Source organism: Petromyzon marinus, chromosome 25 (genome assembly GCF_048934315.1).
Source record: "Petromyzon marinus isolate PM22_M1 ecotype Great Lakes invasive population chromosome 25, UKy_Petmar_22M1.pri1.0, whole genome shotgun sequence".
NCBI classification, from domain to species: domain Eukaryota; kingdom Metazoa; phylum Chordata; class Hyperoartia; order Petromyzontiformes; family Petromyzontidae; genus Petromyzon; species Petromyzon marinus.
In genome coordinates this window covers 3,581,585-4,158,300 of record NC_133691.1, presented here as the reverse complement: position 1 = coordinate 4,158,300, position 576,716 = coordinate 3,581,585, and the positions used below count along the sequence as shown (strand labels likewise).

The 576,716-nt window shown below is 46.3% G+C and overlaps 8 protein-coding genes and 4 long non-coding RNA genes across 30 annotated transcripts in view; 6 read left to right on the top strand and 6 right to left on the bottom strand.

Moving 5' to 3' along the window:
- Positions 1–6,899, bottom strand: part of LOC116945953 (uncharacterized) — a 46,879-nt gene extending 39,980 nt beyond the window's left edge. For 3 of the 4 annotated variants that reach the window (XM_032960666.2, XM_032960665.2, XM_076069641.1), the window contains exon 1: positions 6,421–6,898. Coding sequence is in view for 1 of the 4 variants with exons in the window: in XM_076069641.1 (XP_075925756.1) it covers positions 6,421–6,427 (7 nt within the window). In the remaining 3 variants the exon portion in view is untranslated. Of the gene's footprint in view, positions 1–6,420 lie in introns of all 4 variants that reach the window. The other variant, XM_032960667.2, reaches the window with a different exon arrangement.
- Positions 6,900–11,226: 4,327 nt separating this feature from the next.
- On the bottom strand, positions 11,227–51,733 carry ANKRD11 (ankyrin repeat domain containing 11). 7 transcript variants are annotated; one of them, XM_032960669.2, is made up of 13 exons: positions 51,636–51,733; positions 42,367–42,553; positions 40,780–40,921; positions 38,794–38,877; positions 35,451–35,648; positions 34,999–35,202; positions 34,025–34,167; positions 31,556–31,703; positions 22,212–30,136; positions 21,869–21,967; positions 20,863–21,006; positions 18,015–18,107; positions 11,227–15,418 (listed from the first exon to the last, which is right to left on the bottom strand). In XM_032960669.2, exons 2-13 carry the CDS (start codon positions 42,493–42,495, stop codon positions 15,230–15,232), a joined length of 9,498 nt encoding a protein of 3,165 aa, XP_032816560.2. In that variant the 5' UTR covers positions 42,496–42,553; positions 51,636–51,733; the 3' UTR covers positions 11,227–15,229. The 7 variants fall into 7 exon arrangements, with proteins under 7 accessions (XP_032816560.2, XP_032816565.2, XP_032816559.2 ...); XM_032960674.2 differs by having other exon boundaries at positions 51,668–51,690; XM_032960668.2 differs by lacking the exon at positions 51,636–51,733 and adding an exon at positions 51,496–51,629.
- Positions 51,734–52,618: 885 nt separating this feature from the next.
- On the top strand, positions 52,619–83,557 carry SPG7 (SPG7 matrix AAA peptidase subunit, paraplegin). 4 transcript variants are annotated; one of them, XM_032960676.2, is made up of 17 exons: positions 52,620–53,222; positions 60,088–60,190; positions 66,255–66,344; positions 66,704–66,942; positions 67,818–67,957; positions 68,749–68,851; positions 70,634–70,759; positions 72,812–72,974; positions 73,481–73,654; positions 74,753–74,877; positions 76,168–76,270; positions 76,990–77,100; positions 78,545–78,660; positions 78,903–79,059; positions 80,285–80,448; positions 82,170–82,247; positions 82,989–83,557. In XM_032960676.2, exons 1-17 carry the CDS (start codon positions 53,076–53,078, stop codon positions 83,217–83,219), a joined length of 2,370 nt encoding a protein of 789 aa, XP_032816567.2. In that variant the 5' UTR covers positions 52,620–53,075; the 3' UTR covers positions 83,220–83,557. The 4 variants fall into 4 exon arrangements, with proteins under 4 accessions (XP_075925755.1, XP_032816567.2, XP_075925753.1 ...); XM_076069638.1 differs by lacking the exon at positions 60,088–60,190 and having other exon boundaries at positions 53,088–53,222; XM_076069639.1 differs by lacking the exons at positions 52,620–53,222; positions 60,088–60,190 and adding an exon at positions 60,292–61,246.
- A 5,277-nt stretch (positions 83,558–88,834) lies between these two features.
- IMPACT (impact RWD domain protein) lies at positions 88,835–128,279 on the top strand. 2 transcript variants are annotated; one of them, XM_032960677.2, is made up of 11 exons: positions 88,835–89,289; positions 98,032–98,163; positions 99,946–99,998; positions 101,431–101,493; positions 104,951–105,036; positions 107,016–107,141; positions 109,389–109,483; positions 110,805–110,878; positions 113,743–113,833; positions 118,013–118,147; positions 126,478–128,278. In XM_032960677.2, exons 1-11 carry the CDS (start codon positions 89,257–89,259, stop codon positions 126,538–126,540), a joined length of 951 nt encoding a protein of 316 aa, XP_032816568.2. In that variant the 5' UTR covers positions 88,835–89,256; the 3' UTR covers positions 126,541–128,278. The 2 variants fall into 2 exon arrangements, with proteins under 2 accessions (XP_032816568.2, XP_075925752.1); XM_076069637.1 differs by lacking the exon at positions 88,835–89,289 and adding an exon at positions 89,379–89,517 and having other exon boundaries at positions 126,478–128,279.
- Positions 128,280–133,627: 5,348 nt separating this feature from the next.
- Positions 133,628–146,912, top strand: HRH3 (histamine receptor H3). 2 transcript variants are annotated; one of them, XR_012945297.1, is made up of 4 exons: positions 133,628–135,995; positions 138,242–138,408; positions 140,083–141,322; positions 143,105–146,912. XR_012945297.1 is itself a non-coding variant. In XM_032960680.2 (3 exons), exons 1-3 carry the CDS (start codon positions 135,668–135,670, stop codon positions 141,244–141,246), a joined length of 1,659 nt encoding a protein of 552 aa, XP_032816571.2. In that variant the 5' UTR covers positions 133,628–135,667; the 3' UTR covers positions 141,247–146,912. The 2 variants fall into 2 exon arrangements, 1 of the variants encoding a protein (XP_032816571.2); XM_032960680.2 differs by having other exon boundaries at positions 140,083–146,912.
- Positions 146,913–149,834: 2,922 nt separating this feature from the next.
- Positions 149,835–164,330, bottom strand: LOC116945959 (uncharacterized). Of its 2 annotated transcripts, none has more exons than XM_032960681.2 (7): positions 163,908–164,330; positions 161,440–161,550; positions 160,542–160,641; positions 158,424–158,599; positions 155,376–155,486; positions 154,561–154,731; positions 149,835–152,644 (listed from the first exon to the last, which is right to left on the bottom strand). In XM_032960681.2, the coding sequence occupies exons 1-7, from the start codon at positions 164,232–164,234 to the stop codon at positions 152,546–152,548; spliced, it is 1,095 nt and encodes a 364-aa protein (XP_032816572.2). In that variant the 5' UTR covers positions 164,235–164,330; the 3' UTR covers positions 149,835–152,545. The 2 variants fall into 2 exon arrangements, with proteins under 2 accessions (XP_032816572.2, XP_032816573.2); XM_032960682.2 differs by having other exon boundaries at positions 154,567–154,731.
- Positions 164,331–190,432: 26,102 nt separating this feature from the next.
- Positions 190,433–268,268, top strand: LOC116945960 (plasminogen-like). Its single transcript, XM_076069636.1, has 13 exons — positions 190,433–190,567; positions 191,880–192,026; positions 198,260–198,388; positions 211,111–211,280; positions 213,675–213,840; positions 217,740–218,009; positions 221,252–221,352; positions 226,072–226,172; positions 235,381–235,579; positions 249,921–250,002; positions 255,821–255,969; positions 258,928–259,035; positions 265,252–268,268. The coding sequence occupies exons 1-13, from the start codon at positions 190,525–190,527 to the stop codon at positions 265,336–265,338; spliced, it is 1,752 nt and encodes a 583-aa protein (XP_075925751.1). The 5' UTR covers positions 190,433–190,524; the 3' UTR covers positions 265,339–268,268.
- Positions 194,696–211,184, bottom strand: LOC142929130 (uncharacterized). The gene is made up of 3 exons (XR_012945295.1): positions 209,969–211,184; positions 195,692–195,807; positions 194,696–195,183 (listed from the first exon to the last, which is right to left on the bottom strand). It is a non-coding gene; the product is annotated as an uncharacterized LOC142929130 (long non-coding RNA).
- Positions 268,269–272,807: 4,539 nt separating the features above from the next.
- Positions 272,808–403,270, bottom strand: LOC116945961 (cadherin-7-like). Of its 3 annotated transcripts, XM_032960689.2 has the most exons (13): positions 402,684–403,269; positions 388,062–388,191; positions 323,630–324,246; positions 319,148–319,442; positions 313,498–313,617; positions 311,373–311,540; positions 302,620–302,807; positions 298,087–298,403; positions 292,422–292,686; positions 291,490–291,598; positions 289,262–289,513; positions 283,520–283,748; positions 272,808–279,788 (listed from the first exon to the last, which is right to left on the bottom strand). In XM_032960689.2, the coding sequence occupies exons 3-13, from the start codon at positions 324,035–324,037 to the stop codon at positions 279,422–279,424; spliced, it is 2,718 nt and encodes a 905-aa protein (XP_032816580.2). In that variant the 5' UTR covers positions 324,038–324,246; positions 388,062–388,191; positions 402,684–403,269; the 3' UTR covers positions 272,808–279,421. The 3 variants fall into 3 exon arrangements, with proteins under 3 accessions (XP_032816580.2, XP_032816581.2, XP_032816582.2); XM_032960690.2 differs by lacking the exon at positions 388,062–388,191 and having other exon boundaries at positions 402,684–403,270; XM_032960691.2 differs by lacking the exons at positions 388,062–388,191; positions 402,684–403,269 and adding an exon at positions 325,934–326,573.
- On the top strand, positions 302,700–352,048 carry LOC142929131 (uncharacterized). Its single transcript, XR_012945296.1, has 3 exons — positions 302,700–302,799; positions 310,387–310,441; positions 350,041–352,048. It is a non-coding gene; the product is annotated as an uncharacterized LOC142929131 (long non-coding RNA).
- Positions 403,271–403,400: 130 nt separating the features above from the next.
- On the top strand, positions 403,401–541,488 carry LOC142929129 (uncharacterized). 2 transcript variants are annotated; one of them, XR_012945293.1, is made up of 4 exons: positions 403,401–403,525; positions 409,651–409,815; positions 478,567–478,842; positions 541,194–541,488. It is a non-coding gene; the product is annotated as an uncharacterized LOC142929129 (long non-coding RNA). The 2 variants fall into 2 exon arrangements; XR_012945294.1 differs by having other exon boundaries at positions 403,401–404,967.
- Positions 513,946–525,745, bottom strand: LOC116945962 (uncharacterized). Its single transcript, XR_012945292.1, has 3 exons — positions 524,940–525,745; positions 521,625–521,702; positions 513,946–514,371 (listed from the first exon to the last, which is right to left on the bottom strand). It is a non-coding gene; the product is annotated as an uncharacterized LOC116945962 (long non-coding RNA).
- Positions 541,489–576,716: the final 35,228 nt, after the last annotated feature.

Sequence of the window (576,716 nt, the reverse complement as noted above, 5' to 3'; positions counted from 1 at the left end):
GGGCAGCTGCCCGGATTCAAACGCAAGACATCAGCGGTGCCAGCCCTGACCTCCGAGCCACCGGGTGCGTCACCTCACGCGGTTGATATTTAACGGTATTGTGGCAAGAGCCCAAGGACTATTTATAGTCTACACAGCCTGCATGTCACAAACTCTCAAACAGGCGACGCATTTCTAGCGCACTCGAGAATACGAAGCACCTGTTGCAGTTAAAAGGCACCAACAGAAATGGGGGGGGGGAGGGGGGGTCTCCACTTCGCCGTTATGAAAATAAAACGACATTTTGTGTCCATCAGCCGAATGTGTCGTCTGGAAACCACGTTGCTTCTCATTGACTTTTCTGATGTGTTTATGGGTTGCACACCACGTGTTGTTGAAACGATATCCAACGTTTTCGCCCTGGCGTGTGGGGACCTGCAATTGAGAGGCTCACTTTCTCCCACGCCGAGAGAGCATTTCCGTACTGCTGGTGTCGCCAGTTAAGCACATCCCGACGCATCACTATTCTACAGCACGGCCGTCGAAAGTCGACGCAGTTTCATTCGTTTTTGTCTCAGGCAGGCAACCCCTGGAATGGTTTTGACTTTAACATTGTCATCAGCAGATAGTGGCCTGTATTTTCAATTAAGGAGCATGTACGGGCAGATGGACTGGGAACGCTGACCTTATCAGCTGCCACGACAGATATCGTACTCAGTCAATAAACAAAGTACCGTATAGAAGGGTCATTGCCCGAAACGTTGCCGGTTATATATTTTTTACTTATTTTAAGGCCGTGTTACTGATGAAACGGTTGAGTTTATTTTCACCAAAAAGCAATAATTTGCTTAATGATGAGCCTTTACATATGTTCAGCCTGTTGTTCATTCCACTGATGGTTGAGGGTCTCGCCATATCTTTAGCGGGGATGTTTCACTATTCACCCTGGTTGCTGTGGGTTTGCGAATCAGGGGGAGCTCTGATCCCACCTGCCAGTGAAGTCAGCCTGTTTCGGGAATCAAACTCAGATGGGACAAGTTACGTCATAGTCCAGTGTGCAAACTACTGTGCCACCGCTCCACTCGAGTTTTTCAGTGTTATGTGTACAATATTGTACTCTATGTAAGCACACACACTCTTTAGACTTGACCACTCTAATTGCTAAAGTGCTGATTTAGGGTCAATGCAGTGAACGTTAAATACCAACGGCGCAATGAATTTAACTTAAGTTGGTGCAATACGATTTAATCAGCATATTTTAAAATAGAATGCTGCATACTAATTTAATCAAACATGCAATACCATAATAGTAACATACAATACGATATATAATGGAAATGTTTAACACGTAGGCTTTCGCGACCAATATGATCCACGAGAGGTTTTTGGGTTAGACCGCTGAAATATAAATGTGTCGTTAAATCTGCCACCACCAGACACGTAAACACCACATGTCAATTCTTTACTAGTACAGAACACCGCTGCGTTGGAGAGTAAGTACACAACATTTACAATTAGAGTACTCTCCAACACACCGGTTAGTGCTGTACTAGTAACGAATTGCCATGTTTTGTTTACGTGACAAACCTTACTAGCTGGCTGCGTCGGGTGGTGGCGGGTTTAACGACACATTTGTATTTACGCGATCTAACACAAACACCTCTATCATGGACAATAGCAATGCCCGTTCTTTACCTAATACTGTACAAGTATTATCCAGGATATATAAAGTACTGTAACATGGTAAATGCATACAATTAATTAGATCAAAATAAAAATTGCAGCAAGAGATATGTTTTTGTTACTTCATGACACCACTCGTATTGATGTGACATGAAAATATTGCACTGGCTTTATGATCATTACCACTCATCAGTGGTAAAACAGTACACGTGTGTGTGTGGTTGTGCATGGATGATCCATCCTTGGTTCAATCAGGCTGGATTGTGTGAGGAGCTCACAAATCCTTGAAAGATCAGTGAGCTCCTCCGGCAGGCAAGGCTGCGTTGGCTGGGTTATGTAGCCCGCATGCCCAGCCACCGGATGCCCAAGCAGCTTCTGTTTGGCCACACAGAAGGGGCTAAACGGGCACGACATGGGCTGGAGAAGAGATAGACTGATGCGGTAGGGGAGGATGTGGAGCTGAGTGGACTTGCCGACGACTGGTACCAGCGGTGTCAAGATCGGCCTCCGTGGAGGAGGCTTGTGAAGAACGCCACTGGGCAGCTGGAGGCAGTCGCCCTCCAGCAACAACGGAGGGCAGAGGAGCGACACTCACAACAACGAGCAGAGCGCCGGGCAGCTAAAATACAGCAAGTTGGCACAGTAGGGGGTACAGCTGGTGCATCTCTGTCAGCCAACCCATGGCACTTGGGTCTGTCCCGAGACCTGTCAGCGGGAATTCGACACTTCACGTGGCCTCAAAGTCCACCTGGCCTGGCACAGGCACCGTGGTGACGTCACCGTCACTTTGTGGCGAATGGCGGGTGTTGGCATGGTACCTGCGTAGGCAAGAGATGTAACTACTGCGCTGTTGCCTTTGAGAAAAGCCTCTGGCAAATCTCCTGTATTTAGAACATTACGGAACATTATCACGCCTGGACTTGCCATCTCACGTGAACGTGTAGCCTGGAGTAAGAGTACGAATGCTCGTAATTATTTCCCCCAGGTCAGCCTCACTTGAGTCCCAAGAATGAACTCGGGCTCGTGTGACACGATTGCTCGGCAAATTCCATGCGTGCGTGTTTGGCTTCGTGTGGCATTAATCCTGCATACCCGGAGAAAACCCAGCGACCACGCCGTGTACAAGGGGAATGCGACACGCAGCACCGCCATCTCCTGGTCACATCTGTCAGCCCCGCAGCCGACAACATCTGGCAAGCCCTGGTTGGTGGTAACCCACACAAGCGGAGTAAACTGGCCAGGCTCAAATCCTCGCTGAGCTTTCGAGATTCTAAGAGGTTGGGGGCGCTTGCTTTTACGGTGGTATAATTTTGTTGTCTTTATGATAGCTATTGCGCGATTACATAAACCCGAGGTCCCAACAGTTACACTGAGCTTATTGTTTTATATTTTTATTATTTTATTTTTTCCCTTCTACGTGACTTTACCGAAAGAACCAAGAATAAGTTACACAATCGTGCACCTCTGCGCGCTCCAATAAGGTTCTTTCCAACAGCCCAGAAGCCCCGACCAACACAATTACCGACACAATATATCTCTCGATATATGTAGCATTATAGTTTACGGTAAATGGCGCAGCACCGTACCAACAAGCGGGTTGCGAACCAGGTCTCAAAAGTGAGTGTCATAAGGGGCCGTCCATAAATGACGTCACGCGATTTTGGACGATTTTTGACGCCCCCCCTCGTCACACGGCGTCACAAAAAGTCAGACCCCCCCTCAAATATGACGTCACAAAGCTCTGCCCCCCCCCCCCAAAAAAAATAAAACATGCTTCAACTCGCTTTAAACTATTGTCATTGTAGTGCGTATTTAATATTGTAGGAGGAAACATCTATTTAAAAAGTATATTTCATCAAGTAGAACGTGTTGTCTATTTTTATTTAAAAGTTGCGCATTTTTATGTGATGTCACATTTCTCAAACCCCCGCCTCGTCACACATCGTCACCAATGTCTGACCCCCCCCCCCACCCCAGGTGCGTGACGTCATTTATGGACGGCCCCTAACCTTTCTACGGGGTTACTCCAGGTTCCTGACAAAAACCCAAGCCACCCAAACACTGCGTGACATCGAGATGGCGCGCACAAATCCCCAAAGCATGACCCTCGCTGCTTAAAATGTCTCGAGGCATCTTAAGGAGGCAGGCGTTCCATTGTAAATGTCATCACAGTTCTGTCGTCAAAAAAATGTAATGGTGCAACCCTTAAATGACTTGCTCACTCCACTGCTGGCCGGCAGGCTGCCGCTAGAGAGAGGCCTGTATCCGGGGGTATTTTTTGGCTTACTCTAAAACCATTTACTAAACATTGTTTTTATTTCACCAGGAAAGGGCCACTGAGTTATACCCCGCATAGCTCTTTTTTTCAGAAGCGACCTGGCCACAAAGGATAGCTCAACGAAGTTGGCTTATCGTGTGGAAATGTATAAATTCGGAGGGGGAAAAAACCCGGAGGACCCTGAGAAAAATCCACGCGACCACGGGGAGAGAGAGACGCCGACTCCAAATATACAGCAGTCAGTGTCAGGGTCGAGATCGAAGCCCACAACCTCCTGTATACCAGGCGAGGTGGTTAACGTCTCCGAGCCACCGTGGCGGTATCTCTCGGTTGCCAGACGCCTGGAAGCGAGACTTGAGTACGGCACGTGCCGATATTGAGCGTGCTGCAACCAAGGCGATCTTTCGGAAACTTGTTCGTTACGGTGCAGTCTGTTGAACTTCTTTCGCACCGTACGCAGCCAACCGTGCTCATCGGAGGTGCTGCGGCGGCGGATGGGAGGGGGGGGGGTTGAACAACAAAGAACTCCCCGTGCCACTGGAGATGAACTCGAACCTGGACGGTCCCTGGGGTCACAAGTGCAGCCCGCTGCTGCTAAATGCACCTCCGTGACGGCATCCACCTTGACCTTAGCGCTGCGGTCGCCTTAAAAAACGACGCGCGAGACATCGTCTGCACGATTTGTGTCAGCGTGCACATATCGACACCAGCGACCAATCTGGAGCACGCGCCGTGTTGGAACGACAACGAGGAGGAAAACGAGGAGGACTCCTTGGCGCGCGTCTGCGGTGCCGGGGTTATCTTGGCCACGCTGCAGCACGCACGGCGCTGGAGGTTGGGGCCAGGGGATTGTTTTCCCAATTCCACGTTGAACCTCCTTCACAGTTCATGGTTCCATTTATTTGGTATAGCCCTGTGAGCCATTCGGCTCTTGAATCGGGTGCAACCGCAACAAACAAAAAAACATGAACAAGAAAACATCTTAAAGTCACTATGTGATTGTGCAAACAGAAAATCCAGGAAAAAAGCATCAAAATATTCCTGAAATAGCACCGTACACCAACGCTGTGTGCAAAAATCCCAGTGGGATGCAAGTCAAACAACAACAAACAACCACAAGACAACTAAGATTAAGGCCATCAGTCCAACTCCGTACTACAATAAACAAAAACATGGCCAAACCAAAACACGTTTTCGAAATCACCAAAATAATGCCATAAATGCAATGTAACAGTGATCATAGGGACTGACCGAATTTTTAACAATAAACTACATAAATAACATGTAACACCAAACCCTAGAGCCACAGCTGGCTGCATGAGTCACTCCACAACAACAGGAGCATCAGTCGGAGTATCACATTTTTCAATGCACCTTTAAGATCAGCACCCTAAATCAAAATACAGATAATACTTTGCAGCGGTCATCCGGGGAGAAACATTTTATTTTAGGTCACTGAATAGCAGTGGCAGCTAGGGGTGTACAACTCCTCTAGAGCAGTTTTGAGCGAAGATCTCATAGGTAGTGATTCAAGTTGCAGTTTATTGGCAATAGCATTCCAGACCCTGGGGGCATCAATAGCAAAGGCCCTTCCTCCGGCCACCCACCACCGCAGCGTTTAAAATAGAGCCCACGTTCTTTGCACCCCCTAAGGAGACACTGCGTGTCTCTGTCGTCACCCCGTGTATATGTCCGTGTCGATCTGTAGCCTCTATGCATCTCTGTCAGCGCGTATCCATCTCTGTATGTGTACGTGTAAATGTCTATGTTATGTGTGTGTATCGATGTGTCTTTTTGTGTATGTGTGTTCATATCTGTACGTGTTTGTATTTTTGTCGACCAGGTCCCAAACGATTACTGTACCCGGTGCGGTGTGTAAACATCGCCGCTAGGGAGACAAAGGCGGCCGGGCGTGGTGTTGGCCACCCACCCCCTCGTGTGCCGTGCCGGCCTTAATAGGTGCTCGCTAACAGCACTTGCCCCAACAGTCTGTTCAAGGCTACACGGGGGATCCTTGTCTGTGTGTATTACATGTGTGTGCCTGTGTGTGTGTATGTATGCGGGGTTTTGTATGTCTGTCCGCACCGCCAGCCGGTATAAATTTTGACTTAAAACTTTCGTGACTGCAGGAATTCTCTTTCGGTAAAGTCACGTCGATAGAAATTTAATAAAAGTAAATAAAATAAAATCGACGACGTTTCGATCACAACGCAAGCGACCGTCGCTTGCGCTGTGATCGAAACGTCGTCGCCTCTATCGGTATACGTATCTCGATGCGTGTGCGTGGGGTCTGTAGGAACGCGTATCTCGTTGCGAGCGAGTACATGATAGCGCATCGACGTATTTGTACGTAACGACGCGCGCGTGTGTGTGTGTTAGTTAAGTAACCCTTCACGCGTGTGGCGATGTGTCCGTCTCGACGCGTTAACACCGTGTTTTGTAAAGTATATCCGTGCGGATGCGACGCGAGTTGAACGTACCCCACATACACACACAGCGCCGTCACCACCACCACGACCATCGACAGCTGCCACGAGTGAAGACGATGTCCCGTGAAGACGATGTCCCGTGAAGACGATGTCCCGCGTGTGCCGCTGCAGCTGAGGAGCAAACGGGGACAGAACTCTGCCGTATGCCTTCTCGCCGGGTGAGTGAGGATAGGGAGGAGGTGGTGGTGGTAGTGGGGGTGGCAGAGCACAGAAGTAACGTGGTGGTGATGGGGAGGGGAGTTAAGCGAGGAGGAAGGAGGGAGTGGTGGTGGTGATGATGATGAGGGTGATGGGCTTGGCTAAGTAGGGGGGGGGGGGCTGAGTCACGCACAAGCTGGGATTGGTGGTCGCTACATCTAACCGGCGTGATCGAACTTTGGAACACGGCGCAGGGCCCAGCTCCACTCACTCGCGGGGGAGAGTAAGGGGCTCGCAGCGCCAAGCCAAGGCAACACACACACACAACTCAACACACACACAACACACACACAACACACACACAACTCAACACACACACAACACAACTCAACACACACACAACTCAACACACACAACACACACACAACTCAACACACAACACACACAACTCAACACACACAACTCAACACACACACACAACACAACACACACACAACTCAACACACACACACAACTCAACACACAACTCAACACACACAACACACAACTCAACACACACAACACACAACTCAACACACACAACACACAACTCAACACACACAACACACAACTCAACACACACAACACACAACTCAACACACACACACAACTCAACACACACACACAAGTCAACACACACACAACACACACAACTCAATACACACAACACACACAACACACACACAACACACACAACACACACACAACTCAACACACACACACACACAACTCACACACAACTCAACACACACAACTCAACACACAACTCAACACACAACTCAACACACACACAACACACACACAACTCAACACACACACACACACAACTCAACACACACACAACTCAACACACACACACAACTCAACACACACACACAACTAACACAACACACAACTCACACAACACACACACAACTCAACACACAGACACAACACACACAACTCAACACACACAAGTCAACACACACACAACTCAATATACACACAACACACACACACAACACACACAACTCAACACACACACAAAACACACACAACTCAACACACACACAACTCAACACACACACACAACTCAACACACACAACTCACACACAACTCAACACACAACTCAACACGGGGGGGGGGGGGATAAGGAAATGAGCCCAACGCCCAAATGCTGTATCGGGGCTCTGCGGTTTCCACGTCCGCTTGCTGTGTGGGGTTGGTGGTGGTGGTGGCTCCGCCCGAGTCTATAGGGAGACTGAATTCAATCTCGCGTGTTCCTGCTTGTGTTTATACAGGCTGCTACTGTATGTGTGGTTATGTACACAGTGCCCTGGCTTCAACGGTAGCGCACACACACACACGTACAGAATCACCCTTCTGTACGTGCGCATGTACTGCTTTTTGTCTTCAGTTTGTTGTCCTTCCCCAACACCTCCGATTAGCACGGCTGGCTACGTACGGTGCGAAAGAAGTTCAACATACAGCGCATACATACTCTTGCATGAGAGTGCACTACACAGCACGTCAAGGCCCGAGTAATAAAATCCCACAATTGTACAGGTTGTCCTAACACGGTAGTGTTGCAGTCTCAAATGTGCAACCGAAAACTTAAAACGCCGCAGGTTATAAACATTTGTTGCTGCACGTTGAGTAAGACAATTATGTTATTGACTTTTATTGTGATACCTAGCGGAAATAACGCGTGTCTCGATACAGAAGATGCGTTGCATACCATAGTTTGCCAATACATAAACACGCGTGGGGTGTATGCTTTTGCGTGCAAACACATTGCCATTCTGTGTTATTAAATAACCTGTACAGCGTGTTACAAGCTGCACAAAATAACGCTTGTCTAATCTTCAAACTTAAAGCAGTAAATATCGGAATGGAGCTTTGTTTGAGTTGTGTAACGTCCAAATCTAGGAGACGGAACGATGAAATAAACTCGTGTGGAGGCGCTTATGCGGATTATCACGAAGGATGGCAGCGGATTGAGCGGTGGTCTTCATCTCAGCAGTGGATTGACCACGGCTGCTTATGGTCGATAACAACACAACAGATCATCATCTCTGCGCTACCATGCGCACCGCAAGCATGCGGGAGCGAGTTAGGGATGGGCATGACCCATGCGAGTGTTGTGACTTACATAAGGTGGCCGAGCTGCCCCTAACTGGATTTCACAAAATCGTCCTGCGCCACCGGTACAGTAACAACCGCATAATCTTTAATCCACGTGTTCCAAATGCAAGGCCGGCGGAGGGGGTAGCAATGTGGTGGTGGTGCTGGTGGTGGCAGACCGATTGGGACGACGTCCATGCGATGATGGAGACCTCACGGAGTTGCATTGGCAATGTCATCCAAACGGGGTGATTGATACAACGCACTCTCGTTTTGTGTGTTTCTTGGCTGCGACGCGAATTAAGTTGCATACACTCCCCTTCACCTTATTACACGCCAATTCAGACCTTATTGGTCACCCCGTGCTCTTATAAATCTCAAACGTTAATGCGACAAAGTCCCATCACAAGGGAGAAACACAAACAAATCGATACGTTGTTGCCCGTATTGAAACGGTTGTACGCCGTATGGACATGGAAACTCCATTTCCCTGTACAAGAATACGGGGTAAACCGTATGGGGTTGACAGCTATGCGTCGGGAGTTTGGTTTTCATAGCTAGAGATAAAAAAACGACCACCCACCCACGATTATCATGGCACTCCCACGACTGACTGCATGGGGAGGTCCTGAATCGGTAATGGATTGACAAAGTGCTGAAAATTAGACTGCATACGGCTCACTTCATGTCAGTTTAAGCCAATTCATCGATACGCTTATATCTATCATGGCTGAGGTCTCCAACTATCATTCACTCAATTCCTCTCTGCTATTAAGAAGGGCCATTACCCAAAACGTCACATTCCACTTTATGGAACTGTCACGCATATTACGAAAATAAATACAATTTAATACCCGCTTTTGATTAGTCTATAACATCTTTACTGATTTATCGTAGAGTTCTCACTCATTATCTGCTCATGCGCCCTTCCATCGCTTCAACAATCTTTTTGGTTACTCTCCGGGACACAACATAAATCGATGCTGTCATTGTTTTCTTTATTAATTGCAATTCACTATATCCTTGTCTGTGTACATATTAGTAAAATTTATCCTATATCTGTTTAACGTGTCTGTAATCTAGTTGCAATTGTACTATTATCAGTCTAAAAATAACCTGCTCGAGCCGACTTACATTACGGATGGTCTATTATGTAATGTTGACTTATGTTTTGTGCAGTATTTTCATTTTCTCACCTGACAGTTGTTTTTGAGGATTTTTATTTGATTAATTGCCGTACTTTATTTTCTTTTGTCATTTTTGTGACCCAGCTGACTCTTATAAATTGTAAAAAAAAAATGAACTCGAACTTATAGATGTCACTCATTGCTTGCACCAGGATCTTTCGAAAGGATGTTAAAGTATTTGAAATTGATACATCATTGCACACCCATCTTTTTTACGCAGCATGTACATACTAAAGTGTTGCAATTTTTTTGTTCACGTCAAAGGTTTATAAGTCGAAAAAAGTCCCGAGATTAAGATGTCTCGATAGACTTCAGGTAATAATTAATTGTAGGTAATCATTGCTGCAATCGTTAACGGAAACACGCTTACAAGAGCAACCAACCACTGCGTGCAATTTAGTATGGCGACTGGCAGTGAGTGACGGCTGTTTTTGCCAATGAAAACATTTGTTCCAACAAAATTCTGGCGCACAATCAAACCATTCGTTTGCAAAGCACATACAAGGGTTCGATCCGTGATCGGAAGTTTCTGTTGCAGTTTACCACTAGGGGGAGCAGCGATGAGTTCTGTCCACTTGTGGAACAACGCCGCGTCCATCGGTCGTGGGGGGGTGTTGTGATTTGAAGATGGACCTTTTCCTAATCGTGGGTGCGGGTTATGAACTGGTTCACAACCAGTTTAGATATCACTCGCCTCGGATGTTATCCAGGGCTGGCTTGAGATCAGTGTGTTCATAAGCAGTGGACAAACTACAAACCATTACCGATGCCCACGCCATAACTCTCATCGACAAAAATACCAAGTTTGATAAAAAGCAAAACACCTTAAGATATTAAATATTTGATGTTCAATTGTACCGTTATAATTGTTTTTCAAACGGTGTTTTTTGAAATGTATCCACTGGAATGTAATTTTCTTGCATAAACACTTCTTACCTGGATATGCAGGTAATCTGCTTGTCAAGGTATCGATGCCACAGGGAAGAGCGGGAGGCAGACTATACAGGGACACATCTGCTGGGGTTACATGGGACGACTTCCCACCGATGGTGCAGGATTGCGATGCGTGAAAAGCCTTCGGTTTCCCGCTGTGTCGACACATGACAGATTTAGGACTGGCATGACAAGCAGGCCGAGCTTATGGATTAGAAACGTACCTGTTGTACTGCCACCTGCAGGAACTTCACGTGTTTATGCAGTATGTTAAGCTTCTTTCGCACCGTACAGAGCCAACCGCGCTAATCAAGAGGCGCGAACGGCCCCCAATGTCTCAGTGTCACTCACCAATCCCGTCTGCGAGTGTCTGAATTGCAAACAAGCTCCAACCAGTTAAAGTGTTAAAAGGCAGCATTTATTTTAGAAGGGATGTGTGTGGTTCATGGGTTTTTGAAGCAAGAATTATACTTATAAGTGTATGTATTTGTCCAAGAAGTGGTTCGAACTATCTTTATACAAACAAATGTTTACAAAACTAGAACACAAGATGAGGAACCATTGTCAACAATGTGAGCCATCTGTGTAAACAATGTTCTCGAGAAAGCAGGTCGTTCTCGTAGTCAACAGCAATGTTGAGTCATATCAATGCAATTACTCATTTGATTTCCTCTTCGAACATGTGCTTAAGGTTGTAGAGTAAATTCGTTTTGCAGGTAGTATGCAAGGAGCGCAAGTCTTGCTTCAAGCCTCAATCACACGACCCTTACATCAAATAACTAGGCCTGTCATCTCGGGTTTGGCTCCTGTCTTCCCGTATATATAAAAAAATCATCCTTCACCTAAAAGTGCTCCTGATATCAATGGGTCAAAAATGAAGGTAATTTACACATCAAAAGAATGCACTCAACGTGTCGCGATATATGTAAAATCTTTATGAGGCAAGTGCACAATGAGACTTTTTTTTCAAGGATTACCTGTCTTGATGGCAAAATATAAACGCGGATACAGCACAATAGAGCACTTGTGATAAAATAACAAATGCCATACAGATGAAAATTTGCCAAACGGAAAAAAATGAACATGAAGCGACAAGACAATGAAACAGTGTACGTCTTAAGTGAATTTAAAATATCGGCAAAAAGAAAATATGAATTACAGTGAGGTAGGAGTTGATGATCAAAAGCACTTGCATTCATAATTTCCAAGCAATAAGTATTTGCCCTTTACAAACCGAGAATTAAAACAGACGTGATATTGTTTAATCGGAGCTTTATGAGCAATTACAAATTTTCAACTCTCGGCTTGGCACCTAAGAATTTCTTGGATCTTCAAATTTGTGACGATTTACATATGGAATCATACTTTGTGGAAATTTCTTAGCAAGTGCTGTGAAGACATTCGGCCAATGCATGTCTCTCCATATTGATGTCGGAAGGTAGCCTCCCACCAAGATAAGAGAATTAAAGATGAACAGAGCAGTCCTCGTTTCGTATAAAGCGCAAGTTGAAAGCTTGCGCTTTAGACGTTCCAGGTCTGTAACCTTCTAGGTCTAACTTTAGCGGATTAATAAATCACATCGTTATCAACAACAGCCATGAAAGGTGGAAGCAACAAGCTCGTGGTTAACAGGTAATGAGAAACACGATTTCAAACTGAACACTATGCAATTTAGGTGTGAAGCCATACCAAATCATTCATATAATCTGACATGTTTGATGAAACAGCCGAATGATGTGTAATAAAATAGTTTATAAGCCAATTTAATATAAACTATATATTAGTTGCTGACATTTTGAAAATTGGACATACACACTTCAGATATTTTAGGGTGCATTTATTTACCAACATATACTCTGACACTGATATCCGCATCTGTACATGCAAAATATAGAAATTATTGTCTTGCAAGAACTGATTACATCCTAATTACATCCTCACTGTTAAACATTACCTGTGAGTTCAGTATGTACACCAAATACTACACTTTGAACAGAATACGTACAGTGTTACAGGGGCGAGTGGTGATAATACAAAAATGTGAGTTTCCAACACAAGAGGCAACTGTAAAACCTGTGTTATATATACAACTATGTACACGTATTCATAAGGTATACTGTATACATACTAAAATAAAAATTTACACTTTTCAGAGTTGAAATTGTACAAACAGAAGAAACAAACTGAATACTATGCAATTCTTTAAACTTGCCCCTCACCCCCCTCCCCCCCCCACATGACACCCTTTTCCGGTTCCCAATATTCCACCCACGATCGCCTTTACCCTGACCAAAAAAAAATCAAAAATAAAGAAAAATAATAATTAGATCGTATATACACACACATACGGCCCATACAGGGACATGCGTTTTGTACACAGGGTAATTTTTGAAACCGTTGCTGCCTCCACACACTTAATTTTAAGTGTCACAATTAAGCTCAAAGGTACATATGAATGGGCAACACACTACCCAATGTTACGTCTGGTTTTTTTTTGTACATTTTTTTTTTATCCCTTTTGTTTTTCCCCGCCGTCAGAAATAAAACACACAAACACGAACAAAATGTAAGTTTCACTCACACCAGCTGGGACATGTACAGTATTAAAGGGCGATTCATGTAAACAAAGTTTTTTTTTCTTTTAAACATAGCAAGGGCATTTTCAAAGGGATCTCCCCCATCCCTGGACAACAGAGGACACAATTCAGCAGGCTGTAAGCAAGCGATAGGATAGGAATTTTTGATTAATTCTATATTCTGAGAAAAGGGCACAGCCCCCCAGAAACCCAGCTCCTCCTCAATGCTCATTTTTTTATTTTCTTGCTTATTTATAATATATAATATATCTATATACTGTATTTATATAATAAAGGAGCATGATACTTTTCTAATCGAGAACACAACCATCCGCAGAAATGGCACGAACGCTTTGGTCCCCAAATGTGGCGCGCGCGTGTGTGTGCGTCAGCACTACAAAACTGTACATAACGGTGGGGGGGCGGGGCAACAACCTCTTGCCAACATCCTTTTTTCTCCGCCTGCCGTTGTAATTTACACCAACTGTATTCATCTCAACGCAACACAGATCGCGAGTCACTATTTACATTCGCGATAGTGAATTGGTATGTATTAAAAAAAAACCCTTAAAAGCGGCGTATATATATTTTTTTTCCTTTACATTAGGTTACAAGATTTACAGTTGTAGAAGTCCAATATATGTTCATATATATAAATGTGGAAATGGTTCTGTAAAATCAATCCATGCTGGAAGATTTGTTAATACCTCTATCCCTTACACCATTGGCAGTGACGGAGAAGTTGATTTAATCTCACTTCTCACACTTTGGATGGGCAACATGTCATGCGTATGCCCCCCTTAGGGGAAGATGTTAAAAAGCTGTGTACAGTTCACCCTCAAACGTTAAAAACAAAACAAAAAACCTGGACAATTTTTTCAGACTAAAAAAAACAGGATTCACATGGGGAAAATTCTCTCAGATATCCCCCATCCTGAACTCTGGGACAGGGATGTATTGTTCGGGATGAAGCTGTTATGTCTTAAAGCTAGAAGGAAAACCAACAGGATCTATCACACAAAACTAAAACACACATAATAAACCCAAAAGTGAAAACCCTCATCTCCAGATTCCAGAGAAAATGTGATAAACACTGTGGTCACACAGACACACAAGACGGCACACACGTGCACACACACGTGCACACACACACACACACGTTTATTGAAAACGTATAATTTAGGTGATGCACACAATTTTTCACCTCTCGTAACACCATGAATCTTGTCCTGAAGCCAAAATCTCAATCTCCACCATTGCCCCACGGGGCTCATTTAAATGGATCAAGTCACTCTCTCCTTTGACCTTTCCCTTCTCAGATTCTGACCCCATCCATGGGCTGTCCCCACCCCCCCCCCCCGATGTGATGTTAAGTGCATTTGGACGCCTGACAATTGTTGAACTCTTTTGTTTTTCAACTGCCACTGCAAAACACATTACGTGCTCAAAATTCAAGTGGGGAAAATGACCAATTTGTACTTCCCAGTCATCAAAGCAACACTTTTCTGCACAACCTTTCATTCCCAACCCACGTCGTACACCACAACGAAATGAAAGCCCTCGGGGGCAGCGGGCGATAGCCATTTCATTCCTCATTTGTAAACCCACAATTGCCCTAGCTTAGCAATTACCAACAACCTTTGCACTGCCTGCAGCAGTCCGCAACAGAAGCCATATAATCAACGCAGTGGCACGTGAAACCGTGCGGTGTCGCTGTCTTTCCTGGGTTATTTACTGTTCCCCATTGCCGTTCCGTTTGCGTTAAATCTCACGACAAGCGCTCGCTTGGCCGATGTGGGGGGTGGGGGCGGCGGCGGCATCTCTCAGGCGGGGAGGAGGTCGAAGTCGTCATCCACGTCCACCATGGGCACGTAGAAGGGTGGCACCTCGAAGCCGCCGTGTGCCTTGATGGCCGCCGTGGGCTCCAACTCCTCCTGCTTCTGCTGCCACTCCATGCGCTGTACGGCATTCAGCGCCGCCGCCTCATGCTGCTGTCGCATCAGCAGGCTCGTCTGCTCGAGGGATGGAAGGGGCGCAGAGGGCGGGGGGGGGGAAGGAGGAGAGAGCACGCACACAAAAAAATAACACAAACACCCAACATTTATTAGGCTTTTAAAAAGTGTCGGCAAGTAATGTTAGCAAGTTAAGTACTGAAAGAACATTCACTCCACAATGCAAATAGCTCAACTCGTGACGAGCTAGGATGTGTATCATGTGTCACACGATTTTAAGCTTGGCTAATAAGAAAAATGGCTTTGAAATCAAGGTCAAGTATTTCATGGAAATACTCTAGCAATATCACCGCATGGCAGATGCAATTTAATTTCTGAGTGTTGCAACGAGAGTGCCTTTATACACCTGAAAGAAAATTATTTTCCAGTTTCCATCTTTTGTTCGACAGCACAGGGTACACAGTTGTTTCTTAGTTTATTTTCTTTAAGGCTGGTCAAGATATTTATGATCATGTCAGAAACACACACACATTTATCTCTCCACAACACTGAACGTATGTTGAACTTCTTTCGTATATTACGTAGTCAACCGTGCTAATTGGAGGTGCCAGGGATTCGCCTACCCCATGGACCTTTAAGACAAGTTGATCTAAAAGAGAAGCAGACTATGTTCAGATTCCAATTGCATGCATGGCCTGGAGTGAATCTGGATTGCTAAGATAGCAATGCAAGTTTCCTGAATTTATGTCAAAATAAGAGCAATGTGTCAGATGAAAAAATGTCATTTTAGAAGTCAGAAACACACTTTTAAGGGAAGTCTCTGTCTACCTCTTTCATATCAGACTAACATTTATGACTGGGCAGGTATAACAATCTGCAAGTTATTAATAATTGGTTGTTTGAGGAGCTATTCAGCAGGCAATTGTGGCAGGGCACTCATTAGCAGGGTGCATGGGCCACGTCTGTCATCGCCAAGGTCATTTGATACACTCGGGATAACATACACAGATGCACAATGACAGCAATTAAAAAATACTATGTTATAAGGAGCATAAAAGCTGTTTAATCATCCACTAACCCACTTATTGCCAAAATGAAACATTAACACAAATATATGCCCATCAACTAAACCTGTATGTAAGTACTGAGTCATGAGGCAAAAGTTAATATTTATGCAAGATAGAACTATGTACATTTGAAGCCCGATTTCCTACATTAATTTTGGGCAGGATTTGCGCAATTCAAGACCACTTCAAAGAGAGCCCAGTGAGAAGTGCTGGAGAACATCTTTCTGCATTGCTTTGTTGCTGACTTGTACCAAGTTTTAAAATATACAAAAAACAACTTATATTAACATCACTTTACAGCTAAACATCAAAGTCTCTTAACATTGTTCTGAGCTACAACTACCGGATGAGGAAAACGTTCTAACAAATAAATATGAACTGTTGCTTTGCCTTAAAGCTGGACAAGCTCACATTGCACACACCTGTAACCAGTATGCAGGATCAAAGGGCATACAATGGCATTTTAGTCAGCACTCGCTTCTCCATGAAGTAAACTTGGAAGCCAAGGTCGATAAAAATTGTTAATCGTGAACCAGTGCTTTAGTAATACAAGGTTGTGCCCACAAAATACATTACATGGCTGTGGACAATGATTGCATTACAGTTCCTGCTTGAGGAAAGCTGTTCACAAACCGAGGACAGTATGAAGTAAACCAGGAGGACACGTTGATAGACAGGTATCCCTCGATTTAAGAATGTTTGGTTTACGCAATTTCTCGTTAACGCAATTGACAAATTATGGATATTTTTTGATAATGGAATAGAATTTCCGTGTTCACGAAATGTGACAAGGCATGCACCATGAGACCAAACAAGAAGCATCCCGGGAGGCTGCATCATCCATCCGTGACAGCATCACGATATCTCCCTACAGTACGACGGTAAAGCCTTCACAATCACCCTTCCAGTCATTCCATCATGTAGATCTTTTGCCAGGTTTCATGAAATGGTAAAAAAAATTTGTTTTAAATTAATTATTATTGAATCGTTTTAATATTCATGTCCTTTTTTTATTTTTATTGCAAAAAGTGATATTGGTGTATACTTTTTATGTTAAGAGTAGAGTTGGAATGACTATCCGGAACACATCCCTCATTTTTCATATTAAATTAATGGGAAGAGACGAAATTTCGTTTTACGCGACTTTTATGAAGAACGCAACCTTTTCATAAATCGAGGTATACCTGTATAAGCAACCTTCAAGCTGTATCTCTTCCTAACAATGCCACCTATCAGCTGACATGCATATAGCAGCCTGAATACAATGCCAAAATATAAGAATGCTGCAGAGATTAACCTTGTTATTCCCTTAAGGACATAACAAACAGCAATGAATGGCATAACCGCCCAACCTAAGTGCTGATGTGAACAGGAAATATTAAATAAATGGGAAGGATTTCCTGAGAGTTTGAAAACAATTGTTAATACCAGAGGTTCCTGGGTGCCAGATGGCACAAGGAAAAGTCAGACGTCAGGAATATCCATGTGGAAGATGTTGGTGGAATGGAGGCACCTGAGGTTCCCTGGTCAAATTTGTACAACTGTCACGTGTCTGCAAAAAACTAAACTTAAACTTGTGTGCAGCTTACTTTCATCTTGTCGTACTTGTCATCCACGTCTTGTAGCCAGGAGATGAATTGCCTGGCATTGAAACGGTCCCTCACTGACGTTTTCTCATCAGTCTACACAGATATGGAACAAAGTGAAAGCATGCAATCAATATGAGAGCCCAAACCGCAGTGGTATAATAAAAAGGAACTGGAACAGAAGGCTCAAAAATCTAAACGGCAATGTGAATCAGCTTCCACGATTGCAAGTACATGGCACAGGAGCCACACACGTTTTAGTTTGTTACCTTGCTTACAGCAAGTCTGTAAACATTTGTATTCTTCATAATAAAGGTTTTTGGTCGCGAAAGCCTACGTGTTAAACTGATTTGTATTCTTTACTGCAATGTCCTGAAGATCCTGCTCAGGGAATTTGAGCCTGTGACAAGTCCTCCTCCTGAGTAAGCGCAGGTTGCCCCCTGCCGGGCGAGTTCCCAATGACCGACCCCGCTTCTCCTGGGAAGAATCTTGGGAGTCTTAGTCTGCTGAGGAGTCTCACAGGCAGTGCCTTTATCGGAACGGTTTATTCATGCGGCGCAGCTCATTTTGCACGGCCCATTACGCGACCTCATGCAACGTGCGTCGATCAAACGGCATCCAGAACCCTTCTTCTGCTCCAGGGCCGTCGAAGTTCTCTTCTTAGGCGGACGTCATTGCAGAGAGACACACTCGACAGCGGGGACCCAGAGGCGACGCTGTTGAAGGGTGTCCCGTTTGCGTGGGGCCTGTCCAGGGGGAAGGGGTGAAAGCTGCGCTTTGCGCGAAACGATCACAGCTGATGACGCAAATGGTTGCGGTGGTGCTCGCCGCGATCGGCGCGCCGTACCCGCGCGCACGTGCCTTCCACATGCGAGCGGCATGCGCGGGCAATGTCTCCGCGCTTCACTGTGGCGCGCCGTGAGCCGGACAGCTGCGCCAGCCTCGATCTCCTTGCCGTGCGTTGGAGAGCGGCGCGTGCTGCGAGTGCCGCATTGGCGAGCCCACTCACAGTGGGCAACCGAGTGCGGTTGCGGTCGCTGCAACATGGAGATTTCCGGGCTTGGACATCAGGGGACCACGGCCAGTTGGAGAGAATCTCATCCTCGCGTCGTGCACGGAGGCAATCGAGCGGCAGGGTGGCGCGACCAGCGGCCCCGGTACAGTGGGGGGTTATGCGTTAATCGTCGGCATCGTCAGCGACGACAGTCCCATAGATCGGCCTGCCATTAACAGACAGGAATGAAAGGTGCCTCGCCGCCGTACCAGGCTATCTTGACATCCTCCACCTTCTCAAGGCACTCCGGTAGGTCCTTGCTTAAGAGGATTTGACCGTCCAAGGGGGACGGCACACAGCGTTGGTGTACGGTGCTTTTTTCAGGAATATTTTGCTGTTTTTTTCATGGATTTTCTGTTTGCACAGTCACATAGTCACTTTAAGATGTTTTTCTTGTTCGTGTTTTTGTTTTTTTGTTTGTTGGGGTTGCACCCGATTCAAGAGCCAAATGGCTCACAGGGCTATACCAAAATAAATAAACTGAACCGAGTACTGCCCTAGAACTCGTCATAAAGATTTATATAACCCTTTGGCCAGATGGTCTTTTTGCCGACGACTGCCGCTGACGGAACCTGCGCAGCAGTGGAAAGAACATCTCTGGCAGCATTCATTGCAACATTTTCCTGGTGGAATTATCGATTCTCACGGTCGGCCGGTCTAAAAAATGTCACTGCATCAGGCATATATTTCTGCATGTATGCCATGTATGAAGCAACGGTAATTCTCATGGTCACCACCTGGTGCCCTCGTTTGCACTCCTTGCTAGGCGATCCGGCGGTTGAATCCAAGAGAGTGAGAGAGCTCTCGTCTGGCAAAAGTGGGTGGACGGGCAAAACCCGAAAGACCATAGCAGCATCTAGATATTGGATTGCAGCGAAAACCTTGGCGTCTTTTTCGCGCAGGGCGTAGCTGGCGGTGAGATTACGCATGGGGCGCGCGGTGCTCTGCAGGTTTTGCGCACTCCTGTTTGATCTGCTGCAAGTATTTCATAAGTGGCATAGAGGAATGCCCGATTGTTCAGTCCCTTGCAAAAGAGGAAAGTAATTCTTTGCAAAAAGGTTAAGAATAAGAAGACCTCGTGTGGACGGCGACATTTACGTAGGGGGAGAAAGCAAGCTATCAAGACGAGAGCAAAATCCGGCACTGTAATAGAGGGCTCAAAAGTAAAAAAAACATCAATGTGAAACAGCTTCCATAAGCAGGCAAAACGCATTGGGACTAACTCACTTTGTAGTTTGTTAGCCTTGCTAACAGCAGCACATCTGCAAACATGCATTGTTCAATGTCAATGCATGACTACTACTCTTGATACCTCCCCCTGGTACATGTTACCAAAACAAACTTCAGATATTTTGAGACACATCTCATTTATTTAAAGTGCGGGAGTAAGAATGCTACCAATACGTGTTGTGAAATGTAATCCCCATGCCTTGGGTATATTTATTTCATTATATCATTCTTATTCAACGTGGTCAAATTACGTATATTTTAGTTCTAATTAAAAAGGCAGCTGTTCACACCACGTTCAAATGTCTATCTCATACATGTTTCACACGTTTAGTGCAAACAGCTCACACAAACACTGCCAAACGTTTTCCAGTCAAACATTAACCGTCGCTAGGCAGCTAACAGGTGGACCACCCAACCGTAAGTAAACCGACAGCAGAAATCTGCTTGCATCTCTCAAGCAACACATGAGGCTGCCGTATGAGACAATATTCAACTGCATTCGCTGATCATGGTGCCGATGACCGAGCTGCTATGTGTGTTGTGGGTAGACGGGGGGGCAGTGGTCACCTGTTGCACATGGGGCATATTGTACACCTCCGAGTCAAGCAGCATGGTGCATGCGCTGAACGGCACAGTCTGGTTGGCGATAGTCCGTGCAGCCCGGCAATGTACCCTCAAGATCTCTTGTTCGCAAGACAAAATCAGTTTCTCCTGTGGGAGATCAGCATTAGAGGGAATACAAAGGCATGGTTAATTGTCAATAAAACAAGTGGTAGGTTTGGTGAATTGTACAACTCATGCAGGTCACCCCTCTGCTAATTGTAACTGCTTTGAGGATAGCAGTTACAATTAGCAGAAAACTGTGGAACAAAAAGTATGTAGGCATGCCTACCGAATAGGTATGTAGCGATGCATCGATTCATCAATGAAGTTGAAAATGGTAAAAACATAGATAGGTATCACTAACTTTAGATTAGTGTATATTGTATGCGATTGGTCAATATACATTACACGCAGCCACTAAAATCTCCTTATGGGCCACACTGGAAAAAAATGATCAGTTTATAAATCTAGACCCCAAATTGTAACAATTCATCAAATCACAGGGGGCTCGATCATTACACATGCTTATTGGGAACTTAGCATTGGTTACACTATGAACTTGTTCCCAACTTAGAAATGTGACATTTACAATATTAGTACGCGGCTATAAACAGAATATCAGCACTAACCTATGCTCGTTGGAGTGGGAATTTGACATCGTAGTTGGGCACTTAACATTCCATCTCCATTACAATGCATCAACAAACATCCTTCATCTGAATGCCCCCAATGTAAGTCAAATAATTGCAGCCATTTGCGCAAGGGTCTCCCCCCCCTCCCTTCGTCCCTCATGGAGGGAGAGACGATGATTAAAACAAATAAACACCGGGAATAATGGGCGTGGAATGTTTCACGACGTGAAACGGGGGACTGTGGACGTGAGTGTCACCATGCACACAAGCTGCTAGGCTCGGATGGCTCAAATGTTAAAATCACCACAGGACGACATGAAATGAAGCTATTATCTTACCCGCTCGATGCTGTGCTGCAACCGCAGTTTAACGCGCCGACTCTCTTGTTGCCTGAACAGCTCTTTCATTGGCTCGCACAGTGAAGGTGGAGGAGTTATCTGAGGAGAGATATAAATAAAGACATGAGCCACTGTAAAGCCAAACATCTCGTGACAACACAGGCATCTTTTAAATATCCCAAACTGGCGATATTTAGCGCGGTTTGCTCCGTACGTATGGTGCGAAAGAAGTTCAACATACATACCCGTTAAATACATATATTTTTTTTTTCCTTGGAAACAATAATTGAGAACGATCTTGCTTTGTCGAACGCAGATTTATTGCGTGGTTGAGAACACTTACGGTGGGGATGTGCAGCTTGCTGGAGGGTTTGCCGTCCAGCATGTAGGATCCAGTGAAGGTGACGTATTCGCTGTAGCACTGCGGCGCCTGTGGCGTGACGGAGCACATCACGCGGCGCCGCCTCTCCTCGATGCGCTTGCGCATCTGCACAAACTCAAAGTACGGGTTGGAGCGCGCCGTCTGGTACGGCTTTATCTCCTCCAGCTTCAGCGAGTCCACGAGCGCTGCCAGCGACTGGTGCGCCGCCTCCTTGCTCTGTCGCAGCGCGGTGGACGCATGCAGCGCCGCCGAGGTGGAGGCCGAGCCCCCGCTCGCCTGCTGCGAGAGCGCCCCGCCACGCGCGAGCGCAGGCTGCGCCGGCATCTTGCGCTTGTACGGGTGGTGCGTCGCGCCCGCCGCCGTTCTCTCGTCCTCACCGGACTTGGTGCGCGTGGCCACCGTCTTCCCGGTGCCCTCCGCAGGCGCGCTGCCTGCATGTTTTCCCGCTGCCATGCTTGCACGACTGCGCGTCATCACCCTCGATGGTGGCGCCACCACCGACGATGGCGCGGGGGTGGGAGCAGGGGTTGTTGCTGGGGCCGCCGGAGCCACGTTAGGGGCTACCAACTCGTCGGCCGTCCGGTCCGGTTTCACTGGTGTGAGCACCTGCTCCTGTTTTGGTTTCTCTACAGGAGGTGGCGGCGACTGCGTGGCTGCGTCTAATGCAGTCCTCTCTGTCTGGTCGGCTACGTCTCCTTCAACAACCTGTGGCACCACCACTTTCACTTCAACGCTGTCCGGTACCGCTTCCTCACTGGCATCGTGTGGTGGCTTCACATCTTCGGCAATGGGAGCATCCATCGCCACCGCTGCCTCTCTCTCGGGCTGTGCCGGTGACAGCGCTGAATCAGATGCACTCTCCGAGCCCTGAGCCAACGACCCAGCCGGGTAAGCGGCCCCTGTCGGCACAGTCAACACCGCCGATGGCTTCTCTTCCTGATCCCCATCACTTGTACCATCCTGGGAGTCCGAGACCTGGTCGCGTAAGTCCATGGCCTCCTCTGGCTCCGGTATCAGGCTGCTCCCGCAGATCACCTTGTTGAGCTCCGCTATGGCCTCCAGGCATGCGGCGGTGGACGGAAGTTCATCGTCCTGCGAGTCGGGGTCCGGCGCGGCACTGAGGGGGTCCAAGAAGGGAGCGGGCACGTCGGCAATGGGTGGTGGCTCTGATGGTCTCGGCACAGCGGCGGCTGAGAGGCTGTCAAACACTTCTTGCTCCTGCACATGCAGCGCCAGGCTGGCTGCCTCCTTGCAGTCCGAGGCTGGGGCCACGGCGTGGATGATGGCTGGGGCCACGGCGTGGATGATGGCGGGGGGCACAGCGTGGATGATGGCGGGCGCCACGGCGGGAGGCACGGCCGGCGTCACGGCGTGCTCCGCTTCGTTTTCCGGCTCCACCTCCGCCTCGCTCCGCCGCTCCGGCACAGACGGGAAGTCCAGCGCATCCAGCAGCTGGTCGGCGTTGGAGGGGTGCCCGAGTGCCGCCGACGCAGGGTCTCCCTGCATGTTGCTGAGGATGCGGTCCAGGTCGCTCCCGGTTGGTTCGGGCTCGCAGTCCAGTACGGAGCGCGAGTACCGGAACGGGGACGAGGATGACGACGAGGACGAAGAAGAAGATGAAAATGACACCGAAAGAATGTTCTCCGATGCTTCAGGCGCATCGGGGGGTGGCCTTGGAGGGGGATCCGGCAGGTGGCAGCATTGCGGCGATTTCAGCTTTGCCTCGATGTCATCGTGCAACGTGTAGCTGAACAGGCTGTTGCTCACTGGCATTGCCACTGTGCTGTCCGCTATCCGGCCAGGCGAGGCCGACGTAAGGATCTGACTGTGGAAGGGCGGCATGACACTGACCGGGGCGCTGACAGGAGTGGTAAGCTTTAGCTGGGTACCATCAGTTGGCGATTCCCACTGTTTGCAGGGGCTGAAAAGGTCCGGCAGTGGCTGCATGGGCATTGGCGTATTCATCTGGGGCGCCACAGTGTCCGCCAGAAAGTTGCCAACTGTCTTCAGCTCGGTGTGTGGCAGCTGGCTCTGCTGAGCGTTGGTGCACACCTGAACGACAGACATCTGTGGGAGGCCTAGGTTTATCGTGGTGCTCGGGAGCTCTGGCAGGTTCTCCATTGGGCCTCCCCCATTGAAGCTGTGCCTCGGCGACAGGAAGTTGACCGTGTTGAGCATGCTCCTCGTCTCCGACAGAATGTCTGTCGTCTCCGAGAGGAAGTTGCGCTTCTCTGACAGGAAGCTCGTCGTCTCCGACAGGAAGCTCCGTGTGTCATTCGTCGATGGCAAATTGTAGCGTGGAAGCGCGTACCGCCCACTGGCGTCTGGCAGAAAGTCAGCCCTTGGTGAATGGATCTCCTTGAGGCCCCTGTTCGAAGGTGAAACATATGGCGGTGATTGAAATCCAGCGATGGGTGGCTGGGGTTCCTGTTTGTCCGGCATTACCCGGCCAGCCTCCTCACTGGTCATTGCCTGGTCAAACACAGGGTGCTGAATGCTCGGTGGCTCCGGCATGAACGGCACGGAATCCTGCTTTGGTGAGACAAGTTCATAGCAGGGCGATGTCGGTACAAATGGCTTGGGCTCTTGCAAGAGCTTGCTGTCCAACATAATATCTGTATCAGTAGTGTCCTTATGGGGTGACGTCGCTGTGTATTGTGGCGACTGGAAGGAGGCAGCTTCCGAAAGGGCAGTGGGACAGGTGCTGGGCGGCCTCAGCGTGTGCTGCATTGAGATGGCCGCACTCTCATCCACCAGTTCTAAGTCTGACGGGGCAGGAGGGTATCTCGGTGACAACAGAACCTCGGCCGCCTTCTGATGCATCATGGGAATGGCCTCTGGAGTGAATGCGCTCACGTCCGGAGCCGAGGCCACTGGTACGTAATGCGACAATTGAGGCGTCTCCAAGTCAGTCCGCAAGTCGTCTGTCTCGTGTTCAAGCAGGCAGCCCGTCTCTGTCGGAGGTGGCACCGGGATGTACGGCGGTAATGGGAGAGTGCTCTCCAAGGGCAGTAGCTGCCTGCTGTCTGGCAGAGCCTCGATTTTGTCAGTGTGCGGAGACTGGTAACCAAAACAGGAAGATGGTGAGCTCTTGCTCTCCGGCAGATCCTCAAGCACCTCCGGTTCTTCATTTTCGGGCTCCACGGCTGGCGATACAGTCTGGTACTGAGGAGAGCACGCAGAGATGACAGTGTAGCTTGGAGACAGACTTAAGCACTCGTCAGCAGGTACGGTGAGCCTCTCCTCACAACTGTCATTGTTGCCACCACTGCTGATGTTGATGACACTCGGCAGAGATCGCTCCGTGGCATGAAACTGCTCGAGGGGCTTGTGCTCAGTCATTTCAGGCTGAGGGATGGTCCAGCAGCTCTCTTCAGGTACAGGCTGCTGGAAGGTCAGCGGATCGATGTCCCTTTTCTCACTCATGCATGGCGATAAGGTGGCTTCTTGCTCGGGCATCGCTGGAGGGACACTCTCTTGCGGTGGAGATTTTGCACATGGGGCTCGGGGAAAATCAATGGAGTCAAATGATGTTTCCGCCACAATCGAGTAAGGAGAGCTTGCGGCCGCTACCGCCACCACCGCCGTCTCATCAAAGTTTGGGATGGGCACCATGGTGACCGACGTACTTGGCGAAAACATGGGTCTCGCGAGTTCAGGTTTTGGAGATGCGAATATTGAGTTTTCCGCGCCGCCAGGAAGAGCACAATCCTTAATGTCTCTTCGCAACGGTGAGCTTAGCTTGCTCTCGGGTGGAACGAGCGTGGCGTTGCTCAGGTCCTGTAACCTCTTTTCTTTCACCTGGATGTCGGGCGTGGCTGGTTTCTGCAGTTTGGGAAACTCCTTGCTCCGCACGTCAGCGACGCCAGGAGGCTTTTCCCGCTCCTTCGATCGAACGTCACTTCCCGAGCGATGCCTCATCCTCTCCCGCTCCCTAAGTCTCTTCTTTTCCTTGTGCCTCTTGTGTCTCTCCTCCATCTCAATGTCCTTCTGACTCAGCATCAGCTCAAAGCTCGTCATCATTAAGTCACTGGCACCAAGAACTTTCTCCTTTGGTTTGGCATCCCGTGCTGCCACCGTAACCTCCTTGGTTTTCGTGAGTTTACTGTCTGGCTCCCCAACTTCCACACGAGGTTTTGGCTTTGCAGACACCAGTTTCCTGTCCTTGTCTGCAGTCTCCTTATCCTTAATGTCTGCAGGTTTTTCGGACTCCCGTGGCTTTGGAACGTCTTTGGAACACCACTGCTTGCTACCCGGATCTTTGCTGTTGCGCTCTCCAATGTCATTTTCCCTTAGTGAGCACCGCCTGTCATCTTTGGGATGCTTTGTTATTTGTGGAAAAGAGCTGCTTCTGTCTTTCACCTTCTCCTTTTCTTTAATACGCTTATCTTTGTGTGGGTCTTTCTCTTTCTTTTCACCCTTCTTGAGATCTTTCACATCGAAATTCGGCTCCTCAGATTTCTGTGGCAAGATCAACGTTTCTTTCTTCTTTTCCATCAGGTCTTTGTCAACAGCATACTTTTCTTTTTCCACCTCTTCTCTGACAGGCCGCTTGTCGAGGCTTTCCTTCGTCTTATCGACATCATCAAAGTTCTGACAAAATACGATGCTCTCCAGCTCGGGTTCGCTCAGGTTCCAATCCATGTACGACAGATTCTCAGCTGCAATCAGTTCTTTGCTGGCCTCTGCTGCCTCATCGTAATCCATGTCATGGGACTCGTCCACAGTTTTTTGGTGGTTGCGGTTGAACAGCTTTTCAAACATCTCTTCCACCTCAGAGTTGTGGTCGTCCGACTTGGGCTCTGTTTTTGTAGTGGCAGCGGTGGTGGCAGGAGTACCATCCCCCCGCTCCAAGTGCTTTTTCTCTGGCTTTTCTCGCTCTTTCTCTTTGGTCCGATCCTTATTCTGAGACTTCTTTTCAGCCATCTCCAATGACTTTTCTCGCTCACGCTTGTACTTTTCCTTGTCCGAATGACTCGACTTGCTCTTTTTTTCTGCGAGCGAGGCTACGGCTGCTAGCGTCTCCTTTTTAGCAGTCTTCGCCTCTTCGGACATTGCCTTGAGAAGCATTGATCCATCCTTGCCCTTTTTCTCCTGCTGCTGAAGCTCGACGATATCCTTCTTGTCGGCGATGACGCTCAAACTCGCTCTCCTCTCTTCTGGATTCACAGAGTGCGCGGGTCTCTCCTTCAGCTTCTGGCTTGTGGAAAAGCTGCCCCTCCGCTCCTCGCCTGTTGGCGGCTTGTGCTTGTGTTGGCTGTCCCTCCTCTCGTCTGTCCGGTGCTTGTGCGTGGCATCTTGCTCCGACGTTTCTTTCACTTTTTTCTTCTCCTTCCTCTCAGCCTCACTCCTGTCACGCTTTTCAAGGGTGACAATTTTGTCTTTCTTTTCCGTCGGGATACTCGGCCTACGCTCCTCGGTGACCGGGGCTCCTGCCCCCGATGGCACCTTTTGCGGCTGCTCTGTTTTGTTCTTTCTGTCCAGTGAGTGCTCATCTTTCTTGGGTTTCTTCTCTCCTGGCAGGCTGCTTCGCCTTTCATCAGAGCTGTGTTTGTGGTGGCTTCCGCCCTTTTTCTCCTCGCTGTTAAGTCTCTGAAAGGCTCCCGTTGCAGTCTGCAAACCTGCTTCCTTGTCCTTGCTTGGTTGTCTGGTCGAATGAGTCTGAGACAGTGAATTGTCATTAAGCTTACGGTCGGATTTGATCCTCCTCTCATCGATACCCGACTTGTGCTGACTCTCCTTCTTTTCATCTGAACTTTTTCGATGTAACACTGCCTGCTCAGAATGCTCCTTAGACTTCTTTTCTGTCAGTGTTGTCTCTTTTTTCTCCTTTCGCTCAAGCATCTGGCTTCCCCTCCGCTCATCAGGACCGTGCCTTTGCAAGCTCTCTTTCTTGTCTTCTCCGCTGTGTTGCTGAAAAAGCACATGCTCTGGCACTTCTTCCCTTGATTTCCGATCATCTGGCTGGTTTTTCTTCTCTTTTTTCTCCGAATGACTCCCTCGCCTCTCCTCTCCACTCGGTCTCTGCGCTTGGAAAAGCTCCTCCTTTGGCTTCTTGTCTGTGTTCAAACTTGCTCGCCGATCATCCCCGCCATGTTTCAGAGCCACTGTGTGATGAGACGTATCGTCTTTCTTCTCAAATGACTTGCTGCCTCTCCTCTCCTCCGTGCCATGCCAGTGGTGCGCTGATAGTCTTTCTTCGGCAGCGAGGTCTTTAGATTTCTTCTCAGATATCTGCTCGTCCTTCTGTTCTTTTTTCTCCAAGTTCTGGATGTTCTTTTTCTCTTTTCTCTCAACTGGGAAGCAGTTTTTGTTGTCCGTTAGTGGACTTGATTGGGTTTTCGTGTTATGAGGGTCAGGCGATTGGCTCCACAGCCTTTCGTCCGTGCTTGTACGATGCAGGTGTGAACCGATTCTCCTCTCTTCCTCTCCGTCGCTCTGGTGTTTTTTCTTCTTTTTCTTCTTCTTTTTCAGCTTGTCTCTCTCCCGGTCGTCTTTCGACTGCTTCAGCTTGTCTTCCTTTCTCCTCACCTCCAAGTTGTCAACCTCCTGAGCGCTATCCCAAGGTGGCTTTTCTGGCGGGGGGCTCTGCAACCTCAGCGGTGTCTGGAACCGCCCACCGCCACCTGTCTCGGCCGACCGCCCAGGCGTGGCCGGCCGCGACGTGTTTCCCTTGAACTCAGACCGCTCACTCTCGGGCCCGGTGTCCCCTTTCTCCCGGTCCTTCTTCTTGTGCTTCACCTTGTGCTTCTTCACCACCTTCCCTTCCACATCCACAGCCCGGGCGAGACCACCTGCTCCATCCTCCCCGGTGAAGCGACCCGACCCAGTTGGCGTGGCATCCGAGTCACGCCCCTGTGGGGACAGCACTGCGTCGCCGACGTGCCACGTGGGCCTCTCCGTCGATTTCTCCCGCCGCCGGTGTTTGTTTTTCTTCTTTCTCTTCAGCGACTTGCCGCTGCTGCTGCACGTCTCGGACGTGCGGTCATCCGAGTCAGAGTTCAGCTCAGTACGTACAGAGCCGGACTGGAAGCTCACATCCGAGTTCGCTGGAGACATGCCCGATTTCAGGCCGTCCGCCCGTGAAGCCTTTGAATGCTTATCTGATGACTTTCCTGTAAGCAAAACTGATGATGTAGATGATGTCAAGCTCCCTGTTTTCACCCCACTGTATGTCCGCACTACCTCCCGCAATTTTGGCTGCTCAAAAATCTCGCTGTCCGATGAGTCTGTTAGTAACAAGGAGTTCACCAACTTGGCCTTTTCTCCTTTCACAATTTTGTTGTTCTCCTTGTTGGGATGCTGTGCTTTTAGTTTCTGTTTCTCCTTCGGTTTCTCCTTGACCTGGTTTTTTGCCGGAGATTCTTTGACGCCACCACCACCACCACTAGTCACATCTGACCTCTGCGTTGACTTTCCAAAGTCCGTTTTGTATTTTATGGAAGCCACCCCAAAGTCTATCACAGGCAAATCCTCCTCCTCCGAGCTCTCAGTGTCCGACTCAATCCTCCGAGTTGCCTTCTTACGCGTTTTCAGCACTGGTTTTTTTGTTGAGCCCGACTTTCCGTGCTTGGCAGGAGGGCTGACGACATAGTCCGGGTCATCGTCTCGATCTTTTTTGAGGCCCTTTTTGAGGAGGTGCTTGTCGTCGGCCGGCTTGAAAGTGATGAGGTCATCATCGTCCTCGTCAAACTCGTACTCGTCTTTGACGGGCCGCGCTGGCGTCGACACGGTGGAGGCCGACGTGGCCGTGCCGCCGCCGATGGTTTTCCCCGGAGTGGCGGGCGCCTTACGGTGGTGCTTGCTGGGCTTTCCGTCCACCTCCGAGTCCGACAGGTCCTCGTCTGGGCCTGATGGTGCCACGGACACTGGCTCCTCCTCCGAGTCTGTAAAGAGCAAACAACATTCAGCGAGTGCCTCCATGTTAGCCACTGCAAGCTAAAGGGTAAACAATTTACACATCTTATTCATATTCTTAGCTCTTTCGGTAAAGTCACGTTGAAGGGAAACGATAAAATAATAAAATATATATATAAAAAATTCTCACGACGTTTTGACCATAACACAAACGGTCGTCATCAGGTGTGAAAAAACCAACGGCAAGAAACATTTGAAAGAAGTGGCGGTCCGCATTAATTAATTTATTTCTTGGCAGCGCATTTATTTATTTATAAAAAACGTCAGCGCCACGCGCAGCGATTTGGCAGTTTATTTAGAAGGACGAGTCCATCTATGTTCTGAATCTTTTACAAATTAGAAATAAGTTTACTTAATCGCTCTCCCAATGTGTTTTTGGGTTGGCAATCCGGACTACCATATGCACATTAAAAAGGTACCTATTTACTTGGCATGACATCTGATGTTTCACTCCGCATGTGGGAAGCTTCCTCAGGAATTTAATAAGCTCCCAGCATGTAGAACGCATTGAGCGAAGCATCAGACATTACGTAGGACACAATATATAACCATAAAACACTTTGGGGAGTATTATGACAACAAAGATCTCCCGTACAGCCTGAACACACTTGGAATCGAGTGCTTTTAGGGAGCACCTATGAAGGTCTGCACGACACACAAGGGGGAGGAGGGTGGCCAACGCCACGCCCGGCAATGTTTACACACCGCATGCGGTACTCATTTGAGGCCGAGTCGACCTAAGAGAGGCCCAAGAACGATTCAGATATTCATCACTGGTGTTGTCCATGGACGGGAATCGAACTTGGGTCGCCGGGTTCAGAGTGCAGCGTGATAACCACGACACTACCACTCCCCATCATTATGGCAAAATCACAAAAACCTACAAAGTAAGTTTAATAATACACTTTAACATTTGGTGAGAGTGAAATATACAATCATAAGGTACCCATTCAATTTTAGTAGTAAAAGGTAAGGGAGAAAAACAACCTTTATTGAAGGCTGCCTCTGATCACATCTTATTGCTAATAAACCACAAGTTTAATTATATATACCACCAATAAATATTTTATACGTGGCAAAGGCATATGCAGTTGATAAACATGATTGGTATTCTTTATTTAAAGAAGACGAGATTACTTGTTTGCAAATTAAGCTTTGCAAACTACGCCTGCGCAGTAAAAGTTATGAAGTATAAATTTATCACATACGGTGTTTACCACGTGAAATATTGGTGTTTACCTGTAGGAACCAAACCACCCACACACCCCGGCACCTCCAGCCAGACAAGAGACAGAGGCCGTATGGCACAGCGGGCACAGCTATTCTACGCGCAGCAAATTTCGCGCTTCTGCCTTTAAGCCGCGGATGTCGTCTGCAGAGGTGCAAACCTGCAGAGCTGTCTTCGGTGGCGGACCACGACAGCTCCTTGCGCAGCAGCTTCTCCACCGTGGTCGAGCACGCGACATCCACGGGACACTCCCCCTTGGCGTTCTTCTGGTAGGGGTCAGCGTTGTACCGCATCAGCAACCGTACCACCTGCGGCAGACGTGACATGGACGGGATTGCTCACTTCCGCCAATGCCAGCTATACCCAAACGGTATAAAGCAGGGGTCCCCAACCCCCGGGCCACGGACCGGTACCGGTTCGTGGCCTGTTAGGAACCGGGCCGCACAGCAGGAGGAGGTGAGAGCGGTGAGTCCACACGTGGCCCGCCTCCATTATTTTGTTTACCACTTCCATCCGCTCCTCTTTCCCACACTGCACACTTGTCTCAGTCACAGTGTTCGTAAGTACACAAGCTAACCCCTCTAGCCAAAATGAGTAAAAAACAAACGTCGCTGGAGAGCTTCTTTGAAACCGGTCCCTGGTGCCAAAAAGGTTGGGGACCACTGGTGTAAAGGATATCTCACAACAACAACCGCCATTCGCCACCAAGTGCCGGTGACGTCACCACGACGCATGTGCCAGGCTATGTGCACGCTGGGGCCACGTGAAATATCGAACGCCCGCTGGCAGGTCACGGGGCAGACCCAGGTGCCACAAGTCGACTGACTGAGATGATATATATACACACACACATTTGAAAAGGCACCACATAATTTATTTATTGCAGATGGCTCCTGCCTATTATTTGGTCGAAATTAAGAGGGCAAAAAATGGTAACGAGACTCGAATAATTCCAAATTGGTTAAGGGTTTGTCTTAAAATATTCTTCTGAAGATAATTTGTCCAGAAGACCCATTGCTTGCTGGACTTAAATGCAATACACGCACTTACTTTCATAATTGTTTTCTTCGTAATATTTTAACATGATAAATAACGATAAAGTCCTTAATTATCATTTTACCAGGTAGAAAGACTATTGAGGAAACAAGTCTCTTTTGTAAAGGAGATCTGGGAAAAAAAACACGAGAGAAATAAGGAAACGGGGAAAACAAAAACATGTGAAAAAGTGCACAATGTTGCTAATTTCACCAAATCACTGCATATTGCTGGAATGTGGTTGAATGGGCACAAAACAGCAGGAAACAAACATCTGTCGTCATGCCTTCTCGTGTGTTAATCACACAAACACACTGCCCATGGCAATAAGTGGAAGTGACCGTAATCCATTTAGGGTTTAACGCCATTTATTCTTGTAACTACTTTTGGGGCTTGGCCGCGATGAGAAGCTCCTCTCTGGTCCTTACTCGAACCCTTCCTCGCTCAGGGCTATGTTTTTTTTTTGCGAAAACACAAAGATGTGGAAGCTTTAAGCGGTGGGCTCGAAAATGGTCAGTGTTTTCCGATTTGAGAGAAAAGCTTGTTTTAAGCCAATACACCACAGAAGTAACACATTTTTACACAACTGAACTGCAGTTTTACGCAAGTATATAGCATGGTGGAGAATTACACAAATGTTATTTTCAGTGCCACGATCACCAATATTCTCTAGTCACATCAATTAATTAGTCATTCCACTGAAATGATTGGTAATAATGGCACTGGCATGAAAGGGGAACTAACTGCGAGGAACGGAGACTGCGTAACCCAGCAGTCGTGAATTAACTCTGTAATGTTCACGTAAGAAAGCGATGTTTAGTAGAGTTAGTTTCCCCTTCTGTATGTCAAATCATTGCATATTGAGTCACATTTTAGAAACGGATCCTGTGGCTCTTTGTCAGGACCTAACTAGCTAAATTCAATTTTGTGTGGTTTGCATACCAAGTAACGTGCACCCACTGCCGCGGTCAATCAACAAGGGTGTCCGTCTCGTTTATGTACAAACCACCTTGTGTGTATGTGTATTGGGCAGCAATTCTTAAAATCTTCATTCTGTGGAAATTTCATGAAGGGGTAATAAAAAAATAAACTCCTGGTCTCATGTTTACCATCACTTTTATATTGTTTCTTTTTTATACAGTTTTGCTTTCTACATGAGCATAATTTCAACATTAGCATGTTATTGCTGTAAAATAACTATCATTGTAAATTATCGATTATTACAGACAAATCAATTTCTGAGCATAACAATCGATTTTAATTGAAGCATCACACCATGGTTACATTGCCTACTAAGGGTGTAATGATGCACTAATATACATTCTATGCATTCATTTGTGTATGTAACAATCTATCATTTCCAATATTACATACCATCTATATTACCCTTGCTTCCACTTCAGAACAGACCAAATCAGACCAAAAATGATCGACTCCAGAACAAAATTGTGATGATAAAAATGTAAGAGGGACATGTCACTACGGGGTCTAATTTCCATGTCTGAATGCTGCCCACTGAAGCACTGAGAAGAGAGCAAAAGTCACGGCCACTGTAACTATTGGACATTTTATTTTGCCGTGCGTCAGATCTTACGCCCAGGTATCCGTTGCTGGCGGCATCGTGGAGTGGGGTGTCATCGTCCAGACCGCGGGTGTTCACGTCCGCCCCAGCAAGGAGCAGCTGCTTGGCTACAGCATAGTAGCCATGGTTACACGCCTCGTGCAGAGGTGTCCAGCCTGCAGGGTGGTGAGGGAGGGTGAAATATATACTTTTTTATGACCCACACAAACGTCTGGTTTCCTTTTCATTATCCTCATTGCTTTAGACGTTTACTACCTATTATCATCATTATTATTGTCTGCTGTCATTATCCTGTGACGAAAGAACCTATTTCAGGTTGCAGCAGTCGCTAAGCCATCAGTGGGGCCGTTTCAAATGCTCCTCCAGGTGGCGTGACCCATCGCCCCCAGCCACACAGAGTGCTGTCCGTGAGAGCACTAGGTTAAGCGTGGGCGTCCCCTTCGAGGATCCCGCACACGGTCAGGTTATGGTCCAGATCTCTTCGACACTCGACCACAGCGCAAGGTAAACTGGAACGTCCCGTTGAAGACGAGCTACGTGCCCAAATAGGGCTCAGACGGCGGTGTCGGATGTCGTTCTCTCGGTTTTTGTCGGACTGGCGCAGGATATGACACGGTGACATTTGTGACAAAGTCAGACCACTGGATCCCAAGGATGATAACGCATATGGAAATCTTCGAGGCACTTGGTGTTGGACACCAGTCTCCAGGTCTCCGACAAATAGAGCAAGCTGCTCAGGAGAGCCATGCAAAGCCCTAGACAGCCACGGGTGACACATGCGCAATTAAAATGAGAATTCTCTAAATATACTACCTTGACACAAAGGACCCATTCTGACAAAATAAATTCGTAAACATTGGTTAACCGCCCATTAACTTTCATGTTCCTTTTGCTCAGTTGCTAACAATGCGCCGTTATCATTAAGGTTCCGCTTGCAATCTGAAAAAAACGGTTGTGAATATGAGTCCGTAAACAAGCATCGTCACCTGCGAAGTCCTTGACGTTCACGTCAGCACCGCGCGAGATGAGCTCACGGAGTTGCCGCACCTCTCCCCGGATGGCGGCCATATGCAGCGATGTCTCTCCGCGCTCGTTGCGCTTGTTCACCTTGTCCTTGGGCCGCGCTGCACCCGTCGACCCTTTGCGCTGCCCTGTCGCCGCACCCGGGGCGCCGTCCTTCGCCACGCCGTCTATTACCGGCAAAGACACACGAAAAGATACCAAGTGCTTCGACTTCGCCCCCCACCAATTCCTCAACTCAGTTGTGAACGAAAGATCACAACAGTGCTCTAATAATACATAAAGCTCTATCATTATGTGCAGCTGAACGTGAGGCCTTACCACAAATACACATTCGATGCCATCCTATTGCAGGGTCCTTTTTGTACAACCAGAGGTAGTCACTTTGCAGACCACGTGCATTCCAGCCATCACTAACCTGGACTGTTGGTACTCTCGGCAGTCATCTGTAGGAGCAATGCCATCTGCTGGCGCTCCGATAATGGATAGCCGAGGCGCAGGCCGGGCGACTGGCTCAGGAAGGCGCCCAGTTTTCGGCCACCACCGCCGCCCGCTTCCTTGCGGGCACTGCCCGAGTCTTTCCTCATCCGCTTGCGCTCAGGAGGCGCTGGCTTCTCTGCGATGCAAACACAGGCACGTGCAAGCGTGAGTGTGCGAGCGCATGTGTTGTGCGAGAAGAGCTAGAGTGTGTGTGCGAAAGAGAAGGCCTGTGTGCACTGTGCTTATGAAATGCTCAGAATTATATCTGTTAAAAATACCCTTTGCACAATTATAACGGTTTTATAGCATGCAACATTCTGTGCCCTTCATACCAAGAAATAATGCTATAGGGTGTTCTTTACATTAGTTTATTGTATATTTTCATGCTTACATGTATTATTTATATATATTAAAACCATGCTTAAGTTCCAACACTAACATTAGAAAACAATGAAAATACATTACTATGAACACCTACCATTCAGTCTTAAATTGCCTGTAGCCATAACACCCAGAGCAATTTCGTTTATGTCTTGTCATTCACCGACGCAAATTGGTCGCGTGAATGTCTCCATAAGGTATCCTAGGGTCGCTTTCCAACACTATCCTTGTGTGCAAGCTAGGATTATATGCAATGCAGCTTGTGCAAATATGATATTAAATACAACAATATCACGGATCACATTTTAGACATCCGACTCCTCCCTGAGCACTCTATTTAACCAAATGGGATAGTAAAGCCGGTGGTCCTTCACCAGTTCCACACTACCAAGGATATGCCTTGTCTCAACCACGAGCGCCTTCTAAATATTTTATTTTAAAAAATTACACGTGACAAAGTGTGAAATATAAAACCCAGAGACCTGCATTATCTCAATGTCAATTGCAAACTTGAGCTCTGGGGCACGATGTGAATGGTCGGTGGGGGTCCGACGACCATTCATGAATGCAATTGGTTTGCTGATGGGGCATCCCAGCAAGACAGTGCAAACCCTACATCCAAACTGGGCCACAGCTACCCACCCCCACACACACTCGCTTCTCTGCTGCATCCACTCTCTACTCCCAGCATGCCCTACCTCACACCCACTCTTCCCAACCCCACTCTTCGGCCCCATTCCATCCTCTCCAACTCTCCCACCCCCCACTCCATTTCCTGATGAACGGGTCACGCGCTCGCATGCGCCGACAGAAGCCCCAGAGCCCAAAATAGCTGCAGCGGCTGTGCTGTGTGCGCGCGCTCGCCCACTCGCTCGAGTGCCGCTTTTGATTCCTCTGGGACACGTTGCCGACTAGGCCGTGCCTAGCAGTGTACATTCAATATTTACTCCACCGAGCAGCAATGCAGATGGACAAACACACTGCTGTTGTGCCGATTGAGACAATTAAACTCTTTACCGCAATTTGGTACATATACAGCTCTTTTTTACGATCAGAAACAGTAAACATTGCAAAAGAACACTCTTGTATGTCTTCAGCTGGGGTCATGGAACTAGAATAATAATAGGTGGAAAGAGGGAGAAAAAAACCCTTCACATGTGTACACGATTTCCAAACCACTAGTATCACTCAAAATTCAAGGCTGTGCCAAAGGCCCAACCACAAAAATCAACGGATGTCAAGCAAAAACATAAACCTACACCATGTCTTACCAAGTCAATTTGCAGACAGGAAAAACCCAACGACCTTTAAACATAACCAACTCTTTCAGTGACTGCCAATACATATAGGCCATACAGTATGGAAATGAAATGTCCAATAATGAAGCTTTTTCAAGATAATATAATAACATTCCTGAGATTTTTTTGCACAGCATTACCTAGAGACGGATATTAAAATCTCGTAATTGGTAATGAGACAAAGCACACAGGCATATTATCACCAAGATCTATACCTTACTGCTTATACAGAGAATGCATTATTCATAGTACAATACGCTGACATACACCCAGAAAAAATGTCAATGTGCATCGTGAATCTCAGGCACATGAGCAGCACACAAGAGCACATGGAAGCACTTAATATGCCACTTACAGCTGGGCGAATTTTTCCTAGGCTGGACTAAAACCTCTGGCAATCAGTGAGCACCATCTCATTAATAGACGTCTGCAGACAAAATCAGCTCACTACTTCCTGTCGTGATCAGGCGATCCTTACATCTGTATTCAGCAGAGACGGCGTAGAGAAGGCCAACCTACAAACCCATCTCTTATCAGCTCTTAATAAAATAATAATAAAAGAACAGGAGTTGGGTCTGCAAATAAACAACTGTGTACTTTAAAGCGTCGCATGAAAGCGGCAGCCCGCAAATGCTGAATTTTGAACATTGAAAGAGGAGTTCAAGCAACACGAAGACTAAACTCCACCACATTCAGCAGAACCAAAATGCTCACCAATAATACGTATTTTGGTGAAACAATTTTTAAACCCTTTAAAACAAAACAAAAATCACTGATTGTAGATATTTTGGATAATATTGATGACAAAATCCTTGCATCACTGGAGTAATAAGTTACAATTTCATGGCTTGGGAACAAAATAAAAGGAGTAAATAAAACTGCAATTCAGAGTACAACAACAATAGCAGTGAGTGGTTCACAACAATCAGGCAAATATACAGGGTCCTCGAAATACGGGGATAATATAGTGCCCGGGCATAACCGATAAACAAAACAGTATTGTTTCCATGAAGACCACATTTGACCCATTTACAGCTTGTAACGTTATTTGTATTGAAAATTTCACAAAATAAAGAAGGCTACATAGTAGCAGCAATGTAAAGATACACCACTGAAACCACCAATAATCATAATCTGTATTTAGATTGGAGAAATCCGATGAGCTATGACGCTCTTTTTTACAGATGTCCAGTCACCGGTTCTAAAACTCAACCCAATGCTACAGTAGTTGCAGTGCCGTTCAGGAGTAATCTGACACTGCCCAACACATGACTTTTCTACACAGCAAGGGAGATGCATTGCTTTGTAAACAGTTAAAACATTTTGCTTCGGGAGTGCAGGCTTTCAAATGTTTTTTCGATTTTTTAAGGGTTCCCCATCTCTCCCCCCCCCCCCCTTTAATACCTCAAATGCTCAAATGCAGGACCTAACATGTCTGCTCAAATTATTTCGAGGACACTGCATTCGCAAAATCACATAAGTCCCAATATTGCGATAATTAAAGCAGCGTGGGCTAATGAAGGCACTGGAAAGGTGAGGAAATGTGACCGTGAATATGGATTAGGGATTGGGGGGGCCAGTCAGTGTCCGCGACCAAAGTACCTGTGTGCGTTTTGTAAGACGGCGAAGAGATGTTAGAAGTCGAACGGTCGAGCCACGAATCGTTCGAACGTTCACAGTCAGAGTCTGGTCATCACACGGAAGGTTTCGAAATGGGGGGGAGGGGAGGATGGAGAGATGTGTGGAAGGAGGTGGTGAGAGTGCATAGGGAAGGGTGGGGGATGGCGGCGGGGGGGGGGATGAGGCCGAGGTGAGGGAGAAGTGTGGGATAGGGAGGGGGTGTGGGGCAAGGGGTGGGAATGAAAGCAACACAAAAAACCCAAAAACAAAAAAACCGGTGAATGTCTAGGAGTCCATACAACTGTGCGCCCCAAAGCAACTGTACCAAAAAATGTCTGGAAATCATGTTTGCGAAAAACACAACTCGTGGTGGACTGAAATGCTCACGCGACCTGCGTTTAAAAATAATCTTCGTGCACATTTGACTTGGCAATGGTTACATGATGCAACGCGTGGCTTAAAACGGCAACATTCTAATAAACATCAAAACAGCCATTCGCCGAGCAAGAAATCAAGCTCGCCTCGTGTTTCGGCGAATGCCTTTCGACAAATCGATGTAAACAACACACCAGGAATTGACCACAACCTCGCATCGTGGGTCAACCAGGTTGATCAAAGGTTATCTTGTGCAGGAAAGGAAAGCCACCAAATCCAATTTACATTACTAGTATGGCGGTCATCTGTTATTGTCAGAGGTCAGGTAGAAAATTTATAAACAACTATTTTCCATCTGTTAAGACTAATGGTGCTTCCTTGCTGCTCTTCACCCTAATGCATCCTGTGGAAAGCTCAACTGTTACACTTTTTCTTGTATCCTGCCCAACACTTAGGTCTAATGTTTACTTTGAACTTCTAAGCACTTGCGGTTGTTCGCATTTTACAACCATGTTTTTTCTAACTAAAAGGAAAACCAGAAAGTGAATAGGAAATAAAGAAATAAGAGCACTAAAATTACTGGGAAGAATAAGATTACAGGGCCTGATGGAGCAGGCCTGCAACAAGCACTTTTTAAAACAATTTTCCACATTGCTGTTGCATATTACGGTATACCAACGTACAGTATATCTCTAATTTGTTCATGGATATAAAGGCCTGGAATGGGTCATAAAACAGACAACATCCCATAGTGTGGTCACACGACTGGCATTCTACAAAACCACAAAAGCTACCAAACTGGGTTAAGAAATATCAGCTTCGCGATATACAACCACAACTTATTCCAACTTCCTTTCAGATCTATATCAAAGAACGGTCGGCCTGCATTTTCTTTTTCATCTTCTTTCTTCCATTTTAGACAGTGTTACAGTGCAGCAGGCTTTTTTTCCCTCCATATCCTTCCGGCTGTAAGTACAACATTGCCCGGTAGAGTTGTGTAAAAAATATAAACGGAGGCCATTACCTTGCCAACATAGCCATTCAAGTTAAGCTTAAGAAAGCACCATCACATATAAAAGGAACAACTTACACGTTCTAAACTTATGTCCATAGGCCAGAATCAACAGATGACGCACAACAATGACTACTTATCTACATGTCAGAAGCTCTACATTGAAACTGAAATGACCATAAAAATAACCTCTTTGAAAAAGTTAAATTGCAGTATGTAATGTATGCCGGTTCACCATGGTGCAATTCCCGTTCTGCATACCAATGTGTACTTTGCTTTGTAGACAACAGCACGCCAATGGATAAGCAAATGTTGTTGTGGCTTGAAAAGGGGCACTTGCAGAGATTAATAGAAAACCTGCAAGCATGCCAACATCCCTGCACAACACAATTTTTGATGCAGCTCTTACACCCGGGGGCAAGCTCAAAGGATTTCAAGCGCATTCGTACGATGAAATCGGTTCAACCGTGAATTGCCACTGGCGGTAGAGAACAGTCATGTGCAACTTCGCAGGCATTCCCGCAGGCCCAAAAGCTGAAACAAGCTCTCGTTAAGCCGAGGCTTTTGAGTGCAACGGTTACCAGAATCAGAGTTGTTGTGCTGGTGACTGTTAGGGCTGCTGGCGAAAGGAAGCTTGCGTTTGGATGTTTTATCTTTCCCATCCTTTTCCAGTTCACCACGGTCCAACTTGGGTATCCGGTTTTCGCCAGCTTTCTCCTTATCCTTAATAATTAAATGAACGTTTAACAGAGTTACAATGAAAAACAACCTTATACAAGAATTACAAAGGTCATCGCACAGTAGAGCTGTACTTATAAAAAAAAACTCACACTACATATGACTATGAATGAATTGTTAACTTTGAGGGTTAAGGACATTTCTATGATAAGTGAAGTTATCAGTAACTTTACAATGTCATTAACCACTCAAGACTTGGTGCATTATGCAAATAATCATCAAATAATCATCATTTTAGAGGTGCATTGTAGTCCGCTGATCTTAGGTCGCCATCGAAATAAATTTGAGCAAAAATTACCATCTGACTGTGGACTGGTTTCATCCTCTTTAGGACTCATCAGTACAGCATGTTGATCAATGCTCACTTCTGTAAAGTTTGCCTCGAGAAAAACATGTTGCGTTCTTCATGTCCACACCGTAAGGAGATTGTGCATTTTTTTTATGTTGTGATGGGGTTTTTATAATTGTTTACAGATTTTATTAATGTTATTTATCACACCACTCTCAAAGTAAGTTACAAAATTATAACATCACTAAATTATGCCAAAAGCGAATATCAAATTGTAGAACTGGCGTTGGGATCCAAATCTGTTAAAATATATATTTTAAAATACATTAAAAGCACACACTGTCGAGTTGATATATTGCTCGTGTGGGCAATACATCTTAACATAAAAGATAGCGCTGTCAAGTAGTGTGCATGGCGATGCAATGATAGTGTAATGATATGCAACTTCAGGGTTAGGCCTCCATCCCTTTAGCAAAGGCACACAACAAAAGCTTTGTGAAATATATTCAATTACTCATGACCTCAATATGCATTCATTTCATAGGGTTGTTTCCGAAGCTTCAGTTACACACACCAATAACAAATTCGACTCATCAGAGTTTAGTAGCTTGTCAGATATATTTATTTAAAAAATAAGAACTTTAAAAAACGAGACAACCCTCAATGGTTTGAAAGGCAATAGCGACGAGCGAGCACTCGGGTCAAGGCTCACCAGAGTGAGTCTCAAAACCAGGAATTCATTTTGGCTGCACTGTCAGGGCCGGTTCATCTGGGCTGGGCAGTAGGGAAAAGTCCGGCAGAACTGGTTCTGGTGAGAATGCATGGGGCTTCTCAGTCTGCCACCCGTGGGGGAGGGGGCAGGGGTTAGGACTCGAGTGGGTACAGAGGCCAATTCAAATTGTTGGAAATCCGAGCTTCTTAGCCTGAAACTCAACCGCAATCACTGGCGTGGAAGTTCAGTGCATGAGCCATCCCTCACCTCCTCTTTTAGTATGCGGCACAATTTGCCAATAAAGCTGGTTAGTGGCTCACTTTGTTCCTAAAAAGCTCTCTTTAAAAAAAGATGCTGGTTTGGCCGCATACTCATGAGCCATATCAAATGGATTAGTGACGCTTTGCAAGGTAATCTGCCGAGTCTCACCTTCTTGTTCTGTTTTTCCATAATATTGCTGTTGGTGCTGGGTGCCTTTCCCAGAGGTTTTTCCACCATGTTGCTGTGGCTTGCTGCGCTCTCAGACTGTGTAGTCCTTGAGAGGCCAAACTTGGGCATCTTCCAGCGATCGCTTCAGCTGCCGGACTCACACGTCCGCAACATCATTGTCCACCGTCTGTCAGAATGGCGAATGATGAAGAAGAAAAAAAATATGGGTGCTTAGTGCCAAATTCACTGGCAATCGCAGAATCACATAACCCCTTACCACCAGTGCTCTCAATGCATTCCCAGGGCAAATATGATGAGCATTTTTACTGTACATCTGGTCAAATGTTTAAATCTTTTGTCAGCTGTCGTTTCAAGTTGTGGAAGCCTTCGATAACCGAAATGAACCACCTCAAAATGCCCCCCCCCCCCTCTGCTCTCTCACTGCAATAATTTACCGTCCAATTGTAATGCCACATTTCTCGAAGACCCCATAAAAATGTAGACACGCATCCATTATAATAATCCGGGTAAACTACGCTGGCTCTGTAACGACAGCGTATTTGGCCAAGGATGAGTGCAGCTGCAGGATGCAAAGCATAGAACATTTGAATGGCTTCATAAAAAAAGCTGAACAAAATAGTTAAAATACAAAAATATTGTGAACCTTTAATTCTGTAACAACAGAGCGCGCCGGCATTTTAGTTGAAAATCCGTTACCTCCCTCACAGGGATACTGAGCATCCACAACATTTATTTTTTTCCCCCTCTCGAACTTACTTTCTAGAGACACTACCGACCCGAGGTCTCTAGACAAACGGTGTTTTTCATTTGTTGATCCCGGGCTAATTAAAAGGTAGAGAAAACAGCAGCGGGATTTGTAATGTCTCCAGACTCGTTCCTGTCAATGAACGTAAGGGGAGGGGGGTAAACGTGTGTTTTGAATGAACGGCGATGACGCACAATCCCGTGGAGGCCAGGCCACAATTCGCAAGGCCACGCTTGAAAACGGCACTGTACAACGTCTCGCGGTGGCTCAAATTGATAAATCGAACGCATGATAAAATGTGCGCAGATATTTGGTGCGAATGCCAACAACATGAACGGTGAGGCCCTACTAAAATAACAGTAATAGCGTATTTTTCCTTGTTCTTCAATTTTGATTACGTTCCTAGAAATATGGAGAGAGAGGGAAAGGAACGGTAGAAGATGCGGGTTTTCACATTACTGCTCACAAGCATTGACTGTAAATTCAGGCACAGGCTCTCTTGATCTCCACTGTGCACACAGTCTCCCTGGAAACTGCCCTGGCTATACAGAACACGACGATGCCTGCCTGCCTCTTTGTCAATCGTGTTTTGGGCAAGGTAATTTCATGTTTTAGTGTTCCACGACATTCTATAATGTATAGATCTTAAATTAAAACCCAACTATGCCACTATGTCGTGACCTTAAAATACACACACCCTGCACTGTACGTGCCATTATTAAAACATAAAAGCACACACTCCTACACACACACACTATATATACAAACAAGCACACACAAAAATACTGTACCGACATGTACGTTAAGGGTGATTGGATCTGTAAATGTGATATTAAAAGCACACTCAATGTTATTTGTTTCAAAATATCATGGTAACTCCCGTAGTCAAATGCTTGTATTCGATTACATTAGCATTGTAAACAAAATGGGTCAGTCCGGTTTGCATTTTAGCACCTCGACCTCAAATCTTTTTACCTATCTCCTGTATACATACGAGGATAAAGCAGTGCATTTCAAGGGTTTAAATACAGTATGTCGAAAAAGGCCTAAACTATGACTTAAGCTATAAGCTCCTTCAAGCGTGATTTCCATACGAACTTTCTGTAGAAATGTAATTTACTGCACAAATTCAGACCTTATTTCCATACAGACAAAACCTTCAAGAACACAGAAGAGGCCTCCATTAATCCTTCCAGGCCTTGACACTCCCCGAGACCTTCTGTGTACCTAAATACACCGACCTTGAATGAACAAGGCTCCAAACACACAACATACACTAAAACTGTCATTTACCATTCCCACATATTTTAAGCTCCAATGGCTGTGGCTTACATCTAACGCCACAAGCAGACTCTGCATTCTGCCAGCCAAAACAATGTTAACATCAACCACAATTGGTCACATCCAACGACAATGTGAGACTTGACGGTAACAAATTTCCTCAAGTTTTTGTTTGTCAATGTGAATATCCCACCACCCCAAGGACCATTGCAAAACGAATCCAGGTCTGTAAATGCAACCTCTCGGCTGAGTAGAGATTATTTTTCAATGAATATTTGATTCTTCAGCTCATTATACGTGCATCAAATTGCGTGCGAGGATAGATGTGTTATTTATTCGTATATATTCTATGTAATGTGCTCATGTCACCACCTCTGCAAGCCACTGCGGTCACTATGCCTTTCACGAAAATGCAAATAAAAATAATCGATTCTTGAATTGAATCACAAACGAAACATAGCAATTCATTAATTTACGGGGGTGGGGGGTATAGCATCATTCCACCCATGATATTTTCCCGTCCTAGTTTATTGACAAGAACCTCACAAGATCGATACAATTACGTTGCTTTAACATGTACAGAGGTATGGCATATTTTTGTGAACATATAAGATGATGCAATGTTGTGTACAGAAGTGAAGAGAGAGGCGGTAAATAGCTATGTTTCTGAATTGCATACTTGGATATAAGACACTCGATAAAAGTGGATTTAAAGTGGTGCAACTTATTGATTAGTCTTGATTTTAATAATAAACATTCAAAATCTACTACAGAGACCACAAGATGTTAGCATTAGAGAATAAGCATGTATTTAGTAAGATGTGTTAAAAAAATACAACTCGGGTAAAAAGTAGGTTAACGATGTAATATAATTATTTCTGGAATATTTTCAACTATTTCGCAATTTGTATCTGGGGAAACGATCAATACTGTACAACTATTTTAGCCTTTGACCCCACACTATTCCCAACAAAGCATTCAAAACGGTACACAGCGTTCCATTCTGCTGAGGATTATAATATCCAGCACTTTATTTGGAATTAAAATTAGCTTATTCCTCGATAACTATTCCAATGACTGATCAGCTTTATGTGAAAACGCAACAAAGGCTGCCTTGGAGAAATAATGTTGTCTACTTTGCTCAAAATAATCTTTTCTACGAATGTGCGTGCCACCAATGTGAAATTTACCACATTTAAACTCCAAACACACCACTACAGCTCCAAGGAAAGCGTCATAATCTTCAGTTTTATGTAATATATCGAGAAGAGAAGTTTGGCCGTTTTTATTTTCTTTGCAAAATCTTAACAAACCTGGTTGTAACGCAATGTCATTAGTGCAGTAAAAGTTACAAATCATGCATTCGACCACCTACATTGGGAGCTCTATTGCAGTTAATTTATGAACCCCCCCCCCCCCCCCACTTTCAACAAAGGACAATATTTTACAAAAATCTGATATCTTAATAGTAGGAAATAGCACATACATACTACAGTTAACTGGTGCGCAAAATATCTCATCTTAAAAGCACATCACATGATCTTAGAGATTTCCTGAGTTTGTTTACGTAATGAAAACTGCGGCAGGAAATTGCAATTTAGCTTACTTGGTTAAGCCAAATAGAAATATTTATTCAGGCTTTCGAATATTTCCCTTAAGAACAAATGGCACAATGTAGAGATGTGTTTTTAAAAAGTGTTTTTGTCTTTTAAAACAACCCTTTTGTTTTAATTCCAAGCTAGACTTTCTTCAGTGTGGAAGACTGAACATCACCGCCAGCCTTTAGGAAGGCAACTGAGAGAACATGTAACGCTTCACGTTGTTGTTTATCTAGGACGCTGCATATTTTATAAGGACTGTGATATGGTTGGTTTATAACTGTTCCATAACCCACATCTTCTTATCTGTGTGACCATTACTCTGACTAAACTTCGAAGCCGAAACATTAATTGCTTTCATTAGCAAACAGAAATGACATTCATTTCAGTGTTATTATGCCAGTTACTTCCAGGGAAGAGGGTTTTTGATGGCTTTGCTAAATATTTTCAAACCTAATTTTCTCTTTTAAAGTGATGTTTTAATGTTGAGCAGTCTGTGATAAAAGCAATGGATGCTGTCATCCTTAAGGGCACCGCAGACAGGATTGCCCACACTGAAGGCAATTTTATTGTAACTGGTATTGGCAAGATTAAACAAACCAAATTACAGTTTTCAGCTTCATAATGATATATGCCTAAATGATCAATTACATTATTTACCATCAGGTAGATGCAGTAATTCACTTTTAGACAAAAAACAAAATGATAAATTGTGTAAAACAAGGGACAAAATGCATGGTGATGTGTGTACAATTTTCAATGGGAAGTCCTGAAGACAACAAACACGAGTACACTGAGTAAACACGATAAATGGCAATGTGCAGTACCTGTAAAAGTCAGCTCTACGTACAGTAAAGTCTGCCACGTTTATATGCTACTGTACAGTGATACATACACCAATCACCTATCTACTGTCCAGATTGGTTAGATTTCCTTGTGGCACCCACACTCTTTCCAAAATAAACTTTATATGATGGGCAGAGAGGATCTGCTGCACACTCACATTGATGGTGATAAAGACGTTTTAAAATACAGCAAATGCATAAAAAAAATTGCCCATTACCTTTTATTTTATTTCAAAATACTATGCTGTCGCCGTAATGGCCAAAATATATAAACAATTAGACTGCACTCTTCCAGAAAGAAAAAAAGTAGCTTCTCTCCTTGATAGCACGCTGCTAAATTCAACCGAAGCACTGAGAGAAACAATTAAATCACGATGACTCGAGGTATAAGACAGATTAAAGCTCTCCGGAATGCAGGCTTGTACAAGCAGACAGAACTTCCAGTCAACAAGACTGGCTTTATAACGGTAGCTCATCTCTCATCTTCCATCCAGAGGCTCCTCTCGGCCGAATACAGGGGCCCACCACCAGGAAAACATCTGCCCTGACGTGTGCCCCGAATCGTAAGCTCAGATTATAGAAGCCATGCAAGCTGCCATGTGGGTAAATCCTGTTGGAGAAAAAACCCTGTCAACCCTAGATGTTGTCTCATTTGGAGTAAAGTTCTGCAAGCAGTCCTACATATTATAAAAAGGTCCAGACAGCATAATAGGGCTTTACACTTTACCATTGCTTGCAAACCTGCATTTTCGATACAAGTTATTGTCGATAGGGATTCCTTAACCGGGTAATAAAAGAACAGTCGGGTTGATTCTAGTACTATATGCTTTGAGCACATGGCGAATTGAGCAATGGAATCTTAAAAGTCTTGCCACAAAACCGGTAGTAACACTATAGCGAGTTGCCGAAATCATGGCCGAGGTTCAACCTTTCCAAAAACCTACATTGAAGAAAACCTTCCTTTTTGAACATTTCAAAGCATATTTTTAAATGTAGAAAAATGCATGTTTAATCCAATTTTTAAAAAAACAGACGATGCATCAGGAGTGTCAGTACAACAGTAGAAAGCAAGCCCAACACTGCACAGAACTGTACTGAAATGAAACAATGGAGAACACTGTATGCACAAATGTGCAATCACTGAAATGTTCTCGTGGAATGTTAAACGCGTAAATGCAAGTTTTCCACTAAGCGAAGGCGGGCAAAATAAATACAGGGCACGTATGTGAAACGGAATTCTTCATCAACATGAATGTTAACATGAGGGCCAAATACCAGCAAGTCGCTATTGAAGTAGCCAGTAATAGCATTGTTATCGTGCCATGGCAGTGCTTTGCCTAATCGTACAAAGGAGGGCTCAACACGGGTATAGCGACGTGTGCCCTCCGTTCCTCACGGACGTGTTGGGCCTACTCAGCAACAAACGCAGTACGAATCCTGACTGCTGATAATGGATGCACGCAGCCTGGATTACAGCCACACTACCGGGCCTCATTCGACCTCTGTTGTACCCCCCCCCCTTCATTCCACGACCACAGCCGTTTCCCCAAGACTACGAAATAACAGTGCGGCAGCACGTAATGTGGGTTACAAAGAGTAGAGATCTATCTAGATGTGTTCAGAGTGCTGCAAGTTTCCTGCCAAGGCTATGCTTGTGCGTCATTCTATTTAAAAACAAAGGTGCTATGAACAGCTGCAGCACCGCACACAAAAACCGATGCGGCTGGTGTGTTAATGCTGCTGCCATCTCACTGTACCAAACTTGAATGTCAATGTTGCATAACGGACCTGTATCTTACAAAAAAATCACACCGCTGCACACAACGTTCACAATATTTACAAAAGCAATGCACAGTTAAGGTGGGAGACATTCTTACACGCTAAAGATCTCTACGGCTCAACGTTATGAATTTTGCAAAGCTTAACAAGCATACAAGGACATGGTTGTATGGGACAGAAAACGGTGCAAGGCATTGAGACATAAATGTTGCTTTCTACATACTATGAAGTTCCTTGGCAGACATTTTAAAAAAAGCTGTTAATGTGTAACACCAATGCCATTAAACTGGGACAAACAGTTACTGTACACAAACGAGATACTGTACTGCCTTTTGACACCTAAGTTGATGGAACAAATATAAAGCAAGGCATGTATGGAAAACTGGGTGTAGCGATTCATTTTTTCTTCACGTGCGAACCAGTAATTGGTTGAAGTGCTGAAGGTTTTATAGCCCGTGTACAAGTTACTGCCTGCAACAGAAAATCCACTGGCATGCAAAAATCGCACGTATTAAAGTTCAGCTGAAGACAGAAAAACCCTCAAGTTAATTCTTTCACAAAGCATGGCAAACTGAAAGTCTCAAAACGGAATACATTAGGACCAATGCCTGGAAAACACAATCGTAGACCAACTCTCAACTTGAATTATGTGCATTAACAAAAACCTTCCCATCTAACTCAATATTGTTATTTTAAAAAAAAATGAGGCACGGTACTTGTATTTTCAGCGAAACAAGTACTTCCGTGGTCTTTAGGTTTTGTGATTCTGCAATCGTTCGAGGTGTAAATATATCACGGTTCCACTGGCCGGCACTGAAAGTCAAGGGGCAGGATTCATGTTTTAAAGATAACCTACGGATGAAAGTCATCCTAGCAAAAAAGAGCGGTGCTTTAGCACCAAATAAATTGTTCAGACAGGGCCCTATATGCTTTTGTACCTCTCCGATGCATTAGCAAACTGAATTTTTAAGAATGCAAATGAAAGTGGCTGTGAGAAAGTGCCACTGTGATGTTATCGAAACCAGTGAATGCATGCTCGTTAAAACACAACCATAGCAAATTTAAAAACACGATTCTGAAGGAAAGCTGTTCAGTATTCTTTCAGTTTGTTTACAATTCTGCACACACAACAGAGGTAATATAAGATTCCAACATTACATGTGTGCGCTTCAGAGCTACCGTTAAACGATGACAACACGTACTATATGGGGCCTTCCACACTCCATGCCATCCTGCCAAACATGCCAAAACGTGAAAGCGTTCCACTTTAAATCCCATCACACGAGGATGACCATCTAAGAAGCACTGCAGCACCCACAAAGGCCCCGATAAATCTATTCAATCCGGTCAACATGAAACGAGAAAATTACCACACAACGGTGATCTCAAGGATCTCCACTTTAATAACACGGCGGTGCAGATAATAAATCCAGGCACCAGACCCAACAAACGAGCCGGCTGGAAAAATCATCATTCGTTGACCTTTGCGCGTTAACCTATCTGGAATGGCTCAAAAACGTCTCAATCCTCATACCATGTATACGTACAAGCCATTTGTAAATCCACTGCTGGATGAGGGCCTTCCCAAATCGTGCGGTTCGTATGGAGGGGGGGATTACCATACTTCACCAAACTGGCCATCACAATGAGCCACGGCAAAAAAGGAGCCCTCTCGCATAGCAAGCATTGCACGACTCAGAGCCAACCTCAAAAGGAACCAACACTACCCCCCCCCCTTTTATGTCCACACCGCGCCGGTGGTCGACAGCTGCCTGCTGCTAATGCAGCCGCCTTGCTGCGGCTTCTGATGTTCACATAAACGCCACCTTCAATCCATAAAAAATAAATAAAACGTCGCTTAAAAATAGCAGTCACCACCATCGGATACTTCTCCGCGGCCAAACACAAGAAAAGTGCGCATTGCCTACCCGATGCTTCGACCCCGTTACCGTCTTAACGCCAAACCCCCGCGCGTCTAAACGTCTCTCTCTCATGCCCCACGACCGGCCTCACGATATCGCTTTCTCCAGTTTTTTTTCCCCCCCTCGGTGTTTTTCTCCCTCGACTTTAAGAGCCGCGCTACGTGGACGGAGGAGAGTGCCGGAGACCGAGAGACACCACACGCACACAAGGGCTCTCGAATCCCGGGCCTAGCGAACCCCCCACTTCCTTCACAACAGCCAAGGCCTCATCGCCAGCCGCGCTCACAACAGTCGTCAACAAGCGCCGTCCTGGCGCTGTCAAAATGCAACCCCGAGTCGTCTGCGAGTACAAACAACATATTAACGTCGCTTCTGGTGCGACAAAAGCGAGATTTGTGTCTCTTTTAGTCGCTCGCGTCGCCTCTCTCCCTTCTGTGTGTGCGGGCAGGGCCTAGTCGTGCGCACAGCCTCGGACTTGCCATCTTTTCCTGGCCGCGACGCTCCGCCGCTCGGCGCCTCCCGCCGTCTCTCCTCTTCTTGTTTAATTATGTAACATCTTATGTTTATTCCGTCTTTATTTTTTTACATTATTCTCTCGTATTATCGCGCTGTCTCTCGTTGCTTTAGTTGACGCGGTCTCTACACCCCCCCCTCACACAACAACCACCACCAACCCCCCCCGCGCGCGCTCCCCCACTTCTGTTACTCCTCCTCCCCCCACCAACCACCTCCACCACCTCTTCACCATCACCAACCTCCAGCCCCCCTTCCTCCTCCTTTCGCAGAAAACATAATAAAAATGTAGAACGCCGATGACAGCGCGGCGCGGCGCAGGGCGGCGGCGGCGGCAACAACAGCGGCGGCAAAGCAGCAGCGGCGGCGGCGGTGGTAAAGCAAACAGCAGCAAGGCAAAACAGTAGCAGCCAAACACGCCGTACCCTTCTCGCTCCCGAGGCGCGGCCGCGACGCGAGTTCCCGCGACGGGAATGGGGATAAAAACACACGCGCGTACACGCACGCACGCACATACACATAGAGACGCGCGCACGTACACACACGCACGCACATACACACACACCGTAATCAAACGCCATCCGACTCCACTCTCACCGCCGCGACGACCAACGACTACGGCACGAGCCTCGCGATTGGTCCGCCGGACGTCACGGCGGGGCCACGATGTAACGACCGCTCCGATTGGAGCGAGGCCTCGCAGTGGGTGTGACCAATCACACCCCCCCACCCTCATTCTCCCCTCCCCCCATCGAGTAGGTAAATAATTTATTAAATGCGGGGGGGGGGGTCGTGGTGAGTGTGGGGAGGTGGGGGGCGCGGACGGGAATGGGGGGGATGGTGGGGGAAGAGGGGAGGGGCTGACGCGTACGGGGTGGGGGGGGTATTTTACACAACAGATAAGGTGGGGGGGGGGCGTAGATGCCGTCTATTGGTTGACGATCCCGTCACGTGACGGACGAGGAGGCGGGGGTACGCGCTGCCTACCAATGAGGGTCCCGCGCGCCAGGGGGGAAGTAATGAGGGAGGGAGGGCGCGAGCTTGGCGGAGGGGCGGGGTCATTGTGTAGGTATGGGTTGGAGGGGAGGCGGGTGGGTGATGTGGGGGGGGGTCGGGTGGGTGGTGTGGGGGGGGGTAGGGTGCGGGTGGTGTGGGGGGTAGGGTGCGGGTGGATGGTGTGGGGGGGTAGGGTTCGGGTGGGTGGTGTGGGGGGTAGGGTGTGGGGGGTAGGGTGCGGGTGGGTGGTGTGGGGGGCAGGGTGCGGGTCGGTGATGTGGGGGGGTAGGGTGCGGGTGGATGGTGTGGGGGGGTAGGGTGCGGGTGGGTGGTGGGGGGGCAGGGTGCGGGTGGGTGATGTGGGGGGGGTGATATTGTATCGTCTCGAGTCACGCGAGGATGACGTAATGGTCGGGGCGGACGCGCAACCGCGCGCAAAGCGAGCGGGCTTGAGGGGGCGGGCGGTGTTTGTGTGGAGGGGTTGAGGAGGTTTATGGGGAGGGGCTGTGGGCTCTGGATGGAGGTGGGGGAGGAGGGAGGCGGAGAGGGGTGTGGGAGAGGTTTAACGGAGCGCGAGGCGACAGAGAAAGGCATCGCTCGCGCGCGGCGGTGGCGGCTGCGACACGGAGCGCGCGGGTGAGCCCCTAAAGCAAGTGACGGCGGGTTTTTACATCAAGCTTAACGTCTACCTCAAGGAAATGCCGTTTAAGACGACGCAGTTTGAAATGCAACCGTATTCTACGTATGTTTAATCGGACAGTAATTTTTGTTTCGTTCTAGGATCGCGTCATTAAAATCTTTTTTTTCCCCGTACGCTCGCTTTTCGCCGACGTAAATTTATTTCTGAAAAAAAAAATCATCATTGTCGCGAGCGGAGTTTGCCATTCATGCGATCTGCGTTGTCGTGACTAAATCCGGAATATAAAAAAAATAGCCGTGGCGGGGTATTTGTTAGAAATCTGAGGCGGCGGTTTTACGGCTGCGACGACGACGAAGCCGCCCGTGAAACATGGCCGCCGCGCGCCTCTTGTGCGCGCGCCTCCGCCTCGTGACGCACGCGCACTGCCGGAAGTTACGTCACTACGTTCGCCCCGCCCAAGCCCCGCATGGCGCGCGTGACACGTGCTCGCCCGGGGCGAATAATGGGCCAGTGCAGGTAAACAAACAACAACCACAACAACAACCACCACAACAACAACCACCGTTTATGTATGTTGAACTTCCTTCGCCACCGTACGGAGCCAACCGTGCTAATCGGAGGTGCTGTATGTATGTTGAACTTCTTTCGCACCGTACGGAGCCAACCGTGCTAATCGGAGGTGATGTATGCATGTTGAACTTCTTTCGCACCGTACGTAGCCAACCGTGCTAATCGGAGGTGCTGTATGCATGTTGAACTTCTTTCGCACCGTACGTAGCCAACCGTGCTAATCGGAGGTGCTGTATGTATGTTGAACTTCTTTCGCACCGTACGGAGCCAACCGTGCTAATCGGAGGTGCTGTATGCATGTTGAACTTCTTTCGCACCGTACGTAGCCAACCGTGCTAATCGGAGGTGCTGTATGCATGTTGAACTTCTTTCGCACCGTACGTAGCCAACCGTGCTAATCGGAGGTGCTGTATGTATGTTGAACTTCTTTCGCACCGTACGGAGCCAACCGTGCTAATCGGAGGTGCTGTATGTATGTTGAACTTTTTTCGCCACCGTACGTAGCCAAACGTGCTTAATCTGAGGCGCTTTGTGTTCATGATGCATGGTGTGATGGGATTACGCACTGCGCGTTGCGACGTCCACGTCTTGTGGTGTAATAGACGATGCTCTGCCTGAAGATATGTGGGAATTGAGCGAGGCACTGCGGAATTGCACAGTGGTTGAAAAGCGTTTTGCGAGATTGCCAAAATGCCTCGCCGTGCAGTAATTTGTCAGGATGGGTATATTTTTCCCCGTGATTGGCTGCGATGCACCCTCCGCCCCAATGCACTCAAGTTAATATTGCCTTTGTGATGCCACTACATTTCAGAATCAGAATTCATTTAAAATGGAGGAATCCGATGAGCTATGAAGCGCTTTTTCACAGCTGCCCAGTAAGGCGTTGAAGAACATTGCAACAACAAACGGTACAAAAAACATGAAAAATAAGTATAGGTTTTACCATTCCTGGCAATAAAACAGGTGTTAAGATGTTCAAACACCAAATATAAACCTTTTACGAGTGATCAAGTTTGTATAAACCACGTTATTGTGAACATGCAAACATAACATCCTCTAATAACAAATTCATTGTCTTTGAAACTGTTTGGCCTACACCAGAGACAGCCTTGTTTATGGCCTATTCTCACTAGACAGACCAGAGAACTCCAAAAGGCGAACATTCAAAAACACTTTCATAGTTAAAAGTATAAGAAAGGTAAACAAATCACCCAAACACACCAATAAAACAAAACCATCCCCATCCCATCAGGTAAAACCCACTGAGGTAGTCACTTATTTTTCAGAAGCGACCTGGTCAAAAATGATAGCTCAACAAGTGGCCCATCATTTGGACATTCATAGCACCAAAGCAATCTAAATCTTAATGCATGTTTAGAAATTGACATCGTGCAGCATCTAAAAATTCCAACATTCATTCGATGGTGCTTCATAACGGAGAATTACGGGACAATTCTAGATTTGTCCTAGATTTGAAGCTTTCGTGACTGCAAGGATTCATACTCTTTGGTTTTTTTCGGTAAAGTCACATAGGTAAAATAACATGAAAGAAAACAATTAAATCACGACGTTTCGTAGGCAACACAAGCTTCCGTCTTCAGGTGGAACAGTCACAGCAAGATCGCTGCATCTAGATTTGTCCCCTACGGAAATCTTATGGATGGACTTGCCCCTCTTCGCCCGTCATAGGAATGTTAAATTTCCACCTTGCTCAAGGCTGTGAACTGGAGATGAGCATTGTTGCCTCGTTGCTCATTCGAGCAGGACATTTCTTTGAAGTAGGGCAGTGCTATTGACGAGTGTTTTGTTATTTTTTTGCTTGTGCGTGATGGCCCAATGCAGTGTCCTATTTTATGGTTTTCCTCGTAAGTGGCGGTGTTTACCAATTTGGGGCTTGCCCTGTTACTCGGTATGCATTTTGAGAGAGATGGAGGCAAGTGGTCGAGATGTAGTGAGAAAAGAGAAGAGCTATACATTGCAGATGATACCCGTGAAATTAAGAGCTGTATTCACACATTTAGTGCATTAAAAGAGACATGATAGAGGTAAGATATTACGCTATTCTGATTACCGTAGTTTTTTAATGATAATTAGAATCTGACTAAAAAAAGCTGATCTTTGGTGCATTTATTTTTTCATGAATCTGGGGCCTTGGAAGCTGATTGAGACACTAACCTTTTGTTTTATGCCTAGCGCCACCATTGCTCCCCATTTATTAGCCCTGGCCATTCCACTGCTAGATGTGTAACTGCTGACCAGCCCCTATTGGACATCTGCGAAAAATTGCTTCATAGCTCATCGGATTCCTCCAGGATAAATAAAGATTCTGATTCCGGATGAAGGCCACCCCAGGTTATAGGAATCTCATACGATCCTGCAATGCAACGAATCCACTCATCTCCCACACACGAGCTGATTTCACTCTCCACCTCCTGTGTGAATGTACTCGCGGACATTGCTTAATTGCTTATCTGTTGTGACTGCATATTGACGTTTTGTGCAGTGTTGCTATACTGTGCATAATGAGTCTCGTCGTGCTCATGAAGGGATTTTTTTTTCCAACACCAGGCAACTCATGGTCGAAACGTCGTGAGAATTTTTTATTGTTTTATATATATTTTATTATTTTATTGTTTCCCTTCAACGTGACTTTACCGAAAGAGCTAAGAATATGAATGAGTGCAGTCACGAAAACTTTAAATCAAAACTCACCAGTTGTTAGCCAACCGCTCTGCTGATGAGGCTGAAACACTGCAGATGAGTACAGTACACTAAAGGAATTGGCCAAACATCCCCAATGTAGGTTTTAAATTTAAAAAAATACCTTTGGAAACTCGGGCTTTCCCTGAAAAAAATATAAAGGGCATTGTAATTGTTGATTTACAGCTTTCGTGACTGCAGGGATTCATATTATTGGTTCTTTGTTGTTTCCCTTCTACGTGACTTTACCGAAAGAAACAAGAATATTGTTAAAGTCAAAACCAGTCGAGAATTTCTCCGTGTAAATATGCTGCTGGAAAAAAAACTGGCTATTTTCCTGAAGGCTTGATGGTATTACTTGTTAGGCCATTCAACTCTAATGTCATATAATGCACATGCTTATGAAACTGATGCTTCGTTATAGAGTAGGATAAATAACATTTGGATCAATTTTCATTTTTACATTCATCTTGGTCACATACCTATTTTTAGAAACTTCTCCCTAACAGCCCAACTGTGCCGGTTCACTGTGATTTATTCAACAATTCTACGACATAAAGGTCATCTAGTATGCTTGAGGAGAACTGTGATTACTAGAATGTCATATGTATGTGATTTCCTCATTTCTCGTTGACCGCATCCAAAAAAGCCATTAGATGTTAAAGAAAATGTGCACTTTTATTTTGTCATGGGGTACCCTTTTTAAACATTGTTTCGATATTGAATAGCCGTTGGAGGGACATTTAGTATGGCTGGCTACATGCTGTACAATATAAGTTCAACATAACTATATAATTTAAGAACACGCGAGAGTCCGTATACTTAGGCTTGTTTTTTAAGTTGGTCCCGGATAAATATAATGATATGAAGGCAGACAAGAGCAACCTGCAAATGTGACTAATGAAGAATGTTTTTAATCCTGCTATGACATATGAATCAAAACATCCACATTAACAAGTAATATGGAACATAATGCTGAAGTGTCCAAAGACAGTATAGAGTTGCATGCATGTAATGACATCAAAGCAGAGTAGCACATGGATAAAATAAGATAACATACACAGGTTAAGTCCATCATATTGACTGGAAGAAAGGCCCTGGGCAGGACATTTCAGTAGAAGGGATGCTGGCTACTGGCTAAGACTAATGAGATAATGTGGCAGCCGCCAAAGTGACTTCCACTTTAGAAATGGAACAAAAAATCTGCTCTTGTGCGGGGGTCGTATGGATTGTTCCATTGTGAGCCTGAGACAGCTTAGGAAGGCTCTCATCCAACACTGGATAGATCATGGTTGATGGTGCTACATTTGTATTTGATGCTTTTATTTTTATTGAGAGTCCTGAGTTTGCACCTGACCCGGATTTGAAACGATGGGTGTATAAGATGCTGTTTATAAACACTTTTCAATGAAGAGGCCGACTTGACAAATTCCTTTTTGAGTTTTTTTTGCATGAGAATATAACCGAAAAAAATTCCATGTTAGGTGATAATATTTGACGTATTGCTTCATTAACACATTTCAAAATCCTCGCTTGGGCGTGTGCCACCCAAGCAAAGCAAAGTCACCATGAATTGACAAATTCAAATCTTATCATTGTGAGTTATTTTGCCGTATATTGTTCAGAGACAACTAGTTACAATATAGACTTATTCTAAAGGGTTTATTTAAAATTCATAAGTGAACCTATGCTAAATTTCGATTTAAAGCTTTCGTGACTGCAACGATTCATATTCTTGGTTCTTTCGGTAAAGTCACATAGAAGGGAAAAAATAAAATATAACAAAATAATATATAATTATTTCCCTTCTACGTGACTTTACCGAAAGAACCAAGAATATGAATCTATGCTGTATTGAGAATGGAGATAGTTCTAGGGCAGGGTGCAAAGTTAAGTATCAACGACGGTAAAACGATATGATCGAAGTTCTAATAGCTTTTTCGAAGGGGGTGGAGCAATATCTACGAAGCAGCCTCTTGCTCCGAGATTTACGACGTGGGCTCTGGAGAGCCGTTTAGCCCGACACATTGGAGGAGGGGAAGGTCTTCAGTATGTGCATTATTAATTACTAGCATTTTTGCACGACCATACAGTGTGTGTTGTAAATGTGTGGGCTATTTTCGATATGCGGTAGGGTAACAGTATTGATGTATTTGTCATGTAATTACAGAATATGGCATATCAACATTTCAGGGAATAGATCTTTTTAAAAGCCTAGTTCTTAGCAGGCGACAAGCCCACAGAGACAAAACACTGCTATTTCAAGAGATGCGGGGTTAACAGGAGTTTTTTTAATTTTAGTTTTGCTTTTTTAATATTGAGGTTTGGGTCATGCTAACTGCACAATTACCCACTTGTTAATCATGTCACAGGGTATTTGCTGTGAACCAGACACCATCCTGAGGGTCATGACTTAAAGCTTTCGTGACTGCAGGAAGTAATGTTCTTTGGGTCTTTTGGTAAAGTCACGTAGATAGGTCCAAAAAAAATGACAAAAAAAACTACGACGTTTCGATCACAACACAAGCGGTCGTTTTCAGGAAAAGGGGGGTTAGCTTCCAAAGGCAAACTATTTTTAAGGATTTGAAATGGGCATAGCCCAAATGTCAGCAGCCAATGTTAATGCAAGTGGTAGGCAGCCAACCCGACGGTGGTTGGTTTTCCACTAATCAAAGGGCTGCCAGGTGATATATTAGCATGTTAATGACAGATTAGCATGTTAATGGAAGATCTCAGCCGCAACCAAGGGGTCGGCGCATGAAGAGGCTGTGTGAGTGAATCCTGTGAAAGCGCAAGTTTGAAATGGGCGTAAAGCACAACTAACATCGGAAGGTGCTAGGATGGGAACATCATAGCCAGTTATGACTTAAACTGGTTGATAACGTCCTTCCAATGATTGCTCAGTTTGTACCCATCTCTTTGGAAATTGTGTCTGTGTCTGTATATATGGATGGCTTCATGAACGAATCTTTGTTGCTAGCCAGTGGGCTTGCAAAGTACCTTCGTCTTAGAGAAATAATTTCGTGTGAGCCCACGTATTAAAACAATGATCAGCCACGGCTGAGGTATCGGTCCTACCGTGTTTCAGATCTGCCTTATGTTCACGAACACGGTCCGAGACATGTCGCTTAGTTTCCCCAATGTAACCACTGCCGCAGACACAGCTTCGTTTGTAGACGCCGGGGTATTGCATGTCAGGGATTGCATCCTTCGCAGATGGGATCGGATCACGAATTTTATTTACCATGTTAAATCGAACCTGGATATTGTGACTGCTCATGATTTTGGAATTTTTTTTCGTGACCCCTGTTATTTTCGTTGAACCAATCTACAGGACTTTACCGAAAGACCCAAAGAATATCCTGAGGGTCACTTTGGCTTGATCAGTCGACAAGACGCAGATTGCCGTTTCAACGATGTAGGGCTGTGACTGTTGACCTTGTTAAATTGGACCATTGACCTTTGGAGCAACATTTGTAGGTGGTGGTAACAGTGTGTGTCTTGGAACTTACATGACAAGTGATTGTACCCATTATGTTTGTATCTTCAGTTTTCGTATAGATAAGGGACCATTGTGTGCTGGTGACGTGGTGCAATTAACCTCGCATAAAAAGTAATGGCAAAACTGCTCTGACGTTAAACTAGCCTGCAGTAAAAGGGGTGTTGGAAGTACGTTTCTGGTTTCTTTTTATTCATGAGTTTGGCCCTTTCCTCCAAATGGACGTGTGTTGTATTATTGCCTCTGAAAAGCACTCCATGAAATTGCATGTTTTTGTCACACGGCTTGCTTCTTATAGACAAAGCGTGCCTAGGAACAGTGCTGTATGTGTCTGATATTGTTCAACCGCCTTTTAAAGTTGTTTTGCAGATATTCAGTTTTTATATTTTAAAAGTAACAATTCGCAATAATACAGTGTATGAATAGGCCTGAAATATCATTCATTGGATGCCAATGTGCTTGTGTACCCCCAACCACTAGCCTTTAAAATGTGTCTGACAGTGGTACATTTTGAATGAGCCATGCAGTGACTCATGCTGTGTGTGTGTGTGCGCGCGCTCGCCGCCTTTGCAGCAAAGAGTACAGTACTAATCACCATGGTCTGTTGTGCAGGCACTCCTCAGCTTACATTTAAAAGGTCAATACGCAGGATTGCAACGACTGAGTCTGACACAGCTTTCCGCCAGAGACACCACTCTGCTGTGGCGGAGTTTAGGTAAGGGTTTAGATAGTGTGTCGCAGTGCAGTACTGCACCGTTTATTCTACACACTGGTTGTCAAGCTGCCCCCACACGTTCCCACCACATCCCCAGATGTATTTTTCCCGTGTGTTTTCAATTATTAATGCATTCATTGCGTCTACAAAAAAGCACTCTCTCATCGGCCCTGACCCTGGCCTAATATTTGTGTACTTAAATATACTGTACTTGGGGGAAGGGAGCAGTGGTGCAATGGTTCATGCACTCGCTATACTGTGAACTCGGCGACCGAGTTTGATTCCAGACCATAACCAATATCAGTGGTGAGGTGATGTCTGAACCAGCCGTGGGCCTGCCCTTCACCAACTCGAACTGTCCGTCATAGTAAAGTCTGATAAAATAACGCCTACAATTGCCATGGAGTGATAATAATGCCTTCCATCCAGCAGTTTGACAAAGGGCTAAATAAAAATGTCTACTTAATAATAAGTTGACTTGGGTAAAAAAAAATAGGCTTTGATTTGTTTTCACGTGCAGTATGTTCACACCTGCTCGCTTTTTAAATTTCACACAGCATCGTCCAAAAGGAACAATATCTAATGTTTCGGAAATGTAATGTTTTGGACAATTAAGAACATTTTTTTTATTCCCCCTACATTAGAACCGAACATTAGCATGCGTTTTTGATGAGTAGTTGTAGTAAATGTGTCGAAGTGAAGTTATAGTCATTTAAAACTATGGTAATATGCCATGCTGATTCGGTGTGAACAGTCAACGGCACTGCAAAGGAATGAGGTATAATCTTGAATACAGATGATAAATCTGGTTACTTGTGATTCCACAGATGATGTAGAGTTGCATTAAAATGAACTTGTATAGCAGTAGTCCATTATTAAATGAAATATTCTGATGTTTTGTCGAATTTTTGTTGCTGTTGTATTGCAGTTAAACTTTCAAAATAACAGGAAAAAGTGGCTGATGCATGCAGTCGTTTATAAATACTGTACCATGCTGGTTATGTCTTTACATAAGAGGGCCTCTTGCTGGCTGAAGCACCCCGATATTCCTTCTAAGTACGTTCAAACACCACAACGCACCCTCTACACTCATTCCCCGCTTTAGTTTTCACTTAGATCGCACTACACACCTTCCTTCAGTGTCATAAATTGCCGATGGGCAGAACAAGCAAGAGTGAACCTGGACGCTTGTCAACACAGTAGGGGTCAAAGTCCCTCTGTTTTTTTCACTGGTATGTTGAACTACCTGTTCTGGAAGAATCCTCATTTGTCCACCACATTGCATATTTTTGTAAGAAATAAAAACAGCAGTAAAATGCATTTAGGATGCTGAGAATACTGTATTGTGTAATTTTTGTTAAAATGTTTACCTTGTACTTTCAGTGAGGATTAGAGGAATTCGCTATCGTTTTGACGTGAACCACATCAAAATGTGCGTGCCTTTTGTATCGGATTTGGGAAACCATCATGCAGTCGGGTGCCAGTGCAGAGCCATTCCAATATTATTTTTTCCATTATTTGGCTTGATCACAACAGCTAGGAGAACGCATCAAACGCATAAAATGCGATATTTTAGAAGGAAATGTTAAAATAAAGGTTATGCGCAGCTGTTTGAGTTATAACAAGTATTACATTTTCAATACGTCTTCAGCTATGTGTATGTTAAAGTGCTGTATATACAAATATCGTTTATCTGGGTTAAACGGTGGGGGGGGGATATCCAAATTTCCGGGGTCCCAACCGGGGATTATTTAGTTTTCTTGGGGGGGGGGGGAATTTTCCGAACTAACTTTGTTTATCCGCTGTATTGACTACAGACAATTAGAACAGCCCCCCCCCCCTCCCAGAATCACGTGACCAAGAACGTCACCAAATGGGGCGCGGCCAATAGGCAAGGGCATTGGGGGGGACCCTTATCTGGGGGCGTTTTGACTTGCTTACACTGACAGGGTCGCAGTCATCAGCTCCTTTCCCCTCGGGGCACCAGTCCAGTCCTACCGGGTCTCCTAACATCGTGGTCAGCGAAGCTCCCTCTCCCAGAGCCATTCCACGGATGCTTAAATGCAGAAATGTACAAATCGCTCTGCGACACGGCACGCCAATGCAGTGTTCCACACAGCGCTGGATGGCGTGCTATGTGTATGCACACAGCACGCCAATGCAGCGTTGCACACCGCTGAGTTGCGTGATGTGTATGCACACAGCACTGCAGCCCTTGCATGGCTGCTGTGTAGTGGAATGCTTTGCACAATGCTGCATGCAAGTATCTGAGGGATAGGTATGGGAATCTAGGTTGCTTGCTTGTCATCCTTTTGGGAGAGACCCCGAAGGACTGGTACCTCAGCAGTGCAGTGCAAAAAGCGCTGTATCGGCATGTGTGTCCATACTCGAGGAGAATGAACCATCATGCGAACTCTTGTCATCCTCGCAGTGGCTTTTTGGCTCACTATCGAACAAAGACGGTCACAGAATTGCGTGCTTTTTTAGATGCGTTTGTGCGGCCGTCTGGAACGCTCTTCTGACATTTGGAAGCCACTGGCGCTATACACTTTTAAATCTAGATTGGAAATTAATTTATTTAGAATTACTTTTTTTGTGGTTTGTCTTTCCCCTGCACCTCCGATTATCATGGTTGACTACATACAGTACGAAAGAAGTTCAACATACATCCATACTCAATTTGACGGCAGGATTATTTTGCCAAATTGACCCTGGATATTTGAATTATTTTTTTCCAAATGACTCCGTTTAACCGTGGTCTAAACCGCGTTATTGTGTATTGTAATTGAGCTATTTCTGAAAATATAACTAAGATTAAGGAATGTTTTTTTTAATATAATTTGGATGCTATCGGATAATAGTGTCAATGGAGATTCTAAATGCATCCACAACACGAGGTATTTAAACAAGTGATTTTGTACGTCAGATTACAACTGGTTACTAAAGCCTTCTTGACAAGTAGCATGTCTTTTAAGAGACTTGTCAGTACAGTGTGCCCATTTTTGAATCGACGTTTTGTAGTTTACAATCACCTGTCAGTATTTTCTCAAATAAAATGTAATTGTTTGGCCACTCGTACATATATGCATGAAACCTACCTTACCAAAATACCATAAATTTCGTTAACATACGAGCCCATTTTCACTGCCCAACGCATTGCGAAATGAATGCTTACTCTTACTGCACTTAACGATGATGGCGTCTGCCAGATGGTCAGTTCTGAATGCCTGACATCCAAACAGGTGTGTGTGGGCAAGGTTGCCATGCATTTTTAATGGCGTGATGGCATGCGCGTGTTGAGACGGATCCGATGGCCACTGTATGCAGGCGCAGTGTAAGTTTAGCATTGTCGGAACAGTGCAAGGTCGCCCGAAGAAAGCACAGTGATGTAACCATAGCCAAGGATTGCGCAATCAGCTGTTGTTGCAGCAATTGCACAATGCCCTATACTAACCAACTGGGTGTGGAAGGAAAGACTTTAACCCGCTTAACTGTAATATTTTTTTTGTTCCCTCCCACACCAAAATATCTTGACTACCGTGTCATTTTTGTTGTCATCTATTTAGATTATTAGGTAAAGTATTGCGTGGAAAGTTGAGCAGTGTAGTACACTTTTTTTTGCCTATACATTTTGAACTGCATTTTACGCAGCTTTTCATTCTATTGACTATTCTTCCATGCTGTACTTGAACATACTGTATTTGTATTGTACATCAATTATGATGTGTATCCACTTTTTGTACAATGACATCTAATTTGCTTTTATTATGATGTTTGTGCAGGTTAACTTTGTCAAAGTATACTTGTGTAAAAAAGGAACTTTGTTGGCTTAGTTTTATCACCACTGGGCATCATGTTGGAACTGGTTTTGGCTAGAGAACCCATATCACATGGGTTTTCCATGTCAGGCCTCCACTGGCTGAACTGGCCGTAATTGACTTGAATCCGGCTGGAGAGTTCAATACAGCAAGCACATTACCTTATTTTCACAAGGGCCGTCCTAGGGACCAGTTGCGAAATCTTGTGCGCAACACAGACGCGGCACGTGCCATGATGACACATCCTTGGCATTACTGCCTGGTTTCCATCGTGGATAAATGCAATAAAAAAAGTCAAACCTAACCGATTCCTTGCTTGCATTTTTAACAAATCTATTTATTTAACATAATATTGTGACTAGTGTGACGAGCAAAAATAAAGCTTTTAAAAATGTCATTGTTTGTTTTTTCTTGACCCAGTCTAACACATAAACTGGGTTAAGCTGTTTTAAACGAAAATGCAGTCTATTTGTTTAGTTTAACACGCACATCGCCAGACAATTGAACTAAGTTGATTTGCACATGTCTCCTATCTACATTGAACCCGTGATCATGAATGTTTCCAGGGTTGGAGTATGGTTTATTTAACCTTAAAGGGAGGTTGGGCATCTGCTATTGGGAACTGATTCTGATTGGTTCGGTGAGGCCTGGTCGTCGTGGGAACAAGAGATCGCAAGACCAGTGCCTCCAGGGAGCCCCGGGTGTTTCCCACTGCTTGTGGGAAAAGTGGTTTCCCAGGGCTGTCCGCAGGCCCGTTCCAATTGGTTATTGAAATGAGGCATTTCTGTTTTTCTCCACCCCTACTGAATGACCTCATTATTAGTTGCACTTTGGCCATTGCACTCTTCAAAAGTCTGAAGATTTAGCCATATTTATTGTCGTTGGGGCCATATTTTTATGAAACGTTAATCCTCTGTTTTAGGTTGAAATTTACAGTAACCTCCAATGTATATTATCTAATGTTTAGCAGTATTTTGTATAAGTACAGAATGACGTTTTATAATTCCTTAGAAGGATTTTTTTCATCCTAAATAGGTTTGGTGCTTAAGTGTATGGTTTAGTTTTTGTATGTCATCCGTGTTTATTTTGGAATCGTGAATTATAGTCGACACTTTTTTAAATTATTTAATTTGTTAACACCATGGTAAGTGTTCAATTATAATAATGGGAACAATTTGTCAAAGTATTAACGCTGTTTTCTCCAGGGATAAATTTGTCAAAGCACTGCAGTGAAATTGATTGGTTCTACTGGCCCCGTAGGTCATGTTAGTTTAAAATTTGCATGCCCAGTGCTTTTAAACACACTAGCCCAACATTTTTGGCTGGCTCTTGCACAATGGAGATAAACTTTTTAAAAATCACATTTCTAGAGCATGCTTTATAGGAATCCTCTGGGTTTTTTTTTATAAGATCTAGCATTCGTGGTGCATTGCTCAAATTTGTTTTACCTCCTGTTATGCTTGGTGTTACAATATTATATAAAAGTGTTATATAGTTTTTTACATCTATAAACCATGGTCTGCTCTTTCTCCGAGCCTTTGAAGTGAATAGCCATTGTATGTTTAAAAACTTTCCATACTGCAATTGGTATATGACTATTATGGAAACTTAATTATGTGAAGCCCAAATTTAGGTTATAAGGCATACAGCCACATAGGGGAACAGCTGCCAGCTTGGGGGTAGGGGTAGGCAGCTGTTTACCCAATCCGAAGATAAATTGGATAAGAAATATATCTTAAAAACCAGGCTATAGTGTACCTTATAGACTGCCAATATGCTCACCAGCTTAAAAACCAGGCAACAGTCTACATTATAGACTACCAGTACATTCCCCAAACTTAATAACCAGGCAACAGTCTACATTATAGATTGCCAGTACACTCGATTAAGAACCGGGCTATCGTCTACATTAGTGTTTTTTATTGTTTTTATTTCATTTTTATTCACTTTATTATTTTTCTATCTACGTGACTCTACCGAAAGAACCAAAGAATATGAATTCTTGCAGTAACGAAAGTTTAAAGTCAAAATGTAAGAAATATTTTGTGACTGCATATTTCAATGTTTGATTACTTTTTAGGGGATTCGGAGGATGTACTACGGTACATCTAAAAATGATAGAGCCAAAGGGAACAGTCAAGTACAGTTAATGGCATCAAAATGACTAATCACCCACGAGTTTGAAAGCATATTTACACTTTCTGTGTTATATAAAGCTCTTTTTGTCCTTTTGTCTGGGGCTGCAGTCAGCAGCTTGCGCTACTTCAGTACACCACCGCGTCCACGGGGCCAGAAGAACGATGAGCAGAAGCAAACATCGGGGGAGGATGAGGAAGGTATGGACGTCTCCTGTTGTCACACTGTCTCGCCGCGCAGCTTACATCATTGCAATTTGGAAAGAGCACTTTGTTTGATTAAAACTTTCTAATCAACAAAGTACGTTCCGCTGCCGCAGGACAATTTTGCGAATGGGTACTCCACGTATACTGTACAGTTAACATTTATGTGCTAGAGTTCACAACATGCAGTTGTGATCACATATGTTGAGTGCGTTGCTCGGATTTAATTAGAAATATTTGTCCTTTGAAATTCAAGAAGAATGCAATCTGCTCCATGGCACCCCCTACATTTTGCATGCATGTGTGCAGTTGATTGATCGTGGCTTATAAGCATGATGATTTGTGTGTGGACACAGAAAAGAGGCAGCAGGAGGAGGAGCGTCACAACAACATGGCTCGACTGCGCACGCTTGTGGTCACGGGCATTGTGCTGCTCTTGGTCAACCTGCTGACCGACACCCAATCCAGCGTGTCGTGGAACGATTTTGCCAACGAGATGCTCGCCAAGGGGGAGGTGGCGAGCGTGCAGGTCACGCCCGAGAGTGAGGTGGTGTACGTCACCATTCACCCTGGCGCCGTCATCTCCGGTCAGCAGGTCTGCTTTTGCGTCGCTTCTCCGTGCACCCCTGAACGTATTCTTCCTACATTAGTGGGCGAGGTGTTAACCACCTCGCCTGGTAGGCAGGAGGGTGGTGGGTTCGAGCTCAACCACCTGAAGCCTGTATGTTTTGAGTTTGCATGTTCTCCCCATGGTCACGTTGATTTTATTCCAGGTCTTCCCGTTATTCCGTCCACATTTAGAATCAACGTGCATTTTGAGTATTTGGCTGCTATACATTTCCACATGATGAGCCACTTCGTTGACCTATCATTTGTGGCCAGGTCACTTCTGAAAAAGGGTTATGTAGCTCAGTAGATTGCTGTTGTCGTAAACTGTCCTCCATCCTGCACAGTTTTCTAACCGATAGCAACGTCCACCAATATTTTTTGACACTTGATTATGAACTTGCCTACCCAATACAACCAAGGAAAGTCCAGAATCATTTGCATGAACCTGTATTCAAAGGCTAAACATACGTTTTATAATGCTGCTTTCTTAAAATCCAGCTATGTCACCTGCACAGTAACAGATATTCATCTTATTCTATGTAAAATTAAGTGTGATCTTGAGTACAGTATTTGTCAGTCTCTCTGCATTTGGTTGAATTGTCACTTCTCACAATAAATATGGATTTGAATGCAGTATTATTGCCTATGGTGCAATAGAAAATCAGTACGCCCTTGACCAATGTTCTACCACGTCTGTTGTATGCGTTAAATCTCCCAGTGCAAAACAGCTTGGAGTTTTGGTATAAACTGCACTTTTGGTAGGTTGGAGCGGTTAATTGTCATCGCTACACAGTTCTAAACTTTGAATGTCAGTTGATACGATCATCATTTGCATGCCTCTCTGACCCCATTTTCCAACAGAGGGTGGCGAGGGTGTATTCGATGCGGGTCCCAAACATTGACAAGTTTGAGGAAAAGCTGAGGACTATTGAGAATGAGCTGGGCATTGACCCGAAGGATCGAATCCCCGTCATTTACCGTCGCACGTCCATGCTCCAGCGGTGAGTGTACAAAACGGGAGGGATTGTAAAAAAAAAAAGTATAAAACCTTGTGCCTGTTTCAACAAATGGAGAATATAGATTGATGGTTCTCCCACTTGACCTACCTATGGAGCTTTAGATACATTTAGGAACTGTGAAATCATGTTCGGTGAGCACACTGCACTATATACCTGGTAACGTGAGTTATCTCTGGCCACGGATAATTTCAGTTATGAGTTATATCTGAACCGGTCTTTGGCCTCCACCCCTTCGCCCACCCGCACTGACCAGCATGGTGAAGTATGGTTTAACAACCCCTTGAACAGCACAGTATGAGACGCCTTCATTCAGTAGTAAATCAACAAACTGCTATCATTTATAGTTGTTCAAACTCGCATTGCTACAGCTTTAGTGCACGATATTGCATAAAATAGCTTAAGTTTGTGATCTTTGAATTTGTAATAGTTTGCAATTTAACACATTTGGTGTTCTTAGTTTTTTTGGTAAAGTCACGTTGAAGAGAAACAACAAAATAATAAAATATATTATAATAAAATATATATTATATATATTATTTTGTTGTTTCTCTTCAACGTGACTTTACCGAAAAAACTAAGAATATGAATTACTGCAGTCACGAAAGCTTTAAATCAAAATTTACATTTGGTGTTCGTTTGTGAAACATTAAATAGGTAGGACTGGCGAAAAACATAAGGTACTTCTCTGATTATGAATATTTATACTTAAGTGAGTAAACTCAAAGAAATACTATTATTATGGATGAATATTTATATTTGTACTTTTTTCATAGGATCGTGCAGATGCTGGCAATCTCAGTGGCCGGGATCTTCCTGTTCTGGATGCTGTTTCGCCAGGGTATGAATGCTGCAAAGGAAGGAACATTTGGCGCTTTTGTAAGTTGTTTGTCAAATTTTTTACAACTCACCTTCCTGCCCCCAGCTTCTCTCTGTTTATTTTATTTTCCAGTCGTCGCTGGGGGAAAAAAAAACACATTTTTGGGGATATCCTGAGTTCTCACTTGATCCATCCACAGCTGTAAGCACATCGAACCTGTTTGTGCTTTATGTACGTATGTAGAAATTCGTTCGCACCGTGCTAATCGGAGATGCGGAGGGAAGGGTAAGTTCTAAAAGAAATGAGTTTTCAATCGAGATATAAAGGTGCATAGCTCCACTTGCTTCCTAAGATCAGATGGAAGAGCAGTCCAGACGGCTGCAGAACTGCATCTGAAAGCGTGTGATGCAGTGACCATCTTTGTTCGATGGTTAGCCAGAAGTTGCTACGAGGATGTCCGGAGTTTGAGTGATGGTTTATGCTCCGTGTACAAATGTTTCAGAAGTCTCTAGAATGTTTAGTCACTTATCAAAGCAAAGCACTGTTTTATCTGCAGTTGTATTTAATCATCAGCTCATCTACGATTTAAAAAACTTGACCATTATCAAAATCGGTTCAGCAATATGCAGTTTTCAATATGCAATGACAGCAAATTAAACATTTTTGTACATATTCTTGGTTCTTTCAGTAAAGTCACATAGAAGGGAAACAATAAAATAATAAAAATATAAAACAATTGTTTTTTAATTGTTTCCCTTCTACGTCACTTTACCGAAAGAACCAAGAATATGAATCCCTGCAGTCACGAAAGCTTTAAATCGAAATTTTTGTACATGTTACAGTCGTTTTGTCATCTTGCCGCTGCTGGACGTGGATTGTAGGAATTGTTTTGTCAGTGGTACTGTACTTCACAATGTTCCTCATTGTTGGTTGGTGAATGTGGGGGAGCATTGCCAATGGCTTAGACTGCACTGCCCTCTGCTGACCACAACAGTCCTGGAGCTGACAGCAAATATTAAGCATGGCAGTCGCTCATCCAACACGATCAGTGCTGAGCAATAATTATCTTTCGAGATCTGACGAGCTCCCTGCATGTAAAGTGATTTAGTCATAAACACTACGTTTTTACATGCTCATAATACAACCACAAAGAGGTTATCTTGGCATCTGATACATTTTTACACGATTAAAACTTACTGCAGGTATACTATTTTAGCACGGGTAACACAGTTTTATATTGAAATTCCGTGTGGGTAACAAAATAAGGTTCAGACAGAGGCTGCTACAATTCCTTGCCGGTATAAACACCGCTGCTTCGATGGAGAATGGCAATGGCCTCAATCTCTCTTGAGAGCTGCGGTTGGCTTCCTGCCACACTTGTGCTTGGAAACACCACAACTTATTAGATGCACATTCACCAACCAAAAATAATCGGATTACTTGTTGACTACGAATTTATGTTCCCACGAGTGGGACAATGACGGCACATGCTTGGCCATGGTGTAGGGTTGTTTTCTGAGCCTCCTGTATCGGAAACCACATATGTTGACTCTGTGGCCTTGACTATGGCAGGGTTGTAACCCGTCACTTCCTCTTGTTGCATAATGCTTACTCCAAGCAGTTAAATGGCATCAAAGAATTCTAATAGGTTTGCAATTTGGCCACAACTCTTTATTTATATAATGTCCATTGTCTGCTGTATTGCACTATGAATTATATTGATGTTTGCGTTTATATTAAATGGACTTATATCATTTAAAGTGTTGACAATAGAATGCTTGACAGACATAAATAGGACCGCTTAGAGGTGTACTAAATGTGCATGTGTCCACATCTTCCAGAGTCAGCTGCGTATGGCACGATTCACCGTGGTGGACGGGAAGTCCGGGAAGGGCGTGAACTTCAAGGATGTTGCCGGTATGCACGAGGCGAAGGTGGAGGTCATGGAGTTTGTGGATTATCTGAAGGTACAGCAGCTGGTCGTACACCCACCCAATTGAAAGATTAATTATGAACCTTGCATCATATTTTGCCAAGTATTTAGGTTTCATTTTTCGATTTAAAGCTTTCGTTGACTGCAGAGATGCATCTTCTTGGTTCTTTCGGTAAAGTCACGTAGAATGGAAATAAAATAATGAAATAAAATTCTCACGACGTTTCGGCCACAGCACAAGTGGCCTTCTTCAGGTGAAGAAACAGGTCTATCAACAAGACAGAACTTGAATGACGCTGTCAAGCAAGGACTGCGTCTTTTGAAACTGTGTGGGCAGAGTTGAATTGGCATGTTACAAGCCCCACCTCCGGAGCGGGGGAGGGAGGAGGCTGGGAACAAAAAGCAAAAAAGGGGGCAATAACGATGCTAAGGGGCAATTACGATGCTATATATTGCCTTATGAGTTATGTTAAACATTACAATGTTATACTATTATTATACTACATGTTCTAAACCATATCATTAACCGTGGTGTGAGTATTAAGAGGCAATGCCAGAGAAAGGGCTGCGGTCTGAAGGTCACCGTAAAATACAATCAATTAAGAACCGAAATGGTTTGAAACATCTTTCCAATGGTTACTAAGCCAGAATCCATCTTCTCGGTTGAAATTGTCTCTGTGCTTGTATTTGTGGATGGCCTCATGAACGAATCTCTCATGGTAGCCGGATGGCTTGCAAAGAACCTCCGTCTTGGAGAAGTCAATGTCATGTGAGCCCACTGATTTATAACAGTGATCTGCCACGGCTGAGGAGTTCGTCCTACCGTGTTTCAGGTCTGCTTTATGTTCACGGATGCGGTCCGAGATATGTCGTTTGGTTTCTCCAATGTAGCTGCTACCACAGAGGCACTTTAGTTTGTAAACGCCCGGGTACTGTATGTCTGGAACCACATCTTTTACAGATGGAACTAGATCACGGATTTTATGTACTGTGTTGAATCGGACCTGGATCTTGTGTTTATTCAGGATTTTGGAGATCTTTTTTGTGACCCCCGCAATGTAGGGTAACGTGATGGTTTTGAATGGTTCCTCAAGAGGATCCTTCTTTATGACTGGAGTGATGGCTTTGCGGATTGTGTAGTCGGAGTAACCATTAGCCTTCAGAGCTTGGTGTACGTGTTTGAGTTCACTGGTAATGTGATCCTGGTTGGAAATGCATTGGGCTCTATGGTATAGAGTCTTGAGGGAGTTCTGCTGGGATGGATGGTGGTGGGAATTTGGTTTTAAGTAAGCATCAGTTTGGCTAGCTTTCCTGGTAACAGAGTGGCTCATTGAACCATCAGGTCTCCTTTTAATTAAGACATCCAAAAAGGGTAGCTTGCGTTCTTTTTCGACCTCCATGGTAAATTTGATGGCTGGGTGTATGGAATTGATGTGGTCGAGGAATTGGTCTCGAGCAGGTCGGCCATGGGGCCAGATGACAAATGTGTCATCCACGTACCTCTTCCATAAGGTCGGGCGTAGAGTGGCAGTCTGTATGGCGTCGGTTTCAAATTTTTCCATGAACACGTTGGCTACAACTGGAGATAGGGGGGAACCCATTGGGGTGCCCTCAGACTGTAGAAAGTTCCATTCCAGGTGAAGTATGTATTGGTTAAGCAATGTTTCAGCAGAGGGGGTACCTCCGTATGTAGTCCTTGATGAACCAAGTCTTCAATGATTGCGATGGTATCAGGTACCGGAACTTTGGTAAATAAGGAAACCATATCAAAGCTGACAAGCAGGTCGTCTGGGGACAGGGAAATACCCTTGATTGTGGATACCAGGTGAGTGGAGTTTAGTACCGCAGAGGTGTTTTTTTCCATTGAAAGGTCGTAGTATATCAGACAGAAAACGAGCCAGTTTGTAGGTGGGGGAGTTGATCGTGGAGACAATGGGAAGAAGGGATATATCTTCTTTGTGTATCTTTGGAAGGCCATATAATCTTGGTGGTCTGGCCGCAGAAGGTTTCACCTGATATTGCAATTAAGTCCTAGCTGATCTCTGGACCTGCGACCCCCACCTCCCCCACCTCACCCTTCTCCCAGGCCCCGGAGCGTTACTTGCAGCTGGGGGCTAAGGTGCCCAAGGGGGCACTCCTCCTAGGTCCCCCAGGCTGCGGGAAGACTCTGCTGGGGAAGGCTGTGGCCACGGAGGCCCAAGTGCCCTTTCTGGCCATGGCCGGCTCCGAGTTTGTCGAGGTCATTGGAGGTAAGGGAGAGGAGGGAGGTTTTGGGGAGACATATGTGTGTTCCCAATTGTAATTGCCAGTACAAAGTTGAAATCGTTGGGTTAAGTGAGCGCAAATGGACTGACTCGTAAAGGAAGATCCAGCCCAAAACTATTTCCCAGTAGATATTTTTTAGTGTTGTCTTCTTGACTGTGCCATATACATCTCTTGGACTGGGCAACACAAATTTGTAAATAAGAAAAACATTTTTAATGTTTGGGTCACTGATATCAGGCACTTATGTTTTAATACAATGTCATTTCAATGATGTCATGAACTTTGGAGCATCTGACAGTGCTTAGTTTTATTAATAAAGCTTCAAACTGAATGTCAGACTCGGACCCTAGATTTATATCTACAAGAGCAATTTGGTTTTTGGTTGTGTCTCTAAACAATGTAGCAGACAGCCCTGTTATGACGAATCTCTGTCGCTTTGCGTGACGCAAGTAAACCTATGCGACGGACGTGTGTGTGTGTGTGTGGGTAGGGCTTGGGGCGGCTCGTGTGCGCTCCCTGTTCAAGGAGGCACGTGCCCGGGCGCCCTGCATTGTCTACATCGACGAGATCGATGCTGTGGGCAAGAAGCGCTCCAGAAACACGGGCGGCTTTGCCAACACGGAGGAGGAGCAAACGCTCAACCAGCTGCTCGTCGAGATGGATGGTGCGTGGTGGTCGAGCGTTGCGCATATTATGCTTTGTACTTCGTGTGCCATTTAAGTGTCATACATATACAGCCCTTTGTCAATCCACTGCTGGATAAGGGCCTCCCCATAATGTCAGGCATGCGAGTTGTTGAGACCGTACTTCACCATGCTGGTCAGTGTAGGTCGGTGAAGGTGGCGAGCGTAGACGTGGGAGCATAAAGTGCCCACGAATGCCTACAAAGAGGCTGCAAGACTACAAAGCTTTGTTTTTATGTGTCGTGGTCACTCACCCAATTACTGATCAGAATGAATCCTGAGTATCTTCCAAGAACGGAGACATTGGTTCATTCAGGTTGATTTGGTCACCGGCATGAAGTTTATCAGTAGTCGACTTTTTCTTCTTGTTGGTGGTTTCTTGCTCTCTCTTGCGTACAGGCATATACCATTGTTGTTACGCCACGACTGTGCCTGTCAAAGTGGCCATGTAAAAATAACAAGCGTCATGTAAGCAGGGTAAAACAACGTCGCTCGCAGTTGTTAGCTCCGCTGCGTGATGATCTCGGCCACACGAATATCATTGCCGGTCCCGGTTTAAGGTTAGTGACGAGTGATATCTGAATTGGTCCTGGACTCCACCCTTCACTCTACCCACAGTTGACCAATGTGGTGATATACGGTCAAACAACCATGACAGACCATGGTGTAGGGGGTTCATCATCCAGCAGTGGGTTGACTCAGGGCTGTATTAAGTGAAGGATTTGGTTAATGGAAGTTAATGTGGTTTGTAACTTTCCTTGTGTATCGCTAGTTCAATGTTCATGTCCCATTTTATTGAGGGACTTGCGGTGTTATCTTGGTGTGGTCTGGGACTGTTTTGTTGTTTTTGCTGCCTTGCCCAAGCCTGATAAATTGTACTTACATAAGTAATGAATGTATAAATTATTTATATTTAGTTACTTGCTTACCATTTTCTCTTTTTTTCAGTGCTGTAGTTGTATTGTTTACTGTCGTAACTTGCCAACCCGCGCCCATACAGGACGTGTGTGAAAAAGCGCTTCATAGCTCATCGGATTCCTCCAGTCTAAATCAAGGTTCTGATAAATCCTGCACCTCAGGAATGGGTCCCAAGGACCACGTTATCGTGCTGGCCTCTACAAATCGTGCCGACATCCTGGATGGTGCGCTCATGCGTCCCGGCCGCTTCGACAGGCACATCTACATCGACCTGCCCACACTGCAGGTGCTGCCTTGGCTATGCGGCCATTCGTGTAACGTATTGCACAGAAACGAGCTCGTTACTTAATTCGGGTCAAAGCATTACTCGTACTGCTCCATCCTCCTCGGACTGCTCAACTTTGGAATTCACTCCCATCTTTCCTTTTCCCCCCCCAAACTCTTCGAACTCCCAACTGAAATGTAGTAACTGTAATTTACAACAGCTGTAGTATTGCTGTTTGTTGCTGGCTGCTTGGCGTTTTCACCCTTTTGAGCCTATGCTCGGTAACCGATTTAGAATAACAGTTTTTTCTTATAATAATGGAAGCATGCTCACTTCCTTGTAAACCTGTAAATAAGAATGCGAGGACGTCTTGGTGAATTGAGTGTTATGTGTTTCAATTGGAAGATCTTGAGAGTAAAATTTCCGTCCCATTGCTGGCTGTATTCTTTTGATGGCCAAAGTGCCGTATTTGTCACACCCATTTCCAGTTGTTCATGCATGCAGTGGCAATCTTGATGAAGCAGGACGGCTGTTGGACATAATCTGTAGTCGCTGTGCGTGTGTCCCCGTAACCTCTGCATTGTGGCGGTGGCCTTCATGAATGATGCTAGACATCTGTTGACCATAATCTGCAGGCATTCCATTTTCCGATGGGTTTACAATGTAATTGAATGTGCCGTTATGGTGGATGTGCCAGGCGTTATCCGTTGTCAAAAAGCGACATCCGGAAGTGTTATTTCTGTTTAACCCTTTATGTTTACACCCATCTGCCAAAATTCCACAGAAGCAATTATTTCTCAACCATGAATTGGGTCGCATGTATATTTAACATTTCCTTTTAATTCATTTATTGTCCCAAGCTACACTTACAATGAATACACTTGTTTAATTTATCCTAACTAGTAATAAATTGGTATGTTTTGTTTACGTGACAAACCTCACAATTTGGCTGTATCGAGTGGTGGCGGTTTTAACGACACATTTATTCTTACGTGATCTAACCCAAAAAAAACCTCTCATGGATAGAACTTTATATTTGCTACACAGCCTTAAACCACATCTGTTACAAAATTCCACATTTGACAAGTGTACATTTGAATAATTGCTATTTATTTTGTTTGCGACGCCCAACAAGCTAATAAATAAATGAGTGGCCACTGCTAAATACGTTGGCTATGATGAAGAACTCTTTTTTTTTTTTCCCCCGCACTATTGTACATCACAATTTCCCTGTAATGTTCTGATCCATCGGTGGTTACGGTTACAAATGAGCTGAAATCACAATGTACGTTGCGTTTGTTTGCATCGCAGGAGAGAAGGGAGATATTTGAGCAACACCTGAAGAGCCTGAAACTGGCACAGCTGGAGACTCACTACTCACAACGGCTGGCAGAGCTCACACCAGGTTTCAGTGGTGAGACGGAGTTTTCATCGCACACATTCCAGTTTTGTGGCTTTTTGTGCCCATATAACTTTGCAAGGACGCGCATTCACATACTGCAGTGTGAAATATATCAGAAGCAGTGGTATTTTTCTGCGACCTTAAACAATACATTTCATAGTAACCCCCAAACTATTTTGGTTTTCTTTAAAATATTTAAAAAAAACATTCCTTTGGTTAAGAAGAAACGTTCAAACGTGCTTTAATAAGCACGCGTTGAATCGGACTGCCACTCGGCAAAATTAGCTTTGTACTTTAGATGTACAAACCTGAGAGTGCAATTTGGCCTCTTATAAAATGTATGTTGAACTCATTTTGCATCGTACGTGGCCAACCGTTGCTAATCGGAGGTACGGGAGAAGGACAACAAACTAAACGCAAAAATCAGTTCTTAAACGAATTTCAACTTGGACCCAAGTCAATAAATGTAGATAAAGCAGCATATGTGAATTTCACTCCAAATGGAAAACATACAGCATTTTTTTTTCCCCATCCATATTGAGCATTTTTGTCACGTAAGTCAACCGCCATGTGCGGTGTGTAACGCCGCATCTCTGCTCATTCCGCTAATTGGGGGGGTATGAGTTATGATTGGTCCCTACTGTTGTTTTCTTTGTGCGCCATGCCTGCGTGGCGTAAAAGCAGTCGGCCTGTTGGTAAATGAGCCCTTGGTGCGACGGTTTCCCCTGCAGGAGCTGACATCGCCAACGTCTGCAATGAGGCGGCGCTGCACGCGGCGCGGGAGAACAGCAAATCCGTGGGGGTGGACGACTTTGAGTACGCCGTGGAGAGGGTGATCGCTGGTGAGTGTTCGCACGCTGGTAGGAGCACAAGTGTCCATGGCACGTGCACGTGTTACGTTTGGGTTATTTTATTTTAACGTCTTCTATTGCCTTTGGTCAGAGTGACCAACGTAGCAGTAAGAAAAAGGTTGCGCTTATAAGAAGACTTCATGCATGCAGTGATGAGAAGAAGAATTGGCACAATTTGGAAACATGTAGGTTGGATAGCAACAAGCAAATTTGGATAAATGGAAGGAACCGAAAAGAGAGGAAGACCTAACAGAGAATGGCTTGACGACGATATAAGAGATTGGTGCCAGAAGGATGTGCACTGCTTGAGCATATTGGCACAAGACACAGGAAAGTGGAAACAAATGACGAAACATTGCAGTGGACACCTCAGGGCTTATCTGCCCATGGACCGTGATGATGATGGTGATTGCCTGTGGTCATTATTGCATGTTGTCCTGAAGCCCTGAGCCTTTGAGTCTACAAACTAATTTCACAAAAGACAACAAGCTGACTCGGTGCATTACTTTGCTTGCATACTGCTGTTGGAATTCGCTGACTCGTACTGAACTCGTTTGGTTTTTAGCCACTACATGATAAAGTCAGTGTTTTACGACACGTAAATTTTGCTGCGGTTGAGGATATCTAAATTAGTTTGGTTCTTGGCTTTTGACAGCTCTCATTTGTCAAGTGGGTGTGTACGATTTCACCTTCAAAATCTCTCAAAACGCTTCACACAAATGACTATAAAGGATATTTATATATATTTTTAAAATGCAAATAAGTGTCACTTTAAAGATGATTAACAGTACAGTATAGTTTGCATATCTTCATTGTAAAAGATAATGTCCCAACACACTCACCTGATTCAGAATTGGTTTATTTTGGGTAATGTGTAATAAATGTGTCATAAACCCTCATCCACCCGACAGCCGATTTAAAAAAAAAAAAATGTGTCACCTGAATCAAACGTGCCAAAAGGTATTACTGCTTCAGAACACCGGTGGTGTTGGAGAGTAATCTCACAACATTTGAATGGGCAATGACGATTCGAGCTCATGTTACGAACCTGATGCTGGATGTAATCTCCAGCAAAACGTCATTCTCATCTAAATTATTGTAAGATTACTCCCGAGACAACAATACCCCCGGCGGTCCTGCTGAAGCGATAATAATTTTGGCACTTTTGAGTCACGTGGCACTTTCATTAATTGGCTGTCAGGTGGAGGAGGGTTTACTACAAAAAAGTACACGACCTAATCCAAAAGAAACCAATTATGAATCATAAAATTGGTCCATGAAAGCCTGCATGTAAAAATTTACTGTCACATGCTAAAAGAAAATCTATATTTTGAACAGTATTGATATCTGAAGCAGAAAATTCACCAAAAGGCAGTTGTTACCAAACTGCATAGCTTGCCTATCTTACAGCAGCACCTCTCCTTCACCTGTACAGGGACGGCAAAAAAGAGTAAGATTCTGTCGAAGGAGGAGCGGCGGATTGTGGCTTTTCACGAGTCTGGTCATGCCGTGACGGGGTGGCTCCTTCAACACACAGACGCCGTCTTGAAGGTAGGATAAGCCGATGCGGCCTGCACACATCTCTGCATCCATGGGAACACCCTGTGCAGCACATTAATCATTTTATGTTTACATAGCATAGAAATGGTACAACAAACTAAAGTTCTGGGAAGGCCATGGGCATGCTTCCCATGGTGCTTCTTTTTCCCCATCGGTGTCTATAAAGTTTCAGCGTTGTCCTCCTCGGCCTTGCTTTTAAGCACTTCTAAGAACATTGCCGATGTCTTTGGTAGGTATCGATTGCACCGCGCACCAATGCGGCGCTGGGGTTTGCGCAAATCCTGCCCCGAGACCAGTACCTGCACTCTACAGAAGAGCTCTTTGAACGTATGTGCATGGCACTGGGTGGACGTGTCGCCGAGGCCATCACTTTCAACAAGGTCACAAACGGTACCTGCACAATTTCTGTAACTCCTAAAGCGGGGGTGGGAAACATTCATGGGGACCGCAGGCCGTATCCTTACTTTCATATAGGCCACAGGCTACCTCCTTCGGAACAGGCCGCAGGTGATGGTGTCACTGCTAGAGGAGAGCTTTTTTTTAACTAGCAATGCTGTTGCTAATTTCAGTGCACTCATTCAATTATGGCAAAACAAGTGTGTGTTAATGTAAGGCCCTCAGAAGGTATTTGAAGGTCTCTAAACTTGTTATATTTACAGGTGTAATTGATTTATAATAAGATTCATTGGAACATTTGTTGTTGATTACTTAAATTAATTGGATTGTAAAAATATTTAACTGCGAGGCATGTGACAATTCACCACGTTTCCGCTCCTTGGCAATAAAGGTTGTCCCGATTTTGGATCGTGATCCCATGACCCATCATATGACAGCAAATGAGTGATCTACATTTTTTATTGATTCGAGAATAAGATGAACCTTTAACAAAAATATGTTTATCCCTATTCACAGTATCACTTTTAGTTACCATAATTGTACCACTCGTAACCCTTGTATAAATATAAGATTGTTACACACCTCCCAATTGCTGAACTACCAATTGTGCGGTCGTTATTGTAAATGACTGCAGGATAATATCCTGTCTGAGTTGATGTACCTAATGAAACAAATTGTACCTGGCGCAGTCTGTGTCGGCCAGTTCTCGGTTAGCGATGTGCTCAACTTCAAATTGAATGAGGGTCGTTTGGTTTGAAGTGCAGATTTCTGGTCTTGCCGCAATTAACGATAACACCTATATAGTTTAACACGTAGGCTTTCGCGACCAATATTATTCATAATAAAGGTTTTTGGGTTAGATCGCGTTATTTATAAATGTGTCGTAACCCTCCACCACCCGACATGGCCAATTAGCAAAAAAAGTGTCACGTTGACAAAAGACAAATAATTCACTACTTTAGCCCACCGGTGTGTTGAAGAGTGAATCCACAACATTTACAGTTTGAGTACGACGTTTCGCTGTTAATTACATCCAGCATCATCGGGCAATTCGCCAGAATGGTGGAGGGTTACGACACATAAATAACGCGATCTAACCCAAAAACCTTAATTATGCATAACACCTATAGTTCAGACTTATGAGCACAGTTCAATACACATACGCGCACCCCCAAATTGTGACTCGTGATGCGTGCTTGCCTTATGTGTCACGTGGCAGGTGCGGAAGATGACCTCCGCAAGGTGACTCGGTTGGCTTACAACATGATCCGCTCATTCGGCATGAACGAAGTGGTCGGTCACGTGTCCTTTCCGTCGGCCGACGAGGAAGGAGTCCCTGGGCGTCGTCCATACAGCCGAGCCCTGCAAGAGGTCATGGACCACGTGAGTTTGTATTATAGTAGTAATACAGTAGCACTGGTGTAGCTCAGTGAATCTCAGGATTCTTTTGCAGTAGAGGTCTCACTTGGAATGATTGCATTGCTTGGTGAACATGTTTTATTGGAGGGAGGGAAACTCGAAGTGCCAGGAGAAAACACAGAAGGAGACGGCATTCAAACGCTGCAGAAATGTCAAGAGGCCTACTTGGCTGTACTGGCCACTCATTCTCATGTAGGTGGCTGTTGCATGTATGTCACGGCTCCATCTGCTCGTGATCCATCTTCCCAATTTGTTCAGTTGATGTTCAGCACCACCAATCATGTGACCATGCTCCACTGGGGAATTTACTGTTTTTTCTATGCCAGTTATAGTTCTGTTTGTTTATATATGTTAATTATTTTTGGTGTCTTGTGGTCTGGGAACATGTAAAATAAAAATTAGACTTGACAAACTGCTGAGATTTAAAAGCGGCTTCTGAGTACCCATGGAAAAATAGTATGCACAACTTTGGTCCAATTTGGGTTTGCCAGTTTAAATGCAACGAAGTTTCACCAAATATGGAGCCAACTGTGCCCACATAAGAACATGCCCAGCGCTCCCTCTCTTACATCAAGATGCGTGTGTGAGTTTGGGAATGTGCACATGTATAGTGGATGCCTGTGCAATTTTAGTAATGCACATTTAAGATATGCTGGAATTTGCTTCAGACATCTAATTTTGCTAGTATTTCTATTCTATATTCTGGGCACGAGTCGTGTAATGTTTGATCAATTGTGTGTGTAGAGATGTGCATGTGTACGTGTTGCTAAAGTTGAGGGTAAGAATCTACCCATTTTTTCGCCATATAGCATTGTGATATATAACGACTTATTGTTGGTAGCTTAGCTGATTGGAGAATATAGAGTTTATTGATAACATTAAGGTAATTTATATTTTAGTTTTTTTTATTGGTTCACTATATAGTATTCATTATATATTGTATTGTATACCCAGTTACTGTGAATAGCTCAGATGTGTAGGCCTTGACTTCAACATAGCCATTTCTGTGACCAGTCACTAGCTAATCACTCAGTTATTTCAATGCTAAATTCGCCTAGTTATTTCAATGCTAAATTCTCCTGTTTGATTTGTACTAGGTGCCTCGGTGAATGTATGCTCTGACTTTAACATAGCTATTTCTGTGACCAGTTACAAGCTAATCACTCAGCTATTTCAATGCTAAATTCTATGCTAATTCCTTTGTCAAGGGGTGCCTCTGCGGATGTGTATGCTTTAACTTAGCTATTTCAATGCTAAATTCTATGCTAATTCCTTTGTCAATGGGTGCCTCTGCGGATGTGCGTGCTTTAACTTTAACATAGCTATTTCTGTGACCAGTCACAAGCTAATCACTCAGCCATTTCAATGCTAAATTATATGCTAATTCCTCTTCACTCCAGCGCTGTCCTACCAGACAGTCTCGTCCCTTCACCTGATGAAGGCCGCTTGTGTTGTGGCCGAAACGTCGTGAGAATATTATTGTGTTATTTTATTTTATCAATTAATTATTTTAGTCTCATTCTACGTGACTTTACCGAAAGAACTAAAGAAGATCTAAACTATCTTTCACGATGTTCATCGGAATAGTTTTCTGTCAAATTCTTGAATTTGCAGAGCAGCTGAAAATTGTAAATGTTCTAAAATTGTATTGTTTGTTGGCATTTGTTCCGGCTTATCGCTTGCAGGAAGCACGGAAGACGGTGGCACAGGCATACAGACGAACAGAAAAACTGCTTCTTGAAAACCGTGACAAACTAATTTTGGTAACCCATGCGCGTGCAGACTCATTTAGCACACTAACGTAAAAATGTATAGGTCACGAGCAGTGCGGCTCCATGATGCTCTTGTGCTCATGTCAGTGCATGTGTGTGTGTGCACGCACATCCACTTACAAATGCAGTTTTGTGTTTTTGTTTTATTCATATCTGGTAACAAAGCTACATTAGGGATGGGGTGATTATTTTTCGAAATGACAATCTTTAAACTGCATTGCATGAGAGTGAGGTGAAGCCTCCTTAATGCTTCATCCTCCTTTAGCAGGTTGCTTGACCCCATTGGCTATATCCAATTAATGAAATCTACATTGCATAACATAGTGACCTGTAACTTCACAAGGAATTGCCCAAACTACCACCCAATTACTGTTGCACCAATGGTGGTATAATAGAATTGTATTTTCTGTCGGGTCATTATTTTGTACAGTGCTCCCACCTCTTCCAATACATCTGGCCAGCGTGGAAGAATAGGCCACATACCCTCTAGAGATGTTCTTTCGAGCTTCCTCTCGTCGAGGCCCTTGGGTCAGCAGTGGCGTAAGCAAGAAATATCAGGGCTGAAAACTGTACCTTTTGCCGAGCTTTATCATCAATACCGTAGGGCCCCTACTTCCAGTCGGAATGAGTCCTTGCTCAAACAGAAAAAATACTGAGGTGTTGTAACTGACAAATGACATTATTAATGTAAGATTTGTGTGTTTTTTTTTTTGCGTACACTGCTGTCATCAGTTGGCGGAGGCACTCCTGGAGCACGAGGTGGTGAGCTATGACGATATAGTGAAACTGCTGGGCCCACCTACGCACGGTCCCAAGCGCCTCATCCCGCCCCAAAGCTGGGTCGAGGCGGAGAGGGACCGGCAGGACACCGGGGAGGACTCTCCGGATGATGCCGCTCGCAAGAAGCGGCGGCCGCGACCCCGTCCGGAGGGAGAGGAGGAGCCCGACATGCAGCCGCTTTGAGAACCGCTCCGTCTGTGTGCAGCGGTCACTGTGTCATGCACTAGCACAGACCAATCCAGTTCTCTTGGGCCTTTGTGAATGTACAGTGCCATGGCCTTTAGTTAAGTGGCCCTACACGTACGTCACACAGACTCGCATACAAATGTGCAGCTGCTACAGTTATAATTTGCATGGCGGAAAAAGTTCATTTTACAGATTGCAAAATAAAAAAATAACTTGGTTATGTGTCAATGTAAATATAAAATGAGCGCTTATTGAATTTGTATTTTTGAAAGCCTGTTATTCAGACCTTTGTCATATTTAAAAACTGCTGTATTTAAATAAACGATTAAGACCTATTTGTGTTTTTGTATAAAATCTATTTTACATGCTTCAACATTTCGTGAAATATTCATTGTATCACTTGTTATCGCTACATATACAGTACATATTAAAAGATATATAGATATGACATTTGTCTCAAAGGCAATTAGAAAACTAGCATGTTTACATTGAAATTAAAATTAAATGATAGTCAAATTCCAAAGTAATTGTTTAAATGTTTGAAAAAAAAATCCTGTTCAGATGGGAAACCTCTTCCACCAGAGCACTTGGCAGATGCGTGTAAAATTGACATTACAAATCCTGGGATAAATTACTGCTCCAGAAGTAGGCATTTCACATTATTAATGAGGTGTCACATGATCCATTTGCCTGTTAATTGCATGCAAAATGTAGTCTCTGGAGAGAGACTTGGAATCTAGTGGCCGGGCTGGTCTTTATGGTGCATTGGTTTGGCGCTCCCAACTAAAAAAAACACATTCGTCAATACTTAGGAAAAATATATAACGTGACATTTTGGTTAATGGCCTTTAATAGCACATCTTAAACCACCAGCTGCCACTTGGAATCCTGAAAATGTAGAACATGTTACAAATATATGCCTTTTACATTTTGTGAATGTCAAGGCAATGGAATAACTAATATGATTTGATTGTGCTGCATGTTGACATGAGTAACCTGAACGAGGGGAAAAGAAAATTTCCCAATTATAACCGTCCCATTTCATAAAAAAATATCTACATGCAATCAGTGTTGTAATTACGATGATGCAAGCATAGGATTGAGACTTTTTTTTGGAACTGATGATAAAAATCTACAGCAGTTGGCATTGAGAAACGTTTGTATGAAGCGCATTGTTACCTGCCATGACAACATGGAATAACTGCTCGAGGTACATTGAGAATGAATTGAGATCAAAACGCACGCGAACTTAAAAAGTGAGCTTTTATAAACTTCAATGCGATAAATGCACGATTGGTATTGAGAAAGTAACCGAGAACTTTTGAGCCAGATCTCAGAATTCAAGTGAGGTTTAGGCATGGAACGTGGATTGGATGGGTGACCAATGCAAACGAACAGATGGATGGGCAGGAGGGGAAAGTGCAGTAACATCTCAAGTTAAGCTGCACTCACCCCATCTTCAACCTGCATCGATCAAACATCCCTCACGACCGTGACCATGCAAGGTGACGAGAGGCCCTCATCCAGCAGTGGAATGGCAATCCGTGCTGTGTCAAATAGACGTGGAGAGGGCTTCAGCTTTAAAGATCAATGCTCTTCCTACAACTACAGTTCACGCTGTCAGGCGGTGCCCCACGGGTATGTGCGGAGCTGTGTGGAGCTGTGGATATGCGTGGAGCTGTGTGGAGCTGTGTGTGGATATGCGTGGAGCTGTGTGTGGATATGCGTGGAACTGTGTGGAGCTGTGGATGTGCGTGGGGATGTGTGTGGAGTTGTGGATGTGCGTGGAGCTGTGTGGAGCTGTGGATGTGTTGGGGCTGTGTGGGGCTGTGTGGGGCTGTGTGGAGCTGCGTGGGGCTGTGGATGTGCGTGGAGTTATGTGGATATGCGTGGAGCTGTATAGAGTTGTGGATATGCGTGGAGCTGTGTGGAGCTGTGTGTGGATATGCGTGGAACTGTGTGGAGCTGTGGATGTGCGTGGAGCTGTGTGGAGCTGTGGATGTGCGTGGGGATGTGTGTGGAGTTGTGGATGTGCGTGGAGCTGTGCGGAGCTGTGGATGTGTTGGGGCTGTGGGGCTGTGTGGAGCTGTGGATATGCGTGGAGCTGTGTGGATATGCGTGGAGCTGTGTGGAGCTGTGGATGTGCGTGGAGCTGTGTGGAGCTGTGGATGTGCGTGGAGCTGTGTGGATGTGCGTGGAGCTCTAGGCTGCAGTGGTGCATGGTGCATCAGTGCTGTATAATGTTCCAGGGTGGAAGACATCTATAAATAGAGTACATAGCACACGGAGGGGAAGGATTCTCCCCGTCTCGAGTGTACCGTACATAAATTGTCACGGTTCCAAGAAATGTCGTTTGTACACTACACATATCACCAACCCATTTTAAGGAAAAGACTGTAACACTGAATGGAGACATTGACGAAATAATCATGTTGATGGTAATGTCGATGTATGTACAATGTGTAGAAGGGAAAGCTGGTGTTCTCATAGTTCGGTCATGGCAGAGATTCATCTTTAAAGGTACAGATAACTCCTTATCCGTGGCCCTATTGCCCGTGACTCCTGTAATCCGCGGGGGCTGTAGGGTCCACGAAAACTCCGATTACCCGCGGCCCGAATTCCTCTTGTCATCATAGCTGTCAACCCATACACAGTTTGCCCCGTATTCTCGTACAGGGAAAATTGAGTTTTCAGGTTTTCATAGGCCGTACAGCCGTTTCAATACGGGCAACAACATGTTATTGTCTATTTGTTTGTGTTTCTCCCTTGTGATGGGACTTTGTAGGATGAACGTTGATATCTATAAGGGGCACGGGGTGACCAATGAGGTCTGAATTGGTCTAATAAGGTAGGGCACTGATAAGCGGTTGACAGGTTTGTAGTGGTGAGTGTGCTATTGGTGAGTGTAGTGGTGAGTGTACTAGTGGTGAGTGTAGTTGTGGTTATTGTCTATTTGTATGTCTTTCCCTTGTGATGGGACTTTGATGGATGAACGTTGAGATTGTTCAGGGCACGGAAGTGACCAGTGAGGTCTGAATTTGTCTGTAACAAGTTTGGCACTGATAAAGGGTTCGTAGGTATGTATTACGCGCAACGATGTTGCACCCACGATACACACAGATAGCGAAGCTGTTGCCCAATAAATCGCAATTTCTCCGCGGGCAATCAGAATCTTTACTTCGAGCGAAAAAAATCCGTTGAGCTCCCTTAAGGTCACATCCAAAGACGTCCAGTTCAGGGGCGGGGTGGGGAGTGGGAGTCAGCAAGTTACACCAACAGGCAAACAATATGGTAAAACAAATAAACCCTTTAACGATGTAAGATCAAGACAGAGAGAGAGAGAATGTAAGTAAGAGGAGGAGTCGCGCAGCAAATTAAATCTCTTATCCGCGATTTGTTTTGCTTGTTTCCCGCGCGGATAAGGCGAACAACATCTCGGATAGCCCCGCGGATAAGAAGAATAACATTGTGGATAACCTTGCAAATAAGAGGAATAACCCCGTGGATAAGAGGAATAACATCGCGGATAACCTCGCGGATAAGAGGAATAATATTGCGGATAACCCCGCAAATAAGAGGAATAACCCCGCGGATAAGAGGAGTAACATTGTGGATAACCTCGCAGATAAGAGGAATAACATTGCGGATAACCCCTCAGATAAGAGGAATAATCCCGCGGATAAGTGGAATAACATCGCGGATAACCTCGCGGATAAGAGGAATAATATTGCGGATAACCCCGCAAATAAGAGGAATAACTCCGCGGATAAGAGGAATAACATTGTGGATAACCTCGCGGATAAGAGGAATAACATTGCGGATAACCCCCGCGGATAATAAGAATAACATCGTGGATAGCCTCGCGGATAAGAGGAATAACCCCGCGGATAAGAGGAATAACATAGCGGATAACCCGCGCGGATTATAGGATCCGCAGTATTGCTCCCCCCCCCCCCCCCCCTAGGATAATAGTTCTTCTGTGCGTGGTAAATGTCGCATAAGCTGTTTGTACGTGCAAGCAAAGGCTGCTGAGTGAGCCATGGGTGGGAGCTGTAAGCAAAGAGTTGTCAAGTTATCGTCTGTACTGGCGAGCTGACGGGAGAGGAGCAGGACCGGATTACGGTTCTTGGAGCTCCTAGGCACTTGTTTCGTAGGTCGTCAGTGTTAAACGTCTACAGTTGGTGCTGCTGCTTACCCCGTGTTACTACTGCCGCTGTCACACGCTAAAGGGGCCGTCCATAAATGACGTCACGCACCTGGGGGGGGGGGTCAGACATTTGTGACGATGTGTGACGAGGGGGGGGTGTTTGAGAAATGTGACGTCACATCAAAATGCGCAACTTTAAATAAATATAGACAACACGTTCTCCTTAATTAAATAGAAATGTTAATAAATGTTTTCTCCTACAACAGTAGAGTGCAGCGCCACATTAAATACGCACTACAATGACAATAGTTTAAAGCGATTTGAAGCATGTTTTATTTTTTTGGAGGGGGTGGGGGAGAGCTTTATGACGTCATATTTGAGGGGGGGGGGTCTGACTTTTTGTGACGCCGTGTGACGAGGGGGAGTGGTAAAAAATCGTCCAAAATCGCTGTGACGTCATTTATGGACGGCCCCAAAGCTGGTTTAAAAATAAATCTGTCTCCGATCCACCAGAGGACATCAACGCCCCGTCTTCCCTTGCACTGTTCTCGATCCAGAATGAGATGGTGCGAAAAACACCATTTGAAGACGTTATTGCTAAATTTCGATTTAAAGCTTTCGTGACTGCAAGGATTCATCTTCTTTGGTTATTTCGGTAAAGTCACGTAGAATGAGAATCAAATAATAAATTGATAAAATAAAATAACGCAATAAAATTATCACGACGTGGCCGAAACATCGTGAGAATTATATTGTGTTATTTTATTTTATCAATTTATTATTTTATTCTCATTCTACGTGAATTTACCGAAAGAATCAAAGAAGACGTTATTGCTAATTTTGCAATGAAGAAAAAAAATCTCGAAATGTTAATCCGTTGTTAATTTCTCTCACCTTATGAACAAAAAAATTTGACATGACTCTGCCTCTTTGTGTTGTTTACACTTTGCCGATCCTTGCTATAGAAATATATTTATTCATGACGATATCTTGGTAACATTAAAAAAAAATCATACAAACAAAAAAAATGATTTTTTAAATTGTTTCTTTAGGTTCTTTAGTTTCGTAGGCCCAATGCACGGTGCCCCCACTATGACCAACTGGATAATACCGCCCTGGAGAGGAGGTGGAGTGACTTGCTGCCTGAATCGCGATTCGTAGGGTGAACGAATGTGGGGTTCGTTGGGGTTTGAGTTAATTTAGAGTGGGTTGATGGCAGACGCATTATGGGGGGGGGGGGGGGGGCAGGTGTCACATCATGATGAATAGTGTCATTAAAACTCGGCGCTTTTTTTACGTGCTTTAATGATTGTGTTCAACACAAAGAGTTTTACATAAGCGGTGTACATAATGACCGGAAAAAACACATCTTTGTGAAAAACAATAGGCATCCTGACCTTAAGTCACAACACTCGCAAGAACTCGACACGTTTGTCAATAACTGTTCCCTGAATAGGAGGGATGGCTCTATCGCGTCTATTTCGCTATTGAAGTTTGTATATACGTGCTGCCAAAACCAACCAACACATATATTCACCCGTAAATGCGCAATGCAAAAACCTCCCCCAGCAAACCCAAAACCCCTAATTTTGAATCAACACCCCCCTCTTACAATTTGGTCTTCACGGAAAAGTTCGCCTCCGCCAAAGCACAGCGATACGAACTCGGACCGCGGTGGTAAATGGTGGCGCTGTTTGTTAACACCGAGCCACAGCGTCGAGACGACGGCGAGGGGGTAGGAGCCTGCCCACACACTTTTTGAGTTGAACTCGTGTCGGGTTTTCAGGGCCCGTTCCATTCCCTCCCCACGCCTGGGGGGCCCCTCCGCAGCCTTCCCCGTGTCACACGAGGCCACATTTAGCCCCACCGCCACCCCACCCTGCCGCGATGGCAAGCGCCGAGGACAACACCGCGAGGCAGGTGAGTTAAAGAAGACGAATCGGAGCGGTGTCACGGAATAAACGACGAGGCGCTCGGGGCCACCTCAGTTGCGAGTGCTCGGTTATTTTTTTTTTGACTCTGAAACAAACGCCGTAGTAGCCGCCGCAGCCGCCGCCGCCGCCGCTGCTGCTGCTGCAGTAACCCGTGGACTCGTGTTTGTCAGCGGTGTGCCCGTTGCGCCGTATTTCAGCCACGCCGACGCTGTTGGTGAGTTGCGCTGACCCAGGGGGACACGTTTCGTGGCGATGCTGCGAGCCGGTCCGCTCCGCGAGGTTGGTGGGGTTATAGGCCACGGACAGGTCGGTCGGTCCTGAGCATCGTTCCACTTCCCGTGCCACGCATGCATGGTCAACATCCCCCTTTATGTCCGCCAGGGGGCAGGAGATACACGCTTCTTGAAAATACAACACGGTGTGAAATTGTGTGGTTTTTAAACATTTACAATTTGTTACCGGGTCAGGCTCAACACTGAGGTCCGGAGCTCTCTTTTTTTTTAAATCCCAGAAGCGACCTCCCTGACTTTCACAAACGGTAGTGGCCGTCCATAAATGACGTCACGCACCTTGGGCGGGTTTGGGGGGGTCAGACATTTGTGACGATGTGTGACGAGGGGGGGGGGGAAGAAATATGACGTCACATCAAAATGCGCAACTTTTAATAAATATAGAATTGTTATAACATTACTAACTGTTATAACAACACTCCTACAACATCAGAGTGCAGCGCCACGTTAAATGCGCACTATAATGACAATAGTTTAAAGCGATTTGAAGCATGTTTTATTTTCAAAATGGAAATATGGTTTCGGGGGGGGGGGCAGAGCTTTGTGACGTCATATCTGAGGGGGGGGGTCTGACTTTTTGTGACGCCGTGTGACGAGGGTGGGCCAAAAATCCTCCAAAATCGCGTGACGTCATTTATGGACGGCCCCGAAAACGCATTTTTCTTAATGTGGAAGGGGAAGAAAATAGGAGGACCCGCAGATAAATCCACGCGAGCACGGGGAGAGAAACACCGCAAACTCCACGTGTACAGGTGTCAGTGGGCGGGATCGAACCCACTTACTCCTGTATACCAGCCGAGGTAGTTAACATCCCCTTGCCACCGCTGCGCCAAAACGCGGTTATGCGGATTTACAAGACGCACTTGCCCCATTGTGATTTAAGTCGAACGTTGAGAGTGCACCTTTTCATTCAGTAGGTTTCGTGAGCAGATATTTTTTTTTTTTATGGACATCGAACACTTAAGCCGTTTGGGCGTGCGTTTTTAATTTCCGGAGTGACTTTATAATCCAGATAATGCAACTCATTGTTTGGTGATGGCACTGCACGGGCAATGTTGACGATGCACTTATTAATAAATAAAAACCCTCAACACGTAAAATAATACAGCCTTAAAAGAACAATAATATATTGGTGACGTTTCAGGCAATGACCCTCCTTCACAGCACATAAATAGGCTAGGGGGCCGTCCATAAATGACGTCACGCACCTAGGGGGGGGGGTCAGACATTTGTGACGATGTGTGACGGGGGGGAGGGGTGAGAAATGTGACGTCACATCAAAATGCGCAACTTTAAATAAATATAGACAACACGTTCTACTTAATTAAATATACTTTTTAATAAATGTTTTCTCCTACATCAGAGTGCAGCGCCACATTAAATACGCACTACAATGACAATAGTTTAAAGCGATTTGAAGTATCTTTTATTTTTTTGGAGGAGAGGTGGGGCAGAGCTTTGTGACGTCATATTTGATGGGGGGGGGGGGGGTCTGACTTTTTGTGTCGCCGTGTGACGAGGGGGGGGGGGGGGTCAAAAATTGTCCAAAATTCGCGTGACGTCATTTATGGACGGCCCCAGAGAGACAATAGTTCATACGGGGTGGGGACGGCACTTAAACTATGGAGCTTGACGAGAATTAGGATGGAAAATGTTTTCTGATCAGTTTTTTAATTGGCATTCTAAGAATATTATTTGATTCTTTCGGTAAAGTCACGTAGATATATTTTTTTATTATAAAAATAAAAAAGTGAGCGTACTGGCAGTCAATAATGTAGACCGTAGCCTGGTTTTTAAGCTGGTGAGCGTATTAGCAATCTATAATGTAGACTTATTCTGGAATACGGTAACTGAATTAAATTAATTTTGATTCAAATCATAATCAGCCATGATCTATCTCCTGCTTGGTGATGGCCTCCCCACAAACCGCTGTCATCACTTACGGTCCTAACGATGTAACGATCCACAGCACCCTTTTACACCTGCAAACAAGCTGAATTCACATAATGCGAGATTTTTCTCCGATTTGTTAGTGGAACGCAGTGCGGTACAATTATCGTGCTCATTACTACTGCAGATGCATTTTTTTATGGCCGCAGAACGTAGCTCATGGGTGACTGCTTCTGCCAAATAAAATCACAGCTCCGAGTGCCAGCCTTGAGGGCCACAATTTGCTGCTGAGGGGCGGCAGAGTTGAAACTGGGTCAGGACTCCTGCTCATGATATCTGGGTAGCTCTTGGCGTGAACACGTGCATTGAAGTTAATGTCAGTTTTTGGTTGCAATCCGTCAATCTGTAAGAATTCCCATGGGCTCGCAGAAATAATATCATTAATTTGGAACAGGGAAACCTCGTTGAGACCTCCATTGTTCAGCAAATATCCAATGTTGGCGATGTAAAGTTAGTGTAGCCATTTGGAAAAATGGTAACATGTAACCCATATATAAGAATATGTTTTCCCCCTTTTTCTGGCAACAAAACTGAAACCTTTTTTACGAGGAATCATGTCTGCATTAACAACAATACTTGTGGTCAGAATGCAAACAAAAAACACACTGATAATATATGCATTGCCCTTTAAACGGATTGGTCCACACCAGATACGGCTTTCTATTGAACCTAGTCTCAAACGGCGCTAGACCAGAGGACGCCAAAAGGCGTACAGCTGGCAAAGGAGGTCTCATGATATAACCCATTGTTAATCCAGTGCTGAATCGATGCTTCCCCATGCCCTATTGGTTTTGGGGGTTGTTTGACCATACGTCACCGTGCTGCTTAGTATGGTCTTGTGAAAGGGGGATCTTCCAGGATACAGTTCAGATATCACTCACCACTGATGTTAGCCATCGATAGGAATCAAACTCGGATGGCTGGATTCATAGTGCAGTGCGCTAGCTATTTTGCTACCACTTCAGTATTAGAAATTGAATAAACTCGTTTATTTTGAAAGTCTTTCTGAATAATTGTCATTCCATTCGTCAGGCATCAGCATATAGAGCCGTTTAATTTGAACTGTGGTTCCCTCAGGTATGGCAGTTAATGTAATGCAATTTAATTTGTCCCATTAAAATAGAGCGTTAGATGTCCCTGTTTATCAGTTGCGGTATGGAATACTCAGAAGCATTTGTCAATTATTTACTGTGCATCAGGCGAGCTGTAGGGTCAGGTCAGCAAATGAGATGCACTTTTGTGGGACAAAATAATTACAGTTTCGTTTTTATAGAGATGCTCGTTGGGTGGACAAGTTGATCATTCTCGAGCTCATTCTCATTAATAAAATTGGCAGCCTTGTATATTTGCACTTTCGGCTGTAGAATGATTTAAAGAAAGTTGTGAAAATTACTATAGAAATATAATGATTGTAACAATGGTGATTATGAATCGTATTACTATGCAGGAGGTTGAGTCGGAGCCATTCTTCAAGGTGGAACATGTATACCATCTACCAATTTATTGAGGCTACAAGGTGTGTGGCGTGTTCACACCAAGTGTCACAAATTACCCCCTTCTCCAGATTTCCCTCGAATGTCGAAGGCGTTAGTTCCGTCCATCCCTCCGCCTTCATCTTGGGGTCACGCGAACCTTGTAAAGACGATCCGATGTAAATGAAGTGCTAATATAAAGTTGACGACATCATCACGTGTTACATTGTTATTATCGCTCATTAAGTACTTTTGAGGAAACAAAAAACGCATGTTAGATGGCATTGCAGAATCAACGCGTATGCACGACTTTGGCGTTGTCGTTGTTATTATTTATACAAGATGTGAATATAGCGGCCACTAGTGGTTGCCCCACCTGGCAATGTAATGAATTGTCACGATTCGGGATCATGACATTTAATTCAAGATTGTATTATTTTATTAAAATCGAGATGAATGCCTCCACGTGTCACGTGAAGAAGCCATTACGTGTGTGAATTGAAAAAGCATTGATTTTTACGCACGCTATTTGATTCATGTATCGTGAGCTTGGGAATGTATATTCATCAATTATTCTATGCATCGCTACACTCCTTGGTGTGGACCAAGTTTCTGTCTCCCCTAACCACTGAATGTGATGCTTGTGCAAGTGTTCTGTTTTACTAAGTCTTCTCCTGTAGCATTTCCCCAAATAGTCTTCATAGCCCAGACCGAATCCTTTTTTGGTAACTCCTAAAGTGGCAATACTTTAATACTTACAATCTTTTTATGTGGCCAATAACAGTCAATTACATAATAACCATTTGAACTTCGTGGGTTATAAAATATATTCCATATAAATACATTGGTACTGCTAAAGTTTTGCCAACATAGCTGGTACCATTTTTGTCTTGGCCCTTGGATGAAAGCTAAAGTCCTGGAGCTTACTACCAGTTCGCTCTCTGTAAAGCTGAAAATCACTCAATCTTACTCCAGTCTATGCCTGAACATTTATTCATGAATTATTTAGAATTAGGCACGGGAAGTTTGGTCAGGTCTGTAATAAATTTCCTGGCCAGTGATTTACACATTGTGACAATCAATCTCAATAATTCATGACTCGAGGTTGAAAAGGTCTTGATGTGGCCAGGTGGCTCACACCTAACCCACCCATATCAGGCTACCAAGTAAGTTATTCGAGACAAAATGTCAGACGGGATGTAACTTTGCCAATTTCCAATAACCGGGGAAGGGCACTTTTCAGAGCGCACAAGCGAAGCGTTAGACCAAGCGAACTGCCGCGAGGCATACAGATAGCGGTGCACGCACGGAGTAAAGCGCAGGAGCCAGTGTTGTAGTCCTCTTGATGGGAACTAAAAATCTGATTGTTTTCATCGCAGTGGCAGTTTTGGGGGATTGTGGAGTAGAAACGGTGGTGGGAAAAGGGAAGGTAATGAAAATAATTAGCCGTGTATCCTGTATTGAACACAGATTCTCATAATAAGGAGAGATTGTGGCTTTTTTTTCTTGCCTAACTCCTAATTGTCCTAAATGTAATTTCCGTGATAGGCCTATATATCGAGCCTGGTGCGGTACAGTAGTGTGTCTTCATTCTTGAGAATAAAACAATATCAGCAGAAGTGAAAGGGACTGCCTGCTGGCAATACATTTTTCATTTATCACTATTCATGTATTGATTTTGTGAATCCGCAATGCGGTTTTGTATACTTGGAAACAACAAATACTTCAAGAGGGATATACAAAAAAGCAATTTCTTGTTCAAATTCATGTTTAGGTGGTGTTCCATCTCCTTTTTGCAGCCCTGAGCCAGTGGTGGAAATTCAACATTCCTATGGCAGGGGTGAGTCTATCCATTGGACGACCACTGTTGACTTTCCCAGAAAGTGATAACTATTTTATTCACCCCAAAAAGGATGATGGGCTGAGTCAATCTCCGACCAGGATTTGAACTCCCAACATTCTGGCTGTGAGTCGCTCACCCTACCGCTGAGCTGCCTGGCCAAATAAACGGGAAGACATCACACAAATACGACATTTGGCATCATGCTCATAATTAACATGCATTTATTGTACGAAAAACAAGGACAAAGACCCCCCAGTATAGCCTTAACAGATTATTGGGGCAAGTGCGATTAGCAAGCAACGCCTATGAAGGCTGGAGCTACACACGAGGGGTGATTGGCCAACACCATTCCCGTCCACCTTTGTATCCCTCGCTGTATGCTTTTACACATCGCACCAGGAATTTCATTGAGGCTGAGTCGACCTCAGTTATTCAGTTTTCAGTTTATTTATTTTGGTATAGCCCTGTGAGCAATTCGGCTCTTGAATCGGGTGCAACCACAACAAACAAAAAAACAAAAACACGAACAAGAAAACATCTTAAAGTGACTATGTGACTGTGCAAACAGAAAATCCATGAAACAAACAGCAAAATATTCCTGAAAAAAGCACCGTACACCAACGCTGTGTGCAAAAAATCCCAGTGGGATGCAAGTCAAACAACAACAACCACAAGAAAACTTAGATTAAGACCATTAGTCTAACTCCGTACTACAACAAAACACACATGTTCAAACCAAAAAAACGTTTTCGAAATCACCAAACAATAAAGCCATAATTTGCAACGTAACAGTGATCATAGGGACCGTGACCGAATTTTTACAATAAACTACATAAATAAAATGTGACACCAAATCCTAGAGCCATAGATAGCTGCATGAGTTTCTCCACAACAACAGAAGCATCAGGCGGAGTATCTAATTTTTCAATGCACCTTTAAGATCAGCACGCTAAATCAAGGAACGCCTAGGTGGGGGGGGGGGGGGCCCATGACCGGTTCAGATAATCGTCACTGGTGTTGGCCGTGAGCGGAAATCCAACAAGGGTCGGCGGGTTCGTAGCGCAGCACTCTAACCGATACACCATCGCTCGCTACGAAGAAAGAAAAATACACAAAGGGAGATTCGCTTTTGTTACGTTTATTATGGTGGCATTGCTTTTTTTTTTGCCATTGAATGTTGTTGTTGGGACGAGGAGCAGTTTAAATTTGGCCTCTCTGGTGTAACGCTGCGTGAGACATGGTCCAAATAAATAAAAAAGCAACACAATTTCGAAACCAAACAAAAATGTATGCTTTCTCGAACACATTCCCAGTGACCCTCGGCATCGCGAGATGAAGGAACGCCGTGGCTCGTTGCGTTTATGCAATGAGGGGGGAAAGAGGCAGAAGCGCACACTTCATTTTTGTAACTTTTTTTATTTTCCCCATGACCTTGTGGTTACATTTTTTTTATTGTATAGTTTGCGCGAGACAAATGTTCTATGAAAGCAAATGCATTGGGAAGCCCTTGACAATAATTGTGGGCGGGGGCTTGCAGGTTGCATGGTTTGACATTCGAACCTCTTGATGCACCAAAGGTAGTGGTGGTGCCGCGGTTCGCACACTGCACCATGAACCCTGCCACGTGAGTTTGAATCCTGACCATGGTCAACATGAGTGATGAGTTATATCTAAACTGCTCTTGGCCTCCTCCACTTTACCAACCGCGCGCTGACTAGAGTGGCGAAGTATGGTCAAACAACCGCCGTTCCCCATCCCCCTCTTCACCCCCCCCCCACCGTGATTGATACAGCATTATAGGAAGCTTTCATCCCGCACTGGATTGACAGAGGGCTAGACATGATCGTTATTTTAATAAAACAAATTATCAAATGGTACCGCCTTGAATGGGAAACACCATTAAGCACACGGTGGTTGGCACTTGTAAAAGCCTCGAGTTTCCTTGGCATTCTCACAGCTCCCCGTGTGGACACTTGGGGGAGGTAGTGAGTAGTGGGGAAACGAGATACTTACTGGAACACTTTCCCAAATCCCCCTTTTCGCAAATAATGTATATACATTGTTCCAACACAGAATAAAATGTGCCCAAAGTATGAATTTAATTTTAAACATTAAATTAGGTTATATTCTTAGTTTTTTCGGTAAAGTCACGTTGAAGAGAAACAACAAAATAACAAAATATATAAAACAATAAAAAATTCTCACGACGTTTCGACCATAACTCAAACGGTCATGAGTTATGGTCGAAACGTCGTGAGAATTTTTTATTGTTTTATATATATTTTGTTATTTTGTTGTTTCTCTTCAACGTGACTTTACCGAAAAAACTAAGAATATGAATTACTGCAGTCACGAAAGCTTTAAATCAAAAATTAAATTAGGTTTTTTTGCTTGTTGAAGTCTTGATTTTTGAAACTCAACTTAATAGTTAAAAGCAACATAGGCAGCCGCCCAAAATGTTCTGTGCCTGCTGCGACTTACGAATCAGAAACGTGGAATAGTGACAACTAAAATATAGTGAAAGCTGAAACGTGCGCAAAGCAGCGTTGAGGGGTGCATGGTTGTAGTGACACTGAGAGGCAGAAGGGACAGTGGCTGGTGGACCAGAAAATAAATGAAAATTAGACACATCATACGGGTGTTTAACACGTAGGCTTTCGTGACCAATATCATCCACAGTACAGGTTTTCTTTGGGTTAGATCGCGTAAATATATAAATGTGTCGTTAAACCCGCCACCACCCGACACAGCCAATTAGTGAGGTTTGTCACGTAAACAGAACATGCCTATCGTTACTAGTACAGCACTAACCGGTGTGTACTGGCTTCTACAAAAAACTAAACTTTCTATTTGACCATTTAAGGCCCACTGAGCTATATAGCTATTTTTCAGAAGCTACGTGGCCACAATTGATAGCTCAACGAAGTTGCTTATCACGTGGAAATGTATCGCAGCCAAATGCTCGAAAAGCGAGAGAGACACACAAACTCCAAATATACAACCGGCATCAGGAGTCGGGACCAGACCCACGACTTCCCGCATACGGGGCAAGGCAGTTAACATCTCCGCCACCGCGGTGCCCTTCTCCTGGGCAAGCCAGGAGGATGTTGGCACCTCGACAAGCGCTGTAGTCCTGTCCGCGCCTTCTCCTCCTCACCCCCCCCCCCCCCAAGGCGGATGAGGTGGAAGCCATGTCGTCTATCTACGGGGATGAGTGGTGTACTCTGGACGAGGCGGCGCGCTCGTTCTGCATCAGCGTCGGGAACGGGCAGGACCCGTCGCGGCGCCTCTCTGTCTCGCTGCAGGTGAGCGCCGAGAGGGCGTGCCGACCGGCTTCTTCGCGGCATCACGGGTTAGGATTCGCACGCGTGGGAAGCTTAAACCGCAACCTCCGATAAGTATGGTTGGCTACGTATGGTGCGAAAGAAGTTCAACGTACGTAGGTACATACGTACGTACAACTCTTTCCCATTACCAAGACATCTGCAAGTCGTGTGGTATTTCGGAATGGGAAAGCGGCTTGGCGCTAATTTTGTTTCAGAGAGACGCAGCGCTGTTGTTTTTGAAGGAATTGTACTCACCGCAGAGAACTGTAGGGGCACGACCGCACTCTATGATAGCTGGTGGCAAACAGTGCTACACTCCCTCCTGCATGGCCTTGTGGGAGCCTCGGTACCGATGAAGTTATTTTATTTTTTCTAACCGGTTTCGTTTTGATGACGTACGCGTATTAAGCACTGGTGTGACTGCAATGTGATCGTCTGTCAGTGCGGGGGAAAGTGTGCTCCCTACTGTGTACGTCATCAAAACGAAACCAGTATGCGTACGTCATCGGAATGGTAAGGGGTTGAATGCTGCCATCGTGTCGTGATGGTTAGCACACTGGGCCTGCGATGCAGAGGTCGCTGTGTCCAAATAAAATTCCCGTCGCAGCAGTTGTCAGAGAATGACTGCAGGGGAGGATGTTTCACAGGAAGCCTCCGGAAATATCCTGATATCCTTCCTCGTCTCGTGTTATTGCTTGCACAGTTGGGAGCGCACTTTTCCTCCGCACTGACAGACGATCACACTGCAGTCACGCCAGTGTTAACAATCACACCTATAATTTAAACTAATTAAGCAATGCGCTCTTATTTATTTTGATGGGAGGATTTTTCGTGCATCCGTTGGTGACTGGACTGAGACCATCATCTCACCGCTCTTCAGAACCCTGTTTAACCACAGCTGAGTCTATGTTAATCTATGAGTCTCTGCGTAAATGTATGGCTCTGTATGCAAGTAATTCGTGACCGGCCACAGTTGAGAAGTCGGTTTAATCATGGGCAGCCGCAAATTAATCTAGACAGCCGTCCATTATATGTCGATCAATTTAGTCCGTGTTAATAATGAAGCATGTCCCAAAGCACCAATTCATCAATTCAAATCAGCTCTTAGTCTAATGATAAATGGTTAAAAATCTGGAGTGTGAGAATATGTTAATCGTAATTTGCTTTGCTAATTTATGCTAATGATGCAGACGCGTTGATGGAGTAAACATTGCTGTGCCAACATGACGGACATTCTTTTTTGTAAAAACATGAAAGAGCTGGTAAAGTCTAAAAATGACTCAATACTGGAAATGAATTCCGACCCCTAACCATGAAAATTCATCAAAGCGTTTGGAAAGCAGGCGAATTGTCGAATGCTTCCTGGAGTAGCGATAATATCTGATTTTCATCGCGGTAATTCAATAATTTAGACAGTGGTAACTTGCAGTGTGCTTCTTATGGCCAGTGCCTGTATGTTTGTAGTTTGCATGTTCTCCCCGTGGTTGCATGGATTTTTCTTCGGGTCCTGCGGTTTTCCCATCCGCATTTATAATGGACTTGCGTTTAGAGTATTTGACTGCTATAAATTTACACGCAATAAGCCACTTCGTTGAGTTATCATTTGTGGCCAAATCGCTTCTGAAAAACAGCTATATAGCTCCGTGGGATTACCCGGTAAAATGTTTTTGTAGTTTCTTAGCGATTTATATAATGACATGCAGAGGGCAGTGCTGTGAAGATATTTAACAATCGACACGTTACCCTCTTTTTTGGTCACAGATTACGCTTCCTGCAGATTACCCAGGGCAGGCACCTCCAAGCTACCAGCTCAAGTGAGTGGCACACTTCTCTCGTCGCACTGGTCAAATACACACAGCCTCACCTACGGCGCAAGGTAGCCGTCGTCATTGTCGGCCATGGAGTGTCCGCTGCTGATTGAAGGCCTCTCCAAGCTTTCGCCATTGCTCCATCGTCCCGCGGTGTGACGATTTACCTGGAACCTCCACGCCAGGTGATTTTAATCGCTCCATCTCTGTGGTGTGCATCCTCTCGGAGGTGTTTCCCTCCTTTGGCTGCCACTCCGACATTAACCTTGGCCATCGGTCCATCCCACGACGTGTCCTATCCAAACCCACTTGTGTTTCTTAGCTGTCAATAATAGGATGTCCCTTGTGTTTGTGTGTACGTTGAACTTCTTTCGCACCGTACGTAGCCAACGGCGCTAATCGGAGGTGCGGAAGAAGGACAATAAACTAAACACAAAAAGCAGTTTTCAAGATTTTTTTTTAAATCTGGATTTAAAAGTGCATAGCTCCGGTGGCTTCCTAATATCGAAAGGAAGAGCGTTCCAGACGGCCACAGAAGCGCATCCGAAAGTGTGCAATGCACACTTTCTCTCTAAACCACCTGTTTCTCTTTCTGAATCTCAGTTTAATTAAGCTAATTATTATGAATCTCAGTTTAATTAAGCTTATTAAGCTAATTCCGAAAGTAATAATGTGATGTCAATTTGGGAGACCATTTAATAATTCGATTCTAGTTCTGCATTTTTTATGGTCTTCTTCAAACGACCAGACATTATGGCACACTTCGGCAATTCCCTAACTCATTTAACTTTACTTGCGAGTGCTAAAAGATCAAAACCAATGAAATGTTGTTCTGTTGGAGTGATGCTTAAAGAAGTGGTCGGGGCGGAGATGGCTTTTCACCTAGAAGTGGGGGTTTTTCCACGTTCTGTAGCATGCTCACGTGGGTCAAAAGTCCCAGATAAGCATGTCAAAGCTGGTATTCTCTTAATATTGGCACAGCGATGCGTTTGTGTGCGCAGGATTGCATGTGTGCACATGCACATGTATTTGCTGTGTGTAGTGTATATATATTCCAGGTTGGGGCTTAATGGTGGTGCAGTGGTTAGCATACTGCGCTCATTCAACCCAGCGACTCGGGTTCGAATTCCCGGCCATGGCTTAACATCGGCGGCGGGTGATCTTTTAAATGGTCACGGGCCTTACCCCCAACTTCACAATCCTGTACTGACCAGCTTTGGTGAAGTATGGGAGAACAGTCCCCCAAACCTGCGACTGATACGACATGGGGGGGGGGGGGGTGGTGGTGGTGAGGTTTTCGCAGAGAGTGGCATGGACAACCGGTTATAAATAATGAAAGAATCGCATGCTGGCGTTTGTGTACAGTGGTCCCATAGCTTGTGACACGCTGACAAAGCAGTCTTTTTGTTGTTGTCATTGCAATGTGTGCTCTGTCCAGCGGGCCCTGGCTCACCAGGGAAGATAAGAGGACCGTCTCTGCCCGCCTGGAGGAAATATACAGGTTTGTCAACGGCTATCAGATAGCCGTCGGGCACTCGAAAGTGAATTGTAGAAATTGGCATTTGGCAAGCGTCCTTATCGCGGGAAGAAATTCTCGAGTTGCAAATGCCGTTTCCATTCCGTTTTAGTGTCGGGGGTAAAATTGTTACTTGCATTCGTTTCATTTTATTTCATTCATAAATCGCAGCAATAGACGTGGTGTTTTTTTTTTTAGTAAAGTTACAGTAATCTAAGAACGAGAGAACTTTATTTTACCCGTTGAGAGCCAGCGAGACGGTGAGTCACGAGCAGCACATTTCGAAACAAGAATTTAAATCGCTGAGGAATTGCCAGTGCCCAAAAATGTTAACCTAACATTTAATTTCATGGTGTATGGCTGTGTTATTTATGACAGAGGATGAGTATTTTCAATTATTAGCTCACTGTGACAAAAAGTCACCCCGAATGTGCCCCATTTCGTGTCATCTCAAGAGTTTGGCTTGGTTGAGCCTGACTGCCAGGTGGCCACGGAATGGAACTACAACAATGGGATCTTGTATCTGTCTGTGCGAGGCTGTGAGCTTTACACACCCCTTTGTATGTGCACTTTATTTGGTGATGCTGCTTTTGGCGATCCTGCACACGTACAAATAACGAAGAATTACTCAAAGCTTTCGTCATTTTTTAAAAAGGATTTTTGTTGTTGTTGTTATATAATAGGCAACCTTGTGGACAATCGTCTGTCTTCATAGTCATGTGCTGTTGTCCTTCATAGTCATGTGCTATGAAGAAGGTCCATTGCCAAACACATCCCTATTATTTATTGTATTCGCATGAAGGCAATGTTACTGACACATTTACCAAGTTTCTTGTATGTATAGGTTTTCTCCCTGGACTTTGAGATCTCGCTACAAGCCAAATGCTCACAAATGGAAGTGGCCAAACGTCCCATTGCACGACCCTCCTGAAATATATTCCTGATACTCAGCCTACGCCTTTCTTTCATGAATAAATGGAACATAATTGTGATATATATTTTAATTATACGGAGTGTCCGTTCACAACAAAATGAGTGAATTATTTTAAACATATTGCCAGTGAATAATCTTTTGGGAAGAGATCAAAATCTTTTTGTTAAACATACACCAGATGTGACCATATGAGCAGAGCATGGTTACATAGATGGACAGGATGGCTGTAATTAACACTTCAACTAGGAATTACAAGGCTGTACAAATAGTCTAATGGGCTTATAATTAACTAAAATTACCATTAAATTAGCCGTGAGACTGAAATGTGAATGGTGTCTCACAGCAACATAGCTGCTTTTTTTTAATGTCACGAACATTTTTAATCAGAGTGGGCATGCTTAAGTAGGGAAGGAACGGAAGCGCTTGAAGTGTTAGGCATACAAATCACCCAAAAATTGCTCCTAATAATGCTAAACATAATAAATATCATATTCTTGGTTCTTTCGGTAAAGTCATGTTGAAGAGAAGCAATAAAATAATAAAATATATCGTATTGTTTTATATATACTTTATTATTTTATTGTTTCCCTTCAACGTGACTTTACCGAAAGAACCAAGAATATGAATCACTGCAGTCACGAAAGCTTTAAATCAAAATAATAAATATCATAATCCATGACCTATCTACTGCTGGATGAGTTACCTCCGTATGCCGGTGTCATCTCTCGTGGTCCTACGATGCCGTAATGCGTCTCGCTCCTCTACGTGAGCTGACCTCTTCGCTCTGCCTCCATGGTGGTCGTCCTTCTGAGCATGTCAATGTTGGCACGGTTGGCCACGTACGGCGCGGAAGCAGTGCAACGTGCATACACGTACGCAGCAACAGTAGCAGCACAAGTAATAACAATAAGTAGGAATTTGTGACGCGCACGTATTTCTGGGATCGGACGACGCGTTCGACCGAGAGCTCCTTTGGCTTCCGTTCTGTCAGCAGCGTGCTCCACCGTTCACCTTCATCTGTTTGTCGCCAAGCAACCTGCCCAAAGTCCACCGACTCTTCTTGACGATCGGCGCGAGGACATCTCCAAGATGTGTTTGCCCTCTGAACTGTGCGTGCCCCTGTCGTTCGGTGTAATTCCCGACGTGCAGCTCTCCACGCTTGATTGCGTAAATTATTTGCTCATTATTTCATTTTTTTTTTATTGCCATAGCCCACTTGTCTCACAGCGGGTTATTTACAATTAAAACTTTCCTCTTCGGGAACATTGGCAAATGTTGCTTTTCATGACCAAATTATTTTTTTTCCCCAAAACATCAGAAGTGTTACGCAAAAGTTTAACGGAATGCAAAAAAATATGTTTGCATATTGGGCACGGGTCTATTTTGGGTTTAAAAAAAGTTTAACGTGTCTTGCTAAGATACTTGGAAAAAAAGTGCATCGTTTGTTTTTCATCGTCTATTACACTGATAAGAAATACACGCTGACCGAGTTACTGAGCCAATTCACACGTAGCCATTGCCCAACATGCTACAGACACTTTCAGGAGCAACCTGGGCACACCTCAGTTGATGTGCTGCCAACTGCCGCCCTCTCGCTGATCTACTTCAGACGCAGAGTCGCTGCGCTCCAGCCTGGTCCAGGAGCTCGTACACAAAACACTGCTTGGTTCAGGATTAAATAATGCGATGCACATTATAACTGGAGCACTGAAACTGACACCAACCCCCCTGTTAAGGCTTCACGGGGGATCTTTGTCTTTGTGGGTGCTCATGGTGGGAGCAGTGGCTCACCGCACTCTGAACCCGGTCACGTGAGTTTCATTCTTAGACATGAACCTGTCCCGGGCCTCCTCTGACTTGGCTTAGCCTTAAATAATTTAACTGGCGTAGTGTGTAAACATCTGCATTGGGGAGACAAAGGTGGGCCAGGCATATGGAGCTGACCACACAACCCCTGTGAGTTGTGTGTCAGGCTGAACAGGTGGCCACGAACTACACTCGCCCCAAAGATGTTTGCCACTGTCTGTCTTTGCATGTTCTGGATACGACTGGCAGATGGATGACTGGCAGATGGATGACTGGCAGAGATGCACCACCTATAGCTCCTACTGTGCCACCTTGCTGTGTTCCAGCCGCCTGGTGCTCTGCTCGTTGCTACGAGTGTCGTTCCTCCGCCCTCCGTTGCACCTTCTAGTCCATCTCACATTTAATTAACTTACAACACCTGGGTCTGTCCCTTGACCTTGTGCCAGCGAGCCTTCGGCACTTTTCGCGTGGTCTCCAAGTGCACCGAGCCCGGCACAATCCCTGCGGTGACGTCACCATTTTATAGTGGCGAAGGACGTCTGTTGTTGTTGTTGTTGCTGTTGCGTTTGTGTATGTGAGCGTGGGCCTGTGCCCTTGCTCCTCCAGCCTTCCAGTCTAAACATTGAATGTTTTTGTTTTCTCCATTTGTCTTTCTGTGCGTGCACGTGCGGTGTTTGCACACCCACCGGCACCTGTGTGCAGCCAGAATCTGGGCGAGAGCGTGCTCTTCCTGTGGGTGGAGTGCATTCGAGAGTTTGTGGCTGATGCTTCTGAGCGCTCCCAGCCCGGTGAATGAACACACGCATTGCATGCACCTTGTGCGGACACACAGACGCACGTGTAGACAGAATGCTCCGCCTAGGACGTCGGTGAATACGACACTTTTTACATACTCCTTGGTTCTTTCGGTAAAGTCACGTAGGTATAAAAATAAAATAAAATAAAAAATAATATATCACGACGTTTCGATCGCAACACAAGCGGTCGTCCTTAGGCGATTATTGGAACCCCTTTAGGAATGGGGGCGGGTGAAAAAAAACCCCGCCGCCGCTGTTGGCATCACGACTCCAGCGCCAATCCGGCCCGTCGCCCGAGGATTGGTTGGAGCCGGTTTTTGGTAAATATCGGGGCTACGTTTGCCCAGAGTTCGGTGGTGGAAAGTTGCCGGAAGCAAACCTGGGCAGAATTCACGCGATTTGTGGCAAATTTCTTTGGGAGATCTGCCAGTGGAGTTCACTACCCATGACTCTCGAGCGGCGGGGGCATGCCTTGTGCTGTTGGGTAGAAAACGGGGGACTGAAATAGCGCGAAACATTTCATAGCGGGAACTCTGTCTCGAGGCTGCACACGTGTTGTTGATATTTCACCTCCGATAATTATTAAGGTTGGCTACGTGTGCCGTGAAAGAAGTTCAACATGCGAAATGTTCCAGACGGAGGTGTGTCGCGGCATTCTGAATTGCACACTGAATTTGGCACACTTTTTTGCAAATTCGCAACCTGGCTGAGACATGGAAGAGATAAAAAAAAATGACTACACATTTTACATTCTTTGCATTTCATAGCGGTTGCATATCACAGATGCATGGCATTGTCATTTCAAAAGCCATTGCTTACAAATTTAAATTAAGCGTTTTGCACTTTGGTGGTGTGCATTGTTACTCATAAACGTTGACACGACATTGGTACGTGTTCACCCAGGAACGTTTCAGTTCTAGTTTATAAATGCTCTCGAATGTTATTTTGAGGTGTGAATACAAAATAGCGTTTTCCTGGTCTGCTTCGCACATTGTTGACAGCGCATACTGTCTAGTGCAAAGAGCTATATTTCCACCCCTTGATTTAAAAGTTTGCAAAAGATATCTTGTAATAATTATAGCATCATTTTACAGCCCTTTGTCAGTCCACTGTTGGATGAAATCCTCGCCATAACGTTTTTGGTTTTCATGGGGGTAAGTTTGACCGTACTTCACCATGCTGGGTCAGGTTGGGTCGTGGGGGCAAGATCGCGTACAACGTCACTCGCCACTGATGATAGCCATGGCGGGGAATCAAATACGGGGTCGCCGGGTTCATGACGAAATGCGCCAACGCTCCATCAGTGTCACAACCGGCGACCATACTGAGCAAATTTACAGGAAAATTTTAATTGAAAACCCTATCACCCATTCGCATTTATTGTTTATGACGGAGCAAAAGGCCAAAATTTGCTTCAGATGGGATGGAACCAGCGCAACTCTGCTCCAGAATGCTATCACAACCGCTGTGGCAAGAGGACTAATTTGTAGAAGTGCTCTTAATTGTGAGCACTTTAACTTCACAATCAGAAGATTTATTTGTACCGGAGGAATCCGATGAGCTACGAATTTCTCCGTGATTTACGCTTGGACTTCAAACTCGGGATATCCATGCAAAGTGCCTGAACGGACGGAACACTCAGCCGACTCGCTGGTGACGCCACGGTGCGCCGCTCGCTCGGCTAACGGGACAAAGCGGGGGGCCCAATTCGTGCGATGGCTCCATGACAGATTTTTTTTCCTTTGAAAATGCTTACATAAATTATATTACTTATTGATTAAATACTTTAAAAAGGGCAGAGTCTGACATTTTATGAAATGAAATTGCTCTGTGGCCAAAATGGTAAAAAAACGCTCTGCGGCTAACTTGATTAAAGAGAGACTCTTAAGGTAAAAAGCAGAGAAGTAAATTATTGGAATAGAGGAGTTTCAGTAAAAAATAAATGCTTTTATTTTTTTTGTTTTGATCAGTGTGGAACAGGTATCGAGCCAATCAGACGGAAGAAGACTCCGATTTGGTGGAAGAAATGCTACCCACAATTCTGAACGAGGAAAACCTGAGGTCACGTGACCTCGAGGCATCGGATGAATTCACAGGTGATTAACCAGGCAATCTAAGGGACGCTGATACCCCAACCCTGGTAGTGATGCAAGTGACGCAAATTGAATTACGTCATGGCTGAACGGGGGGGGGGGGGGGGAGTGGTTCCGTTTGTCTGCGCCAGTTGTCTGGAACTCGTCCGGTCGGGAGCTGCCACCTTCGAGTGATGGTGATGCAGGAGCTCTGAGCAGCGTTCATAAAGATCTCAAAATCCGAGCTTTTGGAAAGCTGGGTCTAAAACAGCTTATTAACCTTTTGATTTAAAGCTTTCGTGACTGCAGTGATTCATATTCTTGGTTCTTTCGGTAAAGTCACGTTGAAGGGAAACAAAATTTTTATTTTATTTTTTATTTTATTGTTTCCCTTCAACGTGACTTTACCGAAAGAACCAAGAATATAGCTTATTAACCCTTTCCCGTTCCGAGACGTCTGCATGTTGCAGGGTGGGGTGTGTCCCGTTCACCACCGAATCTCTGAACGCGCAGGTGGCTCAGCATTAGACATTGTACTCGCCGCAGAGAACTGCAGCGACACAACTACATTTTATGATAGCTGATGCCAAACTGTGCCACACGTCCTCCCGCATGGCCTTGTGAAAGCCTCGAGACATCTTCCAACGTACCGATACGTGCGTGGCACACACGCACCTACACGGAATAGTCATGAGAATATAAAATGGTTAAATCACTTGGAATATCCCGAGGTGGTGGATAAAAGGCTTTGCCTGGTATCTCAAATTGCAACAGTGCTGTTTGTTGCTGGTCGCTCGGCATTTTGGGCCTATGAACCTCTTGTATTAATCAACTGTAAAGTGTAGTAAACAAAAATTAACTTTCACCCAGCCGGTCGGAACGTTTGGGAATACTTGTAAATTAAACAACAGTGCTCTTAAATATAATGAAGGCTTATTATTTTTCTTTTCAGTATTATGCCATGATGGATTATGATTAGCACAGTATTTATTCTGATTGCTAACATTACTGATGCTGCCCTGGCCTAATGGATTAGAACAGGGGACCTGTAATCCAGAGGTTGCCGGTTCGATCTGGCAGCATAAATCACAGTTGATAGGCACGTGATACGTGGTGGTGTACAAAGTGGATACTGCCACTTCTTCCAAGGCACCTGGCCAGTGTGGAAGAGGAGGCCAAAACACCCCCTTGAGGTGCTCACCACAGCTCCCTTCAGTTTGGAGGCTCCTCCATCAGCAGCGGCTTGAGCATGCAATTGCAGGGCTGCACCTTAACCCTTTACTTTACTAGCAGGCTGTGCTAGTAAAGTCTTACCACTCTAGTTGTGCATTTGTGTAAACAGGCGAGATGGAAAGAAGTGGTGGAAAATTATCTTCAAAGATTGCACAGCCAAAACATAGGACCCTCAAACAGCGAGATGTGGCTCTGAGTGTGGCCCTCCGCAGCCGGGTTCCAACTACAGTAAAACGGGGGAATGCGCAGTGCAGTCATTCAGATCAATCGTAATAGGCGCAATGCGACGCTTTTCTGCCGCCATGCAATAACCCTCAGGTAAGGCAAAAGTCATTGTGGCTCCACGTGCCCTGACACTGAAGGATGCCCTGCAAACATCTGGTTCTGACCCACACGTGGGGAGGATAATTCTGGCTATGGATCCCTTTGTCTGGTACCCATTATGAACGTCTTGGGGGATAATTGCCGATGTTATTTTCAACCTAAAATAATATTTGTCAAGATTTTTTTATTTTACTCTTAAAAAAAAAAACTTTCGGTGAAGTTTTCCCCATCGTGAAATTAATGGTCGTGCATGTTTATATACTTATTGACATGCTTGCATTATAAGTAGTTTTTCTGTCAGCCCCATAGCAAGGCGCTAACTCTGGCTATAGCAAGGGGCTGACACTGGGGATTTCATCCGGATTAAGTCTCGCGGCCAAAACGGTGCACACTCCGGATTGGAACTCGGCCTGCTGGTTTTCACTTTCATTCCAAGCGGTTAAAAATGTGACCGAATTTCCTCACGTAATCGCCGTTTAGCCTGCCGCAGCTCCGACATTTCGCCGTCACCGCATTGATGGAAGAAGGGTCACTGCATGACAACACGAAGGATCCAGTGCGACGAATGGCGCAAGAGGTGGCGACGCCACTGCGTAGGTATCTCGCGGCTGGTGCGACTCTCCGACGCGTTTTTTTGTTTTTTGGGGGGGTACACCGGGGGGCCGAACGCGACGCGCGTGCGGCACTCTGCCCTCGTTCTCACCGGTCACGCAGGAGACGAAGTGCCGCCCATTTTCCACGGCGAGACCATCACCGACCGGCGGAGCACCTTCCAGGCCCACGTGGCTCCAGTCGTCACCACCAAGCAGGTGACCTTTAACCCCCCCCCCCGCCAGCTCTCCCATAATGCACACAGCCGTTTTTGTTTCCCCGACCCTTTGATTTAGCCCAGAAAATCTGCAATTGAGCATCAAGATTTCTTAGTGATGATGATGATGACAGTTATACATAGCAGTGCCCATTACCGCGTTCTCCGAGTCCAAGACGCACTGTCTCGCGCTGCCTTTTTAAGTAAAAGTTGGGTGTGGTTCTTGTAACCCGATAGGTGTTTGAATGCGCATGATCATATTTGTAATACTTTATTGACAATGTGCACGTATGTATGTACGTTGAACTTATTTCACACCGTACATTGCCAACCGTGCTAATCGGGGGTATGTGAAAAGATCGGCGTATGTCTTACTTTCCGTTGTATATCTTATAATCCATAGAATATAGTATTTATCCAGGCAAATACGACTTGAGTTTGAAGGCCCTTTCTGGAGAATCCTGCTTTGGGATGTTTGGCCAAATCCATGAAATGATTTGACTTGTGGGAGGAAGTCGGCTTTCCCAGAGAAAAACCACGATTACAAGGGGCCTCACGCTAAACAATCTCTTGGCAACATTGCAGCCAAATCCTATGATCCCTGATACTCTCGAACAATGTACCATCCGAGCATGGACCATTCCCGCACCTCCGATGAGCATGGTTGGCTACGTAAGTTTGCGAAAGAAGTTCAACATCCACACATGTGCAACCCTGGTTAGCCTTTGATACTTCACAAGATCATGATAAATTTGGATGATGTTTGGCGCGTTTACTTTTTAGCGCATTTTTTCACGTTGGAGAAATATCATATTTCTGGGGAATACAATTATACAGTGAGAGAATATTAAAATTCTGCTGTAGAGATAGCTTGTAAGTAACATATTTGCTATGCTGCTTACATGGGAGTATCATTACCCAGCAGGTTGGTGTCTCACATAGTCTCCATCTCTTTGTGTTGCATCAAACCCTGCCTCCAAGTCACTGCATTACAATTATCTTTAAATTTTTGTAAAGACAGTAACATGAATCGTAAAAAAGTTGCCTTTTTAATGACCATATTCACTGGATTATAAGGAGTTTTTTTTTTAAAGTAAGACGCAACCCCCAACCTCTGACCGAAAATACAGGACACAAAAGAGTGACTGCGGGAAGTAACGTAAATTTTTTTTAAATCACGGTCACATAATTTACGTTGAAATGTTTTTCTCCTTTTGTCGGCGCACTCATCTTCCCGAGTTTCAGCTTGTTTGCTCAGTCTAATCGTGTCTTAACAACTCGCCGATGCAATTTTCATTACGCACGTGCCCTTGACTGTGCAGGTCAAGCTGGTGTTACGGAAGCTGCTTGAGAATAAGAAGCTTGCCAGCGCTACGCACACCATCATGGCATACAGGTGCGACACTCCAACGCATTCGCAATAAACCACGCGCACATCCTCAGCGCTCATTCCCTACCTCTTTATTGTGCCCAGATCTCTTATCTTCTGTCTAATTCAGTGTTCTTCTTTGGGGGGGGGGGGGGGGGGGGGGTGGCGGTGGGGGCACTTTCGCCAATAAGGCATCATCATTGTGTGAGGGTCGGTTCAAGTTCTCTGGGTTTATTTTCACTTATACGAAGTGGCCAGGCGGTGCAGCGGGAGAAGCGCGCGAATCGCAATCGCAAGGCTGCGAGTCCAATTCCTTGGTCGGTAGCTTGGCTCAGCCATTCATCTTCTCTTCACGATTGATGGACTGAGTAAGGTAGCACTTCGTATTGCAGATATGCAGGGTGCTTGAAAAAATAATGTTAACGCTTATACGGGACAATCGTTTTTTAATGGAAAAAGAACGGATAATAATACACTGTAACGTGATAACAAATGTCATGTTAATAGCTTCGAAAAGTCAAAGAGTCTCCACTTGTTCGCCATCGTTGTCAACGCGTGCCTGGAATCTTCTCCACGTGGTCTCCAGAGCCCCGAGGCTTTGGAGACCAATGTCGTGATAATCATTGTGTAAACGACTAAATGAACATCATAGCAAATTATTGATGGACTTAATGAATAAATAAACGCCTGCAAAGTGGGGCTCAGTATAAAAATGAGCAAAGTGAAAGTCGCATACAACCTTTTGCTAAACAACCGAAGATCTCTGGCAGAGGGGCACAACTAGGCAACACACCACAATACCGTCAAGAGAGACAGGGATGAAAATTATTACATAAAAGAGGCGTTTCTGTAAATATAATATCTGCCGAAAATACGATTTTAAAATATTAAGATTGAGAATGCATAGCTGTGTAAGAAATATATATCTTGGAAAACTTACCTTAATTAAAAACAATATACGAAATGTGCCTAAATAATAAAAAAAGGAAAATCCATCGGTATCAAAGAGAATCTGTCAAAAAGGCATTGGAAAGTTTTGTCCGTTGAGTAGTCTGGGCTAATGAAAAGGACATGCGTGACTTTTAGCTACACTTTACTCTGATGGGGCATTATTACGCGGTCATTTCCAGAGCGACGATGCGCATGGAGAGCAATACACCGCCGTGTAAATGTGAGTCGTCGCATGTGCGTGTGTGTGTCGGTGTGCGAACCAGTTCTGGTAATACTTTTAAAAGTTAGGTGATGGTAAAGGTGCATCCCTGCAATTGGCTGGCTCACACCACTGCTGGCAGAAGGGCCACCATTAGAGGGAGCTCTGGAGATCTCTGTTACAGGGTATTTTGGTCTACTCTTCCACATTGACCAGATGTCTTGGGAGATGTGGGAGGCACCCACACTTCACCCCACGAGCACACGCAGCCTACCGATTGGCTAACTGTGGTGTAACCATCTCAAATTCCATGTCGGGAGGTCAAACTTACCACCTCTAGATTGCCAGCAGACCTTTAAAAATATCTAAACATTGCCATCTTTTGCCGTTGTTATGTTCATGTTGCTGTCAATCTAATTGTCTCTCTTCCGATGAAGCAATGGGTATATAGAAAAATATAACGTTGAATCATTTTTAATGTCTCATAATTTCAAAATCATCTTGATTTTGTCGTGGCCTTGCTTTTTTAATTCACTTATTGCTACTCAACAGAACATATACTTACTGTCATTTCCACTAATGAGGTTGGCTGTTTCCCCATTGATTTGGCATGAATGTGCGTATTATTGTTTATACCGTCATAAAAAAATACAAAAGATGACTATTTCCATACAAACATGTCCATCCCATTTCAAATTTCCACAATAAACTTTAAATTACCACATATTTTTGCCCCTCACAATGTTTTAAATTACAAACAATGCATTTTCTTGAAATTGCTCCTCAAGATGCAATGAAGGTTTAGAGCAAGTGCCTCCAGGCTGATTCCCCGGACACACTGTGTTCGGATTTATTGTGAACAAAAAAAACAGCCCAAGGTTTGGAGGCAGGGCCTCTTTGTTTGTTGGGTGCATTGTGCGCCGCTCGTCTTCATGAAACTCCACGGGTGAAAAAAAAACATTGACGGTTTTTTTTTGCACCCGGTGAATGGAAGGAATTCAGTTTCACGTTCAGCTGACCTCTGTAACCAAAGGAAATCGTGCAATCATAATGGTTGGGTCACCGGGCTGTAGACCGTTGTCAGGAAATTCGAGAAGAAGATGCGCGCATAAAACATGCACAGGCAGTGCCTCGGCTCTCTGCCAGGAGGGGTTTGCATTTGGGATGTTTGGCCAATGAATTTTTTTTAAATGAGTCTTTTTCTCCTTTGGGAGGGCGCTGGAGTAAGCCGAAGAAATCAAAGGAGGGATTTTTTTTTTAAATAGAAAAAAAAGATTCACGATGCTGGGTTCATCAGCAATTGGCGTCATACCACATCGACCGGCCACCTCGCCTCCCAGCCAAGAGGAAGGAGGAGAGGAAGAAGAGTATCGACCCCCCCCCCCCCACAGCCAGGTCCTCGGCCAGGTGGCTCAGCAGGAGGGCGAGCGGCCCGCATAGTGGAACGTCATGGGTTCAAATCCTGGTGAGGGCGCTGCCTCAGCTCATTATCCCCCGAGCTAGGGTCGATAAAATTTGTACCACTTTGTGGGGAAGTCAACAGTGATTGTCCTATGGGTGGACTTGCCCCGGCCACAGGAATGCAGAATTTCCACCACTGGCTCCGGTCTGTAAATGGGAGATTAGGCACCGCCTCAATGCTCGTGTGAGGCGGAACTCGCTTTGACTTTTGCTTTAAGTCCGTGTCTGCGTAGCGCAGTTCCAGACACGTGTGTCTATGTGCGTGCGTTTCGCCTCCAAGGATCGACTGCCCCGTGAAGCACGCATTCCTGCAGGACTGCGACGACGATGGCGAAACGGCAGCCGGAGGGCGGTTGCTACACCTGCTGCAGGTGAGACGACTCGTCGCGGTGTCTTTTGATTATGGCTCTGAGCCGTTTATCTGCACCAACGAACAACTCTAAGGCACACTGAGCCCTATACCTCTCTTTCAGAAGCGACCTGGCCACAAATGATAGCTCAACGAAGTGACTTGTCATCGTGTGGAAATTTAGAGCAGCCAAATACTTTCAACGCGCGACGTTGATTCTAAATGTGGAGGGAAAAACTGGAGGGACTGGAGAAAAATCCACGCGTCCAAAGGGAGAGAAAGAGACACGCAAACTCCACATATATACGGGCATCAGGGTCAGCGTCGAACCCACGACCTCCTGTATACCAGGCGAGGTAATTAACACCTTGCCACCCCCCAAATACGCCCGACTTCATCAGGTCTCAGAAGCTATGCAGGTGTTGAGCCTGGATAGTGCTTGGTTGGGTGATCATCGTGCATGCCAGGTTGTGACAGGCGACTGCGGGTTTGTGCTGTGGGCAGCAGAGGGCGGTGCAGCGAGATGTATTGCTGCGCTGTGCCTCGATGCTTCTACGTCTGTCATCCACCACCTTCACCAGCCCGCGAACTATGGTCAAATAACATCGGCGAGCTGCTCGGCATAGGGAGGCCCTCGTGCAGCACGTAAACATGCCTCGGTACAAGGCTGCTACTCCCCAACAATCTGAGCCTGAGACATTTAGCTTTTGGTGGATATAGCTGGGCATTTCTTTCCGTGGAGAGTCACAGTTCAGTCCCTCTCACTTCACTCCACCTGCCTCTCCTTTCAGCACCCATCAGCTCCCACTATACGTAATGTTATTATGATATTTGTATTATTATTAAACGTATTCACACCATCATTATACCAGTGATGTAGTGGTGTGTGCGCTGCACTATGAACCTGGCAATGCTGTTTGATTCCTGGTTACAGCTCACATCAGGAGCCAAGTCGTAGATGAAATGGACTTGGGCACTCCCCTTCGTCAACCCGCACTGACCACCATGGTGAATTATCGCACAAATCCCCTTGACTGGTATGGCACGGGGATTCGTGGACTAGAAATTTATTTTACTATCACTGCCAGAATGAACATGTCTGGCTCAGACTCAAACCCAGCTTCACAGCAGTTCTGGATTTGTTTTTGACACTGGCATAACATCTGGTGCCTGTACCTTCAAATGCTAGAAGAGATGAGGTGATATTGGATGTAGGCCTCACCCCAAACTACTGTCGCCACTGCTCATGGTCCTACGGTGAAGCGGTCCACCACATAATAGCACCCGCACGTGAGCTGATGTCATCGCTTCATCTCCTTGGCGGGCGGGCTCCCTGGAGCACGATCCCATCCCAAGGTAGCCACTCGGTTGTCAGCCTCAACCCCACCGGCCAACATCCCTTTGACACAAGCACGCGTGGTGAATGCATCCCTTTTATACTTGATACTCTGGTAATTATAGGGACGAGATTGACTCTGTGTAGTCTTACTTGTATACCACACACACGCTGAAACACTGCTCACGAATGTATAGCCTCGGGGAGAGAACGTGCAATGCATGGTGATTTAAAAGTATGCATGCCTTTCTCGGAAATGTTAACAATGGTGGGGAAAAAAAAAGTCCGTGCAAAATATTTTCATATTTCTTCGAGTTGACAACACTGTGAAAGTAATTCACGGCAATTAGCGGTGATTATCCACAACCGATTACGCCCGTGACTCCTTGCGCGCACCACGCTTTGCCACAATGAATTCTCATTACAGCATCGCAGGTGATTATTACCAAGCCACGGTTGTGTTTTGCACTCGGCACTAAAATATTCATTAAGGCGGTGGCCCGTGATGCACGAACTGCCGAATAACTCTCATTGTGATGCCCACACAAGGGAGGAGGAAGGGCGATCGTGAGCAGCGTTCATCCGATATGACGATCGCGGTCGCAGATCTAAGTTTCGTCTCCGCTGCAGTCAAGCGGAGTATTTTTTATGGAACTGAGGGTAAACACCCGTCGTGCTGTTTGAAGATAAAAGAAAACCTCGCGATCTAACCCGCTTTTGAACATTGGCCGAATCTGTTCGGAGCTCGGTCAGCTTGGGGCTCTCTTGAAGGGCTCGCTGACTTGTGGAGGAAAGTGCTCACCCCCTCGTGTGCCCTCCATCCCTCCCTATTTCTTACCGCTTCTGTCTTAATTCTAGATTTGAAGTTTTCGTGACTGCAAGGATTCATACTCTTTGTTTTTTTCGGTAAAGTCACGTAGGTAAAATATTAAAATTAATAAAATAACGACGTTTCGGGCGCAACACAAGCGTCCTTCTTCAGGTGGGGATAACTTAGCGAAAGCACACCGCTGAAGCAGTGTGCCCGAAACGTCGTGATTTAATTTATTTAAATTTTTTACCTACGTGACTTTACCGAAAAAACCAAAGAGTACGCTTCTGCCTTGTCTCTCTCTGTTTCTCTTTCCTGCCTTAGATCACAACTGGGTTCTCCTCTAGACTCATACGTCTACACTAGGCACGGCAACCCCCGTTGTATCCTGGTTATATTTTTCAACGTTTGCTATTGTCGAAAACTCGCATTAAATAAACATGAAGAAACTGGGGTTTCCGTGACAATTGCGTAACTCTCCGGAGACTAAACATCAGTAACCGTGTTCCGTTCGTTCAGTATAGTCTCTCTCACAACTTAGATTTTGATTGGCACTTGAGGTAACTTCATCACGTAATTTGGATATCAATGTAACAATTGCAATTGAAGAGTTTTTTTTTTTCATTTACTCTTTTAAAATTGGTTACATATTCATTTGTAAATATACAACAGTGTCAACAACAACAACAAAATCTAATCCGGTTAGCACTTGCCACGGAAATGAATTCACTTTCACATCTTTGTGTTGAGTTCGTGGTGTCAGAACGTGGGCACTGCTGCACAACGCTAAAGGCATTCTCATTTGGATTAGCGGCTTCTGCTGCAGTGCAATAACGGCCATCTTTTGTCACCGCGTGAATGCGACCGCTATTCGCGGAACTCTCACGGACGCGGAGGGACATTTAAACGCTGCGGCGTGAAGGGCGTGCAGTTTTGTGAGGGTCTTCACGAGTGCCAGCTCTCCCTTCCACCACCCATCCTCTACCCTCTGACCCACTCGTCCCACTCGTCCCACTCGTGTCAACGAGTCTCAACACATCCCCTTGCTGGTTCACTCATTATGTCACGCTTCTTTCCCTCTCACCGCTCGCCTCGGTGCTCGGTGCGTGCTCTCGCGTACGTATGTTGAGATTCACGTGGGCGATGTCGTCAAGGTCACCGTGTCCTGTCGCACCACCCTCCGTGTTGGGCAGGGAGAGATTGTGGTGGTGGTGGTGGTGGGTGGGGGGGGGTATAGAGGTTGGGTGTTGTCTGAATAGAAACACATTGAATGAGAGAACCGGTAATAAATAAATAAATACGCTCACGTCAGTCAATTTTTATTAGTTTCTGCTTCGGGGGTGAACATTTTTTTTTTATTTTGGTCGCACGCACGCACATATTTAGATGGCAACAAAAGGTAAAAGTGGAGCCCTACAAGTCCTGCAATGTATTGCTCACCCCACTGCTGGCAGAAGGGGGCCTCAATGAGAAGGCACTCTAGAGAGCCTCCCTCCAGTCTATTTTGGCCGACTCCTCCACGCTGGTCACACATTTGGGAAGACGTTGAAGAGTACCCACACTTTACCCTGCCGCATGCAGCCTGCCGATCGACTAACTGCGGTGTATCCGTTTATGCTGTTGGGTGGACAGAGATTGGGGGCGTTGGGGGGGGTGCATTTGAGAAACTTGTCCGTTGTAACAGCTGCCGTGCCGCAGAGAGATTGAGCCCTGAGGTTGATTCCTGGCCATGGCTCACATCGGTGCTCTTCTTCCTTAACCAGATCGCCCTGACCAGTGCGGCTAAGTTTGCTCGAGTAGCCCCTACGGCCCCGGCGGTGTGGACTGACAATTCACTGAACGTGCACATTTGATTATTCATTTAATTCTGTGTGTTTATGACTCGGGCCCTGGGTCAATTGTCGGTGTAAATGTAATTCGTAACTAATTGCTATCACAATGTAAATTGCGATGTAAATTTCGGCTGACAACGGTTTGCTGTAATTGTGCTTGAGCCCGGGTCTGCGTGCAAGGTGCGGGACATTGTGTTTGTGCCGTCGCAAATTATCTGGCAGATTCTGGACGTGCGGGACGCGGTGGTGGTGGTGTCGCGATGGTATGGGGGAGTCATGCTGGGACCCGACCGCTTCAAACACATCAACAACTGTGCACGTGGTGTGCTGGTGGACAACGGATTTGTGCAAACAGCGGTGAGCAATATTCAAATATGCAAACGGCGACATAAAGCCCCAACACAACAGCGGGCCGGGCAAGGACTAAAGATTCAAGCAACGCAAAAGCCGTGTTCAAACGGAACACGGCCTCTGCGCATTGTGCTCACGTTAATTTTTTTTATGGTGATCCAGGGTCACGAGGACCACAGTGCACCTCTTCAGGGAGTGCTGTCATGGTATTTGCGTATGTACAGAGGCTCTGTGCTCTTTAGACGTGCCTGTGGATGGCGTCTGACACTGGCACTGATCAATTAGCCACGCAAGGACCAAGATCCCGTTTTGAGCCTTACATGCAGAACGTCCATAGCCAATGGGATCCACGCTGGCTCAGATCTCTAAATCGGGCTGCACCCGCGCAAGCCTGCAGCTCTACATTCCGTAAAGAAAAAAAAATCAATATTTGAAGAGCCGCAATGCACGTGAATACGAAATGTGATCCTTTTTTTTCATATTTTTATCGAGGCAATGTGCGGGCCCCGATGCATCACGTTGTGACGCACGTACACACCGTCAACATAAGCCAAACCGGTGATGAAAAGCAGGCGATAGAAGTATGGGGAACGGGCTCGCTGCCCCAAACCATACAGGGTCCCATCAAAAGGGGAAAGGGTAACTTTTTTTTTTAAAGGGGGAAAGGGATGACAAGGGCGGAGACGGATATAACAAAAGCACACCTGCGCGTAAAGAAAATGTAAATATAAGAGGCGGCATCAATGAGCATTTTTCCTTGCTCCCGTTGTCCTCGGTACCTGTCTCCCGACCCTGCCGAGACGGTGGCCCTTAATAAATGACGCTTCAGTGGCCGCTTGCCGCTCCGCAGCCGCACCACGGCACGCAGGCGACTGTGGTCCTCATCGCTTCCTCCTCCGTTGCGAACGACAGATCTTACCATACTCGTTGTTTTTTTCGGTAAAGTCACGTAGGTAAAATAAAATAAATTAAACTAAAAGAAAACAATTAAATCACGACGTTTCGGAGGCAACACAAGCTTCCGTCTTCAGGTGGAACAGCCACAGCAAGATCGCTGCATCAAGTGGGGAGGCTCTGAGAGCCTCGAGCTTAAATACAGATTAAGGGGGGGGGGGGGAGGAGCCAGGTAGTGCACATTGATGTTGTGCGGAGCTAAGTTAATCTGTCTTTTGTTATGTTGAGGGTGCGGGGGATGCAGTGGGTCACTGCACGGGGGCAATGGAAAAATGGAAACAAAAATGGAAAAGTTCGGAAAGATATATGCTGTGTGCTTATAAGGTAGCTAAAATTTTGACTTCGTTTATGACATCTTTCCAGTGGTTGCTTAATTTAAAACCATCCTCTCGGTTGAAGTTGTGTCTATGTTTGTATATCTGGATGGCTTCATGGACAAATCTTTGGTAATAACCGGAGGTTTGCATAGTACTTTGGTATCGGAGAAAACAATGTCATGAGAACCCGCTGTGTTGAGACAGTGATCAGCTACGGCCGACAAATTTGTTCTGCCGTGTTTAAAATCTAGTTTGTGCTCGCGAATTCGGTCAGAAATATGTCATTTTGTCTCCCCGATGTAGCAGTCACCGCAGATACAACTCAATTTGTAAACACTGGGGTACTGTAAGTCAGGGATGACATCCTTTACGGATGGGATCAGATCACGGATTTTGTGTACTGTATTGAATCGAACCTGGATCTTGTGTTTGTTTAGAATTTTGGAAATCTTTTTGGTAACGCCTGCTATGTATGGCAGTGTGATGAACAGCTTGGCGGATGATACGGTCAGAGTAACCGTTCATCTTGAGGGCTAGATGTACATGTTTTAATTCACTGGTCAGGTGGTGTTGGTCAGAAATGCAATGAGCTCTATGGTATAATGTTTTGATGAGAGAATTCTTTTGAGCCAGGTGGTGGTGGGAATCAGGCTTCAAGTAGGAATATGTGTGGGTGGGCTTCCTGTAAACAAAGACCCATCAGTCCTCCTCTCAAACAGAACATCCAAGAATGGCAGCTTGCCATCTTTCTCCACTTCCATGGTGAATTTGATGGATGGGTGTCTGGAATTGATGTGGTCTAGGAAATGGTTCAAAGCTGGGAGGCCATGTGGCCAAATGACGAAAGTGTCATCCACATATCTCTTCCACAGGGAAGGACTAAGGGTGGATGTCTGGATGGCGTCTGATTCAAATTTCTCCATGAAAACATTGCCTATCACTGGTTGATAGCCGCGACAACGCAGCGTCGTCCGCCGCTTGAGTTGCTGACCTCGTCGCCCGCGAGCGAGCGAGAAACGCCTTGCGTGGCGGCCCCCGCGCCAACATCTCCCTCGCCGTGCGCCGCTTTGCTTCGACGTGCGAGCGGAGTGGCACGCGCACGCCGCACGGGTAGACGTCGCCGTGTCGTTGGGGATGTTGTTGTGTGGTGCAGGACGACTCGTAGACTGAACTCTTCCTAAGGGCTTGCGCCGGTTTATTAACACGGGGGTATTAAACACACCAGAGGTAGGTGTCCCTACACTCGGTCCTTCACGCGGACCTCAGGCGCTGTCTATTCTTAGCCTGGGCTATCTCTTGGGCTCTCTCACTCGAGTCGCGACGGGGGCTCATCCAGCACCGCCCGACCGAGGAGAGCAGCACCCCACGTAATCTTAGCCGGCTCTTGCAGACTTCTGTGAGCCCTACCCCTGGCTATGTCTTCGACTCTCCTACTCGTAGAACCCGGACGGGGCATCAGCCAACACCGTCCGATCACGAGCAGGAGAGAGACCTCCTTCAGACGCTCAACATCCCGGGCTCCCACAACGACCCCGCTTTCGTCACGGGGGTCGCCCTTAATTATATCCCGTGAAATGACGTCATCAGCGCTCATGACGTCACGTCGCCATACTACTCCTCTACACATGTATGAATGTGCTTCAAGGTGGTGATGCTTTCGCAAGTGGGATCGCGCCGACGGTACTTGCGCGGTGCGCATCATCGCGCGGCGGTTTTGCGAGTGCTTCAGAGGTACGCGTTGCGACGACATCGTGAAAGCGGGCGAGCCGGAACATTTTCAGCAGAAACATTTATGAACAGTGTCGCTACTTATTTATCCAGGACAGCCACTTAGGATGAAAAATATATTTATGAGAACATTGCATGCATTTTATAGCATGTAAGTGGAAACTAGTTGGTATCTTGAGACGATTCATAAACAAGAGACAACTCTAACTCGAATGTATGGGTGGACTGTTGAAACCCGCTTTCTATACCGATGAATCATTGCCAGTGGGTGTCTTATGCACGATGGCAACATCTCTGCATCAATGCCGGAATTTAAGATTATAGTCCCACCTGGCACAATATTGTATGATCATTTACGCTAATTTATCAGTCTTGCACTGGATGAAGGCGTCTCCCTCTGTGCTGGTCATGGGGGTTGTTTGACCATATTTCACCACGTTGGTCAGTGCAGCTCGAGTGAAAGCCACCGGGTTCATCGTGCAGCGTGCTAACCACTGCACCATCGCTCCACCCCTGGCATACAAACGTCAAAATTTGTAATGCAGAATAGTTTTTCAGCACATCGGTAAATACGTTTGGGAAACCGCATGCATGCTCCCGTGTAGATTTTCGTGGTTTTGGTGCGCAGTTCTCCTGTGTTCCGCGTGGCGACTGGCACGATGCCCCATGTTTTGCACCGCTTGCGAAACTGTCGAAGCTGCCAGCGCGTCGAGGAAAAACGTTGGACCTCGCGCCGAACAACGCGCGGTCCAACCCAAGAAGACAAGTCGGCAGAGCTGCGCCCCCAAACTCACGGTTTGAAAAAATGTTTACGCGATTTCTTTTTTACATTCACAAAAGCGGGAATGCCTTCGTGGTGAATGTAATTAATATTGTGCTTTGGCAACGTGCTCGGCTTCTTCTGTCGTCGAACAAAAGAAAACGAGCTGCTTTGAGAAAGTTTGTCATTTGCAGCGGACTCAGGATAAGCACAATGTGCTCACTCCACACGGGATTGGTTTTATGCGCGAGAGTGACTGCGGAGATAGGACTGCGCTCTTTAAGGCGGCGGTACGGAAGTAATGCCACGTGTTCCCGTGTTCCCGTGTTTATTCCCTGCAGCGTGGGACAAAAAAATCGTACGCCCATTATATAACTGTACCAGAAACAACACGCGATTGTTAATTACAATACGGGAGTGTCTCCCGACGTGCCGGAGCGCGACAGATGGCAAGCTATGGCACCCTGAAAATGAACAGGCAGTTGCAGCATTGACTTCTCTTCAATGCCCACCCCGCCCCAACCCTCCACCCCCCACCTCCCACCCAGTTATTGTCTGAATAACCCCGTTGACATCCTTTCATATTCCTGGCAAGGTGGCTCGGTGGTAGAGCACGTGGTTCGCAATGGGGGGATTGCGAGATATCTTGGTTGGGGGTTAACAGCCCAACGTCCGACCCGAGGTCAAAACAATGGGTCGCCGCGGTGGCGAGATGTTAACCACCTTATCTGGTATACAGGAGGTCGTGGGTTCGATCCCGACCCTGACGCCTGTTGTATATTTGGGATTTGCGTGTGTCTCTCTCCCCGTGTTTGCGTGGAATTTCTAACTGGGTCCTCCGGTTCCCCCCCCCCCCCCCACACACATTTAGAGATATGCTTTTAGAATATTTGGCTGCTATAAATGTCCACGTGATAAGCCATATCGTTGGGCTATCATTTGTGACTAGGTGGCTTCTGAAAAATAGCTATATAGATTAGTGGGCCCTACCTGATAAATTAAAAATTAGTTTGAATAGTTTTAAAGAGTCCACATCTTTGGGTGTAATCAACAGCAGTTGCCCAATGGATAGACTTGCCCCCATGTTAGGAATGTGGAATTTACACCACTGAGTCAGCGCTGTCGGATTTCAATTTGAGCTGATAATTCATTCACCCATAATCTACTTGGTGGTCCTGGGACCCCTTGAGATTTCTGGGGCCCAAATCATCTTCACTAAGCTGCTTCCGCTCCTCCCTTAAAACAACCCCCATCTCTTCTCCGCTGTTCATCCTGCTACTGCTACTCCCTGTACCGAGCCCCAGCTACGACCAGACCTCGCCCAACCCCTATCACTATCCCTATCACTACCCCAACCCCTATCACTATCCCTATCATCCCAATCATTACCCCAACCCCTATCACTACCCCAACCCCTATCACTACCCCTATCACTACCCCAACCCCTATCACTACACCAACCCCTATCACTATCCCTATCATCCCAATCATTACCCCAACCCCTATCACTATCCCTATCACTACCCCTATCACTACCCCAACCCCTATCACTACCCCGATCACTACCCCTATCACTACCCCAACCCCTATCACTATCCCTATCATCCCAATCATTACCCCAACCCCTATCACTACCCCTATCACTACCCCTATCACTATCCCTATCACTATCCCTATCATCCCAATCATTACCCCAACCCCTTTCACTACCCCAACCCCTATCACTACCCCTATCACCACCCCAACCCCTATCACTATCACTACCCCAACCCCTATCACTATCCCTATCATCCCAATCATTACCCCAACCCCTATCACTACCCCAACCCCTATCACTACCCCTATCACTATCCCTATCACTACCCCTATCACTACCCCAACCCCTATCACCACCCCTATCACTACCCCAACCCCTATCACCACCCCAACCCCTATCACTACTCCAACCCCTATCACTACCCCAACCCCTATCACTACCCCTATCATCCCAATCATTACCCCAACCCCTATCACTATCCCTATCATCCCAATCATTACCCCAACCCCTATCACTACCCCGATCACTACCCCTATCACTACCCCAACCCCTATCACCACCCCTATCACTATCCCTATCATCCCAATCATTACCCCTATCACTATCCCTATCATCCCAATCATTACCCCAACCCCTATAACTACCCCGATCACTACCCCTATCACTACCCCAACCCCTATCACCACCCCAACCCCTATCACTACCCCAACCCCTATCACCACCCCAACCCCTATCACTACCCCAACCCCTATCACCACCCCTATCACTACCCCAACCCCTATCACTATCCCTATCATCCCAATCATTACCCCAACCCCTATCACTACCCCTATCACTACCCCAACCCCTATCACCACCCCAACCCCTATCACTACCCCAACCCCTATCACCACCCCAACCCCTATCACTACCCCAACCCCTATCACTACACCAACCCCTATCACTACCCCAACCCCTATCACTACCCCTATTACTAACCCTATCACTACCCCTCCTTAACCACTCCCACCTGTTCTCCTGTCACCATAACTACATCACCACTTTTAATAACCCCTCCTCCCCCCCCCTCTTCATTTCAACGACTGTCATCTTACGTACACTTTTATAACGGGTGTAAAAACTCCTCAGGAGTAATTTGCTACGTACATCTAAGTAAGCTATAAGGTACGCGTTTTCTCACTTTGCCCGTGCCTACCGCCACCGCGGTGCACCGGAGTTTACCGGCGGCGTTGGTAAACGTGCGATCAGGCGCGGTATGTTTCCGACACGCAGGCGTACGCTTGGCAATCGCGGATTTGCAAATGCCACACAAATCTCGTATCCGTTATTTCACCTTGGGTCGATTTCTCCCGTTTCTAACTGACATCTCAAATTGGCCCAGCAATAGGAACATCCTGCCTAGGCATGAGGAGGGGGTGGGGGGGAATATGACAATATTATTTTTATTTTAGATTCTTAAACTAAATTAATAAAAACGAACAATATGCACAATACATTGGTAGGACATTGTGTTTGTGGGGTGATTGAGTATTTTTTAAAAATATTTTTAAGTCTCCTTGACATTCCAGCACCTTCAAGGATCCAATACACGATACAAGCCTTGTAAATACTATACTTTGAATGATGTTGATTTTAGGCCATTATTCCATAATAATTACTTGCACTATTAAAGCACACCCGGAGTTCGCATGGTGCTGTACATAACTTAAAACAGAAAATGTATGCACGGATATATGTTGAACTTCTTTCACACCGTACATAAATAACCATGCTAATTAGAGGTGCTACATAAATATATATAAAATACACACAGTAAATATATATAATAAAAGTGCACAGACTATAAAGTACCCTGAGAACGATTTATAAGGGCACTTGATAAATAGAAAGTATAAGATCACCCCACCAAATAATAAAAACCCATAGCTAACCAAATGTCAAGGAAGTGAAAAGGTATCTACAAATTCATAAACTATACGAACACAATAGACGGGAAGCTCTTTTCCCTGTCTGAGTTGAGATTGAGCTCTGTGTGACACCGCACCCTGGAGGTTAGACCTTTCGCAGATGTGCCTGACAATTGGGGTGGCATTGTTTACAAAATTAATATTAGGGGGGTGAAATGATTCTCCTCCTGCGCGTCCCCTGCGGTGACTTGACAAATCGTCACACTTTACCATCACGAGTCACAAATGTATTATATGTATACACTTTATTACCTTTTGGGGGGAATAGTATGCGCAGTCGACGGTGACCAGTTTGACGTTCGTCAGCTCGCTATGTTTGAGAACCGAGTTTAACCACGGGCGGCTGACCTCGGATTTGAAATGAGGATTTCTGCAGTGGTGGCTCATTGCTCTCGCATTACATTAGATCCCAAAGCCACCACATCCACCGGCAATGAAACTCATCACGTATGCATCTTCTCCTGTGAATGGGGATATCACGAATGCAATCAAACGACGCCTAGCCCTCGGTTAACCTCCTGCTGGGTGAAACTCTCTCCATGCCCCTGTCGGCCGTCGGGGTTGTTTGACCAAACTTCACAACGCCGTTGAGTGCTCCCCAGTGAGGCATGGCAAATCAACGAGGACAGGTGCCAGATGTTAGACCTCACCTGGAACCTGAACCTCGGAGCAGCGCGTTAACCACCGTGGCGCCACTCCACCCTGTGCACACAAAATAAAATAAAATAAACATCTTAGACGTGCGTTTAAATCGTGAGCACGAGAATTCATATCAGTCAATAAATGATGCATCGTCCCACCCCAATATACATCCACGCCGTTGTTGTTGCAAGCTCAACTTGTTCCGCTGGTCTGTGATAAGGGCCATGCATTTTAAAAATATAGCAACCACGTAATGTTGTGAAATGTGAACGTGAAATTCGTACAATGTGGGAAAACACAACTCTCGATATCTTTGTCGGCATGACAGAGTTTTCGTAAACCACCTACTCATGGGGAACATTATGAAACATTTGCCCCGTCTAGTTATTGTAATTCGTTTTTTTATTAATTTGTTTTCTCTCCGCTTGTAGGGCGATGTTGCCAAGGATACCGCAAAGCCCAAGAAGCATAAAGCAAGGAAAAGCAAACAGTAGTTGTAAGGACTCTACAACCTAAAAATAATTACAATAAAAAACATTCACGTAAAAAAATGTATTGCGATTCGATTTCTTTTAGTGCGGCAGACTTATTGCTTGGTGAGTAAAGTCTGAATAATTCACAACAACTGTTTTGGTTATTTCATTTTTATTATGGTAACTCTTAACTGTTAAATTCTACCTCTTTTACAAGTGAGATGTTTTGACGTGCAGCAAGAGGCTGCAATATAATTCAACGTAACTTAGAAAAATACTGTACTATGCCACATTTTCATTTCATGTCAGGGGTTGATTTAAATTGTGAAAGAAAGACATCATCAACAATTACGGTCTATTTTTCTTCTTCAGATATTCATGGTATTAGGAAACCACTGGAACTTTTAAATGCAAATTGAAAATACATTTCCCGAGATGCATTGCTCCGTCAGTGTTTCATTCACCTCTGGCTATGTCATCATCTTCACGTTAATCAGTTGCCATCATGATACAAATTTGTTGTGTTTTCTTTGAAAGTGTCCTTCAAAATTGTTGTATATTTTTGCTCTGCGAAGCTGTTGCACTGGCTACTTTTTTTTTGCAATGTAGTTCATATCATTAGCTTTTTTGCAATGACTCTAATCATGACCGACTCTCAAAATGTTCTCAGCAATAACATCGTCTCCCAATAATATTGTGCCTTTATTTCTCAGATCCAGAAAACTTTAAATTTCGTTGTGAGAATGTGTTTTTCTCTATTATAATCTGGTAGTATGTGGTCAAAAATTTTCTAAATACAGCTCGCCTGCATGGTTGGTCTCTAGACTCAGTCTCCTTTTGATCTTCGAGATCAACTTAGATACTCGTTGATTGGCTCATCGATCTGTAATTATTCAAACCAGTTTTGGGTACCCCTTTCAACTTATGCTCCTTTGCTCTTATACTTTTAATTATTGATTGAAAAAAAATCGATCTAGATGTATTGCTTATTGTGCAGAGCGGTGGTTTAATCCAGACGTCCTGTTCACACCCAGTGATGATTAGCATCCCATGCTCTTTCACCTTGTATGTATGTATGGGTATATCAACTGTGATGTACCCATTTACGTATATGTATGTATGTTGAACTTATTTCGCAGCGTACCTAGCCAACCGTGCTAATCAAAGAATGACAAACTAAACGCAAACAGCAGTTCTGAAGAAATTCGTTTTCAATCTAAATGATTTGAATGCACAGAGCTCCACTGTATTCCTAGTATCGGAAGGAGAGGAGCGTTTGAGACGGCTGCAGAATCGCATCTGAAAGTGCGCAATGCGGCGACCGTCTTTGTTCCAATAAACGCCGCTGCGAGGATAAGAAAGGCATTCATGGTTTTGCACAAAGGCTTGAATGGAATGTATTCCATTCAAGCCTTTGTGCACGATACAATTCACGATCAGCTGCCTTGTCGTATATACAGTCCCGGTGAAACGCCACGGTACTCCGATTGTAAATGTTGCGCGGTTTGCTCTCCGTCACACGGCCGGTGTGCTGAACTCGTGGAACTAAATTGGCCACGTTTTGTTTACGTGACAACCCCTTACTCATTTGGCTGTGTCGGGTGATGGCGGGTTTAACGACACAATTACGCGATTTAACCCAACAATGAAAAAAAAACACTTGATTGTGGATATTTTATTGTGCTTCGTTAAGTCCCTGACACGCCGGGGTGCTGCTCACGGAGTTTCAGTCCCTCCCCCCCCTCACCCCTCCCACCCCTCCCACCCCTCCAACCCTCCACCTCCCCACCCCCACCCCTCCCCCCACCCCTCCACCCCACCCCTCTCCCTCCCCCCACCCCTCCACCCCCACCCCTCCACCCCCACCCTCCACCCCACCCCTCCACCTCCCCACCTCCCCACCCCTCCACCCCCACCCCTCCCCCCCTCCACCTCCCCACCTCTCCACCCCCACCCCTCCACCCCCACCCCTCCCCCCCTCCACCTCCCCACCTCTCCACCCCCCACCCGTCCTACCCCTCCCACCCCTCCACCCCTCCTACCCCTCCCACCTCTCCCCCCTCCCACCCCTCCCCCCACTCCTCCACCCCCCCACCTCCCCACCCCTCCTACCCCTCCCACCCCTCCCCCCACTTCTCCACCCCCCCCCCACCTCCCCACCCCTCCATCTCCCACCCCTCCACCCCCCACTCCTCCACCCCCTCACCCCTCCACCTCCCCACCCCGCCACCCCCCACCCCTCCCACCTCTCCCCCCTAAGACCCCTCCCCCCACTCCTCCACCCCCCCACCTTCCCTCTACCTCCCCACCCCTCCACCTCCCACCCCTCCACCCCCCACTCCTCCACCCCCCACTCCTCCAACCCCCCACCTCCCCACCCCTCCACCCCTCCTACCCCTCCCCCCCACCCCTCCCCCCCACCCCTCCCCCCACCGCTCTACCTCCCTTACCCCTCCTACCCCTCCCACCCGTCCCACCCGTCCCCCCCACCCCTCCACCCCCCACCCGTCCTACAGTGGGGGTCTCCACCTGATGTCAAGTGAACGTGTCTTCAATAAAGTGCCACCTCAAGAGAAGTGTGTCAAGTCGTCACTACACAAATTCAACATTGTCGTAGGACAACGCTAATTAAGAGGCAAGAAGAAGAAGACTTGCATCAAAGAATCTAGCCTGGGAAGTAGGGGATTTGAGACTAATTCGTAGGAGCAGAGCAGGTTGAAATCCCAAGGAGAAGCAAAATTAATTATGAAAACGTATTAATTGGATGTCACCCCCTTGAAATAACGAATTGAACCATCAACGTTGCAATGGACAGTGAGCTGAAATTGCGGTGCAACGTTTTATATATAATAATAATAAAGACTAGCTGTACTACCCGGCTTCGCCCGGGACTTGGATTCACCACGCCCGCCGCCTTTGTCTCCCCAGTGGCGATGTTCACACACCACAGCAGTTACTCGTTTGATGCTGAGTCGACCTAGGGGAGGCCCAGGACCGGTAAAAAGAATCGTCACCGGTGGTGACCGTGAGCGGGAATCGAACTCGGGTCGCCGGGTTCGTAGTACGGCGCGCTAACCACTACACCACAATGCGTTACGCTTCCACATGCGAGGGTCACGTGACAGATTTGACGTCACAGCTCACTTGCCGTGCAAAAAATATAAATGCATTATTGAGCTCCCCCCCAAAGAACAAAAGTGTGTTTTTATAATTTTTGCATGGTGTACAGTCTGGAAAGTACCCACATGGCAAATTTCAAGTTTGTTGCATGTCGGAAAGTACGCTAAACATTTCGAACAGACACACATTCACAACTTTGCCTTTTATATATATGGAGATGATCTGCAACCATAAAAAAACTGTGTTAAATGACAAACAGGAAAATAATGGCTGGAAATGCCAAACAAATAAATGTGGAGAACTCTGTACAACCATGAGGAACAGAATGCGAAAATTAATTAAAGAACATGACAGAAATGATTGAATATGTCCATAACAGGCTTTGGTAGCATGAAAGCAGCGAAGAGGAATTTGATGATTGTCAAATCACAAATAGTGGCCCTTAATAGAGTAGAATGGGACCATAACACAAAATAGAGACAAGGTTATAACAGACATGGCACAAATGCCGTATTAACACAGAACACGAATACACAACACGAAACATTCCGTATTAACACAGAACACGAATACACAACACGAAACATGCCTTACACAAAACAGGGAACACGTGCCTTACTCGCACAAAACGCACGAATTGCACAACGTGAAACAAATGCCTAACACCGCGTTGACTAGAGGCAACGACACGCAATCTGTGCATCATGGCTTTGGTAACCTATCGAGGTTGGGGGTTTTTCAGTTTATTTATTTTGGTATAGCCCTGTGAGCCATTCGGCTCTTGAATCGGTTGGGGGCTGGGGAGGTGGGGTGATGCCGGGGGCCACTGGGCCTTGATTCAGGTGTGGGGTGGACGTCGTACCAAGGAGGTTAAAAGCCAAGCCACATGCCCACAAATGCCCTCTACCAACGCGTAAGCTGGGCGATGTAGTGAATTGGGATTGTCTGCTTTCCATGCAGGTTTGGTGTCTGTCTAGAGACACAAACTATGTTTGATGTTACCAGGTAAATCACACTGAGATTTATAGCTTATTTTGTCAGAAGCGATGGCTAAACGAAGTGGCTTATCACGTGGACATTTATAGCAGTTACATTCTCTAAACGCAAGTTTCTACATCTGGTAGGAAAAACCGGAGGGCCCGGAGAAAAATCCACACGACCACGAGGAGAACTCAAAAACTCCAAATATACAACAGACGTCAGGGTCGGGATCGAACCCACGACATCCTGTATACCCGGCGAGGTAGTTAACATCTCGCCACCGTGACGCCCCATGGTTGCACAGAAGGATCTTTTACCCTTTTATCTGGCACCAAAACTGACACCTTTATACAAAGGACCATACTCTTTGGTTCTATTCGGTAAAGTCACGTAGGTAAAAATAAAATAACAAAAAATCACGACGTTTCGGCCACAACACAAGCGGCCTTCATCAGGTGAAGGGACTGGACTGTCCAGAGGACAGCGTTGGAGTGAAGATAGCAAGCCCAGGTGGCGTCATTTAAGCTGTGTGGGAGGAAACAAGGGATCATGTTTGCAATAACCACAACACAAGCAGTCAAAATGCAAACAAACAGAGACAACTCTGATAATGATATGCACTGTCCTTGAAATTGATTGGTCCACACCCGAGACGGCTTTTCTTAGAGCCTAGTCTCCACTGGTGTTGGACCAGATGACGCCAAAAGGCGTACAACTCAAAAACAGCGCACTATCAGAGTATTGAGAGCTCGGGGTAAGCATTTACATTATAATTTCTCCTTTGCCAGTAGCAAGATATAGCAATAGGTTTTTACCCTTTTATCTGGCACCAAAACTGACATCTTTATACAAGGGATCATAAAATTTGATTTAAAGCTTTCGTGACTGCAGGGATTCATATTCTTGGTTCTTTCGGTAAAGTCACGTAGAAGGTAAACAATAAAATAATAAAAATATATTATTATTCTCGGTTCTTTCGGTAAAGTCACGTAGAAGGGAAACAATAAAATAATACAAATATATTATACAAATATATTATTTTATTGTTTCCCTTCTACGTGACTTTCTCGAAAGAACCAAGAATACAAGAGATCATGTTTGCAATGACCACAACACAAGCAGTCAAAATGCAAACAAAAAGAGACAACTCTGATAATGCTGAGAGAGAGACATATAGTAAGCTGTGCATCCGCATCATCAACATTTATAATAGCTCACAGCACCTCTGTCAATCCACTGCTGGACGAATAGGCGCTGCTTGACCATTCTTCACTGCACTGGCTCAGTGCGGCTTGGTGAAGTTGGTCGGTGACGAGGACCGGTTCCGATATCACTGCTGGGAAGTCAAACTCAGGTCAGTCGGGTTCATATCACAATGTGCTCATTATTGCCGCCACCGCTCTGCCATAATATTAATCACATCTTTAAATTAGACATTCGTATTTGCAGGCCCCCAGGCGCGTATACACAACATGATTATAAAATATACTTATCTGACAAGACAATAATCTAAGAAATATTGTACACAAAAAATCGTCATTTGTCTTCACTTTTACCCAGATAGGAATTATGTCAATAGACGAAGTGTCCATTTTAAACTTTCATATAGAAATGCAACCCTTCATGTTAGAGAATGGCCTTTTGGAAGCAGATTTGGCAGAGTTACCTTAATATCCCTTCAATTAATTTCTGGTCTGCACTGAGGATAGCACTTTCCCACCCACTCTGCCTATGAAAGTCGTGGTTGTCACATAATAGTCAAACCAATATCTAATTTTCAGAGCTGATCTTTGGCCAAATTAAGCAGAGAACTAAATTGAATAAAAGATACATGAAAACAAATGGCATGTAGGCATTGGTGACTTGGCTGAGACAATACACCCACTACACTTGAAGACCCAGTTTTAATCACAATTAACTGGATTTGATACCCAGAAACTCATTGGTGCCAGCTCAGTACGCCGACCTCTGAGCATCTTGGACACCTCTTAATAATTAGAGCTTAACAGAAGAACTCTGTTGATTTTATTACTGTGCATTAATACAATGAAAATGTTCCAACATGTTGGCAGAAAGATGATGCATTCATGAGCGGTAAAATCCCAGTCCTTGCATCAGTCCCGAACTCATGCCCAACATCCCTGTGCACCCTCAGTGGGATGAAAGCGCTGCTGTCTGAAATTGTCACACGATTTCCCTGCACTGGCATTCCGACAGATCGTTTCGCTTAGATAAAATAGGCATCATTCTGAAGAATGACTGCAATTAGTGGTTAAATTCAGATGCGCGTTATCATCATCATTATCATCGTGCCGAAAATGTGTTGCCATTTCAATATAAACTCAACACCGTCCGCCTAAACTTTCTTGCATATGTAAAGTGGATAAACAATACGTCTTGGAAAGGTGACAGAACGACTAGAAAGAAAAAGAACCAAGAATAATAATATATTTTTATTATTTTATTGTTTCCCTTCTACGTGACTTTACCGAAAGAACGTTCTGTGCATAGGAGCATTCAGTTGGCACCGCACGGATTCCTGGGTTTAAATCTGGCCTCAATGTCTGAAACCCCACCCCCAATGACATTACATTTTGGGTTGGCATTCAGTTTGCCAAAATTCTATCTCTGAGAACAATAAAATATCGGTTTCGCCTCTGCGGAAGGGAATGTGGATATGTGCTGCCACACGACGTGCGTGGAATAGGAGGCAGTTCTCTAACAGCCACTTCCGGTAGATTATACGTCTGATGGTTTGGAGATTGACAAGCACAGTGGGGATAATATTGGGAAACATGAATATTTTGAAAATGTTTGAATCTCAGTTTAACACCGAGGCTTTCGCGACCAATATCATCCATAAGAGGTTTTTTTGGGGGGTTAGATCGCGTAAATATATAAATGTGTCGTTAAAACCCGCCACCACCCGACACAGCCAACTAGTAAGGGTTGTACTCAGATTGTAAATGTTGTGGCTTGGCTCTCCAACACACCGGTGTGCTGTACTAGTGACGTTTTGGCATGTTCTGTTTACGTGACAACCCTTACTAGTTGGCTGTGTCGGGTGGTGGTGGGTTTTAACGACACATTTATATATGTATGCGATCTAACCCCAAAAAACCCCTCTATTTTGAATGTTTAAATGTGTTTTTTGAGATTGTAGTAAAATCCAATATTTCTCCTCTTTCCTCGCTGCTTGTGCAAACCTGGTGTTAGAATTTCCTCTTTCCAGGGCTTTATTTTTCACTCGATAATCTCCAGTAGGCTGGCTATGGATAATCAGTGTAAGGGTCTACCCTCGTTCGCCTATCCACAATAACGCTATAATAACGTACCCTGGGAGCTATGCATGTAATTCATTGCCTGTGCAGCATTTTGCTGTTATTGCAGAGCCACTGCATGCATCTCGGCGAGGTATAGAAATGTAACATTGGACAAGTGTGCGCATTATCTTCATACAATGTGCGCTGAACGAGCGCAAGCCTAACCACGCGAGCCCCGATGGGCCATGAGTGGTTCCCAAGAACAGACTGTGACTCGCTCTTATGCACAACCACACACACACAGACGCACGCAGTATATAAGCGGGACATTGACAGAGGACAATTTAGAGAAGGCAAGCGCATTACTCGAAGGCTCTGCTGAGCGATTGTGTTCGGTCAAACCTGCGGCCCGCCGCTGTTCGATATTCGCAACAACAATTTTTTTTTAATTTTATGTTTTAAAATCTTCTATTCATTTTATTTGCAATGCAATTGTTTGAATATTGATTTTACTTTCAATAGAACCGATGGAAATTTTGCGAGTGCGTTTATTTGTTACTTATTACAATGCATCGTATTATTTGACATATATGATGCATTGTAAGTCGTGAACGTGAAGACGCAGCTCCGCAAATTTGCAGTAGACGCCACTGCTGAGGGAAGGACTCCCAAAGAGAGGGAACTCCTCCACAGGGAGGGTATTTATCCTTCTCTTGCATGCTGCCCAGACGTCTCGGACAGAGTAGCAACGAGCAGAATTGTAGTGTACGTTTCACATTATCCTGCCAACAATTGTGGGCTTTTATAGGTGTGCTTTGTGGGGGGCTTAGGTGTCGTCAAAACTCAAGCGGGCACTCATTTGAAAGTTTGTTATTGTCGTGAAACGAGGTGGCTTAACAGCAGTTTCTGCAGCTTTATAACAGCTCATCGCAGCGTTTACTCTGCAGCTTTATAACTCTGGTAATATAAAAGCTGTGTAAAAAAAAAACAACAACCACCACACACACGTTGCGTTTGTTCTTTAACAAAAGTACGCGCTTATAAAATGGTCAGCGAAATGCGACTGAAGTTCAGTTTGGCACTTTAATAGCCGCGCAGTGCTGGATTAATGATTTCCGAGTCGCATCGCATTTGTCAAGGTGTTGTTCTTATTGCAGACGACAGATATCAACATCAAGCTCTCTGCTGTTCAGTCAATTTCAGCTCTGGTCTGCAATACATTGTCGATAGACATCTCTCTAGCATGCAACTCTACAGCCAAAGTTGTAGCTACACCTTTATGTGTTCCTGTACCGCTCTGTATCTGGCCTTTTGGTTCCAGTACAGCCCTCTTGTTTTAGTACAGCTCTTTAGCTAGCCTCTCTGGTTCCGGCACAACTCTATAGCAAACCATCTGGTTCTAGTACAGCTCTATGGTTAACCCTCTGGTTCTGGTACAGCTCTATAACTAACCCTTTAGCTCATGTACAGCTATATAGCTAACCATCTGGTTCCAGTATAGCTCTATAGCAAACCATCTGGTTCTAGTACATCTCTGTAGATCCAGTTCAGCTCTATAGCGAAGCATGTGGTTCCAGTATAGCTCTCTAGTCAAGCCTCTGTGTTCTAGTACATCTATTTAGCTCTAGTACAGCTCTACGGCTAACCTTCTGGTTCGAGTACAGCTCTCGAGATAAGCCTCTGGTTCCAGCTCAACACCGACGGCGAAGGCTCTCCGCGCGGCATCGCACGTGACAGCAGAGGCTCACTGATCGCTCGCTGCAGGTCACCGCCGCCTGCCGACGATGCGAAACGGCACGTCGGACGCGGGGCTCCCGTCGTGGCCGTGGCCGCCCGACAGCGGCGGCCTCCCCAACGAGAGCGGAGGAGCCCCCGGGTCTGCCGCCTCGCAGGTCCACGTCGCCGGAGGTCGCGGCATGGCCATGCTGTGGCCGCCCGGTTCGTCCTGGACCCCGGGGCAGAAGGCCCTGCTCACGGCGCTCATGGTGGTGCTGATGCTCGCCACGGTGGTGGGCAACGCGCTCGTCATCCTCGCCTTCGCCGTGGACCGGGGACTGCGCACCCACGCCAACTTTTTCTTCCTCAACCTGGCCATCGCCGACTTGCTTGTGGGTTCGTAAAACAAAACAAACAACAAAAAAACAATCTCCTCTGGCAATTCCATTTTTTTGTTCGCCAGGGAATTGACGCGAGCAGGAGGCTGCCCCGGGGTTGAGTTCTGGGGGGGGGGGGGGGGGGGTAAAGTCTCCAGCTGCCGACCCTCTCCCGCTGTTCCGCTGTGGTAGAGGGTTGGTGGTGCAGGGATGTTCGTGGTGATATTCCGAATCGTCCGTTTTGAAAGATATCGTTGTGTCCGGATGATCGTTGCTCACGCATGCGCATGATTTTTTTTTCATTATGAAAATTTCTGACGATGAAATAACAAATTCATTGGTTAGAATGGTAAATTCGTAGCAGTTATTAATTACACAGATGCTGTGTCACGTGCTTTTGTTGTTGAGTAATTGGCGTAATTACTTTCATATAGGCGTGTCTCGCTTAACGAGCGAGATACGTTCTGCGAAATTGTTCTGTAAACGAAAACTCGTTAAACAATCGTGCTTATTGCCGTTGACTCACTCCCCATGTTCAAGGCTGAGCTACATTTCAGCCCCCCAAAATGTTCCACCCTTGAACAGCTTTTTTAACGTTAAAAATACTAATTAAAATTTAGAAATTAAGTAATAAAACATCAAATGTTACACTTACCACGCATGATGAACCACAGTGCTTTTGTTGTTTGAAGGGAAGATGATGTTAGTGGGTGGAGGGAGCAGCAGCAGGGGCCATGGAGGATCGCTGGTTCAGATATTCATACAGTGTCTTCTGAAATTATGCACTCCCAGAAAGCCAATGGACGAATGAGATCGTGTAAGAAATACTTTTAATTTGTTTAAGCGAAGAGACTGAATCAACGTGAATGGGGACATCATTTCAATTTTGTAATTCGTGTTTCCCACAACTGACGCTTGATTATTATTCAGACTTCTTAATGCCATGTTGTTGTCTGCTGTCATGACAGCGATAGTGTCGTGACAGAGAGAGAGAGAGTAAAAATCCCCGTGTGGGTGGAGAGTTGTCAGTGTCCCAGTGTGCGCAACTGAGCTACCAACCTGAGCGGGATTGGTTGTGTGCAATTCTTAAACAAAAACACCCACGAAAAGTTATCAGGGGAGTTCGGTCCAAATTTGACCAGTTACTCGCAAATGACTGAATTGAGTAAAACCCAACGGTAGTTTTTCGATCTACTCGCAGACAAATGCTGATTTGCAGGCCGGTGCTGCATGTACACATGCACCCTCTTCAAAGCAGGGGCGTATGCCTCTGAGGGAGGGTGGAACGTATGAGATGGGAATGAGATGTTAAGGCAATTTAAGTTACTAAATCATGTACGCACCCCATTAATGTGAATTGTTATCGAGTCAAATCAAAAGTAAATTTCGTAAATGACGCCACACTTGGAGCGCAAGGCTCTCAGCAAGGTGGTATGTTTAACAGCGGAGGGTGATGCTACATGCTTTGTGATCATACCTCGACCGTGCCTGGTCAGTGCAGCATTGTGCAGGAGGCGCCAAGACACCCACTGTGGATATCAATCCCAAGGAATTCTCGGCACGGCTGGGAATCGACCTCAGGTGGCCTTGTAGGTCGCGCAGCGAGCGGGTTTTTATGGCACAGCGCACAAACCACTGCGCCACCACTCCACCCCCTTAGATGCTCTATGAATACAATTTGTACATTGTTGAGCAAGTGATTACGGGAGCCGCTAGGTTGCTGGCTGCTAAGCCTGGGGAAGACCCAGTACACGTGGAACGTTGGGACAGGGTTCCCAACTGCACGCCGACGTTGTCCCAACGTTGTGTGTTCAATTGGGACTACTTAACCCAATTAGGTATTCTAGATTTGAAGCTTTCGTGACTGCAAGGATTCATACTCTTTGTTTTTTTTCGGTAAAGTCACGTAGGTAAAATAGAATAAATGAAAACAACTAAATTAAATCGCGGCGTTTCGGAGGCAACACAAGCTTCCGTCTTCAGGTGGAGCAGATACAGATATTTTGCTGTGACTGTTCCACTTGAAGACGGAAGCTTGTGTTGCCTCCGAAACGTCGTGATTTAATTTAGTTGTTTTCATTTATCCAATTAGATATATTTCAAGTCGTTATAACTTAAACATTTGGATTGTCATAGAGGGTGCATCCTCGATCGGGGCGGTGCGTACTTTTGGTTCATACATCCCCAGTATAAACCAGGGCGGCCGCTGGGTTCGAACTGCCATGTCACCCCCCCCCTTCGCCCCCCCTTCGCCCCTTCCTCCAGGAAGCTTCTGTATCCCCCTGTACGTGCCCTACGTTCTCACGGGCGAGTGGCGCCTTGGCCGAGGTCTCTGCAAGCTGTGGCTCGTCATGGACTACCTCCTGTGCACCGCGTCCGTGTTCAACATCGTCCTGATCAGCTTCGACAGATTTCTCTCCGTCACCAGGGCGGTGAGTTACGTTGCACACCATGGCGGCGTTTGGTGGTGGTGGTAGTAGTGGTGGTGGTGGTAGTAGTGGTGGTAGTGGTAGTGGTGGTAGTGGTAGTGGTGGTAGTGGTGGTGGTAGTGGTGGTAGTAGTGGTGGTGGTAATGGTGGTGGTAGTGGTGGTGGTAGCGGTGGTAGTGGTGGTGGTAGTGGTAGTGGTGGTGGTAGTGGTGGTGGTGCTAGTAGTGGTGGTGGTAGTGGTGGTGGTGGTGGTGGTAGTGGCGGTGGTGGTAGCAGTGGTGGCGGTAGTGGTGGTGGTAGTGGTGGCGGTAGTGGTGGTGGCTGTAGTGGTGGTAGAGGTGGTAGTGGTGGTAGTGGTGGTAGTGGTGGTGGTAGTAGTGGTGGTAGTGGTGGTAGTGGTGGTGGTGGTAGTGGTGGTGGCGGTAGTGGTGGTGCCGGCCCGGCTCTGGGGATCTTGAGCAGAAACTCGTGGAGTGGTGGTGCAGCGGTTAGCGCGCTGCGCTACGGAATCCGGCGTCCCGAGTTCGTTGACCGCTCACGGCCAACACAAGTGGCGATTATTTGAACCAGTCGTGGGTCTCCCCTAGGTCGACTCAGCCTCAAATGAGTACCTGGTGCGGTGTGTAAACATTGCCACTAGGGAGACAAAGGCGGTCGGGCGTGGTGCTTGCCACCCACCCCCTCGTGTGCCGTGCCGCCCTTCATAGGTGCTCACTAACATTTACTTGCCCCAACAGTCTGTTAAGGCTACACGGGGGATCCTTGGCGTTGGCCAGCCTTGTGGGGACTTTGAGCAGAAATTCGGGTTTTCTCATCCCCCACTGTCCGTATTTAAACTCGCGACGTGACAATAGAAATATGGACCATGGACGAAGATGCAGAGAAATTCGTGAAATTGTGACGTAAGATAGAGGTGTAATGAGAAGAGGGATCAAGAAGAGACGTGGTGAAATGTGGATCCATTGCTCTGCCAGCCCCTTTTCATCTTGCTGCTCAAGCCCACAACTGGTATTTAAAGAAGTATCCCACCGAAGTGCTTTATAGCGGGCCCAAGTCTGCTTGGTTTCACGTACCCGACGAGATTAGTGGACAAGTGATAGGATAACTGGGCCTGGGCCCCAACGTCACCTACCAGCGTGGTGAAGTATGGTTAAATCACCCCCGTTACCGGCACGGCGTGGAAGAGGCCTTCCTCCAGCAGTGACTCGACAAAGAGCTGTAAATTGATTGAGGGCGCCACGGTGGCGAGATGTTAACTACCTCGCCTGGTATACAGGAGGACGTGAGTCCGATCTCGACCCCGACGTCTGCACGTTTGGAGTTTGCGTTTGGATTTTCCCTTTCACACTTAGAATCACCCACGCGTCTGGAGTATGTGGCTGCGATACATTTCCACATGGTAAGCCACTTCGATGAGCTGTCATTTGTGGCCAGGTCGCTTCTGTTCAAAGAGCCGAAATAGCTCAGTGCGCCTTGCCTGCTGGAATAAACAAAAAAAATCGTGTCTAATTTAATAGTCTAGTTTGATTTAGGAAGACGGTGGTAACCACGTTTGCGCTCCAAAGTTGCACGACCGCACGTCACGCAAATCGCAACAATGCAATGAACGCGCGGCGTGCAGTGATTTGTAACGGCCGCGTGTATTTTGTTTTGTGTATCCCCGTGGCGGTGCCACAGGTGAGTTACAGGGCCCAGCAGTGCATGACCCGGCGCGCCGTGCTCAAGATGCTGGCGGTGTGGCTGGCCGCCTTCCTGCTGTACGGCCCGGCCATCATCGCGTGGGAGCACGTGGCCGGCCGCAGCGTCGTGCCGCAGGGCGAGTGCTACGCGGAGTTCTACTACAACTGGTACTTCCTCATCGTCGCCTCCACCTTCGAGTTCTTCACGCCGCTCCTGAGCGTCGCCTACTTCAACCTCATGATCTACTCGAACATCAGGAGGAGGAGGAGGAACACGCCGAGACCCGACCGGTGCGACGAGGCAGCACCCTCCGTCGCCGCCGCCGCCGCCGCCGCCACCTCGGCCCGGTGTCCCGGCGGCGATCGGCCGGACGAGGGCTTCCCCTGCGGCGCCGGAGTCCACACCAGCGCGGTGTTTTTCGTCCAAGAGAGTCCCGCGGACCAGAGAGTCCAGAGGTCGGTGGCGGGTTCTCCCCCGCGCAAGCGGCACGCGAGGCGCGGGGGCAGCGCGGGTCCACGCCGCGCCACGTGGACGCCCCAGGTGCCCTCGCTCGCGGGAGATCGGCCGTCGAAGGGCGACGCTCCTCGTAAGGAGTGTAGGGTGGACGTGTCCATGAGTTTGGCACAAACGAGGAGAACAATTTGCGCACGCCGAGGAGAGGCGTCCTCGTCAGCAGCAGCTTCGGTAGCGTCATCAGCAGCAGGGAGAGTGGCACGCCTGGGCACACCTCGTGCCAATGTGGTCGGCCTGTGCGTCAATCAGGAAGCTCTGTCGGGGCTTCAAAGGCTCGAGGAGAAGGGCCGGTGCGCGGACCAGAGAAGGTACGGCGCGACCCGCCCGCGGCTCCCGCATTCCGCCGATCCCAGCCTACGCCTGTCGCGCGATAAGCGCGTGGCCAAGTCCCTGGCCATCATCGTGTGCGTGTTCGCCATGTGCTGGACGCCTTACACGCTGCTCATGATCATCCGCGCCGCGTGCCGCAGCCAGTGCGTGGACGACCGCCTCTACGAGTTCTCCTTCTGGCTCCTGTGGCTCAACTCGGCCGTGAACCCTGTCCTGTACCCGCTGTGCCACGTGCGCTTCAAGCGCGCCTTCCTGCGCATTCTGTGCCAGCGCAAGTTCAAGGTGGAGCCGCAGGTGGTGGCTCGCCTGCGGTGCTGAGTGGGATGAACCGGCTGGCTTTGTTGTCTGCAGGACCGAACGGGTCACGCTCGTTCCCATTTACGAATCCTCGCAGGTACGTTTTTTCCTTACCGTGCGTTTTCCAACAGGACCTGTGTGCTTTAAGTGTAAGCTAAATTCTTGCACACGCTGCACGTGCCCGATGATTGATAAACACGTCCCCAAGTGACGAACAACGAGATTAGTATCACGTGCGTCTCACGTGATGGGGGGGTGGCGCGTTGGTGAGCGCGCTGCGCTACGAACCCCGGCGACAACAGTTGGAATCCCCCTCACGGCCAACATCAGTGACGATTCGGGCCTCTTCTAGGTTGACTCAGCCTCAAATAAGTACCTGTTGCAGTGTGTAAACATCGCTACTGGAGATACAAAGATGGTCGGGCGTGGTACTGGCCACCCACCCCCTCGTGTACCGTGCCGGCCTTAATAGGTGCTCGCTAACAGCACTTGTCCCAAAAGTCTGCGAAGGCTTTAAGACAATATTTTTTCTTGTCTCTCGTGATATATACAGGTGAGGACTATATTGTATGTACGAATTATTCGCTACACACTGAACACACCTGATGATTGCTAAACATGTCCCGTGAAACGTAGAAAGCGTTGATGAATTCTGAATCCGCCGTCTGACGTTACGTGGAACACGCACTGCACAACGCTAATGTTAAGTCAGTGCCTCTGCACGTCATAGGGGATAACACCCATAAACAATACCACGATTATGCTTACGGTGGCTTTCAGACCGCATCCATTATTTTCGTCTCCCCCATCCTCTTTTCCGAACATAGATGGACTCGTCCATCTGAATAACTGCCAAATTGCTCTCCGTGGTGCTAACGTAAAAAAAACCTCCACTTTTTTCAAATTTTCTTGCTGTGGTTTTCACACCTGATGATGATTGTTTGTGTTGCAGTCGAAACGTCGTGAGAATTGTATTGTTTTATATTTTTATTATTTTATTGTTTCCCTTCTACGTGACTTTACCGAAAGAACCAAGAATATGAATCCCAGGGCTCCATATTCAATTTGAATCACACCTTTGCATGTTTATTCTAACCAGGTTATTCCTTTGATACAAAGTGATGCACTGCTGGCTGTCAGAGTTCTTAATGTAGCTATATATGTATGTTTAACTTATTTTGCACCCTACGTAAAGCAACCGTGATAATCGGAGGTGCTGCGTGTATGTTGAACTTCTTTCACACCGCACGTAGCTAATCGGAGGTGCGGGGGTGGAAGAACAACAGACTAAACACAAAAAGCAGTTCTAAATAATTGAGTTTTCAATTTAGATGACTTAAACGTGGATAGCTCCTCCAGTGGCTTCCTAATATCGGAAGGAAGAGCATTCCAGACGGCCGCAGAAGCTCATCTGAAAGAGCACGATGCAGTGACCGTCTTTTGTTCTATGGCTAGCAGCCAAAATCCGCTTTGAACGCCGCATAGAATGCGTTAAACAATCAGCGGACACGTGCAGAATGTAACACATAACTGCAGTTATTCTTTTTTTCCCAGCTGAGATATATTGGTGGAACTCGACAGACGTGGCGCTGCAATATGATTAAATCGTTAGACCCCAACAAAATCCCCGATCAGAGATTTACCTACATTTGGTACTGCGGATCATTAGTCGAGATTAAGTCTATCGATTCACGCTCAGTCGATGCATAATGAGCACACGTCAACAATTACCGGCGTTAATAATAATTTGCGCGTTTTAATCGCTGTGTCGATTCATTGCCAATCGATCCATCGATCGAGTAATTACGTGACAACCCCCCCCCCTGCACCCCCTCCATTTGATTGGCTAATATCAGCGAGATCGGTGATTCCGTCGCAGGCCGCTTTCACAGTGACCACGGCGCCCCGCGGCGCGTCACGTGGACGGGATCCGAAGCGAACCCCATGCTGACCAGGAACGGGGACTTTTCTCATACCCAGTTCACTCCATCAATCTCACTCCCTCCTCCTTCCCCAACCCATGCCACTTCATACTTCCCACGTTTTGACACCTGTTATCAGAAGGCACCGACTACCATTTGTCTAAAGGGAGATACAACGCGAGACGCGTGTTGCTGCTTGTTCGTCCTGTAGGCACTTCGCTAGCCGGCACGAGGAATGCAAAACTGTTTCATGTTCGATTCGCGTGCGCTTTGTTCTGCACGTTGAGCAATGAGATCGGCGCACGTGGAGGCGCTCTGAGATGGATTTCTATCATTGAAAGACCGCGAGAGATGGTCACGCTGCTCGCCAGAGAGAACGGAGCAGTGGAAAGAGCCTGAGAGCCAGCGCAGCCCTGAAGTAAGGGCGGGTGTCCACGTGAAGCTGGCAACTGCACGATAAAGGAGAGAGCACGGAGCAGGGGAAAGAGCCTGACCAGTCGCCCGTGAGGAGGAGAACCGAGACAAGAGTGAGGAACTGCAGCCAGCGGACGAGCTGCGGGCGCTATCTGACGACAGATCATCGCGCACCGACGGCGAGCGTCGTGCCGACTCTTCCATCCAGCTGTGGACAGAAACTGTGGCCGCCCGTGTGAACGAGGGAGTGCCAAGCTGGCCGTATGATACACACACACCCTCACCTCTCCGCAGGGAACACATTTTGATACAAGGGATGCCCAACCCCGGCGTCTGCTTTACGCAGAGAATTGAACAAGTGGCAAAGAAGAAGACGCACAACACGCGTATCGGGACAAATAAGATTGTTCCAAAAAATTATCTTTGTGTTTCAAGAAGGGTTGCCATTCCAAGGTGGTGCGTTAAATATCAACTGATCGTGAAAAACATTGCTGCCCGTCGAGTTACATGAATACGATTGTAGAAGTATTTTAGTCATTCGTTTTTGTTAATTGCATCATCTTGCCAATGAATTAATTGATAACTACTCTCGCCTTCGGGTCATGTTTCTTTATTGCCCTTCGTATGAATATCGTTGCATGAATTTTTAAGGACTTTTTCCTATCACCGCATGTGCTCGCGCTACTCTAAGGAATGAATCAGTCGTTCTGTTACCCAGTTTAACAACGTGATCACTCAGGGTTAAATGTATGGATCAATGAGGGGAACATCTCCTGGAGTACTATGTTGACAATTCCAAGCATACGAGTTCGCATATTAGAGTGTTAAGGTTTTGTTTAGAAATGACAATTGCTTAACACAAGAAGTGTCTGCGTGGTGCCTTCCTAAGTTCATGCGTAATAATCTTAATTATAAGAACTGTATCCTGCGGTGAGATTTGAATTTGGAGACCTGACATAAACACACAAATACATAATCAGTAAATGTTAAAGCGAGAATAATTGTACTATACCGATTGATAATACGAACCTAGACAACGAAGCCGAGCTCAATCTAGCACACTTACAGCACACCTGCATAACTTCATACAATTCATTGTATGATCCCTATTGATAATACTACCCTCATCAGCGAGGCAGGGCCTAATTATCATAACGGCTTGCATTAGCATGATCGCACACATTCGCATAAATTAATACGATTGTACATCTAATTTGAATAATTTATGCACATAATTACATCGATTAACATAATTTCGGACAATTGTGCTATTTCCAAAATTTCATTTAACTTTTTATTATTTAAATTTTCAAGACCCGGCATATACAACACAGCTATGACTGCAAAGTTTGGTCGTACATATTATGTATATCGTCACAGTTCCTATGATCACTGTTACATTGTTTTTATAGCTTTATTTTGGTGATTTAGAAAACGTTTTGGTTTAACCATATTTGTTTGTTGTAGAACAGAGTTAGACTGATAACTTTAATCTAAATTGTCTTATGGTTGTTATTGTTTGACTTGCATCCCACTGGGATTTTTGCACACAGCATTGACATACGGTGTTTTTTTCTGGAAGACTTTGCCGTTTTTTCCTGGATTTTTCTGTTGCGCGTAGTCACTTTAAGATGTTTCTTGTTCATGTTTTTGTTTGTTGCGGTTACACCCGATACAAGAGCCGAATGGCTCACAGGGCTATAGCTAATACATGAACTGAACTGAACATATGCGTAATCGAATCCTGTCCTGCGAGAATCAATACGTATTTTAATATGTTGCAGTCATGTGTAGCCATTGGAGGCGCTACATTTCACACAATTTAAAAATAAAAAGGGACGAATTGACCAATGGAATCCCAAATTGTAAACTTCACAAAGAAGTGGGAATAGTGGCATGCCTCGTTTTAAAAAATAAAACCAATAACAACGTGCAGCCTGTGTCAATCCACCACAGGATAAAGGCCTCTCCGCGTCGATCTTGGGGGTTGTTTGACCATATTTCACCATTCTGCGGATGGTTTCTTGTGAAGCAGATGGTGGACTAGGACCGCTTTAGATATCGATCACCACCGAATGTTCTGACCGTGGCTGGGAATCATTAACAGCAAGGTCACTGGGTACACGGCGGAGCAGTGCGTTAACGGGGGGCGCCACCGTTCCAGGCCAGCGTTGTGTATACAAGATAAGAGACGCTTTACATCCCTCTGGAAGCACACGGATGCCCATCATCATCTCCTTGGCAATGAACTATGATGCACCCGCTGGGCTCACAGTAACAGACTCGGGCTCAAATGCACTGCGCGTTAGATGACGATTATCCCATCTGAGTGACATGCAAGAGCGGTTGAATATGAGTCAACAAACAATAAAAACAGCACAATTATCAAAAGAACATCTTTTAACGCTGCCTGTACATTAGGTCAGGTCATGTGCTTGCAGACAGGACACACACATGTACTGTATATATGTATATAGTTTTAAATGGGCGAAGAGAACGATGACATCTCGGACAGCAGACGTGCAGGCGAATACTTGGATGAAATACAAAACGAGCACTCCCCTTAATTGAAGACACAGTGGAGCGTTCCACAATAGAACAGAGCGCATCAAGGGGCCGTGTTTGCAATGATGTACACGCACATCGAAAACACTCATCGCCTTCATCCGAGCAACAAAGCCACGCTGAATCAACCGGATCGCTTCAAATCTCGGTAACTTAGCAAGACTTGATCCTGGTTTGCGCTTGTATAATGACAGCAGAGCGTATATGCGGTGTGAGTGGACTAGTGGACACGGGAGGTAATTACAGGGGAGTCAGCCTACAGTACGAGTGCACTATTGGCCACGGGAGGTAATGATAGGGGAGTCAGCCTAGAGTGTGAATGCACACTCTACGGGAGGTAATGACAGGGGGTATCAGTTGTGAGTGCGAAGGGACTGGTGGCTACGGGAATGATCGAGAAGGGGGCGTGGTCAGGCGACGGAAGAGGACGGTGGAGTCTGCCGGTGGAGCGAGCGTCCAGAGTCAGCGAGAAGGTTCGAGAAGGGGGGCGTGGCCTCGTGTCGGTGTATAAAAGGGAGTTGCGCGAGAGACTCGGGGCTGTCGCAGTGGGGGGTCTCCGCCTGATGTCAAGCGAACGTGTCTTCAATAAAGTGCCATCTCAAGAGAAGTGTGTCAAGTCGTCACTACACTTGTATGGGAGACTGCCTGGAAATACCAAGAAGGTTGTAGGCTTAGGCCAGTGGTTCTTAATCTTTACCGCAGCCTGCAACCCCTTTGGTTCTCGATTGTTAGTTTTGTTATATAATGTTAATAAACACATCGGTTTGATGAAACAAAGTAGTTGTATTGACGTGCCCGTGCTTGATTTGTGTTGTCAATGACTTACCTTCTAAAACAAAAATCTGGCCACGTCTCGCACCCCCAGGAGGTACACGCACCCCAGGCTACGAGGTGCTAAGGAGTATGTATGTATATTGAACTTGTTTCGCACCGTGCCTCGCCAACCATGATGATTGGAGGCGCGAAAGGAGATGGCAGTGCAACAATGGATTATTGATTATATCCGTGCGTAGCTTTGAGCGTAGTGCCATCATGTGCATTGGTTTTCAGCGGTTAATCCAATTCCCCTGCACTTCCCAAACACTCATTAGCAGCACGTGGCCCTTTTGTCGACAAGATTTGAGCCTCTGTGAGGCTTCTCTGTATAAACGAAGGGCATCGTTATTCACTCTGACTTAAAACGCAAACAATAAATATGTATGTAACAGAAATATATTTGCAAGGCTCTCATAATTAATTACTCCTTTACCCAGGGGAGGCAAACTGAGTCCAAGGACTTTTCACCGTGGGGTCCGTGCCCCTGCACGGTTTCATATCGAGAATGTGTTTTTTTAACAACCAATTAACGCGGGGTTTTTTTTTAATGCGTGTGGGTAAAAAAAAACCTGATCACCAAGTGAAGAAAACAATTCTACGCGTGCAAAGGGGGCGATGCTTTATCCTCTACGGATGGGGCAGACGGAGATTGGGTCCACCTTCTCCTTGACGAGTGGGCCTAAACGGGGCAATCTTGACGCACGGCTGGAGGGGAGAGTCGCAATATTTTGTGTGATCTACCTAAGCGTTGTTTGTGGATTCCGCAACATGTGAGATGTATAAGCTGCTGAAGATAGCTGCGCCTGGTAGTGGATCACCACATCGTGGTGTGTTGTTTTTGTCTTTTTGACTCTCATAATAAACATGCCATTTACATTATGAGACCTCCTATGCCAGTAACAAGATATAGTAATAGGTTTAACCCCTTTTAACTGGCACAAAAACTGACACCTTGAACAAAGGTGTCAGTTTTGAACACCTTGAACAAAGGTGTCAGTTTTTGTGCCAGTTAAAAGGGTAAAACCTATTACTATATCTTGTTACTGGCAAAGGAGGTCTCATAATGTACATGCTCACCCCGAGCCCTCAATACTCTGATAGTGCGCTGTTTTTGAGTTGTACGCCTTTTGGCGTCTTTTGGTCCAACACCAGTGGAGACTAGGCTCTAAGAAAAGCTGTCTCGGGTGTGGACCAATCAAATTCAAGGACAGTGCATATTATTATCAGAGTTGTCTCTTTTGTTTGCATTTTGACTGCTTGTGTTGTGGTTATTGCAAACACGATGCCTTGAACAAAGGTGTCAGTTTTTGTGCCAATTAAAAGGGTAAAACCTATTACTAAACATGCCATTGTTATATATTCTGTACCGTGATGCTTTGTTTATTAAATTCAAGCACTTTCCGCTGGCTGGAGAGGCAATTAAAGAGTCGTAAAATGTGTGCAGGCCATAAACAAATCACGATTATATGCATGCACACACACACACAACATCTCAGCATTCCGTGCAAGCCGTGAAGACGTCAGCATCCCTGCGAACATTCTGCACCCAGCTGTTGGGGACGACTGCCAGCAGCTGCGTAGGGCCGATCGTCGTGATGCTGTGGATTATTGACGCAGCAGCTAAAGGCTGCCTCAACCTCGTTAGAACTCACGGCAGCGTTGCCTGCTGTTGCCATCGCTGCCATTTGTCGCAGTATTCTCCTCTCGCGTTGCTTGTGGATTCCACAGTCGTCAGCCAACTTGGGTGGTGTGAAAGCTGCTGAAGATAGCTGCGCCTGATAGATGGCCTTCACATCGTGGTTATTGTTGTTGTTGTTGTTTTAACATGCGGTATTTATCACTCTCATAATAGACATGCCATTGTTATATATTCCGTACCGTGCTGTAGACGGGAAGCAACGACTACAACTTCACATTCAGGTGGTCGAGCCAGACGGAGTGCTATCGCTGCGATGTCTCCTTCCTCGTATCTGTGGACCTGGCACTGCGCCGTTATACGCTGTACGCTCCGTTCTGGTTGACCGCAGTTCCACGCTACCGGAGCGATTAAAATGTGCCATTTGTGCATCAGCTATCCGCATCTGCCGTGGCGTGTGCAGTGCAGCGCGATTCAGGGTGGACCATGAGCCTCGTGGAAGATCAAACCCCAGGCAGGTTCCGCGTTGGGCTCTTTCGCATTCACGTAACAACAATGGCAAAGGCGCAGGCCTGCAAGTGCTTTGCTCACGGCCACCGCCTGCAGAAGGACCTCCACGAGAGGTAGCTCTTAGAGAGCCCCTCCACAATGGCGATAGACCTGCTCTCCAAAGCCGGGTCAGACGTCGCGGATAGAAGGGGGAGTACCCACACTTTACCCCACCGCGCACGATCTCCCGATGTACCAGCTTGTGGCCTAACCCGCGTCTCACGTCTGGCCAGGATGGGGAGGCGGTGGGGGGGGGGGGGATTTAAGAAACGTGTCATTGCTTTCACTGCCCCTGTCTTCGGGAAATCGAACCGAACCGGTTTGCGTGTGAATTGCGAAACCCCCCCGGCGTGCTGACCAACCGCACGGCGACGATGGCAATTCCACACTCTTGGCTCTGTTGAGTCCGCGCGGAAGGCGAGCGACAATGGGTACGAGGCCCTTGCGTGCAGCAAAAAAAAAAAGGACTCTGCGGGGATATCGACGGAATCGTGGTACGCACAGTGTGCGGAGATTCTTGCTGATGTGCGGTTGGTTAAGGCAACTCGTTGTGCACGTGTATTGCTCACGTGTTTTTAATCTTCAATCCACCTTCACTTTTCTTCATTTGCTGTTTTCTCGCTGCTTCTAAAAGTTTGACCATTGCGAACGCAAGAAGCACGGTTGTATAAGTACCAATTATGACACTCAGAGATACGCCGGTGACGTGAGTTTCACATGCTCTGTCAGAACGACGCAGCTTTAATGAGAGGGTCTTAATTGGAATGAAGAGCCACACTCCAGCCCATCGCTACCATCGCAATCAACGTCAAGGTCTAGAACACATTGTTACCATTAGAAATTGTTACACAACAGACACGTTGAATGTTGAATATAGAAATAAAGAATTTATAATTAACTTTCATGTCTGCTGACCGGTCAATATGAGACAAGGATAAGAGCAGCGACTCTAAGTGTAACCATCGCCGTGGTTTTTTGCTGCGATTACAAAAATCTCTGATTATCATCATGCTCGGCTTAACTAAAACACCATGTTCGTGTGTCGTACGAATGTGTAAAATGTCTTTCTTACAACACTCTGCACGCAGTGGTGGAGAACAAATACCGTCTGAATGTGAGCACTTATTTTCGTGTTTGAGTACATTTGTATGTTTCATTGTGACCGCCACCATCGCGCCTGCACGTTGCAATCTAGGACAACATTAATAAGAGTTTTATAACTTTGCAACGTGTCTCCGGAGGTGGATGTGCTAAAAAAAATTGTATTTACCGAGACTTGAATCTCATGCCCAATCGTAGCCCTGTGCACAAACACACACTGCTTTCATGTAATCGCAAGTGCGCATGCAGTTTCGCCTTATGACAGAGTTCCGTGGTGCACACACACTCGAGACACCGCTCTCAAATTGCGTTGCACTGCCCTGCGACTCGAGACGCCTGGTCACGAGCAACACCGACGGGCATCGTGGCATTTTAAGCCGTTGGGAGTAGATTTAACTAGATCAACTCAGCCTGAAATGAGCATCTGTCGCAGTGGAGTCGCCGGAGGCAACTACAGCAGCACTCGGGAAGTAAAGGCGGCTGGGAAGGGTCGAGGCGACGCTTGCTCCTTCTAATGCGGTCGTGAACTCGAGGCTAACATCACCAGCGCTAGGCTGATCTCTCTATGCAGCCGACCGTAGGGGGATATTTGTGCGTGTGTGAATGTACAGAGACGTGTCAGCACTCAGTGGTGCCCTGTGCAGGTGGGTCTGGAGGGGGCCTAGTTGGAGCAATGGACACGCAGACAGACACAGAGAGAGAGAGAAAGGTAAGATCCAGACGCGCAGAGACACAAGGAACACCCGTGTGCAGCGAGCACCTATCAAGGCCGTCGTCACGCAACAACACAAGGGGGTGGTGTCTGACAGAACCACACTCGGCCACCTGTAAGAATGTTGAACTTCTTTCACACCGTACGTAGCCAACCGCGCTAATCAGAGGTGCGGTGGAAGGACAACAAACTAGACACAAAAACAGTTCTAAATAAAGAGCTTTCACTCTAGATGATTTAAAAGTGCATAGTTCCAGGGGCTTCCTAGTGTCGGAACGGAAGCGTGTTCCCAACGGCCGCAGAAGCGCATCTGAAAGCGCCGCGCCATGCCGTGAACACCGTCTTTGTTCGATGGCTGAGCCAAAAGCAAGCCGCTGTATTTTGGGGGAGCTGCTGACGTTCACACACCGTACTCGGGACTCGTGTAAATACGATGCGACCTGGGGCGGAGGTGGTGGGGTGTATGAGGAGTGGTGGCGGGCGCACGACCGGTACGTCACACCGATGTTCACCGTGACTGGGGATCGAATCTCGGGCCGCCGGATTCGTAGCGCAGTGCGCTAACCACTACACTGCCGCTGCCCACACACACACACGACCGGGGAAGAAACGTACACACTCAGCGAAAGACGGACGCACGAAGATAGATACGGAGAGCGAAATGCGACGTGAAGACACAGAGATGGCAGACACGCCGATGACGTAGGGTTCAATGTGGCAATATGTACGTCGAGATAGGGGCACACAAATACAGACGCGACGTAGAAATACAGACACGGGGCCACGTGGAGAGGGACATGCAGAGGAACATGTACAAAGACAGAGAGACACAGCCAGATATACGAAGAGGTTAATCAAGAAGGATACTCTTTTGGGGGGCCCCCAAAGAATTGGGAGCCATTTACACACAAGTTTGTAGAGATAGCACTGTGGATACGGTGTCAACGTTCTAATTATTCGAAGGAAACTTATGTGCTGCGCTGTAGTCTGTGTGAAGGAAAGTCGTCCTATTGAACGGAGGGAAAATCTAACCGTTGCTCGCATGGTGTTTCCATTAGCACATGGTTCTGACGTCTGCACATCACACTTGTTTTTATCCAGGTGGTGTCTCGCATATCGCAGAGTATCCACAAGACACCAATAATATTACAAAAAAGGCGTTATTATTGACCTTTGAGGATAGTGATGATGCTGGAGTCCAGTTTGGTTATACAGGATCCAGCCCACTTCATCCATGACTGCTTGAGACCAGGATCGAGCACCGCAGCTTATTGCAGTGCGTCCACGAGTGGGAGGTAATGCGCTAATAAATAAAGTAACAGGGCAGACACCACTCTCTCCAGATGGAACCCCCCCCACCCCCGTCTCACCACTTTGCTCCCTACCCCACCGATCACGTGGAACATTCCACTTCATCCTGCGACGGTGGTGAGTTTCCACGCAACGAGTTTTTGTTTTTGCGAATTCTTGTGCGCTGCACAAGCAGCCTCAGTTTTCCACCCCCCCCCCCCCCCGTGTGTGTGCGGAAGGAGAGCCGTGTATGACTGTTGTAGCAGAATTATCGTACACACGTGGAGTTTGGCGTCTCGGACCCGCCCGTCTGCTTTATTGGCACGCTATGGAGCGGCAGCAAAATAGGCGTCGCTTGGTCTTCATGATCTTTCTGGGGCACCTGCCGCTGCCTCCAGACACGCGCGACAATCCCTGCGCGACAGCACAACACGGGGACGACAGTGAAATGGGAACTTTCTAATAGCGCTTAACGCCAAGCTGCGGTGCCATTGTGGTCATGCAACCCCCAAACTATGGACCACCGAGTCGTCCGCCGTAGTATGAGCTCCCTCGATGGAGGGAATAGGAAAACTACAACGAACTCTTCCCCCAAGCGCCCCTGTGGCCATCACACCTTGGCGTTGGCATTTAGCTCGTGAACATTTTTGCTGCCACCACGTGCAACAATAGAATGTAATTCCCCAAAACCCACGCCCTTTCTCTCATTTGACCATTTCATATCGGTATGAGCGATTATTAAAAATATTGTCACTACTATTCATCATCATCGTTCAGCCATAATCCACTGCTGCATGAAGGCCCCCTCCAAGCAACAACCTACTCTCACGAACATGAGACGCAATAATCCACATAGCACCTTTTAGATGCGGCATGTCGACCGTGGAGATGGAGCAATGACATTACTTGTCGTGCATGTGCGAGGTGGAGGGTTGCCGCGGTGGCGAGATGTTAACTCCCTCGCCGAGTATGCAGGAGGTCATGGGTTCGATTCCGACCCTAACTCTATATTTGGAGTTTGTGTCGCTCTCTTTCTCTGTAGTCGTGTGGATTTTTCTCCGGGTCCTACGGTTTTTTTCCCCTCCACGTTAAGAATCAACATCATCGCGCTTTTAGAGTATTTGGCTGCGACACATTTCCACATGGTGATAAGCCACTTCGTTGGACTGTCATTTGCGGCCAGGTCGCTTCTAACAAAGACCTCTATAGCTCAGTGGGCCTCACCTGGTAAAATAAGAATTAGTTTGATTTAGGATTAATGCACCTCAAGATCGTGAGAGGCGGCGGCGGCGGCTTGGGCAGTCCTTCATCCAGCAGTGGGTCGATCTTGGCCAATAATGACGGACAGTTTTGATAATTATTTACTCAGGAATACATTACTGTCTCAAGACCCTTGTCAGGAGAGTTCTGTATTGGGATGTTTTCACATTACTATTCAGCACAGCCCCAAGCCTACATCACCTGGCACGTACCCATGGTTGTCACCTGTCAGGTAAAAAAGCCTGCTTAGCTTCCAAGATCCGTCACGTCCCCCCCCCCCCCCCCCCCACTCATTAACGACTTCATTTACACTTTCATAACATACGTGCTTTTCGAACATCGACTGTGGTGATGCAGAAAAGCCCCCGAAAACCACTGCTATGAGATAGGTTACTTGCTGTGATTGTTAACAAAGAGGTGATCTGATTCGAACTCACTATGCGTTGTCGGGGAAGCATTGAGGTAGGCACATGGAAGCATAATTTAATGTGTATGAACACACACATTGCTTGGAACATCAGCCTTTTCAGCCGATATTATCCAATAGGAAGCCTGACTCTGCTGATGAGACTCAGAAGATTGAAACCGATCCGGACTTTGATTGCTGCTGTGGTATAGTTTTGGTCTGTAAAGCCAAGTCTGATTGACTAAAACATATTTTAACTTATGAGTTGGGGGGCAGACAATATAATTCGGCTTATACGTGTGTGTGTTGTTTTGTTAAATTAACAGCCAGAATTTATGGAAAAACTAAAATTTACCAAGAAATTCATCGGTACCAAACGATCGAGATTCCAATCCTGCTGTGAAGTCACGTGCCTCGGTTCGGTCCTTCTCGGAAGGAGGAAGCTACCGTGAAGCAGCTGAAATCGCATTCCCAACCATTCAATTAACCCCCTTCCCTTCAAGTGCCAACTTTAAACTGGGCGAGCACACGCACGCGCGCGCGAGGCCTCGGTATCCCAGGCATTCGTCTCAGAGCCACGAGCCGCCACCGGCGGGCAAGTAACAAGAGGGCAGCGCGTGGAGTCGCAGAGGAGGGCGAGGGGACACGTCGCCGGTGAGCGTACACCCACGGTAGCGCTGCATGACATGTCGCAATCGCTCTCCACGTCCTCCAACGTCCACCCGCTGGCGCCGGCGAGCTGCGTCTCAGAATCGCACCGCTTGCCGGAACGTTTGCTGCTGTTGCTGTTGCTGCACTTGGCCAGAGTCACCGTCGTGGTGCATTCGGCGTTCATCTGCGAGCGGCGCATCGAGCACACAGGGGAACGCGAACGGAAGCCGTCGTAGCCCTAGCAGACTGTTGGGGGCAAGCGCTGTTTGAGCGAGCGCCTACGAAGGACCGACACGGCACATTAGGGGTCGTGGGTGACCACCACCGCGCACGGCCGCCTTTGTCTCCCGAGTGACGATGTTTACACATTGCACCAGGTACTCATTTTAAGGTTGAGTCGATCTAGGGATGACTCAGGACCAGTTAAAATACTCGCCACTGTTATTATTCGCCAGTGAGACTCGAACACGGGTTGCCAGGTTCGTAAGCGCAGCGTAGCGCTAACCGCTACACTACCGCTCCCCACACACACAGACACAAAGCAACAAAGATCACCCACGTGGCCTCTATATACTCTTTTGGCAAGCGGCTGTTTTAGCGAGCGCCTATCAAGGCCAAAGTGGTGCTGGGGCTAGCACCGAATCCGCTTATGTTCACAAAAAGGTCACGTGTACTAATTTAAGGCCTAGTCAATCAAGGTGATGCCTAAGACAAGTCGAGGCACCACTGGTCACTAACTTATCTGTGTCCATTAAATCAGACTAGAGCAGGTGGCAACCCTAGCTGTATGCAGGTGTGACGCCATAGATGTCTCTGGGCTATACTCACTTTCCCGGAGTGGCAGAAGCCGTCCGTCTGATCCTGCGGATCAACGACTTTGGTGCGCGTCGTGAGCATGGAGCTCACTTCCAACGCGATCTTCTCGCTGCCTTCCTGCCTCTGGAGATGATAAGCACACGCAGAGTTTGCCTCTTATATCTGGCTCAGAGGAGGGATCAGCAACGTGGTGTCCCTGGAGCCATGCGCGGCTCTTTAGGACCGCTTCGTGAGGTTGTTTATTATGGGCCATCACTGTCTCATGTTCGTGGCTTTTGAAATGTAGATTTGTTTGTGTTACTGATTTCGAAAAAAATGGCTCTTATTGTTATTTTGGTTGCCGACCCCTGGCTTTGGAACAAAGAGATGATTGTTGGATGAATGAGGTGTGGGGGGGGGTCAGATCTTTGAACCGGCACAGTTGAGACCTGGCTTTGAATCCGGGTTTCAGCCACCTGACATTTTAACCACGAAGCTCAGCTGTCGCGAGTTGGTGGGTATTGAATCCAGCAACTGTGGTGGCAGCAGCGAGGGCTGGTGGATTGCACAAATGTTTTGAAACTCCCTTCCCTCGGGTGTCGAGTGGTTGTCATACACCCTGGCTCGCCAGGAGAAGGCAGGACCTGCAAGTGGACTAATTGCCGTCTATTTCCATCTGTATGGGGATAGACTGCTGCCTCCTTGCGCACCTGTCGATTTTCTCTGGGTGCTCCGGTTTTCTCCCAAATGTAGTAAAAACACTCATCATTAATTGGCTGAAAACATCTTCAAATAAAAACCCAATGCAATCATGTATGTATGTATGTTGAACTTATTTCGCACCGTACGTTTCCGACCCCGCGAATTGCAGGTGCGAGGGAAGGACAACAAACCAAACACAAACAGCAATTATTAAAGCCACGTAGGTAAAAAATAAATAAAATAAAGTAAATGAAAACAAATGAATTAAATCACGTTTCGGGCGCAACACAAGCGTCCTTCTTCAGGCGGGGACAACGTAGCGAAAGCACAAACGCTGAAGTGTGTCTCAGAGACGGCTGTGACGAGGGATTATATAGTCGCGGGGCATGGAGAGGGGGGGGTGCATGGTGATTGTGGGGACGGGGTGTGGGCTGGGAGGTGAAGTTGGGAAGCCGAGGGTGCGCTGGGAGGCAACGACTTGGGCCGAAACTGTGATGTAGATGGCGGAAGTAGATAAGCAAACTAGGATTAGGCCTCATTTTATTATTCTGCCGGGTGGGTAAATTCGCAATGCGCAGGCTAACAACGTATGGAGTTCAAACTGAAATGTGCAAGCTAAAAAACAACTTGTGGTACACTACCATGGCGATGGTAGTGTAATAAACTGGGGGTAACAGACTGGGAATATGGGAATGTTTATTTGCCTGCGCATTGCAGGAAGAGCGTTCCAGACGGCCGCGGAAGCGCATCTGAAAGCACCGCGCCATGCCGTGACCACCGTCTTTGTTCGATGGCTGAGCCAAAAGCAAGCCGCTGTTTTTGGAGGAGCTGCTGACGTTCACACACTGTACTCGGGACTCGTGTAAATACGATGCGACCTGGGGCGGGGGTGGTGGGGTGTATGAGGAGTGGTGGCGGGCGCACGACCGGTACGTCACACCGATGTTCACCGTGACTGGGGATCGAATCTCGGGCCGCCGGATTCGTAGCGCAGTGCGTTAACCACTACACTACCGCTGCCCACACACGGCCAGAGAATAAATAGACACACTCAGCGAGAGACGGACGCACGCAGATAGATACGGAGAGCGAAAGATACGTCACACTGACATAACAATAGGTTTTACCCTTTCTGGCAAGAAAACAGATGTGTTACGATTTTAAAAGACCAAACAGAATCCTTTTTCAAGGAATTATGTCTGCATTAACCACAACACAGTACTTGCAGTGAACATTCAAAAAAAAATCATGCTCTGATAGGACATATGGCATTGCGTTTGAAACTGATTGTTCCCACCAGAGACAGCTTTCTTTTGAGCCTCGTCTCAAAGTGTTTAGACCAGAGGAACGCCACACATTTTATTGCCGGAAAGGGTAAAAAACAATTGTTATATATGGTACTGGCAATAAAGGTCCCATGACGGCACTCTGATCACGTGGACCGTCACCGTCTTTGTTCGATGGCTGGGGATGGGAGAGAGCTGTGCCACTAACGTGTGTAAGAGGTGATTTCATTTGGACGTCACAAGTAGTTCTGTAAAACAGGGTGGTGCGCGCCTCTGCGAGAGCTCTGAATGGACACTTCGTCTCAAGACACGAGCTGGGGTTTGTCATTGAATTCGGGGGAAAACATATTTAAAAATAAATTACAACATTTTTTTAATAGACCCAGACAGGTCTCGTCGGCAGCATTGTGTTCTGCAAAGCACGTGGCAGTGATTAAACCTGACTTTAAAAAAATGACGCGTGCAGCTGAGCTCAAATGTTACTGTGGCAACCCCCAGAGGGTGACATGAACCAAAGTGACGTGACGATGTAAGAGTTTACGCATTGTAACGCGATCGCAAACGATCCTCGGGATCGTTGTTGTCAGCCTCTGTCTGCCTGTCAGTGAGTCCGCTTGATCAGAGACTCCTCTCTTCCAAATCGTCTTACGTCCTGCGATTGTTTTACCCTTTATTTCTGCCTTTTTGCTATTTTCCCCTCTCTTCTTCCTTACCCCCTCCTTGATCCCTCCCAACTTTACTCCTTCCCATCCTCTCTGCCTCTCCCGCACCTCCCATTAGCACGGTTGGCTACGTACGGTGCGAAAGAAGTTCAGTTCATCGTACATACCGAAGTAACCATGCCTGCCCCTTTCTGCTCACCCTCCCCTTATTGAGAGGACAGCTTTACAATAACACCGACCCCCTCTAAACATGGCACCTACGTCGATACCATTGCCTCCTGAAGGTGGGAAACCACTCCCCCCCCCCCATTAAAACACGCTCAGCCCGCTGTTTCCAATGATGCCGAGGACATCACCAAGTCCCGTGATCTGCCATCTAGCTGGCAGGTCACGGGACCGCCACCAACACCACCACCACCACGACCACTCACAATCCACTGCACATATTGGATGTGCCACAGGTTGGTGTTGAGCGAGTCGAGGATGAGAGCCACGGAGGAGGTCATGTTGTACAGCGCCAACTGGATCGCGGCTTCCGTGACGGCGGCGGGAACGGCCGGGGGCTCTTCCTGCGACACGACAGTCTGCCCGCTGACCCAGTAGAACTCTGCAGGCAAAGACATTTGGTGAACGTGCGGAAGTCGCGGGGCTGGGGCTGGGGGCAATCCGCCAGCGCCGTGAGAGCGTGTGTCCCCGCAACGTTCGGAATCGCTGTGCGATCAAATTTGCCTGCGCTGATTCGGTGGGCCGGAGAGGGGGGGCAGGGAGCAGGCTACAAAGACGGGGGGGGGGGGAATAAGCAGGGGACTCCCCCCCCACCCCTCCCCCCTCCCTTCCCTCCCTTCCCCCCCTCCCTTCCCCTCCCTTCCCCCTACCCCCTCCCCCCTCCCCTTCCCCCTCCCCCCTCCCCCCCAGGATGGTACTTGCACCAGGGCCGATAGCAACAACGCCACTCGCCACCGCTCAGACTGGATTCTCTGGATTCTATAGATTCTCTGGATTCTATAGATTCTCTGGATTCTATAGATTCTCTGGATTCTATAGATTCTCTGAATTCTATAGATTATCTGGATTCTATAGATTCTCTGGATTATATAGATTATCTGGATTCTATAGATTCTCTGGATTATATAGATTCTCTGGATTCTATAGATGCTCTGGATTCTATAGATTATCTGGATTCTATAGATTCGCTGGATTATATAGATTCTCTGGATTCTATAGATGCTCTGGATTATATAGATGCTCTGGATTCTATAGATTATCTGGATTCTATAGATTCTCTGGATTCTATAGATTATCTGGATTCTATAGATTCTCTGGATTCTATAGATTATCTGGATTCTATAGATGCTCTGGATTCCCTAGATTCTCTGGATTCTCACGGTAGCCTTTATGGGGCTCAAGACAATTTCATCCGAGGGGGGGGGGGTGGGGGGGGGTGGCTCGCGTTAATTGGCCGCGAATGATTTCGTTTTGTCAGAGGGATACCCGTTTCAACCAGCCTCTCCTCCCGAACAATGAGTGTTCAATATTGAGGTTTGATTTTTGTCCATTGGCAAAACATTTATTAGGTTGTATTTTCCTTCCGTCAGTGTGTCCCAAAATAAACGTTACGTTTAAAAAAATATATATACATAACAACGCTCCATTTGCTTCCCACATCCTACGGAGGTAAGCGGGAGGGTCGAGGGCGGAATGGCAGGTTATAAGATCGCAGAATCACCACTCCGACAGCACAATTCGGAGAGCATTGTGGAACTACGTGTACAAAAGTACCAAAGTAAATGTCTTGATCTAAGCTCGACTGCATCGAACTGTTAAGTGCCTCTTAAAGGTTTATTGTTCCCGGCGGAGTGCCAATCACCTTTAATGATGTTTCGCAGCCGCTAGTGCTGTCATCACGAACGAACGAATGAACGCGTGGGGCTACGATGATTTTGGGAGCGCTGCGAATTGAGTCGCGACCACACCCGTCCGGCACAGAAGGCTGTGACAGCGCATGATATGAGCCCATTATGTGTTACTGTTTACCCTTCATGATTATTGATCAAGGGCGGGGGGGGGGTGTCACCGGACATTCAAACGTGCCCGATGCTGATCAAATGCGTGTTTAACCGCACGGAAGCACAACTTTATACGTATTTAATAATAATCCACATTAATTAATTATTACTATTATCATTTTTTTATTGCCCAGAAAAGTCTCACAAAGTCTCCAGAAGCTCTTCGGTAAGGTCTTGCCAAGTTTTAAGCAGCAGGCGCGATGTTGCTACGAATGTTCTCCCAATTGAGTAACTTGCAGGTAATATTTATCACTGGGATGTATGTCTAATTCCAGTTAAAGTTGTATGTTTGTCTTTTTTTTTGCTATGGGAATAAACTAGAGAAGCCAGGCGACACCCACGCAGTGGTGAGAACCATAACAACAAATTCCCACACACAAAGGCACCTCAGCCGGGAATCAAACTCAGGCGCGTCTCGCTGTTGGCCGCAATTGGTTACCACTCATGGCACCCTGTCCCACTTTAGCAGCGCAACGCCCTTACCTGTCTCATTCCCCGTGGCGTTGACGTTGCATATGACGTAATTGGCTTTGAGTCCTTTTCCCGACAATCCCGAGACGCTTGCCATGCAGCAGCCACGGATCTGTAACGTCAGGGCCCCAACGCAGGCAATCGACGGGAGAGTAATCGCTGCACTTCACAGAGCGGAGATAATGTGCAACGTAGTGCCGGGGAGTGGCAGATTCGAAGGCAATGGAATGCCTACAGAACGTATATTATGCGGTCTGGATTTGTATCGTGTCGAAATGGGACTGCTTTTCAACACACTCTACAGATACGGTCCGCATTTATTTATTTAATATACAGAAGCAGTCCGTCAGAGAGGGGGGGGACAAGGACGGATTTGAGCCTTGAGTTGAAGAGCTACAGGGAGTGAGGGATGCGTGGCTGAGGACTTGGCGAAATAAAAAAAAGCATTGGTTGCGGTGACCTTGGAGAGTGCCTGGAATGCTGTATAGTGAGATGAGAGGTAGGAGAGTGTTTGTGGAGGGGAGTAGAGTGAGATGAGAGGGGAGAGGTAGAAGAGTGAGTGGAGGGGAGTAGAGTGAGATGAGAGGGAGAGGTAGGAGAGTGCGTGGAGGGGAGTAGAGTGAGATGAGAGGGGGAGGCAGGAGGAGAGTGTGGAGGGGAGCGGAGTGAGATGAGAGGGGAGAGGCAGGCAGAGGTGAGGCTAATCCGCATTTGAAGAAGGCGGAGTGCGGTCCTGAAGAATTGAAAGAGCATTCCATTGTTAAAATGCATCCGTACACTTATCGTCTCCAAGGAAGCACGCTCCTACCAGTCGAGCCATTGAACAACATGCGTCGTGTGTCTTAGCTAACAGGGGGAGTAACACGCGCACGCCGAGACACACGAGAGCACGCCGCCAGCGCACACTCACCGCGTTCTCTCGATCCGCGCAGAGGGCGTAATTGAAGCGCTCTCGGCTGTTGGGGCACTTCGTCTCGGCCACGTGGAACGTCACGAGGAATTGCTTCTCCCCGTCCGCCTCCTTTGAAATGAATCGCGCGCGCGCACGCGCACGTTACCCGGCACCCGCAAGACCCGTGCAAACCAGCATGGGAATTTCAATTCACTTTGAATGACGCCTCTCCTCATTTGCACGTGCATGACGCGTGTGGTTATTGCTAGACGGAAGCCGAGCAAAAAATGTGGGGGGGGGGGTGAAACTGACATCCAGTTGCTTTGTGTTCCTTCTGATGCCTAAACTCTCAGCTTCTGTTGCGCTGGTTGCCATCACAACGGCTGTGAGCAGAATGAACGCAAGAATGGCGATGTCGTCTTGACATGCAAAAAGCATGTAGCGGGCTCCTCGTAATATTTTGCAGGTTAAGACGCATTTTTTGCATTTACTGCACAGGGTGGCCCAGAAGTTAGTTTTGCCGAGATCAACATATGTTATTATTTTCTCGATAAACTAAAGCAAGTGGGCTGGATTGGTGGCTGGATGGGACGGGTTTCTCGATGGTAAAGAATAATGATGGAGTGGCAGCCAGGGAATGAAACGTGGCCGATAGGACGTGCACCGGGGAGATGGAGCAATGACATCAGCTTGTGCGTAGATGTTACGTGGCTTATTACATCTCAGGATTGTGAGATCTATCATTCCACTGCTGAATGAGGCTTCCCCAAGCCTCTGCCACCACTAACGATCGTCAGAGGCAAACATTCACCCAGCACCTCCTGGGTGTAGGATGTCTACCGTGGAGATGGAGCGGTCAAATTAATTGCTGTGCAGGTGCGCGGTGGATTATCCCCATCTCAGGATTGTGAGCGATGGGGACAGCTTTGGGATGCCTCTATCCAGCAGTGGATTGACCATGTCTGATGATAACGGTGATGATGAAACTGTCGAGACATCCTGTGCACATGCATTTCCCATGACTGAGTGATTGCCACGCCGTGTTCATTTGTTGATGGGGAGGCACTGTGATTATTTGACCCTGGGCAGCAATAAGGCCTTCAAGCCTCTCCTCCACTGCACATTGGAGGTGAACACAGGGAGCGAGCTCACCAGACACGCCGATGACAAAATTCACCCGGAACGAACCCCACGATCTCGTTAGGTCTCGGAAATTGAACAGAGTTGAGCTGGGATATCGTCATGATGAGCGACCAACACGCTGTGGGGGCTATGTTATGCGCAGTGCTAAAACATCTAGAAGTTTTGTGCACTTTACTCTCTCGTCGATGGTAATAATCATCGATTATATTTGGCTTTCGTGCAGTCCTTACAGAGCAAGGCTTTCGCAAAGGCGCTACGTTTCAACAGACGAGTGCACTCCGACAGCGCGAGGGCGATGTTGCCGTGTGATTTTACCCACTCGAGTAATTTCGCGAGTTGTTTTCACCAATCCACACTGACCAGCGTGGCGAAGCATGGCACGAATAACTGGCACACCTCCGCAATCTGCGCGGTGCGGGGAGGCCCTCACCCAGCAGGTCACCGAAGCCGCGACGGCCCGGGAGTAACCACGATTGTATGGAGAGCGTCGCCTCTGCCGCTCCGACAAGACCTACGGGAACCCCCCTACGCCGTCGGCTGAAATCCGGGAAGAAGAAAATAAAAACACTTTCCGAACGCGCGCCTCCGCATTCCGCAGCCGAGAATAAAAACCTTCGGCACTCGCTGCACGCAGTCGCGGGCGGCCGTCGACGGTGGGCCCAGCGACAAAAGCTTCGAGTCATAGTTTCATAGTTTGTACCAGAAAGGCTCCACGTGCTTAGGCCAAACAAAACAAAAAAGAATGGACCTGAAACAAAGCCCATTGAGAACCCGACGGTGGAAGTGCCGCGGGGGATTCTCTCGCCCCCCGGCACGCACCGCGGCACCTTCGCTGTACCGCACGCCCGAACACAACGTGGCAGACGCGCGCGCGCGCGGGCATCTTCCGCGAACGGACGGTCAAAGATTCGCCCAACTGCGACCGCGGTGACGTTCAAGCCGTCGTCACCGGAGGACGACGGCGGACGGACGGTCCAACGCGCCGTCCGTGCAGACGCATCGTGGGGGTGCCGCTGTCGCCGCCGTGCGGCGTCCACTGCCCCCCCCCCCCCCTAGGAATTGGTCGACAGCAAAACTTCGCCATTCGACTAGAAATACATTTTAAAACTGCCTTAAGAAAGAAGAGGAAGATTGGCACAAAGGGGCTTTGTATGCACATGGGAATTCAATTTACATTGTAGTCTAAGTGCATTCCATTTTTCTCTATACAATCTATGGGTATTCCGTCTTCCGTTAAAATTCTATGGGCATTCGTTTTCTGTCATTCCTCTTGGCCTATCCCATCACACATCCCACTGCATGGCACATCATCCATATATTGGACAGAGAAACCGTCCACTCACCACCGCGTACATCTCCGTGAGTCCCCGCTGCTCGTACCACCGAGGGTGTGGGTCGTGGGTGTTGTAGGCGTTGATGGCCAGAAGAACGCTCTGCTTGGCGGTCATTAATTCCCGTGGATCCAGATTATTTATCGCCAACTCTTTACTGTTATCTGGCAGGTGCGATGGCCTCCAGAAGACGACGCAGGTGTCCGGCGGTTGGGCCACGGGAAGGGCCCACGCTGTGACACTCAGCGTCAAGACGAGAGGCAGACATAGCATCGTCACCATCATCATCATCGTCGTCGTCGTGGTCTGCAGTGTGTGTGTGTCTACCCGTTCGCACATGCACGCACGGTCCGCTCCCAGCAGTGTTGAACCGAGAATGCACACCGCTTGTGGTTCGGCGCAAAGTTTGTGCGCAGGTTTTCAAAAGTAACAAATAAAACGTAGAACAATAAAGGGTATTTTTTTTAGGACGGGGGGCGGGGCCGTTGGTAGGTTCACGGGGTCGTGAATCCACGTGACTCGACTTCACTTGTGTCCGGCACTTGTTGATTTTCTTGTCTGGGTTATCTATTGACCTACCTTGGAGTAAAGTTGATAATCACAGTGTGTCAACATTCAACTGATATGCTCGCTCGGGCGTTTCCCGTAAATGGCACCGATGTTGTTTTCCTGGTAAAAGCCACACAGTTCGGTCCAAAGGTTAGGATGATGTCGCGAAAGGAGATGTAGGCTTACCAAATGCAGAGAAGAGCCATCTCTGAATAATCACTGTTGGATATTCAGCCAAAGAGACTTTGTGGGTTTTTTTTAATCAAACGTTGCATTTTTGGTTGGCAACAGCATCTACAGCAGTGATTCTATATACAGGTTCTCGTCAGACTTTTTACACAATTTTCCAAAGCTTACCGCGATTGTCCTATCAGCACCATACCATGCTACCAAAAGTAGTTTTGCAAACCAATGCAATACCCAGTGGTAGAGAACGGTCTGTGGAAACAGATGCCGCGTAACTATTTCCGACATCGCCTTGAATGATTGCGTACGCCCATTAAGGGGGCAGCACTATTTCGCTCACGCTGCTTCCGAGTAATGTTTGTCACACGACAGTTATACCGATATTTTTTTAATGCTCAGAGCTGTAAATTAGTCATATAAAGTGCAAAGCCAAAGGTTATGTAATGGAGTTGTTTTACAGCCTTTGGTGACCAGGCTGAGACCACCAACCTACTGCAATTGAGATTTGGTTTAACAAGGGACATCTGTCCGGATTTCAGCAGCGGATCTCAGAAGTAACAGGTCAGTGATCTGAGCCACTCGACCATATCTAATCAGGTGTTCAAGAAAAAAAAAACATTGTGAAAATCATTATCATAATATAACAAAAAAAGAAATTCAGTGTCAAAATCTCCACTGAGTCTGTAAACTCTCATAAGACCCTTGCTTAGAATATTTGTCCAATTCTGAAAACTAAAATATATTTTTTGGCATGAAGAAGGAACTTGTTTGTCCCTGGGAGAAAACAAATCCACACACGTAAAGTGGATAACACTGCAATAAAATCTGCATAGGTCAGCAACCAGACTTATTCCACTGCCTCCTAGAGGCACATCGCTGCCCCTGCACGCATCACGATTTTATCTCTCTCCCCTCTTTCTCTCCGTGCACCCACAACTGCCGCGCCTCCACGCGCTCGCACGCGTGACACAGAGTCGTCAATTCACTCAGCATCGTTACGCTGTAGGGAGTACGCGCGCTCGTAATTAGTGATGCAGCCGTTCGCAATGGTGGTTGGTGCTTGCACACAGGTACGGCGGTGGTAATGGTTAGCACGCTGAGCTCGCACTCCGGACGTGTCGCTGGTTCGATCTCCCGGCGTGGCGGTGGAAACGACGGTGCAGGTCGCCTCTGTGTGCGGCACAATGTGGGGGTAACTCCAACTTTGTCCACGATGTCTAGGCCAGCGGGTAACAACCTGCTCAAATACTATATTACATCATCTGAAAATGATGATGATGACGGCGATGCCTTGGTGAAAATATTCCCATAACTAAGGGAAAAGCCACATGCGAGTCATTTATTTGTTGAATATGCAGATAAATAGATTCATTTTTTTTGGACCAAATGTTAAATCGCTTGGTTGGCAACATCAGCGTTGCAGTGATTCCATACACTATAGTTTCTTGTCAGACTAATAAAACATTGGTATTTTTCTCCAATTGTATGCCGATTATGCTACCGACATCCTTTCACGAGACGTAGCATTCAATCGTAAACCATCGTCGGACAGTGCAACTCCCCAGTGTCAGAGAACAGCCACAGAATAATGTTTGAGGTGACTTCGGGTGACCTCTTTGTGCACACGGGGCACGCAGCTCCTCCACGCGAAGCCTGACCACAGAACAATGTTTCTCACACAACAGTCACATGTTTTTTGGTTGTTTTATGATTCGCAGAGCGAGAATTTAGTCGAATCAAGTGAAAACCCCAAATTTCCTCGAATAATTATCTTTGAGTCGTTGGTGACGAGACTGGGACCATCAAAATCAGGACACTTGGAAGAATCTGTTTTATTTTGTCGGAGGAGACCCCTTTGTTTTGCCAGAAGTGGTGTGAGAACAATAAATTGCAGGGTTTGCATTGAGCTTGACGGACGTGCTTATTGAAACGCGCTGTGCTCTTCGCAAGAGTTAGTTGATTCTCTGCTAGTGCAATATTGTACATAAATCACAGTGCAAGGCGTATTGACTGAGGATTGCCAGCTCTGTTTTAGTTTGAGCAAAATCAAGAGGAATGAGCGGTGCGTCAGCTAAACCATCACGGCTCGTGTGAAGATCACAGCGCGAAGCAGACATTAATTGCTGTCAAATAAATCAATAATATATTAGAACCTAGAATTACGTCTCAAAATGCTCATGCAAATGGCACTCGCTGCTGCTGAATAATCAGCATCATCATCAGTCATGGTGAATTCACGACTTGGATGAAGGCCTCCCCTCGTCGTATTCGTCATCGGGGCTGTTTGCTGGTCAGTGTGGATTGGCGAAGAGGGAGGAGCCCAGGACCGGTTCAGATGTTACTCGGAAACTGATGTTATGTCCCGTAGGCAATAGAACTCATCTGGCCAGGTTCATAGCGCAGCATGGAACAGCGAGTCTCTCTCTCTCTCGATAGACCGTCGATGCGTATCCGTAACAAACTGGCCACGTGGCTCAGTGGTCGAGCAAGTGACTTGCAATCTGGAAGGATGTCCTGTTCAAATCCTGGCTGGGAATTGACTTAGCCGTTCTTCCTTCCGGGATTGATCAAATACGTGCCACTTGGTATGGACGTCAACATGGATAGCCTTGCTCCTGCTTTTGGATGTGGAAAAGTCAATCCACCAGCTCGGGGCTTTAAACAGCTGATGGCCACCGGCTCAATGCTCATCTTAACAGGAAATTACTTTTGATTTTTATTTGTAACACATAAGAGAGATAATCCTCATTAACATTCAGGTGAGAGCCCACTGATATTGTCTCTCTCTCTCAAGATAGACCTGCTAATGTTTAACAAAGAACATTGATGCAAATATTATTTGGGTCTTTCGGTAAAGTCACGTAGATCGGTTCAAAGAAAATAACAAAATAACAATTTGTTATTTTCTTTGTACCCATCTACGTGACTTTACCGAAAGACCCAAAGATTATGAATCCCTGCAGCCACCAAAGCTTTAAGTCAAGATTTAACAGTGATGCAAGCTATGATCGTACATCATTTTGGATAATTCCGTGAACGTGCTTGGTCTGTGGGGGGAAACCGAAGCATCTGGAGAAATCCCACGCATGGACAATGGGATTCGAGTCTTCAACGCTCCGGTATCGATTAATCCAATAACACTGACTGTGCTGCCATCTCCTGGTCATATCGCAGGCAAGCGGTTTGTGAGTTTCACACGCACACCAGCGCGGAACACCAACTCGAACCTCCACAATTGCCGGATTACATCAACCCCTGGTGTGTGTGCGCCTCAAATAAAAACAATGCTGTATATATAACGGATCAGTGGAGTGGGGGGGGGGGGGGGAGCGGTGATGCAGTGGTTGGTGCACTACACTCGAAATCCGACCGCCCATCTGAGTTCGATTCCCAATCACGGCTTTCATCGGGGGGGGGGGGGCGAGTAATATCAGAACCGGTACGGGGCTTCCTCTAGTTCGACTCAGCCTTGAATTAACACAAAGCGCGATCATCGTGCATGATGTTTGTGTAACATGGTATACCCTTGTTTTTGCATTGAACAGGGCCCCATAGTGTTGTAATCTAGAAGCTTTTGTGAGCACGCCTGACTGCTGAAGAGTGCTTTTTTCGTGCTTTAAAAAATAAATATGCCACTTCTTGATCATATCGGTTTGGGAAACCACGTCTGATGAGCTAATAAGCGGTTAAATGAACGAGTGGATTGAGCGGCGCTTTGCGTACATATAACCTTACCCATAATGCTCCACAGTAAGGCTTTCAACTAGCAGTGGATAGACGTTGGCTGATTATAATAATGATGACACCGATTATATTTTTTTCTTCACTACGCGTTTTCAAATGATCTCACTGGTGACCGTGCAACCTAAGACGGATCGTGATCCGCAAAACGGTGAAGGGAAATTATCTTCAAAACTTGATTTGACGCTTTCTTGACTGCAGGAATGACTCTTTGTTTTTTTTTCAGACCGACCGTCTGTGTTGCTTTATATGGTTTCCAAATTTTGCTAAACCCTGTTTGATTTAGTGTGCTCCTCCGTCTATGTATCTGCGGTTATGTGTTTCCTCTCTCTCTCTCTTAAATTTAGCGCTTCTGTACCTGATGATGATTGCTTGTGTTGCAATCGAAACGTCGTAGGCTATTATGTCATTTTATTATTTCTTATTTCTACGTGACTTCACCGAAAAAAACGGTGAAGGGAAATTCTCTTCGCCGTGATGCTCACACGACATTGAGTAAGTCTCGAGGATGTCGCCTCGAGGTGGGACACGCCAGGAATGGATTCCACCAGCGCCGCACTGCGGCTGCAAGAAAGTTGTTCGGGCGAGCGTTTGAAGAAGGCGCGCAAAAAAAACAAACACAACAACAAAGAACAACAATTCGCTTCTGCGCGCTTGGAAGGAATTGGCACTGAGCGGACAGGAGGAGGTCAACGTACGGGTTGGAGCAGTGGCTTCTCAAACGGGGGGGGGGGGGGGGGGGTCACGTGAGGTGATTTTTAAATGTGTGAAATTAAATCGTACACGAGAGTCATTTGGTGAATAATCACATTGTATGAATCTTATAATATACAATAGCTACAGTAAAATATAAATCCATGTGGTTACATAAAAGACCTTTGGGGCCGTCCATAAATGACGTCACGCGATTTTGGACGATTTTTTGACCCCCCCCCCCCCCCTTCGTCACACGGCGTCATAAAAAGTCAGACCCCCCCTCAAATATGACGTCACAAAGCTCTGCCGCCCCCCCCCCCACAAAAAAAACATGCTTCAAATCGCTTTAAACTATTGTCATTGTAGTGCGTATTTAATGTGGCGCTGCACTCTGATGTTGTAGGAGAAAACTTTTTTTTTTAAAGTCTATAATTAAGTAGAACGTGTTGTCTGTATTTATTCAAAGTTGCGCATTTTGATGTAACGTCACATTTCTCAACCCCCCCCCCCTATCGTCACACATCGTCACAAATGTCTGACCCCCTCCCCCCCTAGGTGCGTGACGTCATTTATGGACGGCCCCTTTCCAAACTCGTCCGTTGATGGTTTTATTCGCTTGCAGTTACTTATCTCGTTCCGATACCTCACAAGATGGACAATTGCTTAAAATAGCAACCTTCATTACTTAGAACATGTATCTCTCAGAAGCGTGTTGGGTCAGGCAAGGGTGGCACTTGGTAAATTCATCAAGGGGGCACCGCTGCGGTTGAGAACCTCTGGATTAGACAACACACGCGGGGTTTATAGCACGATTCAAGCTGTTACAGAACGTTCAGTGGCCTAGGGCAGGATGCGTCCTGGCTAGAGGATATGGCGGCCAATGGTCATGAACGATAATTGAGTGGCAGTCGCGATTATTGAACGCGCCCGAGAGCATCCAACCCGGGGAGATGGAGTTATCAAATCAGTGATGGCTAATTGGATCGTTGCGCCCGCGAAAGCGCTCTTAATATAAGTATAAAAATATAACACTATGTAACACATTTTGTTCTTGGGTAGTAAGTGTTATTTCGTAATTGCTTGTGCCTAAAAAGTATAGAAAATGGATATTATTCTCCACAAACTTTGCATTTGTGACCAGGACAGTATATTTTGAAAAAATACCTATTTTCAATAAGAAAACGGGCGAATTTGTGTCTTTTCGTTCACATAAAGTAAGAAAAAAAGTACGAATCAAAATTTACATGTATATATACTAAAGGAATACAAAAATGACTACAAAAGATTTAGAAGTGAGTCGTTTTTCGAGATGTACGATTATACTGTAAATCACTTTCACGAATCAGCCCCCAAATGTAGTCTCCCACATCATGTTCTCGTTATACTGTCCTTGGTAGCGGTGTTCAAAGTCTAGTAAATCTTGGTTAAAGCGCTCGCCTTGCTCCTCCGAGTATGCTCCTATGTTCTCCTTGAATTTATCAAGATGAGCACAAAGGACATGGACTTTGAAGGACATCCTACAGCCCATTGTGCCGAGTTCTTCACCAGTCTCACCCAGCTCCACATATTCTTGGTTCTTTCGGTAAAGTCACGTAGAAGGGAAACAATAAAGTAATACAAATAAAACAATAAAATTCTCACAACGTTCGATTGCAACACAAGCAATCATCATCATCAGGTGTGGTTTTTCACCTGATGATGATGATGATTGCTTGTGTTGCAATCGAAACGTCGTGAGAATTTTATTGTTTTATTTGTATTCATTTATTATTTCCCTTCTACGTGACTTTACAGAAAGAACCAAGAATACGAATCCCTGCAGTCACGAAAGCTTTAAATCGAAACAGCTCCACATAGTTTTCGACCTTGTGATTGCCCAGGACACCACGAACCACTGCGACAAAGCTGTTCCAAACCGCTTTCTCCTTATTAGTGAGCTTCTTGAGGAATTCATTGCACTCCAGGATCTTCTTTATGTGTGGTCCAACGAAGACACTGGCTTTGACCTTTGCCTCAGACAGCTTAGGGAAGAAGTCTTGAAGGTACTTGAAGGCTGCCGACTCCTTATCTACAGCTCTGACACATTGTTTCGTAAGGCCCAATTAGATGTGCAGTGGTGGCATCAGCATCTTCCGGGGGTCCACCAGTGGCTCCCACTTGACGTTTTTCCTCTCCACAGAGAACTCGGTCCGCTGTGGCCAGTCCCGCCTGTGGTAGTGCGCCTTGGTGTCCCTGCTGTCCCAAAGGCAAAGATGGCAGGGAAACTTGGTAAAACGCCTTGGAGACCCATCAGGAATGCCACCATTGTGAAGTCTCCGATGACCTCCCAGCCGTACTCATCATACTTCAAGGCGTCCAGCAAGGTCTTGATGCTGTTGTAATCCTCTTTGAGGTGCACCGAGTGAGCCAGGGGAAGAGACGGGTACTTGTTACCATTATGGAGCAGCACGGCTTTGAGGCTCCTGGATGAGCTGTCAATGAAGAGGCGCCACTTATTCTGGTTACAAGCAATTCCGATTGCCTCGAACAGACTGGTCACATTGTGGCAGAAGCAGAGCCCATCTTGACGGGTGAAGAATCTGCAAAAAGGTTGGTGACGCTTCCTCTGATCTGCGACTTGCACACTTTCATCCAACAAGTTCCACTGCTTGAGCCTAGACGTCAAAAGCTCGGCATTGGACTTGGTGAGACCAAGATCTCTGATCAAGTCGTTGAGGTCTTTTTGTTTGGGGTAGTATGGGTTTCTCTCATCAGCTCCACCTCTGAAATTGTCATCTGGATCTACAACGTCTTCCTCTCGCTCTCTGACTTTCTGCTCTCTTCTAAAGACGGCTGCTCTCTCTCCGGAGGAGTGGGTACGGGGAGCTCATGGCGGTGTGGCACCGGTGACGATGGATGAAGGAAGGTCCGGATACATGATGGCAGGTGCATTGTTGCCAGTCCGACGTTTGGAAGGGTCCATCATGCAGAAGTAGCAGTTGCTTGAGTGATCAATGGGTTCCCACCAAATTATTGCGATAGCGAACTTCATGGCTCTCTTTTCCCCTCTGTACCATCTTACAAAAATACAATAAATTCACCCATGACTAATGTGTAAGAGATTCTCGCAACATTTTTCATGAACGACATATTTTTTCAATAACATTGAAAATTATGAAACATCTTAAAATTAAAAACTTTTAGAATTTAACATTACTATACTCTTTGGTTCTTTCGGTAAAGTCAAGTAGGTAGAACATAATAATAGATCACGACGTTTCGATCGCAACACAAGCAACCGTCATCAGGTGTGAAACAAACACAGCAGGATGACTGCTGACGTAGGAGAAAGAGCTGCTGCAACAAGAGTTTATATAGGATTGTTGGTGGGCCCAACCCAAGGGTAAGTGGACGGAGTTAGAGAAGGAATTTGTACATACATCTTGATTTGAAGCTGTAAATGTGAGATATTAGCATGTCAATGTGAAACGGCCCAGTCACTAGAGGCGTGCAAATGTTAACATTTTAAAACACATTTTAAACCATAAAATTCCGAGCAACAACCTTCCAGAGTTTTTTGCATTGCTCGCAGGTGAAATGAGGTGCCCAGGGTTTGTCTTGATCCCCGACAGGCATGCCGAAATATTCCTTGTAGGCCTCACACATCTTAGCAGATGCTTCCACAGAGTACTTTTTCGCTCTTGTCTTGATAAATTGGCCGCAGACAAAGCAAAATGCGTCTGCCGGATGCTTGCAGCCTCTTGATACCATCTCAGCAAGATGCAGATATGTATCCACTTAGGGAGCTTGAACTAAACTGAACTGGTGGCCTTAAGGCCCCTGTATTTATACTACTATTTATATTACTGGAAAGTTCTAGAATGTCCTAGAAGTTACTCCAAGTTTACTCAGCACTAAATCTATCTGGAATGTTCTGGAAAATAGGTACATTTCAAAATACCACTGTCTTGGTCACAAAAGCAAAGTTTGTGGGGAATAATAGCCATTTTCTGTACTTTTGAGGCATAAGCGATTTGGAAATAACACTTCCTACCCAGGGACAAAAAATAAATAAAAAGTTGTTACACAGTGTATAATCAGAATCAGAATATGTATTTATACTGGAGGAATCCGATGAGATATAAAGCTTTCTTTCACACATGTCCAGCAGGGGCGGGTAAGAAGTTTACAACAAAAATACAAAAAAACACGATCGTAGTGCAAAGTACGAAGAGGTAAACAATTCACCCAAACACATACAAATAAAACTAAACTATGCCCATCCTATCAGGCAAAACCCCACTGAGGTATTAACTTATTTTTCAGAAGCGATCTGGCCACAAATGATAGCCCAACAAAGTGGCCAAACATTTGGACATTTATAGCACCAAAATGATCTCAGTGCATAAGTTAGCAGAAGCAAAGTTTGTGGGAAATAATAGCCATTTTCTGTACTTTTGAGGCATAAGCAATTAGAAAATAATACTTACTACCCAGGAACAAAAATTGTGTTGCATAGTGTTATTATCAGAGCATGATTTTAGTCTGCATGTTTACCACAAGCACCGTGTGTGGTTAATGCAGGGCAGGAATCCTTGAAAAAGGTTTCTATTTTGTGTTTGAACATCTTAACACCTCCTGTTTTATTTCCATAAAAAAGTAAAACCTATTCTTATTTTTAATATCTTGACACCGGTAAAAAAAGGTCCCATGTTACTTCACACTTGTTTGTTCTTTTGTCTACTCTACCATGCAGTTCCCGACACAACGTCATCCTGCCACGAGCATTCCGATCAATGTGTAGTGACATAAATGGGGTCACTATGGCGTTTAGCGCCAGCTAACGTCACAAGGGTGGAGCTATGCCTCTTGGGCCTCTCTCGGGCACCAGAGTGGGCATGCCAGGGGAGCGGGCCCTAGGGGACAGTGAGAGAGAGTTCGAGTGAGGACATGACAGTCTGGCTGACCCCTAGAGGGCACGTGACCGGACGAGGTGGCAAGGGGGGCCCAAAAGTGGGAGAGAGGGATACGTGATTTAGGGGCCAGAGTCTTCGGGAAGGATCTGGAAGGGGCGTGGCCAAGGGCAGAGCCTGGCCACTGCGCGGCCGATAAACGCCGAGTCCCTTAGCCCCGATCGGGGCTGTTCTCTGGAATCAACCCTCGGTGCCACGTCTCTCCAGTATTCGGTCTCACTGACTGGCCCAATTATGTAGTTACCCTGTTGGGGTCTAGTTAATGTGTGTACGTTATGTAGTTACCCCTGTTGGGGCTGTGAAATAAACGTGTTGCCTTCAAGTCAAGTGTGTGCCTCCGTGAAGAACCCCACAAAATGCAACGTTTACAATCCGTAAAGCTTAGGAATGCATGCCAGTTATAACACTAGTAGAAAATCTGAATTAAACCGCTACAAAATAGGACATCCTTTACCCCCAGTGGCCTCAATGATAATACGAAGAAAGGCCTTTTATGAAGCACCTATTAAATGGGCAATATATGAATTCATTCAGAACTATAGTGTTCGTTATTGATTTTTTTTGGGTCAAGACACGGCACGTTGTCTGGAACGAACGCTACTTGTCCTTCACCAACCACGAGAGGCCGCTACATTCACCGCAATATCATTTGTTTCGTTACCCACCTGCCAAAAATGCAATTGCCAGGCGGGCGAATCGTTAAAACCCAGAGTAAATATAGCGGCGTGAACATGATTACGCTATTTGAAACACAAATCTCATGTAATCGAGACAAATGTGTTATGGGTCATGCTTTGCTTTCAAATTTACAAACAAATTGTGTGGGGTTGAGATTTTTTTCTTTTCTGATACGCTAATATGATTACAAAATCCCGTTCAATCGATCGTCTAAAACGATAAAAGCGACAGACCCACAGGTGAAGTCTTATCGTGCCTGTTGTGTCAAACAGTCTGTCCGTTTTGTTAATTCTATTTAAAAAAAAAAATCTGTTTTTGTTCTAAAGTCGCCTCCGTTTCAGAAATACGCACTCCGAATATAGCAGCAGCCGCAGCAGCTCAATGTTCCCAGACCCACGCACGCGTGCGCAGCCGGGTCTGGCTACGCCATGCTTCTCTGTCACTTGTGTACACACTGATCGGCACATTCCGTGCGGAGCAAGTACCCCGCGTTAGCGAGCGCCTGTTTGCGGGTTTTCTTTCTTTACGGGCGGAATATCCCATTAGTAATAGGAGGCAGATCTCGGAGGCGTCACACCGCATTTCCGGCGTGCCCCTCTTGGGCGGCCAGGGCCGCAGCGCTGCGGTCTGACGATGGCAGGGGGAGAGGGGGAGAGAGAGGGAGAGAGAGGGAGAGAGAGCACTCGCGACGGTCTGACGCCGCCACAACCAGCTCACGGCTCACTCATTAACCCCCCTCAATCCCATTGAAGAAAGAAAGAAGCAAAAAAACTCAACAATAACGCCGTGTGGCTTTAATTGGGAAAATATACAATAGGCGACGTTTCGGGCAATGGTCCTTCTTCATAGCAGAGGCGATGTTTCAGCCAACGGACCTTTTTCATGGCAGAAGGGCAATCTCCCAAAACGTAATTTATTACATAGTATTTATTTTAAAGTAGTGTTTTTGACATATCTTGCGTTTATTGTTTTGCTATTTATACTCGTGCACCAATTGCCGATGCAGCAGCAGCAGCATCACCAAATCATTCGTTCCCAATTTTGAGAGGGCGATTCATGATTTAGAGTGAACCAGCGGCCACGCACGCCTGGTCGCGTTTTCCTCTCCGCTGCTGATGTTGCCCACATTGCACCGGGTGGTCTTTTTATTTTAAGGTTGAGTCTGCCTAGGGAAGGTCTAGGCCAGGTTCAGTTCGAGAATTCCAGTGGCCACGATCGTAGCGCAGCAGCGTGCTAATAACTGTGAAAGCGTTCCCCAGTAAATCAAATAGTGGAACACGAGTGCAGCTAACACCAACATTTGCCCAAGGGTCATTACTTTTATTTATACGTGTACACGCAGTACCTGCCTTTAAGGGTGATGTATTGCGCGTGTTCTCAGCTTTGCTTTGCGAACGGGTGATTTTTTAAGGACTATGAAAACACACAGCTGCATATCAAGTACATAATGCATACATTGTACTGAAGCAGTAGCTGGGTGTTGGCATCTCCCCGCTTTTTTTACTTTTAACTTTAGCATTCACTGAACCAAAAAGGAGCGTAAAAATTGTTTTCTAAGAAGGAAAAAAAAAATCACATTTTTATTCAGCACACTCAGAGAACCTCCAGACGCACACACATTTTCGCGGGACTAGATTTAACACGAATATTTTCTGAAGCTTATTGCCCCCAGATATCTGGGGAGCCAAAATTGGCAAATTCGGGTTTTCAAATCATGAAATCCTGCAGGTAAAACACCTGGAGGTAAAACCTGCAGGTGTAAACCGAACTGTGGTTCACAGTTGAAAAACGTTCAAAAGGGCTGCCCCAGAAATTTGGGGGAGTCGGGGGAGGGCCAACTCGAAATTCAGGTGTTAAACATACGGTGTTACTGGTGTTAACAGTACAATGAAATATATTCTTACAATGTCAGCTTCATAACCCCTGTAGAACATTCGACAATGTCTTTAAAGCATTACTATGCACGTTGAAAGCGTCAAAGCGCACCTCCGATTATCACCATTGGTTACGTACGGTACGCAAGAAGTTCAACATGCATACTTTGGTACTCGAATCGAACCCACACTTTGCAATTAGTGGCCGGCCTTGCTGTGTTCGTTGCCCTCAGAGATATGACGCTAGTGCTTCTTGTCGCGGAGGCTGAGAATCTCATCGGAGGCTCGCACACTGCAGCTTTGCTAACATTTAGTTTGGGTTAATGTCGTTATGTATGACATTTAGAAGCCCGCCACTACTGCCACGCCGAGACATCTCGCACGGCAAATAAATACGCTACCGCGCCGAGCAATGCACTTGCTAAATTAAAACAAATCGCTTCCACAGAGAGCCATTAGTAATGGCATGTCCAAGGGCAGATGCGGCTTCGCGTGCAGTCGGAGTACCCTGTCGACTTCGCCCATGTAATCAGAACAAATGCTGTGCTATGCAAGAGGCCAAATGACCACGTCGGTAGAACGAGTTCAATAATTAAACAGCCATGCAGGAGGCAGTCGTTATCGAGTTTTGTCTCGCAATGTAATGCGAGCGTTTATGCAAGCGACGCACACAGGCACGGGCCACGCATGGCAGCTAACAATGTTCTGCAGTGATGCCGTAGTCTCCGTATTATAAGACAGACTTTTCCCCCCCCTGAATAGTTGAATGGGGAAAGTCTCATTTTCCTGTAGCTGTCCGTGTATGTGTGTGTTTTTTTTTGCACGACGTTATTGACGGCGTGACCCGGTGTGGGGTGCGTCTTACTTTGTTATAACTTCGGAGAATGCGGTGATACTTTACAAAGACGTAGGGCCGATTCAGGATTTTTTTTTTTCACGCCAAACACATCAATTAAATTCTAGGGTATTTTTATTGTATTAGTACTGTTGAACCTTGATTTGAAGCTTTCGTGACTGCAGGAATTACTATGTGGTTCTTTCGGTAAAGTCACGTAGAAAGAAAAACAATTAAATAATAGAATACGACGTTTCGATTGCAACACACGCATCCATCATCAGGTAAGAATGACTGAGAAAACAGGCATAGTAAACTTAGACACACACATAGCCTCTTTCTGTGTGTCTCTGTGTGTGTCTCTCTCTGCTTGTGTGCCTCCGTGTCTGTGTTTTGTCTCTCTCTCTCAAATGTAGCAATCTTTGGTAAGAACGTCATCAACCAGGTAGGGTGTTGACTGATGTGTTAGCCGACTCCCTGTGTTGTATTGCATTATATTTATAAGTTTACTATGTTTGTTTTCTCAGTAATTCTTACCTGATGATGGTTGCTTGTGTTGCAATCGAAACGTCGTATTCTATAATTTAAAACTTATATAATTACAATTCCAATACGCCCTGACAATGTGGCTCGATCCATGAGGACATTCAATCTCCGAGTGGCTGTGTGTCGCATGTGAGTGAGTTTTTGCAACTAGCATTTGGGTGGTGTGTAAGAGGTTATGAATGGTTGCCAAACTGTATGGTGCCTTGGCGTGTTTAAAAAAATACATATGAGGTATAAATGTGATTTATTATTAAAAAGCTGTTATAAATATTTAAAAAATTATATTTATTTTACTCATTCTGTAGCGTGCGTCAGGTGCAATTCCAGTCAAACTATTCAGTGAATGGGGCATCAACCCTGGTAATGACATTCGCATTATTTATCCCCTCCCCCTCCCCATATAATTGGTCGATAGTTGGCAAATTATCACGTGATCAAAGATGGCAGTGCCCTTGCACAACTGCAAATAAGTTTTCTCTCCGCACACGTGGCGACTAACACGCGTCGATCAATGATGGCGAACTGTAGCGAAATCTTTACTAATCTTCGCACAACGTTTACAAACGTGCGCGATGTTGACAATCTTGGCACAAGATTGTATACCGGTGTCAATATCTATAACGTCTCTTTACTTCATTCAATTTAATGTCACTCTCTCATTGTTGACCAGCGTGGGGGAGAAAAAAACATAAAACCCACTATCGTCAGATATCTCCCCCACGACTGCCACGATTTTCCGGTGACCTTCATCAAGCAGTGGATTGACCAAGGACTGCAAAAGAGTATTAATAGTATAGTTTTATTTTACAACACTCGCAATAAAGAAACAGACTGGAGGCAACATCACAAGCGTGCCAATTCAGCATGGACAAAAAAAAAACACTCGCGCAAGTTAAACATTTCACAAAAATAAGTATGAAATGCCACACATTTCGTTTGTTTTTTTTGAAGTTCACACAACAGAACGATCCGTGTCTAGGCCCAGCGCTACCATTGCCGATGGGGGTTGGTTTTTTTTGGTCACACGGCACCAGGCGTGGAAGAAGAAGAAGAGTTCACAGGCATTGGTTAAAGCGAGTCTGACTCTGCTGATGAAACAATGAAAGCGGAAACAGGTCCAGAGTTTGCTGCTATTGAGTTTGTTTTGAAACAATGCACTCCCAGAAGGCCGGATGCGTCAAACATCGTTGGATATGAAAAAAACAACAACTAGGTTTTACCCTCTCTGGCAATAGAACATGTAAAACAGGTGTTAAAGCTGTTCAAACACCAAATAGATACCCTTTGAACATCTTAACCCCTGTATTACTGCCAGAAAGGGTCAAACCTGCTATTATTTTTCACTCATTGATCCAGGCAAAAAGGTCCCATTGATATAATTGGATATATGTTGATATATGTTTAGGTACATTTCTATGAAGAAGGCGTATGGTCTGCTTGTGTGTGTTGTTTTTTTACAAGCTTCATGAGGTCTACTTTGTGCGAGCTTTGATACAGGTTTTTTTGGGTGAGCGTGTGTAAATTGACCACGCGATCTAACCCAAAAAACCTGTACTATGGCTTTGATAGTGTCTGCACTCCAATCCTGCAGCGAGTTCCTGTGGACCTTATTCTAAATGCGCGACTGCGATGTCATTGTTGATATCCGTCAATGGCTTACGCAGATAAGGGGTTTCTTGTTTTGGAACATAGGACGCGCCGATGGGCTGTTAGCGCATGGCTCACCAAAATATCCTCCCTCGTGTGCGGCCACTTAGCACGATTTGCTGTTGAGTTGTTGACTTTTTTTCTTCCAGTGGTAAGTGCACCACCTCTCATTATTTACTGGAAGCTCCCTCCACCCCCCACCCAGCCCCTTCTTTATCGACGCATGAGCTGAACTTCTCAAGGAAGCCACTCATTTATTTTTGTTAGTCCGCGTAAGCGATGAAGGGCGAAGTATGTGTCACGTATCTCGTAGGGTCACCGGTGGCGTGTCGAGTGGCTGATGAGTCAGATAGTGGGGACGCACGCTCGGCACACGGCCTTGGCAGATGTAGACACCAAAGACAAAGACCCCCCCCCCTCGTATAGCCTTAACAAACTGTAGGGGCAAGTGCTGTTAGCAAACACCTATGAAGGCCGACACGAGGGGGTGGGTGGCCAGCACCACGCCCGGACTCTTTTGTCTCCCGAGTGGCGATGTTTACACATCACACCAGACACTCATTTGAGGCTAAGTAGACCTAACGGGGAGGCCCAGGACCAGGTTCAGATAATCGTCACTGGTGTTGGCCGTGAGCGGGAATCGAACCCGGGTCGCCTCTGGTGCGTACGCCTTTGTTTTAGAGACGACTTTTTTGCACGGCTGGTCTCGAGCACCTGGACAGCGCCGCGCGCCACGTGACTCTCTCCTGCCCGTTGGTGTCGAAGCTGCTGCGTCTCAAACGTTACTTGGCGCATGGATTATTGTCCACCCACGGGGGCCGCTTGCCGTCCCGACTTTCAGTTCGCAAGTGGAAGAGAACCCCTCACCCCCCCCCCCTATAGATAAGCGTTCATGGGGCATAGCCGTGCCACGTGCACTGCCCAGCGGGGGTATATGTGAGCGCACAATGACGAGGCCCTCTCTGCGTTGGTCCCAGCAGAGCGGCGAAGGACTTCCTCGTGGGAGATTTGGTCCTGCTGAAGCGACGAGTGGGACAACCGCGATCCGTTGGTATTGCGCCTTCAGCCGATGCACTTTTAAATCTCGATTGAAAACTCACGACTCTCTTTGCCTGCGTTTACTTTGTTTGTCCTTCCCCCGCACCTCCGATTAGCACGTTCGGCTACGTACGTTGCGAAAGAAGCTCAACGTGCATACGTGCATACGTACACACAGCCTGCCTTGGTGTTAAGTGATCAACACACACAACGGGCTTGCAGTCCAGCCTTCGTCGGCGTCCTCTCCCGGAACGACAGCTGAAATCAACGGGGGGGGGGGATGTTCCTTCCTTATTCCCCGCCACTGTCCATCAAGCAGTCTAAAGGGGGTTAACCATAACCACTGCCATCACTCTGAAGACCAGTAGGCCAACATACTCTCGAGAGGGGCGTTACCGAGAGCTCCCTCGAACGGAGACACTTCAGCCAGCAGTGGCGCGCGTGCGAGCAATTGTCCAGGGCTGCACACTTGCCTTCGTAGGGTGCAGCATATAGTGCTGGGGGCATCTGTGAAAAAGAGCTTAATAGTTTTTCGGATTCCTCCAGTCTGATTCGTGCGTCCTTCAACCTGCGTTGATTCAGCGCCGCATCGCACGTAAGCGTGGCAAATGAATGTCCACGCGGAGGTGGGAATTGCTATGCGGGTGGCCCAATAGCCATGCCGTTAAACGCAAGCTCACGAGGCAGTGTGCACAATGTGCTCATGCACCATAGGCTCGGGTTTGCTGCCATGCGTTTAAATGTTAAATGCAAGCGTCTGCGGGGGTGGTACACGCACACCGGAGAGAGTTTTGCGTATACGCATGCTTATATATAGGGCATCCACAAAGGTGACATATATTGAAATGATAAAAATATATATTGAATACAACATGGCGTCTGATATATTTTGTTTGAAACCCTTCAACACACTCAGGCGGAGCATGTCATTGGGTTATGTAAAAAAAAAATTGTCCACAGTTTGGTGACCCAATAAAAAAAAATCGGATTTGTGTTCGAATGACAGCTCTCTAGCCTACAAATAAAACTGCCCATGTGTGTCGGGGCAGTAGCACGGCCCAGCGGTAGCGAGTTCAGCCGCTCGTTGCAGAGGTTCACGGATCGACTGCAGCGGCTGCCCTGATTAATACTGCACACGTATTCATCGCACGATGACATGCGCGATCGAAGATTCGGCGACTTCCTTCGCAAGGGAAGGGTTTAATTGTGTGCCTGCGTCGTTGTCCACCGCATGCGCCACATTTTTCAAAAGTTACCCACGAATGACTCGATTGGAAAATATGCAGCAAATCATACCCCCACCCCCCACCCCTGACTGCGAACCATTCGGCAAGACGCTCATGTAAGAGAGTAACGAGGTTCTGTGAGGCTTACTGGGGTAGACACGCGTAATAATGATGACATCAGCTTCAGCAGGGGACCTCCTTTGCCAGTGCCAGTACCAAAATATGACAATAGGTTTTTTTCCATTTTTTCTGGCAAAAAAACAGGTGTTAAGATGTTAAAACACCAAACTGAAACCTTTTACAAGGCATCATGTCTGCATTAACCACAATACTTGTGATCAGAATGCAAACAAAAAACATACTCTGATAATATATGCTTTGTCCTTGAAACTGATTGGTCCACACCAGAGACAGCTTTCTTTTGAGCCTCGTCTCAAACGGTGTTAGACCAGAGGACGTCTTTGCATATATTATCAGAGTATGTTTTAGTTTGCATTCCGTCCACAAGCATTGTGGTTAATGCAGGCATGATTCCTTGTAAAAGGTTTCAGTTTGGTGCTTGAACAACTTAACGCAGCTGTTTTGTTGCCAGACAAAAGGGGAAAAACAGATTCTGGCATATCAGCTGCATGTACATGGTACGGTACCATAATAGCCCGTAGAGAATCAGAATGTTTTTAGAATCAGAATCTGTATTTATACTGGAGGAATCCGATGAGCTGCACGGCTCTTTTTTTATAGATGCCCGGTAGGGGCGGGTCACAACGTTACCACAACAACAACTAAAGTTGAAACAATATGCGAGTTGTAAGGGAGTCACCCCGCCCTCGATATTCAATGCGGTGTCACATTCGTGACAAAAAAGAAGAAAAAAAAAACCCCATCATCGTGACAAATTTTTTTTTAGATTTTTGTAAACATTCGATTTTTAAAATCTAATATTTTTTTAAATCTAACATATATTTTTTTAATCTAAAATATTTTTTTCATCATTAAATTATTAGAAATTAATCACAAATATTAACAAATTATTAGATTTAAAAAAATAAATATTTTTTAATATTATATTTTAAAAATCTATTTTTTTGGCACGATTGTCGGCCTCCAGTTGCTGGAGGGGTAAAGTGGGTCCAGTGCGTACGTTGTATTCGAATTGAAGAGCATCGGATGCTACCCACGTGTATCAGGGGCTAAGGGAATCCGACATTCACCGCACCTACTATGTGTATTATCAGAAAATCACCCGGACATCAGTCTAAATGCGGGGCTCACCCATACCAAGTCGCCAGAAATTCGCAGGACCATCGTCAGATCTCAGAAGCTAAGCAGAGTTTGAGCCTGAATAGTACCTGGGTAGTGTCTGGATGGGCCATCACCATGAATCGCAAGTTGTTATACGCTACTGTGCAGCTACGCAGTGGGCTGCACTTTGCTCACACGGATGTGCCTCCCTGCTACTGACCAGCGTGGTGAAGTATGGTTAAATAACACCCCCCTGCCCCCGCTCCCCTACGAGTCGCACCGCGTGAGAAAGGCCCCACATCCAGCAGTGGAGTTGACACAACGGCTGTGTTGACTCAAGGGCTGTTGCGCTACGGAACAAAGGTCGTGCTCATCCATCAACCATCTAATTGGCTTCTTTTGCATATCGATACGACGAGATGCGGTGACAATGTTATTCAAGGCAGCGGATGGGGCTGGAGCGGCGAGAGATGGATGGCGACACGGGTGCGTGGACGGGTGAATTAGATGGAAAACGTTGAGAGAGGGGGAAGTGTGGGCGAGAGCAAAGCCCAGGCCGGTGTTGACAAAGTACCCTGGTCACACAGAGCATGTCAACACATATATTCACATACACATAGGCACGCTCAGATGCACACAAAGACACGCGCACACACTCGCTCAGGCTTATAGCGTCGCAACGGTGCGCGATGCTAGTCAATGTAGAGCGATGTTCTTTCATTGCAAGGCCCGCGGGCCACTGTCGAGGCCACTGGTGGCCTTTAGTGCGGGCCCTGACGTGCGGCCTCCCCGACAGTGCACAAAGAAGTGAAAACGCCCCGCAGCGTCATCGTCGTGCTGCTGTCAAACCCGCAATGGTTTCAAATGTGTGGTGGCCCTCTCACACTGATGATGTCTCATTGGCGAAAGTCCACCCCCCACCCCCCTCCTGAAAATTAGTGAAGAACACTGCTCTAGACGATTAGACGACGCTCCGCCTCCCCCCATTGTTTAACCAAGTGCACCGACTCAATAAGCGAGCCGGTGCCGCATCATCGCCGTTAACCCGCGGTGCATCACGGGTAGAGACGTTAATCCGTGGTGCATCACGGGTAGAGACGCTAACCCGCGGTGCACCACGGGTAGAGACGTTTAACCCACGCTGCCCCGCTCCTCACCTGCCTGCTGGTCCGTGTGTGTCCTGGGCATTTCCTCACTGCGGTTCTCAGTGAGTTCGCCGTGGTGATTTAATTTTAAGTTAAGCCACGGCGCCGCAGTGCCATTTGGCCTGGGGGGGGGGGGGGGGGGTGCCTGCCAATTCCCTGGCCCTGAGAAACCGTGGAGCACCCCAACGAGGGGGTCTCTCGGGTAAAAACTCAGGGCAGGTGCCCCCCCCCTCCCCACGAGGCCCTACGTGAGTGTGGGTGTGTGTTTATGTGGGGGGTGGCGGGGAGAGCGCTGTGGCGGGAGCCGGGTGGCTTCTCGGTCGCAGCAGCACAGCGACGGCCCCGGTATCGGCGGAGCGGCTTCGCTGTTGCGGCACCACAAGTTACGTGGGCAGCGCCACGCCACCGCCGCGTTTGCCTCCCAACCCCTTCTACGTTTACACACAGAACCGAGTTCTTATTTAAGCCTCAATCTACCAAAGGGGGAAGACCACGGGACTCGAGCTCAGGTCCTGTAGCCAGTGCACCAACCACCTGTACACTTCACATAGAGTCCAAAGCGAGAGAGATCTATCGTTAAGCCTTCAGCTGAGTGGTGTTGGGGCAAGTGCTGTTCGCGAGCACTGTGAGAGCCGGCACGGCGCACGAGTGGTCAGCAACAACGCCCGTGCCGCTTTTCTGTGCACAGTAGTGATGTTTTACACACTGCGTTAGGTACCCATTTCAGGCTGAGTCGACCTAGGGGAGGCCCAGGACTGCTCGAACTAAGGTCGCCGGTTTCGGAGCGCACCGCGTTAACCATTGCACCATCGCTCACCTAACTCCAAAACATGAACAAAGATCCCCTGTATAGCCTTTAATAGACTGTTGGGGCAAGTGCTGTTAGCGAACATCTATAAAGGCCGGCACGGCACACGAGGGGGTGGGTGGCCAACACCACGCCCGGCCGCCTTTATCTCCCTAGCGGCAATGTTTACACATGCCACCAGGTACTCATTTGAGGCTGGGTCGACCTAGGGGAGGCCCAGGACCGGTTCAGATAATCGTCACTCGTGTTGGCCGTGAGCGGGAATCCAACTCGGGTGGCCGGGTTCGTAGCGTAACGCGCTAACCGCTGCACTCCGCACGCACACACTCTGCACATGCACACACGCACATATACAAACGCACACACTCTCCACATGCACACACAGGGGCGGATTAATATTTTGTAGGCCCCTGGGCTACAGGTACTGTGAGGCTCCCAGTAATATTTTCAAAAGGAAAACAAAGTTAAAGAAAAATCAAATGTATTTTTTGCAAGGCTAACAACAAATCAAATTAATCTCTGGAGGCCCTCCGGCTGGCGTAGGCCCGTGGGCTGCAGCCCCTAAAGCCCCCACGCCTTAATCCGGCCATGTGCACACAACGTACACACGCGTGCATAGCCATACGTACTAACGCAGCCAAGAACACCCAGGCAAGACGAATTAATTTAAGATAGCTCATATTTAATTCAAGCGCGAAATACATTAATCACGAGAGGGCATGTTTTCTCTCTCTCTCTCTCCCCCTCGCTCTCCGGTCCCATCCTACGGAATGGCCAGATATGACCTTATATTTGAGGCTTATGCTTCACCCGTTATTGTACAAAGAATCATTTCATTATGCGTAATGAGCTACTAATTGAAGCTTCATCTCTCGCGCTCATCTCGACAGTGCGAGATTGAGGAGTCGGGAGTGCGCTCACGAGAGCGTGCGTCACTCGCTGGAATGGCTGAGCCTCTGCCGTGGTGCCGAGTTGTTAATTCGCTCGCCTGGTATGCAGGAGCTCATGGGTTCGATCCCGACCCTGACACCTGTATATTTGGAGTTTGAATGTCTCTCTCCGCGTGGTTCGTGTGGATGTTTTTTGTTTTGTTTTGGACCCGGTTTTCCCTCTCTACATTTAAAAATCAACATCACGCGTTTCGACTTCTTTGGTTCTTTCGGTAAAGTCACGTAGAATGAGAATAAAAGAAAAAAAATGATAAAATTAAATAACACAATAAAATTCTCACGACGTTTCGGCCACAACACAAGTGGCCTTCATCAGGTGAAGGGACGAGACTGCCTCGCGCTCCAGCGCTGTCCTCGAGACAGTCTCGTCCCTTCACCTGATGGAGGCCACTTGTGTTGTGGCCGAAACGTCGTGAGAATTGTATTGTTTTATTTTATTAATTTATTATTTTATTCACATTCTACGTGACTTTACCGAAAGAACCAAAGAGAATGAATCCTTGCAGTCACGAAAGCTTTAAATCGAAATTCATGCATTTCGAGTTTTTTTGGCTGATATATATGTCCACACGATGATCAGCCACTTCTTCGAACTATCATTTGTGGCCAGGTCGTTTCTGCAAAAAAGGCCTACATAGCTCGGTGGGACTTACCTGGTAAAAACACATCTTGATGTTCTCGTGCCGCAAAGCAAATTCACAACTGGGAATGGATGTGCCGGAATTGTCCTCTATGGGGCTTCTGTTGTTGTTGTTGTCCTCGTGATGCTGTGATGTTGTGTGCGATGGTGGGCAAATCACGTGCGTGAATAGATGACCGTATGGTAAACCACCCACTTATGGAAGAAGAAAGGGTAAAATTACACGGGATTATTTAACACGGGCGTACCGTGTACTCGAGTGGTAGTGCCTTACGCCGATCGTTTTCACTCCAAGCCAGCCTATAAGCAGCAGCAGCGTTCCGGAAAATATCGAGTGTGCAATGAAACCCCGGCGATATTTCCGGCTTTCTAAACTTCAGTCATCATTAAGCCACCACGGTCACGTCTCCTCTGCGTTCAAACACAAAATTAAGACGCCCCACGCTGCACGCGCCTAATGATGATGATGGTGGTGGCTAAAATGTATACGCCGATTCGAATTAAGATAGAGTCGTAATTCATCGGATTGCGTGCAGCGTCTCACCACTTAATTTTCTATTTGAGCTGAAACTCGCGTGCAGGTGAGAGGGGCGTGGCGATCCGCGGTGAGTTTTGGGGAATGTCTGGGTTCACCAGACGCCGCTGATTCTGATCGTTTCAGACTCTCTCCCGATTCCTACCAGGCAAGCATTAAAGTCAATGAGACGAAGCCAATGTAATCAGCAGAATAAATTACGATCCTGTTGATTAAGCGAAACACTTTAATAAGCTGCTTCTAATCAAAACTGTAAACGCGACTAATAAAAAAAAGCCTCCATATTCTCGATTCCGCTGATTTCCGCTGTGAAGTTTGAACGACGATTTTTTAAAAATAAATATTACGAGAGAACTTTTTTAACGCATCGTGCTCTGAGCCTCATCCTAAGAGTAATGCTCTTCGTTGACTCAGCAAAGCCTCGCTGAGCCTTAAAGCTCCTTTTCATGAGGGTCCTGCATTGCCTGCGACGTTTGGCCAATTTCATTGACGATCGTGGTTTTTTTTTTGGCTTCTTTCGGGAGGCAGAGTACGCGAATCAAGCCACCGTCCACCTATCCCATCCACCCACCCACCCACACGAGGGGACAACTCTCAAACCTCCGCACAGATGGATTTCACCGACCCCGCTTGCTGTACTGCCATCCCCCCGGCCACCTCGCAACACGCGGGGTTTTCGTGAGCTTCGCAAAATTTGTGTGATCCACGAACGAATCGCCCCTCAAGCGCTGGATTACGGCAGGTGTGGCTGTTAATCACCTTGACTGAAATAGCATCAACGCGACTTTGACCGACAGTGCTTGGAAAGTAAAGGAAGTCGTCTTTCACCTTCATTTGTTTAACCAGGCGCGAACTCACGAGACCAGAGTAAGTGTCGTTTGCCAGAGTGACCTTTGGTCAAGTCGCAGCCCTGCAAGTGCTTGCTCAAGCCACCGCTGGAGGTAAGGCCTCAACTGGAGGGATCTCTAGAAAGCCGTGCTACATGTCACTTTTGTTCGGCCTACTTATTCCACCCTGGGGAGATGTCTTGAATCCGGTGGGAGTACCCAAACTTGACTCCACCATCCCGCGACCTACAATTCATCTGTGCTCGTGTCGTGATGGGTACTGCAAGATCTGTTCGTGTCCGTCCCTTGCTCGCCGAGCTGCAGTGGCTTCCGGTTAGCGAACGAATACATTACGAGGTCGCACTCATTACACCCAAAGTGTTGCCAAAAATAAACCACAATACCTTGTTGATTTCGTCAAGGAGCATAAACCATCATCACGGGCAACTCCGGTCATCCTCGCAGGAGCGGCTTTTGGCTGGACATCGAACAAAAATGGTCACCTCATCTCGCGCATTCTTATGCGCTCTTCCATCCGATATTAGTAAGCCACCGGAGCTCCGCACTGTTTAAATAATCTAGATTGAAAATTGCATTTCTTTAGAACTGCTTCTTCTGTCTCGTTTGTTTTCCTTCCCCTTGCACCTCCGATTGGCAAGGTTGGCTTACGTACGGTGCGAAAGAAGCTCAACATAGGATCGAGGTGGCAGAGGGATTCAAGAAACGTGCCCGTTTGTTTCCAAGTGCCGCACGGGAGTATCGAAGAGGCGACATCGGGATTTCAAGAAACAGCGCGTTAACCAGTACACGAACGGCAGCATCCCAGCTAGCGATGTATTTCCATCCCTGCAAAAAAAATTCGCACAATCGCAGAGGTAGCAAGCGGCATAACGCCAGCGTGTCGTGTCTGCCAGTTTGAACGCATATATTAATCCATTCGTTCGAGCATGTTTTATGCATGCATGTAGGCAATAGCCACGCATGCATTATGCATTATGCATGCGTGTGCACGCGCGACGCGCAGTGTAAGTGTATGGCGTAATGTAAGCAATCATTTATTAATACGCTTTTTGTTTGGCTGTGAAGCACGTATAGAGGCTCCATCCGTGCCTCACAAGAGGTTCAATTAAGCCGTGTCCGCGTCATTATGAAGGGGAGGGGAGGAAGGGCGAGGTGGAGGGGGGGGGGGGTGTTTGATGCGAGAGGCAAACACGAGCTGATATTTTAATACGGCATTTTGCACTCTCTCTGGAATGGTTAAATGACTACCCATTCTCCCAGCCAACCACAGCATGCGCAGTATATGCTCGCGCTAGGCATTAAATAATGGATACGGTTCAGCGATGCGTTCATCCACTGCTGAATGAGTGAATTGTCCCGCACGCCTTGTCGGTTATTCTGGTCGGCGTGGGTCTGGTGAAGGTGGTGCCTAGGGTCAGCCACTGATGTTAGCCGTAGCTGGGAATCGAACTCCGCTCGCCAGGTTGACAGTGAAGTGTGACATCCACCACGCACCTCCGTTCCCTCCACTTACGTGGGAATGTTTTCACATTTGCACGCGCAACGATGTGTGGCATCATTGATTAATTGATATCGTTTATCAAGCCTTGAATCTCTGCGTGTACAAAAAAACAATCGATACTGTTAGATTGGTATGTTGTACGCACTCACGTGACTACCGCAGCCGCTAGAGGCCACTGCATTTATAAAACAATCTGGAAATAAAGAATATATATACAATACCTTGCAATAGACTCTTGCTGATGAATCACGACCATCGAATCGAATCGCCGGGAGGTGGTGGTGGTGGTGGTGATGATGAATGGTTACGTTGCGAATCACCACGTCCATGTTCGTCTGGCTTAGTTGTTCTTAGCCACTGGTGGAAGTTCCACATCCCTATGGCCTGAAATAGGAGTCGTCGCGACCGGTTACAAACTGCATCTGATAAATTACGCGCGGTGTTAAACAATTGACACTCGTCCGTCACCTACGGGATATTTTTGTTCGATATTTTGTCTCTGCGTGTGACATCGCCAACACGCGCGGTACGCGTTGGCGAGCGGTGACCCTGCGTTTCAACCGCGTGTTCTACCTATCTCCGATTTCCATCTGTAAAAATAAAAAAATAGCATTATCTGTGAATGCAATTAATCTCTTAGCTCTGTTGTGTGTTTTTCTAACCCCCGCCCCTCCCCCCCCCCGCCAACTCGGGCGCAATATAGTCAGAGCAGGGTTCACATTCATGATACCCTCGCGCGCACGCATTGCTCTAATGTTGTGTGTATGTAGTCCTTGCCCTTTACCTTAAAGGTCAAGGCGTCTATGACGGATCGTTTAAGTTTGGCACCTGTAGGCGGGGCTGAGACAAGGTTGTGTGTGTGTGTTCATGCGCGCGCGTGTGTGTGCAGGTGTAGGCATATATATACACATACACACGCATACATTCCTTACACGTGTGTCTGACCGAGTTAAAGGTGGCTTTCGCTGAGACATCGGACGCTCCGTGGAACCATGAAACTTCTGGCGTTACTTCTCTTAGCGGAATTTTGCTCTGGTGAGTGTCACGTTCAGCACACCGGTGTGTCAAGTGCGTTACACAGCGGCGTGGAGTGGCACCTGGTTGCGTTTGAATCTCAGTTCCTTACGTTATCTCCACGACACATGTCCGCAACAGCACGGGGGCCGATCTTCTCGGATCGTGAGATCGGAACTGGGAAGCAAAGCCGGGGTCGAGCGGATGGGTGACCAGGGAAACGAGCAGACCTTGCCCTGTGTCGTCGGTGCGAGGCTGTGAGATGCGCGCAGTGTCACCCCCTCGTGTGTGTGGATGGGTTTTTCTCCGGGTTGTCCGGTGACCTTCCACATGGAAGCCAAATTCTCATGAATACGTACTTCCCAAACATCTCGACACAGGGTCCCCCTTGAAAAAGAGTCTTGGGACTCTCCAAGATTTTTACTGGATAAACGGCCTGATTGCCAAACTATTGTAGCCGTACGCGTGTGCCACGATCCGTTCATACAGAGCAAAGGATGTGCGCTTATCGTACTTACACGTATATATCCCCCCTTGGGAAATTATAACTTTATAGGAACATCAATTTAACACCGGGGGTATGTGCATTATTTAATCTTCCCACTTGTCGGAAATGTTCCGTGAAGTCTCCTTTAATTTTTACTCCGTAAAAAAATCAACCTCGAGCTCGGCTTAGACGTGTCGAGTGGTGGCGCAGTGCCGTAGCCGTTAGCACACGGAGCAGCGAACCTGGGCCACCTGCGTTCGATTTCTGACCACGGCTTACACGAGTAGCCGGTGATATCTGAATCGATCTTGTGCCTGCGCACGAGGTTAATTCAGCTGTAAATGAGGACTCGTTCCTGGCACGATTGCGTAAACATCGAGGGATACAAAGGTGTCCGGGCGCAGTGCTGGGAACACCAACCCGTCATGCACGCTTACAGCAGCAGTCTGTATGGCTCTAACCGGAAATCTTTGTCTCTGTGCACACTCGTGAATGTGTGTGTGTGTTGCGGAGTCAACACATGTCAGGAGCGGTAGTGCAACGGTTAGCGCACTGCGCTACGAACCCAGCGAACCGAGTTGGATTCCCGCTGACGGCCAACACGAGTGACGATTATCTGAACCGGTCCTGGGCCTACCCTAGGTCGACTCAGGCTCAAATGAGTACCTGGTGCGGTGTGTAAGCATCGCCACTGGGGAGACAAAGGCGGTCGGGAGTGGTTTTGGCCACCCTCCTCGTGTGCCGTGCCGGCCTTCCATAGGTGCTGCTCGCTAACAGCACTTGATGCGAGAGGCAAACACGACCTATGTCCATTAAGGCGATTACGCGGTATCTTTGTCTTTGCAGTCTACACACAGACCGTGGAGTGGGTGGACCACTGCTACACCGGTTCTGGGACCGGATACCGGGGACTCCAGACTTTGACTGCATCGGGCCACCAGTGCCAGACCTGGGCCAGCAAAACCCCGCACCTGCACGCGTACACACCAGAAGGTCTCTTCCCGACGTTCCTCTCCCCCACCTCCAAGTGCTTGGGGCTTCTGCCTATGCCTGTCGCACTGGCGATGTGTAGATATGCGTTTTTTTGGGGTTGAACCGCGTGTCTAACAAGAAGGCTTTCGCGACCCACATGAGTTAAGGCCGGTGACTGCTGGGTATTTTTGTTCACGACGTTGGCAACTGCACGATGCTGCTTGTTGTAAACTGCTGGCGAAGACTTCCGTACGCAATTGCTAAAATGTTGTCGATTTCTATCCAACACACCGGGTTGCTGACGCAGCAATACATTGGCAACGTTGGTTCACGTGACAACTCTATAAATTGTCCGTGTCGGGTGGAGGAAGGTGTATGACACAAATTTCCACTCACGCGAACTGACCTCGACAAATCAACTGTGAATTGCACGGGGTGTTGTTTAGCAGGCTTTCTGACGTTTCGCTCGCTCCACATCCTGGGAGGGCACTGGATTTTGAGCAGCTCAATTTCTGTTGCCGGCTGCTGATGCTGCTTGTGTTGTTGCCAGTTCTTGCGTGAACCAAACATAGAACACAGCAGGTGCATGCATGTGTGTACGTCCATAATACATGTTTTTTTGGGGGTTAGATCGCGTAAATATAAAAATGTGTCGTTAAACCCGCCACCACCCGACACAGCCAACTAGTAAGGGTTGTCACGTAAACAGAACATGCCAATTCGTTACTAGCACAGCACACCGGTGTGTTGGAGAGCAAAGCGACAACATTTACAAACTGAGTACGACGTTTCACCAGTAATTACAGCTAGCTTCATCAGGCCATAGGCAGATTAGTGGAGAAATCCTCCTGTTTCGTTCCTTAAATAGAGGCGTAGATGTGATGACGTCACTTGTGAGCACTTCTTGCGCGAAGTGGGGTAGGGGGGAGATTAATAAATGATGATGGGTATCCATTGCCCTTTGGGCATGTACGTATGGTATGCTGACCTTATTATGTATGTACGTATAGTAGGCTGAACTTATTTCGCACACGTACGTAGCCAACCGTGCCAATCGGAGGTGCGCGGCTATAATCGAGCACCAGCTGGCAATTAAACCTCACCGCGCTCTGCGAAAAAAGCCCCCCACAACTGTGGCAGAAGTTTGTGAACGCGACGTTTATGGGCCCCGCCGGCCAGCCGATTTAGCCACGTGCTTGGATTTAACTCACGTGCTTGGATTTAACCCACGTGCTTGGATTTAACCACGTGCTTGGATTTAACCCACGTGCTTGGATTTAACCCACGTGCTTGGATTTAACCCACGTGCTTGGATTTAACCCATGTGCTTGGATTTAACCCACGTGCTTGGATTTAACCACGTGCTTGGATTTAACCCACGTGCTTGGATTTAACCACGTGCTTGGATTTAACCCACGTGCTTGGATTTAACCCACGTGCTTGGATTTAACCACGTGCTTGGATTTAACCACGTGCTTGGATTTAACCCACGTGCTTGTATTTAACCCACGTGCTTGGATTTAACCCACGTGCTTGGATTTAACCCACGTGCTTAGATTTAACCCACGTGCTTGGATTTAACCCACGTGCTTGGATTTAACCACGTGCTTGGATTTAACCCACGTGCTTGGATTTAACCACGTGCTTGGATTTAACCCACGTGCTTGGATTTAACCCACGTGCTTGGATTTAACCCACGTGCTTGGATTTAACCCACGTGCTTGGATATAATCCACGTGCTTGGATTTAACCCACATGCTTGGATTTAACCACGTGCTTGGATTTAAACACATGCTTGGATTTAACCCACGTGCTTGGATTTAACCCACGTGCTTGGATTTAATCACATGCTTGGATTTAACCACGTGCTTGGATTTAAACACGTGCTTGGATTTAACCCACGTGCTTGGATTTAACCCACGTGCTTGGATTTAACCCACGTGCTTAGATTTAAACACGTGCTTGGATTTAACCACGTGCTTGGATTTAACCCACGTGCTTGGATTTAACCCACGTGCTTGGATTTAACCCACGTGCTTGGATTTAACCCACGTGCTTGGAAGTCTCCACGGTGCTTGATTTGCGAGAGACAATCACGAGGACGTACAGCGGCTGATGGTGGCTCAAATCTTTGGTGGGGCGGTGCCGGCGGGGCAGCAGCAACGAGGCGGTGGGTGGGGGGGGGGGGTTATTCGGTATCTCCAAAAGACAAAGATGCCCCCCCCCTCCGCATAGCCTTAACAGACTTTGAGGGGCAAAGAGCTGTTGGCGCGTTGCCGCACCTATGTAAAACTGGTGCGGTACAGGATGGGGGTGAGGTGGCCAGCACCACGACCGTCCGCCTTCGTCACCCCTGTAGTATTGCACCAGGTACTAATTTGAGGCTGAGTTGTCCTAGGGGAGGCCCAGGTCCGATTCAGGCAATCATCACTGTTGGGGGCCGTGAGCGGGAATCGAACTCTGGTGGCCGGGTTGGTAACAGCAGCGCACTAAACGCCACACTACCGCTCCCCACGGTGGCGAGATGTTAACTACCTTGCCTGGTATACATGAGGTCGTGTGTTTTATTCCGATCTTGACTCCTGTATATTTGGAGTTTGCATGTTCTCCCCGTGGTCGCGTGGATTCTTCTCCGGGTCCCCCGGTTTTTTCCTCGACATTTAGAAACACGCGCTTCGAGTAATTGGCTGCTGCAAATTTCCAAATGATAAGCCACTTCTTTGAGTAGTAATTTGTGGCCAGGTTGCTTATTAAAAAAAGAAAGCTATATAGCTCAGTGGGCCCTACCTGGTAAAATAAGGATAGTTAAATGTTCACGCACACTGACGAGCGCGGTGAGGAATGGTTAAACACCGCACCTTCACCACAGCAGTAGACCGGTACAATTTCAGTCCTATTATTCTGTTAATTATAATATATTTATCACATACACATTCTTCAGAATAAAACGTTCACTAAACAACAGGATAAATCTGTCGGAAGGACGCAACTGGGAGACACGGCGTAGCGAGTGTGTGGGCAGGGATCACAGTGATGAAAAAAAATTGTGGATTTTATATGGTTGTTTAAATGAGACCTCATTTCAAGATGCCACCGTACAGAAATAGTGGGCATATTTCCTTTATTGAGAGTGGCAGGCAGTCAGTCAGTCATAGGCATGCGGGAAAAGGTCTTGAGCCTGGAGAAGGGAGGAAGGAGTCAACATAATTAATGACTTTCCCTCAGTCGGAGTGTGTAGCAGGCGTATTACAAGCTTGTCCACAATGGAATCGTAATTGCTTTAATTATCTCTCGTAATATTTTACGAGATTTCCTCTGTGCGCAGTACATTGCTATGCTGTAAAATTTACATTCTACCACAAGAGGTTTACAACCTCTAAATCATAACAACATGACATTTGACCCAATGATACATGCCTTACTCTTTATGCATTTTTCATTAAGTCGGTGAATTTTCTATCGATAATATCCCACGATGACTGCAATGTCACTCTTTTTGTTGATACTAATTGTGATGGGCCAGGTGGCCGGTGGAAGCAGTGAGTCATATCCTCGTTTCAAATGTATCGCAAATTCCGCAGGTCTCCGGGTTCAGATCCTCATCACAGCTGCGCTTATGAATGTTTGTTTTGCGAGACCAAGATTAGAGGTCCGCTTGTCCTTGATCGAGGTGTAAGGTGATATACCGTCTGCCGATGACAACCGCTCCTTCACCGCCACCGCCCTTCGATCCCGTTAGTCGTTCCGCCGCTGTCAGAGAGGATGCGCGCTCGTCCGAGTTTGCATCTTGAGGCGTCGCTCTCTTGCGAACGTGCAAAAAGACATTTTCGTCGTAAGGATCGGAACAAACAAAAGTGTCCTGGCCTCGATGTAAAGACGTGACCTGCACCGACTGCCTGTCTCAGTGATGCTGTTAGAGGCGAGCCCGCACACACAAAGGCTGCGTGTGGATTTTTATTCTATGCAATGTGGGTTTAAACAAATTATATATTCAGATTTTCAAGGACAATTTTGGAAACTTTTCCATTTTTGAGATTGTATTATATATGTGTGTGTGTCTGTAAAAAAACGGATAAGCGATGTCAAATCTGTGGAGTCACCTGCAGTTTTGTATCAATCCGGTACAAATCTTTGTTCCCGACCGTCCAAAATGTCGTATCTCGGCTTTACTTTAAGATACTTCTGATCCACCAGTAAATCCAGAGCACATTCCTACTCTGCATATATATGGCACATATATGCTGTCGGTCATACATTTAGGCTACGTATGATTTTCGATGACCCATATATGTGTGTGCGCATTCGGTCACTTGGCACAACAGCTAAAGCGGCAGTTGTCTTTCCGCGTAGCCTCATTCGCACACGTAGAATGCATGGTCCACTTAATGTACAAGACTTTCGAAACGGCTCATTTGCATCAGAATTATTATTCACGATAATAGGTTTGGTAAAATGATCTCATTCTGCCAACCGTGCAATGTCCACATGCTGTGGCGAATATTAACATGGAGAATTAATTTAGAAGGGAGGGAGGGATTCAAACATTTGTGCGTTGTTGCACCCGAGCGAGCGCATCATCCACCATCAGCCACCTCCTAACTACACCCACCTACTCGAGTTAAGACACAGGGCCATAGGCGGAGGTTGACTTATATATTGGGGGGGGGGGCGAGGGAAGGTGGTAGGGGCTCGCTTTGTCCCTAACAATAGGAATCGCGGATGCATATAATTTTTTTATTTATTGTAAAATACTGAAAATAAGTTAATAAAGGTGTCCCGTTTGGGCGGGGCGTTTCCACCCCCCCCCCCCCCCCCACCGCGCGAAATCTGCCCATGCACTGGGCCCCAATTCAAGCAGCGAGCAATTTTTTTTTGCTATAACGATAGCCGTTTTTTTTCTCACATTAAACGAAAATCGGAACCCATTCCACATTTTTTTTTGCTATTCATCTGCGGCTCGCTGCGCACCGAAACACCCAACCGACGTGGGCCATTCCACAGTTGTCAGCGTTGAGTGTTCAGCAGAATGGACGCGGTTCGGCTGCTTAAGAGCGGAGGAGAGCCTGTGGTGGTGCCCAGACAGTTTTTTTTGGGCCCGCGAAAAAAGTGTGGAATATTTCGCGGAATTGCGTCGATCACGCTCAAAAGGGGGCACGAACCACGCGGTGGAGTTCCTCCTAGAGCAGTGGTTCTTAACTTTCGCTGCAGCCTGCACCCCTTTGATTCTCAATCGTTAAACAATTTATAATGTTAATTATTTCACAGGTTTGATGAAACGAAGTAGTTGTACTTACGTGCCCGTGATTTACCCTCTCAAAAAATCTGGCCACGTCTCTTACCCCCAGAAAGGTCATCTCACACCCACACGGGGTGCGTGCACCCGAGGTTAAGAAGAACCACTGTCCCAGAGGGACGTGGTGTCCACAATTGTTTTCAGCCTTGATCAATTCACCGCTGGATGCACGCGTGCCTTTCCAACCCGTCACCATCGCCCGACAGTCTCCGCGATGCAACGATCTCGCGGAGCGCCTGAACGCGAGCCAATGGTTGTTTCTTCTCTGCCTGTGGTTGGTGTCCTCTCGTGTTGGAGTCCCACAAAACCATCGCTAGTCTCGACCACTGGGCAATCGTCTCTCCCCGCGGTGTGCCCTGCCCCGAGCAGCCCGCGCGCTCCGCTGAAGGCAACATGATGTCCCGAACGTGCACACGTTCGCCAATCCGAATGCTCATATTTGCGTCTCTCATTCAATGCAAACGCGCATCTCTACGCTCCAATTTGCACACTCTTCATCTTTTTGTTAAATCTTCTTTGTCGGTGTCCCCGTTTCTGATTCACGTGTCAGCACCCAACCTCATTCTTTAAATGCGTCTCAATGGAACTTTTAAAATTCTGCTTTAAAATGTGCATCAGCTCACGTTTTATCTCCTAATGTTTGGACCCTGGGTTCTATTGTTTTGAATTTGAATCACATCCATAATGCATTGCTTTCTTGACCCAGAACTCCCTTGAAAAATAGGTTTTTGATCTAAACAGATTGACCTCAATTCAATAATACTAATTGTGTAGCATACCTCCCTGATGTGATCTCGATTCGTACCGCGTGCTGTTCGACTTGATGTCGGACGTTTCGTTCCGTGTCCTGGGAGCTGGGGAAACGTGGGACATCATGCGGAACAGCACACGGCATTGCCTGAACAATGCGACCTGATTCATGTGTTCATCTTCATTTACGTACTGCTCCCTGGTCTTCCAGGATTTCCGGAGGCTGGTCTGGAGAACAATTACTGCAGGAATCCGGACTCGGACCCGAATGGACCCTGGTGCATAACTCAGGATCCGAACGTCTTGTGGGAGTATTGTGCCTTGCAGCGCTGTGCATCTGGTACGCTCACACTGCATTATTACACGATTGAGATTGACAGAGCATCTCGATACTTTTTCTACGCATGTACATGCATCCCACGATGCTGTACAACATGGCAGGATGTGTGCATCACGACTTAAACGGAGTAATATAATTAAAAAGCATTAATGCGCTGTTTCTTTTCTTTTAAAGAGAAGAGTGGAGAGTCACAGGCAGATGTGAGGAGGAAGGTATAAAGCCTTAAGCCGAACAGTGGCAGGGAGTTTGGCAGCATCGGTGGTTGAGGTAGGAGGTTCCGGGCTACAGGGGCAGCAGAGGAGAAGGAGCGACCTCCCGCTGTAAAACTTGACTGAGATTGAGATGGGAGGTAGAGGCAGGAGAGTGGATGGATGGCAGTTGAGTGAGATTGGCGGAGAGAGGTAGGAGAATGCATGGAGGGGAGAAGCAGATGAAAGGGGAGAGGTAGGCATTAATGAGTCCGTGGAAGATCTCAAAAAGGGCTGTGATCCTGCGGTTGATTTAGTACTGCATCGTGAGCCAGTGGAGAGATTTGGATATGAAGACGATGTGATCTTGTGAACACGCACTCTCACGCCACGCGCATTCACTCATACCTGCAAAGATCCCTCTCGTAGCCTTTAACAGACTGTTGGGGCATATGCTATGAGCGAGCACCTATGAAGCCGGCAGGATATACGAGGGGGTGGGTGTCCAGCACCACGCTGGAGAGAGGAGGCCCAGGACCGGTTCAGATAATATAATCGTCACTGTTGTTGTCCGTGAGCGGGAATCGAACTCGGGTAGCCGGGTTCGTAGTGCAAAGCGCTAACTGCTACACTACCGCTCCCCACTCGTACCTGACACACACACTCAGATGCACATATCTGAGTGTACATGAACCTCCAATTCCAATTCTGCTTGGCTCTAAAAAGTGGAAATTTGATGCCTGTTTATTTAGGCCGTGTGGTATCATCCAGCGGTGGTAATGGATGGTAACCTTTACCACCGCGAATATAAACATTCCACTGGCCAACTACATATACAACATGCCACGTTCACTGAACTGCTAAGACCAAGGAACAGTCAAGCAGTCCGCGCAGTTAGTTATTTTGTTCATTATTGCGTCATGCCTACAGTTGAGTAAGGCGCATGAGTAAATATTTTGACACCGAAAATCGTTCGTGTGGTCATGTAAGAGCAAATAAATGGCGTGCGACAGCCAGGTGCTAATTGCTCCACGGAGGTGCATAAATAGATTTGGCTTACAGACAGTCCCAGGAACAAGGCTGCCCCTAAAAATAAGACGATCGCGCGTGATAATATTCCCACGGCGATTGCTGTGGGGCATTCGCACGCACATTCCCAAAGGCAAGGACAAGTTCTGCTTTGCGAGTGCTGAGCGTTGACAAGGTTGGTCCACCGTCAGGTGCCGAATCAAGTCAGTTGGACTCAAATATTTGAGCGGAGACACGGAACTAAACTCTGCTTATATACAGGATGCGCTCTCACCCATCGTCTTTCGTATGGGTTAATAGCAGCAGATTGAAGATGTAATTTTAGATGTGTTATCCACTCAATTGTCTGTTCAGACGCAGAGTGGATCTCGTCCGTTCCCCATTTAAAGGAGAGAAGACATTACCTGCAGCGGAGTGTTTACGATGTGGTCGATGGTTTGGAATTCGTGGCCGCACTCGCATTTGTGCATCGGGTGGCCGCATCGGTTCTCACCCACAATGATTCACAACAAACGCGTTTACGAGTTAGGATACCAGCCGCAGCGGCAGCAGCTGCGGCTGCGGTATCTGGCAGAGGGCCTTAGAGAGCGTTGGCGACGCGTCTTGCGGCATCGGCAGTTTTGGCCACCGTGACATCTGCACCCCGCCGATACAGATTTTCATCTGCGGTTTGAGTTGACTCGCAAGGGAGGGGGCCGGGTCACGTTCGGACACCCTCGAGTGCTGCGCGAGGGGCGGGAGTTGAAGCGGCACCTCGGACGACGGGCGAAGAGCGCAGAGTGCGAACCACTAATCACTGCCACGCGCACGCGCGCGCACGCACGCGCGCGCGCACCCATTACGAGCATTCCAAGTAACAAAAGATCCCGAAAGCTAATTAACAGGGAGACGCATATAAATGTACGCGGTGGCACCGACGACTGCCATTATCAGACTTGGGGAATTAATGAAGGTGAAGTTATTGCTCGCAGTCAGGCCCAATTGTGTTGCTTTATCGGTGGCGAAGACGCTGCTCGTTTGTTGGCTCGCCTCCGCGTTGTTGTGTTTGGAAACGAGCGATGGCGAGAGGGCGACGAGAGGAGGAACATAGACATAGAGTAGGGAGAGAGGGGGTAGAGAGAGAGGGAAGGGGTAAGAAGGAGGAGAGCAGAGCGTGAAATCTTTCGTAAAATATTTCATTTAAACAGGAGGAGGGGGGGCACTTAAAGCAAAGCATTGGAAAAACACAAAAAAACCCGAAATAATGAACGAAGCAAAGTGCCGACTACACCGATCATCTTCTTGTTTCCTCTGATCGTAAAAAACAGAGAGAGAGAGGGGAGAGAGAGAGAGAGAGGCATGGACCGAGGCGAGGTTTCGAGGTTGTCGGGCTGGGCTGTAGGCGTCCGCTCGTCACTTGGGGCCCGCGTCGGCAGCGGACCCCACCCGTGAACAACGAAGGGGCCGCAATAAACCCCCTCTGCAACACCTCATTATAATGAGCACACACTGCGCGTCAGTCAACGTGCAATCCTGGTTAAGTAGGGTTTCGCAGACGCGGCTGTCCGAGTATGGAACTTCCCCGTAGGCTTCCATGCCTCCCTCCCGAATATGTTTTGCCTGCCGGACCCCCACTGGTGGGGAGCAGCACGTTCCCGAGCAGCACCAGCGGCACGCTGAGCAGGGCGGCTTGCTTAGCCTCGAACTCCGCAGTATCTGCACAACACCCCGCCAGACGACACCACCCCGCCAGACGACAACACCCTGCCAGACGACACCACCCTGCCAGACGACAACACCCTGCCAGACGACACCACCCCGCCAGACGACAACACCCTGCCAGACGACAACACCCTGCCAGACGACAACACCCCGCCAGACGACAACACCCTGCCAGACGACACCACCCTGCCAGACGACACCACCCTGCCAGACGACACCACCCTGCCAGACGACACCACCCTGCCAGACGACACCACCCCGCCAGACGACACCACCCCGCCAGACGACACCACCCTGCCAGACGACACCACCCCGCCAGACGACACCACCCTGCCAGACGACAACACCCCGCCAGACGACAACACCCTGCCAGACGACACCACCCCGCCAGACGACACCACCCTGCCAGACGACACCACCCTGCTGACGACACCACCCCGCCAGACGACAACACCCCGCCAGACGACACCACCCCGCCAGACGACAACACCCCGCCAGACGACACCACCCCGCCAGACGACAACACCCCGCCAGACGACACCACCCCGCCAGACGACACCACCCTGCCAGACGACACCACCCCGCCAGACGACACCACCCTGCCAGACGACACCACCCCGCCAGACGACACCACCCCGCCAGACGACAACACCCCGCCAGACGACACCACCCCGCCAGACGACAACACCCCGCCAGACGACACCACCCCGCCAGACGACAACACCCCGCCAGACGACACCACCCCGCCAGACGACAACACCCCGCCAGACGACAACACCCTGCCAGACGACACCACCCTGCTGACGACACCACCCTGCCAGACGACACCACCCCGCCAGACGACACCACCCTGCTGACGACACCACCCCGCCAGACGACAACACCCCGCCAGACGACAACACCCCGCCAGACGACACCACCCCGCCAGACGACACCACCCTGCCAGACGACACCACCCTGCCAGACGACACCACCCTGCCAGACGACACCACCCTGCCAGACGACACCACCCTGCCAGACGACACCACCCTGCTGACGACACCACCCTGCCAGACGACAACACCCTGCTGACGACACCACCCCGCCAGACGACAACACCCCGCCAGACGACACCACCCCGCCAGACGACAACACCCCGCCAGACGACACCACCCCGCCAGACGACAACACCCCGCCAGACGACACCACCCCGCCAGACGACACCACCCTGCCAGACGACACCACCCCGCCAGACGACACCACCCTGCCAGACGACACCACCCCGCCAGACGACACCACCCCGCCAGACGACAACACCCCGCCAGACGACACCACCCCGCCAGACGACAACACCCCGCCAGACGACACCACCCCGCCAGACGACAACACCCCGCCAGACGACACCACCCCGCCAGACGACAACACCCCGCCAGACGACAACACCCTGCCAGACGACACCACCCTGCTGACGACACCACCCTGCCAGACGACACCACCCCGCCAGACGACACCACCCTGCTGACGACACCACCCCGCCAGACGACAACACCCCGCCAGACGACAACACCCCGCCAGACGACACCACCCCGCCAGACGACACCACCCTGCCAGACGACACCACCCTGCCAGACGACACCACCCCGCCAGACGACACCACCCTGCCAGACGACACCACCCTGCCAGACGACACCACCCTGCCAGACGACACCACCCCGCCAGACGACACCACCCCGCCAGACGACACCACCCCGCCAGACGACACCACCCTGCCAGACGACACCACCCCGCCAGACGACACCACCCTGCTGACGACACCACCCCGCCAGACGACAACACCCTGCCAGACGACACCACCCTGCTGACGACACCACCCTGCCAGACGACAACACCCCGCCAGACGACAACACCCTGCCAGACGACACCACCCTGCTGACGACACCACCCTGCCAGACGACAACACCCCGCCAGACGACAACACCCCGCCAGACGACAACACCCTGCCAGACGACACCACCCCGCCAGACGACACCACCCTGCCAGACGACAACACCCCGCCAGACGACAACACCCCGCCAGACGACACCACCCCGCCAGACGACACCACCCTGCCAGACGACACCACCCTGCCAGACGACACCACCCTGCCAGACGACACCACCCCGCCAGACGACACCACCCTGCTGACGACAACACCCCGCCAGACGACACCACCCCGCCAGACGACACCACCCCGCCAGACGACAACACCCTGCCAGACGACACCACCCTGTGCTGCCGAGCCACGACGCAGGCTGACGTCACACGTCTCTCATCTGACCACCGCCTCCCCACTGACAAGCGGGAACCTCAAAAACGTTGCGAGGGCTGCATCGGAGGGACACGGGATTCGCCATAATTCAATGTAGAGACCTTCTTGCGTGCGAAACAAACAACAACAACAACAACAAAACCCTCATGCAATTACTACGCGTGCGGCCAATTAATAACGCAGTCTAATAGAATAGGCGGCCGAGTTAACGATCCACAAATTAAAATAGCTCTCGTTGGCTGAGTCATCAATATATATACGGACGCAGCGTATATGGACCCACTTCGTGGCAGGGCTTTAATTGCTTTCTAGCCGAGCTGCTCCAATTACTTTCAATTAGAGCAAAGAGTTTCCCCCTCTACATTCAATTAAAGCAGCACTCTGCGGACCCCCATGCCCCCCCCCTCTCCACCTCACCCCCCACCACCCCCGCCCCTCGCCCTATTCCACGCCGCAGTCCAACGATTTGACCCGCCGGAGGAGATGGTTTTGTCACGTTCGTATTTGCTTTTGTGGTGGTGGTGGTGGTGATAATACAATTATTATTAAGTAAAATTTGTATTGCGCCCTTCATCGGCCTTTTCAAAGCAGTAAACCACTCGGCGCAAATATAACTCGTGAAGCCAATATATGAAAGGTACTGAAGTAAATGCGAAAGTCAATTTTCCTAATCAAATAATAGTTGAATAGACGGACGCGTATAAATAAGTTTAAAGACCGTGTTTAAAACATTTTTTACGACGCAGACTCAAAGATGCAGAGATCTCGTGGAGTAGAGTTCCAGATTGTGGGGGATACGTGGGGAACGACTCCCTTGCCCATGCCCATCGACCGAAGCATCTCGTGACCTGGTGAAGCACAGAGGAGATGTCCACTGACTCCCTGCCCCCCCCCCCCCCCAGATGAGACCTTTAGGAGACATATGGGTGCAGTGTGTCACTGAGGTAGGCTGGGGGCGAGGTGGTTGAGAGATGTTCATCTTAAACGAAACGTTGAACCGTGTGAAACTGGAAGCCAGTGCAGAGAGTGATGGCTAAACTTAAACTGCTGTTAATACATACGTGTGTACATTTATTTACCCAGAAATTCATTTATTACAAGAACAGATATGTAAAATCAATGTGTTTACCCAGGCGCGAGTGGTAATGCACTGGTCAGTGCAGTTATAACAGAGATATGTATACTCGGGTTACGTTTCAGGCCATGGACCGTGCACTGCAGAAGGGAAAAAAAACAGCAGTGTGACGTACTGACGTCGAGACCGTACTTTACAAAGTGGGTCCTTGATCAAGTGCGATCTTTAACGATGATGGGGAGCTGTGGCACTGTAGTTAGCGGCACTGTGCCGTGAACCCAGCGACCCGAGTTACATCGTAGGCCGTCGCTCATGTCAGCGATGGGTGATATCTGAGCCACCCCTCGGATGCGCCCTTCTCCAACTGGCGCTGAGCAGCACGCCACTCTATCATAAAAACAACCCCCGTGACCGGCACGCCGTAGGGAGGCCCTCATCCAGCAGTGGATCGACAAAGGGCTGAACATATATATTTTTAACCTCGTGAGAAAGGTTTTCGCAGAGCCATTAAAAGTTCGTCTTATTCTTATTGATCGCCTTGCTTGACTTGTGCGGACAAAAAACGACATTGAGTTTTTTTCTACACGTGGAGAGAAAGTAAGGTGCCCCGAGAAAACCGACTCAGGGTAGGAGAAGACGCTCAAACTTTGCACGTATAGGTTGGCAGCCTGCTTACTGCACTACATTTGACTACTTCCTGCAGGTAGATGTACTGTATATTGAACTTCTTTCACATCGTACGTAGCCAACCGTGCTAATCGGAGGTGCGGGGGGAAGGACAACAAACTAAACACAAAAAGCAGTTGTAACGAAATTACTTTTAAATATCGATCATTTAAAAGTGTATAGCTCCAGTGGCTTCCTAATATCGGAAGGAAGAGCGTTCCAGACGGCCGCAGAAGCACATCTGAAAGTGCTCGATGCGGTGACCGCCGCCTTTGTTCGATGGCCAGCCAAAAGTCGCTGCGAGGATGACCGGACAATGGGCTCTCAGTACGATCCACTAACCCTGCCCCCAACGTGCCGCATTACAGGCGTGCGATACCACACTCGCTCATGGCCAAACCATCATCAATGCACCCGATCTCATTGGATCTCGAAAATTAAACAGGCCTGAGCCTTGGTTAGTACTTGTGTAGTGTCAATGATTCGGAGACAAGGTTTGTAGGAGGCACCTTCATTATTATCAATGTTTCACGGTCTCGTCCACACACTCTCCACAGTCGCCTAGCCTAGCCTGTACACAACACTAGCCGTCTAACACTGACTGAGACAGCCAACAACTATCCTGCAGCGCAATGTCTAGCAGAGACGGCGGTGACGAGACGACAGCAACGACGAGACGAGTCCACTCCCAGAACCGGCAGCCTCGAGCTCCCGCATTCCGCTCCTTTTATGCTCCCAGCGCGGCCTGGCCCCGCCCTGACCGCGTCTCCCTTCTCAAACCTACTAGCAGGTTCCAGGGGCCTCCAGATGGGGTCCTCCGTGATCCTTGCCCTTAGTTCCTCCGCTCTGCCAACACACCGTACACACCCTCACCGGCGTGCGCGGTCTGTCCACCACAGTTGCCGCTGGTGTCCACCAGCCGCCGCTATTGCACTACACCTGTATGGGAACCTGCTTGGGAATGCCACGTGCTGTAGACTTGGGCTGAGGGATGGCCAGAAGATAAGAGCGCAGCAGTGGATTCTTGAATGAATCTGTGATCAACTTTGAGATCCATGCCCTTGTGTATGTGAGGTATTTTTATTCCACGTAGTCCAGTTTCCTATTGCTTGCCATATACGCGATATTGGAATTGGCCTCCTTGAAATATGCTTTCTCGGATAAATAAGGCACGTTGTTATAAATATATACACACACAGTATAAATACACACACACAAGAGATTTTGCATTGAAGTGGTAATTACATTTTTGCCATCTGGGCTGAGGAAATTATCATAAATTAATACAAATCCAGTTATTTAATGATCATGTGTACGTTAACCATACGAAAACTAATATTTGGAATTAATAGCCCCACACAAATGAAAATTCACAATTTTGCTGGAACTGGAATTATTTGCTTCAATTGCTATTTATATTTTAAACAATCCACTAAGTTGTTCCAAGTAACTAATGCAAATACGTGCATTTTCCAAATTCTCGCTTATTATGTTTTCTCTCTTCACCTTCTCTGACAACGTGTAAACTTGCATAGAAAGCTCGAATTCGGAAGCGCTTGTAGTGGCAGTTATTGCTTTAACTTTTAAATAAACATGGGTGCTAGTGTCAAACAACCATGATGAATGCGTTTTCTTGGGAGCGCCTGGGTTAAGCCAGGGATATGTGCGTTGCAAAATTTCCAACTGCCGGCTGCAATTACGTGTAAGCTGGGGAATGCCACCAATTCATCTTGCATACATATATAGGCACGTACATACTCACCGTCACTTTATATACAGCCCTTTGTTAGTCTACTGCTGGATGAAGGCCTCCCCACACCGTTAGCTGTCCATAGGGGCTGTTTGAGCACGCTTCAGCATGTTAGTCCGTGTGGTTTGGTAAACGGGTGGCCCATGACTCATTGATTCAGATACCACTCGCCACTCGTGTAAGACCAGCTTTGTACAAGTTTATGGACTCCGAGCACGTGTGGGGCACGTCTTACTTTCCCCAGGGTCTTATAATCCAGATAATGGTATATAGTGTGTATGTATTTAAGGATGTGTCGCAATGTATTTGTTATTTCTGTTTTTGACGAACGTGTTTCAAGCAGAAGAAGTTGTTGAAGTCGTGTGTTTTTTTGGGAACAAGGCTAAATGTAGTCATTATGAATAACCAATCAGGCATGATAATAATAAAATATTTCAATCAGAAATTGTATCAATTAATGCATTTCCCAAGAAATGTCATAAATAACTGAAAATTAATTAAAATGTCCACGTACATTAGTTGAGTTATACTTTATAGTTTTAAAATCCCGCAATAATGAATCTCACAATTATGCGCAGCAATCACACGGGGAAACTGTTTTAATTGCGCAATTAAATACCTTAACGTGCTTATCTTAATTGACTCAATGTTTACTTATAATTGTTGTTCTTACAAAAAAAATAGTTTTTAATAAAAACATCACACTTTTGGTGTTTTTGTTTTTACGAGCCAGCAAAGCGTTGTGTCACTGTGAATGGACATATTTTTTAGGATTGTACTGTTGGGAAATTGCTGTTAGCGAGTTGCTTGTGGTGGCCAGCATAACACAGTGAAAGGGGCGGAGGGATGACCACCACCACCATGCCCTGCCACACCTTTGCCTCCATGAAGCTGATGTTGACTACACTGCACCGGGCACTCATTTAAAGTTGGAGCGATGTATGAGATGCCCTTTGGCAGATGATCCAGACACAACTTGACACTAATGGTGTGTACCATGACCACTAGGGCACTGCTCTCCCATAACTGATACACACACACACAAAACAACAACAACGATGAACTGTTTAGCCTCATAGATTGTTGGCAAAGTCCCGTTAACGAGCACCTGTCAAAGCTGGCATGGGGGTAATGTGTGCAGGAAAACTGCCTGGGTCGTAAATTTAGATTTAAAGCTTTCGTGACTGCAGTAATTCATATTCTTAGTTCTTTCGGTAAAGTCACGTTGAAGGGAAACAATAAAATAATAAAATATATATAAAACAATAAAAATTCTCACGACGTTTGGACCATAACACAAACGGTCGTCATCAGGTGTGTCGGTTTGCATAAATGTATTTATTATTATTTTTTTATACCGACACACCTGGGTTTGCATACATTTATTTATTATTATTTTTTATACCGACACACCTGATGACGACCGTTTGTGTTATGGTCGAAACGTCGTGAGAATTTTTGTTGTTTTATATATATTTTATTATTTTATTGTTTCCCTTCAACGTGACTTTGCCTGGGCCGTGTTTGTCTCTCCAGTTATGATGTCCGCACACCATTGCAGGTATGCAATTAAGGCTGTGCCAACCCAGAAGAGAGCCAGAACAGGTTCCGATGCTGCGTGCTATTGACGTTACCCGTGGCCAGTAATTTCAAGTCAGTTGGCTTGAACGATCGTGCAATGCACAAGCCACTATGTCGCTGCATCCCTACCCACGCAGCCCGAGTTAAATCGTAATTTATTATTGTCCTGTGACAAAAATTAATAATCATTGTTCACTGCATATCCGGATATTGCCCGTGTGGTTATGTAACAAATTGCATGACTAATGATAAATTATTGGATGTCTGGGTGGCTATGAAAACATCATAAGGTCTTCCCCGAGCGACTTACAAGGGATAATGTCTGTCTCAAGGTACCGAGTCAACAACCACTCATACGTTCCGGAGTTCATGACCACAGTTGAAAGGTCAGAATTTGTATGTTTTGACCAGAGTTGTAAATTGGATAGATTTATTAATGTATTTGGTCACAGCACAAAGACAACGTTCCGTAATTAGTTTTAATTATTCCAATAAAATTAATCACTCAGCTCTGTGAGTAAAATGATCAGCTGGCTGTATTGTTATGAATGTACAGGTAATTCACGCGCTTACCACTTAACGAGCATTGTGCTATACACACATGCGACTTTACACTTTATGCCCACCTTTAAAAAAAGTAGTTATTTGGCATTTTTTATACGCATGTATATATGGAGATTACATGGTAACTTAATAATTAATAAGTGACGTTAGCATTAAATGCCAAGATTCTTACACATGTAAGGATAAACATTATTTCAGGTATTTAAATTGTTTCATACAGATATGGGCCTTTATCCAAACAAACTTTTCCTCAAATAACTATTATTTTCTCAGGTTTTCTTTGAACGGGCAATAATCATACTTATATGCAAAAGTGATGTCATAATTTGTCCCCTTGGTGAATTTATATAAACTGTCACGATTCTGGCCCATGATTCGATTGTATAATTGATTTAAATTGGTCTCGTTTGTACGGTCTCCTTTGTATTATCTGTCAATTTTAGGGTGTTTCCGCCTTATTTGTTACACGAGCCGAAAATAGCATTTACACATCATACTGCTATACACAAAAAATTAATAATAATAATAATCTGTGCCTCGAGTTTCCTGGCCGACTGCTGGCCGGGCTTTTCTCCACCCCAACAAAACTCTGCTGCTAGCTGGGTAACTGGCTAAATTGGGATTTTCCATGTAACAAACAAACGATTTAATTGAATGGCGGAAGAAGTTTGTAATATGTGTAGTGTACTAATTCAGAGGACACTAGGAGGAGGCATTACCCCTCTTGATAACTCCGTACCGGGTCGGGACAGCCAACATGCTTCCAGACACACGGCTTGAAGAGGCGAACACCACGACGACAGCAGCATGACGAGTTCCATTCCCGATGGCAGCAGCCGCGACTGGGAGTCGGAGCTCGCCTTTTATTCTCCCCAACGTGGCCAGGCTCCGCCCTCGGCCACGCCCCCTTCTAGATCCCCCAGAAGGCTGCGGGCTTGGCCCACGGGTCCAACTGGTAGAGTGGGCTGCTACCCATAATCCCATTGTCTACCAATCTCCCAGCGCCACGCGCTCCAGCGACTCATTCAATGTCACGACACATGCAATAGGCAGTGACAGCAAAGAGGTGGGAGTAGCGAATCAGAGAAAATCTCAACAACGTAAAAACTCACAATAGTTATGATCTCGGCATTTTATTATTACTACATAAAAAAGTAGATTACCTTTTAGTGCTCCGAGTACAGGATTGTGAGAAGACTATTAATATGACAGCTCTCTCTTTATTTTTCGTTGTAGAGCGATATGTTCTCTACTAGCTAATTTAACATGTATGTTTAATACATTATAACTAATGATTATATGAATAATGCGATGCAATTATCCTGATGGTAAGATTCATTTGAATTTATTAATCATTACATATTTTATACACTTACTATTTTGTCCTGAATGGTCTCCACACTTTTTCTTTTTAACCCATAATAACGCCTGACAAACCAGAAACATTTGTAGCAAGGATTTTACTTAATCACATCCTGGATGAGGCTTTATAGAAGGCTGCGAAGATGATGACTGACTCAGAGGTGGGAACGCACAACTCACAATGTGGAGGATTTAAGTTGATATCCCATTGAGAGGTTCATTGTTCTGGGGGTCGATAAAATTCGTACTACTTTGTGGGCTACTCAACAACCATTGTCATATGGAAAGACCCCGCAATGGGCACGTACAATTTCCACGACTGCTTAAGGGCTGCGAACAGGAGGCAAGCACCTCTCCCATTTGCTTGCGTGGGAAGCCGCTGTTATATTTTTTTAATTAATTTATACGGCCACTTCATAATTCGAGGCACCGCTTAAGCGTGTGAACCATAATTGAGATCGTTTGAGCGATTTCTTATAAAAAAAAACACGCACATTTTTTTCCTACGAACTTTGGCAGACGTTCTCCAGCGCTACGGTGAGCTGCACACGCCCAACTACCCATTGGGCTTCTACCCGAGCAGCATCACCCTGCAATGGACGCTGCGGAGCGAGGGGCCGCGCATTCAGATCGCCTTCCTCGACTTCGACCTGGAGGCCGATGGCCACTGCGTCTACGACAGCCTCAAGGTGAGCGCTCCCCTCGCGCTCGCCGATTCCGCCAAACGCCGCCAAACGTCACTGGGTTGGCCGGGATGTTTGGCGGTCGGCTGATTTCATGCTTCCTGTCCCGGTGTCGCCCTGGAGAATTAAAAAAAAAAACGTTGCGCTTGACTCACGAGATTGTCACGTTTTTCAAAGATAGCATTGATTACGTGCCAATGGAATTGGTCACCTTCTGACCAATAACCTCCGATCAACACGATTAGCACGGGCGGCTAAGTAGGGTGCGAAAGAAAGTCAACATACATCCAATCGACGTTCCTCGCCGGTGGCTTAAGAATGTCCGTGACAACAAAATAATCAACATCAGCGAAGGGCGACGCCTCGCTCGGCACTGCCCTGAGCTTCATCAGGTCATGAACTCGCATATCGAGTGAGGCCGCTTCGTTTCACTCTGTGCTTGAGAATCCGCTGTCACATCACCAAATGGCAAAGCGTGGGTCCATTCGCATTAACTTTGTCATTTTAGCCAGGCTACTATTAATATGCTAATAATTTCAAACTTCAAACAAATCTATTTCCGTGGGATTCAGCAGACTTCTGTTTGGATGGGCTACTTTTAATCCGTTAATTATTTCACAAACTTTTCTTCAAAGAAGGTACGTTTGTAAGGGACCTTATTTAAATGTATGCGTAGTGTGCTTGGCTATCGAGTCACGTCTTTTTTTGTTACAGTTTAGTTGTCAGGTTACATTATATTGCATCAACTGACAAACTCAACACACAAAATATAAAGTAGGTGACGTTCAAGGCGGTGGCCGTTTTTCAAAGCTTTATAAATCATTTGCGTCATCCGTGTGCTCTGAAAAAATAGATATTTCTAAAACGTCACCTATTAAATGTATTTTTTGTTCTATTAAGACCGCAGTGCCATTGACGAATGTGTGTGTTTTTTTGTGTTAATTGTACTTGGGAACTCCTGGATCTCCACATAATTTGTCTCTGTATTCGCCGTGCTGGTACTGTGGGTTTGTAATTGAGTGTAGTTTGTAGCATCGTTTAAATATTTACTTATTATTGATACTGTGAAGCCAAGTCGTGGCTATCAGACCTCGACATTGGCATTTCGCTCGTGAACATACTGCCACGCGAAAGAATAGAATTGATACTGTGGTGTGCCAAGCAAAGCACTCTGTTAAAACCACACTAATTATCTGGCGTTACTGCGTTGCCAGTGGTGCACAAGCAACTCTAGCCTCCTGTCGATGGGCTGTGAAGAAGAGGCACTGTCCAAAACATCACCTACCTTTAAAAGTTCCCTTTTGAAGCCACAGTGTTATTGACGAATGTTTTTCGTTTTTTGTTAGTTTCAAAGAAATCCATTTCACTCGCCTTCAACATACTTCCATTTCAGTGCGCTACTTTTAACGTTGTTATTTATTTTTTCCAACGTAATGTTTCCCCTTATAACGGCATAAGTCAAGATGATCATCAGTCAAGAATATATATCGCATATGCAAAGTACTATAGTTCCTCCTGTTTATAATGTCTGCTTAACCATTGCACATAGGTGGCATGTAATCGGATCATGTGAGCTCTGCAGCCACTTGTGACCGCTACAATAACTACAGTGTTAAAAAAAGAAGTCAAATCTTAAATAGCAGCGATCCCGAATCGTGACAATTCATCGAGTCACTGGGGGATAAATGAATCGTTTTACCTCGAGACAGGGAAGGCAAGAGTGGGGGAACACACCAGAGGAGAGAGATAGTGGAAGGGAGATAACAAGAGCGAGTTAAAAGAGGAGAGGGAGCGGCAGCTGGGTTGTGAGAGCTCTATATGAAGTTACAGAATAATAGGAAGTATACAGTGAAAGTAAACACATTGCCCGATTGGTCCAATTGTGGAGCAGTATATTTACTTTTAAATTGTGTTACCCATTACTAAACCAAACTAAACTTGTTATTTTACCAGGTCAGGCCCACTGAGCTACACAGCTCTTTTTTAAGAGGCGACCTGGCCACAAATTATAGCTCCTCGAATTGGCTTATCATGTGGAAATGTATAGCAGCCAATTACTCTAAAACGCATGTTTCTAAATGTGGAGGGATAACCCGGAGGACCCGGAAAAAAATCAACGCGACCACGGGGAGACGGAGACACACACACTCCAAATATACAGGTGGTCAGGGTCCGCATTGAACCCACGACCTCCTGCCTACCAGGCGAGGTAGTTAACATCTCGCCACGGCGGCCCCCTTACAACATAGGACAGTGATAGAGAGAGAGCGAGAGAGCGAAAGGGCAAAGCCATGACAACAGGGTTCACCATTTTAACACGTAGACCTCTATCAGGGTTCACCACGTTCATGGCGTTTTCTCGCCGGCGGGTGGGTGGTGGTGGTGGTGGTGGTTTGGCAGGTGTACGACGGACCCGACGCGTCGTCCCCGCTGCTGCTGAGCGCGTGCGGCGGCGAGCGGCCGGCTGACGTCGTCTCCTCCGGCGCCGCTCTGCACGTGGCGTTCACCTCCGACTCGACGGTGGAGTCGCGCGGCTTCTGGTTGTCGTTCGTCACCGTGGTGGACGGTGCGGGGCCGAAGCTTTCGCGCACGAAATGCGCCCCCTCTCTCTCTCTCACACACACACACAAAGACAAATATCCCCCGTGTAGCCTTAACAGACTGTTGGGGCGAGTGGTGTTAGGGAGCACCTATGAAGGCTGCAACGGTACACGAGGGGGTGGGTGGCCAGCACCACGCCCGACCGCCTTTGTCTCCCCAGTGGCGACGTTTACACACCGCACCAGAGCAATAATTTTGAGGCTGAGTCGACCTAGGGGAGGGGTGGGTCAGGACCGGTTCAGGTACAGGTGCCGCGAATAGCTCGTTGTGCTAACCACTGCGCCAATGCTCCCCACAGTATGACCCAGAAAGACAAAGATCCCTCCGTGTAGCCTACAAGGCTGTCGGGGGCAAGGGCTGTCAGTGAGTGCCTATGAAGGCCGGCATGGAGTACGAGCGAGTGGTTTGACCAGCACCACACACGGTCACCGTTGTCTCCCAAGTGTTGATGTTTCAACGCGCAGCACCAGGCACCCTTTAAAGGCTGAATCGACCTATTCGTCACTGATTTTGCCCGTGAGCAGGAATCGAACTCGGGTGACCGGGATCATAGCGCATGGCACTAATCACTGCACTTCCATCCCCCCCCCCCACGCTCACACGTGCACGATTGTTCACACATGCCGGTCAACTCGCTATCGATTGCAGAACGTGAGCTGCTTTGTTCACTGAGTTCCCGAAAAAACTCGTCAGCGCGTGGAGGGAAACAATAATGATGAATAATTATCATAATATTTTTTTTTTATAAAACATCAGACATCACCCGAAAATATATTGGAGAGCTATACAGCACAACCGCAAAAAAAACTTGCGTCGAAGTAAAGAGGAGCGATCTGCTAACGTTACGACAATCAGAAATAAAAACACGATGACGTAGCGCCGAGCTCTGCCAAGAGCAACTCAGATGATTTGAAATTTTGCATTTACGTAACAACAACAAAAAATCACAATGATAACACTAGTCAGAGATGCTGCCGTTGTGTGCACTCAATCGATTCGATCTCCTGGCATGGCAGTTGACACAGTTGGTGCAAGTTTCGTGAATCTCACCGCCTCTGTCCACCCATCGAGCCTAAATGTTGCACCACCGCCGTTCGTGGCGGGTTGCGGATGTTGTGGAAGAGTAGACCAAAATACCTGCGAGAGGGGACTCTCAAATGCTCCCTGTAGTGGAGCAGTAGCACGGGAAAGCAATCGCAGGGCTGCACTTTAAGCCATTTTTTTATCGCAGCTAAATGGAAGAGACGCTTTAGTTCGTTAAGGAGAGGGACGGCGCTGGGAAAGGCGAGGCTCTGGTGGAAGGCGCTGGAGGTGTCGGGGCACAAGGTCACGTGTTACTCTCCATGCGCTGTCGTGGAAGATTGCAGATAGTACAGTTGTAGACGGATAAGCAAAAGTCGGCCTCTATACATAAAACATCAATTTATATAATGCGCCAAGGCCGTGCCGCAAAACGTGATAGATGAAGCATTTATTAAAATAGTTTTTTTTGTCTGCCAGCCAATGCAAATATGGATCTATGCAGCATTTGTTATAGCCGACAAACTCAACACCACTTTTAGTTTTATTTTCATGCCAGAGGCTCATTCGCAGAGTTAGGCCTGTTGCTAGGCAATTGTGGATAGGTTACTTGATCTCATAGGCTTTCTGCTCTTGTCTGTAAGATGTTGAGATACGGCTGCATTTGCTTCATACGAATGATTTTAAATGGTCAGCATTGCATATACCAATGGGGGGAGTATGACCAATGGCCTGTGGCCTTTCTCTTCCCAGAGATTTATGTCGATGAACCTACGCCATCAGGTATTCACTCTGCTTGAGGTGACCTAGGGAAGACTCAAGCCCGGTTCAGAGATAGTAGTGATTTATTGTGTTCTGCATGGCCAGGAATCGAACCTGAGTGACCAGTGCCATACAACAACCCCCGGGTTTGTGGTGCAATGCACGAACCACTTCACCAATGCTCACAAAGACAAAGATCCCCCGTATAGCCTGAACAGACTGTTGGGGCAAGTGCTGTTAGCGAGCACCTATGAAGGCCGGCACGGAATGGCACACGAGGGGGTGGGTGGCCAACACCACGCACGGCCGCCTTTGTCTCCCCAGTGGCGATGTTTTACACACAGCACCAGGTACTCATTTGAGGCTGAGTCGATCTAGGGGAGGCCCAGAACCCGTTCAGATAATCGTCACTGGTGTTGGCCGTGAGCGGGAATCGAACTCGGGTGGCCGGGTTCATCTCGCATCGTGGTGCTATCCGCTCCACTGCCGCTCGCTCAGACACATCACGCGCACATGCGCACACATTCTCTCACACACACATACACGCAAGTGCCAATAACCACTTTCGTCGCAATTCTTGGGAGCACTGTGACATTTACCTGCGACTCTTTCATCTAAATAACATTCCAAGCCACGGTCCTGCCGGTGCCGAGCCACGCTTGAAATTTCATTCAGATTGGTCAGAGTTCAAAAACATATCGCGGGAAGAGACAAACACGCGGGATTTGGCGGGGGTCTTCCGAGCGCTGTGTGCTTGCCCTTTGTCCCCTTGAGCCCGAAGCTCAATCGCGCCGTCTATCCCCTCCAAATGTTGTCAACTCGGATCAAACGATCCAGCAGATATCGCGGATAAAAGGGGAGACGAGCGGATTAATCCAACATCGCAGTCGACGGGCCGCGGACTCCAAATTGAGCGATTATGGTGGGAATTGATCCGCGGGGCGATCGATGCTATTCGATTACGTGACTGATCGCCGCGGCGCTGGGCGCAAGTGAACGCCCACACTTAAAACAAAAACAGAGAGAGAGAGACGGCCGGCCGGCGTTGCCGTATATCAGCACGCCCCGTGTGGGAGCTATGGCTCAAGGGGTTGGGGTTTGGCAGCAACGGCCCACGAACGATCGTTAACCTTAAGAGCGTGAATAAAGCAAGGCGGCTCTACCGCAGCACGATGCTTGTGCGTCCACCGAGCGGCGGGGCTGGTCGGAGTGCTGCGTGAAGGGGAGCCTCGTGGCCTTCACTGCAACCCGAACGTTTCGTTTTTCCCGTAACAAATGCGGCGTTTGTAGGATTCCTGTTGTTGTTTCTTTGTGCGCGAAAGTATTTGCGGCGTGGTCGCGGCAATGGGCCTCGCGGTCGCGTTGGCTTTGCGTCAATATTTCATGCATTTAAATCCAGTGCTCAAGTGGAGGTCACGCGTGCTAGACTCGTGTGTAGTGAGTTGTATAGGCAGGATCTGAGCGAGGCACGTGTGTTTTATTGAGGTGGAAGCAATGGCTCAGCGATTGTTGTTTACTCTGCAGACGAAAGGTCCCTATGGTGAACTCTCAACACAATTGAGACATTGCCATGCTGGACAAAGTGGGGGCTTTCCCCCCCTAGCATACAGAAGTGGTCCATATTCAACAAATAAAGTCGTTTATTTTTTAATATGAAAAATAAAAATGCACTCTTTTTTAAAATATGGGCGTTAGACCATAACTCTATCTCGCTGAGTCTGTACCCGGTTCAAAGCGAAACTAATGACTTTTCAGCATCAGACTGTGATTTTTTTTGCGTCTATAAACCACAAGTCATATCAATCATGTAAACGGTATATACATGCAAAATAGTTAAAAAGTATTTTTCTGCTCGATTGAGCGTTAAAGGCGGCGCAACGTCTCCTGTTAACAGCTCTGGAGCCAGCGATGGAAATTCCACGTTACCTGTGCCGAGGGCGATACCACCACACCTAACTCAAAATCACAACATTCACGACGCCCCCCCCGCCCCCATTCTCAGTTCTCCACCTACCCCCCTTTTTTTTTGGTTTATCCCCCAATTAATAAAACAAACTAACCCCTTCGCCCGTCCCAATGCAGACACCCTGCCCAGCACGGCGTTGTTCGGCCAGGACTGCGTGTTCGGCTCGCGTGGCTACCGGGGAGCGCAGGCCGTCACGAGCGGCGGAAAGACGTGCCAGGCATGGGCCTCGCAGAGTCCCCACCGGCACCAGTTCGTGCCCGCGAACTACACCGACGCCGACCTGAGCCTCGGCTACTGCCGCAACCCGGACGGGGATCTCGCGGGACCCTGGTGCTACACGACGGACAGCGCCACCCGCTGGCAATACTGCGGCATAGCTCATTGCAGTGAGTGCACCACGCTGCGACAACAACAAAGGCTACGGACTTTTGAAAGGCGTCTGTCTCTGTCTCAGTCTTTCGCTCTCGCCTCGCTGTGCGTTTGTTATCGACAATCACTGGCGATCGTTTTACGCTTCCTTTTCTGCCGTCGTATTGAGGGACTGCGTGTTGTTGTCCTTGGTGTGGTATGGGACTGTGTTTGTTCTTAAATTTTGACTTAAAACTTTCGTGACTGCAGGAATTCATATTCTTGGTTCTTTCGGTAAAGTCACGTAAATGTAATGTTTTTAAAAAGTAAAATAAAAATACTAAAATAAAATTAAAAATAAGAAATATAAAAAAATTATAAATTTAAAATAATAAAAGCAAAAAAAACAATAAAAAATATAAAGCGGTCCTATTATTATTATTATTATTTTCAATTGATTTAAATTTTTATTTTTATTTTATTTTACTATTTTTATTATTGTGTTATTTTTGGTTTTATTATTAAAATTTTATTATTTTTCATTTTATTATTTGATTGTATTATTATTTTTTATTAATTTTACTTTATATTGTTTTTCTATTTGCGTTACTTTACCGAAAGAACCAAGAATATCTGTTTGTTCCTGTTTTGCTGTCGTGCCTGAGCTTGCATTTCGTGTTGAAACATCGGCAGGAGTTTCTTATGCCAGCAGCATCTACGCTTTTTATTTATTGTTCGTGACTCGCTTACCTCTTCTATCTTTTCCACTCCTGTTGTGTTTTCCGTGTTGTTTGTTGTTGGTGAATTCCTTACACCGCCCCTACTGGACATCTGTGAGAAATAGCTTCATAGCTCATCGGATTCATGCAGTCTAAATAAAGATACAAAGTCTCAAGATATTTCTCAAGAACTTTGCACGAGATACTCCTGTCAGTCGCATCCAGTTGTTCAAACTGAATTGTTTAATTCAATTCGCTATCTCACCCGGCTAGAAACAGCCATTGACACTATTTAGATTATTTTGTTGCCATAAATGTCCAAATGATGGGCTGCTTTGTTGAGCTATCATTTGTGGCCAAGTCGCGTCTGAAAAAATAATGTAATACCTCAGTGGGCTTTGACTGGCAGGATGGGGATGGTTTAAGTGTTGGTGTATTTGTGTTTGGGTTATTTGTTTACCTTGTACTTTGCACTCCTATCACGTGTTGTTGTTTATTGTGTTTGTTGTTGTGACGTTCGAGTCCGTCCCTATTGTTAAAAAGAGCTTGATAGCCCATCGGATTCTTTCAGTCTAAATCAATATTCTGATAATTGTGCGTCACTCATTTTCCCAGTCAAATCATCAATTTTTAAAAACATTTATATGGCATCTAAATGCAGCTCGATACGTCGTGATTTAATTTAGTTGTTTTCCTTTATTTTATTTTACCTACGTGACTTTACCGAAAAAACCAAAGAGCATGTGTAGATGTGTTTAACCAATCAAAGGGTGTTCATGCATAGGGCAATCATCCAGGTACCCTACTGGAACAATCATGCCATTTAGTTATTCAGGAAATCCTTGTCTTTTCCAGAAACAGAATCAGAATCTTTATTTATCCTGGAGAAATCCGACGAGCTAAGAAGCTCTTTTTCACAGCTGTCCACTCAAGAGGGCCACTCCCCACTGCTCGATGATGAGGATTGTATGACCACTCATTGTATCTATGTAGCCAACCAAGATATTTTTAAGAAATGCGTTTTCAATCTAGATTATTTGAAACTGCATAGCTCCAGTGGCTTCCTAACATCAAAAGAAAGAGCGTTCCAGACGGCTGCAGAAGCGCATTTTGAAAGCGTACGACGCAGTGACTCGACTTTGTTCAACGACGAGCCAAAAGCCGCTGCTGCGAGGATGACCGGAGTTCATTATCACGCTCGTTTAACCCAAGGAAGCCTTTTTCAGGAGAGTCCTGCCAAGTGTTTTTTTGTTGTTGCAGAAGGGGGGCTCTGATTCGCTGGGTTATTATACTTATTTCAACGAATCAGAGAGGGTTATATAATTTATTTAAACTAATGTTTAAACTGGATCCATTAACACTAATTCATGCATGAATTCTCCTTTTAAATGTATTTAGGATTTTTGTTTTAAGATTACGGGTTGTAATCTTTGAACATGCATAATTTATGCTTTGTCTCAATTAATTCAGGGTACTTTGGTTGAGTTTTGCAGACGATTTGAGGCGACCTCACAGGAAGAAGAAACGTAGATTAATAATGATTATAAATACAGTATTAACTTAAGTAATCAACAATTAATATGTTGTAATGCCAGTGTCCTGAGTTTTGGGCCACCCTGTATAAACCCGATCACATAATGTCGGGCAGTGTTTATAATTTAACCATATTTCACCACGCAGGTCACATTTTAAAAATTGCTCTTGGCTGGATCAACTTTTGTTTTTTAGAAGGGCCGATTGTTTGCTTTGTATAATCTCGATCGAGTAGCTTTTTTTCCACCATACTTCATCACGCTGGTCACATTTGGGTTAGTAAAGGGGGAGCCCAGGACCGGTCTGATATCACCGTCCGGCATTGTGAGCTGTGGCCGGGATTTCAGGTCGCTGGGTTCATAGAGAGCGACGCGTAAACTTCTGCTTCACAATAATATTCACAACTATTTGAATGTTTATATCTTACAAATACAAAATAAGCTTCTCAAGACGCAGCACAGAGCAAGCATTTAATCCATAAACATCAGATTCAGATGAAGTAAACAATAATAAACTACATGAAAAATGAAACCAGACAAAACAAACTTAAACTCTGACTGGGCTGATTGAGCATTGAGCAACACCCACGCTCAAAGCGTCTCAACTGTCGAAACCCCACACCTTAATAGGCGTTCGCTAACAACACTTGCCCCATGAGCCTGTAAATGTATATACTGACTGTATTATGCTTCTGCGTTGGCATGCCTAAATGTTGATATGTATTTTATGCATGCAAACTGTGCTTCAAGGTTTTATCACCATCTACACCTCAAGCATTAATATTCCACGAAAAAGCGCACGCATAATTCTGCATCGGTGTGTACCGGTGACCGCTCACAATGAGAAAATCCCATTGATCTTTGAAAATGTAAGCCCTAGCGTGGCTCTGTTGAACCGCTCGCGGGTATTGATCTGCGTGGGGTAAAATGCTGACTGCTAATTATTTCGAGTTCCGCCGTCTGGAAAGCTGCATCTGCCCCCCACCCACGTGCCGCTGTTCCCTGTCCTTCACGGCCGCGCTGTTTTAGAAACGTGTGGGCGCTCGTACTACAAGCCGGTGTTCGCGAGCACGGGCCTGGGGCGGATTGTCGGCGGAGAATTATCGCATCCCAACTCCTGGCCCTGGATGGTGAGTCCGTCACCAACGCGCACTCGGCAGGCGCCCTGCCGCGGAGCGCGTGCCAATGTGGCAGCGCGTCCGACCGCGTGGCCTCACGCGGAGTGAACTCGAAACCGCTCGACGCGGCGAAGTTTGATTAGAAACGCAAACGGGGGGTCCGCACAGAGCGAGGGATAACCTGTATGAGCAAATGTCTGCGGATATTTTCACAGTTCTAGGGTCCCTACCGTTCCAACCCAAACAGCTTCATTTGTTCCACACATCCGAGTGCGGTATTCCAGGTTGGGCCACGTGTTGAGGCATTCTTCTCTCCAAGTCATCACGAGCCACGATGATGACTCGGGGAGAACCTTCATCCAGCAGTGGAATAATCGTGGTTGATTATAATGTTGGTTATCTTTTTGGTGATGGCTTGATGACCAAGGTCAAAAGTCATAGACGGTACATCACTTATTTTTGCAATAAGTCCTTAGTTTGTTCTGAGCAAAACGAGCCATTGATAAAGTGCTGTTAGCGAGCGCCTATTCAGACTGACACAACGCCGAAGGGAGTATTGTGGCCTCCACCGCCTGTGCACACCTATATATCCAGCTGTTATGTTTACGTGGAAGACTAGGTACTCATTTAAGGCTGAGTCAATCTAGAGGCCCAGGACTGGTTCTGACACCACTTCCCAGTGATGTTTGCCATGGCCAGGCATAGATCTCAGGTTTCTGGGTTCGTAGAAGAGTGTGCTAACCACTGTGCATTGATGACTTTACTCTACTGATGAGTCCTAATGAGGACAAAACGCATGTACAGTTTTCTCTTTGTTTCATCACTGCTGCCCAACGGGATGGCCACATTTTCGTCGTTTATTTTGATTAACTAGGCTGACAGCATTGCACATGCAATGTGGTGGTCACATGACATGCATGCAAGGCATGATGGGAGTTGTACCTTCCTGCTGTGTGTGAGGACACATTTGCGAATACTTAATTCCACTGCACCACTGATACACACACACCATCACTACAGAAACAAAGACAAACATCCCCCGTATAGGCTGAACAGACTATTGGGGCAAGTGCTGGAAGCGAGCGCCTATGAAGGCCGGCACGATGGAGTGGGTGGCCAGCACCACGCCTGGCCGTCGTTTGTCTCCCAAGTGGCGATGTTTACACACCACCCCAGGTACTCATTTGAGGGTGAGTCGACCTAGGGGATGTCCACCGGTTCAGATAATCGTCACTGGTGGTTTGCCTTGAGCGGGAATAGAACTCGGATCGCCGGGTTCGTAGCATAGCGCGCTCACCGCTACACCACCTCTTACCATCACTACACGCGCACACACACACATCTCTGCTAGACTCACACACGAAGGAAGGTACACAGAGGATATGTTATGTAGATGAGCACACAAGCTATATTATGATGTCACGCCTAACCTGCCGATGCATCATGATGAAGCCAAAATGACTATTTCTACATACGCTCGCCCTAATGGTCCCACATTTCATCAAAGGTCATGTGTGCACGTTTCTGTGCCAGCAAGTGATGTACGTGAGCGTTTAGAAAAAAAATTAACTGAGTAAATCTGGTCATCTTCCAGGTCGATCGCGATTATTTTTTTATGATTCGGTCCAGGTCAGTGAGGTCTGTGGAATATGCGCCTGTGCTCGGTTTGTCCAATTATGTTTCGCTTTGCAACTTCAATCACATTAAGAGAGAATGTATTTGATGAAAATCATTTAAGCTAGATGTTACAAATGAAAAAACAAACAAGCATTAAATTACATTTTGATCAAACCTCTGCCAAACTCTCCCCCCCACGCAACCCCGCATCTTTGACTCGCACTGTTAATTTCCTAAGAGATGAATTCAACTGTCTCTTCATTACTTCATTCGCCATCTCCGCTCGCACAGTTAATCTTAGGTTCGAGCTTCGATGCAGACAATTTTTAAAACTCACACGGCCGTTGGAAAGTTTTGTTTTGGGGTTTGCCCGGCATCAATACGTGACACACTAACGGGTCCTGGGCAGTTGTCAATAGTGACACTATTAATTGGCTTTAGAACTGTTACACAGCGAGCGAGCGAGTGAGCGTGCACATCGTTTGCATTGTAGTGGTCGGGTGATTTATGCGGAATTGGATCGACAAATTTGCTGCCGCATTAGTCACATAGCAGGCAACGCGCACATCGCTCGTGCTCTGCTTTGATCTGAAGTTTAGTTTTCAGGGACGAGCTAACCACACACAATGGTGACCTTTATTTACCCAGGAATACTACATCACTGAGTGCCGTGGCTCGTTCTCGGGCAGATCCTGATACATTCGGATGGCTGGGTTTACTCTCCAACACGACGGCGTGCTGAACTCGTAACTCATTGGCACGTTTTGTTTACGTGACAAACCTTACTAATTGGCTGTGTCGGGTGGTGGCGGGTTTAACGCCGCACTTATATTTACGCGATCTAACCCAAAACACCTCTTATGGATACATTGGTCGCGAAAGCATACTACATGTTAAACCTGTAATTTCCACTCATGAGTTTTTGGCTTTGTGTCGGAGAAAATAGTATTACCTAATGGGGTGAAATTCCACACAGAAGTATTTAAGAAGTAATATTGGCGCTTATAATGCACCTTTCACAAATGTCTCCAAGCACCAATTCTCCTGCTGCACTGTAATATGTTTGCGACCTCACAGCCCAAACCTACAGCGCCTGGTATTCCGTGACTGTCGCCTATCCAAGCACGAAACCAGAATAAGGCGGAATGATGTGGCTCATGGTGATTCGATGAATGGTCCAGATTCAAGTTTAGAATTCGAGCCAAGAACGCACTATTGGGCGCACTCCATGCCACCGTTCCCTCTCAGCAGAGATTATCCCTTCCAGCGACGTGTTCTGCCCAAGCCAAAGTTACTTTTCTTTACATCGACCAATCCAGCAACAGCGTCGAAAACACAAACTCCTAAATTCGCAATTGGACACGTACAATTATGAATTCAAATGCATCATCAAATTTGGAATTCATCATTAAAATTTAAATCCATGCTTACATTCCGTACTAACGAGGCTAATCCCCGCTCAGCTTTTACTCGAGTAAATGAACTTGGGCACACGTTCAAGGTGATATGCTTGTAGTCAAGGCCAGTGGATGCTTTAATACACGCGGGCAGGGAATCCGATGCAAAACGGAGCGGCTGTCATTGGTGCGCCTCGCTGCGACATTAAAACGCCGGCTCGGCACTTTTAGTTGGTAAGGGAGGCAATGCGCCCGAGAGGACGTCCAGCGCAGAGAAGGAGCGATACGTCCGTGCTCAGATGCAATTGAGAGGGATGGCGAGCAATTGGGGAGGCCTTCATTCAGCAGTGGATTGATCATGGCTGGCTGTGATTGGTTACATGTAGTGGGTTTCGAGTAACCTATGCAGCCACTCGTGGCTGAAAAAGTCACTCCAATGAATTGTAACCCTAAATCAGGACAATTCACTGTTGAATCACCGCTCCTCCAGAAGTATTCCCCGAAACACTGAAGTGCTTTTGAAGTGAACGAGCAGGCGGCCTTGGGAGGCGTGCCGTCAGGCAGTGAATGGGGGGGATGCTGTACCTGTGACCTGTGTTAGTGCAGTATACATAAATGGAATTCCCCTTTTAGAGTCGATGAGTGTGTGTACCCTGATTTTTAATAAAGTGTGCGTGTGCCGAGCCCTGCGAGCCTTTATAGTGAAGTAATACGGCAACGGGCATTGCCTTGTGCAGGGATATTTTATTATTTTTCCACTCGCAGGTTCCCTCTCCGCCGTGGCCGGTCGGTGTTTTGTCCTGCTGTGACTTTGCACCATAATTGGATATTAATTCAGCCCCGGCACGGGTACAGCTATGCAAGCTTGACACAAAGGGGAGGCATTATGAACGCAATAACAATGGATCGATACTAATGCCCGCGTGTTCGTTGAGCACATTCCTTCCCATTGCTTCCAGTTCTTAAAATGCATTCTCCCTGGTGCGTCAGAGCCACGTGCTTTATGAGAATAATAAAGGTTACTTACCCGAGATAGCTTAGCTGAGTCTCAACGCTATTTTTGTGTGGAGGTGGGGCGCGGCGGGGGGGGGGGTGATTTGCTATGTATTCTACCGTTTGATTAACTTGTGGGTCTTTAAAAAAAAAACAATTGGACCATGTTTGACACAGACATGCCCAACGAAGATGCATTTGCGGGTATTATTTGGCAACTCGTATAAGGCCATGTATGCAGTCACACGTGTATGGACCGGTCGGCACGCTCACTGCATCGTGAACCGGGTCACCTGAGTTCCGTTGTGATATTCTAACCGCCACGATAACACAGAGCGCTTTGATCACGTACTGCATTCGCACTGGTTACCGAACACACACACTCAGACTCACATAAATACAAATATTGTACTTGTCAACATGCAGTTGTAAAGTAAAAAAAAAACATATAAACAATAAATCCTTTCCCATAATTGTGGCAACTCGCCTGATGAAGCTGGTTGTAATCACCAGCGAAACGTCGTACTACTTAAATTGTAAATGTGGGTTTATTCTCCAAAACACGTAGTAAATCATTGGCACGTTTTGTTTAAGTGTACCGCTGTGTGGGATGGTGGTGGTGGTGGTTTTAACGAACCATTTATATTTACGTGATCTAACGTAACAACAACAACAACAAGAAATAAACCCCTTCTCAATGAATTGTTTTCTTTTCCCACTGCAGGCTTCTCTGCGCCCGGGCAAAAATTACAGGTCGGGAATTTGCGGAGCATCGCTCATCCACCCGCGGTGGATTCTCACGGCGGCGCACTGCATTCGGAAGAAGTGAGCAGAACATTTGAGGCTGCCGCCACTTTGGGCAGCCTTCGTTCGCGAATATACCCACGATGCTGCCCGCAGACTTCCCGTCTGCGCCCAACGACGAGATCGCATCAGAGATGTACTCCCCGGGTTCATTGAATTGACAAAAGTGAACATATCTGAAAAATAAAGTCTTTTAGGTGAATACAAATATTAATAAATCAGACCTCGATGAGAAACATTTTTGACGATCCGAGATTGGCAGCGGCATTGCTCGGATGGCATCACTTCCGCAGATTTCCCGTTAAAATTGGTTTCCCCGTGGCACTGAGTGACAGCCGTTTTGCTATCCTGATGACAGACACAAATAAAACACGAGGTAAATTACCTGACATCACGAAAATGATCTTGAAACTTCGTTAAAACTCCTACAAATTTGAAATCCCAAAATCATCCTGAGATTACACAATCCCAGTTCGTTTGTCACTCTACTACGTCCCAACCCATTGCCAAGTCAGCTTCAAGATCGCCAAAACCATTTTCAAGTTCCTCCACGGACCAGCTCTTGCCGGGCTCACTCCTCTCATCTCCCTCTAACTCCCCTTCACGTGCTCTCTGCGCTCAAAATGAAGGGCTTTCGTAAAGGAATACTCTGATTCAATCTTCACTCAATGGGAGAGCGCTCATTCTCTGCTGCTGTCTTTATTATCTGGAATTCCCTTCCTTTGGCAGTGTCCTCTGCCGAGATCCTTTCCACGATGGAAGCCGAGGCTCAAGACCTTTCTCTTTATCTTCTGTGAGCATCTCTGCCTGTGAAGTGTCTGAATTTTGTACTTCTGCGATAGCGTCAAATCAACTCCACCTCTAGCCTGTAGCATTCCACCCATCATTTCCCTGCTTAAAAAAAAATCCTTAAAAGCTCCTCTCTGTCAAACTCTCTAGGTGAAGCATGTTACCGCCCTCTTTGTACAGCGTCTTCATTTGCAGACGCAAATAGCCAGTTTACAAAACCAAATTGCATTGTGTTAGTGTTGTATTGAGGAGATGCCGAGTATGAGAGGCGTAGTTGGTCAAGGCCAACCTAAAATGACTTTTTTTTATTGGATAGTTTTCAACTCCATCCTCACTGGTTGCACTTATTCTTCACCTTTTACGCAGAACGAGTGTCAAGGCTCACTCCAGTCAACCGGTGCGAGACGGCCGAGCATTCGGATTACAGGACATACCCCATTTCTATCCTATTTAGCAGCTCTAACATTCGAACACTGCCCTTTACAGGAAAACCTTTTGAAGCCAGACTCTGCGTGACAGTGTTAGGTCGCCACTAGAAAGAGCACAATTGGTGAAGTGGAGCCCTTGCCTGGGTCTTGTCTGCCACGTCTCCTGCTCGTGTAAACCTTGCTTTCTTACGTTTTCAGAAATACCTTTCCTTAATTTTTTGAAATCTATTGATTCTTTTTCATTCATAGTTTTTAAAAGCATTATTTCAGCCCCCCAAAAATATATTTAAACTCCACCAAAGAATATTTTAACCCGCTGCCTCTGGGGCTATGGTTAAACATCTGGCAGTGTCGACAGAGTGTGATAGCTCCCGACAGGGTAGGATTCATGGGTGAGTTGTGGATACATCTGAGTGTTGGAAAAGTTCCGCCCTGACACCGAGACAAAGCGATGCGCCACTGTCAATGATGTCACGGGATTTTTTGATGTCCACTTTCTAGAGCAGACGTGCTCTAGAAATGCCATGCCACACGACTTGAGTGGCTGCTGCTGCAAAGAAGTTGCACCTTTTCTGGCCAGGGCAGCCATGAAAATACAAACCATCAGGCTGTCTCTTGTACGTACGTACGTTAAACTTCTTTCGCACCGTACGTAGCCAACCGCGCCAGTCAGAGGCGCCGGGGAAGGACACCAAACTAAACACAAAAAGAAGCGCCAAAGAAATACGTTTTTTCAATATATATCTAAAAGTGCATCGCTCTGGTGGATTCCTAATATCGGAATGAAGAGCGTTCCAGACGGCCGCAGAAGTGCGTCTGAGAGCGCGCGATGCCTTGATGCCCGATTTTATTGCCAAGTTTTCTTGACACAGTCTGCCGCTTGTTTAGGGAAGCCCACACTTGGCTTAAGTAGGCGTGAGTCTGCATACAAATTTTAATTTCTGTTTTTATCAAAACGGCAGCTGTCTCTCAAGGGAGGGGGGAAAATAATAGAGTAATCGCGCTTCTGAATACATTTGTAAGTTTTATCCTCGTTTCTTTTCATGTTTTTTTTTTACGATCACTGACATAGTTATTGAAAACACGGGTCTGGCGTCAAGGTGATGAAGCCCAGGTGTAGAATATTTTGACGTGAATTCCGCATGACGACTGCAGGCCAAATTCTAAACTTTCACGAGGCACGCGTCATTGATCTCACTTGGAACAAAATGGAAGCACCGATAAACACATTCGACGTGATTTTTTGTTATTCAAATAAAAATTCCTTAATATTTTAAATAGCAAAACTCAGGCCTAATTCTCCGTCCGATATTGCAAGTTGGGACACGTGTGTGTGTGTATATATATTCATACATTTTTTTTTTTTATCCAGTCGTAAGGACCAGCCATGAATACTCAAGTATCTTTCCTGGTCCACATGAGCGAACACGAGGAGACTCATTAAGCTGTTCCCACGAGCTCTCGCCTTTAAGGGAAAAATTTTGTAGATCTCATTGTGTTTTTAGGGATTTTTTTAAAATGTGAATTATTGCTAAAATGATCCAAGAATGTCTGTTTGTGTGTAACGCGGGTGACGTCCCTCCACGTCGACCAGCCCCCCTCATTAATAAACATGAGCGGGTGACGTCACTCCACATGGGGCTGGGGGAGGGGCGCCTCCTCCCCCCTCCTCAGCGTCAGCTTACAACCCTCATTACAAAGGCAGAACCCTCACGTCACGCGATCTCTGTAACGCTATTGGAACATAGAAGTAAAAAGGACGTCATGATGAACAAGGGATTATAATCTTTAAATGAAATAGGTCTGTGTCACCGCAGTCTTACAAATTGCACACGAATGGATGCAATGAATATCACGTCGCGGTCTGATTTTCGCTTGAATGTTTTAGATTTACTGCAATACACCCGTCCTTGGACGGGCTATAGGCTAGTACATTATAATTAGACCTCCTTTACCAGTACCAAAATATGGTACTGGCAAAGTAGGTCTAATGATGTAGATGCTTACCCCGAGCCCTCATTACTTTGATAGTGGCATTGTCTTTGAGCTGTACGCCTTTTGGCGTCCTCTGGTCTAGCACCAATTGAGACGAGGCTCAATAGAAAGCCGTCCATTGGTGTGGACCAAACAGATTCAAGGACAATGCATATCTTCTTCTTTGGTTCTTTCGGTAAAGTCACGTAGAATGAGGATAAAATAATAGATTGATAAAATAAAATAACACAATAATATTCTCACGACGTTTCGGCCACAACACAAGCGGCCTTCATCAGGTGAAGGGGACGAGACTGTCTGGAGGACAGCGCTGGAGTGAGAAAGCCACGCTGAGATCACGACCTTTAAGCTGTGTGAGAAGAAACAAAGCGCCTTGACAAAGGAATTAGCATAGAATTTAGCATTGAAATAGCTGAGTGATTAGCTTGTAACTGGTCACAGAAATAGCTATGTTAAAGTCAGAGCATACACATTCACCGAGGCACCTACAAGCTAATCACTCAGCTATTTCAAAGCTAAATTCTATGCTAATTCCTTTGTCAAGGGGTGCCTCTGCGGATGTGCATACTTTAACTTAGCTATTTCAATGCTAAATTCTATGCTAATTCCTTTGTCAAGGGGTGCCTTTGCGGATGTGTATGCTTTAACTTTAACATAGCCTTTTCTGTGACCAGTCACAAGCTAATCACTCAGCCATTTCAATGCTAAATTATATGCTAATTCCTTTGTCAAGGCACTTTGTTTCTTCTCACACAGCTTAAAGGTCGTGATCTCAGCGTGGCTTTCTCACTCCAGCGCTGTCCTCCAAGACAGTCTCGTCCCCTTCACCTGATGAAGGCCGCTTGTGTTGTGGCCGAAACGTCGTGAGAATATTATTGTGTTATTTTATTTTATCAATTTATTATTTTATTCTCATTCTACGTGACTTTACCGAAAGAACCAAAGAAGATGAATCCTTGCAGTCACGAAAGCTTTAAATCGAAATTTAATGCATATCTTATCAGAGTGTTTTTTTGTTTGTCTGCATTTTGAACACAAGTGTTGTGGCTAATGCACACATGATTCCTTGTAAAAAGGTTTCAATTTTGTTGCCAGAAAAAAAGGGGAAAAACCCTATTATTATTAGTTCATTATAAGTCTCCATAGGAATGGCAGCTAGACCATTTTGTAACGGTTTAAGGTACAGACCTGGATATTAATGAATTATATTGTTGAGTGGTCATGATAAATTCATTTTACCGTATTCTCCTGATTATAATGAAACCCTCCGGAATACAAGACTCAGCTTGTCATTAATAGAGTCATGCAAATTTGGTCTCACACACACCTACTGGATTATTAGACGCACCCCAACTGTTTTTATTTTATTTAAAGCACACAGGGAAAAAGGTGTTTCTTACATATCCGGAGAATAGGACATCACCACTCCTCGCTCACCTTCAGCTTTGGCGTGAGCAGTTGCATGGCAAGTGATCTCTGAATTGTTCAAATTCCTTGCAGCAGGTGCGAGCCTCGGCAAAGTAATTGCAGAGCAGACATTAATGGGTCCTCAGTGTCACGAGGAGACCTTCTCTCTTCAATCACACACTCTCTCTCTCTCTCTAATCTGTCTGCCACACGAGTCCGTGGGACCATTAAAGACCTGGAACGGGTCACTTCCCTCTCCTGACCTGGAGCGGTGGTCACGATCGCCGAGCGACCGTCGGCTCGAAATTAAACCGTGCCGTGTTCATCCGAGCGATGCCTGCCTAACCTATTGGCGTCCAACCCCCCCCCCCACTCACCCATATGTCAGACGTAGGCCAATAATTCTCATAGGAACAGATCGCTTTGCACGTGTGGCATAGTTGCTGTGAGACTCCGCGAGTCTCTTTAGACAGCGGCAATGAATGCGAATAGACTTGGAGGGTGAACGGACAGTCTGGACAGTCTAAGTTGCCACTTCGCTGCATTTGCACTTTAGCAGGAATTCAGTCCGTACGTCTGTGTGTATGTTACGTGTGAAGGGAGCCCGTGGCGCGGCGGTCAATGCACTGTTCGGTGGACTCAGCAAACCTGAGTTTGACTCCTGGCCACGGCTCTCATTATTGGTTCGTGATATCTGACCCGATCCTAGCCCCTTCCTCCTCCTCTTCAACAACGCAACCCCCACCCGCCCTCATGACTGATGCAGCTTGGGCAGGCCTTTTAGAATTGGATCAACAAATGGGGCTGACTCTTGTTATTGTTGTTGTTAATTACTGCACGCGAGAAATAAACGTGATTGCTCGGTGGGACTCAATACACATAATAGGTGGACGCTTGAGCGAGATGGTGTCACACCTTGTGAACTTTGCTGCATCGGGTATGTTGCGTTTATAGAATGAATGCAAATGAATTTGATCAATGTATTGAATTAATTAGTGTGGCAGGTGTATATGTGGTGTGACATAGCACACGGCATCATTAATTGATTATGAGATCGACTTGGCATGTAATGGTTCACACCCACACCAATTTAATTGTCATGATTCAGGGTTACAATTCAACTCACGAATTGATTTTTTTGGACCTGTCTTTTTATGCCCCGATAGTACTGTTTCAACTGCAGCACATTTCCTGTCTGGACTGCTTCTCTGCTCTGTAGTACAAGTGGTCTGCATAACTTCAATCTTTATTCTGTAGCATGTGCCTTGTTTGTACCGTGTGTTTTGTACTCTCTGTCTAACTTATACTATCTGTCTCACCTTGTCCCTGCCCGTCCAGTTTGTATTTTCTGCTTCCTTTACGCTGCCTACTTTATAAAATCTCATTTCTTTTTTGTTGCCAGTACTGTCTATCGTTTATACACAGTCTTATTGTGACCATTATCCTGTGGGGGTGGCGGGGGAGTATGTATATAATTCGCACGGCTGCGAAATAACCGACTCCCACCCAGACGATTCAATGAGTGCGTCAGGAGCGTACGGAACGATTTCACTCGACGCGATCGAGTAATCGTTTGCATTTGCGAGAATCTACTGCTCTTCAAATGACTTCGGCAATGAATTGGCAGAGGGGCGCTGAGAGAGTCACGCGCCTCCCATGTCTCAACGAGGCTCGAGCAGCCTTGTGGTGTTGGGATGGAGTCAATCATAATCCCGGATTTGCACAGCTCACATCGCTTCGCCTGCTGCAACAATTTAACGTCAATTTGGTCCGAGGCTTTAAACTCAAATAAAATGCTGACTGGAGTACAAACTGAGTTTCCATCAAAGTGTCAATCAAATTAGGCTTTGAACATTTCCTTTAGATTGGCAAATCCACGAGTGTAACACTAGTCTATTGACTTAATAGCTCTCTTATGCCCTTGTGTTTTGATTTGACATAAAAGGAGTTCCTCACTGCCTGTGAGAAAAGAAATATACACACAAAAGGTTGAATTTTGCCTTTACATTCTGGGTTTCAAGTAGAAAAATGGTTAAGAACTGAAATTTGTGATGCTAAATATTTCAGAATTGCAAATTCTTATTTTATCTTATCCAATACATGCAGGGGGGATGATGGCGGAGTGGTGTACTATGGACCCGGCACACCTAAGTCAGATTCTTGACCGTGGCTATCATGAGTGATGAGTAATAGCTGAATTAACACCAGTCCCTGAGTACTCTCCCTTTACCCATCAGCGTTGACCGACACAGCACGAAGAGGTGATTATCCAAAAGTAGCTTAACTATAAAACTAAATTTTATTTTATTTTAGCCACAAGGACCACTTGAGCTATATAGCTCTTTTTCAGAAGCGACCTGACCACAAATGATAGGTCAACGAAGTGGACCTTTCGTTTGGACATTTATAGCAGTAGCCAAATACTCTAAAGGCACGATGTTGATTCTAAATGCGGAGGAAGAAACCGGAGGACCCGGAGAAAAACCCACGCGACCACGGGGAGAATATTCAAACTCCAAATATACAGGCGTAAAGGTTGGGATCAAACCCAAGACCTCCTGCATACCAGGCGAGGTAGTTAACATCTCACCACCGTGGCACCCTGACAAAGGGCCGTGATCATAATCACTTATATATTCAAGGCAAAGCACTTTATTTGAAGAATTATATGGCATTTTATTTCGTATTTTAAGAACTCAAGTCATACACAGATTATGACCAGGGCAATTGTACTCGAAACATACAATCAAATTAAAATTATAAGTGTCATTTATTTACTCATGAATCCCTAAGTCTTGAGACTGTTTGTACCAGAAGGGTTCTCCTTTTGGATCTAAAGGCACGTTTGTTAGTTCGTTCGTTATTAATTTACTTTATTCTTCCCTGGGGGCCAGGGGCCATTGAGCTGTTGCAAATTGAATATATTGGCGTGAACAATTTTGAGAAGGGACTTACGAATTTTTTGACATTCGGCATTGCATTATTCTACAATTAAAATACTTACATTTAAACAAAGCAACACTAACGGATATGATACGCTCAGATATGAAACCCCACTTCAGCAGCAGCAGCACGTTAACATTTGGCTACAGCCACGCAAACAACGCTGATCAGTGAATCAAGATGCACTCTGGGCAACATGCAAACGGCTATAAAGCTTGCAGCGCATTAAGGTAGCTAAGACAATACTCCGTCCGCTTTAAGTGAGTACTGCTTGCCGCAGTAGCTCGCAGGCGCTGCAACAAATCTTTGTCACGGTGAACCGTGAACCATGGTCGACACACACACACACTCTACGTCTCTCTCTCTCCCAAGGCTTTCACGATCGATCAGGACGCAATAAAAAGTTTAGCGTAAAAAAAGCAAAAAAGACCAATCCACCTCCTTCCTAATGCTGATGAACTGATGAGCTCGACCCAAGCAGTGTAGAAAGACGCCTCGTCTACGGTGTTACATGCATGTGCGTATGTTGAACTTCTTTCGCACAGCACGGAGCCAACCGTGCTCATCGGAGGCGCGCGGGAATGACAACAAAACTAAACGCTACAATCAGTTCTGAATAAATGAGTTTTCCATCTAGATTTAAAAAGTGCATAAGCTCCCAGTGGTTTCCTTACATCGGAAGGAAGAGCGTTCCAGACGGCCACAGAAGCGCATCTGAACGCGCGCGATGCCTTTGTTCGACGGCCTGCCACAAGCCGCCGCTGTTGCGAGGACGGCCCGAGTTTGCGTGCTGGCTCACGCTCCCTGACCGGATCAGCAAGGTGCGTCATGCGACGTGGAAGAGCCCCACTTGAGTGACGACTGCGACAATTGGAGTCACTGGCTTGCCCCCGGCGTGTCAGTGAAAACGGGACTGAGCCAAGCAAGAAGTGAATGGAGTGGGTACCGTAGCGCCTCCACGAACCCCTGTCGCCCGCCCGCTGCCTGCCGTAGAGCCTCTTGCAGTGCCGGATTAAGCTGGTGCGGGGCCTGTGGCATTAGTTATAAAGGGGCCCCTAAATAAATAACAGGTCCCTGCAGGGTGGGCTGGTAGGACAAGTCTCTGCGCTGTCTATTGCTGATTTTACACCCAACAGCACGAGATTTCACTTCGTTAAAGTATTGAAAGGGGACGGACGGACACATGAATCTATTGCAGGCTGGTACACTCAGTTTAGGATGGACGGACGGACACATTAATCTACTGCAGGCTGGTACACTCAGTTTACAACTTCGTTCCTACCAGTAAAAAACACAAATATTAAAACACTAAATGTTTAACTTGCACAGTAAAGTAATTGTATTTTTTTTAAATTTGCTATACAGCCATATAATCTGACAAATCGCTAACCTTAAACACCTAGTCGTTCGTAAAAGTTGAAGGCGGTATAGTACTATAGTAATAGAGCAAGTGCAGAATCACTGGATCGGAATTGATAGCTTGAAAGCATTTAGCGCGGGGCCCTTGAAAGTGCGGGGCCCGCAGCATTGTGTAGCTACTTGTGCCCCTAGGATAATCCGGCACTGAGTGAACGAGTGGGCACCAAAACGCCTTACCTAACCCCCTGTCGCCCTCCCTGCCTCTGCCAACCCGCCCGCCCGACCCTCTTTGCCCACGCGCCGCTCAGCGCCGACGGCAGCCTGCCCGACTTCCACGCCGTGCTCGGCCTCGCCGACGCGGAGGCGGCGTTCGGGGACAGCGCCGATGAGCAGTGGCTGCAGGTCGAGCGGCTCCACGTGCACGAGCAGTACGGTCTCGGAGAGGGCTTCGTGCCCAACGACCTGGCGCTTCTGCGCACCAGGGAACCGGCGAGGCTCGACGACAAGGCGAGTGAGACGACTCGTGGACACGGCCCGCGCCCGCTCGGTTCAGCGACAATGATCGCGGTTTTTTTTTTGGCTTGACCCACCCCCGGCCGGAATTGGGTCATTCGACGGGAGGGAGGTACGAGAACCCAATCGACAGGAGGTAGAACAAAAACACAACGGGCTTTACGTAATGCACACGCATAATGTACGTTGATTACCATATAAATAACCCAACCAGCATTTCCATTTTTTGGTGGTCTTTCGGTAAAGTAACGTTTCGATCGCAACACAAGCGGTCGTCATCAGGAAAAGGGGGTTAGCCTCTAAAGGCAAACTGTTTACAAAGGTTTTAAATGGGTGTGGCCCAAGTGTCAGCAGTATGGGCGGGGCAGCTATTGTTAATGTAAGTTATGGTCCACTACGGCACACGTGATGGTCCACCAAGATGCTCATGGTGGGTTTCCACCAATTGGAGGGCTGCCAGGTGAAAAAATGACCATGTTCATGTAAGATTTGGAGAGCGGCCTCCACGTCGAGCGCGTTGAGGTGGCGATGTTAATGTGAGAAATGTAACCTGTTGATGTTAAACCGTTATAAATGGTTTGCCGCTAGAGGCTAACCCCCCTTTTCCTGATGACGGCCACTTGTGTTGCGATCGAAACGTCGTAGTTATTATTTTCTTTGAACCTATTTACGTGACTTTACTGAAAGACCCAAAGAATATGAATTCCTGCAATCACGAAAGTCAGCATTTCCATTTATATACATTCATTAACCCCCCGCCCCCCCCCACTTTGCTCAAGAAGGGCTCACAAGAGACGTCATCACATCTACCCCTCTATTTCAGGAACGAAACAGGAGGATTTCTCCACAAATCTGGCTGTCGTCTGATGAAGCTAGTTGTAATTACTGGAGAAATGTCGTACTTCAGAATGTAAATGTTGTGACTTTGCTCTCCAACACACCGGTGTGCTGCACTAATAACGAATTGGCATGTTCTGTTTACGTGACAACTCTTACTAATTGGCTGTGTCGGGTGGTGACGGGTTTAACTATGTATGTATATATTTACGAGATCTAACCCAACAAAATCCTGTGTTGGATTGGTCTGTTAAGTTGATGAAATGTAAATATTGTAATTGAAACATGTTCATGTTAATTGATTACTGTAGCCCATTTAAAATAGGTGGCCCCTGTATTGTGATCTGTGTATTGTACTGGGCTCGTGTTGATTTACAAAACAAATGGTGGCCTCGCATTGATATCACGCCTCCTGAAGGCTGGAAACCCCCTAAAGCTCCGCCTCACTGTGATGTAGCTGATGTCGAAGACTCTCCAGGCCCTGCCCTTTGCCTTTGATCTAACGACACACATGGCAGCAGAGGTGTCAAACTTTTTTCAAACGTTTTATAATGAATTGAGATATCGAACTGATGATTAATTAGTAGAGCAAGAGCTTGCTTAATTAATTGGATAGCCCAGATCAGCTCTGCTGCTGAAAGCTTTGTTGGCATGCCGGTTGTATGTGTGTATGTTTAACTTCTTTCGCACCGTACGTAGCCAACCGTGCTACTCAAATGTGCGGGTTGCGGTGCACTTTGCACCAAACCAATTTTGCTTGAAGTCGACAGTTCAATTTCCACTTACAAGTGCCGGGTACAAAAACTAAAATTATGGGTAAAATACAACAAATAAATCTTGCTATTTACATTATGTTATAAAAGAAGATTCCATAGAGAACTCTCACAGATAGAGTGAGACTTCCCTGCAATGAGAGGAATAATCTTCACATGACAGCCCGATTAATGGGTATTTTTTTCACGTGCATTTCAGCCAAATTAAGTGAAAAAACACTTGAGTGCAATACTTTTTTTGCGTTAATTAATTGGCAACCACGCCGAGACCACCAACTCAATGCCTCTGAGAAGCCAGTGAGCCAGATTCGAACCCCAGGATTCTCAGCGGCAACCTGCTACATCCTGCGACTCCTTTAGCCACTTGGCTTCTTCTTATTCCCCACGGAGCACAAAAAAGGCACACGGACAGCTGTGAAGTGGAGGTTAGAGTTCGCGTGCGGCCATCGTCTGTGAAAGCGTGTCATTATGTGCCCTGTAAAGTGTACTCCACGAGAGTTCGCCAATGCTAACGTGGTTTACGAAATGTTTCAACTCGAATCCCCAATTGTGAGAAATACCCACGGGTGAAAGTCGACAAGGAGTGTTTCGGCGCAGTGATATGTGATATGAACACCGGCCACACGAATTCGATTTCTGGCCACGGCGAACACCAGTGGCGAGTGACATCTGTACCGGTCTGGGCTTTTCCTTCAGCAAACCTAGACAGACCAGCAGGGAATTAATATCAGCTGGAGCTGTCCAGGGCTGAGCTCAGGAAAATCGTTCCCTCCTTGAACCCACGCTTAAGCCTGAAGCCCCGCTGACCAGAATGGTGAAGTATGGGATAACAAACACCCATGATTGAAAGATATAGGGAAGCCTTCAATCAGCAGTGGATTGATAAAGGGCTATGCATAAAATGCAACACATTTAATGATAGCTGTGGACATGTAGGTGTAGTATATCTTAGGAAAAAATAAACTCCGTGCTCTCGCCTGGTAAAATCGAGGACGAGTGAGCGAAATGAAGATATGAACTGCCCTGTAGCATTTTCTCCGCAGAAGGTTATACCCTGACAGTGCGGCGCTGGAAATATTAATCATCAGCAGGAAATATTAATCAAGGGATGTTGGTATTAATTTAAAGCTGTATTGTATCTTTACAAATTTGGTTTTGACACCGGCACATAACATCTTGGGATATTTTAAGTGCACCCAAATTAGCTGATGGCTCGCTCGTTTGCCAGAATTAGCGCAGCATGCCATTAGGTTTTGCAACTTAATGCGCATATTTTTGATTCGTATCGAAATATTGAATTTTCTTCAAGGTGCTTCCTACAATTGAACAAAGCACTGTGCTTGCACATGTTCGGGGAATCATACGTTAATTTGTATTCCAGAAAGTTTGACACCAAACATTGCCTCTGCATTTTTATTTATATAAAAACTCACGATGGTGGATTTTTGTATCATGCCGCCTCTAAAGGTGTGAGTGCGATGCGTGTGAAACTCAATTCCATTAATGCAGACGTTGCGTTAATGCCGCTCGTTAAAAAGTGGCCCCAGCTTCGCAAGCCTGGCCGAATTTACGGCGCTTAGGGTGCCTAATTAAGATCATTTACGAGCAGGGATTGTGCTCTGAAATTACCGCAAAGCAGCGCTGAAATTTGACGCGAAAAATGTTTTAAAAATACGCAAATAATTCCTGTTTAATGTTTTAAATGTTGCGTCCAGGTTCGCGCATGTGCTTGCTCCAAATGTTCGAATACCAATGTCATAAAATTAATTTCAAATTCATCCAGGATAAATGTAATTCCACACCTGGATCACAAAGGATATATTTTACCCGCTCGCCCCACAGGCAAAAAGTCGAAAAATGTCCTTTTGAGCGTGAGTGACTGTGTGTGTGCGTGTGCCTAAAGGACAGCCTGTTGTAACAGACATTTTTAAAGGTTAAGTCTATGCTGTATAAGCTAAATTAAAGCCAAGCAATCTGATTCAGATACATCCAGCAAAGCTGGGCAGCTCCCGTTCAAACACGCTCGTGCAAACACGCCAGTGGCAGATGATGAGCTCCGCAGGCATGGTCTGCAATGCCAATGACGCAGCCACCCCCCCCCTCCGCACTTCACCCCCCTCCGCGGGTAATGCAACGCTCCACTCGCTCACACCAACCCCCTGCGCCTGCCACCCGTGGTTAATGGTACGCTCCGGACACGACTCTCAACCAGCTCACGGTGGCGGGGGGAGGGGGTTGCTACTTACGGCACGTGCGCAAGTGAATTATTATGCAAAGGATGGCCCTGGGTTTCCTTCATCACCACCACCATCATCATCAGCAGCCGCAGCCCTGACCAATCCATTGCTGGATGAAGGCCGTCCCAAGCCGTCGCCGTATCTCACGATCGTCCGATTGCACGAGGACACCGAGCAACTGCGCACGAGCTGATTTCCTCGCTCCACCTCCCCGGAATCACGTCCTCTCCTGTGCGATGAGACTCACGGTGCAGGCCGTGCCAAGGGGATGGTTATGTGTTTTTATTAAATCGGGTGTAAGAGGGACTTTCCGCGGGGCCACGGAATGGAGGTAGGGACCCTTGGCCAGGATTGAGGCCCATCGCGCTGTGTGTGTTGGGTGTCGGGGTAGGTCTCGTTGAATGTTCGCCAGTCCCAGCCGGTGATGTCGGGCCATCACTGCGTTAGAATGAGTGGCAGAGGGGGGGGGGGATATAATTAAGGGTTAATGCTCGGTCGTACTCCTGAATGTTACGTCATGGCTCGTGATTATCAACCCACGATTTATTAGATTGTTCCGTTTCAAAACGTGGGATGAGTTCAAGGAAGCAGCCTCACGTCCGATTATATATTTTGTAATCGCATATTCCGATGGATTCATTAATTAAAACTGAAATAAGACATACGCCTTGTGAAACGCTGTTGGATTAAAAAATAAGTCCTCAATTTAGGTGGAAACAACATGGAATTTGTATAAGAGAATTGCCTGTACTGTAGAATAACATTTTTTTAATAGCTTGCCTTAAAGTATTTCTTTAACAGGAAGTCTGATATGATTTACCGCCACCCGCACCGCTTTAATCTGGATTTACTTAGGGGTTTTTTTTGGCATGTGTTATGAGTGCACTTGAACTCGGGCGAGAGACTGCGTTTGAAACAACCCGAGCCTCCATTTTAATTGGTTGCACTCAGAGGGAGGATGTAGGGAGGATGCCTGGCAGGTGGAAAGACGCTCACCCCACGTCCCAGTCGCCCACACCACCCCCCCCCCCTTGGGAATTCTGGTTAAAAGGGGTGAAATTTAACAGAAGCCGGAGGGGCGGGGAAAGAATTGTTATTGCCTTATCTATCTACTCATAGTCTCAGCAACCAGAGATTAATGAGCACTGCATTTTTTTAAACAAAAATTATTGGTGTTAGAGGAGAGATGGGGGGGGGGGAAGCAGGTGGGGGGGGAGCAGGTGGGGGGGCAGGTGGGGGGGGCAGGTGGGGGGGGGCAGGTGGGGGGGGGCAGGTGGGGGGGGCAGGTGGGGGGGGCAGGTGGGGGGGACATGTGGGGGGGGCAGGTGGGGTGGGCAGGTGGGGGGTAGGTGGGGGGGCAGGTGGGAAGGGCAGGTGGGGGGGCAGGTGGGGGGCAGGTGGGGGGGCAGGTGGGGGGGGCAGGTGGGGGGGGGCAGGTGGGAGGGGCAGGTTGGGGGGGGCAGGTTGGGGGGGGGGGGGCTTCGCGACACGCTCGTGTGATATCAATGTTACCGGACCTGTTCAGATGATTAAATGCACGAAATAATTCTCCCTCTGGAGCTGAATTAGCAAGATAGGTGATGTAACAGTCACGCGCACGCACGCGCGTCCGTTTTTGTCGTGCAGGCCTTTGCTTTTCTGCCCCAACCGCGTGTGTCTCTGCAGCCTTGGCTTTGTTCGCTTGTTCTCAGCCAAGTCTTCTTATTCTTTAAAATAAATAAATAACGCCGCCTTCCTTATTAAAGGAAGGCGTTTCCTCTCAACTTTAAAGCCACGATAACAGAATACACCTCTTTGATTTATTCCACCGCCGGCATTACGCGGTACATGCTCTCACACGAAACTAACTTCCCTGTTACACCTCCCTTACCAAACTGCAATGCCAAATACAACGTTCTCTTTGCCTCCACAGCAGGGCCGTATTATCCAATAGCCAGAGTAGGCACTGTGCCTCGGGCCTACGAAAACTAATTTTGACCACGTTTTTTTTTGTTTGATGATTAAACATTTTTTAACCAAGATTTATTCTTCAATACATTTATTCACATAACAAGGATAGGCACAGTGTATATACAAAGACGCAGAGTCAATCGGTTTTTTTTGTTATACAATTAACACCGGAGATTAATTATTCGAGATATTTTCATTGCAAAATTAGCAATAACATCTTCGAATGGGGCTTTTCGCACCATCTCATTCTCAAGTGACCAGTGCAAGGGTCTTAACATGGGGTAAGCAGTAGTATCAACTGCAGAAAGTTATGACTGATGGCACACGAAGCAGAAGTACCTAGGGCCTCCAAGAAGAACCTTAATCCAAGAACCTTAATCCGGTCCTGCTCCACGGCCTGGTGTAAATAAAGTGCAGTTCATGGGTCACCTACTGAGGCCATCATGGCATACAAGCGTGCGTCTCGTGGCTCACAACGCCCAGCCACGTCCCTCGTCCCATTGTGAACGGTTAAGCCAAGGCACTCGCGACCCCGTCTGGTGCTTACTGGCGGGGTGAGCGATCGTGTAGTGACCGACAACAGCGCGCGACGATTTACACTGGTCCTGGGGTCTCGCCAAGGTCGGCGCAGCCTTAAATGAGTACCTGGTGTGGTGAGTAAACGTCAGCACTGGGGAGACAAAGGCGACCGGGTGTTGTGTTGGCTACCCACCTCCTCGTGTGCTCGCAAACAGCAATTGCCACGGCAGTCTGTTTCAGAATATACATTGTCTTTGCGTGCTGAAGTTCACTGTGCGTGGTGACGCAGTCGTTATCACAGTGTGCTGCGAACCATTGCGTGCTTGTGTTACGCTCAGCCAACCTAGTGGAGTCACAGACCAGTTGCATTCATCACTTGTTAACAGGGCATATTACGCCTATAATGATTGCCCCTGACCCCGAGGTTTGATGATATGTCATAATCCAGTGTTGCAATTTGATTCAGAATCCATTTTTTTCTATAGTTTGGTGAATAGAGCAACTTCTGGTGACCACAGGGGTCACGAAACCTCATTACACGCACGAGACGCAGATTCTAAAACATTGTCAATTCTCTCGTACGTGCGATTCAATGCACGTGCCATGGTACTCGTTTCAGGCTCTGTCAACCGAGTGGAGGGCCAGAACCTGCTCTGCTATCACGTGCCACTGATGGTCGGGAATTGAGTGTCAATTGCTGGATTCATAGCCACTGCACCACTGTTCCTCCCTTAGTATGATCAGCAAAAGACGAGGATCCCCACAGATGGCTGACACGGGCTGTTGGAGCAAGTCTCGTAAAGCGAGCACGTTTTTGAGGCCGGCACGGCACGCGAGGAGGGTGGCGTGTCCATCGCCGCATCTCTGGCCACCTTCGTCGCCCCAGTGCTGATGTTAATGCTCCGCACCGGGTACTAATTTGAGGCTGAGTCGACCTAGGGGAGGCCCAGGACCGGTTCAGATAATCGTCACCGGTGTTGGCCGTGAGCGGGAATCGAACTGGGGTGCGGGGTTCGAAGTGCAGTGTAGCGCTAACCACTACACTGCCGTTCCCCTCAACACACAACACACACACAGGCACACGAGTGTATATGTACGTATTTGCATTCATAATTACACAAATAACAGACAACAGGCGGATTTTCACCGTTTTGTGAGAGAAAGGAAAAATACATGCCATTCAAGATTATCCCGAGCGACTGTGCGAATCAATGTGACTGCATGAGATACACCTAATGCTAACTTCAATCCGCCGGTTAATTCATACAGTCTATTAACTCATTTAGCAACACCTGCTAAATCCATTGTTGCTTTGAAGAACCCACCCATTTCCCCCAAACGGAGAATAACTCTGATCAATCATTGCACAGCTCCCCCTTGCACAGCAAATGACAAAGGAATATGACCATCAAGCCCCACTTGTGTGTGACGATTGTGCGTGGAGCGGTGGCTGGAGCGGTTAGCGCACTGCGCTCCGAAGTCTAACAGCCGGAGTTCGATTCCCGCTCATGGTCAACATCAATGGTGAATATCAAATGTGGTCCTGAGGCTCCCCTAGGTCTATTCAGCCGTAAATAAGTTGTGCAAACATCGCCATTGGGGATGCAACGGTTGGTGGGGCGTGGTGCTGATCATACCATCCCGTCATGTGCTATGATGCCCTTCATAGGGGGTTGCTAACAGGACTTTCCACAATAGTCTGTTAAGGCTATAGGGGGATCTGTATCTTTGTGTATTTGTGTGTGCACAGTCGTTGGCACTCTGTGCTACGAACCCAGTGACCTGAGTTTAGTTGCTGACCACTGCTTACCGCACTGGTGAGTGATATCCGAATCGGTCCTGGGCCCCTCCTAGGTGCACTAGTGCTGGCCACACCACCCTCTCATTCACCGGAGACATCTTGATAGATGCTCACTTACAACACTTGTCCCAACACTAGCTGCACAGAAGATGTGCTCATGAATTACTTGTTGGTGACCTGGATTTGGTTTCTGGCCATGGATAACATCATTGGAAGGTGGTATATTAACCGGTCACTGGGCCTCCTTTGGTTAGTTTGGGGCGCCGTGGTGGCGAGATCGTAACTTATTTGGAATTTGCATGTCTCTCTCCCTGTGGTCGCGTGGATTTATTTCCGGGCCCTCCGGGTTTCCCCTCCACATTTAGCATCAACATTCACGCGTTTAGAGTACTCGGCCGCTGTACATTTCCAGTTGATGAGTCGCCTTGTCAAGCTATCATCTAAAAAAGAGCTCGAGAGCTGGGCCTTACCCAATCATATAAAATATACGTTACAGGCTTAAACAAGTACCTGGTGCATGTACAACATCAGCGCTGGGGAGACAAAGGCAGGTGGGTGTGATATTTGCCCCGGCCCACCTTATTATGCACTGTGCAGGCATTCATAAGCTGCTCATTAATAGCACTTGCACCAGCAGTCTGTCAGGCTAGGTGATTTAATCTGTTTATTTGCGTGGCCTTCTGAGACGAATGCCTGGAGAATAAAATGTTGGGTGGGTTTCTCAAAAATCTATGGGCCTGTATCTTGCCTGGGACTCTCAGAATGAAGTGTTTTGCCTGAGACCACTGCTAATGATTCAGGGACACGAAGGAATGCTCGTCTAAATTCACTGCGCACACGGGTGCACACCTCCCTGATGTGCTTTCACGGTGTGCCGCGTGGTGTTTGGCTTGATGTCCGACGTTTCGCTGCATGTGCTGGAAGCTCTTTCAGCAGCTGCAGGATCTCCCAGCAGGTGGAGTGACATGTCGGACATCATGCTGAATGACACGCGGCACAACCATTGGAGCCCATCGGAGAGCTACGCAGCACAACCTCCAGCGTAGTTTGTGCGTACACACCGTATTCCCTTAACATCACGCCGAGCCTCTTTGCTGTTAACAATAGTGCCGCACAAACATATCAATTGACGAATATCCCATGGGCACACGGGCATCTATTCATTAATTACTGGTGTGTAAACAAGCAGAAATGCATTCTATTCATTCATTAATGTCGTATGGATCTTCAACCAACCACTATGCATTAATTAACGCTGTGCAAACGCACGACATGCAGGACGTTCTTAATTAATTTATACTACTTACACACACACATGCTCATTAATGCTGTGTGGGTGTACAGAACAAATATCAATTAATGCTCCGTAGACATACAAACAAATATGATCTCACTGCTGTGATTGGAAAATGCAAACAATCGTGAATTAAACAAGATGTTATGCACACAATGCCCCACTCAATGCGATTGGCCAAAATCCACACTGAGCTTTAGCTTCGACTTTGAGATGCGCCACCACGGCCACACTTAAGTGCAAGTGTAAAATTTTAGCCACACTTGTGTGTGCGCAGAGGTCAATATATATATTTTTACCGATTTTTTTGACAGCCCGGAATTTAAGTGCTGTTATTGGGCTTCTTGGCACGCACTATTCGGAGCCACTGTCAATCCTCGCCGGCTCGGTACACAAGCACCTATTGTCCGCCTCCCGAGAGGCCAGGGCGTGCGGAGGCGGTGGTACTCTCGGCGCCTCCCTGCAATAAGCGAGGGGTCTCGCTCGCGGAAAAAAAAAATAGAGAGAGAAAAAAAAAGCATCGTTGCCTTCACCGAGAAAGTGGGTCACGGTTCTTACCGCGTGAACTACGGAACCCCCCCCAGAATGATCGGTCGTGTTGTGACACCGGACTTCCTGCCGAGAGGAACTGCGACTAAAATGTGCTACGCTCTTAGCGGCTGCCGGCATTATTATTATTTTGACCGACGTAGCAAAGGTTTGCTCATGATCGGCCGGATGTGTGCGCGTGTCAGAGCACCGATGCAGCTCTGCTAAGGTCCTGTGTATAATAATCATAATAATAATAATCATCAAACAATTCTGACGTACAACGTGCACGGAATTCCTGCAGCGAGTCGCTGGCACCAGTCAGACGTGCGGAAATCCACAACTTCTGCACATAATTAAAATAAGGTTCTCGTCTGGCATTATTCAAATGGCCTTAGCCTGGTCATCGTTGCCTAAAAAACAAAATCATGATTTATTTTTACATGCCAATATGAGGATCTATTCAGCGGCTTGCTCAACGAGAAATTCACCGACGTCTCCGCACAGCTGAAGGCCACGGTTTGGCACATTTCTTGCGACCAATAGCTCCTGCGATCAACTTTCATCGTTTAACATCTTATATTGTTCCACGGCGCAGTCCTGGACTTCACACTACGTCGCCACCTGCTCACTCGTCATAAAAGAAAAAAATCCGTTTACTTACCAAGATGCTAATCCAGCACAGACGACTATGCCGCTGCCAATATCTCGTGCGGTATCGAGCGTAATATCCCGAAACATCAACGTGGATGAAACGAAACAAAGTAAAATATTGTTTTCCCATTCAAATTAAGCATAGGGACATCTTTCGACGCCTGTGGTAGACGCGTGTATATATATAAAGCATATACAGCCCTGAGCCAGTGGTGGATAGTCCATATTCCTGTGGTGCAGGTAATGGTCCTTAGACAAGGCAATAACTATTGACACAAAGCGATTCGCATCTTTCAAACCGTGTAGGGATTAAGGGCTGAGTCCACCCCCAACCAGAATTTGAACACACAACTTTGCAAGTTATCTGCCATGTACTTTCCCATTGTGTAGCCCAAATGGATATATCATGATTTTAGCCATAGTTCACCACACTTATCAGAGCATATTCGTTAAGTGGCGTGGAGTGGGGTGGGGGGGGGCAGAGGGCAGGACCATCTAAGGTATCACTCACCACCCGTGTTAGCTATGGCCGGGAATGAAACTCGGGCTTTCCGGATTATCGCGAAAAGTCTGTATACAAACTACAATAATGGCAACAGTCGATTATTAACGATAATTTTTACACACCCGCTTCGCCGTGGCCAGCCACCTTCGGGCAGAAGGGGTCCCAGATATTCCGCAGACGACAAGCCCGAGGCTAAGCGCCCACATGGCAGGCGAGAGATTGAAGGTGGTTGGGCTCACTGCCCTACACACGTAGGGGGCAACACTCGAGAACGTGGCGTTTTTATGGGAGGGCGAGACGAGGGGAAGGGGGGCAGGGGCGGTGGGGTAGGGGGGAGGCCCACACCTGCGAGCCCCGCCGCACGCGAAACAGCGAATTCGCTCAACGGAAGCCCTCTACCCGAGCCAGAGCCTTACTCAGTCGAGCACTTCGCATTCAAAATGCCGAAACACATTAATTGGCTGCCAAAGCACTTGGCACGTGCGCCGGCACGACGCGGCCGTCGTGTTCGAGGCGTCGTCGGGAGAGACGGCGGCAGCGGCGGCGGCGGTGACCGCGCTCAGCATGCGCGGTCGCGGATCCCAATAATGGGCGCCTTTGATAGGTGGCGTTGGGGAAAAGGAGGCGATTGAGGAGAGAAGCTTCGCACTCCGAAGGTCCCTGCTGTGGGCGTACGAGCGTGCTGCGCTGGCTTTGCTCGGGTGTGGGGGGCAACGCGTGTGTGTGTCGGGGGGTGAAACATTTTGGTGGTGTTGCACAGACGCGAATAAATATCGATGACCACATTCATCATTGAGGCTGCCTTAAAATGGAAACATTGACAGTAAGCTATAATAATATATTATCAGCATCGGCCATGATATTGCCACTGCTGCATGAAGGCCTCCCAGTGCTTTTGCCATGTCTCGTGCTTTTGAGATGTGACGATGTGTCCAGCGCATGTGAACAATTTTATTTCATTCATCTCCACGGCGGACATCCACTCAGGCGAATCTCTTTCCTTCAGTTGCCACTCCATCCCTAGCCTCGACCTCTGGCCATGATCCCTTTCAGTGATGTGTCCTGCTCAAGCCTAATTACCTTTATTGGGCGTCAATATAATTTGTCTAATTTGCAATGTAGTCGGTAGGGAAATTGCCCTCTGCAATGAAAAAGCATTGAAAAAACATCAGCCTTCATCAGCTCACAATGAAAGTGTTTTCTACATATGTTTTACTCAATATATGTATATCTTTATTTCAATTATACAACACAAGATGCCGACTGCCCAAAGCAGAAGGCTATAATTATTCTTAATACTACACTTGTTTACCAAAGGAAGCCTTATCGAGTTTCAACAGTCTTTTTCAGGACTACATGCAGCTTTGCAGCTGCGTGTAATTCCAGTAGAGTAATTTTCTACAGGTACATTTTCAGTTATTTGGGTCTTTCGGTAAAGCCACGTAGATAGAAAAAAATAAAAATATCACGACGTTGTTTTTTCACCTGATGACGATTGCTTGTGTTGCGATCGAAACGTCGTGATATTGTTATATTTATTTTATTTGCTTTTATATCTACGTGGCTTTACCGAAAGACCCAAAGAATATGAATTCCTGCAGTCACGAAAGCTTTAGGTCAAGATGTACATTTTCAGCATGAGGATGTTTGGCCAATGCCAGTTGCATCGTTATTTTTTTCAGCGATGGGAGAAAACTGAGAAAGGAGCTGGAGGAAACCCAAAGTAGACAGAGGGAGAGCATACAACTCCACATAGAAAGGTGCCCAAGTTGGGGATCGAACCCTTCCTGCTGTGAGGCACACGTGTGACCACCGCGTTAGAAAATAAACCTATACAAGGAGGAAAGCCGACACCGCAGGGCACATCCTCCTGACATGCTGATGTGACCGCCGATATTGATTCAATAAAAAGAAAACGTAAACTCATGAATATTATCCAAATTACGTGTAGAACCAGATGAAACGTGATGATATTTGTGTGTGTGCGTGAAGTCATTGGTGACCGGAATGAGACCATCTACTCACAATACTTGAGAACCCAGTTTGTATTACAGGCGGCTCCTTGGATATGAATTCGAACCCAGGCCCTCAGCAGCGCCAGCTGAGCACTATGGCCCCTGAGTGAGCTGGTCACCTCTGTCCAATTCCTTTTCCACGAGCGTCTTGCATGTGGGAGGAAAGCGGAGAAAGAGGGGATAACCAAAGATTAGCCACAGACGGTTCACGAACCCATTTCCTGCGCGTGAATTTCCTGGCTACAGCACTTCTCTGTATGTTTGAAAGTTTCACAAATTTGCATAATCCACCATCTCGGTCCTCCAAATCGCTATATTACAGGCGTGCGCCACCACACCTGGTTATGCTAATTTTATCGAATATGTTTAAACGGGCACTGACAGAAGTTAAAATATATAATTCCACTCATAATTAAACCAGAAACTTTAAAATTAGCTTTTGTTCTTTCAAATAAGTCCATTATTTTATCTTAGAGCAAGGTTCAAATTGTGGCTTAATATTTGAGCATTATCACTTTAAAGGATCTGTTGGATCAGGCTCTATTTTGGGAAGGCAGAGACTCCAATTTCAGGTGACATGATCGGGAGATTAATTAAATTCAATGCAGAGGTATTTTGTCACTAGAGCTGTCTGCCCATAAAGCTGCATTAATTTAATGCAGTGAAACTTGCGGCAAAGAGATAACAACTGAAACTTTCCCCATATTCATTTGTTAGACACGTGTATACGATAGTACAAAGACAGAGATCCTCCATACAGCTCGTATAGACTATTGGGCCAACTAGCACCACACCCACAGTGCTGAGGTTTACAGACCACACGAACTACTCATTTGAGGCTGATTTCGACCTGGGGGAGGCCCAGAATCAATTCGTACAATCTCCGCTGACGTGAGACGTGGCCAGGGATCTAACTCGGCTCACCGATGCCCTAGCCACAGCTCATACCCCACACACAGTAAACACTGATGGCACGCGTGATTTGTCGCAGGGCTGCGTTCATCGTTCACTCGTGGTGAATGGCACAGTAAAAAAAAATCAAATAAAAAAACCTCGTTATTGTGTGCACATTTAAACGATTTCCTTAAAGGACTGGCCATTGCTCAGGTGACAGCGTTACAGCACCAGGGAGACCATCGGAAGCGCCCAGCGTCTTTATAACACCACTCTACCGCGTGTGTGACGCACGCGCTCGTGTGTGTGTGTGTCTTTGTGTGCGCAGGTCAATCTGATTTGCCTCCCATCCCGTGGAGAGCGTCTCCCAGACGACTACACTATGATCTTGACCGGGTACGGCATGGACAGTGAGTATACTGATCTTCACATTGAACCCCGAAAAGGGAAAATAGCAAAGGTGGATGGAAATCAATGTTGATAGTGGTCCATTGGTTCTTGAAATGCTCTATAAACCCTGGGACCTGAGTTTGAGTCCAGGCCTTGGTTAATATGTATGAGTGATGAGCGAAGTCTGAGTCAGTCCTGGGCTCCCCTTCACCCAACCACACTGACTAGCACGGTGAAGTATGGTAAAAGTATGGTTAAAGTATGGTAAAACAACACCCATGAGTGACATCACACGCACGGGGAGCCATTGATTCAGTCGTTGACAAAATGTTGATTTTTGTTTATATTGTTTCTATTGACCCACACAAAGTGAAAATAATAAACATGGAAAGCAAATATTGATAGACATATATATACCGGCTAACCCAGGGTTAGTTTATAAATTTAGTTTTAACTGAATTGGATTGTCATTATGGATTTCCTAGATACTATCGCTGGGTATATTAGGCCACAAAACAATCCGCTGTGAAACTTGACATTTCATTTCATTGGGTTTATGTCCTGCATAACTTGGTTAAATGAGCTCAATTTACTCAGCTAAATGGAACCCTGTTGCACATAAACAGTATCAAATAAATGGAATCTCATGCAATAGATTGCACGCCATTATAGAACAGTATTTCAATTTACATGGAAGAGTTTTCCATTTTTCTACTTATTTTTTTAATTTCCAATTTTACATTCATGCTTTTCCTTTGCCCACCGCCACTACGCCTCCCCCCCCCGATTGCTTTCACTTTTTTTCAATGTTTTGCTCAACATCAACATGTCTGCTTTCTTCAATCACTGCGTACCGATTTCAGCCATTTCCACAGGGAGCCGTGCAGATTATTAATGAGCCACGGCGCGACCGTCAAGAGTTGCGAGAGGGGCCTGGTACGCGTCCGCCCGACGCTGATAATCCACACACACACAAAGCAGCATTAAAGCAGAGTGCAGGGCCCAACTAGACCACCGCATAAGAGTCCTCGGTGCCAACCCTCTCTCATTGCGCCGAGCTGCACTACCACCCATCTGCAGTCACCTCAATTAGGCCATTGGCATTCATCCCGTAAACGCTGCCGACGGGAGCTTTGAGCAGGGGCTTGCGGTGCGGTGGCTTCGTAAGCGGATGCCTGCAAAGGTTGGCAGAATGTGAGGCGCGCGCATCAACGCGGTGTTTGGCAAAGTCGCCACGGTACCTCCTGTCGGGTGAGGAACCCCGTGATGGAGGTGGGTGGGTGGGTGTGGGGGGGTGTGTGTGTGGGGGGGGGGTGAACATGCTCCAGGGAGGTGATTAGCCATTGTAGGCTCTGCCAGGTTTTTTTTTTATCTTTTCTGTAACACACATCGCAGGTGCACGCCATATCTCTCATGGATACTGCACCCCACCCCCCAACCTCCTTTTTCATCAAGCCGTAAGGTATTAACAACATCATCAATGATCATGTGCCCTCTGTAGGTACGATAGTCACCGTTCTGTTGCTGTGTGCGACTATTGTATGAAATGGCCCTGGGCCTCCCCTAGGTCGACTCGGCCTCAAAATTTGTACCTAGTGTGGTGTGTAAAAGCATCGCCATTGCTGAGACAAAGGCGGTTGGGCGTGGTGCTGACCACCCAACCCCCTCGTCTATCGTGCCAGCCTTCATAGGTGCTCGCTTACAGCTCTTGCCCCAACAGTTTGTTGAGGCTATACATGGGGGGGGGGGGGTCTTTGTGTGTGCGGCTACGAGACCATTGAGACAACATGACCACTCACGAACGACATAAAGCGGCGACAACTCCCGTGTGAAATAAATACCGAGATGGGTGGCGGCTAATGAAGAAACCCCGAGGTGGAACAGCCGCGCCGGGGGTTGTGCTATTTGCGCTGTGATCCCGGCGGCCTTTAGTTCGATATTAAACAAATGATTCGGTGATGATCATGGTGCCCAAGAAAGAAAAGAAAAAAGTTACTCATTTGTCAATAACACTGCGTGGCATTTAAAAAGGAAACATATACAATAGGTGACGTTTCAGGCAATGGCCCTTCTTCATGGCACATTCTCCAACGCGTATCGTCCCTGTTTCTGTGAAAAAGGGGCCATTTCTGCTACAGTGTCATTGAGTTTTGAGTTCGATAACGGACCACCGCTAACGTCAATGATGAATGAGTCAAACGACACTCATGGCTGTCAAAGTCTGCAGGGGAGGATTTCATCCGTCCAGTAGTGTGGATTGACAAAGGGCTGTAAATTGAGTGGTGAAAATTCTAACGAGTTATATAATCGCGTGCCAGTCATGTGAGTTCTGTTTTTATTTTAATCACACTTCATCACGCTCAGTTGGTATGTGTCAGTGACGTGGAGGGCATCAGCAGTTGCGATAGCGCTTTGCCACTGATGTTAGCCGCGGCCAGGAATCGAAGTCTCGCTCGCCGGGTTCGGAGCGCAGCGCGCGAGACCGCTCTTCTACCACTCCACCCCTCTTAAAAACCATACCCTTAGAGCATGCCGATCTCAGCCATACATGTGCATGAATATTCAAGGACTGCTCCAGGGGGGAAATATTACGTAACAATGATATATTATGTATACACATATCCCCGCATAATTGAAACTTCGCAAAACCATTAACACAACGACCGCGATTCCATAGGCGGGAGTACAAAAGAGAGATGATTTTGTTGCACCATTTTTTTTTTACTGCCGTTAGAAGCATGCGGCCCACGATCGTACGGAGACCCTCGAACGTCTTTTGTCCCGAGCACTCAGCACCTCTGCAGAGTTTAATTGCGTGAGCTTTCATTTTTTTTGTTACGGAAAAATACCTCCTGGAATAAAACATCTCTCGACCCGATTCGCTGTTTATATTTTGTTTTAACTCACTCCCAGCTCAGAAATTGAAATAAATTAAACCTGGACCTTTGGTGGGCATGCGAGGAGCTCGACACAAAGTGGCATATAATGACATAACGTAATGAAAAAGCCTATTAACGTTTCGTTTGCCCTCTGCCGAGTTGGAGGTCTACAGGGTCTTTTTCAGTCATTTAATCAAACAGAACCATTAAACGTTGACCTCGTGTTCCCTGTTATAATTAAAAGGAGCGGGGGGCGGGGTTAGTGGAATAAAACATTTCAATTGAGAGCACATTCATTTTTCAGTTTTCGATTGATGCAGTGGGGGGGGGGGGGGATAAGCTCTACTTTCAAGTACTTCACAAAAGCCACATAGAGCGACCATTGATTTGCGGGTAAGGGAGCTAATGAGAGAGAGCGAGAGAGTGATGGTGAGGAGGAAGGGGGGGGGGGAGAGCGGAGGTGACAGAATAGGAGGTGTGTGGCGCAACAGTGGAAAGGATGTGCATCTGGGCGCATTGTGTTCTTTGTGTCGTTGATAAACAAGCAAAACAAAAGCGGTCAAAAGCCAAAGAGCCGGATTTAAACCGTCACGCGCAATTAGAATGTCCGAAAATATTTCGGACAGAATTGCAAGTGTGACCTTTTCGTCGTTCACGCAACGCTGCATGCGCCGTGCGGTTCATCGCGGGACACAAATGCAATTATTATGAGGTTATGGTAAGTGTGTGTCATGCACACGCTGCAGGCAGAGGGCCCCCGAATCTGCGAACGAATTTATCTTTCCCTCCCAATGCTGCACTGGGACAGGTGAAATCACTCAGGCTTTGCACAATTGTCGCTCTACCACATGTGTACGCATATATGTCGAACTTCTTTCGCAACGTGCGTAGCCAACCGTGCTAATCAGAGGTGCAATTTGCCAATGGATTGTAATATTGTCTGGGGTGGAGCGGTGGGACAGTGGTCAGCGCATTGCACTCTGAATCTGGCGACCCGAGTTCGTCAGTGGCGAGTGGTATCTGACCTGTTTCTCAACACTCCCTTTCACCAACGCGCACTGACCAGTGTGGTGAAATATGGTCAAAGTACCCCCCATAACCATCAGGATATGGGGACACTTTTGTCCAGGGTGGAAAAAGGGCTGATAATTATGGTAATGTGTTTCATTGTAATTCAACCATAGGTTGGTTAAAGAAAGGGAAGTAATATTTTAACCACCCTTGATAAACCCTATCATGGGGCTTTCTGGAATGAAAACGTTTTCACTTCAACGGAAGGATTGACCCAATGAGATGCTTAGACGCACCTTTGTCACCGAACCCAAAACCACCTCTTCACATACCACATGATATGGTTCACTTTCCTCACTCATAACTCACCACCCTCTGTCATATTTAAATCAATCATCGGCCCGTATGGGACAGGCTGCTCCCTCAGCCACCCAAACCTGCTTGCTATCGCCTCCTTTTCTTGCTCAAGAGGTACACGGTGGCGCACTCCAGTCGCCCAAACAACCACTCCCCGCCCCAACGAAGTGATGTGGTTACACTGTTTGGAGAACGACGTTTTGTCCGTTGTCTGTCATCATCTTCGTCATCATCATCATCATCAGCAGCAGATGCAGCATCAGCCGTGATCAATCCACGACAAGATGAAGGCATCCCCGATCATTTACCATCCCTCCTGGTCCCTCCATGTACTTCTCCACCAGCCATCCCTGGCGGATGAGCTTCCCACCTCTGGGCTCGTCATCTCTAATGACCAACTTCCCTTTGAGTGACGTCTCCTGCTCATGCCCACCTCTTTTTAAAAACAACATTTTTATTTATTCGCGGTCAAAGTCGATGTCTCCAACTTGCATTTGTTCTCTAAATTAATGTGCCCCTCGTCAATGTCTCTCAGCACGAATATAAACGTCTCCGCGGAAATATAAACACAAAGCAGACCTAAAACACGGTAGGACCAACACCTCGGCCGTGACAGATCACTGTTATAATTCAATAGGCTCACATGACATTGACTTCTCCAAGACAGAGGTTATTTGCAAGCCATCTGGCTACCATGAGAGATTCGTTCATAAGGCTATCCACACATACAAACGCATGAGACAATTTCAACCGAGAAGATGGATTCTGGCTTAGCAATCATTGGAAGGATTCAATAAACCATTTCGGGTCTTAATTGATTGTTCACGCTCAGAGGCAGAGCCAGGGGGGGTGACAGGGGTGACATTCTGCGTATAAGTGTACGACACTCGGTCTGGCGGACTCCGTGCAACTGCATTGTCAGAGTGTGTCGCCAACCGATGGCGTCTAGTTCAACAGCCTGACTCTCTAAATCATTCTTGAAATTAACATTTGTTGAATGTCACCCCGGCCTGAAATCCTGGCTCCGCCCCTGTTCACGCTTACGGTGGCTTTCAGACTGCATCCATTATTTTCGTCTCCCCCCTCCTCTTTTCCGAACATAGATGGACTCGTCCATCTGAATAACTGCCAAATCGCTCTCCGTGGTGCTAAAGTAAAAGAAACCCACCACTTTTTTCAAAATTGCTTGCTGTGGTTTTCACACCTGATGATTGCTTGTGTTCCAGTCGAAACGTCGTGAGAATTTTATTGTTTGATGTTTGTATTATTTTATTGTTTCCCTTCTACGTGACTTTACCGAAAGAACCAAGAATATGAATCCCTGCAGTCACGAAAGCTTTAAATCAAACGTCTCTGGGAAAGTTGACTTTCATCACTCCGTCTCCTCAGTAGATGTCATCTCGGTATCTCTCCACCGGTTGCATTTTCGTCATCTCTGAATTTACCAAAAATAAAACAATCCATGTAAAGGATATCACGCGTCCTGCTATTATTAGTTCGCAGTCCAAAAATATACACGTTAGAAAAAACCGAACAGAAGTAACGACGCCTGTCGGTCATTAACGCACGAGCGATGCCCTTTCTCCCGTAGGTGCGACGGGCGTGCCTCCTGCCCTGAAGCAGGCGCGGATGAAGCACATCTCGCTGGATCGCTGCCTCGGTTTGCTCGGTTCAAACGTCCGCGCCAACGGGGGACACATCTGCGCCGGCTACATGGAGGGGGGAGCAGACGCATGCAACGTGCGTCATCGCTCGGCCGGGAATCGCGACCGACGCATCTCCGCACACTCCTGCCGAACGCTGCCACCACCATCATCATCGTCGTCGTCGTCATCATCATCGTCGTCCTCATCATCATCTTCGTCATCATCATCAGCGTCATCGTCGTCATCATCGTCGTCGCCACTATAACCTTCTCCAGCCCCGACCGCCTCCGCGCACTCCGTCGCTAACGCACGCCGCTCTTGGCGGTGCTTTGCGCACATTCTAAGCTGCGCCATTAGTACGTTTCTATATTTAACTGTCACCTCCAAAATTCACATTGTAGCACGCCGCCTGGGGTGGTGGGGGCGCAGCCCTTTTGCCTCGGCAAATTTACGGCGAATCATGCGGAGATTTTTGAACCTTAAAAAAAAACCCCGCTTTGGGTTTTGAGATGGACCGGCGATGGCAGTACAGCAAATAGGTTGTGAATCCGTATGTGAGAACCTTCAACTATTATTCCCTCCTATGCATGAGTATTCTCTGGGTATTCCATTGTACCGCCACAGACAAAAGAATGTTTTTGATTGGAATTGGCTAAACATCCCAATTCATGATCCTCCTGAAAATGAGAAAGGAAACGCAATGAGGCTTTGCAGGATTAGTGAGCTATTATCTTCTCCGTAATGTCCTGCCCTTGATCAATCCACTGGTTGATGAAGGCCCCCATGCCTTTTAGTAATGGGGCCATTTGACCATACTTCATCGTGATGGTCAGTGCAGTTTGGTTTAGATATCGCTCGCGCCAGATGTCAGTTGTGACCGGCAATTGAACACAGGTCATCGGGTTCACAGCACATCTTGCTAACCACTGCTCCACCGCTCCATAATGCTATAAGGCTATGACCGTAATGTTATTGGTTTCTTTACACCGCCACTACCATCACCACAAGACAAATACAAAGATCCCCCATATAGCCTTTAAACGACTACTGGGCATGTGCTGTCAGCGAGCACCTATGAAGGCTGGCAAGACACACGAGGGGGTGGGTGGCCAACACGACGCCCGGCCACCTTTGTCTCCCCAATCACGATGTCTACCTAGGGGAGGCCCACAACTGATTCAGATAATTGTCACTCGTGTTGGCCGCGAGGGGGAATCGAACTCGGGTCGCCGGGTCTGTAGCGCAGCGCGCTAACAGCGACTACCTCACTCCCCACCACCAGAACAACCACAACCACAATCTTCATCTCCACCGTCACCCACACAACCGCAACCACGTCAGTAAATGAATAATGTGCATTTTAGCATTGCTGTAGCAGATATGCCCCTGAATGTGCTTCCCTCCACGCCAGACAGGCACAAAGGCTTCAAGAACATAGCCCTCTCATTTTGCGCCATGCGTCACCGTCGTGCGGAGCCCGGCTGATTGCACCTAACCAGGGGCTTTCATTATTGAATAGACGAGAGACAAAAAAAAGCAACACCTCCACACGCACGCAAGCACGCACCCACACACACACACATATTTTATATATCTGAAATTCATCCATATGTCAAGTATTGCCTTCCATTTCTTTTTCAATTTATTTTACTTGGTCGATTCCACTCGAGAATACCGTGATCCCCCCCCCCCCCCTCTGCCGCGTCGCACCCCCAACCCCCTTCACATTCAGGCGGGCGCCGGGAGACACTAAATCCATCACCCGCGGCTGAGACACGGTTTGGGTCCCAACTCTTTAAAGCGCCACGGTTCGGTCCAGTCACATGCCGAGCTGGCTACACTTCTATACTTTTTAACGGCTGCCATGGTGAGCGCAGGTGCCTGGGCATCAATTCAGTCGAAGCAATCTCTTTACTTAGAATCAGGAGTGAGCCCCGTGGAGATGCAAGCAGTGCCTTTTTTGTGGAAGGCGAAACGTGCAGCGCGCAGCACCGCGGCGGATACAATGGTAGCTCGGAAGAGTTGAGTGCGGCGTCTATTAAAGGGGCATTGCTTGACAGTTGGGCGCCTCAAGGTTAACAAAATGATTAGTTTAGATCCCCCACCTCTCCTGAGAAATTATCTGACAGTTATGGCATTGTTATTGATTAGCATACTATATATATATTTTTGTTGTTGTGTGTGTCGCATTTGGTGCATTCTTCATACGGGCGCCCACGCCGGTGCTTGTCGCTCACCGTTTGGTTCTTAAACAAACTAAACCTGTTCGCGGTTCCGCTCATTCTCAGCTCTCTGTCTCTTTACCAACACGATTCGAGTGAAAACCATTTCACGCTCTCAAACGACTTTCCACACTCGAGCTCCACACTGAGCGGCGGTGTGCGGTGAAGAATGTGGTCCAGACGTTGGGTTCAATCTGCGACGTGCGTCTTATATATGTATGTGTTTGACACCTCCAGGTGATGCCAACAGAGATGATCAGCGCCCGATCCACAGAATTGTTTAAAACATTTTTTTAGTAATTACCGTCCCTGCAATTATTATAAACATGGTGGTAAAGATTTGCGGACGGCCAAGACGTTGCAAGAGACGGCAACGATCATCCGCATCTGAGCATCCGAGCTCAGAGATGGCGTGGCCATGTATTGTCAATGACAATGCATTATTCCCCTGTGCCCCAGCGAGGGCTGAAGGAATGTATGTTTTACATGTTTTTTTTTGGTAATGTAGTAAATTGCGTGCAATAATTACATTTGTTGCAAATGGACCGGGTCATCAGATCGATGGCCTCTTCTCCTGAATGGTGTCAAATGGTAATGAGTTTTTAATAGGAAAGCCGTGGAATTAACGCATGAAGGTAAAACGCGAACCATCATGACCTCTCTGGAAAGGAGTCCGTCGACTGCCAGGATGCATCCAGCCTGACAAAACGCCTCCTCGCATTTACCGCGGCTGTCACTTTCCACCGAAGATATCGCTTCGACATTCTATTATTTCTGAGCCTATTTGTACCCCCCCCCCCGCCCGCCCCGCTCCCCACGTTTCACAAAAGGGTGACTCGGGGGGACCTCTGGTGGCGCCCCGTGGCGACAAGTGGGCCCTGTTCGGCCTGGTGAGCTGGGGCATGGCGTGCGGCACGGCTCCGGGCGTCTACACCGAGGTGAGCTGTGCCACCACGGTGACCCCACAGGTGACTCGGGGGTCGCGAGCGTCGCAGCGCATTAATAATTCTTGTGCCGCTCCACGGACTCTGACGCTGAGGCTGCTGGTCGGGGCAGCCTCATCGCGGGCGTGCACCGCGAGCCCATCAACCGGTTCGTTGCTCTTAAGGCGGGGGGGGGGGTGGTGGTGGCGACCGGCGTGGGCCACTCTGATTGTGATTGTCACTTGCTTCGAGCCATGACGCCCACGCACGCGGGCTTAGGTGTGGAGTCCCCCCCCCCCCCCCGAGGTCGGCCGTGCGAGGCCAAGGCACTTTCAACACGACGCCTGAGTCTAGGGTCATCACCTCTGCTCGAGCACAAAAAAAAAATCTGGGACATTGTGCAAGAGAGAGAATATTGTACAACGCCAGCATGTAAACGCATTGTATTTGAGTGGTGTGTTTTATTATTATTGTTGTTAATATTATTTGACACAACCGACAAAAAATTTTGACTTTTAATGTTCCGGGAAGACTTATAGGTTTTCCAGGATGGGTACATCAAAAAGACAACAATCCGGGAAAGCAGGACACGTGGCAGCCGTACTTGTACCGTGCAGTGCTGGCTAAACGCGCGTGGCACTCACCTCGTGTTTGCGCACTGGCGAGCGATGTTCGCAATGCTTTTGGTAATTTCCTGCCCATTTCCATGTTTTGCACTCTAAATAAGTCATTGACGTTTCCACTTCCAGGGCGCGTTATTTGACGCTGAAGGTGCATTATAGTTGCAACGGCTGTGGTGGTAATGATTTACGTGGGTCACTCTCCACACTTCCATTCCTTTCTTAAGCTTTTGCCCCTTGCAGTTTTCTATTAACTCAGTGTCGTTGACACGCATGTCACTGTCTGACATGAATGATTTGATTAGTTTTCCTATACTTTGCACTCCTATCGTTTTTTATTGTTGCAACTTTCTGACCCGCCCCTCCTGAACATGTGTGAAAAGGAGCTTTATAGCTCATCAGATTCCTTCAGTATGAATCTATGTCACCCCCCCCCCGTATCTGTCTACCCGGCAAGTATAGGTTTGGTGCAATACCGTCGATTCGGCACGTCGTGTGGGGTGAGTAGGCAAAAGTACCCTCACCAGATTCTTCCAGGCGAAATAATAATTCTGATTCCGCATTCAGAAACTCCAACCCGAAAGAACGCTTGAGAACAACATTGTAAATGCAACACTTTAACGTTCAGCGATTTGGCAATTAAGGAGATAGATTCCCAATGGTTTATTTCAATAATATACACGCTTTTATTCGCCCCCATGTTTATCAGCGTACTACATTAAGAATGCGTGTGAATTTTTATTTCCTACACAATGAAATAAATTATCATCAATGATTCATTATACACCAAAACGCCAGCATCTCTAACCTTGCCAGTACATTCATGTGTGTCCATAATCGAGTGACATCCACAAAGTAACGACTCGTGTATATATAACTTGACTGAAATGATGGCAAAGTTTAGGAAATCGTTGTTGGAAATGTCAAAAACATTTATCTATTTTTAAACACGGTCCCATTGCTTTTCCCTGCACTTGCATCAACGCAGGACCAGGGCCAGCGTTTGATCACAGGGGAGGAATTCGTCAGTGCCACGGTAACAATATGATTGTGGGATCCTGTAGTGCGGTGTCATTTTCAAAATGCTGCCAGTGTAGGCCATCCTTGAAAGGGCCGAAGCGGTAAAACTCTGAGGGGGGGGGGGGGGGGTGCCCATTTCCTGGCTGTCCTACGGTGCCTGATGACGTTCTCCCACCCGTGCTCCTCTCAGTCGTTGGCAAGGTCGAGCGTTGTAATGTTTTGCGGGAGGGATTCTGCCACCTGACAACGTACGTATGGGAAAGGAAAAACAATCCACCTCTTGCCCGATGCTGATAAATTCACGAGCTCGCAGAACGGCAGAGCGTCTTCGATGTCACGCGTGTGCATGTTGAACCTCTTCGGTGTCACGCGTGTGCATGTTGAACCTCGTCGGTGTCACGCGTGTGCATGTTGAACCTCGTCGGTGTCACACGTGTGCATGTTGAACCTCGTCAGTGTCACGTATGTGCATGTTGAACCTCGTTGGTGTCACGTGTGTGCATGTTGAACCTCGTCGGTGTCACACGTGTGCATGTTGAACCTCGTAGGTGTCATGCGTGTGCATGTTGAACCTCGTCGGTGTCATGCGTGTGCATGTTGAACCTCGTCGGTGTCACACGTGTGCATGTTGAACCTCGTTGGTGTCACGTGTGTGCATGTTTAACCTCGTTGGTGTCACGCGTGTGCATGTTGAACCTCGTAGGTGTCATGCGTGTGCATGTTGAACCTCGTCGGTGTCACACGTGTGCATGTTGAACCTCGTTGGTGTCACACGTGTGCATGTTGAACCTCGTTGGTGTCATGCGTGTGCATGTTGAACCTCGTTGGTGTCATGCGTGTGCATGTTGAACCTCTTCCGCACACCGTACGTAGCCAACCGTGCTCATCGGAGGTGCGGGTCGGGAAAGACCACGCACCGCACGCTAAAATCAGCTCTAAAGAAAGGAGTGTTCAACATAGAATGAGTTTTAAATTCATAAAACGTTCATCACGGACCTTCATTACGTCCGTGTATTTCCCATAAGTGAACATCTAATGTTTTTTTGTTATATCGGTTCAATAAAAAAAAGTTGTTTTACGAACAAAAATGGGGGCGGGGGGGGTGGAGGGGGGCTTATTTGGGGGAGGGGTATTCCCTGTAAAAGACAGCTCCACTCTCGACCGCATTGCAACGCCACTGCTGTGCAGGTTGGAGTGAGAGCTCAAAGCCTGGCCCTTCAGGGACACGACTGGGCTACCTGCAGGCGATATCGACGGCAGAACCAATTTAGGGGCAGCATTACCGCAGCACCGAGTCACGCGAGCTATCCTGTCTGACCAGAGAGCACCAAAAATCGCAAAAAAACTTTTGGCACGAGTATAAATATCCTTCCGGGTTTTTTTTTGTTGGTCGTTGTTACTTTAATCATCAGTATTGTTCATTCGCTAACAAGACAGAGAAGGGGGGGGGGGCGGGGGGGATGCGAGTAATGAGTATTACTGTGTACCAGCTGAAACTTAACTTATCCTCAAAGCAATGTTCTGATACTAATGAGGCACACAGCATGCAGCGGCGGCGGAGTCCGTGTCCGGGGAGGACGCTCACGAGAGTGGCAAAGCGCGGGGTACAGGGGGCGCATGACGACCCCCCTTTGTTAGGGCTCCTTGCTTTTAGCGAACGTTCATGAATCGTGACTAATCTGAGATTTGAATGAACATGTTGGTTTTCAACCGAGCGTTTATACACTTGCGTTACGTGCTCATGAGCCTTGAGTTCTCTATTCGGGCACAATGTGGCGTTGCTGGAGGGCTGGAGGGCTGGGAGGCTGGGATAGCGCTCTGTGCATGCGGAGAAATTTATCGCGCTCACGCAGACTGGAATAACCCGTAAAACCGAACGAGTCAATTAACCAATTCAATAATCGTCGGCGGTTAATTAGAAATTAAATATAGAATACAACATAATCAAATTCCCACTGCCCCCCCCCCACACACCCCCATTGCACATTCGTTAAGGGCCCTGCATGATAATAATAATAAAATAACTAACACCTTAATGGCTTCATTTTCATATGCGCCAAAGAAATGCCAATCACCGCACACAGCGGCTCCACGACCTGGCTACTCGTGGCACCACAGCCGCAGCGAGTGACGTCGCGCCGTGCGCAGCCCCTCGCAGGCGTCTCCCACTCACTCCGCCTCGCCTCTGGGGAGTGATTGACCCCTCCGTGATTGCGGCGGCCGCAGAGTTCAGAGTGCTGCAGGTCGTTTCCCCCAGCCGTGCGACGCGATCCGGTTGGAGGATGTCTCTCCCTCTCTTTCTCCCTCACACTCTCTGTATCTCTCTGGCAACGCGGCGCTCGCCTTTGGGTGCGCTTGTGCGGCCGTCTGGAACGCTCTTCCATCCGATATTAGCAAGCCACTGGAGCTATGGCACTTTTAAATCATCATCCAGTTCGAAAACTCATTTCGTTAGAATAGCTTTTTGTGTGTGTGTAGTCCTTCCGCCGAACCCCCCAATTCGCACGGTTGGCTGCGAAAACATTTCACCGTACACACATAGCGCGTGCACATTTGTATTCACGTTGGTGTGTACGCATTAAAATAAAAACGTCTCGTTAAATTTTTTACATATTTCTTCTTCTTCACCCTTTCTTTTCTCGCAAGGACATCCATGTCAAAGTGCCCCAGCAATCTCCGATTCTAATTCAATCCGACGAGCGAAGGTCGCATCTTGCGTGGAGCAGCACATCGTCGTCTTAGCTATACGGCGGCGGCAGTGGCGAAACGCGAGCAATTTTCACGACGCCGAGTTATCACGCGCAAAGGTGACCCAACGGACAAAAAAAAACGGCGCCATAAACACCGAGGTCGCTTCGCGTCACTTGTCACCGTGACAAGAGGGTTTGCGCGGTCGACCTCGGCTTCCCTAGCACTCTCGAGGCCTCGTCGCTCTCTGGACCCGCTACTCAGACGGTGTGTGGCGTTTGCTGTAGTCACAGCGGTGCGATTGTGGCCATGCGATCCAATTCTTCGGATCGCATGGTAAGCCACCGTAGTCTGCGCTTCTTCAACAGAGGACTGGCAAAACTGCACGGACTCTCTCTCCTGAAGCCCTCTCGTGGCCCGCAGACCTCAAAATTGCCTTTTAGCTCCTGAACGTGTTGCCATGTGCAAGAAAACAATTGAAATCCCCGAGGCAACCCAGAGATAAACCCTCTTCCCTCGCTTAAGGGGAAGTGTGCAGAAGTGATTTGCGTGGCCTAGGCCAAATCACCCTGAATGCGCCCAGTTTAATTTGAGCCTGCTTAGTGCTTAGATGTGGACTCTGCCCAGAAATACCAGCTGTAGATGGCTTCGGCTGCTAGGTTGCACATGATATGGCAGTGCAGTAAACAATTTAATCTATCTGTGTAGAGCTTTAAATGTGTTAGGTCTCTCATATGTGCTTCTTTGTTCTCCGTGGAGTGTGTTCTCCTCCCACATGAAGCCAAATGCTAATTCGTGGAAATGGTGAAATATCCCACGGCAGGTGCCCTGGAAAAGAGAGCTGAGACTCAGTGAGGTTTTCCTGGATGAATAAATGGCGTTTTATATATTATAGTGTAACACATGGAAAAAGATTAAAAGTTTACAAAAATATCCGCCACCGATTGCTCAGACCTTTCACATTACACCCAGCCTGGGCTAAAATACTGCACGTGAGCAAGACAACTGTGCCCTGCACGCGTGTTTTCATTGGTAAAGGCTGTGCCGACACAAGGGTGAATGGGGCACAAGGTCAAATATGTGAGAACCACTGTCTTACAATGTTGAGAGCTCACAAGGAACATGTTCCCCCACCGCCTCCCCCTCCCCCAGATATAATTGATGATGGTCAGCAACTGACGAACAAAAAAAAACATCTCCCAGATAACCTGACATGCTGTACGCCCGTATAAAAATTGGGCTTGGTCTCTTCGTGGTTTTATTTGGTGTAAGCGTCTGCTGTCGTAATGAAAAATTAATGCATAGGTCGATGTGAACCTGTCGATACATTTACCATTGTACATACACCCGCCAGCACGTCTGCCCTTTATACAAAGACTCCACGACCTAAACAAATAACAGAAAAAGCTCCTGAAAGGTTTTGTACCAGCAGGCAGCAGCTGAATACGATGTCAGTTAATAAAAAAAACAGGTAATAGAATTATCAAGGCCATAACAGTTTGTATTTCCACTATCCAACAATACTAAACTTTCAAGGCCGATAGGTATGTAATGTAAATATCTGTTTACAACCATCAAAAACTGTCATTGAAAAACACCTTCAGATTGCATTGTGGTGGGATCAAGTTCGCCTACACACATACGCATCTGCATGTGGGGCAGCCTGGCACCTAACCTTCAGGCAAATAAATAATGGATCTACCCCTTCAATCGAGTTCAATGCATGTCTGCTGATAAAAGCGGAAGGGCCGAAAGGTTTTGGGTGAGCAGAGTAAAAAGTTCAAAGGAAAGTGATTAACTTGTTAAGCAATTATTGCGAACCTTTTTGCGTGGCGAGGGTGGGATCACAGATGCAGACACCAACTTAGTCTTGGGCAAAATGTGCGTTCCCTCTGCGGGTCAGATCTCGCACTACACCGACTGGATCCGAGAGAAGATGGGCAGCGACTGGAACGATGCTGTCCTCTGCAACCCTTGGCTTGGCCTCTGAGCAGGCTGGGCGAGACGGGACGGCGCCATCCAGGATGATCACTCCGCAACGACATCAATAATCTCTCATCGTGGATGGAAGCAATACAGTTGTGTGGTGTCCAGGCCACGGATTGTTTTCTTTCGCACGTTTTGTGCCGTGTCATGTCGCGCTAAATGAGCAATTGGTAATGGTTTCGTTCAGTGTGCTGGCTCTTGTGCAGGCCTGCCCGTGTCTGATCAGTGGCTATTATGCAAAAGTGAAACGCGCCACTTTCTTTTCTTGTCTGAGTTATACGGTGGCAAATACTGCGCGTAAAATAATGTTTTTTGAAAAAAATTCGGGAAGACCAAAATTCTTTATGAGTTACCTGCTGTGTGGTGAGTCTAGGCTAATGCATTGTCAAAGTTGGCTGGCTTAACCCTGAAGCAATAACACATGTTTTTTTGTAGCCTCTGTCTTTGTCTATTGAGATGTGTATTACCACAAACTGCATTATCTGCAATTGTAGCTATTCCATGCGTTGTTTTTGGATTGTACTGAGCGCTGTTTGGTACAATGTCCGACGTTTTCGCTTATTCGGGAACTGCATTCATTTTCTGAATTTAGTTCTTGAATTCATAAGCTCCCAGCATGTGGAGCGAAACGTCAAACCTCGTGCTGAACACACATGGTGCCATCTGACAAACACATCTGAGAGCTAAAACTGCGAAAATGTACACAGTTGTATGTGCAATTGTTGACAACTGCAAAGCCAAACTTATCGTAATTGTCCTTTCTATTTCAAAACAATCGTCCGCATTAATTATCAAAGCTTCAACTGTGCTTCAAGTTAGATATATAATGAGTGTTTTCTTTTTTTAATAGTGGGGTGATTAAGGCTTTAAAATAAATAATTTATCTCTTAACAGCAGCTGCAGGGCATGTCCTTCCAGAGCATGGAGGCATTAAACCATGCTGTTTATTGTTGCATGTTCAACATTTGAAGAGTGTGAGATAGGGTTTTTCAGAGAGTACACCCAAAAGTCCAACCGACATTTGGAGCAAAAACAAGATCCTTTCAGTAATGCCCTTCTGTCGTAAAACAAATAACAAATGTAAAAAAGAAAACCCTACGTTAAAATATCAGCTTAAGAAAGAAAATCGGCCAATATTTAGGAACCTGCCCCAAATGGACACCTAATGTGCAACATTAAAACATCAGGAATGATGGAATTAAATCACGATGATGAATTTTGCAGTGTTTTTTTTTCTTTCTCCTGTGCATGCTTTGTCACACAGGCACACGGTATCAGTGGCGTACATCACAGTGTAGATAATGGGCCTTGCAGCTATTTGTGCTCATTAAATGAAACCCTCATCAAATTAGACGCGAAACAAAATAACGCGACCAAGAAAATGCAACCCTTATCGAAATCTTGCGGGACACAGCGTGACGGGATGTGCTTTTAAAATGTGCATTTTCCTGGATCGCTGCCATTTTTTTTCAAAGCCTGTGGATCTCGCTCATTAAAATTTAATATCCTCATCCTTGCAACAAAAAAAATAAAAAGCGGTCTGGTCCCTATAGCTGTTTGTTTGAAGGCTGTGCTTGGCAGTATCCTTGGGATTTTATGGCGATGCGTGGTGTTACTGTGATCATCATCAAGATGCACGGCGCGTCCACAATTTAATTTCCGGTGCCTCTTCCTGCACGTATTCCAACATGTGCACCGCTCGCAAGACATCCGTTTACATCTGCTTAAGCGCCCCGCACATCAAGCCTATGCAAAAGCAGCCTCAACTCACACGTGACCTTACGTCAATTAGCAAATTCATGAATGGGAGGGAAGAGCGTTGCATTAGCCCTCCGATGTGTCTTCATCTTGTACCATGTGTTCGGCACGATGGCCGATATTTCGTGCTGGGAGGACTGAAGCAGAACCGCAGAAACCTACGTAGCAGTATAGTGTTGTTGTACTGTTCTTATATACTGTACTTGACGGGTCCTTCTGCGGTAGCGCATTGACCCCACTCCAAGATGTCTACGAGTTGTCATGCATAGAAGCCTGAGGTTGAAACCCCACCAAAAAACAGATCTGTGAACTAAAAAAAAATGAAGTATCGCCCTGCTACAGAAACTTGAAATAATGGCCTAGCATGCCTTAGTTGAGGGGTCCCCAACCCCCGGGCCATGGACCGGCACCGGTCCATGGCCTGTTAAGAACCGGGCCGCACAGCAGGAGGTGAGAGCGGTGAATCCGCGCGTGGCCCGCCCCCATTATTTTATAATTTACCACTTCCGTCTTTCCCGCACTGCGCACTTGTCTCAGTCACAGTGTTGGTAAGTCCACAAGCTAACCCCTAGTAGCCAAAATGAGTAAAAAACAAACGTCGCTGGAGAGCTTCTTTGAAAATGGGGAAAGACCCAATGATGACCCCCCCCCCCCCCCCCCGGCTCGTGAAAAAAATTGTCTTCCACGAAACCGGTCCCTGATGCCAGAAAGGTTGATGTGCTCCAAACCGCCACCTTATCACTAATTTGCTCAGTGGCGGAGTATTGCACTCCATTCTGGTCTAGGAGCTCGTACAACATACTGTTACATCCACAATTAAATGAATCAATGCCCGCATAACTGGAATGCTGAAGCCGACAGCAATCCCTTGGCTCCCGGGTCTGGCATGAAAAGTGCAAGGGAATTTACAGGTTTTCTTGCCAACGACAACCTTCCCATGAACTAAGATCTCAGCAATGTACCTCGCCACCGACTCAAGTCCCAATCCCTCTCCTGGAATCGCGCTGTCACCATCCTAGATCTTCACCCAGATATGAACAAAGTGTAACAATGCAGACGTACAGAATAAACACCTCAATCGAGACCCGGACATCACACCTCCCTCCCTGCCTTTGACATTCATCGAAGACACTGATGATGTAACCAATCAATCGCATTAAAATATCAACAGGCCAATGCGCACGTCTCCTTCATGAATCAAAAAGGAAAGACAAGCCACAGGTGCGAATGTGGCCATACAATCCAAAAACGTAAAGCGAAGTTTCGTAAATTGGAATGGCTTTTCCCATTAATTTAATGCAAAAATAAGGGATGTGTTTTGGACAGTCATTAATATTTACACCTATATCACTTTTCACAATACACAAATAATAATAAAGAACATGAATATTAAAACGATTGAATAATAGTAAATTTAAAACAAAATTAACTTTTTTGAAGGAATTAACTAAACGATCTGCTGCATGTTGGAATGACTGGACAGGTGACCTGGAGGCGTCACTGTTGCACTGTCGGGACACCGTGACGCTGTTGCAGATGGTAACGCGAAATTTTGCTAAAACCAAATATTCGTAAAATCGAGGGATACCTTCAGCCAACGCTGTCAACGGAGGAGTAGCAAACTACACTTTCTGCTAAAGCCCTCTCGTCATGGCTAGCAGACCTCGACATTGGCATTTAGCTCTTGAACATATTGTCATACGCAAGAATCGAAGAGAGGTTTTTTTTTTGTTTTTACGTATGTACGTTGATCTTCTTTCGCACCGTACGTAGCTAACTGTGCTTATCGGAGGTTTGGATGAAGGACAACAAACTAAACACAAAAAGCAATTCTAAAGAAATGAGTTTGCAGTCTATATCTCAAAGTGCATAGCTCCAGTGGCTTCCTAATATCAGAAGGGAGAGCGTTCTATGCGGTCGCAGAAGCGCATCTGAAAGCGCGCGATGAGTTGACCGTCGATGGTCAGCCAAAATCAGCTGCGAGAACGACTGGAGTTCGCATGATGGATAACGCTCCCTGTCTACCTGCACACTGCCCAGCGTTTTGAAGTGCGGTCAAACAACCCCCACGGCGCGCTGGAAGCTCTCGTCCAGCAGTGGATTGACAAAAGGGCCGTGCATGTGTGCGTAAGAGTAAAACGCGGCAATGTCTCGTCTGGTTCAAGTCTTTTTTTCTTGTATGAGGGATGTCACATTTGTCACAACAACAATGATGTTATTTGTCATATGAAAGAATGTATCTGACATTTGTGCGCTCTGATGCAATTGACAATGGCCATACCACGCACCACGCGCTGGCATCTGATGCCACTGTGATGGCTATAATAACCTGGTTTTTTGTACAAATCAGCGCACAAACACGGCCTCATTGTTCTCTGTGAAGTGGGGCCATTGCTCGATACGTCCATTAGATTTTTGTTTTATAATTTTTAAGGCCACAGTGTTATTGACGAATGTGTTGAATGTCGTCATTGTTTATTAGTCTGTACCTTGCCAACAATGTTTTCCAATTCGAAAATGCTATTGAAAATTAATCAAATGTTTGGCGAGTAGTTTTCAGGCCAAATAAAATGTAAGTTGATCGCAGTGGAAATAGCGTCGTTTAAACCAACCGCTTATATAAATGTAGAAAAGTACAAATGCATTCATAAGGTGTGTGAGGGGCAGGAGGTGGTGGAGGTAATCAAAATAGGTGTTTTGATTACCTCCACCCTTCTCTGGCGTCGTGAAATATTAACGCTGGCATCTTTTTTCATTCTCCCGAGTTTTCCCATTACATTTGATTTGAAAGTTTGGAGTGGGGCTGAGTGGGAGGCTGTAAGGAAGGTGCTCTCATGAAATACATAAAAAATATATGACGGGGCTCATGCAAAATAAATAAACAAAATATATTACGTGCTATCGTGGGTGGAATGTGGACACTGGCATAATAGGCAAGGGTCGGTGATGGTCCTCCTGTCTGTGCGCTTTCTGAACCAATCTTTTTAGTTTTACAGCAGCAGCAGCGTTCGTTTGAACAATAAAAGTCTGGAGCAGTTGTTCGTCTCATCAGTCGCGTCAGGCACGTTAAACAAATACTGCTGGGTTTACTGGTGTGTTATCGGCAAGAACACTCCATGAGCACAATGCGGCCCGTTCAGCGCAGGACAGGAACATCGTGCAAAATGTATCATGCGCTGTCATAGATTGTTGGCATCCTACATAATAAGTAGCCAATCTGCATGTGTTTGTCTGGAGAATTACCCCGAGACTGCTCCACGAATTTCAATGAATGTGCTGTCATTTGGAAGCTTTTATGTAGCTTAAGCAAACGAGGTAAAAATTAAAGGAACATAAATGACCCATAACCCGATAATTCACCCAATTTGCAAAAAGCGTTGCTTATCCATTCTACTATTTACAATGGAGATATGTGTGAAATGTGCTACGTTTCAAAATTATACCACACATACGCCTAAAAACTATATATATACATTTTTTTGTTATTTTACCAGATAAGGCCAACTGAGCTACGTGTAGCACTTTTGGCTAATCGTGTGGAAATTTATAGCAGCCAAATACAATAAACGCACGTTTCTCAATGTGGAGGGAAAACCCAGAGGACTCGGAGAAAAATCCACACGACCATGGGGAGAACACGCACACTCCAAATATACAGCAGGTGTCAGGGGTCGGGTTCGAACCCACGACCTCCTGTATACCGGGCGAGGAAGTTAACATCTGTTCGCCACTGTGACGCCCCTGGTTCCCGTAACCAGGTTCGCAACTTCCGCCTGCGAATGCACGCGCCCCCTTCTGCCGAAACACGTGGAGACGTCACCATCGCAACATGTGCACGCGGTGCCACTCTGGCCCCCGTCACAACGCAAATGTCAAACTGACACTTTGCGCGCGCCCATTTGCGCTTGCTTCACGGTCCTACTTTTAAACATAATTGCGCCTCGTTACCGTGGTGAAGGTGTTGGGCCCCGCAATCGCTTGCTCAGCGCAGCTGCTGGCGTTCCGATGTGAGCTATGCACTTTTAAATCGAGATTGAAAACGCAATTCTTTAAAGCAAATTTTTGTGTTTAGTTTTGTTGTCCACCCCCGCACCTCCCAATTGAACACGGTTTGGTTCGGTACGGTGGGGAAAAAGTTCAACAGACTGTAAATACCGGCCGCTTTGAGTGCGGTGCGCCAACCACCACACCACGGCAGAGTGCCTCGCCTAATGTATTGTTGTATTTTTTTTATTATTTTGGTGCAACAATTTGTTTCAAACTCATAGAATTGTGAATAAACTAATTTGAAGAAATGTGCGATTGTTGCATCTCGGCGGGCTTCCCGCTGAGCATTAAATACACAGAACAGGGTTTGATGTGACCCAAACGTAAACACATTTTCCATAAGCCTGCTTAAGAGTTTACCTTTGTTTAAACAAATGCTGCTGGCAAACATCGCTCCATTCGGGTAACGATATCATGGCCCAGTAAATGATTTAATAATGACAGAAACAGACTTTGATATATTCCTCATTATTATCAGGCACGGTCAATCCACTGCTGGATGAAGGCCGCCCACCGTCTCTCGTGCTCCTACGATGTAACAATCCACCGGGCATCTGGGAATAAGTTGATTTCATTCGCTCCGTCTCATTCCCTCCTTCGGCTTGCATTCTGCAATTATTCTCTCGCCAAACCATCATCCCCATTTTAACGCGAAGGCTTTCGCGAGCAATATATTCCACAATACAGTTTTTGTGTGGTTTAGATCGCGTAAATATATATTGTGTCGTTAAACCCGCCACCATCCCACACAGCCAATGAGTAAAGTTTGTCGCGGGCCGTGTTTCTGCCCGAGTGCGATGATTTCATCTCAAGTTAAACGTGACGCATTTAAATCCCGTGTGCGTGTCCCTCTAACCCACGTGGCCTCCTGTTTTTGTCCAGCCTCAAGTGCGATCCCGAGCCTGCATCTCTGCATGCGTCGGTGCACTCCTCACGCTCATTTTTTCAATCCTCTACCCATGCGCATTCGTGCTTCTCATCATCCACCATCACAGGAGGTGATATGCACTTGTTGAAACTTTCTCACTTGAACACAAACGTATTAACATGCAAAACATAATTGCAGGCATCCTTAAGTTACCTTCGCATCGCAGGGGGAATGTTACATAGGCTTCATTGGGATGTTCACGTACTCAATGGGATTCCTAAATCGCGTGGACAAACGAACGCAGGGTAATGTATTGTATGCACATGGTTAATGCATAAACAAGACAGAGATCCCCCGTTTAGCCTTAGCGGGCTTTTGGGGGAAATTGCGGTTAGCTAGCACGTACCAAGATCAGCACGCCACGCGAAAAGGGTGGGTGGCTAGCACCACACATGGCCGCCTTTGTCTCCCTCGTGATGATGTTTACACACCACACCAGGTGCTAATTTGAGACTCAGTCGACCAAGAGGAGGCCCTGGACTGGTTCAGATTATCGTCGCTGGTGTTGGCCGTAAGCGAGAATTGAACTCGGGCGGGCGAGTTCAAAGCGCAGCGTGCTAACCGCTCCCCATAAAATGTATAACCACACACGCGCGCACACACTTGCCTCGCCGTCACGGACACGCACGGCGACACTGGGAACATGCATTAAGTTGAAAACGTGTATGTAAATAAGCATGGCTTAAAAAAACAAGCAGCATATTACAGAAAAGCAGACATCAAAAGTACGCTCCATGAAATATTTTTTCGTGCAAATGCAGCTTTTTTTATTTGAGTGTATAAATAATCACAGGTATCGATATTATTACAAAAAAACAACCAAAAGAGAGAGAGAAAATAAACTAAAATAGTGGTTTCCACAGCACCAGCTGACCACGGCAAATGTTGTACCTACCCCTTCCATTTACCGCAGCGGGGACTCATCGTGCATTCTCCCGTGTGATTGTGATGGGCGTTTAGTGGTTTCTTTGGCTCCAAACACATTCGCCAGACTCCTGGCCGTGATGTTTTGGATTTAAATCAAACTGGACACATGAAAGCTCCCTACTTTTTGATCTTCCACTTGTTTTGTTGTGGTTTCTTTATTTTATTATTACTGCGCACCGTTGTTATTCTCACTTTGCCTGCTTTATTAAAAATGTATTTCTTTCACGTGCCGATTCCCTACTGGTGTTTCTTATTTCTTTATATATATTTTTTACGATCCTAACGCCACTGCTCGCTTTGCTCCCCTTCCCAATCTCATCTCCGATTTCCCCCCGGAATCATTGGTTCAGTGCCCTTGCCGCACCCCCTCCCCCGCAACCCTCCCACCCACCCCCCCAATGAATCTCCCCCGCTCAGACGAACAAAATAACTCGAGCCCCTAAGCAGTAAACAGCATTTTCTCTTTTGTAAATTCAATACACATGCACGATGTGCCCCGAAAACTACTCTCAAAGTTAAATTGAATTCCACTATACATTAGAACACTGAACTATAGCCTCACCCAATCCAAAATAACGTACTTTTTTTCAAATGTAATGAAAATCCGTGTAATGTACACAGAGCTGTCGGTTTCTTGTCTTCGAAATTTGCCCCATATGTAAGTGGCATCGCTCGGCATGCACTAAGCAGTGTTGCGCTGCACGGAGGAGATGCACAAAGCACGCAAGATGCCACAAGATGCCCCATCACTCTTACCACTCCCAAGATGTCCCATCACTTCCCACCACTCCCTAAATGTCCCAATCACTCCCACGATGCCACATCACTTCCCATCATTCCCAAGATGTCCCAATCACTCCCAAGATGTCCCATCACTTCCCACCACTCCCTAAATGTCGCAATCACTCCCATCACTCCCAAGATGCCACATCACTTCCCATCACTCCCCAAGATGCCCCAATCACTCCCATCACTGCCAAGATGTCCCATCACTTCCCACCACTCCCTAAATGTCGCAATCACTCCCATCACTCCCAAGATACCACATCACTTCCCATCACTCCCCAAGATGCCCCAATCACTCCCATCACTGCCAAGATGCCCCATCACTTCCCATCACTCCCAAGATGCCACATCACTTCCCATCACTCCCAAGATGTCACAATCACTTCCCATCACTCCCAAGATGCCCCATCACTCCCAGTTAATACCGCTTGCTCAGCCTCGCCCAGCAGTGAGCACAAGGTTTAGTTTGACAGTCAATTTATTTTCTCCCAATTTGTTCTTCTTTTCACTACTCATTTCGTGAAAAGCTCCAGCGTGCTCGTAACAATGCGTGCCTGCCAATACGCTCGTGCACAAAGCAGGAAAGGGGGTGGGTGGGAGGCGGAGGGGGGCCACGGACGCGAGCCACCGAATATTTAATGCAGAAAAATAATAGATCACGACATTTCGATTGCAACACAAGCAATCGTCATCAGGTGGGACAACCACAGCAAGTCGTGATCTATTGTTTTTCTACCTACGTGACTTTACCGAAATAACCAAACAGTGTGGATTCCTGCAGTCACGAAAGCTTCAAATCAAGATTTAACGGAGAAACCTGACGTGACCAACGGCCGATTCGAAAGCGCAGTGCCGAATGCAGTTCAAGCTGACGTTGTTCCTCCATTTTTCTTTACTGCAGCAAAAGTCGCGATCATCTGGATTTAATTGCAACGCAGGCACTGCTGATAAAATGATGGGCACGTCCTTTCTCTTTCTCTCTCTCTCTCGCTGTCAGTAGGGCAAGCACCCGACAATCAGTAACTAAATCGCGAAGCGCACGGAGCATCTGATACCGTATATATTTGTGTTTATCAACACCCGTCTTGGTTGACGCGGTTCATTGAAGGCAGCCCTCGGCTCCGTGGCGTCACGACGTTGGCTGTCAATGCACGGTAGCAGCACCGCGACCGCGATGCATCATCAAATGGCGACGAGCGGCACGGGCTGGGCCGGCAAACGCCGCCAAGGAGACGCAGCGCCGCTGCCACCTCGATGCCCGCTACCTACATTTTTTTTGGGGTGGGCCGGGGTTTTCAGATCAGTGCACCGGGAGGGCAGGCTGGAGTGCTTTTTACCTCTTGACACTGCGACACATCGCCAAACTCCTCCTGGCCAATGTGGCCGGCCAGTGTGAAGTCTCCACTGGCCCCAGTGGAATCGAGCTGTGGCTTTACCCGTGCGTCATGGAGCCGTGACGCTACCTGCGGCACCCAACATCCTCCCAGACGAGAGCACCGGACTGAAGTTCAGCCACAGCGTTTTAGGTTCTTCTTCTTCTTCGTTTCTACACGATCACTGCGATGTGGGCTGAGGGCCATGATGGGTGCACACTCTTCCCTACAACGATCAACGTGGGTGTGCAACTTAAGCGCACGCACAAGGGCCCTGCGTGTGGGAACGCACAGAGGGCGCCGCTAAGCTTCAAGGAATCAACTCTTCAAATGAATGTTATCCGTTCAACAGACTGGTAGGCAATCACACAGGAGGTGGGGGACACGGAGTCGACAACTATTAAAATGCTGTTCTTGCATTCAGCCAAATCGTTGCCTGCCGTCATGCGACCTTCACATTACGTTTGCCTCTTGTGGTGTCACTTTTTTTTGCGTGCTTTACAAAATCTACGATGAAACCCCCTCCCTGGTTTCTTTGCGGACTGAGAACCGCGTGCTATTTTGTTTTGTTACACATCCACCCCAAGGCCCAGGCAAAGCATGGCAGAGCTTTTTGTCCAGTCGTGATGGTGAAATGATAGTCCCAGAAGTCACACGGCCACACTTAATGCAACAAATTAAAGCAACTTTTACAAACACCGTGGCGCCACAATGAACCCATGCAAGGCATTGCAATTAGAAACAGCAGACAATGTGATTACACATTTGTTTGGTACTCCTTTGTAGGTGCAATGATAGGAAAACACTAAACATCTTGCTTTATTAATTTAAAGCATATTTATTGTGGATAGATCCACTAAGATGCATATGTTGCTTACAGGGATGTCCAGCCCTCAGTGGAGAGAGAGAGAAAACAAACAACTCGTGTTTTTCTTGAATGATTTAGACATACAGATAAAACTTCGCCAAGCCCGTCAGTGGTGCTGCACTATAGTGGTGATTTAATTGGGGCACTGAGGTTAATACGCCACGTGAAATATGAAGTGTGGGAAGGCTGAAACACTGGGAGGGGGGCAGAACAGCCTTTTTGTTGTTGGAAGGATGTTGAAAAAAAAACCAGGATTCATTCTCTCTTCATGATATTGGACAGTGTTTAGTCTTTCAAGTCCATCATGAACCAACAACATTGCTCATGCACACAGCACACGCTGCTGCTACTGCTGCTGCTGCTGTGCAGGGTTTTCCCTGTTGCACTGCTCAGCTGCACGACTGTTGTTGTTTGGGTTGCACCGCACGTTGAGCGGCACAGTTTGTCCCTTGTTTGCTCCACGCCGGGAGACCGTGCCAAACAACATGCGGTGAAACCCAAGAACTCACCGGAGAGCTCCAGCGAACACGTTGCTATTCATCTTATCGGCACCACGCGGCTCAAACCTACGGTCAACACGCATCAGTATTCCACCATCGTCAATATTTCAAACATCAATATTCCAAAAAGCAAAAACCTACCAAAAAATTTCAGTGTGTTGTACGTCGTAATGATTTTTCAATGTTTTTTTTCTTTCCCCCCTGTGGCACGACCTAGCATTGGCTCGACACGGACGCCAACCACGGTGACATCACGGTCACACGGGTTGGCATTGAGGGGGGCAAGATCGGGCACGAATCTGGCTGGTTGGCACACCGTTTTTGGCGCGGCAGATTTCCCGGCGAGGGTCGCGAAGCAAGCCTCGCCTTTTGCCCCCCTAAAACTGCATGCCCCCCCCCGCCACCCAAGCGCAAGTAGGCTGGACGAGGAGTACAGCTCCCTCCGATTCCAATTAGCAGGCTTATCCTCGCCCTCCCCGACGTAACGATAGCCGGCATTACTGGCAGCTCGTGCAGGCATACAGCGCCGATGCATACCCATTACAGCGACGCCAGTTGCATGGCTGTGGCTTTCCGTCCGTTGAGAGCCTCCGGATCTCAGGGTTTAGGAAGTGTCCCAGAACCGTGACGTCTTAGCTGCATGCCAATTAAGTTTTTTTTTGTTTTACATTTTTTTTTCTACCCACTTCATTTCAGCTGATTTGTGCCGTCTCTGCCGCCACGCTGCACTCTTCCCAGAGAGGCGTATTCACGTCACACTGGGATGGACGGGCTTGTCTTCTATACCGCCCCCTTTGCGGTAACCACACTGACACAATGGAAACTTGCTATGCGTGAAAAGGGCTGGCGCCTCGGTCTCTAGTGTCATGGTCGAAAGAAAAGAAAACGCTCAACGCTCTACCGGTCCGCTAACTTTGCTCCCGTGTCACCCGTCGCACTAGGTGGAGAGCTCAATGGGTGCAAGTTCCATCGTCCAAACAACAACAACAACAACGTGGAGAATGGCTCGCGAGCATGAACAATTGACAAGTTGATGAACCGTCCAGCCCTAATTAGGTGTTCTTAAAATTTAGCGGAGGCACAAATCATGGTTATGGCTTTAACATGATGACAATATGCAATCATAAATACGTTTTTAATATTAAACATTTTAAAAAGGTCCTTAAGGTAATACACTCTACATTAGGATAGCTATTGATAAGTATGCACCTAAGTAAAAAAACATGTTACATTTTCATAAAGACTAAAAGATGCAGTGTCTGCACAAAAGTGAAGACACGATTGTGTTCGAGAGGTCAGCGATAGAACGAGACACATACATAATGTCAGGCTTCACACATATTATGAATGTAAAAAAATGAAACAACACAAAATAATGACAACAATGCATTATTATTATTATCATAGTGCTTATGCCGTTATTGTTCACATGAATAGGGCATTGTGTGCCGTGCCTGCCGAAATGTCCGTTCCTCGACTGCTTTTCCATGTCTGGAACCCCCTTTAACCAAATCTCCAATTTCTCACTGAACCCCGGAAACGCATTGACCAAACTGCTCCAAGGCGATATGTGGTACACGGATAACGGTGACATTACGGCCCGTTTAATAATCGTCGCAATAATAATACTGCAATGCTAAAAACGTAAATATGTCTAAAATATGACGACACAGATACAACGGTGGCCTTGTGCACTCAGGCACATAGCACGAGTGATTGTAAAACATGCAATTCATACTTTTAACTGGGAAAATGCTAAGCTCACTCACACCTGGAATAATGCAAGCATTTGACTTTCATTAATGTCCCTTCGACAAAGGTATTTTTTTTTAAGATCGGCCAATAAAAGCTGATGTTCTCCTTCCACCCCACAGGTAGCGAAAGTCTGAGCTACAGGTCCAAATCTTGTTTTCGTTTCCAAGAAGCCAGGGCGATTCTTAGAACATTCAAATTGTACAAGGGTAGTCAGTTAAACATGAAAAAAGAAGCTAAAATTAAAAAAAGTAAAGTTTTTTGAGCAAGAACTACAGGCATTTCCCTTTTAATGTTCACCTACACTGTATTCAAAACATGAATATACGAGGACCATAAATCCCACAAACTAATTACAAAGGGTCCTTTAGTGAACAGTCGCTCAATCTTGCTCTAACTCTCCGATTCAAAATCAACTCCATGGGAGTCCTCACGATAATTTCAGCATTGGTCAAACTTTTCGTGGTTCACTACCACCTGGTTCCCCATTTTGGAAATACATACATGCCTCATTTATTTTTCCATCCGCTAATTCAGATTACTCTTCTGCCGTTCCCTCCGTGGGTTGTCTCCCGGTGATTATTTCAAGAGGTTTCCTCATCGTTCTTCCAGCCCTGTTTCACAATTTTCTTCATCTCACTTGGGTGGGAGTTGTCGAATCTTCTTGGCCTCATATGCTGGATCGGTAACTTGCAAAATGCAGCAACTGTTCACCCTCCAAATGCAGTAGTTTCAAATATCGTCACTTCACTTCCCGAATTTGAACGAGTAATTGCTCACCGCACTTCAGAAACCTAAAAGATAAAATACAAACCGTACGTTTTTCTTCAAGAATTATTACTTTGTTACTTTTTCTCCTTTTTTTGTCTTCAGTACTTTTCAAACGTTTGCGTTCATTGTTCTTGTATTTTTTGTGTGTCCATTTTTCCTCTCTCGTTTTAATACAAATCGGTACAGTATCCAGCGCTGAAACACAACGGTGCTAAAACGCGAGCAGCGACGCGGTTTTCCCACCGGGCACCAAAAAAACCTCCACGGATCGGCGGCCGCCGGCTCGCACTGCGATGGCGTCTTCGGCGTCCGCCACCGCGTGCGGGAAAGGCCAGCGGCGCGGCGACGGCGGCCGGCGGAGGGCGGCGGCGGCGCCGTCAATCCTCGGCCTTGCCCTCGACCGTCGCGTACAGGCCGGCGAGCTTGCCGAAGCGCGGCCCCCAGTTGGCCAAGTAGTCGTAGCAGTGGTCGGCGTCCGGGTCGGCCCCGGCGCCCGAGGAAGAGGCGCGTGACTCGAGCGAGGAGAGCGAGCCGGCCAGCGAGCCCTGGCCCTCGTAGGCAAAGGCCTGCAGCGAGTCGTAGGGGGGCGCCTGCGGATCGCCGTCGGCCCTGCGCAGCATGTCGAGCAGGAAGCCGCCCATGTCGCCGCCGGCCCCACTGGCGATGCCTCCAGATCCCGAGCCAGAAGACGGAGCTCCGGCCACGCCGAGCACGAACCCGGGGCTGATGCGGTCATCCCACACCCTGCGTGCCACCCAGGCGATAGACAACGAAACTCGTGAAAAAAATACTCATACAAAATAATAAAACACGTTAACGACACTGCTGTGGCTTTGGTGAAAGATCGCCATTCTGGGCGTAATTAGGGAACCAAAACTTAGAGCGAGTATGATGAATCCACCAAAAATCTGCAAAAAACAAATACCCTTTCCAAAATGGGTGGTTTTAATTGCTCACGAGGAACCCCGATTGATGGATATCCGAATTACATCTTTTTTAATCATCTTCTGAATTGTTCACATTTATCGACACATTTTTTTATTTTCATCATAATATTACTGTTAAAAGTACTTTTTTTTAAAGTTCGGTTTGTTGAGCTGTTGTTCCACTTTCAACCTGAGAGTGAACAAGTCGCCGATTGTGGAGGCCTCGTACACACACGGCGAGGCGGCGCCAGCGCCACCACTTGGTATACACCAAGGTAGGACAAAGGCACGTGCACCATACAATTAAACAGATACCGAATTGTATGTATGCATGCATGTTGAACTTCTTTCGCACCATACGTAGCCAACCGTGCTAATGGGAGGTGCAGGGGAAACGAAACACAAAAATCCATTCGAAGTGAATGAGTTTTTTTTATCTAGATTTGAAAGTGCACAGCTCCAGTGGCTTCCTCATGTTAGAAGGAAGGGCATTCCAGACGGCCGCAGAAGCGCATCTGAAAGTGTGTGGTGCGGTGACCGTCTTTGTTTAATGGCCAAACAAAATCCGCTGAGAGGATGACCGGAGCTCGTGTGATGGTTTACTCTCCTTGACGACATTATATAAAGTTATTGTGGTTCATTTGTGGCCACCAATTTGTGTGTAATGACTGCGACCTTATAAGGTATTTGTTTGGCAACATGAAGCCAATGCAGTTTGGCGAGCGCTGGACGGACATGGTCGGATCTTAAATCGAAATATAAACAATAAAGGTTCAAATGAAAAAAAAACCCACCATACACATGGTTGATAAAGCCGCAGTTTTAATTATAGATATGATGTATTTAGACCATTAAAATTACATTTTTTTCAAATGAAGGAAAACTGAATTTGCAAGTGAGGTCTTTGTAATGTGTTTGATTTAACAAGGTAAAAATCTGCCAAGTAGGTACATTTTCCATCACAACTGTCGCGGCTCTGCATAGTTGAATCGTGATTTTGTAGCTCCAAAATGTGGGCATCACCACCCCCTCCCTCTTACACCGGGTCCTGCCCCCCCCACTCTCTCCCACGCCTCCTCCCCAGCAGCTCCCTGCTGCACCGCTCTGGCTCCCGACCTGTCCACTTCTCTGCCACGCTTCAGGCCGGATTCCGTTAATCGTGTTGGGCGTACATGCCCCACACAAGTGACTTCAAGTAAGACGTGTTTTATCGATATCCCCAACGAGAGTTCACAGAGATTAAACGTCCCATATATATAAAGAGCACATCAGGACGATTGCATAAGGAGGATTTAACCGATGGAAATGTTTGGGGGTGTTGCGGGCAATTTTTTTTGTTTTTTAATGATCCATCATGCCTTTAGGCACACAGTGGGCAATTCTTACGTGGAATGTAATTGGGCGAGTAATGACGATTTTTCAGCGGACTGCTGAGCTGCATTGGCTTCCGGTTGCCAAACGAATACATTATAAAGTCACACATTACACACAGAGTGCTTGCCACTAATGAACCACAACACCTTGCTGATCTCGTCAAGGAGCCCCGGTCATCCTCGCAGCAGCAGCAGCGACTTCTTGGCTGGCCATTGCACAAAGACGGTCACTGCATTGCGCGCTTTCAGATGCACTTCTACGGCCGTCTGGAACGTTCTTCCTTCCGATATTAGGAAGCCACTGGAGCTATGCACTTTTAAATCTAGATTGAAATCTAATTTCTTCAAAACTGCTTTTTGTGTTAAGTTTGCTGTCCTTCCCCTGCACCTATGATTACACGGTTGTCTACAAACAGTGCAAAATAAATTCAACGTACGTACATAAACAACATGCAGTTGTTCGCCAAACACCCCTCTTACCCCACCCACTTGAGAACTCGCTTCAGTTGAGAACCCAGTTTAACCACAGATTGAGTCCAGGATCTCAGTAGTATCAGGTCGCTGACCTTTGAACCAACCGTCCACCTGTGTTTGTACAGAATGGTCCAGATGTATTGTGACCCCCAATCAATTGACCCCGAACTTTAAAAAAATATTACGTTTAAGATCATTAAATGGGGGTCGCAAGACATCTGGACCAACCTGTCCAGTGTTTACCATCTCATCTGTGTGATGTCTCAATGTTACACGTACGCTTTGTACTTTTTGTTTTCTCAATGAGCAAAAAAAGGTAACATCAGAATTTCCTTTGCTTGCAAATAATTGATTTGCACGCGAACAAATTCAACGGGTCCATCAAGATTTGAATCAGCGAATCGACCCATCGTTACATGCCTTGTTGGCAATGGCACGTAAGATTTCCACATGGACTTCTATTTAACGTAAGAGGTTACAGTTTAAATTTTAAATTTCCACGAGGGCTCACATTATCTCCGGGCCCAGACTACCTTCCCAGGAGTATTTGTAAAAGTGATGACTTGGTGATTTTTAAATCTTGCCTAATAGTCCATTAAGATTACAATTAACCCGTGTTCGACAAGGTGATAATATGATTTCATGCTTGTAATATAATTTTCACAACCACTGCTTTTTAAATGTTTCTATTTAATCACCATAATCTCAAATCGTGAAAAGCTTTATCTTGCTCCTTAGGGTATTTCAGTGACTTTGTCAGACTAGTTATTCACAACCACTCAGGTTTCATTTTTTCCACCTTCACCAATCAACCGGCAGTAATGTAATTGACCTAATTTATCTTCCACCCCAATTATATATCAATTGTGCTATCGGCAGCACAATGTCACAAGATAAGGACATTTACATTAAAAAAAACGTGGATGGCAGAACGTCTCCCATTTATATGCTCTGCAAAACGTTGTTTATCTTAATGTGAAACAAAGCAAAAAATTACATTCTCAGTGCTGGAATGAACATTAGAGTTCTGCGAACAAAACCAATTTACATAAAATTCATTTTTTCTGTAGTCGTTGGCTGTACTTAAGAATGTAGTTTAACCACAGGCCTATGAAACCTGAGTTTGAAACCAGTAGGCTCAATGGCCACCTAAAACATGAACCACGTGGCCAACCACCAGCCACCTGACCACCTAACGACCCCCTCCTCCAATAAGCCCACACCTGGTCTTTGTATGATTGTAGGAGGATGAATAAAGTCAAGATTTTAATGCCAGGTGGGTCAAGACACAGAGGCACAACATGCTGCCATCATGGACTGTAACAGATGATGAGATTTGTGATCATTCTTATGACAATGATGATGATGACAGCGCCTATGAATCACTTTCGATCTTTTATTCCAGATTTCCTCAACACAGGCCCAAACGTGTATTAAGCAACGTAGCCCAGCACTGACCATGCTGCAGCAGATTCGAACTAGCAGGATTCTCCAATTGACCAATGTTGCACGCGAGTTTGGCAAAAAGAAAATAGAGACGATGGGAATTAGGAGTGACAAAGTCGAGCCGCGCGAGGACGCGGGGAGCAAAAGAACCGCCCACAACAGTGCGGCGCCGCTGCCCGCGATGCCCGCGATGCCCGTGATGCCCGTGCCGCCCGCGATGCCCGCGCGGCTGCCCGTGTGGGCCTGCCCCGCGTACCGTCGCGCCCCGGGAGGCAGCTGAGGCTCGGCGGGTTTGACGTCGCGCCGCCCGCTGGCGTCGCCGTTCTCGGAGCGCTTGAGCGCCGCGATGTCGAAGGCCTCGGTGTCCTCCTCTCCGCCGCCCTCGTCGTCGTAGCTCACCACCGTCTCGCGCACGTCGCCCTCCGACTCGGCCATGAGCGGCTCCTTGCGGCGCCGGCGCAGCGTGACGCAGAGCACCACGATGACTGCGGGAGGCGGTGGCGGCGGTGGTGGTGGTGGTGGTGGTGGCCGAGTTGGTGAAGGTGGTGGTCGTGGTGGTTTTGGTGGTGGTGGTGGTGATGATGACGTTGGTGGTGATGACAGTGGGAGGGCGGACACAGAGACACACACACACACACGCGCGCGCGCACAGTCAGGCGTGTTTCAAGAAAGAAATAGAACAGAAAAAGAGCAAGTGTGATAGATGTAGAGATAGAAATAGGTGTGAACAGATACAATGAATTATTTATCACAATCATTCATCCAATTTATGTATAAATCACTTCAGGTGGTATAAAAAAAATGTGACAAAAATGTCATGTTATTTATTTAATACCTAACCGTTTGCATTGGGCTGGCTGGCTGGCTTTGTGGCATAAGAATTCATTCTCTTTAGCTGCCGCCCGCCTAATTGGGGCGTCCGATGCCACGGCAGAATTTTAGCGACGGGCGCTAACGCCGCGTTGCGACGACTGCCAACGTCTCATCACCCCGGGCCGCGTCTTCACCCAGTACGGTGATCCTTGGGGGGGATGCGTGAAGCCCCGAACTGTAACGCGACCGTTTAAGAATAAAAAATAAAAATGGAAAAAAAAAACCGCTGCTGGGTATCGGCTCCCTCTAAACTGTGAACGGATTCGGCGACATTGTTACAACAACGAAAGGCTCATCGCACATTTTTTTCCCCCATGACGTTGGTATCGACGCTGGCAGCTCCCCTCGGGGCCGCGTGGACACCAGTCTGGGAAGATATGTTCATTCTGACAAGCAGACATGGCCTTTACTTCCACCCCCCCACAAAAAAACAACAACTAACCCCTCGCTCAATTGAGCTTTTTGGCAGCGCTCGTCTCTTCTTTACAGCCCTGAGTCAGTGGTGGAAGTTCCACGTTCCTTTGGCGGGGGCAAAGTCTCTCCACACCACCACTGTTGACTTTCCCACAGGTGGTGCTTTATTTAGTCATCCCAGAGGGATGATGGGCAGAAGCAATCTCCCTCCCCCTCACCAAAACCGCGATGTGATCTCGCCACCTTCCGATTGCGAGCCTCTCGCTCTACTGCTGAGCCACACGCCGGGGGATGTTTTAGTTTTCGTGCCGACACCGCAGTGTGAAACCACCTTTGTGAAATAAATTTAAAAAATCTGCTTGCGATATTAACTTTTTTTTAAACTCTCTCACTCAACGCTAATTTGAATTTAATATTGGCCACGTAATTGCCACATTTCGCAACTTTGGCCAAATTAAAGTGTGCGTGTCAATAATTATTTTCACGGTGGCATACGACAAACTGCACGGGGACGTTGCGAGGGAATCCCAGCGCCTTGCTTGTAAAAAAAATCCAAGTTGATATTTTTAATACATTTTCTCTGTTTACCTGTTTCCTTATTTAAGGATTTAAGAGTGGTGATGAAAATATTATAAGCAAATATTTAATATTATTCAGAAGCACAACACGAATATTGCAGATGTTGCTGACATAACATGGGGTGTTTGGAAATGTTTAAGTTTAGGATAAATTAAACAATGAAATAGCCAAGGCATCAGTACTTTGCCTTAACATCATGAATCCATGGTCGAATCCACTGCTGAATGCATGCCTCCCCACGCCACCACTATCCCTCGCATCATTACTCTCATTATTGCCACACATTGCCTTGAGATACGTAGTTGAGAGAAAAGGTGAAAGGTTATAAGTTAAAAGGGTCATCTATATGCCCAAGCACAACACAAAATAACTATATACATAGAGTACATACATACATATAAATAAAAACTGTGCAGGTCCACACTTAATATAAAGAATATGACTTGTTTGGCATTGGAGCAATTTCATCCAGAGGAAAAAGAATGGATTCCGTCCATATTCTCTGCGTGCGGAAGCATTCCATTACCTGTTCACAAATGAAGGTCCCCAAATTTTTAGTAGTGACCTTATTTAAAAAAAACACCACAAGGGAAACCAGTGACCCCCATCCATCAACAACACAACACAACACACACCCCCCTCCTACCAACAAACTCAAAATCCAAAAGAAAAATACAGGGGTAGTGTATAAAAATTCAGATTTCAAGAATTCCTTGATACGCAATGCATTATTTAGAGGCCGCATACCCTGGTGCATTATGAAATTTAATAGCATGCTACCAGCAGCAGTGAATGCCCATCTCGCACACCGGTATCATTAGTGTTTTTCCCCTGACCTCTATATGAATACCTCATGGCAGTGTCAATATTGATCGCAAGGGCTATTTATTCCAGACGTCTGTGACTCACCTTTCAGCCCCTTTATAACCGTGGTATGACACAACCCCAATACTGATAAATGCTGGAGTGTCATTACTTTGTGCCGTGTGAAGCGTACGCGTTAAAATGCTACCCTCAAGTTTGTTTCAATGTTTGCTGACAATGCACAAAGGACATCGACGATAATAATCTGATCCACTGAGGAGGAAGGCATTGTCCTGTAGTGGTTAGCTCACTGTGTTGCGAACATAGAGATCTCTGATTCCTGGTCACAGCGATCATTGAGTGATATCTGAATGGTTCGCGGCGGGATCCCCCCTTCATTAACCTGCACTGACCGGCATGGTGAAGTATGGTCAAACAACCCCAATGGCCAACTCGGCACAACGCAGTATGGGGAGACCTTAATCAGAAGCTTGATAAATATCAGAAATGTATTATGATTATTATTGTATTATTTACAAGTAAACTGAAGTCAAATGTTGATGGTTGAATTGATCAAAGGCTGTGCAGGGGATGTTTGCAAGTGAAGAATTAACATTTAGATTCAAAGCCAAAATCCATTAAATACTCTGCAGGCTTAGTTCAATGGGCAGCATCACCGGCAAAGGTCATGTTTTAGGATGTGTCAACATGAGCTCGAGGTAAGTTACCTTCACTTGCAATTGTATTCATTTAGTTCCCCATTACAGCAGCACGACTAATCCTCTGCCGCCGAACACCCCCACCCCCTTCTCTCGCAGCCGTCAATCCGGGGCCGCACAGCGCCGTTACATTTTAAAAATATTCCGTTGGAAACTTTTAAAAGCAGAGCACGCCTGTCACTTCGCGTAAACGGTACCAGAGTAACATATCACGCGAACGTCCTTAATCTCCTTATTTTATTTCTGTTATGCATTATTTGTTGTTGTTGGTGGCAAGGCACTGGGGTGCTTTATCTCCGAGCAAGCCCAGGGCTACTACCGGAGGTTTGCGTGAATCGCCGTGGCACAAAAGCGCGTGGCCTGTTATGGCGACCTCAGAGCGTTAGGAATATAAAGAATCTCAAAGGGGGCACTCTGGAAAACGGCCATCAAAATCTGAGGCAACCGCCGAGGGCGGCGTGGCCTCCAACGGACCGCGCGCTTCCCGCGTCCGTGCCGCGGAGAGCGAGCGTGCGTACGCCTTGACAGCAATAACGGGTAGGCCCCCTGATTCGATTAAGAGGTTAAGCTGCCAGGGATTCACCATTGAGAGGCGGAACTGGGTCATGGTAAAGGTGTGGTTTCAGCGGTGTAGAGTTTTTTTTTTTTTTACAAGGACCGAGCTTGACCACACAAAAGAGACAATGGCCTCACAAAGTGATCAAGCCATTCGTATTCACAAGAAAAATGTGCTAAATGTAAAATAAAATGTAAATATATATATAAATTCATGCACCTCAGACGCGTCTATGCAAAGTGCTGTAGCGGACTGAACGCGTTTCCAGGCAAAATGTTTCATCCCGTAAGCTGCATGTTCCAGAAACAAGGAAACACGTTTCCCGGAGTAGACCTGGATGCTACTTTGAGAAAAGTGTTGTCTTTGGCCAATCATTGACGGCACGACTGCACAAAAAAGTCTGCCCGACAAAGACCCCTGACAATGTTTCTTTGGCATTTTGTCGATGAACGTGAAGTGAAGTCGAAGTTCTGTCTGGGTTGGCGGTGTCAGTCGGTGACACGGTTCAACATTTCCGAACCAATGCTCAGCACAATGCAGAGAGATATGAGAGATTCGTCTATGAGGCTATCCACATATACAAACACAGAGACAATTTCAACCGAGAAGATGGATTCTGGCTTAGCAATCATTGGAAGGATTTGATAAACCATTTTGGGTCTTAATTGATTGATCACGCTTAAGGTGGCTTTCAGAACGTGTCCATTATTTTTCGTCTCCCCCCTCCTCTTTTCCGAACATAGATGGACTCGTCCATCTGAACGAACTGTCAAATCGCTATCCGTGGTGCTAACGTTAAAAAACCGCCACTTTTTTCAAATTTTCTTTGTTGTGGCTTTCACACCTGATGATGATTGCTTGTGTTGCAGTCGAAACGGCGTGATATTTTTTATATTTTTATTATTTTATTGTTTCCCTTCTACGTGACTTTACCGAAAGAACCAAGAATACAATGCAGACTGTTTAAGGTCACTCGCACTAGGATGTTATCAATGAATGAAAACAGCCGGAGCAACTTGGGAATCGTGTTTTAAAAGGGTTATCGAACTTAAAAAGGGAACTCATGATGCACCGCATGCACAGCGATGGCCAGATGAATATATTTTCGAGTGAAATGGGGGCCGGGTATAAGTATCATTTGTGACAGTCAGATGTTTATCAAGACCATTTAAATACCGCACGTCATTTAACAATTGCCATGGAACGCTGCATAAATGTTTAATTACGTGAACACACCTAATGCACATCGGTGATTTAAAATGATCTCATTTCGAGTCATAGACATAGCTCTCAGGCTGTTTTACAAGTGGCATTTTCCAGAAAATGTATAAATATAAATGTACAGCGCTGAATCAATGTATTATTAATCTGAAGAGTTTAATGAGATTAATTATCACGTCGTATCAATGGTATGACAACTTATGAAAAAAACCGTAATGGTGAATTATGAAACAAAAATGTAATGGTGAATTATTGTAATTATAAATTATTATCGGTGTAATTGATCGTTCAGAATGAGGTCATATTGTCAGAACGCATTCAACTAATGTACCGAATGAATTATTCGCTTGCGGGCGTGTGAACATCAACTGAATCTCAAGACTTATGTTCAGGAGAGTCCTGCTGGGGATGCATGGCAAACATCATTGAAGGTGTACCGTTTGTTTGTATCCATGTGAGATGAACCTGGGGGCACTGGAAGAACCCCTCTCTTAGGTGGGAAAAAAAAAACATTTAAATTCCTACGCTATATTCATAGATTATAAACCTACATGTACTTGTAATACTTCCACGTATGATAATCCCATTGCCCTGCCAAAGCAAACTCACAGCTTCATCTCTGTCAGTAAGCATGGTGCTGTATGAAAGGGAGCCGATGTGAAACGCTTTCTGTATCCCGGTGTTTGGTATGCAGCATTCTGAATGTAGCGTTCTGCATCTCGCGTTCTCGCATCTCGCGTCGATGCATCGAGCGTTTTGCATCTAGCAATTCTGCATCTTGGATCCTGCAGGCGGGCTCCTGCGCACGAGCGGCGCGTGAAGCGTCACTCACTCAGCAGCAGCAGGAGGCAGGCCAGCATGGCGATCAGGGCCTTGGGGCTGAGCCCGGCCGGGAGGGCGAGCGCCTCGGCCGTGCAGGACAGCACGGCGCCCTCGGCGTCGCACGCGCACACGCGCACAGTCAGCGTGCCCGTGCCCGTCAGCGACGGGCTCCCGCCGTCGCTCACCGCCACCGGCACGAGGTGCGGCCCGTCGTCCCGTCGCCGGTAGCCGTGCCTCCGCGTCACCAGGCCCGCGGTGTTGTCTGCCGCAGGATGGTTGGGGGGGGGGGGGGGGAGCGGAGGTGGGGGAAGGTGAAACGGTGAGCGTTGAGGGGGCGTTAGGGTGAGGATCGTGAGGCTGTCACTCGGCTCGCTGCCAGGAAATGAAGGCTCTTCGTTTTGTTGCGCTGCCGACATCATGTCACGAGAAGGTCGTCATCATCAATCATCATGTGTCAACTCGATTTTGCATATCGCAGTAGAATTTAAAGAAATCCCGAAGCGCCAAGGAAAATAAAAGGCACAATTGAACAGGGTACCGAACAATGGGCAGTAGAGACTTTAAACCTAAACGGAAACAAGTTTGCAAGACAACCGATAATATTGTATGCATGAAGTAACCATTTGGATTTCACGCAGAGCAGAACAACCCTTCGTGCCGGAGAACGGCCCACAGAAGTAGATATTGCAGAGCTACCCCCGAGATCCTTTCGTGACCTCTGATCTGCACAGGAAAAGGAGAGCACTTTCCCACCCACTGTCAGAGCAATCATCATTGACTGTGCTGAGACCATCAACTCACAACGCTTCATGACAAATTTGTTTTTCGACAAATATGTTGAGTTGTTTTGGTCTAATTACAGGTGGCTGTCCGGACTTGAGCTCAAGTATTCAGCCATGCTGGCTGTGACCTTTTGACCTCAACCAAGACTTGGTGTTAATTTGAAGATTGCATTGTTGAGTGCAAATGTCCTTGGGCTGCGAACAGTTACCTGGTTCGTATTAGAACGGGCACTATGTGGAGTTCTCGGGTCTTTAAAGGTGTCATGTGAAGAAAGAGGAATTATGATGTGATAATGTGCACAATTTTCACAATTTCATCCGAAAAAATGTCTCACTCACATGAGGGAATCAGAAATCAGAAACGAGCGGGGGTTATGCATGAATGTACCTTGCTGTCATGCACCTTCCGTAGCACTTGCCAAGGGTGGTCGAATTCGAAGTTTAGAGAATGCTTTTAAAATATGTATATTACATACGTGGCTTTTAACAAAATTAATTCTTAAAAACCTCGAAGCAATAATTAAAGTGATAATTTTTTTAGGGAGGATTTTCTGCTGCTGAAAGCAATAGCACGCCGCTTTCACAAATGCGTTGAAGATTTGCAAATATATCACTCTGGACATATTTCAGCTTTATCAGGTACATCATTTCCTGAGGCACGCATGTAAATGTACAGTCCCCTTATCAATCCACTGCTGGATGAAGGCATGCCAATGCCTTGCAGGTCGTGGGGGTTATTTGACAATACAGTACTTCTAGATTTGAAGCTTTCGTGACTGCAAGGATTCATACTCTTTGGTTTTTTCGGTAAAGTCACGTAGGTAAAACAAAATTAAAATAAAAGAAAACAACTAAATCAAAGCTTCCGGAAGCTTGTGTTGCCTCCGAAACGTCGTGATTTGATTTAGTTGTTTCCTTTTATTTTAATTTTGTTTTACCTACGTGACTTTACCGAAAAAAACAAAGAGTATGAATACAGTACTTCACCACACTGGTCATTTCTCGTTGGTGAATGTGGGGAACATTGGCTTGGGATCATAGAAGTACAGTACAACAATGTACTTTGCCAAATTGCCCCCTGCTGCCCCGCACATCACATGTAGCACCCATGTCAAAACGCAACTGTGATATATACCACCAAGGTATGCATAGCTGGGCCAGGCATTCTGAAATTTGCAGGGTGGTATGGAACCTAAGCTTTAACATAACATCAGAGGGACGGTGCAGTAGAAGCTGGATATGAGCACACCACTTGAGAGCAAGGCCATCTGGGCTTATATCCGAAGCAGTGTGCTTGTATCAGAAGTTGCCCTTTGCCTTCCCCCATCCACCAGCGCAATGCAAGCATGTGTCACTTATATCCAGCTCACAGTGCAGTCCATTGTGACACTGGGCTGGTGGCAGGAAGTGTGTCGCGAGGCAGCTGCACTGGCAGTCCACGGGGCTCTTGACGCACCTCCGTTGTCGACGATGGTGAAGTTTGGATTGTCGGCCGAGAGGGAGAAGAAAAACCTTTGTCCTGGCAGTGGCTCATCACGGTCGACCGCGCCGATCGTCTGGATCAGCTGCACGCGAGTAGCACAAAGACAAAGGTTACCCCGCATAGCCTTGACGGACTGTTGGGGCAAAGGGGCTGTTGGCAAGCTCCTGTGAAGGCCGGCACGGCACACGAATGGGGGCGGGTGGCCACAACCACGCCCGGACGCCTTTGTCTCCCCGGTGGCGATGTTTACACGCCGCACCGGGTACTCATTCGAGGCTGCGTCGACCTAGGGGAGGCCCAGGACCGGTTCGGATAATCGTCACCGGTGTTGGCCGTGAGCGGGAATCGAACTCGGGTCGCCGGATTCGTAGCGCGGCGTAGCGCTAACCGCCCCACCACCGCTCCCTTCGGAGCACAAACACACACGTGCATGCACGCGAACACGCAGACAATCGCGCACACAACACACAGGCACGCACACGAGCAGACGGACACACGCACGCACACGGGCAGACGCACGCACAGGCACATCGAGGATGAGTCTTTTAAGCTGAGCTGGCTCTGCTCTGCTCCCTCCGTGTTCTCTCAATGTCACACAGATGACGCGAAGTGCATGCACATTCACGAGCCGGTGCACAAGTGAGTGTATGACACGGGACTTTAATGCACGTGCGTGCGCGCGCGTGTGTGTGCACGTGCATCTGTGTGTGTGTCCATATGTTCATCTGCCTATTTGTTCCTCTGCTAATCGATCTGGTCGCCCATCTGTTCATCTGTCTGCTTTTTTCCGGATATTATTTTTTTTTCCGTCACATCTGTACATTTGGATGTCCCCCCCCCCGCTACCTCCCTCCTGCTACCTCCACCCACATCCCCCCCCCCCGACACCGTCCCCTCCCACTCACCTTGCCCGGCCGCGCGTTCTCGCACACGGTGGCGTCTGGGGGGTCGGGCGCGGCGATGGCGGGCGCGTTGTCGTTGACGTCGGTGACGCGGACGCTGACGCGCACGCGGCTCTTGCTCGCCACGTTGCCCTCCTCCTGGGCGAACACGCTCAGGTTGTGCCACGCGCTCGCCTCGCGGTCCAGGGCGCGCGCTGTGCTCAGGGCGCCGCTGTTCGGCTCGATGTTGAAGAAGAGCTCGAAGTCCGTGTTGCGGTCGATGTAGTACCTGCGCGCGCCAGTGATCAAATTAACAAAAATGAAACGGCAGCGCCTTCGCTCTCCGATTCGCCTCTCGGCCTGCGTTGTGCAGTGTTTGCCGTTATTCAAGTTCGACGTTTCGCTTCCGCTTTTCCAGGAGCCTTTTCAGACGTTGTCCAGGTGGTGAGATGTTAACTAGCTCGCCTGGTATGCAGGGGGTCGTGGGTTTGATCCCGACCCTGATCCCTGTTGTATATTTGGAGTTTGTGGTGTCTCTCTCCCAGTGGTTAAGTGGATTTTTATTTGGGTCATCCGGTTTTTCCCTCCACATTCAAAATCGACATCACGCGTTCAGAGGATTTGGCTGCTGTACATTTCCATACCATAAGCCACTTCGTTGTGCAATAATTTGAGGCCAGGTCGCTTCTGAAAATAAGCTATATAGCTCAGTGCGCCTTACCTAGTACAATAGAAAATAGATTAGTTTCGTTTTTAGATCAGCCTGACGTTTCACTCCATTGTAAAAAAAAAAAAACTCCCTTCACGGTTTCGTTAGCCATCGAGCTGCCGTACTCTGTCTTGCCAGGAAGAGGCGGTGACATCAAGTGTCGACTATCATCACCTGCCCCATCTCTACAGGGATAGAGTGTTGCCCCCTCGCACACGTGGCTTTTCTCGGGGTACCTCTGGTTTCCTCCTACGTGCATTAATGTTCACTACATGTCTGAAAAGCCACACTGAGCCGTTGCACTATGTGTGGATTTTTGGGTAAACAATTATTTATAAATTTTGGTAAGCAATTACTCAGAATTGTTCAGGAACTGAAGGATCACCAGCACGTGGAGCAAGCTTCCCGACCGTGGTCCCACCTGAGGACCCACAACAAAGCGATAGAGCAAGACTGCAACAAACTATATTGTAATACAAAGCTTTAATGAGATCTTGTTATTTTTACGCTGTGCATCTAAATGTGTGTGCGTGTGCTGTTTTGGAAAGATTGAATTATGTCTGCATTGTGTTTGTATGCTGAACGCTCGTATTGTATTCTCTCTCGAAAAATAAATATAGTGCCTCAATGGAAAAGCGCCTGGTCATAAATAGAGGCTATTGATGAATTGATCAGTCACATGCACATACGTTGTTTTTCATTTTGCCTCGATATTCACATCAATGGGAATTATTTCGAGCCCTTTATGAATCCATTTCTCAATGGATCCCTCCCTATGCCATGGTTGGTCTTGGGGGTTGCTTGACAATGGGTCAGTGGAAGGGCCGGGGGACCAAGATCGGTCCAGATATCACTCACGGCTGATGTTAGATGTGGCCGGTAATCGAACTCAGGTGGCTGGGTTCATTATAGCGAAGCGCGCGTTAACCGCTGCATCGCTATTTTCAAACTCCAGTACGTAATTCAGAATTTCTATCGTCCTGCATGTGTTTTGCCGAAGAAAGCAGAATCTTCAGTGACGTAACAAAGACTTTGCGATCCCAAAAAGTTGTCCAAAATGAGGCATAGTAATCAATGCTATTTAAAAGTCAAAAGCCACTTCCGATTCATGTGAGTCATTGGAGAAAATTCCACATTGCTAAGCACTGTTAACTTTCCCCGCAAAGTGGAACTAATCTTATCGACTTCGGAGGGATGATGATAATGATGGGCTGAGTCAAAGCCGCAAGCGAGATGTGGACTTGGAACCTCCCGATTGCGAGCCGCTCGCTCTGCCGCGCCAGCCAAAAAATATTCCTCGGTGAGCGTCACGACACTGGCACGGTGAAGCCCGCCAGCCTCATCAACAAATATCATTCATAATAAAGGTTTTTGGGTTAGATCGCGTTATTTATAAATGTGTCGTAACCCTCCACCACCCGACACGGCCAATCAGCAAAAAAGTGTCACGTTGACAAAAGACAAATAGTTCACTACTTTAGCCCACCTGTGTGTTGAAGAGTGAATCCACAACATTTACAACATTTACAACGTGACACCTTTTTTGCTGATTGGCCGTGTCGGGTGGTGGAGGGTTACGACACATCTATAAATAACGCGATCTAACCCAAAAACCTTTATTACGAATAATACTGGTCACGAAAGCCTACGTGTTAAACTAACAAATATCACGCATGCCGAATTGTACGTAAAAAAAAAATCAAGTTTAGATTGTAATAAGATATACGCAGTTTTTCAGATTTCCTTTAAATCTCTCAGTGACATTGAGCATGCTCTAAATATAACCAATTCATTTGTTTTTTTTTAAATATCACGGAACTGGGAGGTCACTCACGAGGCAACGAATTAATGCAGCAGAACAAAGAACCTGCTCTTGATTAATGTTCTCCTGTGGAATGAGATATTTCCTGAATATCTTAATTAGTTTAAATGTCTGATGCAGGTGTGTGTGAAAATAAAATGTGTGCATGGGCATGCATTATTTCACATATGCATTGTATGGATGCCAATATGTACGTTATTACTTTATGTCCATGCGTGTATGCGTATTTATGAATGTGTGTGGGGAATAGAGGGCAGTGACTAGCGTAGAGGTTAGCACGCTGCGCTCCGCGATCCGAGTAGAATTCCCACTCGCGGCCAACACCAGTGACGATTGTGGGCTTCTGCTCGATCGACTCAGCCTTGAAAGAGTACCTGGGTGCAGGTGCGTAATAATCAGCACTCGGGAGACAAAGGTGCCCGGGTTGTGGTGTTGGCCACACACCCCCATCGTGTGCCTTGCCAGCCTTGATAAGTGCTCGCTAACGGCACTTGCCCCAACAGTCTGGGTGTGTTCTAGATTTGAAGCTTTCGTGACTGCAAGGATCCATACTCTTTGGTTCTATTCGGTAAAGTCACGTAGATAAAAAAATAAAACAACAAAAATCACGACGTTTCGGCCACAACACAAGCGGCCTTCATCAGGTGAAGGGACCAAACTGTCCAGCGGACAGCATTGGAGTGAAGAAAGCCAAGCGCTGGTCGCCTTTTAAGCTGTGAGGGGGTAAACAGTAAACGCCTTGACAAAGGAAATTAGCATAAAACGTACTACTGACAGAGCTTGGAATTAGCATAAGATGATAATACACAACCTTGGAAGTTTGGAGTGCCACTACTAGAAAAAATATACTGTACCATTGAAAATGGTACAGTATATTTATTCTAGTATACTGGGTGTGAGCAAGCTTGCTTTTTAGGTTGCGTCAGTGTGCAGTCAACTGACAATGTTTAAGGTTGCATAAAAGTGTTCCCCAAAGATGTGGCCTCTCCATTGATTCCTATCGGGCTTACAGCACGAAGCCGCATTCCCGCGGGACCTCCGTGAACACGAAACGGCCTCGGTTCTCACAGGAGATGGGCGGGTGGGGGGTGTAAAAAAAAATTGGACAGACATCAGTGAATCTCAATTATACGGCAAAGGCTGAAATAATTTGCAGGTGCATTATTAAGGTTCTAAAAGTGTTTTCTTTTCTTCTTCTCAAGACCGCTTTCAACGGGATGATTGATGGTAATGGATTTTAATGGCAATTATGATGAATGCTTATTGGAGGAAAGTAGCCTCGTACTAAACTACTGGTTTGGATGGGGGGGGGGGGGTCCTAGATGCAGAAAAGAATAATCGACCCTCAAGACACTTATTAAAGACGGTGTTGCTTTAGATTGCTTGGCTAATTGCTTATCTTTGGTAATTCATGCATCTGTCTGGAAAGCCAAGTGTCTGGAGGGAAAGCCGCACTCGGGAAGATAATACTAACATGCTGCACAGATAGCTCGTCACCCTCCTTGCTGTACTGCTTTCTACATACACTGCTAATCGCCAATAGATATATATTGTATGAGCTTGCAGGAATTTATGTTTGCCTGCCTGTGTTTGCAAGCACGTTTCTGTGTGCGTAAAGAAATGAGCAAATATTGATAAATGTGCCTTCATTGTAATTAGAATTACCAGGAGAAGGTCACACGGGGCAATGAAATTGGTTGTTTGACCTTGGAGGAACGAATGGAACCTTCGACCTTCACCGAATAAAAATGTTTGCATAAGAAGGCACGGCGTCAACCAACTTCAAAGATTACAATGAAGCCCTTTGCACCCGGGCATTACAATCTTAATCCAATCATCAGATTAACATTTCATTAATTCACTACCTGGTTTAATGGGACGCCGTCACGGTGGCGAGATGTTAACTCCCTCGCCTGGTACGCAGGGGGGTCGTGAGTTCGATCCCGACCCTGATGCCTGCTGTATATTTGGCGTTTGCATGTCCACCTTGTGGTCGCGTGGATTTTTTTCTCCGGATCCTCCGGTTTTTCTCTCCGCATTTAGATTCAACATGCGTTTCGAGCATTTGGCAACTCTACATATCCACTCGATCAGCCACTTCATTGAGCTATCATTTGTGGGCCAGGTCGCTTCTGAAATAGAGCTATATAGCTCAGTGGACCTTACCTGGTAACATAAAATAGTTTAGTTTATAGTTTTTAGTTTAATGGCGAGCGCCAATGGACCTGCGTTCCAGAGGCCACCGGTTCCATTCGATCTCCTGGCACGCGAGGCAGTCAAAAACAACGTTGGCAAGCTCCTCGATTCCTCCCGTCTCCGTCCACCCCGTGGTACGAGTGGGCACACCACGGTCAGTCGATTGGCAAGTCGCGTGTGGTGGGGTAAAGTGTGGGTACTCCCACCTGTTCTAAGAGTAGAAGAGTAAGCCAAATAAGACCCTAGGAGGGGTCCTCAAGAGTTAACTCTAGTGGAGGCACTAACAGTGGTCATGAGCAAGTCATTTTACGACTGCACCTATACTTGTCAGTAGGGGTGGAGCCAGGATTTCAGGCCGGGGTAACATTCAGCAAATGTTAATTTCAAGAATGATTAAGAGAGTCAGGCTGTTGAACTAGACGCCATCGGTTGGTGACACACTCTGACAATGCAGTTGCATGGAGTCCGCCAGACCGAGTGTCGTACACTTATACGCAGAATGTCACCCCTGTCACCCCCCCTGGCTCTGCCCCTGCTTGTCAGTGCTGGGTAAAGTGTTCTTTTCAGGCATCCGTTAAGACCGACACAAAATGGCAAGCGCCACACATGCCCCAGACAACAGATTATTATTATTATTCCACTTGTTTACCCAGGAAAGCCTCCATGAATCTCATGACTCTTTCTCTGCCAAGTTTTCGCAGTAGTCGGTGATGATTGGTTTGGCAAATTTGGGCCACGACGCCGGCATACAATGGCCCACGCTTGCGAATTACGTCAAGCAATCTTTAACAGTCACTCTGAAGAAGAGGGCACGCACATTTACAATAAATACAGGCACAGCCATTGGGTCGGAACCGTGAATATCTGCAATAAAGCCGCGGACGCGCCACCGCTTAGCCACGTCACTGCCCCGGGGGTTAAGTCCAACCGCGCGTTCACGTTCGACGCTTGCGAGAACGTACCGCACGGGCAGCTTGGCACGGTCGGGGTCGCGTGCCGACACGCTGCCCACGTAGGCGCCCTCCGTGCCGTTCTCGGGCACCTCCATGCGGTACTCGCCGGCGCCGAACACGGGCGGCTCGTCCTCGTCCTTCACGGCGACGCGCACCAGCGCCGTGTCGCGGAACGGCCCGCCCAGTGGCGCTCCACCGCCGCCGCCACCGGCGCCCCCGAGGATGACGCCGCGCGCCGATCCTACGCCCGAGTAGCGCGAGTCGACGTGCGTGTTCGCCGCCTGCACGCGCAGCGTGTACGACTCCCGGTTCTCGAAGTCCAGCGGCTGCGTGGGACACACGCGCACACGCGGGGCAAGGTCACATGCGGGGAAAGGTCACACGCGGGACAAGGTCACACGCGGGACAAGGTCAAACACACACACGCGGGAAAAGGTCACACGCACACACGCACACACGCAGGAGAAGGTCAAACACACACGAGGGACAAGGTCACACACACACACACGAGGGATAAGGTCACACGCACACGCGGGACAAGGTCAAACACACACGAGGGACAAGGTCACACACACACACACGAGGAACAAGGTCACACACACACGTGGGACAAGGTCACACACGCGGGACAAGGTCACACGCACACACGAGGGACAAGGTCACACACACACACGCGGGACAAGGTCACACACACACACACGTGGGACAAGGTCACACACACATTGGGACAAGGTCACACGTTTAGCCTAAAGATGGGTCGCCACCGGAGTGATCAATTGCGCGATACGGTTGCAGGCAAATCGATCGCTGCGACTAGCAGTTGAGTAATTGGTTGCTTGCAGCATAAACGGGCTGCTTTCAGGCGAACTCTAAGTGGTTGCTGCGATTCCTGAATGTGCTCTTTAAATGTTCTTGTTGTGCAACTCCTCGCTCAGATGTGGGCAAGGCAGTCGCAGGCAAATTTCTAGAGCGACTCAGTCGTGCACGGGAGCCGAATGCCAATGTCGCGGTCTACCAGCCACGACGAGAGGGCTTCGGGAGAGAGGTCGTTTAGCAAGGAGCACCGACCTACAGTGGTTTGCTTTATGGTTCATAGTATGGGCTGCATGACCACAATCAGTTGTGCAAATGATCAGCCAGGTGTGCACCAGGTTTCATAGCGTCTTCAGCATGAGGCAATGTTGGTATAACTGCATACACGTGCGGTTGTTATCTGTGTATGTTTATTCGTATTCATTGGTTGTCTTGGAAAACTGTTTTGATTCTCAGTTCAGGTGCTGCTAACCATGTCCAGTGCCATGGTCAATTGCGCTTCTTAATTCTGGCGGCGCTCCGTGACTTGTGCTTTAGCATTTTCAGGCAAAATATCAAGTCAGAAATAATGACAATGATCATCGTCATCATCATCATCATTACCATAATCAGTTTCAGTTGATTTATTTTGGTATAGCCCTGTGAGCCATTCGGCTCTTGAATCGGGTGCAACCACAACAAACAAAAAAACCGAACAAGAAAAACATCTTGAAGTGACTATGTGACTGTGCAAACAGAAAATCCATGACAAAAAAACAGCAAAAATATTCCTGAAAAAAAGCACCGTACACCAACGCTGTGCAAAAAAATCCCATGATCTATCCACAAGCTTCTGAAAAAACCGTGAGATGGGGATTTTTTTTTATGATTGAATTGGTTATAGCTTTGCTTTGGTCATTGGCCAAAACCTTGTTTAGCCCGAATATAAAACGCTACAAACATGTATAATTTGCAACTATTCTCTGTCGATCCACTCCTGGATAAAGGCCTTCACGACGTATTTGGTAATACGGGGCTGTTACACCACATTTAACCACCACCATGCTGCCCATTGCGGATTGGTGCAGATAATCCGTAAATATAAAAGTATTGGACCTTGAAAGAAGAAAAAAAGGCTCCTGCACTTTTCATTTAAAAGGCCGGCGAGTGGAAAGGTGGACGGTGGCAGACTTATAGCCTGCCATACATTTATCCTGCTTTACTCTTGATCTCCTTTTCTCCCACACATCCATCTCTTACCTCTCCCCCCACTCCCACACACAAACCCTACGGGTATCATGCAAAACGCGGTTCTGTTTTCAATAGTCTTTGAAGGTCATTAACACGATGGGAATAATTTAGTTGTTCTCTCCAACGCTTTATCTGACATTTACTCCATAATTTATTTCAATTAAGCCAAAAACAGGCATCGTTCTCACATTTTGCCTACGTTTTACCGCGTTCCGCTGGTCACAAGGAGCATTGCATACGAGCTCTCACACCCACACACACACTGTGTACAGTGTATATATCAACGTACTGCTGATTCATCAAGTTAATGCACATCCACTCCGGAACATAATAATAATAATTATTTTACAAAACTTAATTTTCAGACGGTAAAAGTCTCAATTGTTATGACAATATGCTGGGGAGTGAATAATGAACTTTTTTCTTGTAAGATAAAACCTTGAGCTCTTTGCGAATTTCCACGTGACCACGGTCAAAACTTGCCAAAATTAGAGAATACATATTGTCCGTCTCCCACCCACCCCCATACCCTGCCCGGCCCTGACAGACACAACCCCAGTGAGGATATAAAAAAAAGCCATATGTTCTTATTCATCATGTAGAGTTGAAGCATATGGTTATGTTTAATGGAAACAAGACAAGCCTTTGGCAGTGATGCTGCAAATGAACGGCATGAATGCTGATTGGGAGATTCTTGGTCGTAATCGCAGGATCGCTTGTGGATAGCAGCAGAGCTCTGCAGGGCCAAATCAGTCAGCTTCCACGATCAAAACATACATCAACGCTCCCTCGGGGAAATAGGGCTTTGGGAAATCTGAATGGGTGTGAATTCACACAGCGGGCTTGCGCCGTTGCTGAATAACATTACGTTTGTGGGTGACGAATGCATGAGCGGTGAGGATTGTGATGGCATCATTAGGAGTCAGATGCTTGGCAGATATTAATGATGCCCGTCGGGAATGTTCTCCCGATGCGCATCGGAATCGTTCGCTGTCTCCCCGCTGGTTTCGTAAAGCAGCATTCTAGGATTCCGTAGGTTTCATATCTTCGATGCAGGAGCGGGTTGTTGAGGACCCTGGTGTGGAATTTTAATGACGTTGCGGTTGAAATTATGCACGGAATTGACGCTTGAAAAAAAAAGAACTATAGCAAAAATTCGGCCACTTTAATTGGAAATCGTTCCTCGAATTCTGTGCGTTAATCATGCCTGGGACGTTCGCCTGCGTTCTTACTAACTACGATCCACGGTGAAATGAACAAAAAGAAGTGCGTACTTAAGTGCAGAACAAGAGACAGAACTTTCAAAGGGAACATCAGCAGTACAATCAAATAGATGCATGTGGTGAGCTTTAATTTGTGACGCAAAAAAATAATTAAAGAGAAGCCCCTACGATTTGTTTAAGTCTCGGTGTGCGCAATAGGTGCGGCACCAATACATCGTGCGCCGGACGCACGACAAAAAACAAATGGCACTCCACTGCATACAAAGGAGACGCTGCCACTCCAGTTGATGCCTATCGTTGAAATGACTTGCGTTATCAGTCACTGCAAGGGAGTAAAGGTGAATTGTGATGCGGGACTTTGCTCTAAGTTTGACTTGTGCATCCGGAGCCATTGACTAAACATTCCATAAAATTTCCTCCTTCAAGTGCAATCGCACGATAAACATTTGCCCCCGTATTTTCGTGTAAGCCCGCAGTTAGTGGTGGAAGACGTAATAATTTTGAAGCCTCATGAGGGTCCTGGCTTCAAGACAATTTTGGTCAATTCCACTGCTTTCATGAACCCGCTTCACAACAGCAAGAACCGGAGTCCCCAGGGAACACGCGCACACACAAACAAGAAGATAATACTCGAAACATCACACAAGAGGCAGCCGTTCAGGAACACGAAATGCTATGCCGCAGCAGATGCGACCAAGTGCCTGTACAGAACTCACAGCATCATTCTGGATGTGTAAATTCCCACGTGCATTCCAATGTGTAAATAGCCACGAGTATCCACGTGTCACCGCGTGTCCCCGTGTTTACCTATGCACATGTCTTTGTTTGTTACCACGAGCATCTCAGTGTGCCTCTGTAAGTTCCAGTGTGTCACTGTGCAAATTCCTGTGTGCGCGTCTCCTTTTGTGTCAGTTTTTTTCCCCAAGGGTATATCATGGGTCTGAGTGTGTCACCGTATGTTCCCATGTTTGTGTCCTTGTGTGTGTCCCTGTGTGTCTCTGCCTCTGCCCATGCGTGGCCTTGCTTGCCTAAAATTGTGTTAAGCTGTGCCCTCCGGACGCGTTCCCCTCGGGTCCCCGCGTGTCTCCGTTGCCCCTCGATCTGTGCCACCTTGTGTTTCCAATGTGCATCCCCATGCATCCCCACGTCCGTCTCCATGCGTGCGCGGGCTTCACCGCGAGCACCGCACCTCGTGTTCCCTGTGCACTGGGAGTTAGACCCGGCTGGAGATTGGGGGGGGGGGGGGGGTTGTCGGGGGAGGGGCGAGGGCAGGCACCTTCTTGAGGGTGATGACGGCCTCCTGCGTGTCGGAGTCCGTGGTGACGTCAAACATGCCCGGAGCGTCGGATTCGATCAGCGTGTACGCCATGGCGGCGTTCTCCCCGACGTCGGCGTCATCCGCGCGGATCCTTCCGACCACGGAGCGGACGCCCGCCGCCTCCGACACGGACAGCGGGTACGTGCCTGCTCGCACGCGGACGCACGCACGAACCAACACACGTGCGGACACGCCGGGGTTAGGGTGCAGGGAGAAACAGGATAGTGAGGCGGAGGAGGAGGAGAGAGAACTGGAAGGGGAGGAATGATGGGGCCCGCAGCAAGGGAAGAGGAGCTCGACATAAGTTTTGTTTACCCAGGAAAGCCAACCCGAGTCTCAGATCCTGCCTAGTTATGCATCGGCGGGGAAATGTTGCTCTGTTTTCATTTAGCAATTTCCTGTAACTTCAAAGTTGGTAAATATGGTCGCAATAATTATTATTGTAAAAAAAAAATACAAATTATTATGACTTTGTTTGTTTCCTGAATAAAGCACCAATTTTTTCTGGAGGCTTCTGCTTTGCAATATACGAGGTGCAATCAACAACCTACATGCTGTATTAATTGTGCTGCTTCCTGTCCTGGCGATGCTCATCTCACCCAGGCTAATCGACCTGTTTCTTTTTTGTTTGTTTTAAAGATGATGAAACCTTTTTGAAGAATAAAGTTGTCAAATCAAACGAATTGGGGGAACAAGACGAATGCCATTTCTGCCCATCGCATTGTCCCATTAAATGGATGCTCCGAAGCCCTTAACCACATTTGAAACTCATGGGCAGCTGAAATCGCAACGTTGCGCAAATGCAACGCCCGCTTCCGTAGCAGCATTTGAACTAACTATTAGCGTGCCGTGAGCGTGCCTTAACAAACATTAAAATTCAAGTCATCAGAAGCAGCAAAAAAAAAACAGGAACAGCATGAGAAATAAGGCAAATCATCATCACGGAATGGCGCAAGTTGCTGTAATCAAAATATGCCGTTAATATTCAGCAGCATGCTGTCCAAATGGTGAAGCAGTGCCCTGTCGTTTTATGCTTTTTTTGAGGTATTAGCTGTCACAACTGCCATCGATGTTGGATTAGGTTGCATGATGTATATGTGCATGCTGCGTAATGTTTTCATGCATTTATGTTAGTAATTTATATGGGTTTGCATTGGGAACATTGGAAAACACCATGGTGATTCTTCAATTTCAGATTTATATTTTTTAAACCGGGTTGCCTATTTGACGTGTAAACACAATTTGCAAGTGAAGGATGCAAAGCAACAGTGCGCCAATTTTAAACAATGCAGTCGACAACCTGCCATCATATAAAACCATTCCAAATAAATAGATAAATAACAACGTCCAAAAAAGTCCCAAATCATAAATTGGAGAAAGCAAATGCCAATTGAAAAACCACAGCGAGTGTTCATTTTACTTCTCATAACTGTGTTGTATTACGTGCACGTTGTTTGTGTTCCACTTATTTGACTTGAAGTTATTTTGATCTTGTAGTTGCCTCTCACTTCAAAGCAAGGGCATCTCAACGCAGTCTCTCAACAAGGAGGAAGATTCCTTTCTTTATGTTATTGACTGCAATCTATTGTTTGGTATGTTTGTGAAAATACGGTGTTTGACTTGAATTTGGTAATATGAGAGGTTTTTTTGTGGGGGTTAGATCACGTAAATATTATAAATGTGTCATTAAAACCCGCCACCACCCGACACAGCCAACTAGTAAGGGTTGTCACGTTAACAGAACGTGGCCAATTCGTCACGAGTACAGCACACCGGTGTGTTGGAGAGCCAAGCCACAACATTTACAATAATTTATTATGATTTCCAACCCTTTGTTAATCCACTACTGGCCAAAAGCCTTCCAATGCCACATTGGTCACGTGGGTTGTTTGACCATACTTCACCGTGTTAGCCAGTGCGGGTTTGGGGGGAGAGCTCAGGACCGGCTCAGATATCACCCGCCACTGATGTTACCCATGGCTGGGAATTGAACACGAGAAACCTGGTTTTATGATGCGGAGTATGAACCACTGAACCACCACTCTCCACCCAGTATCATTCTTCAAAAACATACAAAACAATCCATTGATGTTAAGGTCGCGTACAAAGTATTGTGTTCGAGGCTGAGCATGCATTTAATAACCTTTCCTCAAGAGCCTTTCCGTACCTCGAACACGCAACGTAAATACATGAAAATGAATACACAAGTGTGCGTACCACCAAAGCACTGAAGAGTGTAGATTGTTTTAACCCGTGATGGCGCGCCGTTCCGCTCAAAACAAATGGATTTTCATCATGAGAGGCCGCGCAATTTGATCCTTATTTCCCCCATGGCGAAAGCGCGTGCATCAACGGCTGAACTCGACGAGCGTGGAGCGTGGCCGACCACGGCACGAAGGATCAAAAGCGACGCCTCACGTCTCCAATTCGGGACGCGCCGCTCGCCGCGCTCTGCAGCAAAAGAGAAATGCCTCGGACGCAACAGCGGAGAGTAACGCGCCGCCACCTAAACGGGGGATGTTGTCGGCAATTCCATGTTGCATGGCCCTAGATTATATAATTGCTTGGAAAGCTTTCAATGCGTTAATTACGCGCAGTAGACCAGGCACCACGAGAGGCAACAAAGAGGGTTTATTTTTTACTCCCATTGTGGTTGAAGACGCGACCCCTGACGATTGGACATTAGGGAAACAGACAAGCTTTATTATACCATAGAGTGCATCTGAAACATTTAGGAACATAATTGCTTAGATATTTACATTTTCAGATAAGGGCGTTTTACATACGAAGCACTGCTCTGAGACTTTTGAGTGGAGGTGATGAAACTGAAGGTTATTCATATGATTCAATAAATTGCAAATGTTGCATTCATTTCCAGCATAATTTAACTTTTGAATATTAATCGTGACAGGGGAGCAGGCAGATGTAAAAAGCTGTGCATTTCAAAGAGACGAACAAATCATGCCGGCCCGGTTGCCTGGTGTTAAGCACCAACGCTTTGGAGGAATGCAATTAACATGATCGATCTCTCAGCGAGACGAAAATCCACCAGGAGTGTAAAAGTGAAATTCTGAACTCTCTGAGTAAAGGCTGGCCTGCAGAGCAGTAGATCTTCCAAGATGATTTTAGTAAAATTAGCGCCGACTCAAAAGGTTCTGCGGCTTGGCGGCATCGTGCAGCATAATTTTGTAACTGCAAGCATTTCACTTTGGTGTTTATTGATGGCAGTGATTGATCTCTATCAGACTATGTATTCATACTGATAGAATCCGATGAGCTATAATGCTCTTTTTCACATATGTCCAGTAGGGGCGGGTGAGAAAGTTACAACAACAATCGATACTAAAAGACAAAGTGAGTGCAGAGTATAGAAAAGGTAAGATAATCACACGAAAAAACTTTTTTTTTATTTTACCAGGTAAAGTCCACTGAGCTATTAGCTTCTTTTTTCAGAAGCAACCTGGTCACAGATAATAGCTCAACGAAGCGGCTTATCATCACGTGGAAATTCATAGCAGACAAGCAATCTAAACGCGCGTTTCTAAATATGGAGGGGAAAAACCGGACAACCCAGAGACAATATATCCACGCGACCACGTGGAGAAAACTCCATGACGATAATGACCACGGCAGATCGCTATCCTTACAATTCTTTAAAACACACGCGACAAGCAAGACTGCCTCTGTAGGTCTGAATTTTTTTTGTAAGTTAGTCTTTTCTTATTTAAACATTCACCAGAAACTTAAACTCAATTGGTGATCTTGAGCTGATGGTATTAAAGTCGACGTAATTTAGGTGAGAACCCATCTACCATTATACAATCGCAGTTGAGTGGTAGACATTTTATATAAAAAAAAAAAACATTGTGGGATGACATGACCAGAATCAGAGAAGGTAAAAATTTAATTTTCTATCCTTTAGTTTATATCCTTGATTTACCCACCCCTTCATTGAACAAGGTAGCCCAGGGAGGTCTTCATCAAGGAGTAGAGTGGTAGTACAGTGGTTAGCGCACTTAATTTGGCTGAATTCATGCTCTGTGAATTAAAGTATCGGTTTGAGCATCATACGACGAGCATTACTCTCGTATGTCAGAGCGAGTGGGAAAGTTGCTGTCTGTTGTGTGTGGACCAGGTGACTGGAAGACGGAATCTCAGAGGTAGCTCTGTGACATCTGCTTCCGCAGGCCCGTTCTCCAACACCAAGGGGCTCATGCACTGCCCTGTGCGATTTCTACGAACGCTTTTCCTTCTGACAATAGGAAGCCCCTGGAGCTATGCACTTTTAAATCTAGATTGAAAATTAATTTCTTTAGAACTGATTTTTGTGTTTAGTTTGTTGCCCTTCCCCCGCCCCCCCCCACACTTCCAATTAGCACGATCTGCTACGTACTGTGTGAAAGAAGTTCAACATACAAACATTGCAGTATGAACCGGGCAACCTGCATGTGATACTCAGCCACGACTAACACAGCGGTGAGCGACATATCAACTGCTCCTGGCCCCACCCCATTGACCGACCTGTACCAGACATCGTGATGAAGTAAGGTCAAACAACTCCAATGAGTGACAAGGCATAGAAGGTGGGGGAGGATCCATCCAGCTGTGAATTGATAAAGGGACCTACACTATTAATTAAAGCATGCTGGATCCCACTGAGATACGCATCTCTTTCTCAAGGGTGTCCTGGGAAATATGTAGTGAACGTTAGAGGTTCAAAGTTAGAAGGAACAAAGCCATTATAAACAACTTAAACTCACAAGCTCTCGACTGGATCCTCTGATCGACTAATTGAACTACACCGTTCCCCCATCCAAGGACGTTCTGCACAAATAAAATAATTTCCAACCACTGGATGCCGCGTTGCCTATGGGAGGGACCCGACGATGACGAACAATCCAGCGCGTAGCCGTTGCATCGCGCGCTCGTAGCGGGAAGCACTGTGCGGTTTTTGATCTCTTCGGCGGATGGAAAGCCACGTGGAAATTTGAGCCACCCCGCCTATCCGCTTTCGCTGTCTCAGCACAAGTGTGCGGGCAATTTGAGCAGAGATCTGCCACCAGCATGGGGTGGGTGAAAAAAAAAACCAAGCGGGATGCGAATGTAAATATATAAATATTAACGTGATCAAAACAAACAGCTGAGCAGCAACAGACCACCAGCCGGAGCCGTGGGCAGGATTGCAAAAGTTTTGATTTTAGAAGTTTACTTCTTTGCTGTTGACCTTAATATTTTTGTCTAAGAGATTAAAGTGAATTTAAACATGATCTGATGAGACGGCCGTCACCAAGGATTCAGGCAAATTTGTTGCAATTAAAAGAGAATGTAAGTTTATACATGAAGTTAATATATACACACACAACTGCGAGTGAGTGAGTGACTTGATATAAATTATAATGATGGTCGAGCACCGATAGAATAAGATGAAGTTTGGCGCAAACATATTTTTTAGTCTAAACTTATAACGAAATATTAGAAAAGCTACATTTTCTAATTTGGCCACAAATAATGAATGCTCCGAGTTTGACTGGTTTCACGGACAGGGGAGGGGCATCTTGAAGTTGTATATTGCTTTATCCCAAGGATAAGTGCCTTAAGTAGTTTGCCTTTCATAGAATTGTGATGCTCAAGCCGACAGAAAGAGGATAGAGACCAATCACAATTATTGGTCTAAATATCAATAATTCTTTATTTTACGTGCCAATCTCGCTCTCAATAAAGTAGGCATCAGTGCACACGAGCAATGAGTAATCTTACAAAAGTTCACATTATCTTGTCTAACCTTGAAAGTCTCGAAGTTCCTGGAGGTATTCCCTGCATTGGCTGTCCCTCCATCATGAATCTCGAACTTTGGTAAACATTCCTTCTTGCGATGTGTCCTGACTTATCCCACTTACCTCTTTTTAACAGTTAAAAATAACGGCTATAATTCTATCCATTATAATTTGTGTTCTCCGATCCGCAAAAAACCTCTTTTTTATTTTCCAAACCAAGACTCACTGAGCAGTGAAGCTATCTCTCAGAAGCGAACTGGCCACAAATGATAGCTCAACGAAGTGGCTTATCACGTGGACATTTTATAGCAGCCAGATACTCTTCAACGCTTGTTGATTCTAAATGGAGGGCAAAACCGGAGGACTCGGATACAAATCCACATGACCAAGGGGAGAACATGCAAACTCCAAATATACAAGCGTCAGGGTCGGGATCAAACTCACGACATCCTGTATACAAGGGGAGGTAGTTAACATCTCGCCACCGCGGAATCCCTATTATTTTGGGTCTCAGTGTAAGTTGCAAGCAGGCGCCTCTCCATTCCTCTGTGCACTTTTCAGCTTTTGTTTCATTTCCTTTGTCAACGTCCACGTTTTTGAAGCATGTGTCATAGCAGAATCACATGCACTCATTGAGACATTGCTTCTTTCAGGCACAACGGTCTTTTGCTTTTCACGATAATTTTTTTTTGTTATTGCTCCACTCTTCTCTCACTCACCTATTCATGAGTAATTTCAATCCCACCTTCTGTACTTTCACTGGATAACACACACTCCGATGCGCTTTCCAGCTGCCAATCAACTATCTTCATTATGTTAGCAAACTTGGTGTGCATTACTTTTTCCTATTTTAATCGAGCCAAATTGTGCAGCCTCATTTAGTGAGTTCCTCCATCACATTGTGTAACATTCATTTCCGCAGGTTTTTTTTTGAATGACTATGTCGTCGAAAAAAAAAATCCGAGACGGTTAATAACTTCTCCATGTAGGTGTATGATTTTATAGTTCTCCCCAATCCAATTATCAGGAAAACATCTTCTAATAATTGACGCGAATAACTTTGGCAACCATGCAACAAAAACTATCGATCGTATTCTGGAAAAGTTAAATGGATATCAAATGACATTATTGTCTAGTCTTTGTAGTCAATGAAAAGGCATTTGATCGCTATGGAATGTGTTGCCATCATCCCAGGCTTTCAGAAATAATACATTTAAAAGTATATATTTCATAAATAATAAAAACCATCCACAATAATGGAACACCAATGCTGAGAATGCACGAAGAAATTAACACGATACATAACACAAGGATTCAAGCAAGGAGATACATTTGCCCTTCATGTGTAATAAATGCATATTTATGCGTATAAAAAAAAAACTTGAAAAGCACTTTTGGTTTATATCTGAATCACATCCAATCAAACTTTTTGCAATTGTTTTTATTGGATCAGATGATTAGATCACTGAGCAAGGATCAGAAGATTATTTTAACAAGATCAGGTCATCATGGGACCTCCTTTGCCAGTACAAAAATATGAGAATAGGTTTTCCCCTTCTTTCTGGCAACAAAACAGCTGTGTAAAGATGTTAAAACACCAAACTGGAACCTTTTACAAGGAATCATGTGTGCATTAACCACAATACTTGTGGTCAGAATGCAAACAAAAAACATACTCTGATAATATATGCATTGTCTTTGAAACTGATTGGTCCACACCAGAGACAGCTTTCTTTTGAGCCTCGTCTCAAACGGTGTTAGATCAGTCTAAAAAAACTGTACTCATGCAACACCCCAATAAACAACATAAACCACAGGGTAAAAGTGCGATAAAATCAATAAATTCATGACTCAAATCATCACCCCAAATCATATAATCAAATCGTTGTTTTGATGGGGCATGGTGGTGGGGGCGTTGAAAAAATAAAGATCTGTGTATCGATGTTTATAGATTGTGGAGGAAGGCGCTCTGAGTGACAACCTAATGAAGGCCAGCACAGCACAAGGTGGGGTGGGGGTGGGGTTGGTCTGGAACGCACCATGCCTCCTTTGTCTCCCTATTGCTGATTTTCACACACACACACTGGCTCCAGATACTCGTTTGTGCTGAGTAGACGACATGCTAACTACGGCAGAGAGATTTCTGCAAGTCAGCGGGACATGTCGATAACTTTCATTTGAAAGTCATTTGGTCAGGTTTTTAATGTCATACATTTCCTTAAGTTAGACTAAATATGTTGTCTATAAATACAGATAAAGAGTATGTATCATTTTCAATTTGACTGCAACAAAATCGCTGCCATTCACACACTTGTCCAGGTAATTATTTTATGCCGAGTCAACCTAAGGGATGCCCAGAACAGGTTCAGATATCATTGTCTGCTGATGTGAGCCATGGCCGGGATTTAAACCCAGGAAACCGTGTTTGAAGTGAGGCGCGCTAACCACTATGCCACTACTTCCCTCGTGCCTACATACCCACTAACAATCACAATTACGCAACACAATGTTACGGTGATGAAAATGGACTTGCAAATCCAGAGGTCGTCAGCTCAGTCCCCCCCCCCCCCCCCCCAAAGGAGAAACCGTGACAAAACATTGCCCCAGCCGCTGTCCACCCTGCAGTATAAATTCGGTACACCGCAGCCCGTCGATTGGCAGGTCGAATTTGGTGGGGTAGAGCGTTGGGCACTCTCCATCCTCTTCCGAGATGTCTGGCCGGTGTGCAAGAGTCGGCCAAAACATCCTCTCCCTGCTCTCCCTCGAGCGGAGACTTTCCCTCCAGCAGTCGGTGGTTGTGAGCGAGTGACGACCGCAGGACCGCAGCCCCCTCCCCCCCCTCCCCCCCTCTCTATTTTTTTTCACCCGCGTCTTTACGCACCGCACGGCTTGCAATGCGTTTGCGGGAGACTTGCGCAGAACGACAGAGGAACTCACTGCGAGCGAACTTGGGCGGGTTGTCGTTGACGTCGGACAGCGAGATGGTGACGGTGGTCGTGCCGCTGAGGCCACCCTGGTGGCCGCCCATGTCCTTGCCCTGGATCACGACGCGGTACTCCTCCCGTGCCTCGCGATCCATGTTGGGCAACGCCGTGCGGATCTCACCTGGGAAGGGGGGGGTAAGGGGATGCCGGTGAAGAAAGGTGATTAACGATCAACGACAAAAGGAAACGCACATTCGGCTCATTTGGGCAAATTTATTTTCCGGAGTCGCCTCCACCCCCTCCCGTGCCGCCCAGGTAACAAAATGAGGGATTGAAGTGTTAACTGGAGGTGATGATTTTCTTTCCTTTTCCAAAGCTCCGTAGTTCCAAAGGTTACACTGACTGTCAAGGTCGCAGTGGTTTCCTGCCCAATTGAGCATGGGGTGGTGCTAATCCCATGCTTACAGCCCTGAGCCAGTGATGGAAATTCTACTTTCCTGTAAAATAAATGACACTTTCCATCGGACAACCACTGTAGACTTCCCAAACAAAGTGGTACTTTTTATTATTTACCCCCGGAGACATAAATCCCTGATTCGATCCCTGACCGGGATTTGAATTCGCAACCTCCCGATTGAAAATCATGCACTCTACCACCCCACCACCCGACTGGATTAGAATGTTTGAAACAGCCGCCGTATTAAGCATTCATGCACCGCACCGCCAATGGCGGGGACTATGAGAAAAAAGGGCGCTTGCATCCTCGATAGCACGAGGGAACGATTGCACTCGAATTCCATTCCAGCTGCCCCACGTGGGTAGGAGGAGACAATGGCGCGGTGCAAACGAAATTGCCACTTGCGGCACAATTTGCGTGGAGAGGACAAACATCACGGAGTGTCCTTCGCATCTTTCCAGCCCTCCGTCACCGCATATCCCCTCCACACACCGAGCCAAAGGTTACATTCATAGGGCTCATGAAATATTTTCAATATTCATGGTAGCTCTCCTATGCTGCGCTGTCATCCGTCAAATCTCCTTGGCTCATTGCTGGGAAATTAAAAAATTAAAACGGTCAGCGGCACCGGCCGTCACCGCTTTGCCCGCGTGACAGCTGTAGCGGGAGCCCTAATGTGCAATTAATGTCAAAAGGCTGCCCGTGGAAATCTTACATCCACCCAACATATTTCCAGAGTCAAGAAATCGTAGCCACCCCCCCCTCCCCCTGAGCGGTAGAGGGCACGTTTTAGTTTTTGCTCCTGCGCTCACGCAACGCCAGCATGATCCCTTCAGTAACCTTTATATAACCCCGGAATCGAATTCACCCATTGGGACACATTGAAGCGTCATTGCCTCTTTCGCAAGGGTGACCTGGCTTACATTAAAATCATTTTTAAGAAGACAAATATCTTTCAAACATTTGAAAATGAAAACATTTTGAATAAATGTTCGGCCAATTGCGCTTCTTTTTTTTTACTTTAAACACTACAAGACATATAACGTAAGTGTCTGATGTTTAGTCCAAATGTTTTCGTTGACAAAATGTTCCTGACGCTGGCTTTAACTTAATATCTTAAATAAAGAAAAAAAACATTTTATTCGAAATAATTTTAACCAGCGACAGAATTGGGGACAGTTTCACTTCACCACCATTTTTCTTCCCCGGTGGGCAGCTGCACATTTCCAGACGTACATTTCAAACACATTTCAGAGGCTTTCAAGGTCATTAGTGTATATCGCCAAGTGGCTTTTTACTCTGGGAAAGTATGTCATCCCAATTAGGACTGTAATTCGGGCAGAAATTATGTTTCCACCATTCTCGATATGGGAATAATGCACATAAAATACCACCGTGTCAGACATGCCCAGATGAAGTGATGTTTTTCATCTGCGGTTAAATGGCGTGGATGTATTGAGATGCCGTGTAATTTTAGCACCCAATAAATGCAAATCCTTATTTAAAAAAAATTCGCACGTGCCAAACAAGTTAATTATTCCATAAATACGCCGTATTTTCTAAACCTGTAGAGAAATGCCTTGCAATTGACAACCCCCACGTGCATGACTAGGACGACACCGAAGGTTAGACCGTCGGAGGCTGTTGAAATGTTATCGAACTGCGCCACGGTGCTCCTCACCAGTGTGTGGATCCACAGAGAAGTAGGGGTGCCCTTCAAGCAGGCTGTACACCACGCGAGCGCTGCTCCCGTACGTCGGGTCGTCTGCGTCCGTGGCGGTGACGCGGATCACGGGTGTACCTGCAAGGGCCATCAAACTCCACGTTCACGCCTTCTCTTCTCCACGCTTCAAATTAATGTTTCAAAAAAATCGATTTACACTTCCACCTCCCCATCGCATCACCGCATCACCCATCACCCCAATGGGTTGCAACGTGGTCATTCGTGCCAGTGTGGATTTCCAGAATCAATTTTGGAATTCAAAAGCCGAAAAGATGCTCCACTCAAACACATGGCAAAGTGTCATGCCGTGGCATGGTGCGGCATGAGATGACCAGGTGGAAATTCGTGAACGTGTTGCAAACGTAGAGAAGACAAAACATTCGCATCAAAGTGCGGTCATGCCGATGCGCTATTTACGTTCAGAATAAATTACGAAATTAGCTGCGAAAATGAGTCTGTCGGGCTGGGATGCATGCCCTCCATCAGGACTTTTTACTTTATTCATTCTCAGTATTGGACCCAAAAGTCTATAAAATAAACGCGGCAAAGCACACATACATACATACACACCAGAAAAATGATACACACACACACAGAACGCCCAACTCTCTAATCATTGTTGTTCCTCCACTGCAGGGGATATGAGCTAAAAGCTGACCAGTAATTGGTTTTCTAAAAATTTACCAAAATAGATTTCAGACACAGGGGACACTTAAGAAAACTCAATTATGGGAAAGGAAACAGGCATCCACGCATCTCAGAGTGTGCCACTTCCTAAGAAGTAGTGCAATTTGTATTTGCTTAAGGACCAAAGGTACAGAAGCTAAGATACGGATTGGAATGAAAATGTTAACTTGACGCGAGGCTGCCATCGGTCTCCTCCAGAGCTCGCACGCGCAACACCAGCTACACATTTGAATTACATTTGGTCCAGGTGGAGGTGCTCTCTGCGTACTTATTTTAGGCCCAATCTACCTTGGGGTGGTCACTTAAATATATTTGCTTATTTACCCAATCATTGTTATTATTACGATTACTATTGTAAACCAATTCTTTGTTACGATTAACTGCTAAGAATAAAAACACATGCCTCATTTCTGGACACTCTGTGCACACACAACGGCAGTATACTCATTTGTGTGTAAAAAAAAAGTGAATAACAAAAAATTCCCGAAATCAGCAGCTGGATTTTTGTAGAGAGCGCAAGCCAAATGTGCACGCGCGCAACCAAACGGCATTCGTTCTGTTCGGTTTTCCTCCCTTTTTTCAGGTTAAGTCAGATCACCTCTTTGACCTCATCAGGGGCTTAGTTCCACATCAGAGCGTCCATGCCGATAAAATCAAGTTCGGAACATCATCCATTCAATTACAGCCGCCACTGGAAGCGATGATACCTGGATTTTCCTCTAACATGCAGCTTAGTTCAGCCGGCTGCGCTCACAAACAAAACACTATCTCGCGTGTGGATTTTAATCCAGACTAACAGATTACGAGGTTTTTTGTTTGTTTGTTTGCCGGGAGTCCAAACAGCTAAGCGAGCAAACGGCTGGGCTGGTTCTGCGTGTGCCGTTTCCTTTTCCGTGCTCGCACAACGAGGAGGAAGAAACGCGAGTGTGACTGCTTCATTAGGACATAACGGCCAGTGGGTTAAATAAATGACAAATATCCCCACACGAAGAAGAAGAAGACCATGCTATGGCATTAATGGGCATTTCTCACCACATTTGCGGCCCTTCCCTTCAGCACCGCTCTGAAAGTGATTTTGGGTGAATTTAAGCTACGGCACGTGCGTTGTGACATGTTCATTTCAATTAGGGTCCAAACTATTTTCGGTAAGCTCAGCTACGGATAATGAATGTATTTATAACCAAGCACGCCATTGTACACACGAAATCACGCACGGTTCTCATGAAGCCTAAAGCGACTATTTATCAACGTAGCCATATATTATGAATAAATAGGCTTCAATTGACAGTGTGATAATTTTCACAGAAATTATTTGAAGATGCAAAGCATTCCTTTACTATTCTGCCCCGACCCCCCCCCCCCCCTCTCAATATAATGTTGAAACACGTGGCAGATCAGTCTAATTAATAATAATAAACATACTAATACTTTTCAGCTCTTTCTCGATCAACTGCTGACAGCCTCCCCATGCATTTTATTTTACTACGAGGGCTAGTTGGCCATACTTCACTACGCCGGTCATTGCGGATTGTTGAGAGAAATAAAAAAACAGTTCACACATGACTTGCAACTGGAGCAAGTTGAGTCAGGTGGCTAGATTTATTGCAGCAAAGCACTCATTACTATGCCACCACTCCACCTCTCTCTTGACTAATTAGGTTGCAGAGCATCAGATATAATGAGCGGTTAAGATCAGTGGATAGTATTCGCTCTCATTATTAGGAAGCCGTTGGAACTATGCATTTTTAAAAGCCGATTCAAAAATATTTTCTTTAGAACAGTTTGTTTTGTGTTTAGGTTGTTGTCCTTTACCCGCTGCTCCTATTAGCACGGTTGGCTACGCCCGGTGCAAAAGAAGTGCACCGCACATACATTGCCTTCATTTGTTTCGAAAAGGTTACGTATAATAATAACAATAACAAACTCTAGACACATCAACGTACCTGTGAAAAGCAGAGAATGTGTAAATTATTGCTAATCGTGTTTAAACAAGTCATTAGATTTTAAAATGCATAGCTCCAGTGGCCTCCTAATAAGGAGAGTGAATGCTTTCCCACTGGCCTTAAACGAGTGGTGAAGCACATCTTTGCACACAATTGCAGGGATATGCATGGGAGTGGCGTGCTAAACGCGTCCAAGAGTGGAGATGACGCGAGCTCCGATGATCGAACAGCAGTTGATGGATTATTTCCGCGTTTGCTCCACCCCATCAGGAGGTGGGGGGGTTGTTAAAATGATCATGCAATCACGCGGGCACAGCCAGCCAGGGTCACTCCCCTTTAGGGCCAAAGCGTGGTTAATTGTTTGGCTGATTTGATGATGGAGGGGAGAAAGAATGGCTAATTTATCAAGTTGGGAGGCAGATCAAAAACACATGGGACACATTTGATTAACGCCACAGCTCGTGATGATGATGGAAGGCTGGTTAAGCAAAACAAAAACGAGACAGACGCTCTCCTTGAGCGGTGGATTTGTAAAAAGGCATTTTAAAGGCTTTTGAAAAATGAAATTCTATAATTGAAATTTCTATCCAAGGAAGATCACTTGTAACGATCGAATATATTCAGCGAGGGCAATCACCGAATGATACCACAGTCTCCTTGATCCAGCGTTAAAGGCGGGCGGCGGTCGTGGCACATGCTTGCGACCCAATACTGTGGGTCGCACAAACGTTGCGAAACTCCCTCGTACATATGCAAGTGTGTTGAACTTCTTTCGCACCGTACGTAGCCAACTGCGCTCATCGGTTGGGCGTCAAGATCACCATGTTCTGACTCGTCAGGAGATGGCGAGACAGCAAGTGAATGGATTTACTTTCTGTTTCCACATGTACGGGGACTGAGTGTACCGGTGTTTCCTTCCGATCGCATTAATCACTATTTAATGGAGTTGGGCAAACGTCCCAATCCAGGGCCGCAGACCTCGGGAAATTATTGACGTCAGTCCTGGCCGCCTTCCTGTACATCCGTGGTTTCCAATTCCTCTGAATCTAAGCAAAGTCAGAATCAGAATATTGATTTCACTGTGAGCATTACGAAATGTTTGACTGTAACCATTAAGCCACGTGTATTGCCTAACACATGGCTAGGGAAAAAAAAACAACAACCCCATTACAGTCGCAAGAAACAATAGGTGAGAGAGAGAGAGACAGCTTAATGCACTGCTGAAGCACCAGCAAGTTCATGCGATGTCGGAGACACGTGACATGCATGCGAGGCATGTCAGTGGCGTCTTGCTGTTTTGTGAGTGCACCTTTGTGTACTGTTATTTTCTGGAGCACGAGTTGAGTGACTAATTTGCGGGCCAGAAGAGGACGCAAAGGGGAAGTGTGATAAGCACCGCACAGGCCCGGTTGCCTTTGTTTCCCCGGGTTGTTAAGTTGACACATAGCACCAGCGGTGGAAATGGACCGGAACGCCCCGGAAGACCGTGGTGAGAGTGAACATTTCAACCAGACTGCGTTCCAGAAGGAATCAAGGATTAATCTCTATTTATTTGACTCGCAGATAGACTAAGAGAGAGACCCACAGACCCGCACAGAGACCCACCCCCACGGAGCGAAGTTCCTCCTCTTCAGATTTTTGGTGGGGGTGGGGGGAACCATTTATGAGTTCCCCCATTAATGTCTTCCCATTTCCAGCCATTCATAGCACCACCACTCATCGTGTAACGGGTTGATCGAGGGGAGGGGCCCACGTAATGCACAGATAGGAATTGCTACCCATATTTGATACGTCCGAGAATAAAACCCTGATCGCCAAACATTGTCTCGGAGTTTGCTAATTGTTCCATATGAGAGTGAAAATGATGTAATAAAAAACAATGTCCCACCCCATCCTCACCACACACAATGCACAGAGTTATCGCCTCGCCTATTTAAGCCGGAATCGACGGACGAAGGGGTGGTGTGGCCAGAACTCTGCCCCATCACCTTTGTCTCCCCAGTGCTGATGTTAACGCACTGCACAAAGTGTTAATTTAAGGCAGGGTGAGTTTTGGACCCTCCTTAGTACTTGTCGATAATTTTATCCCAGGCCGGGAATCCAACGCACATGGCTACGTCTGTACATAAACCAATGTCCACCATGGCTTCCCACACACACAACCAAAGATAGTCCATGTAGCCTCTTCAGGCTCTTAGGGCAAGTGGACCTATGAAGACTGGCACAGCACATGAAAGGGTGAGTAGACAACACCATATCCGAGCACCTTTGCCGGCCCAGTGATGATGTTTTAGAGACACTGCACCAGGTAATCATTAAGGCTGGGTCAACCTAGGGGAGGCCAGGGACCGTCTGTAACATTCACCATTGTTATTTTATCATCATCAGAACTTGAACGTGGGTTTCCAGGCTTGGCAGTACAGTGGACTACTATCGACATTACCACTCCCCAAAAGTTATCACTGCAATCAGACATTCACACACACGGACTCACCCTTGCACTCACTCAGACACACATTCACTCATACAAAGATCCCCTGTATAGCCTTACCAGACTGTTGGAGCAAATGCTGTTAGTGAGTACTTTTGAAGGATGGCATGGCACACGAGGGGGTGGATGGCCAACACCACGCCCGGCCGCCCTTTGTCTCCCCAGTAGTGATGTTTACAAATCGCACCAGGTACTCATTTGAGGCCGAGTCGACCTATGGAAGACCCAGGACCGATTTAGATAACCATCACTGGTGTTGGCCATGGGCGGGAATCGAACTTGGCTCGCCGGGTTCGTAAGCGCACTCACCCGCACCCGCACTCACCCGCACTCACCCGCACGCTCACCCACCCACCCACACGCTCACCCACCCGCACGCTCACCCACCCGCACGCTCACCCACCCGCACGCTCACCCACCCGCACGCTCACCCACCCGCACGCTCACCCACCCGCACACGAATGCTACCGCGTCGCCAGCCACCTACCGACATTGGCCATCTCGGGAACCGAGGCGCGGTAGGGCCCCTCAAGGAAGCGCGGCTCGTTGTCGTTGACGTCCTGCACTTTGACGATGAACTCGGAGGGCGGCTCCATGGGGTGGCCCGTGCGACGGTCTATGGCCTGCGCCGTGAGCGTGTAGTAGGCCTGCTCTTCGCGGTCGAGCCGCCGCGTGGCGTGGACGTCTCCCGTGCGGTCGTCCACCACGAACAGCGTGCCCGCGCCGTCGCCCGACAGGATGTACTTGACCGAGCCATCGCCCTTGTCCGAGTCGGAGTGCAGCTGCGGGAGGACACCAACAACATCGACGACAACAATAAATGGCGTCTCGTCGAGGAGCATAGACCATCACGCGAACTCGGGTCCATCCTCGCAGCAGCAGCAGCAGCAGCGGTTTTTGGCTGCTGGCCATCGAACTTAGACGGCCAACCGCATTGCGCGCTTTCAGATGTGCTTCTGCGGCCGCCTGGAACGCTCTTCCTTCCCATGTTAGGAAGCCACTGGAGCTATGCAATTTTTTTTAATCCACATTGAAAACTCATTTCATCAGGACTGCTTTTTGTGTTTGTTGTCCTTCCCCCGCACCTCGGATTGTCGTGGCTGACTACGTATGGTGCGAAAGAAGTTCAACACACACAACAACTGCAACGGCATAAACAACAATGGCACAAACAACAACGACATCACCAACATCAAGAGCAATAACAAGATCACCAGCACCAGATGCAACAATTCTAGCAACATCATTTGTGTGCTATGAAGAAAGGCCATTGTCTAAAACGTTGCCTATCATGTTGTTCTTTAAGGCCGCACTGTTACTGACCAGTGCGTTGAGTTTTTCCATCAAGTAAAATTAGATTTATATACCCATTATAAACGTCTATCACGAATCGATTTTAAATCCATACGTGCTGTATGTAATTCCTCCAATTGAGCCGTGCGCCCAGTAGTGGGGACTCCCCTTACACCACAAACGTACGGACGATGGCAGCGCTTCTTGAGTTGAATGACGAACCCCCGAATCGTGATCCTTCAATGAATCACGATGATGGACGAAATCGTTTGCTTGCTACAAGCGAACACATGAGGGGGGGCGGGGGGGGGGGGTTAGGTGGTCTGTCAGATGAAGCAGATGTATCGGCTGTATTTCGCCATCGTGCCAACTCGTTTGTTGCAGCTGCACTGACACCGTTCATCGTGAGTAATGGATGCTCCGCCTCCTGTTGTTATCGTATTGTGATTCAGAGCAAGTTGCTTGCGATTCAAAAGATCTTTGAGTTCAGTCGATACAAGTCAACGGTGGTTCCCCGATGGATATACTTTTTCCCCTTTTGCCAAATAAATTGTGGAGCTTTCACCACTTGTTCAGAGCTCTGAGCAGGATATTAGCACTGCCCCCGATGCTCGTTTGAGCAAGAAGTAACTTTAACTTGAAACTTTGACGAGATGACCAGGCGCACTGTTCAAATAGTGCTCCCACGAGTCCGGAATAATACGTTTTGCCTCTCAGCAATATTTCTCAGCTCCAGTTGCACCTGTACCACACAATTATATAGATTATGAGTTTGCCCTGCATCTATTTGGTCCTGTCTACCTGGTTAGTGCTTATTTTCATTCAAAACAGCCCAGAACACTATTCTGGGAACACGTTTTTTTTGCACATCACATCCGTCCAATATAATTTTGTCTTAAACTTCTTCACACGATTATACGAATATAGGGAGCACTGACATTGAGTAACTGACAGGTCTACCTTGTACTCTGATGGTAGTAGCACAAAATGCCGATTAGCATTCCCGAAAAATATCGAATTAAAAATTAATCCCTGCTACCTTGCCAAGCGAAACCTATTTGGGCATGCAGGCTACGTGACCCAGCTAGTGCCGCCTTCACCTGCTGGAGGTGCCTGCTGACAGGATGATGTTCAGCTCCTTCTAGAATCCGTGATTTTTTTTTCACGTTAGCAAACCTGGCTAGAGTCCGGGGTGGACTACAGGCTAGACACGCTAAATGTTGCAAGCTGAGCCCAAATTTCAATGCCAATGCCATGGCAATGCTGGCAAGAAACGCGGCGTGAAATCTTTTGTCGTTTGAGTTTAGTTCACGCTCAGAGGGAGCAGCTGTGGAGGTGGGAGGCCTCACATTAATGAGAGGGCGGGGTAATAATTTGTTGGTGGTAATAGGCTCCGTGGTGGTTTCCAGTTCATCTGCTACATTTTTATAATGCACACCAACACTCATCACCGTCAGCCATAATCAATCCACTGCTGAATGGATGCCTCCCCAAGTCACCATCTCTCACGGTTCTGCGATGTAAAAATCCATCTAGCACCTGCACCCGAGCTGATTGTATTTGCTCCGTCTCCTCGGAAGATGTGCACTTGGAGGCAATCGATTCCTACAAGCAATCATGTTGACGAGACAACTTATAGCGTAGCATTATACCTTTGCGAAATGCAAGAGCCATTTGATGTAAAACTATTATCTATCCAGGAAAGCTTAATTGAGTCACATGACTCCCCGTCAGGATGGTTCTGCATTTTGATGAACATTTATGATTATTTGGGAGGAAACCACGTTAAAATGTATTTACATGCCCAGCCGCATGCCTACAACACCTGGCAAGTCTTGGTGGGCACCTATCCAAATAACAATCAGGCTCAAACCTGCTTTGCTGACCACATCCCAGAAGGGAATGCACACTTAGGGTGATTTTGTTGGAGGCATGTATGACGTAATAAGTACTTTACATCTCCATTTGCAGAAAGAGTACTTCACTTGCCTTGGTATATCTTGGACATTAAGAATCTAACAAATTATTTGGGATGGATTTTTTTTTTCTAAGCATTAAGTTTTCACAAAAAATGTCACGCTGACTTGCGCACAATTCATTACCACGAGCACGCAACCCACAAAGCCACAATGTGGTGAAAACAGCACAGCCAGTGGCCTCTGGTCAGGCTATTCATAGTGACCTTGGTAGGTCATTAAAAATCTCCTCACCCCAACAGCGCCATTGAGGGCAAGCTGACATTCAGCCACGCAGCCCACGCGGCCACTTCCCAGCGTTTCTCAACGGCTCCTGCTAGCGAGGAAGCCTGCCTCTGGTGGCATTGGGAGAAGCCAAGCACCGCTGTTAATGTAGACGAAAGGGAAATTTCCATTTTACGCACCGTGCCGGTATCACGGGTCCTAATTGTGGCTTCGGGCCACGAAACGGCAGTCTGGTTTGGGTTCCAAACGGAATTTGCGATCGCGAGGGCTCAAGGGCACGTTCCCGTGCGTGGGCCCCTCCCGTTCGCAGCTCGATTTAACCCACAAGGCAAGCAAGGGGGCCGTCTCGGGAAGTGAGGACACGGAGGCCGGACGAGCAAACCCCCTTTCCACGTCTGCGCAACGTGGAAGGAACGGTCGACTGCCGGAGTGCATCCTACAGACTTCACGGCGCCATTATCTCTGTAAACGGTGGAACGTTGCGCTTGCACGGGCGGCACGGTTGCACTCCTGCCACCGCGCCGATGCTCACCGTTTCCTGTCCACCCACCAGCAAAGTCCTTGCCATGAGCATGTGCAGCTAAGGCATAACAACAATAATGTTAACACATTACTCAATTTACCCAGGAAGGCCACGCTGAGTTAGTTCCAAGCACTATTTTTTCCAGGAGGGTCCTGCAATAGGTTTTTGTTTCCTATGAAGATGTAATCAGCCAATCGATGAGCGTTGTCTGTAGAATGACGTGAGCCATGGAGCTTTTAACCTCTGCATGGTGCTGGTGATGTGTGCAGTGAGAGCTGAAGATACAACACACAATGTATACTTTTGCTCCGAGTGTGCATATTTTAAGCTTTGTGAAGGAACCTTCTTCCCTCTGAGTTTCTGAAGGCAATCTTGATGAGCCGCATTTCGTCTGAACGGTCATGGTCGTTGATGTAAGACAACTTGAGTAAAGAGAGGGAAGTTTTGCTTTACATGTAAGAAACACACGTACACACACACAGCAGGGTGGTCGGGAAATAACTGCCCCCCTATTGTGAATAAGTCACTTGAAGGAATCTCAGAAGCTGCTGCGGGGTGCTCCACAACTGCTGGGTCAGGCGTTTGAAACCCCGGTACAACGGTGAAAGCAAAATTGAAATCATTTGGGGGGGGGGGGGGGGTGGGGGGGGTGTGGTCGCGGCGGGGGGGGGGGGAAGACAAAAAGAAAATGTTAAACACAAAGGGCTGAGACAAAAGCATGCGTGGAGGCCCCTTTGCAAAGGGTTATATTGCAGTCATCTCCCGGGTAAGACGCAGGCACTCGGGTTAAAATCACCGCACGTGTGCACTCGACGCCGCGAGGATCACGGTAACTTCTCACGGGTGCAGAGCGTCGAACCGCAGCATCGGAACTCTTTGAGAGAGAGAGGGCGCAGCACGTCACCAAAAAAATTAAAGCTCATCTGGAGACGAGTGCGTCACAGCCGTGTACCTTGCCGACGTGGAGGGGATCGTTGCCCATGTACTCCTCCAGCACGAAGAACTGGTTCCACACCCAGCCACGCTTCGTCCTCGTGCGTCCCCTCTTGGCGTCGTGGGCCCTGCCGACGTGGCCCGGCCGGGCCCTGCGCGCCACCTCGCCCTCCCGAGGCTGAGCCACGGCGGAGGAGGCGGAGGAGGAGGTGGAGGAGGTGGAGGAGGAGGCGGAGGAGGAGGTGGAGGTGCCGCTTGGCGGGACTCCGGCGTCGCCGGCGGCGGACCCCGGCGCGACGAGCGAGGGAACCTTCCGGTCGCCGGCGTCCGATTTGAGTCCCGCTTTTGCGTCGACGTCGATTGCCGCCGCTTGGTGAACGCCGAGGAGCGTCAGGCAGAGCGCGAGGAGGAACGCCGTCGCTGCCATCGTTGAAGCGCGGAGGAAATAAAAAGAAAAGACTCGTGCGTGTGAAACAAATGCGTTCTCCGAGTGTGCTGCCCGTGCAAGCGGCGGAGGCTTCGACAAAGTGGCGTGCTTTTATTTATTTCTTCCCCTGTTCTGTTAGGTGATGTCCAACTGGCTTCAACTATGATGTTGTCAGCCAAAGATTCCCCTTTGCTCAGCACTTTGGAGAACTGCAACGACAACAAACGGAAAACAAGCAAAGAACAACAGAACACGTGTTAGTGCCCAACGGCCTTGGTCCAAGTTAATACGTTTTTTTGTAAATGTTTTCTACATGTTATTTAAATTGGTGCCGTGCCGGCGTACGCATCATCGATTTCACCAATTTATATCGATTCTTAAGGCTCATATTTTATCTATGCCCGTAACAATTGATTCATTATAATTTGCAGGCTATGTGCAAATGATATGACACGTTCAGGCTAATGGAGGTTCTACAAACTGAACAAACAGGATAGCAAAACATGAGAAACAATACAAATAAGATGGTGCAAACAAGACAACCAAGAATCCATACCTTTAATCGAATATCCACCACGAAATCGTGACAGTGCATTGATCGCTTTGCTGCGGCATGATATGACATCCCTAGCCGGTATGTACATCTGAATATACATATTCGGCATAGAAAGAGCCTCCTTCCTAATACAATGAGCCCGTGGGCATCCCACAGAGCCTGCCCGAAGCCCCGAGGTGCCAGAACCGCACGCGGTGCGGTTTCACTTCCGTTCGGTCCCACTCAGCGCAAGATGCGCGAAGCGAGGCCGACGGCCGTACGAGAGAGACTTTCACTTTTAAACAACTTGCATTGCCGCCAGCAGCGACAGCCACTAGAGGCGATTCCGATATGAAATACGCAGTCACCGGCAAAACAAATAAACAAACGCTCTAAATCCACGCGCTGTGGCGCTAAATGCAACTGCGCACAACACGAGAGCGCGCCACCTCATGTCCACGCACGGAGAGAGCTGTTGCGGTCATTAGGACGGTGGCGCGAAACGTCTGATCAACTTCCAATTGCCCACTCGTGCCGTGCACACTTGTAGACCGGTTTATACGCGCGCTTTGTTTTGTTCGTCAATCAACGGAAAGCAAGAACCGCGCGTCCATCCCACCGCTCGCCACAGCAGGGCCTTCACATACGCTATCCTTCCAAACGTTCCAGTGCGTGTTTAGTCGAATCTACACGCACAATGAATAAACGACGATCATTTTGAGGAAGCTCCACTTTCTGGGGGGGTGGCGGGGGGGGGGTTCACTTCCTTAGCAAGAAATCTCCTTTTGAAGGGTTCAAGTTAATGTGATCACATGGAATAACTGGTTTTTCATAATGAGCTTAAACCATGGAAAACTCCGACAAGAGACGTTTAAACGTCCACTATATGTACAACTCTTTTTTTAAGGTGGCACGAATTATTTCTCTTGCATCATGCAGCCTTAAAGCCCAAGACCCCCCCCCCCACCCTTTTTTTCATCTTGCAAGATGAAAACATTTTCTCTTAGAGTGCAAAGGCTGTATTCAATCACACGGTTTACCTTCGCGAAAATGTTTTAAGATCTATATACCCCATATGTGTGGCACATGGGGATGACAATATTGTCCTGTTTGAAGTACGAAATAATTAATAAAACATTGCGTGCACATCAAAGGCATCACGAGAAGAAGAAGTAGTAGAACACACCAAAACATAATTCAGCCCATTCTTAAACTTCAGGGGGCAAAACAAAGACGGTAACATAAAATATGGATTAAATCTGTGGCCTTATTCAAGACGAATGTTGCCATTAAACGGCACGGGTGGCACATGGCTGGATTTAATGCAGCGGCAAAAAAAAATTAAACATTTAAACACTCACCTTACTCAAAATGCGAGGTCATCGCAGCAAATATCGCTGGGATCATCCCACAGGCACCCGCAAGGCAAGCACTAGAATCTTCTCCCTCGTCTCTTTCTCCTCTCTCCTAGCTGCCTTCAAAGCTTTCATTTAAGAATTTGACCACCAACAAAAAAAGCGCAGCCTCTGGTTGACCCTCCGGCCCATTGTTTATTTATTGGTGGCGGGAGGACGGGGGGGGGAGATGAAGACCAGAAACGGGCCACAATTACAAAACAAAATTAATAACCGTCTCGACAAGCTCTGCTTGTGTACACATGGAAAACAAAAATAAAAGTCGGGCTCGCCTGCTGTTTAATGCGGCCTCTAAAAAAAAATCCGCGAACTGCGGCGGACCGCGTAGCGGGGCAGAGAAAGAGAAGAGAAAGAGAGAGAGCTTCTCTGCTCCTGCTACTGCCGCTTTGCTGGTTGGGAACGCTCCAGCGCGCGTTCCAATGCTGCCTCAGCACCAGTCAGCTCTTCACGCCACAGCCTCCCTTCATCTCCTAATTGTGAGCAGTTGCCTTGACAACAGGTAATTAACTTTTTTCCCCTTCCTTCTTTGGCTCCCCACACCCACAGATTTTGTGTGTGTGTGTGTGACGGCTCCCGAGGGTAATTGATATCTGCCTCAGAGCGTTGTCTGCTCTCCCCCCCCCCCGCTCGCTCGCTCGCGTCATCCTTTTCCCCTCCCCCCCCCCCCCCACTTGCTCTATTCGTCCTCTCACGTCGCGCTCTCTGCGCACAATGACAAAGATCCTCCATGTCGCTATAAAATAAAACAAAACAAAAAAACTGTCGGGGGCAAGTGCCGTTAGCGAGCACCTATTGAAACAGGCCCCGCAGCATTGTGGCAGGATAGTGGGGTCATCGACTGATCTTATTCACCTCTCGCACCAATCGGGTTGTTTATGCACCGGGTCAGGTGTTTATTTAAGGCTGAGTCGACCTTTTGGAGGCTCAGGATCAGTTCGGACACGTATCACTTGCCCACTGATGCGAGCCATGGGTGGGAATGAAACACAGGTCACCGAGTTGGCAACGTAGCGAGCTACCCACTGCGTCGCCTCGCCTCGCACACAAAGACAAAGACAGACTTCCCCGTGTAGCCGCCGCAGGCTGCTAGGGCAAGTGCTGTGAAATAGGAAGGCCGGCACGGGTGCAATGCAAATGTTCTTTTTTTTGTACACATCGCACAAGGTACTCATTTGAGGTTTACATATCTATCGCAGATGTTGGCCATGACCGGGTGAATCAAACTCAGGTGGCTGAGTTTGTACCGTGATGCGCTAACCACTAACACACACACACACAAAGACAAGACAAAGATCCCCCATATAGTCTGAACGGAGCTTTGGGGCAAGTGCTGTACGAAGGGTCGGCATGAAGGGATTTAGTGCAGCCCAGGCTGCTCAAAAGCATCGCTGCAGAGGATCACAATCTGACATTTTCTCAGAAGATGGTCATGCTTAAAAAAAATATACAAAATAAACAATTGTAGAGGATTTTTTTTAAACAAAAGAAATTACACGAAGCATTTTAGAAAACAAAAAAATAACACTAAACATGTTTCTGCCCTCATGTCACGAAAATAAGTTAAATATACATTTATCCGATTAATATTTACCAATATGTCCACATTTTACTTGTGCGATGGCCGATACGGCGCACGAGTGGGTGGGTGGCCAGCACCATGCCCGACCGCGCCATCGTCTGCCTAGTAGCGATGTTTGCACACCGCACCAGGTATTTATTTGAGGCTGAGTCGACCTAGGGGAGGCCCAGGACCAGTTCAGAATAACGTGACTGGCGTCGTCCGTGAGCGGGAAACGAACTCGGGTCGCCAGGTTCGTAGCGCAGCGCATTAACCGCTACACTCGGCTCCCCACATACACGCGCATATGTAAACAGATGCGCATCCATGCCTTTCTCATTTCCAAAACTACAAAGTGCACACACTTAAAAGCACAGATGCATGCATTCATGTATGCGAAACATTACATACACGCGTAGCCCAGATCAATCGGTTTATCAAGGCAGTTAATGTCAAAACTATCTAACACGTTCTGTTTGCTGATTACACCATTGTTATTATCATCACTCTTCGACTCACAACCATCGTCATCATTATTAATATGAGTATCAACACCACTGTCACCATCACCATCATTATCATCACCACCACCACCAACAATGTTCGGTATCATTGTTATTATCATCAAGACCACTAGCGGCATCATTATTGCCTCTATAACATCATACTTACTATGCGAGCAATACCAGTGTTGCTTGTCACCATCATCACATCACTATCGTCACCATCATCATCATTTATGTAATTTTTGTCATTGCCTTAATCACCATCACGATTATCATCAATCATTATTATCACAATTTATTATTATCACCTCCATCATCATCATTATCTTAGCCATAAACATATATCACAATTCACCTTAATCACCTAGCACCTTTATCATCATTACCATCATTATCACCATTGCGACTGCAATTATTAAGCCTTAACGAGACTGACCTGGTACATCTTTCTTCTTTGCTACTGGTAGAACCTTCAATTGGGGTGCATTTATAAGTAACAATTCCCATAGTATTTCAGGGAGGCCAATTATGTAAATGAGGGACATATATTGTATTTTAATCAGGCCATTAAGAAAACTACATGCATTTCGTTAAAGGAGCTCAATGCAGCACTGTTCCAGTGCATCGTAAGAATCGCTTTGAGTGAATTAAATTATTTTCGAGCGAATCTGTTTTTGGTCCCGAATTGGTCTTGCCACATGTTCGTCTGCCTGTCACTGTTAGCAGCTACACAGCATTGCATTGCTTCTCACGGAGGAAAATACTTAAGCATTCTCCAAAAGGTTCCGTCTTGTAAATACATGACAAGCAGTTAGTTAAACGGCATGCATGTGTTGTAACTATGAGATGGACTGTAATTAATTTTGTTTGGAAAACAAAGCGATATATTTTACTGCACGTTGCATGAATGATTTTGGACCTTTCACGTTTGCACCTTTATTTTAGACTAGTTGATCCAACAATTATGCACACAATTGGATCCCAGGCCACCCATGTTGACAGGTTTGGCATCTGTTAGTCATTAAATGATGTTTTTAGGCCTGACCTGGCAATAAAGAGCAATTCATTCAGTCTTTGTTTCATGCAATGATTCATTCATTTGCATGACAAAGAGAGAGAGACTCCCCTGAGCTGTAAAGGATTTTTTTTAACAGTCCTTGTTGAAACGGCTACATGTATTGGTAAACTTCGTGCAAAAAGGAGCCGGTGCTTCGGGCCATAAAGGACCTTTGTGTTATTCTGCCTAAGTGCCCCTGTACAGCGCAGTTGGGGGCTTCAGTAAAAAAAGAATGTCACTCTTTTCAATGGCAATTGACACAGACACAAAGGCATTTTCAATATAACTAAACATTCCAACCCCCAGACAGGAGTGGGCTAGGAAAAAAAACTGGAGGAGCCCTTTTCATTATCGTAAATATAAGAAGCGTTGTTTTCATTATATGTATATATTATATCCTTCAGCTGATGTAGAACAGAATACAAAATTTCAGTGTGCATGCAAGCTGCATGCCAGATAGATTTTGTGAACACAATTATTTGTTTGTCTGTCTGTAAGTTGTATTCCAAATTGTGTTGTTGGTGACAGGTCATCAAACAAATGTGTGCACATTCAAAACTATCTTGCAGTGGTTTATCGCTTCGCAAAGACAATGGCCCATGGAAGGAGATATTGTAGAACTACTTCTAATTTGCCTGCAAGTGACACTTTATTAATGATGTGTCTTTGTATGACAGTCAAATAAAATGTTTATATTTTCAGAGCTGGAACTCTGCCAAATGTGGTGTAAAGCCTCGTGTTGATTAAAATGTTGTACGTTCATTCATGATTGGGCCAAGCCAACCAACTCTCTTTGCACCTAAGCACCAGGCCACCTCGGGCGACTTATTTTAACTTATTTTAAGGGGACTGATACTGCTTTTGCTTATGCAAAAGCATCCTTTGAAAACAACAAAAAATGCAGCCTTCCTCTGTCATTTCGTGATGCTATTTGTTTTTCAAGAAACTTCAGGGATTAAGGGATTGTGCCGACATTTGGTTACAGGCTTATCAGCTTGTTCTTTGTTATTGGTTCTTTGTGGTGTACATATTTTTCAATCGTTACATCTTGGTTCATTATACTGTGGACATGGGATTGTGCGTGCGAGTTCCTTAAATAACAAGAGAGGAGGTGCTAGATTGCTTTTTATTTGGGAAAATTGAAAAAGTCCTCTAAACCTGTGATATATCTCACCTGCATCTGGCGACATTTGCAATACCCTAAATTTAGACTTGTATCTCAAACATGTATGCGTTTTGGATGGACTGGTCCCTGCCATATTAATGTGGAATTGATACCACGGCTTATGATGGAGAACAGCATCACCCTCCAATTTTCAACTGTGCACTGGGGATAATAGATTACATATATCGGATTGTATTTTGACATAAAATAATTTCATGTCGTCATAACAATGCCCTTTATTTATCTAGAATAGCTTCGCTGAGCCTCAAGAATAATTATCAGCAGTCTGGCATTAGGATGTTTGGCCAATTTCATTCAAGGGAGTTGGATCATACTCAAAGCTACACACAGATGGTTTCAATGATCCATGGTTATATTGCATCTTCTTGTAGTCCAAGCTTACATCACCTCGTATTTAAAGCAAACTTTCCACAAAGGTACGAACCAGGCTTTAAACTTCTTAGCTTCCGATATCTGATTATTTCAACTGAATACACTAAATACTTTTTTTCCAGCAATGTTGTCATTCTTTTACATAAATGTATATTGGCAGGCTAACTAATAAAACAAAAGTTCAAGTTCAAATGTGCACTGCATCTGATAACAAAGCCACAATCACACACATTTCTGATTAAACTTACTCTGGCGTTTAGAGTGTGGTTTTATGGACGACAGATCAACAATGCTCATGGAAAAACTGATTAATTATCGAGACTTTTCCAAAAGAGGGAAGTTTTTACCATTATCTAAAATAAATTATAAAAGTAAGCTATTCTAACAAAGCAACCTATACAAATTTAACTGTCAACATTTTGCAATATATAACAAAAGATAGCATTCATACATTTTTGCCACCATATTCCAACACCGTTGTGAAACGTTGATCTTTGTCCACATTGAACAGTGTTTTTGCAATTGTGGAACTTTGTCAAAGCACACACTGAACAATGTTCCCAGCAGTGATAGTCTCGTCGTTTAAAAAACAAAAATTCCAGCAGCATTAAACGTTTGCCTTGCTTCTCATTCCGTGCAACTGCAGCGTCCGCACAGTCACACAGGCCACGCATTTTGTCTCATCTGAGCACAACAGACTTAGTCAGCAGCGTCAAAGCACTGTGGACTTGGTGAACGTTGTTCCCCCTTTCCTCCCTACCCCCCACCAGATGTATCAGGAATACCTGAAAATCACACCTCAGATACACACTTTTTGTTTGCGAGGGATTGTTCTGAAAATGTGACACCACAGGAAGTGACATCACCTCCACGGTGATGTCACTTACGTGCTTTTCCCCACCAAAAGTGCCATTTACGTGATGCCACTTTTGCTTAATCTATTGGAATAAAATAAATATGTTTACATTGACGTTATTGTTTTTCCAATTAAATATGACATTAAAAACGGAACTATTACAATTTGAAATTATGAAAATGGTTGCATTTAGTGCATAAACCCTGAAAGTTATCAAAATCCCCCCAAAATTTAAATTAAATCCAAACTTGGCCCTATAAAATGTAAGACCTATTATTTTAAACTCGCCCCTCCTCTGGACGTTTGCCCAGTGTTAAGAATCGCACTTTGCTTCCCGAGCAACCTCGATTCTACAATCTCAGCAACAGTGGGGCAATTCTACATGCCAAATCCACTTAATGCACACTCACGACTCGGCGAATGAATAAGTAAATGCACTGACAGTGAATAAATAGGAAGGACGATGCTCACGACGTCTGGAAAAAGGCAGGGCAGAAAGTGACAAATAAGTAGGTGCAACACAAGCAGGTGACACAACAGCTAAGTGGTGATTGCATTTGACAACGAGCCAGTTGGCACACAGTGGATAGTTAGATTCCAGCAAATGTATGTTTTTTTTTAAACGCAGGGAATCACTAAAGTAATTGTTAAAGACCCCGCAAAATCGCGTGCAAGACTATGCCATTGCATGTTAGTGCTGAGGCCCAAACAGCAATTTGAACATTTCTCCGAACTGAATGACGACAAAAGAAAGTCCTTTCTCAGCTTGCCCTTGTAAAACAATGAATGTGTCTCAATGGGCTGTCACCTGGTTAAATAAAGGACAATGACTGACTGGGTGATGGATTGATTTATTGCGTGGCCTGGAGTGCCGTCGTCTCTGAAAAACGAGGAAATGCGCCAGATGTTTGGCTCGGATAAGTGTTACAAAATGCGTTATCTTTCATGAATTCATTGCAAATGTAAAATGATTCGTAACACTGGAACAAAAAGGAACAAAAGCAAACATAAATTAACTACCCCAACTAATGTTCCTTCGTTTCTGCTGCTGGAAGTACACAGATTAAACACTCGTAGAAGTATTTAAAAGTGAATATTTAATCCTGGAGGAAAGTGGCAGTTGTGTAGGTAACACACTGTGCTATGCTTTTAATTCCCGGCCTACGACTAACATCAGTGGCGAGCGATATCTGAACTGATCCTGGGGTTCCCTTCATAAAACCTCACTGGCCAATGTGGTGAAGTATGGTGAAAAACATACTCCCATGAGTAACACAACTATGGGGAGGCTAACCATTCAACAATGGTTTGACAAAAGTCCATGAATGTATATAGTACAGTATTTTAACACTACTGAACTACACACACACATAGTCATGGCCAACTGTTTAAAAAGTGCACGCAATGTTTACAACGTTTGTATTGTGTTTACATTCAAGCGGCATTCCCAGTTGTGGATTATATCAAGCGGCAGCAAGGGACATTGGTAACGTTAAGACACCACGACTGGAACACGCATGGGGCAAAGTGATGACGTACGTTCAAGATGACAGGATATAGGAGTGGACCATGATAATAGTTGAGCCACTTTGGAAGACCTGCCCCACCAGGTCAGTTTGGGAGTTGTTGGCGGGAAAACAAAGATTAATTTACCGAATGCTACCTCGCCTCAATAAGGGATTCCGGCAAAGATGAGAGGCCTAGTATGACCACCATTTTTCCAAATTATTGGGGCCTAGGGCAATTAAAGCCGAAGTGTAATTTTTCAATTGAAAAAAAAATAGACAACCTTAGGCGTTTTCTCTGCATCTCACGATGCGGTCTGTGATCACTAACATTTAACCGTAAAATTGACAGGTTCCAACATTCACGATATTAATATGCGAGCGAAGCCGAGGCTAAATGAGTCGTAAGTCCACGATGTGCATTCCATTGTGGACTTACGCATTCCACAGAGCCCCGCGGTGTGAATGCGGGGAGCAGGAGATCGTGGCGCACCATCGAGTCCGACTGTGAAGTGCGTCACGGCGTGCCGAGCGGGCTGGTGGTTGTTGTTGTTGTTGCCCGGCACGTGCTGGAGGAGGCTGTCACATGGCTCTGTGGCTACGTGGGGCTGACGTCCGCTCACACGTTGAACATTGACAAGCATATTTATTTACCTACTTATTTTTCGTGCATATCTCGCGCTCAAACTGTATGACAGTAATCCGTAAAATCATTCGCCTAAACAAACAATGCCATTGCGGGTCGTCGGAGTTACATGACGTACAGTTCACCAAGTTGGTCAGTGATGGTTGGTGGTCAGTGATGATTGGTGAAGTCACCAACCATCACTGACCAAGTTGGTCAGTACAATAATTGATTTTGCCGTGCCGTCTTCTGTATTCCCACAAAGTAGCCCCACAACCTAGAGTGCCTGTTAGGCATGGTGGTCACCAATACATGAACACTATCCAGACGCAACGCTACTCAGTTTCCCAGGTCTCACAAGATTGGGCGCATTCCAGGTGATTTTGTCTTTCGTGAAGGCACATACATTGGTCATTATAACACAGCACACGCGCGTGACTAAGAAAAATGCCTGTGGCACAACACTCGCATGCATAAGCTAGTGATGTACATAGTTACTGTAACACGTATATATGTACTCACTGCTTGGTCATAAATAATCACTGTTTGATCGTGTATAAGCGGAAAGGGTGAAACTAATGAAAAATGAAACAAGCTCAAAACTCTTTCGTGGCGGAATTACGGTAAGGGGTGAGAACCACACAGCAGATTCAGAGATCCCAGTAAACATCTAACGTTGGAACAACCACATGCTGGCTTGCAACCTCCCAATCGACTAACCCAGTGCAATAGCCTACACCGTGCCCATTCCTCCATAATAATACGTAAATGAACAATGATCATTAAACGTGAAATATATTACCAAATTTAAATGAATGTATAATATATATAAAAAAACAGATAGATGCTTAACGTTTACATATTTACCCTGGGGTATTTTCCCCCATAGATAATGGGAATTGTTATTGATCTTTGTGGTCTGATGGATGACATTGTGTCATTCAATACACAATAGGATTACACTAACGTCTATACACAAATGTGAAATGCAGCCGTTCTCCAATAATGCACAGTCTTCATTTTTTTTTCCCCGATTGCTCTCCCCTTGTATTTTTCCGGCAAACTCAATTATCCCGTGCATTGTTGCATTTTCAAAGCCACGGACGCACGCGCGCGCGCACAAAGAGGCGCGCGCGCGCGCGCTCACAGTGGCGCGCACATCTTAATCCCCCCCCCCCCCCACTGCGCTGCTTCGCCCCTGCGGAACGGGAACTTTTATCTGAGCGTGGTAAAAGCCGGAAGAGGAGGAGGAGGAGGTGCAGGAGGAAGTGGTGGTGTTTTTTTCTCTCTTTTTTTTTGTCGGGAGCGTTCTGTGCAAGGGTGGGTGGGGGGGTCGCGGGGTCGGTGGGGTCGGTGGGGTCGGCGGGCAGAATGTGAATGTGCACCGGCAATAAATCGCGACGCATGCGAGTGGAACGTGAAACGGCGAGTGAGCCGTTGCGGATTCACAGCGAATTCTCGTTGTGCGGACTTAATGCGGCGTGATGTACGTCCGAGCGCCCACCCTGCTGACGTTACTAAATTCGCGAGCAATTTTATGCTGCCTCTGCAGATCTTATTCAATATTCTGCACGCTTCCCGCGCGCAATATTGAATTTGCCGTTTTCGCGCCAGCCTGCTGGCTGCTTCTCCCACAAAGGTCCCCTTTCAGACTCCGTGAGAAACCTCTTCACGTCTCTGCCTCCTTCCCTGCCCTCCGCCCCCCTCCCCCGCGACTACACCCCACCTTTCTGATAATAATTTCGACATGCGATGGATCTCTGACTGCATTTTTTTTTACAAGGCGCAATGTCATGTTTGAGAGGAGGAAACGTTACACCGTTCTTGCCCATTCTCCTTCCTCCGCCCAGGTAGGACTGCGTAGGGAGAGCCTCCACCAGCTGGCGTGTGAGATGGCCTACGTTCTAAAGGACACACGATAACCATTCGTGTCCTTGTAGAGAATATAAGTCACAAACTAGATAAGCGATGTCTACTTCATACATGTTGATCCACTTTGAAAGACATTTTACACAACCCATCCTATCCCACGACCTTCTGGGATCACCATTTCGGCAGCACTGATTCGGTAAAGTACAAGCAAATTCTGGACCTGTTTCTCGATAGCAGCAATACATCCTGGATCTGCTGATGAGTCATTGAATGTTGAAATCGGCCCACAGTTTGCTTCTATAGAATCAATGCTATTGAATGTATGCCCTCACAAAAGGCCATGGAAGCAATGGGTTTTGTTTAAAAAAAAAAATGTGTAATGACATACGAAGTATACATTGTCTGCTTATCTGATAATAGCGTTTTCCCCGTTTTTCTGGCAACAAAACAGCTGTGTTAAGATGTTAAAACACCAAACTGAAACCTTTTACAAGGAATCATGTCTGCATTAACCGCAATGCTTGTGGTCAAATGCAAACAAAAACATACTCTGATAATATATGCATTGTCCTTGAAACTGATTGGTACACACCAGAGACAGCTTTCTTTTGAGCCTCGTCTCAAACGGTGTTAGACCAGAGGGCGCCAAAAGGCGTACACAGCCCAAAGACAACGCCACTATCAGAGTAATGAGAGCTCGGGGTGAGCATCTACATCATGGGACCTCCTTTGCCAGTGCCAAAATATAATAGGGTTTTCCCCTTTTTACTGGCAACAAAACAGCTGTGGCAAAGGAGGTCCCATGATGTCTGCTTATCTGTTTTGTTCAGTTCTGGAGGAGTGTGTGGAGATGCACCCAAGCTCCTTTGTAATGGAGAGGGTTGCCAACTTTGCTGGTTTTCCTAAGATCATCCTCGAGTGGAGGTAGCTGTCCTCGGGATATAAAAAACAATCCTTGAATTTGTCCATTCCGTAATAACACGCCACTCTAAACAATGCATGAACATTTCGTTAGCTCCTCCTTCGGTATTGTGAGATATTCCTATTCCCATCATATTGCCTCGTTTTAAGAACGTAAGATGGAAGCAGCTGTCTACTAGGTCACGAGTCTCTGTGCGGTCTCCAAGACGTGGCAAAGGCACGTTTATAATCCAATACCTTGGATGTGGGGTTGGTGGATCACACAGAAATGGGGCTTGCATGAGACACCTACTTCGCAATGCAGTACGGCGAAATGGGATCTAAGATGCCACGTATTCAGACTTTGAGCACGATATATTGTCTCTGGACACTGTGGTTTTCTGACACTTACAAAATAACACGCAAAGATAAGTCACCAAATATCCCAAACAAGGCCCGACTCCTGGCCGAAGCGTGGCTGACACCCACGTGTGCTTTCCAGGGTATATATAGCGATGCTTATCATATATTCCACACCGATGCAAGGCCAAAGAAGGGGAAGCCATTGCTAATATGCTTAATGACATCCCCCCTTAGCTAGCTGCCCTCACAAAATTTCAAAACCATTTCCACATGCTCTGAGGAGGCGAGCAGGTATCTCCCCCCGTTACCAACAAATCACGTTCTAATGGGGCACGTGATGTACGAGGGAGGGTGATCTTTAATGCCGCCGCTAAGTTTGTCCGTTTTTTTTTACGTGAGCTTCATCGGTGGCTTTGGCAGCGTCCGTGCACAAAGGAAGGTTACCGTGTACGCAGGGGGTCATCCACGTGCCGCTTCCCTCTGGTTTCTCGACTCAAAAGCCGAATGATGGATGCCCCCCCTCCCCAATCCCCGTCGCTTCAACTCCTCCCCTTGCCCCCGACCACTCTCGCCATGCTGATTTGCATGACGAGACCTACCCAATTGGCACCACGTCGTGAAGGACAGCAAAGCTCAACGCATTGGTATTCATCGGCGCCACGATGCCGATGAAAATGAAAAAGAAAAGTATTGCCTGCTCTCCAGGTGAAGTAATTTGCTGTCAAAAAACGCAACCGTGTATTTTTGGAAAATAGGATATTCTGCCCTAATATGTGGTGAATAGCTCATTTGAACACGTTGGCTTTCGCGACCAACATCATCCATATTATACGTTTTTTTGGGTTAGATCGCGAAACAGGAGGATTTATCCACAAATTTGTCTCTCCGCCTGATGATGCTAGTTGTAATTACTGGTGAAACGTCGTACTCAGATTGTAAATGTTGTGGTTTGGCTCTCCAACACACCGGTGTGCTGTACTAAGAACGAATTGCCATGTTCTGTCAACGTGACAAACCTTACTAATTATCTGTGTCGGGTGGTGGCGGGTTTAACGACACAGTTATATTTTCGCGATCTAACCCCCACAAAAAAACGATATTATGAATAACTCATATTTGTAGCTAAGCAAAATTAGGTCTGGATAGTGCCCGGATGGGTGGGCCATCAGGCATAAAGCAGGTTAAATAGTCGTCTCGTGGCCAGTGAAGAGGAGTGCAGCAAAAAAATCCACTACTGTTCTGTACTCCTCCTTTCCGTCACCAACCTGCACTGACCAGCGTGAGGAAGTATGGTCAAATAAACCGAGGCACGGGGAGGCCCTCGTGCAGGAGTGGATTGACAAACGGGCCGGACACGTCGAGCTCATCTTCGTATTCATTTTGATTCTTGAGTTGTAAGTGGAATGACAAACATGTCAATAAATCAATATTATTATCATCATGATATCGTCTTTAAAGTCCACCCCGTGCGCTGCCGTTGCGTTAAGGATAGAGCAAGTAAGAGTCTCATTCCACATCCACACGGCTGTTATCTAGATACACTTATACATAAAGTAAGAGGTGTAGCAGCTAAACGAGGGCCAACAGTTTTTGAAACATCAGTTGGAGTGATTATCTTGCAATGTTGAGCATGTGTGCATTATAACAACAACAAAAAACGCATTTATTCAGTAAATAAAAACAAAAACCGTTAAGAAAAATCATAAACGTGGTAACCGCTATTTGATTAAATGCTGCATGAACAATGGGAAGTGTAGCGTAAGAATGAAGAGCACAATGACCATCGCTGAAGTGTAAATTGCAATAATTACTCACTTTAATGAGACAACGTGCCAGCGTTTACGTAGTGAATCGCCATAAGGGTACATCGATAGGAAAAATGCAGAGAGTGGAATGGGAAAAATACAATTCATGTTGAATATTTCCCAACGTTATTGCGCATCACATAATGAGAACTCTCTTAGAGCAGCGCAAGCCCATGCAAGTCAAATCGCCCGTGGAAGGAGACATCATGGAGCTGCTTCTGAAATCTCTTCATGTGACCTCATCGTCCACACACTAAACAGCTGACTATTCGACACACTCTGATGCATAGAAATGTTTGGAACATGTTTATCGAACTAAATGTTTTTTCAAAAATGCTGAATTGTGGCTAAATGAAGCGGGGGGGAAAAAAACACAATATAATTTATTTTTTTGGCGTGCAGTCATTGGTAACTGGGATAAAGTCATCAATTCACAGCACCTGAGAACCCGGTTTAACCACGTGTGGCTGCCCCAATTCAAACCCAAATTCTCAACGGTCCAGGCCAAAGTGACAGTCAATATAAGCATCTGATGCGTGATCCCATTTGATCCGAATAACACGATTGAAACAAACACGTGTCTTCTTTCCTACTTGTCTTCCTGTTACTTTGCACAGGGGAGCTCGACTCATCAACACACATCTCATTAAGCAGCGGACGGTTCATTTACGTACAATCAGACAAAGAAGTAGCCTTATTGGGGCAAGCATTGCAAAGTCCTTTTGGCTTTCTTAACACAAAGTGACTGTGACTCCAGCACGCAGCGGCTCACGCTCACAAATGACGTTACAGCTGCATCCACGAGTTATCCAATGCGACGTTTCCTCCGAAGGACGGCGGACTTATTTTGTGGACGTTTCTCGGAGCGTGTCATCATAACTTATCGCTGGGGTCAAGATGGGGGTTTGAAACGTAAAAACGCGAGCTCGGAGGCAAGCCGGCTGGACTTGCAAGGCCATCGAAGCTCGTGCGCACACGACCTTAGCGTCGGTTAACGGTGCATGTCGAATAATTTATTTTGACTTTTGGCATGAAAAGTTGATGCCGCCCCATTTAATGCCATAATGTGCGTTTAGCCCCTCCATGGCTTGAAGTCGTCGTTTGTTCTCATCCTTCAGTCACGTATTCTCCCATGTGGCACTGCGCTGTTGCACTCTGTTCGGCGAACTCCACCACACCACCATGCCCACACCACCCCAATGCACCCCCATGCCCACACCACCCCACCACACCCCCCATGCCCACACCACTCCACCACACCCCCCATGCCCACACCACTCCACCGCCCTCCCCACGCCCACACCACCCCACCGAACTCCCCACGCCCACACCACCCCACCGCCCTCCCCACGCCCACACCACCCCACCGCACTCCCCACGCCCACACCACCCCACCGCCCTCCCCACGCCCACACCATCCCACCGAGCCTACCCTTGCCGCCACCCCTATCCACCACCAACGTCCCCCATTTCCATTTCATAAGGCTCAGCGGTTATTCCCCTTCTTGGCAGCTTTACGCGTGCACACACCGTGGGCCGGCGTGCCGCAGCCCTTGCAGAAAAGGAATCTATTAAACGATCCCCCCACCACCACCTATCGGGAGACAGCGCTTGGCCCAAGTGGGGGCACTTGGCCAGACGCATTCCCTCTGAAAATCCAAGGCTCTCTCGAATGGAAGCCTTTACAATACGCGTCGTATGCAGTAACGTTCTTATGAGCCAGTCTGGGAAAATTAAGTATGAGGATCGAGATATTATTTTTTTATAACGTCGCATTTGAAATAAAACTTTATATACAGATTTTTTCATATATATACAACATACTTATTTTGTTGAATTCAATTTGAAAGCAAAGTTTCCCGTTGTTTGATTTAAATATGAAAGCGAGAGATGTTTGTAAAGTTGTACACAGCAGTCATAAAAATGAGTAGTCACCACTCACCCCTCCTTTCCAATCTCCATATCTGTCTTTCTCAGGCTCCATGTCTCTCTCTCTCTCTCTCCATCTCCTTTACTCTCCCCCTCCATCTCCTTTACTCTCCTTCCTATCGCTGTCCTACTTTTCTGACACTTATTAGTCTACTGCGAGAGGAGAGAGGCATTTCCTTTGCTAATGAAGGCTATGGTTTAAAGGAGCATGCAAGAGGGAGGATTGCTCTTCCAAGTGTTTTTCCATTGGCAAAAGTCCAACATTTTAAAATATTCTAAAACTCAGCATGTCTCCAAACACATATATAACAGTGTACCAATTATCACATTCTTAAGTATTTTTTTTCCCTCTACCAGGGCTTTGTGTGTGCATGTGTTTTAAGGGATTTGATGGGTTGACACCAAAGTCTGTAAGAGGTCCAGAGGTGAGTCAAACAATGTTTACCAAATTGTTGGTAATTTTTTCTCTCTCACATTCTGTGTCATGACAGCTGGTGATGTATCATGTATGCCTTTAACAGGCAACCGCTAATCAAATGCCCTCAGACTCTACTGATGCCCTTGGGATACAGCAATAAGACAAAAAAAAAAGAGATTAAAAGATGGGAGAAATTGAAAAAAAATTAAATTACACAGAATAAAACCAGAGAAATTGTGTTTGACAGTGCGAAGAATGAAACTTTAATTTATCCAATTAATTACTGCAGGATAATTGACACACGGGGTTAATGGGAAAAAAAATTACGTGCACGATTGTTACGATTTTGAAGGCAGATGCAGTGATGGTGCAGATGGCATCTCGAGAGATTCTCGGGAAACAGCGGAATCACAGCTAAAGTATTAAATGCATTATTTAATTGAGGAAGTAAAGCTTTTTACATTGCCACACACTTTTTCACCATAATTTCTTTCAATTAATTTTCTTAGTCTCGGAATGAAGCTGTAACATACACGTTATGACATCTTGTTAAAACCCCATTTGCTCTACTTCCCCTCCCCACTGAGCATAAAACAGTCTCCTTCGCCAATTAATGGCGACATCAGGTGTGTGCCACAAAAAATGCTTTCAGTCTAATGACACTAATAGGGTAAACAGGAAAACATTATTCCTCTACCTCCCTCAGGCCCCGCCTTTCCGAATCAGCGTCGCGACCGGCAGAGCAACAAAAAAAATGAACACCCGTATCCCGTTTCCAATTTATCCCACACAGCCCTCTCAAGCGGCTTCCACCGCGCTCCTCTGCAGAGCCACGCTCCTTCCTCTGCAGCGCGTCTCTCCACCGAGGCAAGCTGTGACTGACACATTACATTACATCACCGTGCGGGCGGTCCCCGTGGAGGCCGCCCGTTCAGAATGAGCTTGGAGTACAGATCCACCGCCTCTGCCTCTCAGACCTCCCCCACCGCTCCTCCGCCAACCGCTCCACCACCACCACCACAACCCCCCGTTTTGCTGCCCGCACCTCTGTCCCACGAGGCTCGAGGTGCGCGGGGCGTGCTCGTGCTTATTGGCGATTTGCTGGGCGAATTTGGTTCTACGACGAATGAAAGGCGTTGGGGAAATTGTGAAGAAGAAGAAATGTTTTTTAAAGGGAAGAAAGAATAACAGCGACCTGCATTAAGTCTAATTTCTCACAGTTGCCTTTTTAAGTCGCACGCATGGCCTCTTTCGTTTCATTTTTTTCAGTACAAAGTTAGGCTGCATTGCTGCGCGGAGCAGCATTTTGCAGGGAATTGCTCGTTTGATAAAATGACTGTCATGAAAAAAGAAAACAAAGCAAATGTATGTAACTAAATTGGGCCGGCAATACATTTGTGAGCTCTCAGTTTTGTGTCTTTGGGTCGCTGTTGCTTTCTTTTATTGCCATTGTTATCACCATCTCGACTTCTTCTTTGCTAAACCTTGAATTTGTTTCCCTTTGCTATATTTCTATATTTATTAAATAAGAATAATATTTCCGCCTGCTTAAACGCTGCCGAGTAATATCCACGGGCGACAATTCCCTCTGTGTTCCATATGCCCCTCTCTTCAAGAAACTCTGTGGGTGGAGACGTAAGCATCTCTCTGCATACAGCGCGGGCGGTCGGGAGGTGAGCAAAGGCGAAAAAAAGAAAGTTATATCGCAAGAAAATGAGAAAACGATTTTGCCTGCCGATTTCCTTTATCTCCACTGACTGCTCCCTGCTTTATCTTCACCTCTCTTCCTCTTGGCTCTATAGCCCACATGTGACCAAGATGGTTGTATCGATTCTGGCTCCCCCTGGCATTTACAGGCAGCATGCGAAATAAAAAAAAAGCATTTAATTGTCCTAGGAGGAGGATGAGAATGAGAGGGGCTGCTTTGCTACTTACTGGCCGTGTCGGGCCGCTCCACCTAACTGCTGCTGCCGCTCCTGCTGTATTACGCAGGGGGCTCGCGAAGTCACCAGTGGGAAGGGCCCTCGCAAATCACCGCCTCCCTCCCAGGGCCAATCGCATTGGGCGCCCTCACTCTGTCCGTCCAGCGATGGCGAGGCATTGGCGTGCGAAGCGCCTGCAGTGGCACCGGGCAAATGTGCTCACGATTTTAAGGAACCAATTTATTTATTTTTTGCTGCAGGGAAATATACATATTCGGTTGTGCGATGTAAAAAAAAAAATATTTATTTAGGATGCGTTTGCGATTTTTTAAATATATTTTTTATATAAATTTTAGATCAGCTGAAAATTGGACCCAGATTACGAAATGTTGGATGGTTTTAAAATGTTTCAGACTGATACGAAAGTAGACGTCAGTTTATATTCGGCAAATTCCCTGCTTGTTCCACCAAAAGTTGTAGTGATGTCACTTTTGTTCGCTCGATGAAACCATCACATCATGTACATGAAGGTAAATAAAACATGATCCTTAAAACTTTATTTGAAGCTTTCGTGATTGCAGGAATTACTCTTTGGTTCTTTCAGTAAAGTCACGTAGAAATAAAATACATTAAATAATAGAATACGACGTTTCGATTGCAACACATGCAATCGTCATCAGGTAGAAAACAAACCTAGTGAAATTTTGATTTAAAGCTTTCGTGACTGCAGTGATTCATATTATTGGTTCTTTCGGTAAAGTCACGTTGAAGGGAAACAATAAAATAATAAAATATATAAAGCAATAACATTCTCACGACGTTTCGACTGCAACACAAGCAGTCATCATCAGGTGCCGATGGTTTTCACACCTGATGATGACTGCTTGTGTTGCAGTCGAAACGTCGTGAGAATTTTATTGTTTTATATATATTATTTTATTATTTCTCTTCAACGTGACTTTACCGAAAGAACCAAGAATATAAACCTAGTGAACTTAGAAATGCAATGCAATCCAACACAGAGAGTTGGCTAACACAACAGTCAGCACCTTACCTGGTTGATTACATTGTTTCAAAGATTGCTAAATGTGGGAGAGAGACAAAACACAGACACGGGGACACAGACAGACGCACAAGCAGAGAGAGACAACACAGAGACACACAGAGAGAGACTGATTCTGAATCTACCAACCCACAATGCACCACACGAGACAGCTGCCTGCCGAATAGCGCACGCAGCACACACGCACAATGCTGTATCTATGTGTATCTCTCTGTGTGTATCTCTCTGTATGTATCTCTGTGCTTGTATCTCTGTGTGTATCTCTCTGTGTGTATCTCTCTGTGTGTATCTCTGTGTGTGTATCTCTGTGCTTGTATCCGTGTGTGTATCTCTGTGTGTATCTCTCTGTGTGTATCTCTCTGTGTGTATCTCTCTGTATGTATCTCTGTTATTGTATCTGTGTGTGCATCTCTGTGTGTATCTCTCTGTGTGTATCTCTCTGTGTATCTCTCTGTGTGCATCTCTCTGTGTATCTCTCTGTGTGTATCTCTCTGTGTGTATCTCTCTGTGTGTATCTCTGTGCTTGTATCCGTGTGTGTATCTCTGTGTGTATCTCTCTGTGTGTATCTCTGTGTGTGTATCTCTATGTGTGTATCTCTGTGCTTGTATCTGTGTGTGTATCTCTGTGTGTATCTCTCTGTGTGTATCTCTGTGTGTATCTCTCTGTGTGTATCTCTCTGTGTGTATCTCTGTGCTTGTATATGTGTGTGTATCTCTGTGTGTATCTCTCTGTGTGTATCTCTCTGTGTGTATCTCTGTGTGTATCTCTCTGTGTGTATCTCTCTGTGTGTATCTCTCTGTGTGTATCTCTGTGCTTGTATCTGTGTGTGTATCTCTGTGTATCTCTGTGTGTATCTCTCTGTGTGTATCTCTCTGTGTGTATCTCTCTGTGTGTATCTCTGTGCTTGTATCTGTGTGTGTATCTCTGTGTGTGAGACGGCTGCCAGCTGAGTAGCACACACAGCACACACACACGATGTTGTCCCACGTCCGACCGCACTCGAGTGAATTCAAACCATATATAGCGAATTTTGGGTAGAAATATGTTAGATCCATAACAGCGTGAAAGCGAGGGAAACCTCTACTGAAAATTACCTAATTCACACCAGAACATGCGTAGGATTCTTACAATTCAGCGACAACACCAACGGCTCCAAGAGTCAAACTAACAGAACTAACAGAAGTTCCTTTGAGCAGCAGGGGGGAAAGGCTCCAACCCATCCTGCGTGACTTCCTTGTTTAGTTTAAGGCAAACTCATTTTTGTACCCGTTTCCATAGAGCCTTCTTCTACTGCAAGAATTATAATAATAGCAAAATAACGTATAATAATGCGTTTTATTTAAACAAGAAAGTCTGGCGAAATAAGACTCGTTTGTCAGACGACGCTGCATGAAGATGTTTGGCCAATTCCTACTGGGGGAGTGTTTTCACGAAGAGTATACTTCTTTTCATTTGATCGGCGAATTAAAATCAACACTCTTTAACAATGCTGTGGATTTTGACTGATTCAGCAGTCTTACACAATGCATTCAACTCTTTCTGATTTCCTGAGAGGAAAAGAAGATGTTGCATATTTGTACCACTGCCTTTCCTCAGGAAGGACGTGGGTTAGGCCCAGGAAGTCTTTAAAATAATTCATCTTCAATTTTGGATGCCCACCTTCCCCAACCTTTTTATCTGTCCAGCACATTTAAGACCTAATCTATTTTATTTATACGAGAGGGTCAGTACTACTGTGTAGGTTTTTTTGCGATTGTGTTGCATAGCTCTCTGAAATGTTTTCGGGTTGTCCAACGTTTCACTCCGTGTGCTGTCCCCGGAAGATGCTCCCATCACTTGGACCGAAACGTCGGGCGTCGTGCCGAACATCACGCGGCACGAACCCGCAAAGCACACACCAAATGTCAAGATCCGATCTCTTTTCCCAGTGAAAGCGACGACAAAGGAACGCACGCACACACACACACACATGGCTACACAATGCGGAACGCAAACTTTCTTGAAAAGCCAAAACATCCGAAGCAGGAGCGTGTGCCAGAGGATACATCTGTGCTCTGCTCTGAATCAGTGTCCTTGCCTGTTCCTCTGGCGTGAGGCTCTCGCCGTCTCGGTAGCACAACGCAGGCCGGCGGATGGCAACGCCACAAGCGGTGCAGCACGTGGCCCTCCCTGGGAACGGCTCCGAGCTGAGCGAGCGCTGGGCCGCTCTCCATGCCTAAGTCAATTAGGCTTCTTAGAAGACTAATAATGGGGTTGTTCCTCTCCTTTTTTTCTGGCAAAAAAACTGAAACCTTTTAACAAGGAATCATGTCTGCATTAACCACAATGCTTGTGGTCAAAATGCAAACAAAAAAAAACACACCGATAATATGTGATGCATTGTCCTTGAAACTGATTGGTCCACCCCAGAGACGGCTTTCTTTTGAGCCTCGTCTCAATTGTAAAAAAGGTTTCAGTTTTATTGCCAGAAAAAAAATGGGACACACCCTATTATTATTATACTTTGGTACTGGCAAAGGAAGTTTCATGATGTAGATTATTATCAGCCTCCTTAGGTTCTCCCCGCAGAGATACAATATTGCGGTGGTTTCTTTTATTTAAAAAAGATTTTGCCTACATGTATGAGACATAAAGGATACCAAATTTAGCCTCACGCGTTGTCGGGTGAAAGCATTGTGAGCGAGTTCCTATGAAGACCGACGACACGTGGAGGAAACCAGCAGCACACACGCCCGGCCAACATTTGATGGGGACGCTGCCGCGGTGAGAACATTGGATTCCTCGGAGATGGACGGTTCGATCTCCCATGTCGACAGCAGAAACAATGGGAACGTTCTCGAATACGCCCCGCCCTGCCCCGTGTCCACTCTGCAGTATAAATAGGTGCGTGACAGTGAGTCGATTGACGGGTCGAGCGTGGTGTGGCAAAGCGTGAGAACTCTGAACTCATCCAAAGTGTTTGGCCGGCGGTGAAGAGTAGACCAAAAACTCTGGACAGGGACTCTCTAGAACTCCCTCTAGTGGTGGATCTTCTTCCAGTAGTGCTGTGAGCAACCAAATCTCAATGTACAGCTTACGTTTACCTTTAATGTTCATTTAGAACACACTGAAAAACATGTTTTGTTTTAAGGCCGAGTTGACCTAGGGGAGACACTGGGCAAGTCCATATATATAGTATTGTGGTGGCTAGGAATCGTTCCCAAATTGTCTCGATCTTAAAGCGTGTACCTACTAGTCTACCACGCCACACTTGTACACATAAGTGGACACACACACAATGCGACGACTAATTTCAACGGCAATCTTTTAGGTAAATTTACATCAGCAAAGCAGAGGTAGACAAACCCAGTAATCATAAAACGCACAATGCCTGATGAGTAAGTATGGTCTGCTACACCTATCAGCACAGCTATAACTGTTTAATTTCGCATATTGTGCCTGAGTTTCTCCCTTGGACGATGCATTCAACCGCAGCTCACTTTAGACCATGCTTATAAAACAACATCGACCTACGCTTCCCAAAGACTGTCACTTTTTTTGGCGTGATCTATTTAATAAACACTAAGAATAAATGCGCAATCTTTTTTGTTGCTGTAATTAATCGAACAGTTTTACTGGCGGAGGCTCTCGGTTTCATCATGAGAGTGTACGTCTTAGCAACCACCCAGTTACAGCCACATAGTGGCTGCCGATGGAAAATAGAAATTGGAAATGGTTGAGTGCGAGCGCTTGCTTTGGGACTGAAATCACTGCTCTAGAAAGCGCGTTCCGTTCAAACGCACGCTTCCTCTGAGACACCGGGCAGATCCTTTTAGCAGTCGTACGCATATTTTAAAAATAAATTCCAGCCTGTCCTCTCTTCTCTCGACCTCTCCTCCAAACCCCTAGGGGGAGGACATCACCAGGACTGAATTCGTTCAGTCCTTCCCGGCGAACAATAGGACTTGTGTGTGTCAAGCAATGCTCAAACGCAGGGATCGAACCCATCTTTTACGAGGTGCTGGATCAGTATCTAAACAGGCATTATCGCCCTGGGGTACACAGCTATCGTGCCTGTCCATGTGAATGTTTATCAAAAGTGGCATCCATACAGAGTTTTGTGATGGACCATAACGCCTTTACCATGCGATGTTTCACAGGATGACTCGCCAGGCCCTCCTTGAAACGACTGTAGCCTTCATTTTGTTCTATTGGCCATTTACTCGCCGCATGATTTCAGCGTCTGTGTCACATCGGGTCCTGACACAATCTGAGGCACTGCCGTGTGGCCATGTGCTTGCACAAACGCACGCCTGCCCTTTCGCAGAGGCATCGCGATTGGTATCGGACACAAAATATATAAATAAGTCATAAAAAGTGTTTCACGTCTGTGAGAGATAGTTTATCATATGCGGTGTGTGGCATAACAGCAATGGTCAGAACCTTGCCATCAATCAAGATGTGTTCGCTGGGGTTATAGTTATTAAGCATTCGCATATAGCAATGTAGAAATTTCAAGTGTGCGTGTATTTATTGCCGGAAGAAACACTGCTCAATATGAGACCCAGTCACCTTTTTCTCCCCAGTGCTAATGTTGGTGCACCATATCAGATTGTAGGCCGAGTCATCTTCTAGATAGTTGTGGTCAGGTCTAAGGAATCAATTGTCATTAATGTGGATTTGCCCCAACAGTCTATATCCAGGTGATATCTAAGCTCGTCTATACTTAGGTAAAAAAACACATTTTGTTTTATGTACAAATGTTTTACATGTGTATGATAGATTAATGAAAAGCTTAGGAATTAGCCATTTAATAAGTGGAAACAAGACACATACGATGCTGAAGTAATATTCTTGGTTCTTTCGGTAAAGTCACGTGACTTTACCGAAAGAACCAAGAATATGGATCCCTGCAGTCACGAAAGCTTTAAATCAAAATTCTGAACTAAGTTAAAGATAATTATCAATCTACAGGAATGCGTGAAAATTCCTTTCATGCATTTCGCTTCCTTTATTTTAAAACAATATATTGAAAAAAAATTCCTCCAATTATGTACATCAAATAAGAACCGTTTCTTTCGAAAATGAACGTAAGAGATAACTCTCTTTTATTTTAATGAGTCTGGGAGGACTTTTCAATAAATACAATCTCCTTTTCATTCTTGTTTCACACACGTCCTCATTCATTTTCACTTTGTGTGAAATTCAGCTTTCAAGCCTCTGTATAATTATTGTAGCGGACAGCGGGTTGCAGTCAGTCACGATTTTTATTTAAAAAATTTCAACCTCCTCCGCCGTTATGAAAGAGCCACAATGATCGGCGAACGGAACGCTGCGTTGACCGTACGCTGCGCGATCAGAGACGATCGCTTTAATCATGGCATCGCCGCAAAGTATCGGAGGGGAAAAATTAAGCATTCGCACCCACTATGACTCTGCCTCACTCGAACAATACAACGCGTACTCTTTTTTAAGATGGAAGATCTGCAGCCACGGGTCCAGATTTTTTTTAACAGTGGTGTACACAAATGTACAATAGTAACCAATGCATTAATAATTATTATAATATTGATGGGCAGCCCTTGATCAATCCACTGCTGAATTAAGGCCTCCACATGCCATGGTGGTCATGTGGGTTCGGATCACCATACTACACCACAATGGCCAGTTACCACCGGTTGGTGAAAGGAGACTGAGATATCACTGACCACTGATGTTAGCCACGGCCCTAGAATCAAACTCAGCCAGCGCTGGGGAGACAAAGGTGGCCGGGCGTGGTTTTGGCCACAATACATCTTCACGTGCCGTGCCCACTTGTATTTAGGTGTGCCATGGCAGCACTTGGGCCAGCAGTGAACGAGGCCACTGCGGGGTTTCGGCATTCACGTTGTGTGTGTGCGCGGTGCACGGTTGCTGGCCACCTGCACCTCAAACCTGCCAAGCTCGTCTCCGCAGTGGACGATGTGGGCCAGACCAAGCGCCGCGCGCCGCGTGGAGACGCGAGTCACCACTGGGCAGAGTCGCTGGCCCGGTGGGGGGTGGGGGGGGTCTGGGAGGCGGCTGTTGAGACGACTGGGCGCTAAGTGGCAAGCGAATTGAAGGCACCTTGACGTATTTGCATCTTTCCCTCCAACAGATGGAGCGGCAGTGTACACGGCGCTGCGGCCCAACGGGTGCAACGTCCTCGGCAGCTGGGCCACGCGAATAGAAGCGTGCGGGCGTTCGGAAAATATGACCCCCAGGCCCGAATTTCGCGCTTCCTATCTGCGGCGTAGCAGCGACTGAAAGTAATGCACTCCCCTACCGCGCGCGCGTGCACGGGCCAGGGTGATTTGTCCTGGGGCCATCTGAAGAGGGGAGCATGGAGGAGGAGCGGGTATAAGGTGGTTGGTTAGGGGCAGGAGGGGTGGAGGTGTGTGTTGGGTGCCTGCTCATTGTTCACCCCCCCCCCACCTATGCCCAGGCTGCTGGTTGCAACTCTTAGCGCTAAAGCCCCCAAGTGTGCTCCTGTGTTTAATAACCTCTCTATCAGGCGGCAACACGCACGCGTGTGGCGCGCACGGATATCGGTGCACAGGACTTACACGCGCACACACAACAAACAATACAAATATCCCCTCGTATATCCTTCACAGACTTTAGGGCCGAGTGCAGTTAGCGAGCACCTATTAAGGCCGGCATTGTACACGAAGGGGTGGGTGGCCAATGCCGCGCCTAACCGCCTCTGTCTCCTCAGTGCTGATGGTTTTACACGAGGCTGAGTCGACCTGGGGGGGTGGGGGGCCCGGGACAAGTTCAGACAATTACAATCGTCACCGGTGTTGGGAATCAAACTGTGGTCGCTGGGCTCATAGCGCGACGCGCTAACCGCTGCACCACCGCTCCCCACACACGTCCACGGACACGCCAGTGCTCGGGAAATCATAGTAATAATAATATTAATCTATCATCTACAACCCCTTGTCAATTCCAATGCAGGATGAATGCCTCCCCGTGCTGTGTCGGCCATGGCGACGGTTGTTTGACCGTGCTTCACCACGCCGATGAGCGCGGATTGGCGAAGGGGGAACCCAGGACTGTTTTAGAGGTCGCCCCCCGCTGATGTCAGCAGTGGCCAGGAATTGAACTCAGGTCGCCGAGTTCATAGCACGGTGCATGAACTGCTGCGCCACCACTCCTCCTAAATGCATATTCACTGTTGCATGTAAATTCGGTGCGCACAGGGAAGTGCATTTCAGCCGCACGGAATGGTGGTATTGGTCCTAAACAGATGATAATAACACACAAGTGTGGCCGGCACCCTGTACAACTGGCTTACTAATATTGGGGGTGGGGGGAGACGGGCAGACTTTTTTTTGCCACTCCTGCTCTGCTCCACTAGCTCTCTTCTTCGTCTGTTAGCTTCACTTATTTAAGTTTGACTCATCTAAATCTGTTTGGGCTGGCATATCTCCCTTGGCTGCTGGTCCGGTTTCGGGGTAGAGTTAAAAATTATTCTCCTCGCCTACAAGGCCCTCAGTGATGATGCTCCCTCATATGTGCAGGATCTCCTTTTCCCCATATGTTCCAACGTATGTATGCTGGTCTCGGGTGTCTGGCCTGTTGAGTGTGCCGAGATCACCGTCTCTGTACGATGATGGGAGAGCTTGTCTCCCGTGGCCCCAAGGCCGTGGAATTCACTTCCGTTGGACGTTCGCTCCGCTGACTCCCCCCCCCCCCGCTCGCTTAATGATAAGGTCGCATTCATCACACACAGAGTGCTCGCCACATATGAGTCACAACACCTTGCTGATTTCGTCAAGGAGCATGAACCGTCACTCGAACTCCGGTCATCCTCGCAGCAGCGGCATTTGGCTGGCCATTGAACAAAGACGGTCACCGCATTGTGCGCTTTAAGATGCGCTTCTGTGCCTGCCTGGAACACTCCTGCTTCCGATATTAGGAAGCCAATGGAGCAGTCCACATTTCTTTAGAGCTGTTTTTTTGCCTTTCATTTGTTGTCCTTCCCCGCACTTCCAATTAGCACGGTTGTCTATGTAGGATGTGAAATAAGTTCAACATGCATACATTAAAATCCCATCTCGAGACGCACCTATTTAAAAATATATGTTTCTTGAATCATTTGTTTTTGGGGCTGGATTTTATTGGAGTGAGCCTTTGTGTGTGTGTATTTGTGCATCACCTTGCGACCTCTGGGTTAAAGGTGCTTTAGAAGTGTAAATGATTATGAATCATTATTATTACTACTACTACTACACAAGGTGCTCATTAAAGGCTGAGTTGACCTAGGGCTGGCCCAGAGCTTAGCGAGCAATTGAACCCCTGGTTGTAATGATTATAATATAATGGCCGAACCACTACTCCTCTCCTGCCAAACGCGATAAATGCTATGGAGGGGACATGCTTTAATTAACCAGGTAATTTATTTTCAGATGTATCGGCACAGCAGAAGCATATGTACGACGATTGGATTTGTTGGCTCCCATCAGCATGGTGCAGGGTTGCTCCGGACACATTCCAGGTTCTATCGTGGAAACTTTACAGAGGGTCCGCCTCTGTTACATTCCCAGGCGTGGGCGCACGTGCGTGGCTGTCGAGGTGCATGTGTTGCGAGTGTACTCTCCATGGACTGTGGGTTTCCGTAGCCTTGACTGAAATACATGCTTAAACTTCATTCGGATGTGACTGTGTGTGAGGCTATGTCACCGGTTGTTGATTGAAATCACATTTATCGCAGCAGCGCCTGGCGACACAGTCACACGTCCAGTCATGCCACGAACGAAGTTGAAATATTTATTTATACTCCCCGTCGCTGCGGAGTACGCCTCGTGCTTGCATTAACCCATCATACTCCTACGTTAACAAACAAACAAAACACAATGCTGCAGTGAAACTAAGATGTACCCGTATAAAAATTGAAAGCTCCGCATTGTATTTCAGTTGGTATTACATTCGGATGCAACTTCCTTCCTATGCAAGTCTGAAGAGACCACGGGAGCCCCGTTTTGATTCTTAAAATAAAAGCGCACATGAGCTGCATAGGAGCATCAGTCAAAGAATACCGCCTTGTACGCCGGTCTCCAGGGAAATTACAAAGCAGGGCGCAGTAAGATTTTAAAGTGCGATTCGGTGCGATACGGCACACCTTGCGACATGCTGCAACAGTATCTATAATAAAAGGGTTTTGGCTGGGGGTAAAAAAAAAAACACTCGCACTATCACTCGAGGAAATCTTGGTGAGACTTCAACTGTTCATTTGACACCGTTACGTGCCGTTTGACTGCGACAGTCAGATATGGGACAATCACACGAGACAATTCGATACAGCCGTGATATGCCACTGGCAAGAGATAAAAAAAAATCTGAGCCTGCGATAAGAACAAAAAGGAGAGAAGGAAGAACAAATAAACGGGCAATTCCGTTATTTAAAAATAAAAATGCCGTAAGTGCCGGCCCTTAGCGCCGTTCCACGCCGAGGTGTCCAAAAAAAAAACCGGTCTTAAGATGCTCGCAATGTGTCTCACTGTAGCTTCACTCGAGTGCATCGTGGCGTAGATAAGTGGGGTTTAGTTTTTGCTACCTTCAAAGAACAGCTGCTTTTGCCTGGGTTACTTAAAAGTATAGTCCACGCGCGTGTGCGTGCCGCGAGGTGTTGTGTATTGAACAAGATATCGCAATTCCAAAAGGTCAGGGGGACATTATTAATTTCCCAGCAAATTCGGAACAAATCTTACTTTTTAGCGGAATTATTTTTTGCATGACTCATCCTTCTTGTTTTGAAGCTTCCGTGACTGCAGGAATCCATACTTTTTGGTTCTTTCGGTAAAATCACGTAGGTAGACAAAGTAATAGATCACGACGTTTCGATCGCAACGCAAGCGACCGTCTTCAGGTGAGAGACAGACTCATCCTATTATACTTGCCTCTGCTTATCTCGTGGAATCGCTTCACCCCCTCCCCCACCAGCCCGCCCGCCCGCCCGTCCCCCGCAATGTTGTTACGTGCAAGTATTTAAACACAATCGTTTACGAGTGCAATTATCTTGTTTGCGCTAACTTCTAAGTGTTTCCTTGGGAAGTGATTCACATCGTGATTATTCCTGGAGAGGAACTCTGATGCTGACCGCGACCGTTGTGACCGCGACTGTATCAACCAATGTTGATAACAACAACAACGGCAAGGAACAAAAAGCGTAATCTTACAAACATTCGTCTCAGCCAGATAAACGCTCGTCTGGAAAATATAAAATGGTTACACTTCTTAAATCTTGACTTAAAGCTTTCGTGACTGCAGGAATTCACGTCCTTTGCGTCTTTCGGTAAAGTCACGTAGATATGTTCAAAGGAAATGACAAAAAGAACCAAAAACTATGACGTTTTGATCGCAACACAAGCGTTCGTAATCATTTTTTGTGTAGTTGAACGCCGACAATGCGGTTATGTAGAAGGGTCGGCTATGTTTAGCTACGTCTAACGTTGCATAGATGAGCCCATTGTTGTGTTTAAAGTGTGAGGATAAATAAGAAGCCATCTACACGACGTCTCTTGGAAGTCGCTCACTACACGTGTAACATGCTACAAGCGTAACAACCCAGGTATAATTTGTCATTGACATTAATGCTAAACGGTTGCTCTAAGGAAGCATGGATCTCCCCCCTTTGTTAACTCAGCCTAAAATGCAATACCAAGTTAAAACAAGGATTGCGCTCTGATCTAAGCAATGGAGAGGAAACACAGTTTGTCTGGCATGATTGCTAGCCACACCGTTCTACGATGTGTCAGTAGTGAATTGAGCCGGAGCCAGGAACGTGTGTCTTGATGTATGCATATCATAAACTCTCATAAGAAATTGCTTATGGGGATCTGATGAGCAAGCTTCAATCCCTACGGATAATAATTATAGGGTGGAGTTAGATGGATTTGTACCAAATTCCAGATAATTGCTGTGCTTCTTTCCCTGTGGGAACAGCGACAAACTGCAATCAGTCGCCACTTGACTTATTTTCGCTGTTCTGTTCCCAGCCCAATTGCTGATTATATCACACCCTAGACCACCCCCCCCCCGCCCCCCCCCCCCCCCCCGCAAAAACGAAGGCTCGCCTCCTGCTTCCCTTAACGATGGAGACAAATTCCTCAGCAAGTGCCGCAATGTAAGACAAAAATAGTGGAGGTAAAGGTGCAGCCCTGCAATTGCTCACGCAACTTCCGGTGGAAGGGCCATCCACGAAATGTTACTTTTTGAGACACTCCTTCCACGCCGAGCAGGCGTTCTTGGCAGCGATGGGAGTAGCCGCACTCTGCCCCACCACACGGGATAGACGAGGGGCAGATGAGAAGGGCTGGAGAAAGTTGAACTTGTCCTTCCTGTCCATTGTGTTTATTAAAATAGCCCTACCAACGGTAATCCCTATGAAGTACGCTGCCCTTTGTAGGCATGCATTTAAATAATGTATTATTTGATGATTTGTTTCCACGCAACACTAAGGCGGTTGCTATCCGAACGGTTCGGTGAGGTGTTGACTGTTTTGTTGGCCGTCTCTCTGTGTTGTATTGCATTATATTTCCAAGTTAACTATGTTTCATCTTCTTGGTTCTTTCGGTAAAGTCACGTAGAATGAGAATAAAACAATAAAACAAAATAAGACAATAAAATTCTCACGACGTTTCGGCCACAACACAAGTAGCCGTCTTCAGGTGAAAGAACAGAACTGTCGGGACGACAGTGCTTAACTATGTTTGTTTTCTCATTCATTTGTACCTGATGATGGTTGCTTGTGTTGCAATCGAAACGTCGTATTATATTATTATTTTATTTATTTCGACGTGACTTTACCGAAAGAACCAAAGAGTAATCCCTGCAAGTCACGAAAGCTTCGAATCTGGTTTTTGCCCCACAGTGTTAACTGCCGTGCCGGGGATATCAACGCGAAACGTCTGTTGACGTCTGGATTACAGTTCCCGTGTGCTAACCAGCATGAATACGACGGTTAGCATCGCTAATACAGTCCCACTGCCGATAGATGAATAAATGAAGAAGAAAGAAGGCAGAGCTTGCTTTACCTGTGACTGTCATCATATTAAGTGCTTTTTGGTAAGGCCTGACACGCCCGTCTTGTTTTTGAAGTCACTTTACCGGCAAGCCCACCCCATTATTTGCAGCAGCAGCAGCAGCGCAGTAAAACAACGTTTTAATCACTGGTCACACTCCGCTCGCTGAATCTGTGAGCGGCGGTGAGCGGGCATTCTTGATTTAATTGAATTCAATAGACATAACATTTAATTGGGCGCAATAAGTAATATTCACTATAACATTCTCTTTACCCATACCACCCACCCCCCCAAAAAATATATATATAAAAAAACACCCTTCAAACAAAATCACTTTCATGTTGCCAAGCGCATATCGCTGAGCACATGCACGTCGACACAACAGACAAGCGCTGTATCTGAATAAAACACGCGTGCGAGAGCGCAAATAAACACGCGTGCGAGAGCGCGCGTGAACACGCGTGCGAGCGCGCAAGTGAACACGCGTGCGTGAAGCGCACGTGAACACGCGTGCGTGAAGCGCACGTGAACACGCGTGCGTGAAGTGCACGTGAACACGCGTGCGAGAGCGCATTCTCGCGCGTGCATTCGCATCAATAAACATCTCGGCTAAAGAATGAAGATGCATTAACGTCGCTAAAGATGGCACACACACGCGTACCCACGCGGTGAGCGCACAAGCGGACACACAGGCATAAGACAAAGATCCCCCTTATAGCCTAAACAGACTTTTGGGGAAAGTGCTGGTACCCATCACCTAGGAAGGCCATCACGGCACACGAGGGGATGGGTGGTCAGCACCATGCCCGACCACCTTTGTCTCCCCAGTGGCGATGTTTATGCACTACACAAGGTACTCAGTTGAGGCTGAGTCGATCTTGCTGAGGATCTTCGGGTGTTTGCCATGAACGGGAATTGAACTCGGGTGACCAGGTTCGTAGCGTAGCGCGCCAACCACTGCACTAACGCTCCCGCACACAGGCATGCACGCACTATCACGCATCACCATTACACACCCACACTGAGTGTGCACGCACACAGGCATACACACACGATCACACACGCACACACACACGTCAAATATAGATAGAAAAGACCAAAAAACCCTCAGGTCTTGCCGGAGGGAACGGCTTTTATTTTTCCTTTCTTTCCATCCTTTTTCAACAAGCTCCCGACTATTCTCGGAGCAAGAGTGCGTAAGGAAGGCACAAACGTCCGTTTGTATGGATCACAGCTCATGCCATGATCAATGCCCAATTGTGGGCATTCACATGCTCACTCTTTCTCCCTGACCCCCCGCAGTTGACCAACTGCCACGCCGCTCGTTCGAGATGCACGTCGCTGACCTCCGCGGCGACAGTGACGGATCTCGTTCAGGAACACGTGACAAAAAGCGGCGCACAAGAGAGGAGAGAGTCCGCTGACCGTTCACTTCTTTATTGTCGCAAGTTTAACCTTCACTACGTCAATTCGTTTCAGTTATTCGCCCCCCTTTCCTTTCTTCGCCCGCCGCGCCACAACCCCCCAGAAGAAGTCACTGGCGCAATAATAACGCCGCATGATGAGCGGGGGAAAAAAAGAGGTGGGTGGGTAGGGGCTCACGAAAAACAACCCTCGGAAATAATAACCAAGGAGTAACGAGCCAATGCTTCTGATGTTGCACAACGTCCCGAGAATCCCCGACCAACACTCCCCCCATTTACAATCCAAGTTCGAGTAAATCCTACCATAATGTAGCCGCACTTTGTCAGTAATCCCACGCATTAGAATAACAAGCGAGACGATATTACAGGCTGGATTCCATTTGCTTAGTGAGAGCTGTCGTTAAGACACGGGCATCTCTATCTCTGGGAGATAGTTGACGGGCTTAAAGCTTCCTATAATGTATCGCGGTATTGCATAGGAGGCAAGATCAAATACGTTTGAGGAGGGGAAATTTTGAAATGCGTGAAAATTTGTTGTTATATTTTTAACACGTTCAGACTTGCCTTGTTTGTTTAAATACATATTTTGTAATTTCCACACAAATCCTGCTCTAGGGGGGCAAGGTGACATGAGGCAAATAATCGTTCAGGACTCCCAGAGAGCGGAGATATCTCACCCCGTGGTTAAGAATGGCCCGCGGAAGGAAATATCACAGAACTGGTGTTTAAACGTTCCACGTGCCTTGCTGCACGGAGAAATGTTAATTGCACAATATTGAAAAACATGTTTTGTTTGTGAATTTATAGAGCTGGAGTTTAGTCACTCTGAGTACAAAAAATAAATGTGATTTGATGGGTTTTCATCTGCGTGGTAATTGGTGCCCAGATTGACTCCATCATCTCACTGCACTTGAGAACCAGGTTAAGTGCAGGTGGCTGCATGATTTTAAACCCATTGTTGATAAACTTTGTCATGTTATTTTGAAATATTTAAAGTTAGATTTAGCAATTTTATTATACAATACATATTATTGTTTTTGAGCAGATGAAATTATGAGTAAAGTGCTATCAATGAGCACTTGTGTTAGTGAGTACAGCATACAAATAGGCGACCTTTGTCACCCGAGCGGTGATTTTCACCCACTGCAAGTTATATTCCTCTCAGTCTGATGTGACCTTGGGGAAGCACAGTTCAGTTTGCAGGTACCACTTGCCATTTATGGCCAGGAATTGACCCAAAGTGAAACAAAAGTCAAAGTGATTTCTTCGTCTTCTTTGGTTATTTCGGTAAACTCACCACGTAGAATGAGAATAAAATAATAACTTGATAAAATAAAATAACACAATAATATTCTCACGACGTTTCGGCCACAACACAAGCGGCCTTCATCAGGTGAAGGGACGAGACTTCTTTGCTCACGTGAGCATTGGGACAGTGCTCATCTCTTTAACAACCCTGAGCCGGTCGTGGAAGCTCCACATTCCCCACGGCTTGAATCAGTAAAACCAAAGGTCGACCACCCAGAAGGACATTGCGCTAAGGCCACCTCCAAACCGGCATTTGAACTCCCAACTTTCCAATTGACGGCCGCGTGCGCTTACCACTGAGCCACCGAGCAGCGGGTCGCCATCGGCAGCTGAGGTCACAGTTCAACGGCGCTGGCCGTTACACCACAGCCGCAGGTATATCGGGTGCGGTATCGCGAATATTACACGCGCAGACATGGGAGGTGTTGAATTCCTGCGCAACATAATTCAGGTCTTAGGATGTGGGCTCCCCCTCCTCCCCAGTCTCTCGGAGTAATTCCCAGAGCCTCACCCCCAACAGAAGTGAGTCACACCTGTAAACCAGCGCTGCTGTGCGCCATGCCAAGGTGTGACAACAACTCAGCAAGCCCCTGGCGCTTGGTTATTAAATACCATTGCGGCTGAGTAATTAGGCACACGCTGATAACAATTTCCTTAAGTCTATTTTCTCGCATAAAAAAACAAAAAGTTAATGAACATAATATGCTGGCCAGGGTTTTGTACCTTGCCAAAGGGGCATTTTTTGATAATTTGAAATAAAAATATTGAATTGGTTGACTGCGGTTTAAGGTTTTGCTGAGCTCAACAAGGACATTCACTCTGGGCGAGTTTCATGGGAAAAAAAGATGATCCTTCTATGCGCATTTACAAACAAAATCATCAAGGCAACAAAATGTGCCAGAAACGAGCCAGATTTATATAAGCGAAATAGATTAGTGATCTCCTGCAGAGGAACCATTAAGTGTAATTAATTTTTATTCATCTGCATTGGTGTAATGAATTCGCATATATAAACACGCAGCATATACAATAGCTGCCTTGCCACCTGGGTGGAAGTGTCCAAACATTTTGTGTTTTTATTCCATCTTTTAATCTGGCAGCGAAACAAAGCGAGGGGGGTTTTGGCGTCCGTTGTAAATTGCGCGCACGCCCTCCACCTTCACACGTAACCGACGACTTTCAACTGGCCGAGCGACGGCGTGATGTGACGCACGTGTGTGTGTGCGTGTCGCCTTGCCACCCAGCCTTACCCTCATTCAATACCACGAGGACTCGGTTAGGGTTGCCACCTATGAGATGTCATTGGAGGAAGAATGTCTTCTCGATGCCAGACAAGTGTGGATGATAATAAACTGTCGAGTACGTTGAGTCGTCCGTCAACGCGGGAGGAGGAGGAGGAATCATTGAGTGGAAGTTCACGGGACCAGTATGTACGCTGGTTGAATTTATTTCGCACCGTACGTAGCCAACCGTGCAAAGCGTGGCAGTAGATATATACAATGTGATAATAGATACATATAATAGGCATATAGATGATGATGTGGGCTATGTTGATGTTAAGGTTGCCACCTCTGTGGGTACAGAAAAACCGGGACATACCTTGGGAAGAATATTACCTCCCAAAGACCATAAGTACTGGAAAACCTCCTGGGAAGACTTACAGACTACCCAGAACAGCTGCCTCAACAGTAAACTACGATCCTGGGAAAACCAGAACAGGTGGAAACCTTAGACTCGAGATTCCATAATGTGAGGTGGATATGATACGACACATTGCCACCTGTACGCATAACGAACACACATTTGGCAGTGTGAACATGTTTCTTTAATCATTGATCAGCCTCATGAAACTTGACGATCACTCACGTCGACTCTCGCGTCGGACAACAACAACAACAACCTCGTCGTACCGATGCCAGAGAGAGAGAGAGATTGTAAATGGTGTGGCTTGGCTCTCCAACACACCGGTGTGCTGTACTAGTGACGAATTGGCCACGTTCTGTTTACTTGACAACCCTTACTAGTTAGGCTGTGTCGGGTGGTGGCGGGTTAAACGACGCAATTGTATATCAATTATATATTTACGCGATCTAACCCAAAAACCTCCATTATGGAAGTGATAATTGATTAATTTATAACGGAGAGGCGGCTGGGGGGGGGGGGACCTTCAGGGGTCAGGCTCGTCGCAATGAAGGGCGATCAGTCCGGGGGGGGGGCGGGGGGGGCGTCAATAAACGAGGCTAAAGTGAGAGGGAATATTTTTTTAATTTATTATTTTACAAGAAAAAAAACTCCAGCCCGTCGCGACTCTGCACGCTGGCGCTATCATAGAGCGATGAGATCGTACGCCCGACAAAGATTACCGATCAGAGATTTCCCCCCCCCCCCTCATCGATGGTCACTGCGGATCGTTAATCGAGATTACTCGCATCGACTCCCGCTTCAGTCGATCCATAATGAAACAAACGTCAACAATTACCGGAGTCGATCGTAATTTGTAGGTTTTAGTCGCTGTGTCGATTCATCAACCAATCGATCAACGGATCGAGTCATGATGTGATACCGCCCCATCACAACACCCGACCTTCGTTTGATTGGCTAACATCATCATCGAGATCGACGATTCCGCCGCGGTCCGCTTCTGTTGTGACCACAGCGCCAAATCACGACCGCACGTCATCACCTAAATTATTTAGCGCGGTGACAGTGGGAGGTTGTGCAACAGTTTGCGAGCTCTCTCCTCTCTCTCTTTCTCCTCGTTCTCCTCGCTCTCTCCCCAGCAGGGAACGCTCCATCCGAAGCAGACTCAATGGGTTCATACTCTTTGTTTTTATTTTTTTACCGAAAAAACCAAAGAGTATGAATCCTTGCAGTCACGAAAGCTTCAAATCTAGAATCAGACTCATGGGGTTGGGTTGGGAGGGGAACCAATCAAAATCCTTTTTGCCAAATGTTTGTCGCACGTATGTGTGTGCGCGCGCCTGTGTGTATGTGTGTCTGTAGTAGCTTCAGACATAATTCAAGGGAAAAAAAATCCACCCTACAACAAAGCCTCGGCGCAGTTATTTGTGAGTGGTCCTGTCGTGATCACGACGTTTCGGGTGACAACTTGTTTTTTTTTGGGGGGTGATATTCTTGCATTTGTTTAAAAGGCGCCCCCTCCCCCCCCACCGTTTGTATCCCCTGCACACGTCCGACAAGTCCGAAGACAAGACTGCGCCTTTGATTGTTCCAACGGAATGGGACAATTTATGGCACCTGTTCAAGCATTGTTTTCGTCTCATCAGTCTGTTTGGGAATGGAGACAAAGAGGAGAGGGGCGGGGGAATAAGCTCCACTCTCCCAACTCGAACTCGAAGCCTGCAACCAATTTAAAACTTAGGGGCCGCAGCAGATCAAAGCGAAAGGCTGAGGGAGGTTTTTAAGGGCTTCCCACAAGTCCCGGTGCATGTATTTTTATCTAAATTGTTTTTGAAAACAGTTCTTGAAAAATCCAACACTTTGCAATTGAAAGCAGGGCACTTATTTTTACAATGCTGCGCTCAGCAACTCTCTAATACCCACAAGGCAGAAAAAAGCAACATTCTTTGGCAACAAATCCCAGCAGCAAGTGTGCATTCCAGAATGCGCATTCGGAATAAATATTCAGGGGGCGAAAAAAAAGCAACTACACCAGCGAATAAAGGGAAACAACTTTGATGACATTTCTGAAAAAGTGGATTTTCATTTTATATAATTATAGACGCGCCTTTGACCAAATCACATGGAATGCTTGTGATTCTGTCAGATCTCAGACACTAACCAGGGTAGTAGAGTCATTAAATGGGCGAACACTGTGCGTAAAATAGGTTTAGTAAGCAATTTTAGCAGCAGAGGGCAGTGCAGCAATATCTCTAAAGTGTTCTGCACACCCCCACACCTTCACAAATCCCCACTGACCATCACGGTGAGGTAATGGTTAAAATAACCCTCACTTGCCTTCCTTGGTGTGGGAAGGCTCTCATCCATCAGTGGATTGACACACGGGGCTGCACATACACATGCACAAACGATTCTTACAAATACACATAACACATGTAGCACATTTATTTTCAACCCCCCCCCCACCCCACAGCCTCAGAGGAACCCCAAGACGTGGAAAACTGAGTAAAAAGGTGCGCATGTGCTCACAAACGTTAACGTAGCCCACCATTGCTATCATCGCGGGAATTGACAGGCGACAAATACGGCCGGGGAAGGCAGGGCACTCTCTTTGGCTCGCACACACATGTCAGCTCGTAAGGCCAGGCGCCTTGTCACCGCAAATCCCACGAGACGAGCTCACAGAGCAGCGATGGAACAATACGCGCACACACACACGCACACACAGTGCGCACACACGCACGCACACAAGGCGCACACACATACGCACACACAATGCGCGCACACACACACGCACACACCCTGCCGTCATACACAAGACAAAGATCCCCAGTATGTTCTTTGATTCTTTCGGTAAAGTCACGTAGATAGAAAAAAATAATAATAAAAAGAAAGTGAATACAAAAATCACGACGTTTCGATCGCAACACAAGTGTGACTTTACCCAAAGAACCAAATAATATGAATTCCTGCAGTCACGAAAGTTTTAAGTAAAAAAAAATCCCCCGTATAACCTTGACAGACTGTTGAGGCAAGTGCTGTTAGCAAACACCTATGAAGGCCGGCACGGCACACGAGGGGTTGGGTAGCCAGCACCAAGCCCGACCGCCTTTGTCTCCCTAGTGGCGATATTTACAGACCGCACCAAATACTAATTTGAGTCGACCTAGGGGAGGCTCATGACCGGTTGAGATAATCGTCACCGATGTTGGCCGTGAGCGAGAATCGAACTCGGGTAGCCAGGTTTGTATCGCAGCACGCTAACCGCTACACTACCGCTCCACAAAGACAAAGACCCCCCCCCCCCCCCCCACCTGTATAGCTTTAACATACTGTTGGGGAAAGTGTTGTTAGCGAGCACCATAAATCGCACTGGAAAAGCTGACAGAGCAGCGACGCCACAATATATGCACACACACACACACGCCCCGTCGTCACACACACACGGATACACCAACACACGCAGCAGCCAGAGCCATGCTGCCAAATCACAGCCGCCAGCCACTAAGCAAGCAGCTCAGCGGTAGAGCGAGCGGCTCGCAGATCGGAAGATGTGCGAGTTCAGAACCTGGCTAGGCGTGGTGGTGGTGGGGGGGGGTGATCCAGTCCATCATCCCTCTGAGGTCGAGTAAATTAATATCACTTTTCGTGGAAGTCAACGGTGGTTGACCTATGGACACACTCGGTCCCACCATACGATTGTGGAATGTTTGCCGCTGGCTCAGGGCTGTAATTGGGAAGCTGTATACTGTCTCAATGCTCGTTTGAGAAATACACAATAATAGACCCTTTTGTTTTCCCAGTCATTCGCAGAAGCCTTTCCCCCATTGCGTGCACTTACATCCGCTCATCCTCGCAGCGGCTCTTGGCTGGCCATCGGACAAAGACGTTCACCGCATCGCAGGATTTCAGATGCGCTTCTGCGACCGTCAGGAATGTTCTTCCTTCCGATATTAGGAAGCCACTGGAGCTATGCACTTTTAAATCATCCAGATTGAAAAGCCATTTCTTTTTAACTGCCTTTTTGTGTTTCCTTTGTTGTTTTTCCCCCGCACCTCCGATTAGCGCGGTTGGCTGCGTACGGTGCGACTAAAGTTCAACATACACACTTACATACGTCTGGGCGTGTCAATGTAGTGCGGCCATTAAGAATTAAACGATGCCTATTTTGAGGGAAATGAGTGAGTGTGTGTTAAGGTTGTGAAATGGAATTGCTGCCTGTCACTTTACCTATTCCACTCCTTATGAAGTTCCATGCGAACCGTTCGTCTTTGTGCCCGGGAGAGACAGGGGAAGGAAGGAATGAATAAATAAAACACCCATGGAAATGTATGCCGATGCACCTGATCACAGCACAAAGAGCCGTGCATTGCAGCACAGGTATGGGGTCTTTTGTGCAGAGAATAGATATTTCTCGAAGCCAATCGTATTTATCCCATTCCTCGCAAGCCCGTTAATATCCCCTGGAAAGCAGCGCACGCTTACATTGCAGAAAAATTCCAAAATCAAATGTATATAATAATAAATAAAAAAAGCCTGAAGCAATATAATTATTTGGCACCATAAGTGAGTGTACGTACGCTTGTTTTTTTGGCGGAGGTTTCTGCAGCGAGAAGAAAGTGTTAATAAAATGTACGTGAGCACACCGCAGAGTTTATGCGACGTGAAATAATTACGAGTGCCACGCGTGGAACACCACCATCGCACATTGCGCTGCGCTCGAACGAGGCGTTCGTGCAAGCCAATACACAACATTGTCATTCGAAGGTTTCAGAACTACAAAGGGATATTAAGATACGTAACAAAAAATAAACGATTCTCATTTAATTCTCTGAATTCATAAACAGCAATAATAATAATACCCAGGAAAGCCTGACTCATAGTAATGACGACCTTTAGAGGGGTCCTCCATTGGGAAGCGTTGGCCAAATTCAAAGAGAGGAAACCGGAGAACCTGGCAACATTAAAAATACCCCCTCACTATACTCTACAGGGCGTTAAAGAGTAACATTGCTGCCACCTTCTCTGCCATCTCCCAGCCTACAATGGGCCTACAATGCCCGATATTCCATCATGTTCTCTCATCCAAGTGCTAATCTGGCTAAACCCCTACGGAGCCTCCGTGATCTGAGATTGTGTCAGTCATTGGGGGGGGGGGGGGGGGGGGGGGATTGATACCAGAGGATATATTGACGGCTGCAAAAGATACAGCGACATGTGCGTCTGGGTAGCAACTTGCCAGTTGTTCCTGTGCGAGGCCACTCATATCCCAGAAATGCTCCAAGGAATGATTTATCATAATATTCCGAGACAACCTAGGGGCCCAAGCATCACGCACGGAAGCTGGAATAGACACCAGACTGCTTCGGCAGATGCAAAGAGTGCAACTTTAATGACGTGGAAGCCTCGTTTTTTTGGTTTCCTGTATACTTTTAAAATGGCAGCAATTCTACCCGATGCATCAAATGTAAGTGGTCAAAATAACTGTTGTGTTTGATTGTTGTCTTGCTCACCATGTTATTTCACTTATGATATTGGCAGCATGCCACGACACCAAGTATCCATTCGGAGGAGTCCAACCTATTTTAGAGAAAAGCTCGTCGCAACAACAACAAGATGAACAAAAACTTCTGACGTCTCTGCCAGCGGCCCCTTCGACCCACACACTATCCCCAATGCAGGGAGATGTTCATGTTACGGAAGACTAAGCAATTTATATGTTTGAATCTCATAGCTGGAATTAAGGCAAATTAATAGAAAACCTCAAACAAACATGATGGTTTAATTTGTACAGTCATTACTGCATTGGCTGAGAACATCAACTCATGACTCCTGACAACCAGGGACGATCGCGGATCCCTCTTTCGCGCCAGCTCAGTGCTCTGCTCTTTGAGTCACCCAGCCGCCTCGAGTTTGCATCCAATGTAAAATATCTAGAAGTGGGGCTCAAACCTACGAATGTAGGAGTAGGTGAGTGTGAGGGCTCTGTGCATCCCAGTAACACGGCTACAGTCAACCACAATGCTTCCTTTCCTTTGAAAACTACTACCTCTTGCGGCTCTGTAAAAGCAGCTCCATTAAATTTGGCCTTTTTACATTTCCTCTGTGCTCATTTAAATCCGAGAAAATTATTTTAGTTTTAGACCCATTAAGAGCCTTTTTCAAAGTCTGATGCAGTGCATCTGTGCATCTTTAGAGAAGCGCCTCACTCTCAAGGAAATAACACTGTGTGATCACGACAGTTATTGTTAAATGGAAACAAAACATACGGTGCGAAAGAAGTTCAACATATATACACACACACACAACACTACCCCCTCAAGTACCATAACCTTTATCTTTAAAAAAACATACCTGGCCGTGTTTGATGTATAAATGTATAACAACAACAATAAGATGAATATGATGCTTATAATTTTATAGTGCCTTAATAATATGTATGTTGAGCTTTTTTCGTACCGCACGTAGCTATCCGTGCTAATCGGAGGTGCAGGTATGGTGGGCGTTTACAAGGGTGGTGACCAAACAACAACAACGTGTAGTGTGCTAATTCACAGAGACCAGTAGGAGGTTCTCTCTCCCTGTTATTCCGGTCTTCACAGCCTTAGGGGATAACCACACACCGGTTCGAGACAGACAACACGCTGCCCGACCCACAGCTCGAAGAGGGCGAAGATCACAACGACGACGGCACGACATGTTCCATTCCTGATCCCAGCCGCCCTGACTGTGAGTCGGAGCTCGCCTTATACCCTGCCCAGCGTAGCCAGGCTTCGCTCTCGGCCCCCCGCACCCCTCTGGATCACCCAGTGGGCTCCGTGCCTTGTCCACAGGTGCGACTGGTAGAACGGGCTGTTGCCCCTAATTCTAATGTCTACCAATCTCCCAGCGGCACGCGCTCCAGCGACTCGTTCCACGTCACTACATTTGTAAACAAATGGGAGTGGGGGGGGGGCAAAATGTGTGTGGAATGGTCCGAGCATCGTTTCCTTTTCATGAACACTGTCGGGTCACTGTCAGGTCAAGGTGATTTTGTTTCAACAGGTGAGATTTCAAGAGGCCAGGATGAGTTTCATACACAGCAATGAAGCAAAATAAAAATCAGTGTCAAAACAACTGTTGGCACATGCGAAGTAAAAAAAAAGATAGCACACAAACATAAATCGTTGTTAAATAATAGATTCTCTCTAACGCCAGTCAGCTTGGACAGGTTATTTTTTTGACTGATCACAGTACAATTTACAATTGCGTGACACAAACACAAAACAGATGTGAGGTAACTGTTGCCCTCATATGTAAACAGACAATGATATCCGTCAAATGCAGTTGCCAGTGAAGCTATTGTAAAGCATCGACAGCCTAACATAAAATTGTCATTTAGTTGGGAGCATAACCAAGGACATTTCTGAAGCGATGGAATGCCAGGTGTCTAGGGCATTAACAGAGAATGAGTGAGAACCACGTGAGCTTGAAGTCCTCGATAGTGCACTTTGGTGTAGCTGTGCATCTATGATTTTGCGAGTTTATTTTTTATCCTGAATAAACACTTTCGATAGGTTGTACGCATGACAGGTTAACGTGACCCTAACCGGATCTATCTCCGAGCCGAAAGAGGAGGCGACAACCGGGATCCTGGGAGTAAAGATCACAGTGATGAGTGGCTACGTTTGTCTTCCTCACACAAGCATGACGAGGGGATATTTAAAGCCTCCTTCAACCGACGAGCGACGGGAATCTTTGGCACTGGATGCCTTTCTCTTATTGGCTGGAAGTCTCCCGTAATCACGTGGCCACAGTGGCTCGCATTAAGGTGCTGCCTGCAGCCACCCTCCGCTCTCCGCTTGCCGTGTCTCAAGACGGAAGGAAAGAAGGACGTAGGGTGGGCGAAAAGCAAAAACGATGGCCGTATAGCCGGGAGCAATCTCGCACAATGCGCGGATCGCAAAAACTTGAACTAAAATCCGCTCACATCTGTAGTGTTAATGTGCACACCCTACCACCCCCCTCCCCCCCCCATAGTAATCATGCGTTGTTTGAACAATATCCTCCCTTACAAGATAATTTCAACAACAACAAAAATCTAACGAACATGAATGTAAGGACTACAGTGGGTTTTTATATTCTAACTGCCCACTCAGAGACGAGCCACGTTTGAACTCTGTAATTTTAGGATGAGAAGGAACGATTAAGTGGAAACATAAAAGAGGAAATAAAAAATGCAATAGCTTCACATTTACACTCTGATCATCAAACAATCGTTTACAATTACCCGTTTTAAGCTTGACACAATAAGAGCCTCTTTACACAATGGAGATAATTAAATACATTGGCGTTCGTTTCTGCATCCTCAACAACGTTGACTAAGAGATGTCCTTGAGCGCCAACAATCTCTTGACACTGAATGCCATGACCGTGTAAGACTCGCGACACGCACTGACCAGATGGGACAACTGAATCTGTACTTGGCCCTACTACACGTGGTCCGCCAATCAACACGACGGAGGAAGCGTGCACAACGTGGATGAAAACAACCAACAAAGGAATTGGGTTCTGTAATTATATAGAGAACATAATGTAATTATAACAGTTGTACAAATAATACTCATCACGATGTCCCTGATTTATCCAGAAAATGTGAACGTGGAGAAGACCAGAAACCAAGATGGTGGAAAGCTGTCAGGGGCCGTCCATAAATGACGTCACGCGATTTTAGACGATTTCTGACCCCCCCCCCCCCTCGTCACACGGCGTCACAAAAAGTCAGACCCCCCCTAAAATATGACGTCACAAAGCTCTGCCCCCCTCCCCCCAAAACCATATTTCCATTTTTAAAATAAGACATGCTTCAAATCGCTTTAAACTCTTGTCATTTTAGTGCGTATTTAATGTGGTGCTGCACTCTGATGTTGTAGGAGTGTTGTTATAACAATTAGTATTGTTATAACAATTCTATATTTATTTAAAGTTGCACATTTTGATGTGACGTCACATTTCTCATCCCCCCCCCCCGTCACACATCGTCACAAATATCTGACCCCCCCCCCCTAGGTACGTGACGTCATTTATGGACGGCCCCTAAGAGTGAACATTGAAAGTCGTTTGTTGACCTTCCAACTGCGATGGGATCTAGCATAAGAATGGCAAAACTAGTACGTTGTGGTGACATCAGTGGCAATGGTCACGATTATCTCTTGCCTTCACAGCATCTCCATTTGATTGCAAATCAACAATATGTATCTAAATATATATTTAGATATATTGCGTGTCTGTTTAAACGGCAATACAAAAGTAAGTGATTGTTTAACATGTGCCAAATGGACACTGGCAAAGAAAAGTATGAAAAGTTCACAAAAGAAACATGGAGAGATGCATGTGCTTCTGCGACCATCTGGATCGCTCTTCCGATAATAGGAAGCCACTGGAGCGATGCACTTTTAAATCTAGATTGAAAGGTCGTTTCTTTAGAACTTGCTTTTTGTGTTTAGTTTGTTGTCCTTCCCCCGCTCCTCCGATGCAAAAAAAAGTTATACGTACAGTACATATACGTCAATCTTGATTTGAAGCTTTCGTGACTGTAGGAATCCATATTCTTTGGTTCTTTCGGTAAAGTCACGTAGGTATAACATGAAATAAATCACGACGTTTCGGGCGCTTGTGTTGTGCCCGAAAGGTCGTGATTTATTTTATTTTATACCTACCACGTGACTTTACCGAAGGAACCGAAGAGTACGGTACATACATGCTTGAAAATTGCGCTGGCAGACAGAAAAAGGAACTCATCTAACCAGGAAACAAATTACAAATCATAGAGATGACAATGCCAATTAAAACGAGTCAGTGGGCTTGGGATGATGGCCGATGCACGAGACCAGTGATGGAGATGGCAGCCAAACCCATCCGAGGTGACCTCCTCGAGCAGACGAATGAGATCATAATCAGAATAAGTATTTATACTCGAGGAATCCGCTGAGCTGTACGGCTTTTTTTCAACAGGTATTCAGTAGGCGTGGATAGACGGTACCAGCACGAGAAGTATGGTAGCGGTGCGTGGAGGACTTCATCCAGCAATGGATAGACGATGTCTGATGATGATGGTAATGGTGGCAATAATGATGATGATGTGCCTATGAGTAAACCTGGACTTTCCATCACTCATAAAGCCCATAGCTATGGAAGCCTCCTGCTGCCGGTAGTTTCACTGCTTGGCACACATCCCAAAGTGTCCTTATGATGAAGAGGCTTTATTATTATTATTCATGTCATTGGTATTATGTTTGCCGATGATTAAATGTACTTTAAAAAAACTAAATTGCGTCTATAAATCGAATCGTGGGTGTCTACTTACTTTAACATGCCAAAAAGTCTCCTCTTTGAAAAAAAAACTACTTGTGATGTCCATTTCCTTGAACAGAAAAGTTTTCAAATTATTCACTATTCTGTCTACATCTTTGGTAATTAATTTCTCAAAACGTGTTTTTATTTTATTCGTGAAGTACAGCAAAAATGAAAATGGGGGAAATAAACATTTTTGGAACACTAAAAGCTGCATTTTAGGATGCAAAAAGCAATCAGCAAAAGAAAGACACTTAGATTTCCGTGCAAAGGCAAACGAAATTACAAAGGGAAACTATTTTAAGCTGCGCACATGTTAATAAACGTGTTTAAAAAGTCTACATTTGTTACATTTTAATTAATACACATTCATGTACTATCCTTGCAATACAAACAATGTGTAGGTACCACTAATTGAAGTATAAACATTCCCAATGGACATGACAATTAGGGCGCACACATGGGCACTGGGGGCTCTGGCTAAGAGCCAAGCAGATGCTCTCTTAAAGCACCAATTAATGCACAATTTCATGACGCAAACAGTCACAGCGTCACCTACATCTTTCGAGTTGGGCGGATTGATGCTATTTCAGGAAGTGGACTGAGTTTTTTTTCCATGACAAATTAGAGTAACAATTGCATTAATTGTGCAAAACTATTACGTGAAATTGTTATATATTACCATGATGAATTGCCTATTAATGACTGAAAATGACAAATGGGTCAGACGGGTGCTATGATATGTATACTTGTGCATTTGAATATCTATATGACGGATTCTGTAATATCGTAGGATTGTGAGAGATGGCGGCGGCTTGGTGAGGCTATCATCCAACAATGGATTGACAGTAGCTGATGATGTGGATGTTACCATTTCTAGATTTAAAGCTTTCGTGACTGCAAGGATCCATACTCTTTGGTTCTATTGGGTAAAGTCACGTAGGTAAATTTGTGGGTGGGGGTGGAGTAGTACTCCAGCGGTTTGCGCGTGGCGCTATGAACCCAGTCCCCCCGAGTTCAATTTTGGGCCACGACTGATATCAGTAGCGAGTGATATCTGTATTGGTCCTGGGTGTCCCACCTTCGCCAACTCACACTGACCTATGTGGAGAAAGTACGTTCAGATGACCTCCATAACCGACAGAGCATGGGGGAGGCCTTCATCCAGTAGTGGATTGGCAAAGGGCTGTAAGTGATTATGATCATTATTGTTGTTTATTGTATTTTTGTGTGTGTGCAGCCCTGTATCGTACCCTAATTTGATTTAATCTATTGATCTACAACCAAAATAAACAGATGGAGAAACAAATAAATGGCTTTTCAGCTATGTTGGCATTCCGTAGTTATTCAAAGCAAAACTGTTGGATTTAGGCACCAACCCTTCATTTATCAACATTATTTTTTTGGATGTTAACACAAACTCCCCTAATGTGATATAATACGTGACAGAATTACAGGGGGCTGGTTGCCAAATTAAATCAGAATGCACGAACGTGAGGTCATGGTTTGAAATCTGCGCAGTCCACGGGGGCGTTGTGCATCAAGAGACATGTGGCAGGGCCTTGACAACGCCACCCACAAACTTTTTCACACCGCCCCTCTCTCTCCACCCCACACACCTCCTCTTCTCCCCCCTCCCCGCCACACTGCCCACATTGTGTGCGTCTCGCTGCACCATGCCACTCTCCCATCAGCCACCATTCCCACACTTTCCTCCCTCTACCTCTCCTACTTTGCATCTCTAACAAGCGTGTCTGCAGAAGGGGAAGCCTGTTACGACGAAGAATGCTTTGACTAATGAGTGGTCGTAGCCAGGCAGAGACGGGGCAGAGGTTACAACTGACGCAGACCCTTCAATGCATTCAGATGCGATATTCACCGAGGATGGGACAATGCTTAGTCTATGCTTGCATCTGTTGCAACTCTGCACTTCATCCAGATGTATGGAATGAGGGGTCTTCTTTGTCCGCTTTTTAACAACACAACTACCAACCAATGACATAAAATGTAAAGCCACTGATTTATTGGGAATTTGAACTATGAAAAGAGTGATTCAATATTGTTCAATATCACGGTTTTGCACAGTGGCTCATTTAATAGACTATATAAGTAAGTTTTTTTTATATATATAAAATGATTGCTTGCAAATGTTTTACAATCAGCGGATAAATGAAGAGCATAGTTGTTTGATTCCAGTGAGATGTGAGAATATTGGTATACACAAAAGCAGTCTGCAGTGGAATATACATGACTCTGAGACATTGTTATTTAAATAAATTTAGATAATACTTGGTTTAAAATCGTATTTTAAATATAAAGGCATGTTTTTTATGTCTACTTGAATGCAAGGACATCAAATAAACCTTACTAGCCCTTCTTGCCCACCTCCCAAAGAAAATAAATATGATCAAGACAAATAAACAACGGGATTTGATCTAATATATTTCACTTTCAATGCATGAGCAAATAAATGGTGGATTACTACGCTCTGAATTACATTTTTGAATGTGCATGTGCACTGCGGGATATATTGCTGCATTTGTGCACACATTGTGAGTTCTCAAAGTGCAACATTTTGGACGTGCAATGATGTAAAACACTAAGCCATGAAGAAAACAAAGTGCTTACTCGCGTAAACAAAACAAAAACATAATTACATTACAGGTTACTTTTTTCTCAAATGAAGGACTGAGAAGCTAATACAAAACACGTCATCTCCATATTTAGTTGGTTTGCAAGTCTGTGCGCTATTTTCTTAATAAAGAATGTTTTTTTGTTGTTGCTGGAAAAGTAAAGGGCTTTGTCAAGGCCCAGGGCATTGTCAAAGCCCAGCCGCACGTCTGATCTAACACTGTTGGAGACTAGGCTCGAAAAAAGCTGTCTCTGGTGTGGACCAATCAGTTTCAAAGACAGTGTATATACTATCAGAGCATGTTTTTTGCATGTTCACAAGTATATGTGGTTAATGCAGACATTATTCTTTGCAAAAAAATTCAGTTTGGTGTTTGAACATCTTAACACCTAGATTTGAAGCTTCCATGACTGCAAGGATTCATACTCTTTGTTTTTTTCGGTAAAGTCACGTAGGTAAAATAAAATAATATTATAATAAAACAACTAAATTAAATCACGACGTTTCGAAGGCAACACAAGCTTCCGTCTTCTTGATGCAGCTATCCTGCTGTGACTGTTCCACCTGAAGACGGAAGCTTGTGTTGCCTCCGAAACGTCGTGATTTAATTGAGTTGTTTTATTATATTATTTTATTTTACTTACGTGACTTTACCGAAAAAAACAAAGAGTATCTTAACACCTGTTTTATTGTCAGAAAGGGTAAAACCTATTCTTATATTTTGGTACTGGCATTGGAGGTCCCATGATGTAAAGGAGGTCCCATGATAAAGGGCTGCATTTGTTTAAATAAATACTTCACATCGATGTAAAAACGTAGTCATAGATTTGTAGTGTTTACACGAGCGGGCCTGGACTGCGGGCCAAATGGGTTATTGCTCAGCAACGGAGCATTGATCAGCCGCTCGCTCTCTTGCCTCATGTCGCTTTGCTGAAAACGTTGAAGTGTGTTCCATTGGTAGCAGTGGGGTGGTGCGTTGGAGGAAAATATTTTCTGCACTTCAGTCAGAACAACTCCGGCTCGAAATGAACGCCTGGTGCGATTTGTTTTAACGAGGCTTATCACGATGCACTACCGATTCATGAATTAAAATCAAATGCTTCCACTCGCAATGCATGCATCAATTGTGTGCGCATGAGGATCGGTTGTTTACGATGCGTGGAAATTATATGCAACTGATTGGATAATGGCATGAACAAAAAGTGCACGAATGAGACTGAATAATACCAACAAAATGACGAAAAATAGGACATCGAAATATGACCCCGAACCGTGAAAATCCATCCAACCGTTTGGCAGGGTGAATTGCTACACGCCAAGTGCTTACCACTCTTATATCTTCAAATACAAATCGAATCCTTACACGCTGCACATGCCTGATGATTGCGCAGAACACACGGCACGATGGTGCCGATTCCTAATTAAGATAGAGACCGTGTGCGCGTGCCCAACGAGGGTCCCTCACGCAATGCAGAGCGGTGCCGATTCAAATTAAGTGGCGTTTTATTTCGAACTGGTCACAGCAATCACTCGACGTGCAACGATTGAACGCGTGGGTTTTTTTTATTGGTTAACGTGAAAAATAATTTGGTGAAGCAAAATTGGTGATCACGGGCCGGGTGGTTGGCAACCATGCACCCGTGGAACGCAACGTCGTGGAGACAGCGAGGGTTGGTGCATCAGACAAACTGTTCGAGAAACTCCCTACCCGTGGCTTGCCAAGAGAATGCGGTACATGAAATGCGGACTGACCTCCATCTGTCCCATTCATATCGGAGAGCGCGTTGCTCCCACATGCACGGGCACCCATTGCGCGGCCGAATACATCTTAGTCTATGCGTCCTCGTGTTTGCAGAATGCACAGTGTTGCGTGGTGCAGTAGCATGAATGACGCTACTGGGTACGGTTGTTACGGTTGTGGAAAGTCCTACTGTGATGGGTCCTCAGGACTGGAGCGTGAGAAATCCCGTGACATATTCTGCACGCGGAGCTCAACGTTACCTTTTGACGCCAGATATAAAATGAATTAATAAACAAGAAGCATTTTTTTTAAATATAGAAAGCGGACATCACCGTCTCCACCAAAATGTAATCAAGCATGTGCATTGTGCTCATATAAGTAAATGTTTCCACGACGGCAGGATAAACCCACGGACCAACCCTGGCTTGCAGCGTGAGTGCAGAGAGCATGCATGATGGGTATTTGATTGGGTTTTTTTTCTCCTCCTCCCTCTCTCAAGAATCTTTTGTGTGAGGAATCTGATATTCTTACAGCAAGACGACGCATTTGTGTGGATAGTTACCATTGTGCATGTTCTCACTCCTTACACACGCAGACGACACCCACTGGAGTGTTTGGTGATGACTTTCACTATTTAATACCTATGCAGGGGGCGGGGAGGATGTTTATTATTTGTTTATAAGCAATGTTCCCTTTGCTGTATGCGGTAGACGCGTTGCAACTAAAGGCTGCACAAAGCGCAACAGCACGAGACAGCTGCCTGGCAAGTAGCGCATGCAATACAGGACAAGGGCAAAGAGCCCCCGTGTAGCCTTATACAGACTGTTGGGACAAGTGCTGTTAGCGAGCACCTATGAAGGCCGGAACGGCACAGGTGGGGGTGGGTGGCCAGCACCACGCCCGGCCGCCTTTGTCTCCCTAGTGGCGATGTTTTCACGCCGCACCAGGTACTCATTTGAGGCTGAGTCGACCTAGGGGAGGCCCAGGACCGGTTCAGATAATCGTCACCGATGTTGGCCGTGAGCGGGAATCGAACTCGGGAAACTGGGTTCGTAGCGCAGCGTAGCGCTAACCACTACACCACCGCTCCCCATTACAGTTCGCACACGCACACACACACACGATGTTGTCCCACGCCCGACCGCGCGTGAGTGACTTCAAACGGCCTTTGGAACATTTTAGGGCAGAAATAGGGGAGCCGAATGTACGCGAGACTGCACAAACCGAAACCACAATAAGCGAGGGACACCTGTAACAATGTAGATCAGTGTCAGTGATTGCAAAAAAAAAGTAAATGCAGTTTTCGGAAACGCAGACACAGCAGCTAACCTGCCGCTGAGGTGGATCTGGTAAATGATATTTGGATCGAATGAAACAGTGATTCGCATAGTACACACAATTAACCCTGCTCTAATCATATCAATGAAAACGGTGTCAGGTAAATAAAGCTCAAATGACAAAAGGCGGATACGATCTACTAAGCCGTATGCACGCACGTTGAACTTCTTTCGCACCGTACGTAGCCAACCGTGCTAATCGGAGGTGCCGTACACGCGTGCATCTTGTTACACCAATTACAGAAAGAGAGAGAGAGAGAGACGTTCCCCATGCGTCTCGCAGGTTGTCACAACAACACCATGGATCCCGTCACAAACCGACAATGTAAATATGTAATTGGACATCCCAGACATCGCGACACTTCCCGCTCGCGACGCGCACGACCGTCTACTGCAAATCAGCGCCCGGCAAATTGCGCAATCGAGACACGCAAACGCCCGGCGAGGCGTAATCTCCCAAACCACTCCTCCCCCACCCCGTTAGGGTTCGCGTGCGTATTCAGAGGTTTGGCCCTATTAGTCCCTAATCCATTACTACACGAGGCCCCGGCCGTGGCCGGCGTTAGTGTCCATCACACGTCGCACGGTCACCACGGTCACCACACGTCGCACGGTCACCACACGTCGCACGGTCACCACACGTCGCACGGTCATCACGGTCACCACACGTCGCACGGTCATCACAATCGGCGCAGCGGTGGCCACGGCGAGCCGGGCCCCCCGGCGCGCGCGCGCCACCCACGACAAGAAGCCCCCCCCCCCTCCTCCTCGCCCACCCCCAGCGGGTTTTGGGCGTTAAATAAAACATCGCGTGGCCGCCGCGACAGTTTCTCATTTCCCCCACTCGTGCCTCGCGCACGCCTCCAACATTTGCTGCCCACTGAGATTTGGGGGGCCGGGGAAACTGTGGGGGGGGAATGAAATAATGGGGCAGGGAATACGTTTTATTGATGTCAGGTGTTTTTTTCTTTCTTGCTTTCCTCGTGTTGCCAACATTTTTTTTTGGAGGGGGGGGGGAGAAATATCCGCGGATTTTTTTTTGTTCGTGACAATTGGCAAATCGCGTTGATTTGGATAATTTTACTACGTAGGATAAATATTTAAAAATGACTCTAGTCGCATTTTCGATAATAATCATACATTACAATTTACAGACATTTGTCAATCCACTGTTCAATGGAAGCCTGCCCATGATGTGCTGCTATTAACGGGGTTTGTTTGACCATACTTTACCGGCTGATTCCTATTTATGAGCAAAGTGTGATCGATAATGCCTGTGAGACAGCAATCTGTGGGCAAGGTTCGGTGGACTGCAAATATTTGTGAATCTCTCAAAGCTGCCGGGATGAGAGGTGGCCAGAATATGGGAGTAGAGCGAGTGGGTTCATTCGTGGACCCATCTGTGCAGACCTTTAAGTGTTCTTCTCTCCCGTGTGTGGGTTTTTTTCTCCGACTGCTGTAGTTTCCTCTCACACACAAACCACTCCTTAAACAGGAAATGGCCAAATATACCAATTAAGGATACATGTAAACTAAAATATATTCAGACTCAGCCTTGTTGAAAAAAAAAATCATTTCAACAAAAAATAAAAAAGTATTACGGTCCTATTTGGCCAATTTCTTCTTTGAATTACTCAAAAAAGCTACTGTGAGGTAAATATTCATGAGCTATTTATAAACAGTTTGTCAGAGAAAAAAATATGTAATTCCTATTAGGCCCCATGCTGTAAAGTGAGGTCTACAACTCTTATGATCCACTCTGTCTCTCTGGCATGTGCGCGCTATAAAGAATGGCCCTTTATCGTTCAAAGCCATTGACACGGACGCATCGAGCATCACCAAACAATCCAGTTTGCCTGTCGAATGCAGTCCAGGTAAGCTTTCCGGAGGAAACGGACGAAGGGCAGACGACTTAAAGCTCTGCACAGATAGGCCAGTAACCTGAATGCTTCACCGTCTCCAGTAGACATCTGCTTTGTCCTCTAAATGTGAGCACGTCATATCTTAATCCAATTAGCTTGCATTAACTAGATTGCTGCATCGCACAGGTCTAGAGCATTTCTCTTTCGCAAAAGCAAAGCGTCTGGAAGGCCCCAACGTCGCCAGCTACGCAAACATCTCGCCAGACAGACTTCCCGAGCATAGCCATCGACGCCAGATCGGCAGAGGGGTTTTAGTGTGCGTGATATTATCTGTCTCGCTACGTATCACGGCTGGGATGCCACACTGGGTACACGTTATATTCTTAGCTCTTTCGGTAACGTCACGTTGAAGAGAAACAATAAAATAATAAAATATATAAAACGATACAAATTCTCACGACGTTTCGACCATAACACAAACGGCCATCATTAGGTGTGAAAACCAACGGCAATAAACATTTGAAAGAAGTGGCGGTTTTGTTTCTTGCCGTTGGTTTTCACACCTGATGATGACCGTTTGTGTTATGGTCGAAACGTCGTGATAATTTTTATTGTTTTATATACATTTTATTGTTTCCCTTCAACGTGACTTTACTGAAAGAGCTAAGAATATGAATTGCTGCAGTCAAGAAAACTTTAAATCAAAATGGGTACACGTTGTTTTTTTTTTAATCGTCTGACTCACAGCACGGACGTTTTGACTAATGTTTGTTCGAACGAGTGCGTGGAGTCCCTCGAATAACACAAACGTGACAATAATCCGTACAACGCGTGCTCGCTTTGTTTTTTTTTATCCCCGAGCTTAAACATTGCGCAATGCAACGTGGGTCTCCATCCGGACGCTTCGTTGTTACAGCACCGTTAAGTATTTTCACGTGACCTCTGCTCACAATCAGAAGCAGCATTTTATCGCGTTTTTTTTTCTTCCACGCTCGGGAGAAGCACGCGAGTGTGCATGATCTAATTTCCATGCTAATGAGCGACGATATTCGGGGGGGGGGGGGATGGGACATGAAAGGCGAGACCGTGGGACAAGCGAGGAGCAGTGACTGAGGATTGCCAGTGTGTGCGCGCGCTCGATTGCTTAAGGGGCCAGGTTCGGTGGATTGATTTGGTGCGGGACTGCTGCTTTTATGCCGCCACAATGATGCCAGTGTGATGGCCTTCCTGTTGTGGCCATAAGGCGGGAGCTATGGTGGGGGGCGGGGGGGGTGTTGGAGACAGAGAGAAAGAGAGAGATCGCACAAACCGAGTTGTGGAACTCATCGTTTAACGGAAATATTTAGACTGTACTTAAACAAAATAAACAGGAAAAGGGCCAAACACACACACACACAAAAGTCACAGAGTAAGCAATTTCAGATTTCCGGCGCGTGTGATGAACTACTTGCGTATGTTAATGCGCTCGTGACCGAGCCGGCCTGAGCATGTGCGTGCGTGCGTGTGTGCAAGTACTGGCGCAGTTTGAGTCTGGTTTGTTGAACCAGGTGGGAAGTCAAGGTGCCGGGTTATGTCGTCTGATTTTGCAAGAGTGGCCTGCATGTCCACGCTTGGCCATCCTGCGTTTAATCACTGCGCGTTCTCAACCCGCTCCGTCCCTCGCACTGCTCCACTTGGGAATTCCCCACCCATTGTCTATTTTTTTCACAAATTGTTAACTAGAGCCTAGCGAATTCAAGAGAGTTGGTGACTCTAATCGATTATAACGGTAACTGCCGTTTGTTGGTGCTCGTTTTTCTGGGGTTTTTTTTGCGTGCGGCTGTTAACCCCAGATGCGCACAGAAAATGGGAGTTTACAAAATCCGTAATCATAGCCTCATCGATCGATTAAGGGCCCACCTATTCACGAATGGCCCCAGCGCCGTCAGGCCGACATTGTGATGCTCTGCAGATGCTGATCTGCCAGCAGCTCACGCCACGAGCACAGCGAGTGACTGCCCATTTTGTTTGGTGCAAGGTTCTGAAGTTCTTTGCTCAGTCTCACAAAGACAAGACGAAGATCCTCCATTTTAGCCTTTGACTTTTAGGGCGAATGCTGTGAGCGAGCACCTATGAAGGCCAGCGCAGCACACGAGGGGGTGGATGGCCAGCACCACGCCTGGCCACCTTTGTCTCCTTGGTGGCAATGTTTGCGCACTGTACCACGTGCTCATTTGAGGCTGAGACGACCAAAGAGCGGCCTAGGGCATGCTCAGAATCCGAGTTTGTAGCACTGCGCGCTAATGACTGCATTACCGCCCCCTCCCACACACACAATCTCACTCACACGTTTGGCTACGTACGTTGCGAAAGAATTTCAACATACACACACGTGCACACACATAAAAGTACGTGGATTTGAGCGAACGCGCAGAAAATCCTAAATGCGCACGCGCGGCAGCGTTTTGAAAATAATGACCGAATTTTGGACGCGAAAATGCTAGATGTAATTGGCTCCCAATGCTGCGAAAAAATGTGGAGAGGAAACCAGGAAGGCACCTTGCACAAACACTAATGACACTTGCAGACAGTCAGAATAGTCAAGGGGGAGAGAAAGGGTGATGCAATTATCAGGATGTCCAACTCCGCAGCGTAATGCCAAGTAGACAGACGAGGCTGCATTCACTGCGCTGGTAAACTAGCATGGACCCACGCACGTACAGACAGACGAGTAGGACTAATATATAATAATAATAACAACAACAATAGCGCGGCTTAATCACCGAGTCTCGGGGCTCTTTGTTCAGTACATGGGTATGTTGACAAGGATGATAAAGCTGGAGTATCTGGAGAAAACCCTCGCATACGAGGAGATATCACTCAAAGCTATGCATGAATTAGATGCGTTGAATCGTGATTGCAACCAGACCCATTACCGGACTACCCGATCATGGCCACCTCGTAAATAGCATGCCGACTGCACCCAGGATGACCTGGTGGTCACCTAATTAGTATGGACCAAGCTAAATTTCCTGCTTAGCTGCAGAGGTCCAATGCCATTTGATGCATTCGGGGTGAATGGGTCCACAGGCAGCTGTGTTGACCTCAATATTTACCACAGCGGTTCACTTCTCCCATAGCCTGAGCAGTCTTCTCTGAGCAGCGTCGCTTATTAATGCACAACCTTTCCGTGAACGCACGCGGACCCCGTACGCATGGCACACCGTGTGCTCCGCGTGTCCTCGGAATAAGAGCAACCCATGCCAGTCTGATCACACACACTTGCATCACCGCTGCAGGAATCAACACATTACTTCCTCGGCTGCCCGAGATCCATTTGTTCGCGTCAGAATCTCAAGCAACCGAAAGAGGCCCTCGTTTTAAGAAGCATTGTGTTATTTGTCGTAAAGAAGCGGTCCAATTAATGCTTCTTTTTTACGTACATGTAACAACGTTTGTGGTTCGAATAACCATCCATATATGCTAATCATACAATAAAGTGCGATACCACTAAAGATGTATAAAACTAGAAAATGTATTTGAAGTAACATTAATTTTTAATCACCCAGTCTAAATATGTTTAATCATCTATCCATCACACACACACACATATGTGATTGTATTTCAGCCAGCATGTGACATTCAGCAAACCTGAAGGTTTGTTTGTATTGAAGCTGTTAAATGTCTCATTTCTATTTCTTCTTCTCAGCCATCCTCACCCTGTTATTATTTCACAGAATGATGTTCTATTTCATACAGTTTCCCCATTAAAATTCCACAAACAGCCCTGCAATTAAGGCAGGAGTGTTAAAAAACACACCGCAAACAAACGATCTCGTAGCCAGAATAACGTACTAACAATGTAAAGTTAAGGTCATCTTAATTTGCAGTGTGAGAAATTTTCATTGGGAGCCACGCTTTGGCCCTCTAGATTTTGCTCCATCGCAGAATTCAGATGAATGCTCAGCGTGCAACAGCAAGGGTGGGGCTCCTCCTCACACAGACATGGCCATCATTTTTGACCAAAGTTGGCACGGCGGTGGGTAAAGCCGGCAGGCAGCGCCCAGCACCGCAAACACAATTAGGCCTAATTACAGTCTCTTTGAAATGACATTACACAGTGAAGCAGACCGTGCTTCGCGTTCAGTTTGCCCTTAATTGCTAGGAAACCACCGTATACGGTGTGCGCAACGATCACACGGAATGCGTGTGTGCGTGCGCGCGTGCCCGCAGAGAACGGTAAACAACAAGCAAGCTAAACACACCTGACTGTTTCATGTCAAGCTGAGTTGCTGCATAATGATAATAAACAGGGCTCCGCTGTAATTACGGCATTGCCACCTTACACAAGGTGGCTCTGTTCATATTGTTGGGGAAGTGGGTGAGCGATTCGCAGGTAATCTATGAAGTTACTGACTCTCTAGACTTACACGTAATTTACGAGGTTAATCATAATTAATTACAGGTTTTATACGTTTGTATATGTGTAACACCTCATGTATGTCACTTCTCTTTACTAGAGAGTGCCTTAAATTGTCTTGGTAGGTGAAGTTGTGTCAGATAGATTTACTGCAGGGCAGTGAGTCATGAGCATTCGATTGTTTTTTTGTAATGCATTCCACAAATTAATATGCAGATTGTTTTGCTGAAGTGAAATTGAATTTCTCATTGTATAGACATCCCATTTAGCGAGTGTGAAAGTTGAGCAAATTAAAAGTATTGATTACATATAAATGTGACATTGGCTGCTAATTTCCAAGGGGCTAGTTTACATAGTGTTGATTGTTTTTATTCTCCAGGTTGCTGGTCATTTCAGAAGGAGACAATCCCAAAAAGTGATGTTTTCCAAAAAAAGTGACCTCTAAAATCCCTGTGATATGGAAATGTGTTTGACAATCGGAAAATTCACAAATGTGAATTACAAAAAATATATTGACAACTTACCAAAAAGAAAGCTCTTAAAAAAACAATGGCAACTATGGTTACAGAGGTTTCCCTTAGAAAATAAATTAATCTCATCGCGTTATCACCTGTAATTAACAACAGCACATATATATGGTAAACAATATAGCATGCAGTACACAATTAAAATCTATTCGTATTTTTTCACCTTTCACAGTGAATGTGTCAAGAAAGGATGCCACTGCCGGAGGAGTGGGTACCTAATAATGGCGAGACGCAGAGAACCATGCTTAGCAGAGTATTTTTTTTTATTTTGGGGATTTTCATATTCGATATAACATATCAATGACATAGTAATATAAAGTTAGATAGAAGGGAAACAATAAAATTATAAAAACTATACAATTCTCACGACGTTTCGACTGCAACACAAGCAATCATCATCAGGTGTGAAAAACCACAGCAATAATTTTTTTAAAAAGTGGCAGTTATTTTAACGTTAGCACCAAGGAGAGCGATTTGGCAGTTATTCAGATGGACGAGTCCATCTATGTTCAGAAAAGAGGGAGGGAGACGAAAATAATGGATGTGGTCTGAAAGCCACCGTAAGCGTAAACAATCAATTAAGACCCGACATGGTTTATCAAATCCTTCCAATGATTGCTAACCCATAATCCATCTTCTCGGTTGAAATTGTCTCTGTGTTTGTATATGTGGATAGCCTCATGAACGAATCTCTCATGGTAGCCAGATGGCTTGCAAAGAACCTCTGTCTTGGAGAAGTCAATGTCATGTGAGCCTACTGAATTATAACAGTGATCTGCCACGGCCGAGGTGTTGGTCCTACCGTGTTTTAGGTCTGCTTTGTGTTCACGAATGCGGTCCGAGACGTGTCGTCTCCCCCCTTCTCTTTTCCGAACATAGATGGACTCGTCCATCTGAATAACTGCCAAATCACTCTCCGTGGTGCTAACGTTTAATTTAAAAAAACTTGCTACATTTTGCAAAATTTCTTGCTGTGGTTTTTCACACCTGATGATGATTGCTTATGTTGCAGTCGAAACGTCGTGAGAATTTTATTGTTTTATATTTTTTATTATTCTATTGTTTCCCTTCTACGTGACTGTACCGAAAGAACCAAGAATATGAATCCCTGCAGTCACGAAAGCTTTAAATAAAAATAGTAATATAAGTTAAAGGTCCAGCGCTCCAATTGCTTGCTGATACCAATGCTGGCAGAAAAAAAACATCTCCAATCAAGGGAGCTGTAGAGAGCCCCTCTTTGTTCTGTATTTGGCCTACTCTTCCATACTATCCAGATGCCTTGGAATAGGTGAGAGTACCCACAATTGACCCCATCACAGGCGATCTGCCAATCAACTAAATGTTGTCTTCACATGCATACTGCTGGGTGGACAGAGGCGGAGTGAATAAAAAAAAAAACACGTCACATTGTTTCAGCTGCTGCCATGCCAGCAGACCGAACTGCGACCTCTAGATCGCATGTCCGCTGTGCTAAACGTTACACCATGGGGAAGACGCCCATTACAATTCAATATTTAACTGTCAATGACGATACAGAATATCAATAGGCTCAATAGCATGTTTTCCGATTGCTTTGCTGGGAGATTGAACTCCGGTTTTCAAGTCCCGTGTGTTAACCACCACACCACGGCACCACCCCGAACGTAACATTACTTGTCCCCGTTTGTATCGAGCCATCTAACTATCTATCTATCCATCAGCTCTCTGATTGGATGAAACCAGATGATGTGGGTTTGGCCACTGCTCAAGGCAGAGCCCAAGGTTTGAGAGCAATGATGGCGGCATGCTAATTCAGAGTGGCGGCCACGGGTTTAATAATGGAAAACGTCACGTTGACATGCGTTAATTTAATCGGTATCAGGACTGTCTGAGTCCAACATATGGCTCAGCCTGGGATAAATGGGATGTTGGGAGGAAGAGGAATCAATTAGAGCAATACAACATCTCAAAGCTCACAATACGTGCATTGAATCGTGTATTTAAGATCCGATGTGTTTTGATCCCAATGTGTTTGTTGCATGTAATGTGTTCACTTGACCTCTGTAGCTACTAGAGGTGCTACCATTCACTGCCAAACGTAAAAAAAAATATTTACACAAATCGGTACCATGAACCATAATCTATTGAATCGCTGGGGTGGGGGCATTTTTACACCCCTCTATAATTGTAAACTGTTCTATCATGAAAGCATTTCAATCGTTTCAACGATTTCCTTATGTTCGCAAAAAGGCCAGTGGTTGTCAAAGGAAATAAAAGTTATGGTGAGCAGATGCGGTTTTATGTTGTGCCATTAACCTCCAAATCTAAATTACAAATATGAAAAAGCTCCATATATTGCTCATCCACATGAATGCCCACCGAGGAAACGTCCGTGAACCCGTTCGCTGTATTTTGTTAATAAAAATCATTTGGAGCCAGCACAGATTTCAGAGCATTTCCTTGGAGCAAAATTGAGTCTAATCAGCAATCTTTATGCAAATATATTCACTTTATTAATCATGCATTTGCGCTTGATTTCAGTGCAATATGGACACTTTTATATGCCAAGTCCTGGGATGAGACCCATTAAAGTAAATAGACACGGCGAGAACGCTGCGTTTATAACAACGTCCTTACCGCTGCCAAATAACCAAACGGGCGCGACTACCACCCTCCAGCTCTGCTTGAGACTATTCTGACATTCCCAGCAACGGTCCAGTCCACATTACAAACTAATCCCGCCGCTTGGCTCGCTAAGATTCGCTCGAGTCTCGCCCAGGGCTACGGACAACCAATTTTGTCCACCAATTTCACCGAGAGTGATGCATTCCGCCGTTACGGAAGCAGCATCTGCCGAAACGACGTTAGCAGGGCGCCGCCGTCGGGGCCAAGCTCTGCCCGGCGGCATTTACCCACAATCCTCTCCCCACCTCTGGAAAAAAACCTCCCCATCTTCCCCAGCTAGCCCCGCAGAAACACCGACGTTCAGCGAGCAACGATAGCGATGATGGAGAGAGGCTTTGAAGGCCATTACGATGATGATAAATAATTGGCTGAGACGCCCCCCCCCTCTCGCTCTTTCTTTTTCATCGTACAGTGAGTGTATATACACATGCAGTTGATATGCTACTTCTATTTTGTTTGCCTCTACCGCTGAGTTTGGTCTACATATCGGGTGGCCTTCTCCGAGGTCCACCGCCAAGGAAATGTGGCCAGATGGAAGAGCTCTGGCTTTTAAAACGCTGTGCCAGTAAAGCCGCACAGGTGCGTAGAAGCACAATGATCATGGTAAACAGTTTTAAACGTAAAAAAAGAGAGAAAACCGCATTATTTGTTTACGGAACTGATCTTTGTTTATCGATGCGGTATATAAAAGTCACCGTGGTGTATAACGTTGGCACATGGTTGGGGTTTTTGCGCGCGGATTTCTATGCAATGGGCATGTGCACAGAAATTAATTTGTCTTCGCCGAGTGTAATATTCGTAATGTAAATAAGTGACATTTGAGTTGATCAGACTGTTTGTTCCGCTCTCAGTCTGATATGTTTTCCTCTTCTGAGAAACCACATTGCATTTTCAGAAAAAAATAAGTACATTGCTAAAAGAAAAAACTAAACAATCAATCTGTCAAGCAATTTGCTCTTCACTTTACCTAATTTCATTCATTCACAAAATGGATCGCCCCTTAAAAAAATGGAACAACCCACATTTCAAGGCCACGCACATTTTTGCTTGGATTAATGCACTAAATTTCAGGGGTGTTAAAGGTAGAAGACATCCATGATTAAAGTATGAACCTTAATATGCTGAGTGGATCACTGATGACACACAATTGCGGGCTGATTCGTGTGCAAATATAATAATAGATCTATACTCATATGCATTAAGCTCATTGGGGGTACAAAGGTTAAACAAATCATGTTGGAATAAAAGGATGGTGAAATTTTCGAAAGATGATTTTCAGCCACGAGTGGCAGTTAAATTGGCAAGGGTAGGTGGTTAATATTTGTTACATTCAATCCCCTCTTAACGATATATCAACACTGATTCACCTTCACCTGAGAACGACGTTCCATTATATCCTGCACATCGGAATCAACGAAAGCCCACTGAAAGGCAAGGATACTGTTCTGTCAGTTGTCTGATTTCTTTTTCCTACAGCAGCACAATATTGGGAGGGACCCTAATGATCGGGCTAAGGTTAATAAATCATGACCGTTGTCTGCCATGCTTAATCTACCGCTGGAATAAGTGCTCCCGATGCTGATGCCACTGGCTTTATGCAGCTCTTAATAACCTTTCCGCCAATGTGTCTGCCCCTGACCTCATTCTCACATCTTTGCCTTTGATCATCTCGTCATTGCTATGCCACAAGGACCCTTGAGTTTTATTGGCTCTCCTAATCAGTTACATCTCAGATTAGTTTTTTAAAAATAGTTTTCTTGACTGTGTATCATTTTCCTCGTAATTGCCCTATTTTGTTTGCGGAATTTGCATGACAAATGAGAATGTACAAACATCAGTGTAGAGTCACTCTCTAGCTGCACCCATAATTGTGTGATCAATAAATACATAGATCCATGCCGTTCTCAATGCAACTATAGATGAAGGCCTGCCCAGGCAATGACAGTCATGGGTGTTTTTTTGTTGTTTAACCATTCCTCACCACGTTGGTCAGTGCGTGTTAATGAAGAGGAGGAGGGTGGGGGTGATATCACTTACTACTTATTTTGTGTCGTGGCCAGGAACATAACTCTGGTAACCGGGATTTAAGCCACCACTGATAACCGGTGAGCCAACACAGATTTTTGTTTTGTTTTTGAGACATTGTGTCGTACTTATCTCAGTTACACACGAGCCATATACAAACACAATGTGGCATACGTGAATACTGTTTTTCAAAGCTGTCCGATGGGAGTTATTCTTACCAGCAGTTTCTTAGCTCTAGCGGCAGCCGTGGGTTGTGTAGATCTCTTGATGTCAGCATGCAGGATCGGGGACGTACTAGGATCGTGATACTCACACCCTTGCCACCGCTTGTCCCGCAGTCGCACCCTCCTGCACATCGAAACAGCAGGCAACCTTTGTAGATGATGCTCCAGCAGAAATGGTCTCCATTCGAGGGACGAAACAAATCAGCGAGCCTATCTAGCACAGCGAGCGCTATTCCGAATGAGCAGACAAATAGACGAGAGCAAAACTGCAGTGAAGTAAACTCTGGGATGTTGTTCAGAAGTCTAATAAATACGTCCTAGTTGTATTTGGTTGCTATCGTACGGCCCATTCAGTACAAGTGTACGGCGCAATGATTAAGGATGCATAGCAAGCAGCTGTTTTAAAATGTAATTCCGCTAAGATCCGCATGTTTCTTTCCTAAGTTGTTGGTGTTGTCATTATCACACAAAGTTATCAAGCCAAAGGCACACATTGCGAGTATTGCATTTGCCCATGACTTTCAAGGTGCTCTGCCACAAATAAATGACATTGCTAATTCTTGTAATTTGCATGCAAAGTAAGAACCATATATCTTTATTTTAAGTTAATTATGCTGTAATTTAAATGCTTATTGTAAAAAAGCCACCATAAGTCCCAAGTCTAGGCTGGTGTGTCATTCATATATAATATATTAATTTTTTTGTTTACTATTAATTACTACAAAGACAGCCGTGTTCTAATTAGGCTCATTAGTGACTGAATCAGTAATCTCGCTCACGTAGACTTAATGCCCTAGATGAGACAAGTTTGATCTGGCACGCTGTGCTCAAAGAACTGTAAGCACGCTCACAGGTCCATGCTCAGAGATCCACGCTCAGAGATCCACATTCACAGGTCCACGCTCAGAGATTTACGCTCAGAGATCCACGCTCACAGATCCACGCTCAGAGATCCACGCTCAGAGATCCACGCTCAGAGATCCACGCTCAGAGATCCACGCTCAGAGATGCACGCTCAGAGATCCACGCTCAGAGATTTACGCTCAGAGATCCACGCTCAGAGATCCACGCTCAGAGATCCACGCTCACAGATCCACGCTCAGAGATGCACGCTCAGAGATCCACGCTCAGAGATCCACGCTCAGAGATCCACGCTCAGAGATCCACGCTCAGAGATCCACGCTCAGAGATCCACGCTCAGAGATCCACGCTCAGAGATCCACGCTCAGAGATCCACGCTCGCAGATCCACGCTCAGAGATCCACGCTTAGAGATCCACGCTCAGAGATCCACGCTCAGAGATCCACGCTCAGAGATCCACGCTCAGAGATCCACGCTCACAGATCCACGCTCAGAGATCCACGCTCAGAGATCCACGCTCAGAGATCCACGCTCAGAGATCCACGCTCAGAGGTCCACGCTCAGAGATCCACGCTCAGAGATCCACGCTCAGAGATCCACGCTCAGAGATCCACGCTCAGAGATCCACGCTCAGAGATGCACGCTCAGAGATCCACGCTCAGAGATCCACGCTCAGAGATCCACGCTTAGAGATCCACGCTCAGAGATCCACGCTCAGAGATCCACGCTCAGAGATCCACGCTCGCAGATCCACGCTCAGAGATCCACGCTCAGAGATCCACGCTCAGAGATCCACGCTCAGAGATCCACGCTCAGAGATCCACGCTCAGAGATCCATGCTCAGAGATCCACGCTCAGAGATCCACGCTCAGAGGTCCACGCTCAGAGATGCACGCTCAGAGATCCACGCTCAGAGATCCACGCTCAGAGATCCACGCTCAGAGATCCGCGCTCAGAGATGCACGCTCAGAGATCCACGCTCAGAGATCCACGCTCAGAGATCCACGCTCAGAGATCCATGCTCAGAGATCCACGCTCAGAGATCCACGTCTGTGATGTTGGCCTGTTTACTCATCAAGCTTAGAGTAATTTGAATAAATGGTAATTCTAATTCAAAGTTGAAATTAAATTGTTTGGGGCTTGATTTTTTTAGCTTTCATCTACTTGCAATAAGTGCTTCATAGGAATATAAAAATATTGCCTTCATAAAGCCGATATTACATTACCTTTAGGTGGCTCATGTTATACATCCACAATGGCACATTTCAGTTCCAACGACTGCCTTTTAACTAGTATAGCTAGAGAGCATCAGCTGATGTCATATGATTGTCTCTTTTTTGCATCAACGTGGCCGAAGGTTTCAATAGCTTTAAATGAACCCCAAAAGGATAATTGTCGTTTGACCATTAACAACAAATGCTCATCACTCAATTCATTCCGAAATTAATTTCACCGGTCTAAATAAAGATGCATTAGATGTAATTGGAATTACTCTTACATTTAATTGCAAAGGAGCTTACAAGGCAAGTGCTTACACATCGAAGTGTGAGAGTGCGTCTAGAGATGCGTCTGTTAGCACACTGAGCTATGGACCTGGCGACCCAAGTTCGATTCTCGCTTACGGCCAACAACAGTGACAATTATTTGAACCAGTCCTGGACCTCCCCCCGACTCAGCCTCAGATTATTTCCTGGTGCGGTGTTTAAACATTACCACTGGAGAGACAAAGGCGGCCGGGCGTGGTGCTGGCCACCCACCCTCTTACAGTATGTGACGGCCTTCATACGTCCTCGCTAAAAGCACTTGCCCTAACAGTCTGGTAAAGGCTTTATGGGGGATCTTGGTCATTGCAGACATCTGAGACTGAAAATAAACTTTTGAAACGACAAACAATTCCAGGGAGTCAAACATATTTTTTCTTTACATCAGCCTCCAGAAAATTCTACAGGGGCACAAGATATCAAATTTTATAAACTTCATAGCAGGGGATCCTACGTAAAATATTGTTATAGACTGAAAAAATAAAATGCAATAAATCCAAACACTGCCATTAAAGATTCTTATTGTTGTTTTTACTGTTATTACTCGTGTTATTTCTGTGCAGAGCAGATCTCTTAAGTATTTTTCTTCTTGATATTACAAAAAAATAATAATCCCCCATGAATTTTGTAGGGGTAAGTAGCTATCCATAGTACTGTTTCGCTTGAAAGGGGGCCGGGAAATGAGTTCTCTACACAGGACTGGACAATGCAGTATTATTACTGTTTTATCCGGAGCTATTTCCCTGCAAGTGTGCGCGCGCGCGCGAGTCCGTACGCCGGCAAGTGCATGTGTGCGTGCAACGCCCACTGTATGTGGATCATCCGAGCGTCAGCACGGCCAGACGACAAGGCCAGGACACCAGTAAACACTCGTTCTTTCTAGTTTCATTTCCTCGTGTAGCCTCGGCACTACCCCTGACCTCCACGCACCCCTACCCCTCCCCGTTTATTTCTTGACAGAGTCATGGGATTCTCATTCAGTCCTCTATAACCCTTGTACATTCACACACACAGAGAAATAAATATATACAATGTTCGAGAAGGTGTTTGCAAATAGATTTTTTTGTCATTTTGCACGCGTGAGAGAAAAAAATGCTGGGCAAGCCGGGCATAACCCATGTATATTTTACACACAGATTGACATAAATCTACTAGCTGTACTTCCTCCTCGCTGCTTCACGGGCGCGTGTCTCAGGCGCGTGACTTCTGCGCGAACCACCTACCCTTCCTCAAAGTCTCCTGATTAAAGATGTGAGTCACAACACCCTGGGGGGGGGGGGGAGGGGGGAAACTGCCTCCATACGTTACCAAGACGGACATAGACGGAGCTCAAAGCAGCACAGCTTCTTCACAGAGCGCGAACACTTCCTACGATCCTGGCTTGCAAAGCCACCCTAAGGGTGTCACTTATTATTACTACGACTGTGACTACTACTTTTGTTCTGCCAATCTCTGAACATAATCTTGTTTTCGCCCGCTGCGTGAAGAGAAAAAAGCATCCACAGCGTATTTTGCGGTGAATGTTCATTCAATGGCTTATATCTTGGGAGTGGTGGGATGGGGGAGGCTTTAATTTGCATGCTATATTTATTTGTGAGCCAAACTGCAGCCATAATAAAAAAAGACTTTAGCGGATCACGAGTGCCAACATCCTTCAGGCTTTCGGAAATTGTGTCTGAAGTTGCACATTCTCACTGCGACCTCCGCCATGTCAACCTCTCCGCGTCGTCCGAGTCGTTCGCGCCACCGCCGTTTTGTGCGTCAGAATGTCCCCCTCCCTCCCTCGCTCTCTCTCTCTCTCTCCTCGGCCCTAATTTCCTCAAGTGACAAAACACGGCAGACACACCCATCGGAGCAGCGGACACTGAACAAATTGTGTTCGATGTGGCCCTCCGCTGAATGGACATCTGTTACTCTGAAACGGGGCATGAATAGATGTGGCAATTACCCAATGAGAAAGGGGACAATCTATTGGGTACAAATTCTACTGAACCTTGCAATCTTTTGTGTTGAAATAAGAGGGCGAAAAAAATTGCAACCGTAACTATTTCAATGGCTATAGTTTTGTTTTGTTTATTATTGTGATGGAAAAAATGTAAAATATATATAATATCATGATCATTTGACAACACAAAGTATATACTCACCTCTGCTATTCATTGTTCATGCTGTGCGTAATATATCGAGTTAGCTCAGATCTGTCTTAAAATTAAATGCTAAATTGTTCCAAGCTCATGTGAGGAATGGGGAATGTCATCAGCAACATAAGTCCTAAGCCAGGGGTGAAAATTTAACATTTCTGTGACAGAGGACAGGTCGTCCATAAGATGAGCACTGCTGAGCTTCATGATGTGATTTAACAAATTATTTAGGATGGTGCTGCGTTAAGAATGGTGATGTTTCAGGCAACGGTCCTTCTTTAGAGCACATAGAGAAGCTATGTGCTGTAAAAAAAAAATCGCCATTGGCAGATATGTCGTTTCTTATATATTGTTTACGCAGTGTTATTGACAGACGCATTTTTACACGGTGATGGTCATGTTTCCAGGCATGATGGACTGATTTGATCATCTTTGAACTCAGGCTCTCACGAATGTGAACTTGGGAGTAGCTGTTGCTCTACCAACTCTACGTGAAGATGTTGCCATTCATGTGCACCAGAGTGCTGTGCTTTTTGGCGTGCAGCAATTTAGCCTGAGAGTGATTTGATCAATTGTCGGCATCCACAGTCGTGATCCGATTCAAAAGATATATTTTTATTTTCATATGTTAGTGATTCTCGCAGCCTCCAGAGGCTGCAGGGGTCACATTAAGCCAATACATCCAAATTATATACAATGAAAGTCATACAATTTTTACGTATGCAATTCCATGCACGTATCACGAGATAGATACTCGCTATTATTCACAAAATAGATATATCGTAACGCCTATCTATTTGTCTCTTTATTTATTTATTTATTTGTTTATTTCATGCTGTATAGATGAAAATCTGTTTCAGCAAACTGGAATTGAATAGGACAAAAAAAGCATACTCACCACTCATTCGTTTACCCTTGAGGTTTCCCTGCCTCTTGATGTTCGTCAGACTTTAGGATAATAACGCTCGCAATCTTAATTGCACTGATTTATGCGTGAGAAATGTTAAACTGCAACATGTATTTAATGTTTATTTTTTATTCAGCAATAATACACCGCAGTTATTAAAACATTATCCCCCTGCAATGAGAAATGCGCGTCTTTGTTCAGTGATTTGTCCCAATATGTTTAACCACATGTTTTACGATAATGGTGTTATTTCCTCACAATATTGTTTGAGACATGTTCATGTTTTCTTTTCAAATAAATGCAATGTAGTTGCTTTACGATGCCTAAGTAGGGCTCTAAAACAACTCCAGTTAACGCTGTTAACTTCCGTATAAAAACAACACCCATTATCATCGTCAGAGCGCATTCGTGTGTTGCTTTTTGTCGTCTCCGAAATTAATCTCAGACACAAGATCACTTCGGTAATTCGGTAGTCCATCAAATGCGACGTTAACGCTTGCGCAATGCAGCAACGGCAACTGTTAAATGTATGCCGTGGTTTGACCTAAAATGCGCCGTCTTGTGCGTGTGTGCCGTTTGAGGAACTGCTTGCGAGGAGACGGCACACAAGTCGGAATGTGTTGGAGTTGCGTTATGACACAATGAAAGAGTGTCGAAAGATAGAATTTGCTAACGTCAGTGTAATCCTGTCTCTCTTTTTTTGTTGCTGTTGCAAACTCCGTGAGCGTGCATCCTGTTGACTCGTGAATGTTGCGTCGCGCTCTGGGCCCAGCGACTGGGATTCAGGTCCCAGCTATTAAGGTCTCTCTGTCCCTGGCCTGATCCTTGCCGCAACCAACTCAGCCTGAAATGAACAGCTGATGCAGGTGAGGTGCAGCCAGATGCCAGCCCTCGAGAGACAAAGGCGGTGAGGTATGAACGGCAGAGGGCCATCATCCCCTTTCGTTGAGCACCATGCCCAGCCTTAACAGACGCTCGCTCACGGCACCTGACTTTTTGAAGGCTATATACGTACCCGTGACTTGTGGGATTTTCTGGCTCGTGTAGCTCTGCTCTTTTGTTGTCGCAATCGTCCATTCGTTTGTTTTGCTCGCTCAGTGACAACAAACGCACGCGCGTGCGTGCAGATGAGTGAAACGTCATTTTGAAATCGTCCGACGTTTCGTTTAAAAACAGAAGACCCCCCACCACCACCGCCCCCCCCCCGTCCCCCCAAACAAACGACGCCGCCCGATTTTTGGGACAGCCCGCGGGCAAAAAAAAAACTCCACGCAGTCGCGAGGACAGCGCGACCGCCAGGCAAAACGGAATGGCGCAGCGGAACGTTTCGCCACTGCCGCGGCCGGCTCCCCCCGCGATTCACGGTGAGAACCTCGGCCGGCTGCAGCGGCGCGCGCGCAAAGGGGAGGGAGGACGCGGGCAGAATCGACGAAAAGAGTCAGGCCCCCCCCCTCCCCCCGGAGTGGTGGGCTCCGCACGCCGCCCGCGACAGAAGCCGAGTGAAGGGCGCTGCACGTCGCAGCACGAAGAGCAGCCTCGCTCGTCTTGGCGGGCTGAGCCGAGGCCCCCGCGCGGGGGTTTCCGAGGCGCGGATGATCACGGCGACGGACATTCGCGATTAATGCGAATTGGCATCTTTGAAAGGCAAAACAAAAATGTTGTTGTTGTTGTAAACAAACGACCCCGACAGGATTTCTTTTTTTTTTCAAGGGGGACCTGTCACGCCAATGTCCGCGCAGATGGTAAAACCGTGATTTGCGGACAATGTGCACTATTAAAGCGTCGGGTGGTCCTGCCAGAGCGACGACTGCGCATTTTGAGATGGATTTGAAAGTGCTGTCAATCTGCGGCTGAGCACATTAATGCCGTGAAATGCACCATGACTCGTACAATTGAACTTATAGACGTTTCTCAATCCGAATCGATCCCGCTTTAATGTGGTCCGAAATGCTCACGAGCGTGCATGTTTTCATTCAACGGTGCCTCTGGACGAGTCTATTGGAGATGTTAGCAACGCTAAATAAGACGACTCATCGCCTTGCTTTCGTCAGCCAAGCATACAGCGTGCGAGCTGACACTCGAGAAGAGAATGTTTATGGTAAACACGTTCATTGGACAGCAGCCACTGAACGACATCCCCTAAAACAGACGACAATGCACGCCACTCTCATCTATATCCCGAGGACACATCGCCGTCCCTGGAGAGAGACAGTTAATAACTTTAGTTACTAAAACAGAGTCCTTCTCCCCTCCCCCGCCGAGTTAAAATTTAAAGCCGCGAGCACATATTGATCGCGAAAACTCAATTCGGTTTTGGCGATACAAATCAAAACAATAAAAATGTGAAGCTAAGTGGTGATAATTCACATGCAGTATATACCAGAGCGGAATACATATATATTTTTTATTCGCCTTTCTGAAGGGTGAAAAGGCCGCAGAAGCTGCAACAAAGTGATTGAAATATCAGCCATAAGCTTGGCTCTGTGTATTGCGATTTCACGGCAAAAGGAGATATCGGTGTTTTCCTGTCGCACGTTTGTTTACGTTGCAAATACCACAAGGCCCTTCGAACGCCCCGGTAGCGTTCAAGAAAAGGGCCGAGATCCGCCACTGCTCCCAACATACGAAAGCCATGCAGGATTGCATTAATGCTGTGCAGACATCTGCCAAAACAATTGGGCCAAACAAAAAGAGTCATGTCTGACTGAATGACCAGCCAGACAGCCGTTCCTCTGTGCAGTCAGCCAGCAAAATAGACCGTTCAGCCAGCCACATAGTCAAGCAAGCACATTCAAACATATGATTTCATGAGAATTTGCGATGTCTGTACCAGAAGTGACATGGTACCCGGAAGATTCGGATAAGGCCACTGGCATGCGATTCTATTTATAATCGTGTTGTTTTATATATTGCTGTGCCTATGCATGGTGAATCATTTGTCCAAAAAACTGCATGTATTATGGATGCATGAATATATTGCATGCGATGACATGTGGCTCAGAAACGTGGACATTGGCAGAGAAAATAGACCAAAACGTGAAAGGTGTTGCGAAGAAGCACATCAGGGTGCACTGCTGGTAATTCGACTCAGAAGGAGGAACACGTTCATTAGGGAGCCAACGCAGGTTCGAGACGTCGTATTGACTGGGCTATGGGCAGGACGCGTCGCTAGAAGGGGCGATGTTCGCTGGCTGCTGCTAGCAGGGAACAATCCCGTGATCACGCCCACCGAGGAGATGAAGCGACGACATCGGATCCTGTACGAGTACCAAATGGATCGTTGCATCGCAAGGCTGTGAGAGATGCAAACGGCTTGGGGAGAGCTTCATCCAGCAGTGGATAGATCACGACCAGTGATAATTATGACATCCTATCGCATACACTGTGTACATTGAGAGATCGGTGTGAGGTGGGAGGCATAATATTTGGGAACAGTTTCTGCTCTTGGGCTTCAGGTGGAGGAGGCAACAGAGGGTACCCCTACTTTTCCCCGGTCAGGTGATGCCGCGTGAAGGTGGATCGAGAAACTGGAACGCGATGCCGGTAACCTCCTCATCAGCATTCGCCATCAGACAGACAGGCATCGTCGAGCCCACACAGTTTTCCAGGAGAACAAATGATCTTGAGGCTCACGTTTTTGTGAGGGAGCATCATCATTATTATTATTCTCATGCGTTGCCTTCACACTCCAATCATAAATTAATCTGACTGTATGTGACACTGGAAACTTGAAAACCAGAAGTACTCTTTGTTGCGTTCCCAACTGAAGTCATGAGCCACCCAACGCTGTTGGGCATCCCATATTTATCAAAAGCAATTCTTGACTCGAAATGAATTATTGAATGAATGAATACATTCGTTTATTTACGTGTGATTTCAAACAAATGATTAAACCCATATCCATGTGCACAACAGATGTTAGCTGCAGACAGCGAGGAAATTACTTTACTGGCTGGAACTGTTTTTTTGTTATGTTGGTTTTGTCCACAGGGAAAAAATATATATATATCTGTGATGCAATATCCCATATGGTTATATATGGCATATGAATTATTTACACGTGCGATCGTTTACAAACGTTTTTTGTTTCTTAATAAATATTTTTTTTATCATAGCCGGCCATATCACCAAGCTATTTCGACATATGGACCTTGGAGGAGATTTGAAAAATCTGGTCATAAACAACTGTTCTGAAAAACCCTAAATGCAAAACAGAAAAAGCACGAACAAAGCAAAAACACGACGGACTGGGAGGCTTTTAGGAGAGTACTTTAGATATACATCTGAAGAGCTTTACATTATGTTATTATATGTATTGCTTCTGATCCCACGCCATAAATTATGCCACAGAGCGACATGCTTCAGAGGACATGAAGGTTCCTCACGAGAAAAAAAAAGAAGCGGCCCACCGGACTGAAGTGTAAAATCAACAACAGATATGAAGAACAGCAGAACTGTCCCCAGACGAATGGAATTCCGATGAAGTTGGCAATTTCCCGATGATTGTGCACACGCGGTAAGAGTGCGAGCCAATACAAACTGCAAGGAATTGTTCCGAGTGAAACATGTGCACGCATTGCATACGTTTAAGTAGCGGCATACTAATCACGCTTCGTGTTTTAGAACTGACTTCTCTATTTTAAGATTTGGTTCGTTATCTGTTGTGGTAGTTGTAAGGAATCAAAGTCGTGAATCATATTTAGCAAAATGTCAGTAACATCATTCTGCAGGCATTGCTCTGAGATGAAACTTTTCAAACTTTTCACAAAATTACCATTTCCGGATACTTTTAAAACACATATATACAGTATAGATAAAGCTCAGACATCAGACCTCCAAAGTAACCGCCTCACAAGTGCCCAGCTGTGTTCGGTTCCTTCTTAAGGGAGTGGAAACTTATTCGCGTTGCCTCTCTTCCCCTGCCCCCTCATGGCCAAACCGGAATATTGCAACAATCCAATCTGGGGGGGTGGGGGGGAGAGGAAATCACTTTTCGGTGGGGCAAAGTGTGGGTAGGCTACAGCTCACGCAAGCCATTCTGGACAGACGAGAACAGGGTGGACTTCAATGTCCTGCGAAAATCAGCCTCTGCCGCAAGGGTCAGCGAACGCAGGTTCATCTTTAACTCGGAAGCACAGCCGTGGATGATGCTCACTCGCTTGCCTATCCATTGCCCGCGAGTGGGCAGCGCCGGTTAGGCCGCCGGCTATTAAACGCCAATGCCTTTTTTTGTTTGTTTGTAAGTCGCGACCCTCCAAATATAACCGTGAGCCCGGCGTGCCCGAGGCCAGGTCTCACGACGCACAGTGGAGCGCTCGCACCCCCCCCCACCCCGCCCCCCCCCCATCATAATGCAAGCGCCAACAAACGCAACTCAAACGGCTGCTGGACCGTGTGTCGCTGCGCTACCGGCTACACCGTAGCCTCACCACAACGGGTGATGCATGAGTCGCTACACTTACAAAGAAATAAAACCCATTGGCCCCTGTCGTTGAGCCTTGTTTGATACATTAGATGTCCACATTAACGCCCTCCTGCTGGAACACAGCATACCGCAATATGACACAGGTTATGCTCCATCAGGGCACACATAACAGCCAGAATTATGCGACACAAACAAGGCACGTGTATAACCGCATGCGCACAGATTATGCACGATTAATGATTTCCCCAACGCGTTAAACCCGCGACCCACATTTTTCGCGCGCGCCGCAGATGCATTTCCCTCGCCTTACACTTTAACGTCACATCTCGGAAATCTGCACATCAAATGCATTAATTGGGTACCCATTAAGTGAAGCCAGCCTCGTAATTAGCGGGTACAAAGTTGAGCGGCTTGTAAGGGGGCGTGTAATTCGAGCGAGAACCTGCTGCTCACGGAGAACCGGGGCTCATCGGGAAGCCTCGACCCACCGGTGGGCGTTTAGGCAAGCTGACGGATTTCTGTCGACAGCCCCATCCACTATTTATCTGCCCAAAGACCGGCCCTCTTAGCAGGCCGATACACTAATGGCCAACGCTATTCACTATTTATTCGCCCAGTTCGCGAGCGTCATGCGCGGCTCGTCGTGATGCGTTCTCGTCCCGTGCCGCGCAAAGTCCAATCGGACAAGCATCAGTAACCCATTCGCCCAGAGTCACATGCACACTCAGCGTAAATGTAATTTAATGCCAGAGATGTGAGATTGTGTGTTTTTCAACCCCTTCCCCTTTCCGATTGCAGCTCTGAAAATGTTTCCGCCACAACAGGCAGCCACCGTGCTCTTCAAATTGAAATGCATGACTTATTTCACTGGCTCAATTAAATTGTAGAGCCGACTTGGGCGAGAAGGCTAGCACTGCTGGACTCAGCATCCAGACCGATCCAGTTTGATTCCTATATTGAGGTGATTTAAAAAAATGTCGACAGCTTTCCTCAACCACCATGCCTCTTCCCAATCACTCTTTACGATCAACTGCTACTCAAGAGGATCACCTCCCCCACGGTTTCCTGAGCACATGGTGCAGACCACACCTTCATTGCGTTATAAGAAAACGTGCTGAATTGTCCCAAAGCATTCTTGGCTGTAATTCACTTAACTCACTGAGAGGCCAGTTGCACGACTACACTGCAATTGAGTTGTCGCTTTTGTTTCGTTTTAGTATTTATTCTTGATGGTGGGTTTGTTTCATTCTTTATTTGCATGTCCACGTTACATTTGCCAGATTTGTCAACACAATGCGTCTTTACAGTCAACGCACAGCTGCCATGGGCTGGAGAGATAAAGGACACGATTGGATACTCGCATCGTGCGCTGCTAGGCAATGCCCTAGTAACACGTGTGGGGAACAGACGCCTTCCACGCCTTATCTCCTCCACCGACATGAATCTTTGCTGTGGTTTTGATGATATCCTGCAGGGATTAATCTCGGGGGCTTTCGCAGCCCACGTGTGAACCGACTGCCTTTACCTTCATTGCCACTAGGGCAGACTCAAACACGGTAATAATCTACTGCGAGCTAATAACGTTGATTTTTCATGAATCACATGGGACACAAGCTTGTCCTAATTGTAGCGCCGCTCTCTGTGGGGCATTACCCCCGAAATGAGTGTGACGATCACGGGTTTATTTGTTTTTTTTGTGCTACCAGGTGAAGTAACTGGCGGTTATTATAGAGCAATTTTATATGTTAAGATTTTCTTGTTTTTCTTTTAAATTCTCGACAAAACAATGGCCCACCGCTGGGAGTCGGGCACAGTTTAGTAGTTTTGTTGTGTCAAGCTTGAACAGCGTAATTAAAATTAAATAGGTATAATACGGATCTAAAGTCGTCACATAAACATATGAATCGTTGCATTTGGTGATTTTGGGATTTTAAATTAAGTCCCACCCATACCCACGCCAATTATCCCACTTATAAAGAGGCTGTACGATTTAAGTGCCCATGTAATGCGGACCTTATAATCGTGTCTTACAAAAAGAGGGCTCAAACAGTTATTGTCAACACCCTGGGTGCACACCCTGTAGCCATTATGACTTACTTGCTTACTGTACACCAACAAGCCCAGGTGAAGAGTGTAGACACACACACACGTATACTAGTCGTGAAGATGTAATTGATGACCCGTGGCGATTGTGACGCACAATTATGCACGTGGACATTGTAACTTGACCCAAGGTGGTTTTCAAGGCATGAACTCTGACACCGAGAATATTGTTGAGGTGTGCGCCTGTTGTATCCACTCACATCACACGTGGGCAGTTTCCAAATGTCATCCTCCATTTCACACGGATGTTCTATAAGACCGCAGAATTTATTAATTAGCGGTCAACTTAACATTTTCATGGTTGTGTTTTCCTGATGTTGTTGCTCGTTTGACGCGAGACAAGATCTGCCCCCACTTTGTTTTAAATAAAAATGACTTCAGGTGCAAAACGATATTGATTTGCTGTTAAATGGCGTATTTGGGCTGTTTACTCAATTCAATTGAAAGCTTTTAGTATGCAGCGTATCACGCCGTCAGAATTTAGTGTAACAAAAAAAAAACTTGGGGAGAAATTATTGCCTCGATTAAAATGACGTAAATTACCATTTCAAATGCTGGCGATATTGTATACGATGATTGAGAAATTGCTAAGATTGCTTTTTTTGCCTCATTAATCAATGATTGCAATTTATTTTTAACCCCTCTCTTATTTCAATCGCTTCTCACTTTGCCGGCTCTGACTAAGAGCAGCTCATGCAGAGAACAAATCATCAGAACAGCCCATTATTTGGACCCACCAAAGGCAGCTACGCCGCCCATGGATGTTTGCAGGCTTCTCACATACAACACTGTGAACGGACGCAGGGGGTATTTAAGTACAGTGAAGACAGAGCATTCAAAAACAAAGACAAAGATCCCCCGGATAACCTTAACAGACTGTTGGGGCAAGTGCTGTTTGCGAGCACCTATGAAAGGCTGGCACGGCACACGACGGGGGTGGGGTGGCCAGCACCACTCCCGACCGCCTTTGTCTCCCTTAGTGGCGATGTTCACACATCGCACCGGGTACTCGTTTGAGGCTGAGTCGACCTAGAGGAGGCCCAGCACCGGTTCCGATAATCGTCACTTGGTGTTGGCCGTGAGTGAGAATTGAACTCGGGTGGCCAGGTTCGTAGCGCTGCGCGCTAACCGTCACACTACCGCTCCCCTACATACACACGCACACACGTACGCCTTACCCATGCATACGCGCACACAAACATCATCAGAAGGCACAAACACGCAAATCTAAAGAATAGGATTTAGTAACGCACACACACACATAACAACAATAAGCACTGCCACACAAACTGGCACCCAGGCACTTATGCATAGACAAGCATTCGGATTGACAGTCGGATTTCACAGCATGGGTTGGCACGAAGCTTAAAGAAAAAAACCCCACACACACAACTCTCCATCACGGAGCAAAACAACAACAACCGCCGCTCGCCACTAAGTGGCGAAGACGTCATTCACGGCGCTTGTGCCAGGCTAGGTGCACCTTAAGGTGCAAATGTGCACGGAGCGCAAACGCGCACGCACGCGCGCACAGTGGAGGGACAATTGTCTCGGAACATCACGAACGTCGGCTGCATCGCCAGCCGCGAGCGCATCAATTGGAGGCAGATGTTGGCACGCGTCTATCGCACAACTTACCCCTCGGAGAGCAGAAACACCGAGCCGAGGAGGCGAGGAGCAGGGACTGTGGCGCTGTGGCGAGGAGCGGTGCAGGATGAGATGCGAGGAGCTTCAGGCAAACACCCCCCCCCCCCTACCACGCAAGCGCCGCGCTCCTGTTTGCCCGAGCTCGCGTCTGTGTCTCTTCCTCGTGTGCTTCTGTCAGTCCTTCCGCGCTTCCGCGCTTCCTTCTCGACGATCAGATGGAGCGCTTTATCCCAAGTCACTCCATCGCCCCGCCGCAAAGCGCTCGGACGAAATCTTCTTACGCCTTAGCAATTAAATGAAGCCTACTGACCCATTGCGGCTGATTGTGTTTATATCGATGCAAACACACACACACACCACACAGTGGTATCTGGCGATGATAATGATTACGGCGATGCTTTAAGTCGCTGCAGCTCAGTCGACGTTGCATGGGACCAATTCCCGGTGTGGACGACGCAACTCGGCGCGGGATGCACGCCCCGTCCCGCACTGAACTCCGCTAGAAACGAGCCGCACTTGAGATAAGCTAGGGGCGGGCGGGATGGTTGTCGGGTGGGTGGGAGCTGTGGCTGGCGTGTGTGGGGAGGGAGAGACAAGGGGATGGAGGCGGGGGCAGTGGCTTGGATGGGACGGATGGGCGATGGGGCGAAAGAGGGGGGGGGGGGGTCGGGAGGAATGAGGGAATCACTGCCCCACCACCACCACCACAGCAGGAGGAGCCAGGCTCGGGCGGAGGGTGGGAGGGATCTGAGAACCGCATTGTGCATCCATTGGAGGGAGGAGGCCGTGCTGGATGAGACGAGGAGCCATTGTGATGGAGGACGCATCTCACGGTGCGCTGCGCTCCGGATCGCGGAGCCCGATCATTTTTTCCCCCACAGCGTCTCAAGAACACGCACACACACACACAATCTACATACATGATTTAATAACTACACGGCTGTGTGTGTGTGTGTGTGAGCATCAATTGTAACGTTCTGTATGCAAACATTGTGCATGTATATGTGCGCAATTGCAGTACGTGCGTGCGTCAAAAAAATAATGTGCGCTCATCGTGCGCGGCTCGCGTGCCTTGTGCCTTATTGATTGCCACTGCGTGTTAATTATACAAAGCAGGGATGGAGCCGGGAAGGGATGGAGGGGCACTACGGCATACAGTAGCCTATATACGAGCCCGCCGGAGTCTTGGTTGTGCACGTCTTTACACGACGGCTGTGGACCGACACAGTGTCGACCACAATTGGCATTCTCGCACAGCCGCCGCCGCCGCTACTACTGCTGCTGTTTCCCAACTCATCACACGCAGAAGCGCCACGCTGCACCTCTCCAAGTGTACACTCCTCCATATGTCAACACAGCACGGCGATACATTTTTTTTTTTTAGTACAGCCATCTACGACCCCAAGTGAATATATGTTGGTTTGTGTTGTGAGACTTACCAGCATTTAATGTTGAGTAATTAATGTGTGAGCTGTAATATAATTAGCAGGCCGCTTGCCGGATGCAGGTTTCGCTCATGCCGAGTTCGTCATTGCACTGGGGGGTTGTCATCTCACCCCCCCCCCATACTTAACCACCCGAGTGAGTACCAGTGGGGTCACCTACCCAGCATCGGTTAGGTAAATAATAACATATCGCGGCAGTGTGCTCTCCATGGCATCACCACTCTCTACCCTGAGCGCCCGCCAATTCAGTCGCACAGTTTTAATATATCAAGGACACCACAGCGTGAGACTCAATGGCTATGACAAATATGCTTCAAGTCATGCCGCTTTCGAGAGGCAACATCTGTACCGCGATGTTTGAATCTCCCCGCGGGAACTGACATTCTGCATTCGAGCCCCGTCTCTGCATCGGAGTGCGCGGGATGGATCGTTTTTTGAAGAGGCGGGGACACATTTCGCCCGATTCTCCCGCGACGTTAACATTCGGGCACAATACCAACAAACACTTCGGAGTTTGTCAGGGCCAGCGGATGGGGTGCTGACAATCTGGGGCTTGTGATTTTAACCGGAGCAAGTCCGGCCGGGGCTGAGCTCCGGAAAATGATTTCACCGCACGGGAAGCGGGGGTTGTCTCGCAGCAGTTGGGGGGGAGGGGAGGGGGTGGAGGGAGGCTGGCCTCGCAAAGCATTCCACGAGAAATGAAGCCACGTGCTGTAGAATAAACGCAACCAACAAAAAAAATATGCCCGTGTGTTACGTGTAATGTAGCAGAGCCTGGTGCACGAGCCAGCAAGCGCATCTGCCGCTGTGCGTGCGTCGAGTGAGCGAGGGTAAGATACATCCATCCACACGTCGCGGTGAGAGGCGTAGAGGCAGGACTCGGAATACCAATGTCACCGTGTGGCACAGTGTGTGTGTGTGAACCACACACGCGTGCGGAGCGGCAGCGTCGTGGTTAGCGCTACGTTGCGCTGCGAACCCGGCCACCCGAGTTAGATTCCCCCGCTCATGGCCAACATCGGTGACGGTAATCTGAGCCGCTGCTCCGCCTCCTCCTAGATCGACTCAGCCTCAGAGGAGTACAGTACTTGCTTGCGGGGTGCAAACATCAGCACAGGGGGGGGGGGGGGGGGGTTGAAGGCGGCCGGGCATGGTGCTGGACACCCACCCTCATTGTGTGCCATGTTGGCCTTAATAGGTACTCGCTAACAGCGCTTGCCGCAACAGTCTATTACGCCTGTAGTGGGGATGGAGGGAATCTGTATTTTTAGATACAACGCGGTAGTAGGCGCACCTCTCATTCAATAAATTCGCGTCATATATAAACCCTGGTGACATTAAAAAACATATATAGTACGTAGTTTTGGGGTGGACCGGTGGCACAGTGGTTATCACACGGCACTGATGCCAGGAATCTAAGTTCCATTCCTAGTCACGGCGAAAATTAGCGGTAAATTATCATCTTAACTGGCGTTCGGCCCATCATCAACGCGCACTGACCAGCGTGGTGAAGTGTGGTCAAATAACCCATCCCATGCGCAACACAGCTGGGAAGGCTTGCATCCACCAGTGGATAGATAGGTAGATAGATAGGGCTGTAACTAATAAAAGTGCTGTAAACTCGTACAATTGCAATGTTCGCTAGGTATACACTGCAGTATCACGATGATTAACTTTACAGTTATTTTCAGTACCGCGATTAATAGAACCTGCACTGGAACATAACGATCAGGTTAAGTTTACCATCAGCACTCCACGCTGCTGAAGCTCGCTGCTTTAATCACTTTCATATCCCGGTCCACCTTCAGTAATTAAGGTAGCTCGGGTAGCCTCTCGGCATAGACGGTCTGATTTGTTTTGCAGTTGTGCCCCTTAAGGAAATATTCTTTGTTGAGCGCACTTGCTGTGCATTACTTTTGTTTTGCTCATGTATCTTAAGCCTTAACTTTCCAGCCATCTGTATTCAATTATGAATGACTATGATTACTGTAAGTCTATAACCGTAATTTACAACGTTGAAAAAAGAGGCACGTGACGTTGCATCCCTTCGATAAACTACTGCTGGATGAAGGCCTCCCCAATGCCATGTCAACAAACTGGCCTTCTCCGGGAAATATTGAGGTTAACACAGAGAAAGAGAGTACAACACAAGCTTGGTGAAGGCAAAGGTCGGAGGTGATGTTGGGTGTTGGACTCACTGACGTGCGTTTGAAAACGTTTGAATGCATTCCAAAACGCTAGCGTGCGGTTTGTCTAACTAAACTATAATGAGCTCTCTCATTGTGTGGATATTCCATTCAGCAGATCTACCAGTTGGCTTGAATTTGCCTGTTAGACTAAACCTCTTGCAGAGAACGGGATTATGAAACAGCATGTTTTTCATGAATGGGATTATGTGGTATGCCAACGGCTTATTTGTCAAATATCATTGCAAATGTGTCGTCACAAACACGGATCATAAAACTGACATGACAATGCCATCATAATGCTATGATTAAAATGTTTAAAGTAAACTAGTACTATGTCATAGTATATCATAGTATTATAATAATATTAGTATTATCAATTAAAAGCATATAATACAGGCACACTGTATATATGATATCATAGTACTATAATATTAGTATGGTCAATTAAAACGCATATAAAACAGACATACTGTATATCATTACTTCATTTACCAAGGATAATTTCCAGAACATATTGATTAATATTACTTCTCTAATTCCAACATTTTATATGGAATTTTAATTTCATGTAAAATGTCGTTTTAGATGGGATCATGGCCAATGGCCAAACATATTGATGGAGTGAAAGTCAAGGAAGGGAATACTGTTCATCCAAGAATCACGTCCACGGGGGAGATGGAGTGATGGATTCATCATGCGTAGGTTGTTGCATTGTGGAATCACGAGGGTTGTCGGTGGCCTGGGGAGGTTTTTGTGCAGGAGTGAAGTGACCATGGTTGATGATGATGATTGTCGTGATGAAATGTGAGCTATAATAGGGCCTCAAAACACAAATACAGTATATAGCACGACCGAGTCTCCCAAACCGTTTTTTTTAACTAGGGGTCCTGCCTTGCCCATTTATTTGAGTATTTAACCAGTGCCAAGAGAAACCCCACGTGTAAAATTGGAGATTATCAGACCCCCCCCCCTCTCCACAGGATTTCAGTACTGCCCCCTACAGGCACCACCAACAGGCACTCCTGTGCATTAGACCACAGCATCCTTTGAATACTACCGTCACTGCGGTCCTCCCGAGCCTTTGTTACCGTCGCTCAAATATTACTTCTACACGAGAAATGTAAAGTAATTACTGAAATGGTCGTCCTATTTTTGGACTCGTATGGATTGTCTGAACAATCATCATCATCATGAGCTATGGTCTGTCCATCGCTGGTTGAAGGTCTCCCTGAAGCGTCAACAATACCTCGTGGTCTTACGATGCCACGTACCATCTCACTCCTGCACGCGAGTTCATCTCATCACTCCATATCCTCCGTGGTGGTCGTCCTCTCTCAAAAACATTCGTTCCTCTGGCTAAACCGTTCTGCCATCGTTCCCATCCATCACCAATAGTGCTTTAACCCGCTGTTCCATCAGCACGCCCCCACTTCCGTAAGATTTCAATACGAGATCCGTAATTTAGCATGCATTCTCATATCCACGAGGTCTTCCGCCAGTCTCTCACTGTAACTCCGAGTGTGTTGTTTCACCATTTTTATTTGAACACATTTTCAGCTTGAAAATATCAGAGCTGTAAATGACGAGAAAGCAGGTGGCAGCAGAGAAGTCCCATTGCGACCACGTGGTTGGCCACAGTTTCTCAACGCATTGAGTCCTTGGTCTGAGACACAACAACAACAAAAACATTTCCCAAGGCTAAGCTCTTGTACATGCAATGGCACATATTTGTATATGCTGTTAATTCTATTCTCAGCGTTGAACTGTTCAACACTACAATAAGACTCACAATATTATCCATTGCCCAGGATAGCTGCACGTCGTCTCAATAAGGAACTCGCTTTTTCAAGAGAGTCCCGTGTGTTTTTTTAATGTTTGGACAATTCCATCCATGAGGCATCTGTCATGGAGGAGGAAAGTGGAGTACACATGGAACATCCATTCACGCGAGTGGATAGCACTCAAATGTCTGCACGGATAGACCAAAGCGTACATTTGTGTACTGCCTACTCCAGGCCACCTCGAAGCCCAAACCTACAGCACTCGGTATTTTCAGGCCGTCTCCTATCAAAGTACGAACTGGACTCCGATCTGCTGAGGTTCTAATTCAGTGTGAATTGGTCACGGGTTTTGTGTATTCGGAAGCAGTTGCATTGTTTGCTCTCATTCCATTGCCTTTAGTATCACCCACCATTGGGAGTCAGTTTACTCGGTTCATTGATGATGGGGACCATATATTAAGTGTTTATCACGAGCCTTGAGCAACGTAGAAATGTGTGCTGATCCTCTCTCTTGAGTGAAACCAATCTACATCCGGGCCACATTATATTGGGCACACATATATTTGTGGAGGTTTTCATATGTGTTTCATTGTAAGCATATACTTGACCATATTCGTGCCAAGCCTTGATTGACTCTCTGGCCCTTATGGAGCATTATTAGATTGTACATACGTGAGTAACAATCTTATCTATGTATGTCATGTGTTTCTCTGATGATTTGGAAATGTAACCGTCCGTCTTGAAGAGCAGCCGTACGCGAGTGTACGGCACGCTCCTCACATTACACGCAGCCAAACACAGCCGCTGACCATCTGTCCGAGATGTGCCAAGGCTCAGGGCAGACCCTTTACGTATGACGCACGCTTTGTTACTATTTCACTCCTATGTTTATTTCCTTACATTTGTATTTACTGTGCGCACAACAATACACGTACAAGCATTGTGTCGAGCGATGCCAACATGTACATCTGCGATTGTTTTCTGTCTTACACATTTGTATTACGTAACACATTTATAAACTCTATCGTTCTTTCAGTAAGTCATTTTACCGAAAGAACCAAAGAGTAATTCCTGCAGTCACGAAAGCTTCAAACCAAATTAATAAACGTTTGTAAAACTTGATAGGATCGCTTCGAATGTAAATGTGGACGCCCTACCAACAAAAAAAACAACTCATCTTTGGTTCTTTCGGTAAAGTCACGTAGAATGAGAATAAAATAATAAATTAATAAAATAAAATAACACAATAAAATTCTCACGACGTTTCGGCCACAACACAAGCGGCCTTCTTGTGGCCGAAACGTCGTGAGAATTTTATTGCGCTATTTTTTTTATTAATTTATTATTTTATTCTCATTCTACGTGACTTTACCGAAAGAACCAAAGAAGATGAATCCTTGCAGTCACGAAAGCTTTAAATCGAAAAAAAAAAACTCATTCGATCCGTAAAAATATATTTTATTGGAAAAAAATAGTTTAGGATGTAGTGAATATAAGTTAAGTTTAAATAACAGAACGCGTGGCGGATTCCATCTATTCACAGACAGTTAAAGCGTGAGCGGGGGAAAAAAAATGGTCAAGCTGCAGCCCTGCGATTTCCTGCTCACGCCACTGCCGGCAGGACAGCCTCCACTAGAGCGAGCTCATGAGCACTCCTCCAGAGGGCATTTTGCCCACTCCACCTCGGTGGCACGACGCCTTAGAAGAGGTGAGAATGCGCACACCATTCCCGACCACACACAACCCGCAAATCGATGAACCGTTGCGGCATAAACAATGCGTAAATCACAGCGCACAATGCCCGGAGTGGCCGTTGATGAGAAACCATTCGCTTCCAGAAAACACAACACGCTGCCCAACGTATTTGAATACACTTTGATTAGAACATTTGAAGGTTTTTTTCTTCTTCACCCCGCTTCTTAATTTAATCTAATGAGTTGTCTGGGTGAAGCCCAAATTAGTTTGGAGAAGCATACACTGCAAGAACTTAGAGACGAAGGCTGGGCTCACACACGGCTTGAGAATTAGTGTCTGTCATGTGCTTTGTTTTCACACCAGCACAGTGAATCGTATAAACATTAGGGTGACGTGGTGTGTGTTTGGGTATAATTAAGACCCCAACGAGGCCCAACCTATGAACTTTTATACATTCTAGATTTGAAGCTTTCGTGACTGCAAGGATTCATACTCTTTGTTTTTTTCGATAAAGTCACGTAGGTAAAATAAAATAAAAGAAAACAACTAAATTAAATCACGACGTTTCGGAGGCAACACAAGCTTCCGTCTTCAGGTGGAACAGTCACAGAAGAATCGCTGTGCCTTGGTACCTTGGTACAGCGATTCTGCTGTGACTGTTCCACCTCAAGACAGAAGCTTGTGTTGCCTCCGAAACGTCGTGATTTAACTTTTATACAGCCATAACAGAACACAATTTTACGATCGATAAGCACACAGCTACAATACACATATATATATTTTGAAATAAACTGACAAGGCCTGACATGATCAAGTCCTACTCATCATAATCTTTATTTACACTGGAGGAATTCTATGAGCTATAAAGCTCTTTTTCACAGATGCCCATTCGGAGTGGATCATAAAGTTACAACAACAATATGAAAATACGACGGGAGTGCAAAGTACAGGAAGGGCAGACAAATCACTAAGAATTGAAATCAATATCTACGTTTATTTTAACAGGTAAAGACCACAGAGCATTGAGTTTCTTTTTTTTAGAAGCGACCTGGCCACGAATGATAGCTCAACGAAGCGGCTGATCAGCGTCTGATTCTCGTCCAGGGTCACTTGTGGTGACACAGGGGACACCTTTGTCCCAACTTTTTCCTTTCATCGATTCGTCACGTCATCAAACTGATTGTCGGTTGCGTCATCGATTACGTAAATAATCTGACAGCCCAGCTCCAAGAAATAATTCCTACGGCCAGATGAGCATAAATGTGCCCACTTTCGTCAGATCTCGGAAGCTCGACATGATCGAGACGGAGTAATACTCGGACGGGTGACCGCCAGGGCTTGCCACGTGTTGTAGACATGGGGTGGCGAGGTGTATGTATGTTGAACTTCTTTCGCACCATACGTAGCCAACCGCGCTCATCAGAGGTGATTCTAAGATTTGTCAGTGCTGAATGTCACCACCTCGTGTGCATGGCGTTTTATCCGAGTACAGAAATGCAGTTGCTTCCCACGAGCAAATCGCACAGTGCAATCAGCCAAAATATCCCTTTTCTACGTGGACTCTCATTACAAAAAAAACTGTCCTGAGACACATTTAATTTTCCCCGAGTTTAAAAGTGGTATTATTATTATTTACACTGCAACATAACGTACCCCACTGTGGGGCCACACGGAGGGTTAAGCGATATAATCATCACGCTTGGATGCTAACACGCGTGTTGTACTACAGACTCGGTGAGCCTTCTCAGGTAAAATAATTTGCATCATTATGATGTGGGTGCTCGCTAACACCAGCTCTCAGCACCGACGGTCTGACCAGGGTGAAATTGGGGTCTTTGGGTTTGATTTAGAACAAGGCACTTTACAATGCCACTGAATTATAAATACGATGTGTCAGGGGACTGGGCGAGTCACGGACACACACACACAACATATGAAACTAAAATTTAGGTCACAGTAAAAGAGTTCGTGAGCGGAGTGGTGGTGCAGCAGCTAAGAGCCACTGCGCCATAAACCCGGCGACCTTGGTTCTATTCCCACCCATGACTAACACCAATTCTGTCCCCCTTCCTCCCTCCCCACTTCTCAACCCGCACTGACCAAAGTGGCAAAGCACGTTCAAAAGAACCACCATTACAGGCACAGCGTGTGGGGGAGGGCCTTCATCCAGCAGTGGATTGAGGAAGAAAAAAACACGTCAAACAACGTTTGCACACGTGCGCACCACTGCAGCGTACGCTGCGGCTTGCAAACACGGGAATTCTCACCTCCCTTCACTTTTGCACGGCGATTCTCATTCACGGGGAAGTGATTCACTTCATAATTTACAGCAATAAATCCTGCAGCGATCAAGCAGCGCAAAAGCCCAACCGACCCATCTCTCTCGCTCTCTCATCGCGAGAGCCGCTCCCAGGGCGCCTGTCCACTGATAAATGCAAACGAGGGGCGAAAAAAGCCATCGGCAACTTTAGCATTCTGATGGTCACGCCGAGTGTGGCGCTTATTGTATTTTTTTCTCTCCCCCCTCCCCCCCCCATCTGAGCCGCTACGACGGTCTTTGGTGGAGCGCACTATAAAGTCATTGTGCGAGCTGCAATCTGCATGCCTGTGCAGGAGCCTCTCCACGCATGAGTGCGACGGGAGTGGGAGCGGGCTGTGGTCCAGGCGATGATTAATGCGCTCTTCTGCATTCACACTCTCCTTTCTTCGGGCGGCGGGGGTGGTGGGTGGGGGGGGAGAGAAAAGCGAATGCACTGAGAGAGCGAAAGAGGCGATGTCCTGTGTGTGTGTGCACGCGCGTACGACTCTATGCCTGCGGCCAAATCACTCTAACGGGCTCGATCCCGTCGGCCTCGGAAGGCGGAAGCAGTTGTGGTGTGCCCAGTTAGGACTTGCTTGGATCGGTCACTACTCGGACTTGCCACGTGTCGTAGTGGGCGTGAGGCTACGAACTGTTGTCAGGAGGTGGGGGTGCTGGGTGTCACGCCGTTGCGTGTGGGTTTTCTCCGGGTGCTCGGGGTTTCTTCCGACAATGGTCCAAACGGTCTCTCGCGGTATGGGGCCGTCCATAAATGACGTCACGCGATTTTGGACGATTTTTGACCCCCCCCCCCTCGTCACACGGCGTCAGATCCCCCCTCAAATATGACGTCACAAAGGTCTGCCCCCCCCCCCAAACCATTAAAACATGCTTTAAATCGCTTTAAACTATTGTCATTGTAGTGCGTATTTAAAGTGACGCTGCACTCTGATGTTGTAGGAGTGTTGTTATAATTCTATATTTATTTAAAGTTGCGCATTTTGATGTGACGTCACATTTCTCAACCCCCCCCCCCCCCTCTCGTCATATATCGTCACAAATATCTGATCCCCCCCCCCCTAGGTGCGTGACGTCATTTATGGCCGGCCCCTATGATGCAGGTTTGCGCAACCGCTTGTAATCCAATGATGGTTTTGAGGTGTTTGGGCGGCGTGTGGAGAATTATTATCGTCGTCATCATCATCATGATTTTACCAGTACAGCGAGTAATTTAAACAAGCCAGCCTCAGGATGCAATCCAATTCTACCTTATTTGACCACTCACCTCCGCGCCCCGTGTGCTCTTCAGTCAATGGCTCCCGCCCCTTCCACCCTCTGCTACGAGTGGTGCCCTTTGCGGCAGGCGTATCCAGAGGGGGGGGGGGGGGGCTACTCAGTCAAGCGCCCCTCCCCCCTTGTTTTATTTGGCCACCGTCGCTTCGTCCACCCGCCGAGGACCAAGCCACCGAGAGGGAATCTTCCCGTTCTCTCTTCACATCTTTAAAGAGCTCAACACACGTAGCGGGTATATGAGCTTGCTCAGCAATTCGACGGGAGGCACTGCCTGGCCACAGCAGGTGTTGAAGGCTCGCACTGCAAAGCAGCCAGGGGGTTGGCAATTACAACAATATATTATTATAAAACCCATCTGTGTGGACAAATTTGAGCCTGAACCATCTTTGCTTGAAATCTTTCTTTCGGTGCCCCAGTTTCCTCCCAAGTGGCAAGGCTCTGCTGGAGGAATTGGGCAAACATCTCGATGCAGAATCCTCCTGAAAAATATACTCTCGAGGCACGGTTAATCTTTCCTGGATTGATAAAGGCGATTATAAATTTTCTTCTTATTATATTAGTATTATCATTCGATTAATTCCAAATGGAACCGCTTGTTAACGTGTGCATGTTGTTGGAAGTAACATTGTTGTTGTACAAAACAAAACAACAATAATGTTGTAGATGAAATACTTTTCAAACAACCTCCACTACATTGACACCGATGAATTTACTATACACGGCTGAGAAATGCGTCTACGAATGAACGCTTATTGTGGCCTGCTGGCTACGTGATATGGCTTTCGTGCCAGGTACACCCACACCAACCACCTTTGCATCCCCACCGATCATGACTTCACCTGGACAGAAGGTTTTACACTGAGATCCAGTCCAGGGGTTTTTTAGCTAATGAAGCTCACCTTAAATGTTGATTTAAAGCTTTCGTGACTGCAGTAATTAATATTCTTAGCTCTTCCGGCAAAGTCACGTTGAAGGGAAACAATAAATAATAAAATATATATAAAACAATACAAATTCTCACGACGTTTCAACCATAACACAAACGGTCATCATCAGGTGTGAAAACCAACGGCAAGGAACATTTGAAAGAAGTGGCGGGTCGCATTTATTTATTTATTTATAAAAAGGTGTTTTATTTATTTAAAAAAACGTTAGCACCACGGGCAGCGATTTGGCAGTTTGTTTAGAAGGACGAAGTCCATCTATGTTCTGAAAAGAGGAAGGGGGAGACGAAAAATTAATGTATGCTGTCTGAAAGCCACCGTAAGCGTCAACAATCAATTAAGACCTGAAATGGTTTATCAAATCCTTCCAATGATTGCTAAACCAGAATCCATCTTCTCGGTTGAAATTGTCAACCGCCACTTCTTTCAAATGTTCCTTGCCGTTGGTTTTCCCACCTGATGATGCCCGTTTGTGTTATGGTCGAAACGTCGTGATAATTTTTATTGTTTTATATATATTTTATTATTTTATTGTTTCCCTTCAGCGTGACTTTACCGAAAGAGCTAAGCATATGAAGCTCACCATGATCAGCAATGAAACCCAGGCAGGTGTCGGTGCAGCAATGTCTACACACCGCAGCCGCACGTTCACGTTGAATACATAATACAGATGATGACAATCATGACTGAGTGACTGATGTAACATTTTCATGGTGTTATAAAATGGCTGCAAAAGTGTAATTTTCATGAGACAGAGTCGAGTGTATTGTTAATAACCAGAAAAATCTGACAACCGAAAACATTGGAATATTAACCCTTAAAAAAATATATGATCCAGAGGTTGGTTATTCTTACACATCGGACAGGTTTGAAGTGACGTTCCAGATTGCGTTAAGTTTAATGCTAAAGATTTAAATATATATATATCATTCTCGTCACCAGTGAACTATGTAATTCACCTCCTGTCGAGTATGACAGTAAATCAAGCAGAATACTCCTACTGATCACGAGCTACACATTCGCGATGCCGGTGAATGAATAATAGCAAAACTTTTTTTCAGAAGGATCCTGTGATGGACTCTAGGTCAATACCACGAACAAATGCCGTTGTTTTTGGATCATTCGTTGTATTTTTCGCGATAACCCGATTGCTATGGTGTCACCAGGTCTCCATAAAAAAACATTTTGCATTTATTTACTAATGGGTTTTTTGGCCGTGCCAAAAAAACAAAACAACCAACCAAAATGAACAGAGTGTGATTTTCCGCGTCTAGCTGCGCATTGAGCGTTTCCTCTCTTGAGCTTCCGCCACCCACTACTGCAGGCATCTTCCAGAGTTGAGTTCAACTCCTGTTACTTTTGCAGCCCCATCCAGCAAGCAAAACTCCGGCAGCAGTATTTCTACATTTGATTTTTACTGACTCCTCATCCCTTCCGTCTTCATTTACAACGATTTTTCATTTCCAACAAGGCAAGTCCCCCCAAGCACTCATACATAGAATTGGTCAAACTCTCCTAATGTAAAACCCTGCTGAAGAAAAAAACCCTTAAGACTCAGCAAGGCTTTCCTGGGTAAAGAATTAACATTGTTCTTACTATTGGGGTGGATTAGTGGTGCAGCGGTTAGAGCGCAGCGTTATGAACCTGGCTACCTGATATTGTGATTTGTGGCCATGGCTAATATCGGTGGTGAGTGGCATCTCAACTGCTCCTGGACTCCCACCTTCACCAACCGGCACGGAACCCGTTTAGTGAAGTATGGTCCAACAATACCCACCAACAACCCAGCATAGGCAGGCCTACATCATCTGCTATGAATTGAAAAAGGCTTGTATGTTATTATTAGTCTGGAACCATGGGAATATAGCTCTCCAACGTCATCTCTCACACCATATGCTCAACATGTCCACTTAATTAAATTTGTGCCAACTTGTTCTGGGTCCTGTTCAAGTTTTGACAATAAGCATTTGCAAAACAACATTCGTCGGGCCAGCATCATTCTCGCCCAGCTTTGTGGACCATCTGCGATGTCTACAGGTTGCCTCGTATTGCTCTACAACGTGGACTGACAGTTGCAACATGCACAACTGCTGACATGGGTGTCGCCGCATAATTGGTCAGGGCGGACATGCGATGGGTGGATACGCAACGTTGTTGTTGTTGTACGACTTTGCATTTTACCCAATTTAAGAAACTAAAATTCATATATTTACGCTGTCTCGGTGCTCTTTGGATGCACAACGAGGAGCGGGTGACGGGACGATCCTTGGCGGGAGGCAGGCGACGTAGCGCGAGTCGTCGGCCGCTCAACCACCAATCGAGTCTCGGCCACGTGCGCCGCACAGGGCGCAATCACGATCCCTCCGCCGCAGCAAAAAAAATGCCGTGCCAGATGCTCGTTTCTTTTATGAGTCCATGGCACTCTGATTGGGTAGAGACGGGGGGCGGGGTGGGCAAGGGGGGGAGGGGAGGGGTGGCGGTCTATTGGAACGAGCTTAAATTTAGCGGCTGTGCAATCCCACGTTTCTCGGCTCCGCCTTCTCTCCGCCCACTCTCCAACCTCCACCCCGAAGCCTCCACTAAAATCCATTTTGGCAGAGTTTGGGCAGCAGCAGCAGCGGCAGCAAACGTAAAAAAAGTTTCTCAGCTTGAACGCCGTGTGCAAGTGTTTCTGACATCGCCGTTCGTGCGCACATCGACAGTTGCCAGTATTCTCTCCCCTCCCCCCAGCGTTCTCCCATTGTCTCCTCTCGCCCACGGCGCTTCCAAAATAAAGCGGAGGCACTCCAACCTCTCCGATGCCCCCGCTCCAACCTCCCCAACCTCCTTCCCTCGGACACTACTCACTCCAAAACGAACCCAGACAACATCCCTCACTCCTTCATCGCCTTCTCCTTCTTCTCACCCTCGTCCGTGATTAATTATTTTTCTCTGAAAGTCACCACCGTGCAGACTCCACTGCGAGTCACCCAAGGAGCCAATTGAGGTTGGCCGGAGAATTTTTCAACGGAATTTACTGCGGTGTCTGCAGCTGACTGGGCACCCCCCCCCCGCCCCGCAGCCCCCATATATACAGCGTGTGTATGCTATAAATTCGTATGACTCAGCGAGAATGTCTGCAAAGCTCAGAGAACCCAAACTAAGGCACCTTAATGCCCCGGATTTCTGTGCACGGCTGTCTTTGTAACGTGAGAGCTGGACCGGTTTGATGAAGGAGCCAGAGCACTGAGTTTGGCAATGCGGAGCTGTTGTGTTTTAATCCAGAAATTACTCCCCCCCCCCCAATTTTTGTTTGTTATGCCGGGAGTTCATAGTGAGTCAATGGTGTCCAGTCACCAATGACTACATCATAAAAGAAAGCACGTGAAATGTAGTTTTTTTTCATTTACCCTGGCTAAACTCAAGCTATGCCACGTTAATGTGCTGTATCGGGGTGCGATTGACATTCAACAAAGCGCACGCTTTTCAACGAATCAAAAAGGCGCCTACCGCAGTGGTGGATGAAGATGTTTCATCGCAGCGATTTCAGGAGCAGAGACGTGACGTCACCTTCCAGAGCCATCCTCGGGCACGCGGTGACGCGCCGCTGACTGCAATGACGCAATACGGTTCGGACAACTGGATTATCATTTTGGGGATTAAAACTACGTATGAATATCTATATCTATATATCAACACTACGCACATGTATTTCACGTCGTTAACAGATGTGCCCATGAAATGAAAACGGTTGGCGTTGACCGCACTGCTGGCCCCGGGGTGGGGGGGGGGGTGTCTTGGGCGGGGGTCGGGCCCTCACCTCTGGGCGGGTGCAAAGTTCGGCGAAATCAAACGCCCATCTGGTCTAAGCCGCTAATGTGCCGTGGGCACGGTATCAAGAAGCTCACCGTCTGCTTGCTTGGCTTACCCCGCCTGTCATTAACGTAGGGACCGCGGAGCAAATTGACCGTTGCAGGAGAGTGGACGCGGGGGTCTCACGAGCCGGCGCGAGCCCGGGGGGGGAACTCTGCGAGACTCGCCGAGGCCCTCTCTCGCTCTCTCTCTCTCTCTTTCTCTCTCTCTTGAGAGAGAGAAAGAGAGAGAGAAGCCAAGGGGTTACTCTACGCGCGACTTGAGTCGCTGACTGCTGTCCGCCCTTTCCAGAGAATCTTTCGGACAGCGTGACATGATGTACGTGTGTACGTATAACTTCTTTCGCGCCGTACCTAGCCGACCGTGCTAATCGGAAGTGCGGGGGAATGACAACGAACTAAATACAAAAAAGCAGTTCCAGAGAAATGAGTGTTCAAACGAGATTTAAAAGTGCACAGCTCCAGTGGCTTCCTAATATTTGAAGGAAGAGCGTTCCAGACGGTCGCAGAAGCGCGTCTGAAAGCGTGCGATGCAGTGATTAACGAGTCGAGTATTGATTTGCAGCAATTTTGTCCAAAAGAATTGTCCGTAGCGATAATAATAATAAGGCAAAAAAAAACATTTGACAAAGTGTTCTCTCTACCCAATACTAAAAAGACACCGCACATCACAAAATATATATATCACAGGCGAAGGCGTAGGGGGGGGGGGAAACTCTAAGACGGTAAATAAATAAGGCGCCAACTCCGAGACCCGAAAACGAGAGAGAATAAAGCGCGTGCAGAGGCAGGGGTGTGAACGCCGCCCTCGCCCACCGAGTGACGCTGGGGGCAGGTCGCTCGTTCCAAGGCCGCGCAACTGTCGCACAACAGAAGCCACGGTCGCCCATTGAAACTAAAACTAAACTAAAATTTTTTAAAATTATTTTACCCGGTAAGGCCCACTGAGCGATATAGCTCTTTTGTTCAGAAGTGACCTGGCCATCATAGAAGACAAGCTCGACGAAGTGGCGTATCATCATCATCATCGCACGTTGATTTAAAATTTGGAGGCGAAAATTCGGATGACCCGGATACAAAATTCACACGACCACGGGGGAGAGGGAGACGCAAACTCAAAATATACAGCAGGCGTCAGGGTCGCGATCGAATCCACGACCTTCGGTTAACATCTCGCCACGGAGGCGCCGAGTCAGAATCAGAATCTTTTATTTAGACTTCCGGATGATTCCGATGAGCTGTGAAGCTCTTTTTTTCACAGATGTTAAGTGGGAGGCCGATCAGCAAGTGGCGGGGGGGGGGGGGGAGCGCACAGGGGGTCACCAGCCATCGACAAACAAAGAGGCCACATATTGGGGGGGGGGTCAATAGATCTGTGAGATAACTTGTTTGTCCACTTTTTTATAGCCTAATATGTCAGGAGGATAATCTTCAAACCTCCTAAAAACGTTGTAGGAAGCGAGTGAAGAGAGTCCACCAGCACCGGACAAATACGTTCACACGCAGAGACTCTTGATACGATTCCGGCAGCTGACTTCTTCGACTTTATTGTATTCCATCCAGGACTTGGGGAGAGGCACCAAACAGAACACCATAGCAATAATCAATCCTTGAAACACACCAAGGCATGGATCAGCCTTTCCAAAATTAGACATGGACAAGCAAAGACTCAGACGAGCGACGTTTCTAAAATGGAACAAAAAAATTATACTTTTAAAATGAGCCTTGAGTGACGGGGGCCGAGTAAGAAAAAAAAAATCACCGAGACATTTAACAACCGGAAAGCGGCGAAATGAAACGGTCATCAATACCAACGCGAACTTTTCGCATTTCCAGCAGAATGAAGTGGATGCCGAGAACCCACGAGTCCCGACCCCACACTGCCGCTTGACTTCTGGGCGGAAAAATGCCAACACCGCTGACGTTGGTCTCAACGGCGACATTTTGACGAAATGCTAATTTCATTGTCACCCGCATACAAATTATGTTTAATGTCGTCTCGCTGAGAGATAGAGAGGTGCGTCCCTGCACTGTCTTGCTCACGCCACTGCTGGTGGAAGGGTCTCCAAAAGAGATCTCTGCTGGAGCGGAATTTGGTATACTCTTCTTTGGAAGAGGTCGGAGAAGCCCAACACTTGACCCCATCACACATGACCTACAGATCATCTAACTATTGGTCATTAGTATGGCCTCAAAAAAACGAGACAGCGTATCATCGCCATTTGCTCGGGCAGTCCTCACAAGCCACATTCATGCACGTCCACCAGGCCTTCTCTGTTCCCATTCAGATTACGTCCTTTCATACTGCACGTGCCTGATGTTTGGTAAACATGACCTATATGATGTGGAGCAAGCTGATGAATGTTAAGATAGTGATCCTGTGCATGCATTCCATGTTTATCCCTTGTGACACACGGGGCCACTAATTAGCATTACGACTGAGATCCTTTGTGTGTGTGTACATGTGAAAGCGTGAGTATCCCAGGCGACAGAGCGGTGGTGCTGTAGTTAGCGCGCTGCACTACGAACCGACCTTAGTTCGATTCCCGCGCGCAGCCAACATCAGTGGCGAATATTTGGATTGGCCCTCCACTACATTAATACTGTACTTGGCATGTTGTCCAAACATCAGCACTCGGGAGGAAAGGGTGGCAGGCATGGTTCTGGCCAAACCCCCAACCCCCCACCCTCGTATTCCGTACTTGCGTTGATAAGTACTCGCTCATGGCGCTTACTCAAACAGCCTGTGCAGGTTATATGGGGTTCTTTGGCTTAGTATCCCATGTGATGTGAAGAGCGATCATTTAAATTTAAAATATAAATCTTGTTTGAGTGTTTGTGTGTCCCCAACGTGACAGGGAGAACGCAATTTTCATCCTCTATGCAACACATGGGATGCGGATAACAAACAATTATCAAGCACATGCAGTGTGTAACCACTTAGAGTGACTATTAAACTGCACGTGACTACATTTAAACCCACAGCATTCTGCTTGTAGGGCAATCATGTAATTTTTCAAGCTACAAATTAACAAACTATTTGAGTGTTATTTATGCAGACTTATGATGTAGACTTATATAAAACGTTAAAGTAGGGTTTCACTTTGTTTTGTCTAGACTGGTAGATGGAAATAAAGAATAGCAAGATCTTTTCATTTGAGGTATGAGCACAGCTATAACACAGGGCCCTGAAATTTACTGACTGAAGTGGTCTTAAAGCTGTTCTACTACTGAATTCATCTTGTACTTTCTTGATATTATGGTTCAGCTTACCACTGACTCATAAAAGCTTAAACATCAAGTAGTCTATTCACAGGGGAGGGTTTGGGTCATGTCTTTATCAAGAGTTGGGTTTCCAAGTTGTAAGGATGCCATGTCTCTGAGCTTTAAAATGTCGAGCGCTTGATTATTACTATTATTAACACAAAGACAAAGATCTCCCGCCCGTATAACCTCAACAGACTGTTGGGGCAAGTGCTGTTAGCGGGCGCCGATGAAGGCCGGCACAGCACACGACGGGGTGGGTGGCCAACACAACGCCCGACCTTCTTAGTCTCCCTAGTGGCAATGTTTTACACACCGCACCAGGTACTCATTTGAGGCTAAGTAGACCTAGGGAAGGCTCAAGACCTGTTCAGACAATCGTCACTGGTGTTGACCGTGAGCGGGAATCGAACTCGAGTCGCCGTGTTCACAGCGCAGCGCGCTAACCGCTGCACTAACACTCCCCACTATTATTAACACCCACAAATATACACGAACACGTGTGGGCATACAGAGAATGTACACATTGTGTTTTTTGCCACTTGTAACAATCACCTATCTATTGCTAATGGAAAATAATTATCACTTTTAATTAACGACGCTGATTAAAACTTTCCCACAAAATTAATCAGGACAACACAATGAAGGTGCACTTAGAAAATTCAGCACTCTTCAAATGTTCATAATTCTTCTTTGGTTATTTCCGTAAAGTCACGTAGAATGAGAATAAAATAATAAATTGATAAAATAAAATAAGACAATAATATTCTCACGACGTTTCGGCCACAATACAAGCGGCCTTCATAAGGTGAAGGGGACGAGACTGTCTGGAGGACAGCGCTGGAGTGAGAAAGCCACGCTGAGATCACGACCTTTAAGCTGTCCTCCAGACAGTCTCGTCCCCTTCACCTGATGAAGGCCGCTTGTGTTGTGGCCGAAACGTCGTGAGAATATTATTGTGTTATTTTATTTTATCAATTTATTATTTTATTCTCATTCTACGTGACTTTACCGAAAGAACCAAATAAGATGAATCTTTGCAGTCACGAAAGCTTTAAATCGAAATGTTCATAATTGTCATTATCCCTGGTCGATCCACTGCTGGAAAAAGACTTCTCCAATCTGTAGCCGTCTTTCATGATCCTTCGATTTAATAATCCACCTAGCATCTGCACACGAGCTGATTTCATCACTTCATATCCTCAGTGGACGAATTCTGAAACTAAAATATGAAGCTATAAACCTCGCATACGTGTGCATACTTTTTTTCCCATGATCCATTTGTATCTGGTGATGTAGCTGTAATTTTATATAGATGTTTACGAATATCACCTTATCACAAATTCAACTATACCGCAATCTGCAGGGAGTGAAATATGTGGCATTACACTCTAATAATTTATTTAAATATTTTCTACATTACATTCGTAACTCGAGAACCAGACATATGCTCGGATTAGCAAGACACACTAACAATGTGGAGGGAGTAGATCGAGTGAGATGATCGCGGAGAGGTAGGAGAGTGCGTGGAGGGCAGTAGAGTGACATGAGAGGGGAGAGGTAGGAGAGTGAGTGGAGGGCAGTAGAGTGAGATGAGAGGGGAGAGGTAGGAGAGTGAGTGGAGGGGAGTAGAGTGAGATGAGAGGGGAGAGGTTGGAGAGTGTGTGGAGGGGAGTAGAGTGAGATGAGAGGGGAGAGGTAGGAGAGTGATTGGAGGGGAGTAGAGTGAGATGGGAGGGGAGAGGTAGGAGAGTGAGTGGAGGGGAGTAGAGTGAGATGGGAGGGGAGAGGTAGTCAAGGGGAAAATCCATGTAGGATCCTGACAACAGAGAATCTTTCCCTACACATCCGATGAGCGCGGTTGGCTATGTAGGGTGCGAAAGAAGTTCAAAATACATATGTACATACAATGTGATATTGCACTGACATCATATAAATGAGCAATTGTAACATCGAAACAGTCCAGTTATTACTCTTTGGTTCTATTCGGTAAAGTCACGTAGGTAAAAAATAAAATAACAAAATCACGACGTTTCGGCCACAACACAAGTGGCCTTCATCAGGTGAAGGGACCGTGCTGTCATGAGGACAGCGTTGGAGTGAAAACAGCCAAGCCCAGGTCGCGTCCTTTAAGCTGTGTGGGAGGAAGAAAAACGCTTTGACAAAGGAATTAGCATAAAAATGAGCACGATGTACGTAGGAGGTGCATGGGGCATGATGGACCAGGAGCGGGTGGGGACCATGATGGACCAGCAGCGGGGGGGGGGGGGGGAGTAGAGTGAGTGAGTGGAGTGAGTGAGTGGATTGAGTTAGTGAGTGAGTGGAGTGAGTGAGTGGAGTGAGTGAGTGGAGTGAGTGAGAGGAGTGAGTGAGTGAGTGGAGTGAGTGGAGTGAGTGAGTGAGTGGAGTGAGTGAGTGAGTGGGTGAAGTGAGTGAGTGGAGTGAGTGAGTGGAGTGAGTGGAGTGAGTGAGTGGAGTGAGTGGAGTGAGTGAGTGGAGTGAAATAAGCAGCTGTGAAAGTTTGGGATACCACTACTTGAAAAAATTTACTGTACCATTGAAAATTAGTTTAATGTTTGGTTTGATTTAGAACATCTTTCCAATGATTGCTTAATTTGAAACCATCCTCTTGGTTGAAATTGTGTCTGTGTTTGTAAATCTGAATTGCCTCGTGGACAAATCTCTGATAAAAACCCGTGGGTTTGCAGAGAACCTTGGTATCAGAGAAAACTATATCGTGATCACTCACAGCGTTGTAACAGTGGTCAGCTACGGCAGAAGAATTCGTTCTGTACAGTACAGTACACAAAATCCGTGACCTGATCCCATCCGTGAAGGATGTCGTTCCTGACTTACAATACCCCGGGGTTTACAAACTGAGCTGCACCTGTGGTGACTGCTATATCGGTAGGAGAGGAAACGACGTCTCTGACCGAATTCGCGAGCACAAATCAGATTTGAAACACGGCAGAACGAATTATTCTGCCGTAGCTGATCACTGTTACAACGCTGTGGGTGATCACGATATAGTTTTCTCCGATACAAAGGTTCTTTGTAAACCCACGGGTTTTTTTTATCAGAGATATGTCCACGAGGCAATTCAGATTTACAAACACAGACACAATTTCAACCGAGAGGATGGTTTCAAATTAAGCAATCATTGGAAAGATGTCCTAAATCAAACCAAACATTAAACTAATTTTCAATGGTACAGTAATTTTTTTTCAAGTAGTGGTATCCCAAATTTTCACAGCTGCTTATTTCTCTCCACTCACTCACTCCACTCACTCACTCACTCCACTCACTCACTCCACTAACTCACTCACTCCACTCACTCACTCCACTCACTCACTCACTCCACTCACTCACTCACTCCACTCACTCACTCTACTCACTCACACCACTCACTCCACTCACTCCACTCACTCACTCCACTCACTCACTCCACTCACTCACTCACTCCACTCACTCACTCACTCCACTCACTCACTCCACTCACTCACTCCACTCACTCACTCACTCCACTCACTCACTCCACTCACTCACTCCACTCACTCACTCACTCACTCCACTCACTCACTCACTCCACTCACTCACTCACTCCACTCACTCACTCACTCCACTCACTCACTCACTCCACTCACTCACTCACTCACTCCACTCACTCACTCCACTCACTCACTCCACTCACTCCACTCACTCACTTCACTCACTCACTCACTCCACTCACTCACTCACTCCACTCACTCACTCACTCCACTCACTCACTCCACTCACTCACTCCACTCACTCCACTCACTCACTCACTCACTCCACTCACTCACTCACTCACTCCACTCACTCACTCCACTCACTCACTCCACTCACTCACTCACTCCACTCACTCACTCACTCCACTAACTCACTCACTCCACTAACTCACTCACTCACTCCACTAACTCACTCACTCACTCCACTCACTCACTCACTCCACTCACTCCACTCACTCCACTCACTCACTCACTCCACTGACTCACTCACTCCACTCACTCACTCACTCCACTCACTCACTCACTCCACTCACTCACTCCACTCACTCACTCACTCACTCCACTCACTCACTCACTCCACTCACTCACTCACTCCACTCACTCACTCACTCCACTCACTCACTCACTCTACCCACTCACTCACTCCACTCACTCACTCCACTCACTCACTCCACTCACTCACTCCACTCACTCACTCCACTCACTCACTCCACTCACTCTACCCACTCACTAACTCCACTCACTCCACTCACTCACTCACTCCACTCACTCACTCCACTCACTCACTCCACTCACTCTACCCACTCACTCACTCTACCCACTCACTTACTCCACTCACTCACTCACTCCACTCACTCACTCCGCTCACTCACTCACTCACTCTACCCACTCACTCACTCCACTCACTCCACTCACTCACTCCACTCACTCACTCACTCCACTCACTCACTCCACCCAGCTGTCAGACAACAAGTACTGCCGGGAGAGGTGGAGCTGTGGGAGAGATGTCACTCGTGTGCCACCGTGCCCCTGACTGCAGCTATCACGCAGCTCAGCAAAATAAGTGGCCAAGGTACGCAACTTAATTATTTAATGCAGCCGGCGGTGGACTATCTGTTTGCTTAAACACGTTCATAGTATTAATCCTTGATCGTTTTTGCGTGGATTAAATATCGGCCGTTTTATAGGATTCCGGGGGGGGGAGGGGTGCGTCAAGCGTACGTACGCAGGTGGGGTGGTGGTGGAAAAAGTTTTCGTGCGTACAGGGAGGGAGGGAGGGGTCAAGTTTTGACTGAACTGTGGCTCATTTGAAGGCCAATGTAGACAAATTGTTATCGAGGCTTCACTCCCCCCCCCCACCCCCCTCGTTTCCTATGCGTACGTACATTGTCAGTAGACCCTCCATACGCAAGCGTACTCATTTGGGTTAACCCCCCTCCATGCGTTACGTACTGAGTGTATGCCGACTCAGCAGATGATTTCGGCGTTTTTGCGCACCCACTCGACGCGGCCTCGGTCCGCCTGCCGCGCGTGCGCGTGCACTGGGGCGTTCGACAACGGCACGGAAATCTCTCCCCCGCACCTCCCCCCGGAAAAGTTGCAACCAAGTACGGGGGGGGGGGGGGAGCGAGGGGGCTGGCTCCAATTACCGCCCCGCGCAGCCTGACAACGCGAACACGGCCGGCACTCGCCGAGACATCGCCTCTTACTCGCGCGCGACTTCTCAGCGGGGAATCATTTATTTTTTTATTCTTCTTCGCTCAAACGAGTCATCCCCGTGTAACGGACGCTCCGTGTGAGGGCGAACAATGGGGTTGGGGCCATGGGCTAAAGGGGATAGTGACGGTGTGTGTGTGTGTGTTGCGGGTCATGGGAAGCGGTGTGTGGGTGCGCGTCATGAGTTGTCGCTTGCCTTCAAAAAATTGCACCGCCAGTTAAGCAGTGAAATCACTGTCTGACTGAGCGACTCCAATCCGTTCCGAAAGATGCTTTTACATTTTTGTTACATTTTGTAATTTTCACTTACATTGACATTTTTTTAAATTGGTTTTGCTTTTGCTTTGCACATCCCAATCTCTTGCCCTCCCCGCTCTCCGCTCTCGTCCATTTTTTTTTCACGGCTATGCCAGTTTCGTTCTCGATCCCATTTCAATTCTTCCCCATCTCCCTCGCCTCCACTTTTCTCATGCGGTTTACTAAAAGGCTCATCTCGCTGCTTTTTGATCGGTGCCTTGCCCTCGCCTCTTTGGGGATATCTTTATATTCACCACGTATATACACGCGCATTCTCCCTCCATCATTCATGATCACAAATCACTCAGTATATCTCGAGAGAAGCCCTCTCATTGTGCACAGCCCCTCCCTTCACGCCCAAGACCCTTTACATGGCTTTCTGCTTCCCAATTTTATGCTTTTCCGTTTCCTCTGTTTGCCTCGAAGCCGTGACTAATTGCGGTGTTAGTGGATTTCTCAGATAGCCTCCACAAAAGCCGACCGAATCTGTGTTTTTTTTTGCTTTAAATCGAGCGGTCACGCGGGTCGAATGAGCATTTCAAGACGGCGCGCCCGGTTGTGGGCGCACTGCCCGCTTCGGTTAGGCCGAATGTCAGGGGAGAGACTTTAGGGTCGTGGTGGTGGTGGTGGTGGTCGCCGCTCGCGGCCTCTCTCCTCACCTCTCGCCACGGCCCTGGGAGGCCCGCTCTGGGGCAGCGCGGCTGTAACGGATCTGCCGTGCAACGCCCTGCGACAAGGATATGCAATGAATCAGCGACGCAATGTGATGATGAATTACGTGAAAAATGCCAGGCCCAATTATGATGCAATTGGGCGTGGCTTTGCCCATATAAGGAAGACTGTAACGGGAATAGACGGATTTGCAAAGACTGTCACCGCATTGAGCGCTTTCAGATGCGCTTCTGCGGCAGTCTGGAACGCTCTTCCTTCCGATATTGGAAGCCACTGGAGCTATACACTTTTAAATCTGGATTGAAAACTAATTTTTTTATAATTACTTTCGTGTTTACTTTTTTGCCCTTCCCCGCACCTCCGATTAGCACGGTTGGCTACGTACGGTGCGAAAGAAGTTCAACATACATAATAAAAAAAAATACAATTCAAAGGTCGATTAAACGGAAATCGACCGATTTTTAACGATCCAAAGCTCGAACGATGCTCGAACATATAGACACATGCATTCAAAATGTCATCACATCATTTATCATTTATTATGTCGCGGATTCATGATACCCCGTTACACCTCGCCACGGCATGGGGGGCCCCCGCGGTTCCCCGCTCTGGGGCCGCGCGGATTGTAATTGTGTCGAGCGCAGCTGCACGATGCTCGCTCACGCCGAGCGCTAGCCTGCTGACTGCCCCAACACCACCACCACCACCACCACCCGCATCGTCGTGTCTCAGAACACAAGTGACAGTGAAGGTGTCGCTCGCTCGCTTGCGACACCTTCACGTCGAAGCCCAGCGATTTGGCATGGGGGATTTCCTGAACCAGATGAAACAAATTTAAACAAAGGCAAATAAAAAAAATATAAATAAAACTCACTGTTTTACCCCGAACCACGTGAAATAAATGAATACAGAATACATAAACATACACAAAATAAGCTCGGCATTTTAGCTCAAAATTTGCTCAAACCAGCTGAAACAGATGAACACACAAAAGTCAAGTGAAACAACAGATCACCATTTTAGCTCAGAACTGACTAAACCAGGTGAAATAAACAATTTTGGCTCAGCTGGTTTAGCTCAGTATCGCTGAACTGTTAATCTACTACTGTAGAATATATTTATCTGCTATAGGGGAGTGTCACCAATGAGGTCCTGAGTTGGTTTTATTTGAACAAGCACGACCTTGGCCTACACCTATGCAGGTGGCCACGTGTGCAACAATTGTCTCGGCGACTTGTAAGCACGGAATATTTACGGGGTGGCCTCAGCGCCGGTCATGTTCGCGCAGCAGTGAAGCGCAGCATCTGACGGGACACAAATCTCAATGCGAAGTAGAGGGACCCAGAGGGTCGGCTACGCGGCAAGCAAAAATACAACTCGGAATACGCTCGGCGCTTTAGCTCGGAATTGAAAAGTCCCATTTTAATTTGAACGCGTTCATTGCACGGCGCCGCACAGTATAAATTACACTCGCTGCAAACAACGCGTAGATTCGTACATACGCCATCCCTGATACAATTCAGTCAGTTGAAATTGTCATCACAGTATGCACGACTCATACATGCATACAACGGAATTATGGGGTCCGCAGAGATTGCAGGGCCATCATGCGGTGTGGCTTTTTCCGCGTTCCCTGCATCAGGTGTGACCGTAATGGCTAATGGGATGATTGATGGTTTTGCACACAATTGGCACTAACTCCTTTGGGCGCACCTGTCGCGCCCCATTTGTAAAACCAGTCGCAGGGGGAAGGTCCCCAACATCCCCTCGACTTATTCCTTTGCACAGGAGCGCTCCCCCTCCACCGCGTCGCCACCGCCCACCACCCTCCGCCCCAGCTTCAGTCTAAACCGTCGACCATTCTCACGAACGATTAGAGCGGCACCATGAGAGAAGCTCACATGACGCTACGTGTTGTTCTGCATGATGTCCGACGTTTCGTTCTGCACGTTGAGATATTTTTTTTCTTCCATGAACTGAATTTGAGCTTCTTCAGGAACTGAGTCATTCAGTTCCAGTAAAATAATTATTCAGTTTCTGAAAAAGTCGCCGAGCGGATATCACACGATAGCAGCTACGTTTAAACGACACCACGATACTTATAATCCCTGCCTCGGGCTATAAATCTCCATCAAAACTGTAGATCCACTAAACAAACAAGAGACATGTCTGTTGTAGCATCTGACCGTGCTTCACCACGCTGCCAATTGGGAAGAGCTTGAAGGAGAGTAAAGTGGGTTTGGTCTGGAAGGGATTATGGCCGATGGATGAGATTGAAAAATATATATTGTTTTTATTTTACGAGGTAAGGCCCACTGAGCTATACAATTCTTTTTCAGAAGCGACCTGGCCACAAATTATAGCGCAACGAAGTGGCTTATCACGTGGAAATGTATTGCAGCCAAATACTCTCAACGCATGATTCTAAATGTGGAGGGAAAGAACCGAAGGACCCGGAGAAAAACCACGTGACCACGGGAGAGGGAGACGCAGACTCCAAATATACAGCAGGCGTCAGGGTCGTTATAAAGCCCACGACCTCCTGGATACCAGGCGAGGTAGTTAACATCTCGCCACCGTGGCGACTTTGTGATGGAATGGCAGCCAAAGGAGAGAATGCGCCCGAGAGTATGACCACAACAGAGTAGGACCACGACAGAGTAGAACCACAACAGAGTAGGACCACAACAGAGTAGAACCACAACAGAGTAGGACCACGGCAGAGTAGGACCACAACAGAGTAGGACCACAACAGAGTAGGACCACAACAGAGTAGGACCACAACAGAGTAGAATCACGGCAGAGTAGAACCACAACAGAGTAGGACCACGGCAGAGTAGGACCTCAACAGAGTAGGACCACAACAGAGTAGGACCACAACAGAGTAGGACCACAACAGAGTAGGACCACAACAGAGTAGGACCACAACAGAGTAGGACCACAACAGTGTAGAACCACAACAGGGTAGGACCACGGCAGAGTAGGACCACAACAGAGTAGGACCACAACAGAGTAGGACCACAACAGAGTAGGACCACAACAGAGTAGGACCACGGCAGAGTAGGACCACGACAGAGTAGGACAACAACACAGTAGGACCACAGCAGAGTAGGACCACAACAGAGTAGGACCACAACAGAGTAGGACCACAACAGGGTAGGACCACGGCAGAGTAGGACCACAACAGAGTAGGACCACAACAGAGTAGAACCACAACAGAGTAGAACCACAACAGGGTAGGACCACGGCAGAGTAGGACCACAACAGAGTAGGACCACAACAGAGTAGGACCACAACAGAGTAGAACCACAACAGAGTAGGACCACGGCAGAGTAGGACCACAACAGAGTAGGACCACAACAGAGTAGGACCACAACAGAGTAGGACCACAACAGAGTAGAACCACAACAGGGTAGGACCACGGCAGAGTAGGACCACAACAGAGTAGGACCACAACAGAGTAGAACCACAACAGAGTAGAACCACAACAGGGTAGAACCACGGCAGAGTTGGACCACAACAGAGTAGGACCACAACAGGATAGGACCACAACAGAGTAGAACCACAACAGAGTAGGACCACAACAGAGTAGGACCACAACAGAGTAGAACCACAGCAGGGTAGGACCACAACAGAGTAGGACCACAACAGAGTAGGACCACAACAGAGTAGGACAACAACACAGTAGGACCACAGCAGAGTAGAACCACTCAGAGTAGAACCACGACAGAGTAGGACCACAACAGAGTAGGACCACAACAGAATATAACCACAACAGAGTAGGACCACAACAGAGTAGGACCACAACAGAGTAGGACCACAACAGAGTAGGACTACAACAGAGTAGGACCACAGCAGAGTAGAACCACTCAGAGTAGAACCACAACAGAGTAGGACCACAACAGAGTAGGACCACAACAGAGTATAACCACAACAGAGTAGGACCACGCAGAGTAGGACCACAACAGGGTAGGACCACAACAGAGTAGGACCACAACAGAGTAGGACCACAACAGGGTAGGACCACAACAGAGTAGGACCACAACAGAGTAGAACCACAACAGAGTAGAACCACAACAGGGTAGAACCACGGCAGAGTTGGACCACAACAGAGTAGGACCACAACAGGATAGGACCACAACAGAGTAGAACCACAACAGAGTAGGACCACAACAGAGTAGGACCACAACAGAGTAGAACCACAGCAGGGTAGGACCACAACAGAGTAGGACCACAACAGAGTAGGACCACAACAGAGTAGGACAACAACACAGTAGGACCACAGAAGAGTAGAACCACTCAGAGTAGAACCACGACAGAGTAGGACCACAACAGAGTAGGACCACAACAGAATATAACCACAACAGAGTAGGACCACAACAGAGTAGGACCACAACAGAGTAGGACCACAACAGAGTAGGACTACAACAGAGTAGGACCACAGCAGAGTAGAACCACTCAGAGTAGAACCACAACAGAGTAGGACCACAACAGAGTAGGACCACAACAGAGTATAACCACAACAGAGTAGGACCACGCAGAGTAGGACCACAACAGGGTAGGACCACAACAGAGTAGGACCACAACAGAGTAGGACCACAACAGGGTAGGACCACAACAGAGTAGGACCACAACAGAGTAGGACCACAACAGAGTAGGACCACAACAGAGTAGGACCACAACAGAGTAGGACCACAACAGAGTAGGACCACAACAGAGTAGAACCACGCAGAGTAGGACCACAACAGGGTAGGACCACAACAGAGTAGGACACAACAGAGTAGGACCACAACAGGGTAGGACCACAACAGAGTAGAACCACAGCAGAGTAGGAACACAACAGAGTAGGACCACAACAGAGTAGGACCACAACAGAGTAGGACCACAACAGAGTAGGACTACAACAGAGTAGAACCACAACAGAGTAGGACCACAACAGAGTAGGACCACAACAGAGTAGGACCACAACAGGATAGGACCACAACAGAGTAGGACCACAACAGAGTAGGACCACAACAGGGTAGGACCACAACAGAGTAGAACCACAGCAGATTAGGACCACAACAGAGTAGGACCACAACAGAGTAGGACCACAACAGAGTAGGACCACAACAGAGTAGGACCACAACAGAGTAGGACCACAACAGAGTAGAACCACGGCAGAGACGGAGTGCGGAGATCGGAGCAGGAGTGAGATGGGCTGTTCGTGACGATAACCACATGGGTGAGGACTCTGATCCAGCAGTGGATAGACAATGACGGATGATTATGATTTATATTAAACGAGGATCATGTAACCCGACCTAGATAACAGTGTTGTTATATTAAACTATCAAACGAGGATCATGAAACCCAACAGTGTAAGTTAAAGTGTTCCCCAAAGTGTCAATGAGTGCAGAGTATCGCTCATATTTGTTGACGACATTCGATCAAAGTTCGGCGGAATGTCCACGATCGTACGGCAGGGTCAAGTGTGTCAATTCGAAAGTCTATTCATGTTGAGAAATCCCACCAAGTGGTGCATTTTAGGTATCTACGACAAGTTGTGCGCTAAACCACCTCGCCCCCAACCTTGGCTTGTGTAACGTCACTTTGGTAGAGCATTGCGCACCAATGGCATCGATTTTAATTTTATCTTACAATATGCTTCTATAGCGCCTTAATCCAAGGTGCTTCACAACAATTATACAATTGTACGGAACGTGACAGTGGTTAAAATAAAGAGTGGGGTTATTTGAAGTGGTGGTGTAGTTACGGTGACAATCAGGAGGACAGGCATGAGTGGTTTTGGAGGGGTAGTGATAGGGGTCGTGATTGGGGTAGGGGTTGGTGGTAGGGGTAGGGATTGGGGTAGTAATAGGGGGTAGGAGTATTGAAAAGGATGGGGGTAGTGATCGGGGTAGTTATAGGGGTTTGTGGAGGCCTGGTTGAAGCTGGGGGTCGGGGCAGGGAGCAGCAGTAGCAGGATGGATAACGGAGAAGAGATGTGGGTTGTTTTAAGCGAGGAAGGGAAGCTGGTTTGTGGAGATGATTCTTGCGTGTGCAGTGGGAGTTGGTTTCAGTGAACGGGAGCCAGAAGGGAAAAGTAACGAGAGAGCATCATGAGGCCTCCTTTGCCAGTACCAAAATATAATAATAGGGTTTGTCTCCCTTTTGTCTGGCAACAAAACTGAAACCTTTTACAAGGAATCATGTCTGCATTAAACACAATACTTGCAGTCGAATGCAAATTAAAAACAATACTCTGGTAATTTATGCATTGTCCTTGAAACTGATTGGTCCACACCAGAGACGGCTTTTCTTAGAGCCTAGCATCATATGGTGTTAGACCAGATGACGCCAAAATGCGCACAGTTCAAAGACACCGCACTATCAAAGTAATGAGAGCTCGGGGTAAGCATATACATCGTGAGGCCTCATTTGCCAGTACCAAAATATACAGTTTCAAGGACAATGCATAAATTATCAGAGTATTGTTTTTTTGTTTGCATTTGACTGCAAGTATTGTGGTTAATGTTAACATGATTCCTTGCAAAAGGTGTCAGTTTTGTTGCCAGAAAAAAGGGGAAAAGCCCTATTAGTGAACGAGATAGCGTGACTGGGCGCAGGGCGAGGGAGCCGCAGATAGGGACTGTAGAGATTGGATGAGCGCAGAGGATCGGGGTGGGACACGGCAGTGAGAGATACGAGAGAGAAGCAAGATAAGGTGGTGCAGAACCAAGTGGCATCAAGCTGTTCCAGCAAATCACATAGCGTATATACAAAGTGAAAAGTGGGTGCAAACTCAGAAGGTCAGGCACGGATTTTCAATATCAAAAGAGGCGCGTAAATATATATACAAAAGTAGCACGCATCTTTATGTACCCTATAAATGTGCAAATAATAATAATAAAAATAATAATAATAAAAAGTTGTTTGCCACACATTTTCGAGAGCAGCGTCATTGCGCCAAAGGCTTGAATGCAACAAAAAGAGGGCTTCATGTCTCTATGATAATACGTTCCCTAGAGATCCCGGGCATGCAAGCTACAACCTGCTGTGACCCAAGTCAATTACGCGGCCCACGTTTGCCGATCGGTCCAATTTAACCGCCACCGCCGGGCTCGGATGGCGCGAAATGGCGCCCTTTATGGGAAAAGACACGCACTGTGGACATTGCTGAAAAAAAAAAAGCTGAGAACGAGTTACTTTAAGATTACCCGACCCAACGAGATGGGAATTCACTCTTGCGGCTGAAAGACACCAAAGAATGCTCACGTAGAGCAGGACACCGGCCCCTAACGCTCGAGAAAATATGAGCTCCACTTACTTTGGGAGGCTCTCGGAGAGGCGGCTGTGGACGTGCTGTGTCCTGCGCAGCAGCGGGAGCTGCGATAAATGTTCATAAGTGCGCGTCTCGGGGCAAAGGCTTTCATTACGCTGTCATTACGATGATCGCGAGAGAGAGAGAGAGAGGAAAAAATGAGAATATACGCGCAAATAAAGGTGTCTTTAGCGGCAAAAAAAACCGCACAAATCCCAGCATGCCGTGCATATCGAGATGAAGCCACAAGTCCTTCTGCGCTTTCTGCAAAGAGCTCTTGCGATTGCCATCGACTCAAACGACCTGAGATTGTGTGTTTAGCGTGTTGTCCTTCCCACGCACCTACGATTAGCACGGTTGGCCACGTACGGTGCGAAAGTAGTTCAACATAAAACAGTTTTGTGAAAGTAGTAAAGGTGTAGCTCTGAAATATCTTCATTTCGCCACTGTAGTCAGTGGCTCTATAATATTTTTTCGTGCAAAAATCCTCTCGAATGTATTTTTGCCAAATCCTCTAGAATGTGTTTTTGCCAAATCCTCTACAATGTATTTTTTTTTTCCAAATTCCTCTCGAATGCATTTTTGCCAAATCCTCTAGAATGTATTTTTGCCAAATCCTCTACAATGTATTTTTGCCTACTCCTCTCGACTGTATTTTTGCCAAATCCCCAGCAACAACAACAATTTGACCACATCCTGTTCCGCCATAAAACACAACTGCGCTCGCCAACTTTCACCAATGTCGAAAACCGTCATTAAAGCTTCGCGCGAATTAAGATGACAGCTTTACCCCCCATTCCACTCTAGCTCCCTTTTTAATTATTCAAATGCTCAATGTTCCCAAAGCCCATTCTTCGTCTGAAACGGAGGTGGGAGTTTGCAGAGGGGGGGGGGGGGGAGAGGAAAAATCAAGATTCAGTAAGTGGGAGCAACCGACCAAAGGCCACACGCATTATGGCAAATTGTCCATAACATGGAGCTTTGGCTGCAGCCAAACCTCGGGCTGGCCGTGTTGCAGTGCATTGCGCCATTAGCACGGCCAATAAAATCGTGAGTGGGGCAGCCGTGCGATTTGCAAAGTGTACCCAAACAAGACGCCTAACAGACCAACTCCCGCAGGCGCGCGTTAATTGGGCAAGTGGGTACATGGGGACTATTTGGGCCCAAAGGAACGGAGGCGGGGATGAGTGTGGCCCAATGCAGGCTTGCGAAGATGTATCTATCTGATTCTTAAAACGTTTCTCAAGCCTCATTAGGGGACGACGCTTTCCTTTACATCAACTGCTGATTTGGGCCATGCTTGAGTCTGCGTGAGGATCAATGGCCAAACATAAAAAAAATACATCACATCTGAAAGGTATTGAATAACCGAGGTTACTGGAAAATAACTAAAAGTAAACAGTAAAAACATGCGGATGTTGTCGTAAGAGATAGGGCCGGGATAATTAAATCCCCTGACAATTCTATGCATGCATCAATAAAGGTGGATGATTCGATTCTTCAATCGAATTGGGTTTCTTTCCCATTACAGTCAATGGGATGATGTTATGTTTTTTTTATTATGCTATTAATCATAGTTATGAATAAATAAATACAATAATTCCCATTGAATGTGACTTAAATTAAAAAAAACGTTATTGACCAATTTAGAAACTGCTCTTACTTCACCCTGGCCTACGTTCTTTTCCACTGCCTCCTTCACGCCATCTCCTTCGCAGTGAGAGTCGAGTACAGCCTCTAAGTGTGTGTACTACTTTTGTCAATGTCTAATTTCCACATTCTCACTCATTCTGAATTCTTGTTGTGTCCTCTACGCTGCATTTTTGGCCTTGCACTGTTTTCATCCTCCTTTTCTGTATTTTATTTAGCCTGTATTTTATTTAACCTGTATTTTATTTAACCTGTATTTTATTTAGCCTGTATTTTATTTAACCTGTATTTTATTTAGCCTGTATATTATTTAACCTGTATTGTATTTGCCCTATTTTGTTGATGGTTGTTATAACCATCACATTTCATCTCTGTCTGTCTGTGCCACATTAGTATGTGCATTTGCATACAATTTGCATATCATAGGATATTGTTGCATATGATCTGCATAATACAACACCATTTATTTTTTGGACGAGCGTTTCAATGCATATATCGTTTGCTTCAAGATATCAATTTTACGGAATGCATCGTTTTAGCCGTAGCAATAGATTTCAAACAAGTATTGGAACCGGAACAAATTTAAAGAAAAAACAATAAAATCTCAGGAAATATACAAGATTAATAACCTCTCCAAAGCAGAAGAAAACACAAAAGGATACTCAACAGAGGGCAAACTTATAATGATAATGCTGTGAAGACTGCTGTGCAATGTTACTCTGAAGGCCAGACATAGATCAGAGTTATTGCCACACCCCTCACAAGCAACTGACTCGTTTCCAGACTGATACCTGCCGCTCTCCCTGGTGAACATATTACCTGGTGAACATATTACCTGGTGAACATATTACCTGGTGAACATATTATTACAAACTGCCATAATCAGTGTCGTGATGTGCTTAAGGAATTTCCCTCACTCATAGTGAGCAGCGCACAACCCTGTGTCAAAGACAGATCCCCTGAGGATGATGTCAGAGAACCACATTGGAAGTAATTTCAATTGGCATCTTTATACACATTAGGTGCACAGCTTCATACTTGTAATATATATCTAATATATATCTAGCGCTAATACACACCACGGTTCCAAAATTATGGACAGGTTCAAATGCATAGGAGTGACTTTCCATCATGCGGAGATTGATGGGAGATTGAGAGACAAGACAGTGTTCGGTTAAGTGGAGAGAGCTGGGATAAATGATGCATTGCTCTGTTGTCTAAGCTCAATTATTTACAGTTAGTGTGTAACGTGAAAGTAAATAATGCTGCCGACTCTCTCGCCGTCACAGTAATTGCATTCGGCTCGCTGTAGGACAGCGCGGCCATGAGTAGATGGGCGCAGGGGCTAAAAAAAAAAATCAGAATCGGCTACTTTGTTTCGTGGTCGATTATTCAGGTCACTCCAAAAAAACAGTGCGGTTTTAAAAAATACAAAGCTACGCTCACCGTCCCAGGGCTGACAAAGCCCCCGCACCTCCTCCGATTAGCGCGGCTGGCTACGCACGGCACGACAGAAGTTCAACGTACATACATACGTGCAAGCCAATGACGTCATAATCAAGCTCCACTCATCACCTCCCGTACAGCGGCACATGCGGAAATAGATCTGAGGCTTTTTTTTCTAACCCCCCCCCCAACGCTTTTAATCTCTGATCCGACTCAGAGCATAACGGAACGTCTCTGACCTGTGACCTATGCGGCTCCGCTCCAGTCTTGCTTGTGTAGTGACATGGAACCGGTCACGTAGCAGCGTAGCGCTGGCTGCTGGCGGGGAAGGGGATCTGCAGCTTACAGCAGCCCTGACTGCAGCAGGCCACGTGATAGACCAGAGGGGGATCTAGGGGAAAGGTCATGGAAGGGGCACACGAGGAACCCGCGGGTAGGTTCTAGAAAGGGGGCGTGGCCGTGGGCGGAGCCAGGCCATGCTGGCAGAATAAGAGGGGCCCCGGGAGGGGACCTCGGGGCTGTCGTCGTGTGGAGTGGGGTCCCCGTCGTGCTGCTGCTGGAGTCTTCACCGTCTCGGCGTCGCCAGTCAGAGGCAGTCTACCAGCTGTCCTGACTGGGAACCTTAGTTACTACGTGTTAACTGTTAAGGCCGTGTTAATAAACAGAGTGCCTCCTACTCTTAGTGTCTCTGAGTCAGTCACTACACCTGTACAACGGAGTGCACTTTTCAAATGTGCCGCCTCGTTCACTGCCAATTGGCAGGAAGCTAACGTCAAATGTGCACTCGCCTGCGGGGATGGTCTATCATACTCTTTGGTTCTATTCGGTAAAGTCACGTAGGTAAAAAACAAAACAACAACAAAAAATCACGACGTTTCGGCCACAACACAAGTGGCCTTCATCAGGTGAAGGGACGAAACTGTCCAGAGGACAATCCAGAGGACAGTTTCGTCCCTTCACCTGATGAAGGCCACTTGTGTTGTGGCCGAAACGTCGTGATTTTTTGTTGTTGTATTTTTTATCTACGTGACTTTACCGAATAGAACCAAAGAGTATGGATCCTTGCAGTCACGAAAGCTTAAAATCTAGAAATGGTCTATCATGCTCGGAATTGAACTCTTGGAGAGGGGGAAGAATAAATAACGAACAAACCAAACCCTGCAATGTAACGCAATGCTTATATATCTGCACGAGTTTAAATTGCGTTTCCAGTCGTGAATGATTTTGCAGGGGAAAAAAAAATCACAAAAAATTGTGTGTTCGATTTCTCCCCCCCCAACCCCCGAGTGTCTCTATCTCCACGCAAACAATGGACACGGAAACATCATTCAATTAACTGCTATACACGGGCATAGGCATGAAACAAAATAGGAGCAGTAATAAGCTGAGCAGACTTCCTTTATATCTTTTGTCACGGCCAAATTCTATTGCATTCAACCTCAGTGGAACCTTATTAAATAATAGGCTACAAAATACATCCACGCACACAAAGAGACATGTACACACCATCGCCTCGTAAATATAGGCAGTTGTGCGTGGGTGAGACTGCACGATGTAGATTATAATGACGCTCTAGAAGGAATATAGTGCTGTAAATCAGTACAAATGTACCTCAATCTACGCTTATAACTAGTACAATGCAAACAAGACGTGAAAAATGTAAAAATCTGAAAGAATATGTTTTAACATTTCCACCACAAACTTTGGGGGTCGGCGGTGTGGCGATGTTTATGTGTGTGACATTTTTTTTTAAGAGCCTAGACCCACAAAAGTCTGCGTATGATCATTTCGAACAGTGCTAAATCAAAATATGACGTCAGATTTTGTTTTTCTTTTACAAATGTAAAAGCTGCATTATCAATGTATCCCTGCCATCTCCCCAAATACCGCCGTCCTATGCGCCGCTAACTTTGATGGGTTAAAAAAAAAAACCTCGGCCTACAAAAAAGAAGCGCGCTAGATCCGGACATTACATCACACGTTCAATCGTTCAATTATTGGGGTACATAAAAAAAGATCGCGACTCTCAAGTTACTAAAATAATAACGTTGCCCCACTACTATTGCCCTACTAAGTGACACTCTAACTGCAGCGGCGCGGGCTTTAAGTGCTGTTTACCGTTCAGAGCACCGCACACAGTAACTATCACTGACATTTTCTGGTGTCGCCCAAGTGATGTGTTGACTTGTTTTTAAGAGACCAGATAGGACACTTACTTATTATTGCGCCCGGGATATATTGTCCGCCTTCCAAGGACACTCTGTACGTTCGCACATAAGAAAATAAAACCGCAAAAAAACCCTAAATCATTCACACTACAAACCTCTCCGCCACAGCTCATCAATACCAATGGCCAAGATTAGGAGGAAATAACTTATTAAAAAAATGTAAGTGAAATAAAAAAATGAAATTCAAAGCTTCATTAATGTCTAACTTTCCAGCTTGTAATTGCCCTCAGTATGCAGTTACACACGAATTGCAGCTATGCATAAATCCTGAAAGGTAACCTCAAGGTCAACCATTTCTGACCAGAGTATATGTTCGCTGCTGGTGCACTGTTCAAATAGTTCCACCCCCGACTTTGACAATGTCGTATTCAAAATTCATAGCTGGCGCACATAAATGCAGCAGCCTGGCTCGTTTATATGGAGATTTTGTATCTCAGTATCTATAGCTGCGTTTGCATAAAAAAAGATGACCTTTTGCGCGTATGTTTCTCCAGCCTGGGTGGCGGGTGGACGCGTATTTATGTCGACCAACAAAAAAATGCGTCTACGTAAAAAACAAAAAAAATGTATCTTTGATACGGCGTGCTCACGCGATGGCCAGCACACCAACTATTTATTTGACGGTTTATACTTGCAGACAAACTAATTTCCATTTTAAATAAATGTTTATATATATGGATACCCAGTCAGGATGATTGAGAAATGAGTTGGCATAAATTCACCACACATCAAATGCTCCTGATCTTTGTCAGATCTCGGAAGCTAAGTGGGCATTGAAGCCTGGCTAGTTCTTGGATGGGGGGGACTGCCTCGGAATACCAGATGTTCTAATCTTTGGCTGCAAGGTGACCAGGCGTTGTGGTAGCACAGCAAAATATTATTGAATTCATTTCTATAGAGTTTTTAGCGCGGACCCCTGGTGTGTATGGATTCTCTTTTGTTACTCCTGTTTCCTCGCACAAAAAAAAAGACTCATCAGAAGGTGGTGGTCCAGTGGTTTACGCACTGCAACTATGAATCTGGCGACCTGATTTTAACTCCTGGCCATGGTTATCCCCAGTAGAGAGCTGTTACAACAGAAGTGGCCCTTCGGTCTTCCCTTTTCTAACTTGCACCGACCAGCATGGTGAAGTATGGTCAAAATTACCCCCATGATAGAAGAAGTGTCGCGAGGCCTTCTTCCAGCAATGGATTGACAAAAACTGTGAGTTCTTACTCATTTATTATTATTACCACTGAATGCCAATGCACTCATTAAATCATCATTTATTAAATTTGTAACACGTACAAATTGAACTTCAAAAAAAATACAGAGGTGTGGGAAAATGAATTAAAAGAAAGATACATACTTCAGATTATGACAGACGGCCGAATAAATGTCATACTATATAGCAGAGAGACTTATTTTCCACCAAATACTAAAAGAAGCGAGTGGAATGATAATCGTGATACAAGCCTATGGGATCATAATATGAATAAGGCTATGGAATGAAAGGCAACCAATTCTTGCTAAGCACTGGGATAGAATGAGTAATCGATTCGTGTCATCAATGATTAATTTCTCCACAATGCATTGAATTGTTTTGTTGTGCGAACAGATGCTTCTTTTCAAGACGTATATGCTGTGTGTAATTGCGTTCTGCGACCCCTCCAGCCACTAGAGGCCGCTACATTAACCACTTACAAAGAATGTATTCCTTAATCAAATTTGTGACACAATTTTTTTTAATCACGGGGTGGGGGGGGGGGCGGGGTTGAAGGATTGGCGGGGTGGGAGAGGGCAAATTGCTACATCCTAGCCGAGTAAATGTACGCGCTGCAGACCTCGTGACGAATTGCTGCATGTAAGGAGGATATCGATAAAGATTTGCCGAGCCATTATACGGCAACGTAAATTGTGCGAGCTGTTTTATTCCTCGCTGGGCGCTGCTGTTTACATGGACGAAGCAAGGCGATGAGAATATCGAATTACGGCATGCGGGTAAATTATAAGAGCCAAATTAATGCGTAAATATGACCCCCGTAAGCAGACCTGGTGGCTCCGCAATGTGTGTTTATGTTGCCGACGTGTATACTATCTTTCTAGCCTTCCATTCCTAATTTATCTGTGGCTTCCTATTCATCCATGCATCGATTTCATATCAGATTTATCCATGCTAAAATAACTCATTGCTTAGCAGTGGAGCAGTGGCGTAAGCGATGAGCACACCGCGCTATGAAGTTGGACAACGGAGTTGGTTGATTCACGGTCACGTTTGTATCTATGTATGTATGTGTGGGTTCAACTTCTTTCACACCGTACGTTGCCAACCTTGCTAATCGGAGGTGCGGGGAAAGGATAACAAACTTAACACAAAAAAAGCATTTGTAAAGAAGTGTGTTTTCAATCTCGATTGAAATGTTGCACGGCTCGAGTGGCTTCCTAATATCGGCAGCAAGAGCGTTCCAGACGGCCGCAGAAGCGCATCTGAAAGCGCGCGATGATGCGGTGACCGCCGTCTTTGTCCGATGGCTAAGCCAAAAGCCGCCGCTGCGAAGATGGCCGAAGTTTGCGTGATGGTGTACGCTCCTTGACGAGTTCGGGTATTGTGGTGTTATTTGTGACAAGCACTTTGTGTGTAATGAATGCGATAACATGACTATCCATCTAAAAAAGAAAAGTGTAGTCCTTGATGACAATGACGAATGTGACCATGAGCATCATGCAGAGTTGCATCGCACTTCCCACATTTGTCCCACCAACTAAGCCGGCGCACGTCACTGGCGAGTGATATCCGACCTCGTCCCCCGAGTCTCGCATTCACCAACCCAAAATAACAAGAATGATTAAGGAGCATAAACCGTCAGCAAATACTGTGTGGTGCATTACCAGTTAAAATCATTACATTACTGAACATGATTAAACAAGAATTCACAAAACGAATAATACTGTAACTGTGGACTTTCAATGTATTGTAGTATTGCCAAATCTCAGCGACCTTCTTTTCTCAACAAGAATTCCAGCCCCGATACCCGTCACCTCCTGTACTGTCGAATGACTCCAATTCACAGAGCAACGATCTGAGCTAAGTCCTGCAAGAGGATAAATTCTCCAATCGCGGAGCAAGCAATTGGGAGACAATGGGAATTGAATGAGTGAGATACTGGGATCGTGTATACCACCACTGTATTAGGATTGTGGTGACGCGGCAATATGTTTAATAAGTTCGATTTTTGCACTTATACCTATTGAATCGTGCACGTGATAATTTATTATTTTTTTCGATTCGCATATGCTGTATATAATGGGGCGCCACGATGGCGAGATGCTAACTACTTTGCCTGGTATACAGGAGGTTGTGGGTTCGATCCCGACCCTGACGCCTGTATAAAACGGAGTTTGTATGTTCTGCCCATGGTCACGTGACATTTTCTCCGGTTTTTCTCTCCACATTTAGAAACATGCGTTTATAGTATTTGACAGCTATAAATGTGCACATGATAAGCCACCTCGGTGAGCTATAACTTGTGGCAATGTCTATTTTGAAATAATAGCTATATAGTGGGCCTTAGCTAGTAAAATAAAAAATAGGTTTATAGTTTTTTTTATGTGTTGATGCCGTCCATTCATTGCGATGTAATACTTTTTATTATTTTTATTTTTTATTACCGAATTGCCATCCTGTGACGTGACGATCATATTGTGTATTGTTCCAGACCGATTGTATACACATACGCATTGCATGTACAGCACTTGCATGTGATGCTTTAATTAACCCATAATGAGAGCCTGCTCAGACTAAAAGTCTCATGTTCGAGGGGGAATGTGGGTTACGACAAAGCAATGCAGTCAACAATCCGTGTGAACAGTCTCAACATGATCCATAATCTCAAATTCAAACACCTAAGCAGTTACCCATAAATTAATTAGAGAAAAAACAACAACTAATCAACACCTTCGTAAACAACACTGTGGCCTTGAATGCCAAAAATAAATATAAAATCGGTGATGTTTTAGATAATGCCCCTTCTTCATAGCAGCATTCATTAATCTGTAGACAACAAACGAGTAGAATTGCACTTAATTTCCCAATTTCATCCAGAGTTGTGGTATCTTCCAGTGGCCGTGGATGGATTAATGATGATTTACAGCAAAGCGCCAGTCTCACTTGAGTGAAACTGGTTTGAAATGGATGCTTTGGCCACCTCGCTCTTGGCTTTTTAGACTCCCAAGTTTGCATTCATTTCCGTGTTTAAAATTCTACCCTTAAACGTGCTGCCAGCTGGCTGAAATGTCAATAACTTGCTTTTGCAACGAGATGGGAAAAATGCAATACAATTTGGCTTTATAGAGTGTCAAATGTATCTCAGGACGCTCTGTGGTCGTGACAGGGTAATACAGAATGAGAGACAGTTAGGAAATACGCGTATATTTATTGACACACACACAAATAAATGCACAGCGAAATATTAATTAAAAGCAGTAAAGCGGTGACGTTTAAGCGCAATCAATCATGTGCGATCGAGATCGGTCGTCTAAAGGTTGGATTTAAACAACCAGAGATTTGAAGGCTGCGGGAAGGAGGAGAAACGGGGCCGAACCAGACTGTGGAGCAGCAGCAGAAAAGAGTTGACCTCCTCCCCCACCCCGGTACCCCGCTTAAAAAAAAACAAGGTGCATAAACCAATGAGATGATAAGTGGAGGCTGGTATTTGCCGGCGTGGGGAACAGCGGGCGGGAGAGACGCTCATGGAGAGATGAGATCACAAAAGGTGAAGTCACTGCAAGGCCGTGGGATTTTGAAGACAGTGAAAAAGATTTCCTAGTTGGTGCACGGCGAAAAATGTTCCGTATCCTCACGTTTTGTTTTCCTCTCATTAAACCATAAATGCCAACGGCTTCTGGCGGCCGATGTCGCTGGCAGTGTTTTTCGCGACTCACCTTTGAGCGGTTGCGCGAAGGACGCGTTGATGTTGTCTTCATAAAAGCCTTGTAGCAGCGGCTGTTCACAGCCGACGATAAATGTCGATAACTCGATATAAACAAACCACAGCCGCAGCGGTGGCACGGCCATGTGCAAGCGAGCCACGCGCAACCGCACGCCACCTTTCGAGGGATTACCGCTTCGTGGAAATTCAGCCGGTTGAGTCGATTGCATTGTATTGCCAGATATAATGTTACCAATCTAGTCAAGTCCCCGAAATTGCATTGCGCGTTCAATTTCTGAGTCAACCGCACATGTATCGACATATGTCAACGTTTGTCGGCATCACGCTGGGACCTAATGAGCGCACTTGGGTTGTCTATAGCCCAGAGCGCTAGGCTCACGATGTGCAAAATTGAAAGTGGGTCTATGCAACATGCCCAAGTTAATTGAATAGACATATTTTTACAGATTACCACTTATCTATACATACCAGGCATATAACAATTCACCCCCCACCCCTCAACAACCACCCACCCTCCCCACCAGCAATTTGGTGAATTGCGTGTCTCTTCCACTTCCACCCCCCCCCCTCCCCCGTCTTGTGATAAATGTAACATTTCGGTTGCTTCCCGTTTGTCCGGTCTATCGTTCGTGCAGTTTTGTCCACTTCCACGTGGAGTTGGCCAAACGTTCCAATTGTAGGGCCACAGAACTTTGGAAATTTGTTGGTGCAGTGCCAGTTCCTGGCTGCCTCCCCACGCCTCTGACTCACACGACACAGATGCGCGTTTGGCGTGGCGGAGAAATCGAACTGAGGCTGCAACATTCATAGCACAAGGCGCTAAACTACGCACCACTGTGCCACTGCTCCATGCCGTAATGTAAAAAAAGATTCATAATCTGCATTATTATTATTTGCATGTATTAATGATTTTAAGAATAATTTTTAAATGCTGAATTGATACCTGCTTAATAACATACCAAAGTGGTAGATTTAAAGCTTTCGTGACTGCAAGGATCCATACTCTTTGGTTCTATTGGGTAAAGTCATGTAGGTAAAAAATAAAGTAACGAAAATCACGACGTTTTGGCCACAACACAAGCGGCCTTCATCAGGTGAAGGGACGAGACTGTATGGAGGATAGCGCTGGAGTGAAAAAAAAAACAGCTTAAAGGTCGTGATCTGAGCGTGGTTTTTTTTTTCACTCCAGCGCTGTCCTCCAGACAGTCTCGTCCCTTCACCTGATGAAGGCCGCTTGTGTTGTGGCCGAAACGTCGTGATTTTTGTTACTTTATTTTTTACCTACGTGACTTTACCCAATATAACCAAAGAGTATACCAAAGTGCTTGCGTCTGAAAATAAGTGCACAAATATACAACGATCCCCAAGTATTGCCTTTTACAGACTGTGGGGGCAAGCGCTGCGTTTGAGTAACCTAGGTAGGCCAGCACGGTACACGAGGCGGTGCTGTATATGGCACCATGCCTCACTGCCTTCGTCTCCCAATGGCTGACGTTCACAGACCACACTGCACCAGGCACACATTGAAAAAGCTGAGTTGACCAAGGGAAAGGCCCTGGGATCAGTTCAGATATCATGGCTGGGAATCAAACTCTGGCTTCATGTGTTAAACACGCTATGGTACCGCTCCTCAAGTAAGTGCACAAAGACAAAGATCCCCCGTGTAGCCTTAACATACTTTTGGGACAAGTGCTGTTAGCGAGCACCTATGAAGGCTGCCATGACACACGAGGGGGTGATTGGCCAGTACCACGCCCGGCCGCCTTTGTCTCCCGAGTGGCGATGTTTACACACAGCACCAGGTAATCATTTGAGGCTGTTGACCTAGGGGAAGCCCAGGACCGGTTCAAATAATCGTCATCGGTGTTGACCTAACCACTACGCCACCGCTTTCCACATAAGTGCACAGACACACACGTGCAAATTAATATAATAAATGCACAAACAACGAATGTTCATTGATTTGAATACAAAACCCAGCAATACAAAGTGGGTGCGCCGTTACTATGAACCCAGCACATAACCGCACGTGTGTGTATAAGGCATCGTGTGATCGCTCAACTCACCAGAGACAGCCTTTGTGTGCCAAAATAATTGCTGAAAATGTTCCAACTTATCTGGAGCCGTTAAATCCAGTGACACGATACGCCGTGAGCATTCTCTGGTGGTAACTAATGCAATGTGGATAATTGGCAGAAATATTGTAACATAAATACGCACACATACAATCATAATCTAGAATGTATTAGTAAAAAAAGGTAATGTAAAGATTATTGTAGCAAAATGTAATGTAAATTACATGTAATGCAAATTCATCTCATGTTATAGTAATGGGTAAGTCGCACATTTAAACTATTCAAAAGTGTAGGGACATCTTTAATACATGAACAGAAGTACGGATTACTTGTGTAATTATGCTAACCATTATGTCTGAGCAAGAATGTGATACATACTCGATAAAAAAAATATTTTAGTTATCTGTGAAGACTGAATCAAAACCTATTTTCAAACACAAAGAATTGTGTCTATTGACTACAGATTATCTGAGTGCATAATTACGTCGAATGTATAAGGATTAAAAAAAAGTTTTTTTGGCACGTTATAATGTAATTTGGAATGTGCGAAATTGAAAATTTTATTTTAAATGATTTGTTAAATTTGATGTAAAAAATGCCCGAAAGATTTGGTAAGGCTGATTTGCGCACATTTTTTTAATTTAAGAAAGCACTTATATAATGAAATGCATTCAATTAATCCTCGGTTGAATGTAAAATGTTTTGATATCACCGTTAATATCAAAGTACACTCTTACACAATTGATAACTTCATGAACGTGTGTATATACTGTGCGTTGTGATGCCTACATTATCCACGTAGACAGCTAAGGGTGAGTGCTGCAAGCAACAACAACAACACCCGGAATTCGCCACTAAGTGGTGGTAACGTCACCACGGCGCTTGTGCCAAGCTAGGTGCACTTTGAGACCACGTGAAGTATCGAAGGTTCGCTGACACGAGGTCACGGGACAGACCCGGGTGCCATGGGTTGACTGACCGAGATGACTGGCAGATGCACCCAGCTGTGCCCTCACGCACCATACCAGGTACTCAGATTATGGTGAGTTGTGAGTCCAGCTTGAAATAACAATTTCTACAGGTCTTATGCATTGCCTAGAAATTCACTAGGGTTTCTGTTATTACAGCACATTATGTGAGTTACTAAACGACCACTTATAATAATGATAAATGACAACAGGATAGTCCTGCATTGGGATGTTTTGCCAGTTACTGTACATTAATGAATGCTTAAACAAGTAGGAAGAAGCCACAATGGCTGGAGAAAACCCATGCACACAAAGGGGATAACACTCAAAGCTTCTCAAAGCTATGTTCAACCTACAGCCACACCCCACAAATCCAAGCAGTTTGCTTGAGAGGTCATCACTGCCAGGCACTTTAGCTCGTCTTGATTTGAAGCTTTCGTGAATGCAGGAATCCATACTCTTGGTTATTTCGGTAAAGTCACGTAGATAGAAAAAATAATAGATCACGACGTTTCGATCGCCACACAAGCAATCGTCTTCAGGTATGGAGAGAGGAACAGGCTGCTGAAACAAGCCGAGAGGGGGGGGCGCATCGGGCAAGAGGGTGGGGGCTAGAGATTGTGCCTAAGCGAGTGGGACATCCAAAGATGAGAATCGAAATGGGGGGGAGGGTTGTGGTTGATGCGAGAGCTGAGGAGGTGGCCATTGTATAGTGAGAGATTTGCAAGTCAATGTAAACGAACCAACGCAATGGTGGCTGTGGTCGTGAGACATCCAGCTCGTTAGACAACGAGGGACAACGCCACATCGAGGGAAGGAGAGAGAGACACACACCGAGAGACACACCCACGCACAGAGAGAGACACACACAAAGACACATATAGAGAGACACACACAGACAGAGAGAGAGACACACACAGAGACAGAGAGAGACATACACAGAGAGACACATAGAGAGAGAGACACACACACACCGAGAGACACACCCACGCACAGAGAGAGACACACACAGAGAGACACATATAGAGACACATATAGAGAGACACACACAGACAGAGAGAGAGACACACACACAGAGAGACAGAGAGAGATACACAGAGAGACACATAGAGAGAGAGAGACACACCTAGAGAGACACACACAGACAAAGACACACAGAGAGAGATACACACAGGGACACACACAAAGACACACACAGAGGGACACACCCAAAGAGAGACACACACACGGAAAGACACACCCACACACATGGAGAGACACACACACACACAAAGTTACACAAAGAGAGAGAGAGAGACACAAACCGAGATAAACACACGCAAAGAGACACACAGAGAGAGACACACACACAACAACATCACAGCCAGTTATAGTCTGCTAAAAAAACGAGAGCCACTACCACATTTAGGGAAAGAGGCAACCTTGGCTTTGTTAGTGAGACATTTTGCCCGTTAATGTAAAGACATTAAACTTGGTAATGTAAATTGGCAATGTAACTCGGAGAGTCGGAAATAACCGCTGACAATGGTAGGTAGGATGGAAACATCAACAACCATTTAAGGCTTTACCTGGTTCATAACGTCCTTCCAACAATCAGTTTCAAGGACAATGCATATATTATCATAATATGTTTTTGTTTGCGTTTCGACTGCAGGTATTGTGGTTAATGCAGACATGAATCCTTGTAAAAAGGTTTCAGTTTTGTTGCCAGAAAAAAGGGGAAAAACCATATAATTACCTTAACTGGTTGTTGATGTTTTCATCCATCCATCCTACCTGCCATTGATTCGGAGTGAGACAGCAGAGGTCTCACTCCGAATCAGTCGAGCGGCAATATATTTTCATCGGTTGCGTAACGCTGTGTGGAAGCTACCTGGTCTGTTGCTCCGCACTAAGCTTCAGGTCTTCTCGGCCACGGTCATTCCCTCCCTTCTCTATGCTTGCGAAACGTGGACCCCCTTAATGGAGCATCTTCACCGGTTGGAAACATTTAGGCTGGCCTGCCTACGATCCATCCTGGGTTTAACCAGGCTGGATTGTGTGAGGAGCTCACAAATCCTTGAAAGATCTGGGCAAGGTCCCATCGGTGAGCTCCTCCGGCAGGCAAGGCTGCGTTGGCTGGGTCATGTAGCCTGCATGCCCAGCCACCGCATGCCGAAACAGCTTTTGTTCTGCCGGATCGAGGGGGATAAACGGGCGCGGCACGGGCTAGAGAAGAGATGGAATGATGTGGTACAGGAGGACGTGGAGCTGAGTGGACTTGCCGATGACTGGTACCAGCGGTGTCAAGATCGGCCTCTGTGGAGGAGGCTCGTGAAGGACGCTACTGGGCAGTTGGAGGCAGTCGCCCTCCAACAACAACGGAGAGTGGAGGAGCGACGCTCAGAACAACGAGCGGAGCGCCGGGTGGCTAAAGCACAGCAGGTTGGCACAGTAGGGGGCACAGGTGGTGCATCAGCCACTCATCTCAGTCAGTCGACCCGTGGCACCTGTGTCTGCCTCGTGACCTCCTGCCCACGGGCGTTCGACACTTCACGTGGCATCAAGGTGCACATGGCCTGGCACAAGCGTCGTGGTGACGTCACCTCCACTTAGTGGCGAATGGCGATTGTTGTTGTCTCTGTGTGTGTGTCTCTCTATATGTCTCTCTGTGTGTGTGTCTCTCTCTGTGTGTGGGTGTGCCTCTCGGTGTGTGTCTCTCCTTCCCTAGTTTGTTCCCCTCGTTGTCTAACGATCTGGATGTCTCACGAGCACAGCCACCGTTGCGTTGGCTCGTTTACATTGACATGCAAATCTCTCACAATACAATGGCCACCTCCTCAGCTCTCGCAGCAACCACAACCCTCCCCCATCTCAGTTCCCATCTTTGGATTTCCCACTCGCTCAGGCACAATCTCTAGCCCCCACCCTCTTGCCCGATGCGGCAACCCCCTCCCCCCCCCCCTCTCGGTTCTATATATAAGGACTTGTTTCAGCAGCCTGTTCCTCTTTCCCACCTGAAGACGATTGCTTGTGTGGCGATCAAAACGTCGTGATCTATTAATTTGTTCTACCTACGTGACTTTACCGAAAGAACCAACGAGTATACTTTAGCTAGTGTCAGGCTCTGGATCACTCTTCATACTTCCTCAACCGATGGCACATCAGCCAAACACTCACAGGGAGTGGCTACTTGCTCAAATATATGAAGCACCGCAGGCCCAGCAAGTTCACAACCAACTTGCCCCATGATGCTCTCTGAGCCGAGGGGTTGCTCCTCCCACAAGACCTCACAGGCGCGACCAGAAAACCTACAAACCTGTCCCTGGGAGTGGGGGGTCGCAGATCGGATCACCACTCTTTCAGTAAAGCCTAGTTGTCGCCATGGCTCTGCGAGAAATTATTTGATGCAGTTTCCACCATCCTAGCAACCCACGACCACCGTACATCCTTGCTAAGCCACACGGCTCTCATCACCTGTGATTTTATAAATATATAAAACTATATATTTACAAACGTACACATATATACAATTATAATATTGGGTATCTTCTTTGGTTCTTTCGGTAAAGTCACGTATAATGAGAATAAAATAATAAATTGATAAAATAAAATAACACAATAATATTTATAATGACTTTTCCGAAAGAACCAAAGAAGACGAATCCTTGCAGTCACGAAAGCTTTAAATCGAAAAATATTGGGTATGTAATGAAAAATGCAAAAATGTTCACTTCATACTACCGGAGATACAAAAATAAAATTTGATGGTTCGGAAAAACGATATCACGAGTCGGCATTAATGCGGCACAAGTCAGAGTGGACAATTTGCCAAATAACATCTCAGTCCTGTGCAGTTCTCCGCTCCTTTCTTTTCAATTCAAGACGATGATGCTCAGGAGCAAATCCGATTTTTATTGGCGTTGTTCGGCGGTCATCCCTGAATTCATATCAATTTAAATCCGCTTTAGCAAAGCGTGATTTAGAGAGAACAGCATTGGAAATGACAAGTATTGATTAAGGTTCTGTCTCTTCACTGCAGTGACTGTGATGTTATTCAGACTGTATTTGAGAAGCCATTAATTTTAAAGAGTTCCAAACGAAATTCCTCCTCTCTGCATGCAGTACACAATGACACTTCTTGTGGACCTGCAAAAGAAGCATACTCGTGTTTATATTCAAGGCCTCTTTGACAAAGGAACAACCTTTTAATAGCACATCATGGCTTAGTCATCCATTCATGCATTAGACTTGGGCTAAAAACTGCCGCTCAACAGTATGATAATAATTGTATGCTTAGGTTTGCTTCTCTAACCTCATTGCATGAATAAATAAATAAATAAACACGTGTGGGTTTTTTTCAGTGATTGTCCAATGAGAAAAAATTACATTTCATCTCTTTTACAGATTACAAAATGGGCACCAAAATCATGTTTCACATTATTTTCACATCCAGACCCAGAGCAGGGGCTTCCTGAAATATTATTCCTACACAGAGTGCGTCAGCGGAGACATTAAAACGGTATCTGTTTCAGCGCCCACCTCCACTTTAATAATCCTTGCGGCAGTCACATCAATCTCTCCCATATCTTTAAGCAACATCCCCATTTTTGCGATCATACTCCAAGTGCGTCAATGCACCTTTAAACGGACTGTTTTGAAATGTCAGTCGTATTTCAGTTCCCAAGAAAAAGTGGATGACAATGTTTTAATTCTTTGTTATACGGTATACGTCAAACATTTCCTTTAAATGTCTACGTGGCTGGTGGGTTGCTTGTTGTAGTCGGGCAGCATATGGGTACGTGCGTATCGCTTTGTTTATCTTGCCAACAAGGCCCCACTGCCTTCAGTGGCTGTGATGCGTTTTGTCTACTCATTGAGATTAACTGGTTATTGTATGATTTTCAATAAGGACTCGCATTAGGTGCCAGGCCATTGTAAATAATACAATGGCTAAATGGTGGTACCGGAGTCAATAAGCCGAATGGGCTGAATTGTTGGGGCAAGGGTAAACAATGTTGAACTCATTTGCATAACCTTCATTTTAATGACCTCCCAAATGACACTTGATGGCTGTGGTTGTGAGTGTGATGACTGTGGTTGTGAGTGTGTTGACTGTGGTTGTGAGTGTGTTGACTGTGGTTGTGAGTGTGGTGGCTGTGAGTGTGGTAACTGTGGTTGTGAGTGTGGTGACTGTGGTTGTGAGTGTGTTGACTGTAGTTGTGAGTGTGGTGGCTGTGGCTGTGAGTGTGGTAACTGTGGTTGTGAGTGTGGTGACTGTGGTTGTGAGTGTGGTGACTGTGGTTGTGAGTGTGGTGGCTGTGGTTGTGAGTGTGATGACTGTGGTTGTGAGTGTGATGACTGTGGTTGTGAGTGTCATGGCTGTGGTTGTGAGTGTGTTGACTGTGGTTGTGAGTGTGATGCCTGTGCTTGTGAGTGTGATGACTGTGGTTGTGAGTGTGGTGGCTGTGGTTGTGAGTGTGGTGGCTGTGGTTGTGAGTGTGGTGGCTGTGGTTGTGAGTGTGGTGACTGTGGTTGTGAGTGTGATGGCTGTGAGTGTCATGGCTGTGGTTGTGAGTTTGGTGACTAGCGGTTAGCGCTGCACTTTCAACCCGGCGACCCGAGTTCGATTGCCGCTCACGACCAACACCAGTGACGATTATATGAACCGGTCCTGGGCCTCCTCAAGGTCGACACAACCTCAAATGAGGACCTGATAGAATGTGTAAAATCCCCACTGAGGAGACAAAGGCGACCGGGAGTGGTGCTGGCCACTCACCCTCTCGTGTGCTGTGCCGGTCTTCATAGTTACTCTCTAATAGCACTTGATCGCAACAGTCTAGTAAGGCTATATGGTGGGGGGGGGTTGTGACTGTGAGGGTGTTGGCTGGGAGAAGCCCTTTGCTGTGGATGTAAATTGTTTGAGAAATACGTGACCTGCCGTGACCCTGGAATTAAAACGCTCTTTGAGTTAGATCGCTTAAATATAAATGTCGTTAAACCCACCACCACCCGATACAGCCAATTTTTTTACGTAATTGAAACGTGCCAATTCGTTATTAGTAAAACACACCGGTGGGTTGGAGAGTAAACCCACAATTGTAAAATGAGTAAACCCACAACAAAAACCTCTTTTATGGATAATATTGGTCGCGAACGCCTCCGTGTTAAACTAAAACGCTCCTAAATTTTGATTTAAAGCTTTTGTGATTGCAGGGATTCATATTCTTGGTTTATATTTTTATTATTTTATTGTTTCCCTTCTACGTGACTTTACCGAAAGAACCTAGGATATAAAACGCTCTTCTTTGTGAGCAAACGTCTGGGAATTACTTAAGCTCTGCTCGTACATGTAACTTACAAATGCACATACAGATAAGCCGGCTTGTTGTGTAGATGATGACGTTTGCAGGCTGTACCCTCTTCATTTTATCTCTCGCTTGTCACAAACTCATTTGCGCACTCCACTGCTCATTGACGGTAATCCTCAAAAACGACGAAGCCAACACAACGGACCTCTCGTCGGAGAACTAAGCAGTCCGCTATTAAACGACAATAATACGCAGCGATCTCAGCAAAAAAACAAAACCCATTAAAAACCATAACGCAATTTAATTGTGTCTCGTCTGTTTAAATGCCGTCGGTGATGACAGCTTGCTTGCTTTGCGAGGCTTGTAATTAGGACAGATTTGATCATTACCTGGCAGTTTGGAGGGCTGCGAGGGTGGCAACCATCGTGGGTGGATCGTTCTGCCAGGTTGTCGGTGCCAGCCCCATGGTGCGATTGGCTATTATATCATCGTTTAGTTGTCAGCTGTTTTGTTGTTTTTGCAGCGATCGTCGGCGGATACGGGAGTGTGTGGCTACCCGAGACTTGGCCACCGAGGAAGGTGACTCGTCCACTGTTGCTGGACGCTTAATCGGGCGGCTCAGAGACCACGGCGCGAATGTCCCGAGTTCAAATATTAAACTTTCACAGCTACTTTGGATGAAAACTGAGCTCTCAAGTTTCGTTAGCTGACACTGTCAGTACAGCACCACTCCGAACTTGCGCAACACAATGGTCACGTTCAATTCAGTTTGGCAACATTTCAACTCTGAAAATGAATTTTTTTTCCATTTTTGGCTGTCACGCAACAAACAGTTCTCTGTCGCAGATGCGGTGGGGAAGGTGCTGCCTGCAAGTTGGACAAAAACTTTCCTGTTGAAGAGATCTCACAAGCACTTGCGTGATATCTCCTTTTTTTACTGAAGGTGATTCATTTGCTCTGTGAGATTTACGAATGGATTCTTTCTCTCATGACATAATGCCGAGAGCACAATGGGGATAACAATTTACAGCCCTTCGTCAATCTTGTAAAATTTTCGTCCTTCCCCCACATCTCCGATTAGCACGGTTAGCTATGTACAGTACTAAAGAGGCTCAACGTACAGCCATACAAGGCCACACCATGCCGTGTCATTCATGGGGGTTTGTTTGACCTTGCTTTACAAACACATCGGCAGTGCACGTTGGTAGAGAAAGGAGGATTGGGCGCAGGCAAGGAACGGTTCAGATGTCGCTCGCCACTGCCGTTAGCCTTGGCCAGCAATGGAACTCAGACTGCTGGATTCATAGCGCAGTGCACTAATCTATGCCCCACCGCTCCATCCCCAATCGGGATAATATCAGTGGGGAAAAAGACAACATATTAAAAAAGAATATGTGCACTGTATCATGTTAAGGGGGAGGAGGACACATCGTGTATTCATATCTCTAGTTGAAAGGATATCACCAAAGTATCGGTCTCCGAACAATTAATTAAATTTACGATTACCTTCCATCCACATCATTAACATCTGAATATGCCGTGTGTGCGTGTTATGTACGCAGTTGCTTTGTACTCTGGTTGAAAAAGGAATATCCAGCCTTTGTGTGCATCGGAGGGGGGGGGGGGGGGGGGGGGTTGAACGCATGCATTCATTCATGCATCGCATGGATCGCAAGCTCTACGTGTGTATGATCTATAAATTAGTTTGTTCGAAATTCGGCTTCGGCAATGTGCTTATGCATGCACCACGTGTGCATCCCCTAGTATGCGCGTGCAGTGGCGTATCACATATTTAACAGGAGCCAAGTGCCGTTGAGCATCGGACCAAGAGCGGCGCTGTATAAACCCTGCGTTTTAGCCTGCAGCACGCGCGCTCGTGAAGTCCACAAGGCAAATGAAGACAACGTCGGAGGGCGCCGATGCCGCGCTTATTGCAAGGCCCATTCTTCATGTTTCGTGATTTGTCTGGTAAAAATGCATTGACGGTAAAATGGAGCGCGTTGTGTTCATTTTGAAAGGGGAAAAACAGAAAAACGTACCACATTTGGCAATAGCACTGTGGCCCTGTAAAGAGAAACGATGTGTGATAGCTGGCTTTCCAAGCAAAGGCAACAGAAGGGCCATTGCTTGAAACGTCGCCTATTGTATATATATATTTTGTCACAATTCTGGAAAATCGCCTGATGAAGCTGGTCGTAATCACCAGCGAAACTTCGCATTCAAATTCTAAATGTTGCGGGTTTACTCTCCAACGCACCGGTGTGCTGAAGTAGTAACTAATTGGCGCGTTTTGTTTGAGTGACGAACCGTACTCATTGGCTTTGTCGGGTGGTGGTGGGTTAAAGACACATTTATATTAATTAAAAAAAAAACTTTATTATGGTGATATTTTATTTCTTTGAAGGATTGTTGTGTATCTTTTATTTATTCCTGATTGTGCTTCACTGCCAACGCAGCAGCATAACTAAAATATTCGTTGAATTTCCGTGCTAAAAAAGATTTGTAATTGGTGCGATTGTTCTCACCTTCAATTTGACGGTCTTAAAAGAAGCGTGCATTCACACATTGGGCGCAAAGGCACTCTACACACATGCATTTGTATTACGATCATTATTACTATCATTTAATGAGGGTTTTCAAAAACAAGCACAAAGAGAAAAAATTTCAGGATACGCAAACTTTCAAATGCAGCAGCAGCAGCCCCCGGCAACGATCTGGGACATAATAAATAAAGCAAGTGAAATAACTGCTTTTAGAACTTCTTTTTGTGTTAAATGTTTTGCCCTTCCCATGCACCTCCCATTAGCACGGTTGGCTACGTACGGTGCGAAAAAAGTTCAACACACACACAGCACCTCCGATTAGCACGGTTGGCTACGTACGGTGCGAAAGAAGTTCAACACATACATACAGCACCTCCGATTAGCACGGCTGGTTACGTACGGTGCGAAAGAAGTCCAACACACACACAGCACCTCCGATTAGCACGGCTACCTACGTACGGTGCGAAAGAAGTTCAACATGCATGCATAAACTGACGCAGGTAAAAGAGGTATACGGACTTCGTGGCTATCACTTTATTGTTCGTCTCAACCAGCAGCTGCCATCTCTTTGAGCAACATGTCCTGCGCAATCCTTTCAAGTCGGCGCTGATGCCTCTAACTCGCGCTTTTATGTTCTACAATTCACGCGGTCCCCTTTGCTGTCTCGCAGTGTAAACTCCAAGCATTTCTGTGTCTATACCGCGGTGGGCCACAGAGAGCAACATCCATGCCACTGTTGTGATTTGCGATGACACCCTAAGTCCCAGGTCATGGCACTGCAAACAGTCAGCTGTACACCACAACAAACATGTAGGCACCTCCCTTTAAAGGCCTGCTGCTCCACCTTCACACTTATCTTCATTACAAACACTATCGCACGAGCGTATGCATCCATCACAGTCCAGTCGAGAAGGAAGCCTTTTTATTAGAAGCGTACGTGTGTGTGTGTGTGTGTGCGCAGTTGGGGAGCGGTAGCGAGCCGAGTTCGATTCCCGCTTGCGGCCCAACACTCGTGACGATTATCTGAATCGGTTTTGGGCCTCCCCTAGATCGACTCAGCCTCAAACGAGCCACTCGGTGCGGTGTGTAAACATCGCCACTAGGGAGACAAAGGCGACCCAGCGCGGTGCTGGCAACCCACCCCCCTCGCGTGCCGTGGCGGTCTTCATCGTTGCTCGCTAACAGCACTTGCCCCAACAGTCTGTTAAGGCTACACGGGGGGGGGGGGGTATTTGTCTTTGTGCGCCGGTGCATGCATGGGGAAGGTGGTGGACGAGGGGGGGAGGGGGCTCAGAAAGATCTGGGGAGATGAAATCCCACAGGCGCCCGCGCGCGCGACCACACGGCAGGGTCTGCTTGGCTCCACCATGGATCAGCTCCAATGACACCCCTCTCAAGGACACTTCTGCCATTTGGATACACTGGAGAAAACAATTGTCTTATTTTTCTCTCTCTCTACACACGCATATATAGATATAGATACGTGGCTGCATGACTGTGTATGTATGCGGCTGTTGCTAGGCTATTTCCACTTCGCCACAATTTATTCTTGTTCATTTCACACGTGCACAAGTGGACACCTGTGTGTGTGTGTGTGGCGGTGCAGTGGCGAGCTTGGTGACCCAAGCTGAAATCCCATTCACGACCAAGAGCAGTATGTTAACTGGTCTCCTAGGTCTACTCAGCCAGAAAACGGGTGCATGGTGTGGTGTGTAACCATCAGCACTTGGGAGACAAAGGAAGCTGGGCGTGGTTTTGGCCACCCACCCACCCACCCCCTTGGCAATACGAGGCACCGTTGTCTTTGTGTGGGGAGTTTGCTGGCATAACGATGAGCGCACGACCTTACGAACCCGGCTACCGGGGTTTTGATTCTCGCACGTGGCTGACGTCGCTGGCAAGCGCGATTGGAACCTTGTGTTCTGTTGCTTCTCCGAAGGCACCCCGCCGGCATCAATAGGTGCTCGCTGACACCACTTTGCTCTGACGGTCTACAATAAACAAGCCTTGGAGGGTCGTTGTCTTTTGAGTATGCGTGTGCGTGTGTGTGCGTGTGTGTGTGCATGTGTGTGTGTGCGTGTGTGTGTGCGTCTGTGCATGTGTGTGCGTGTGTGTGTGCGTGTGTGCGTGTGTGTGTGCGTGTGTGTGTGTGCGTGTGTGTGTGTGCGTGTGTGCGTGTGTGTGTGCGTGCGTGTGTGTGTGTGCGTGTGTGCGTGTGTGTGCGCGCTCCGAACCCAGCGACCCGAGTTCGATTCCCGCTCACGGCCAACACCGGCAGTGACGATTGTCTGTAATTGGTCCTCGATCTCCCCTAGGTCGACTCAGCCTCCAATGAGTACCTGGTGCGTTGTGTAAACATCGCCACTGGGGAGACAAAGGCGACCGGGCGTGGTGCTGGCCACCCACCCCCTCGTGTACCGTACCGGCCTTCAGAGGTGCTCGCTAACAGCACTTGCGCCTACAGTGTGTTGAGACGACACGGGGGATCTTTGTCTTTGTGTGTGCGTCCGTGCAGCCACAACCTATGTCTGCTCCGTCCCCCCCCCACCGCTGCACAAACAGAGTCCCCTACTGCACCGCTTAGCCATGTTTTCCTGTGTGCCCTGGAATTACGCCACCCATTTGTCAGCTTTAATTACAGCGGAGCTGTAACTTTCGCACCCAAAAATGATGCGCCAATTAGCTCGTGGACCGTGCAAGGCAGTTAAATGCCCAACAAAGAGAAATGAATTCGGCGGGCCTCTATCAGCCTGTCTTGCCACGGCCGCCTCTGAGATTTTAATTGTCTGAACCGTTGGGTTACGTGCTGATAGCACCACTTAATTAACTTTCACCTTGCGTGGGTAGAATTTAGCGGTGTCACACGCTACACAACACCGCAATGAAGCAAACCTTTTTTTATTAATTGTCTTGCCCGGGGGTGACTTGTGGCAAGCAGATGGTTTTCGGGGCATCACCTCGAAGCGCAGCTCCTCTGCATGCACGCGAGAAAGAATCACCATCTGTCCCTTGAAGGGTTCACAGAATCCACACGCGAAGATTACCTACTAAGGAGGTGCAGCTGCCCCGGTTGAAAATGCCCCGAGGGATAATTCACGGACCGCCAGTGCTAATGGCAACAATAAATGGGGCAATGTGAATGCGCTGGGTTTGTGGATCAGTCAGAGTCGGAGCCGGTGCGCGAAATGCCTTTACCTGCAGGAACAACAATAATAACAACAGCAGCTGCTGCTTGTTTGGATGCAGCACAGCAAGTAGGTTACTGACGAGCGGGCAGATTGTCCTTAATCTGCGTCGGGGGTTTTATTCGGCTCTGGGTTGTTATTTACCAGAGCAGTGTTATTCGCTGGGTTCGCATGCTTGGCTGCGTACGGTGCCAAAGAAGTGAAGCATACATACGTACATACATAAGCTAGGGACATCGCCCAAGATATGGGGAAAGATGCTGACATGGTTAAAGGCACAGCCCTGCAACGGCTTGCTCACGTCACCGCTGGTGGACGGGCCTCCACTAGACGGCGCTATAGAGAGCCCCCTGCCCCCTTTCGAGAATTCCCGTTGGCCAGACATGTTGGCAGAAGTGGGAGTAGCCACACACCACCAACACATGAACTGCAGGTTGACTAGCCGTGGTGAACCCATGTTATACTAATGGGTGGACAGAGGCGGAAGTAGATTTAAGGAGTTTGCACCATTGTTTCAGATCGAAACGTCGCCCTCGAGATTGCAAGTCCGCTACGTTAACGGTAACACCGCGGGGAGAATGCTTATAACAATTGAGTATTTAATAGTCAGCTTACCCCCATTCTTAAGCTATTTCATTCGTGCTGCACTGCTTTGGACAACCACTGGCTGAGTCAATGACGATACAGATGACTATACAGATGGCTATACAGAATATCAATGATTCAACCGCTGGCTGAGCCATTGATATTGTGCATGGTCATTGGTCAGTGTCAATGACGCGCTCAATAATGGGGCTAAAGGTAACCATGTAGAGGATGGTAGGTCAAAAAGTCAAAGTGCCAAATCACATCTTGATGATTCAGCTAAAATACATCCCCTTGATTATTTGTCTAGTTTTAATGGAGACGTACATCGACGTATGGATGATACCGACCGTGTGAAGTATCGGCCAGAAACATGAACATTGACAAAGGAAATGTAACAAAAGCCGGGACGGTTCCTGCTTGGAAATAGGCACGAATATGAACGTATGGAGATGAGAACGTGCGCAAGGTAGATGCATCGCTCATAATGATTGTTAAGAAAAGTAAGTGGGCTTGGGCAGGACGCGTTGCGAGTAGGGATGATGGCCCGTGATAAAACTAATGATGGAGTCGCAGCCGAAGGAGGTAACATCCAAAAAGTACATCCACTGAAGAGACGGAGTGATGAAATCAGCACTTTGGGCAGGAGTTTGATGGATTGTTGCATCGTGCGACCATGAAAGATTCTGATGGCTCCGAGAGGAATTTTATACAGCAGTGATCAAGATGTAGGCATTGACACGTTTCTTTTTTCCATCTCCACATTCAAACCGACCATGGGTCTTGCTCATCTCCACTGGCACCCCTGAGCCAGAAGTGGTAATTCCACATTCCTGTGAGAAGGGCCAATCTCTCAAAAGAACAATCACCGCTGACCTCCCACTAAGCCGTGCTCATGTTCATATAAATTGAAAAGCTGTAAACTTCTGACGTTAAAACACAGGAATATTGTGTATATACTGGGATGCTGGAATGCTGAAATGTAGACATTTCACGTATTTCATTATGAATTCCTGTTATATAGCCTTAAACACTAAATCCAGCTTCCAGTGCCGGTGGGTATTTTGCATAGCCTTTCCATAATCTGAGATGTGCTATCTGATGTAACGTTTAACCCAATCTTAACATTAACATTTTCAATTTAGTGTCAGGTCATAAGTCAGACCCTGTGCAAATCCACACCTATATATCACGGGAAAGAAAAAAAAAAATGCTCCAAGTTTTATTTGCATTTTTTTTTATCAAACCAGATGGCTTTAACCAAATCAAAGAGGGTTTGGGGGTAAAGAAAATATACATCAAATAAACGAATATTGCCATGCATACACATTTAAAAAATGAAATGCCCTGCTCATGAACACGCATCTCTCCGCAGTGAGATGCCGCAACGCCGTTCATTCTGTCCCATGCAAAGTGCGACGAGCTTCCATATGCAGGAACGATGCGCGGCGAGAAAGGTTATGGATGAAGGTCAAGCACATACCATTACGCAATGCGAAGTAGTGTGAAAAATAAACCACCATCATCATTCATAATGCGACCGCATTGCCTGCCAAGTGTTGTAGAGGAAGTCATGTATACAGTGTATAACTAATGTGCATTCACCTTGATGAATTTCCCACAAGCTGCTGCGCGCTCGGCATATGGATATGGAATCAAGCCTCGCCGCATGGCTAAGATTCCTTCCCTTTTTCGCAACCCCGTGCGCGCGATGCTGACGGGAGCCGCGTGCAATGATGGAGCGCCCGACCGCCTCATGCGTCCACTCGTACCCCTGATTCCTTCCGCCTCTCTCTCTCTCTGTCTGATGTTCTCGCCCTGTCCGTCGTCGCCTCGTGTGTGTGTGTTTCAGTGTGGGTAGCGGTGAGCACGCTGCGCTTACGAATCCCGCGACCCGAGTTTAATTACCACTAAAGGTCACCAGCACCAGTGACGATTATCTGAACCGGTCCTGGGCCTCTCCTAGGTCGACTCAGCCTCAAATGAGTACCAGTGGCGATGCGTGTAAACGTTACCACTAACGGCCACCAGCACCAGTGACGATTATCTTAACCGGTCCTGGGCCTTTCCTAGGTCGACTCAGCCTCAAATGAATACCAGTGGTGTAAACATACCATGGGGAGACAAAAAGGCGACCGGGCGTGGTGTCGGCAACCCCACCCCCTCGTGTGCCGTGCCGGCCTTCATAACGATGCTCCCAACACATCAGTTAAAGCTATACTGGGGGGGATCTTTGTCACATAATCCAATTTGCGACACAATGAGGTTGCACAACGGTTTCACCCCAGGAGGCGTTCAGCCCGACTCTCCGAGCGCTCCCTGGCACCCCCCCCCCCCCACACACAAACTGTCCACCCACTTTTCAGACCAAGTCGTGAATTGGCTACAGCCTCGTGGGTAAAACGTGAAAATGCCAGTGTGGGTAATGACCCACTGAACGTGGCGTCATATTAAATGGCAAGCGAATTAATGGCAATGCAACATTCGCATTTACTCGGGAGTGGTTTGGTCATCGTGTTCGTTGCCGGGTGACAAGGAAGGCAGCTCACGCGATGTGGGATACGCTCTCGAGCGCGTGAAGTGGGATACCAACGATGATGACAACGAGCCGCCGATCTCACATTTGTGGGACATCTCTAAAGCGAACCGCTGCGCATTTATTCCGTAGGCGTATTTAACCATGCTGGGTGGGTGCTGTGATGGATCGTGAGTTTTGCTCACGGGTAACGCTAACATCATCAGTTGTCTCCCTGTCCGTGCGAGCTGCGCGACAGCTCCTCGAGCAGAGAGCGCAGTGCAGAGCCATTATAAATGTGATTCCGCTATTTGGGGAATTTGCACGGAGTATGGGGGACAGGCTTGAAACGTGTTTCATCACTAAGGCAGAGAGTAGAACACAACAATGGCTTAGCGAGTCCCATTACTTTTCAGAGCCGGCTGAGAATTAATGTCATTTGTACGTGTGCGAGCAAAGCATGGCCAGGCGGTATCTCCCTCTCGATGATTACCGCGCGTTATCCTGCGTCCTTGAGTTTCTCCTCACTTTGAAACCCCACAGCCAGCCTCTTGCCCCCCCCCCCACTCACCCATGCTGCAATCGTCGGGGTATACAGAGCCACGCACGCGAGATTGCCCTCCCGCTTGCACCAAGGTGTACAGACATCCGAAGTAAACAAGCAAAGAGGGGGGGGGCGGCTTGGCACGTGTGGCATGGGGGAGTGGAAGGGGGGGGCGGGAGTTGGATGTATTGGCAGTGGCTTTTCTCGTCTCTGACTCCCCCCCACCCCGTCCCCTTCTCGACCGTGCCCCTCTGCACGCCGGTCACCACCAGGCCGCACGTGGTGGGAGGCGAAAGGGTGAGGAGTTGGTTCCGGGGTGGGGGGCTAATGGTGGGCGCGCAGCCCCCCTCCCTTTGCTGCACACGGCCAAGCTCTTCATCACTGTCAGGCCGGCCTGCCGGGCGCTTGGAAACTGATGTCCTGTCAAATTCCGCATCCCCTAACTCAATCCGGCCAAGTAAGAGAGAGAGAGAAGGAGATAGACGGAGAGAGAGAGAGAGAAGGAAGGGATGGCAGAGAACAGGAGGAAAGAATGCATGCAGGATGAGAGCATGCGCACTCAGAGATGGAGGAAGATTGGGACATTTCAGAAGATGCGGAGAGACAGAGAGAAATAATGTGGAAACGTAGCAGAAGAAGATGAGAAAGGGGGGGGGGGGAGGGCGGGGGGAGAGGGATAAGGAGAGAGGGGTTAACTGAGGGAATGACTTGACAAAAGACAGACACGGCCAGAAAGAAGATGGAATGTGTGGGAGAGGCAGGAAACATGGGAGACGGGGAGACGGGGAGAGGAGACATCGCTGTCGAGAACTGAGAGATGGCGAAATGCCGAGAAGGGGTTGGAGGGCTGCCGGCACGGGGGAGGAGGAGTTGAGGGGGGGGGGGGGGTGGAGAGACGGGGGTAGCACTGAGGTCGCTCCTCCGTGCGTGCTCGCAAGCACAGTCCCTGTGTCCGTCTTGGCTCCCATTTTCATTCGCGTCCTCGCCACGTAATTAACCCTCGCCACTTCAAACATCCCCGAAGCCGCGCTGCTCGCGTGCAGCCCCAGCGTGCGACGGCTGGCAGGCGATGGAGGAGAAGTGGCAAATCTCATTACGCCTCGCGGCCCAGACACCCAGTGCCACTGCCACTGAGCGTCCTCATTTCTGCTCCTATCGTGGCTGTCGGTCTCGATTTATGGCGAGAAACTTTGTGCGCACAAATATCAAAATGTTCTCGCATTGTTGTATTTGAAGCGGATCGCTCGGGCTACGGGGGATAACAGAGCCAAGTTGCGTTTTGTGTAAGGAGGCGGGGGCTTTTTTTCTCATCTTCCACGAGGAAGACTCGAAACGCCAAGGGGGTTAATGAGACGTAGGGCGAGCGGGGCGAAGATTGAGAGTCGTGGGGAGTCCGAGGTAAACATCCGTCAGCGAGCGTGGCGCTTTTCACCTGTCTTCCCGTGTCTTCCGCTCGCTCCTTCAGGACCTGCCTCGTGCATCTCCAACCGGGCTGCGATACGCTCTACGCATTCGTCTCTTTCTCATTTTCACCCCTCCTGTAACCTTCCCCTTCCCTTCTCCCTCCACGCACTCACCGCACACCCGCTTGCTTTGCCCCCCCCCCCCCCCCCCCACTATCGCCACCGCCAAACAACCCCCACTCGCTACCTGCCCACCACCCCGCTGTGGCCATTCTGCCGACCACCACCACCCCCCGCCCCCGACCGCCCCCCCCCCCGCCCCCCCGAACTTTAAATTCGGCCAAAAAAAAAAGGAACACGCAGTGCCACAAGCAGGCACGCAAAGCAGCCGCCCTCCCCCTTCGCCGCAACCCGCCACTCCCGTGTAACGATGGCCGGGAAAGGCGAGGAGGATGTTCGGCAATATCAATGAGAGCGGAGAGGGTGAAAAAATGCCCGCGGTCAGGACAAATTGGCCTCGGCGAGTTTCGATTTTTCGCACACGCGGCGCGGTGCCTCGTAGCGCCAGGCCGGTGTTGTGGCGCGCGTCGTGACCGCACGCACGCACGCACGCCTTTAGGAGGGGACGAGAAGGCTCGCCGTGGCTTCCGTGAAAGCACCCGGCGATCCGCTGCGGCGATTTCAACTTTCCTGACGCGAGGTGCGAGCCGCGTCCAATTGCTGTTGTGAACGACGTCACGACGTGTGCGACTGCATTCAAGCTGTGCCATCAAACTCAAGTTCCTACAATTTACTGCGCGCGCCATCCCCCACCTCCTCCCAAAGCACTTCCCTCGCGGGCAGTGTTTACGCGTTTAGCGACCGATCCTCTCCAAAGCACCAGAACCGCACCGCCCAGCGCGTCTCAGCCAGTGGGGTCCCTTAACCCGAGGTGCACCACCTGGCTATGTAGGTGGTGCACCTACCAACACGTCAACTTTCGCTTGCGCACACAGGCGGCTTGAACTTGGGGGGGAGCGTCAAGATACTCAAGTGCCCTGGCCAGAGGTGCAAGCTGAGTGTGTTGACGTTGGAGTGTCAGCCTTAGGCAATATATATATATCTGAACTAATAATAATAATAATTCTGCACAAAAAAAACTCGATTTACTCTGTGGAATGTAGTTTTCACTCTTTATTCTTTGCATTAAACGAAAAGTATCCCCCCGCTTTAATTTCATAGCAGGTCTTCTTGGCAAAGCAAGCACGCAAGCAAGAGAGTGATGTTGTCTCAATGGTCGCTCGCTCGATTATAAATAATACATACCAACTCATTAACCCACCGTGTACGGACTTGATTGCCACGTTGTAGCTGTGTTCGTTTCCTCACCATTTCCCTCCCTCTCCTCTTGTGCTCGAGCCTCATACCACCTCCATTGGCAATGCGTTTCTTATTTTTTTTCATTTGACCTCTGATGACGATAACAGTCGCACAATTCGTGACTCATTTGGTCATTTGTCGGGCACCCTGGGCCAGGTACGATCGATTACATTCACTCGAAACGTCCATTTCCACGCAGTCTCAAATTACGACAATTGCGCACCTGGAATGGGCAAATGCGAACTAATTTGGAAACAAAATAAAAAATAATCCCTCACACCGGTAGCCCTTTGCCGAGATATGGATTTTTTCGTTCGCCACAGGGCTCTGTTCTCCCTGCTCAAGTGCTTGCCCCAATGATTGCCAGGATTCACACTCATTAGAGAGCCAAATACAGCCTCCGCCGTGAGACCAAACACTGCTCTTATGGATCTACCATGCGGGAGGGAGTGTGAACTCGAGTAAAAGGCTGCATCGATGTACGTTTACACGCAGGCTTTCACAAACGTCAAACATTTTCATAGACTCCAGCCTTTATCAATCCACCGACGATTGAACGTCTTCCCACTGTGTCAGACATGAGCATTCGTTTAATCCATGCTTCACCACGCTAGTCAGTATGAGTTGGTGAACGGAGAGGAATGGTAAGACGCCAGTACTGATGTCACTTGCAACTAACTTTATGTTAGCCGTGGCCAGGAATCAAACTCGGGTCGCCTGGTTCACAGCGCAGCGCACTAACCACTGCACCACGCACCACGCCACTCCTTCTAATGTTGGGACGCCACAATATACAGGGTGGTCCAGACGTTTTGTGAAACCCATTTAATTATTTAAAACTTGACACAATGGGGGTGTCAAAACCGAAATGAATAAGCAAAAGAAACAGAATATTAGGGGTCAATTATTTGGGGGATAGGGGGTCACAAGACAATTGGACAACCATGTAAATGACATGGTATGAGTAAATAAATAAAACATCGTTTAGGTCTACCCTCTGGTTCCGGGCTTTGTTTGTGAGTCTCTGGGAGGATGGGTACAACCCCAAATCGGTGTTGAAGCGATTAGTACTCCGGACGACGTGAGAAGTATCTCCACGCGACGAGAGACCAATTAAGGTAAGAAGGCGAAACGTCGAGGGGAAGATGAACGCGGTGGTGGGGCTGGGTAAATGTATGTGCGTTGAACTTCTTTCGCACCGTATGTGCCAATGGGGGTACAGGGGTAGGGAAGGGGGCAGGGTGCTTGACAGATGAGGCATCTATGCTTCATTCAATATCTGTTGGGGAGGTTGGGGGGCGGGGGTGTAATCTATGTCTGAGGGGCGCTACGGTGGTGAGATGTTAACTACCTCGCCTGGTATACAGGAGGACGTCGGTTCGATCCCGACCACTGACTCTCTCTCTCTTGCCACGTGGTCGCGTGGATTTTTCTCCGGGTCCTCCGGTTTTTTTCCCCCTCCACATTTAGAATCAACATTTCGCGTTTCGAGTATTCGGCTGCTGCTATAACTTGTCCACGTGATAAGCCGCCACTTCGTTGAGCTATCATTTGTGACAGCCAGGTCGCTTCCGCAACAGAGAGCTGAATAGCTCAGTGGGCCTCGTAAAATAGTTTTACGTCGGGTGTCCAACATGGCTTGGTAATCTTCTATCTGTCCTCTCGATCTCGTGTTTATAATAAGATTTAAACACTGGCCCTCTTGTCACCAATGATAGTCATGGCCTGGCATCCAAATTATGGTCGCCAGACTCATCACTGCACAGCCGCTCCCCTCGTTCGTGCATATAGTACATAACTGTCGAACAGGGCCCAATCATCCGTGCTGCCTTTCCCATCGCAAAGTAGCACCTATGTGCGCCCTCTGGGTTTGACAGGTCTCATATACGCCCATAATAATGGCCTTTAAGAGGCGTATCTGTAGGCAGTCACTTTGTGTTACACATGAGTGTGGATGCGCAATATCAGTCATCGATTTAAAAGTAGCTCAGAGGCTGTTGTTATTAATTATTATTTCACTTGTTTACCCAGGAAAGCCACACTGAGTCTCAAGACCCTTTTTCGGGAGGGACCTGTCGGGTGTTTCACAAGCGGAGGGTGATTTTGCTGCTGCTGCTGCTGCTGCTGCTACGTGTAATACAATTTAGGATGTTTGGTCTAATGGCAGTTACGGTGATATTGTACGGTCGTTTTTGTCAGCTTTAGGAGGAAACCCATACATAACAGGGGGATAACATATAAACTCTACACAGGAAGGTGGCCCGAGTCTGGAATGGGGCAAGTATCTCATTTTTATGATGTGCACCCTACTCCGTGCTCGTTAACCGCACCACCCTGGACACTTTACAGGATTGAAATCACGGTTTCTGTGTTTTTAAGTGCGCGTGTGTGTGTGTCATTGTCTTTGTGTGCCTGCGTCTCTCTGCGTGTGCCAACTGTGCCACTTCGAACCCAGGACTTTCTTGCTCTGCGCCACGAGTGTTTCCATTGCGCCACCCTGCCTACCCAAGCAGTTGTCTGACACTGGGAGTTGCATTTTGTCATGGCAGACCCGGGTTAGGACAAATCGATCGGAGCAGCACCCGGCTTTACAGCGTGGCAATTTAAAGGTGCATGTTTAAACATCATAGCGATCACATTCATAGCAGCAAACGTCCATGGAGTGCTGAAAATGAAAACTCACTATTTAATAACATAAACAGACAACATAATTTAACATAATCACGATATAAAAGTGCAAGCAATAAAGTTATGAAGCGCAGCGTCTAAAAACTGAAACAGAATTAAACATATAGCCACACTTTACAAAATACCTCTCTGATATATTACACTCAACAAAATTATTCGCCGGTTCATATCTGATCAGTCGTTTTAATCAACCAAAACTGTTCTCCGTATATACTTACCCACTTTACTGTGCATCAAGCACCTCTTCCACACCAATACGTAAGGCGCAACGCGCTATAATTTCTTTTCAATTATAAAATGAGAAAATAACACGCTGCCCTAGCAATGCTACATTAATCCCTTGCCACGTCATCGTTTCCGAAAGGCACAGGCTTCTTCGTTACACCTATCGAGCAAAATAGCTCATACTTCCCGGCTTTGTGGTTAAACGGCAGTGGCGTGCACATGCAAGCAGTCGAGAGAATATGATGAGATATTGCCCACTTATCGCTTTTATATCTCTTTATTAATTATAAAATTACTATCATTTGTGCAAGCGTACGCACAAGGCACGAGGGTCGACAAACGCTTGCCGTCAAAGATACGGAAAAATGTTTTTGGAACAAAGAAATGGGACGAATCTAATAATGCTTCGCGATCTCATACCGATCGTTAGTAAAACGTTTAAATTCCAGGAGATGTGCATTGCATGTTAGACATCAGAACATTAACGTCCCGTGAGACTGAAAATTAATTTTATGAGCGGGGAAAAAAATAGTACCCCGAGGAATCGTATGATTCGGGGGAGGTGGGGGGATAAGTTCCATGGATTACCTTTAACATTTTATTGGCTATCTCTACCGATCAGGGATTTTGCCGGGTGAAGGCTTTCTGACTTGCGTGATAGCATTTGCAAAATATCAGTTCGGCTGTCGTTTTTTAACGATTGATGTCATCAGCACGTGGCTGCCGAGCACAGACTTTGCAGCGGAGCGAACGTCAGGGCATTGCGCAGAAAGATGGCCCTCGTATTGTGTGCATGCACATTTAGCTCTACAGATAGCCCAGCTTAAAGAAATATGAAAAAAGTACACACCAACGATCGAGACATATATTTCAGAAATTGTAATTTTTAAACTTTCCATCCGTTTATCATAATGCAACACCCATGGGATTCGTTGTCGGTACACCAATATAAATAAGCAACACCAAAGCTGCATTTAAATCATGCGAACAAATATGTCCAGTAAAATATGTAATAATGCATGCCGTAGCCCTTTCCAATCTGTCGTTTGAAGAGTTAAAATTTCGAAAGCATCATGTTCTTGTATTATCACTTGCTGTTGATAGATAGCAAAAGAACAATAGCTCAGCCAAAACTTGTTATTCTTGACGGAGACTCAGTGATATACAAGTATCCGGACATCCATATGCGGCATTTTTAACGTTATCAGTCTTTGGCCCGACTTAGGGAATATTCAGCTTACAGCTAAAGTAAGATCCACAGCTGGGACACATAATCTCCTTTACAACGCGGAAACAGCATTGGGTTAATAACAGACACAGCTGGGCATTGCCGTGGTCACTTGTGCATAATCAGCATGGTACATTAGGTCGTTTAGACAGAGGGAAAAATAATAAAACAGCTTGTGCAATAGCAGGGCATTTTAGGCTTGCGGCTATTTTAGCTGGAGTCACCTATAGTCGGATTTGCTCACGCGTTAGCTAAATAAGCCATATTGCGCTCACATGTGTGCATGCTTGCACCCACGAACAAAGACAAATACCCCCCGTATAACCTGCATAGGTTTTTTTGGGCAAGTGCTGTTAGCGACCACCTATGAAGACTAGCGTGGCGTGCGAGGGGGTGGTGTGGACACAACATTTGCCCGGCCCCCATTGTTTGCCCAACGCTGATGTTTACAAAATGCACCAGGTACTAAGTTAAGACTGAGTCTACCTAGGGGAGGACTAGGACCGGATTAGATTCTTACCACTGATTGAGCCGTGGTTGAGAATCAATTTCTGGTCACACGGTGCCTACCCACGTGTACAACGACTACCTCGTCCACCACGAAGTGGTGGTGACGTCATTATGGCGCTTGAACCAGCCTTGGTGCACTTTGAGACCACGTGAAGTGTCGAATGCTTGCTGGCAGGCGGTCACATAACACGCTAAGATAATTGGCAGACACGTGTTTTATTTGTCCGATACTCTGCTTATTGTTTGTGAGCATGACTCCTCTGCCATCAGTTATTATTGTTCAACTGCCCAGTAGCCTCAAATTGTTACTAGCCTGGCACTGCCTAATAGCGTCCTTCACGAGCCTCCTCAACAGAGGCCATTCTTGACACCGCTGGTACCAGTCATCAACAAGTCCAATCATCTCCATATTCTTCTGCACCGCATCAGCCCACCTGCTCTCCAGCCTCTGCTGCACCCATTTATCCCTCTCTATCTGGCCAAATAGAAGCTGTTTGGGCATGTGGTGTCTGGGCATGCAGGTTACATGACCTAGCCAATGCAGCCACTCGCCTGTCGGAGATGCTCACTCGTGAGATTGTGTCCAGATCTGTGGGCTCCTCACACAATCCTGCCTGGTTAAACACAGGATGGACGATAGGCAGGTCTGCCTGAATGTTTCAAACTGGCGCAGATATTCCTTCAAAGGCGTTTTTCAAGCATAGAAAAGAGAGAGCATAACCATTGACAAGAAGATCCAGAGATTGTTATGGAGCGCTAGGGAAAGGTCAGGTAGCTTCCACACAGCATTAGGCAGCTAATGAAAATATGCCACTCAACCAATTTGTAGTGAAACCTCTGTTTCCAAACTAGAGTTGGCCATAAGCCCAGGTATGGACATTTCCCCGTTCTCTCCACAACAGTACCATTATTCATGGGGAGTTGAAGGGGTGGAGTATTTAATGAAATAAAATATCCAGGCAGGTGCTTTATTTTGGGGAGGCTGACTGTAAGGCTCCATCTCTTAGTGACGCACTGCAGGTTCAGCATTAGCATCTCCAACTCCTCAGTGTGTGCAGCAATTACCAGATCATCAGTATATGTACCATGTTTAACTTATAGACAACCATTGCTTGACTACACTTAGGCATCAATCAACCTCCCATTGTATCGCTATCCGATAGAAATTCCTCAAAGTGCCAGAACCAGCGGACATCCCTGTTGCTACCTCCCATCCTCATAGCTCTACGTAAGCCAGCCTACCATCATGAAGGTCCTTAATAATTGTGAGAAGAGGGTCAGGGACCCTGAAAACACGAATAATAACACAAAGCCCTGGCCTATTGATGGAATTATAGGTCTTGATCACGTCAATAAAGCAGGGGTGTAGGTCCCGTTGACATTTCCTACACCTCTGCTGGAGCAGACAGAGAATATAATAATACATTACATTTGTGAGGAACATTTCATCCGCAGATTATTAAAAAGGTGACCACAACGGCATACTTATAATCCTGTGGAATCTGTCCTGTGGACCAGACGGTTGTAATTATGTGATATAGGCCAGCCTGCACACAATTGCCATTCCCTCAGCAGTTCGCTTGAAATGCCATCTCTGGTGCTTTGCTTGGTCTGAGGCTCCGGATCACCCGATGCACTTCCTCAACAGATGGCGCATCAGCCGGCCAAGTACATGCGCGGACGTGAACAGCACGAATGCACGTCCCCTCATGCACTCAAATGAACGCACGCGGGCCGTGTTTAGGCGAAGGCAACACCTCAGCACGAGTTCATTTGAGGATACGATCTGACAATGTACTGCAACTTCCGTGGATTACGCTGGGATTATGGAATGCGCCGGGCAGTCAACATTGGGGGCCTTAAGGGCCTTGTTTACATGAGCCCGATGGACATGTAACAGCATCGGTTGAGTAGCGACATTCCTCTGGTGGCCACTCAGCTTGCAAACATGGAAATAATGTGTGGCTTTTGGCTGTGGCGGCTACCTTCACGGTGCATCGAGCTGCGATGCCCTCATGCGCGCAGACGTAAGAAAAAACGCTGACAGAAAGGGGCAAGTGGTGGAGTATTCGATGTTTGTTGCAGAGATTCGCGGTTTCAGCCTAGTGGCCGCCCCGGTTAATATCGCAGCTGTAATTAACCGTAATTACGTGCCATCTGCTTCTCAGTGGATGTCAAATAATTATATAATCAAGGTCCAACATTTGGCAAATTAGAAACATTCCTTGAAAAGTACTTAATTGGGAAAAACCACGTACAGTAATTAACATCGTTCCCTACTGGAAGACTATACTTTCCTGTGAAACATGGGCGACCCGTGGCGAAATGTTAACTACCTCGCCTTTTATACAGGTGATCGTGGGTTCGATCCCGACCCTGATGCCTCTATATTTGGAGTTTGCATGTCTCTCTCCCCGTGATCCCATGGATTTTCCTCTCGGTCCTCAAGTTTTTCCTTCCACATTTACAAACATGCGTTAGAGAATCTGGTTGCTATGTATTTCCATGCAATAAGCCACTTAGTTGAGCTCTCATTCGTGGTCAGGTCGCTTCTGAAAAAGAGCGATGTAGCTCAGTGAGCCTTAACTGGTGAAAGAAAATAAGAATGGCACGGAACATCAAATTTGTAAAAAATAATCAATGACTCTTCAACCCTTGTTTTGTGGCTGTCCTTGTAACAGTAAAATATTCCGGGTTAAGGTCAAAAACACAACGCCCGCTGCATTTGAGCACATCAGTGTCCCGTGCGCGAGGCCACATCAAAGCACGCCTCCTGAAAATGCACAAAAAAAACCCCTACAAAACACCGTGCCACATCAGTAGAGACTGCTTACATGAATTAAAATGTAAAAATTACGAATTTCGCATTTTTTTCCATATTTTGTTATTGTTCCTTTATTCCTTTAACCGCGTTTCTCACGTGACGTCTGCCACCTCGGCTCTTCCCACGCCCTCCTCCCTGAAAAGTTTGAGAAACAGCTCATTTAGTCGGCGGCGTCCCCCTGCGAGTATCGCTCTCGCTGTCTCTCTCTCTCTACACGTGAGCTCTGCTCCTCGATCGCATTGCCCTCTGCGGCGTGGTACCGCGTGGCATCTGCTATGCCACGCGGTGTTGGAGCGCCGCACGCACCAAAGGCAACGATCACTCCCCCCCACCCCACCCAGTATAGCCTCAACAGACTTTCGGGGCAAGTGCCGTTAGTAGAGAGTAGCAGCAGCACCTATGAAGGCCGGCACGCCACAGGACAGTGGGGGGGGGGGGGGGGGCAGCGCCAAACCCCGCCACCTTTGTCTCCCCACAGTGGCGATGTTCACACATCGCACCCGGTTCTCATTTGAGGCTGAGTCAACCTCGGGGAGGCCCAGCACAGGCGTACACGCGCACACTGCCTGGGAGGCCCCGAGCCGTCAATGGGGGAGGCGGGGGGGGGTAACGCAACCAGGTACGGCAAAGATGAATCTGTTTGTTGTAATTCATTTAATTAACCTTTTCTCTCGCCCAGCTGGGCTGAAAACTGTTTGTTGTATCTGGCTGCCCGGTGGCTAACAACTGTTGATTATAAATGTCTGCAAATGTTTTTTTGTTGATGGTCAAAATAAAATCGGTCAATTAATCTATTCAAAAGCACGCACGCATACATGACAATTACTGCTTTCCTGTATCGATGTTTTCTTCTGCGAATATGGGTAAAACATTTATTTCAGCTACCAGTTGACAGTCCACTAATTGATTGGAGTCCGACCCATGCTATGGCAGTGTTATCAGGGTTGTTTGACCATACTTCACCACGCTGATGAAGGAGTAGTGGGGGGGGGGGGGGGAGTTGTGGGTGCTGGTTTGGCTGGACTGGTTCAGATGATACTTACCACTGATATTGGCTCTGGCTGCGAATCAAACTTGAGTTGCTGCTAGCTTTCTCGCACAGTACGCTCACCACTGCTCCACCATTATCCCCCTCCTCTTGATTGTGCTATAGAGGTGTTCAAATTTGTATTTAGAATTCTACGACAACGCAGGGTGAACAGAGGTATCTGTATGATTCTGGAGGGACAATAGCTCCATCCAAGCAAATAGGGGCCCTTTGATTCCATGTGACTACGTACTCGCTTCTGCTATTGTAATGAGGCACACACTCTGTGATTTCAAAGCTCGATGTATTTGCTCGAATCAGCGGAGCATTCAAAGTCCTCCATTCTCAAAGAGTATGCTGGGGTTGTCCTTAAACATTTGAGGCAAGTGCTGTTGTTCCCCGCCTTTATTTGCCTTTAAAATGTGAACCAACGAATAACACGAACGGCTCTTTGACCAGGTAAATATTTTTACCGACCAGGTCAGCCTTCAAATGTACTGAAACTTCGCGCGGAAAATAAGCCGCCCCGCCCCCCCCCATATTGTACAGCAATTTAGTTTGACATACATAGAGTAAAAAAAACAACGGTGCTCGTAAACGATTCAAATTAGTTTAAGGTAATCACGTGTAGTTTAAAATTAAGGCGTATGTATCCTGATAATAATAATTATAATAATAATTATCAGGAGTGGTCTTTGTCAGCGTTCTACTGGCTTTAGCCTCACATTACACCGAAAATTAATTTCTTTACTGATGATGGGGAATCCTATAGTTTGTCTACATGTGTTTAGCACGAGGGTCATCACAATGAGCATTTCGTCAATCCACTGGTGGATAATAAAGGCCTCCCCAAACTCCCACCGTCTCTCAGCGTGCTGCAATGTCACAATGCAACTGAGAGCCTGGGGGTTGCTCCATCTTCTCGTTGCACGTCCTCGCAGACGCGCTGCATTCCTATTCCTTCACGCGCGGGTATCTGGCGAGCAAGTGCTGAAATATCTGAATTCAATTCAGAACGATTGGGAATGACCTTTCTAGACGCCGATGCGCCCCTGGTTTTTACGCCACCTTACACCTTTACATTGTACCAGCAGAGGTGCTCACGCAAATGGCCGTCCACGCTGTCGACCACTTTGCAACGGTGGCGGCGGGGAGGTGGAACGAAAATGCTGACTGAACTTAATGATGTGGCAATCAAGTGCTTGAGTGATTTGGATATCGATCCGCGATCGCAAAAACGAGAGCCCTCATAATCCAATCGACCTCCAGTCCAGAATGTTTGGAGCCCAAATTTCGCCCCAAAAAAGTTTTTGTACCTTCCTAGTTGCAATATTAGACTCGACTATGTACATGTAATAATACGGCGTTTTAACCCTTCTCAAACACCATCATTTACATCGGTCAATAATGAGTATGTACTCTGTATCTGTGTATCAGATGAGAAATATTGGAAGCTGGATACCAAAGTGAGCGGTGAGCTGCCAACTGAGCCATTGGGGACTTTGCTTGGTAACGATGGTCGTCTAGGTCCACCTTGCAGGACGCATCTTTAAAAAAAAATCGCACACTGTCAACTTGAATGAAATTTTTTATATCGGAATTCGAGACAGGTCATACGTGCACACACACACAGCACGTGGCGTATTGGTCACATAAACTCCACAACACGACGCAACAAATGTTATTATTAACGCAGTTAAACCCTGTTCATGATGCCCATTACCCCGATGAGCAATCGCGAAGCCCATGATGGATGCCTGCTCAGCAGAGAAGACAGGAAAATGAACGCTCTTAATCAGGGCCAATGCTGAGTCGGTGAACGTGGATAAAGAGTTATTAAGTTCTGGGTTTTTCATGGAGAGTAAAAAGAAAGGCAATTGTGTTCCAGAGGGCTTCTACTAATTTTTATTTTACCAGCTATTGTAAGGCCTACTGAGCTACACGGCACTTTTTCAGAAGCGACCTAGCCACAAATGGTCGCTCAACTTAGGGGCTTTTTGATGCGGAAATGTATAGCAGCCAAATACTCAAAACTCGTGTTTCTAAATATTGGGAGGAAAAATTGGAGGAACCGGAGAAAAATCCACGCGACCACGGGGAGAGAGACACGCAAACTCCAAATATACAACAGGCGTCAGGGCCGGGATCGAGCCCACAACCTCCTGCATACCAGGCGAGGGAATTAACACCTCGCCACCGCTTCTCTCGAGGTACAGTAGCAACATGGGGAACTTAGCAGTGGCGAAGCACGCTTGGTTATCAGGCGAAACACCGATGGCATTTTTTACGTAACTCTCTTGTTTGGTTACCACATTTGGGACGTACCCAACATGTTGTGTGCCATTGCTCCTGCTTTCCAGTAGCAATTAAGCATTATTTTGAGCTCCCTAATGCTCAAATCGTCTGTGTGGGCGTTTGTTTTGGCATAATAATTCGTTGCATTTAGGTGTATGCCACGTCAATGAATATGCACACGTTAATTAGAAAACAATATAAAAAATAATGTTTTCTGATTTTTTTCGAGCGATAAATAATTTCACATTCCAAATTAATGGGCTTCTTCAACATTGATTCCAATTTGTCATAGTTTTAATCAAGGAGGAATGGCTTGTTTTTAAGGAGAAGACGAATTGAGAAGTTATATTTCAATGGGCGAGAGGGGATGTGGAGGGGGCTGCAGTGGTGGAACACTCAAGTGGTGAAAACTCGCAATGCACATGAGTGAGCATAATTCAATTCCACATCGGCGGTGATATAAGAACCCTTCCTGGTAAATCAACCACAACAACTGGCTTCATCCAGCAGTGGATTGCCTGACTATAAATCTGTGAATTATAATCATGAGTGGATTATATTTTTCTTCAACGACAGGCAACCCCCATAACGTAGATGAAGCTAAAAAAAAAGAGCCGAACCTTAGGTTGGTGTAAAATACGTGACTTATAATAGGATTAGATTTCTCAAACTCTTCACGTATGGACACAACTGGGTGGCCGCCATCGCAATAGTTAGCACACTGTGCCCTGAAAGCAGCAACTTGGGTTGGATTCCCAGCGTGGTGAAATGCGGTCAAACAAACACAAAGCATGGAGAGGCCTTCATCCAGCAGTGGCAAAACATAAAGGGCACATTTATTATTATTATTATTATTATCAATACAAAAGCTTAATTTCAGCCAGAGATGTCTGGGGGTGAGCACCGGCAAACATTTGCCCGCTTGGGATAAAAATCAACGAGAAATCACGCGTCGACTCTTACAAATGCAACACATTTAATTGCGACGTACACTCGCAGTGGCAAGTTAAAACAAACGTCTAAATGGTGTTTGCTCAAATGAGCATTGAGGCGGTGCTCATGTTCTCTCTCTTTACAGGCCTAAACCAGTGGTGGAAATTCCACATTCTTGTGATGGGGGGGGAGGGGGCAAGTATATCCGCACGACAACCACTGTCGACTCCCCCCCCCCCCCACCCACCTACAAAGCGATACAAATTTGATTGAATCTGGAGAGATGGCGAGCCGAGTCAACCGTTTCCGCAACCCGGACTTGGAACTCACAAACTTCTGATAGCGAGCCGATCGCTGCACCGCTGAGCCACCTGGTCGGGGCTCGCTGGCCGAGGGTGGAAGCGCGCTCCAGAGAAACCACGTGAGTAGCGGGGCGGGGGGAGGTGGGGAGATGGTCACGCATGCGGGCACCGACTGGGGACCCAGACGCTCTTCGGGACGTGAGTGCTGCAGCTGAGCGTAGTGAAGTGTGGCGGGCGCACGCCACAGGCAGCAGGGCTCTCCGCACGTGTCAGGGAGCCCCACCACCACCCCCTCCCGCGTGGCACAACTCAGAGGGGGCCAGCCAGCGCCGCGATGCCAGCCTCGTTACCCAACGCGCAGCTGTACCGATTAGCACGGTTGGCTACGTACGGTGCGAAAGAAGTTCAACGCGGCGCCCGCGGGCAGGCACGCGGTGACGCACGCCCGCGATCCAGCGACGCGAGGATTGATGGATCGTGCAGAGACGGAGTCACCTGTGCGACATAGACACCCCATGGGACAATGAGATGGCTATAATGGACAGTAAAGAATGTTGGTTTCTCACCCATCTGCTTGGAGCTGTGGTTGTGCCTGCCAGAGGTATCCTGATGCACTTATTCGTTGACCTGATATCTGTTCTTTACTGATGATGATAATAATAAGACTTGTAACGCAGTAAATATCGCAAATACGACTCAAGTCCGTGCGACTTAGAGGCGCAGAGCCCAGCTCGGAGCAACTGAAGAAGCTCGCCGGGGAACAGGTGCATCGCCTTTAGGTGTTTTAATGAAGCAGGAAGATTAATCGACGCTGCGGCGTATGCGAAGGGGAATTGTATTTGTTAGTGCAGTGGTTAGCGCGCTGCGCGATGAACCCGGCAGCCCGAGTTTGATGACTGCTCACGGCCAACACCAGTAACGGATTGTTAGAATTGGTCCTGGGTCTCCCTTAGGTCGACTCGAATGAGTAGCTGGCATGGCGGCGTGTAAACATCGCCACATGGGAGACAAAGGCGGCCGGGTGTGGTGCTGGCCACTCACCCACTCCCTCGTGTGTCGTGCCGGCCTTCATAGCCTTAACAGACTGTTCCTATAGTCTGTTAAAGCTTTGCGGAGGATCTTTGTCTTTGTATACATATACATTGTAAGGAGTGCATTATCATGATACTTACTTTCACAATATATACAAACAAGATTATTGAGTTAAAGTTACGGGGTGAATCATCAGGGTTTAAGTACATGTTTAACAACTCGTCCCACCGACGATTTGCGAATCAGGTTATGAATCGATTCTTTTTAAACTCATTTTTTTAATCATCCCTTTCGTATTATTGCTCAGTTGTTGTGAGTTGCTTGTACGCTTTCACTTTCTCGCCCACTAGCCTAAAGATAACGTGCGTTATAATTGACACGAATCATGAATACCCAATTACCACGCGTACGATTCAATTCATTGCGAGCGTAAGTATCGATTTTCTATATGTTAATCAATGGAGAGTGACACGGATATTTCCCTTAAACAAAAAATGTACCGGTGCAGCTCTTGCTGTGATTTCTGGCTCACGCCGCCGCTGCCAGAAGGGTCTCCCGCTAGGGAAAGCTGAAGCGAGGCCCCCTGGAGAGTATTTCCATCATGATTGTTGTTTTATTTTTAGATGACAACCTTAGGAATTACACTTTTGGAGCCATGTGTAAAGGAAAATGCGTGGCATTCACCCACACTGCCCCCCCCCCCCCATATTTCAATAGCGTGCATGCAATCCTGGTAAAAGCCACCGGTTGTATAATATGTCACCTCGTCTTCGCAGGACAATCATTAAAGAGTGGTACTACAATTCTCCGAGTTTTCAGGGTCAAGGAGATACATTAAAACTGTCAGGGCAGCCAGGTCCATTTCTAATTAGAGTAGGACCTTTAGAATGAGTCATCGCCCATCAAAAAATCGGTCCATTAGTTTGGTAGTCAGATACGTTCAAAGTTAAGCGAACTGATTTATTAATTATCTATCAAGCAGAAATTACGTTCTGAGAAGTTGGACAAAATGCCCAATATATAAGCAGATTGCACAATTAAAAAAATATTATTGTCAAACCTATGCCATTCCGCTGCTGGATGAAGGTCGCTGCATGCTGTGTCAGTCATGTGGGTTGCTTTAACCATACTTCACCACACTGGTCAGTGAAAGGTAAGCACAGAACCAGTTCAAATATCACGTGCCACTGACGTTGACCCACAGTACCGAGGAATTGAACTCGGCTTGCGAGGTTTAGTGTGTGCAGTGTGGGCAACTACGGCACAACTGCACATGCATACGACCGTTGTATCGTGAAGTGTCATTGTTATTCCACACAATTTGATTATATCACCCGATTTCTAAAATGATGTATTTCACAAAAGCTTAAATAACAAACGCACACTAACAATCCCGTATTGCACGCGATAAAATATCACATTCCTGCACCGTTAATAGAGTATTAATTGAGTAGTAAGCATGTGTGACACATGCACGCACTCTGGAATATTAACAATTTCGCAGAAGGTGGGATTAAAAAAGCCACCATTTAATTTGTAGGTGTTTTGTACACTGAACTTAAATACGTACCAATTAAACCGAGGTAATTTTCAAATAACTTTGAGCTCTATATATTAAATCGAGTACGTATAATTGCAAATATGTGTCGTTTAACTATTAACTATTGGTAATACTGTACCGACATCTAAGCATGTAAATGATATTGCCGTTCATATAAATCATTGTGTCCTTGTTCTCTGATGTTACAAAGGCATGTAAATAAGCGCATGTAAGTCTGAATAATTGTTTTTTTCAATTATCGCTTTCGACCACACATCTGCCCCCAGCTGCCTTCACCAACCCAAGCAGACTTGCTTGGTGAAGTATGGTCAAACAACTCCCATGACCAACACAGTATTCGGGAGCATTTATCCAGTTGCCTATTGACAAGGGGCTGTAATTATTATGGAGAGATATAATGCACGTGTAAAACTACAAACCTGTCAAAATCAAAGGCCCCCATTTAGTCTTAAGGCCATAATATGCAGTCACTGTGGCAATTTAAAGACAATTATGCCCGGCAATAATCATCGTCAACACATTCACTTTGAGCAGAATATTGCAATTCATCGTAGTAGTAGGACAGATGGAATTGTGTATCGGCAATGCACGCAAAGTTTTTGGAGAAATGTGATGAACGGTGATCATTCTACAGAACACACAACCTCTGGGTAGCCATGAGACATTTGTCTCCGATCTAATTGGAAGTTTCCAGCGCAGTTGCCTCCTGGGGGAGCGGTGATCAGATTTGTCCACATTTGGGCAACGACATTTCTTACAGTGTAAACCTGTGGAGGCAACTATTGTCGGTGACCATCGCTGCTAAAGATTGCACTCACATTGCCTAATTTTATCATGGCATTTAGAGAGCGAGGCAACCACTCTGGACGCCATCACACATTGGTGGCGGTGAGCCTCAATGCTGGCCTTGCGTTTTATGGCGTATTGCGCCAGGTAGTCATTTTAGGCCGAGTTGACCTCGGAAAGTTTCGGGTCCGGTTTAGATACCAATTACCAATTGTGCTACTTACACATGGTCAGGAATTAGGTCTGATTCGCACAACATTCGCCACTTTGTGGCAGTGACGTCACCGCAGCGCTGCTAACCAGGCGAGGGGCATTTCATGGTCACGTGTTGTGTCGAAGGCTTGCGGGCAGGAGGTCACAGGTCAGGCCCAGGAGTAATTGGTTAACTGACTGAAATGTCTCCCACAAACACGCGGACGCACGCACGCGAATTGGTGTACACACACAGAGACTAATTAAAGTATAAAACTTTACAGACACGAACTGGACGCTATTTAGGTCACAAGTGGTTGATGTCGTGTGGGAAGGTGTTTATGGGTAATTTAGGTATTTAAAGAAAAACATTTCCTTAATCACTGAGTTTTACAAAAGCATACATTAAAAAAATTACAGAAAAAAACTTCCCAACTAGTAATGCATATTTATCTTGGCTGCGCTGTTTTTAATCAAATGTATCTATGGAGCTGCGATAATTTGGTCTCTTCCGAATAGTTAGTTAAGCATTAATATATCACGCAGGTGTTACTCTCGGCTAATGTTCCAGCATACAGCAACATGTTCAGCTCACTCTATCGCTCACTCGCTCGCTCGCTCGCAAAAATGTTATGAAATCCTGGTTTCGTATCAAGAGAGCGTTGGCTGGCAAAGCCAATCACTCGAGTGCAAAATAGGGCCCCCGTCGTCAGTACCAGGTCGGGTTGAAGAGGACATGGGGGTCAGCGTGCCACTTTTTTGCTACGCTGCAAAGGGGCTGTGAACGAGCGGGAAAGGCTGCATTTTGCTGCAGGCTTAATATAAAATTACAGGAGCTGTAATTGGCTGCCTCTAAAAGGCTGCAAAGGGCACGTGTCGCGGCGTGAAGGGCAAAGACCTCTTCTTGGCTCGGGTACCCCCACCCGCGTGCGTGCCACCCTCGCCAATGTGGTTCTGCATCAGGTGAGAAAGTTTTGTCGTACGTTCTTCATTTGTAATGTGTTGCACGGACGTGTTCATCACTTGCGGTGCGTGTATGGATTCGTGCGAATATCCGCGCTCGCGGGGAGAGAGGGAGCACGTGCGTGTGTGCGCGTGTGTGCTTGAACGAATAAATCTGTCCTCTGGTCCACTGTTCACAGGCCCAGGTGCCACGCAACTCATTTTGTGCTCAGCTGAGGGCAGCTTTCTCTCATCTGGCGGGCGCAAATTCCCAGATGGTTTAAATATGCTCTATCATTACGCCCTCTACGCTGCAATGTCTGCGGCCAACCGTCAACTTGAACAAATATGCAAAGCAGGGATGTGGGGTCCCGCCGCAGTGGTGTGCAATGGCCAGGACACTACATGGCATTGGTGCCAGCTTCTTGAATCTGTCTCAAACCTGCGTCCACCCGGTGGGGTAAATGGGGTTCACCGCAGTTAGTCGACCTGCAGATCAGGCGTGGTGGGGTAAAGCATGGGTACTCCCACCGCTTTAAAGAAGACATCTGGCCAGTGTGTAAGAGTAGGCCAAATACCCTTTAGAGAGTATTCCCTAGAGCTTCCTCTAGCGGAGGCCGTTTCGCCAGGAGTGGTGTGAGCAAACACTTTCAGGGCTGCACATTTTTATATTTTTTTTATTCAATTCCTGTGCAGGTAACTTTGCCAGCCAGCAGTGGAGTGTGAATTATCTGAGGAGGTGCAAGAGAGCTTACAGTTTGAAGTAGCTTTTTTCCTGAAGCAACAATCATCAGCCACGTGGTGAGATGTCAACCACCTCGCCTGCTGTATGTTTGGAGTGTGCGGCGTCTCTCTCGCCGTGGTCGTGTCGATGTTTCTCCGCATCCTCCGGTTTTTCCCTCCACATTTAGAAACGTACGTTTTGAGTGCTTGGCTGCTCTACATTTTTAGGTGATAAGCCATTTCGCTTCTGAAGAAGAGCCATGTAGCTCAGTGGGACTTCACAGTGTTCAGTCAAACGTCATGAAGAGACACACTCGATTTGCACTGTCAATGAGTGGGAGTGTTCTATTATTTTCTGCGTAAGCTTAGCGTGCACCCGCTCCACACTTTGACACCTTTTTTTTTTAAAGCAGATTGCAATTGCGCGTACAATGCGCAGCTAGTGAAGCCCGATTTGTTGTGTGAAGGTTGAGGCATGGGTAAAGTCTCTCGTCACAAGAAATTATACGGAAGACAAACGCTTCCGCAAACGAGCAGACAGATGCCTCCTGCTGTGGGGAGAGAAGGTGTAAGAAGGCTGCGTGACTTCACGCCCAGATGTTCCGAGCGACACTGGGACACAAGGGCCTGGGGGATGTGCAGTCTCTCAATCGAAATCCCTGAGCGTTTTAATCCCTGGAAACCTCTCCTGCCTTGCCCCGGTTCCAGACACCTGCACCTGTGCTTTCAGACCCCCCCCCTCGCCCCCCCCCGTCCCATCTCAATGAAAATCCAAACGACATTCGCGTGGTCTTTTTCCCCTTGTCCCCATCATGCTCAACGGGAATAACCCACGAGCACGTACACTACCACCACCACCACCACCACTTCGTGGGTGTTTTGTGTGTGTCTGTGGTTGTGCCCTATGGTGGTAGTGTGTGGAGAGCGGTGGTGCAGTGGTTAGCGCTACGCTGCGCTACGAACCTGGCGACCCGAGTTCGATTCCCGCTCATGGCCAACATTAGTGACGATTATCTGAAGCGGTCCTGTGCATCCCCTAGGTCGACTCAGCCTCAAATGAGTACCTGGTGCGGCGTGTAAAAACATCGCTATTAGGGAGACAACGACGGCTGGGCGTTGTGCTGGCCACCCACCCCCTCGTGTGCCGTTCTGGCCTTCATAGGTGCTCGCTAACATCACTTGCCCCAACCACCCATATTATGGAGTCCGTTAAGGCCATACGGGGGATCTTCGTCTTTGTGCCGAATGGTTTGGACGGCGCGCGGTACATATCGGGCAGAGAGCCCGACGCTCGCAAGGGTAGCATCTCGATTTAAGGTCAACCGTGAAAACTTGCTCGCAAAAAGAAAAGGATCGCGTGAAATTTAACGAAGCGGTTAAGCGGCTCGGAAGTCAAAGGTCAGAGCACTGGGCGGGCGCCACTGAGATCCAGGTTTTTGATTTCAGGTTTCAGGCGCCCGTAATCAACGAAGATTCTCGAGTGCAGTGGGCGGATGGTCTCGTGGATGGTCTCACGGCAGTCACTGGAGAATGTCAGCACACGCAAACAAAATGCCACATGATTTTACACTTAAATCTTGCTAACCAGCAGCTGCGATAATTGGAATTATTGGATTGACTAGCACGTGAAGAGCGTTTTATCTGCGAAGGGGCATCTGGGTAGCTATGCCCCTTCGTAGCGCATTTGTATTTTTTTTAAAATGCACTAGAAGGGATCTCAAAAGCAGATCTCTGATATCTGCTTTTAAAGGTTACTCCCTAACACAGGGTGAAGCATGGCTGTATAAAACCTCTGGATGGACACTCGGTGTCATGATAATGGTGCCAATAGTACAATCACAATAACACTGGGGGTGGGGGGGAGACCAATTATATATTTCATTGACACTTGATGAAGAGTGATTTAAAGAGTATAAAAGAGCAGTGTCTTGTGTTTAGAGGCCCATTAAAGTGACTCTCAAAGTGCTTCTTTGGAGCCATTTAGCAGGGTCATCCTCTGACATGCCGTGTGTGCTCGCTCTGCCGATATATATTTTAAAAAATCGCTGCAACAAAAATGTATTCGCCTCATCACCTGACTCGAATGGAACAACTAGGATACGAACAATGATGCGAACCAAAATCACTGCCGTTATAACAAACATAATAAACTTGCTGTGCGCGGCATATCCAACACCCGTGGGATGTGGCCGGGCCGCCCAGATGTCAGATCGTCGAGCTGAAATCCTCCAGGGCTCCAATGCAGGCAGTCACCCGGTGATGAAACTGAGTGAGTTGACGTCCTCAGCCCGCTCACCAGACAGTGCGGCTTTGAGAATTTAAATAAGCGTTGGACTGCATGTGCTTCGAACGTTTACTCTCGTAAGCAAAGTGGGCGGGGAAAGTGATTTCCTCCTCCGTGTGGACCAGAGGTTAGCTCTGAGTCATCCACTTCCGCGGGCCATTGCCGAACACCGCTCTGCGATGGATCCAAACGGGTTGGTCATTTCACGACACGACACCGATCGAACGATTGGAAGAAAAACTGGGGGGAAATGCCCCCCACCTCCTACCCCCCTCCACCCCCACCCCCCCCAAAATCATATATTAATAAAACGATACGTAAAAAACAAAATCCACTCATGATATATCCCCACGTGGTCATGCGGCCGATTCAGGAACGGCACTAAACAAGCGTGACTGGCGGCGCGCAAGCACACGCCTCATCCAGGGCTGAAGCAGCTTAGGCTTGAAATGGCTGTAAATAAGCCTTTAGAGACCACCTTGGGAAGTGGCCTCAAAAAAGTGGTAATTTACGACGCTTTCTGAACATGGTCTGTAAACTTGAGCGTCGTCGTGTGCCCAAAGTTCTGCGCGATCCTTCCCCACCTCCCGTCTCCACCCACCACCTCGATCGCGTCATCCCGCGGGTGTTGGTGTTAATTGGGCGTTACAATCATGTAAACGAAATGCACTTAAATGTAATAATAAGAATACATTTGTATGGTGTATTATCAATACGCGTGTAGTGGATTAACACGCGCATACAGGGGGGGGGGGGGGGGATGGTAAAGACGCGCGAGTTATGGACAGTGGGGTTAACGTCGGACAGGCCAGGTGTGGCGGCGGGTTAACTGTGCGGTAATGACGGGCCAATTAAGCCGGGGAGCGATGCACGGCTGTGATTGTCTGGGGTTGTTGTCAAGGGCGGAGTGGCGCCTGAATGTCTGGGGATAGAGGGGGGAAAGTAACACGTGCGGAGGAGGGGGGGACGCGGGGCGTCGGGGGCACGCGGCCTAATTGATTTGTTGGTAATGAGAATGGGGATATATTTGGGAGACGGGAAGAACGAGTTGAGTTGTCGCTGGGACTGGAACGAAGCAGGTCGGGGAGAACCCGGAGCGAAGACATAGGAGACAGAACAGGCTAGCAGTAGAGCAGAGACAAGCAGAGAGAAGCAGAGACAACCAGAGACAGACAGAGAGAGAGACAGAGAGAGAAGCAGAGACAAGCAAAGACAAACAGAGAGAGACGGAAACAACGGGAGAGAGACAGAGATACAGCGTGAGACAGAGACGGAGAGAGGGACAGAGACAGCGGGAGAGAGACAGAGACAGCGAGTGATGAAGAGAGAGAGAGAGGGACGACGCAGAGTGACAGTGAGGGATAGGGGAGGAAGCGGAGTGAGCGAGACGGGCGGAGCTCGGCGAGCGAGCTGCGGCTAAGCGGAATGACGGAGTCACAGACGCAATGTGAAAAGTCACAGACGTAATGTGAAGAGTCACAGACGTCATGTGAAGATTTGTAATAAAAGTGGTGTCGGAGAAAACAAGAAAGTTGTCCGCGTCAAGTCGACCACTACACGTGCGTCAACAGACGTTCGCGTTCAGAATATGTATTCGTACTGGAAGAATCCGATGAGCTATAAAGCTCTTTTTCACAGGGGTCAGAACGTTACAACTACAATACAATAACGCGATATGAATGCAAAGTATAGAGAAGGTAAACCAATCGCTTAAAAAATATATACAAATACAACTCAACTATGTTTTATCTTACCATGTAAAGCCCACTGAGAAACAACTGCATACGTCAAGAAATGTATAAGGAAACGTCAAATAAAATACAACGGGGGTTGTCAATAAACCTTCCCGGGCCTGCACACGACTGCTAGCCGTCCAACAAATAAGTAATATTTTTTTAAACCTTTTTTTAAAACACGCTTTTATGAAATGTACCGTACGAGTAATGCAACAACTCCACGACTCCAGAAAGTGGCCCCGAAGCTTGCCATAACGTAAGGGGCCGTGGCCGATCAAAGCCAACGTCAGTTGACCGTGGATAATTAGACCCAAGCCGAAACATAAAATAAAAAATAATGTTTAAAACTATATATTTTTTTATGATAGAATATAGTGTTGTCATTAGTATGACATAAATATACCAAGTTTGCAGTCGATACCACATTGGGAAGTGGGTTAAAATTGAGTTACAAGATTTGAGGATACAACGAAAATGACACCAACGACGACAACAACAACAGAGTGAGTTAAATGAAAACGTGTAAAAAGACACATTTGATGGGACCACCATGCCCCAATTATATATTTGTCTTAATGAAAACTATTCTCAGCCCTAGTATCTGCAACCAGTCTGCAGACCACCTCCCATGGCATGCGCATCACTGGTTGCAAACCACATAACCTGGAGGCCACAGTAACTAGCGCACACACGAAACGTGAACTGCAGATAGGATTAAAATTTGATAAATTATTCAAGAAACAATATATATGGTCGGTCGTATAAAATCTCATAAGGTGGAACCTAATTACAAAAAAGCCACGGGAAATACACAACCACCCTGAATAGTCAAATATAGGCATACGTGACTCTGACATGTGTAGGTTGACAATGTCCAATTCTTACCGTGCACAAGTAAAACTATGATCCAGTTCTCTCTCAAAAAATAATTATTCTCAAAGGGCTCTCATCATCACTATGAGCCGTGGTCTTTCCACTGCTGGATGAAGGCCTCCATAAAGCTATTGCCATCCCTCACGCAATCCTACGACGGCGCGCATCATCTTCCTCCTCCCGCACATGAGCCGATCCAATCGCTCCGTCTCCACGGTTAGTGTCCTCCTTAGCGAGGTCTCGCCATTCCATCAGCAGTCTTGTTTATTGGCCTTCATACGGACCAGCGATGTGCGCTGCTAAAAATAGGAGTGCATCTCTTCATGCTTCCGCGTGCAATTTCAGTTTTTGTTCCATTTTCGGTGTCGTATTAACAAAAACCATTTGCGACGAAGGGACGGCTACACTGAGATTGCCTAAAGAGAGTGAAAACACGCTCATCAAAAGCCGAATAAGTCAGGGGGGGGGGGGTGGTGGGGGAGGAGGCACTCTCACCAGGGCCATTCACAGCAACATTCGAAGGTATTTGACAAAAATTGGGTGAGAGAAAGTATGGGTCCTCGGCTAGTTTTAAATAACAGTCCACCAGTAATATCAATAGGTTTTTTTTTCTTTTTTTCCCAGAAACAATTTCTTTAACAATTTGTAAAATAATTTCCCTAATGTAAAGGGGCTTAACACGGCAAGGCTTTAAATATGCATTGTATTCGTTCGTAAAGGAAATAACGGAGCCTCGTAGTCCCAATTGACTGGAAATACGGTCAAGAAATAAAAATTAAAAGTCGTGCAGTTACTGGCCGAGCCAAGATCATCAAACTTGCTACATCATAGCACCCTCGTGGCCCAGTGGAGCGAAGTTTTATTTTTTTCTTCTCCTCCTGCCTTAATCAACCCGAAGGCTTGAACCTTGAGATCACAGAGCTGCTGGCTCAGTCACCTGACACGGTGCATTAGGACCGCTGAGCCTTACGGCCGTCCTGCATCAGAGGCGACCACAACAACATTTCACTCATTTCAAGGGCCACAAAGAGAGGCGGAGCAGATTTTAATTCACGTGGACACGCACTTGCAGCCTCAGAGGCGACGGGGAATGGGTCCGTCTGTGTGTCACCCCCCCCCCCGCCCCCCAAGAGCAGAGACTTAATATTTCTAACAGGGACAATTTGCGATGTGGTAGAGGCGAGGGGGAAAGTGGTGAGGCGAGCAAACTATTGGGGAGCAAGGACGAGGCCTCTTGCCCAGCATACGCATTCATTCTACCGTCCACCACCACCCCCAAAAAAATAGTACCCCACAATGTGCATTTGTGCATTTCCATCGGATGTATTAGTTTGATGAGTCCGTGCATTGTACTTCCTTGGGAAGTCAATAGTCCAGTCATGGTCAGCGTGCGCGGCGTTAGGCATCCTGTGGACTCGTTGGAGGAAATTGCTTATCACGCTCGTGATATGCACGTGTAATCGTGCTTGTGAGAATCAATTATTTGAACGTTTAGCGAATCGTCGGCAAATTATGTGCTAACGGTGGGTGGCGGCGGTGGTGGCGGTGACGCAGCACACCTCACTGTGAATCTGTTGACCGGATATCATCCTAGGTGCTTGATATGTGAAGCGATCCTGACGTCTTCCCTTCACCAACTTACACTGATCAGCGTGGTAATGTCTCGTCAAAATATTTCCCCGTTAACAATATGGCAAGGGGAGACCTTCATCCAGCAGTTAATTGATTAAACAAGGCCTCTAAATTGTTATAAATATTGTTGTACGTGAATGTTACGTTGAGGCTAATGCGGCAGATGAAACTGTACGAATGAGAAATTATTTGATGATATTGGAAAACGAACTGTACATACACGTAGCTATAATTTGTTGCAATGGTACGTCGATTTGATCAATGAAAATTAATTCATCAGCTCACGATTAATGCAGCGAAAAATACTTGCAGATAAACAATGATTTGCAATCTGTCTACGTTGCGGGTGACCGGGTCACGCGACCAGCCGTATAAACTAGAAGCGGCACTGTGTTCACCACGTTGTTAAATATACACGAACGTTGTTGCATCCAATCGTGACCCTAAATTTTGACTCTGAATCGTGACGACAGTTCTCATTGAACTGCCAGGGGGGGGAGGGCAATGTTCGCCACCACACTGTGACTACTCACACCGCTGACTCCGCCACTCAAGGTGGGATCTGGGTCTAGTCAAGCCTCTTGATTTCTTATAACTAGTCAGTCAAACCATCTCACTTGATGAGCACCAAGGTCGGTATGCCCCAACTCGTAGCCGTGAATGTTTAAAACAACTCTACGCGTGTCGGTTTTAGTCTGTCCAGGTATGTGTGATAGAAAGTGCGTGGAACGTGGGGCAGGAATTTCGTGACGTGATCTCCATTTGCAATCGGTATCTGAATGGCGACATGCACGTAGATACTGTCAGCCTGAGGATGAGAACCTTGCGTGATGGGCGTGTCCACCACTACAACTTGGACGAGATCTGCAGTCAAAATTAGTATTGACCGCTGTAAACTTTGAGTTTAAACTAAAAACTAATTTTCATTTTACCAGGTAAGGCCCACTTGAGCTATATAACTGCACTGGCCTAAATATACACGTATCCTGAAACAATGCTATTTCAACCCCGATGATACTTGGAGAGCTGGATCGAGTTCAAAATAACTCACATTGTGACAGACCCAATGCAGAAGATCCCTGGATTTCATCTTCCACGAAGCTCATGGTCCACCTTAAATCACATCCACACACACCATAGCAGATGCGGATATCTGATGCACAAATGGGAAGAAAAAACCATCTCAGCATTGTGCGACTGTGGTCTTCCAGAACAATCCACAAATACCAAGGAGATATCACAGCGATACACTCCGCTACTCCTGACGCAGTTGTCTGGCTTGCCCACCTAAATGTGGAATTGCAGACGTTGCTCTACATCTACATCAGCCATATGAAAGAAGAACTGACCTAAATGTATGTATGCTGAACTTCTTTCGCACTGTACATAGCGAGCAGTGATAATCGGAGGTGCAGGGGAAGGACGACAAACTAAACACAAACATCAGTTGCTTGTGAACAGCTCTTGCCTTTGCAGATTAAAAAGAGGTAAACTGGGTAGTTGTATTTAAATATACTAAGTGGATATTGCCCCTGTATTTCCAAATGTACTGAAATAGGTAATAAATGTTGTTAAATGGTGTGTTCTCATCTATTTCCCGTGCCCCCTGCTTATTCCCCCGGGGTGCCGGTAGTTTTAAAACCAAATGCCCGTGGTAACAAAAAAAAATGAGTAAAAAAATCACACGATTCACATTATTGGAAATGGAAAAATCTGTCCCCATTCTCGCATCCCCCTCTCCGCCACGCCACACCACCCTCACATCCAAGCACCTCCCATCCCGTCCCTAACACACTCGCACCCTACATTCTGCTTTGTATTTTAAAATGAGGTTCCAAGAACAACTGCGGCACACAGGTTAATTTCAAGGTTATACGCTCACCAGAGAGACTATGAACGTATGTACGTACGTATGTTGAACTTCTTCGACACCACACGTAGCCAAAGACGCTCATCGGAGGTGCGGGGACAACACGCTAAACACACAAATCAGTGAGAAAAAAATGAGTTTTCAATCTCGATTTAAAAGACTATGCATCTGCAACGCACTAAATTGTTTTTAGATTGCTGTATTTATTTACAAGCGATTACCGTTGTTACTTCAACAGATGTGCATTCACCAATGGTGATGAATGGCATTTTTTTAAGAACAAGATATTTATTGTCATGTTTATGTCGGCTCATTATTATACTTTTGTGTTTCAGTAAAGTCACCCCAAACATCAGTGATGTGCCCTCACCATATTTCATGATTCATAACTAAACATGAGGCTTTATATTTAGATGTGAGCTTAGCTTGTGCGGTAGTTTTTGGGTTTGATTCTTAAGGCCCCTTGTAGCTCTCTGTGTGTGTGGGTGTGCGCCCATTATAAAAAAAAATGTTCCCAACAAACATTTCATCCCCCAGTGGCGCTGTGCTATCACACAGCAATGTTTACACCGAAAATAACGGCGACATAATTATTCCGTGTGACCGCGGGTAGGGCCACTAGCTAATGGTGGCGGTGGTGGCAAAACATGTATGGGCGTCAACGCCATGCAAGTCAGTGAACATTCATGAAAAGGTCATCACGGCTTAAGCCGTCAAATCCGCTACACCGTCACTTCATTCCTTCTGCGACTGCTGCTGTACTCTCCAGATTATTGTTCCTGTAGTTTAAAAGCAAATGTGGACGGGTCGATCTTCATAATCCTGAAAAGATGGTACAACAGTCGGCACATGCCCAGCAAGGAGCAGCTTTAGTATACTAAAACTAAACTTATTCTATATCATTGTTTTTACTAGGTAAGGCCCACTGAGCTACATAGCTCTTTGTCAGAAGTGACCTGGCCACAAATGATAGCTCAACGAAATGGATTATCACGTGGAAATGTATAACAGCCAAATACTCTAAAGGAATGTTTGTAAATGTGGAGAGAAAACCCGGAGGACCCGGAGAAAAAATCTATGCAACCACGGGGAGAGAGAGAGAGACATGCAAACTCCAACTATACAGGCGTCAGTGTCGGGATCGAACCCACGCCCTCCTACATACCAGGCAAGGTAGTTAGTAAAAAGAGAAGACAAGGTCACATCGCAAGAAGTTTTCACTCGGCCGATCGAGGAGACTCACTCGGATGCCGGCACACTGACACACACACAGAGACAGACAGACTGGCGCTAGCGGTCGTCCGCTTCGTTTACAAGAGCACGCGCGACCTCGCCATCCGGGGCGTCGAGGCGGAACCTACCGCGATCGGCCGAGCAGAAGACGGACACGGCAAGGCGCAGCGAGGATAAGGGACGAGAATGTCGAGAGCTGTGAAAAACCCGCGCATCCGTCAGTCCGCCTAGCGTCGCGCGGCAGAGTGCGGGCACTCGACACGAACGGCGTTACACTAGCAAAGGGGCCTTCGGGTGAAAAGCGAAATGTTTGAAACGGCGACTTTGTGGTGCCAGGACATGGAGGTGTTCGTTGCCTCGCTCTAGTCTTTGGAGTGTCTGCAGTGCCACCTACACTTGCTGGATGTCGATCACGCTTGCAACAGATGTATTTACCTTGATACACTGCGGTGCCGGGATACCCAGTAGCATGGTACGGTGATACATCAAGGCCACCCTCTTGTGGTATTATATTACTTTTCGCTGGCAAGATGAATTTGACCACAACACAGGCACACAATGGCACGCTATTGGATGGAGCACAGTTGGATTGGGCACGTTTCTTTCTTTGCAGAGACTCCAAAGGCACCCAATCTTATTAAAATCGCCCAGAGTGTGCGCGCGTGCATTCGCGTGCGTTGGCGCGTGTTCCTCGCAACATCACCTGACTTTTGTAACGCATAACGCCACGCCAAAAACAATTAATCACAACTTTTAAATATATATATATATCCCAGGTTAGAATACGTTAACCTTTGCAAACGCTATATTACATATGCGGGTGCTAAAAATAATTGCTTCTTAAATTGTCGGTTGTGTTGCTCTTCTTACGTGGCACGTGGCAGCCGACAGCGGTATTACAAAGAGCAGGAAGAACTAGTAACGCATTTATTAATCATGAGCTCATACGTGACAAATATAAAGCCCTTCCCGTTTCAGTGGGTGTGGGATTTAGGATGACACATGTTGTGGGGCATAACTTTTAAGTTCTTCCACAAGAGTAAGCCGAGTTCTCGATTCACAGCCTATATTGCTCGGCTGGTTTTCCTTTCACAACTCTGCAACAACTATCGGATGGGACAGCAGGATTAACTTTCACTCCTCCAAAGAGCCACGGCATGATTGCAAAGATGGCACCCTCTTGCAGACTTTTAGTCATTCACCATACTTACCCTCGTCGCTACCTAGCCGGGCTACCACAGAGATAAATGTCATAAAATCCTCAATAAACGTCAAGCCAAATTCGCTATGTCTCTCACTCTCTGTCCCTTTCTCCCTTCTTGTATTACAGGGTTGAGGGAATAAGAGACACTTTTCAATTCCTCAGCTTAGCAGAGGTAACGCGCAGTCAGTCAAGCACCTTTTTGGATTCAGTGTTCAGACTACTGTGCCTCGGCACGATGCCATCATTTGATGAAAGGCTCCCTGAGCTGTCACCGTCTCTCACCGTTGATACAAACATCCATCGAGGACAGGGGCCTTCGTTGCAAGGCCCGCTGGCCACTGGCCACCCCTGGTGGCCTTTAGTGCGGCCCCCGATACTACACAAATAGTGAACACTCCTCCCACCATCATCATCATCATTGTGCTGCTGTCAAACCCAACAATGGTTTCACAATGTGTGGCGGCCCTTACACCGATGATGTCTTATTGGCGAAAGTGTCCTCCCCTGAAAGTAAGTGAAGAACACTGATCTAGGGACCTGCACATCAGCTGATTTAACTGCTCCCCGTCCACGGCGGTTGTCATCTTAGACACATTCCCTCCTTAGACTGCAAGATAAGCACTAAAGCCAGACAGAGCTACTTCCAACAATTTTGGAGATCGTAGGCGGTTTTGTCATTATGCCCCTGTTGATGTAAGGATTTCTTAAGTTTGGGCAATTATTTCAAACACTAATCAAAAAGTTGTCTAAGTCTGGCCCAAAGCTTCCTTGTTCTGGATTATGTGAGACTTGGGAAATAACTTTTAACCTTAAACATTCTATAGATAATTTAGACTTACACATGTGCATCGCTGCTTCAATTGTTGTGTGTAAATGAGCACCTGGTGTGATGTGTAAACATTGCAAACGGGAAGAAAAAGGTGGCCATGTGTGGTAGTGATTGTTCCAGCCTTTACAGGTGCTCGATAACAGCACTTGCCCCAACAGTCTGTTAAGGCTATATGGAGGATCGTTGTCTTCCTTGTGGGGAGCGGTGGTGTAGTTGTTACGGCCCTGCTCTATGAAATGACCTGAACCAGATTAGTGGCGAATATCTGTACGAGTCCTGGGCCTCTCCTAGGTCGACTCCGCCTTAAATGAGGACTTAGTGCGGTGGTTAAAACATCTTAGCACTGGGGAGACAATGGTAGCAGTGGCCTCACAACTCACTCGTGCTCTACTGGTCTTTATAGGTGCTCGCTAACAGCCCTTTGCTCAATTTGTTTTCGTGAATGCTATATACGGGAGGGGGGGAGGGTGGAATCTTTGTCTTTGTGCATATGTGTGAAGACAGCTCGTGCTCGTCCACTCATTTACGTATCCACACACATACATAAATGAAAATGCAAAATGAAAGTGGCAATAATATTTATCGGATGTTACGACATGGCGAGAATTACATCACAGCATCATCCCCAGTGACGTTGAATTTAAGCTGACGTGCAACTTGTGAGAATTGTGTTACTGGATGTGGAGAGAGTACAATGAGGGCATTACTGTTTGAAAATAACCTAATCTCAGGAACAATAACACTGCCCTCAATGGATATAAAAGGATATAGGACTTATATCATACTATAGACAACATTGGGGCAATGGCTCTTGTTCCATATCTATATGTATTTTCCGTTTAGTACAGAGTTATTGACGAATGTGCTGAGCTGTGTTGTTGTTGTTGCGTGTACACCACTGCCAATGCATTATGACAACAATAAAAATGGCTCATATAATTAATATCTGTCCCGTTTGCCGAATATTGCAAAACATTCGACACCTAGAAAACAGGAGCCCGACATAATTAAACAACTTCGTAACCATTTGGAATATGGGTCAATCGATTTGAATATGTCAGTGCAAAAGATAGGGGTTTTCAGTGATGATATATTAACTCTATTATATAAATGTAAGAAAAAAAGAATCTTACGACTGCTTCATTATTGTCGCGAGGAAAAAAAAAACCTGACAAATAAAATTAAGATAATTACCGAGGATGAATGTGATTAATGTGACATTTATATGACGGTCAAAACATTATGCAAACAAGATAGTACGCACTGATTTACAGTTACGACTGCACTTGATATTTCAATATGGTCACCCGTATTAATATATTATTCATGTGACTTTACGTGATTTGCATATTAATATGGGGAGTTGTATTTCAGCCGAACTCTAAGCTGATGTAACTCAACATGTATTATAAAACTTTTTTGGCTGGCCTCGCAAATAGCCCATGATGTATATGCATATATTTTAGAGATAGAAGCGTCAGGAGAGGAACGTTAGAAGGTGCAACGCGTGAGATAGATCATTTAAGCCTGCGTGTAATTATTTTTATTTTTTTTGCGTGGAGCAAAACTTTGAAAGTACTGCAAATGAAGATTGTATTGCTTGGAACTACACTCAGAGACAGAACGCGGACAGGAGCATGACGAGCAATGACGATCACAATCATCCCGACGCTGACCTTTGCTGCCGTTTGCTGCCTTTCAGACAAGCTTTGCTCCAGAATGTATCGAGATTCTCATTCCGAACGAATGAACATAAAGATACGAGTAGCTAAGTGGGCCTGCGCAGGACCCATACTAATTACCTGAAGGGACCAACACCAATGGTTGAGACTGGTGCTAGGAACGACAGCCAAACGAGTCAACGTGTCAAGAGAGAGGGCGGCCGTTGTGGACACGGGGCGAAGGTGTTGCGTTATCGCAGAGCCATATAACAGACGGCGACGGAGTGGGAAGACCTTCATGCAGCAGTGGATAGATACTGGCTCATGACGACCGACGATGATGACGATGATGGCGCGGTTTCAGAGTCGTCCATCCGGCGGAGCGAGCGTTGAGCTCAGAGGATTTTTTTTTTGTTTTAGAATGGAAGGGAGGGGATTGAATCCGTCACGAGCATCGCATTCTGCCCGGCACGAGCCACATCGGCAGAAATGAACGCGCTGGGATAACGCTCAGCACGTCCCACGCCGCATACATCTCGACAAATCCAGGCGTCATTAATTAAACTGGTGATGTGCACATTGTATTGTACTTACTCGCAGTGCGGGAAAATGCGCGCATTCAAGCCTATTACCTTAGCGTGTAAAAAAAAAATGTTACAGTCAATAAAAGGTGTGCTCCGAAATGCGCAGCTTTGAGATATTGCCTCGCATAGCTCGTGTAAGTGCCAAATATGGAGCCTTGTAATGTGAATAAATTCAAGTCAATCATTTTGGTGCTGTCCGTCCCTCCAGGCAAATAGGTTTTAACATGTGAGAAATATATATACGGGCTCACAATTGAGTGTGAAAGGTTGTGCGCCATTATTCCGTCGCATGCGGAAAACATTTTAAAAATAAAACCGAATTAATCCTCACCCTCGCCCCCCCCCACCATCCCCATGCAGGAATAAGGAGAACTACATAAATAAATAAAGGTTGAAGATGCACTGCCATGGACATTGTATGGCTGGTTCAAGTTAAATAGTATAACGCTCTTCATTTTTAGTATTCACGCTGAGGAATATGAATATGAATGTTTTGTTGTTATTTTGGTGAAGCTCGTTTCATCATTTTCATATTTCTGTAAGTGTCTTGTTATAAGACCTCATTTGTGCTGTTGTGTAACTGATGTCTGTTTGATGCTGCTGCTGCTTTGTCAGTAGTACTACGAACGAGTGTCAGTGCCTCAAACGTCGCCGCTTATATTTGAGCAAACTGGTGTCCTCCTTGTGCTTGTGCGCGCGACCTCCACCGCGCTACAAACTCGGTGCCCAGAGTTTGCTTGCTCTTCATAGATAACATCGGTGGCAAGTGTTATCTAACCCGTCCTTGGCCTCCCCCAAGTTGACTCAGCCTTAAATCGGTGCCTATTCAAGTGTGCATACGTCAGTGCTGGGATTACAGGTGTGGCGAGGTGTTTGTCTGACCACACAAACCCGTCATGCACCATTATAGTCTCAGTAGGTTCTCACTTGACAGTGCTCTGCCCGACAGTCAATACGGCTATGGGGAACCGTTGTCTTTGCGTGTGTAACCTAGCCTGGCACAAACACCGTCTCTGCCAATTCGCGGCGAATGGCAGTTGTTGTTGTTATGGTTTGTGACACCAGAAGTGATGAGTATCTGAACCTCGTCTTGGCCTCCTAGCGGTGGACTTAGCCTCAATTGAGTGCCCAGAATGGTGGTGCGGTCAACATCAACACTGGGGAGACAAAGGCATCCAAGGTGTGCAGGTCCTGTCCACAACGTGCACTTGCATGCCACTCTGGACTTAATAAGTGCTTGCTAGAAAAATACTTGTCTCACGCGTGCGAGCGGGCAACACTCTATCCCATACAGATGGAACAAATGAAGATTAGTCCACTCTTGTTGTACTGCCTGCCCCCTGTCTGTCCAGGGGTTATGTCACCTCCTTTAAGCCTGCGTGGAAGCGGGTTTTAACAACGCCCGTGTGTGTAATCCACCAACCCTCGTTGGCTCCACAGTGCTGGATTACAGGCCACGTGCCTAGCCACCACCACGGCCTCCCACAAACACCTACGCGTATTTTTTTGCATTATTCTATTGGAGTTGAATCTAACATTTCTCAGTTTTAGTTGAACGCGTGCAGGATTTCTATCGTCAGCGGTCAAACCCCACTCGAGCATAATCCTGTTTAAGACGCACGGTGCGGCTTTCGGCCATTCGCACCGTGCGTAATTGTGACAATTTGAGTTGTCTAAACCCACGCGATAAACACATAGGCACACTGTAATGGGCAAACGGATTGCGCTCCTCCACAGCGGTGCACATGACTCGGGAAAAAAAGACAGATGACGAGGATTACGAACAGGCAATTGGGCTCCACCGCTCTTCAGAATAACGTCCGCACGGTTTAACGCCACCATTAACATGCAATGGTAACAGACGGATAAAATTAATTTCGTTTTGTAAAACACGAGCGCTCGGCGCTTACTGCAGCGCGGTACATTTATAGGCATAAACAGAAGGTTGTGTTTCAAGGATTAGGGTATATTCATGCATTCAAGACGCGCAGGGAAACCCAGGGTGATCGTTATCCAGGGAAAAGGATTTCCTTTATTGCATAGAGATGCATCTTCTCTGCCAGACAATGCTAAACGACCAACACGTAGGTCCTGAGATTCAACACACCCTCTGGGTAAGTGCTTGGAAGAGATGGACTGTCTCGTAATGCTATTGGGACGTCACCTCTGATTGCCGAAGCCATGGTGCTGGGAGTGAGTGGCTTATTAAAAAAAACCTTCCTTGGGGTGATAGAAAGCGCAGTGTTTTATTTTTGAAACCTGATGTTCGAAGGGTCTCGTTCAATTAGAGTGTAAATGCTACCCCCCCCCCCGCCACCCCCCACCGCCCCATCCCCCTTTGTAGAAATTGAGTAAAAGTGACAGCGTTTTTTTTTCCTCTTCTCTTTTTAAATAATTATTTGAGGACAGATAACGATCAAAACGATTAAATAACGAGGCGGGCGCTTGCAAGGTTCAAGCAATTTTTTGAAAATGTAATTTGATCATCAAAAGCAACTAATGCATGCAAAAAGGAGAGATTTTTTTTCCCCCAATAGGGAATGTGGACTTAACACACAAAACTGAAAAGTGCACGGAGAGATTGGATATACACTAAGGGGAGAGGAAGAGAAATGCATTGATTTGAGCACAAATGCAACTGGGATGTCATCGTGTCGCTCGAGAGGATGCTGGCCAATTGACTCGTGACAGAATGGCAGCCAAAGCACAGCGCGCCAAAGGTCTCCACCATCGTGGAGATGGAGCAAGGAGACCAGCTCCTGCACAGGAGTGGCATCACCAGACCGTGTGGTATGGGAATAACATGGGGATGCCTCCATTTAGCAGTGCATTGATCATAGCTCTTGACGATGACGATGGCAATGTTCGTGTGCATCATGTACGTACTGCAACATTGTCCAATCATTACAGCTCAACGTTTGGGGTGGTTTCACAAAGCCAGTTGGGTATAACTCGTCACACCCACTCCATCGCTATATATATACATTCATTATGGTCAAAATATTTTTTTTATTATTATTTCCCTTCTACGTGACTTTACCGAAAGAACCAAGAAGATGAATCCCTGCAGTCACGAAAGCTTTAAATCGAAATTTAAATAAAAGACATTGAAAAGATATCAGCCCTTTGTCAGCCCCTTACTGGACCAAAGCTCTGTTGGTCACGGGGGCTATTGGTCCATACTTCATGCCGGTCAGTGCAGGTTAGCGAAGAGGAGACGCCAAGGACAGGTTAAGATATCACTCCCCGCTGATGTAAACCACGGCTGATTTCAACCAAGTTACAGTCCCATTAATTAAAGGGACAACCATTGCGTACCCTTACGCAACATCCATGCATCGCTCAAACATGTTAGCACTCACCACTGTTAGCTGAATGCTGACATTAAAATTGGTTGCAGCATATAGCTCGAAGAACATAAACTCCATGGGTGGCATTAAAATTCCCTTGGTGGTCTCGGCAGGTTCTTGGATGTACTGAGTTATCTCCCAATCTGGAGCCGATTGGAATTGGGGCGTTTTGTACCCAACACAACGGCGCGCACCCCTAACAGGGCACGGGTAGACAGCGAGCGGAGCCTTTGGGGTTCGAGCCAGCAGGCTTGGCCACGGAGGCAAGAAGCCACGGCAAATTCCTGAAAGAAAAAAAAAACACTTTAATAGAGGCACACACGGCGAAAACGTCTACGAACGTTACAAACTGACGAGATAGTGCGTTGCTAAGAAGGATGACCTCTTCACGTGGGTGAGAATATTTGATACTTTATTTTCACACACAACACATGCGTGTCATTGCTTGCCCGTTACATACAGTATGGTGCGAGCAAAATCACGATTGCAACAATTTAAGTCCACCGTGAAATATCAAAACTTGCGTCCGGATTTCATCTTCTTGTGTGCCCTGTGCTGGGGAATGAGAGGGAAGGCGAGGCTGTGAGAAGATGGTACTGAGTGCGACCATACATATTTTAAATGTTTACATAGAACCACTCAGAGCTATCTTATAAGTCCTGTGTGTGTGTATATATATGTTGGGTGTTTTTTTATTTTTAGGGACAAGCCAGACTTTAATGGCACAGCCGTGTAATTACATAGATCCGAATAGATTAGCCGACAGTTATGCTGGGATAAGTGCAGAGGCAGTCCCAAACGTGGGTGGTTTTATTTGGTTCAAAATTACTCGGAAAGAGAGAGAGTGGCAATTCTCGTTTAGGCTCCGAGCAAAGGATGTAGGGTGGAACTTAATTTGTCTCTTAGAAAATATATGAAGTAGGGTGTCGCTGGTGAGAACCAGCGAGCTCTAAGTTTTCGGCAATAGGAATACGGCGCTAATTTCTTGCTAGACTAGCCCTGGAGTAGGGATTTTTGGCATGAGCTGCTGCCACTCGAATACAAGGTTGAACTATCTATAATAATCCCATATTATTGTACCCCATATTCCTATAATCCTATAAATCATAAAAATCACGAGGGCAGAATAAGGTGAGATGGGTGTGGCTGGGTGCCAAGATAATTTCGGAACAAAGAGGAGTCGAGTTCGGTTCGGGGCTATTTCCGTAAAGCATGGCGTCAACTAAAGATGAATACTTTCGCGACCATTATTATTGGTCATGATAACGTTTTTTGGGTTAGATCATGTCAATGCTAGAGAGCGATCCCATAACATTTACAATTTTGTGTACGACGTTTCGTTCGTTAATAAAATCAGTATCATCAGGCGATTGTCAGTATTGTGTTGAATGCATTAACCTCCCTGGGTTTTTCGCACTTGTTAGGCTCACAGTGGTGACATGACCTTACCCTATTTAAGATCAAAAACTGGAAGACTTATCCACAATTCTTGTCGTCAGCACACGGGCTGATGATGCCAATGCAAGTGTGCTTCAGTGCTCGTACTGCTGTGATTCTGCATGTACCCCACCCCCCGACAAAGCAATTGTATAAATTGTCCCCATTTTGGCACCGTGATTCGATTCAGGACGTCATAATTTTTCCGCGTTGCATTGTCTTGTTATCGCCATCTCATTTGGCGTTGCTTCCAATTTCCCCCCCCCCCCGCCCCATCTCGCTGGTGTAGTTTTGCTCGCTCCATTAGCTTAAATGTGACATTAGCATATCGTTTGCATGATATTTGCATGAATCGCGAAAGATCGATTCTCAAGCAGCACAATTCAATGTGACGCATGTGTGGTGTCGCGAGCGTCGGAATCTTATTTCAGTCAATGCATAAATGCGCCATTGCGTGCCTGCCTGTAATTGTGTAATTTAAAGAAGGACATTTCTCAAATGCAATCTGGGAGAATGAAGGTCGCCTCCCGTGGAAGTGTTGTCTACTGCCGTGTCCACCCCGCGCCGCATGGCGTTGATTGGTGATCACGGCCATTAGTCTTCTACAAGGTGAACGGAGCCTGCAAAAAAAAGCACAGTGATTAGGATGTCTCACAGGGCCACACCCTCTCGACAAAAGTAACAAAGAACGCCGTGAAGAATTGTAAAATGCACGGGTTGCTGGTAATGCAAAAAAAACATGTTACATTTATTTGATTACTTTCATTAGTCATCCAGCTTGACAATAAGTTGTGAAAATGACTCAGCTGGTCAGAAGGGAGGTCTCATCGCGGCTAACAAACCAAAGCGCGTTTCGCAAATTGTGGAACTTGCAGCGCACACAAAAACCTGTCACCGACACAAACCTGCCGACGCTATTGTCCTTGCAAAGTGATAGCTATCATGGTTACTGTCATTCAATTCCGCCCTGCATCTTGATGCATAATTTTGCCTGGAAGTTTATTTACTCCAGCGTCCGTCTACCGCTGATTATGGGCCCATCGTCAGAAGCACCCCCTGACAGAGACGGCTACGTCCAGTGCATTCGCGAACGGAAGCGTTCGTGACATTTTTGGTCTCGCGGATTTCAATCTCAAAGGTGATACTCTGCCATCGAAATGACCCCGGGCAAATGTTTTCCAATTTACAAAATAGGAGAGAATTCTGAAGGGTAGTGAGATTGAACCAAAAAAATGCTTTAAATCATTAATCGCGTGTGAAATATAAAGTACATTTTTCACAGAATAAAAATATCAACTTTAAATTTAAAAAATGCATTTATTCCGTGAAATAAATATGAAATACTGTACGTAGGTTTATATTCATATGTGGAATGTACAATGTTCTATTTAAAGTGGAGTTTATTTGATATCGCAGGTCAAAAACTTTTAAAGCAATCTAATGGATTATACATTGTTAAGGGAAACCTCACATTGGCATCATTAAGAGCTGTATTTCCTGTATTATTATTATCATCGTCATCATCAGCCTTGACCAATCCACTGATGGTTAAAGGCCCTCCCACATCTATCGCAATTCATGATGCAATATCCACCCGACACCGTTCCCGCACCCAAGCTTATTTCATTCCTCCATCTCCTTCGTGGATGTCCTCACCAATGCATTACGTCCTTTAACAATCGGGCGTCATACAACCTTGGGACGTCGAGTCAGTAATGGGGGTTGTTGGACCACAGTTTCTCACGCTGGTCATTCCCGGGCTGTGAAGGGGCCCAGGACTGGTTCAGATATCACTCGCCACCGACGTTAGCCCGTGGCCAGGAATCAAATCGGCGTCATTAGAGTTCACATCGCAGTGCATTAATCACTGCACCACTGCTCCTGTATAATGTATGTATGTATGTGCACAGCCCTTGTGTAAATCCACGACTAGATGCGGCATTCCCTTCGTCGTGCGTGTCATTTGGGGTTATTTGACCATACTTCACCACACTGAGGTTTGTTGAAGGCTGTGTACATAGAAGTGAGAGAAAAGTAAATATTGTTGCACTGTGGTCTTTTGTAACCACAACTTTATCTGTAGTCGATAACCAAATCACCCAGCATGCTCCGTATCTCATCACATCTCAGAAGCTAAGCTAAGTTGAACCTGGATACTACAAGGGATAGGAAACCTCTGTGACAACGATGTATATAAAAGTAATAACACAAATAATTTTCAGTCAATTGTTTGCTGGATGAATTGCAAAAGTTGAACGAATAGACTTTTATATATCTTACGTATGTATTCCAGTGATACGTTTACCTTTCCCATGCTTTGCGCTCCTATCGTGTTTTTTGTATCGTCTGTTGTTGTAACGTTCTTATCCGCCCCTCCTGGACATCTCTGAAGAACAGCTTCATAGCTCATTGGATTTCTCCAGAATAAAGATTCTGAAAGTTAAACCGAAGGCGTCGATTGACATTAAGTGATGGGAGCGCTGCATTGAAAAGGTAATAGATTCTACGATCTTTTCACATCCCGATAATTTCAAGCATTTCATATTAATCTGAGAATGCCATTGACGAATGAGCTGGATGCTTTCTATATGTTAACATTTAGGATAATTAACTTTCACTGCTATTAACACTAATTCACAGGGGTTGATTTTGCTAATTCGATATTTTATCATTATTATCACCTTTGCAACTTCAGTGACAATACCGTAAACATTGACAGTGAAGAGTAAATTAAATAATAAATATTACTTTCAATTTTGATTTAAAGCTTTCGTGACTGCAGGGATTAATATTTTTGGTTCTTTCGGTAAAGTCACGTAGAAGGAAAACAATTAAATAATAAAAATAAAACAATAAAATTATCACGACGTTTCGACTGCAACACAAGCAATCATCATCAGGTGTGAAAACCACGGCAAGAAATTTTGAAAAAAGTGGCGGTTATTTTTAACGTTAGCACCACGGAGAGCGATTTGACAGTTTTTTCAGATGGACGAGTCCATCTATGTTCGGAAAAGAGGAAGGGGGAGACGGAAATAATGCATGCCGTCTGAAAGCCACCGTAAGCGTGAACAATCAATTAAGACCCTAAATGGTTTATCAAATCCTTCCAATGATTGCTAAGCCAGAATCCATCTTCTCGGTTGAAATTGTCTCTGTGTGTGTATATGTGGATAGCCTCATGAACGAATCTCTCATGGTAGCCAGATGGCTTGCAAAGAACCTCTGTCTTGGAGAAGTCAAGGTCATGTGAGCCTACTGAATTATAAGTGATCTACCGTGTTTTACGTCTGCTTTGTGTTCACGAATCCGGTCCGAGACATGTCAGGCCACCAAGATTATACGGCTTACCAAAAATACATAAAGTAGATACACCCCTTCGTCCCATACCCGGTACGCCCCACAAACACGTCAGAGAGTTGTACAGCACAGCCATGAAAACCCGCGCAGTAAGGGGCCGTCCATAAATTACGTCACGCACCTAGGGTGGGGGGGGGGGGGTCAGACATTTGTGACGATGTGTGACGAGGGGGGGGGGTGAGGAATGTGACGTCACATCAAAATGCGCAACTTTAAATATAAATAGACAACACGTTTTACTTATATTCTTGGTTATTTCGGTAAAGTCACTTAGAAGGGAAATAATAAAATACTAAAATTAGAATTTTCTTGGTGTGGTTTTTACACCTGATGATGATTGCTTGTGTTGCAATCGAAACGTCGTGATAATTTTATTGTTTTATTTTTATTATTTTATTATTTCACTTCTACGTGACTTTACCGAAAGAACCAAGAATATGAATCCCTGCAGTCACGAAAGCTTTAAATCGAAACGTTCTACTTAATTAAATAGACTTTTTTTAACAAATGTTTTCTCCTACAACATCAGAGTGCAGCGCCACATTAAATACACACTACAATGACAATAGTTTAAAGCGATTTGAAGCATGTTTTATATTTTTTTTGGGGGGGGGCAGAGCTTTGTGACGTCATATTGAGGGGGGGATCTGACTTTTTGTGACGCCGTGTTTACGGGGGGGGGGGGGGGTAAAAAATCGTCCAAAATCGCGTGACGTCATTTATGGACGGCCCCTGATATGCGGTGCAAAAATGACAAAACTAGCATTATTTATGATAGATATGGCTGTATTGCTACCTAACATCAATGGAAAATTTAATTTTGCAAACACTTGAACGAAGACAGCTAAGACGACATTTCTATTAAAAGGAGTTGACAAAATTCGTTTCTCTCACCTTGTGATGAGTTTGTTTTCGCACCTCCCATTGGCCGCGGTTGGTCACGTGCGGTGCGAAGGAAATGTAACACACACAGAAGTACAAGCAGAAGATGAGTTTTTTTGCCAACGCAAATAATCGAGGTAGTTATAGTCACTTTAAATTCAGCAAAGTAACAAAAAATCGTGGGTAAATCGAACGTGCACACAGCTGTTGAAGCAACAACAGTTTGCTGTGTGAGCAACTGTCGCAACAACTGCGGCAGCATTCGGCCGGACTATGGAGAGTTCTCCATCCATTGATATTTTTTTTTACATAAACCTTCGCAGCCGTATGCACACCCACCCGGTAAAAGATAAATACGACTCAAATACTGTAAAATAATTATATGCAAAGGTGGGCATTGTTTAAGGCCGACATATACATGGTGGGGGGGGGGGGGGCACACACATTTTGCTAGATAAAAGTCCAACGTTGCTTTTCCTTCACACGAACTGTGTCTGCGCATATTTTACTCCGAGGAAAACCTGTGCTACGTCGTCCCTTTGCTTAATTTGAACAATGACTTTCGTGAAGTTTGTGCTTGTGCATATTTCCACTGCATTTGAACGTGACTAGATGTGAATGTCATACTGTCCCTGCTGTGAGGCCTCTACACTAACACACTTAACGGGGTGATCCAACTACCGTAGACACAAACAAGCTCACAAAATGTCTGATTTAATTACAATACAAAAAGTGGTATCCGCCTATTCCGCATGCCAGAATCTGTTGTTGTTTTTTTTGGCACATGTTCTCGATGTGCGTGAGCTGCAAACAACAACAACACAAATCCGACACCAAAATGAACGAATTATCATTATTAATCGTGGATCTTCTCTCTACCTCCGGCATGTTTTGTTCCGGGGTGACTTTTGCGGTGAAAATGTTCGAGAATCCCCCGCAGATGCAAGAGGGCAGAGGAAGTTCAATGCTCTACACAGATTTGAATATAACTCATAAAACCCCAATGAATATTCATCACCCGAGCCGAAGGTGCAACTCCTGAGCGAGGGACTTTAACGATACCGAACCGGCCGGGCTTGATGAATTGAGTGTAATACTTTAAAGGGTTAATGGATGGGCTGGTCTACTGAGAGCTGGTCATGCCCGGACGCTGCTCTAATTAACGGGGATGGGGACGGTGCGTTAATCAGCGTTGCACCGAGCGTCGTGGTCCGATGGGGTGGTGCCTGTGGCTTGCACCACCGTTGTGTGAGGATAAGGTGGATTGGTGTTGGTTGACGAGGCGAGAGAGGTGGGAGGCGGTGGGGCGTGGGCGGCTGGCCGCGCCGGGGGGATGAAAGCTGGCAGGGATAGAGGTGGTGGGGGGGGGGGAGCGAAATAATTCGAGGGAGATGAAGGCAGAGCAAGACATTTTGGAGGACATTAAGTCAGCGAGACACAGATTTGGTGGGGGGGGGAGTGTGCGTAGGGAGGAGGGGGGGGGGTGATTATGTGACGGCGGGTGTGATGACGTCATGGGAAGAAGACGGAGGGTGGTTTGTGCGTTCGGGCAGACAGGAGGTGGAATTCTGGGGTCGGTTGCTTTTGACGGTGAGATGGGGGGGGGGGGGGATGAAGGGTGGCTAAGGGTGGGAGCAGGAGGAGGCGGGAGAGATGGCTTCTGGGAGAAAGAGAGGAGGTGCGCGTGGGGTGGGGGGCAAAGTTTGAATGCGGGTGGGCCTCTGACCAGAACGAAGGGGGCTTTGCCTTTTTGACACCGGTCATTCCCCTGGAAACCAGCGGATGGTCGTTACTTTACTCCTCATCCATCTGAGTCTCCGCGGTTGCCCGGCCCAGCACCCCCCCCCCCCCAACCCCCGGCACCTCCCACGAGCCCCCCAAATTCCACCTCCCACACACGTACCATCATTCCAACACCCCCACCTCCCCCCAAGCCCCTATCCTCCCTCTCCCCGCCTGCCCCTCCTCTTCTGCTTCTCCCCCCCCCCCCCCCACGTATCATACATAATTCATCGAGGGGGTCAGTGCGGCACGCGCGCGCGCGCTGCTCAGATTTCCCAGGATTACGGCACAAGTCTAACAGCTGCCGTGCTCATTCAATTCCATACAGCGTCAACTGCATACAAATAGGGGAGGAGCAGAGGCAATTTACTCGACCATTTTTTCTCGTTTTCCCCTCCCTCCCTCCCTTCACCCTTTCAACATTAGCTATGATTGCAGTTCGTGGGCTGGAGAGTATATTTTAATGAAATATTTAAATTGAATTGTCAATCTAGCCCTTTTTTTTGGCTTTTGCACCCAATAAATTGCACCGGGTAATATAACTGCGGGCAGTTTTAAGACACCGCTTTCTTACAAGTCAGGGCAGACTGATATTCCAGACACATCTTAGATGAAAGTACACTGAAATAGAAACACGTAAAATATATTTTTCGCTACATATTTATTTCAAAAACAACACGGCTCGGGAAAATAATGCACGGCGCAGTCTTAAATACCATAGACTGATTTGTATACAAAGGAATTCCCACTGTAATTGTATCAAAGAAGAGCTTTGCATATACGCTCGTGTTTGCGTAATCAAAATCTGGAATTTACGTTTCCTAAATAGACGGTGCAGATGCTCACTTCGACAACACCCGGGCATTGTCGACAGAGTCGCTGTTACGACCGCTGACTGATAAGTTGCGCACAGATGCACCAATGAACGCAGGTTTACTCTCGTCACTGACACGTTCAGTCGCAACGGCGACTCTGGCCCATCGGGAATATCTGAACCGTTCGGCTTTAACGCGGCTCAAAGGTTGGATAGGGGCCTGCAGTCTTGATTCCCAAGAGGGGACTTCATAAACCATCGGCTGCACCATTCGCATTATCGACGGCAATGACAGCGAATGACGAACCATTCGACCCTATAAACACCATTGATTATGGCTGCCCCCCTTTTATGCAGATTTACATATTTTAGTCGCATTCTGCAGATTTCCACGTTTCAGCTGCCGGAAAAAAAATATCTCTAAAACAGTGGCGAGACACGGGCACGTCCGTTTGTGAAGAGTCGTGCGCATTTGTACCTACGTTTTAAAATGTAGACTCATCAATATTTCGTTTTATTTGTCTTTTGAAACTTCTTGAACGATGAAAAGCCAAGGCTTTAACGCGGCTCAAAGGTTGGATAGCCAAGGCTGTTCATAATTGTTGTTTTTTTCGGCACACTCAATTATTCACTGCAAAAAAAACCGCGTCTCCCAATAGGAATGCCCCATCAAGGGTTTTTTTTTTAATAAAAACAATAATTGGCTTATTTCAACGTCGTGCTTTTTTGCGGTACTGGAGCATGCATCACATGCAGCTAAGTACTGCATCGCTGAATGATTGCACAGCGGCAGTCCAGCTGGTACCGCTGTACGATTGCACTTGCAGTAATTGAGTATTAAGGTGAATTTGAATGCGGGTTTGCATTAGACGTTAAGATCTTGCCCTTATCACAGCATGCATGCTGGGTGTACTCACTCTCATGCAGCAATCTACTGAGTGATGTATTTTACATGTGTGCATTGGTGTTATTTATACTCCGCGTACACGTGTGTGTATATTACACGTTGGTGTGAATAAATGCGTTCATAATATGTTTTGTAATGCATGTTTGTTCCCCCCTCCCCCCCCCAGCACAAGAGAATAATCTGCATGCCTTGTCACAACAGCACATACGTCTAGCACCACTGCACAACAATGCCATTAATAATTACTCTAACCAAGCTGCTGTGCAGAAATTGTTCATTCATCAGTGTGCTTCACATCGCTGAGAGTGAAGGTGCAGGTGAACGATTTTCACCGCGTTTGAGGTCATTAATATCACCGAACATGACCGATGACAAAACTTTTGAGGCTTATTGCCACATTATGAGAGCAGACAGCGGCTGCTTCGGAAAGCCTATGGGAGTATCACTTTGCCTCTGGCTGAATCATCTGTCGGAGAATTTTTAGAGTTTTATTTTCTATATTTTACATTTAAGCTTTACATTTAGCCAAATAAAGGTTCATCAACGTCAGGGCGTATCCATTACATAGCAAATGAAACGCACGCACGCATCACGTAACGAAAGCCGTGCGTTGCCCTGGAAAGGAACAGAGGACAACACAGAGTGGGCAGTCTCAGTTTAGCGCCAACAAACACAGCTTTGTACAGGCGCACCACGCAGACGTGCATGCTTGGAATTTTAATGAAAAAAACAGGAAGGACGTACACGTGTATTAGGGCACGCACTCGGGTTAGAGACGTCATATCGACCGTCACGAAACGTCAACGGGAGAGGGGCAGGGGCACAGCCGCGAGAAGGAGTGACGGGCCGGTGGTCGAGACTAACAATGGGGTGGCATCCAAAGGTGGGGGAAACATTTGCACGGAGGTTACGTCTACCCGGCAGATGAAGCGATGAGATTGGCTCGTGTGCAGTTCATAGATGGATTGTCGTGTTGCCAAGGCCATGAGAGATCGATGACGATGGCTTAGAGAGGCCTTAATCCAGCCGTAGATTGATCATGGATGATGATGATGACACATGATACGTAAATATATTTATTTATTTTCATCGAAGCTAGGTGCGGGCTCGAGATATCACGTTGTGACGCACCTGCACACACCCTCAACACCAGCCAAACCGCTTATGAAGAATAAATATACATTTATAGTTGTTAATGAATCACGGAACAAGTTGTCACAACTATTTATAAGATTTTGACTTTAAAACTGGTCGGCCTTTGGCAAAAAAGATAATATTTTCAAAGCAAAAAAAAAGTGTATTTTAGGTAGAACATGTTGTTTTCTGTATATGAATGTAAATGAACACGTTGATAATGACTCAGTGTTGTACATCGTATGCAGCCACGGCACCAATCTTCTCTCGATGCAATTTGAACTTCTATACTCTTGATATTTATTTATTTATTTACGGGGCGCCACGGTGACGTAACATTATCTTCCTTGCTTGGTACGCAGGAGGCTGGGGGTTTTACCCTGACCCGAACGCCTGTATATTTGGAGTTTGCATGTTCTCCCTGTGGTCGCGTGGATTATTTTTTATCCGGGTCCTCTGGTTTTCTCTCTCCACATTTATAAATATGCGTTTGGATTACTTAGATTATTTGGCTACTATAAATTTGCACGTGATAAGCCACTTCGTTGAGCTATCATTCGTGACCAGGTTGCTTCTGATAAATAATCTAATAGATCAGTGAGCTTTTGTTGAGGACAATACAAAAACACGTTTTTGTGATTTGGTGACCTTTCCTCTACTTTTCACTCCTATCATGTTTTGTATTGTTTTTGTTGTTGTAACTTTTTGACGCACTCCTACCGGACATCTGTGAAACAGAGATGTATAACTCATCGGATTCCACCAGTATAAATAACGATTCTGATATGGTTAATTACAGAGGGAAAGCAATTAGCATAAAAAATCAACTCATGTGTTTCCGAATGCTTTAGCTGTGCGAACCTCATATATGTCTACAAACGCACACACTATTTGGTATGCACAATAATTATTAAAGTATAATTTTCATTAGCAATGCCCACAGCTGTAATATATATCCACTGACAATGTTGCCTCAACTCTACTCCCTGTTACCGTGCTTGGTGCATTTTTACGTTTTCACCCAAAGCCATTGAATGGTGAAATTGAGCCGTGGGTTAATTTGTATACGAGTGTAAAGATAAGCAAATACGTGAAAAAGTGGCTTCCTCGGAGGGTGCTAGGTCTGTAGGTCCGCCGTTTGGTAATTAATCACGAAGTATAATATGTTTTTGTAAAAATAATAATCATATTTAAAGGCTCTTAAATGCGCGGCATTCACCTTGTTAGGAGAGGCATGTTGTTGTACGATGTTGTGAGGGCTACACTGCAAACAGTATGCGTCATTGCAATAATGTACCCCAGAATTAGGAGTCAGGCCAGACTATCGGCCAATGTATGGAGAGACACATGCCCATAGATAGATAAATAGTCAGTTTCCTTGCCAACTTTTGAGAATAATCATCTGGGGAGGACAGCCGATTTTTTTTCTTTCTTTGATGGGTGGAAAGTCAGGGGAATGTGGAGGAGCTGGTGATGGTGAGTAAATCTATGCTCGACTGATTTATTGGCAAGAGTGGGCGGGTGTAGAGAAGGGAGGGAGCATGGGAAATGGTGAGGGAGGTAAGGATGTTGGGCCTTTGACTGGTGTCTAATCAGAATGAGGTTTTTTTGTAATGATCACGTGGAAAGACTGTTTCATTTTCACTTTTTTTGACCGACCCTCTTTTGTGGATTCTGGACATGTGGGGGTCTACTTAAGCCCATTTGAATTATGGGTCAAGATGCACTTTATAATATTAAAACACGTGTTTAGCAATGCTCTTAATCAAAGGTAAATAGGATGTGGTATGGAAGAAGAAGAAAAAAAGTATGCGGTTTTCAGACTTTTCATACACATTTACCGAACACAAACATTTACAATTGATCTAATATCGGCATATTGTTGTCCTTTCCCAGCACCTCCGATCAGCATGGTTGGCTACGTACAGTGCAAAAGAAGTTCAACATATGTACGTACGTGGGCATAAAACTACTGGTTGTTATTTCATGGTCGTATTCACTGTTCAGTAAGTGGACTAGGTCAGGACAAGTCATGATGGTCAGGTGATCGAGACTAATGATGGAGTGGCAGCCTAAAGAGGATACATCCCTCAGAGGTATGTCAACCGAATGTTGAACGTATTTCGCACCGTACGTAGCCAACTGCGCTATTAAGAGGTGCGGGGGGGGGGAAGGACAACACACTAAAACAGAGAAAGCAGTTCGAACGAAATTCCGTTTTCAAACTGGATTTAAAAGTGCCATAGCTCGCAGTGCCCTCCTAACCGTGGAGATGGAGCAATGAAATTGGCTCATGCACAGGTGCCCGATGGCTCTGTGAATCGCGAGACCATGGGTCATGGCCATGGTGTGCGGAGGCCTTCATCCAGCAGTGGATGGAGCATGGCTGATAATCATAAAAATAATGGTTATGGTTATTATTTGCAAACAGCTGCTGGTGTAGAATTGGCGGGTATTAAGGGAATTCAAAGTGAGCTAAAGCACAAAGAGCAAAACTCCATACGTAACAATAAAAAGAGCAGCAGGACATTTAATGTACCGACAAACTCGTATCAACGAAACATTTGACAGAATAATTTAAAATAATTTCCCAATTTTAAAGGGCAATTGCACTGTTTTACTGCATTGAAAATCACTGCCGATGCGCAACCATTCGCGTTTACTCACCTGCCACAATGCGCTGAATGTTAAGCCAGCGGCGAGGGTGAGATCGGCGGTCAACATTGACATTAGTCCAATCCCAGCAGGGCCAGACACCCTCCGTGGTGGAGGTCTCCTCAACGTCACCACAAGTCGTGTTATTCCACAGCGCTTCCCATTTGCTTCGCCACTGCGTTTTCCTGCTCCGTGAATGTTCCACCGTTGTACGTCGTAACGACCCAGCGGACACGGCACAAGTTTGGGGGGGTTTGCAAAGTGGTTTTTTTTTGAGCCAGAAATCTCTCAGGCAATCCCAAGGGATCATGCGGCGTATATCTCCAGTCCCTATAGCCACAGTTTCAATGGAAAAAAAAAACCAAAGTCGCCATAAAATGTGTAAAATAATGAAAGAATAAGAAAATCTAGGGCGACCGTCACTAGTTAGTGGATGAAACTTGCCGCGAATAATTCCCGTTCGTGTTTGTTTCACACGTAGCTCGTTATCCTCTTTACGTATTAATTGGTCGTCTTTTTTCTTATTACAAATCAATAGCAGCGGAAAATTGTATTTTTATTATAACCGTAGCAATGATATCGTAAGTACATCTTATTTCACGGTTTTTATTTCATTTTTAAGTTAGAATATTAAATCGGGTTACGTGGTTCAATGTTATATTAAATGAATCCGACCACTGTGCTTTCAGGGTATCGAATGAGATGTTTCAATGGGGAAAGTACATAGTGCATACCTCAGGAACACACAACAAAGTAAAAATGATGATTGTACATCTTGTGTCCAGAGGAAAAAAAAATAAGTTTCTGAGGTAAATATTTATCCATGGCCGCGCGCACGGACATCGTGATTAACGTTTGCAAATTTAAAGAGGAAAACAGATGAACTCGTGTTTACTATTGCTCATTGCTTGCAGATCACCATCGCAGCTTGCCGCTTGTCATTATATATGAGACTCATAGCCAGCAGAATCATGCCCTGTTCACCCTTCCCTTAGAGGCTTCTCACAACAGAATCCCAGTGGGATTAGCGATCAGGCACAACGATGTGCTGAAGGCAAGTGTCAGATTGTTTTTATTTATATATATATAAAACACACCATCGGAAAAAAATAATTCTGTGAAAGAGTAATTTTAAACTTCAGAACACACCTGCCAAATCCACACTTCTCCGCTTACCCATCTTCTCCAGCACCAGGTAGCAGACACGTTTACAAAGTTATTATCCCAAGACAAACCACTTGACATGCAACTTGAAACAGTACTATGACATATCATGGTATTGATTGTGGATCAAAGTAACCGGCCTTGGGGCAAGACGTATCGCTGAAAGGTCAAGACTCATTACAGAGTGGCATCAAAGGAGGGATGCATTCCGGTATATATCCACCAAGGAGATGGAGCGATTAATTCCAGAGTAGATCCAACAGCGGATAAATCATGGCCCATTACGACCATTTATTTGGGGGGGGGGGGGGGAGCAGTGGTGCGTTGATTAGTATTGCTTCAGATTTTTTTCGATCTTCGTGGGAAAAATATAATTTTGTGAAATCAAACAAGTGACAGCAAAACTTTATTCTGTGGAATAACAATCGTAATAATGGGTACAATGTTTCCCATTAATCCCCAGTGGCCCAGTCGTTATTTCACTGCACTGTGAGCCCAGCAAGCTGAGTTCAATGTTGTTGTCCGCAGCTGAGGTTCGTGGAACGTGACATCTGATCCACTCATTGCCCCCTTAGCTACCCCGCTGGCATCAAACCACGCTGACCAGCGTGCTGAAGTATCGTTACCACAATTCCCGTGGCTCTGTATGGAGTAGTGATTCCTTCACCCAGACGTGGATTGGCAAAGGGCTGTAAGTGATTCATATTACCATATGTTTTTTTTTCATGTATCCTTTGAAATATTGCGCGAAAATGAACAAATTGCAATTTCAACAGCTTGCGTGATTTCACAAGACTCTCGATAGATTACAACTTTTTTTTTCTGACTAATCAAGCTAATTTAAATTTGTGATGGCTTAGGGTCAATTAACATCATCGCTCACCGCCTTCCCTTCACAGTGTTTTCTCATAATCCCTGAGGCCACGCTCTCATTCTCCTCGCCAATCTATACACATGGCGTACTAGGGAAAGCCAGTTATGCAGTTCAATTGTGGGTTTGTTCAAGAAGGCCACAAGACCAAAATCTCCCACATGGCCATACATACAGACTGTTCGAGCAAGTGTTGTTAGTGCGGTACAAGAGGGAATGGTAGCGCCAGCACTATGCCTGGCAACCCTTTGTCTCGCCGATGCTGATTTTTTTAACACACCACACCAAGTACTAATTTAAGGCGACAACAACAACAACAACCGCCATTCGCCACTAAGTGGCGGTGACGTCACCACGACGGTTGTGCCAGGCTATGTGCACCCTGAGGCCACGTGAAGTGTCGAACGCCCGCTGGCAGGAGGTCACGGGGCAGACCCAGGTGCCACGGGTCGACTGACTGAGATGACTGGCTGATGCACCACCTGTGCCCCCTACTGTGCCAATCTGCTGTGCTTTAGCCACCCGGCGCTCAGCTCGTTGTTGTGAGCGTCGCTCCTCCGCCCTCCGTTGTTGTTGGAGGGCGACTACCTCCTACTGCCCAGTAGCATCCTTCACGAGCCTCCTCCACAGAGGCCGATCTTGACACCGCTGGTACCAGTCATCGGCAAGTCCACTCAGCTCCACGTCCTCCTGTACCACATCACTCCATCTCTTCTCTAGCCCGTGCCGCGCCCGCTTAGCCCCCTCAATCCGGCCGAACAAAAGCTGTTTCGACATGCGGTGGCTGGGCATGCGGGCTACATGACCCAGCCATCGCAGCCTTGCCTGCCGGAGGAGCTCACCGATGGGACCCTGCCCAGATCTTTCAAGGATTTGTGAGCTCCTCACACAATCCAGTCTGGTTAAACCCAGGATGGATCGTAGGCAGGCCAGCCTAAATGTTTCTAACCGACGAAGATGTTCCATTAGGGGGGTCCACGTTTCCCAAGCGTAGAGAAGGGAGGGAATGACCGTGGCCGAGAAGACCTGAAGCTTAGTGCGGAGCGACAGACCAGGTAGCTTCCACACAGTGTTACGCAACCGATGAAAAGATATTGCCGCTTGACTGATTCGGAGTGAGACCTCTGCTGTTAAACTGGAGCCAGTCAAAAGCACACTGCCCAGGTATGGGAAACTCTCCACTCTCTCCACAACTGCCCCATCACCGATTGGGAGTTGTGGGGGTGGAGGCGACACACACGCACGCACGCACACACGTACAATAATTTCTGAAAGTCTTTGGACGCATCATTGATCGAAAAGTATTCGCTGAAGAAAAAAATATGTTTATGCCGAGTGAATTTTAATCAAAATACTGGAATGCACGCCAATTCCATTATCCGATGCATACTATTTATATAAGAGCATGAACAAAGTAACCTTGTGATTATCACACAATGTGTGATGCGCTAATGGGTCCACAGCTTTGTGCATTCTAGCCTGTGGACACATCCAATTGCAAATCACTTAACGAACTCTAACACACATCCCTTTGTTTCCACGTTTCATTATGCGATATCATACACGCAACTTAAGCTGGACAGAAGCTGGTCACACCAAAAAAATGGCAACAATTTAATCTAAATGCACTTCGTGAACTTCACAATGCTCATGACCAAATCATCCTGAATCTATGCAGGCTTTAAACCTGGTTCGAATTTTGTTGAATACCATGTGTTGTAGGCTTAGGCTGTGAAGCGGTAGTAACAGTAATGGATTGCTGAATCTTATCACCATCGAGCTCTGAGCTTGACCCTTTCATTTGCGTGGGGTTTTTTGCAAGCTGTTACATTTTTACCTCCCACATGGAGCCAAACACTCATTCATGGAATGGGACAAAACCCCCAATGCAAGGACCTTCTTCAAAACGCATCTTGAGGCGAAGTTAGGCTTTCCCTGGGTAAATAAATGGTCGAATTATTATTAACATTATTATCATTATCACATCGTACTCATTATAACAAATGCACTGGACTGGATGTCCTAGTCTGTGAAGCATGGACATTCGGAGTCAAAACAACTCCATTTAGCCGTGCTGCCAGTGAGCTTGGAACCAAGACAGCACAGATGCCCCGGTTGGTGAGCCAGCTTTGCTTAATCCTTTGTGCGGCGTTTGTTTGTTGTGTGTGTTTTTTTTATGTTTGCCACGCACGAGCCGTGCGAATTGAAAGCAGCGGTGGCCCTCGGTGTCGCTCGTCGCGCGCGCCGCCACATCCGTCCGCCAGGCTTAGAAATCGTGAAAACTTCGCCAACAAGAAGAAGGAGGAGGAGGAGGAGGAGAACAATCTGAGCTTTGCCGTCGTTGGCACGGAGGCAAATTCTTCTTTTCATCGCGCAACCATGCGACGATGGCGCAGTCGCGATCGTGCCCATGCAGGTAGCCGTGAAAACGCATCCGCTAAGCAATTTACGAGAACAAAAGGTGCAAGGAAACGTAAACATGACGAGGAAAAGGCGCGCGTAATTTTGCCATAGTGCGTGCAATACACGCTCGGGTGTCATTGTTTGAAGAGGCGTGGCGGTGGGGAGGGGCACTACAGAGTCAATGTATAAAACATAGAAAACCAATGTTATTGTTGACTATTCAGAAGGGGGTCTAAACCTTCAGCGGGGAGGGGGGGGGGGGCTCGACCCCCTACGGCCCCCGCCCACCTCAGAATCAGGAAATGTATTTCCACTGGAGGAATCCTATGAGCCATAAAGCTCTTTTTTTCCAACAGATGCTCAGTAGTCACAGATGTCCACCGAGTGAACTGGTAGAGGAGTGCACGTTAGAGCACTGCGCCGAGCACCTCGCCATATGAGTTGAATTCCTGGCCTTGGCTAACGTCAGTGGCGAATAATATTTGCCACTTGTCATGCCCCCCTCCCCAACCATCGTGTTCTTCCACCCCTCACCAACTCACATTTAAGCAACATAGTGAAGTATGCATGTTGAACTTCTTTCGCAGCGACCGTGCTCATGGGAGGTGCAACTCTGGTCCAACAATCCCCATGAGCAACACGGCATGTGGAGGAGGCCTTCATCCAGCAGTGGATCGATAAAGGCTGCAAACTGTTATTCACTACAGGATAAAGTTGATGTCAGAAATAAATATTGTACTCGTCTCTGCTGCCTCGAAATCACATTGCACTGTTTGTTGCGAAGGAGTCTAATTCGCTTACCACGTTATATGTTTTTGCCTGCATTACGTATTCCATCGTAATCCTCGACATTTTTACTTTTGGTCGATAGTGAGATCGCATTAGCATTTTAATTTCTTCCAGATATGCTTTAAATGTTTGCGTGGTTTTAAATTAAAAGCACACAATTTACAAGATGTGCGTTTTGGTATATTTTACGAGGCTCGCGGAAAATATTCACTTATTATTAATTACCGATGCCCGCCACGTGGAGCTAGTTAACAATTGGCACGGTTTTCAACGCCGCTGCACGTGGGCGCACGCGACTGTGTTTGAGTCACTCACCTCCGTTCATTACCCAGCCGCGGCTCCGCCACTGCGAGGGCATAGCGCGCTCGTCGTTACAGCGTGCGAAAGTTTGACCGCCGATTTTGCCAAAACTGTGTCAGCAAGGTTGACTATGTATGGTACGAAAGAAGTTCAAGAAACATACATAAAATGGTCCCGTGAATCGGTGAATGTATGCCTTCATGTCGTAGCCTCAATGTTACAATTTACATACGATCGTTTTAATTAGATCGTATTTTTTTATTTTGTTTATGAGTAAGCAAATACGGTAAGCGGTATTTAAAATCCAGGTTTTTTTTTTTGGGTCACAATAAGCATGCATAACCTACGGGTTGGGATTAGGTAACCTCGTCGCGGCCTCCAATGAAGAACCCATTAATCTTACCACTGCGAACATGCAAGCAAATCACTGTGCACGCACACGCGTGGCGTAATTCCCTTAAGCCGAAGCAAGGTCGAGGTGTTAGGATGGCTCGTGGGTGCTGGGCGCGGGGTCAGCCAGCACCACTGAGGCCTGCGTTCAACAGCGGTTTCAGCCGCCCCTGATTAAACTGGGTCCCCAAGTAAGAGTGACTTGATGGACTCGCGCACGGGTCAACAATGAGCGCACACAACATAAAACTGTCACGTTAAATTTGGCTTTTCACTTAATTTTGGCTGGGTATGTAGCTCCGAGAAATAAAAGCGTCGACTCGATTGCCACGTGGCGAACATTTCCCGAGTGGGCAGGTGGAAAAAGTGCAGCGCTCCCTGAGAGCATGGGTAAGAGGCCTCTGGAAGGGATCTCGGAAGTAGTTCTGTGATACCTTCTTCTACAGGTCACTCAGTCTTACACAAGGTGATGCACCGCTCTTTGAGCATTCCAAAGGGATACTTTATTTCATGACATGCCAACAAAAAAAATGTTAAATATATTTACACGTGAAATTAACCAAAGCATATCCACTCTTAAAAGTAGCATTTCCAATGAAGATTTTTCACATCAGACAAGCCAAATATTAAGCAAGTCAAGGAAATGTGCAGCAGTCTTCTTGTTCATATTTAATCCACACGTCTTTTGGGGGCTTCAGATTTTCTGATGTCAAGGATAGGTAAAAACGTCGGACCAAACTATTTTTGAATTAGCAAGCACTATTCAGAGAAGTAGTATTGATGCCGAAGATGACGCTTTGAATTCAGCAGACATTCCACGTTCAAAACAGCGCCAAACTTAGCCAAGCGACAAGGAATAAATAAATAGAAACCTTACATAAGTGGAGTGGCCATTCTGCCTTCGCACAGCAAATATATGGTTCCCTCCCTGGAGGTAATACAACATGACTTGCTGTGTGCATAAAGATACTTATTTGTTCCAACCCTACCTGCATGATACAATATTAAAGTAATGGAAGCCTGATATACATAATAATACTAAAGTTTGTGTTCGAATGGGCTGCCCACTCAACTCACTGCCCGGCTGGTGAAGTCCGCAGCATTTGAACCACGTCGTGTAATTAATGCGCCCAGGTAAGAGAAGTGGGTGCAGGTCCATTGTCCGTCGGGATAGATCTCGTGTTAACATGATAATGGAGCTCGTCTATCCGCAATTGGGTTGACCTTACTCGCACGGTATTGACGATAATTAACCTTTTCACCGGTGGCGCTAATTCTATGCCACCGCTTGTCGCTGGTGCAATTCTTTTTGTTAATATCCTCGCTTTCATAATCTCGGAACGTAAATTAGCAGGCAGGTTTTGGTGTCATTATATCTGCCCGGGTTAAATGTCACTGTTTTTTTTTTAATATACCACGGTACGCATGTTTTACATTAGCGAGCAGGCGGAGGATGGCGTTACATATAATCGCTGTTTCGTTGCATGACATGGGGAAGGGTTAAGCGTTGTGTGCACAAACCTTTGTGTGATGGTAATGAGCTGCGGTGCAGAGGGTCCCTCCATCTCCTTTGTTCTACAATGTGAACCGTGACTTACTCTGGGGAAGAAATGCAGAAAAAGTTCACTTTCAATAATGTACACACACGGTTTCAAGTCGAGCAGTTTGCTTTGAAACCCAGCTGGTGAATATATATTTGCGTTTAAAAAAAAAAATTTATCTAGAAAGTTGGACAAGTTGCGAGCCATATTTAAACAGCAAAACAACATCCTTAACAGGGAGAATCTTATGGAATAAACATAATGTTCGAAATTTTGGAAAGCACTGCATACAATACTTTGAAATTGTCACTGTTCGGAGTCACCATATAATCTGATAACTTATTTTTGTTTACAATGTGGTGAATGGTAGCTCCTCTAGTGGCTGTAGGGATTTTCTTAAGTAAATCAATATGACACATACCCGTGCTGATTTTTTTTATTACCTGTATCATGAGTATCAATTGAATTGATGAATCCATTTATACCCTAAATTATGTGCGTATAAAAATGGCACCAGCATTCCAGCTCTTGACAATTAATCTACAAATTCAAAGTAAGATGCGAGAATGTTCCAATTTGTTTCATTGCATAGGATGACAGCTAATATCCCTTTTTATTGAATGATATGGAATGTGACATTTGTACATGGCTACACTTACATCGTCCTGAATATTCTGATTTCATGATCTCTCAAGCTAAGCAGATTTTTTTTAGCCTGGTTAGTGCGTTCATTGGTGATGGCCAGAGCGTGCCGTGGGTCTGTCGTGGCAGTGCTGAGTGTGACCCCCTCATATACAGCACGGTGCGGGATTTTCTCTCAGGGTTCTCTGGGTTTCTCCCACATGAAATCAGACTCTTAGGAGCTGCTTGGCCAAACATCTCATGGCAAGGACCCTCCTGGAGTCATGAGTCTCAGTGAGGTCTTCCTACAAATACTACTATTGAGCTCCTAAATGTCCATTGAGGACGTAGAAACATCTGGGAGAGACACTTTCCTCCTCGAGTTAAAAAGGTTCCACATGTTTATTCCTCGTTCAATGTAATCAAGAGGTAACACAAGTGATTATTATTAACGTAGACGCTTCAGCAATTGTACATTCCAAATGCAGATTCGCATAGTAACATGCAATATATAGGACTGTCCATGCACACATTCGCATGGTACATGCAATATATAGGACAGTGTTCATGCACACACTCGCATATTACATGCAATATATAGGACAGTGTTCATGCACACATTCGCATAATACATGCAATATATAGGACAGTGTTCATGCACACATTCGCATAGTACATGCAATATATAGGACAGTGTTCGTGCACACATTCGCATGGTACATGCAATATATAGGACAGTGTTCATGCACACATTCGGCTAAGTGATGTAATGCGCAATTACGACTTTTTGAATGCACCTTGTGAAACTTTTAAATAATGCAGCTCCTTCTATCATTATACATGCCACACACATTAAAGCACACGAGAAACTCGCTTTGTCTTGTGCATTTCTTGTTATATTGTATTCTGGCAGACGGCATTAACTATTAATGCTTAATAAATCAGTCGCTTTGTTAACGTTTTCGTTACGCAACAACCTGGACCCGATTCTTTCTATTTATCCAAGGAATTAAACGAAGGAGTTTGTTTTTACTCATTAATGGAACCTTTAGCGGAAAAACATTTCTGCGATGCTATCAATGATACGCGCGTGTGCGTGCCCCCCCCTCCCCCAAAACAATTAAAACTCCGCTGATCAACAATTCAGGTTCTCGGGCGGGAGTGCGATTGCCTTTTTCTCCCGGAGCCTCACGGTTTTTTTTGTAGGTTTCGGAGCTGGGCGGTCGTCCGTGACTTGAATAAAAGTGCAGCGGCAATTGGCACTTTCGCTGCGAGATAACCTCCCGTGTCTGGGACGGTGTGCGCAGGACGGGGGTTAACGCGACAACACGGCAAGCAGAAAGGCTCTCTCCGGGGACACCGCGTGTGGGTGAGACAGATAGGATGATGAACAACAATGAGAGCGTTAGGACCCTGAGACTTTCCTTTCACTAACCGTGGTTGGGGGCGTGTTCGAGGGCCCCAGGGATTGGGAGCCCGAACTCCGTTTCGTGCATTCTGACTTCCACACTCCCCCCCCCCACCACCACCACCACCAATGCATTTAGAGGATGTGAGAGTGGATACCGAGCTGTGATTTATCCGAGGCCAGATTCATTCATGTTTTTTTTTTAAGCAGGGCTACAAAGTGTAGATTCATTTCTCTCGATGGGTGACAAGTCGAGCGCAAGCACTTGCGCAGCAAAGTATTTTAAAATTAGCGGATTCTAGACGATTTCTTTTACTCATTATCAGTTTGCAGGATTACAAAAGACGTTCGTATTTATGCCGGCAGAAAAAAAAGTACCCAGGAGTAAGGATTGCATCACATCTATAACTATTTATTATAGGCTCTTGAGATATTTATTTTTCACACGCATATATATTTTTATATAAATATATATGCGTGTGAAATGCATGGAATTTTTTTTTAATATTCATTCTGTGTTGGCACTTTCATTTATGTATATATTAATTTAAGTGTGATTATTATTATTATTCATTCATGAAGATATTTACACACATGCAGTCGGGTCACTGGTCAATCCCATTGCACCGGGAACTGTTTGTCGACTTGCTTGAGGATGGAATGAAATCGCAGCACTCTTTTATTATGCGCCAGTTATTTATTTATTTTAGCACAGGAAAACGATATATAAATTGGACAAAGAGAGCAAGCCCTGCAATCTTCAGTGGAAGAAGTTGTGATTGACAACTACATTTCTTGAGAATCAATTCAGCTTCTCGCCGTTTAAAATCATCATCATCGGACTCTGTGCTCAGGCATTTGCCATACCATCTGTGTGCCTCCATCACTTCCCAGGCCTGTCCTCTCTTTTCTAAGGCCACTGCGACACCATATTTTTTTACTTTGGTTTTTCTTTGTCTCTTGGTCTTCTTCCCTGTCTCAAAAGACCATCTTGGTTCAATCGGTTTCCTCCATCCACCTCAAGTGACCAAACCACTTTAGCCTCGCCTGCTCTCCCCTTGAGAGCGGTTCTCTGTCTCCTGCAATGTCCCCCGTGTGTGTGCGTCTCTCTCTCTCTGTCATCCTGTACAGTCTCGTTGTTACCACCACGCTTAGAAAAATTCACGTTTCCGCCTCATTCATAGAGACCATGTTTCAGCAGCATATGCCAGTTTTGACACGTGGTATGATTTGCACAGGACTCCTGTGCACTTCTTTGGCGCCTACCTCTTATACACAGTCCGCTTGTGAGTTGACAGAGGAGCTGTTTTCTCTGTGAAGGCTGCCACTGAGTTATCTGCTTTGATGTTCTGAAAAGCCATAAATGAGCAATTTATGGTTTTTAGCAATTTATGCCAATTTAAGACCTCATTTCGTTTCATAGACAATTGCTGGGTCAAGCACTCTTAGCGAGCTCCTAGTAATGCCGGAATTTGCTAAAGAGTGGCTGGTGTGGTCAGCATCGTGCTGGTCAAGTCGCCCAAATGCCAACAATGACGGCCAAGCACGAGGCACCGGTTCGTACACCGTACGAATCGATCTGTTGGAGGTGCGGGACCAGGTTCAGATTCCATCCGCCACTCATGTGCTGCATCGCGGCTGGGAAATGGAACCCAGGTCAACAAAGTCACGGCACCGTGTGGCATCCATGGCGAATTCGCTACCGCTAACATAAACTATTTACGCGTCCACGATGAACACACACACACACACAAATAAAATGAGTGTCCATATACAACGAGGCACACACACACACACAGATGTGTTTCTGCATTGGGACTGACCCCACAGCCGGCGTGCCCTTTATAATGATTAATGGATGTGTGCAATAATCATTTGTATAGCATCCCTTTGTTGGTGACCCGGCGACCCCGTGCTGCCTTGTCTCGCCACTCAAGTCACTCCAGCGCATTGGGACGGGATTATTCCAGGTCAAGCAACCCTGAGTGCAATCGGGAGAGGGCCGATTAATAATTAAATAAATGGGCGAGCAAGTTGTTTGAGCCACGGAGGGATGGGACCGTTGGACGGGAATAAGGTGAAGGGGGCGGGGGAGGTGGTACGGATGTGGGGGGAGGAGGGGAGGTGTGGTAGAGTGGGTGGGGTGGGTGGGTGTGGGGCGGGCAATTGCGTGAGCCAGTGGATAAAAATTTATATATAAACGAGGAGATGATCTACAAAATAGGATTTCCACTAAGCAGGTTTGTGGCGGTGGCAGTGGTGGCGGTGGGCAGTGCTGAAAAAGCAATTGGGGTTGTAATGTGGAACGCAATTGCATCGTGGTGTGTGGGGGGGGGGGGGTAGATGTGATGAATCAGAGCTTGATTTTATTGAGGATTTTTTTTCTACCGATTGCTTTTTAATTACTCAAAGCAGCCAAGTCAAACCAGAATGATTGTCAGCTTCAGGGGCAGCCGTGGGGTTCTCTTTCCGGGTGCTCCCTAGAATAAGGCAGCGATAGAGCCTCCAGCTACAATATTCTACATCAATAATGCATGCAACTCTACATTGGCGTTCACACGTCCATATATTTACATGAAAACGTGTATACGCGCGTAGACAAATATCCCCCCACGTAGCCTTTGTAGACTCCTGGGGCAAGCGGTGCAACTTTTATTACGGCTCGCAATGGAGCAGTGTGGCAAGCACCGTTCCGGTCGCCTTTGCATCCCCATTGGCCGTGTTCCATTCCATGCCAGTGGCAATCCGTTCAGAAGCTAAATGCCAATGTCGAGGTCTGCTAGCCACGAGAGGGCTTCAGGAGAGAGTGTTGTTTGTCTTTATATACTTCCGAGAGATATTCATTTTACTCCTGCGTCAAGATACGGGCATGCCCCGGATAGGTTTCCGATACCGATCGCCACTGACGTTCGCTGTGACTTGGGAGTCAACGTCAAGCCACCGGGTTCGTAGTGCAATGTATGTGTACACGTTGAACTTCTTTCGCACCGTACGTAGCCAACTGTGCTCGTTGGAGGTGCGCTGACCACTGTGCCACTGCCGCCCATACTTATGTAATAAAACAATAATACGTCATACTGCCTGCCGATCTATTGGATGAAGACCTTCCCGTGCCACGTTGATCGAGGGCCTTTATTTTTGTTTCCCATGCTTTGCCGTGTTGGTCAGCGAGAGTTCGTGAAGGGTGTACTGGTGGTGCAGAACCTGTTCAGATATCACTCGATGCTGATGTTCGCCATGAGCCCGAATCAAACTGAGGTTAATGAGATCATAGTGTAGTGCATTTACCACTGCACTACCACCACTACTAATACCACCACTGCATACATAAAGACAGAGGCTAATTTAAGACAATTAATAATATTATTTAATGTCACTGTCGATGAGATGTTGAATAATAATAATGATATGTAATAATTATAATAATGGCATGTTCAGGGCAATTGGCCAAAGCTTCGATTTTCACTTTTAGGATTAACATTAACAATACAATATAAAAGGAACACGTATTATCATTATTATTATTCAAATTAAGCAGTCAACGCACTGCTGCATGCAATAACTGCATTTCAAACCCGCGATCCGTGCGTACACTCGTACATATTTAAACGGTTTTTTTTAGCAAACTGACAACATTAAAGATTGACAAATGGACCCCCGACGGGCTTCAACGATCCCTGTGCACCCACCAGGGCCCCCTTTTAGCCACTCAACCCCCCACCCCCCACTGCCGGAGTATTTTTTCGCGAATAGGTAACGTCACCCCTCCTGTGTGGCGAGGCATGCGGTTTGGTATGTCGTTTACAGGCGCTCTCTTTTAACACCGGGCGAGTGTTTGTTCAGGGTTTCGTGAAATGTGAAAGAAGTGCCCGTTCACCCGTGCTGCTTGGAGTGAGGGTGAAGGAGCGATGAATATAATCGGCGGTGGGTTGTTTCAGAGGGTGTTTTATACTTCCTGTGGAAAGGGGTGAGCAACATGCCGCATATTAGTACGATAAATCAAATCAGAATGCTGGCCATTGTGTTCTTTTATTTATTTTTAATAAGTTATCCTTGCTAGATGCGAGGTTTTTTTTGTTTTAAATGCTAAAGAAAGGAAAGGCTGTGTTTCTCCCTCCCCCTGCCCCACCCTCGAAATGAAATAAATAGCTTCAAGAATAACAGACCAAGTAAATTCCGAAAAATATTTTTCCAAAAGTTATGAGAATTCTGGGTACATCCATCACTGGAGAATTCATTCTCTCAAGCATCAAAGAGACCTGCAAAAGAAAGGGTATATGTTGTTATTTGAACAAGTTTTTATACAGAGCATTCGCATTAGCTTGCCGTGGATTTTTTTAGCAGTGAGACATAAATCCGATAATAGATTAAAAACAAAAAAAATAATGAATAAAATATGTGCGGGTTACGTTACATCTAAATAACACAACCCTGAAGGCACGCTCGCGAAGAGGATATTCTATAGATGTGATATAACAGTCATAAATCACAACACCACGTCCGCGCATTGGTACGGAAAAGGAGCAAAAAAAGAGTCAAGAGTTAAGGCAATCCATGCAGAGAATGCGGCGATATTAGAATGGGGAATTGAAAATTCAATATTCGGGTATTGTCCATAACGGAGTGCCGTCTGAAAATCATAACCCAATGCAATATTTTTTGCGAGGATGTACGGCGGCGGCAGGACGGTAATTTGGAAATGAACATTTGCGCTCGCTCCGTGCAGAATCGTCAAACGCGGAGGGACAGAGACGAGTGTAGGTGCAGGACTGCAGAGGCAGCGATTTGGGGACAATATCCGTACATAAAATGCATCGCTTTGTAAACTGTGTCTACCATTCTGCACAAGGATCCATTGATTTGCTCTCAGTTGTCTCTCACTCTGTCGTGCTTTGTACTGTGTTTGCAGTCCCGTAAGGAGACCGGTTCAATTCCTCATGATCCGGCGCTCATTTGCAAACAATGCACACAATGCCCGTATTCACGCATCCCAGAATCTCTCCTGCAGATTATATCCGTGACACTGCCAATTAGTTGAACAGCAGGGCTTCTGATCATAAGTTAATATAAAATCTATCTTGCCGTCGTTTTCCTGAGGTCAGTAAAATGCTCACGGTTAGATCAGCACCGTTTGGTTGGAAGCCAACAATGGCAGTTCCTTGAAACAAATGTTTCCCGTCATAAAAATGTGGAATTTCAAACAAATAATTCATACTCATCAATCTAATTAAGCATCGCAGATATTTTATTTGAACCTAAAGGAAAAAAACGGGGTGTAAGTGGTTCAATAATGTAATTGCTTCTTGCGCTCACGGCTGAATAATCAACTTTGCAAGGCTTGTGCATTTTGCCACCACTATCACCTGAAAATGACACAAAGCATTACAAATAGTGCACTGTCTGCACTGGTGGCCAGAATAATGCTGGCACACGACAGACTACTCTCGGCAACACTGTCATGGGATCGTTGACATCAAAACAAATGAGAAGGCAGCTTGCTGACCCCACCACGTTCCCACACTGCGTGTCACAGAGGCAAAGGTTAGGTACCTGTAATTGCTTGCTCGTGCCACGGCTTGTATGAAGACCGACACTCGATGGAGCTTTTAGAGAACCCCTCTAAAGGGTACTTCGGCCTACTGTTTCACGCTGCCGAGGCGTCTTGGAAGAGGAGAGCAAAGTCGCACTTGACCCCACCACGCCAGACGTGCCCAGTGGCCAGCTTCTGTGGGCCCTACTTTGCCACGTGGACAGAGGCAGGGGAATTTAACAAACCTGCCCTGTTGTTTCAACTGCCGCGCTTGGAGATCGAATCGGCGACCTCTGGATTGCAACGGTGCTTAACCATGAACAGAGGGGTCGAGGTTGAATTTGAACCAACGACCCGTGAATCCGGAGCCGTGTTCACCACGAGGCCACCCAGCTGACCTAAATTCAACTACAGATGATTTTGGTTTCCACCCCATGCTGTTTTTGCTGGTATATTTAGAACGATAATTACTTCCCAAGTTATGAAGTTCAATGCGGTGTCTGCCAAGAAATGGCTATAAAAGCACACGTGCGATTTGAATCACATTGTTGTTTTAACCAGAAGCAATTGAGGGGTGAAAAGAAGGGAGAAACTCCCCGAGGCCCTGTGCGCTCCCTCCCCCTCCACCCCCACCCACCTTGATTCTGCCTACAGCCGAGAGGTGCCAGCCGAGAGACACGCGGGGTTCCATCTAGCAGGGGTCCGTCTCGCAAAACAAAGATGACAGCGAGGTCGAGGGGTCCAAAGCCGCCCGGGCACCGTTGGCGCGTGAGCGCCCAGATAAATCAGCTGGCGTTACGGCGGTGGCAATAATCAAAGGGTTTCGGCTGTAAGAGGAGACGCGGCATCACAAACGCACGGGACGAGAGACCAAAGCGATTCTTTGGCATTCAATCACATCCGGGGAGTGGGTGAGGTGGTGGTGGTGGTGGTGGGGTGTGTTGGCTGCGCATGCTTGAGCAGGTAAAAGTTCATGTCAAGGGGAGGTTTTGAGGTGACGCAGTGGGGGCCACTTGCCAAATGTGGGAGAGGAGACATAACGGAATATATAGAGCAAAAAAATTATAGCCGGAGATAGAAGAAGAGGTTGGGGGAGACGGTGGGGTGGTGGCGGGGGGGGGAAGCGTGGAAATTTTGTGCAGTTACTGCCACGGAGACAAATTGCCAGCAAGGGAAGGGAATTGGGAAATCCAGCCGGCTATAACGGCCGATTACTAGCTAGGCGAGGCACCTTTCCGGGCAGCTGAGCGTGGAGACTCTCTCCCCCCGAGTACCCCCCCCACCCCCCTGCCTCCAATTCCAACAGAGGAAGCGCTGCGGCGGTGATGATGGCCGCGCTCCAAAAAGTCCGCAATGCATTTGCGATCACACAAAAGTCTTTCATTGGTAATGTTCGTTATTACTCAAGTAATTAAACGAATAAATGTCCGCGATAGCGCGTTTGCAGCGGTATATAAGTGCGGATTTAAATTTTAAAAAAAGCTCAACACCCGTCAATAATCGTTCCATTATAGGAAAAAAATGTATACAATAGGCGAACAGCTCTGTGCCATGGCCCTTCTTCATTGCACATAGATCATCCATGTGGGTATGAAGGGCCATGTTATTGATGGATGTGTTGTGTTATCACAGTGCATACACAGGATGGCATGTTCTATGGTCTGCTATATTTTCGTGTTGTGCTCGTTTTCTATTTATTGATTTGGTATTTCCCCCACCACCAATTTATTCCAATTGTGCAACCGGCGTCATAGTCATCTACATCATCTCCTGAGATGACGAATCCATTTGGAAATCTCCCAAAAGCACGGTGAGTGCCCCATGTGGCAGAGAAGGCCTGCGGGAGAGCTTTTCCACAAGGCTTCTCTGAAAAGCTCATTCAAGTTGCCTTGATTATAACGGGAGAGGGGGTTATGCCTTCTCGTGTAACTCCGCAATGAGATCGGCCGTTGCAAGAGAGTCGCGCCGGCGTTTTGTGGTTATAGTTCGTGCAATTTTTTTGCTATATTGAGTACAAAAGCTAAATGCATTGCGAAGGGCCTTCTTTTGTGCAGCAACGAGCGACTGGGCTGAAACCCCTCAACTTGGCACACTTGAGTACTCGGTTCAATCGCGCGTAGATGGAACTTGTAATTGACCCCAATGATCTCAGCGGCTTCCGCACTCTGACCTCTGAACCGCCCGGTCGCTAAAAAAAATGTATCTTCACTATGAGTGTTTTTTTTAAAGTACAACTGATAATGTTTATGAATATATAACACATTCTAACACTTCTCAAATAACGATCAGTCCCGCGCTGGCTATCGTTTATTTTATTTTGCTTTGTTTTCCTTTTATCATTTACTTATCCATCACCCACCCCTGCATCTCACCCCCTACCCCCCCCCCCCCCCCCACAAAGCCCTCGCCCCCCCCCCCCCTCCGGTGCCTCAAATGATTTCACAATTTGACATTTGCACGCCCTTTTGCGAAATTGCATGCATAGGCATACAAAGATCAATAGATCATGTTGTAATGATCTCGGTGCAGAAAATAACTTAGCGCATGGAGCGGAGCCGTGGCGCACACGTGCGCTGAATACGTTTACGACACGCGCGTGCCCGCCCGCCCGCCCGCCAGAGGCGCAAACGGAAGCTCGCGCAAGAAAAAAAATAAAACTCCGATTCTGTCGCAACGTCTCCGGTTGAGCGCAGTTGGCTACGTACGGGCCGCGGTAAGAGGTTGTCGCGCCCGTTCGTAGCCGTTGGCGGGCAGACGCTGCTCTCGAGCCTGTTTGGGTCCGCACGTTTTCGTGAGGTGCTTAGAAAGGGCACCCGCGCGTAATCGCGCCCAGGGCAGCTGCCCGCAAAGTTGACCGACAGAGAGACAAGACACAGACTTGCGTCTTCACTCATGTTGTTGTCGTTGTTGTTCTTGTTACGATTTCGGCGTGTTTGTTATTGTTACACATCTATACCCTCGAAAATCTATTTTTTTTGCAAAGGAGTGTTTGGCTGAGCCAACGCTATTGGAAATATCTCACCATCTGTGCCTCTTTCGAGTGTGTGATTTAATGTATTTGGGAGAACACGAGGCATTTCTGAAAAGTAATGTTCAAACAGGGAATTGGAAATGTAGCAAATCTCTCAGTGGTGTAAACTCGCAGCTAGAGGGGGTGGGGAATAAGAAAACAAAACAAAGCAAAAACATATAATTATGCGAAGATTCTCACAATAACACTATGGTGTAACATTGAACAAACTAAACATTAGCATCTACCTGGATCGTAAACAATATTTTCTTGTTAAATTTCCATATCCGTTTTAAATTTCTGCTCTACAGGCTCATGCGCGCTCATGAATTACCATGCTGCATCACCACATTTAATTCGAGGGGGGTTGAAGGTTTTAAACAGTGGAACCTCCATTTATGGAGAAAAAAACTCATATTCAACATCTTTACTATTTAATGGAAAAAAATACCCCCAATAATATATTACAAATGATCTATTGGAATCAGGTCATGAGACAAGGACATTGTTGATATGGAATTCTGCAGATAGCAGTGCATCATCCTGTGTTAGAGCACAAGCGACAAAGCAACTTAACAAGTCACTCCAATTAGCATTTTTTAGATCACAGAAACACAGCCGTTTTAATGCTATCTAAAGAGTATTTGTCACGTGCCAATGAAGCAAAATGATGAAATCTCGGATCCAAAACACAGTCAAAAATGTTAACGAAAACCTATACAAAAACATCACATCGTGGTTTTCTTCACACAGCCATTGTTAGACCAACACCACTAGGTAATTTTAATCACCGGTGCCTGAAACCCGGTGGGCATGGACCTCGACTCAACGCTCCTCCAACCCACTCAGCCACTTTGGCCACCTTGCGTCAGCGACCACGGCGCGCTCCGCGCACAGTTCACCCGGGGAGACCGGCGACTCAATGGGGTAGGGTCAAAGCCACCCCGCCGGCGGCTGTGACATTTTTTGAGCGTTGATGAATGTCCTCTTGCCACGTCCGAAATACCCGCGTTGGCCTGCGTCTTTTTGGCTCGGCGAGATTGTTTAATGAACGCAGCGTTGCCATTTGTGGGGCTCGTGATATAAATTGAGTACTCTGTCTTGCAACCCTGAATATTTGAATACACAACGGTATAGCGCCAGCGGGGTAGTGGTAGTGCAGCGGTTAATACGCGGCGCTACGAACCTGGCAATAATGGGTTATATTTTTGGACTTCGGCTAACATCAGTGTTGAGTGATACACGAACCAGTCCTGGGCTCTCCCTTCATCGACCCACATAAACCTGCATTGTGGAGTACAATCAAACAACCCCCCCTCCCCCCCCCCCATTGCTGACAGGATGGCCTTCGTCCTGCAGGAGATTGACACAGGGGCTCTGAAAATTATTGTTCATTATTAAAAGAGAAAAACTTAAACAAATGCATTGCTGGATTATTTATTTAAGTGTCGTATGAGCAACACCATACATAAACCGAGCACCTAAATGCAGACAGTTGCAGATATTCTCCATAGCACATTTTCTTTATCCCAGTGAGTGTTGATGAAAACCCCCAGGCATCTTCTGTATTATGTCCAGATAGCGTTTGATGGGGAGCCAAGGGCATGACCACATCACACCCAATAGCATAGCATCTGTACGGCGTGGGAGGCCGGGGGTGGGGGGGGTGGGCGATGGCGGGATTGTAAACAACAGAGGAGGGAGGCTATGTTCTTTTTTGGACGGAGTCCCACAAACTGAAACGAAGCCATTGCTTAAACCACTCGGCCTATCGCTCCGCCGTCCTTCCCTTCAACCCCCATCATGGAGGAGAGCCCACAAACAAGTTCCCCGGAGGGCCTTGGCGTCTCCCCGGCCATCCAGGCGCTCGATCCTGCGTGGGCCGAGTCTCCAAACGTAGCTCGGGAAGTAGCCGTTGCAATTAGAGGCGGCTTGACCACGTGCGCCATGCGGTGCAGATGTTTTGAGCGTTAGAATCGTCTCGCAGATGGCGTTCGTGGGAGAGGCGCGCGCTCGCTCGCTATAATTGGCGGGGAAAAGATGCGATCGCGTTTGTGCTCGGGGGCCTCGCCATTAAAGCAACAATCAACAAAAAGAGAGCAGAAAAATAAAATGAAAAGAGGGAGCTAAATGACCTGCAGAAGATTTCCCGTCTGTTCGGATGGGAAAGTTTTCCGCTGAACGCCGTATAATGCGGCTTTAAAGTTGGGTGCCCACGCAAAGTGCATTGCTCTCATCGGTACATTGCACGTTTAACTCTGCTCCCGACAAAATGCATTTGCAGGCTCGTTATACTCCCAAAAGGAAGACCGTCTTATATCCTGTGAACGGTGGCACGCTCGAAGTCGGGTGGGGAGGTTGCAGAGAAAATCCTGCGACCTTTGAACCGACGCATTGCCCGATGGGAAAGCTTTGGGTTGAAGTCAAAGGGAAGAAGGTAGATCAGGAGCGAGCGTACTGACGCAGGTTGGTAACTTACAGCCACTGTGGCATGCAAAGGGTTAAGATTATAAAAATGGGCAAAATATAAAATGCAGATGTAGTATGAAAAACATTCAAACATTAAAATGCGATATTGTCTGTAATGCTATTCTGTACAATACTATTAGAGCAGTGACTAAATATCCCCTGGAATGATGATAGTGCAGCAAAATACTTTGTTTAAATCTGTTTCTTAATGGACTTTTCTGTTTGTTTTTCATTAAAAAAGAGACCTGAAATAGAACTTGACAGATGCTTTCACTTTTGACCATGAATGAACAAGTAATGCTACACGTAGGCACAGACTTTGGAAATTATCTATTGAAGACTCCACTACTGGTGTGGCAATGTACATAATGCAAAAATACCTTGCATATGCATGCACCGATGCCTAATGAAAATGCTCTGTAAATGGGAAGAAAACTAACTTTTCTGTTGCTCATAATAATTATAAAATGTCTTCGTGATTTAATTCGTTTGTTTCATGGTAGCTGTACATCTTTATTTAGGGGTTTCGTGTGATAATTTTTCTTTCACACTTATTTTGGTACATTTCAAATGAGACTATATTGTGAGACACCAAGGTGTACATTATAGTATTTAGATTTTGTATATATGTAACAAAAACAAGACTTTAGAATGAAGGTGCTCTTCACTGTGATGAAAACAGCCATTTTCCAGCATAAATCCCCGTAATAATAGCCATTCGGGATCTTTGAGATGTTAAAAAAAACACAATAGGACCCATCATAGGGGGCCTGCATAATTTCACAGTGTACATTTCAAAATTACCGAATCAGCCCTAAACGTGCCAAATACATTTGGGTCTCGGAAGCTAAGCAGGGTTTTGAGCCAGACTAGGACTTGGATAGTTGACCATCAGGGCTGGTCCCAGGTGTCAGAGGCATGAGGCTGTGAGCTGTGGCCAGGAGATGGCCAAACGGAGTTCCCCACCCCATCCCACAAGTGGTGGATTTTTGGGGGGTTTTCCAGTCTCCTCCCACATTTCCAAATATGTACTCATTCATATAATTCGTGAACGCGTTTCAATCTAGATCCCCGCTGCCAAAGAGTCTTGAGACTCGGTGAGGTTTTCCCGAGGACACTATTGCAATGACGATTACGAATTGTGGGTAACTATTAATATGTTTTTAATTACTATATTGTTATCATAAGCTACATCACAGTGTGCCCTGTGTAACGGGCGGCCTTAGAAGAGACCTCTTGGCCAACTACTGACAGGAAGGGACCCCGTGCCATCGGCCCAGCTGAGACTTTTGTGATGTTCTTTTGAGGACGAGAATTGGACTCGGCCCAGCTTTCTTGGGTTTGTTAGCATTAGCACGAAGGTCAATTTGCTTAACTTACGGTTCATTAGCTTAGTTAAGCATTAATTGCGGGCAACAGCCACGTCAATTGCGGCTGCGGGGTTCTCGGCGTTAGCCATCGTGAGCGAAACATTGAGCTGAGCCGCGGGCGCACACACTCGCACGCACGCACACACGCACACACACAACCACTGCGACATTGTCCTGCGTCGTATGGGCGTGTTGCTGCTGAAGCTACAACTCACAAATGAACCCCAGCGGCGTGTATTGGCACGCCCAACAGTTTCAAAAGACTGTGGACGCCATGCCAAATTGGGTTTCGCCGTCTTGTTGAAACAAATCAAATGAACAGCTCCAGGTGGAATTGGCACCGCTTGTATTGTGGTTCTAACCAGATGTATAACTCCACAACACGGAGGGGTGGTTTAACCCTTTCTGTACCGGACCTGTGCCGTGATGTTCAAGAACAGAAGTCGGCAACCTGCGTTTCCAGCGCCCCATGCGGCTCTTTAAAGACCGCTCCGTGACGTCATTCCCCAACGTGAATTGCGGCTCTTTAAAAATTGAGTTTTTTTTATTGATTTCGAAAAAAATGGCTCTTCTTGCGATGTTGGTTGACGAGCCCTGTTCAAGAACAGCTCACGGACGAACGCATGCTATTTTGATTTTGTAATTTTGTATTTCGAAGAATAAGACGTGAGTAACACGAAGTAAAAGCTCTAACGATGGACGTCGAGTGAGTTTCGGTTGTGAATGTGCTTAAAAAAAAATCAGTAAAAGTCGTTAATGTGCGATGGTTTTCATTCTCCGTTTAAGAGCACGTGTGAATTCCACTTTGGCTGTAGTTGGCTAAACATATATCCACAGAGTATGCTCGATAACATAATACTTGCACGTTAATGAGATTAGTGAAGTAGAAGTAATTAAACTCTGTGCAATTAGTTACTGCGATGATGTTAAGAGGCAATTTTTACTTAAAGATCATTCAGGCCATCTATTAACAAACGTTGCAATTATAACAAGAACGAACTAATTCTCCGATAATCTCATGCTTGTCCTTGAATTAAATTTAGGAAAATTCGTTACAATGAATGTTGCATAAATCGATAGACAGTGTTCATTATTTAAAATCCAAGGTACGTGGGATTTGGGGCGATGCCATTGTGTCATGGTCAGCACGCGGGACTTGCAATCCCGAGTTCACGGCTTTCCCTCTCCCTGCCTGACATTTGAAACAACGGGCAACTTCCCTCGCCTTTGTCCACCTGGCAGCAAAACACAGGGCACACCGCAGTCGATTGACAGATCGCATGTGGTGGGGTAAGGTGTGGCTACTCCCATCTCTTCCAAATATTCTCTAGAGCTCTCTCTAATAGATGCCCTTCCGCCAGAAGTGACGAGACCACGTTATCTTATTTGGTTCTTTCGGTAAAGTCACGTAGAATGAGAATAAAATAATAAATTGATAAAATAAAATAACACAATAATATTCTCACGACGTTTCGGCCACAACACAAGCGGCCTTCATCAGGTGAAGGGACGAGACTGTCTGGTAGGACAGCGCTGTCCTTATTTTATTTTATCAATTTATTATTTTATTCTCATTCTACGTGACTTTACCGAAAGAACCAAAGAAGATGAATCATTGCAGTCACGAAAGCTTTACATCGAAATGAGACCACGTTAGTTGCGGTGCCTGCACCTTTAGCGGGCGGGTCAGGCTGGCGCTGTGGTGATGCTCGTTTCTCGCAACAGGAATGACTCCTGACTCGGGCACCTTTTTGCGTCCAGTTTTGTACGTTCTCCCGCTGTCCTGCATGGGTTTCCCATAGGTTTTCTAGTTTCCTCCTAGAGCTAAAAATAAAAATGTAATTGGTATTGGTCAAACATCTCTTTGCTGAAAAAAATACCTGAAAATTACGCAATTGAGATAACACGTAGCAACAACAACAACACGTCTTTTGAGACTCAGACTTTCATGCGTAGACAATCATAGTATGACAAAAAAAATTACGTTGGATTTGTATGTTGCCCTCTGAATGTCGTCACAATACCTTGTGAATAATAGTATTGTCGTTAGTATTGTTAATAGTATCGTTATTTTCAGGACATTTTTCATTTGCTTAGAAACTATGTCATAGATAACAAAGTTAATCTGCATGTCTATGAGCAAATCTACTCAGTTGGCAGTAAATGTGTTTAACATCCCAAATGCAAATGCACTAATGAAAGCAGACAAAGAAACCTGGATCTATCGATCCTGTAAGTAGACCATTGGATGTGGGGGTCATGACCAAATTCTGAGAATTAACGGAAATTCATTCATTCCCTAGATTTCCCATTGCCGGGGGCTTTAATGACCCATTTAGTCCATGAGCTCATCCCAGATATTTCATTTGTCGGTGCCACCAGATGTGGTATAAGTTTAGTGGCTCTGCTGCCGCTGTATGGTCAATGACAGTGAATTGTACAAAAAAAACTATTTGAGTAGCGTTGATCATCAAATAACTATATTTTCATTAATATTAGCCATATAAATAGGTCTGTATAGCGAAAGTATTGTTACTTTAGATCAGAGGTGGTCAACTGGTGTCTCCAGAGGCACATGTGGCTCTTTAATCCACCCACACGTGGCTCTATCGAAGAACATACCACTACAGTAGTAATGAATAATGAATGAATGAAAGTTGTATGATATAATATTACATACACACTTGGCTCTTCGCAGAATACATGGGTACGTTGTGGCTCTTGGTCTGTTACAGGTTGGCGACCCCTGCTTTCGATGGTACCGATTTCTGCTCTGGCCCATGAACGAAACTATTTGCTAAATCGAGATGGGTGATATCTCATCCAATGAATGCTTGATAGACAGGTGACACTCCACAATATCTCCATGTGACAACTTGATTTTATTGGCTATTTCGGGTGGTGCAGGGTAACAGTTCAAGCATGACATCATACCTACACGGACTGATCGAAAATCAACTGATTACGTATCAACATATGTTTATAAGCACGTGGAATATATATGCACATATATTTTTGTTTCAACTAAATTATTATTTATAATGTCAGATTTAATTATTATAAACACACACACAAAATATGACGTCGCCTACATTTGACTACATAAACAGTAAGAAAAGACTCTGATAATCGTGTGTCGTTGAACGAAAATGGGGCAAGGCAATTAAGTAAAATATACCGCTCCACAATTGGAACAATCAGGTAACGTGTTTACTTTCGCTCGTACACTTTCCATCATTCTACAACTTCATATCGAGCTCTCACAACCCAGCCCACCGCTCCATCTCCTCTCCACGCTTATTGTTTGGCCTCAGAATTCCTGGTCGGTATTTCCAACTCGTCTGCTACCGACTGACAACGGTGCTCAGTCTCGATGCTGCCCGCCCCACCACCACTCGATCCAGGCCACCATGTCCTTGGTGCTGATTGCACACCCAACACGCACACGCCCCGGGTAGATATTAAACCCCTGGCACATTCATCCACAACCCAGGGGCTCGGCACCTCGTCGGCATTCCCTCCCCCCCCCACCCCCGTTCGCAAACACCCCACGGGGGCCCTGTGTTGTTTGTCTGTAGTTCCCGCAGGATCACTCGCGTCTCCGTCGCGAGATGTAATCAATTCCTCCAGCATCGTGTGAAAATGTACCAACTCGCTCGTTTTATGTCCCGCGTAACTGCGGACCAACGCCGGGGCGGGCGGGCGGGCGGGGGGGGTGAATCGTTAATATTACACGCGCGTGCACAGTGTGGGACTAATGCAAGCAAATTACTTAATGCGTTCAGCAACGCAAAATCTAAGACTGACGGTTGCATCTAACTACTCTTGCATGCTTGCCCTTTGCTTTCATTGTTTTGCAATAGATCTTCCACCACGGCGGTGCACTGAACGGACGAATGGAGTTTCAGGATCAGAGAAAGGCCGAAGGCGTTTGTTTGGCATGTCAGATTTCATATCGAGATGTCTCAGCAGTAGGGCTGATCCAGCGCAAAGATGTGTTTTATTATCTACACAATGGCAATGATTCTACGCTTGGCAGCGCGATACAGGAAAAGTGCCTTTGCACGAACGATAGCATCAACTTATAACACTTATTTCGCGGCGAATGAGGGGGGGGGGGGGCACTAGGAATAGATTTACATCTGTGCACCCCTTTGTCGAGGCCATTATAACAGCACGCCGAATGCACGTTGGCTCTTAACGTCGAAGCACACCCCGCGTTAATCTCACACGGTTTCCCACTGCGCGAAGCTTCCTCGCTACCGCAGTGGCTTCCGCAAGCAATCCCACGCGTGCCAGGGCCGTTGCCTCGGGGGTGGGGGGGGGGGCTAAGCCACCCTGCTGAAGGTTCCCCCTCCACCACCACCCCACCCCCTCCCCCCCTCATACATTATTACCGTCTCGTCAAGTCATGGTGATGGGGGTAATACAGTACTGCAATAATGATGATGGTGGTAATAATAGTGATGATGGTGGTGGTGCTGGTGGTAATAATCATGGTGATGATGGTGGTAATGATGATGTATGTTGAACTTCTTTCGCACCATACGTAGCCAACCGCGCTTTTCGGAGGTGTGGATAGTAATGATGATGGCAGGGGTAATGCTCATCGTTGTGATGATGGTGGTGGTAATATTTTTGGTGATGGTGATGATGCTGGTGATGATGATGATGGCGGTGGTAATGATCACAGTTACGATTATGCCGATGATGATACCGATGATGGTTATAATAATAGTTATACGTATGATGATGGTGGTGGGAATGATATTTGATGAAGGTGATAACAACGATAATGATATTCTTGGTTCTTTCGGTAATTCACGTAGAAGGGAAACAATAAAATAATAAAAATATAAAACAATAAAATTATCATGACGTTTCGACTGCAACACAAGCAATCATCATCAGGTGTGAAAACCACAGCATGAAAATTTGAATTTATTTTATTTTATTATTTTATTGTTTTCCTTCTACGTTACTTTACCGAAAGAACCAAGAATATGAATCCCTGCAGTCACGAAAGCTTTAAATCAAAACGATAATGATGATGGTATTAGTGATTGTGACTGTTGTGCTCCCCACGACCCTGAGTTTGTGTGTGCCCCCCCCCATCTCTCTGAATCATGTTTGCCCTGCAGGGTTGGCAGGTGCAGAATCGCTCGTCGGTCTACATCGCACACACACGCCGTCGACAAGAGCCGGGTGTTTCGGTTCAAAAAATGGCACGTGAAATAAAGCGGAACCGTAAGCGATAATTATTTGGAAGCCCATACAACAATAAAACAAACCTGTTACAGTCAAAAATATTTGTCAACAAATTTGAAAACAAAAAAACGCGTTAGACGGGGACTAAGATTATGGACAGGGTTTTGTTGTTGTTGTTGTTGTGTGAGGATCTCAAACGCATGACAAGCAATAAATGTACAATTCCTGCCTGGCTCTCCACCTTTCTTTGAATCGTTTCTCGGGGCCAATATTTCTCCAAGTGTTTACTGGAAATATGATGCAAATCTGGGCTCCATTACGCAAAGTCCAGAAGGATTGAAAAGAAAATGCCTCTGGGAGCCCACATTTATTATATATATAGTGTGTGTGTGCGCGCGCCCGCACTAACATTTGCACTTACACGCCATCTTAAAGGAACCCACAGCATACGTTATGACATTATTTTAATTGCTTTCAATTGAATTCGCAATGAGTCAAAAAACAAGAAGAGCCATAAGGACACGCCTACTCCCCTGGGGTTGGATTAAAGCTCAATAGACACCTTTTATACTCATTGGCTTAAACTCGGTGATTTGTGGGAAGACGGAAACGTGCTTTCAACATTTGACACATTGTACCACTATGGCCAGCTATAAAAAGCATTGGTCAAAGCGAATGCCACCGCCAACCCCTTCCGTCTCTACACATATACCACACCTCCAATTAGCACTATTGGCTACGTACGGTGCGAAAGAAGTTCAACAAACATACAGCACTTGCCGATTAGCACTAATGGCTACGTACGGTGCAAAAGAAGTTCAACAAACGTACAGCGCCTCCGATTAGCACGGTTGGCTATGTACGGCGTAAAAGAAGTTCGACATACGTTCAAACAAAAAAGCAATGTTTCATGCATCAGCCCACGGGCTTTCTGGAACAATGCGATCGAGCAACGAGTAGACCCTCGACCGGATTTAACCTTCTGGGCCTCATCAGGAGAATCAGCCTGGTTCATTAAATATGTTTGGATTACCAGATGTAATTGGAAAGAGTTCTCCATATAAACGAGATAACTCCATTATGTCTGTCCACATATATTGAAAATATATAGCTTTAGTCCTTCAGCCTTTAGGCTTCCCAGACTAAACTTATCAAACGGTATTTTTTGAAGCAAGCTATTAAAATCTGGACTGTTTTCTGCATTAAAGTGTGGAATGGGTTGGACAAAAGATCGCGATGCATTTAAATTGGGGGAGCGTCGAACTCTCTCCAACAAAGTGGGTAAAACTTAGTGGCAAGGCAGCTCTGCATGGCAACTACGCGACCTGCACAGATAACCTTTTGCAGTTATCTTCAGCTCAACTACCCCCACTATCCACGGCTGGCGCAGCTAATTTGGGCCGTAACTTCAGCACGCAAGAGCTGGGCACTTTATTAGCGGTGCTGTGATGCCTCAGCATCGCTCTCTAAGGAAACACTCCCAGCCGCATTGCAGTCGGCAGAAATTCGATTTAAAACCTGTAAACGCTGGACTTGGGAGCGAGCGAACCAACATCCTCCGAGCCCACCTTAAGGACTTTTTCACTGAAGGTGCTTGAGGCACTGTGGGACTTATCATATCGGAGTGAACCTGATGCGCCAAAATTAAAAGCCCCTACGTGTTGACCGAAGAAGTAATGAAATAACAATACGCCCGGTGTTCACCCCTGCTTACGAATCCGCGGTCTGCTTGCAGAATGAGCCGCGGTCTGTACAGGATGAATGGACTGGGTGGTTAACTGTCCATCATAACCTTGCGTGACCGCAGTGGTGATGTTAGCCCATTGGGGAGCCCAAGCAGGAATTCTCTTTGGATGACCAAACCATTTCAATTCAAAAAATCCGACTGAGATGACAAAAGAGATATTAGGCACGAGATATAGATGCAGTTAGATACTAAAAATGTACACAAGAAGAGAGTTGTAGTGAGACGAGGGAAGACAGATGCAGACAAGACAGAGATGAGAGAGGTCAAATTGATTTAGATTTTGCTGTTGATTTTCGGTACAGCTGTGCACAAAAAGAAATACATTAATTGTGGACAGAAATCCACCACCACCTGCCTGACAATTGACAATCGGTTGCTACAGATCGAAGTTAATGGAGGTGTTGGTCGACCAATCCTTAAATTGACCTCGACTCTGTTAAATGTCGACAGTAAGTGCCCCTCTCATCCTCGGATGGAGTAACGTGGAGAAGTCTTGCGCTGGCTGTTTCACCCAAAACAATCCCGTGGCTCGGTCGGGAGAATTACATCACATCCCTGAGTGAGCTATGATTGATGATTGGAATTTAAGATGATATTTGATGCCCCCCTGTGTTTGTCATGAATCCAAGGGCCCCTTTTTAAGATGCTTGTTTGGCGGGGGCCTAAGAGTTTGCTTGGTTTGCTTATGCCTAAGTGCCCGCAACGGCACATCCGTGCTCTGAACGCTGTTTTATCAGGACTCGTGAATTGCAACACTCGTGGCATGCTGATTCTCGCTCGACATTAGAGCGAGCAGAAAAGTGTCATTTTATTTTGTAAGATTGATCCAATTGCACGTCCTCTGTGCCCAAGCCAGCTTTACTCGTGATTGCTTAGGCATCACGGAGTGATGTACTGCTTACTTTCCAGATTTTGGCAATTCGACACTAATTTGATGTAATTTCACACTGCCCGCTATACATTTTTGCAAGACGGCCGCTTGAGTCAGCAAAAAAAGCTCATCGGCTGCTTTCTAAGTTTGACGTGAATGTGCTTCGAAAGTTTCGTGCGAGAAAATTTGCTTGGTCATGTAATTTTTTTTTTAAATGTCTTTTTTGTTAAATTAACAATAACCAAAAAAGCCAAATATATTTAAAAGAAAAGCCTCTGATATTTGTTTTTGGGGATTTTTTTTCAATCTGTCCGAAAGATAGTTTCTTTTGGAAGTTTGGAATTTCTCTATAAATTATACCAAAAAATTATATATACCAAAAAAGTTCTGAAGCCAATTTTACAAAAGTTGTACTGCAGAGCATTAAAGCGTTTGCGCATGCATGTTTGCACACATCCAAGCCTGATATGGAATGTCTTAAGTACTAAGGATTAGCCTGTCATATTTACGTGCTATCTCAGTAACCTACATTTTGGTTTAAATGGCATTCCAAGTAACATGGTTTTACCAGAGTTTTGTCCCACATACAAAATGTGCTGATATGCAAATTTCTTTTCCCGCTTTTCTGATATGAATTTAAATTCTTCCTTTTGGAGTTTGAAGGTACACGATGCAATGAAAGTCACATCTGCACGCGCGCGTGAATACAAATACCAGACGTGGTTATAACATTTGTGGAACGAGACACTGAAAAGTTAAATCCACTCTGACATACTGTAACACGATTCACACTCAAACCCCATTTTCACAAATCGAAGATGAATTCATTTCTATTCTTTCAAAGCTAAATCCCACTCTAATTATGAGTCTGTGCATTATTGAAATATCCCATAATCAATACTTATTGGCACACACTATACATATTTTACAGTCAACTATATATTATGTGGATATCATACAGTCAACGGTAAATTTTGCAGCATAGGTCGCTATGCCAACAACATCGGAAGTGGATTAACAGTTAACATATTCACTGCCACACAAACTCCATTGGCCAAATAACGTTCATGGCACGACCACGTGAATGAACAATTGACTCCAATTGGTGCTGCGATCAAGAGCAATTAAGCAGGTGACGATGCATTAAGAGAGACATTGAAGAATATTCATTCTTCAGCTCATGATGGATGCATTGACTCACGTTAGGAGCAGTGCTTTCCGCTGCATGTAATCGGTTCACTTGATCCCTCCAGCCACTAGAGGCCACTGAAATTATCAGGATCACGATCTCCAAAAAAATATTCAAAGAATCAACTCGCGTCAGTGAATCACGAGGAGTTAATAGAATTGTTCGTATGTTGAACGTCTTTTGCACCGTACATAGCCAAAAAATATACATATAGCACGGGAGTATACATTGCACGAGTCCATCCACACATTTTTGTAGATTTGTCAAGATGAAATGTAAGCTTGGGTAAGGTAGCAAAACAAGAAGAACAGTTCAAGACCATTCCAAGACAATCCGTTTCTTTTATTACATTGCACTTTATAATTGAAATATAAATACCATGGATACGGTTCAGAGTTTAAAATTGCCATTGCAAATGTGGCTGCATATTGCACTAATCTTCTGTTTATGTCTTTTGCTTGTGTATGTTCTCTATCCAAGCGTTCCTCTGTCTCAGCATGTAATCTGCAGCATGGTTTTGACAACCGCATAATACCATTCAATGCATTCAACTCTCTCACATATGGTGAAATAATAATAAAAAAAATAACTGTACATCCCTTAAGAAATGTAATCAAACCTCACAAGTTATTCCAATAGAATTCTATCGGACTACACACACACGCATTTTAAATTGTAATGCAATCCTGCAGAACTGTCCTCAAACATGTATTTTTATGGGCGGTAGTTTGGCAAGAAAATCACACACCCACACCGCCGCACACCCACTCGTACAGTATACCTACAAATTGCTTAACTGAATCCTCGGATGAATTCCGCATTAAAATCAGGTGTAAAATGTGTTGTGGCTGGCAGTCGGGTTTAACGGTGCATTATTTCCCTTTATGGCTCCACGTGTCCGCCGGCTTAGCCCTGGCTGCAAGGAGCCCATGATTTGTTGGCGCACTGTGCCGCAACAAACACAGCCCAACGGTTAATTGTTTTCACGGGACGCGGAAGGGAAAAAAAAGACATGCCGTTGTGGTCCGTAATGACCGAGTCGAATTTTTTCTTCTTCTTCTGCGCCTAACCCCCAAGACACATGGCAAACGTGTGCTCTCACACAAGCGGAAAGATCCCCCCTCCCCCCACTGCAGCCTCAGCAGGCTTGTTGGGGCAAGGCGCTGTTAGCGAGCGCCTATTGGGGCAAGGTGCTGTTAGCGAGCGCCTATAAAGGCAGGCACGGGACACAAGGGGGTGGGTGGCCAGCACCACGCCCGGCCGCCTTTGTCTCCCCAGTGGCGATGTTTACACATCTCACCAGATACTCATTTGAGGCTGAGTCTATCTAGAGGATGCCCATGACCGGTTCAGAAATGAGTTACCGATGTTGGAATCGAACTCGGGTCGTGCAAGGCACTAACCACTGTGCCACTACTCCCCACGAAGGCACACACAAACAACACCGCACATGTACGCAGCACATAGGATGGATTTATTTTGCAGAGTAAAAATAGTCAGAACTTTCCTTTCAGCATTTTGAATGGCACAACAGCTGCCATTCATCACCAAGTGGCTGGGATGTCACGATATGGCTCTTGTGCCAGGCTAGGTGCACTTCGAGGCCACGTGAAGTGACAAAGGCTCATTGGCATGATGTCATGGGGCAGAGGAAAATGTTTTGGATTCAGTGACTAGGATTACTGGCAGATGCATCACCCACATTCCCCACTGTGCCCACTCATTGGGCCCAATTTATATGGCTATTTTGGCCATCATTATGCCACTTTCTTGGCAGAATGATGGCCGTTTTCGCATAAAATATTGGCCCCATTCCACATTTCTTAATTCACGTGGGGCCGATCCTGCACACAGAAACGGACCCATTCCACATTTTTTAATTCACGTGGGGCCAATCCTGCACACAGAAACGAACCAATTCCACATTCTGAAATGCACGTGGGGCCAATCCTGCACACAGAAACGCACCCATTCCACGTTTTTTTTATTCACGTGGAGCCGATCCTGCACACAGAAACGCACCAATTCCACATTCTGAAATGCACGTGGGGCCGATTATGCACACAGAAACGAACCGATTCCACATTTTGATATTCGCATGGGGTCGATCCTGCACACATAAACGCACCCATTCTACATTTTGAAATTCACGTGGGGCCAATCCTGCACACAGAAATGCATCCATTCCACATTTTGAAATTCACGGGGGACCGATTCTGCACACAGAAGCGCACCCATTCCACCACTGCTCACGTCGCAATTTCGCAGTGGCCCAAAGTGGGTGGGGTTATGGGCACAGTCTTGGTGCAGATTGCATCAATCTTGCGGTGGTGGTGGCGGTGGTGGCGTAACTCATGTGTGCCGAGCACCGAGAGGGTGTGGCGACTCATTCGGCCATCGTTCACGTACGGTTTGGCTCATCGGTGGTTTTCGAGACTAAACTTGGAAATGAGTTGTACCCGAATTCAAGCTCCAGATCCTTCTGTCAGTCTTTTCTATATTATATTCCATTTATATATATAATAATACACGTGTCCAATAACACGTGTCTGCTTAAGCTTCCTCTATCTGAGCAAAGTTGCGGTGCGGTTGTTAGTGCACTTCATTTTGAACCGGTAGGCCTGAGTTCAATTGCTGGTCAAGGCTAAATTGCCTGGCGGGTGATATATCAGCCAGTAATGGGTTCTCTTTTCTTTACTAACCCTCACTCACCAGCATGGTGAAGTATATTCAAAACGACACTGCTGGTGGATTCGCTTCTATGACATGTGGTAGATGGATATGCAGGCCATATGAGCTAACCTCTGTGTGGCAGTCTGCTGGAGTAGCCCACGAATATGGCTATTTCCAGATCTCTCATGTATCTGTGAGTCACGAGATAAAAAAAGAAAAAGAAATCAGGATGAATCACTGGCATACCAACCTGCATTTTTTTATACCAGTTCAGCTCTTGCTATCAGAGGGTCCACATTTTTCAATAAATTCGAATTAACGGCATGACCATGCCTGAGAAGATCCAGAGCTTTTGCCGCGGATTGACAGTCCATGCAGTTTTGCACACACCGATTGTATTTTATTTTTAAAGGAACGCACATACGCACAGATACAAACCAACAAAACAAACCCAAACAGTGGCGTGCCTGTCGAATGTGCCAGGGGGTGCAACTGTGACAGGGGCCCATGGGCCAGGGAGGCCTAGGCGCTGGGCCACAAAGAGTTGGAGGAACATGACAGGAGGCCTCATTTCATTTCCTTGCACCAAGGCCCATGCCAAGCAAAGCTCTGCCACTGAACCCACATACATCTTCAAAGGGACATCACTCATCCTTCCCCACTGATTGGCCGCACAATCGTTTGGCGAGCAGCGGGCAAAAGTCAGAATGGCTCGCACACACTCGCGTATCCCTCGCTCCACCAGCGTTTAGGACCATGCATCACCGCGCAGGCTTGTAGAGCTCTCCTCTGTGTCGTTATCAAGGCCACGGCAGACAAGCCAAGCTGTCACATCTGCTTTTCTGACACCACGTGCTTAAAAGAGCATGCATCAGTGCACGCCCTGATCATGACAAGTGCTTACAGCGTACAGAAAATGAGCGTGCAGAAAACCCAGCGGACAACAATGCGGTTGTCGGTTTAATTAGTTTCTGAGAAATGCACGTGAACTCTTTACACCTTCCAAATGTCTCTCAGGCATCTCTCACATTGCCCATTGCCATTGTTTCAAGACTATGCCCTGCATTTATAGTTTCATTTTTTTTCTATATATATTGCACTGATTTTATCCCTCTACGATTCAATTGCTTTAACCTTCCTGCCACATCTCTCCCCCCCCCCCCCCCAACAACTCTTGATACTCTTCATATTATCTTATGGAACTCTGATGCTGCAGTTCAGTATATTTGATTTCTGAGTCATAATGTTAAATGCGAACAGAATTCTGACAGCAGAGTGAGGAGAAGACTTTTGTTTGTCTTACACGTCTGTGTTTGTTTATCTCATGCATTCACTGGCACACACGTTTCCAAAATAAAAATTCGGAGACTGAAATGAATGTTTTTTTTCCATATTACATTTTGCATAATGTTAATAGTTCAGGATGCTGCCGTGGCTTAATGGGTAGCATAATGGACTTGCAAAGCCAGAGGCTACTGGTTCGATCTCCTGGTGCGGCAGTTGAAACAATGGTGCAAGTTTCCCAAAGCCACCACCTCTGTGCACCCAGCAGAAGAAATGGATGCAACAGAGTTAGTCGATCGGCAGGTCGTGTGTGATGGTGTAAAGTGTGGGTTTTCTCATCTCTTCCAAGACATTTGATCCAGCTAAAATACCCCTCTCGAGATGCTCTCTAGTTCTGCCTCGACGCTCTTCTGCCAGCAGTGGTGCGAGCAAGTAATTACTGGGCTGCTCCTTTTTGTATTTTATGAATAGTTCACTGGGTCATGATAGCAATAAAAATGACTTTGCTCTCGTTCATTCACTGCACGAATACGACCGGTGTTTGCAAAATGCATCGCCGATGGCAGATGCCTCTTTACGCATGTCTGCACAGTGGAGCTGACTCTCGTGCACGCAGGAACATGCAAGATGCGAACACGGTTCCATCTGAACCCATCACTAACCCTATGTTTTGGCAGATAGATCTGTCTCATGGCCGAATGTAGCCATCATCAATCGTGAATTTTGAGTGCTCTTTTAACAGCTTATTTTGAAAAACGGCATGTTTCTGGTTCAGGATTTCAGGTCACGCGCTTTGTGGCCATAATATTGTACCATGAACCTTGGGTAAAGACCCTCTCTGTAGACCTGTGTGGGAAGCACAACAGCTTAATGCGTGGAAGGGAATGAACGATAATCTCTTGTGTGCAATTGTAACCATCATCGATCAAGGTTGCTTCTGCTCTTCTGCTGCTTCTATTGTCTGAAATTCCCTTTCTCTGGCTGCCTGCACTGCCGAAACCCTTACTGTGTTAACGTCTAAGGTCAAGACTTTTATTGTTCTTCCGTATATGACCCCACTCTCTCGCCAAAGTGCCTTCATAGGCACTTATACCATTGTCATCTCCTTTCTATCCATCTTTGCTTTAAAATATACCCTCTTCAAACTTCCTAGTTGTGCAAGTTTTCCCAACGTGTACATAATCTTGAGATGTGATTGCAATGCGATGCAACATGAATCCAAATTGTATTGCATTGTGTTGTAATGTAATGTAATTGGGTCCCATTTATCTTAGGCCAGACATGGAACAGTTCACAATTATGAAGGTGATGCCAGAACACAGTAGCAACTTTTATTCATCATTATTCAGGTACCTGGAAGTGATCTCCATCACTGCTGGCTGCATTACTCACTCGCAGATACAAACCGAAATCTACCACTGCAGTTTTAATATAATTTTACCTGGAATTGAATTCATTTTTTGGGGGAAGCAATAACCATAACACAATAAAACACTCACCCCGCCCTTCGGCACACAAAAGATCCCCCGTGTAGCCTTAACAGACTGTAGGGGCAACTGCTGTTAGCGCGCACCTCTAAAGGCCGGAACGGCACACGAGGGGGTGGGTGGCCAACACCACGCCCGGCCGCCTTTGTCTCCCTAGCGGCGATGTTTACACACCGCACCAGGTACTCATTTGAGGCTGAGTCGACCTAGGGAAGGCCCAGGACCGGCTCAGATAATCGTCACTGATGTTCGCCGTGAGCGGGAATCGAACGCGGGTCGCCAGGTTCGTAGCGCAGCGTAGCGCTAACTGCTACACTACCGCTCCCCACACACACAAACATACTCAAACAGGTACACGCATGCACACACACACACGTGCGCGCCAACATCGTCATATGGATGTACTGTGACATTAATTACCTTGCTGCACCTTTTGGCAAAGCTGAGAGTATTAACTACGAGCCTTAACTTAGGGCTTTTCCAAATTAATTGCATTTTGTGAGGCAGCTAAACCTGTACATTGCTTTTGCGGAGGCTGGGGATTTTTTTATTTCTTGTGGATAGAAATTAACTCGCATGCAAATATATTCATGTGCAAACAAACATCGACACACAGTGACACTAGCACGCACGCATGCACGCATGGTAGTAGGCCATGTGCTAGAGACATAAATATTTTGTTTGTGCCGGATATGACCACTTCTGGTATACAACAAACAGATTTACACATCTGGATATCCACGTGCTACTTGCGTAGGCCAGTTGACAACATAATATCACAATGTGTTCGCATCTTTATATTATCGCATGTGTAACAAGTGATAATGGATGCTAAAATGCAACGGGATCAGACATTTAAAGAAAGACGAACTGCTCTAATATTTAGGCGCTGGGTGACATCAATGGGATTTTTTCTATCATATTCTGGATATGCAAGCTAAAAAAAAACAAGCTTCAAAATAAGCCCCGGAATGATTACGATGCAAAGCTTCATCCGAACAAAAAATAAAAATGTAACCACCGATTCACGTGCAGTCTTCGTGATGAGGGGTGCGCACACATATACAAGCCACGCACAGCGGCACGGATTTGTTTGACTTTGAGGCATCGCGTGTAGTTGCACGCGTGTGTATGTATGCGTATAATCTACAAAAGCCACTCGTGTCTGCTTATCCGGATTTAACCCAAAGTTAAAACTGCGGGCAATAGAGACTGCTATAAGCCATGGAAACCGAAGCCACGGAAGGGGGGCTCAGGGCATTCCGCCACGCGCTCAGCGCAGATTCCCGCACAGCGACACGCGCGCTAAGCTGACGTCCGTTAATGTTAACATTAAGGAGCATTTGGCTTTAAATCTTGCATACGTTTAAATGGTGGCCATCACTTTTCACGGGCCGCAAGAAGAAACGTTCGCCGAGTATTCGGTTGGGCGTGAGCGTTCAATGCAAGAGTCGCTCACGTATCAATATTGTGTATTTATATTTGTACCGTTTTATGATTTCCCCTTCATTTAGTGACGGGGATATTTCCCAAACCATCTTAATAACTCAGCAGCGTGTTGCCTTCTGAAATCTATTAGGGTTTTATATTTTTTTCTAAGTGACCGTGGAAGTGCTGATTTTGATGAACGCATTAATTTAGTTGCTGTTCTTCACAATTACTTTTTTATAACAACTATAATTTGCTCGCAGCGTTGTTTTATAAAGCCAAGGCACCTGCTCATTATCAGCGTGAAAGTAATTTTTGCACCCAATTACGATCCACCACTCATTTTTCGGTCACACAGAGGACCGCTGCGCAATGGAATCATGCCGCCTGGGCTACGTGCAGGGGAGACTTTTATTTTCTTCGCTCAGGGGTCAGCTTAGCCACTCCGAACCTCAAAATCACCGCCATGGTTTCCCGTTCTGGATATGACGAACGAGTCTCGTCGACTGTGAAATTAATTCCGACGTTTTTATTTTGTCAAGCACGGAATTATGAACGTGAGTATTTTTATGTGTGTGTAATCACAGCGCAGGATTTCATCCTCAACAGCTCATTGTTGGATGCAGGGCGGACGGAGTAGAGGGAGACCGAGCCGGGAAGGATGGGGCGGAATGAGACACGCAGACAGGGGGATGTGAATAGAGAACAGGCACAGAATCGGAGCACATGGGGAAAGAATATCCGAGCAGCTGATTCCATGCAATCACGAGACTTTTGACTAAAGAGAAGATGCACGTCTGTGGGTCTCTATCTAAGTCTCCGTGTGTGCATGGATCATGTAAGGGCATAATAGTCAACAAGTGTGTATGTAAGTCTATGGATATCTATGTGAGGAGAGGCACAAAAATGTAAGTTTATGGATTATGTGGGAACGGCTGACCCCCAGATGCCACAGATGGACCTTTAGCTTAGCAGACTAAGCTGATTGCTGCTGCAGAGGCATAGCTACAATCAAATGAAGGCTGAAAACGCTGTCATGGCTACACTCAAGGATTCGCACTTTGACGAGCATCCATCGGGTGTAACCTGATTTCTTTGTTGTAATGTGAAAGCTATTACAATCGTACAACGCACTGGACAGTATTGAATGCCATCGCAAGAATTCGCTTCTAAAATGGCCAGCGAAGGAGAGCAGCGATGGAACAGAGGGGGCAGATGTCCCATAAAATGGCCCTGTTGCACGATGCCCGACCGCACAAGGGGTTACTTTTATTAACCAATGTAGAATTTGGGGACACACGGGAAGAGTCACAGGGATGCCCCCCCCCGTTAGTGGCAGTGGTCGAGTGTTGGCAGTGCGGCTGAATGAATTCTCCCCGCAGCGCGATTGTTCCGCTCTCACTTTTTTTCCTCGCTGTGTTTTGTTTTTGTTATTGTTGTTGTCACGTTGGTGACCCGGGTCGCTCTAGCCAATGAGACAACCCTGGTCTCGTAGGGTCCTCAACCCGGTCGGACACAGCTAAACTAACAGCGAAGCAGCTTTATAACCGCGACCAGCAGCGCGAACTCAAACCTCTCAAATAACCTGTGCCGGCAAACAAACCGCTGCGGCCAGGTTATGGCCACATTGATATACACACGTGCGCACGTGGGCACGTCATCTAGCCCAGTGCACAGGCTGAGCCACTATCTCCGTGCCCCCCACCCCCCCCCCTCCACCTTCATGCAGACAGCGACCTGCATTCGCCGTCCACCAGGGTCCAATTGATCGCCAGCTCCGGGCGTCTGAATGGCCGTGAGAGAAAAAATAAACGTGGCGGCCAATTTTGAAGAGTGCAATGCCGTTTTGCGCGTACTCTGCACTCGGGGAGTACAGGCTCTAACCGACCGCCAACGGGTGTGGTCGATAGATTTAATGTGAACGGCACAAAAAAACCCCCCTAAACAATCAAATTAAATGTACTACCTTGACGCTCCCCGCGTGCAACCACACGCGCACGCACGGCAAAGTTTCGTTTAATTTCCTCCGCTGCTTGTGCTGCACGCTTGAAACATTAAAAGCCAGCGCACTCGCGCTCACGCACACATTAAACCTGTCACGCCAGGCCGATAATACGGAGCTCGCGTGCGGGAATGAGGACGTTATTAAAACGGAGAGCGACAATTTTTTTTTTGGCGGGGGGGGGGGGGGTTGGAGTGACACGGAGTCAAACCGCCCCTCTCGCGTTCTCGTGGACCCTGGCAAGCACATAAGGATAATTTGGTTAGGTTAATTATGCTAATCAGAGTCAAATTTAATTAATCTCGTTCGGCAATAAGATTATTTCATTACACGAGCATGTTTGTGTATGCAGAATGCTTTTTTGGTGAATTCCTCTAAGAGAAGAAAAAAAATGTTCACTTGATCGTTTTAATTATCAAATGCATACAAAGAAACGAATCAAACACATGACCACTGCTTACCTAAGGCTCAATGTAGGCACTACAATAACCGGCGCACGTGATATTAAATTTAATTTCATGGTTTGGTTAAGGTTTTGGTCTTAACATCAATAGCCAATGCCAGATTTAAAAGGAAAACATGAAAGAGTGAAACAAAAAACCTAATCGCAATCACACTTGGTGGTGATTGATATATATATAAATCACCTGGTAGTGCAGCTAATGTTTTAAAGGGCGATTTGTATGATGTTCTTGCCTCTTTATGAATAGATCTTCTACAAAAAGGCTCAAAGGAATAGTACATAATACTCCCATTGTAGGGAAAACAAGTACAAAGCCACCCTGTCCCATAATTTAATCTCTCTCCCAGTTTTTCCAAAGCTGCAGGTGAGAAGGCCTCACTCATTGAAAATTGCCGAAATCAGTTCCTTTGTGTTTCCAATTCGTCAACCTCCGTTCACCCCAATTCTTAACGGAGCTTTTGTCTGACCCCAAATTCTTGTCTCAGCCACAGAAATGACCCGAAGAAATACCTCCGATTATTACTGCCATGGCCGTCACAACACCCACACAGGACCTCTCTCCTACGCATCTTAATTATAGCATTACTGAAACGTGCTGTGCCTTTCCCCCCCCCCCCCCTCTCTCCTCCCCCAGCCAGCCTGCTCCAATTTCTGACACTTAAGAGGTATAAATCGGGTGCTGAGCTAACAATTGACAGGGCAGATCAATACCGTGTACATAGAATGCATGCTTATGTGCGCTGATGCTTGCATCATTGTGAGACTCTCCCAAGGCAACAAGCCTCAGTGCCAGGAAAGCCATTTCAAGGCAGCTCTTGAAATGTTAAACATTTAAATGCTTTGCGCACAATTCCACGTGGCCATATCACAGGAAAGGCAAAGGAGCGGGTAACAGGCAGGACCAGACTGATGCCCCATTGGACAACAAGGAAGCCACGTTGACATTAATTATATTTTATATTGTATACCTACGTGACTTTACCGAAAGAACCAAAGAGTATGCATTAATTATGTCACTCTGAGTGTAACAGGAGCTGATGATTATCATAATGATCATAATAATCATCAGCAGCCATGGTCAATCCACTGCTGATGAAGGCCTCTCGAAGCCTCGGTCAACTCCTATGATCCCACAATGCTGATTCTATCGCTCCATCTCGTCAGTGATGGTCCTCTTCGACGTGTTCCATCCTCATCTGCCATTCCGTAATTATTCTTGAACATTCTCCTGCCCAAGTCCACTTATTTTCCTTCACAGTTTTGATGACATTTTAAACCAGTGCATGTCCTCTAATCCACGTCTTCATATGTTTATCTTTGAATTTAATTCCAAGTATGCGTCCCTTCATGCTTCTTTGCACGTTTATTGTTTTGTCTGTTTGTTCCATTTATATTTGTTAAGTAGCCACGTTTGTGAACAATCTGTCAAAGCTCGTGGTATGGGCACTGATTCCTTATCCAGTGAGTCTCAACATTCCTCTTCAGGGAGATCCTGCATTTGGATGTTGGGCCATTCGATTCATGAGTGTTTAGCTAGTGGGAGGAAATCGGAGTATCTGGAGAAAACCCACAGATATCTGAGGGGGGAGGGGGGTGGACTTGAGGGGGGCTAACTCAAAGTTCCACACAGATGAATTCAATTAATTGCTATACTATCGTCTTCTGGCCACCTCGAAGCCCAAGTCTACAGCACACGGTGTTCCCAGCCAATTTTCCCAATCCAGTACTAACCAGGCGCAAGGCTGCGTAGCTTCAGGGGTCTCCGAGATTTAACTCAATTCAGGATAAATTGCTCTTTCAGGTGAACATCATTCCATGAATAAAACCAAGCCATCTGTATCACGCAGTGTTATTGTTTGTGCTGATGGTACCCATAAATAAATTAGATCAAAGTTTTCTGCCTGCAAGATTTAGCGACATCACTGCATTTGTTTTAACAGGCCTAACTCTGTTGATGACACCAAAAAGATCGAAGCTGATTCAAAGTGCACATATGTACACGTTATGCTGAGACATATTATGTTTTGAAACATTGCTGTGGAAGGCCCTTTGGATGCAGGGTAAAAAATAAAATTAATGAGGAGATATGGATTTTAGTAGTTTTGTTATTTGTATGCCACAGTATTACCGATGCATGATAGCTTACCAACGTAAAAAATATATACCTGTTAATAATGTAACTAGCGCTGTGTTCGCATTGATCAATGTTTGTTTTAAGGCCAATTAATGACGAATGTTGCTTGAGAATATCTTAGTTTGATTGTAAAAGCCTCTGCAATGCTTTGCTGATGCCCAATAATTATCTGAAAGGATGTAAGCTGTCAGCAAGTATTATGCATTACATTTTTAGTGGGCCGCTTTTCAAAATTTAATCAGCAAGGAAAATGTTCTCCAAGACTATCGCATTCCTGCTTGTCATTTGGAGATATCTTTCATGAAATAATGATATTGCCTAATTCCGGTTACACTTTTAATATGAATACAGGCTTTTAATATCATCATCATCATCATAAGAGTAACTCTCAACATATTAAGTGCAGCTGGAAACCCCATGCAAATATCCTTACATGATATTAGGGTTTTACTGCATTCATTCCAGATCAGCGCTAATTTCACAAACTCTGCAAAATGATTGCACAGCTCCATTAAACGTCCTAAAATACATGACCTACTTTCTTCTCATGCACGGACTGCGTTGGGATTCAGCTGCACGGATCACGTTGTTTCAAAACACGAAGCTTCTCGTTACCTGCCTAATTATGCTGTCGGCACCGCTGATGAATACAAATCTTCGGTGGTGAAATGCCGGTAATACACACGAACTGCTGCCTGTAAGAGTTACCCATGTTTACCCATAATGAGTGCGCCTCTCTCTTTCTTTTCGCGGACCGCTAAGGACCATTCGGCCACAATTTTAAGGAGCAAACACAAAATTAAATTTAATTTATATTTTCTGTCTCTCGCAAAGGTGGCGTTGGGGGGGGGGGGGGGCGTGATTGCAAGAGACTCCCATTCCTGCAACCCGCTGGGATGCCTAAATCAAACTGGATTGGGTTTTTTTTTTCACTACCACCCCATGCTTTTTTTGTCTTTGCAACAAACATTTTTTTTACGTCAAAATGTTTTGTGTTCGCATGCACCTGTGATTATTCTCTCTGAAACAACACGCGCGCACAACGGGTCACTCAAGAAAGCCTCATGCATAGGTTGTAAGTTACGGCCGTTTGTTGATCTACTGCTAGAGGATCGCCTCTCATCACACGCTGCGTTAGTCGTGGGGGTTGTTTGACCATTGTTTAACACGTTGGTGAGTGCGGTTTGTAAAGTCCAATACTTGGCCATATACTTCACACTCGTCCGTGCAGTTTTTAATATCCAGATTTTATAATACCGTACATTTCAAGGCAATATGATTTATATAATTAAACACATATATCTTGGAAAAGGCCACCTGGCTAATAATGTCCAGATTAAAATATGTTGTATCTACAAGAATGTTTAATATATATAATTGTATATGTATAATAACCATTTCATTATATTGATTTCATCAGTCCCGTGTCTGATTGTCTGCCGAACGGCATCAATTTGCTTGATATATAATGTATAAGTGTCTACACACTGCTAAAAATAACGTGAGCACAACCAAACCTGCTACGAGCAAAGGCCAGCGAGGCATTGCGGCGTGGTGGATATTGCACAAAAGCCGTAATGTGACCTTGCAATAAACTCTGGGCGGCCAAAAAAAAAAAACAGCTGTTACTGTGGGATTGTCCCAGAGTTCAGGATCCCTCAGATGAATGACCTTGCTTCGATTTATGCCTCCTATATAACGAGATTATGGTGTGGGCGCCTGCTCAGTGCCTTCCCATAACCTTGCTTTGCTTGCCAGTTTTTTTTTTGTGTAAGCGCCGTTCTTTACGACCGCTCCTCTTTGAAATGGATCACTCCTGTACACCATTCGGCATTGACATTGCAAGTTTTTTTTTTAGCGCTGCGTTCATTGCTTATGATTTAGCTTGCAATAATGGCATCGGCTACTTGGTGGCGAAACGGTCTGATAAAGGGCGGGGTAGAAAGCGTAAATCAGGCGTGGATTGTGGGCACTGCCACCAATAGAGGACGGGGTAGAAAGCGTAAATCAGGCGTGGCTTGTGGGCACTGCCACCAAAAAAACTATACTTTTACAGGCGACGACCCCTCGCGTGCAATCTGTGTTGATTGATGCCGGGCCGTTTCACATTAGTTCACCTCTGTGTGTTTAAATGGGTGCAACCTTAGCCCTGCGCGCAGCCACAAAAAAAGAAAAAAAACCGCCCAAGCCTTCGGGAAGCCATGCCCACCTCCGCACTCGTAAAACGAGGATGGATGCTGGCATTAGCAACAAAGTGTCCCCGCTGCATTGGAATCTTCCACACTCATCACCTCCACCTGCACTGCCATCACCGCCAACCCGCCATTCGGGACTGCCCTCGCGATGACACACACACAGACACACGGGGGGGGGGGGGTAATGGGAAGGCGACGCGATTTGCGGGAATGCTCGGCAGCTATTGGGGCTCGAGTGTAAGTTAATATTGGCTCCGCCAAATATTTGTTTATACCCCGTTTCCCCAGAAATAAATATTTGTACTACCGGGGGAAGGAATATTCATTCCCTCCAGTGAGCATTGGTCCCCCCCACCCACCCCTACACGCCTGTAGGGGTGCTGCCGTGTTGTGTAATGGTTATCACACTCGGCTTGCAATCCAGAGGTCACCGGTTTGATCTGTCAGTGCAGCAGCAGCTGAAACACTGAGAACGTGTTTTGAATCCCACCACCTCTCCGTCCACCCAGCCATATAATCGGGTCGAGCAAGTTGATTGGTAGGTGACGTGTGGCCTCTTCCAATTATTTGTTTCTGGTCAGTGTGGAAGAGCAGCCAAAAATACGCGTTAGACTAGAGGTGCTTTCTCTCGGGCTCTCTTGACTTGATGCCCTCCACCGTCAGTTGTATTAACGAGTGATTGTAGAGCTGCACATTTACCTTTCAATCTTGCATAGACTTGCACCCCAAAGGGTTTGCATGGATACAGACCTGCGTGCAACAACAACAACAACAAACATTCCTTTGTTACAAAAAAAATAGGCCAGTACAAATATTCAGAATATAAAAACGCGGGGGAGACGCGTATTGTCTAACACCACCACCAGATGCGAAGCAAATGGGTTGGGGCAAATGGTTTCGGTGTTTGGGCTGGAACCGTCGTCTCGTCGCATGCGCGTGTGGGTGGATCTGCATTATTGCTCACCGCGAAAGTGTTCGGCATTGCACGCGAGCGCAGCGCATCGAGATCCTGCGGTTTGCTTGCTTGCTTCATGAAGTGCGCGCGCGATGCCCACATCTGCCGTAAACGCACAGACATTATTACTATTATTAATAATAAAAAAAACTAATTAGGATGGTTTTTTTTGTGTACCTTAAATATATACATATTTGTTTCCCTTAGCGGCTATCGGGTAGAACTAAGTCGACCCTGCAGATGGACACGAGCTCTACCTTCGCAAGTTGTGGACACTTCATCAACGCACCTTACCTCCCAACCCCCAACATCTCCCGTCCCCCCCCCCCCCCTCGTTCCACCGCTGTGCTTAGCATGCAGCTCGGGTGCCGCTATTTTGACAGAGTCTAAGCAGCACTAATAACGTGCACGGGAATGCAGCGAGGCAGTTAAGCATTTGGAGTGGGTGGAGTTATGGACACATGTTTCCACACCGATGAGCTATCCGTGCCCGTTAATTAGGAGGACGCGCCATTGCGCAGATTGCTAGCGATAGCCGCTGAGTTAACCCGTCGACGAAGCTGCCACCCTCTTTCATCCCCACTGCGTCTCACCATCTCTCTGCCTGTCCCTCAGCACGTCCCTCTCTCCCTCTCCTCCCTCCATGTCCATCTTCAACTGTCCCCCCCCCCTCCCCGAGCTCTCGCTCTCTTTCTCTCTCCCTCCTCTGCCATGGATCTGCTGTGTTGGCTGCGTGCCGCCACCGCAAGTGAAATTGGAGGGCTATCGATTTCCTTCTCTGCGCTACAAAGGAGACGCACACAACCGAATAGGGAATGCCACAGTGGATGGACCGCTTTCTTTATTTGAATTTTCACTGCAAGGCCAGCATAACAATTGGATTTGGTATTTGTTGTTTAATTCTTTCCGCTGCGATTTTACGAACGCGTCGATCAGATCAACGCTGCGTCGTGGCGGCCAGACACTTGTTTATCCCAGAGCATCTCCTCGATCTGAAACCACGCAAGCTCTGGGTTGTGGCCCGGCTATGGAGGGAATCTTTCCTTTACGCTGGGGCCCCAAATCCAATTTGATTTAAAATGTTTTTGTTCAGAAATGTCAAAACAATTTTCGTTTCTGTCGAACCAAGACAGAAGCGCATTTTCTAAAAAAGGGTTAATTCAGAAAAAGGGAAAAATGCAGGACCCATACGACTCTTCATTTAAGCAGTCCGCTTTGAGAGCAGAATATTTGGAAGCCCGAGATGACATTAATGTAACTCCCTAAACGCACACTGTATTACTAAACCCACGGTTGGACTCATTTGTAAAGCGCTGCAGACGTGTTCGTCGTAAAAATAAAAACACAAAAGAAGAAAAAAACCCTGCGTTTAGTTGGAGGACTGCACGAATATCACATTGTGTGTCATTTGATAAATTAAATGTGCTCGATCTTCGCACAGAATACAAATTTACCCCTTTTGAAATAAATCACTGAGAAGCAACCAGCGATGTGTGCTTTACACAAAAAAAAATTATTGTATTGGATTGCTGTGGAGGAAATTATTCCTTTAGGATCTAGAATAATCAATTTACAGTCCATTAAGAGCAAACGCATGCCCGGGAGACAGCAAAAGGATTGTTTTTAAGACCGGGCATTTGTTAGACAATTCCTTTTTTAAAATAATTTTCAATATTATATGGGAATATAATAATAAATCGCGACACATACTGAATTTCCATCGTATAATGATATACTCAATGTGTGCATGTACACATGGCTACTGTGACACTTTTAGGAAGATAACCACTACACTGCATTTAATGGACTCTGGGTTGAATATTAAAAAATACAACAATTTGATTGAATCCCTATTATTGTTACTTTACATTATATTTAAACTGAATACGTACATCAGAGGCTACATTGTGGATAATACAGCACAGTGCAGCTAAATCGAGTTGTATTGTACTTATATATGTTCCCACGACCATGCTCCCTACCTTTACAACACGTGCTGACCAGCGTAGTGAAGTATGGTCAAATAAGCCCCCACGACCCACACTGTCGTGGGGCTGCCATCATTCAGCAGTGCATTAACAAAGGGCAGTTGTACGTGTGGGCGTATCAGTATATATATACACATGTACTTTAATACAATAAAAAAAGTACTGTTCACACACACGCACGCGCGCCTGTGTACGCGCAAAACGCTTTTTTGTTTCGATAAGTAATTACTTTTCAGGATTTTGCTCTGAAATTCTCTGGCGGCACGACGATGCGGTTTGGGGATGGGTGTCTTATCTGATTGATGAGAAGCTGTCAGTCTACTTCGGACACCCGTGCCACACGCATCCCGTCTCATTCAGCTTCACCTGACACCCCGCCATCCATCCCCTCTGCGGGGATGTGGAGGGTTGGAGAGGGTCGGGGGGTGGGGTGGAGGGATGTCCTCAATCCACCCCCCCTTCCAAATCCTCGCCATCACCTCCGCCTCTCCTTCCGCACCGGCGAAGGGAACTCAGTGGCATGCCTGTGAGGCTTTCCTGTTTGAAAAGAATCCCCCAGTGTTTCAAGAAAAAAAATACAAGAAATGCATAAAGCGGCAGGCGCTATCTGTGGGGTTGTGACCAAGGCGTCGAGAATTACAATGGGGGATTTGCCACCAGTAAATCAAGACGTTGTGCAACATTCAAAACGACGTGAAATCTGCATGAGCCGGCTCAAAGTCGGCATATTCTGCGTCTGATTTATGCGGGGACCGCGAATGTATTTAACTCAGCGGCAGTTTGTAAACGCTCGCATTAATGCAAAATTAGAGAAACGGAAGAATGTTGTTCGGCAAGTGGGGGGTAGAATCGGGTAACGTGTTGACAAAATCCTGAAGCTGCCAGCCTCTCATCGTTTCTCAGCCGTCATGAACACACACACACATACACACACACAAAACCCCACACACATAATTATACTTAGCTCTAGTTGTTTGGCCCATCATCATCATCATCATCGCAAATCCCACGGTGATTTATATGGCCAGGCTCCGAGATCCACATTTAAATTCGCTGAGGTCGTCTCGCTCTACCGGCAGCCGTCCCAGCCACGGCCGCCACCGCCAAACAACGACCTTCAAGGCCTCGCCTCCTCCATGACAGAGGCGCCGTGTGCCGTGTGCACGGTGGATGTCGGGTTCCCACTGCTGGGATTAAACTCTGAGAGATAAACGCCCCCCCCACCCCCAGCTCTCTCTGCCTTCGTCCGACTTCCCGCCTCTCTCTCTTGTATTTCTCTCGTATCCTCTCACTGTCTGTCAACCGCGGACTCTCTGTTCAGTTGTCCGTGCTTCCATGCAGTTTTGGTTTTTTTTGGTCTCACCATCGAACAACAAAGACGACGGCCACCGCATCGCGCGCTTTCAGATGCGCTTATGCGGCGGCCGTCTGGAACGCTCTTCCTCCCGATATTTGGAAGCCATTTAATGTATGCACTTTTAAATCATCTAGGTTTGAAAAGATTTTCTTTGCAATTGCTTTTTGTGTTCAGTGTGTTGCCCCTTGCGCCGCACCTCCGATTAGCGCGGTTGGCTACTTGTGATGCGAAAGGAGTTCAACATACATACACATGCGTTGTCCCTGTCACACGAGAATACCTCACCGAGTCGCAGGTATCCTGTGTTGGGAAATATCCCTGCTCGAGACGATAACAATTACAATTTGGAGTTCGTTGTGGTAGCATCTGTACGGAACTGCGTTGCAAGGAAACTGAGTGGCTTGGATATTTTGCAGCTCAGTAAGTTTGCATGTGAGATAGAATAAAAAGGCATGGATGCAACCGATGCATATGTAGGCAATATCCATGTGAATAGATAGATAAGTCGGCTACTTACTGAATTCTCTGCTGCTACCCAAATGCCCTGCTCCACAATATTTTCTTTTATTAATAATACAAAAAATAGTGCCACCCCGATTCCATGCTACACAAAATTACGTTCGTGCAGTCCACAAAACCCAGATTCGCAGCAGTGAGGCAGTAGATTGCTTGCTGGCACTCCCAGGAAACAGAGAGTGCCAGTCACTGAGCCCAGGGCTAACACAAATCCGAGCATCACCTCCCCCCGCCCCCACCCCCTCAGAAAGCTGCACTGACAAGCATGATGAAGTATGGACATAAAAAAAACCCGTGACTGACAGCATGTGGCAGGGCCTTCATCTAGCAGTGGATTGACAAAAGGCTCAAATTGTGTGACGCGAGTTTAACTATATTATTATGCAGTTCGATTTAAAATACAACCTTTGCGGGATCAAAAATATGCAAAAAAAAAATCCCACCCTACTTTTCTTGATGTTCAAAGGAGGTACCCGAGTTGAAATGGAAAAGACTGTGTGGGGAGATTACGTTCAGCTCCACGGGCTCTCTGCTGAAGCTAGCACGTGGCTTTCAGACCTCGACATTGGCATTTTGCTCCTGAGCATATTGCCATATGTGCAAGAATAGAACAGTTCAATTACCACGACTTTTAGGGGCGCAACGGAGAGATCAACACTCGTCATTCACGGCTACGATCCAGATTGCTGAATTTAATTTTTAAACATGGTTAATAGATGCTAGGTAGGATTCACCGTGCACATTAGGCAGCTGCCTGTAATGTGGCAATAAGCACCCCACCTCAAGGTAAAACAAAGGTAAAGGTGAAGCCCTGCAATTGCTCACCCACGCCACTGTGACAGGAAAACCCGCCACTGGAGTGAATGAACCCCCCTTTTTTCGGGGGGCATAAGAGGGGGTACCCACACTTTACCCCGCCACATGCGACCCGCCGACTAACTAACTTCAGAGCACCAATCGACGTTGATGGGTGGACAGAGGCCGCCGGGTGTAATGTCAGAAACCTGCCCGGAATTGAACGGCGACCCGCTTTGATTCAAGGTCCGGTGCGCTAATCATCGCACCACGACTCCTCGCCCGGCGTTGGCAATGAGGTGGCGGTGAGGGAGAGCTCAAAGCCAGTACGGTCGCGACACAAAACCTCAACCCGAGCGGCAAGGGCTGCAGGTTTGCTGAGCTCGCCACGGCCGCAATCTCTCCCTTTCTCTCTCTCTCCCTACGGCCGAGCCACCAACCACAACACGTGCACCCCCCCGCCCGCCCGCCCATCCCCTGCCCCGCCACGGACTGCATACACATCACGGCCGGACTGCCCATCCATTACCTCGCTCCATCCAATTTAACGGAGAGCCCGGGTAGCGGGGCAAATTACTGCCGGAGAAGCGCAGCCATCCTGGGAGCAATAGAGTTATTCTGGCCCCATGCTAATGTGATTAAGGCTGTGCTTCAAATCCTAATGAAACCTAAACCGATTGGATCTGGGAGGAGATGAACGGCTTTGTTTAACATGCTAATGACTTGGGCTCAGGGCAAATGGCAGGGTTTATTTCATTTTATTTATTGTTATTATTTATTTCATTTTTCTCAACATTATTACGGAGGGTTTTATTGTTTTATTTGACAACTATAGATGGGTCCGCTGAGCCAGCGGTGGTGGGGGGGGGGGCGCAAACTAGCAGATCCGCTAACTGGCAGCGCTGAGTGGCTTGGCGGTGCGGCGCCTTCGAACTGAGCAACGACACGAAGCGATTTGGACAATTTCACTCCTGCGAGGCAACGAATGATCTCGGAGATTAGTGGAAGAGGGAAGTCATCCAGGCCGCGGACATTAAGCTGTCAGTATTAACCGGTTCACACTCCTTCCCAGTAGATCGTAGGCTGATTAAAACCTGACAAATTTACTCGCCAGTGCAACCCAGCTGATTTCGGTTCAGCGCTATCAATCCACGTGTCGTTTATCCTTCCTTGCGTTAAACTATATCTACCACCCAGTGTTTCACATTTCAAATTAAACCGGTGGCTCTTTTTAACATCAGGCAAAGTGGGAATGTTAGTACACTCCTTTTGATTCCTTTAAGGTCATAATTTAAATTTTACGATGGTAAGGTGAATGTGCATGGGCATTTGTTGGCAAAAAAACCTGACAGTTATATGAAAACGTACAGCAAATGCATTTTTTTGTTGCTAAAAAAAAACTCTGCTGTGTTCCGAGGATGAATCGCGTGGATCAACCACGATCGAACATTTACGACGTAGTGGCACCTTCCAAACGCATCGAACACGTGGCAGCAGTTAGCTGTTGGTATTTAAAATCAGGCTTCAGTCCCTCCGCGCTCAATTAATCTGGATATCCCACGCAGATCACTTCCGCTTGTCAACGATTTGACCAAGCGTCAGCATCTTGTCTTTTTGTGTCAGACTACAGTGCCCCTGGGTTTGCTGCTGTCGTGATGCAACGGTCGGCGCGCTTGACTTACAATCCAGAGGTCGCCGGTTCAATCTCCAAGGCGTGGCAGTTGAAACAAGCAGGTCACGTATACTGTATGGTGGGGCGCCGCGGTGCTGAGATGCTAACTAGCTCGCCGGGTATGCAGTAGGTCGGGGGTTAGACTTTGCATGTTTTCCCCATAGTCCTGTGGATTTCTATCCGAGTCCTCGGGGTTTTCCCTCCATATTTAGAAACGTGCATTCAGATTATTTGGCTTAGCTCTCATATGTGGCCAGATCGTTTCTGAAAGAGAGCTATCTAGCTTAGCGGACCTTACTTACCTTGTTAAAAAAAATTGTAAAAATTATAATACGTAATAATTTTATTTAAAAGTCTCGGTACTATCAGCTCTTTCGAGAAATGTGGCCAGAGTGGAAGGGTAGGTCAAACATCCTCTAGTGGGGCTCTCTAGAGCTCCATCTAGTGGCGTCCTTTCTGTCAGCAGTGACATGAGCAAGCCATTGCAGGGCTGAACCTTTAAAGGTACATTTTTTGTGTCAGTTTCTAAATAACACACCACTCAAGACAATTCATTTGCTTGTGGTTCTCCCCCCTTCCGGTACCGTGAGTGATATCCTTCTTCCTGTGATACGTCTCGGGATTTTTTTTATTGGCGGGGGGGGGGGGAAACGCATAACCTCAGCGGTGGCAAGCCTAGCCCTTGCCAAGATGCTGGTCTGCAAAAGTGATGCATCACCGCTGAGACCTGAGAGTTGCCACTGCGCTTTGCGGGAACACTTAGGACCTCTTCCCTTGCGACAGTACAGTTTGCCGCTAATGACAATTGATCCCTGCGGGCCTACCCATTGAGGGCCATTTGTGTGGGTGTTTTTTTTAGTGTGCAAACGGTACATTCTGGAGGTGCCATCGCCCCGTTGTGCCTTTGGCTGGCCGTGGTAGAAGCAGCATTGCTAACGAGGAGCTGTAACATTCACACTGGTCATCTGGCGAAGTCATTTCCTCCCCCCCCCCCCCCGCCGTCTGCCATAGGAAGGTGGAATTTCCAGCACTGGCTCAGGGGTCTGTGAGATAAGAACCACCTCAATGCACATTTGAGCAAGGAAATCACTCCGATGATATATCGATGGCCTATAAACTTGTTGGGCTAGAAATATCACGGAACGGCTTTAATGTATATATTTGTTAAATAAAGGGCCAGCTTGCCAGTTGGCTGGATGGCTGGGTGACTCGGGGATCAGAGCACTGAGCTGGTATTGCTGAGATCCTGGGATTTTAAAATGTATTTTAACCACTCCTCATTAAACCGGGTTCTCAAGTGTAGTGCATTGACAATCACATCTCGATAACCAATGAATACCCCCCCCCCACCCCCCAAAATACATGAAATTAACTTTTTCTAATTTTGATTTATTCCATATTCAGAATGTAAAATGTCAGCAATGAACAGTGATCTTTAGAGGGCGTATAAAAGGGTGTGTAGCCCGACTGTCGATACAGATGACATTTAAAATGACTTCAGATTGTGGCTCTGTGTCTCCATCTTCCATAGACGTTCTCAGACACAGGGTGATGCACTGCAAGCTGCGAAAAGCTCTGAACGGAAATTGCTTCATCTCGTGGCATGAAAGCAAATAGTGTCATGAGCATATAATTGTGAACAAAGCATCCACCAATGTTTAAAGAACTGAGAATATATAGACTTATAATATAATTAATATTTTTTTCAGATTGAAGGTACTATTTCCTGATAAAATACATCTTTTTTTTTCTGCACCTACACATAGCACCCCCAAGAGGGAAAGACATTATTTTTTCGAATTATCCACGGAGGAGAAATTTTGCCTGGCCAGATATTTTATTGAACCGTGGTGGAATTTTAACTGGGCCACATGGGTCAACGCATTGGATCTTTATCAAAAGACTGCTGTGGGATCTTTAATGTCCGAAAAGCAGACAGGGCCACTTTAACACGTGTTTTTTTTTTTTTTGCCAGAGAGAGGGCCTCCTCACAGGGAAACGTAACCTCACGCCACCACAAGCTATTGCTGATCACGAGCGGAATTCTTGCCCCACTGCCAAACCAACATCACTGCTTGAACAAATTTGACTTGTGCTCTTGTCTTTTTTTACAGCCAAAGAACAATTTGGATCAAAACCAGTTTAACTTATATAACTTTGACCTCCACCGTGGATTAAAACTATGGGCAACCAACTGTGAGAAGTTATAAAAAAAATTCGAATACACTTTGTGTTTACGCCCCTCGTAGATCAGGTTTCGAGTGACGCGCGCTTGCCCTGAGAGTGATGAAATGTCCAGCGGAGCAAGTTCCTCGGCTCAACAGTGCACTCACCTTTGGCATACCGAGCGTGATACACAATTCTCAGTCCACACAGACAACCCTACGTCTTGCAAAAGCGTGCCGCATTTGCCAATTACCACGGTTGGCTGCATACGGTGCGAAGGAAGTTCAACAAACAAAACAATCAACACACGTACAAAGACTGCCACGACACGTACGAGATGAAAACTTAACACCTGCTTATGTTGAACATCACCGGCAAGTTGCTGATATAATCCTTGTAGATATGTGAATCAAATAAATAAATATTGATTGAACTCATACACGAAGGATGTTAGTCAAATTAATGTAAGACACTTTTTGACCCCTCTCTACGCTTTTCAGGAAACCATCAAGGTAAGGGTTTGCACCTGTTCAGAGAAATGTGGTACATCCTTCGGAGTCGGTGCAAATGACTAAGGCTCTTATTGGGCCAAGTAATTAATAGTACTCATGAACAAACACTCAAGCAACCGATAGACAATTAGTAATAAATAGGTCGCGTTTGAATAATATACTCTATGAAAAAATGTGCGTCGCTATTGCACCCACGCAATTACGGTCACAATGTAAATTGCACCCAAGGTTATGAAAACGGACTCGGTGATATTGGGGATTAAACGAAAAACCTCCGGACAATAATGGCAGTATCTGCTCAGCATAATCTGAGATCAAATGCAATTTGAGTGCAAGCCTGTTTGACACGGATTGCTCGCCATTCTTCTTTCTCTTGTTAGATACTCTGTGATTGTGTGCGAAATGAAAAAAAACGCGTCAAGGAAATGAAAAAAATAGTGAACACGTGTGCATAGACGCACACAGCCACTCTCCAATCATCATTATCATCTCCGTTATGCACCAGCGCTCGCACACGAGTGCAGTGTTCTTCGTGTGTAATGTTCCTTAGTTAAACATGACCGTGGATATCAAACGCCGAGCCAAGCGAGAGAGCACGTTCAGAGACGATAGCAGCATCTCAAACGTCGGAGATAAATTTTCACTTTTACACGTCCGGCATGCTTCTTCGGAGGAGATGTTCGTTGCAGAAATTCACTCTTTTTTTTGTATGTCAATAGAATCTCAATAAGTTCGACCTTCAAAGATAAAATTTAAAATAGGTGATGCATCGGGAAATGTCCCCTTCTTTACAGCAGATAACTCGTTTTATTGTGATGTGCCGTTCTTAAAGCTGTATAAATGTATTTGGAATTGTAAAAACGATGCTTCATATATTGTTTCAAATAATATAATGCACCTCCGGTTATCATGATTGGCTACGTACGTTGAGCAAGAATTTCACAATACATTCATAGCGATGTATTGTAAATGTTGTAGATTGTTTAATGTTTGTACGTGTGTCTTAACGTGTTTGACGTGTGTATCGCTTTACACCCCAGACAACCCCTTGGTGGACATGATACGCTACCAACTCAAGGAACTATCCAAATAAAATATTTTAATAGATTCATGATTTTAAAAAAGGTAAATTGGGAATTAGTTTCTCCATTCTCACAGCTGCTTCATGCATAACTGCCTTCCGCTGACCCCAGGACAGAGGCCCTGTGGGTTTCAATAAAAGTTAGTTTCAGACACGTTTCTTTTATCCATTGCAGCGCTTGAACATGTGTTTTTAAATTAATGTAATGTGTTCAAATGTTCATAGAATGAGATCAACCAGGACAGTTAGAGGTTACCAAAATGTTACCAAAAAGCAACCAACGGAATTTGCACTGAATGCCCAAGAGTATAATTTAGCTACTCTGGTTTCTCATTGCTGTCCTGTATATTATGCAGACATTTAAATTGCATAATTAGCAAGTAAGCTGAAGATAGACTTGTATGAAGGCTCTACCGTCTATTACCCCATCTTACTAAATCAACAGAAATATCAGTCCGAGAGAAGCAGAAATTACAACCGAAGGACCTTCTTAAGTTTTCACAAAGTCATTAATCTCGCTGCGAAGGATGAGATATCTTAAGGGTGCCTTTATTTCTGCCATTGAAGATGGCATGTGTTCACCACAATCGCCTCTTAACAAGTGGCCTCACGATTGATACAACCAGAACCCTCGCAATCTGTCCCACGCGGTAAGGATGCTGCCACAAACACTTGAATAGTAATAATTATTACAATAATTTATTATTATTCAAGTTATTATAATTTGATGTGGTGAAAATTTGCTGTTATTCAGTTGCGTATGCTCCGTTCGGGTGCAGACACGGCGTGTGAAATTCCTTTGACTTATTCTGTCTCACTCGCCTTACACCGCGACCAAATCGGCCCTGAATGCCCCCCCCCCCCCCCCGGGATCTCATTGGTTGATGGAAGCTAAGCGGGTTTGCAGCTTGGTCAGTAGTCAGATGGGAGACTGCCTAGAAAAAGCAGTCGTGTGTTAGGCATGTTAATAATGCATCAATTTTCAGTGATGCCTCCATTCAAAATAGATTGTTGTGTACATGATAGGTACATTGAATCACCCGTGAAATACATTAATATCGTTTTATTTTCTTTAAGTCATTTGTGATTGGTTCACATAATCCCTGCAGGCGCTGGATGGCCCGCATTCACGGCGATGTGAAATTAAAGGCGCCATCGCAAAATCAAATTTGCAAAACACAAGCTCAAATGACATTTATCAAATCACGAGCAGAGACAAATCACCACACGGCCACCAAGTCCTGTTCACTTGAGGCTGCTGGGTGCCCAGGACATGATGGTACTACAGTAGGTCCTAAAATGTCATTGTGCAGAACTTTGACCGTTCTTGTCCCCGAATATTTGTGGGTTTTCTCATGGCACTACGGTTGACCTCCCGCTTGATAAAAAAAAAACCCAGGGAAATAGAATTGTCCAAAATATCCAAATTCAAAACTCTCTTGAAAGAGTCCTGAGACTGAATATTTCTGGGTGATATAAAGGGCATTGTTATGATATTCATGGATTTCCCTTTTTACATTTTCGCTTGTACTCTATGCTCCCCACTCCACCACACGACTCCCAATTGGCGAACATCTGCAGCCTACGAGACAGCTGTTTATGTTTCTGCACGTGTCTGTCAACTCTTCCCCGAAATTGGCGATAGAAGGCTCGCGAGCGTGGTATTGATTGAGAAAATGGCAGGGATTTTTGGCAGAATGAAAACCAAATGGTGGAATTACATCCTCGGCTGATCAAAAATAACCACTGCGAATAGAGAAACCAACCACCGAGAGGTTGTTTAAGTGGAAAGCCACGTGCTGGAAACATTTCCTCGATCCATATGTTATGTATTGTACCAGTGTGTGGCACGAGGCATCTCCACGCAAGCTTTGTAATTCCAGAGCACTGCGGTTCGTCTTCACATGCAATTCAATGCTATAGCAAGACTGATGTGTGTTTTCTCATCAATTGTCTCTACATTGATTTCTTTGTAATTTCCTGCAGCAAGTGCACAACAATGCAGGGGCCTGTCAATGGCACGTACATATATTTTTTTATAAAACCATAAACAGTCAGGCCAGGTTTTACTGGACACATGCATTCAGACATATACAAGCAATCCTGGTTCTGCCGATGAGACACTGTTGAAACCTGTCCAGAGTTTGCTTGCATTAAACCAATTTTGATGAAAGTATGTACCCCCAGAAGGTCCTGTGATTGATATAAAGTGTAAATATTACTTGTTATGTGAATAAACAGGTATTAGGATGGAGGCATATTGTCTGCTGATGTATTTTGTTGCTTCTGTTCTCCAAAATTATGTTCATTATTTCGTGTTAAATTGACATAAATAAATACAATTATGATGGGAGCTTGAAATATGTTGGGGGTTGAGATATAACTTATTTTAAATTCGTGTGCCCGGCTGCCATCAATACACTTACCTAATGAATTCAAGTAATGCGTGAATAGGGAAGCGCCGGAGTCATGGAGTCATTTTGCCACCTTTTGGTGGAATGATGGTGGCTGTTCCTGTGGAAAATTGAGAAAAAATTCCACATGTTGCAATTCACGGGCAGGCATTCAATACAAAAATGCACGCATCCTTCCACAACTCGTGCCGCAACTAGGGAATGGCCTAAAGTGGGCATGGTTACGGTGAGGTAAGTGTGGAGCCAACGATGGTGAAAGATTTCCAAAAATGTTCATACTATTTCAGGGGTTCGGCTGAATTGGGCTCTCAAGGGCGTGGACTTGTTCAGGTAGCTGAGAGGGCATGGTGGCCAATTCTGGCCAAAGTAATTTGCACTTTTGATGCCTCTCCCTCCAGTCACATTTTACTCTGTATTTCAACGAAAAATTAAGAGCAACTTTATTGCTCCTCTGAACTTTGCAGCAAGCGGTGAAATGGAGGCACGCATGCACATGACGATGATGACAGTGATGATGAAGACAAAGAGGAAGATGATGACATTGATGACGTTGATGACGTTGCTGTTACCATTGTAGCTGCTGCTGATGACAAAGGTCTAGATGATTTTGAAAAAATCAAGCGAGTCCTACGACTCATTTTCAAGAGCGTTTGACACCTGGGGTGAATAACAACGCTCAAAAAGCCACACACGTAGAACCCACTTGCTGCGCTGCCTGCTGTCCATATTCCATCTCACTGGGTTCAGAAATCAGGCGATCTCGCAAAAGGCACACAGTGTTTGCCCCACGGCCATGGCTTATAAATGCTAACCGACGATGCACAGCGAGCGGCGTGAACGTGTGCAGCGCTGCCCACTACTTCGGTTAGGCCAAAGACTGCAGCCAGAGGTGAGGTCACCAAGGTTAATGGGATCACAGCGCTGTTCTCAGCGTATGCTCACCTGTTCACCTGGCAGTGGTGAGACAACATGTCCAATCTGGTGCAAGCTCAAGCTGAGTAGCCACAGGCAAGCCGCATGCTGTCATTCTGTCCCCCTCCTTTAACATTTTGCTGACCCGTCCATACTGGACATCTGTGAAAAAAAAAGCGTCATAGCTCATCGGATTCCTCCAGTCTAAATAAAGATTCTGATTCTGAACATGCAGCTCAGATCACACCTTTACATGGGGTCATCAGGATCAGAATATGTTTTTACCCAGGTAGGGTGGGGTGGTTGCACAGTGGTGCGCTGGTCAGTTCGTTGCGCTCTCACGCTGGAAAGATGAGTTTCACACCTGGACATGGCTGGCAGCAGTGGCGAGTGATATCCAATTTTGGTCCTGGGCCAATCGTCACCAACATTCCCTGACGAGCGTTGGGAAAGTACGGTTGAGTATGGTGAAAAAACGCCCATAATTGACAAGGCACTGAGAAACATTCGGCAGTGGATTAAGAGAAGGGGCTGGTTTCCTCTCACGTGTACAACGCTCAGTTTAACACCGAGGCTTTCGCGACCAATATCATCCATAAGAGGGTTTTTTTTGGGTTAGATCGCGTAAATATATAAATGTGTCGTTAAAACCCGCCACCACCCGACAAGCCAACTAGTAAGGGGTTGTCACGTAAACAGAACGTGGCCAATTCGTCACTAGTACAGCACACCGGTATGTTGGAGAGCCAAGCCACAACATTTACAAACTGAGTGCGGCGTTTGGCCAGTAATTACAACTAGTTTCATCAGGCAACAGCCAGATTTGTGAAGTACACAAATCTGGCGACGCTCCTTAAAAATTGAAGTCGTCGCACATCGCAATGCATGACCCTCTTTAAAAAGAGTACTGAGACTCGGTCAGGCTTGCCTGGATAAATAAGTGACACGTGATGCACGGCACCACTTTCCTCAGAGGAAAACCGTAAACAGGTCTCGAACATCATTTGTAGAGATTGCTTTCTGCTGAGTGGCTTACGGGTTGCCAATATAAATGTATCTCAGAAGGGAAGCCCACGTGACATTTTTTGTGTATTGTCCAATAGGAGCATTTTTTGTAAAGGTGGCGGCTGAGTGGATCAGAGGTCACGGCACTGAGCCAGCAACATTGAGGACCTGGGTTTGAATCCAAGCCTGTGTGAAGAAACAAGGTTTCTCAGTTGTCGTGGATGTGTGGTCTCAGCCACAGCCACAAAATTACTGCATGCAAAAATGATGACGGTACATTTGTTGCAACGATTAATATGGGAGAATTTGAAATATCAGTTTCCCTGCCATGCAATAAACATCTCTCCACAACAGGGCGTGTGGAAAAGTGCAGAGCCCCTATGGGGGATATCACCTGAAGCAATCTCAGAATGAGTTCTGTGATATCCACTTATCTCCTTGCGAGAGGTTTCATTGCGCCATGTGGTGAAACGAAAGCGCGTTTGTAAAAAAAAATGTTGAACAAGAAATAAGAAACTTTCCTTATGGAAACATATATGGCGATGATGAAATGTATTTCTCAAAAAGATGACAGTGATCGACGATTAATGTTACGAATTGTCTCAGAATCGTTATGTGTTATGTAAAGCTGTATAATATGCCATATGCTGGACGTACGCAAATAAAAAAAAATATCGAAATATTTATGTTCAGCAGCAACTCCTGACAGACAATTAAACATTGCATGGGACAGATGTCCATATTTGTTCAACTAAAGAGCCTTCCTCTTGACTCAAGATGTCCCAATTAAGTCTGCTATGAACGAGAACCATGACATTTGCAGCAGCAAAATCACACGCGGCAATCGTCATCATCACAAAAACGAGCACGCTGTTAATTGTTTCAGAATGTAAGCTAAACTAAACTTTACATTTTTACCAGCTAAGGCCCACAGAACGCCATAGATCTTTGTCAGAAGCGACCTGGCCAAAAATGAAAGCTCAAAGTGGCTAATCACGTCGATATCTATAGCAGACAGATACTCTAAATTCGTGTTTCGAAATGTGGAGGGGGAAACCGGATAGCCCAGGAGAAAAATCCACGCGACCACGAGGAGAGAGACATGCAAACTCCAAATATACAACAGGCGTCAGAGTCGGGATCGAACCCACGAACTCCTCCATACAAGACGAGGGAGTTAACATCTTTCCACCTTGGTGCTCATGACAGGCACTTTGTAAGTTGATCATAAAAACCGACATGCCCTCTGTGTGCATGCGACATACAAGTGGGTTAGCGGCAGGCTCCATTTCGAGTGCGTAAATCTCTCTTACCGTGGGCCACAGAGTACAAAGTTTGGCTCTCCGCTGTTCTCACCAATCAGCTCGGAACACAATTACACCACACTGTAAGGTCATTCGCTTCGTCTTTGTCTCCGTGACGTGTTAATATCAACTTGTCGAGAGGAGCAACGTACGTGACTTGTAGCACACGCAGTGTCTATTTATCTTTCTAGCCGAGTGCAAAATTAGATAATGTGCCCAGCCTGCATGATCTGCTGATTTGGTAGACATGATATGTTTCACTTGGGAGGAGCTGGAAAGAGCACTGTAATGGGCTCTTGGGAAAAAGCTTTCTTAATTCATTCACTTATATATCAATTCGTGACACCAACCTGAGAAATTTTAAAAGAGACAACATGGCTTTTAAAAGACAAATTGCTCGTTTCTCTCCTTGAATTACAGGGTTGTTAATTACTTCGTATTATTACTATGCGTTTGATGAATTACAAAGTAATTTACAAAGCAAGATGACAAATGCCAAAAAAAAACAACAACACGAAGGGGATTTCTGGAGCTGTACCAACGCTGTCTCGTGAGACTGCCGCATAGCGCACACGCTCGCGTGCGTTAACGCGTACGCGCCTTCACGGGCGCACGTACGCCGACACTGCACGCGTGCGTGCACGGAGGGGGCCATCAGTTTCCCTTCTCCCCAACTATCGACACTTGAACACTCCATCAGCGCGGGTCGATATCGCAGCATGCTTGTATCAGCTGTTCCTCCGCAGTGCAATGGGGATGTTGGCTCGCGTCGGGTAGGGTCGTTGCCGATTGTCTGGGCTGCCCGCGTTCGGGATGCTCGGTTTTTTTTTTGGTTTGGGTGGGCGGATGATCTCACATGGGTTTGGTTATGGGGGTTCGTTTCGTCAGGAGGGTTTTTGGTGGCGCTTGTGATTGGTGGGGTGGAGGATGCATATTTGGATTTACAGGGCACATACGCTCAAGGTATGGACCTATGGACCGGCTGAGGCTATGGATGAACCAATCGACGTGCTGGGGACATGGGTACACAGGCTGAGGCTGTGAACCTGTTAAAAGGTAGCACAGGCCAGCAGGGCATGCTCAGTCCGAACGATTGCTATGTTTTAAAGATTGATCACTGTACATTACACGAACATTTATTCATCGACACTACTGCAAACACGTGTGAACTTTCTGTCATTACCCATACTTCCTTGAGGTTGTCCAGGTAACAAAGGACAATTGACATGACCGGATTGTATTAATTGTATTTGGATGGAAGACTCTGTGGGAATACAATTTGCCGTATGCTTGCGCTGGCTACTCC

Bases quoted from the DNA above. Each gene is read 5' to 3' on its own strand.
- LOC116945959 (XM_032960681.2), bottom strand. From the start codon at position 164,234: ATGTGCGAACGGGTAGACACACACACACTGCAGACCACGACGACGACG. The intron at 158,600-160,541 runs GTAAGGGCGTTG...CTTTGCCTGCAG, and splicing joins CGCCACGGGGAATGAGACAG to AGTTCTACTGGGTCAGCGGG. The intron at 152,645-154,560 runs GTACGCTCACCG...GCTGTCGCGCAG, and splicing joins CATGCAGCGCTACCGTGGGT to GGATTGTCGCGCGTGTCTGG.
- ANKRD11 (XM_032960669.2), bottom strand. From the start codon at position 42,495: ATGCCCAAGTTTGGCCTCTCAAGGACTACACAGTCTGAGAGCGCAGCA. The intron at 38,878-40,779 runs GTAACCGTTGCA...TGTGATGACCAG, and splicing joins GCACAACAACTCTGATTCTG to ACTCTGACTGTGAACGTTCG. The intron at 21,968-22,211 runs GTAAGTGTTCTC...ATCTCTCCTCAG, and splicing joins GCAAGCTGCACATCCCCACC to ATAACTCCTCCACCTTCACT.
- LOC116945960 (XM_076069636.1), top strand. From the start codon at position 190,525: ATGAAACTTCTGGCGTTACTTCTCTTAGCGGAATTTTGCTCTG. The intron at 221,353-226,071 runs GTGAGTCCGTCA...TTCCCACTGCAG, and splicing joins CCAACTCCTGGCCCTGGATG to GCTTCTCTGCGCCCGGGCAA. The intron at 259,036-265,251 runs GTGAGCTGTGCC...TCTGCGGGTCAG, and splicing joins CTCCGGGCGTCTACACCGAG to ATCTCGCACTACACCGACTG.
- IMPACT (XM_032960677.2), top strand. From the start codon at position 89,257: ATGGCAAGCGCCGAGGACAACACCGCGAGGCAG. The intron at 99,999-101,430 runs GTGAGTGGCACA...TGCTCTGTCCAG, and splicing joins CCTCCAAGCTACCAGCTCAA to CGGGCCCTGGCTCACCAGGG. The intron at 113,834-118,012 runs GTGAGACGACTC...ATTATCTGGCAG, and splicing joins GGTTGCTACACCTGCTGCAG to ATTCTGGACGTGCGGGACGC.
- LOC116945961 (XM_032960690.2), bottom strand. From the start codon at position 324,037: ATGGCAGCGACGGCGTTCCTCCTCGCGCTCTGCCTGACGCTCCTCGGC. The intron at 319,443-323,629 runs GTACACGGCTGT...GTCCTCCCGCAG, and splicing joins ATCCCCTCCACGTCGGCAAG to CTGCACTCCGACTCGGACAA. The intron at 291,599-292,421 runs GTGAGTGGGAGG...ACTCGCGTGCAG, and splicing joins AGAACGCGCGGCCGGGCAAG to CTGATCCAGACGATCGGCGC.
- HRH3 (XM_032960680.2), top strand. From the start codon at position 135,668: ATGCGAAACGGCACGTCGGACGCGGGGCTCCCGTCGTGGCCGTGGCCG. The intron at 135,996-138,241 runs GTTCGTAAAACA...CCCTTCCTCCAG, and splicing joins CATCGCCGACTTGCTTGTGG to GAAGCTTCTGTATCCCCCTG. The intron at 138,409-140,082 runs GTGAGTTACGTT...GCGGTGCCACAG, and splicing joins TTCTCTCCGTCACCAGGGCG to GTGAGTTACAGGGCCCAGCA.
- SPG7 (XM_032960676.2), top strand. From the start codon at position 53,076: ATGGCCGCCGCGCGCCTCTTGTGCGCGCGCCTCCGCCTCGTGACGCAC. The intron at 66,345-66,703 runs GTATGGACGTCT...GTGTGGACACAG, and splicing joins ATCGGGGGAGGATGAGGAAG to AAAAGAGGCAGCAGGAGGAG. The intron at 74,878-76,167 runs GTGCTGCCTTGG...TTTGCATCGCAG, and splicing joins TCGACCTGCCCACACTGCAG to GAGAGAAGGGAGATATTTGA.